The sequence below is a fragment of the Lissotriton helveticus genome, chromosome 8 (assembly GCF_964261635.1).
Source record: "Lissotriton helveticus chromosome 8, aLisHel1.1, whole genome shotgun sequence".
Lineage (NCBI taxonomy): Eukaryota > Metazoa > Chordata > Amphibia > Caudata > Salamandridae > Lissotriton > Lissotriton helveticus.
In genome coordinates this window covers 691,176,378-691,753,093 of record NC_136069.1, presented here as the reverse complement: position 1 = coordinate 691,753,093, position 576,716 = coordinate 691,176,378, and positions in this window count along the sequence as shown.

Below are 576,716 nucleotides of genomic sequence, written 5' to 3'. Positions count from 1 at the left end.
ATGAAGACTATTTTTGGTTTGGAGGTGTTGAAGAAAGATCGAATCAAGTCAAGTCAAATAATGCTTTATTCGAGGTTCACTCATAAAAACATATACAATCAAGAATATAAAATCAGACTAACAATAATTTCTGTTAAAAAATGAAACTTTCAGTTAAAAGATGAGACTTGATTACTGGTAAGCAAATTAAAACATAAACACTAATACAGAGTAAAATTTTGTAGATAGAATTTTAAAGATAAAAATAACAAATGTAAAATGCAGACAGACTGACAGTAAAAAAGACAATCAAGTGACTAACAGTCTCTGTCTAATAGACCACGCCCATCCAAGATACTTAGCTGTAGCTATTGCTAGGGGCATTAAAGTGCTAGTGCATATAATACGTAGAGCTACAGTGCTACTAGTAGTACCCAAGTTCTTGCACGTTGGTGTTAGCCAAATGCGTCTTGGGTCAGCATAGGCTGTGCAAGAATATAAGAAATGGCCAATTGTTTCTTTAGCGGCACCACAAGCGGGGCAGCTATCGGTAAGTCTGCCTCCCCACCTTCCTGTCAGAGATCCAAGGGGAAGTGCGCCTGCTCTTAATTGGAAGAGGAGCTTTCTATCACCCGGTCTAGTTATAGCGTCCCAGTAGGATTCAAGGCAGGGATACAACTTGGCTTCTAAGAATCCTCCAGCCATAGTCACTGCGCTAGAACGACTCCAGTTCTGAGCGGCCACCTTCTCCCAATAGATTTCTTTCATGATTATTTTAGTTGGAAAGATGGTTCCCGCTGGATCTTTCCAAAGCGACCGGAGACCGAGTTCACTCAGAGTTACTCTAAGTGTTTTAAGCCATCCAATTTTCTGGAACACATCCGCTTTGATGATATCTAGGAACCCCTCAGCATAATGGGAGAGCTCAGGCGTAGTCCAAAGCCTTCGCCAGTACACGAAGCTTAACCAAGTCTGCAACCGCTTTTCTGCCCAGATCGTACCTAAGAGGCAAAAGTGGGGTACTCTTAGGGACACCGGTAATAACCCAGAAGAACTTGTTTTCCGAAGTTTGGAGTGCCACTACCTTCTCAAATCCCCACAGCTCAGCACCGTCAAGCGCAGAACCGAGAGCCTTCGCTTCATATACCTGCAATGCTGGCTTTATTGGTTTCGTCAAAGATTTTCTGTGTTCAGAACCAAGAGCACCAGCCAATTGCCTATGCCTTAATGTAGCAATATCTATGTGCTGGGACCATCTGAGATCGTTAGATACATGGATTCCCAGATATGTAAAGGCATTCACTACCTCTAAAGAACGGCTGTTCATAGTTAACTTAGATTTAAAGCTACGGTGGGGGTTAAAGACCATAAGTTTTGTTTTGGCCACATTAACTTCTAGGCCATGCTCCCCACAGAATTGGACAAAGATAGACAGAGCACGCTGTAGTCCACTTGGGGTCTTGGATAAAATCAGCGTGTCGTCTGCAAACAATAAAATAGGTATTTTGGTGCCAGCTAATGAGGGAGCGTCCACATTCGAAGACAACATACGAGCAACAACCCCGTTAATGTATAGTGTAAAAAGTGTGGGCGCCATCGAACACCCTTGCCGGACACCCCGCTCCACCGGGAAGTCTGCGGTCACCATTCCCTGGCCCCCCCCCCACTGGATCTTTGCGAAATTTGCTTCATGGAGCCTCATTATCATTGTCAGTAACTCTCCTGGTAGGCCCTGGTTCCTCAGCACCAGCCACAGCTTGGACCTAGGTACTAGGTCGAAGGCAGCCCGCAAATCGACAAAAGCAGCGTACAAACTGTCCCCGCCCAGCAGCACGGTCCCACACTGTAGTAAGGTGAAGCGGAACACCTGATCCACCGTACTAGTAGACCTTCAGAATTCCGCTTGGAATGGGGACAGAGCGTTAATCTCCTCGGCCCAGTCAAGGAGCCTGTTTACAACCAATCGCCCAACTACCTTTTGAATGGTGTCAATAAGGCTTATGGGCCTATAATTGCCCGGCTGGGATCGGTCACCTTTCTTAAATACAGGTATTATTACTGCACCCTGCCAGGATGTCAGTATGGTTGCACCCTGAGCGATTGCATTGGTAAGAAGATAGATATACTTACACCAACGCTCTTTATCGTTAATAAAGACGTCTGCTGGCACGCCATCTAATCCTGGGGCTCTACCACTGGACACTGTACTAAGGGCCATCATTACCTCATTAGTACTAAAAGAGTTATCTTTATAGTAAGCAGGACTTAAGTCGACAGCCACGGTGACATGCTGTGTCTCGGCATACTGGGGCTTAAAATAATTGACCCACTCCTCCTCGGGTACGTTGTTATTAGGAGGGTCGGGACCTCCCTCTCTGCCCCACTTTACGATGTTCCAAAAGAACCTGGAGTCTTTCCTATCGCTAGCTGCTTTTATCTCTAGCCAATGGAGCTCGTCCCATAATTTCTTTGCCTTTGTTAAACTATCCTTATATTCTTTTCTGGCAGATCGAATAGCCATAGGTTGTCTACCTTTGATAGCAGTTCCTAGAGCTAGTCGTGCCTTCCTGCATTGGGCATTGTACCATTTTGCCTGCTTACGGGTTCCCCCTCTATTATTTTCCGCAGGTTTCAAGAAATGATTCCTGATAGCACAAAAGAGGGTATCATGGATTACAGTCACACTGCTCGTTCCTGGATTGGACAGATTAATTTGTTCAATGGCCAGTATTGCTTTGTCAGCTTCAGTGTTAATGTTAGCAATGGCCTGTTGGTTGGTCACAACATGTGCCCATCTTAGCCTGCGCATGTCGTTTGTAGGGACAATCGATGGTGGGATATTGCCCTCAGTGTTTGTGATCACATTAGCAGGTGACCACCATTTGTGCTCTACGCACAATGGGTTGTGGTCACTTTCGATCCTCCATTTAACCTCCATGTCACAGACCAGGGTCCATATTTTTAAACTGCATAAAACATAATCGATTCTACTTCTGTGCCGCCCATTATCAAATGTACTGGTCCCAACCTTATCGCTCAGAGTCCTCCCATTTAATGCTCTTAGACCCCTTTAATAGCATATGGCATTCAGACAAATGACATCCTCGGACCAACGAGAAACTGGTTTCAGGTCTAATTAGGGGACACCCCATTGCCTATCCTCTTCGTCCCCAAGGAAATCATTGTCAATTGCCAAGGGTTCAAAGGTTCGATTTAGATCACCAGCAATCACAATGTTATTATCTTGGGAGTGGGTTTCAAGGAGGGAACCCAAAGCCGCTAAAACTTTCAACCTCCCACCCCTGTTACCCCTTGAATAGACATTGTAGACATCGAGCTGACCCAGAATACCTAAGTCTACTCTAATAGGTTGGATATCTCTATTTCTGGTGTCTACCACCTTAATAGTTAACAGAAGGCTCTGGCGGACCCAAATGGTTAGGCGACCCATAGGTCTTCCCTTTGTACCCTTGGATGCTGGCACAGAGTAGTTTAAGTATCCCTGTGCAAAAGATGGTTCACATAGCCATGTCTCCTGAAAAATGCACATATCAAAACTGTTAACAAAGCTTAGCCAATCCTGGAAATCTTGTTTAGAATGCAGCCCAGCAATGTTCCATGAAACTAACTTCCCCACACCATCCTTAATACCATCAGACGGCTATGATGTAATAATTACTGGGATATCTGTAGACTGCCCTTGATCTAATTCACATGGCATCCCTTGGTACCGGTTGATTTTAAAACCAACCCCGCTCTTGGTATCAACCTCTAGATTGGGGCTCAATGGAGGGGCAGCATCCCACAATACAATCCCTGCTGCCTCTGTTATTTCTGGTGCTTCCATACATTCCCCACCATTCAGGACCACCAAGTTTTCACTATCTGCTATCGGAAAGACCAATGTTTGTCAATCCCTGATGTCTAACCCAGAGCAGCTCCTCACACTTACTCTTCCTGTGGCGTTTGAAATGGGCACCAGAGTATGGGGACATGTTTTCCTTAGTTGGATCTGTGATTGGGATGGAGCACTGGATCTAAACTCCAGTGTAAAGAGGTTGTCAGCAAGGAATGCAGATTTCAAAGTTAACTCTATAGAGTCACATAAGGAATTTGGGGAACTTAACCTTTTTGCCTCTAAAATATCCTCCCTAATCACCGAGCGGCATCCTCTGACATGGCGCAGCCAATGAATGGCTTTGTTAGTCAGAGAATCTGGGTGCTCGCTATTACCAGATTTCACATTCCCTAATTTAGGAACATTAGTCATATATATTTTGTTCCTTTGGGAGTGAGCTTTATTAGAAAGGGTATTCCCTTTGTTCCCTAGATTATTGGCCTCTACAGTTGTCGAACCCACAGCCACCCCAGTTGCCTTTATTTGCCGTCCGGCTAGACCAATGGTTTTTTGTCTTAACTCTTGTGCACTTCCATCTCCTCTAGAGTGTTGGGTAAACAGCCCTTTCTTCCTGTCTTTCAGGGGTGGGAGGCCAGAACTAAGAACAGCAGCTTTCACCATAGTCTGATCACTATGCTTATTCAAGACTTTAGTTAGATGTACTTTGCTTACTTCATGAGTTTTTATGGGGAAGAAATTTTGTGCTGCAGGTGTCACATTAGACGTGGACCTTATTAAACCCTCGCATTTATCATTGACCGTAGAAGTTAAATTAATGATCAATTCCCTCAGTGACTCTATTTCATCCCGCAATAAAATAAAAAGGTTAGTCAAAGCACCAACTTCCACAGACATTGCCTTGTCCCTACTATTGTTGGTAATTGAGGGGGCAGGGAGCTCATTATGAATTTCAGCCAGGACCGCAAACCTATTCCCAAGAAGTACCTGGGGGGCAGGTGGCGATGACAGGTTCTCAGTCTCGGGGTCAAGGTGGATAATCGGACCTTCATTGCTAAGAGACTCGTTAGATGTAGTTAAACAGTCCCCAATGAGATTAACCATGCCATCCTTAAGTTTCCTTTTTGCTTTAAACATATCTGGAATTGTTGGAAGTTCAACAGGTTGTTTTGCTGGCTTTAAGGAAACCCCTCCCTTATCACTCGTGGCATCCTCGTTGACATGTCCTTGATCAGCCACAAGGATCTCCCTGCACTCGTCCACAAGAGTATTAATACAATCCATTACACTATTACCGGCTGACTGGCTTGACCTCTTTGATGCTTTCTTCCCTTTGCGGAGCTTCGGGGGGTTACCAGTTCCGTTCCCCCCCTCCATTGATTTGCGTTTCCCCATGAAGACTATACATTAACAGCTTTTGTTAATACGGACAATGTAACAGCTAAACCCTAACCATTAACAGTCACAAAGTAAACAACAGGAGAAAGCGGCGGCCGGAGACCAACAGCAGCGGCAGACCAGCGTGTGCCCCGGTAAGTCAGCAAATGCCCCTGATGTTGCCTTCAGAGACCCACAAAGATCGAATCGTTCCACCCATCAATTATCAAGATAGACAATTGAAAGTCTCAGAACCAAATGAGCAGTATACTGAGAGAATCTAGGATATAAGGCAGTAATGAGGAAGAGGTACGATTACGCTGTAGTCCAGGAGTGCCCAAGCAACCTCAAAATGCACTGCAAATCACAACTGCTATCAAAAATAAATTATGCCACAAGAGAAGCTTCAATTTACCTCACATGGAAAAAAGAAGCAAAGCAGTTACGATTTTAATATTAAAATGTCAAAAAGGAGAAAGACCACTTAGAAAAGTATCCATGGAAACCAAGGCAATCCTTTCTGTTTAACAGTTCATTGAGAGGAACCAAAGTATCAGCTAAAATGACGTCAATAATCTCCCCAGTTCAGAAATAGTAGTGAAACATTGGAAAATAAGGCATGTGCCTTAAATAGATAATAGAAAAAAGTACATCACTCTGGGCATTTGAACATAATTGACTGTAGGCGCGGTTAAAAGTTGCTTGAAGAAAATGCGAATGCTGCCGTCACGAGTGGCGGGCGCAATAACGCAGAGTCCGCCTCAGGGCTTACTTCGAAATATAGAGCATAATTTCCTCACGCACGCGCTGGAAAATGGGCGCGCACAGCTGAGAGGCGTCTCACATGCCGGTGCTTGTCCTGTTCGTTGCGCTTCGTGCCCTCAATGTGCTGCAACTCCTCCTCGGAACCGGAGCTCTACAGCAGTGTTTCCCAAACTGTGGTCTTTCTTGTATAATTAGCAGCTTTCCAGCAGCAATAAAAGTGTCAAGATAAAGCCAGTGATTAATGTACCTGCTGGAGCGTGAGGAGAGTTTTGTTTAGTGGCAGCTTTGACTTAACTAATGTAGCACAGAGGGTTAATGTGCCTAGTGCAAAGAACGTGTAACATGCATTTTAAAAAGCAGCATTTTATGTGCATACGTCAGTGGGTTACTGCTTTTGATACTGAGATTCTTTTGTTACTGTGCACTTCATAAGTGACAATCGTAATGTAGCAGAGGGACCTATAAACTGTCATCAAAGAGCTGCTTGCAAACTGCATGGTACCAGTTAGTAACTTATATTTTTTCCCAGTTATTCATTATCCTGCTGCTAAAAAGATTTATTTGGGTGGAAATACATTTTTAATGTTAAAGTCAACGCTAGCCACTGTGTTATGTTCTCAATCCTGAGTGTGTGCTTTTCCAGACCAAGCACTCTAGAAACATTTTATATACACACTGATTTACATGTACGATTCAATGTCTCTATATGTGTGTGATGTAAAGTGCTCTGACATCCTACAATGGTATGAGAGATGCTATAAAACAAATGAAATGCATGTGACAGAGGGGCTATTACTTCAATATAAAATACTAAGGGCCAGATGTACGATCTGTTTTTATATGCGTGAACGGGTTCGTGAACCCGCTTTCACATGCAAAAACGTATTGGGCCATGTACATTGCCTATTTCTCGAGTCGCAATTTGTTTGCGACTCGCTAAATAGGTTTTGCAACTTTCTATTTGGAAGGGGCATTCCCTTCCAAATAGCGAGTCTTAAAACCATGTACAAATGTTTTGCGGTCGCAAAACACTCGCAATTACCACTTACTTCAAGTAGATGGTAATGCATTTGCAAATGGGAAGGGGTCCCCAGGAGACCCCTTCCCATTTGGGTCCCCTTTGCAAATGCATGCAAAATTATTTTTTAAGGGCAGGCAGTGGTCCCAGGGATCTCTGCCTGCCCTTAGAAAATGAAACGAAAACATTTCATTTTCTTTTTTTTTAAATGCATGGTAAATGGGCTGCATTTTTTTTAAACTGCTTTATTTATAAGCAGTCCCAGACATGGTGGCCTGCAGAGCCCAGCAGGCACCACACCTAGGAGGGCTGGCATTCCCAATAGGCTCGCAAATTGCGAGAGGCTCATTAATATTAATGAACCTCGCAATTTGCGACCCCATTGGGAATCCGAAACAGTGTTAAACACACTGTTGTACATTTCATTTAGCGACTCTCAATTTGCCACTCGCAATGTGTCGCCAATTGCGAGGCAATAAATGAAATGGTCGCACATCTGGTCCCAAAATCCTTAGGGGCAGATTTAAAAGCCCCTTGCACCTCTTTTACGCCGCCGTTGCGTCACTTTCGTGATGCAGCGGCAACGCAAAAGATGCGCCATGGTGCAGGGTATTTACAGCGTGACGCATCTGGGAGATGCGCCACGTTGTAGAGCCCTGCGCCAGAAGGAGGCGTTCCGGCGCAGGAACGCCTCCTAAAAGTGGCTGAGTGAAATCTACAAGATTTCACTCAGTCACTTTGGGGCCCATGCTGCGTCAAAACCCTGTGCCTGCTTGAAGCAGGCGTAAGGATTGACGCATCATTAACAAGATTCTGCCCCCCAGAGCATTGCTGGAGCTGTGTCGCGCTTGCGAGGCAACTCCAGCAATGCGCCACCTTTACGGCACAGATGCGTGACGCATCTGTGCTTTTTTTCCCCATGAGGCGCAGCATTGTAAATGTGGCGCATCAATGGTGGCGGAGGCATGGCGCACAATAAGTGGCGCATCCCTGCTGATATGCATTGATGCGTAACTTATTGTAAATCTGCCCCTAAGTACTTTGAGTATTTGTTTTGTGTGCACACATGTCTATTGTTTCGAATTACTGTTTTAATATTTGAAATTTAACTCATACAAATTGCTTGGGGGTCCCCGGCTTCCAGTGGTGACTCAATGGGGGTCCTCAGGAGTGAAAAGTTTGGGAACCACTGCTCTACAGGAACGCCGCCATGTCTTCCGCGCGCCAAGCCACACCCCCCCATCTTATCGATTTAGCCACCAAATTGTTCCATGGGCATCGTGCGTCTTTATTAGTAGATCAAATTTTGATCTTAGAACCTCGTCCACACTACCTTGAACGCGCCTGCTTTTTTGACACTCACAACAGATCAGGAGAATTTTAGTTTTATCAGCATTCTTCCATTTTTGTTCTTCAGATCCCATTGCCTTTTTACTGAAAATACCTTATATGCGCCCTTAGGAAGGTAATACCACAAAAGGAATAAGGGTTCCACCGAAACAGGCGTCGGCGCTTTGAATCAGTCCCCCATGTTTTTCATTTTGCTTTTGCAATCCGATTTATTATGTCAAAAACATTTTCGATTGATTTGGAAATTGTGTATTGTTTGAATATAATCAATTTACAAAGTCTATTCTTTTTTTGAAATAACTGTCACTTTTAACAGATACGTAGTGCGAGGGGACTTCTGGTGTATTTTGCTGTTTTGGCATATTTGTGACATATGTATTTTTGGATTTGCTTGAGTATGTTTGGGTATGGAATCGACTGTATGCTGATGAATGAAGTTTTATTGGGACCTGGTGAATTGTTCTAAAAATATTTTTCTAGTTATGATCTGTTCTCATGAATATATTAATGTTTTTGAATACAGAAAAGTAAACAAAAAATTATTAAATTAAGCCATGACTACATAACTCTTTTGAATGTTGTTAATAATTGCATTGATTTAGCAAGAGCGGTCAATGGAAATAGGTGACTTAAAGCACCCTTTAAATTAGTTTAGGAAGAGTCTTTCTTTGGTATATTTTGGCTGACTTTTCCCTTGCTCCTTTGCCTATATTTGACTTCAGGGGTCACCTTGAATGTATTGGTATGCCTCCCTGTGCAGCAGGCCTAACCACTCCGGCACCTGAGTTGTCAGTGCCACACAGTGTGGCAGACAATCCACCTCCAGCAGCTGAGGTGTCTGTGCCACACAGTGAGGCAGAAAGACCACCTCCGGCACCTGAGTATCAGTGCCACAGCCGGTACAGCAACCCCCCTCAGGTGGGGCAGGGCACATATTCAGGGACAAGGACGTGGATGGGCTTGTGATCAGAAGGATTCAGTAGCATACATTTCCGCCACCTGGCCTGTTCCTGGTTGGTCCTGCACGTGGCCTCATGACCTTCCACTGACCCCAGATTCACTCAGATGCACTCACCTTGGACAGCGACATGGACCACCATATCCTGTTTGATGACCAATGACACGGCGACCAGACTGCGGACTGCACCCCTCCTCTTCCACAGTACTTGTCTCCCACAGATAGACTCTGGCCGGCCCTTCATGGACACAGACAGTGTGGTGTATTCAGCATTGCCCTGTACCGCTCCAGCTGCGGAAAAGAACTGGAAGTACAATAAACATCCAGTGACGCAGTGCTGTGTCATGTCTTTCCTCAATCATGTATGTTTGTGTGGATGAATGTAGAAACCGTGATTTATCTTGCCTCAATGATCCACATACTGAGGGGGTAACATGGCAATTTGTGTCAGGGGTCCCGTGGACACCACAACAGGGACACACGCAGCAGCCACTTTCTAGTCCGGACATGGACTAAACAATGCCCAGTGCCCACAAGTGATTTTCTCAAGCCTGACCCTGTTTCCGCATAGAGCAGGCCAGGCCACTCCGCTCACGCTACCAGGGGGGACCTCGTTGCTACCCGTCACAGGCGTACTCGCTGGTGTTGTGCAGGTCACTGGTCTAGTTGTCAGCATGTCACAGCCATTCCCTGAGGGCAGGTTTGCACACACACCACACCCACCCCGCACAGGCGTCACAAGCCATGTGACCCCAAAAATATAATGGGAAGTCGACGTAACATACCCCTCTTCCGGTGGTGACTGGATGGCGGACCCAAGGCCTTGCGACCGGCACAGGCCTACCACCATGTGTTGCTGACTGGGTTTGCACAGGGTTTGTGGCAGTCACTGCATAGCAGCCTGAACGGGTCAACCACAACGTGGCGCGAACTGGCTTTGCAAAGGATTTGTGGCAGTCACTGAGGAGCGGCCTGCACAGGCACCCCGCCATGGGACGCTGACTGGGGTTGGACAGGGTTTGTGGCAGACGCTGCATTGCGGTCGGCACAGGGACCCCGCTATGGGATGGTGACTTAGGGTGCAAGTTTATGTACTGTGCCAGTCATGTCTCTTAACTCTGTTTCAGATGACGGCGCTGTCTCAGATGTGGGACCTGGTGTGCAGCTCTATGTACCAGCAAGTGGTTGGAGACACACTGGTGGCAGCAGGTGGGTGGTGTGACCTGGGTGCGCAGGGTTGGCTCTCCCTCCCTCCCCCTCTTTTCTCATCTCTCTCTCTCTCCCTCTCTCTCTCTCTCTCTCTCTCTCTCTTTCTCGCTCTTCTTCTGTCTCTCTCTCTCTCTCCCTCTCTTCTTATCTCTCTAACTCTCTCTTCTCTCTCGCTCTCTCCCCCCTCTCTTCTTCGCTCTCTCTCTCTTCTTCTCTCTCTCTCTCCCCCTCTCTTCTCTCTCTCTCTCTCTTCTTCTCTCTCTCTCCCCCTCTCTTCTTCTCTCTCTCTCTCTCTCTCTTTCTCTTCTTCTCCCTCTCTCCTTCGCTATCTCTCTGTCCTTTGATGTGCGCAGGACACTTCCTCTCATCATGTGCTTTGTCTTGCAGGCTGTGGCCTATGGAATGTGTTGAGGGGAGCTGCCATGTGTCTTACTGTGATTTCTGTGTTGTTTCAATAAAGTTTAATTGTTTGCTTCAATAGTAAATGTGTCATGTTCATTTCTGTGCCGACACATGCATGTCACCAGTTGTGATCGTGCGTCATCAGGCAGATTTTTTGGTACATGTTTTGTGTAGCTGGAGTAGCATTACTTTACTTGGGGGGGGTCCTGGGTGTGGTGGCTGTGGTTGTTGTGGTCCTCTTGGGTGTCCAGTTGGCATAATCAGTAGCTCCATGGCATCTGTGTGTCTTCTGGTGAGTCTCTGGGCTGGGATTCCTATTGTGGTGCAGGCCGCGTCCGACTTTACACCAGGTCAGAGCAGGTGTAAAATCTCTGCTGCTAACGCGCCTTATCACATGTTTTGTATTCTTATCACCGATCTGTCTGGTCGTTGTGAATGTTGAGGTGTGGTGTTGTTGCAGCTTTTGTCACAGGAACACCTGCTCTACATCTCATTAGCGATAGTTGCGGGGGTTCTCTGTGGCTATGTTTCTTTAAGCTGCTGTCGCGGGTAAACTGGTGCTGTGGGCTGTTAGCACCAGCTTGTGAATGGGGTGGTAAATTTATCACGACTTTGGCTACGATAAAATGCCGGCAATTCAGCGATAGCTCCTTGTGAATATGCCCCTTAGTTCCTTCTAAATAATTTACCTAACATTTTCTATAGGTTACCTAAATATGAAAAGCTATCAATAGCATAGAAACGACTGAGTACTGATGCATCAGACCGGGGCTTCTTGAATGGATGGGAGACAGCTCCTGATTTCAGTGGCCACGGAAAGACATCAGAGCGTAGGGACTGCTCAACATGTAGAACACGTGGAAAAATAATAATTTTTGGCAATAATCATTTTATTTGGAAATCTTCTGTATGTTAGTGATTTTTACAACATGGGAACCATTTCCGCCATATTTATCGATATGTTTTCTACCCAATTCAAGTGCAGTGATTCTATATAGAGAGCCATTGATTTGAAAGTGTCTCCTCCCTGCTCCATTCCTATGCAACAGTAAAGTTTGGTTTGAAGGGCAGGAGTTCATTTTCTGTGTTGTAGGAGAGATATTAACTTTGGAGACAAATGGATTCTGGAAGAAATAAAATAGTTTTTACTGTGGAAAAGGTTTTCTTGATTTAATCAGGTTGCTCAATATATGCTATATAGGTCGAACCAGGATAAGTTCTGCGGCCGCCCAGGCTCTATTTCTTAACACCTACACTGCCATCAATGTCCAGAAACAGGAGTATGTGGATGCCGGGGTTTGGGGGAATGAAAACAAAAGGCTGAAGCACATATTACTGATTATGGACGGTCAGACCCATTAACAGCGGCATGGCTGCATCCTTGCAAAATCTAACTCCATTAGCTGAATACGCTGTTCTATATGTTTCGGTATTCTACTACACAGTGTGTAAACATCTTTAATCATTAGTTGGCATTCCAACGTTATTTGTGTCTTCATTCAGTTGATGTCCGTGGGCTGTATCAGCAAAACGAGCACTTAAAATGAATTTTGCTTGCCCTAGCAGCACCTTTTACATCCCTTATTATCATCGAAAGTCTTATTGGTGCCCAGTATTTTTTATAATGTTGTTATATTATCTGATGAACATTTTTATGGGACAGTTCTACAGTTTGTATGGTATGTAACGACACGTGCGGCTGATACATTTAACAGGGGTGGACAGGAGCAGGGTGAGGGGAGTCGGCAGACGACGGAATAGGGAAAATAAAAAAAAAAACACTTACCTTGCACCTGCCGCATCGCTGATTCAGCAATGCAGTGAGCACAAGGTAAGTGGCTTTCTTACCTTTGCTGGCCCCTCTTGCGTAATGATTTCTGAGTCAGGTCATCCATTACAGGAAGCTCAATGACAATCTACTCGGTAGACGTGTTTGCTGCTGATTCATAATTTTAGTGATGGATGAATTTATTAGCTGTTGTCTGGCATAACTAATGAGCTGCTTCACAGTTGTTCATGTTAGTTAGTGGCAGCCTAGGTCCAGGCAAAGTTCTGTGCAATGTATTATGGGCCAGATTTATCAAGGTTTTGCGTTGCCCTTGTGCCACACTAGGGGACTTAAGGACGACACAAAATCAAAGTAATATTTATCAAGCTAAGCAAAGCCACCTGCCTGGCTTGATAAATGTAGGGTAGCGCAACACATCGCAAATCACTGCCTTGCGTTACTCTGATCCAGGGAGGTGTTGCATGGGTGGAGCATGTGTGTTCGCACATGTCCACCAATGGATTTTGGCGCATTCTCGGATTTACTATTAGTGATAGACCTGGTAATGCATCAAAATGCCATGCCTCCTACGGAAGGCATAACAAGGAGAACTATCTTTATTTCTTCTCATTATTTTCCACTTCATATATGTGCTGCATTCTGCAGCACACATAGACAGAGGAGAATGACTCTGAGGATTGCGTTTGTGCAGGAAGGTGTCCCTTCTTGCACAAAAGCAATCCTGCCTACAACGCAGGCACGGTTGCACTATTAAGCAAGGGTGCCTGCATTGGTGCTAGACTCCTATTTGTGCACCGGCATAGGCAGAGAACAGGAATACATCATATCTTGATAGATATGGCGCATTCCTGCAGCGCAGAAAGGTTTCTTGCTGTGTTGCGCTGCATGAAAGTGTGAAAAATATGGCCCCATATGCTTTGATGTGCCTGTCAAAGTCTTTTGTCCTGTTTGAAATAGGCATCGTAAGATGTGATAACATCTAGCAATGAGATGTTCAGAAATTATCGAATGTTATAATTATTGCATATTTTGAGTTTTTAGAGGATAATTTGCAGATTATGGCTCACTGCACCAAACTCTGCATCACTCGGAAATGTAATGATGGGTGTTATCTTTATCACACCTGGTAATTACTAGGTGCAATAAATAAACACTACTCCACTAGTTACTGCGCTTCTTGCGCAAACAAGTTTGAGAAGGAACAGAAATTTAATCAGCCACTTGTAATCAAGCACTTTGTTTAGAGTGTACAACGTTTATTTATTTTGCTCATCTACATGAAACATTTTATTTCTAGCACAAATACCTATAGTGCAGGTTCTAATCAAATACTTTGTGTGCATAGGAATTCATTTCTAATTATGAAGCATACTGGACTGAGTAAGAAGGTAAACTTTCCACTAGAATGAAACAGGTTCCTGTATCCGACCTGTGCTCCATCTCAGGAAGCCTGAACTTTTAACTTTACCCCAGTCCAGCCCTACCAGATAACTATTATTGGTTCTTTGTGCTTCTTGAAGCCATTTGTTGTTCTGGTGCCAGTTTATCTTTTAAATGTATCCATTTTTCTTGTGTTGTTTTTCACTGTATTTCATTAGGGTCTTGCATAAATACTTTTTACATTGCCTCTACATTAAACCTGACTGGTTTGTGCAAAGCTTCCACAGGGTTAAACACAGGTTTAAATATGACAAGAATATTTGAGTGGTGCTCTCACCCCTCTGAACTGAGAACCCAGGGGCATATTATCAAGTGGCTTTATCTCCGCTTTTTTTGCTTTAAAAGCCAAGAAAGCGGAGATAAAATTATCTCTCTATTACCAAGCTGTCGCTAACACCAGTTAGCGACAGCTAATAGGAGATAGTGACCATCTTGGGCCCCGCTTTGCATGTCAGTGATATTTATCACTAATGACATGCAAAGTGGGCGTGCCAAGATGTTAGCGACTGAAAACAGTCGCTAACATCGCTATCTCCTATTACCAACTTTTGGAGATATTCGCGCTAAGCGCGAATATCTCCAAAAGCTAACACTTGCCCAGGAGCAGTTCTTAGCCATGTTATCCAATGGGAGGTGGATAACATGGCTAAGAGCATTTGCTCGATAATGCATGAATATCGCTGACTTTTCAGCGATATTCATGCATTGCGGCCGTTTTTTATCGCATTTGCGATAAACCTTGCTGATAGCAAGGTTTATCTGCGATAAAAATCGCCGATTTGCGGCGATAATTTTTGTCTCTAAACAAGTTAGAGACAAAAATTATCTCTATTGGTTGGTAATATGCCCCCAATTTCTTACAAATGCCCATACTGAAACAATCATTTTTGAAGAATATTTTTTAACTCTGTCTCTGCAAATGTAGCTATTTTCAGACAAAATATAGGGGTATATTATCAAGGGGGTTTATCTCCGCTTTTTTGGCTTTAAAAGCCAAGAAAGCGGAGATAAAATTATCTCCCTATTACCAAGCTGTCGCTAACACCAGTTAGTGACAGCTAATAGGAGATAGCGACCATCTTGGGCCCCGCTTTGCATGTCAGTGATATTTATCACTAATGACATGCAAAGTGGGCGTGCCAAGATGTTAGCGACTGGAAACAGTCGCTAACATCGCTATCTCCTATTACCAACTTTTGGAGATATTCGCGCTAAGCGCGAATATCTCCAAAAGCTAACACCTGCCCTGAGCAGTTCTTCACCATGTTATCCAATGGGAGGTGGATAACATGGCTAAGAGCATTTGCTCGATAATGCATGAATATCGCTGACTTTTCAGCGATATTCATGCATTGCGGCCGTTTTTTATCGCATTTGCGATAAACCTTGCTAATAGCAAGGTTTATCTGCGATAAAAATCGCCGATGTGCGGCGATAATTTCTGTCTCTAAACAAGTTAGAGACAAAAATTATCGCTAGTTGTTGGTAATATGCCCCATAATCTTTGAAATCTTGTCCTATAGCTATATACATAGCTCACACCATAATCTAATAGGGAGTAAACAATGTGTAACACATGTTAGCTTACATTTATTATATTTTTAAACGTGTGCTAACAACGTACTTTCACTGCATCGTTACCCTAGCTAGCATAGTAACTAAAGTATTGCATAGGAAATAATTTTGTGAACTCTAGAATTGGCACATTTTACAAAATGTGGCCCCTGGGGCAGCAAGAATAGGCCTTGTGCTAGCTGTGTGGACTCTGTTCTTATACTGGACCTTCCTAATGTCTGGATTAGAGCAAATAACTGCAGATGCCTTTGCCTTCTTTTATGAAACAATTATTATTTAATAATGGCGATTTAAAGCACATGCAGTAGGAGGCTTCTTCATCTATTTAAGTGGCATTTACTACAGCTTAAATCCCAGACAGTCAAAAAGGAAAGGTTGGCATTTATCAAAGCCATCGCCGTGTCTAAAAGGCAATATGATGACATTTGTGAGATGATATAATATAAGAAGGCGAGTTCATTCGCACTAAATTCATGGGATCAGTTTCTTCTAATGACAGTCTCACAAAAGGCTAATTAACCGTTTTGTATTCTTGCCAGGTTCATCAAATCATCTTAACGGTTAGTCAATACCCACCGGTAGAGACACATCATTAAAAAGTAGCGCAGAAAGAGTTAAGCCACCATTATTTCACAGAGGTCGTGAGGTATCACACAAAGAGACTGCTTCTGAAATGTTTGCACTTTCTTATGTTTAATATCGATAATAAGCTATAAAGTGAGCAACATATGAGTAATGCTACGCAGAAATGAGATGATGGTTTATAAAGGGAAATTTTATTCAGCAAAACAGTGGGTTGTATTTTAAGGAGAGTCTGATGCTGCACATTGTCTTCATCCTAAATTAGACAGCAGAATTTCTGTGTATCGTTTAGATCTGTCTGCCACAGAAACGAAACTGACTTTAGCACTTTAAACATGAATATGCTGTGCCATTAGTATCTGCATGAACTATTGTAGTAAGGAGTATCAAAGGCAGACTACAAAATCCCAAAAGGGTCACAGTAGCGTAACCCGAACATCAAGGGACAAAATCTCAGAGAGCTAAGTGCACAGAGGAAGGTATGGATTTACTATTCTTAAATCCACATCTATGTGCCTTGAAGATATATTCACATATCATTTGTGGATTTATGGGTAGAAATTCTATACAAACTTAACTTTCAATGGGGCATATTATCAAGGATGGCATTAAAATGATCGCCGGTTTAGCGGCAGAAAACTGCTGCTAAAGCGGCGATACTGGGCTTGATAATGTGCCCGGGAGAAATCCAATAGAAGCCTATGTTCACACCAGAACATGGACTTCTATTGGAATTCTCCAGGGCATATTATGAAGCCCATTATCGCAGCTTTAGCGGCAGTTTTCTGCCGCTAAACCGCCTATAATTTTTAACTCCGTTCTTGATAATATGCCCCAAAGTTTTTCCCCTCAGCAATCTAGTCACGATATTGTGATCCTTTGATATTCTGTCTTTGATATTCCCGACACACCCTTGCACCAATAGGAGGTGAAATATTCATCAGGATACATTATCAAATATTAGGAAAGCCAATAGTTGTGGCTTTTGGACACTAACTCAAGAAAAAACACGGTTTGCGGGAATGCTGCTGCATGACCTGTCGATGAAATCTCAGATTAGCTCAGTGGTCTCGATCTGTTTTCTAATGCTACGGAAAATAAAGAAAATAAAACGATTCCTCTCTACAGAGGCATTAACTCTGGTCGTCCTCGCACTCATCATCTCGCGACTCGACTATGCCAATTCACTCTATGTAGGAATCCCGACATACCAATTACAACGCCTTCAATTAATACAGAATCATACGGCAAGACTCATTTTCCAGCTCCCTGCCCGTCAGCAAGTAGAGCCACTACTTAAACAACTGCACTGGCTCCCTGTAGAACAATGCAGTGTCTTTCAGTTAGGCTACATTGTACACAAGGCATTACTAGGTGAAGGCCCTTAGTTCATTTCTAAAAAAATAAGGAAATATACCCCCTCCCGTACTCTCCGTTCATCTTGCCAACACCTTCTGATCACCCCGAGATACAAGCGCCTCAAACATGGCAGAATCCGGTTTTCCACATTGACCCCCCAAACATGGAATTCCCTCCCTCTCTCAATATGTTCCACTCACTCTCATCTCCAGTTTAGAAAAGAGCTGAAAACATGGCTGTTCCTTCAGGCCTTTTCTATTTGATTCCCTTTCCAGCTACATAGAGTGTTGTTTCCGAAGCGCCAAGAAACCTATCCGGTGTACGTTGCATTAAATAAATACTTTAACATAACATAACATGAGTTAGGACAGTAAAGGCAGCATTTAGCTCTGAAAATGATTACAATTACCGGCTAGATGCAAGCAATGTCAGCAATTATTGTTCTTCCAACGCTGGATAAATGCAATACAGCTCTCTAATACCAAAGCCTGCATCACATTCTGGAAGCAGTAGTTTTCATTTCATGGAACTGAAAAAATGGACTAAGGCACAGATAATAATAACTTGTTGAAACAAGCATTGGCAAACGCAATAGGTCTCGCCTATGTGAGATGTATTGCTTTGTCACAGTTATTTTACTTCTTAGTTATGTTGCAGAGTATGGTGAAGTATGGTATGGTATGGTATGGCATGACATGGTATAGTACAGTATAGTACAGTATGACTTGGCCTGCAGTACAGTATTGTTTGACATGATATGGCTTTTCATTGTATATTATGGTACAGTATGGCCTGTCATAGTACATTATGGTGAGGTATGGTTTGGTATTGTATAGTATGGTATGACCTTTCACTGTATAGTATGATGTTGCATGGTATGGTATGGTGTGACATGGTATCACTTTGTCATTGTATATTACAGTATGGTATAGCCTGTCATTTCATGGTATGGTATGGTATGGTATGGCATGGTATGGCCTGTCATGGTATGGTATGGTATGGAATGGTATGGTATGGTACCTAACGGTATGGTATCATATGGCATGATATGGTAAGGTTTGGTCTCTAATTGTAAATCGGGGGTCTCCAACCTTTCCTGTATTAAGAGCTACTTATGATCAATACAAATCATCCTGAGCTACTAATACCATTATCGTTGTAATCGTGACCAAATCAGACCATATTATGTTAGTGGCCAACCTACATAAAATTACCTGCAGTGATCGCCTCCGTGCATCAGACAGGATGTTATACGTAATGTAAAAAAAAGTCTTTGTCAATTTGGAATGCCTTAACGTCGCTGATACATAACAGCCATAGCGTAATTGCGCCTGGCACCAAGATAATCATTTTTGTAAAACACCTCCCTAGTGCCAGATGACTCACTGTTCAAATTTCAACCTCAAATAGATTTTGGAAACTTAAACAGCACCTTATCAGTTCTCAAAAGACACACATTTTCCTCTCTTGATAAACACTTTTCAATTTTGGCAGACATATATTCAGCAAAAGCTTCGAATTTAGTAGGCTAGACTGGACACAGGAGAGCTAGTCACAGGCAGTGGGAGAGCTACCCGTACCTCACAAGATACTTGTTAGAGAAGCCCGCTGTATAATATGGTATGGTATAGACTACTATTTATTTAATATGGTATGGTTTAGTATTGTATTGTATAGTATGGCATGGCCTGTCGATGTATAGTAAGGTATGGTGTGGTATAGTATGTTACTATACAGTGCGGTCCGGTATTATACAGTACAGTAGAGTACGGTATGGTATGGTATGGCCTGTTATTTTAGAGTATGGTATGATATGGCATGTCATTGTATAGTATGTTTAGGCCTACATTTGTGTAGTATGGTATGTCCTGTCATTGTATGGTATGGTGAGATATGGTATGGCCTGTCATTTTATAGTATGGTATGGTGTTGCCTATCATTGTATGGTATGGTATGGTATGGCATAGCATGACATGGCATGGCAAGGCATGGCATGGTCCGTCATTGTACAGTCTGGTATGGTCTGTCATTGTATAGATTTGGTATGTGCGGTATGGTATAGGGTGTCATTGTTTGGTATGGTATGGTGTGGTATGGCATGGTATGGTATGCATGTCTTTTTATAGTATGTTATGGTCTGTCACTGTATAGTATTGTATATTATGGCCTATCATGGCATGGCATGGAATATCACGGTATGGTATGGTATGGCCCGTCACTGTACAGTATACTGTAGTGCTGTACAATGAGATGCTCCTTCTCCAACCTAGCAACAAAGTCAAGGAACAAGCTACCCCTTCATCTTTAGACCTTCCCATCTCTTACAGATTTCCAAAAGTCCCTGAAGACCTGGCTATTCAGCTAACCAACTGGACCCTGCAGCACCTGAATACCTTCAGGGGTGACAAGAATCACTCTACAAATCTACTTATTGATTGATTGATTGAGTATGCTATGGTCTGTCATTTTATAGTATGGTATGATATGGTCTGTTATTGTACAGTATGTTGTGGTATGGCCTGTCATTGTATATCACAGTGTGGTGTTTTGCCTGTTCTTGTACAGTATGGTGATATTCATATGTGAAACGAAGTGATATAGAACCGATGTGTGAGTGTTTATATGTGTTTTGTACTTAAGCAAGGTGTGTTTGATGTTGAAGTGAGTTTTTTGTGTGGCATGGGAGCAGGTCCTTGAGCCAGCTCCCCCATCGCTGCATGATCAGAAGGACTTCTGACTCTGCTGATCATGTTCACTCTGTCATCATTTGCGTCCCCGCATTACTGCTCCTGCCTCTTTTACTGTGCTTTACTTGTTTAATAGCCTCCTTGTAACACTGTTGTTGTCTTCTTTATTTTAGCTAATATAGACTTGTTTTTGAATCAGCTCAGTCATCATTTTTATTCAATATATTAAAAAGCTTGTTGTAACACTGTAGAAATTCTCTTATACTTCATTGCCGGTATCACTTTCCTTGCTTTTTCAGAGCTGACCCACCTCCCCCTCATAGTTTTCCCACAGATTAATGCCACTTCCTGCCACCCAGTGGCCCTCCAACCCCCCAGGAAAAACTGAATGGAAGTCGCAGTGAAGACTTGCAGTTGATGTGCTTCCAGTGTGCCAAAGGCAAGCCCACGTGTGCCCATCTGCGCCTGTGCCATGCCTAGCGCCAGGACCATAAAGCAAAAGAGACACAGATGGGGGGGAAAGATGGCGGCCGGTCAGTGAGCCCGGTCGGGAGCTCTGTGCTGTCCTCCTGCAGACAATGGTGCATTTAATCTGTAAGATCGGGATAATGTAAGCAGCCTCATCTTAAACTAAAACCTCTCCGGCTTCCTTGGACCCCTGCTTATCTACCTCCCTGCCTGCTTTGCTTGCTTGTTTCTTGGATTAATGCTCTTCTCTCAGCAAAAAAAACCAATTTTATCGTACTTAAGGCTGTAATGGTAGCTTTCAGAATTCGAAAGCTCTCTTCACCTCGCCTAATCCCTTTCAACACTCCCTCTCACAGAAGTGCAAGGCAGAGCCGTTTTGGACATGAGCAAAACCGGCGGGGGTACGCAAATAAAGACCCGCTCTCAACACACAGTCTTACCTGCTGATTTAGCGAGTGGATTTGTGATTCAAGCGCCGACGCTGCAGCTGAGCTCTGTGCTCCAGTCTTTCCTCAACCGATGGGAGGTGGCCTCTGACGCTACCAGGAACTGCCGGAGGGCTGCCAGTAGAATCACCGTCTTCTTCCGGGGCAAGGGAGGAGACGGCAACACATTCCACCGTGGTCCCAGGCTTGGGTCTGCTGCGGCAAGGCTCGGATCTGGTTCAGGGGGACAAGATTCAGAGATCCCCGTGGAGCCCATCTGGACAGTGGATGCAGAAAAGAAATGCGCAGAGAGCCCTTTCTACCAACACATGAACCGGGTAAGTGAGGGGGTGATCCCGAAGGCAGAGGGCAGCGCAAAAGGGGCAGTAAGGGCCCTAACAAAGGCAACAAAACCAAAAGACCTAATTCTTTAGGCAATTTTTCTTCCAGACCCGTGAACACATATGGATTGTCAAAGGATCCTTCCAGCCACACCTCTAACTCTAGAGATTGTTACCGTGTTCCAGTCTATTGCCATGATAAAAGATAGCCATACTCTGATCAACACATTACGAAACAGCACAGGACATACATTCACTAGAAGGACAACATTTGAAAAAATGTGAATAGCTAGAAGGCACCTCACGGGCGCACCACCAATGGGACCCCTGGTTGGTACTCACCAGGATGGCCCTGTTCTCATCATCGGTGCCACCTAGCTTAACGTAAACATGTCCGAAACCCAAAGGAAAAGAGACAGTGAATGGTGCAGTGTACACAAGACTTATATGTGACAAGGACTAACAACATTCAACATATAACGAAAAAATTACTGTGCAAACAAGATACAAAAACCTTTTACTCGCATTCTCTTGTTGCAAACAGTAAACACATATACATAAAAAGGAGAGATGCGAATACAACCTATCGATTCACACTCTGCTTACAGCCGACATGTTTCATTGCCTTGGTCTTTATCAGGCAATTTCTTCAGGGCAAAAAATATTGAGCTGCCACTGCCAAAGACACTGTGCTTTGAGTGCTGTAAATCAAAATAGAAACGCAAGTATGAGGGACTGCCTACTGTTCCACTGTGTATTAACTACAGCGCAAACTTTGAATATTACACAATAATGGATAATAATTACCTGGTTGGCCAGTTTTTCTCTCATACCATTCAAGAGAAACCACTTTCTAATATCAAGTCACAACTCCCAGACGGTGAGTGTGGTCCTTTCTCCCTTCAATACTTTTATCTAGGGAAAAGAACGCCACAAGGGCAGTAATTAAAATCGCATATCTAATCTCACCAAATTCGTCTTGTATACCCCCACCGTGTCTGACCGCTTCGAAGCTTTTACCAGTGGAGAATAGTCGTTCGGCGTCTTCTCAGCACCGGAACGCCGAGCGAATGATGTCCGCTCTATTTACTTTCCAAACGCCGATCTTACCCGGCTCTGATTGGTCAATACATTCACATGACTTGCGTGGCCTCGTTTAGAACATTGCCACAGTATTTACATTTGTTTCTCCCATCATTTAGAGCAATACTCTGATTTACCATCATTGAGTATCTGAATTCAAGCAGCGTTTTAAACAATCGGCTGGTCGGCGGTTTGTTTACATTACATGTGCCGATCTTACCCATTTCTCATAGGTCGAACAGAGTCAGCTGACTTATGCGGCCATGTTGGAACGGTCTAGCGGGTGTAAAGGCTAATGTTGTGTGTCCCTGGCGCCTACTGGTTTCGATGGAGCCATTTTCGAACAGTCTCATGGGTGTATTAGATAATCATTGAGTGTCCCCTGAGCCAGATTGCTCAAAGCGGGTCCACACTTTTAATGTTAAATATGGGGATATTATGCATCGATTTCCTGGCATATTTAGATATTATGGTAGATAGTGATCCCATATATTGATAGTATAATAATAATCACTCCCATTAATATATCAAAAATGGTCACATGCTCTCTCGAAGATCCTTATTAATATGCAAATCAGGTCCAAAGGTATAAATTGTAAATCATTATCACGATCTGACATGCTCACTAAGGAATATAAACCTATGTTCCTAGGTTTATGGGTGTCTTGAGTCAAGGCACAACCCTACGGCAGCCCGGCAGTCAACGTAAGAGGTATTCATTATCACAGTTGAACAGTAAACCTACTGCGTTATGCTTTTGAATACCGTACAATAGTTTGCTAAGCCCCGGAACATCTATGCAGGTTGCTCAGCGTAACTTGTTCCATTCAAGGAGTTCATTTAATCCTCTCTGTTCACTTCGTTCCTGGTATATCCAGCGTGCTTCTTTTGTCATCAACCGTCTCTCCATAGACTGTGCCTCACCCACCACTCTTTCCAGAACCACCCAAGTGAAAGAATGTTGATTGCGGTGGCAATGCTGCACCAACTTAGTCGTCAGTTTACCTTGTCGTATCGTATTCATATGCTCTTGAATGCGGAGTTTGATCTTACGCGTAGTAAGTCCGATGTACTCAAGACCACATTCGCATCTCAGCCTATACACTACATTGGTAGTATTACAATTACTGAAATGATTCAGTGTCCATACCCTTCCGGATTGTAACACAACTGTAGTACTCTTGTTCGTAAGGTGACACACCGAACAGTTCCCACACGGGAAATGTCCGTTCGGTACGGTGGTTGTTTCCATTTCTGTTTTCTCCATCATCCTGGTATGGACCAATTTGTCCTTAAGATTGTTGGCCCTTCGGAAGGCGAAGCGGGGTGGAGGCATCTTATAATCTGGCGTGGATAGGAGGGACCAATGTTTTCTAATGGCCTGACGAATCCTCGTTGCCATCGGGTCATAGGTCATGACCACAGGTAAACACTCTGTTTTCTCTTTACTTTGAGACTCTAAAAGGGCTGCTCGGGGCGTATTCAGGGCCCTCTTATTCGCCTGGCGGATCACTTTGCGTGGATAATCACGATCTTTTAACCTTCTACTCAAGTCCTCTGCTTGTTCTTTGTAGACTTCAGTGGAGGAACAGTTCCGCCTATATCGCATAAATTGGCCCACTGGAAGATTGTCCCTGAGGGCTCTCGGATGGTATGATTGGTAAGTCAGTAGCGAATTTCTGTCGGTTGGTTTTTGATGCACACTGGTAGCGAACTTTCCTTCAGATGCTTCAATATCTAGATCCAGATAGACTGCACTTGTGTGGTAGTATTTCCATGTGATCCGTAGGCTCATGTCCTGCGTGTTTAACCAGTTAAGGAACTGAAGGAGGGAATCTTCTTCTCCTGACCAAATGAGGAGCACGTCATCCATGTAACGGGATAATGTAAGCAGCCTCATCTTAAACTAAAACCTCTCCGGCTTCCTTGGACCCCTGCTTATCTACCTCCCTGCCTGCTTTGCTTGCTTGTTTCTTGGATTAATGCTCTTCTCTCAGCAAAAAAAAACAATTTTATCGTACTTAAGGCTGTAATGGTAGCTTTCAGAATTCGAAAGCTCTCTTCACCTCGCCTAAACCCTTTCAACACTCCCTCTCACAGAAGTGCAAGGCAGAGCCGTTTTGGACATGAGCAAAACCGGCGGGGGTACGCAAATAAAGACCCGCTCTCAACACACAGTCTTACCTGCTGATTTAGCGAGTGGATTTGTGATTCAAGCACCGACGCTGCAGCCGAGCTCTGTGCTCCAGTCTCTCCTCAACCGATGGGAGGTGGCCTCTGACGCTACCAGGAACTGCCGGAGGGCTGCCAGTAGAATCACCGTCTTCTTCCGGGGCAAGGGAGGAGACGGCAACACATTCCACCATGGTCCCAGGCTTGGGTGTGCTGCGGCAAGGCTCGGATCTGGTTCAGAGGGACAAGATTCAGAGATCCCCGTGGAGCCCATCTGGACAGTGGATGCAGAAAAGAAATGCGCAGAGAGCCCTTTCTACCAACACATGAACCGGGTAAGTGAGGGGGTGATCCCGAAGGCAGAGGGCAGCGCAAAAGGGGCAGTAAGGGCCCTAACAAAGGCAAACAAAGATGAAAGGGAGATCATTGAAGGACTCAACAAGCTGACTAGTTCTTCCGGTACCAAAGTGCCTTCCTGCTCCCTAATTAATGGGGGGGGCTTAGGGGTGGCTGAAAAATCACCCGAAATTTCGGAGGTGTCGGGGCAGATGTCGGACTACATAGGAAGATCAACATAATGCCTAAGGAACAGACAATTTTTAAAGCTAACCCAGTTACGAGTATAAAACCCCCCGCTCCTCCTCCTCCTCGAAGCACTAAAAAAAAAATCTAAGAAAACCAGTAAAGTACAGGCTAAGGCCGGGAAGACACTTAAAAAACTAGGGGGTCCCGTAGATTTACGTGAAGGGCTAGACGCCTCAAAAGTCAAAGTAACTCCCTCACTAAGATCCTTCTTCAAAATCCAAGAGCAGAAACAGGAGAAAGAAAAGAAGAAGGAACGCGACCTCAATCATATACAAGCGACTTTCAGTCTTGACCTCAAAACAGGAGTACCCCCTTTTACCAACCATAGTTCATCCAAATCCTTAGTCGGCTTGACGATGTCTACTCTGCCTCTAACAGAAGACGCATCCCCAGACACCCAAGGCCTTCTTACTACTCAAACCAAGGCCCAATCTGAGGCTCAAAACTCAACCTCAGACCAGTCTCCAACCCTGACGAAATCCCTTACTGAAGCTCTTCTAGAAAAAATGATGGATGAAATGAGGTCCAGATTTGAGATCTCAGAGGGAAATCAAGGTAAGATCCAGGAAGCCTGTGATCTCTTAGACGCGAAACTAAACGCCCTTGGAGACAGAGTCACCGCAGTTGAGGCTGAAGTAGTTTCAATAAGCAGGAGAGTGGAATCCAACCAAAAGGAAATAAGAAAATTGAGAGAAGCAGATAAAATCTTTGCAGATAAGCTGGAAACGTTGGAAAATCATTCTAGACGCAACAACCTGAGAGTCTTAAATGTTCCGGAAGGCAGAGAAGGTACGGACATTAAAAAGTATATTATCTCACTCCTAGAGGAGTTCTTCCCATGGTGTAAAGAGCTAGGACTAGAGGAGGACATACAGCGGGTTCACAGGGACCCTTTTGGTAAAAGTAAGGAAAGGAAGAACCCGAGGAAAATTCTGGTCAACTTCCGAACCTACTCCATCAAAGAAAGACTCCTAAGTGAAGCATTAAAAAGTGGCTCTTATAATAAGGATGATTGGTCCTTCAGGATCAGATCAGACATCTCCAAGGCGACCCAAGACAGGCAGTGGGAGCTGGGGCAGATGATGCCGGAGTTGAAAGCGCTGGATGCCTCAGTCCAGATGAAATTTCCGGCCTCTCTACGCATAATGTGGAGAAATAAAATGTATAATATAAAAGACACCAAGGAAGCCGAAACATTCTTAGAACAACTACGTGATCAGACGAGGGACTAGATTGCGCCTTATTTTTCTTCTTAAACATTATCAAGCACGGAGCTCAAAGAGGGCTTTCAGTAAGCCCAAGGAAGAAGAAAGGGAGGTTTCCCCAGGGAGGGGGGGCTTTTTTAATCTACCTTTTTTTTCTTTTTTTATACACCACTAACTTAATGAAACAAAAAAACAAAAAATTATGCACGGGATTTGGGAGCAAATTAGGGAAAAAAAAGAAAACACGGTCCTCAGCAAAAATCAGAATAAACGGAAGGAGAACTCGGAGTCCCCCAAAAACAAAAAAACACACATAAAATAAATAAAGATAATACCCAAGTCAAAATTATCTCTTGGAACGTTAATGGTTTAAGAATTAAGAGTAGAAGAAGGAGAATACTAGAGTACTTAAAAACTGTAGATAGCGAGATAATAATACTCCAGGAAACACACTTACTAAAAAAGGAGTGGGAAGACATCGTGAAAAAATTACACTGGGTTGACTCATACATCTGTACTAATCAGGAATGCGTTATCAAAGGCATTGCTATCCTCTTCAAAAGGTCTTTGAATGCTAAAGTGGAAGCGTATGAAGCAGACCCAAAGGGGAGATGGGCCCTGGCCAAAGTAAAGATTCCAAACAATGCTCTAACTGTGGTAGGGTATCATGGTCCAAATATGGATGATCCGGTCCCGCTGCAAACTTTGTACTCACACCTACTCTCGGTTTCTTCCCCAATAGTCTTAGGCGGAGACTTCAATATAATTCTTGACCCAAAAACAGACCGCCTCCCCATAAGCAGACAAACAACTTTGCCAAAAATGAGAGACTGGTTGGGGGTATATAAAAGAGATCTGAGTTTAGTTGATATTTGGAAACTAAAAGGGGACAATCAGAACAATTTTACCTTTAAAAATAAAAAACTTGGAATTCAATCAAGAATTGACTTTTTTCTTGTAGACCACAGTTTGATCGAAAAAACAGTCAAAGTAGAACACATCCCTGCCCATCTTTCAGATCACTCAGCAGTTCAGATTACTGTGAAACTAGAGCCTAACAAAGATAGCACAAGATGGACTTTGGACCGCACAATCCTTCTAGACCCCGAGATTATCGACCAGCTAAAACTACAAACCAATATCTTCTTTGAGGAAAATAAGGAAGGCACTTCGGTACAGACTACTTGGGATGCTTATAAAGCAGTAATAAGGGGACACATTCTTAGCCTAGCGGCGCATAAATCAAAGGGTATAAAACATTCGATATTAATCTTGGAGGATAGGATCAAAAACCTGGATTTACAAATAGCCGCAGCTACCACCTCCGCTAATAAAGAGCAGTTAGAGGCGAACAGAATGAGTCAAAAAGAAAGTCTAGCTGAAATCTTAGAAAATAAAGTGAGAGAAAAATGGGAAGCTAGCAAACTAGCCCATTATGAATATGAGGAAGGATGCGGCAAACTACTTGCTTGGAAAACCAAGACAGAACAAACCAGGAACAAAGTTGTCTGTGTCGACCCTAGAAATCATGCAGAAAATGGAGCAGATGAAACAGTAATAATACAAGAATTCCTCACTTTTTCTCTGAGCTATACAATGAAGACTGTCACCCAAATTTGGAAGAAATAGACCACTTCCTGGATCCGCTAAACCTCCCCATCTTACCACTGGAGTTGAGAGAAGAACTAAATGCGGAAGTCTCGACTCAGGAAGTAGAGGAAGTATTAAAAAACCTTAAGAAAGGCAAAGCAGCGGGGCCAGATGCCCTACCTAATGAATTTTACTCAAAACTAACGGAGGTTCTGGTCTCATCCCTAACATCACTGCTGAACAATATATTCATAGACAAATCTAACCTCCCGGACTCTTGGAACGAAGCCATAATTACCATCCTCCTAAAACAGGGCAAAAACCCAAGAAAATGCGAATCATACCGACCTATTTCAATCCTTAACTGCGACTACAAAATCTTCACTCAGATTATGGCAAAGAGATTGGGGAAAATAGCCGGACTCTTAATAAATAACAATCAGAAGGGCTTCATACCGGGAAGACAATTACAAGACCTAACGCAAGAACTGTTTGCCACCATAGATATAGCTTCCAACGAGAAAATCCCCCTATCAATAATCACTATCGACGCCGCAAAAGCGTTCGATAGAGTTAACTGGGTATACCTAAGTAAAGCTTTGGAAAGGTTTAACCTAGGGGAAAACATACTGAACATGGTGTCAAAAATATATACTTCTCCTAGAGCCCAAATCCTAATTAATGGTAGTCTGACTTCAAATATACTGATAAAGAGAGGAACTAGGCAGGGATGCCCCCTCTCGCCCCTACTTTTTAACTTTTATATAGAACCAATGGCGGAACACCTTAGATTAGATCCTCTAATCTCTCCATTTCCTTTTCAAGATTGGTCTAAAAAAATCGCGCTTTACGCAGACGATCTGATGATCTTCACAGACAACCTTAGGGGGTCGCTAACTATAGCTGAAGAGGAATTAACCAGGTTTGGGAATATTGCCGGTTATCAAATCAACCAAGATAAGACAGAAACAATGAGCTGGAATGACAACTCCTCTAGCCCCTATAACAAAGATAAAATCAGATACCTTGGGATAGACCTAGTTAAAGACTTAGATAAAGTTACCCATATAAATCCCCAAAGAATAGACAAGGAAGTTAAAAGGTTACTGAAAGTTTGGGGGGGTCTCCCTTTGTCGTTTCAAGGCAAATCGAACTTAACTAAAATGTCAATCCTACCAAAATGTACCTTCGTCTTCGGTGCCATCCCTCTTGAATTTAAAAAAGAAACATTAAAAAAAATCCAGAGTGAAATCTCAAGTTTCATATGGTCTTCAAAAAAGCCCAGAATCGCCTGGAATAAGTTAAGAAGAAAAAAAATCCAGGGGGGAATCGCAAGCCCTGATCTCTATGAGTACTGTAGAGCTTTCCAATTTAAAACAAACTGAAAGCTCCTAAATACTTTTGAATGCTACCCGTTGCACTTCCAAACAATGACTAGTAAAACCAGCCACTTCTTATACAAGTTTGGACACCCTAAATTCTTTAAATAAATTAAACTCAAGACGCTGAAGTCTGCGGCCAAATTGTGGTTTGCCATAAGATGTACCTTAAATATTCCTTATTACAGTGACCTAGCCCCCATCTGGGACTCTCCTGGCACTCCAGAGTGTCTCAAAGATAAATTAGCTCTCCCGATAAAAGCAGCGGGATTAACCAAGTGGGGTCATCTGATGTTTGAAAACAACCTCATGAAGTGGAACATCTTATCCTCCAAAACTATGGGCACACTATCTAAATTCAAGTATTATCAGCTCTCTAGTTGGACTAAATCACTAAAAGAAGTTAGAGCGGGAAACCCTAGCCTGGAAAGCGAAATGCAGAAAACAGACCCCATTCATAAAGAAATCGCGTTATGGTACTGGGCTTTGATTTTGGCAGGAGAGGAAGATTTCCGGATACCGGAGAGAGTATGGGGGAAAGATCTGCCGACGCTGGAGTTAAATAACCAATGGCAAGTATCTATGAGCAAATGCTGGACAATTGTTACATCAGCCGCCCTAAAGAGAAACCATCTTTTCACCGCCCATAGAGCCTACTGGACTCCTAAAAAGTTATCGAAATTCGCTGGGTCGACAGTGAAAGCCTGCCCCAAATGCGGGTTGGAAAGAGCCAACGACTTACACATGTTTCGGCAGTGCCCCCTTCTCGACGGCTTCTGGAATGATGTGGGTAAGACTCTCGATGGGGTGTTAGGAAGACATCTAAATGTAAGTATTGACTTAATTATCTTTGGGGTAAGGAGTTCAAATGCATCAGACAAACTTTCTACTGCTCAGGAAAATCTCCTTTTTTTATTAATACTGCTGGCAAGGAGAGAAATATGTGTAAAATGGGTAAGTTCGGCCCCTCCAACTCAAATTGAATGGTTAACATCTATATTAAGAATATATAGGCTTGATAAAAGAAAGGCCCCTAGAAAAAAATTTAAGTTCTGGGATATTTGGGAAAACTACCAGCAAGGTGTAAACTAAATGCTTGGAGGTAATTTATAAGTGATATTGTCCTAGTGATTGGCATGCCGAACGTTCATACAAGTCCTATGATTATGTGTAAGCAATGGAAAGGCAGGAGAAGGCCTGCATGAGTAGCCATAATGGCTAGCTCCACCCCCGTACCCAATCCTTCTACAAAGTAATGCAAATAAGGGGACCCTTCTCTCTCCTAATGACGCTCCAGGGGAACTGTCCAGTTATATTCAATCTATCTCAGGACAGTGAAGTTTAAGAACCAAAGAGAGACTGGGGCCCCGACAACTCCTTACTTTCGATATTGCACTTATGAGGACTAAAAAAAAAAACTAAAAAAAAAAAAAAGAGACACAGATGAAGAACGGAATGCAGAGCAAATCAAACATTCGCCCCAGTCTCGAGATCTGGGTTAAATCCATTGTTCTTTTGCTCACCATCCCACCGCAGTTTAGACCCATCCATATGAAAATCAGTCTTGACCCTCTTCCACATGGGAACAATCCAGCCCAAACTGCCAGCCAGGTCCTCCCCGGACTGGAAACAAACATCCTAGGACCGGTTTTGGGGCATCACCCCTCATCAGCTAGACAAGCTTGAATCTAGTGGGGCAGTGAACCCGGGACCATAGCCCTCCAGTTACCTACAGATACACTGCCACCAAACTCCAAGCACTGAACCCTGCAGCAACAACTGCTGCTGCACCTCCCCTCAGACCACAGTAGGGCCTGTAACATGTTGGAACTGTCGCCTGACCAGCCACACAGAAGCACCCACATAGAGAATCACCAGCACACTGATCCCAACTGCTTCAACATAGCTCCACAGTTCCACTGCCTTCTGCTCAGTGCACCATCTCTTTGCAAGCATGCCACTAAGATATGGGACACCATCACTTCCCTCACCCCCAACATCATCTTCCTCACCAATACATGTCTCAACCCAGCATCTGCTCCCGACATTACCTCAGCAGCACCCAACAGCTACAAAACTTCACACTAGACTGCATCAACAAACACGGAGGTGAAATCACCATAATCTACAAAGAAACTGTTCACTGCACCACTCCCCTGGACGTCACCACCCGATCATGGAACACCTCGACTTCCAACTCCACACTGATGGCAAAACTACCATCAGTGGCACTCTTGTCTACAGACCACCAGGCCCCCACCCCAGCTTCTGGCATATCATCCTTCAATTCATTGACCCGCTCACCATTGACTCCAAACACTACATTTTCCTCAGCAACCTCAGTTTTCACCTCAGCAACAGCAATGACACTAACACCACCCACCTCCTTGAAAGCATGGGCAAAATCGGCTTGATCCAGCTTGTCACCAACATCACTCACACCGGAGGACACACGCTCCACCCTTTCTTCATGGCAAGTGACAGAGTCAAGTACAGCCAAGTAACTGAGCTGACCTGGAAAGAACATGTCATTATACACTTCACCATCACAGTACCCCTGGGCATCGCCACCAAGACCACTGAGAGCTGGTGATCTGATGCCCTCAACACCACCTGCCCCAGCACCACTACCAACCTTTAACAGACTGTCAAGAACTTCCCTGCATGGATCATCCATTGTGCTGACAGAAACACCACTGTCTAACCCACTATACTCAAGAGATCTTTTAAACAGACTAGCTGGTATACCACAGAACTGAGAACGACCAGACAAAACTGCAAGCAACTCAAAAGAAAATGAAGTACCAAGAAAGAGCACACATACTGTGTCTCTTTTAAGACCTCCTGCAACCTATACCACTAACTCCTGAAAGAGATAAAAGGAGTACCCTCACCGACCACATCAAAGCCAGTTCAAACCACAGTAAAGAACACTTCAGTGTTGTCAGAGAATTCTCCAACCCTTCAGCCACTGAAAACATCATCACCCCTTCCCAGGAACTCTGTGATACCCAGGTGGAGTTCTTCTATGTCAAGATCTCCACCATATACAAAAACATTGCACCTCAAACCAGCACAGCTGATAACATCACCCTCCTCGCTCCAACAGACTCGAACCACTACCTCATGTTCACCTCCTGGAATCAGCTCACCACCAACAAAACCATATCAATTATGATTCCACTCCAACCACAGCACCGAAACTGCCCTGATCCCGGACACTGATGACATCAGAACCCTCCTTGACCAGGGACACATGACAGTCCTGCTCTTCCTCGACCTCTCATCAGAATTCAACACTGTACCCTATCACATGCTTATCCCCAGACATCTTTACATTGAAATCCAAGGAGACACCCTCAAATGGATCGCCTCATTCCTCACAGGCAGAACCCAGAGAATCTGCCTTGAAATCTAAGAACATCATCTACAATGCCTCTTAAGGCTCGTCCCTCAGCCCTACTCTGTTCATTACCTACATGACCCCCTTAGTCAGCATCATCAGAACCCACGAACTAAGCATCAAATCCTACCCAGGCGACACCCAGCTCATTCTCTCTCTCACTCAGAAGACTCATCCACCACCATGACCAACTTCAGCTTGTGCGTAACAGTTATTGCCGACTGGATGAAAGACAATTGCCTAAAACTGAACTCGGACAAGACTGAAGTATTGATCTTCAGGAACAACACCTCCCTGTTGTATGGCGTTTTAGATTCCGTATGGAATTTCCCGATTCATGCCCTTATATAGGCATAGAAATCCAGTCCTTATTTAGGCATAGCCCATGCTATCCAAATACAGGCATGGCTACTTTCATCCGTTCATCAACATCACAACAGTTTCTTGGAAAACCAGACTATTAAGCAGAAGGGGCTTCCCCTAGCCAGGAAATTGATTTCTCCAAGAAACTCATTATTATGCATGAACAACTATTCCTTAGGGGTTCATCCATGACGTTCGCATGCCCGACTTTAAGTCAAAGCTGGCATTCCTAAACACCGTCATGGTATACATATACCTTCACTTGCTGAAGAAAATCACGGTGTGGTTCGACTACCCACTTGCCCGATGCAGCTCGCTACAGCAAGTGCCGAAGGAATCCGATTCTCCAGCGGACGCACTGACAAGAAGCTGTCCTCCTCTGCCGAGAATCCAGCTCCAGTCTTTCTGACTCCCCTTGCGGGGTGTTGGGTAATCGAGTTCTGAGACAGAGATACAAACCTCCTTCATTCTAAGGTATGGAGCTAATTAGAACCTAGAGAAACCTCGTAAAGGATCTCCAAGGGCTTGAGATAGAGCTTGCCTCCTGCTGAAGTCTCAGGGACAACAGACTTCAGCAACCAGCTCCCCTGCCTTCTCTTGCTGGGAATTGAAGTGCCTGCTGTTGAGCTGGGACTTCTGAGAGACTGTGTGTCGCTGGGAGCTGGAAGCTTGACTCAAGACGAAGAAGCGTGTCAACGCCGCAGCCGTTATCGTTGCATCACCGAGAAGAGTGTTGCGGTCACAGCAAATGCTGTCGCATCACCAGAGAATCATGCCGCTGCTACCACTGTTGCCATCGCATTACCATTTTGTTTCATTGCACCGGATCTTCATAGCATCACGGCGCTGCGGGTTGCATCGCCACGGAAGCGCAGTAAGAAACCGACGCTTCACCTCCCCACACGGAGAAGAACCGACGCATCCCGTTCGCAGCAGTAGGGACCCTATGCATCACCGTTCTTGCGTGTAAGGAACTGACGCATCACCTTCCCTGCAACACTTTTGTTGTATAGCGTTACACATCTAAGGGTACATTGAACTTAAAGTGTTGCATTTTACATCTATAGAGAACTAAACTAATTATACTATTTTTAATGTACAGTATTTTGGATTTTTGTTGTTTGTGGTCTTGTGTTAAGTCTATATAAAAATAGTTATTTTTATACTACAACTTGAGTGGTGTCCATCTGTAGTGTTGTCACTGGGTTACTGTATGTGTTCACAAATGCTTTACACACTGCCTCTAAAATAAGCCTGTCTGCTCGTGCCAAGCTACCAAGGGGGTGAACAGGGGTTATTTTAGGAGTGTACCCCCTTACCCTGAATAGATGCAAGGGTCCCTATTTGGTCAAAGGTACCTACCTCTGCCAACTAGAGACTCCCAAATCTAACAATGTGCTTTTAACATTTAAACGATGTGTGCTAAGTACTCGATGACGCATGTGAGTTGGCACTGAAAAGGTATGTGCTACTGAGGTGATGTGTGTGGGATACTGAAGTGTTTTATAAAGATGGCACTGAATTAGGTGTGTTTGACATGGAAAGGGCATGGAATTGACACTTGTGTGATGTGGAAGTTTAAGGCTCTGAAATAATGTAGAAATGTAATGCATTTACTGCTGGATGCTGCTTCAATATAAATTTAAATCGGTTCTTGGGTGATTACTGTCTAAAGCAGAGGGCTCTTTTCCGACTCCTCTTCCCTCTCAATAGCAGCAAAGTGTTCAAAGTTCTTAAGCGAAATTCCTTTTTTTTTATAGATGTGTCTTATATTGAGTGAAGATCTAATTCAACTACGCTTGAAAAGTGTCTTGAACAGTATAATCTGCTGCTATTTCCATGTTTGTGAGTACTGCACATTTGCAATGAGATATCTCTACATTATGAATTGTTTAATGTTGGCACTCTTCTTTGGCTGACAATAGACTAATCACACAGCATTGCTCATAGATAATTTTCTGTCACCAGATAGTTCAGGCAGGGATATCTTAAAGACTTTGAGGGACCTTTTTCAAGTGTATTTTGAGGTCCCCTGTGTGGATCAGATTTGAATTTATGATCCAGTTACAGCTCTTTCATGCCCTCTTTGGCTAGGTCTCTGGAAGTGCACAGACAAACTGGTTCAAACTCTAAATCTGTTTTTATCTTATATTCAGGGATAGTGATGTATATTTTCAATATTGTAACACAATTACCACTCACTAATATTACTACAAATAATCTCTGTGACACCCTCCCATTTCTCATATGTAAGGTCTGTCTGTATTAGGCTCTCACACATTTCCCAGATTAAAAATAAATGAAAGGAAAGCGCTATTTGCAACAATCTGTTTAAGAATTTTTCAAGGTCAACAGGGCAAGACTCTCTGCAGAACATAGCTGACTCTATCAGGAGACCCCAGAAAGAGTGGGTTCCTGGCCCAGAGCCCACTTTGCCTATGCCTTACAACGTCTCTAAGTTCAGAGGTTTGGTAACCTGCTACTGAAATGTGCATGTATTCTGGAACCCAATTTACCTACACAGGTTTTGTTTTAGAAAGTCTGTTATCTGTTTAACATTGTTTGTTTGCAGTGGTATCTACAGGTAAAGCACCTATAAAAATATTGATATATGGTGTGCTCTGTATTCATACACAAAAGTAATACTGTCATAGTTATTACAGGTAACTCAAATTCTACTTGGATATTAGCAGCATCACACAGAGTATTTACGATCTAGTTTGCATCGCTGTTGCACCACGTAACTTGGTACAAGAGTGAGGCAAACTTTAAGTCAGATTTATGAAGCCACTCACGGCCATTTTTTGGGCCTCTGAGTGACTTCATAAATCGGGAGCAAGGCAATGCAGTGCAAATTCATGCGCTACCTTATTCTGCCTTGGAAAGGCTTTCTATGGCCATTGCGTGGTATCACCATGCAATTTCCATAGTTTTTGACACATTCCCAGATTTTCCAGAACTGGTAAGCCTGGAAATTTGCCACAAAGGTATACCATCGCAGCTGAGGTCTAACAAGGAGAAATATCTTTATTTCTCTTCAAAACTTCCTATTTCTATGTGTGATGCATTCTGCAGCACACACAGATAGAGGACTGTGCCTCTCAGTATTGTTTTTGTGCAAAAAGATGTCCCTTCCTACACAAACACAATTCTGCCAACAATGCAGGCAACCTTGCACCATGATGCAAGGGTATTGTGTTGGTGCTTGGCTGCCACAAAGGGGCCTTTTATGGAAAAGTCACTCAGTGCAGCACAGCAAGTCGCCTTGCTGCACTTCAGTGCATGACAGGGCAAGGGCAGGAATGCATCGTATTGTCATAAGTATAGAATTCATTATAGTTGCTTTGTTATATTCTTATTCGAGTTGTTGCTTGATAACACATTTGAATTCAAAAATCTGCCCATTTTTGTCTTCATTAAAAACTAACACTGCTCTGGCAAAAAGTTACAATTAATTTTAGTTGCTGCACATTACTCTTGAAGTTGGTTAAAGGCATGGCCTATTTTTTTCACAGGCCAATGAGTTCTGTGATAAAAAACTAAGACATGAGGATTATATATTTTAAAGCAACACTTTTGGCATTAATTATTTTTTATTGAAAGTAATTTTTGTAGCTCGAGTGGTCATAATCCAAGCCAGTGACTGTTAAATGGATAAGCATATGCCATAGGTTTTTATATATACACGTCTGAAACCTGCGTCCTGTCAAAAAAAGGATAAAAGTATCGCAATCTGAGCTCAAGCAGAGGAAGGAAATTAATAAAGAAATTAATTAGTACTTGGTCAATGCTCCATCGAGAGGATGAGCACACAAAGTGAAACCCACCACACACTGACCAATGATAAGCACAGGTATAAGGAACGACAATGAAACCAACCAATAGTAAGTAATGGGCAGATCCTAAGGCCCCTTTTAAGATAAGTTAATAAAAAAAGATCTTTGCAAGCAACATCCCATGCACTGTCTAAGTCGAAAACTAAACAAAGCTCAAGGACATCCAAATGATGCTTGAAATCAAAACAATCTGGCAGCTTCACATCTCCCCACCTCCATCTGAAAGTGCAGTAAGCACTGAAAAGAACTACTAAACTAGTGAATAACTCAATGAGTGCAAGTGTGTACATGAGCATTGTTGATTGATAAATGTTATCCTTATGTCTGCAATATGACACACTTTACAACATTTATTTTGCTTCATAGCTACAATGAAATAAACTATTTTTATTTATCTTAAGATTAAAATGATTATTAGGAAAGTTGTACATTAAAATATTTACCATGTTGCATGGCATAATTGTTTGCAACATGAAGTTTTGCTTAGTTTACATTTTATTTCATTCTGAAAATATACAATTTGTGAATGGTTTATTGTTGTTTTGAATTAGATATTGTTAGATCAGGCCCTTTAGAAAGTTTATCCCCAACCCTTTTGCCTCCTATTTTTCTGATCCTATTTTGTTTGGCTGTAGGACTCTTGGCACTTTACCACTGCTGATATGTGCTAAAGTGCATATGCTCTCTGTGAAAAGTGTGAATGAGATTGGTTATCCCTGATTGACATATGTGATTTACTGGAAAGTTCCTCGTAAAGTGTACTGAGTGTGCCAAGGCCTGTAATGAAGTGCCACTAGTGGGCTTGCAGCACTGATTGTGCCACCCACATGGGTAGCCCTATAAATGCCTCTCAAACCTACCCGTGTAGGGTCTGTGTGCACAGTTTTAAACAACCATGTTGACCTGGCAGGTGTAACCCACGTTCCAGGCTGAAACCTTCCCTTTCCTGACATGTAAGGCAGGCCCAAAGCACCCACATGGAAACGGTGCAGTGTATATTAAAGGTAGGGCATGCACTGGTATGTGTAACATGTCCTGATAGTGAAATATTGTGTCATTCGTTTTTTAACTGTTGTAAGCCTGACTATCCCATAGGCTATCCTTGGGGCTACACTGTAACAATTTTACATGTGTCACTTTCAATAGGGACAAGATGGAAAAATTTAGTTTAGGCTCTCTGAACCCAGAATTACACACACTTTTTGTTAAAGCTGGTTTTTAAGTTGCATGTTTGAAAATGCCACTTTTAGAAAGTGAACAAAAGGTGATGATGGACGGAGTCACAGACCTGAGTTGAATACATCATGATTCTTTAGCTCACTCTGCCACCCAAGAGCAGACACAGCTATATGCAAATCAGTCTAGACCCTGTGCCTCATGGGAACAGTCCAGCCTGAACTGCAAAGCCATGTCTTTCCTGGACCAGACACAAGCATCCTGGGACCGGTTTCGGGTTAACAGCCCTGTTCAGCCAGGCTAGCTTGAATCCAGCGGCAAAGTGAGCAAGGGACCCACGATCGGGCATACCCTGCCAACTTAGGGCGAACAAAGCGATACCAAAGGTGATGATGGATGGAGCGTTTGAGCAAATCAAACACACACCCCCAGTCAACTGATCTGGGTTTAATCCATCATCATTCTTTAGCTCACTCCACCACCCCAGTTCAGACATGACCATATGCAAATCAGTCTGACCCTGTGCCTCATGGGAACAGTCCGGCCCGAAATGCCAAGCCAGGTCTTTCCTAGACAGGAAACAAGCATCCTGGGACCAGTTTAATTACCTGGCTTGGCCGTTTGGTCTGGACTGCTCCCATGAGGCAGAGGGTCGAGACTGATTTGCATATGGCTGGGTACAAACTGGGGTGGCATGGTGAGCAAAAGACCGATCGCCCTAAGTTGACAGGTTATGCCCTGCCGTGGGTCCCTTGCTCACTTTGCTACTCGATTCAAGCTAGCCTGGCTGAAGAGGGCTGTTAGCCCGAAACCAGTTGCAGGATTCTTGTTTCCGGTCCATGGAAGACGTGGCTCGGCAGTTCAGGCTGGACTGTTCCGATGTAGCACAGGGTCAAGACTGATTTCCATATAGCTGTGTCTGAACTGGGGTGGCAGAGTGAGCTAAAGAATGATGATGGACTGTGACAAGGGATCGTCCATGATCTCCCTATGTTTGCTTTGTTCACCCTAAGTTGGCAAGATATGCCCAGACGTGGGTCCCTTGCTCACTTTGCCACTGGATTCAAGCTAGTCTGGTGCCCGCCACTCCCATAATCCTGTTCGGTACTTGGCATGGCTTTCGCATTGCAGCGTTTCTGGGGCTCAACGCGAAGAGTGGAGGTTCCATTACGGACTCCCTTTTCCAGCAAGGTATGTGCATCTCACGGTATTTTAACATACCCCTCCGGCACAAGAAACTGTGTGCTTGATGCTTACCACGGCTTGATTGACCGAAGTAACATCTAATGTGTTCGTGATTCGGGCTCTGCTTGTGTAGATGTAGAATGCCTTAACATTTGGAATGTCCATAGTACCGTTCAATGATTTGTCGATTCGGGCGGTTATAGTTTATACAGACTGAAGAGAGGGCAACATACTAAGTTGGCTTTTTCTGCTTGTTCCAGATCTATGCCAGAATTGCTGGAAGTAACAAGGCGCACCTAACTCGACTGGCCTCCACACGTTGGAAGTCCTCGTGGTTCTTGTTCAATTGGTACGTTTGGTGATGTCAAAATTGAGAAATGCTCACGCCAGTGGCATAATTGGATTTGTCTAATGGAGATGCCACTTGTTTGCCTCCTAGATTGACGAGAATCATTGGAGCTGATCTACTAATTACCCCAATCTTATTGTTTTAAGTTTTAAGGATTATGGAAGACACCGCAATGTAAGCCCATCATTTTACTTACATAGGGCTTGCAATCTAATATGTGGATATGATGGCAAGTAGGTTTTCATCTTGTTTTGCTTTATTGCTTTTTTATTTTTAGACACACTGAGAATTGACGGAACTAAAACAGATTTTCTCCCATGAGTAAGGTAAGAAGCATGAAAGCCGTGGTGGTGCGTCTTTGCTGTTGGTTGAAACTAAGTGGCCTGAGTAGTAAGAGTATGTGTTTCTCTTTTCTTTTATAGATTGTTATGGTCCTCAGGAGAACCCTGGTAGTCAAAGGGTTCGAAACCTGTTGACCTTTCGCATTTTCTAGTCAAACAAACATATTCAAAATTGAGTTGGTGTCTGTGATGCACTGTAACATGATTCTTTATTTACTCTGTTGATATTTTGGTGAAAGGCTTTATTTAAACTGTTGTTTAAGTTTGATGTTGTTTGGCTGTGTGCATTGTGTTCCCTATTGTGTTTTTCCTTTCCAGAAATTGTGAGTGAGTCTGGCTTAACTCTTAGGTGAACTTGTGGGTGTGGGAATTTGGTTATGTGCCTGAAATGAATAGTGAATGGGCGAAGGAGCGCATTGAGTGATTGTGGTGTCTTTGTGTAAGTTGTGAAATTGGGAAGGAGTATTTTTTTTGTATTTTTTATATTGGCTTCATTGATTATTTCATTGTATGTTTTTATTGAAAATAGATCAATAATTTAAAATAAAAAGAAAACTTTTTTGGATTAAGTTTTCATGGAACCTGTGACTGATTTGCATTGGTACCTGTGATAAAGTGGATGGTAAATAGTTTTCAGTTTTGGAACTTGTTTTGGTTTGTACTGGATTCAAGCTAGCCTGGCTGATGAAGGGTAATACCCAGAAACCGGTCCCCGGATGCTTGTTTCTGGTCCAGGAAGGACCTAGCTTAGCAGTTCAAGCCAGAGCAATCCCATGAGGCACAGGGTCAAAACTGATTTGCATATGGCTGGGTCCAAACTGGGGTGGCATGGTGAGCAAAAGAACGGTGGATTTAACCCAGATCTGTTGACTGTGGGTGAATGTATGATTTATTCAGCATTCCGTCCATCATTTGTTTGCGTAGCACCTTTCCCCCTAAGTGGGATTGGTGTGCCCAGTCATGGGTACCTTACTCACTGTGCCACTGGTGTCAAGCTAACCTGGCTGATAAAGGGTAATACCCAGAAATTGGTCCCGGATGCTTGTTTCTGGTCCAGGGAGGACCTGGCTTGGTAGTGTGGTCGGGACTGTTACCATGAGGGACAGGGTCAAGACTTATTTGCACATGGCTGGGTCCAAACCGGGGTGGCATGGTGAGCAAAAGAACAATGGATTTAACCCAGATTTCTTGACTGTGGGTGAATGTATGATTCATTCAGCACTCCGTCCATCATTTGGTTGTGTTGCACTTTTAGAAAGTAGGCATTTTCTTGCTTTACTATTCTGTGTGCCTCTGAATGTTTGTGTATTCAGCATCTGGTTTTGGTCTAACAGGAGCTGGGGATGTGAATTCAATCTAGACAGACACAACGGGGGATGATGTGTGTCCTGCCTTGCCTTTGTAACTCATGGCTTGGCTGAATTTAGAGTGGCTTGGCTGAATTTAGAGTGGCGGGAGAAGTGTCACTTGCACCTGAATAAGCTGTGTCTCCTTTGCACAAAGCTGTCTCCACCCCCTGTGGTCATGCTGCACTAGGGAGGACAGGACTGACGTGGACTGGGTTTAGAGACCCTTGCCACAAAGAGAACAATTAATACGTATCAGACCTTAAACGCCAGCACTTTAGATTTCTTCAAGAAACAAGAGGAGCCTGCCAAGAGGAACAACCGAAGAGCTGTGTGAGGAGCTCTGCCTTTTCTGTGTGAGGGGTGGATTGGCCTCCTGTTTCTGCTTCTGTCTGTGGTGGAGGAAAAGGACTGCCTCTTTTTGCCCCGCTGTGATATCCTGCTCGTGAAGAAATCTCCAAGGAATTGTGTGTGGTTGCCTCCTGTTGGAAGTCCCAGGGAGATCAAAGACTTCAAGAAAAGATCCATGGTATATCTAAACCTGCTGAAGGAGGACTGGAGAACTGTTTGAGTAGCGCTGCCCCTGATGTGTGTGGAATGGGATGGCCTGTAGTTGCTACTGCTGTCTGGAGCAGGAGAAGGATTGGACTGTCCTTGTACCTTTTCAGTGGCAAATAAGTATGCCACATGGAATGCTTAATCTGGGGCCCAAGCATGTGGAGAGTGCGCCCCTTTGGGTTTAAATCTTTTCTTCAAACAAATATGAAAAGAAAATCCAACAGTGCTACAGATACAGTGCTTTATGGACTGTTCTGCCCTGTTTATCGTATGTATGGCTGAGTTAAAAAGGAAACATTTCAACCATAACAGAAAAGGAAGCCTATCTCTCTTAATTCTACCCACCTCCCCCCAGCTCCCCCGCCTCAAGCCTCGTCCACTTGTTCAATTATCTATAAGAGGCCCCACTAGGCCGCCTCTTGCGACTGTGCATCCTGGTTCTCTGCAACTGGTGTGCCTGAGAGGCGCAAGAGGCATAGGTATCTCGGGCACGTTAGTTCCCGAAACTCTGCTGTCAGAAGAGAAAGAAAAGGTTGTCAGAGATGTGTGAAAGAGGAACCTTTCCCCGCTAGGGTTAAGTAAGTAAAAATTATTTGCACAATTAATTAAAATCATTGCAATATACACACTCATAATTAACAATTAAAAAATACAATGTTCAAATCTGATAAAAAGACAGTAAATAGGTGGGATGAAAAAGAGTCACTTAGGGGGGGTTAAAGCTCAGTCTTGGTCAGATGGTAAGATCAAGGAATTAATTTCTGTGATAAACTTTACAAAGCACGTCGCCATCTGAGGTGAATAGCCCCTCATGCATACATCGAGTGCTTCTTGGCATGTCCTGATGTTAAGAAAAACCCAAATTGGGCGAAGCCAAAAAATTCTTTGGGCTTTGAAGCGTCGACAAATGCACAAGATGTGCATGAGATTTTCCTCTTCCTGATTACAGAAGCGGCATTGGGAGGAGGCTTCTTTCTTATATCCTTGGCCAAGCTTATATGCCATCAGTGGAATTAAGCCGAAACGGAATCTCATTAATTTGAGTTTTACATGAGGTTTCATGGGAGATGTAAGATAGGGCGGTAATGTTTTTGGGCATACAGTTTGGAGGCCCAGGAGCCATGGAAGAGCTTTAGGACTTGTTGTGCATCAAGGTCATTTGATAGAATTTTTGCTTGTTTGGTTAAAAGCTTCGATTTCGCCTCAATGGGCAGCGAAGTTGACCATATGTCCTTTGCTTTAAGGGATTCAAGCCAAAAGATCAGATATTTATTCCACAATGTATTGGGGTTGCTGAGCAATGACCATATACAGCTCTTTAAAGAGTGGGGGCTAGCTTGTTTTATTTTTAGGCAGTTAGCTATGTATATTGCGCTCATGATCCATCGCTGAGAAGATAAGGCGAATTATTTTCGAATTTGGGCATGGGAGGTCGAGTTTGGAAATTGGAATACCCTACGGAAGCAAGATGATTGCGCTCTGTCTAACCAATTAATCATTTTGTCTTTAAAGATTATTGCGCCGAAAGAGATTGTAGGAAGGAATTTTGCAGCAATCAGTTTTATTAGTGGGGCAAAGTCCTGGGAACGGAGAGCACTCTTTGTTCTTATAAAATCCCCCTCCAGGCTACGAGCAACTGCCTGCATTTCAGTTGTATGCACAGATGGTCTCCCTTTATGATCGATCCAAACACCGAGATACTTATATGCGGTAACAGTTTCCAATGGCTTTCCTTCGATAAACCACGTGCTCTTTTTTGTTTTCGGGGAGGATATTGCCATTACTTTGGTCTTAGTGGCATTTATCTCTAACATATTGATGTTGCAGTATAAGGCAAGGGAGTCAAGCAGGTGAAGGCCCACCTGGGTTTGGTCTAGGAGAATGGTATTGTCTGCGTATTGCAGGGTTTGGATTTTTCTTTGGTCAATTCCTGGGGGAAAGGCTCGAGAGCGGGACAGCCATTCAGGGAGGTCTGCCAGGTACAAGTTGAAGAGTAGAGGTGCAAGAATGCATCCTTGTTTTAGACCTCTGCTGGTATAGATTTTATTAGAGGAGGACCATCTCGATGTAACTCTTACTTTAACCCAAGTGTCTGTATGTAGGGCTATTAGTGCTTTCAATAACATCCGAGGAATACCCCATCGTGCCAATTTTTCCCAGAGTTTAGCCCGGATCACGCTATCGAAAGCTTTGCGAAAGTCTATGAAACCCAGGTATAGCGATTTACCTTTTACGGCTAAGGTGGTTTCCATCAAGTGGGCTATGCAGATCAAGTTATCTTCAATATGACAGCCTCTTTTGAAGCCGGTTTGGGTAAAAGGGAATAAGTTGTTATTTTCCACCCACTTTGTTAGTGCTGTTAAAAGGACGCTTGCATATGCCTTCCCGTCCACGTAAAGGAGGGCTATCATCCGATAATTGTCAGGATTAGAGCGCAAGCCTTTTTTATGGAAGGGAACGAGTAGTGATCCTTGCCAAGAGACCGGGATGGGGTCTCCCAGTATTGCAGCCTCAAAGAGGGGAGTCAACATCGAAACCCATTTCTGGGCGGAGGCTTTGTATACTTGAGTGGGAATTCCGTTGGGTCCTGGGACGCCACCTGAGCGCATTTTCTTTATTATTCCCGTTATTTAATTTGTGGTTATCTTGGCGGGGGGAATTGTGTCATCCTCGGGAATTAATTGATCAAGGATGGAGAGGCTACTGCAGTGGGTAGCATGCAGTACTGTATAAAGAGCTTTGACATAGGCCTCCCAATCATCAGAAGAGATATTAGTTGCGGTGGGAGGTTTGGTGGCTTTGGTGGCCTTATTTACCCAGTTCCAAAATTTTCTTTGATCTTTAGATTTTATGATCTCAATGGCTGTTGCCCAATGGTGCTCTTCTTCCAATTTCTTTAGAATGAACCTGGCCTTCCTGTACTCTTTTCTGACGGCTGATATGTCACTCCTCAGAGATTTATATTCACTTTCGTTATTGGCGTTGGTTCATTGCAACTTATTCAATTTACTTTTTATGATGGATGGATGTTGTTTTTGCTCTAGCAGGGTAGTTGAGGCCAGAAAGTCCTTAGGAGTACTTTTTGTTGGTTTTAGGGCTAATTGGTCTCTGAAGTCGGTCAGTATAATTTCCCATACGGATACCGTCAAGTGGCTAATGCCAGCTGGAGCCCATTTGGTCAGAAGATTGTCCACTTCCGCTTCTATTACTTCCCGGTTTCCCTCGGACCATCTCAGGTTTCTTACACTCTGCAGGTTCGATTCCGTGCCGATCAAGGGAATATTCGGGCGATGTAGCTGCCTAAGGCCAATCTTGCACGTTAAAATTGCGTGGTCGCTATCTGAGGATGGAGTTACCAAGAACTGTCGTACCAGCTGAAAGTCAGTTACTGATATCCACATATAGTACAGGGTGGCCATTCGAGAGGAGGATACATGGGTGTATGCAGCTGGTTGGGTTAATGCCATCTTTTCCATCCCCAGAACCGACCAAAAGTAGATGGATGAGGGGTCTTCCATTGGGTGTGGATGTTCTCTTTGGCTGAGCCCAGCGCTATCGTGATCTGGTGGCCACGTCTACATTTAAGTGGTTATGTTAAGGGATTTGGTAGGCCTAGCAGAACATATAAAGGGAATCCTGGTATTTGGGTGTCAAGGTGCTTGTCTATCTCATAGAGTATTTGGGACCAATAAGCTTGTGTATGGTCACAGTCCCATGAAATGTGAACCAGTGTTTCCCGTATAAAGATTTATATTGTGGGTGTTGCTTCCAAACGTAATCCCAGTGATAAGGGGGTGACGTCAAACTCTTTGAGCCAAGGGTTCCATATAGAGCGCAGAGAACAGGGGCAAGAGTGGGCACCCCTGTCTTGTGCCCCTACTGATGCTAACATGAGTTGATGTGTGTCCGTTGACTCGTATGAAGGCTGTCTTTAAATGGCAACAATTGAGGATATGAGTCCGACATTTTTCTCCCATCCCAACGTGTGTCAGCACACGCTCTAGATATGGCCAGTGGACCCTATCAAAGGCTTTCTCTGCGTCAATAGTGATGAGCATGTATTCTCCACCCGCCCGAGAGGCCTTTTTGATAAGATGGAGGACCCTCTTAGTATTGTCACTCATCTGGCATTGAGGGATGAAACCCGCCTGGTCTGGATCAATTAAACAAGGCGCATTGGGCGCCAGGCGGAAATCGAGAATACCAGTATAAAGCTTAAGGTCAATGTTAAGGAGAGAAATGGGGCGGTATGCCCCGCAGTTGGTATTGTCCTCACCGGATTTTGGGATGACATCCATGGCCGCCTCCAGCATATCCTCAGGGATTGCACTAGTGAGAGCAAATGAGTTGAAGAGACGGGTTAGGAAAGGTGTCACTGATGAGCAAAACTGTTTATAAAAGGCTACGAATAGCCGTCAGGCCCCGGTGAATTAGCGGGTTTTAGGCTCGAGATGGCGGCTATGACCTCCTCAATCCAAATCTCTCTCTCCAAATGCTCTGCCTTAGCTTGTGTTAGAGAGGTGAGTTGAGCTTCTGCAATGTAAGTGTCTCCACGTGTGTCATCTAGTGGTTGACTTGAATAAAGTTGCGCACAAAAATTGCGGAAGATCTCAGCTATATCCAATTCCTTGGTCACCCTTCCACCGGCAGTTCCATGCAGTTCGTGAACCCCTTGAATCTGTCTGGCCTCTCGTAGCTTATGGGCCAAGAGATGGCCACCCTCTGTGTAAAATGCGTGATGTAGGCATAGGGCTGCATATTCTGCCCGGTCCTGATTGATGGCTGCCAACTGCGACTGTACTGCACACAGGTGGCGCCAGATCCTCGGCACTCCGGTCCGTTGGTGCATGTGCTCCAACTCTTTAGTCCGTCGCGTAAGGTCATCCCGCTTATGCCTACGCGCAGCATGATCTGTCGTGGAGATCACTATGGTTTCCACCCTAAGTACCGCCTTGAGTGCCACCCATTGCATCGCAGTGCAAATGTCCTGGTTATCATTATGTGTGATTATCTATGGCATGCTGTATTTGTTTGACCACATTGGGGTGATGTAGGAGCGTGTCTCGCAGGTGCCAATGTTGGGAGGGTCGCTGTGGGGGGGGGCTGTGAGTGTTGTTGTGAACAGAAAATGGTCTGACAGAGAGGCAGCTAGTATTTCCACCTCGGTGCGAGCGCTGATAATCTCAGAACCAAGAAAGTAGTCCAGTCTGGCATAGGTTTTGTGTGTGTGTGTGAATAAAAGGTATAGTCATGGCTCTGGGGTGAAAGTAGCACCAAAGATCTATCATACTCAACTCTGTCAGTCTGTCTAGCCCCACTTGGGATAGTGCCCCTGGCTGGCCCAAGCGCTATCCTGATCTGTCACTAGTGTTATCGAATACTAAATGTAAGTCGCCTCCGAACAGTATATCTTGCTCCTCTGTAGCTGTGGCCTCTATCAGTGCCTCATGAAGAAATTCTTCTTGCCCTTCTTTAGAAGCATATATAGACCCAACTACGAACATTAGGGTTCCAAGGGAAAATTGATATGTAAGGAGCCATCCTTTAAGTGCGGCTTCCTTCCATAAGACCGTGCCCTGAAAGGTGCGGGAGACCAAAATAGTCACTTCAGCTGCTTTGGTATGGCCAGAGGAAAAGAGCTGTGTGGGGAACATACAGGACTTTAAACTATTACAAACTAGAGCCAATAAATGCATCTCTTGCAGGAGACAAATATCAGCCTTGGAGTTCTCCAAATATGAGAGAACTAACCTACGCTTACTGGGGTTGTTGAGGCCCCTCACATTCAAGGTTAATATTCTAAGTTCTGTGGGCGCCATCTAAGAGCAGGAGGACACTAGGTCTCTGAGTGTGGGGATTGTGCCCGTTAGAACGGGTGAGCATAAGGAATAGCAAACCTGGTCCCTATTTGGGTAGTCGCAAGTCGGCGAGGACTCCCAAAGGGAAAAAATAGAAAGAAAGCCCCAACAACCCGTAATAGGAACATCACAACTAATAAAAATCAGGATTAAATAAGAATGTCCGTCATCCACAGATGAACAGGATAAGGGCATAATGGGGTCCATAGTGTGGCCAAGAACTGTCTCCTTCCTCCCGCCACCCACCCCTGAAGCCAAGAAATGGCATGAGGTTACCGTCCCCAGTTCAATGTTCAGGATAGCGATTTTGCTAGAGCCTCCGTCGTGGACTCCAGGGCCTCTCTCTGACCCTTAGCAATCTCTGCAGGATCTGGGTGGCATGTTCTACTCCCAACCCAAGGGAGAAACTCCAGATGCAGTTGCAGTGCTGGGTTGGTCTTCTTCATCCTGTGGAAGCTCAACCCCCAGAAGTTGGCTGGCCTCTGTAAGGGACAGCAGTTGTAGGAGCTTGCCATTGTGCCTAAAGATGAGTCGAAATGGATGCCCCCAAGAATAGGAGATACCCTGCTGGCGTGTGTGCTCCGTGATGGGCCAAAATCGCTGGCGTTTCTGGAGGTTGAGGAGGGCAAGGTCCTGGAACAGCACAGGTGACTTTCCTTTAAATGTGATAGGGTACTTTGACCAGGCTTTATTCAAGATCGTTTATTTGGTCCGGAAGTCCTGGACACAAAACAAGATGTCCTCTGGGGGAGCGTTGCCAGATCAGGGTGGACCCACCCTGTGTGCACAGTCTAGGCATACCTCCGTACCCGGCGGATTGCCGAGGCTGTGATTGACTAACTCCCCAGTAAAGGCAAAGAGGTCATCCGTGTCTGCTGTGGCCATCACTCCCTGGATTCTAATGTTGTGCCTTCGGGAGCAGTTCTCTCGGTCCTCTCGGTGAGTCTGTAGATCGACGTGCTGGTCCTGGAGGCAGATAACCTCCTGTTGCAGGGTGGACAGCTCCACATCTCTGTTATCTCCTTGCTCCTCTAGTACAGCCACCCACTCACCTATACCGTTCATGTTCCTTCTAATGTCTGTAATCTCGGGTGTAAGGTCCTTATTTACAGTTTGGAGATCCTCCCTCAGTGTCAGGGAAAACGATTCCAGAAAGGTCTGGGTCACGGGTTCTTCAGCAGGGTCAGTTGCCCCTGCGTGGTTGGCATCCCCCTGTTGTACGTGCTCCATTGTGCCACTGCTGTGTGGACAGGGAAACAAACCTTTCAGAGATATCTCTTTTTTCTCTCTCGTGGACAACATAGTCTCGCGTCTCAGCGCTCTAGCCCGGCCTATGAAGTGGGGGTTGGTATCTTCCAGTGTGAGATAGGGTCAAACCACTCAGTTTTCCAGGCCCCCCCAGGTGAGGGCCACCGTAAATCAAGCTGGCTGATGACGTCTCCCTTTTCCAAGCACCCCGGTGGGTCACCGCTGTGTATGCGGATGGCGCCAGTCATCTCGCCGAGTAAAAGGCCTTCGGGCATGTGCGGTTGCTGTGGACTGCTCCCACTCTGCTAGCGCTCATGGATAGGTGTAGTGCCCTGAGGTGACTGCCTCCTGGAGGGCGCGGTGCGTGTTAGGGAGCACAAGGTGTCCCTCTCCGAAATACAGGAACCGAGGCGGGGGAAGGTGTGCCCCAGCAGATAGTGATGCCCCCAGACAGTGTTGAAGGCCCCAGAAAGAGCAACCCGGGAGTAACCTCCAAGTGTCGCTGACTTCTGTACCTGTTGTCCCATGGGGTTGTTCTATGGCCCGAGTTGATGCTGAGGCCTGTTGACTGCAGTGGAGTGAATGGCGCAGTCTGGACCTATGGTGCTGCCCCCGCGTTGGAGCGGAGTAATTGGTGCAATGCTCCAGTGCTGTTCGTGAAGGTGTGGAGAGGCAAGCTGGGAGACACGATGGGCCCACAGGCCGTACCCGGAAATAGCCGGGCCAATTCTGTGAACTCTTGCGGTCTGCTCTCGTTGGCCCCCAACTAACGGAGGCCGCGCTTGCACTCTTCTCAAGTAGAAGCTCCTGGAGAGGCGGCAGCTGCAGTGACTGTGCCCCGAAGTCACCTGTTTCAGGAGCGGATGCCTCCCGCTGTCCCTGGCTCCACATGGACCTCCCGCCATTGATTGGTGTCCTCTTCATCTGTTGCTGGCCCAGAGGGTGTCCGCTGGGACGGTAGGTCAATCAGGCACTGTGTCACCCAGCTAAGGTTCGGCCTTCCAGGCCAGCAGCGTGCTCCCGTTGGGGCGAGGTCCCGCTCTGCTACTTGAGCCAGAGGCCGTGCACAGCCACCAGGAGTGTTGTGGAATCGAGGCTGGGAATCACTGTGGCCCTGCACAGCGGGGTTTCGCTGCAACCGGACACCACTGCCCAGGGAGTACCGCTATGCCCAACGGTGCTCGGGAGGGTTGGACCTTATGTATTAGCAGCTAGCCTCGGGATGGCCACGGCTCAGCGGGCTCCCACTTCGCGCGGCCCACCGACTTGAAGGTGTTTAGCTGTCGGTGAGGTCCCTCCGGGGTCTAGATCCGTCCGTGCAGCACTGCTCAGGGAACCTGTCCCAGCAAGCCTCCCGGCAGGGTCACTCCACCTTCAGGAAAATAATGCACTCCGCCCAAGGTCACCCTGGTGATCCGGAACTGGCAAAAAGTGATGCTAGGCAGGCGATAGGCCGGAGCTCTGGATTCAGCGTCCTACTTCACCGCCATCTTTGCTACGCCCCAAGTGCTCCCCTTTGTGCAAAGAAGAACTCTAAATGAGCATGTGATGAGCACTTTATTTTCTGGAAGGGCTTTGTGCTGCAGCAAGGCCTCTGACCAAATCAGTGCTGAGAAGCGCTACTGATTTTCCATCATCAAAGCGGCTGAAACGCTGCCCCAGAGTGGGCTTTGTAGCGCATGTGGGGGTGCTAATTGTTAAACCTGTGGGCATTGGGGAAATGCTCTGTGTGGGTGGTTGTTTCCACCCCATCCTCCCTACAGGAGAATTTGCTGTGCTATGGCAGGGTCGTGCTGCAGGACCTATGGCCCAAGGAAGTGACGGGACCGGTCGTCAGAAACCTCCCCCAGCAGAGGCGAGGGACCCGCGGTGGTGAAGGGAGTCCGGCAGAGTCCAAAACCAAGAGCATAGGAGCCCCCCTGACGTTGTGATATGGCAGGGCCCGGCATGGGAGACCCCGCCCATCCTTCAGTGCTTCCGCTACTAGAGCGGCTCCCCAGGAACGAGGGGACCATTATACATGCAACCGTAACCACAGGGAAGCACAGAGGGGGAGTCGGGCCCACGACGACACACTCATGTCCAGCAGTTGCATCGGCAGCTTCACAATTCCGAGATGGCTACAGTTGCTGGACTTGTTTGGCACGCTCAAAAACAACCGTGCCTTATTGTCCTACATGGGAGGCCCAAACAAGGCACTGGAGCATAGGTACACGACGGGTGAATCCTCGACGGAGGTCCCCACTTCGTGCCGCCAGAGACCGGGATTGCTGTATTGTCCCTACTAGGAGGGCAGGTGTTGTTCCTGCACTCGGTTGTATCTGGGATTACCTTATCAGCTGGAGGAGAAGCTCTGTGGCATCACATTTATAATAATGTAATTCGAATCCCATTGAAGAACAGATAGCAACAAGAATTCTAAGGAATTGTACAATATGTACAGTGATGGTGTAGGGTGCTGTTTTCACAATGTTTTCAGAAGTACAATTTATGAATATTTGTTTTATTGCACCTAATGTGGTGTTATGGCAATTGCCTAGTTGGCAAAGTGATTCATAATCTATGTAATGTGGTGACAAGTTCCTTAGAGTTTAACTGATAAAAATCCTGACTTTTCTTGCTTAATGTTATACCTGGAAAGTTCAGCTGCGAAGATGTGGTGGCAATTGAGCCACATCAGAACTTCACAGAATAGAAATAATGTGTGCCTCATTTATATGAAAAGCAAATATACCTGGGAATGTGAAACGCGAACCTTTCAGTGGCCTCTAGCTCAAAAATGCTTTTAGTTTGTTTTCCCGGTAGTTCATTGCTCAATATTGAAGGTCAGAGAAATTACCCTCACTTTTTTCTCCGTGATATATATATATATATATATTTACAAATGTCATAACCGACTGAAAAAAATCACATAGTTCTGGTTCCAGTTAAAGGAAAACCTCTATACACAGGGGGGCCAATATTGTGAATTCAATTAAGGCATGAACCAGTGATCTTTTCCTAGGCTCCATCCTAAAAACTGAGGAGTTCATCATTTACGATGTTATTTAGGATTTGGTTTATTTTACCTATGAACCCATGGAAAAAGGTCAAGAATGTATCGTATGTTCTTGGCATCTTATGTATACAAATATGTTTGTATATTAGCGATATTTCTAATAAAAAAAGATAATTGGATCGTTCATTCAAATAACACATCCCAAGAGCAACTAAATATAATTACGTATGTAGTGCACAATATGCAATCGTAGTAAACATAAGCATATATAAAAATGAAAACTTGCTCCTCACAGCTGAACAGTAACACTTCTGATTGAATAACCATGCATATTTCATATCATTATTTAGTGCGGATCCATTTATCTTGGCAATTGAATGCAATATTAATCTTTTGATGAAAACGATATGGCTGACTTTTGAATTGTGATACATATGTAACATAACTTATACATCATATTTTCAAATGAGCGTCACGTTATTACTTTAGTGCATTCCACTCTAACATGAATGGCAATGTCGAAGCTTCATTTTAAACACAGAATCTATGCATTAATGAATAATCCTATGTAGGAGTCATAGGCTTATTTTAGTTTGTCCCCATAACACTTATTTAAAGAGTGCTGTGTTCTACTGGTTGCATGATGTGTGCAACTGCTGTTGGAGCTCAAGCAACAAAAAAGTGTTTATAATCTCCGTGAGCCTGCAATCCATGTATGACACCCCACTCTCTTATTTCCTTATAATAGTTGGGATTCTGCAATCCATGCATAAAAATCTGTCTCTAATGTCTTTATACTGGCCACTTTATAATTGGCGATGCACCAAGTCACCGATTGTAAAGAAATTACATCAGAACTCGACTGTAATAACTTATTACAGTTGAGTTTTGATGTCACAATACCTACTGCCAGAGCCAGCAGCAGAGGGGAAAGGCAGGTCAGGGAGCTTAATTAAAGCAGCAGTTTAAAGAATAAAAAGCCTTGCTTTTCTTTCTTGTGCTCTGTTTTTGTGGATGCACATTGACGACACAAATGCGATATTTATGGCAACACGTTTGTTTTGCACTCTTTGTCTAATTATAGAAGAGTTAGAATCTTTCTACAAGTTTCTGCTGCACCTTTAAAAAAAGAAAAAACTTGCATTGAACCGAATCTAATATCTTTTTACAACAAATATGAGGTGTTTGCGTGCACTAGAGATTACATTTGTATTCTTCATGATTGCAAATATGCTCTCTCCTTCATATAAAAGAGCAACACACCAAGGATTTAGGTGGTTTGTGGGAAAGGTGAAGGTGTGACCATGTATTAAAATACATCAAGTACCCCCTTCCAAACATGATTTGGGTTTTGAAAGTCACCTCAGATTTCTCTAACCTTATAATCGAACGATTTGCAATATCCTTATAATGTACAGTGGAGGTACTTTATCCTATATATCACAGGCCACTTGTAATGCACCTTGTTGCTTGTATTTAACAAATGATGTAGCCGCTGGTCTGTAAAAATGTATTGAAGTTGAGTTCTGCTGTCACAATGTCTGCTGCCAGAGCCAGCACCCAAATTGGTAGGCAGGACACAAAGCACAATTAAAGGTTCAGTTTAAAGAAAGGAAAATGAAACGTCGCTTTTCCTCCTGCTATCTTTTTCTTGATAATCTTTATTTTTTGCATGTCATTTGTAATTAGAGGGGTATAATCTTTCTGCATGCTCTACAGCACTTTTATTTTTAAATCTGAGTAGTATTTAACAGATTCTAAAACATTTTTGCTACACATATCGAACTGGTTTTTTGGTGTCCTAAATTTTGCACTAGGGATTCTGCTTTGTTTCTTTATGTGTGTGAGAATGCCATCTAGCTAATTTGAATAGGAATTAATTATATTATTGTACGATCTGGGTGGGTGCACATAGCCTGTAGATCAAGAAAAAGAGGGGTACTAGGAGCAAGTTTACATCCAGTACCCGTGCTCCATGTCATAGTATAAATCCAAGAAGTGGGTTACTGGTCCTATGGATACACAATTAATGTCTGGAAAGCAAGGAAGGTGAAGGGAAGAGTATAGTCCAGGTTCCGTTCTTACGAATAGAGACAATCACAGATGTTGTCTCTTGTTGCCCTCACACTTCCCAAGGGATGTCATGCTTCATCATTCGTTTTGAAGACGGCTGATAGCCAGAAACCGGTCCTAGGATGCTTGATTCCGGTCCAGGGAAGACATGGCTAGGCAGTTCGGTCTGGACTGTTCCCATGAGGCACAGGGTCAAGACTGATTTGCATATGGCCATGTCTGAACTTGGGCGGCTTGGTGAGCAAAATAGCAATGGATTAAACCCAGATCTGTGACTGGGGGTTAATGTTTTGCCATTGTGCAACATTCCCTCCATCAACTTGTGTGTTTTGCTTCATCATTCAGGATTGCTCTTCGTAGGTCCTGCACTGCAATGCTCAACGGGTCCACCGAAGGGTCTCTTTGGCGGAGATCTTTTGAATATGCCATATGATGAGTGAGATTTATTGGGTGAGGGATTGTGAAAGGTGGGTGGTTGAGTGAGTGTTTAAAACTGGCAAGGGGATACATAAAAGGTTTTTTAATATGTTGGCTCCCCAGCCAGGTTATAAAAACACGTAGGTTGTTGTTACTAATGCAGTATTAATGTACCCTAGTAACTATCAGGTCAACATATTTCGCACACTACGATGGTCAAAATGATCCTTGGCGCTTTATCAGGACCAAAAATGGTTAATATTTAAATTGTGAGATTCAAACAAAAAAAAAAAGGGGTTTTAATAGATAACCCCTGATTTAAAAGTGGAAGAGCATTCTCCTTTATGGAATGTATAAGGTGGCACCAGCTTGTTGTGGCCACTCTTGTTGCGACCTAGAAGAATCAAGGAAAAGCTAAAGAACACATAAACGATACATAGACAGACATGAAAACATAGTTATTGTTTAGTTCTCAATGATGAGATGATTGACGGCATCTCATCCCAATTATGTACTCTCTTGCAAGGCCGGAGAGAGGTGCTGTTGGTGCCAGTTTAGGCTGTAGAATACATGCACCATATACATTTACTCTGTGCACACACTCTCTGTGGTGTGTTGGCGTAGAATCCTAGAAAGGAGTTCGAGTTTACTAGATCAGTTAACAGCATGTACAATCCTTTATATACATTGTCAGTACAGAGTATTGCACATAAGACCTCAATCATTACATTCCATGCATTCTTACCTATTAGTAATGTTCTGTTCGCTCCATAGGCTATTGCATGACGGCCCGTACCGTAACGTGCTGTGTTTAGCAAATGGGAGAGAGGGAACAAAAAAAACGTTTTGAGGGGGCTGTGCCGAGTGCCCTGCTTTACAGTAAGTGTGGACATCATAGCCCGGTGGCTGTTGCCAATTGGGAGCCAAACGTATTGTACTCATGGTTTCTAACGGGTGCGCTATTCTGCAACACCTACCCTCGCATTCGTGCCTGCATATTGGCTTGGGGGTTTGCCAGTCGCTATCAAGCAGCGATGCACCTCATGTCTGGCATCCAGTTGCCTGACTTCCAGTTGGTGTGTCTTCACTCTATAGCTCCTGCGCAGGCGCCATCTTGGAGTGTATAGAAATGTCTATTGAGGTGTACATGTAAACACGAACTTCGGGGGGAGACATATTGGAGTGTTACTTCGTGCAAGGTATGAAGTGGAGCTTGCACTCCAGTGTGCCATATTAGTGCTGATAAATATACATGTGTTCTTGCGTTTATGTGGGCAGTAACGGGGGTATCTCCTGGGGTATACAGTTAGATTGCTCTTTGGTAGTAAATGTCCGAAGTGCTGCAAAACCACACGAAAGAATAAGCAGCACCGAATTCATTGGCTGTTCTGGTGATCCTTTCGGGCGGAGAGATAGAGTCAGGTGGCCCGGTCAAATGGACAAGTGTGTGGATAGCAAGGTCATCAAGAAATTGATTTCTTCAATGTTGTTTGTATTGATTTCCGAGATCAGGCATAGCACAGTTTGCTTTAGTGACCTATGGTGCAGTATCATGTAGAATAATGTTGTTTTTATTAATGTTCTGAAGGGCCATTAATGGGACCGTTTATTGGTATTTTGTGATATATATTGTGTTTTTTCTAACTGGGAGGTACATTTCATGGTAAGTTGTGTAATGTCTCCACATGTCACATTTTTAAATAGCATAGAGGAGTGTTGTGTCAAGCTTTCATAGTTTGCTGCAGATCGTATCCCATGCTATGAAATTTCTTGTCAAATATTCTTGTGTTGTAGCAGGATATGATTTAGTGGCGAGCTGAATGCAAATGGCTGTTACATTGTGGTGGGTTATATTATGTTGTATTGTGGTTTGGTATGTGAGGCTGTGGGTGCAATTGTGCAAGTACACTTTGATTATGATGATTGCCTTTCAGATTTGTACAATACTTTACAATAAAGTCTTAAAAAATTATTGTAAGCATGCTTATTCATGCTCACCTAGTTTAAGACATTGTGCTTTTATTCTCTACGTATCATTATGGGAGATGTGGGGGCATATTTATGGGTATTTGGCATAGGGCAGTGCAGCAAGTCACCTTGCTGCCCTGCCCTACGTCAAAGTGAAAGGGCATGAATGCACATTATTTATCTAATACGCTGAATTCCTGTCCTATCCCCCTGCACTGGCAGCCTAGCGCAAACATCAGCACCGTTGCACCATGGTGCAAGGCTGGCTGTGTTATCAGTAGGATTGCGTTTGTGCAGGAATGGGTACCTTCCTGCTCGAAAACAATCCTGGGAGGCTTTTTCGATGTGTGCAGAATGCAGCATACATGGAAAGAGAAAAAAACTAAGAGAAATACAGTTATTTCTCGTCATTGTGCCACCCCTAGGAAGGCATAAAGTTTTGGTGCATCCCCAGGTTTACATGGTCTGCTAGGTATGGGATAGCATTAAAATGTTGCATGAGAACAACCACTGGAACGCCCATGTGATGCGTCCCTAGCGCAGAGTAAGGCAACAGAGCGTTTGCGCTGCCTTGCCGTTCTCCATATGTTTGAGGCCATTGAAAGACACACAAAGTGGCTTTGGATGACCTCACTAATAATATTTTGTGATTTACCCCACCAGAGAGTCACAACAAATGACGCAACAGTGGTGTAAGAGGCTTATAAATATGCTCCTGAGGCTCAGCCGGGAGTGTTTTTTACATGCTGCAAAAAAATTGCGATGTTTGCACCTTAATCTATGACATTTTTTAAAAACCGCTTTGAACTGATTTTTAAGACGTCTTTGGCCCTACTTGCAGTTTGCTACCTGTTCCCGGCAATCTCGAGTACTGAAACTGGCCTTCCTGCGGTGGGAGTTAGCGGGCTAGACTTTTTGGACATGAGAATATTTAAACACACTTGTAAGAAAATTCTGCCGCTCTTACCTATAGAGTGTTGTTAAACAGTCGTCACAGTACTTACTATGTCTAGGCTGGATTACTGTAATAGCCTTTATTTTAATATCCAGGAAGAATAATGAATACGTTGCAACTCCTGCAGAATACTGCTGCTAGACTGGTGTCAGGTATTCCTAAATTCGCATCAATCTCCAAGGAGATACGGCGGCTTCATTGTCTGCCAGTTAGGAAGCGTTCCCAGTTTAAAGCTGTGTCTGGTTTACAAGGCGCTTCATGGAACAGGGTCGGCCTTCTTAAGACAGCGGCTGTAGTGGTATAGTCCAACTAGACCACTGCGCTCATCTACTGCCAAGCAGGTCTATGTGCCTTTTGCAAAAGAGGCCTCCTGGGGTGGAAGAAGCTTTGTATTGAATGCCTATTGGCTTTTCGTAAGGCTTTAAAAACCTGGCTGTTTACAGATTAATTTGACTTCGGCTTCGAGCCTTGGGTAGATTTTACATAGCTCCAGGGCACCTACGGGTAACAGTAGTGCTGAACAAATGTTATAAATAAATAAAATAAATTCAATTATGCATTTTCTTGAAATGATCGATCGAGATTCTTTGGCATAACGAAGTACTCTGGATTAGGTTGTTTTAATGTCCTCTTGTTTGTCTTTTGCTTTATTACTATTATTAGACAATAGGGGAAATGCTTGAAAACATTTCTGCTCTTAAAATAGAAATCAAATGATGCTTCAGCAGTAGATTTGCAAAGTCAGCAATTCGACAATGCTGCTAAAAGACATTTGCCTGTGCTTCTTTTTGGCTCTTTGGTACTCAAAAATAGTCCATCAAATGTCCATATTACCTCCAACGTCTTCTCATTTCTCCATTTGATGGACATAAATTGTAATAACATATCATTCAAAAGAGCATTATACATTTTTGTAATACCTATTTGCTTGATTTACGTTGAAACAGGTGTGCAAGTAATGTAGCCACATTGCACCATCAGGTAACTATAAGCAGGGACATTACAAAAGATGTTGAGGAAAAATGGCCAATATAGCTTTTCCCCATTGCAGCACAATGTCTCAACAGGCTAACATGTCAATACTTTATTAAAGGGCAACTATTGAAAGAAGGAGCTAAAAAACTACTTCAAAATGTCAAAATGATAGTTATAATAAATCCAACAACTTGCCGATGTTAGATATATTATGATGAGCACAGAAAATAAGTTAGAGAACTTTAGTTTCTGTAAGCTAAAATCCAGCCTTCCAGCTGCCCTCTCCTGATTGGCCAGTCTATGCTAGGCTGGGCCAAGCTGTCTTAATGAGGTGCGAAGTGGCCTGCTAGAGAGACAATGGATTTCCTGTGGGTGGAGAACTGTAACTGCAAATGCAAAAGGCAGGATGGGGGTGGATTAGCCAAATAGCTCTTCAAAGGTAGAATGACAGTTTGGGACAGCACAGGTTCACCGCCACATCCTTTGTCCCCAGACAAGCCGGAGCCCCAGTAATTAGATTAGTGAAGGGGCTGGACGGGAAGTGTTTGAGAATCTTAGCCACACCAGTGGGTTGGCTTAACCAGATCTCACTCTTTTAGGAGAAGCTTTTCCTATTTTGGATTTTGGAAGACTAGTGCATTCTGGGACAGGAATAAGCCACACTTTGGAGGAAGTGGTCATTCCTGAGGGTGGCACCCCGAATCCCATTTATCAGAGGGGTGCCACCCTTCTTGACACCCAGTAACACTGAATACATATGGGAGAACTGCGTGGCAACTCAGATCTGCTGCCTGAAGCAACACAAGAAGGACTGCCCTGCTGGAACCCTGATCTGCACCCAAAGGACTGCATCTGAAAGGACTGCACACACTGCACTATTTGGTTACACAGTGTTAGACCGGGTATCATTAGTGTGAGTCTCCCTTCCATTTTTTACTGATTGCCTCCTCTGTTTTTGATCTGTTTTGCTGGTTGGATGCTTTGGGCACTGTGCCACTGCTATTCAGTGCCACAGTGCAAGTGCGCCCTATGTCAAATTGATGTATTGATTAGTGACTCCATGATTGGGTTATTTGATTTACTTGTCAGACCCTAGTACAGTGCACCATGTGTGCCCAGGGCTTGTAGTTCAAATGCTGCTGGTGGGCTTGCAGCACTGGTTGTGCCGCCCACAGAAACAGCCTGTAAAGTGTGTCTCAGGCCTGCCATTGCAGAGCCTGTGTGCAGTCTAGTACTGCCATGTAAACTTGGTAAGTGCACCCACTTGCCAGTCACTAAACCTTCCCTTTTCTTCATATCAGACACCCTTAAAGTAGGCCCAAGGGCAGGGTGTATTGTAAGTATAAGGTAGGACATGCCCTGATGTGTGTGGCAAGTACTAATAGTGAATTAGAGCCATTTTCGTTTTTCACTATTGCAAGGCTACCTGTTCCCCATAGGCCAGAATGGGCAGATTGATTATAACATCTTATAACCCTAACTGACTGAGAGAACTAGGTAGAAATTCGAGTTTAGTGTGCCTGAACTCAGAATGATAAAATACAACTTTTAGTAAAGTTGGTTTTAGCCTTCTGTGTTTGGAAATACCACTTTTAGAAAGTAGGGATTTTTTTGCTTAACTATCCAAGCCTGCCTCTACTAGGTTATGTATTCATTGTCTGGAGTTTGAGTGACAGGGGCTGGGGGATTCCTGGAGGCAGGGTGAGTCAGCACAGGGCTGAATAGAGAGATCTGAATGTAGATGGGTGGGCGGAGTTGCACCTGGGACCTGAATAGGGCTGTGCCTTCCCTCCACAATGCTGGCTCCACCTCCTGTGGTGTGTCTGATGTCCCTTGCCAACACTGTGAAAGGAAAGAAGGAGTCTTGTCAACAAAGTGCTCCAGGACTAACCAGAACTGGTTTGGACTAAGCAAATGCCCCTCTGCCTTCTAAGGACAAATGATTTTGCAGTATAAATATGGGGAACCAGACCCCAAGCCTTTAGATCAATTCTGGAACAACAAGGCAAACCTTTGCCAAGGAGAAGAACCAAGGAAACTGCAGGAGTTTGGACTGCCCCCCTGCCAGTGTGCTGTGTTGCTGAATTAGCCTGCAGTGTTTTCTTTATTGCCAAGGAAAGGAGATGGAACTTTCAAAGAACTTTCATCATCTTGCAGAATGTTACTTGTGCTGAAGTCTCAGGGACAAAAGACTTCACACCAGCTCCCCTCTGAATTTCCTTGCTGGGAATTCTGTCTGCAGAAGCCTGCGTGTCCCTGGGAGCTGGAAGTGCGACCCAAAGAGAAGTAGCATGTTGCCGCCACAGAGGTCACAACTGCATCACCAGAGAAGTGTGCCTTCTTCAAAGATGTTACCTGACGCATCACCTGAGAAGCATGTCGCCGCCACAAGGTCGCTGGTGCATCACCGGAGAAGCACGTCGCAGGGCCTGTCGCAGCTCCCAAGCTACAGAGTTCACCGAACGGCCGCCGGGCGTGCACGCATTGTCTTCACATCGTCGCATCAAGGGCGCCATCTTATTGCATCACACCGAATTGCCACATCGCATTCAGGCACCATCTAGCCGCATCGTAACCGGGCCGCAGTACGAGAATCTACGCATCACCTCCTTTCCGGTAAGGACCAAGACTCATCAGTCACTATGCGCAAGCATTGAGGCGCACAGCATTGTCTCCCCCAAAGCAAGGAACCAACACATCTCCAAATCTGCGAGCCTTTTCTTTGTTTTGTGTTACGCATTCAGTACTTTTGTAAAAACTGTGTTCCATTTACCATCAACTTGAACTAAGTAACTTCTACCATGTTTAAGTCTATTTTAAGTACAGTATTGTGGATTTTTGTTGTTTGTGGTCTTGTGTTAAGTCTATATAAAGAATACTTATTTTTATAAAAACCTGAGTTGTGTCCATCTGTAGTGTTTTCACTGTATTACTGTGTGAGATCGCAAATGCTTTCCACACTGCCTCTGAGATAAGCCTGTCTTCTCATGCCAACCTACCAAGGGGGTGAGCAGGGGTTATCCTGTAGTGTAATCCCCTTTCCCTGACGTAGAAGCAAGGGTCCCTATTTGGTCAAAGGTGTATACCATTGCCATCTAGAGGCCCCAAGTTCTAACATACAGCCTTAATTACTGTGCCTGCTTCACAAGGATTGTGGACTCCCTAAAAGCTGCAGGTTAAGAGAGCTTACCTGCATCATCTTCACCAAGAAGTCCCCATCCTGGAATGTGGGCAGTGGACCTTAAAGGACTTGGCTTAGTGCATTGTGGAAATTGTAGCCCCAACATCCCATTGACCATCTCATAGCTTCTATAACCTTGGATTTGTTTTTTGGACACTTTGAACCCACAAGAGGAACTTCAAGAAGAAATTTCAGAAGTTTGAATACGTTTGGAGCAGCTTTCATAAAAAGATCCATAAGTAGACCGGGTGCATTGTGGAAGTTGTAGTCCCAGACCCCAAGAGGCAAACCAGAGAGTCTGAACCCTTGGCTGGTGAGGTTGACCCCTTTCCTGCATCAATAAACACTTCTAGAAAAAAGTGTAAAGAACTCTTGACTTTGTCCCAGTCCAGCACAACCTTTTTTAACCTTTGAGCGCTATTCTCTTCTAGGCACTAGTTTTACTTTTAAACTTTTAACATTTATATGTCAGGTTCCCAACATTAGATTTCTGTTGTTTTGGTGTCTATTTGTTCATAATAATAGAGCCTATTTGTAAAAATTGTTTTTGGATTTTTACAGTGCATTGTGTCCTACTTATTTAATGTATTGGTGTTTTTAAATGATTTACACAACTGTCTCCTAATTCAAGCCTGCCTCCTTGTTGCCAGCTACCACAGGATGAGAAAGTAATAGTTTACTGAGACCATGAATGGACCTTTTATTGTGATTGTGGCCTTCTTACCAGTGGTAAGCCCTACTTATCCCTAATAATAATCCACTCTCCACCAGAGACCTACTGGTTTCAATGCATTAAAGAAATCACTTGAACCCACTTCAATGTACGTAAATGCGGTATTAAACAGCATACAATAAGCAGTTTAAATCTTTGTGAATTAATAGTGACAGGCCCCTACTATTTAACAAGTTTAAATAAAAATGTGGGTTACCCCATGGTAATACAAAAAGTCACGTAAAGCTTCTGATAATAATTTTGACAGCAATCTCGAATTCGAAACTACTAGTGGGTTTAACTTGAAAGAATGATTTCTAATGTAATACCACTAGTATAAGCATAATGGTAAAGGTAGAGCTATGTACATCCCCATATTATGATTCAGTGTAAACAATTTCATTTTCACCTGCTGACTGTAGAAGAGATAGGCTACAGTCCTTCCGAGAGCTTTGTATTTGTTGCTACATGTCTCTGAGAAATCTCAAAGAGGTTAACTGATTTACATAAGGATAATGCTGTCATACTCTAGTAGCTTGGGCTGAGATTTCAGACATGGCCAGAAAGAATATATGTGATGCCGCTTTCAACATACAGCCGAACAAAGGGTTAGGTATAATGACGGGGGTGTCCCAATCCATTTCATGTTTCATCAAAAGAGAAAATCAAAAGAAAACAACAATTAAAAATATAAAACATATAAACAAATTACAAACACGGAACAAAAGTTATGTAAAAGGTAAAAATGGGTTGCCTTAAAAGTCAATGAATAGTGAAAACATAACCATAAAGATCTAAGAGGTGTATGCATTCCGAATGGGACCTGGAACTTTAAGTTGGTGACTCACAAGCACATACAGCCAGATTAAAGTTAGTCATTCAAGCCAATTATGAATACTAATTTGCACATAGAAAGTAAAGTAGAACCAACCTGTGGGATTTTGTCTTAAAAACTTCCAACAAATAAGCAACACAAATTGGGAGCCCTTGGAGAACATTTGCCATTGAATGAAAAAAGCTTCAAGGGTGATTCGGTGGCTAAGTCAGGTGGCAGCCACCACACACTACCTGAAGAGAAGCGGTTGGTTCCCTTGAAGATTTCCCTGCTTGGATAGCGGTACACTTTAAGACGTTGACAACGTTCAGTGTGATGACTATATATATATGTAGGTTGCCTTCATTTAAACATCCACAGGGTCAGTAGCATTTCTAGGCAGGATACGTCAGTGAGCAGTTTTATAGGAAATCCAAAAAGGTGGCTCTGCAGCTAGAAGAAAATGAATCAAGTACTCCCTGGTCTTCTGGACTGTGCAGAGCTATTATCATACGAAATAATGAGATGTCCCATAAAAAAATGTTTTAAAGCAAAGTATAATTCTTTGAGTGTAATTTGAGTTCCTTTCCCATAGCATCGCCTCAGTGGTCCTAGTTTACTTTCTATCGGAAAAAGGCAACTAATGAAACGTGGTTTATGTCTTTCACTGTTTCTTCTATAACACAGCTATTAATGAAATTAATTTGAATTGACCAGCAAATTCTGAATGCCAGGTGCTTCGGAGGCAATTTCCTCCTGCATGAAAGCAGCTGTCTCAAAATAGCCTTGAACCCGGTGAGTAAAAAAGGTTTAGTCACAAAAGCAACAATTATGAGAACTTTCGTCAACAAATAGGAAGATCGCATTTTTATATATGTTATTGTCTTTGTAACAGGAGGTTGAAGAACACAGGAATGTGGAGCAGGAAACACAATCAGTTAAGGAATGAAGAAACATTGGGGCATATTACCAAGGGCCTTATCGCCGCTTTAGCGGGAATTTTTCCCACTAAAGCGGCGATAATTTTATCACCCTATTACCTAGCTGTCGCTAACACCAGTTAGCGACAGCTAGTAGGAGATAGCGATCATCTTGGGGCCCACTTTGCATGTCAGCGAAATTTATCGCTAATGACATGCAAAGTGGGCGTGCCAAGATGTTAGCGACTGTAAACAGTCGCTAACATTGCTATCTCCTATTACCTACAAAGGCGTACTTTTGGAAATATTCGCGCTAAGCGCGAATATCTCCAAAAGCTAACGCCTGCCCAGGCCCATGTTATCCAATGGTAAGTGGATAACATGGCTAAGAGCATTAGCTCGGTAATGCATGAATATTGCAGACTTTTTCATGCATTTCGGACGATTTTTATCGCTTTTGAGATAAACCTTGATAATAGCAATGTTTATCTGCGATAAAAATCGAAGGAGCTCGGCGATAATAATATTGCCGCTAACCGTGTTAAGCGATAATTATCGCTTAATCTTGATGATATGCCCCATGGTTAGTTCGTTTTCTGACAGAGATGCAATCGGAGAGCATTCCAGAAGGAAAAGCTTGTTGGTACAGTGATCTCAACCCAATTTGGTTGTGGTTGTGGTGTTATTACTGAGAGAAAATTATCCATATTCACAAAGGTGATATCTGCTATAAAGGTCGATTTTCCAACAGAATTAAAAGTTTTACAGCTACCAGGAATACATCAAGAGTTTCCTGTTGGATGTAAATATATTTACTAGTGCAGATTTCTCAGCCACAAATGCTGTGAATTCTGCAACAGTAAATCCCACTAAAACATGGCGAGAGGGAATGTCAAGGTGGCTATTGCTTGGAAGTTTGAGAGTGCCCAAATATGGCCTCCTCGTCATAGTCATAATCCATGAGGCCACCTCTCCTCTCGACAGGGAAATACTAATAAAAGAGCCCACTAATAGGGTAAAAGGCACCTCCCCCTTACCACTTCCTGTCCCTTTGTCTTTTGAGACGAAGAACTCTACGATATTCGGCATACAGGTAGGCCATAATTTCTTTCTGGTTTTGAACTGTATGGTTTATTTACGGTTATCTTACCATTGGGTGCTGCTGATAGTACTCGAACTCCTCGCTCAGATGCTTAAGCGGAGGTGGGGAGCCTTTTTAATTGCATGTTCTGTCAAGAGTAGAGCATGAGTGCAGTTCTGTGTTACTCTGATTTGCTGGCCTCCGTGTTAAACAACTGAAAGAATATCGACGTTGAAAATATAGAAGTCAAAAATATCGGAGGTGGAATATCGACGTCAAAAATATTGAAGTCCTATCTACATTAAGGTAAGTGCAAAAATAGCAAAAAATGTATTGTTTTTTCAATGTTTAAAAATAATACAAAATTAAATAAATAATACATATAATTAAAATAAACATAGTTAAAATATATTTAAAATTATAAGTAATACATATAATATAAAAAATAAACATATATATAGAATGTAATATATATACTTACTTAATAATATTTACAATTAATTACTCTAATAACTTATAAATAGTTAAAAACATTTTATAAATTAAAAAATACATATGTACGCAAATATATATAACAAAGTTTAAAAAATAATTTTAAATAAATTAGATGCTACATTAACTAAAGCAATAAATATTGGATAGCGTAGGGGTAAAAATTACTATTCCAACTCAAGAGGTGCAACAGTAGGGAAAGTGTTGGATAGCGTAGGGGTTAAAATTACTATTCCAACTCCAGAGGGTGCAACAGTAGGGAAAGTGTTGGATAGCATAGGGGTTAAAATTACTATTCCAACTCCATAGGGTGCAATAGAAGGAAAAGTGTTGGATAGCGCCGGGGTTAAAATTAATATTCCAACTCCAGAGGGTGCAACAGTAGGGAAAGTGTTGGATGGCGTAATGGTTAAAATTACTATTCCAACTCCAGAGGATGCAACAGTAGGGAAAGTGTTGGACAGCGTAGGGGTTAAAATCACTATTCCAAATCCAGAGGGTGCAACAGTAGGGAAAGTGTTGGATAGCGTAGGGGTTAAAATTACTTTTCCAACTCCAAAGGGAGCAACAGTAGAGGAAGTGTTGAATAGCATAGGGGTCAAAACGACTTACTAATAATTAAACTAATAATTTTTTTGTAAAATATAACAATTTCATTATTAAATTACAACACATTAATTAACAATACCAAGAAATAATTAAAACAAAATAATAAATACCAATTAATAGTTAATTAACATTTAAAATAAACACAATTTAATAATAGTTATTAACAATTTCATTATAAATAATAATAACATAAAAAAATAAAAAAATAAATACCAAAAAACAATAATTATTAAAAAACATTTACTAATTAATAATTAACTAACAATAATATATTGATTAATACAAATACATTCAAAAAATCAAAATGTAATTACCAATTAATAATTAATAAACAATTCATTAACAAAATAAAATAATTATTAAACATTTATTGCCAATTAATAATTGATTGACAATAATGTAATTATCAATACTCAACGCTGAAAAGATATTTACTTAATTACAATTAAATTACTTACCACCCTATTACCCTATAACCTCACAACACACTTCAATAATAAATTAATACACTTAATATAATTACCAATTAATAAATTAATACAAATTAATTACCAATTATTAAAATTAATTACCAATTAATAAAAATGGTTAGCAATTTATAATTAATTAACATAAAACCCACAACCCACTACAGAACTAAAACGCAAAATGTACTTAAATATATTTAATAATTCCTAAAAAATATTTAATTAACTTACTATAATTAAATTACTTCCCACCCTATTCCCCTATAAACCCACAACCCGCTACGGTACTAAAACACAAAATTTACTTAAATAAATTATTACTAACTTCTAAAAATGTAATACATATGTTTTAAAATTAGTAGAATAATTAACAAAAATTATAAAAACAAACATACAAAATGAAATACATAACACTAATAATAATATCGATATTAGTAACATCGATATTTTTGCTATCGATATTACTTACTTCAATATTAAAAAAACAATATTTCTTACCTTCAGGTCGATATTCTGGTCGTCGATATTCTTGATTTCATTATTCTGTTCCTCTGAAATTATGGACTCGATATTATTGCCTGTCGATATAAAAAAATCGGTATTTAGAATGTTTACCCTCCATGTTCACATACTAGCACACATAGATAAATAATGCACACGGGCACCAGTGCATTTATTTGGGAACACATTGATTTGCTTGACAACCTAATAAAGCATTAAGGCGCTGCTATACGCTATTTTCAGAAACAGTGTAGCCGACTCTGAGTTCTTCTGCAGAGCAGTCTGCTGAGAAGGAAGTCTTGTCAGTCTCTCGCTCTGAGTTACAGACTTTTATTGATAAAGCAGTCGCCTCAGCATTGGCTCAATCAGCACCCAAAAATCCTAAACTGCCCCCTGAGGATTTGGAGGATTCAGAAGTGGGCCCCAGAGCCAGATATCTGCAGGGATCTCAGTTTCAGGATATATTAAAATATATGGGGAGATGTTGAGCTTACAGGAAAAGCAACTGTTGGAGGATAAATTCCTGTCACAATACAGAACCCCAACTTACCCATTTATGAAGCCATTGAAGGGGTATTTTTAAAAGAATGGAAAGACATTGATCAGACCAGTTGTCCACGCTTCCTGGCAAAAAGATATGTGCTTCAGTCATTTGAGGAGAAGTTCCCACAGAAGCCTAAAGTTAATAACATTTTGGCTAGTAGGCTTTCTTCCTCGTCTTTGGTGTCTGAAAAGGTGTCTTTGGTAGATGCTGTTGATAAGAAATCCTCATTAGAAGGGCATGTGCTGCCTCTGATTTTTTCAATTAGAGCAAGCTGCTATCTATGCAGCATACTTTTCTAAAATATTACTAAACGATTTACAGATTTTGTTTGATGCCCTTCAGGAACAGTAGGACACTATTGACATTTTAGCTAACATGGAGTTTTCGTCACCGTTTTTGTCAGATAACTCATTTGATTTTCTACAGTCTTCTGCTACTGCAGCTGGAGCTTCTTTTGCTGCTCATCACCATGTGGCTCAAATTGTGGAAACTAGAACAATCCCAAAATGCGATTATCCTGTGGCTTCCTTTTACAAGGCATAAATCATTTTCTTCTCACCTTGAGGATGTGGTAAAGAAGGCTGCTGAGGAGAAAAGGGTCTTTCAGCCTTTTCGTCCTTACCAAGGGAAACAATATTGTACCCAGAAAGAAATACAATCAGGCTCCTCAGAATAAACAGTACTTTCATGGCCAGGCTTGGGCACCACAGTGGGTGGTAAATCCTGACTCCAGCCGTAGTCTAATCAGCAGCTTCAAGCAACCAAATGACAATCATTCTGATTTGGTGGGAGGAAGAATAGCCTGCTTTTTACCACATTGGCAAAACATACATTTAGACAAATGGGTGTGCAACTTTGTTGAGAGTGGTTATTAAATTGTTTTCCACATCCCCTCTGCTGAACTATTCTTTGTTCCGACACAATTGCAATAGAATAATCTGAAACTTAAGGCAATTCATCTGGGAGTTCAGAACCTGATTTAGAATGGAGCAATCTTTCCAGTTTCACCCCAACAACATCGGCAACGGTTTTATTGCCCTCTCTTTTTGATGCCAAAACCAGACTGAATTTTCTGTCCCATTCTGGATTTGGAAAACCTCAACACTTTTGAAGAGTACTTTCCGTTCCAAATGGTGACACTGCAGCAGATCATCGCAGCTCCTTGAAAGGGGATTGGATGGCCACCAGAGACTTACAGGACACTTAATTTCATGAAGGCAGACGATCATTATCAGTTCAGAGTGTTGCCTTTTGGCCTGTCCTCCTCACCGGGAATCTTCACGACGGTACTTGGTCTAATGGTCGCCCACTTACTTTTACTTGGGGTTCAATTGTTTCCATATTTAGATAATTTGTTATTTATGGCATCTTATTTTCCCAAGGCTCAGCAAGATATTCAACTGACTATTTAATAGCTGTCATCTCTGAGACTGATTCTGAACCAGGAGAAATCAAATCTACTCCCAGTATGTCAGCAACAATTCATTGGGGTATAGCTTGATTCAGAGAAGGCAAGGGTTTTCATGCTGAAAGACAAGGTGAAGACTCTCCAGTCCAAACTCTGTTAGTTGTTACAGCAGACAGCAGCTACAGCCAGGCAGTGGTTACAACTCCAGGGTCTCCTGTCAGCTTGTACAGCAGTTGTTGTTCCTTGTTCACCTCTTCACCTCAAACAATTGGTGTAGCATGTTCTAGCTCACTGGTCTCCAACTTCCCTTGATTACAATTTTCAATTATGAATTACACCCGTCATCATTCTAGATTTACAGTGGTGGCTTTCACCACAGAACCTTCTGTAAGGAACTCGCCTGTCAGATCTGCTTCCCCTGATTATTCCAGCAGATGATAGTCAGTGGAGATAGGGCACGACTGTGAGTCCTCAGGGTAACAGGAATATGGTTGGAGTCAGAAAGCCTTAATGCCCTCAAACTTGAGGGAATTAGCTGCACTAGGCAGAGCATTGCTAGCCTTTGTGAATGTCATGATGAGGCAACCTGTCTTAGTCAGGACAGACAACCAGGTGGGCTCCCTGCCCTTTTGCTGGATTCCTGATTCTGCGAGGGATTTGGCCCCCTACCTGTGTTGCTACTGCTGGGGCTGCGTGGACGCTGTGAGAGCGCTGTGTCAGGCAGTGACTGTGAGCTGCTGACCCCTCCCTACCGCTGCGGGACTGCGAGGCTATTCTGCCAGCTGTAGCCTCTTCCCGCTGCGGCCACGCCCCCTGGACCTCGAGGAGTATAACTTTTCGCAGCACCCGCTGCGCGGGTGCTACTCATTCACCTGCTCCCTGCCCTTTTGCTGGATTCCTGATTCTGCGAGGGATTTGGCCCCCTACCTGTGTTGCTACTGCTGGGGCTGCGTGGACGCTGTGAGAGCGCTGTGTCAGGCAGTGACTGTGAGCTGCTGACCCCTCCCTACCGCTGCGGGACTGCGAGGCTATTCTGCCAGCTGTAGCCTCTTCCCGCTGCGGCCACGCCCCCTGGACCTCGAGGAGTATAACTTTTCGCAGCACCCGCTGCGCGGGTGCTACTCATTCACCTGCTCCCTGCCCTTTTGCTGGATTCCTGATTCTGCGAGGGATTTGGCCCCCTACCTGTGTTGCTACTGCTGGGGCTGCTTGGACGCTGTGAGAGCGCTGTGTCAGGCAGTGACTGTGAGCTGCTGACCCCTCCCTACCGCTGCGGGACTGCGAGGCTATTCTGCCAGCTGTAGCCTCTTCCCGCTGCGGCCACGCCCCCTGGACCTCGAGGAGTATAACTTTTCGCAGCACCCGCTGCGCGGGTGCTACTCATTCACCTGCTCCCTGCCCTTTTGCTGGATTCCTGATTCTGCGAGGGATTTGGCCCCCTACCTGTGTTGCTACTGCTGGGGCTGCGTGGACGCTGTGAGAGCGCTGTGTCAGGCAGTGACTGTGAGCTGCTGACCCCTCCCTACCGCTGCGGGACTGCGAGGCTATTCTGCCAGCTGTAGCCTCTTCCCGCTGCGGCCACGCCCCCTGGACCTCGAGGAGTATAACTTTTCGCAGCACCCGCTGCGCGGGTGCTACTCATTCACCTGCTCCCTGCCCTTTTGCTGGATTCCTGATTCTGCGAGGGATTTGGCCCCCTACCTGTGTTGCTACTGCTGGGGCTGCGTGGACGCTGTGAGAGCGCTGTGTCAGGCAGTGACTGTGAGCTGCTGACCCCTCCCTACCGCTGCGGGACTGCGAGGCTATTCTGCCAGCTGTAGCCTCTTCCCGCTGCGGCCACGCCCCCTGGACCTCGAGGAGTATAACTTTTCGCAGCACCCGCTGCGCGGGTGCTACTCATTCACCTGCTCCCTGCCCTTTTGCTGGATTCCTGATTCTGCGAGGGATTTGGCCCCCTACCTGTGTTGCTACTGCTGGGGCTGCGTGGACGCTGTGAGAGCGCTGTGTCAGGCAGTGACTGTGAGCTGCTGACCCCTCCCTACCGCTGCGGGACTGCGAGGCTATTCTGCCAGCTGTAGCCTCTTCCCGCTGCGGCCACGCCCCCTGGACCTCGAGGAGTATAACTTTTCGCAGCACCCGCTGCGCGGGTGCTACTCATTCACCTGCTCCCTGCCCTTTTGCTGGATTCCTGATTCTGCGAGGGATTTGGCCCTCTACCTGTGTTGCTACTGCTGGGGCTGCGTGGACGCTGTGAGAGCGCTGTGTCAGGCAGTGACTGTGAGCTGCTGACCCCTCCCTACCGCTGCGGGACTGCGAGGCTATTCTGCCAGCTGTAGCCTCTTCCCGCTGCGGCCACGCCCCCCCTTGATTGCCGAGGGCTACAAGAACACTCTGGGCTATCCGCGAAGCGGGACGCGCGCGGGACTTAGCACGGGGCTAAGCCCGGGCAAAGGGCGGGCCCTCTGTGGCCCTCAGTGTCCGAGGTAGGCCGGGCTGGGCCCCGGTATCTTGACTCTTTCAGTCGTTTGCTCAAGTTAGTAGTTTGCGTTATTTTATGGTATGGTATCGCAAATACGCTGATAGAAGTATAGGCACGAAGCAGTTGTACTGTTAGTTTCTCTCCCATTTCATTTTTGGTTTGTTTATATCTTTCTAAAACTGTGTTTTTAAAAGTTTGGGAGATTTATTGTAGGCTTTCTTATTAATTTTTAGTATTATGGAGGCTAAGACATTACGATCTGGGAAGGTTGTAATGGAGAATCACGGTACAAGTCACGGTCTGAGTCATTTGAGGAAAAAACAAGCCAACAGTGCTATCTTGAAAGGTCAGATGCAATTAAAACAAATTTGGGAGAAAAGCTTGAATGGATCGCTTGAAGCTTCTAGGAAATCTGATAATGATCCATCACAGCAATTAAATCCCTGTTTTAATAAGGAGGAAGGTAGTGAGGTTGCCCCTATGGTGGAAATGAAAAGGTCTCTAAGTCAGGCTAGTGTGATAGACCTTCCAATAGGTTCTGAACATGTGGCTGCTGTTGATCCCCTGTTAATATCGCAATCTCTGTTACATGATACATTCAAGGGAAATGATATTCTAGAAGAAGATAAGGGCGATGTTTCCATAGCTACTAGTATTGACCTTGAACTCTGCGGGAGATATGTGGATAAGAAATCTCTACCTCTCATGGTAGTCAATAAAACGCCCAGGGGAGAAACACCATCTGGTCTGCTGTTATACAGCAGTACCCCCTCCATTAAATCCACAGATAATTTGTCTCCGCTGAGTAATGAACAATCCCCTCACTTTAATCTATCTGGGATTTGTCCCTTTACATCTTCAAGTTATCCGAAAAATGACAAACCCATCTCTGAGTCACTTATAGCCCTGGAGCAAATTCTCTCTTCCATACTACTGCTAATGGGTAAATTTGCTTCAAATTCTGATTGTATTTTATCCTCAGTTACTGAAATACTGCAGGCAATGTTGGCACAAAATGTGAAAAATGTTGAAAATGAATCTAAGACCATTGTTCCCCCTCCTAATCCTGCGCCTGTTGTACATCAAGAGGTTGTTTATTCTACTGAAGGGAGGGGAATTGCCCCTCTGGGATTACCTATAGAGGTGGAGATTCATAAGTCCCCTAATCCACGCACCTCATCTGTCCTGCCTTTGAGTATGGAAACATCACTAACTGAGCAGGAAGAGAAAGTGTGTGAAGTAGTTCAAACGGGGGGCCATGATCTCTTTCCCATTTTTGTGCAGGATAAAAAGGAGTCAGAAGTTCTCTTGGGGTCTCCTCGAGTTGTCAAAACGATAACAAGAGGAAAAAAGGGGAAGCCTATACGTAAACACAAAAAGAAAAGACCCAGACAAATTATTTTTCCAAAACATATAATAACTGAAACGCCCGTTCCCATAGGAAGAGGGTATAGCCCACCTCCTGATATTCCGGATAACGTAGATGGGGAAGGTATCTTAAATGATACCAATGATACCCCAGTTGAATTAACTACGAATAGGGTGGTTTCTGGATCAGTAATTGAGGCCCAAGATGAAGTAACTTCGAATAGGGTGGTTCCTGGATCTGTAATTGATGCCCCTGTTCCCCATTCTATAAGTGTGGCTGATAGACATTCTCCAATTGTATCAAGAGTATTTAACCCAACAGCTCCTATTTTTCTGCCTCAAACTAATGTAGTTAGGAATGTAACTCATCAGTCATCAAAAGATAATATTTCATATGTTGATACTTTGTCATTGGATTTTCTGCCATTACTTGACTCTGATTTAAGAATGAATAGATCTTGGCTACTTAGCTGTTTTAAAGAAATTGAAAGCTTAAAGTTGGTCTTAACGAATGATATTGATTTAGTTCTGCCTATAAGAACCTCAAACGGCCAACGAATAAGGGTAAAATTTTACTCAAAAATAATTGCTAATCTAGTCCTTCAACAAGCAGAAGCCTTTCAATGTAGAGGAATTGACGTGTTACCTTTTGTTAATAAAAACTTATGTCTTTCTTTCTCTGAAAGAAATACAAGGTGGTCCTCTGGTCAAGATGATTATCCAGTATGTAATAATGACCTGAAAATTTGGCTCTCCAGAGGCAAACGTATGGTTTCTCAGGTCTTTCCTTTAGCGGGTTGCACGGATAACCCTCTAGCTGAAGACGCTTCGATGTGGAATTGGTTACCGGGAGTTCTCTCAAACACCACCTCGAGAAACCCACGACCATCTACACATCTTTAACCAGTGTTTAAAAATAGTTTCTTGGAATGCTGCTGGCTTGTCTAACTGTCCGGAGAAATTTGATTATCTTCTTTCCCTGAATGCTGATGTGTACTGTATCCAAGAAACATGGTGTGATACTCTCCTTTATGGAGGGAATGATTACTTCATCCTAGAAGCCGCTGCAACTCCATCTAAAAGGGGCCACGCTAAAGGTGGAATTGCTTGTCTGCTATCCAATACATTACAATGGCAATTCTCACATTTCAAGGATAAGAGTAATCTATTCCAATCCATAACCATTTCTAACCTGGATAATACTGTACAACGGTCGTCGTTTATAATATTAAATGCCTACATTCCTCCCGAAGACAAGTTTACCCCAGTTCTTAACCGTATGTTCTCCTACATAAAGCAGTTATTAGAGGTGGATGACCCCCCATATTTATTATTGGTGGGGGATTTAAATTGTAAAGTGTCCAATACTTCCCTAGACATGTTTAGAAACAAGGTAAAAGAAGAAGTATTTAATATTCCCCAAGCTATCTTCCCCAATAAAATAAAAACGAACAAAAGGGGTAAGATTCTTCTTAGGGAGCTCAGTGCCGTGGAGGGAATTATTATTAATGGCAGAATGCCTTCTGATTCCCCGGCACATTATACACATGGTTTTACTAGTGGTGAATCTATTTTGGATTATGCAATAACAGACTTTGACACGTTCTCTTGCTTTAAAGACTTGGTAATCTCCCATACTCCTTTGAGTGACCACAAAATTATTAAATTAACTGTTTCATTAAAACCCCCTGAATCTGACCGCTGGTCCCTAAAGAACAAAGGCTTCTCTATTAATCACCATTCTGGGAAATGTTACTGGGGTTCCAGTCACAATAAGGATGTACAAAACATCCTTATCCAATTTTTAACTGAACTCGACTCCTGGCAAGGTAGGGAATTCAGGTTCCTTGAAATGCTTATCCAAAAAGTTACTGAAAAGGCCAGGAGTAGAGGAAAGTTTAAAAAGAAATATTTCTCTCCTAGCCCTCTATTAAAGTTAAATAATGAGATTAATAAATTGGTTAGGATACAATATCTCAATAGATCAGGAGAGATTGGGATACAGTTAGCTTTGTTAAAGAGAAGGAGGGTGAGATTGAGAGCCAAGCTAAAAAGAGACAAAGAAGATATGGTTTGGATCAGTCTAAGAGAAGCATCCAGGAGTAAAAACTCTAGAGCTTTTTGGTCCATAATAAGACAAGGATGTGGTGCTGTAAAAACATCCACTCCTTCTGTTATCTCTGAAGATGTCTGGACCCAATTCGTGCTCACCTTATATGCATCAAATGAGGCAGGGGGTGATGCTCGGGTTCCAGACTGTAATACTGATGTTCAAATGGAATTCCCCACTGAGTCTTCCATAGCTACCGCAATTAAGAGCATGCGCTCTTCCGGGGCCATGGGACCGGACGAAGTGCCCATGTCTATAATTAAGCAAGACGTAACCACTTGGAGCAGGATTCTTCTTCCAGTGTTCCAGGCGTGCTTTAAAAATCGATCAGTTCCTGACTCTTGGCGGGGAAGTATCTTGATTCCAATTTTTAAAAAAGGAGACCGTGATAATCCCTCTAATTATCGCCTAATTGCCTTATTAGATGCGATAGGAAAAATCTTTGCGAAACTTTTATTAATTTTAATAACAGACTGGGCACTCTTAAATAATATTATTCCTAGGGAACAGACAGGCTTTCGAAAAGAGCATGGAACTCTAGATAACCTAACTATGCTACATGTAATCGTAGACAAATATGTGCGGGTTCGTGGTGGGGGCATATATGCAGCATTTATAGATTTCTCCGCAGCGTTCGATAGGGTTGACCTACCGACGCTGTGGAGAAAACTGACGTCTTTGGGTATGCCGCGATACTTATTGGACTTAGTTAAGTCCCTACATTGTAATACTTGGTGTAGAGTGTTACAAGGCGGAGAAAGGGGACTCACTCAAGCAATCCCCTCCCGGAATGGTTTAAAACAGGGTTGTATATTGGCTCCCACTCTGTTTTCCCTGTATATGGCCGATTTACCAACTACAGTTGCAGATTGTGAGGGTCTTGCCCCAGTTATTGGAGGGACTGCCATATCTATTCTAATGTATGCAGATGACATACTAGTTTTAGATCTGACCCCAAAAGGGCTTGCTAATCGTCTTCATGCATTGAATGATTTCGCGGATAAACACTATATGAAAATTAATAGCTCAAAAAGCAAGATCATGTGCATCTTTGGTAAGAAGAAATGCAGATCTAGGAGCTTTAATTGGTCATTAAGCGGAGAAAAACTTGAGGTAGTTAACTCCTATACATTTCTGGGCAAAACAATATCTTCTAATCTTAGTGAGAAGCCTCACATTGAAAATAATTCTAGAAAAGCAATGGCCCATGGCAGGGGATTATGTTCCTTATATAATGCAACAGGGAAGAGGCACCTCTCTTCTTGCTTGGAGGTATTTCGAGCGAAGATTCCTGCCACCCTCCTTTATGGAATAGAATTGGTGGACTTAAATCAATGGGATTTTATGCAAAAAACGGAGGGAAAGGTATTAAGGAAAATTTCCTCTCTTAATTCAGCCTGCTCCACATCCTCTTGCAGACTGGAATTTGGTCTGCGAAGCTGTTGGGCTCAAGGGCTGGCCGCTCTTGTAAGGTGGGTAGCATGCCTGGCCAGAGGTAAACCAGGAACCCTACGTGAAATCTTAAAAAAGGAGCTTTTAGGTAACTTTAATGAGTTCTCGCAGCTGTTAAAAAACTTCAGAAAAGCTGTTTTATTCTTGGAACTTGATGAAAGTACGTTATTTTCTCTCTCTCCATCAGAGTTAAAGCTAAAGCTAAAAAGTAGGTCCTGGGAACTGTGTTATAAGATGGATATACTTGCCCAACAGAAGTATAAAGAAAGGGAAGCCCTGGTCCTAACCTATACACCTAAACAAGCACAACAATACTTAAGGTGGAATATCCCACATGGTGTCCGGAGGATATGGTTCCTTTTACGCCATAATTTGCTTCCACTTAATACACTCCTTGCAAGATGGTATGGTGTGTCTCCGTTATGCAACCTATGTAATAATGCTGCTCAAGACCTCAACCATGTATTGTTTATTTGCCCGATATTACGCTTATTGCGCAAAAAATGGATAAAACCAATTTGTCTACAGTTGGGAATTTTGAATATAAAAATGTTTTTCAATGCTCTGTATTGCCCCCCTAACGAAATGTTCTGTTTCAGATTATTTAATTATTTTAAAGAATTTTTAGACATATATTAATGTGATTTTGGGAGAGGTTAATGAGTGTATTATGCGTCTATATTCCAGTGCTTATTTTTGAAGCTGTATGTAACCTTTGCTTATTTTGCCATGATAATATGTATGTTATTTTATGTGGCCCTCAATGAGAGCCAAATCATAATCAATAAACTTTGAACTATATAAACAGACAGGGGGAATACGGTATTTGATTCTTGCTTCTCCGGCCCAGGAAATCCAAACTTGTGTAGAGGAGAATCTGTACTCAATCAAAGCAGTGTACATTCTGGCGTGTTCCAATGGCCAGGTGGACAGCCTCAGCTGGAATATTCATTCAACCATAGAAATTCCATCTCTCTTGCCAGTCTTTCCAGCTGGTGGCAAAGCAGTTCAGTCTTCCTGTCATGTACCTCTTTGCATCCCAAGCAAATGGTCTCCTCAGTTTATTCTGCACAGAGACTCTGTGTCCTTAGGCTTGGTACACAGATTCTCTGACTCTCCCGTGGCCACAGGAACTGCTGTATTCTTTCATCCTTTTCCCCTACTCCAGAGGCTGCTTCAGTGGACTCAGAGGGAGACTGTCACAGTTATTCTTGTGGGTCTGTTGTGCCCATGCTTCGTTTGGTTTCCAATTCTGACGCAACAGCTCTAGAACCTTGTCTTCACTTTCCTTTCTCTTTAAGTTTTCAATTCCCAGATCTAACATGAACTCAAATTCAGCAAATTCTTTGATGGGTTGGAAGTTGAGAGCTCCAGGTTGCAAGATCTTGGCTGCTCTAGAGTAGTGGCATGTGTTATCCAATCAGCAAAGAGAGATTCCAAGCCAAAACGTTTATGTGAAGAACTGGAAACATGTTTCTTCTTGGTACTCAGTAATAGACTAAGATCCAGTGTCTGGGGGTCCTTTTCAGAATTTGGGCTTTCTTATGGATTTGGTTTCTAAAGGCTTATTATCTTCCACCAGGCCTGCCTCCTTCCACCTTTGGCTCCCAATGGGCAGCCATTAAATCTTGTAGATGGTCTAGAGAGAATCTCGTAGATATTCTCCTGCTAGTTCAGAAGCATCTTAAGAGTTTCCAAGTGAAAACAGCTGTTAAGTACCCTTCTCTGCCTTCATGGGATCTCTATGTGGTTTTGGAAGGGTTACAGAAAAAACCTTTTGAGCCATTAGAACAAGCAGACCTGCCTTAGTTATCTGTAAAAGTGGCTTTTTAATTTGCTATTGCTTCGGCTAGGAGGTTAGGTGAGTTGTCAGCCCTTATCGTTTCTTACCCGCACTTAAAGTTCTTCCAGGACAAAGTGTTTTGCGTCTGGATCCAGCTTATAAGCCAAAAATCCTATCAGTTTTTCACACATATCGGGAAATGTGTCTTCCAGTATTCACTTCTGATTAACTGTTCAGTAGCACCGATATATGGGTAATGGTGGAACAGTCCACCGTGACGCAGATACAGGCAGAGCAATGGCTACAGGATTACACAGAGGGCAGCGTTTGTGACATGGCACATATAGAATGTGTTTGGCATAATTATTTAAACAAATGGGCATGAGGTCATTAATTGTGAACTATGTGATTGAATATGATTTATTACCTGGTGCATCTAACACTCATGTGTTTTCAGTTTGATAATGACAACTTCAGTTATCATTGAGACACGCGGCCATTTACCGCGGTACCCCTATTAGTGGTGGTTTGCTGGGTCGAAGGATGACAGCAACCACTTGGTAATTATGAAAGTATAAGGAGGGGGCTTCAATGAAGGTTTGAGTGCATTTTGAAGTTTGGTTTTATTTATGGTCAGCATGTTCTTCTTTTTAATATATTCAATCACCACAGGTTTGGTGTGATTTACAACTGATGAAGTTGCCATAAATAGGTTGGCCTTACGTTTCTGAAAATGGCCAAACATACGACATTCTTTTAGCTTGAGGACGCTCATGGCACCCAATAAAATTATGTCTTGCATGTGAGTCGTACCCCATTTTAATCCTGATAATTGATTTTCTTGATTCACATTGGGGATTAGGTGGCACAGAGTGACACAAGCACTTGCAGTGCACCTCCACACTTTTTTCACTGATTTTCTTTCTTTGGATTTCTCCCCTCAGAGAAATTTGAATACACACCTTTCCTTTTTCTTTATCATCACGAAAGTCACGGATGATGATAACATGGGCAAACTGGTGAGTACCAACCAGCAGCTCCCTGGGTGATGCTTACATGAGGTACTTTCTGAGCTTTCTCACATTTTGTCCCCAATTTTTTATGGTTTTCAAATTTCCTTTTGACACTTGTATGGGATGTGGTATATTAACGTTTTTTTGAAAAACTGAACTGTTGGACTAACAGTTTATTAGTAGTAGGCCTGTCCTAGGAGGGAGATTTAATGTCTTTAAAACCTCCCCCTATGTCCTAAAGAGAAGATAAAAGAGTTTTATGTCCAGAGCTAGCCAGGTCCTTATGTGTTTATAAATTACTGAGTGGGGGGCGACCTGACTGTTTACCCCCTTGTGCTCCTTTTGTGTAGTTGATTAGTGTACGGCGGCTCAGCCGTGAGAGCATTTGAAAAAGTTTATAAATGAAAGCGTCTCAAAAGGGGAATTTGCTTAAGGTTGAGACATTAGTTTAATCTTACCCTAGATAGTACTATGGCGTCGATCCTGTCATTGATATGGATAGAAACTGTTTCGCCTTTTCTGTCGAACAAATTGCACTAATCTGATCAGGCCCCTCATTATTACTGGAGTCCCCACTAACTAGCACTACAACAGCTTGGAAAGAGTGGGATAAATTAACAAACACAAGGAAGCGTCAGATTCATGTAGCCCTTCATGCAGCGTTAATGACAGGTTACCTCCATGCTGGTGCAGGCCCCTCATTATTACAGGATGATAAGCATTCCGAGTGTACTGGAGCTATTTAGCTAACAAGTGCACTTGGGATTGGCTGATTTTAATTATAAATATGGCCAAGAGGCTTAGCGAAGAAATGCTAAAAGAGATCCTTGAGTTAGAGGAAACCATCAAGGGGGACACTACAATCATTGGTGGGCGTTTCCGTACGTTGGATATATATTATCAGACTAACACAGAACAGTCATACTTTCAGAATTTCCAGAGGGGGGAACGTAGACAGACAAGGAGAACTCCCTACAACTGGACATTCGACAACACGAGTAGTGAGGAAGAGGAAGTGGTAGAACAACCGTCCACATCTAATCAGAGTAGGGTCAGGTTTACACCACAGAATTGAGCCAACGAGGACCTAGGTGCTCTTCTGAGGTCTTTTTAGGCCAGAATCAAAGGGGCAACAAAGGAGGGGGAGTACAACAGGGAAGAGGCAGAGGCAGGCTCAACCAACAGCCAACATGGCAGGCATACTTACCCCGTATAACCCGCAGCAGGAGCATGACACCGCTTGAACTAGCCCTTTGAACATTTTACAGCAGGTGCAGACTGCCCCTATACCTGATACACTGGATACATTTGTCAATGTCACTGAGTGCTCACTCTCTTTGAAAGAGTCATGAGTCCTGAACAACGGTTTGGAGATTGTCCCGACACACAAGCATGACACCTTTAAGTGCAGAGTTGAGTTCTATGAATTGATGAGAAAAATTAAGATCCACAACTTCTTTGCAGATAAGGAAATTGAACCTCCATCTATTTTTGCTACCAACTTGCATCGCCCCTCGGGGTTTTGCTCCCCAAGTTCGTCAGTGGGCCCTGAGGTGGCTGTGTTTGAACAGCGAGTCCTCCATCATATTGAGAAAAATGGAGCAGTCAGAGAATCATTCTTATTCTCACAACATGAGCAGCACTGACTGGCTGGCAGTAAAATCACTACAAGATAATGCATTGATAACAATAAAACAAGCCGATAAAGGTGGTGCTGTGGTAGTCCTCAATACACAGGACTATGAAACAGAAGTCTTGAGGCTCCTTGGAGTGCACACCAATTATAAACCATTAGCACGGGATCCCGCACCAGAATTACAAGATACAATCAAGGCCTTTGTGGTGGATGCAAAGGAGAAAAAGTGGATAACCAATAAGGAAGCAGACTTCCTTGTGAATTCAAAACCCAGAGTGCCGGCATTTTACATCTTGCCAAAGATCCACAGAGCACAGCGTCCGCCGCCAGGCCGCTCAATTGTATTGGGGTCCAGTCTGTGTTGGAGCCGCTTTCCCAGTTTGGGGACTTCTTTCTTAGGGAAACAGTCATTACGCAACCATCTTTTGTGTAGGACACTACGGATGTCATTAACATCTTGGGCACAGTAGAGTATGACTCCACGAGGCAATTTCATCTTACTATAGACATCAAATCGGTGTATACCAGTGTATACCAGTACACACCAAGATGCAACGCTGGTGGCAGCAGCGCGTGCTCTTGGGGCACTCGAATGGTTTTATGACACTCCCCAATCTTTTGTTCTGCAGTGCATAGAGCTGGCACTCACAAAACATTTCTTTGAATACAAAAATCTGTTATACCTTCAAGTGTCGGGAACATCTATGGGGGCCACATTTGCACCTAGTCTGGCCTGAATTTATGTGAGCCTGTTTGAGAAACATGTGATTCATCATGCCTCCAGCCCCTTCGAGGAGAATATTTCTCTTTAGAAGAGGTTAAACTGATGATGTCCTATGCATTTGGACTGTACCGGAGGACCAGTTACTTGCATTTTATCATGGCTAAATAAAGTAAGCATGGGCGGAAAATCCGTTACGCTCGCGGATTTTTCGGATTTTCGGTAAATCCGCAATCCGCGAACTCTCGCGGATGTGGCGAAAATACGCAAATCCGCGCGAAGCGGATTTTTTGCTTGTGTTCGCACTGCTCGCGGTCCGCGGCGCGGGCAGCAACAATCTCGCACGACGCCGCGCCTCGCGAATAGGGCGAAATTACCGAAAAACGAGTTTTGCAAAAGCAAAACCAACGAGCAGGTGCAAAAGTTCGAGCTCATCATTTGTAACCATTTACCTGTAGTGCTTCCTGAAGGGGCCCTCCAGAATCCGGTTGCCTACTTGCAACTATTGTGTGACCCTGCTCTGACAGTCACAGAATAGTTACAAGTATGCCATTGCATCCTGTTATTGCAACAAAAAGGAAAGGGAGCAGACAAGCAGGTGCCAGCCTTCATTAATGTCAGTTGGGGCAGGGCAGGTGTTGTTGTTTGCAAAACTTAAAGCACTTAGCTGGTGTGCTTGGCTTTGCCACAATAATGTACACTCACTGGTCAATCAGAGGGTGCTGTGATGACACCGAGGGTGGCATGGGTGTGCCAGCCAGAGGGTGGCATGGGTGAACCAGAGTGCCAGTGTTGACAGAGGATGGCAGTGCTTTGCTTTGCCCCAATAATGTACACTGGTCAATCAGAGGGTGCTGTGATGACACCGAGGGTGGCATGGGTGTGCCAGCCAGAGGGTGGCATGGGTGAACCAGAGTGCCAGTGTTGACAGAGGATGGCAGTGCTTTGCTTTGCCCCAATAATGTACACTGGTGAACCAGAGGGTGCTGTGATGACACAGAGGGTGACATGGGTGAACCAGAGGATGGCATGGGTGACCAAAGAGAGTGCCAATGGTGACAGAGGGTGGCAGTGATGAAGAAAGCCTTGCAAACAGGCTGGCAACGTAGAAACAACAAGTTCGCAAAACTGGCGACCCGACAAGTAAGTTCGCAATTTGCGAAATTGTACAAAACCCTCGCGAACTAGCAGAAACCCGTGCAAACACACACCCCCCAAAAAAATACGCAAATCCGCGAGAATTCGCGGATTTTGCGGATTTTCGCAATCCGCAAATACGCAAATTCACGGATTGCGATCCGCAAAATCCGCCCATGCTTAAAATAAAGCAGATGATTGTCTGTCGTTTACTTGGACCCTCAGTAGGGATTCCGCTGTGTATTTAGATGTAGATATAACAGCAATAGACAATAAAGTGTCCACAACTGTCCATCAAAAGCCCTCTGACAGGAATTCCCTGATGCACTATTTCATCCTGGAGCATTGCATGACAACCTTCCTCTGGGACAGTTCTTGAGGTACCGCAGGACATGTTTATCTACGGAAAAGTTCATGGAACAATTGGAAGAGTTGGTCACAAAATTGAAAAATAGGGATTATCCTACAAAGGTGGTTAAGAGAGCACGCATGTGTGCTGTGAACACAGCCTGTGAGAACCTGCTAGAGAGAAACATCAAACACAAGAGACTGTGTTTACCTGTGGTCAGCACCTTTGATCCACTGTCCACTAAAGTTCGACAAATAATAAGGAAACATTGGTCATTGCTGGATATTGGGGAGGACCCCCCCCCCCCCCCCCCCCCCAAGATTTGCCTTTAGAAGGGCTCCCAACCTAAAAGACAGGTTGGTTCATACATGCCCTACTTAGCAGAAAAAGGAGTCGGCTTGCCAACAGGGCATTAACCTTGAGGGTGTTGCTCAGTTTGTGGTCTTACTGAAGTTACCAAGTGTATCCATCTCACGAATGGGAAAGTGTGGTATTTAAATAAATTTAGCAATTGAAATACCACACATGTAATTTATAGGCTTATGTGTACAGGTGGATTACATTACATTAGTCTCAATACACGTAAAGTGAAAGTGCCCCTACAAGAGCACCTGAGTACTTTAAAAGCAGGGAAACTGACCACTCACCTTGTTCAGCACTTGAAGGAATAAAAACACAATTTCAGGGATCTGTAGTGGATTGTGCTTGAAAGGGTGGTGGGCGATACACACAACATTGATGATATCTTAGCTAGGAAAGAGGCAAGGTGGATTTTTACAGAGAAAGATGATCGCATTGGCCTGAATGATTCCATTGAATGGAACAGAGTGGGTAAACAGTAAGGCCGTGGGTGAGCTGTATTGATGTCTCCTGGATGATATGCACCAGTGGGTTTCACCTGGTGTGTGTTTTTTAATTACTGGGGAGAACCGCAAGTCCTTATATTAACAAGTGCGATGATATGACCTCAGGAAATGAGATTGTCAGCATGATAAAAGGGTTTTTGTCCACCATAATATTAGTACAGCCTAGACTGGAGAGAAGAAAAAAAAGATTTCTGGGAAAAAAATTCCAGTGCAATTTCTTTCAGTTTATTTAATTTTTTTTTGTTGAGAATCCTCTTTTTTCCATGTTGGCTTCCCTATATTTGTCTCCAATAGAGATATAAATCAATAAGTGAGCCCTAAGCCTTTTGTTAAAAAAAATGACTTGTTTTCTATTAAATAGGGTGGATCCTCCTATGTAGTACGCAACTCCACACCATTGCAAAATAGCTGTCGTGTTAGTGAGGATTAAAAGTTGATTATAGAGGGACACAGGGAATTGTCTTCCGGGTCACGTGTTTGTTTTGGCGGTCCTTCTACATAAAAAAGAAGATGCTGTCGTCCCACGGATATCACCTGGTTGGAGCACCAAGCTGTGGAAATCTGTGTATGCAGTGAGAAGACCCAATGGGTGGGGGCGTGCTCGCTGTTAGAGAACGAGTACGGAAGCGCCATCTCCCCTGCACTCCAGCTGTTAGAGAGCGAGTACGGAAGTGCCATTTCCCCTGTTCAGTAGCACGGATATATGGTTGATGGTGGAACAGTCCGCTGTGACGCAGATCCAGGCAGCGCAAAGGGTACAAGATTACACGGAGGGCAGTGTTCATGACATGGCACATATAAAATATGCTTAGCATAATTATTTAAACAAAAGGGCACAAGGTCATTGATTGTTTTGATTGATTGATTGTGAAATATGGGATTGAATACGAGCTAGTTTGTGAAATGTGCACGTGCAATATGAATAGTGTGATGCTTGATTTATTACCTAATACACCTAACATGCATGTGTTTTCAGGTTGATACTGACAACTGCAGTTATCATTGGGACACGCGACCATTTGGCGTGGGGCCCACATAGAAGTGGTTCGCAGGTACGAAGAATGACAGCAACCACTTGTTAATTATGAAAGTATAAGGAGTGGGCTTCAATGAAGGTTTGAGTGCATTTTGAAGTTTGGTTTTATTTATGGTTGGCATGTTCTTCCTTTTAATCTCGTCAATAACCACATGTTTGGTGTGATTTGCAAGTGAGGTGAAGACTGGTTTCCCATCAGCCCTGATGAATTTCCCGTAAATAGGTTGGCAACGAAACATGTTGGCCCTACGTTTCTGAAAATGGCCAAACATACGCCATTCTTTTAGCTTGAGGATGCTCACGGCACCCAATAAAATGATGTCTTACAAGGGAGTTGTACCCCATTTTAATCCTGAGAATTTAATTTCTAATTTCACTTTAGGGATTAGGGGGCACTGAGTGACACAAGCACTTACAGTGCACCTCCACACGTTTTTCACTGATTTTCTTTCTTTGGATTTCTCTTCTCTGAGAAATTTAAATACCCACCTTTCCTTTTTCTGTATGGTCACGAAAGTCACAGATGAGATAACGTGGGCAAACTGGTGAGTACCAACCATCAGCTCCCTGAGTTATGCTTACGTGAGGTACTTTCTAACCTTTCTCACATTTTTTATTTTGTCCCCAATTTTTCGTGGTTTTCAAATTTCCTTTTGACACTTGTATGGGATGTGGTATATTGACCTTTTTTTAAAAAACTGAACAGTTGGACTAACAGGTTATTGGTAGTAGGCCTGTCCTGCGAGGGAAGTTTATTGTCTTTAAAAACTCCCCATATGTCATAAGAAGAAGATAAAGAGTTATCTGTTCAGAGCTAGTCAGGTCCTTTTCTGTTTATAAATTACTGAGTTGGGGGCAACCTGGCTGTTTACCCTCTTGTGATCTTTTTGTGTAGTTGGGCTCATTGTAAAGCCTGACGCGTGAAACCCTGCTCTCAGAGTGCCGACTGCACCTTTCTACACTGTGTCGCATACATGCCACACCATGGAGGAACTGTGGATGCAAACACAAGGGGGCGGCAGGGGGACCTATTACAGCCCTCTTAGTTGACTCACTGACACCATTTTCATGATGGGCTCACTGCCATGAAAAGGGTGGCAGTGAGGCAACTCATAATACACTCAGCGGTGCCACAGCAACACCGCCTGCATATTGCTGCCTCAATCCACACCACCTCGGGCTATTGGGATCCTTCAAATCAGTGGAGCTGGCTGGACGTCACATATCAACAAGATGGTCCTCAGCCATAAAAGGGTAGGGGGTGCGTTGTTAAGGGAGTATCGCGCCTCATCCAAACAGTTTGTGGCACCCGCAATTGACATTTATAAAGCAAGAGGAGTCACTTCCGCACTTTACGGGGCGGAGTTATGGGGCCTTTGTAACTTGGAGTCCCTATCCAAGTCGGAGAGCAAATTTTTGAAAGACCTACTTGCTCTCCCCTTGAGCACCCCCACAGTCCCGGTATGCTTGGATGTGGGCTGCAAGTCGATCAAGGACCAGGCTCGTCTCCGGCCGTTGCTTTTATGGGCTCGTTTGTGGAGGGTTCCAGAGTTAAAATCATATGCTGATGGGCTGTCCGAGGTGATGGAAATGGGGGGCTGGCACAAGATCAAATGGCTGAGGGATATTAAAAACCTCCTGGGGGAGCTGGGCTTGGGAGACTCTTGGGTCACAAAATCTGCTCCACCCAAGGCTATCCTGAAAAAACTGTACTGGGACTGGGTGTCCTCCCAACTTATCGGTAATCCACGCCACTGCAATTCGACCGCAGCATTTCTAAGAATTAAGGACGTGGTGGCCTATGAACCCTATCTGGATTTGATCACCATGCCAGTTGATAGGGCTCTTTACTTTAAGTTTAGAGTAGGCACTCTTCCGATTGTGGACCTTCTATCCCGATGGAAATCGTCAGTGCAGTTATCGCCCTTTTGTGCCTTCTGCCCTACAAGGCCTGAGACGGTGGCGCATATCCTCTTCGAGTGCCCAGACTACATTCGTCCAAGGAGGTGCTGGCTTAAACCCCTATTTAGACGCTTGGGGACACGCCAACACTTGGTGGCACTACGTATTTTGTTAACTGACACTTCCCCTCCCATAGTTTGTGGTGTCTCCAAATTTTTGAAATGGTCATGGTTGATTCGCAGAAACAGATTGTCTATCTCAATTTAATCCAGTTTTAGTTAATTTATTGCATGCATAAAATGGCATTTTTACGTGTTCTTCATTTTTGAGACATTTGTATTGTTGATCTGCAGTTTTTAAATGTATGTAATGCTTTCAAGATATAATTGCATATCGAAATAAAGCTTTCAACCAACCAACCAACCAATAATGTGAGTATTTCCTTACATCTGTTATCAGGGCGTTTTATCAGGTATGCTCGACTACTATGCACCAGAATTTTAATTGCATTTACATGAGATGTGTTTTTCAAGACCAAAACATGAATACATTCAGTCTGTGGTAATTGGGTCACCTGCTGCCTCCAAAGGAACGTACTTTTTAAAAGCAAACGGCTAGACTTATTGCAGTGATGGTGTATGAATCAGGAATCTCACGAAGTAGTAGGTTTAGAAGTTTATTCCAAGTAGAAGATAGAAGCATATGCCGAGAACCCCCCAGGAGCAGTATGTTACTTGCTCAGCCCAGCTCTCAACTGACTCCTAGAGTCCAGCATTCCAACATTCCGACACATCACATGAATGGTAACATTCCACAGGATAACTAGACTGGCTAAGCAGAAATGCAAGAGACTACACATCTTCCCCTTTATAAAGGCATAACAAATGCAAGGTATAACCATAACAATAAAAACATAGAGTGAACGATGAGGAGGGAACATGAAGAAAAACTACAAAGCAGGAACACCAAGAATAAGATGAGAAGACAATAATAAATACAGAGAATAGAATGAAATGAATAGGAATGGCAATAAATGAGAACAGCAGGAATAAGAAGGGAAGAGAACACTAATTACATTAGGTGAATAATTACAAAATATGAAAAAGACAACGCAGAATACGAAAAACATAGCAAAGGTAAGAGAAGTAAAGCAAGAATGAAGGAAGGAAGACACAACATCTTCTCTTTCAAGAACAAAAGAGAATTAAATAACACGTTCAAGGTTACAGCAAAACACACCAATTGGCCAGACTGGTATGAAGGCGTGAACCGACAAACGGAAGGCAAAGAAGAAAAACAAAAAAAAAAAAGAAATACAAGAAAAATACTCCTAATAGGAGAAAACAGCAAGAATCTCCAAGAAAGAAAGCAAGAAGAAAGGTGAGAAAACTACACCGAACAGGAGTACGAACAATTTGAAAAAGAGGGAAAACCTCAATTGCCAGTGAAAATTCTTGAAAGAAAACCTTGCGCAAGGTGAAACAGAAACTGGCAGAACATTTGAAGAAGAATCATACAGAACTGTTGAAGAAAAATCATACAGAACTTTTGAAGAAGAATCACAGGAAGAGGTTCCGTGCACAGAACCATGAAGACTCACGTCAGCAACATAAAGTATGGAGCACGAAAAATGCAGATAATGAAGATCCACTCACAAAATTTGCAGAGAAATGGAAAATTACATCAAGTCGTTTGAACAGTCTAACCTACAACGGAAACAAAGTGCATCATGAAAAATAAGAAGGAAAATATGAAAAATGTTTGGAAAAAACATTTTGAAATAATCAAGGGCATAGTAAAACAGTGTACACCAAACACATTCAAGTACTATTGCACAACATAACATAAATCAAGTGTACTGAAACAGAACTCGATGGGCAAATCCTCACTCAAGGTGTAGCACTGTAGCAGGAAAACAATAAAATAAAATAAAATAATTAAGGTGGTCACCGTTGTCCATCAGGGTAAAAATGTAGAAAGTGAACTGGAAAAGCTGTGCGAATCAGCGCAGAGGGACTCGCAGCAGGGATACAAGAAAAAACAAGCATTTGCAATGCAATAGGTTTCGCATTTACGCAGAATTTGAGCTATTGACATTGCAAAAACAATGCCTTTTATTTGTGTTTTCGTTTTTAAACCTAAATAAAAGGCATTGTCATTTACAATGTCAATAACTCAAACTCGCGTAAATGCGAGATCTGTTGCATTGCAAATGCTTGTTATTTGGAGAAGATAGGCCTTCGTCGTCAGACAGGGTGAAGAGTAGGACTTGTTATGGATCACTAACGTAGTAAGATATTTCCTGTCAAAAAGTTTGCATTGTCTGAGACCAAGAAGGGGAAGCCTAGCATAGTGCTCTCAGTAATTTGGTCTTTATTTATTTTTTCAAGTAGGGCGATTTTAATGGAACCTAGTGTGTGACTGTAGTGCTCCTCACTGAGTAATGTATCTAGGATGGATAATAGGGCTCTTTGTTTCTGGCATTTGAGGGTTGTCATGGGTGAGCCCGGGAGAATAGGGTTTCTGAGGTGTAGGTACCTACAACCTGTAATTGGATCCGATGTGAAACTCGCCCTATTTTAGCTTTAAGCCATAACAAGATCATGTGAATCGGTGTGAGGGCTACTGAAATTCAGAAACAGATTCAACACGGGAGAGCAGCAATATTTAATCTAATCTTTATAGAGCGCCTGGATACCCTTGGGCGTCCCAGCGCTATAAACGCAACACAGATTACACCACTACAATATATGAAGCCACCGGCTATCACTCAACACATAAGACTCCTTCTAATGGTAGTAAGATGTCGAATCAGATGTTAATGGTGTGCATCAGTATGCCCTTGAAATTAATTTACAGCACACGGAACTGTGTTATCGCCAATGGGGCGACATTGGCCTGACTGTTACAAAATCATAGCTCAAATCTCATTCATTCACAAACAAGGTTAGGCCGCGAAACCGAAACCACGGTTGTAGCGCAGGAGACGCCGTCGCCGTGCGTGTGCACGTTGGCTGTCCCTGCGCAAGCTGTGATGGGAAGACACGCCGAGCCAAGGTAGGGGATGTGTGTGTGTGTGTGAGCGCCGGGGGGGTCTGTAGGTATGTGTGTGTGTGTGTACGTGTGTGTGTGTGTATGCGCGGCTGCGGGGGTGGGTTCTCCATGTGTGTGAGTGCGTGTGTGTAGGTGCGGCGGCGGTTCTCTATGTGTGTGTGTGCGTGCGTGTGTGTATGCGCGGCGGCGGCGGGGCGGGGGTGTTGGTTCTCTATGTGAGGGTGTGTATGCGCGGGGGGGGCGTCTGTATGTGTGTGTGTGCGTGCGTGTGTGTGTGCTTCCAAGGAGCCATGGGAGACAGGAAGCAAATCATTCTAAGCAAGTTATGGGTCTAATAATGCATTTCTTAACCCCTTCACTGCGGCGGCTATTTCGCCGCAGTGCTAAGGGGGCGGGGCGGCCGCCGCATGCTGGTGACGGAACCGCTCCGTCACCAGCCGCGGTTGAGCTGTGCTCATGACGGAGCGGTTCCGTCACGGCCCCGCCCGCTCAATGGAACGTCCAGCGCTGGCGCGGAATTCGCGCCACGCAGGCGCGCCGAGCGGGCCGTGACGGAACTGCTCCGTCATCAGCACAGCGCCACTGCAGCTGATGACGGAGCGGTTCCGTCATCAGCAGGGGAGGGTTTAAATAAGCAGCCTAAACCTAATTTCAAATGTTAAAATTTCAAATATTATGCATTTAGTTTTTAAAAGTCCCTTGCTTCCGAGAGGACGACATGACCTTAGACGTGTCTGAGTGTCCGCTTTTCTCTTCAGTAATCCTTGAGCACACAAACCACTTTCTCTTTAGAAAACAGCTGAAAACTGACCGACTAGTTCATAGGAGTCTTCCACCGGTGATAAGCTACAATAGACGCCTTTCCTAGAAAACATCTGACAGAAAGGAGCCCTCTCTGGCCTACCAGATTGTAACCTTACTTGACTTTCTATCTATATGAGTTTTGTTGCTGCACATAAACCACCTACCTCACTTCAACGTGTGTGTAGCCTAGTTTGATTGTTACAAAGTGATTTGCAGTGGCAGCAATACAATACGATTATCATTATGTATAAACAAAAAAACGACATGCAAGCTTTTAAGGGGGTCCAGGGCAATGTGTTTCTTTTTGTGTAGTTATATGAAACCTTAGTTATATTTTTTTATTTATAGTTTTAAGCAGCGCAAACCAGGCTTTGAGACACCAGAGGGCCTATAGTGGGTCAGTAGATAATGCAGTTAAATGTACTAGAAAGGAGGAGTGCATGCTTTTTTGGGACACAACCAAGATATTATTGTGTTCCTGTTCAAAAAGGACCTTGTTCAGTTTCCCTACAACAGAAAAACAGAATCAAACTGTAATTAATTGGATTACTCCATAAAAATGTGCAAGGAACAATTACGATTTCAGCTAAAATTACAAAGTTAAAAACAATGATTTACCATTGCTTCCTCGTGACCAAGCAATGCCAATTGCAGAGTAACACACAATAAAATCACCAATATAGTTATCTTACAGAAAAATGTGAGTGTGCTCCATTCACAGAAAATGGCCCAATTAAGCAAACGATGTGGCTTTTGTTAAAAAAGGGTGAAATTAAATGAGATGTCATCATTAATTACACCTGAAACCTGCTGCAGGTTTACCCTGACAACAAAACTGTATGTTATGGCCTAGCCCAGACCCGGGGCCTGAGGGGTTAAATGCCCAAGGTCCGTCTAAGCCTCACAAAGGCCTTGTCTAGATAATTAAGGGGGTGAATTCGTGCCTTAATGCTTACACAGACGCTGGTTAATTACTAGAGAAACCTCATAGCTGCCAAGGTTTCAAATTGCTAAGTGTGACATTTTCATAATTTCAGTGCAATTATGAGTGACAATTCAACGACTATGAGTGACACTTTCTTACGAGCAATATCAAGTAATGAAGACTAGGGAAAAATATAAATGTCTGAAATTACACAAATTTGAGCAAAAAAAAACTCGTAAGAAGACCTTCAAACATCTGCAAAGCACTATAATTGGAAGGGCACTAACCTAGTGCCCTTGTAATGGGTGGGGGTAAAGTGTGTTCTACTTATTCACTGTGTCTTGACTTGGTCTGGGTTTTTTTTTTCTTTCATTTTGGTACGATTAATAACAACACACATTAGAATGCAAAGAAAATTCCAGGCCTGGGTGAAACATTCATACCGGATAATGAACATAGTGCAGACTCTCGTGCACGGTTTCTGACACAACAGACATCGGACGAAGTAAGTATATGTTATTGGAGGCAGCACAGCATGCCTGGATACCACTTAACTTTAAAAACGAAGATGTTAATTCAAGCAGGCATAGCAAACGTTCATTGCAAACCGAAACGACAAAAACCACCGTGACTCGCACCTCTCTGCTGCATGCTGAAGTAGTTTGCTAAGTGAGGGCGCGCGTGCTGCAGAGTCAGAGGCCCTGTGCAATTAGGCAACATATCCGAATAAAGAGGAAGATTTCAACTGTTAATAGTTGCACATTACCAGTAAAGCGCTTAGGCACACTTACTACATTTTGTAGGCTGGACGGGTGCAGTCCATCAATAGGAGCTCCTTGAAGGCATTGGGACCCACCTGACAGACCTCCCTCCGTTCCCGGTCTACACTCTCGGGTGTACTGAGCTGCCCGGGGTGGGAGAAGCATCCAGAATCAACCTCGGTCTTTCCCGCACTGAGGACCAAAATCAAGTGGCTGCTCCCACGATGAGCTGATACCTGCCACAATCTGCCCCCAGGGCCCAAAAACGGGCAGATTTGTGGTGCGGAGATCGAGCGGCGTTAAAGGTGTTTTGCAGCGCCCGACCCTACGGCTGCCTGGTAGCCGTCTCTCCTCGACCGCAGCCTCACAAGCCTGCTGTGCACTGCGGGCCCGTTATGTGGGAGAGATGGGCCCGCGAGGAAGGCAGCAAACCTGCATCCGTGGTCGGCGGCCCTATCACATGACTGCCATGGACCGAGCTGCTGACTGCAGCGGCTGATTGCGGGCCCAGGGGGAACTGTACTAATTCTTCCAATCTATTAATTGTCATCAAGGTGTCGTTTTAATTATAGCGACCTCATTACTTCCAATTCAAACGTGCGCCGCCCTTGCGTGAAGGCAAACTCCGTTATGCAATCGTCAGGTGAGAGAATATGAGGAAAGTGCATCTTCGAGGTGATATAAAAAGATGATGTTGATATACAAAAAAAAATTATCATTCACGCTTTCAAAAAAAGCAATAGAACATTATTACGTCGAAGATATATACACGTTTTTCTTACAAAATGAACACTTTGATTATAGCGGACAGTTCTGTATTTTAATAAAGTATAGTATGGCAGGGCATCCTGTTAACAAGCACAGAACAAGGTTAGGCCGAAACCGAAACCACGGTTGTAGCGCAGGAGACGCCGTCGCCGTGCGTGTGCACGTTGGCTGTCCCTGCGCAAGCTGTGATGAGAAGACATGCCGAGCCAAGGTAGGGGATGTGTGTGTGTAAGCGCGGGGGGGGGGGGGGGGGGTTCTGTATGTATGTGTCTGTGTGTACCTGCGTGTGTGTATGCGCGGCGGCGGGGGGGGGGGGGGGGGGTCTGTATGTGTGTGTGCGTGCATGTGAATCTGCTTCCAAGGAGCCATGGGAGACAGGAAACGCGCGCGACCTGATCCCAGTTCGCAAGGTTGCGCGTGCATATCACTTGTCTCCTGTCTCCCTTGACTCCTTGAAAGCAGAAACGATCACAATAGAGTTTCGCAGTGCGAAACCTAAAAACTACTAGCTGTAGACAATAAATTTGCAAATACAGTAGTCACGTTCTTCGTGCCATCACAATAAAAATATGTAATACCACCAACCGGAATGAAAACTGAAGTATCACAAAGTAATTGTCTCAAAAACAAAAAACTACAATAAATGAAGTAGACACCGTGGTCTGAAAACAGCACAAGCTAGGAAACACCTGGGTTGCAACACGGAAAAACAGTACCTTGTTGAAGATTTTCGATTTTGGAAGTTGCCAAATTGCTGCAATGACCCAGGATAGGAAGAAAAGTTAATTGGCAAGGAAAGAATCCCACAAAGAGTCGGCTTCCCCATATGGTTGGCAATAAACCCCGTGGTTGGCAGAAACGTGGTTGGCAAAGGACACTAAGAAGGAATACCGTGACTCCTGTGAATTGATGGTGCCTGTAAACACAAAATGGTGGCACGCTGAAGGACGTAGTGCAGAGTGGCTCTCGGCACGTACGTGCTGCCAAACGTCCATGTTGTGAGTAAAGGAGCAGGCATCACGCTCGAGCTGGACGGCAAGGGACCTCGCAAGCTGGAGTCCTAAAGTTAGACTTTACTACTCCTACTACTCCTAAACTGAGAAAAATCCTAACTTTAAGACTTTCGGTATTCACAGAAGGCATTTAGGAGTCCTAAAGTTAGGAGTCCTAACTTTACTACTCCTAAACTGAGAAAAATCCTAACTTTAAGACTTTCGCTATACACAGACGGCATTTAGGAGTCCTAAAGTTAGGACTCCTAACCAAAATGAGTAAGTGCCTTCTGTGAATACCAAATTAAGTAAGTGCCTTCTGTGATTACCAAAATGGTAGTAAGTTTAGGATTTTGTCTTAAGTTATTTCTGTGAATCGGGCCCCTCGAGTCCAGCACCCCAACATTTTGACACATCAAATGAATGTTAACATTATACAGGATAACTAGACTGGCTAAGCAGAAATGAAAGAAACTACACGTTTTTACAGTTAAGTATGCATGGTAAATGCATGGATACATTCTGGCCACTGCACGCTTTCTTCTTAGGCAGAGTCCAAATTAACTTGTAATTTTAAATATGTCAGTCAATTCAATGTAATTTGAAGTTGCTTGTTCACCATTTTGTGTCAGTGGCTCCACAATATATTGCAATTTATAAAGGCTGAGCTTGTATTAGAACATCTAGAGATTTTGGACATAAATAAGATATAGGAAAATTCTATTTGTCATGGGGCTTAGCCCAAGGCGCTGTAGTGACAAATATGAATTTCTGGTAAGATAATGTGACAGCGTGCTTTTAGGAGGATTTCAGTGGATTCCGTGTGCATCTTGATGAAATGGGAAGTATTACTTGCATGCATTAACTATGTCAGAAAATACCTCTTTCCTGAAACTTACCTTAATACTTTTAAAACAATTTTCATGCTACCTAATGCCGACTAGATAGAGCACAGCACTGCTTTTCAAGCACTATTAGTACTAAGGCAAAACTTTTTATTTTTTTCCGGAAAAGTTTGAAACTATTCTTAATTTTCATCGACATATCATTTTATAGTGCCTCTTACCTCAATGTAAAAGTATAGCGATATTGAAACGTGTGGATCTAGAAAATCTTTAGATGTATAAATCTGCAAATGACCACTGCTAATATTAGGACGCTTTATACAGGATCGCATAAGAATGTGTAAAATGTTCTCTGTTTAATATAAAGCTTGACCCCTAGGTTCAAACTTTGGTCCATTACACCGACTTTCATCTGGAAAATATGTCTGGTGTGCTCTCTCTATGACCTTTTAAATGCAGAGCAGACCTACTTCATGTGGTTTTGAATTCCAGTTCGCCCTTCTTTTATTCTTTTTCTTTGTATGTGTCTCTTCCGGTGAAATAAATGTCAAATTAAATATGTTCATGTAAGATTCTGAGGCCTGTGTTTAAATTTCATTACTACACATCCATGCCCGTTTATTATATATCAAAATATATCAATGCCATGCGTTTACAAATATAATTCCAAAATCTCTTAGTTCATGATATGTTGCTGTCTGCGCCTATGTGCTACAATTTTAATTCATTTAAAAGTCAATTAACGACTACTATTTGTTCATTTCACTAGTATTCTGATATAACAAATGTGCCAATGGCATTCATGTATCTATCCAAACCTGTAATGGCCAAGCATGTGTTAATGGCCCCAGTCAGGTAAATAGCCTGGTGCCTGTGAAAATCATTTGCAACTCATCATGTGATATTGGTGCCAAAAACAAAAATATGAATATGGCGAACCCTTTGGCCAGGTATGACATTCTGGCATGCCTTGTGAAGTGCTCTGTGGATACTTCTTATATAAGGTATGTCGTATGCGGACAGAGCGTTTGCATTAGAACTGATACGTTTTCACAAAAGTTTGGCAGTGCAGATTGGAGGTCCTGACCGCCAAAAAGAGTGATGCAAGCAAGTGTTTTTGGTTGTATGATAGAGGCATGACTGGATAAAACATGCATGCCTCTACCATTCAGCCTAAACCACGAATGTGTCTTAACCACGCATTCCTTTACCACGCATGCCTTTACCACGTAATTTCGTGGGAAAGGCATGAATGGTAAAGGGTAATGCGTGGCTAAGGTTGCGACCCCCCTGCACCTGCCCTAAGCAACAAATATTCCCCCACCCTGAGGTCCAAATACCCTATCCCCTCCCACCCTACACGCTGTCCCAAATCCTTAAACACTAACTCAACCCCCTATCCCTACAACTACCCCAACCCCTTCCACTGTCCTTAGGCAAACCCCTATTTTAAAAAAGCTGCCCTGACTCCTCCAGCTCAAAAAAACGACCATGCCTAAAAACTACCCGACTACCCATTTCCCTCCCCCTGCCCTCAGGCATAAAAAAACTGTCTTTTAACCCTGTCCCCTAACCTGAATCAGCCCTAAAAACTAGCCCCCCTCCCCTAAGCCCTAAAAACTACTCTGACTACCCATTCCCCACCTCATGCACAGAGGGTTAATGCCCGAACCCATAGTTAAGCAAACTACCCCAACCCTCCCCAGCCCTGAAAACTACCCCGACCCCAGCCCAGAAAACTACCCCTGAATCACCCCCCCGCCCAGAAAACTACCCTGACCCAGGCGGGACCAGAAAACAACCCCAACCCCCCCAGCCCAGAAAACGACCACCAACACAGAAAACTACAATCCGGTCGCACTGTCGCACTTACCTCACCGTGGATCTCTTCCTGCGAGGTCTTCTTGCTTCCCCAGCAGCTAGAGCGAGCATTGCCTTAACCACGCACATGCTAGGTTAAGGCAAGTGTGGTTTAGATTGCGGAGTCTGAACACTCGTAGTTATGACCGACGTGTTTCAACTGTTTCCCAGTGTTTTTACCATCCATGTTCATATTTCAGAGTTTACTATTCCGTTCCAATTTTGAAAGGAAAAAAGTGTCATTTATTTACTTCTCTCCAACTTATATCGTCCAAATCTGCATTGAGAGCCACTAGGCAGAGCAACATCTCACAATATAGTTTCTTAACTCTAACTGTCAGGTATTCCAAGTTATTCTATCTAAAAAATAAATACATGAAAGACTTTCTGATCCCCGTGCAAACTAGTGTTTGCACAGGAATTAGAATTATGACAGGAATTGGAATTGTGAGTTCTGTGGTAGTTACCACATGCCTGGCAATTTTCCTCAGTTAAATTTCGGCAGGTGAAACCTCCTGAATTTTACAGGGCGAAAAATGCCTAGTAAATATCGGCACATGCAAATTGTGGCGTGCGCACCACCAAAATCTGCATTTAATGCACCATTTTAAAGGGTACAACTTGTAGTAGGTGATACTTGTTGCATCTTTCAAATTCTACCTTTAAATTCTGATCCCCATGATATCGATATTTAAAGGAGCAATAATAATAGCTTTCCCAGCCAGGGCAGTCGTAATAATGGCCATTAAATTTTGCATGACAATTACAGCCCATAAACACGTTTCAATCACTATTACTCCACTTCAAGATACGTACATGTAATCAACATGTCTACTTGAAAATGTCTTTGGTAAACAAATGTTGTGCCACAGTAATAATTTACATAGTCGTTAGTCAGTGCAATTGGTCTTATTTTATTCATGCTTTGTACTTTGCAAATCGTCACGTCCATGAATTGAAATACTTTATTTTGTCATAGTGCATATCAAAAGTGCAAGGAAACTTTTTCCAGCCGAGAACCTGAGCTGTTGGTGGAAGCTATTGTCCCATTGGACCCCAATCCCCTTTGATTCAAATGTCATTAGATGCCACTTTCAGCAGAGAAATCACTGTGGCTTAAAACTGCGAACAAATTGAAGGAACAGCAAATAGAGATGTTAAAGAATGTAAAGAAAGATATATAATCTACAAGGCAATATTAAAGTGAATATAGTGTAGGTAAAGAAAATGCTTGAGGGATGGATGGCATCTTCTCAATTGATCTGTCTCTTTCACCTCATCTGGGTCGAGTATTGACCACCCCTGACATCAGGGGGAAGTTTTTAGCGTATATGTGCGGAGATGCACAAGACAATGTCACAGGACTCAGTGTGGACATATGTCCATTTTAAATGCCCCTGAAGGTTAATACAAACTAGAGGTTGGCACTACTGTAAGTGCTCCACCAGATGCAGCATTGACTCCACTGTAGACACACTCCACAGAGAATCATCAAAAATAACTCCGCAGACAAATCATTTGGGGGCATATTATCAAGACAGGCAATAAAAGTATCGCCGCTTAGCGACCGAAAACTGCTGCTAAAACGGCGATAATGGGCTTGATAATATGCCCTTGTGAATTACCATAGAAGCCCATGTTATATGTGAAGGACATCTAACCCGAGCTTCAATTGGAATACCATAGAGCATATTATCAAGCCCATTATCGCCGTTTTAGCGGCAGTTTTTTGCTGCTAAAGCGGCGATAATGTTATCGCCTGACTTGATAATATGCCCCAAAAAGGTTAATATGTCCCAGCGTATGAGTAAGTTATCTATGACTTTAAAGTAACTCCAGTTGAGGAAAACCCTGCAGCAGCAGTATCAGACATAAGGTACAACACCCCATCATCACAAAATTGGAAGCAGAAATGTCAATTAACATATTTCTTTCACAAAATAGACTGATGCGAAAATCCATGGTTGACACAAAAAATCTGAATTTGTTTCAACAGGATAATTAATGCTCGAGAGACAATATCCTGCCTTATGGACAGCAACAAGAGCCATATTGAATCCATGCAGGCATTAATTGTTCAGTGCTGTCAAATTGACTCTCAGTAAGTGTAACACAGTGAATGTGCAATAAGAGCTACAACATTGTAATCATCTTCAACATGCCTGAACTGCAGCGCACTTTAAACTCGCTTTCAGACCTGAACTATTTTAATGCGATCCCTGTTATGATTTTTTCTGTGTTGTTCTGTGGATGCAGTATACATGTCAAATACCTTGGCTGCGGTGGGTACCTTCCATCACTGAAAAAATACAAAACTGAGACAAAAACAAACAATACAAGATGCTCCAAATGAATAGAAAAACTGTTTTTTTTATAGACATATACATATATTTACAACAGTTGTCCTTTGTAGGCACAACCTGTTGTGTAACTGCATAAGAGACACTTGTGCACCTACCAAAATTACATAAAGGGAAAGTGCATACACCTCTCAACCAGCAACCAAAGCTGCTCCATTGGATATATGAGTTAGGAGTGATAATCCTGGAAAGCTGAAGCAGAATCATTCACACATCGAAAAGTAACTGGAGAAAGTCAACCTTTTTTCCCTGATTACCCCCAGTTGTTTTGATTGATACTGGTGGTAACTGACTCTGATTGTGCTCTGGGCTCTGCAAACCAGACCCAGGGCCAGAACTATGTGTTAAACGTATATGGTAATTAGATGGTGTTACAATTGGTATAATAACCTATATGAAAGCCCCTAGTTTATGGCAAGCCATGTAGGTTTAGAGGCCAAGCAGTTTTATGCACTTAAGTGTGCACTGCTGTATTGCCTGTCATTTTAAAGGCATCCCTGCTTTGCAGGCAGCTTTCAGAAGTAAATCATATGCAAATCTGACTTTGGAATTAAAGGTACTTCAAAAGTCTCCAATTAACCTTTAGATGCAAGTCACCCCTAAGATCTCACCTAGGTGAAGCAGTGGTCGGGTGCCTTGTTACTATTAGCAGGGACATTATAAAATATGTTTATAAGCCCTGGCAATTTCTTGTTTCCCCATTGTAACACAATGGGTTCATAGGCAAACATGGGAATACTTTATTACAGTATAATTATTGATAGAAGTGAGCTAAAATCATACTTCAAAGTATCAAACTGGTAGTTGGAAGAAATCCAACGACTTACCACTGTAATATTTATTATAACTATCACAGAAAAGAAGTTATAGAACTTGCTTTGCTTATGGGCCAAAATCCAGCCTTCCAGCAGCCCTTTGCTCATTTGCCAGCCTCTGCCACGCTGAATCAAGCTGTCTTAATGAGGTGTGAAATAGCCTGAGCTGAGACAAATGACACCTTTGGTGGGAGTAGAACGGCAGCTGCAGAGCAAACAGCAGGGTGGGGTTGAGTAGTCAAAGAGAGAATTGCAGTTGGACAGGACACAGACTTATCCCCACACCCTGCACCCCCTGCCAGACTGGAGACCCAGTAATTAAGTTAACAGAGGGGCTGGAAGGAGAGTTTTAGGGGAACTTAGCCACCCCAGTGGGAGAACCTAGTCAGGTCTTAACCTCCAGGAGAGAGTTTCTCCATTTTGGATTTTGGAGGAATAGTGCTTTCTGGATCTTGAATATGCTACATTTTAGAAGGAAGTGGTCATACCTGAGGGTGGCACCCTGCACCCCAGTGTTCATGGGTGTCCCTGCTCGATGCCCGGGAACAAAGGATAAAAATGGGAAAGTTGCCCAGCAACTAAGAACCCTGCCTGAATCTACGACGAGAAGAAGGACTGCCCTGTTGGAACCCTGGTTTGCACCCCAAAGTTTACACTTTGATTGCCTTCACCTGCTGTGCTCTGTGAAACTACAGCCCTAATGACTTTGGTTTGCTTCAAGAAGTAAAGGAGTGGACGCCGTGAAAGCAACAGGTTGGACTGCATCATCTCCACCAAGAAAAACCCAGCTGAACAGTGTCCACAGGACTTTTAAGGATTTAGTAGGGTGCCTTCCGAGAAACATCCCAAGGCCCATCTCAGAGGATCTAGACCCTTGGATCTGTGTTGTGGACACTTGGAGACCCAAAAAGGACCTTTTAGAAGAAGATTCAGAAGTTTGGAGAATGTTTGTCAAAGAGCTCCATAAGGTGACAGACCTGTCGGTCATTGACAAGACTTCCAGGAGTTCACTGAGGCATTGTGCAGAACCAAGGCATCCTCATCATTGACTCGAAACCTGGCCTGGAGCCTTGCTCGATGTCAAGAGAAAAAGCTGCTCCAGAAAAACGACCAAGGACAAAGGGTAAAACTTGACAAAGGTGTAGGAAAGAGGGTTTATGTTGCAGTAACCCTCCCACTTCTTGCCAGACTACTGAGGCACTTTGACTTGATGTGCCCTGGGTCCATGGCAATCAGGTTCCCAGGTTCCCAGGGCCTGTGTGCTTTCCCCAAAACTGTACCTTGTATACCCAATTGGCACTTTCTGGCCAAATGTCAGCCCCTGATAAATGGTACCACAAGTACCCACGGCACTGTGACCAGGGAAGGCCTCTAAGGGCTGCAGCACTTATTGTACCACCCTTAGAGGCCCTGTACCTTTACACACACACACACTGCCTTTGCAGGCTGAGCGTTTGTGTGTTTTGGTGCAGAACTAAGTGAAGAGTCGACATGGCACACATCCCTGTGTACCATGCCTACAACCCACTGCCCTGGCATAGATCAGTCACCCCTCTAGCTGGGTGCCCTATACCAGTGGTGAGGGTACAGGTGCATGAGCCTTGTACCCTTACAGTGTCTAAGACCATTCTCGGACAGTGTTAGTGCAGTGCTGCCATTAGGAGTATATGGTGCTGGGTGCTTTGGATTACGAACTCCACAGCACCACAATGGCAACACTGAAAACTGAGAAGTTTGGTATCAAACATCTCAGCACATTAAACCCACACTGATGCCAGTGTGGGATTTAATGAACAATTCACACAAAGGGCAACACAGCGCCTTGAGACCCACCCGGGTGAGTAGCGCGCTTTACAAATGCCATGATTGATTGATTGATTGAGTGGTGCCCCCTGAAAACCCACCAGCCTCAAGTGGGTTCCCTGACACACCAGCCTGCCAACCCAAGACATATTTCTGGACCCCTAGGGTTGGAGCCTTCGTTCCCTGAGCCCAGAAACAAAGCCTTTCCTGGGCGGGGGTGTTCATACCACCCCTTGGCCAGGTAGAACCATTTGTGGCAGAGGAGCTTCAAAGGCCTGGCAGCCTTTGTAATGCGACCCCCAGCCTCTCCTGCAATCAGGAGCAGGCCCTCTTCCTGTCTCCCCTCCTTTTTGACAGGAGGACAGGTGGGAAAAAACTGCCAGCCCAGAAGGTGTGCCCACCTCTGCCAACTCCAACCTTAGGTTGGGAGGCGAGGTGAAGCCCTCTCTTCAGTGCCTGCCATCTTGCATATGGCAGGCACTCCCCAATCAGGATTAGAGATGGGCACACTTCCCCATGTGGAGTGAGCACACCAATGTTGTAGTCACCCTAAGATCCCTACAACGCCCCCTAAATACAGTATTTAAGGGGCAGCCCTGAACCAAGAAGGCAGATTCCATCAACCTAATAAGAAAAAAAATGAAAGAAGACACCCCGCAGAGGAGAGTGCAGAGAACAACTGACTCAGCCCCAGCTCTACAGCCTGCCAGCAGTTTCCGGAGATCCTGCACCAAAAATCATCTTGTCCTGTAGTCAGCGACCTCCAGAACCTCTGGGAGGACTGACTGAATTAAACAAAGACTGGATCTCATGTGTACAGCAGCCCTCTTCAAAAGAAACTCAGAAAATAGACTCTGAGCCTGCTGTGGACCAAGAAACTGGCACCTGGAACTACCACTGTACCGTTGCCTATAGCCAGAGTTCGAGTGGCCCACAGCTCCCAGCAAGGTCCCCCAGCACTCCAGAGTTCGAGTCCATCATGGGTTGACCCCTCCAGGACTCCCAACATCGCCTGAAGCCTCTGCATGGAGAGCCCCCCAACCCCAAGTGGCCCAGTTTAGGGGAAATCCAACCTAACAAGACACCGCTCCATCCAGCTGCCCTGCGCCCTGGAGAACAGAACCCGAGGTGCACCTCCGTCCTCAAACTCTCCAACTTACTTGCTCAGCTGTTGGTTCCTCCCGGAGGTCTTCCTGGACCAAGCATGCAGCTAAAAACCAAAAACGAAAATCCACATTGAAAACAACAGGGCACCTGACGCCAAAACAGCACCCTGCACCCAGCCGCCTCTGCGCTGCAGCGGGTGCACTTTGGGTGGTAAAGCGGATCCCCTTTGTACTGAGCCTAACACCAGGATCTTGGCTCCCACAACCAAGTGGCCTGCTCGTCAGCACCCACCAACCGGAGAACCCCTATTGGATAACATTGGGCCTCAACACTTTGGACCCTCCCACCCTAGTGCTGCTGAGGGTGTAAAGAGAGTGCATCACTGACCCTGGGGGACCCCTGAGTCTACCCCCATAACCTCAACTCCCACTACCAAATACTTACCTCAAATCCAATAACTATATTTTCCTCCATAGGATAACATTGACTGTTCTTCTTGGAAAAGTTTCCAAGTGTGGAGTTTGAAACCTAAAGAAATTCTTTAAAATTACACTGTTTGACAAAAACGATTTTACATACCTGTTGGCAGGGAATGTCCCAAAGTAGTATCCAGGCATACTACTCTGTGTATTAAAAGTAATCCAAAAAGTAACGTACCTGGTATTTCACTGAAAATCCCATTCAAGTCCTCTAATGCCTGGTGAGGAGCAGCAATTGTAGTAGCTAAATCGTCTGCATAGCCTAAAATTTTGAATTTTAGGCTATGCAGACGATTTAGCTATTACAACTGCTGCTCCTCACCAGGTATTAGAGGAAATAGTTACTTTAACCTCACAATTTGGCAGGGGTTTCTGGCTATTATTTAAATGATAGTAAAACACAAATAGTTGTTAACGATAAGGTTACACTAGCCGACCAGCGCATTGTGTCTAATGCCAGGTATTTGGGTGTCGAGATAAGCTCTAAACCTCAAGCTATTGTAGAGCTGAATCTTCAACCACAACTACAAAATATCAAATCAGACTCCCGCAGAATGAATAATTTACACTTGACATTAATCGGGAGATGCAACATCATCAAAATGATTTTCCTTCCCAAAATTCTATATTATTTCTGAGCTAATCCATTAGATATTAATAAGATTTGGTTTCAGAGGCTTGACCAGCTACTGTCATGGTTTCTATTGGCTGGGCAGTGACCAAAAAGGGCGCTCAGATATATGACCGGGGAGACTGATCGTCCCTAACTTTCAAATATATCATTGGGTGACCATGCTGAATCACATGGGGGAGCTGCTAACCGGGGCTAATCTTGGAGGTTCTGAAATTTCAATTTATCAATTAATTCAAGGGGAAGAAGTGAAGGGCATCCTCATGCGGCAGATAGATTTTGCATATTATAAGAGGGTTACATTTAAGGTTTTGTTAGGTGCCTATAAGGTTTGGACTGCCGTTAGGAAAAATTCGGGATTGGGCGGTTTCATTTGTACTCTCCTTTAGTAAATAACTCTCTACTCGCGGAAATCTTCCAAGATGTATAATTTAGAAATTGGGCAGAGAAAGGCATTCAGTATATAGGGGATCTTATAGTGAATGCCAAATTGCTTACCTTTGACGCCTCTAAAGAAAGATAAGGCATTGAGAATAAATATTAATTCAAATATTTACAGATTCGGGATTTTTGGGCTAAAAAGTGCTTCAACCGAAATCGAATCCCGCTATTAGATTTGGTTAATGGTAGCCAACCCACGACTTCTGCTTTATATAAATTAGTTAATGAAATAATGGGCGACGATCTGGGCAAGCACTTTGATAGATGGCAAACAAGTTTACAAACTGGACAGGGGGAGTGTGAGGACTCCCTGGTGTTCAGTCAAACAACGTGCGTCTCAGCTAATTTGAAGGTGCAATGTTTTAAGGACCTGGTGCAATCTCTATGTAACTCCTGCGCATATTCATCGATGGGGGGCACTTCGGGGATATGCTGTCTTTGGTGTGGGTGGTTGGCTGTGGATAGTACACATATGTTCGCTACCTGTTCTGGTATTTCTCAAGTGTTGACCAACATCGAACAATGTTTGGAATCTATATTGGGTTATTCAGTTTTATTGCCTCCCCAGGTTATCATGTTAGGGATTTCTAATCAAGTAATGGAAGAAGCCGACAGAAAAAATGGTGTTTATAGCAATGGCGGTATTCCGATTATGTTTGGCTACGGTCTGGCTCGATCCAGACCCCCATTCGGAACATGTTTGGTTTAGTAAATTACTTTCTACTTATAATTGGGAGATCTCTGTGTTTAGAAGAAGAGGTAGGCGAGCAAGGGCAAAAGGAAAAAACTGTGGAATTCCCTAACCAAATGGTTAAGTAAGGATTAGCCTATAGTACGATAGGAAATATCCTCATGTTATTGTTTATTGTGGTGTTAAACCTTTTGTGTTTAGTGTTGCTTTCTTTCTAGAAGGGGGGATCCACCTGGGGCGGGGGAGGGTGGGGTAAAAGTATCATGTAAAATTGGGGCATTCAACATAGTTTTTTGTTATGTGTATATTTGTCATACTGTTCTTATTTTTGTGTTTTGATGTCCAAATAAAAAAAGAAATTTAAAAAAAGAAAATCCCATTCAAGTCTATGTACTGTATTCACAAATCATTGCATTTCTCTGAAACAATACTGTAAGTCAAATCAAAGTATATTTACTATTGCAATCCAAACTGTGTACAAATTGCATTACTACTGTAAAGCATTTATTGCTTACCTGTGCCAGGCATGCTTGGTTCTAAAAAATAAAATAACTAAAAGAATATTTTCATACAAAAACAATTGGTCTGAAGCTCAGTCTTTGAGTGTATGAATTAATTTGCTGACTGAGTGAGTACAACAAATGCTTAGCACTGTCCTCTGATACTGCCTTACTGCACAACCACACTACCACAAATACAGAGTAAGGTTCTATCTATCTTTACCTCTGCCGACCTTTGGGGTTCAACTGAACTCTGTGCACATTATACCTCACTTTGGTATGGTATATACAGATTATAAATCAATGTGGAAAGGATCAAGGTCTGCAGGTGGATCGGTAGGTGTCTCCCAAATAAAAGACCCTCATACACGTGTTTTTTCAGAGTCGTGTAGCGGTATATGATGTGTCCCCGCTTCTTGTAACACGTGTCCGTGCGTAATCCTTGGGTCAGTTTTTGTTTGCACCCTCCGCCAGGAGGTTGTACCATTGGTTAAAACAGTAGTGATGGTGAATAGGTGAGATAGTGCTATAAAGGTGTTCTAAAATACGCTTAATATGAATGTGACTCTGAGTCTAGTATTGCACAACTTGCTTTTAATTATATGTTTTTTTAATAATATGCTTCATAATTCTCAACTGTGTCTCTATGTCATTGTACATTGCTGAAGTGTCTTTTCCCACTTATTCGCTACAAATGTGGTTGCACTATCTCCCTTTTCTCTTATTACAGGTACAATGTGACCTACTACCACAAAACGAATCAGGTTACAAATTTACCTTTTTCTTTTCTTTTTTTCACTTAATCACTTTATGGTCCTGAGGAAAGCCGACTGACCAACAGGCAGATAAGGCTGAAACATGTCGACCACTTTTAACCTCACAAGTTTAGTGCGCTAGAATTCCTAAATAATTCCATAGCGACACGCCTTAATCTTCTACCCGAATCCAGAAATATTAAAGTTGAACCTCTGGCTGTCCGGGTATTTTAGAACACCTTTATAGCACTATCTCACCTATTCACCATCACTACTGTTTTAACCAATGGTACAACCTCCTGGCGGAGGGTGCAAACAAAAACTGACCCAAGGATTACGCACGAACACGTGTTACAAGAAGCGGGGACACATCATATACCGCTACACGACTCTGAAAAAACACGTGTATGAGGGTCTTTTATTTGGGAGACACCTACCGATCCACCTGCAGACCTTGGTTATGCAGGACCAGTGATCCTTTCCACATTGATTTATAATTATTGAAAGGAGATTGAAAGGATCTCTACTCTCTCTCCCTCCACCAATTGATGATACATAGTATATACAGAGCCAGCTTCCTACAAGAGGTCTACAGCTAAAGCATTTTTCCGTGTCCTTGTAAATAATGCGATAATTAAATTGCTGCTTTTTTAGCGCTATGTGCCTGAAAAGAGGCGATATCTCTCTTGTTAATATGCCCCTAAGTTTTTTATGACAAAGAATAATTTACCCATTTCGTTTTCCTGTACTCGGTGAAGAAAAAAGATTCCCAACCCATTGGCATTTGAGCTTTAACACTTCTGAGGCAACAATATGAAATTCTTGCAAAAACATAATATCTGATTTGAGATTAGATAAATGGTTAAAGACTCTTTGTCTCGAATGGGTGAATCCATACCTTTAACATTCTAAGAGATTACACGCAACGTAATTTAACAGGAAATGAGCAAAAAAGAGAAAAGAATTAAGACATATTCAATGTACCTTTTGAAACAAAAACTGTAGCTAAAAACCAAGCTTTCAAACAAAAGAAAATAAGGTAAAAAGACAAGGGATTTGTAATAGAAGGATAAAAGAGGAGGACAGAAAGGGAAATGATAGAGCAAAATAGGGAGGAATTGGATAATAAACAATACACCAAATAAACAATGTAACATAACAAAGCCACAAATATGAATGGAGGGTGTTGATGCCACAGAAGATAAATGGAACAGCCGGTCCAAACCCCGGGAAGGGCAGGGAGGAGGGATAATGATCCAAATGGATAGACAACGATGGGTAAAACAGAGAAACAGCATCTAATAAGGAAAGAAAAAACAGAAAGACTAGGAAAATGAACATTATTCAACACATTGTCTAAACTTAAACACACAGAATAAACAATGCTTAGCACATATAAATTATCAGTCGAGAGATGCTCTTGGGATTTCCATGTTTTCTTCTTTACAGGTGCCTAAAAATTGTTCAAAACAGGATCTTCATAAGTGTAGTTTTGTTCTTGTAAGTCACTTTAAAGAGGCAAGGATGGATTAAGTCAAATTTAGCATTAAGATCCCGTAAAGCTGGACGCATAGCCAAAAATCTCTTCCTTTCATCTGCTCAGGATTTAACATAGTCTTGGGAGAAAAATAGTCGAGAACCTTGCCAAGAGATACTATGTTTCACTTTGACTGACTGCAAAACTTTCAATAAGTCAGTGTATTCCAAAAAGTATAATAGTACACCTCTTGGTTTGCGTGTAGACGTAAAGGTGTGTGGAATGTGTCCAAGTCTATGTGCTCTTTGTATATTCAATTGTGGGGATTCAGGTAACTCAAGAATCTGTGGAAGAAAAGGTTGTAAAAATGAAATAGGATTAGAGCCCTCTAATCCCACAGCCAAACCATAAATGTGTAGATTGTTGTGTCTGCTGCCATTTCACGATTCCTGACTTGCTTTTGTAGCTGAGAGATTTCCATTTTCATAGGGTGAGTTTGTTGAGAGGATGATTGTAGAGATTCCACTTGCCGTTCTATCAAAGGCACTTTAATGTCAATATTGGCCATTTATCATCCAAGCTTTGTAACCGTTTATTAGTTTCCTCCACATCGGTCTTGAGGGCCTGTATTTCTTCCAAGTGTAACTCTTGTGAAATTGGTGGGGGAGATTTAGTCCGTGAGGGAGGATCCTTTTTAACTCATTTAGTAGATGACATCGATGAAGAGGCCATTGGTTTAGAGGAAGTCTTTGTATTTTGGAGAGAAGAGTTTGAAGTAGATGTAGGAATAAATGAGGGTGTAGGAGTCCATACCCCCAAAATAGGGAGCAGCACAACATGCTCTGGGTCTTTCATATTAAGAAAGACACAGAAAGACACAGAAAATGGGGTTGAGGTTACCAATGTGCGAGCTTTGGAACGCAATACTGAGTTAGAAGTAGCACCTATCATAGATTTAGTTCTCCCCGTATACATGGGTAATAGGACAATAAAAGAGTAATTTCTTTATGGAAGAATGCGCAAAACAGCTTCAATAGCGCAATGTTAGGCAGCAGAATTTAGCAGTCAGGAGCAAGAGGGCAAAAGAGCATATATATTTTTAATTAAGATCCATACTGCTGAAAGGTAGAATATATTTCATTAAATAAGGAGTTTCACGCCTCCCAGCCTGTTGATATGTGAACTTTTACATAGTGCATTAATGATGGTTTGCTTTAGTATTTGGCTGTGACACAAACAAGGAGAATTAACGCACACCCATATGCTTAAGATCACAAGCAAATATGAGTTGTATCCACATATATCACAGCAGTATAGGCATAGACAGTCTTTTCATCTCCATGATAAACGTTGTTATGCAGTAAACTGCATATACCTCCATACTGGTCTCTTGAAACCTACCATGGAAGCAACAAGTGGAATTCCTTAGGTTATACTGCTCTCTAGTGGGCAGAGTGCTAAAATGGTCTCCAAAAGCAATCACTATATAGTTGCCGCAGCATTTAAATCAGGTTCACAAACAATAGGATTATTTAACCACAGAAGAATTCAAGTAAGCTAAAGTATTTTCCTTGTTTCACAGAGAACCATGCCCAAATAACGTAGTTATTTGTTTTTAATTCAACAGTCGAGGCTGGAATGCATTTTCAGAGGTGTTAGTAGAAGCGTAGATAACTAGGAAGCAAAATGGTGGACGCAAATCCAGTCAGGGAGACACTCTGCCACTTCCGAATTGAACAGTGTGGTGAAAGATGCTTACCACATTTAGAAAAACATATTGTCACATGCAGGGCATCTTCCCCAACTCAGCGCTTGTCTCCGATCTGGTGCGGAGACACTGTCACCGGGTAATAAAGTTGCTCCTCACTGAGTCGGTGCGGAGCAGAAACAACCCCCTGCCTTCTTCTGCGGCGTCAATCCACGCCCCCCGGCTGGTGGAATTTCTAATACTGCATATGCAGCAATATGACCTGTAACTTTATTACTGTGAGTTTTCCACATTTATATGCAGAAAACTCCAAATTCTCAGTTACTACCACTCCCCCTGACAGAGGCAACCCTATTCCATTCATCAAATACCAGAATGTCATGTTGTTACTACCCTCAGGAGTCTACTTGTGCAAAGAGGCTGCAGTTTAGGCACTGATAGTGTGGAGAGGGGGGAACATTTTAAAAATATGGTTCAACATTTTCTCACCATAAGTTTCAGGGTTAACCCTAGTTACAGCACTGGATTCATAGTACTATTCACTTAATGTGACAGATCTTTGCCACTGTGTTTTGAACCAGGAGCTATTTCACAATCATACAGTAATTTACCAGAACAGATCTAATGTTCAGTCCATGATGAGAGATTGAAAAAGTTGTAAATGTTTATTTCTCATTCGCAGATTAGTTTGTATCTTTTTATTCAAATTAATCAATGAATCAAGTATGTTTATACAATTCTCCCAAAAAATGGTTAGACCAAACAATCAAATAATGTATGAAGCACATTAAAAGAGGACTAAAATGCCAATTCTAAATAACAGGATTACAATTTAAAGTTAGTAAAACTCGTGAAGAGTTTAAGGTCAAAGGAAAAGTGTGAACTAAAGAGAGCATAAAGATCAAAAATCAAATTGGTACAGCAGAACATCCCATGAAGAGTAGTTTATGAAACTCAGCCGAGTCTCAATAATTTGAGCAATCAATCATGCAGTTGCTGTAGCAATCTGTCAAAAGCCAAACCTCAAAGTAAGCTAAGGGATGTACAGAGACAGCAGTAGCCACAGCTGTCACCAAGGGATCAGGGACCAGCAATCATGATGAAGTTCGCAAAATAATGTCATTACATTTAACTAGGAACACGCACTGATATAAAAAGGCAAAAATAATGTTGCAAATGGGTGGCAGGTCTCTCCTCCTTTGACCCAATGGTGTAACAGCAATTTCCTGAGAGTGAATTGAGCTCTTCCTTTCAAAAAAATAACATGCAGCTTGCAAAGTTCTATCACAAAGTTTGTTACAGACATCTTACCAGCAGCCAGTATTTTCCTTACTCTGTTGGTGCCTAGCCTAGCCTAGCCTTGCCTTGCCGACGGAAGCCGCAGCCGGAGTAATCGAGCGCAGAGTCAATCTGCAGCGTGTGGGCGCCAGACGCTGGATGCAAACAGCACGGACGCGAACAGCACGGAAAACGGAAAACGGCGGGGGGTTATTGAGCCCCGAACATTTTGGAGACGTGTGTCTCGTGTGCCTGAGCCACCCTCCAGCCCCTGCGAAAAAAAATCCAAGTAGCGGGAGAGCTCTTACGGACACTGACAGGAGCCACCTGCGTTGCCATGATTCATCAGAGGCACGCAAAATAGTGGTTCAGCAGCGGGGGGAAGGTACAGTACGGGTGCATCATCTCCGACGGCGAGATAGCACTCGAAGAGCCAGGAGCCAAGGAACTAAGGTGTCATTATCGCCTAGGCTACAAATCCTGGGCACATAATCGTCGCAGTAAGAAGGAGTTTAACTGCCCAGAATACAGGGAAAAGCAGGAAAGCCCCCCTGGGAGAGGATAACAAGTGCGGTAAGGCAGGCTGGCGGATAAAAAGGCACAACAGAGGTAAGTGAAAGAATTAGCATATTTACAAGTTAATTTTGAACTGAGAAATATTTACAGCAGCATCGGAGATAAGTGTATAATAATTTTAATAGATGGCCCCGAAAAGAAGGCAAAAATTGCGCAAAGAAGCTCACGGAGAAAGCCCAGGGAGGAGTAAGTTAATGGAGGGCTCAAAGTCACTGGAAGAGAGCCAGGAAAGCCAGGCCTCCGCCATGGATAATAGTAAGGGGCGACGCAAGACAAGAAAAGTTAAAAGGGTTATTAAAAACGTCCCGCAAGCCAAAAGGGATTGCACCTCAACTTCTAAGCGGAAAGATAACACGGCAGTGTCCAAGTCCATAAAGGACTTTGTAGGGAAACACTACAAATCTACAGAGCCGGTAATAAATTTGGAATACGAGGAAGATGAGGAGGAGTATTGTGCGGAGAACAGAGAGAACACGGGGGTAGAGGAGGAGAATCAGATAAGGAAAGAAATGGGAGAATACCCCGAAGAAGAAATAGCGTAAGGAAGGGAGGACCCCATACTGATAAACCTCACCCTTTTGAGTCAAAATCTTCAAATAGCAGCTCCTCGTATTTCATCATCGTTAAAAATGTGTTCGCTGCAAACCTCAGAAAATGAAGGGCAAAAAGGAAATCAAAGTCAGAGCCTGAGTTTTGTCTGGGGGGGTGCACCAGATCAAGTTCTGCAGCATCTAAATAGTCAAAAAAATTTAACCCAGCAGGACGCCATAAGAACTGGAAGTCAAGCTAACTCAGAAAGAAATAAACCACAGGACTCGGTCCTTTCTGTAACGCCCACATCCTCCTTGATGGATTTAATATTGATGTTACAGAAGACACTGCAAGGAATTCTAGAAGTAACATTATCGAATATTGGAGTGTTGAAAGCACAGAAACTGTTTTTAAAAAAGATTTAAGAGGAGTTGGTGGGAATTAAGAGTCAAATGCCTAATATGTTAAGACCAGTAGTTACCCCGCCTGCCCAGAGAAGAAAGTATAGAGAATGAATCTGCAGAGGCAAACGTGTTAAAACCAGAAGCTATCCCCCAGTCCATAGAACAAAGTATAGTGAATGAATCTGTAGAAGCATTAGATAATGTATATATCTCCAGACGCCCAATGCTGATAAAAAGGCGTGGCATGTATGTAGGGGTCCCCACTAAGAATAGGGTAGGCAAGAAGCGGGTCCCAAACATAACAACAAAGAGAAAAGGGAAGAAGCTGGAGGGGAGGCACAGCCAGGCCTAAATGCATCTGCTCTGACCTATGTACCGATTAGACCCTCGCAATCGGAGATTAAAATAACAAAGACCCCAATAGCATCAAGGAAAAGGCGGAGTAGTAAGGATTTGAAGGAGAAACCCCTAACAACCCATATCGTAACTCAGAAAGTAAAGATATTATCAGGAGAACAACCCAAAAGTCGCCAAAGAGTTGATAGCTCACAATTTTGAGAACCAGCAGGAGGGGAAAATAAAGGGAGGCCCCTAGTGAGATCAAAGGGTAGCCAGTTAAAACACGAAACTCCCAAGAAATTATTAGAGGTGGATAACAATAAATAGGGCGCAGATTCTGAGCTCCTTCGCCAAATGCAGTAGCCTGAGTGGGATCAGCACACACGTTCTGAGGCAGGTAGGCTTTGTTGAACATAAAAATGGTAAGGAAATAACAAAAGTGTTACTCCACTCAGACCTGGTAACAATGGCAATTTTAAAAGCTACTAGTGAGATAACCCATGTGGGAATAAGGGTAATACCAGAGAGGGAAGTAAAAGGTCTCTCAGGCAGCGCTTTTTTAAAGTGCCATGCAGGTCTAGGGAGGAGACAAGTGAAGTTATTAAAAGATAACGAAGAAGACGGTAGCCGCCTGAATATAGTGATAAATAATACAGGAAATGATGCCTCATGGTATAACTGGAGTCTAAGTAGAAGCTATGTGGGAGAGCCCTCCGAGAGATATAGGGGGCTGAAAAGGGTGGCCTAAGTGAGGTAGAATAGGATGGGGGGATGCCGCAATGTCTAAGTCTCTTAACTTGGAATGTAAATGGCCTAGGCAATGAATTAAAACGAGAACATATAAAGGAAGTAGTAAACAAAGTGTAAATTGCCTGCCTACAAGAGACTTGGACATGCGACGAAACCCCACTTATCGAGGGATATCTACAATTGAGTCGTCCGGCCAGGAGAAAAAGGTTTGGACGCCCATCGGGGGGGCTAATGACTCTCGTCTCAACAAAAGTATTAAGAGAAGTAACATCTTTAAAAATGAAATGTAAATGGCTACTGGCTTGTAGACTATAACTGTTAACTTTGGAAATGAAATACAAAATGCTGACTGTGATAAATGTTTATATGCAGTGGGAAAATACAACAGAGTATGAGACTGAGATGGGATATTTTAAAGAGGATGTTGACTTTTTATAAGAAAAATATGTATCGGATATACTGATAATTATGGGGATTTTAACCATAAGCTAAACCCTAAGAAGGCCGATCTCTGGAATAGAGAATTGTTAGATGTATATGGAATAAACCACGCTAGCTTCCCAGTATGTGAGCCAATGAAACAGGAGACGGAATTAGTAAATTTTCTAGAAGGTAGGGGTCTCCTCTATCTGAATGGCAGCATGAAGACAGATTGCCCAGCAGGGAAGGCGTTTAAAATAGGTTCACAGTATTGTCCAATTGATTACATGTTTATGCCAGCTTGGAATTTCTCTCTAGTACGTGAATTCAAGATAGATAAAAAAGAATTCAGTGACCATAATCCACTGCACTTAATGATATTTGGGGGAAGAAAGATGCCTAGAGACAAAGTGATCCCACAGGATATTGATTACCCTAAACGTGTAACGACACGACTTACTGAGGAATGCCAGGAAAAACTGAAGGTTTTTCAACTTAAAGTGGAATCAGAAGATTAGAAACTTAGAATGGTTTATAGAGAAGATAGCCTAAATAGTTCAGTGCCTAAGAATAGAATTAAGAAAGAACAAAAGGAATAGTACAAAAGCCCCGGTCAGTCGAGTAAAATGGTTCTCTATCAAGTGCCAATCTAAAAAAAGAGAGATACGGGCAGTACAAAGAAGGCAAAAAAAGAATTTCACCCAAGAGAGACATAATTGTATAAACAAGCTGAAAGAAGAATTTTAAAAAATGGTAAATGATGCAAAAAGGTAAAATAAAGAGAAATGCTGGTTAAACCTGTTAGAAGCAATTGAAGATAAAAATCTAAGACAATTCTGGAAAATGGTAGAGGCAGCGTCTGGTCCAATAGACGGAGAAATGAAATGTGTCGTCAGTGAGGCAGCCTGGAAGGAGTACATAAGGGAACTGTATGGGGCACGAGTTCCCCGAGGACATGTAGAGCCCCGACAATGGCAGGAAATATCGGAAGATCTTGAATCAGACTTTAACGAAAAGCAAGTAGAGCATATAATAAAAGAACTGAAGCTAACTCGTGCGGCAGGCCCAGACAATCTTCCCGCAATAATATTAAAGTCAGATGTAAAGTGGTGGGCAAGATTCTTTGCTCAGTTGTTCCATATAATACTATCAGCAGGCATAATGCCATCAAATTGGAAGGGCACAGTAATCAGGCCAATCCATAAGAAAGGGAGTATGGACAAAACTACAGACTGATTAACCTCCTAGATATAGGAGAGAAGGTATTTTCAAAAATCGTGTTAAATCGACTTAACGCATGGGTCAAGGAGTTTCAGATCGTACCCATAGAACAGGGAGGATTCAGGGAGGGGCACTCCACAATAGATCATGGCTTCGCATTGTGGGCAATGGCAAAGAAGTCAACGGAACAAAACGGCAAGGTATGCTGTTGTTTCGTTGACTTCCGAGCAGCCTTCCATTCAGTAGATCGGGACTGCCTATGGGACACACTAATGAAGGGAAAAATCCCAAAGACCTACTGACAATAATAAAAAAAATACACTGTGGGAATTGGGCCCAAGTAATCAGGGACACTGTGGGGTAATTGACACAAAAAATACCCATTGCAAACGGCCTTAGACAGGGTTGCGTTTTGGCCCCACAGTTATTCTCCAATTTCTTGTCAGACCTACCTGCCTACCTAGAGGTTGAGGGTAGTGCAAGCCCCAGAATGGATTGAAAAAAGGTGCCCTGCCTACTTTATGCAGACGATCTGGTAATAGTAGACCAGACCGAGATAGGCCTCCAAAGAAAGTTGAACTCATTTAATGTATACTGTGCTAGGAAATTCGTAACAGTAAACTTAGACAAAAAAAATGTTATGCTTTGGTAAAAAGGCAATTAAATTCAATTGGTTTTTAGGTGATCTTAAACTGGAAACGGTTAAGGAATATCGCTACCTAGGGATATGATTCGATAAGACACTAAACTGGCACACTCATCTGAAAGCCCAAAAAGTAAAAGCTCATACTTCAATTTGTGGGCTAAAAATGTTTAACCGGGATTATGGGGATTCGTCACATCGACCACTATTAAAAGCTTTTAGCGGAATGATACCCCCACAAGTCCTTTAAGGAGCAGAAATCCTTTATTTGAGTGGTAAGGGAGTCTGGGACTCAGTGGAAGGGAAATGCCTGAAAAGCCTCTTATCTCTCCCCAATCATCCATTGCCCAAGCAATAAGAATAGAAATAGGAACAAAGTCTTGGGAGGTACAGGTACAATTAGCGGTAATCAGACTTTGGAAACGATTGGAAGATACAGAAGGTCAAAAAGTTGCACAATGGTGTAGGAAAGGAATTCAAAATAGTGACCTAAAATGGGCAAAAGCTAGTAGGGAAAGAGTGGTGCAGGCTTGTGAAAGGGTAAAGGTGGAGGGGAGCCAGGAAACGCAACAAATAGTCTGTACTAAGAGTGAGCTGAAATTTAATGGGTAAGAAGTATCCAGAAAGACTGATATGGGCTATCTGGCAAAGAAAAAATCACTAGATTTCATGATGAACTCTTGGTCAAATGAAAACTGGTTTCCCTATTTAGATATCCTTCCGAATCGCTGGTATAGGCAGGAGATATTAAGGTTGCGGATTGGGATCAATCCATGATTAATAAATAAAGATCTTAAATCAAAAATGTTAGATTATAAAGGGTGTTGCAGGTGTAACCTGGGCACGAAAGGAGATCTTGTGCATATCCTTCTCGACTGCCTTACATTATTAGAACAGCGTAAATTGTGGCTGCGCCCAATATTTTTAAAACACGATATAAGAACAAGGGCACAGGCGGCCAACCTCCTAACAGAAATGCCCACTATCGAAATTGCTATTGCCCTAGGGAAATACATAAAGGCGGTTCAGAGCCTCCTAAGAAGCCAAGAGTAACTTTTAGGATTTTAGGAATTTTAAATTAATGAACTATATAACTTGTCTAAGGAAAAGGAAAAGTGGTTTAATATAATAATACGTTTTATTATAAGTGCTATTTTATTGGTGTTGGTTTGTAATGTATAAGGGTTTGTAAGAGTTTTAACTGATAATGGAATACTTTTTATAAAGATTTTATCACCTTTTATGTAGAATATTTTAAATTTGTGGTATTGCCCTTTGCACTTGTTTAAAGATTACGATCATAATAAACATATCTTTGACTTGACTTGACTACAGACATCTTACATGTGTGTCTTTGTATTTATAAATCTCTGTTCCCATAGGCATTGACTACAGTTTAACCTTCAAATTGTAATGTTTTATTGCGTACATAATGAACTATGTAAAGGAAGAGAAACATTAAAATGCAAAATACTGTTTAGTAATGCACTTCATTAATATGAATAAGAAACACTGTTTTAAAATATGCAAACTATTCCATTCAAGCATTATGTGAAATACGGTGAGAATAGGAAGTTTAATCTGGACAAATAACATGTTGCTTAGAACATTCCGCTGTTATTACGAACATTTCTAAGCTTGTGACATTAAGGTCAAGTTTCTACATTGCATTGTGCATATTTCAGCAACATCGAGATCACTTCTAGCTGGCAAAAATGGTGTTTAACCATTTCTACGGCCTATGCTAATAACTATGGCTGCCTAGTGCAGCTTCCACATTTACAATGTGTGTTATTTTCTCTTTAATTTGTACATTAATCATTCCACATATAGCTGTTAATTATTGAAAATTGCATTTAATTAATTACCTTTCTCAACCATATAGCGGGATCATGTTTGATGACTCTTAGGCCGAGGAGGCTAGCATTACCAGCCATTTAGATGATAGATTTGAAAGATGCAAGCACTCAGCATGGTGCAGGAGCTCTTGGTCTCCATTTTGATCAAGTGCAGAGACTGCAAGGACATTTAATGCGTCCATGCTCTGCCCAGTTGCTAGCCAGTGTGTGAGACCGATACAAGAGATGCAGATGCTCTGAAAGACCAAAGGGTGCGCTTAGAGCAGTCAAGTTAGCCATCATCACAGAGGCCCTAATTTACAAAAAAGAAATGTAGTCCCTGCATGCTTATACCACATGCAGTGTCTGTGAAGTGTCATAGCACAGTATATTTTGAGTAGAAGTGCTCCAATGTGCACTGTGCAATAATGCATGCTGCACAATGACACATACAGGCACGATAACATAGACGCAAGCGGCAAAGGTTCTGTACAGGTCTAGCGGTACTTTTCACAATTTTTGCTTCTCTTACCATCTGCTTTGGGGCTGTACTTTAAGCTGCAATCAGCAGCCCCGTGCTAACAATGGGCCTGATGATGAGTTTGGCAGATGAGATACTCCGTCACAAACATGACAGATATCCTGTCCTCAAAATTCTGATTCCATTATATCTTATGGAACTTGTAATAATGCGATATCTGTCACATTTGTGACGGAGTATCCCATCTGCCAAACTCACAATCAGGCCCCAAGTTTTCATTGAAATTCTAAAGGTAAACCTTTCACCACTCCCCTCACCCAAGTGCAATACTCTTCATCCTCTAGCCACAGAAATGCAGGCAACACATTTCCAGTATCTTGAGAAGCTGCCTTTGCTCCCCATCCTGCACTATGTCAAATCGCAGGCATCCAAAATGGATCCCACTTTGCCTTGTTTAAACCAAAGTTATGGATGAACATTGAATTTCCAATCCATCACTTACAGAACCTCCTGTCTGATGATTGAATTTGTTACCCATCTATTTTCTAAAACTGCTATTATCTTGATGTTACTGCTTCCTTTGAGCACAGCCTAAAACTCTCAAGATGTCCCTGTATATGTATTCCATCATTACTTTATACTTCTACTCTATACTTCTAAGATCTGCATCCTAGCAATGGACAAACTGTGCTCGTTGAGAATGAAAAGTGCATAGCTGAATACAGCTTTCTGATGCATTAGACTAATAAAACATTTATAAATAAAGACAGCATTATGTTTAAGTTTCATAGGATACTGTGCTGCATGGCATTTAAATCAATAAAAAGGAATGAGTGCCTATTAAAATAGTAGCTAATGTGGCACTATCGTCAAATGCTAAAATAGTTTCTTTCTGAACTCAAACTGAATGCTATCTTAAAAGCATCGGCTATATTTCCAAAAGCCAGCATGAAAACTTACCTTCACTCCAAACTTCGGATTGTCACTTTCCCCTTTTTTCTTTCAACTGGCTCTGTCCTTTTAATATACCCAACCATTAATATGGTGACTCATTTCAAACATCACAACCACTTCTTCCTTAAAATTAATGCCGCTGCAAATTGACAATTCCTAATCTCTTCTAAAGCATCTATTAACCCCATCAACCACTTCCAGGAACGAACATGCTAGTCATCCCCCTCGGCCACCCGAATGATCACTCCTAACTTATATTAAAATAATTTACAGCGTAGAAACTGGAGTGAATGTATGGAATGGTTTAACTTGCTTGCACAAATCCAAACCCTATACCCAGCAATAATTACTGGAGCACAGTGATGCCTGGCATCAAGCTTTTCAACACCTCGTAAGGGTAGTAATCGATATATGAATGCAATCACAATTATTATATTTTTGGGGTTTGGAGAAATGGTGTGGACTGGCGCCTCTGACGAATTTTTTGACATCTCCAGCACCTACGTTTTTTTCTCCCACTGATTCTATATGTATGCTTTGGCCTTAATAGACCTGAATTTGATTACGTGAAGTCAGTCAGTGAGGTATATGGTAAGAAGGTTGACCTTTGTATTGGCAGAAACGCGAGCACCTCCACAAATGGGCCACCTTCCTGATGTCTTGGTCCTGCCAGCTCCCCTGTAATCCCTGTCATTCTTGCAGAGACCTCTCTCAGAACATCGGTAAAAAATTGTAATGTGGGCAGTGAAAACATACTCCCAGTTTGGGGCATGTTTCCAGTGCTCAATTCTGTGAGGCGTTACCACAATGTTATCCAGGCACGGTGGGCTCGCCATCAAAAAGTTGTTCCTTAATTCCCAAATTGGGATGAACATTTACCTCTGCATGGCTAGAGCAGCGTACCCCTGCCCTGAGTGTATATGTGCATAGCTGAGGGGTTCACAAATCTTGTATTATCCCAATGGTTATAAATGGCATTTGAGTGTGTATCATGACATAGGGCGTTGTCAGGGAATGTTGTCTTCTTGGACTAGGAGGGCCACACAGAGACCCGCCCTCAGAGTAGATATACCGGTACTGAGTATGACAGGAGTGAGACAGAGATTATGCGTGTATGGCAGAATGATGTTTATTGAACAAAAGTAGGTAACATAACCATGTGACCCTGGTTCACTGCAGTGAGGCCAAATGGCTCACTCACCGATTCCAAAGGTCTGTTGCTCTTTTTCAACATCACTCCCACCCAACAGTATGTCCAAAAAGTATGTGTGTATGATAATACCACGTGAAAAACAAATGTGCCTGTGTAAGACTTACACAACAGAAAGCTTGCAATGTGGAACAGTGTGCACATTCTGAGAGTATGTGTGCTGCAAGTGTATTAACCTTCTGACACTCAGGCACAGTCCAATAGAGAGTGTAGAACCAAACATTGTGCGATGGGTGAGTGTGTGTGCTGCACATCATGATGTCTCTTTACCTCAGACACATGTGCATCATAGTAGAGTTCCCCTGATGTCCTGTGATTGTAAACAGAGGGTTACACAATGTGCATAGCCACCCAGTGCAGCACAGATAGTCTCCCTACTGCATGGCTAAGCGTGAAAGGACATTGCAAGTAATGTACTGCATCTAACTGAGTACAAAATAATCATGCCTTTTCCCCTGTGGCACTGGTGTTTTAGCTGCCTAGAGCCTATGCAGGCACACTTGCACCATGGAGCAGGAATACAACTTTCGCATGAAGGAATGTATGTGTTCATGAAGGACCATTTTCCTGATATCAAAAATATCCTGTGAGCCGTTCTCCACCATCTATGTGTGCTGCAAAACGCAGCACACATAGCAAAATGAAGTGAGGAGGAGAATTTGAAGTCCAAATGCTCGTAATGCCACCCCTGGGAAGGTAGTACTTTAATGCGCATTTCCAGGTTTACCTGGTTTGGTATGTTTGGAAATGTATATTGAACCATCGAGTGTGGATGAGTACCGCCATGCAATGGTCAAAGAGCCTTTCTCTGGTGCAGAGGAAGCCAATGCAATCATTTGCAATACAATGTGTCACTCATGTAAAATGACAATTCTCAGGGCTACACAACCTGGCCATGTTTGGATCAAACAATATGCACACTGATTACCGTTGCACATCTACCATGGTGCATTGTTCAAGTGCCACATATATTGGTTCTGAAATATAGCTCTGAGTGCAGCGGTGTCTTTACCACCACATCATATGAAAGACCTTGCCTAGATTTGTGTGCAAATAAATGACTGCCTGGCAACCACATGTGCCATATTGGAAATACAGCATGTTTTTTAAATATCCAGTAAATCAGTAAGCTGGGAGGCACATACACTGTAGTGTGGGTGAGCCAGCCTGTCTCTGTGCTTCCCTAAGTGTGTGTTGCATCCATCACACACACTTGATTTGGCAGGAAAATAGGTTGTTGGTAACCAAATAATTAACCAGGAGTTAAGTGATTCATTGGTTTTCACGCTATAAAACAACATTCGATTTTATATCCACACCAGAGGTACTCTTTACTAAAGTAGGTTTTGGGTATACCTCAAGGTATTGTTAACCACTTATTGTCCTGCCAAATCAACAGGACCCTAGACGTTGTCCTGGCAACAGAGTTCCAAGAACTCCCAGAGTTATGAATAGCTGCCCTTGGTTGGGTTTGCTGGGGGGTGGGGGGCACTGTTCCTACTTCAGTGTGAGAGGTCATCAAATGATGAAACATGCCTTGATAAGTTAAGGTTGAGACGACCTCTCAAAAATCTTTTGATGACCCTCTCCAAAAGAAGTCCTAATTACTAATAGGTAACAGGAACATTAACAAACCTCAAGTAGTTTCATGTTTTAAAGGTTTTTATATAGGGGGATATGCTTGAAGTGTTCCCTCCAACTCTCAGTGTGGGAACACATGACATCTACCAGTCACACGTGATGAGGTGTAATGCTTCCAGGACCCCAGTGCTACTGGTAAGTGTTATAAGTACATGAATGTAACATCTTTAGGTCTGTGTGTGATCTGAGTGAAATGTAACATTCTAATGTGTTGTTGGAGGTATGAATCAGCTACTATCAATTTGCTATCACTGTGTGGAACAAAATAGAACCTGCTCACAGATACATTTTGGAATGAACAAGGAAGAATTCCATTATGAATATAGGGTGTATGTAAGCAAGCCTACAAGATTTAAAAATCTTAAAATGTATGTTAATGTTTGCACATCTGTCTTCATGTGACTTTGGGCACAGTAACCATCAGCTGAGGCTGAATCTGCTTGTGTTCGAAATAAACATATAAGCTTGCACAACAAATGGTACTTGGCTATAAATCATGTTTCAACGTATGTAATAGCAAAGTGAAATGCATGTCGCAAAACATGTATGGGCATATGTCCAAAATTGTGTATGACACAGGTAAAAATGATGTGCACTATTTCAACTCAGACACAAGCATGCGTATGCAGGTATGGTCAAATCAGAGTCACGCAGTGTGTAATTATACCACTTATGTTCCATCAACATGCAGCATGCCTAAATCAGACTTGCTACATACATTTGAGCTCTCCAGGTAAAGAAATCTGTTTGACTTACCATACGGGTGGCCAAACATACCATTTGTGTTATACCTAATTTATTTGTAAGCAACATACCTGTTCCTGAAGCAGTATGACTGAAAAAATGCAGATTTGCGAAAGATGTTTGTCAGTGTCAACAGGGTAGCCTTCACAATTTAACCTATTTTGAATGTTATATATGTGGCATATGTTTTGGAGACTGAAAAAAATCATCATAATAAAGGTAATTGACCCATGACAGACAACAATTGAAATAGCTACATGTGTGTCTATTCATGCGTTTGTACATCATCATGTTGATACCTAGATCTTAAATTTTGAAGCCTCTCTTGAGGTATGGCTTTTGTAGTCCAGCCTCAGAGGTACTTGAGCCTCCTTCATATTCATAGTGCAAGGGGGCCTGCATTACCTGCTATAAATGTTCTGGGTCAGAGGAGTGTCCCGGCATGCATACACACACTACTGAGAAACATTGTCTAATTCATAATGTGTGCAGCCTAATGTAGGCCTTGGATGATGTATGTACAGAAATATGTTCAAGTATGACTCTCCATGTTTTTGGCTAGAAGTGTGAACCAGAAAACACATTTCACATTTCTGCACATTTGCTTGATGGTACATAATTGTAAAGTATCCGAGTCATGTTTTGCAGGAGAAAAAAAGATAACCCTCTGTCCGTGTATTGGCTACTTGACACTGAGTAAGTGAAGTCAACGATGTGTGCTGCCTTGTGTGACTCCAGATGGGGTATGCAACATATAGGTGCACTACCTGGACTACATTACCGTAATAACTTTCATGTATGTTGATAAGCAAGTCTCAGCCCACTCAAATGATGCAGTCGCTGAATCCAATCTACACATTCTAGACTAAGTGTCCAATGTAAAATCTAGACATCATCATGGGTGTGAATCATCGTTCTGTATGGTATGGTTTTAATCTCATTGTGACCATATTTGCATACTGTGTATCTACACCGATGGCGCCAGAGTCTATTTTCCTTGTTCAAGTAGGGGGTGTCCATGTAGTTTCAGTAAATTGTGCATATGTCCATCTCTCTTTCTGGAGTTGGTCTGGTCAGGCACATATGATTGTGTTACGTCAGTCTATATTCACACATATCATGTACATACACAGCTGGTACGATTTTTTTTTTCCATTACCGCCCTAGTCAACATGACATCAGAAGACACCAGGACCCTTGAAATGCTACAGGACCGATACTAGCACCTTAAACATATTGCTGTACAGGCGTGCTAAATTAGCTGGGTTCTGTAATGTCCCTCTGACCATCAGACCATCTGCATCAAATACCTCCAAAACCCCAACCACAGTGGGACCAAGCTAGCGACAGGCACCACAACCCCAGGTACCAATGTCTACAGCTGCAGTCTCCCAGTCTACAACCACACAGGCCAGGAGGCCCAGGAAACAGAGTGCACCCATGTTCCAGGACTGTATATTGCTGATAACTTAAAACAATTACCCTAAGTCTGGATGGCATACAAAGGGAGCCGGCCAGCATGCGTCCATGTGTGGAGACAATGGAGGATGACCTTGTGCAGATGTCCAACTGCTCTGAACTTGGTTGTGGACAATGCTGTTCACTGGGAAGTTCTTTTTGGTATTTTATTAGTTAAGTATGAAGTTAGTTAGTGGTTAGAATAGCTTTTGTGTAGTTTGTTTTTAGCTTTTAAAATGTTTGTGTATAATGTTTTCTCGTTTTTGATGCTTAGTATATGCTAAAAAATGCAGTTTTTTTCAGGTTTATATGGCTTTATTTCGATAAAATATATATCTTTAAAAGCATAGCATAGTACATCACTTTATACCCACAGCTAGTACAAATATTGGTTTACACGTCAATTAAAATACTACATAAATAGTATTAAAATTGGTCAAAAAATACATAAAACACTAATTAAACTATGTCATTAAGCCTTTTGGTTCTGATGGACCAAGCCCATCTTAAAAGTTTTGACATTCCACAAACATACAAAGGCCGAGTATCTGACATCAAGATTCGCAGTGCTACAAAATGATGTCTGGTGCCTAATTCTCTACATATTGGTTTTATCCAGATGTTTCTCGGGGATTTGTATGCTGGACATTCAAATAAAATATGAGCAACAGACTCAACTCTGGTCGTACAAATTGGGCAAAAGGTGAAGTTTGAAAGGGAACTTTCCAACGTGCAGTCAGTTCACCTACTGGGAGTGTTCCTACCCTGAATTTAAAATACAGTGCCCGATCACTTGGCTTCAAGATGATATCAAGGTAGGGTTCCCGAACTGCCATATCCTTTATCCTAAGAAACTCGGCAGTTAGTCTGTCCTGATTTGAGTCAGAACTGCTATTGCTGGCTATCCAGCTCCAGTAAAGGTTCTTAAGGACGGCTTTGGGGGGAGCAGATCTAGAAACCCAGGCTTCCCCAAGCCCCAACTCCCCTAACAGGAATTTGACATCATTAAGCCACCCAATTTTGGACCAGCCAGACATCGACAGTAACAACCCGTCCGCATAATTAGCTAGCTCTGGGACTCGCCATAAACAAGCCCATAATAATAGCGGACAAATTCGTGCCTGGTCCTTAATTGAACAGAACCCCATGTCTAGGAGCAGAGGTAGCGTGGAGGTACTCTGTGGAAGGGCCATCAAGTTCTTCAGGAATTTATTCTCTGATCTAGATAGCTGATCTAAGTTACTTGTGCCCCACAGTTCAGCCCCGTAGAGGGCCGCGCTAACTCGTCTCGCCTTAGAGATGTCTATAACCGGGGCAATAGGTTTAGTTGAAGAGGAGCGCTGTTCCCTAAGAAGAGCCCCCACTCCCTTTTGTGGCCTAGTAGCATCTTCTGAAGGTGCGGGTTGCACTGCATTGTGTCTGATAAGCGGATACCTAAATAGTCAAATTCCGCAACCCTTTCCAAGGGCACAAGGTTCAGGGCCGGTGGTAGTCCAATTTTTTTGGGGGGGTTCAGCACCAAGTATTTGGTCTTCTCTGTGTTAATTATGAGCCCTCTACAAGTACAGAAGGACTGAAAACTGTGCAAAAGACTCTGTAATCCCATATGGGACTTGGAAATGAGGAGGGTTTCGTCAGCGAATAGGCGAGTTGGTATTCGCATGCCCGCCAGGGAAGGTGCGTCAGATGGAGTTTTCAGTAGGTGCTCCACCACTCCGTTCACATAAAGTGAGAACAGAGTGGGGGCAAGGACACAACCCTGGTGGACTCCCCTATTCGCAGGGATTTTTTTAGATTTCTGGCCTTGCATACCCCACCTCACCTGTGCAAAGTTTCCGGTATGGAGCTTTATCAGTAATGACAAAATATACACAGGCATCCCCATTTTGGACAATACCCCCCACAGTCGGTCCCGAGGCACAAGGTCAAAGGCAGTCTTTAAGTCAATAAAACAAGGTAAAGATTGCCTTTGCCTAATACGACCACCTTCCAATATATGAGCAACAATCTAAACGTCTGCTCGATGGTCCCTGTGCCGGACCTAAAACCTGCTTGGTAGTCCGAAAGGATTTTATTATCATCAACCCACTGTAACACTCTTCCTACAACCACCTTTCCAGCAACCTTCTGTGTGGAATCAATTAAACCTAATGGGCGGTAATTGGCAGGGTCGTCCTGCCAATTATATTGTGCCCATGTATGTGGGCTGAGGGGATTGGGGGGGTCGATGTTTAACATGTAATCTGTGTTAAATGTTTAGAATAGTTTTAGATAAGTTAAGTTAGTGTAAGGTACTTTTAAGGTTAGTTAGTGTAGGATAGGTAGGCTGAGGTAGTTTGGGCTTAGTTTACGTTGTGTAAGTCAGTGTGGGATGGGTAGGTTAAGGTAGGTAACAGCTTAGTTTAAATTGTGTAAGTTAGTGTAGGAAAGGTAGTTGTAGTTTGTTAGGATGAAATGTTATTATATAAAATTTGTGTCTAATTTCACGACATTGTTATCATTTCATACCTAAGAGCTGTCATCATTAATTAGGTTGAGTTCAGTACATAATACAGCCATTCTTTGCACTCTTAGTAGAATTGAGTTACTTTGTAAGAGGCCTATTGACAAGAGTTAATTTACCTCACCACTGAGTCGCTTAAGGACTCTTCAACATTCTTTTGGCACTGTGAGTGTTCCTCTTTATGTGAATTGACACTCAGCCCAACACAGCTAGTCACCTACTGTGGAGCACTGTGTGTATAAGATATTCTGCATGTATGGTAGGAATGATTCTGCAACTCCTGATTACCCATTCTTGGCTGTGCTGAGACTCATACTGGTGCCTGCCACTAACTCAACCCCCTTGCACCATCGTGCTAGTAAATCATTGTTAGCTGGTTACAAATCATAAATTTGTGCCCCACCTGCCTGGATGAACTCAATCATTCTAGGCACTGATAACTTGCTAAGGGTGGCACTTCATTCATGTGACTTTGGGCAACTACTTGCAAAGTTTAAAAACAATAAGTCTCACATTTCCTCGTACCCTGAGGCGGTGTATCTTTGCTCCTGTGTCTGAGCTCCAGCTCCAAGTTTGTGATATGTGTTTATATTGTCCAATTTATGTCATGTGTGGTTACACTCACACTCATGCATGTGAGGGCTCTCAGGGGCAGAGGGACTCATTTACACTTCATATCCCTACACGGTACCCAGAAAACAAATTTTATTTAGAGGTCCGGGAGGTAAGAGTAAAAAACAAGGGATAATTAGGACCTCTAATCAACAGACATAGTTGAGCGGAGAGTATTATTCTGCTGCTCTCATTATCTGTGAGTGTGAGTGAAAGTGACATGACCCAATCCCACTTTCACCCACACTCATGGATAATGAGTGTACCGTGTAGGTAATTTTAACTCACTCTCACACCTTTTAGGCCCACACACCCACATGCACAACTGTGGCATCTGCTAAAAGATCTCCGACAAAGAGACCTCTTTCGGGGCCTGTGGGGGACAGCAGAACCGCCCCCACGAGGAGCAAAAATGCCCTATATTGAAGCATGTAATATTGAAATCGAAATGACAAACAACCTAGATGCACTCTATCTTAATCAATTACAGAATTAAATTGGAACCAAGAATCAAATTTAAACAATGCATTCAATTGCGTGCAAAAGTGAAAGGCCCTGCAAGCCTTTGGACATATATGAAAGAAAGTCGCCAGACTTTGGTCTGGACAAACTAATGCACTGCTCTATTCACTCAGAGGAGTGTAAATAAAAAAGTTTTTATAATTGTCAATAAAGTTTTGTCTTTCAAAACATATTCATCTCAGTATTCAGACAACAATGCAATAAATGGTATCAAGTCCTTGTGTTGTAGTATTGAAATATCTTTATATAGGTTGCTGGAAAATGTTCAAAGTCATATCATTCCAATACGAAGGAGACAATTCTCCAACATCAATTTTGTTTACAAATCCCAATGCATTTCGGGCTTTAAGAATAGCCCTTCATCAGGGGGATCTAGAAAGATGATATTTATGTATTTAGTATAAAGCAACATATTTACTGACATTTGCGCAACTGAAGAGAATAGGAAGAAGTCGAGGGGGCCTTGAGAGTGATGGCGGAATAGATAGTGATTAGGTAAAAAGTAAAAAGATTTTCAGAATAAATAGAATAGACTTATCGAGGATAGTCAAGCTTGTGGAGAATCTGAAAAAGGCCGTTAGTGTTGTGGCTCAAAGAGTAAAGAAATTAGTGTTGATGTATCGAAGTAGAGTTAGAGGGAGTGTCAACCTGGCTTCAAAAGTGAATAAACATGCTTGCCGAATAATTTTCGTCAGCGTGATATTTACGAATCAGTGATCTCAGGTGTTTATTTTGAAAAAACGTACGTGATCAAAAATCGTGAGTTGTGCAATTGCAAGTGACCCATGCTAAGTGTTCATGGAAAGCGTATCTATAAACTTACAGAAAGGAGCAAGAGCTCCGGGTATCGTTATTACCGGGTCCATTTTACGGAAAACGTGAATATGTATTCTACAAAGAAAAGCAAAAAGTGTGAGACTCGTTTAAATTATTTCGTAAAGAGTTGCGGAAGTGGAAGTTTATAAGTGCTCACCATATCGGTTTTCGTAGTTACATGAAGCTGAAGAGATTTTCTGTGTAATCGTTCTGTATTATAAAAGAAACATGCTCTGTATAAGTAACGCGTTTAACTAAATAAACGTGAATGTGAAAGTGGCAGATAAGGTGTTGTTGCTCACCAAAGTTCATATGTGAAAACAGCTGGTCAGGAACCCGATGGTAGCTGGCTCGATGGAGCGTGGTTTGGGGCAAGCCGTATATATTAACAACTCCATGCAAAGTGGTAGGGAGAGAAATGAAAAGAGGACTAGGGACCTAGAGGAGTATGTCGGCCATCTTGTAATGTGTGAATTCAAGTATAGTACAAAAACAGACGAGAATAAGGGTAAGCAGTAGTAAAGTATGGTGAAAGAGGCCCGTGGAGCAACGGATTGAAAAAGCTATACAATCCTGCTGGTTGATAATCAAAAGGAAAGATAACAGATACATCATGATGATTCATAATACATTTCTTGATGATTGATAATCAAAGGGAAAATCAAAGACACATCATGGTGATAGATAGTACATTTCAATTAACAAGAAAACTTCATCTATGGGAAACCTAGATTACAGAAAACATGCTAATTCGAATTTGTCATTAAGACCTAGGGGAGTAAGTGTTTGTAAAATCCAAATCCAGTATGTTTCATGTTGAGACAATAGTTTTCTGGTATCTCTGTCTGGTCGTTGTTCAACAACTTCCAGTACCCCACATTTCAGTTGTGCTATGTTGTGTCTCATGTTTCGCCAGTGTTCAGCTATGGGAGAGCTAGTGGTTTGTGTCCTGATACGACTTTTGTGTTCAGTAATTTGTGTGCGTAATGCTCTTTCTGTCTTACCAACGTAAAATAAATCACAGAGGCATTTAATGAAATAAACCAAATGCTGGCTGTTGCAAGTTGCATTAAAGTTTAGGTGGATAGGTTTCCCTGATCTGGGATGGTTGATGGTATTCCCTTTGATAATGTTGCTACAGTTTGAGCAATTCATGCACGTGAACAGACCCTTGTGTGGGTTGTCTGACAGCACAACGCGGGCTATGCCCGCGTTGTAAAGGCTGTTCCCCCCTTGTGTGTTACTTACGGATTGACTGGTTTATTCAGAATTTCTTTTAAGTTGCTTGTTCGTTTGTAGGCAAACATAGGTAATTCGCAAAACATGCCTTTAAAATCTGGTTCTGATTGTAACAGTGACCAACGTTCTTAACCACTTGGCTGCTATGCGTTTTCCCCCCCGGTGCTGGGATCCTCCATTTTCCATTATTCATGACGAGCTGGGCTCGTCATGAGCGTGCGAGGAGGCTACACCATGACGAGCCCAGCTCATCATGAGCGTGGAAGGGGTTAAATGATGGTTTTAAGCATTACAGATTGTGTGGAATAAGTGGATACAAAAACTTCTCTTTTAGGTGTGATGACTTTGGTTGATTTAGTTAAAAGTTGTTCTCTTTTAAATGTCAAAGTTCTGTTCGCAGCTTTTTGAATCAATGTAGAGGGGTATCCTCTTGCTTGATATTTGTCTTCAAATTTCTCGCTTGTTTGCATGCCAGTGTGCTCATCTGAATGATTCTGTTTAATTCGTAGAAATTGGCTATAAGGTAGGTGGCGTTTGAGTGACCATGGGTGGAAACTCTGGTAGTCCAGAGCGTTATTGCGGTCAGTTTTTTTTGTGAATAAAGTTGTGGTGATATGATCTTCTTTGACAGTGATAAGTACGTCTAGAAATGGGATACTCTCAGTTTCAATTTGGGAAGTGAACTGAATTCGAGGATGAACCTGGTTCAATGTTAAGATATTTTCAACTAGAGTGGTTCGTGAGCCTCGCCATATGATGAGTATATCGTCTATGTATCGTCTAAACAGTAGTAGATGTTCCGACCATTCGATTTGTGACAAGATGTTTTCTGTTTCGAATTTCATCATGAAAATATTAGCATAGCTCGGGGCTCCAGGAAAACCCATTGATGTACCGTTGGATTGGAGAAAAAAGATCTTTCCACTGAAAGTAACTATGGAATAGGCAAAACTGTACAATTTCAAGTAAAAACACTCGGTTAGCTCTTAGTTCTTCTGTTTTAAGTAATGCCCATTTGATGGCTTCAATCCCTTCGAGGTGAGGAATGGAAGTGTACAGTGACACCACATCTACTGTACATAACCAAATGTCTTCGTTCATAGGTAATTTGATTTGATCAAGAATATTCAGTAGGAGGGTAGTGTCCTGTACATATGTCTCACTGGCTTTAACAATAGGTTGTAAAAAGGTGTCGAGGTATCTTCCTAAAGTGTCATGTATAGATTCACAACCTGACACAATCGGTCTCAGGGGTGGATCTTTTAGTGATTTGTGAATCTTAGGGAGCATATACAACCGGGGTCTTCGTGGGAATTTGGTGAACAGATATTCTTTGGTATTTGGAGTTAACCATTTCATGTCAAGAGCTCTGGTGGGGATGATGTCCAATTCTCTCAGAAATTCATTAGTAGGGTCATACGTCAATGGAAGATATGTTGAAGTGTCTTTTAGCATGTCTTCAATTTTGTGGTCGTATTTACTCTGGTCCATGACCACTAGGGCGCCACCTTTATCTGCGCGGGTGAAGTGTAGTTCAGTATCATTTTGTAGTGTTCATAGTGAATCTCTTTGACTTTTGGTTAGGTTATGCCTAGTGTAAGCAGTGCGAGGTAATTTAGCTATATCTTGCTTCACAAGGGTCTCAAACAGGTCTATAGCCTTATGTGAAATTGGAGGAATAAAACTACTCTTAGGCTTAAACTCTTGCATTTCCGTCATTTCTGGAGTGCTCATGGTTGTATTGATAGTGGAAAAGAAGTATCGTAGTCTCAATTTTCTCGTAAATCTAAACAATTCAATTTGAGCATCCAAGCTTTTTGCTTGGTTGGTGGGTACAAAGGAGCAACCTTTGTAGTTGTTAATATATACGGCTTGCCCCAAACCATGCTCCATCGAGCCAGCTACCATCGGGTTCCTGACCAGCTGTTTTCATGTACGAACTTTGGTGAGCAACAACACCTTATCTGCCACTTTCACATTCACGTTTATTTAGTTAAACGCGTTACTTATACAGAGCATGTTTCTTTTACAATACAGAACGATTACACTAAAAATCCCTTCAGCTTTGTGTAACTACAAAAACCGATATGGTGAGCACCTATAAACTCCCACTTCCGCCACTCTTTATGAAATAATTTAAACGAGTCTCACACTTTTTGCTTTTCTTTGTAGAACACATATTCACGTTTTCCGTAAAGTGGACCCGGTAATAACGATACCCGGAGCTCTTGCTCCGTTCTGTAAGTTTATAGATACGCTTTCCATGAACACTTAGCAAGGGTCACTTGCAATGGCACAACTCACGATTTTTGATCACGTACGTTTTTTCAAAATAAACACCTGAGATCACGGTTTTCGTAAATATCACGCTGACGAAAATTATTCGGCAAGCATGTTTATTCACTTTTGAAGCCAGGTTGACACTCCCTCTAACTCTACTTCGATACATCAACACTAATTTCTTTACTCTTTGAGCCACAAAACTAACGGCCGTTTCAGATTCTCCACAAGCTTGACTATCCTCGATAAGTCTATTCTATTTATTCTGAAAATCTTTTTACTTTTTACCTAATCACTATCTATTCTGCCATCACTCTCAAGGCCCCCTCGACTTCTTCCTATTCTCTTCAGTTGCGCAAATGTCAGTAAATATGTTGCTTTACACTAAATACATAAATATCATCTTTCTAGATCCCCCTGATGAAGGGATATTCTTAAAGTCCGAAATGCATTGGGATTTGTAAACAAAATTGATGTTGAAGAATTGTCTCCTTCGTATTGGAATGATGTGACTTTGAACATTTTCCAGCAACCTTTATAAAGATATTTCAATACTACAACACAAGGACTTGATACTGTTTATTGCATTGTTGTCTGAATACTGAGATGAATATGTTTTGAAAGACAAAACATTATTGACAATTATAAAAACGTTTTGATTTACATTCCTCTGAGTGAATAGAGCAGTGCATTAGTTTGTCGAGACCAAAGTCTGGCGACTTTCTTTCATATATGTCCAAAGGCTTGCAGGGCCTTTCACTTTTGCACGCAATTGAATACATTGTTTAAATTTGATTCTTGGTTCCAATTTCATTCTGTAATTGTTTAAGATAGAGTGCATCTAGGTTGTTTGTCATTTTGATTTCAATATTACTCTGCACTGCAACCACTTTGCACCACCCCTGTTTAACACAATAGTCTTTAACCATGGCATCCTTTGAAGATATAGCGCTCATAACAGAAAATAAAGCTCACACAAAAGCATACACTACCACTGAAGCAGCAGACATTTACGAACTTATCAAAGAAGTGAGGAAGTTCGATGTTTCATCTGGCCCAATTGAGCAACAGACTAAACAACTAGAGTACCTGATGCGACGGGAAGTAAACCAACGTTTGCACGCCACAACGCTCATCCAATACCATCGAGCAAGTAGAATACCAAGAGGATTACGTTTAGCTATAAAACCTATGCTATTTAAGATGAACAAGAAATTTATGGACAGATGGAACGGTATCCTACATAAATGTTCCCTCGACCTTATTTTATTGATTGTAGAGGAGTTATTACAAGTACTCATTGGATTAGAGACCGAAATTAAAGACTTGCAGGCTACTCTAACTCAATGTATGGAAGCTGAATCACTAACTTCCACTTTAGAAGAGATCAACGGAAGACTTGACTCTTACGCCAAAGATCTTCATGAGCGACAAATTTGAAAATTGCGTTGAGATACCATCGACTATAAATTAGACGACCTATACTCTTGGGCAGAGGTCTATGCACAAAAAAGAACATGGCAGAAGAAATCCGATACAGCATCTTCGGATGAAAGTGTTGTTTCCATCACTGACACTCAAATGTCGCGACCATCTGTCTCTACAATATCCACTAGTGATCCAACTAAAAGTGTTCCTACAACATCGAAACCTTTTTTATCCACCAGTCCAGCCGCCAACGCACCACCGATAGAAACTGCGCCTCCAAATCTCGGAGAGGCCACAGATTCGGGAAAGCCAAGCAGAAGGAAGAAACACTAGTCGTCAATATTTCTTCAAAACAGCTCACTCAAACTCAAAGGACTGTACTTAACAAAGGTTGCTCCTTTGTACCACCAATCAAGCAAAAAGCTTGGATGCTCAAATTGAATTGTTTAGATTCACGAGAAAATTGAGACTACAATACTTCTTTTCCACTATCGATACAACCATGAGCACTCCGGAAATGACGGAAATGCAAGAGTTTAAGCCTAAGAGTAGTTTTATTCCTCCAATTTCACATAAGGCTATAGACCTGTTTGAGACCCTTGTGAAGCAAGATATCGCTAAATTACCTCGCACTGCTTACACTAGGCATAACCTACCCAAAAGTCAAAGAGATTCACTACGAACACTACAAAATGATACTGAACTACACTTCACCCGCGCAGATAAAGGTGGCGCCCTAGTGGTCATGGACCAGAGTAAATACGACCACAAAATTGAAGACATGCTAAAAGACACTTCAACATATCTTCCTTTGACGTATGACCCTACTAATGAATTTCTGAGAGAATTGGACATCATCCTCACCAGAGCTCTTGACATGAAATGGATAACTCCAAAAACCAAAGAATATCTGTTCACCAAATTCCCACGAAGACCCGGTTGTCTATGCTCCCTAAGATTCACAAATCACTAAAAGATCCACCCCTGAGACAGATTGTCTCAGGTTGTGAATCTATACATGACACTTTAGGAAGATACCTCGACACCTTTTTATAACCTATTGTTAAAGCCAGGGAGACATATGTACAAGACACTACACACCTACTGAATATTCTTGATCAAATCAAATTACCTATGAACGAAGACATTTGGTTATGTACAGTAGATGTGGTGTCACTGTACACTTCCATTCCTCACCTCGAAGGGATTGAAGCCATCGAATGGGCATTACTTAAAACAGAAGAACTAAGAGCTAACCGAGTGTTTTTACTTGAAATTGTACAGTTTTGCCTACTCCATAGTTACTTTCAATGGAAAGATCGTTTTTTTTTCTCCAATCCAACGGTACATGAATGGGTTTTCCTGGAGCCCCGAGCTATGCTAATATTTTCATGATGAAATTCGAAACAGAAAACATCTTGCACAAGTCGAATGGTCGGAACATCTACCACTGTTTAGACGATACATAGACGATATACTCATCATATGGCGAGGCTCACGAACCACTCTAGTTGAAAATATCTTAACATTGAACCAGGTTCATCCTCTAATTTAGTTCACTTCCCAAATTGAAACTGAGAGTATCCCATTTCTAGACGTACTTATCACTGTCGAAGAAGATCATATCACCACAACTTTATTCACAAAAAAAACTGACCGCAATAACGCTCTGGACTACCAGAGTTTCCACCCATGGTCACTCAAACGCCACCTACCTTATAGCCAATTTCTACGAATTAAACAGAATCATTCAGATGAGCACACTGGCATGCAAACAAGCGAGAAATTTGAAGACAAATATCAAGCAAGAGGATACCCCTCTACATTGATTCAAAAAGCTGCGAACAGAACTTTGACATTTAAAAGAGAACAACTTTTAACTAAATCAACCAAAGTCATCACACCTAAAAGAGAAGTTTTTGTATCCACTTATTCCACACAATCTGTAATGCTTAAAACCATCATTCAAGAACGTTGGTCACTGTTACAATCAGAACCAGATTTTAATGGCATGTTTTGCGAATTACCTATGTTTGCCTACAAACGAGCAAGCAACTTAAAAGAAATTCTGAATAAACCAGTCAATCCGAAAGTAACACACAAGGGTCTGTTCACGTGCATGAATTGCTCAAACTGTAGCAACATTATCAAAGGGAATACCATCAACCATACCAGATCAGGGAAACCTATCCACCTAAAATTTTATGCAACTTTCAACAGCCAGCATTTGGTTTATTTCATTAAATGCCCCTGTGATTTATTTTACGTTGGTAAGACAGAAAGAGCATTACGCACACGAATTACTGAACACAAAAGTCGTATCAGGACCCAAACCACTAGCTCTCCCATAGCTGAACACTGGCAAAACATGAGACACAGCATAGCACAACTGAAATGTGGGGTACTGGAAGTTGTTGAACAACGACCAGACAGAGATACCAGGAAACTATTGTCTCAACGTGAAACATACTGGATTTGGTTTTTACTAACACTTACTCCCCTGGGTCTTAATGACAAATTCGAATTAGCATGTTTTCTGTAATCTAGGTTTCCCATAGATGAAGTTCTCTTGTTAATTGAAATGTACTATCTATCACCATGATGTGTCTTTGATTTTCCCTTTGATTATCTATCATCAAGAAATGTATTATGAATCATCATGATGTATCTGTTATCTTCCCTTTTGATTATCAACAAGCAGGATTGTATAGCTTTTTCAATCTGTTGCTCCACGGGCCTCTTTCACCATACTTTACTACTGTTTACCCTTATTCTCGTCTGTTTTTGTACTATACTTGAATTCACACATTACAAGATGGCCGACATACTCCTCTAGGTCCCTAGTCCTCTTTTCATTTCTCTCCCTACCACTTTGCATGGAGTTGTAAATATATACGGCTTGCCCCAAACCACACTCCATCGAGCCAGCTACCATCAGGTTCCAGACCAGCTGTTTTCACGTACGAACTTTGGTGAGCAACAACACCTTATCTGCCACTTTCACATTCACTTTTATTTAGTTAAACGCGTTACTTATACAGAGCATGTTTCTTTTATAATACAGAACGATTACACAGAAAATCCCTTCAGCTTCGTGTAACTACGAAAACCGATATGGTGAGCACTTATAAACTTCCACTTCCGCCACTCTTTACGAAATAATTTAAACGAGTCTCACACTTTTTGCTTTTCTTTGTAGAACACATATTCACGTTTTCCGTAAAGTGGACCCGGTAATAACGATACCCGGAGCACTTGCTCAGTTCTGTAAGTTTATAGATACGCTTTCCATGAACACTTAGCATGGGTCACTTGCAATGGCACAACTCACGATTTTTGATCACGTACGTTTTTTCAAAATAAACACCTGAGATCACTGATTCGTAAATATCACGCTGACGAAAATTATTCGGCAAGCATGTTTATTCACTTTTGAAGCCAGGTTGACACTCCCTTTAACTCTACTTCGATACATCAACACTAATTTCTTTACTCTTTGAGTCACAACACTAACGGCCGTTTCAGATTCTCCACAAGCTTGACTATCCTCGATAAGTCTATTCTATTCATTCTGAAAATCTTTTTACTTTTTACCTAATCACTATCTATTCTGCCATCACTCTCAAGGCCCCCTTGACTTCTTCCTATTCTCTTCAGTTGCGCAAATGTCAGTAAATATGTTGCTTTACACTAAGGGGTCGATTAGGATCGCGGACGGACTTGAATCCGTCCGCGACCCCTGAGGAGGAGGGAACGTCCGCATGGGCTGCGGCGTTCCCTCCGATCTGATTAGGATGTGACCACCAGGGTGGCGGTCACATCCTCTATCTTTAACATTGCGGCGGGTGCAGCTTCAAGCTGCACCCGCCCCAATGTAAAAAATGCATGCACAGCATTTGCGTGCACAAAGCGGCAGGCACCGCGAGGTGCCTGCTGCATTGTGCACGCAAATGCAGGGGGGTCCCATAGGTACCCCCCATGTGCACCCCCCACCACCCCTTCACCCAGGGGGCCCGCAACGGGCCCCCGAAGTGAAGGTCCGTATGCTTTTTCACGGCGGAAAAGCCGCCGTGGAAAAGCATAGAATTGCAGACATCCTAATATGCTTAGCGGTGTCTGATAGACACCGCCAGACATGTTAGTGCTTTTCCGCCGCGGTCGCCTTCCGACCGCGGCGGAAAAGCTGCGGACAGATTATCAGACCCACCAGCCATCCTAATTTGGCGGTGGGTCTGTGGAAGCTCCGCTGCGGTTTTCCCGCATCCTCCGGGCCGGCGGTGGCTTCCGCCGGCCCGGAGGATGCGGGAATTCCGCAATCATAATGACCCCCTAAATACATAAATATCATCTTTCTTGATCCCCTGATGAAGGGCTATTCATAAAGCCCGAAATGCATTGGGATTTATAAACAAAATTGATGTTGAAGAATTGTCTACTTCGCATTGGAATGATGTGACTTTGAACATTTTCCAGCAACCTTTATAAAGATATTTCAATACTAGAACACAAATACTTGATACTGTTTATTGCATTGTTGTCTGAATACTGAGATGAATATGTTTTGAAAGAGAAAACTTTTTTGACAATTATAAAAACGTTTTGATTTACACTCCTCTGAGTGAATAGAGCAGTGCATTAGTTTGTCCAGACCAAAGTCTGGCGACTTTCTTTCTATTTTGAAGCATGACACTCGCAAGGGTGTGTGAGGGCACTATTTTCAAAAGAAGGAATTCCTCACCTTCATCTAGATTCAACTGCATTGATCAATTGAGACCACACTTCCTTCTCTCCTAATGCGCAACTAGAATAGGTTGTCTCTTACCTTATAGGAACAGTTACCCCATAATGAACATAGATGAATTTTTGGAAGTACTGGGACTAAACCTGCTTTTCTCCTCATTCTCTCTCTGCCCCCCCTCTTTATATTGTGTTGTGACCTGTGTTCTCTCACCTGGCAACTCAGGACAGCTGTGTGCAATGTAGTTTCATGCTAGTGACTATACATGTGTATCCTCACATGATCCTACTTGGTGATACTGATGGAGCGAGGTGGCAAACACAAAATGTTGTGTACCCCTCGTGAAGTTAATGTCCCATAACAATAACATTGACTGATTGCATGTTTTTCGAAATTAACCAACCATAGGGTAAAGTGCACACATTATTTTTTATTTTTACACATGGGGAGAACTAACGTTGCTTGCATGTTGCAAAAATAAACCCAGCTAATTTCCTAGAGAAGTGAGATCGTTATTGCCTGATAGAAGGGTAAAGCCAGTAGTGTTGCTTTATCGGCGAGTCTAAAAATTCTGAGGAGATAAGCGTTGTCTACTCCGGTTATTATTATTATTATATTATTATTATCGTATTGTGAACTAATGTGCAGCTTATTCGTAAACAAACGCAATTTAACCGTGCTTTTTGTATTCATTTATGTGATGGAGAGGACGAATTGTAAGTATAAAACGCATTTATGTGGCTTATGTGCTGGGTAAAAACTAATTGGGAAACATTAGTAAGGTGGGAGGTAAACAGAATGGGTTTAAATTAATAAATTAACATGAATCTGTGTTTGTTTCTATGATAGTTCCAAAAGTGGCCTTTGAGGCCTGTGCAAAAATGGCTGCCTGGATAAAACTGTGAGCAAGAGCTGGATAGCGCAGGCGCGCCAAAACCTGCAAGTCAGAGTGAACTGCCTGTGCTTGAGGAGGTTCAAGGCTGATGTGGCCCGGAACCTAGGATGTGTGCCAAGCAAGGATTATTTTGTGCTCAGAGTCTGGGAAGAAATATGGATGTTGCCACTAAAGGAAATGCCTAGGCCAAAGACTGTCCTAAAACAAAGCCCCTTTAGTTTTTTCGCTGACACTTTGAGAATTGAATGCTGTAACGGTGAGATGATGCTCACCCACCCCGAAATTGTCCAATGAACAACCGAATAAGAAACGTTAGATACTTTTTAGACAGATTAAGTTAGGGAATTAAGGTATAAAAACCCCTGGATTTGTCTAGTTGGGGTCGCTTTTTCCATTTCCATCGGAGATGCTGCCCGATTGCTGACCGATTCCTGGATGTAAGACTCTTATGAATTTATTTGTTTGCTTTGCAGGATTATAGAATAAGATGAGGGTGTTAGTTAGGGATATTAGGAGAGAATGACGTTAGAACTATTTGGCCAGTGCCTCCGTCTGCAGGTGGAGGAAGTGTGGCAAGGTAGTCGCACAGTGAATTAGTCTGTTTCAAAAAAGGGGTATTGTCAAATACCGCTGTGGTATCGGCGTATATCACTGTTTAGGGACCTTAGGTGTGAAAGGATAAATGTATAGTGAGGACAGTCTATGAAATTTCAGCCTTCAAGTATAGGGATCATTCCGTGCTTCCCGACTAAAACTTACTGCTGGGAAAGTAATAGGTCTTAACCCGAGCTTGATTGAAGGGTAAAGAGAGGGGCGTCTCTCTTGTGCTAACAATAGAGGAATTTTGTAGTGGGTTAGTGGACGCGCTGCCTACTGGTAACACAGAGTTCATGTATATATGAATAGGGTTTTCCGAATGAACGTGTGTAAATGATATTGCAATACGCGTTCAAGCGAAACTTTGGGACTGACACTTATGCATGTGCTTTCCTAGAGAAGTGAGATCGTTATTGCCTGATAGAAGGGTAAAGCCAGTAGTGTTGCTTTATCGGCGAGTCTAAAAATTCTGAGGAGATAAGCGTTGTCTACTCCGGTTACAGAATACTTGTGTGAATGACAATTCTATCACTTTATTAGCGAAACAGATTAATGGATTTGTTTTGTGTAAGTTATTGATTTTGCAATATATCTTGTAAATACGGCTTCTTGAAAAAGTCTTGTAAAGGAGGGGTCAGTCGGCGCTGCAGAAGTCGGAGCGCTGGTGACGTCAAAAGTGTCGTGCTGGGATTGGTCCACGTGACCAAGACAGAGTAGGAGTTGATTGGTTCATCACAGAAAGCAGCAAAGGCTATTGGTTAAGCACTATAGTGACGTGTCGTGTTCTAACTGGTGCATTAGTAAAGTAAAGTAAAGTCCACATTTGTAAAGTGCACAATCACCCGTAAGGGTCTCTAGGCGCTGGGGGGCCGTCGGGAAGATTAAGCGAGCTATTGCCCAGAGTCACATGGTGCTGGGCTGACCTGCCGCCGGAGCCGGGGATCGAACCGTGGTCCCCAGATTCCAGCGTCAGTCGCCCTGGCCGCGGCGCCACACCTCTTAGTGTGAACCGCGCTGTGATAGGTTGGTGTTACGGAATCAACAACAGAATAGTACGCGATCTTTTGAAAGCAGGAACGTTTATCGAAAATGTCATACTACTATTATGATGATGACAGGAAGAAATCCTCATGGTTTAAAAAGCTGAAAAATGTGTTTGTAAAAGACAAAGAGGTAGTTGCGAGAGAGGGAAAAATACTTCCTTCACCGAAAACGCCTGCTTCCTTCATGTTGACAAAATATGGTTACCACACGTGTGTTCGGTTGGAAAATTGGGTGCAGTATACTAAGGATGATGGAGTATTAGCATTTCCAGGAGAAGGATCATTTGATGTAGCAATTCTAAGAAATTTGAGAGACAAGATGTTGAAGCTTGAACCAAGACCTAGACCACCTCAATTTGAAGCGCTTGTTGAATGGGAAGATGAGATGCATCAAATGGAAAGTAAGAGGTTGAGTAGGCACCTTAGACCGAGAGGGGAAGGCAGAGATTTGTGGGGAGAAACACACGAGTCTAGAATGCGAAGATGGAGGGATGCAAGTATGTGCGATGGCATGTACCCAGTCAGATTGGCAAATGAGTATGAGGGACGAAAAAGTACAGAAAAGAAAAAGAATATAGAATTGGCAAATCAAAGCTATGGTGAAAGTGAATCAGAGGATGCTGTTCTAGAAGAAATATTAAATAGGAGACCGCCCCCATTTCAGCCAAATTCTTTATGAACTAATCTAAATGCCCCGATGGTAGAAGAAAGAGTTAATGAATCGCCAAGACAACCATCAAATTTGAGAGATTTTCCTGAAAGAGTAGAAACAAGATATGTCCCAAGTACACCGATAGGAGAAGCTAGAATTACAGGAACCCTGTACAAAATAATGACTCACACGAATCGTGCAAAGTGCAGAAAGACGAAGTAATGAACAGCCAAATATATCTGATTATGAGCGTTCTGCACATGAATTGATTCAAAATCTTACTAGGAATATGGAAGGTGTAACAGTACCAGTAACGATAGGACCTGTAATACCGGTATTTGAAGATCAGAAAATAAAAGAGCCAAGATTAACCATTCCATTGCAGAAAAGTTTACAAAAAGCCAGAGAGAGTACTTGCCCTGATTTATCAGAAATAACACAGAATATAAGCCTAAATCCACCAGAGATAACTTTTAATAAAAATTTGACATGCGGATTCCCGACAGGAGCAGGATCTGGTTCTGCAACTCCAGAGTGGAGTGCAGACAAAATAGATTTAACAGAAACACCCATGGGTCCATCAGACAGAGAATTAAGTGAATGGATAAAAACATTAAAATTAAAATTAAAAGAACAGGAAACAAAAATACTGGATGTGGCCAAATTGAAAATAGACATGGAGGAGTTGATTATTGGAACAATTGGGGCAGACAGATTGAAAACTTATCAGGATGATGAGCTCATCTTTTTATGTAAAAGTATAACATGGAGAGCAAAAACAATGTATGATCAATTGGGAGAAGTGGCAAGCGAAAATGGAATAGATTTTTCCAAAATAAAGTCATTACAGAAATCTTATCGAGTAGATTTTGCAGAAAGAGACATTGAGAATATGAACACTGCAGGGAGACAAGTTCAGATAAAAGACTTGATTTTGTTGTTGCGCAAATGGGGTGATGTAGGCAAATGGAGGGTCAAGTGGGCAAAGAAGAAAGAAGAAAATAGTGATAAGTCTACTTTAGCTTTCCCCATTAGAGAGAAGGGAAAAGTGGCAACTGAATTCCCTATGAGAGAAATTCCTGGAGGAGGATATGTACATGTGCCCTGGAGCAGACAAGATATATTGTCATTTACGAATGATTTCTCCAGATTGAGAGAGAAGCCAGTAGAATGGTATCGACAAGTTGACAGATTTGTAAAAGTGTCAAAGGTACTGTGGATTGATTTGGATGGATTGTTTGACATAGTAGTGCCAACTGATTTATGGACAGAATGTTAAATATCTGTGGATTGGCCAAGGGCGGAATATCCTAGAGATGAGAAAACAGGAGCTCCTTCACCAGATGTAATGAGGAAATATGAGCAAGTGATAGTATGGTTGAACAACAAAATACCTCCAAAAGAAACTGATTGGGTGAAGATAGACAGAACAACAAAGGAGCCTAAAGAAACTGTGCATTCGTTTTATGAAAGGTTGTTGTTAGTTTTCAAACAGTACAGTGGTTATGAGGAGTTAAATGAGAAGGATATGAGTCATTTTGTTTATAGATTTGTATATGGATTGAGACCAGGAATTTCAGACATGATTAGACATAGCATGATGGATTGGCAGTCAAGTTCAGTAGATAAGGTTCTGAGGCAAGCGAAATATTGTAGTGAGGAGATTGATGCAAAACAAAAGAAGCTAAAAGAGAAAGCCATGTGGGCACAAGTGAAAGTAGCGGAACAACAAGAAGTGCAATTGGAGAATAAAAATGCAGGGAACCAAGGTGGGTTTAAAGGTAAACCTAAAATAGTGGGAAATATTGACGAAATTAAAAAGAAAATGCCATGTTTCAATTGCGGGCAGATAGGGCATTGGAAACACAAGTGTAAGTGTCCACCTAGAGTTAAGGGGGACCATACATCATTGAATTCGCAGGTGCAGTTTGAGGTAAATCAGCAGCAGCCACAGCAACAGCAGATAGCAAATCAGCAAAGTCAGGTGCCGCAACCGCCACTGCCATACAGTGGGAATCAGCAGAGATACAGTGCAGAGACAGGATTCAGCGGAGGTGAACAGGTAAAAAGACCACAGAGAGCAAGTGCGTGTTCTCAATATTGGTTGCAAGAAGAGAATGGCAGTGAGCCGGATGAAAGTTTCTGACGGTGCCTGAGGGAGGAAGAAGAGTGTGTGAGGTAGATCAGTCAGGTCCATTTGTGAGTGGAAAAGTGAATGATGTGGAAATAACTTTCCTAGTGGACACTGGTGCTACCCGTTCTACTGTTAGATCAGTGGAAATTCAAAATCTTCCTCTCTCGGGTGAAACAATCCAGGTTGTAGGTGTAGCTAATAGACAGATAAATACTCCTTTGACAAAACCAGTTGAAATTGAGATTGGAACGTATAAAGATATGCATCGGTTTGTGGTATGTGACAGCAGTCCTGTTAATTTGTTAGGCAGGGATATATTGTGTAAAATGAACTGTGCCATATACTGTTCACCAGATGGCATAGAATTGCAGACTCCAGATGAAGATAGTTTGTACAAACTGACAATGCTTATGATTGAGGCAGAACAAGACAAACTGTTTCCTGTTTTTGATAAAGAGAAAATTCCTGTTGAACTGAAAGAGGCAGTGAAAGAAAGTGTATGGGATTTTACTGGAAAAGATATAAGTTTGATGAAAGGAGTTGATCCTGTGAAAGTGACTATAAAAGAAGGTGCAAGTTATCCGAATATACCTCAGTATAAGATGACTGCAGAGGTAATTGAAGGAATTACTCCAGTAATTGATAAGATGATTGAGCAGGGAATTTTGCGAGAAATTGAGAGCAGTCCTTGTAATTCACCAATTATGGGATTGAAGAAGCCAAATGGAACATTTAGAATTGTGCAGGATTTGAGAAAAGTTAATAAAATTGTTGTAGCATGTTGTCCAATTGTCCCGAATCCAGCAGTGATTTTGTACCAAATACCACATGATGCAGAGTTTTACACAGTGATCGATCTATGCAATGCGTTCTTTACTGTTCCATTGCATCCAGAAAGCCAACCAATTTTTGCGTTTCGGTTCCAAAATCGTATCCTAGCATGGTGTAGAATTCCACAAGGGTACACTGAGAGTCCATCGATTTTTAATCAGTTGCTAAAGAAATCATTGGAAAATTTGAGCATGCCTGGAGAATCTGTGTTGGTACAGTATATTGATGATCTTTTAGTTGCATCGAAAACAAAGGATGCCTATGTGACTGACACAGTGGCATTGTTGAATCATTTGGCAGAGGAGGGACATAAAGTGTCTCCATCAAAATTGCAGTTTTGCCAGAAAGAAGTACAGTATTTAGGCCACAAGATTTCAAAGGGAATCAGACAGGTCACAATTGAGAGGATTAAAATGATACAAGGAATGCAGCCCCCTAAAACTCAAAGACAGGTGAGAATGTTCCTAGGAATGGTGGGTTACTGCAGACAGTGGATAAGTGGATTTTCATTGACTGCAAAACCATTGCAGAGATTGACGAAGGCAGTGATTAGAGACCCTATTGTTTTGACCAAGACAGAGATGGAAGCATTTGAACAGCTCAAAACAAAATTGTGTGAAGCACCAGCTTTGGGAATGCCTGATTATGAAAAAGAATTTGAACTGTACTGTAGCGAGCGAGAAGGATGTGCTCTGTCAGTATTAATTCAGAGGCATGGAAGAATGAGAAAGCCAATTGCGTATTTCTCAGCTGTTTTGGACCATGTTGCAAAGGCATTGCCAGGTTGTTTGAAAGCAGTAGCAGCAACCAGTGTAAGTTTGGAGCAAAGTGAAGGAATTGTGATGGGATTTCCGGTGAGGGTCTATGTACCTCATTCAGTGGAGATTCTCCTCACAAGAGCAAAGACTAACAGCAGAATGACAAAATATGAGAAAATAATTCTAGGAGCTGAAAATGTGACAATTGTCAGATGTGTGAATGTAAATCCATTGACACTGTTACCTGATACAGTTGAAGCAGAAGTAAAAGGTGAGCTTGATCACAAGTGTTTGGATTTTCTGGAATATTGCACAAAGCCTCGTCCAGATATTAAAGATGAACTTTTGCATGAATTAGACTTCGTAATGTTTGTGGATGGATCTTGCTTGAGAACAGAGAGTGGTGTTCTAAGTGCTGCATATGCTGTTTGTACAGTAGCGGAAGTGTTGGAAGCATCTTGTCTGAAAGGAATTCATTCTGTTTAGATAGCGGAGTTAATTGCTTTGATACGAGCATGTGAGTTGGGAAAAGAGGAGTTGTGCATGATTATGGGCAACTTTGGTCCCAAAGAGGCTATTTGACCTCTGCAGGAACACCCCTTCGGAATGCTGAATTTTTGAGAACATTGATTGATGTGATACAGCTGCCTGAAAAATTAGCTGTGGTAAAATGTGCAGCCCACGAGAAAGTTGATGATTATATCACCAGAGGAAACAGTTACGCTGATGCAATTGCAAAGCATTGTGCCAAAAATCAAATTTCAATTAATCGGGAGAAAACTGAAGAACATGTTCCAAGTCCTTTAATGCTAACAACTGTAGTAGAAACTTGGCAGGAAGTGAAGCAGATGCAGGAAGAGGCAGGAACAGTGGAAAAAGATATTCGGTTAAAATCAGGTTGCAGACAAAGGGAGGAAGATGAAATTTGTGTTTACAAAGATAAAAGACCAGTAATGCCTGATAGCATGATTTCAGATATGGCCCGAATGTACCATGGTCAAGCACATATTGGCAGAGACGCCATGATCCGTCTCTTTAGGCAGACTTGGTATAATCCAAAATTCAGAATGATTGCTGAAAGTTTGTTTCAAAGATGCTTGGTCTGCCAGCAATTTAATCCAAACAGAAAAACTGATGTAAGTTTGGGAACCATACGACGGGAGGGTGGCCCATTTACAAGAGTCCAGATGGATTTTATTGAATTACCTCCATGTAACAGACTTAGATATGTTCTTGTGATAATCTGTTTGTTCTCTCGATGGGTAGAAGCTTTCCCCACGAGAAGAAATGATAGAATAACTGTTGCTAAACTGTTCTTACGTGAGATAATACCACGTTTCGGGTTCCCGGTCACGATTGAATCGGACAGAGGCCCGCATTTCCAAAATGATTTACTTCAGATGATATGCGAAGCTCTGGACATTCGCCGGAGACTACAATGTGCATATAGACCTGAGGCTTCTGGAGTAGTTGAACAGGTAAATGGAACGATTAAAAACAGAATTGCAAAAATGTGTTTGGCAACAGGAATGAAGTGGTCTGACGCCTTGCCACTTGTGTTGATGACATTGAGAAGCATACCTGACAGAAAAACTGGATTAAGCTCTCACGAAATTTTGATGGGTAGAGTGATGAGGCAGGCTTTTGTACCAGTTAATAGGTTGCTAGCTATAAATGATGACATCATACTGGATTATTGCAAAAACCTGTCTGATGTGGTAACTTCTGTACTCCACCAGGTGGGAACTGAATCAAATGCCAAAGAGAAAACTCCAGCTCATGATCTAGTCCCTGGGGACTGGGTAAGAGTGAAAGTTCATCGCAGAAGAAATTGTTTGGTACCAAGGTGGCAAAGACCACACCAGGTGATCTTGATCAGCAATACTGCAGTTAAGTGTGCTGGATTGAAGAGGTGGGTTCATGCTAGTCACACCATTTGTGTGCCTGAACCTGAATACCCATACGACGGTGAAAGTACAACTGACCCTGATTCTGAAGGTGAACCAGAAAAGGATCCAGATACTAAAGATCGACAAGAACGTCGACATCTGGAAGTATCAGAAGCCAGTCCTGCTTCTGAAGGTGAAGGTGAAAGGAAGATTATTGAAATACCAGATTCAGAAGATCAACTTGAAGATCGAGAATCGGTAAAGGCAAGCACCAGTAAAGACGCAAAAGGAAGTGAAGAGAGAGCTATAGAAAAGGAGAAAGCTGAAACGCAAACTGAAAACTCTGGAAGTAGGAACGGAGATCCTGAAACTGGGGAAGAGGAAGTAACTCACGATAAGGATGATATTCCAGGTACCAGTTATGAAAGAGTTCCTGACAGAGTAACAGTAGAGAAAACTAAGACTGATGAAGACAAAAATATTGTGAAAATCATAATAAACGATACAGTAGAAGATAGCGAAAGTGAAACTGATGACAGTGCAGATGAGACTCCATTAAGGAAAAGCGCAAGAAAAAGAGCTTGGAGAGTGGAGCATAACACTGTAGAACCAAAGACTAAGAAAGTCTGTAAAGGAGACAATTGGCCTAAAGGAGCAGGAGGATTGAAATTCAAAATAGTTAATACAACAAAGGAACAATAAGAGCAAGTAAATGAAATTACCAGTCAGAAAGAGACACTGGGCAAGAAAATAGAGACAATACAAAGGCTGAAAAGAGTAAGACGTCCAAATCAGAGGTACAAGACACCTGAGAGGACTTATGTAGTTCTTCCACCTATTGTTGAAGTCAATAGTAGTCAAGAAAACCTATACGACCCAAAGCCAATTGGGAAAAGTGAGAAAAGAAGTCAATTAAGAAATGGAAAGTTAGGTGCTCAAAGTATATGATATTAAAGTAAAAAGTCCAGAAGTCCTGTGAGACGGTTTTATAAATATAAAAGAGGTCAGAGCTGACACAAGGTTGAAGAAAACTTGTTAGAAAATTAATTATAGCAATATTTAGAATAGAAATTGACACAAGGTCGAAGAAAATTTGTTAGGGGTTGTGTGAGTTGAAAATTATAAGTGACACAAGGTCGAAGAAACAGTGTTAGAGAAAATGGCAATGAAGAATCGCAAGACAAAATGTTCTATTTTTAGAAAATGGGGTAGGTGTTGCTCTATACATATGGGGTTATTGACTATATTATGGATAATTTTAGCTATTGTGATTCCTTTTCAAACTCATTTAACAAAATTGAAATCGAATGTGAGTACCAGTAAGCCAAATGAGAAAGAAAATGTACATGAAACAAATGTGTATAAGCCTGAGTTGCATCAAGATAAGTCAATTAGTGACTTCACCAAGAATACTTTTTTAAAGTTATTGCTTGAGTACATTAAGACTATGAATGTTGATGACTGTTATGTTTGTGTAAAGTTGCCAGCATCAGTGTCAGAAGGGGTGACCTGTCATCACTTTCCTCTTACTTATGGAGTTACTTGTAGTATAATATCAAGCTTGTTTTACAAGACTGGAAAATTGGAGTATCAATCTTCTAATGTGGATGAGATATTTGCAAAGTTGAAGATCGATGCCAAATTAAACAAAAGGAGACATGCAGAAGTGATGGGAGAATATTTTATAGAAGTTGATCAGTTAACACATGAGTATGCATTTAATAATAATTTGACCTGAAAAATGAGAATTGAAGAGAAAACGTTTTTGAATATGGTTGAGGAAAGGAGAGTTGCTTATAAAAGAAAAGAAAAGATGAAACATGCAAAATCAAAACATTATACATTTGATGATGAGAATATTGAAGATAAAAATGTGAATGTGGCATTAAATATAGATGCACCAATGTTGGGACAATTGTGTATCAGAAGAGATAATTCAATATATGACAATTATTTTGTGGGTGCAAGTCAATGTGAAGACACTTATAGAATTTTAGGAGGTTGGGGATTTAAAGGGGGAAATGATCCTGTTTTCCCTGGAATTTATTTCATATGTGGGAATAAAGCTTATTATAGGCTGCCTGACCACTGGTATGGGACATGTTATGTAGGTTTGGTCTTTCCTAAAATTTTCCATGTAGATAGAGGTACTAATGGAAAGCATGAGATAGGTAAGGTCCTAAGTAGAAAAAGAAGAGAAACTGTGTTAGAAATTATAGGTGACGTATTTGGAGCACTGATACCAGCAGTGGGAATTTCGTTCAATGCAAATAGAATCAGAAAATTGTCCACAATTGTTGATAAATTGTCAACAGATACCGCAGGAGGATTCCTAATGGTAGACACTGAAATGATTGCTATGAGAGCTATGGTTATGCAAAATCGACTTGCCCTTGATATAATTTTAGCAAAAGAGGGAGGAGTCTGTGAAATTTTGAAAGTTCAACATTGTTGTACTTATATTCCAGACAAAAGTCAGAATATTGAAAAGTATATTATAAATATTACAGATTTGCATAAGGAAATTGAACCACTGGAGGTTGAAGGTGTCCTTGTAAGGTTGGGTAAAAGTTTCTCAGCAATTAAACATTGGTTTCAAGAAATAGGTAGTTCAATTATAGGTAAAATACTAATTCAAATAACAGTTATAGTGATAGTGATTTTCTTTATAAGGTTAGGTTGTATATATAAAGTTAGAAGAGATTTTAGAAAAGTGATGAAAAAAAGGTATGAAGAAAGATTGGCAAGGATAAGAGAAAAGAATGAGATAGAAATGGAAGAAAATAAAGATAAAGTTTTCAAAAATTCAAGAGAAAAAGAGACATAAGTATAGATGTCATTAATAAAAAGAAGTTGAAACATGTTCTGTTAAGTTTTTCAAAATTTTGAGGGTTATTTGGTAATAAATCACCAGGGGCCAGATGTAGGTAGAACTTATTTACCGATTCTTAATTACCTAATTTTACCGATTCGGTAATTAAGAATCGGTAAATAAGAAGGGGGGTATGTAGGAACATCCAGATGTTCCATTTACCGAATCGGTAAATATCTGTATTTACCGATTCGGTAAATACCGACCGGTAATGCTCCATTCATTCTCGGTAAATACCGATTTTGACAAGGGTGCAGGGGGCGTCACTTTGACACCCTCTAACACCCCCAAAAAAGGTTCGGGGGCCATGTGGCAGGCATACCTGCCCTAAGGGCAGGTCTGCCTGTCATATGGCACAGGTGTGCATGCACATATGTGCATGCACACCTGAATCAATATTTTACCATCAAATTGAATTTGATGGTAAAATACCGAATTTGTAGGGCTTGTGGGACTCAGAAGAGTCCCACCTACATCTCAATTTTACCGATTCTGTAAAAATACCGGTCGGTAAATTTACCGACCGGTATATTTACCGGATCGGTAAAATTACCGAAATGGCCTGTTTCCTGCCCCCTACATCTCAAAAGCCAAATACCGGTCGGTAACGGCCGAATTCGGCCGTTACCGACCGGTATTTGGCTACCTACATCTGGCCCCAGATGAGGGAATTGATGGAGCGAGGTGGCAAACGCAAAATTTTGTGTACCCCTCGTGAAGTTAATGTCCCATAACAATAACATTGACTGATTGCATGTTTTTCAAAATTAACCAACCATAGAGTAAAGTGCAGACATTATTTTTTATTTTTACACATTGGGAGAACTAATGTTGCTTGCATGTTGCAAAAATAAACCCAGCTAATATGTATTGTTATCGTATTGTGAACTAATGTGCAGCTTATTTGTAAACAAACGCAATTTAAATGTGCTTTTTGTATTCATTTATGTGATGGAGAGGTCGAATTGTAAGTATAAAAAGCATTTATGTGGCTTATGTGCTAGGTAACAACTAATTGGGAAACATTAGTAAGGTGGGAGGTAAACAGAATGGGTTTAAATTCATAAATTAACATGAATCTGTGTTTGTTTCTATGATAGTTCCAAAAGTGGCCTCTGAGGCCTGTGCAAAAATGGCTGCCTGGGTAAAACTGTGAGCAAGAGCTGGATAGCACAGGCGCGCCAAAACCTGCAAGTCAGAGTGAACTGCCTGTGCTTGAGGAGGTTCATGGCTTTTGTGGTCTGGAACCTAGGATGTGTGCCAAGCAAAGATGATGTCGTGCTCAGAGCCTGGGAAGAAATATTAATGTTGCCACTAAAGGAAATGCCTAGGCCAAAGACTGTCCTAAAACAAAGCCCCTTTATTTTCTCACTAACACTTTGAGAATTGAATGCTGTAATGGTGAGATAATGCTCACCCACCCCGAAATTGTCCAATGAACAACCGAATAAGAAACGTTAGATACTTTTTAGATAGATTAAGTTAGGGAATTAAGGTATAAAAACCCCTGGATTTGTCTAGTTGGGGTCGCTTTTTCCATATCCATTGGAGATGCTGCCCGATTGCTGACCGATTCCTGGATGTAAGACTCTTATGAATTTATTTGTTTGCTTTGCAGGATTATAGGATAAGATGAGGGTGTTAGTTAGGAATATTAGGAGAGGATGACTTTAGAACTATTTGTTCTTTGCTAATTCTAACTGTCTTCTAAAATAAAGCGATTTTTCTTGTGCTCAAATAAAATGATCATTATGAAATAAAGTTTAAGATTTTACTGAATAAAGATTTATTAAAGCCTAAAATGTCAGACATGTTAATGCTTTGACTTTAAATAAAAGAGAAATGAAGAAGTAAGAGCTGGTCTTTGAATTCTTCCTACGCCTAATTTTCATTCTAACAGATCCATTGCCATTATGGTGGTGTATCTGAATAATTTAAGTCTGAATAAAACCATGGTAAATTGTCTTTAAATCTGCAGGTGTAATAATAATAGTTAAATAGGTTTAGATGCTCCACCTAAATGTTACAGTGTTTCTCTGCCGTGATTCACGAGAGCCTTGAAGCCAAGTGTAAGTGAACAGGATAATGCACAGTGTTATGGGCCCCACTGAAGCATGATTTGTGTATTTTAAGGTTTCAGGGAAATGGTGAGTATTGATTAGAAATGACTGGAGCCACGCTGTAGCAATACTTCACATAATACACACCTGAACCACCTCTCAGGTGAGGAGTTAATCCTCTTGCAACCCTATTCCCTTCCATTACTTTACACTAACATTTTGGCTGCATGGACCCAAGATAGACACACTAGTCTCATGGTGTAAGGGGGTATGCATTGTCACAGTCAGGATGGGCATGGTTCAAATGTCCATGCATAACTTTCTGCTCCAGTCCAGGTTTTTTGCTTTTTATTGTGGGACTTGTAGTCCTGGTCACTCATGTTCTACATTCAACTCAAAGTCTCAGTATACAAAGGTGAACCTGGATTGGGGAAGCACATCACGCATGGACCGGGCAAATTTGAGAGAGCTGGACTGGGCTGTACACAATATAACTGGGCAGTATGACTTACATTTATGTGATGTATGCATTAACATGTGAGAGATGCCTGCCCTTTTCCTTGAACACAGTGCAGTGCAGCTCATGAATGTAGCTTGCTGCTCTGCAATGCATGTCATTTCTATTCATATTGTCCCTTGTTGCCACTTACCCTGGAGATTTCCCTGGTTCTCGAACTCAGCACTGTCCTGTCCAGCAACTCCTGCCACCAACACTGCTGGTATGACTGATGCACTTGCTCCTCCAATGGGTCCAGTACCTTCGGGTTCTCCGGTCCTCCTCCTCCAGGCCACATGGCTGGCTTAAGTTTCCTGGCCAGTTTCTCCTTGGTCCTGCACTTCTTGCACTCTGACACTGTCTTTAATTTCTACACTATGGACTACTAGATGACTTCTTTCTTCCCTATTGCCAATTCTAAGATGACAAAGAGATTATGTTCATTCTTTCTCACATTTATTAAAGTTTGGTTCTCCTCCTCACTGTAATTACTCTTCCCCTGCGGTATGTCTGGACATCCTGACTGGTGTTGGTGTTGTTGCCCTCACTGATGCTGCCTTCTGCCTGCTCCATTACGATTCACCTCTAGACTGGACTTAATTGAATAGCAACCTTTTCATCACCTAAAAGGCTCACCCTCCATGCGGCCTCCGTAAACATTTTACCCTCCTTTGGAAGCACTGTTAATTCTCTGATCTATGAACGTAGTACAAGCCATCTCCCTTACTGTTAATCTTCACTCTCCTCTCGCTAATTTGTACACATGGTCTACTTTAAAGATAATGTCCCTCTGTAACTAGTGCAGACGATCCTTCTCCACCTCCACGCCCGTAGGGCAATCGGGAGTCTGGATACTTGGTCATCTTATATGACATTGTCCTCTTATAACTAGTGCGGCCCAATTTTTCGCCCCCTTGTCACAATTGATTAATCTCTGATTCACGTGTGCATTATTATTATTAACCATTCGTGTCCCTTACTATTTCTATGCTTTCCTCCCTTTTACCCTCTTCTAGGCAATAGAGGCTTATAAATATTAGGCTATATTCAATGTCCTGATGATGATCCCCAGGATTACGTAGTGGGATCGAAACGCCGTCGACCTTTTTGTGCACCCTATACAGAACGTATACTATGTCATGTATATGTAAAGTTGCATCTTTGAATTTTCCGTCTCATTGTATACTACAGAAACTCACAGCTTTTGCCTAATAGCCCTGTTCTGTTCCTTGTTTCCTCACTGTACAAATCTGTATGTGCTTGGGTGCAGGCTTGTGCCCCACTACGTTGAACTGTTGAAGGAATCCCTGTTTTCATTTTTGTCCTTTGATTCCTGATTAAGTAAAGATTGAGACCTCTGTCCGGCTGGACATGTCAAACTAATATAGTTCCCTTGTGTCTATATTCGTTGTGGTTGAAAACATTCTTTTGCATGGGACCACTGTTGTTTCAAATAATCATGTTTCCCGAGGTCCTGTGTTGACTCGTTCGGGTTCCCTTGTTGTCCTTTAAAACATGCTCCATTTCTTCCAGCAGATGTGTTGGAACATTTTTTACCCAATGTGTTGCTTTCTGAGGGATTTTTGACATATGACGCCCTCATACAAAAGTAAGACTGGTTTCTAAAGCTTTTCGAGCAGTAGAAATAAAATAGGTGAAAGCATACGTCCAAGAAGTGTAGGAAATGCCTCACAAGGATTACAGTGTAACACGGTTACATCACCACACAATTGTCTGAAACTGTGTTTTTAACATGTGCAATAGTAAGTCCCTTAAGTTCATAGCCACACTTCCTTCCTTTCATTTACCTCCGTGCGCAAAGTGACTACTGCATATGTCTATGTCACTAAGATCACGTGCTTCATCCCATAATGCACTATTCATATTTTCGGCATTTGTGGGTTGATAAATAAGAACCAAAGAGGCTAGAAATAGTGACATGTAATATTGAAATCCAAATTAAAATGTCCGGTTCTGATTTTTTACATAATTCGCTGTTATTGTCAATTTTTCCTTAATGTCTCTATTTTACTTTTATAGCTTATGATTTCCATTTCAAAAACACACATTTAGGGATTCGCACTTCTATATCGTTTGGGGAAGGGAATTCTTTGATTATTCTGCTCGTATATCATGGCGTCTTTCAGCCAGAGAGGCAAAAAATCAGACTGTACCATCAATAATACAGAGAAAGGATTTCTAATCACCTGACATATGATGTATTATTTATCTCCACAGTATTGATTAGCCCGATAGCTTATGAGTGGTTGAGCGAAGAACAGCATTGAATGAGTTATGAAATGACAAAAATGTACTACGTGGCCAAATCAGCCAAGGCTTAAATTTATTTTTGTATGCATTTCCCTGGATAGTAAGAAGTCGTCGAGGAAGAATTTTATTGGTGACAGAGGACTAGATAAACAGGATTAAAAGGGAAACACGCAGTAGCGTAGCAAAATTATGATGCTTTCTATTCTACGATAAAAAAAGTGTTTACAATTTAGAGGAAACACACAAGCACACACTTACACATTTATGTATTGCCACAGATTTTCTTAAATACGCCTCCCTTCGCCACTTTGGAAATGCATGGCTGCACCATATTATCAAAGATAGGGTACAGCCTGGCGTTTCCTCCTGCGATGGAGCTAAGTCTCACGACTTAACGCCAACGCTGGCGCAAGGGTGTCTGCGAGCAGGGAGGTTTGTTTAAGTACAGGAAGGTGTCCCTTCCTGCACATAAACAAACCTAAAAAACAAGTTTGTAACTTTCCTGGGTGCTGCTTCTGCCACCTATTATCATCACCTTTAATAATAGGTGGCCGCGTCGAATTTGCTGGGTGTTGCCATGGAGCGCCCACCTCAACACCCACTGCACGCCCCTTTAACGCTAAATTTAGCCTGAAAGGACACTATTATCAAGGCAGCGTTAAGCCTCTTAACGCGGCTTTAAGTCATGTTAAGTGGCTTAACGATGCCTTGATAATAGGGAGCTGACCCTATCTCCACCACAACGTCACAAAAAGTGACGCAGTGGTGGCTATAGGGGCTTGATAATATGCCCCTTTATTCGATTTACAATCAAGGTAAACCAACATTGCATCAATTTATGACATAATTTGAAATTCATCAACATAATATGCAATCTCTAATAAAAGGTTAAAACACAGGTTCATAGTTTAGAATCTCAAGGTGAGTCAATCGCTTTCTTTCTTGCAGAGCCCCTAATATAAAAAATAAATGCAGCTGAACAAATTTGCAAATCTTTCCATTTACATAGACATAAAAAGCGGTTTAAAAAATGTTTCCTTTTTCTCTCATAAAATATGCAAAAAAGATAAGGTGCAAAGTAGATTGTTTGGATTTTCCACTGGTTTCTAGTAGGAATGGACACCATGATATGCACTGTTTCTAACCGAAGATGAGTCTATGATGATGTACGTTTGGCACCATTAACAACTATGGGGCATATTAGCAAGAACCTCGATGAAATTATTGACGTTTTAGCGGCAGGAAACTGCCGCTAAAACGGCGATAATGAGCTTGCTAATATGTGTTATAGAATTCCAATAGAAGCCCAGGTTAGATGTGCAGGACATCTAACCTGGGCTTCTATTGGAATTCTATAATGCTTATTAGCAAGCCCATTATCGCCGTTTTAGGGGCAGTTTCCTGCTGCTAAACAGCAATCATTTTAACGAGGTTCATTTCATGGATTTAATTTATTATTTTGCATTCCTTGAGGAGTCTTTGTAGCGGGTGAACTAGGGCGCATATTAGCAAGAACGTCGTTAAAATTATCGCTGTGTCAGCCTCGGGAAACTGCCGCTAAAACAGCGATAATGGGCTTGCTAATATGCGATATAGAATTCCAATAGAAGCCCAGGTTAGATGTCCTGGACATCTAACCTGGGCTTCTTATTAGAATTCTATAATGCATATTAGCAAGCCCATTATCACCATTTTAACGGCAGTTTCCTGCGGCTAAAATGGCGATAATTTCAACGAGGTTCTTGCTAATATGCCCCTGAATTTTTTGTTCTTTTTTTAGAGAACTGTGTTATTGATTGTGACATTTCAAATAAAACGAGATCCTTTAACATACTTTAATCCTCCCAGATGGGCCTTGTCCATGGGATGTTTTTCAGATTATCAAGAGACAAACAGTCCGTAATAATGGCTTTAGTGAATGAGGTGTCCACCTTACTCCATACACCGTGCAATAGAAGAATAGGCTTCCAATATAAAATGTCCTCAATAAACGTAATTCCCAATTACTTTTGACCAATAATTGAGTGGATTTTTGGATGGTGAGGAGAAGCACTGCTGCAATTGGTTTATTTCCTAGATTTAATGCAAACCTGAACACCCCTCAATTGAGTGCATCATATTTGCATGGCACAATCCTTTATGTTTATTCCAGGCATCGCAGGGAGTAAATCTCAGGCAGGAGAAGGATGTAACTCTCTCTAGGAGTATACCTTTAATGTGATGCAGGCGAATCCTAGGTATTCCCTTGCCACAATTTATAGTGAAGGTCTTTTTAAAATTTGCCTATAGGCCTATATTCTCCATATATGATGTAAAACGATTAAAAGGTTTGTGCAGCTCATTTGCAGTCCAGGATAGCATGGCCCCATCGTCTGCATACAATACACTGAGATAGATTGAGTACCTTCTCTGGAGAGTTTACATGTAACGACTAAATCTTTCTGTTCACTCCATTGATATAGAGGGGAAAAGGAACTGTGGCAATACACATCCTTGCCTCACCACCCTTATAACCCTAAATCTCCAAGTGCATTCTCTGTTTGACCCATAACGTACCTTGGCAGTAAGTTTACTATCCATTAGGGCTAAACAGAAAATAATATCCTCAGGTAAGACCATTGATAACATGATTTGCCATATTTTGCCAAGATTGATCAAATCAAAAGCACTAGTCAGAGCCATAAAGCAAATGACCCATCTTAGCCCTAGTTTATTTGCCTATTTTAAGATTTAAATTCAGACACAGATCTACAGTACCAACACCCCTCCTGAACCTATATTATAATACTCTTCAGCCAATAATTCCAATCTATCCAAGAATACTCTTCCCATAATTTTTGCAGAAGAGCCCAATAGTGATATCGGTCGATCACACTTAGGATCGCTTTTGTTACCGTTTTATCATTGTTACTATTATGGAGTCAGTTCTGTTCATAACCATAGTTCCTGCTTTTCATGGTCAGTGTGGAAAGTACCTACCACATATGTCTATGTCACCGAGATCACGTGTTTTATCCTGTAATGCAATATTCATATTTTCGGCTTTCGTGGGTTGATACATGAGAACCAAAGGGGCTGGGAATAGTGACATGTAATATTGAAATCCAAACTAAAAGGTCAGGTTCTGATTTATTATATAATTCGCCGTTATTGTCAATTTTTCCTGAATGTCTCTATTTTACTTTTATAGTTTATGATTCTAGGGAAGTGTAAGAGATATATTGTGTCGCTTTTAAAATTAAAGCCAAGATGGGAGCCCACAAGTCAAATGTACATTTGTACATGTCCATAGGCACCCCATCTGGTCCTGCGGCCTTCCTTTTTAACCTTTTGTTAATGGCCATGGATACTTCTTACAGGGTAGCAATGATATGACTCACCCAGGAATGTAAAGGCATAAAATCGCGCTTGGTATCCCAATTATTTGATGTATTAAAAGTCAAAGTGCAGTGTTCAACCCAATCTTTTGCCAAAACGAACAATTCTAATTTTGAAGTCGAATTATCCCTAAGGAATGGCATATTAATTGCCTTCCGAAAGACTGAGCAATTATTAGTCTCAACTGCAGTCACTTAAGGGCATATTAGCAAGAACCTTGTTACAATTATCGCCGTTTTAGCGGCAGGAAACTGCAGCTAAAACGGCGATAATTGGCTTGCTAATATCCATTATAGAATTCCAATAGAAGCCCTGGTTAGATATCCTGCACATCTAACCTGGGCTTCTATTCAAATTCTATAACGCATATTAGTAAGCCCATTATCGCCGTTTTAGCGGCAGTTTCCTGCCACTAAAACGGCGATAATTTTAACGAGGTTCTTGATAATATGCCCCTAAGTTTTTCCAGGCCATAGTTTGCAATTCTTTTTATCTCTTTTCTATCCCCTGTTTATAGCCCAGTCTAAGTTGTCGTATTGCTTCCTTATACGTTGACTTTGTGAGTAGTAGTTCCCTTAAATGCCTACACAATGTTGTACAGTTATGGTCAAACCAACCTTTCATATGAGGGCTGTTTTAAGATCCTCTGCCTCCATTAGTGTTCCTTGATAATTGACAACCACTGGATTAACTTAATAACTCATGAGCTACCTTTATGTTAGTACATTCGACCATTCGAAGAGGTTTACCTTCTACGTGCCGAACCGCCCTTTGCGATCGGCCTCATTCCGCCGGATTATTACCCCGCGCTTCCGCAGAGCTCGCTTGGGAGGCCAGTCTCTTTCTGTTAAAGCCACTGTTGCCTGGAACTCGCTTCCCCCAGATCTGCAACTTATCCAAGAGTTTCTACTCTTTAAAAAGCACCTGAAAACACATCTTTTCAGTCAGGCCAAGTAATGTTCTTTTCGCTTCTGACCCCAGCCAACTCCCGCGTCAGGACACTCCTGAGTATTGGTGCGTGCTATAAATCCATTATAACATTATAACATAACATGTGATCTGTACAGGTAAGAAACTCCTCTTTATTATTAGTTATTAGATTTGACATGACCTTAGATGGATCTACACTTCACCATTTTAAGCTAACAGTGTTTTTTCATACTACATCTACAATCTCATGGATGCTTCAATCTATAATTTTCCTACTATTTAAATGTATGATTTCACATTATGGATTATGATCACTAATAGTATTCTGAATGACAGTATATTTTTCAAGTATGCAAAGGGTGTTCATCGATGTTAAAATATAATCAATTGTGCTCGTTAGGTCCCTTCCAAAAAATGTAGGTATTGTATGCATATCTAGAGTGTGATCCATTGCTAACAGGTGCATCTTATATTTATATATATTTATATAACAATCCATTCAAAATGCATGCATAGTTTTGATAAAAATGTGAGGGTCCTTCTCTGTGTACATCTGCAATACGACATAGTTCACTATGCAATAGAGTGGACTAATTCATTTTAAAAAGTCCCTTACTTACATAAAATAGTGGTCCAAGAACCCCGCACTAAGACAGTGATCAGGTTCCCCTTTAGGTCAATCCCAACCTCTGCACATTTAATATCAAATTTGTTGTTATAAAAATATATAATTAATAAGTCAGGATTACCCCTGATAGCAATACAAATTGATAGAATGGGGAGCCTACATACATCTTTTTTTACTTTAACCATATGTAGAGTTGAAATCAAAGTGACCATCCCATCTTTAGCCCTTTTTGAGCTTGAGGGTTTTGCTGGAGTACAAGCTTATAAAAAGCCCTCTACCTAAATTGTGTCTGTGGACCACGTTTCTTGAATGCATATAATATGTGATGTGTGCATATGTTTTATCCATTCAGGGGTAGATACCTCATTTAATAGACCACTATATTTCATTAAAACAACATCAGTGTAGTTTCACTCAGAATAATGTGTGTTTCTGTACATGGTATCTTGCACAATATTCATTTTGCTTGTTTCCTTATTATGATAACATTATCGCCAGTGTAAAGTAGAATAGTCGACTGGTGATAAGGTTTGCTAAGTCAATCCATTTCATTTAAGTCTGGTAATGGTGCAAATCTGGTAGATAAGGCAATATTTCCTCAGTTCCCGCCACTTAACATCCCAGTGTTGTGTAGATTTACCTTGACGTCTAAAAAATCATCAGGTTTATAAAAATATTCCAGAGGGACAACTGCAAATGCGTTCCTCTTAAAATTATCTCCAGTTTTTGTTATGGATAGCACTGCTAATACCAGTTTAGCAACAGCAGGTGTTTGACATTTTCTCCTATGCAATCACCTTCACATGTTTTTGGACTTCCCCAAAGCATACCACTCTCCTCACCATTATGATATCATTGCACCGATTGAGAGTATTAGAGTGTAAGATGTTTAACAATTCTCAGGCACAATCGAGTTAGGTGGTGGTATCCCCTTTAAAATTACTACATAGGAGGCTGCTTCGGGAGTTGGTGAAAGCCATATTTGGTGCAAGGCTTAGGACCCTAAATTGAAGTGTATTTAAAGACAACAAGGGCACCCAAAAAAGTCAGCAAGGGAACTTGGGAGTAGATTTTTTTAAACAACAGTGGTCCATTACAAGCTCTGGATTGGAACGTAATAAATATAGACTCAATCGTTTCTATATTGAGTTAACATGTCCAGCCGGGCAGATGTCTAATATTTACTCATTAGACAGTGTAAGAACAATTTCAACAACAATTTACAAGGTGGGGCACAAGCCTATACCCTACTTAACATTCACAAGACGTACAGTTCGAAAATGCAAAACACAAAGGGCTTTATAGGCAAACCTTACGGTTCTGTTAATTGTACATTTCCAATTGTCATACAGAACAATGCTAGCACCTTTACATTCTCAATGACATCTAGGTTTATAACTGTATAAGGTGCACAGTTGTTGTCGACGGCGTTTTGATCCGTTTAGGAAATTATGCGGATCATCATCAGGAAATGTAATAAATGGCTAACAATTACAACCTCATTTGCCGTAAACCAGCCGAAAAAGGACATGGCTCAAGTTGTAGTATTGGGGGATCGGGGTGAATTTGCAGACGGCCCGGGATAGGGTCCAAGGGAAGAGTTGAGCCAAGTAATAGGCCATTAAGACGATCACTTCAGTGGCAGCAAATTTGCCGAAGTCAGCAGGCAGCGATGCACGGTCGCGTGTGAATGGGACTACATTGAAGTGTTCACTTTATTGAGTGGTTTCACTGCTCATATATTCGCCAAGTTGAGTTGGGTTTTTCTTTGCATACCACTAGCTTCCCTCTCAGCATTGAATAAACCAGCTCTTTCATGGGCTTCATAAGAACTTAAGGGTTCTTTCAATTTCCCATTTTCTTCCACAGTTCCTACCTGTACCAAGGTGTTATTCATTGGTATTGATAATAATATCTCCATCCTTTGGATTTTAGAGGAATGCTTTTCATCCACTAATAACTGATATTAGTTAAATGTACTCAAGTGAATTGAATTTTCTAAGAACATTGTCTAGTTCAGTCTTGACGTCGCGCATAATTTATCATTCAAATATTTTGAAAACAATCTAACGTCTGCGTTAGATATTGTGGTAACGTCATCAAGATTCCTAGATGGTTTTTGCCACCACTTACTTTGTTATAGTTTGGTTTCAGACATGCTCTTTTGTTTTCTCCCTTTTTTTTTTGACCAGTAAAGATTGTAATAATTTCCAGTGGTATAGTTGAAAAACAAGGGTTGCTACATATATCTACAGGCAACTTACTCTGATCTACTGAGTTAACATTTATAAGTTTGTACACCATTTTGGATGTAGCTGCATGAGTGGCTCTACAGTTTCTTGAACAATCGCAATTTCACTATTGATAAGACCCATAGCCCCAGAGACATAGTTGGTTATAGAATTGGCGTTATCAGACAGTCTTGACTTCCCCCTAGCATTCTGTGTCACTTTACATTTCCCTAGACTTATTGGCTAAGTTCTTCTGGAGGAATTAAATATCATCTACTCACAGTGTGATTTTAAGTACCAGATGTTGGAGTGGTTCCCCAACCCATACTTATCTGGCCATGGATTGGCAATGAAGGGCCATGGGCTCAGCATCTTCAAGTTAAGTTCCCCACCTGTGAGCTCAGCAAATTATCTGGGCCTTGCAGTCCCCTGGCCCCTGCTCCTGGCTCCAATGCGCTTCAGTCTAAAACCGAACCAGGAACTTAGCATCTTCAATTTAAGTGCTTAACCGTCATAAAACATATAGCTCCACCTGCGGGGTCAACAACGGAATGTAGTTACGAATTTGAATTTAGAAAACCTTACAAATTCACATAAAAATCCAAAGGTTACAGGGACATTATAGTTGGGAAATAGAGTTAACAAAACCTCAGGAATTCACAAAAAAACCAAAGGCTACCTTAGCTAACTATAACTTATGCCCCCACATTACACTGCTTATGACCTCACATATTACCTCACTCATGACATGGCCAGTGACATCCTTGTGGCAAACAATAATATTAGTGCGAGGGAGGCCTATATGGCCATGTCTGCAGCCCCAGGGACTGCCACCACCTGGTGACTGATGTGTTAACAAAGCCACGCGGACCCCCTGCATCTCGAGGGCCGCCATCTCCCTGGGTCTTTAACTTTAAATAATTGTGGGCCACGCAAACCCCCTCAGCCCCAGGGACCACCACTACCCTGGGATAATTAATAGAAATATGGTTGCCCACGTGCCCCCCTGCAGCCACAGTGACTGCTGCCTCCCCGGGGTACAAATATTCTAAAGAAGTCGGTCTGTTGTGGACCCACCCCAGGAACCACCACCTCTGCATGGCTAAAGTGAAGGTTGGAGGGGGCCCTGGGGACCACCAATCCCAGGGCCGGCTCCTGCTATGGCCTGGGGTGCAGACCCCTGGGACATAGCGGTTTGCCATGGCTTGTTGGGACCTTTACCTCTCCCGCCAAGTCATAGCAAACTGTCCTCTGCTTTGAGCGAGCAAGAGCATTTTGCTCCTGCTTACTCAAAGCAGAGCACATTTGCTTTGACACAGAGGGAATTGCATGTTAGCAGCTTCCTCTGTGTCAAAGCAATGCTGTCTCCGGCAGGAGGCAGGGAGCTGGCAGGGACCACGGGGTCTTAAAGATCCCCCCCGCAGTCCCCATCAGTAGAGAATAGGTACCCTGGGTGGTACCAAGATACCCACACTAAAGGCCGTGCCCCGACGGATGGGGTCACCGGGGCCAAGATCAGCCCCCAAGTTGGAGGCTGCATTGCCCACCTCCCCTTTTATTATTTAAAAAAGAAAGAAAGAGAACAGCCAGGCCCTGGGGGATCGGGACCTCAGGGCCGAATTTTGCTTCGGAGGGGGGCCATGTGGCCCCTCTACCAATATTTATTTATTTTTTCAACGCAAAGGCCATGCCCCAGGAAATGGGGAGTGAGGCCCTTTCAGTCAGAAAATAAAATAAAAGGCCAGGCCCCAGGGTATGGCGTCCCGGGACTGAAATAAGCTTGGAGAGGGGTATTGCACGGCTTTCTTCCCCGTAAAAAAGGCCTGGCCCCGGGGAATGGGGTCCCAGGGGGCCCAAATAAGCCCAGGTAAAGGGGCCAAGTGGCCCCTTCCCATATAAAAACATACTAAAAAATGCAGGACTGGCAAGTCACAAGAGGCCTGCCCCCTTTATCACAACTCTTCAAATGCAAAGGCATGAAGCCCCCTTGGATTTTGAGGGTACTTGGGGGCCATGAACTCCTTCTGTTACATCAGTAAGTCCCAAGGAGCTGGATTGCTCAGTCGCTTTGGAATTTATGCCCCCTTTCTCCACCACTCTGCAAACTTACCTCCTGGCTCACTGCTGGTGGGGGAATGATGACCCCTTGCCTCCAAACGGTCCTTGGAAGCCAACAAGATCTCCTGTTACCTCCAGTAAGTCCCACACAATGGGAATGCTGAGAGGCCTTCGGCCATGCCCCCTTTCTCCACCACTCTGCAAATGTGCCTCCAGGTACACTAATTGTTGGTGGATTTAGTCCCCTTGGCTCCTAAGGGTCTTGGGGTTAAGAAACCCCTTCTGATCCCTCGAATATGTCCTACACAGTGGATTGCTGAGAGTTGTTTGGGAGCTAAACCCCCTTTTTCCACCACTCTGCATATGCGCCTTCTGGTGCACCACTAGTTAGGGGAGGAAGTCCATTTGAATGTTGAGGGTCAGTGGGGCCACTAAGTCCTCTTGTTACTTTCACAACTTCCCAAACAGTGGGATTGCTGAGAGGAATTCTGAAGCCATGTCCCCCTTTCTCCACAACAGTGAAATCGCACCACCTGGCGCACTGCTGGTTGAGGAATAAAGTTTACTTGGCTCCGGAGAGTCCTTGGGGGGCCAGGAATGCCTTCTGTTACCTCCAATAAGTTCCAGATAACGGGAATGCTAGAGATGGTCAGAGGTCCCACTCTCTTTCTCCTCTTCTCTTAAAACACGAACAGTATTCAAAAAAACATAGAATGTCTCTGACAAGAACAAATGTCATGGGGACGTTATAGTTAGGAATTAGCATTTTAAAAAACCTTAGAAATTCAATGAAAAAACAAAAGATTACAGGGATGTAATAGTTAGGCTCAGGTTTCACTCACAGTGAAATTCAGCAGTTATAGTTAGCTGATCTAACTATAAATTGTACCTCTATAATGCACTGCTTATGATCTCACATATTACATCACTCACTACATGGTCAGTGACATCACTGATTGCATCCACAATGATATCACTGATGATATAAACCTGTTTCCGTGAGTGATTTTAAGATTGTCATGAGAGTTAAATATATATACCAAGGTATATTGGTAAATCAGTGGGTGTATGAGTGCCTGTATGGATGACGCAGTGGGTAATGATTATAGTCAGCTCAGCTAACTATAACTGCTAAAATTCACTGATGTTGTACGAGTGAAACCTGAGCACAACAATACTGTATTTATTTATGTATATATATATATACATATACATATATATATGTATAAATATATATATATATATATATATATATATATATATATATATATATATATATATATATATATATATATATATATATGTATATATGTATATTCACTAAAAAACCATAGGTTTCAGGGATGTTATAGTTAGTTGAACATTTGACTCACATAAAACCAGAGAAATATGCCTGTTATAGTTAGTTGAGCTAACTATAACTTGTGCACCCGCAATACACTGGTGATGATGTCACATATTACATCACTGATGACATGGTCAGTGACATCACTGGTGACATCACTGGTGACATCACTAATGACACCATCCAGTGAATATGTGTTTCTGGAAAGTTTAAATATTTTTCATATATATCTATGCCAAGGTGTATTTGAGAATGAGAGGATTTACAAGTGCCTGAATGGATTATTCAGTAGGTGCATGACTGACTGTATAAGTGAGTGATTGAACGTGTCTTACTGAATGCATGGGTTAGTGACTAAACTGTGTGAAAGTCTGTATTAGTCTCTCAGTTGGTGTGTAAGCGGCTGCATGGGTTGGTGAGTAGCCACATGAGTGTCTATATGGGTTATTGGTTTGTTCTCTTTTTTTTTTTTTAATATTTTTTTATTGAGATGGATCGGAATATAAAACAAAGTTACAAATACAAACTGGATACCATGTGATACAATCAGACATTTACACATATATACTTAAACTAGATAGCATGTGATAAAATCAGACAGTTAATATATACCAATTTCTGTATCTTCATAAAAATCATGAAATATGCAAGAATGTTACAGTCCTGACAGTGTAGGAGGATCGTTCTCCCTTCAGCTCAAAAAAGTCTATTCATCTCAGCTCTCTCCAGTTCCTAAGAGGAGCCCAGATCTTTTTACCATAATCTTTCCTCCTTTTACCCTTAAAACTGTATAGGCATTCCTCTATGTTATGGATCCCTAGCAGCCTAGTTAACCACATCTGAAAAGCGGGCGCAGTCGGGTCTTTCCAGGCCGCGGCAATTAAGATTCTAAAAACAGCCACTGATAGAAAAATAAAAGATTCAGCTCCATGTTCAATTAATAAGTTTTCATCCCTGCCGAGCAAGACAGTGGTTGGGGATAGAGATATTTGGTGCTCTAGCAGCCCCGATAAAAGATTTTCCATTTCTGTTAAAACAGGTGTAAGATTCTGACAAGAATAAAAAATATGCAGTAAATCCGCCGGGCCTTGATTACACCTGGGGCATTTATCGTTGTCTCTTAAACCCCATTGAAACAACTTTGCGGGGGTATAATACAGGTTAAAAACCATCTTGTAATGCTGCGCTTTTAAATTAGTTGCTCTTAATACCCTTTTATTCAATGCAAGAACGTAGTCTACATCTATGTTTGGATCCCCTATTCTTTGAGCCCAGGCAGACTCTATTTGTCCAATATCGTCCCCCAGCCCCTTCAAGAGATAGCTATACCCTATTTTGATCCTCTTGCCACCATTTATTACATACTTCATAAGAGGATTTAACTCCTGTATTGCTAATCTCGGTCTAAATGAACTGATCGTTTGCTTGACTTGATCATATAAAAACCAATGACTGGCCGGAATACCAAATTTCTGTTGTAGGAGATCAAACCCTAGTAATTCATCCCTACACATGACATCCCCCAGACATCTGATACCCAGCATCTTCCATGTACTGCTATTTCTATTCTGTCCAAGATGAGAAAAGGGTTTTGAGCTCCATAAGTCAATCGTACCATTGATCTTCGGGATTTTCAGAAATTTCAATATTGCCTACCAAGTGCCCCATGCGCTTAGCATTACTTTGCTTTTACTCCTTTTAAAGTATAACATGTTAATTTCTCGTGTTAAGAGCCCCTGAGCCCTTTCTCCTACTATTAGTTCATATATTGACGGAATTCTATAAGAGCCAGGTGGAGTCTCTTGGACATCATATTTCAATAAGTAGTTCATTTGCAACATTAAACAAACCCAATGGTACAACCTCAAATTAGGTGCAGATAGCCCTCCTCCCTCCAAAGGTGCAGAAAGTCGAGCCAAAGATCTCCGAGTTTTTCCATATTGCCACACAAATTGTGAAAAAACAGCTTCCATTTTTTTTAGCAGGCACTCTTCTACCAGTAAGGGTATGGCACGGAATAGATACAGCAATTTCGGAAACATTGACATTTTCAATACATTCACTCTTCCGATCAAGGATAAATGTAAGACATCTATTCTTCTGAGTTCTCTATCTATTGAGGTAAGTAAAGGCAGATAATTCTCCTGAATAATTTTCCCCACATTAGCATTGATTCTTACCCCAAGGTAAATCGCAGAATCCACATATCTTGGGTCTCTTCTATGAATATTTTTTGTGCCGATTATTATAGTTTTTTCCGCATTAAGCCTATAACCAGAACATAGTCCAAACTCATGCGCGAGATGAGTAAGTTCAATCATTGCCGTTTGCGGATCCGTGGTAGTGATTGCCAAGTCATCCGCATATGCCAATAATTTGGTACTATAGCCATTGATTATAACTGGGGATATGTTATCAGAAGCAAGGATTTTCCTAATAAAAGGATAGATAAAGAGTGAGAAGAGTAACGGGGAGCAGGGACATCCCTGTCGAGTTCCTCTCCTAATCACCACTTCTTCTGATTGCAGACCCATTGCGGTAATTCTGGCTACAGGATCCATGTACATAGATTTAATTGCATTCCTACATTTCTCTCCAAAGCCCCTTCTAGCCAAAACCTCCCACATAAAATACCAGACCACACGGTCAAAGGCCTTTTCGGCATCTAAAAGGATCATGGCCATATCTCCCCCCGTAGCAGCAATTGCGTCAAATAGCGAGATTGCCCACGCCGTGTGTTCGGTTGTACCCCTTCCCGGGACAAACCCATGCTGCCAGGGTGAGACAAGTTGACCGATAACCCTCCCGAGTCTTTTAGCCCATACTTTCGAGTAAAGTTTTGCATCCGAATTTATCAGCGAAATTGGCCGATACGAACCGGGATTTTCCTCAGGTTTCCCCTTCTTATGGAATATTACGATGTTAGTTTGTCTCCATGTGTCGGGGATCTTCCCAGAGCAGATTATTCCATTAAAAAGGTCTACAAGCATAGGAAGGATTTCATCTTCCAAAGCCCTATAAACTTCTAGTGGTAACCCATCTGGACCTACGGCTTTACCCGCTGCTAGTTCGTATAAGGCAGTCTTAATCTCCTCTGATGTTATATCTAGGTCCAATTGCATCTTATCCTCCTCTCCCACCATTGGGCATGGTGGCCCATAGTCATGCGAAGTTGGTACCATCCCAGTCTCCTGGTCATATAATTTTTGATAAGATTTCTGGAATACCTCCATTATTGCTTTGGGATCTGTATGTTCCACACCATTATATTTGATCTTCGCAATTTTATTTTTATTTGTTTCTTGCCTAATGCGAAGGGCTAAAACCCTACCAGCTTGCTCGCCTGTCTCATATCGCCTTGCTCTATGTGTCTGATAGTTGCAGACCTCCTTCTGTGTAATTATTTTTAAAATCTCCCCCTTGATCAGAGCCATAGTTCTAGCCGTTCCCGAGCTATCCTGACCTGAGACTATTTCCACTATATGGCATTTCTCAGCTTCTGCTAATTCTAGAGTGCGTTTTTCCACATTGCTTCTATCCTCTTTCCTTAATTTGGCTGCGCAGCTAATAGTCTCCCCCCTTAATGAGGCCTTAAAGGATTCCCATACGCTATTTCTAGACGTGCTATATCTGTTAATTTCAAAGAATCCTTTCGCCCACTGTTTAATGTGCTTAACAAACCTTTCATCATTCAGAAGTTTCCTTTCAAAAGTCCACTTTGACACTTTTCTTTGGATATTGGGGGTCTTATACGTCAATATCAAGGGATTATGATCCGAGATAATTCTTGGTAGTTTGACAATTCTAACCTTACAAATTTCTCCCTTTGTCACAAAGAAATAGTCTAATTTAGAATATTTCTGTGTGGGATGTGAGAAATATGTATATCCTGGTTCCCCGGGCATTTTTTCGCCCCACACATCAACCAAACCATGTGACTGTATTAGAGAGTCGAGAGCTCTCTTTACCTTCCGTTTACGCCCTATATACCTGCTTCCCTGTTTCCAGTCAGCTGTAATGTTCATATCACCGCAAACTATCATCGGGGTTGCCCAATTAGCCAATTCTTCCTCCAGCTTATCATAGACTGTTGGCTCATCTTCGTTTGGGCCATAAATTACGCAGAGCGTGATCCCCATCTGGAGTTCCACTATGGCCCATCTACCAGACCCATCAGATTTGCTACGTTTCACCCCCCCAAATTGCATTTTGCCAAAATAGCCACACCTCTAATCATCAATGTTTGTGATGAGCACCCTATCAGCGTATACCCATACATATCCAGCAACTTCCTTTTATCCCAGGGTATATGGGTTTCCTGAATACATAAAATGTCTACATTATTAGATCTAACCCAATGGGACATCCTTTGTCGTTTTTTCAAATCATTTAATCCCCCTACATTTATAGTACAAATCCTAATGTCTGACATTATAACCATATTTCTTTCCCCCGCATTGTCTGTTATCCATACGTATAGTTCTAGTCATAGCCTTAGTTATACACCTTTCCATCTCAAAAAATTTCTTATTTTTTACCCACTTTTTCCCACCCTCCCCCTCCCTGCCCTGCTGCCCCTCTCCCCACTCCCAGCCAGAGCTCCCCCCCCTGAATTGAGGAGATTAGAACCTGTGACCCATCCTTACATTCCTATAGCCCCACCACCCACCACCATGTATACTACACACTGCAACACCCCTACGAGTACCTATTGTGATGGTTATTAACCTAAATAGCGATCCCTTTTAACAAAATGCTCCCCAAATACAAATCAGGTTAATTATACCAAACAAAATTCCATATATTACTAAATACTGTTAAACATTACTATGCCTTACCACACATTTCTAAATACCCTACAGCTGCAGAAATTCTTTGGCCTTTATCTCAGAGGAAAAATATAATGTTCTTCCATCTTTAATTATTTTCAATTGGGCAGGATTAATCAGATACGCCTGCATGCCCTTATCCTGAAATGGTTTGATCATCTGCCGTAACCTCCAGCGTCTCTCCACCGTAACATGACAAAAGTCAGGGCGCACAAAAAAAGAATAACCATCAACAACTTTTTTTTTTATCAGGTCTCGCTCTCTCTGAGATTGCTTGCCTCAGGTTGAAATTACCCAAAAAAATCAGAATTGCCCTTGGTTTGTCCCCCTCTTTAGCATTTTTCTGAATCTTAAAAGGTATACGGTGTGCCCTCTGAACCTCCCTAGACCAATCCCAATCTTTCAGATCTGTAAAGGCATGTTCAAATAGCTTGACCACGAATTCTTTCATATCTGAGTCCTCTGATCCTTCGGGAATTCCCAGAATGCGCAGGTTATTCTGTCGTGACCTATTTTCCAGCGCCTCCAATTTCCATTGTATATCCGTTATTTGTGTTCCTTGTAGATCCGCCGTGTTGGACGCCGCAGCTGACTCGGCTTCCGCTGAGACAACCCGCTCTTCCAAGTTATTAACCCGTTCTCCCAGGCTCACACACGCTTTTGTCAGTTTTCTGACCGCACCTTGCATTTTCCTGGCTGCAGCCTGAGATTTGCGGCTTTCCTGTCGAGCCTCTTCCCTGTGTGAGATTATTTCCTGATGTATAACCTCCAGGAGAGACATTTGTGACGCGTCCCCTCCTGGACTATCTTGACCCGGCCTGGCAGATTTAGACGTCTGCTGTTCTTTTTTTTGGAGGTGGATTTTCGAGCCTGAGGTGACTTTCACTGCAGTTATTGGGGGACTGCAACCAACCTGCTCCAGGTCACTGTCAGTGTCGGACCCACTGACTTCTTGATCCAGGCTGCCTTCCTCTTCCTCCGACCATTCCCCACCCTCCGACACTGAGAAGAACGCCTCGCTAGGGACTTCTTTCTTGTCGCTTGCATCACCCCCGTTCCCTTCCTCCGATATTTCTTCTAGCACATGGGGTGCAACTAGCAGAATGTCCTCTGCTTCTCCTGTTGCATCTCCTGATACGCCCATGTCTGCTTTCTTACACCCCTCTATGTCTCCAGTTTGATCGTGGAGCATAGATGTGTCTGTTTCTGTTCCATTTCTGGGTGCTACCACAGTCTTTTTGGGGCTCCCCCCATCATCATTGACCCTTGCCATAGCCTGGATATCATTGTTATTCGGACCAATAGAGTCACTGGGGTCATTAGAGTCCTTATTTTTGACCAGTTTTTGAAAAATATTAGATAAGGGGGTGGTGCCCTGGGAGTCTGGGTGAGCTTTATTGCTCCCTTGTTGCTGTGCTAATTTTTTTATGGGAGAATCTTGCTTCTTCCTCCTGTTGCCCTCTAGATCCTTATCTGCCGTTAAAGCAGCTAGCTCCGCTGCAGCCTTCCTTTTAGCAGCAGCTTTGGCACTCGCAGTGATTTTGGGGGCCATAATTTCTCTCCTTCTTTCAGCAAGCCCAAACTGCTCCTTACCGCTTGTGCTGTCTCCCCGGCTCTTCCCCTTCTCCTCCGGGTTAAGGTCTGTAGGGAGCTCCAGAACGCTCAGGGCTGTGTTCCCAGCGCTACGGTGAGAGTGCCCTTGCTGGCTCTCCGATCGCCGCGGCACCTCCGCCTCGGTCTGCCTCCTCCTCCTCCGTCTCCGCTGTAGGCCCCGCCTTGCCTGCCAGCTCCGCAGTGTTTCCGTAGTAAGCGCCAACTCCGCAGCCTCTGCTGCCTCTGCCAGCAAACCGACACCTGAAGCGCTTCTCCGCCTCCTTGCCGCCTGCAGCACTTCTAGCAGTAGCCGCTTGAGCGGCCCGCAACAGACAAGTCGCATAGGTAAAGTCAATATTTCCTTTGGCAGGCTTAATCACAAATTCAATCGCACTTCTTTCTGCCGGTTAGAATGTATCTCCGTATCTTTTGTAGATTCATACCCCTACATCCTTGTGACCTCGTAGGCACAAAGCCGCTATGCTCCGCGGCTCCAAGGTTTCGGGTGTTCGGGTGTTCTAGGTCATACTGTCTCTCAACCCAGCATCTCCTCAGTCGAGCTGCTTTCCCGGCCGTTCTACACGGCCGCCATCTTGCCTCTCCGGGTTATTGGTTTGTTCTCTGAGTATCTGTATGGGTGCCTGAATGTCTTTGTGGGTGGGTGGTTGGGAGGGTGTGTGACTGTGCATAGATGTCTGAGTGGGCGATTCACTCGTTGTATGGTTACAAAAGTGCATCTGGGAAGGGCTGTATGGGTGAGTTAGTGTGTGTATGGGTGTGTTGGTGAGTGAATGAATGTCTCAGTGGTATATGTGTGAGTAACTACATATGTTTTAAGGCAGTATATATAAATGACTATACATGCGAGTAAGTTATTTGAAGAGTGTGTGTATAAATGAGTGCCTGCTTCTATCAGTGATTGTATAAGACAGTAAGTATCTGTTAGTATCTGCATAAATAAGTAATGTAGTGTGTGTATAAATATTGGAGTTGGTGTGTATAACTGTATACATGACTAAATTGTTATGTGATTGATTCTTTGCATGACGGACTAGGTGTGTGAGTAACTCTATGGATGAGTAGCAGAGTGTTACTATATGTATAGGTGTATGAATGCATATTATAGTAATGTATTGATGAGTAACTGAATGTATAAGTGACTGGATGTGTGTATAGACCTAGGAAATAGTGGTATGTACTATCCGGCATTGTTGTGTGTATGGTTTTCAAAAATAGTAGTCTGTATGTTAGAGTGCGTGTCTCAAACTTTATATTAGGGCATCAGTATATGCATCAGATTTCCTCGTAGATGATGTCATCAGTGATGTCATCAGTGATGTCATTTGAAATATCATCAGTGATGTCATGAGTGATGTAATATGTGACGTCATCACCAGTGCATTGCGGGAGCGCAAGTTATAGTTAGCTTAACTAACTATAACAGGCGAATTTTCTGGTTTTATATGAGTCAAATGTTCTATAACTCTGACACCTATGTTTTTTGGGTGAATTTCTATGGTTTTTTAAATGCTAATTCCTAACTATAACGTCTGTAAAACCAATGGAATTTCAAAGGTTTTTTAACTGGTAATTCACATTTTAATGTTTATAAAACCTATATTTTTTCTATTATATTTTTAAATATTTTGGAACTCTATTATACTTCTTTTTTTCACTTTAAAAATTATGTAATGTTTTATATCTTCTCCCAAAAATATGTATCTCTTTTGTTTGGGGGGGAGAAAACTGCACTCCCATAACAGTAGCGTGCCAAGCTCCATCACCACGTGAATCCGATCCACCATATTGCTAAACTCGTAAATGATTCGCATTTCGTATCCGAGGGGTTCATAACACTGCGTCCTGCATAACATTGTATACGCATGAAGTCGCCCCAGCTGCTACTTTGGTATCCGATGGGTATGCAGTACCAAGCCACGCGTTATGTCATCTACGTATGGGGTTCAGCCCGCTGCGCGTTGCATATGCGATGAGTGCACGCCGCCAGGACCTGTGTTACATCGGGTACACCATTCCCTCTTTTTTTTGTCTCAAAAGTATATCTAAATAACTTTAAACAGTATATGACAGCAAGCGATAATCTCAAATATTTCAAACATTTATATATTTTTAACTGTAATAAACTTATATTATTATAAATATATTTTCTCACAATCGCACAGTGGGGGATTGCCATGTGACATTGAAAAAAGCATTTGATTGCTTCTTAACATTTCCCATTGTAGCAGTTTGGACGACCCCACCCATTTTAGTCATTCTCTATACAGTGCTTGATGAGAGACACCTCTACACCTTAAACAGCTTTTTTGAAAAGTTTTTTGCTGTATACACATATCTTATACTACACACAACATGCAACGATCATCTTAATCAATATTCATGACCTGTACATTAGCCTTCCACGTGTGATGGCCATGCATCTCAAACGTTACATCAAAAAAAAAGGCCCCGGGGAGTGTGTGTGTGCACATTATTGTGCTGCCTTTCAGCCTGAGTATTGGTGGCTCTAAAAAGTATCATCAGCCATGGGCAGAGTGCACATCCTAGATCACATGTGACAAATAGCAAACAGTAATGTGTAGATTTGTATTGCTGTACGCTCTGTTGTCAGGCTTTACCAATATAGTAGTGTGTTTCAGATTTACGTTTGACATACATTACTTTACTGTAATAAGCGTTATCACTGTGTATGATGTAGCCTCACCGCTGATCCTCCCTCCATCCTAGCACACGCACATGTGTACGCTTCGCGATAGCAACACTTTCAATAATACAGCACACCATTGGCATGCATGTCGGTGCATATCCACAACCTTGACAACGACATGTGATGTTCGCCATTAAATCTTTTCGAACAGCATCTCATTAGCGATAGTTGCCACCCTCCCGATACATGCTACATTGCGCATTCTGCAACGTCAAAACTGCAAAAGAAACACACATAAGTACACTTCCTGGCCAAGCAGGAACAGAACAACGCCCAGATACCCGGAACAACTATTCACACCCCTACGTTCGCCTGGCGTACGCAAGCCCAGCCCACTTTACATACGTATAAATGACGACGCCACATGTCCCAGTTCTTCCACACTGCCTCAGGTGATATGGCCATATCCACCTCGCATATCACAATGCACAATAAAAAAGGGATCCATGAGGTGTACAACATCCTGCCAATCAACACTGGTTCTAAATTCTGAACCCTACTGCCCGTCGTGTTTCCAAAGGAATCCATGAGGTGTACACCATCCTGCAATCAACACAGCAACTAAATTGTGAACACTGCTGCCCGTAGTATTTGCGCACACAACAATGACAGCATGTGAGCAGTGGGGCCTGGGTGCACAGTGGCTCCAATTAAGCGCTGTGCTGCGGGAGGGGTGGGCTGCATCAGCCTGAGTGCGCAGGTGTGAACAAGTGAAGTTGTCCTGCATAATGATGTGATCTCTGACTTCATTCAGTCACATCTCTGTCTCATTTTAAAGACCTGCTGGACTGTACTGGACTGTACTGTAGGCCCAAGGCAGCAGGCAGCGCTGCCCTACAAACACGTGTTGAGCACAGTGCTGTGGAAGGGGTGGGCTGCATCAGCCTGGGTGAGCAGGTGCTAAAAAGCGATGTTGCCATGCGTAATGATGTGATCTCTGACCTCATTGAGTTACATGTCTGTCTCATTTTAAGGACCTTCCGGACCGTACTGTAGGCCTGAGCCAGCGGGCAGAGCTGCCCTACAGACAAGTGGCGTTGGCTTTTAGGGCACTGTAGTGAGCTTATTACATGCACACAGGCTTCCGTCACTGCATTACACACGCATATTATGCTTCTAGTATGCGCTCTGTTCCTTTGTATGTGAACCTTGGTATAACATATTATTATTTAACCTTGTGTATTGTTCGGTGTATTGTCGTGCACTCCAACTCCTCTTTGAACCCCGGTTACCACTACCAGTTGGTAAATCGTACTTTAAAAACGAAGGATGCACTCAAGTGGTGTTTTATATTAAGCTTGAAATCAACCTTCATTTACCTCCAGACATTTCCACCATGAAATTATTTCTCCCTTTTCAGACACTGAATTAATTGACCGAAAATGGGCTAAGCAGGTGCTCACCTTGTAATGATGCCCTCGGCATTCTGACGCCTTCCATCGTGGTATCAAGACACCGTCCGCGACTAGAGACCTGCTCTCCCACTCCACAAAGGTACCCAGGAGTCGGAGCTTGCACCGGCACATAGTTGGACACACCGGTGGTGTCAGGTGAGCAATAAAGCCTCGGTGCGCCGGACCAACAATTGAGCACAGTGTGGGGGAAGGTGCTGGGGTGCAGCACCCTGGGTGAACAGGTGCAGACAAGTGGTGTTCCCGTAGCTAATAATGTCATTTCTGGCCTCATTCATTTGTTTCATTTTTAGGACCTGCTCGACCACACTCTTTCTCGCGGACCCGAACTTTCTAGACAAACGGGTGATGTGACGTAAACACTGAGGGCTGGGTGAAGTAGGCCGACACTCTTTCTCCTCCTCCCTCTGTTCTTTTGACTCTCCCTGCCCTTCTCCCTTCCTCCTACTCCCTCTCCATCCCATTCTCACTATCTTTCTTTCATTCAGACTACTTTTCTTTTCATCTTCCGCATGGCACACATACTTATGTTTAATTTCTTGTCTTTCAGGTTTAGTACGCTGCTTCCGGAGGAGTCCCACTCATGTATTTCATATTATACTGTTGTCTGTTCTAATAAACTTGCGTTTCCATTTATTTGTGTTGTTTTAATGAAGGTTCTTTTTTTTCCAATAAATAAGTGAGTGTATACGTCTTCTTTTTCTAACAACTCTTGTCTGTAGTTTATTATGAAAATCGTTTGTTTATAAGAGGTTATGAAGGAAAACATTTGTAATTTTGCGGTGCACCTACCAAATATAAACCAACAGACTATTACATAAATGAAGCCTGCGTAATTCTACAACTGCAAGGGTTCCATCTATGTATCACTTTATAACACCATGGGTACTGCCTGTGTGATTACAGAACCAATAAGGCACTGCCTAGGACCACCGAGGCTTCAGGGACTGGTGAGGCACAGCCTGCATTTTTGAGTAAAGCCCCTGGAGGGTGGTGGTCCCCGGACTTCAGTTGGCCTCGAAGGCCCCCCAACAATTAGTGAACAATACCCGGGAAGGTGGCGATCCTCTAAGCTGTGAAACGTCTCTGTGCCCTTCTGTGCCTAATTTACATGTGTGAATTATGATGGGTATGCTAGCCCATCTAATCACGCACTGTGCACTTGGTGGACCGCACCTTAATCTCTCATATTACTATGTACTGTAGTCATCAGTCTTTCTTGTTGGTATCATGAGATTTTTTTAATTCACCTTATATTATTTTTATGCCATCGTTTTAGATACATTCAATATTAGAACAATTTATATTTGTTTGCAACTGTTATATATCTAATGCAATCATTATTATGCTGGTGTACATTCCAACAATACATTATTGTATGAACATAAAAACATTTTCAATAAACAACCCAATGCATTTCGGCACCTTGGTGGTGCCTTCATCAGGGGTCAATCTGTAAAAAATAAAAATGTTCAATATGTAAGTGATCATGTGTGGTTGCCCATGGGAGTTTACATTAATGTATAGTCATGTAATTCATACCTGTATGAGACTACCTTCCAAAAAGAGATGTATACACGTCAATCTTAAAATGACCGCTATTTTTTCTGTCAATAAAGAAAACAATGTGGTTCATTTGCAACCGTTCTGCCGTAAACAAAAAGTAACTGCTCGATATAATTGCTCACTGTCAAATATCCAGTCGTCAACATACCTTGTTGTAATTTCAGCGACTTATACCACTGCAAAAAACAAATATTGCACGCTTAGTGAATGCTTGCTGAGTTACTATAAACCTAAGAAATGTTGTTCCACTCTGTACAAACCTAATTCTCTTTTCTTCAGTGTTATCTGAAAAAATACCAAAGAATTTATGTCAATAGCTCCGCCATGCGCAATAGTTTTACTGGCCACTAACTTAAAATCACCAATAACCGTACCTGTATTCCCATAATTCGCTCTTTACTAGAAGAACCGTTCCACAAACTCGAACGCTACCGGTCTCTCAAGCCCGCCGCCATCAATGCTCTTGTTATTGAACCCGTCCGGGTATTCTGAAATAAACATAGGACTAAAACCATAGATGCGTAATCTACAGACTATTTACGGGCGCCATCTTAATGTGGTGATTTATTCCGAAGAACTTCGGTATCACTATGCCTTCACCCATACTAGTCTCCGCAAACATATAGACACTACGAATCCTTTTTCGCGCTGTACCACAGTTAACCCCTGCAGTATTTCAGGAACGGGCAACTATGTCATACTATTAGTATATATGTGGGGTCATGTAGATTTTCCACTGTCATGTTGAAAAACTACCAAAATGTCAGATGTCATATATAGTGTAATGTGCTGTGTTAAAACGTATCACAGTTCCATTATATGAGCAATGTCGTTTTTTTGAGAAAACCATACTTAGTTACTAACAAACAAACATTTTGTAATGTAATTATTCAAATATCACATTATACTTAGTATTATGTACTGTTGTAAAATAATCACAATAATATTTTCCAAAAATACACATCTATACCAACTTTTCAATCATTAGTTCTGTCAATTGTCTATTTGCTCATATCTCTACCTAATACCGGCATCTGAGGTGTTCCCTGGGTTAAGCTTAGTGATCGCTGCTGAGTGCCCTTGTTGTTATAAGCTAATTTCTGATTTTATTCTATATTTTAAATATTCACAAGTAACATGATAGATCATGTCTGTCATTAAGCCCGTTGGGGTGCATCGCATTCAAATACTTGATCCAATATAGTTCTCGTTGCAACAGTTTTTGGTGATTGTCAATCCCTGATTTGATGGGTACTTGTTCAATTATAAAGAAACGTAGCTGGGAAATCGTGGGATTAGCTTCTTCCAATGAAAAGCTAATGGGGATGTTAAATTCATATTTCGGAACCTGCTCTTATGTTCCGTTATTCTCGTTTTCACCTTGCGCTCTGTTTTGCCAACCTACACTTTGCCGAAGGGGCATTTAATTACATATACAACGTTCTGTGTGTTGCAGTCACTGGTGTGTCTCAGGTTTATTTGTTTTCCAGTAATTGGGTGGGTACTTGTATTCCCCAAAATGACATTATTACAATTGCTACAATTGTGGCATCTAGTTGTCCCTTTGTATGTTGTTATTGGTACTGCCAATTGTGTCCGTTTCAGTCTCTCCCTGAAGTTTCGTCCTCTTGTATAGGCATGTAGAGGAAGTTCCTTAAATAATCCTTGAAAGTCAGGTTCTGATGATAGTAGTTCCCACCTGGAATTTATGAATCTCTTTATTGCTTTTGATTGAGTCATATATTTGGTTACAAAGACCATTCTTTCTTTTGATGTTTTGCTTGTAGGTTTAAGAAGTTCCAATCTATCCATTTTCATTACTTTCGCTATGTGAGCTTCTAGTTCAGGTTGTGGATATCCTCTCTCTCCATATTTTTGTGCCTGTCTCTGAATCGTGCTTTGACAAGTATGTGGGTCAGAACAGATTCGTTTTGTCCGTATGAATTGAGAGACTGGAAGATTTTTAACGAAACTTTTAGGGTGAAAACTGGTGTAACTCAGGGCATTGTTTCGGTCTGTTGGCTTTGTGTATATTTCTATGGTGAATCCACTTTCAGTTTTGATAATCCTCACGTCCAAGAAATCCATTTGATGGCCGTCTATTTTATAAGGGAATTGTATTCTTGGGTTTATCTGATTCATTGACCTGATAAGTGTCTCCAGAGATTCAGTTGTATCGTCCCAAATCAAAAAAATATCATCTATAAATCGACAATAGATTTTCACATGTTGCCAATATTCTGAGTTCATCAAATTCTGTGCCTCCAACTGAGCCATAAATGTATTCGCATAAGCAGGGGCCCCTGCAAAGCCCATTGAAGTTCCAGTCAGTTGAGCGTAATATTTTCCTTGCCATGAGAAATACCTGTTGTGGAGACAAAATTTCAAAAGTTGTAACAAAATCACTTTGTTAGTTGGTAAGTCTCCCATTTTTAACAGTGCCCATTCTGCTGATTCAAGACCTGCCTCATGTGGTATGGAAGTATATAGGGCTACCTCATCTATGGTGCACAAAATCCAATGGCTTTGAAATCCTTGTTGAATCCATAAAAGTTTGTTTAAAAAGTCTGTCGTGTCCCTAATGTAGGAACCCCACTGCTGCACAAATTGCTGTAAAAAATGATCCAAGTATCGTCCGAGGGGGTCAAAAATTGACCCACACCCCGAGACGATAGGTCTGAGTGGTGGGTTGCTCAGGTGTTTATGGACCTTTGGGATCATATAAAGTCTGGGACATCTTGGATGTTTGGTGGTCAAATATGTTTGTGTCTGATCATCAATCCATTCATTTTCTTTGGCTGATTGCAATATGCCTTCTAGCATTTTCTGGAGCTTAAAAGTAGGATCTGATGATAACAGTAAGTATGTATCCGTGTCTGTCACATGTTCATTGACTTTTTGTTCGTAGTAATATGAATCCATTTATTTATTTATTTTGCCATTTGTAAAGCGCTCTGCAACCCTACGGGCATCCTGGCGCTGGGTACCTAGGCTGAAAAGGACTGTGCGGCAGATAGGGGACAAGGACTCGAGATCTAAAGATTTGAGTTTTTCGGGAAGAGCCATGTTTTTACCTTTTTTCGAAAGGGCAATAGATCACTTGTTTTTCTGATGTCAATAGGTAGGCTATTCCATAATTGAGCTGCCGCTTTACTAAAAGCTCTACCGCCAAGGGTTGTTTTTTTTTAATCCTGGGTACATTAACAAGATTTAAGGAAGAGGATCGAAGAGATCGGGTGGGTTTGTACCAGTTAAGTTTGTTTTGGAGTGGTTGGGGGCCTAGTCCATGCACTGCTCTAAAGACAATGCAAAGGGATTTAAAAAGGATCCTCTGATGAATGGGCAGCCAATGTAGGTCAGCCAGGGCAAGGGTAGTAGATGATCTTCGTTCTCGAGACAGTGCCAGCTTTGCTGCAGCCGCCTGGACACTTTGAAGCCTGGAAATGAGATATATAGGAGATTCCAATAAGAGTGCGTTACAGTAATCCAGGCGGCTGAGGATGGTACTCCTGACTATGGTGGCTCTAACCTGTAAAGGCAGGAGGGGCAGCAGCTTGCGGAGTCCTCGCATAAGGGCAAGGCAGCTACTGACCTGTTTGTTGACATTGGTTTCAAGGCTCAGCCTGTTATTAAATGTGACTCCAAGATTCCTAACTGAGTTCACTGGTACTGGAGAGTTCCCCAGCTCAGGAGGCCAGAAGTCTATGGGTAAGCCCTTGGGTATTCCTCCTATCGTGCAGTGTAGTATTTCCGTTTTGTCACTGTTGAACTGCAGTGAATTCTGATTGAGCCATCACTACGAGGGCGCCACCCTTGTCTGCTGGTTGTATTGTCACATTTTTATTATTAGCCAAATTATTTAGAATATTCAGGTCCGTTTTGGTCATGTTGTTATTTTTCATTTTTTTGTAATCCAATGTTTGAAAGTATTTCTTAACCATAATTTCAAATGTGTCTAACATTTTATGTGACACCGGTGCTTGGTAAACACTTTTTGGTTTGAATTTTTGTAGTGAGCTTTCCTCATTCTTTGCAGTTGGTTCTGCAACATTGGTGAAGTAATGTCTTAACCTCAGTGTTCGCATAAACCTGAAGAATGCTCCCTCTATTTACATTTCGTTTGTCCTGTTGGTAGGTACAAATGACAGACCTTTATTCAATATTCTTATTTGTTGTTTCGTAAGTGTCGTAGATGAAATGTTAATTACTAGACCACTGTCCGGCCACTCCGTAAGGCTTTTCCTGCCACTTCCTCGCCTGGATTTGCGCTTGCTGTTGATGGTTCTAGTTGTAAACTCGGTGGAAGACCTTGGTTCTGATCCTGGGACAAAAAAGCCACATTCCCACTTGTAGTTGCTTGCTCTCTACTTTCAGTAGATATCATGGTTCCCACTTGGGTTACTCGCACTGGTCCGCGTCGAATTGATGTGTCTTTGTCTGTCACCAAACTCACTTCAGATGAGTGGGCAGTCAGTGTTGTTTTCTTGGGAACAAATTGACGCCGGGCATAGATGTCAGCCCATGTGTAAACTTCGTTCAGTTTGTAATCAATCGTGTCACATTTATACTTTCGTAGTTTTCCTTCTTGCAACTCCTTTTCATATTTATCTAATTTTAAGTTGATACCCTCCAGGTTGATTTTCCTAGTGTCAACTTCCATTCTTCTTTCAAGTTCAGTCTTTAAATTGAAAATTTCTTCCTCCAATTCATGTATAGTCTTGGCTAGTTCTTCCACAATAAGCAAAATCAAATCCAATGAGCACTTATTCAATATGCTGTACCATTTGTCCATAGATTTGGCGTTGAGGTTGAAACGGAACAACATCGGTTTGATAGACAACCGTAGACCCCTAGGAATCCGTTTAGCTCTGTGGTACTATATTAGTGTCGACGCATGCATCCTTTGGTTTAATTGGCGTCGTGTCAGATATTCTAATTGTTTAAGTTGTTGACTTATTGAGCCCCCATGGGCATCCATGTTTCTTATCTCCTTAATCATAGAGTAGATTTTATATTTTTTACAGATTGACCCCTGATGAAGGCACCACCAAGGTGCCGAAATGCATTGGGTTGTTTATTGAAAATGTTTTTATGTTCATACAATAATGTATTGTTGGAATGTACACCAGCATAATAATGATTGCATTAGATATATAACAGTTGCAAACAAACATAAATTGTTCTAATATTGAATGTATCTAAAACGATGGCATAAAAATAATATAAGGTGAATTAAAAAAATCTCATGATACCAACAAGAAAGACTAATGACTACAGTACATAGTAATATGAGAGATTAAGGTGCGGAGCACCAAGTGCACAGTGCGTGATTAGATGGGCTAGCATACCCATCATAATTCACACTTTTCATAAAGGAGTGACTATCCTTATTAATCACAGCACCGATTGAGTAATATTGATGACTTTGAATACAACGGAGTGCTCCTCATAAACCCAATAATTCCCCTAATTTACATGTGACATTAAATCCCCAGTCCTGAAAAGACCCTGCAATTTAATATTAGGATTAGCCATGGAACATTACCCACAGGAGCCTCATTTAAATCAACGAGTGAGACCCCGCTTTTTTTTTCTCCATTTTTACCACCTGTATCTGCTCTATTAAAGCGATACGAGGTTTTCCTCCCCTCGCTTGAACTAGTCAAACAAGAATTTGCTATCACAGAGTGAATACCATGCACCTGCCCTCTAATAGCTAACATAAATGTCCAGCGGATGCACACCCCTGGACATTGTATGAGCTGCAGCTGGGAGGTCGTGCTCCCTAGGACCAAGATGCATTGGTTAGTATAAACCCATACTAACACTACTTACGCACGTGTAGTACAGCAACCAGAGTGTGGTGAAGAGGCATAGGAAGCTCAAAATCTAAAAATATAATTCCTACCAGAGGTCGGATGACATAGTTCAATGCGCCGACGACCGTGGGACGAGTAGAAACAGATACACCAAGAAAACGGGTCTTCATCACAACGCAAACAACTTCGAAATATTGGTGAATGCTACCTTCTTTTTACCTTCTCTCGCTCATTGCCAAATTTATGTAGTGAAGAGGCAGAGAGCAGTGGATCCGATAAGTAAATTTTTTGCAGGAAAACAAGACACCTCACACAATCACCAACAGGAGCAGACAGCAAGGCAACTGTCTTCTCCAGCACAGTGTACACACACCACAATGTTCCCCTCATGATAGCCCTACATTCTAACATTACATACTTACATTTTAGTAGAATTACAGCAATGAGCTCCCGATTTAGGCACACGGTTTAATCCCCGAGTCTTCAGACCAGTATGAGAAAGTAGTTCGCTACCCACTCCCTATGTACTATAAACACATACTCTTAGGCAATGTCAATAAAGCAAACAATATACACACTATCTATAACATTAAGAAGACCAAGGAAGACGGAAAAAATATATTTAAAGTTGTTACTGTTTTAATAATTTCTTCTCATATTATCTAAACAAATGATATTTATACAAAACATTTAAAAAATGAAACACAATATGTAGCATATCACATTTAATCAATTTGTATGAATAAAGGGTTAAAAAGTGGCAATATCTTTATTAACTCGACACTCGTTTCAGCGTATACAACGCCTTCTTCAGGAAAGCCATACAATTATAGATCTTGTTTCAATGTGATTAGTTCCTAGTGATTAAAACCTGCAACTCCATAGTTGGTGGATGTTCTTGATTCTAAGAAATGGCTGATAAAAATGCAGTGTACCGAATGTGCAACAATGTCTTTTTAATTTTAAAATCAACGGTATATCGAAAAGGTCGGATGTCTGATTATCAAACAAGCATCGTGTAGGTATATTAGAAAAGCGACCTGGTCCGCTAAATGTTAAAATCAGTAATTTGATATGCTGGAAAGCCTCTTGCGATAGAAGAGATTCAACGACAAAACTGGAACAAGCGCTAGATATGCGATAGTGTTCCAAATATGTAACTCAATAGGCCTACACAGTAAAGGACTTATCTGATAAAAGGAGGCTTAAGGTAGGACCAGGCTGAGGATGGATGCCGGTAATGCCTTCGGAGTTTCTTTGTTGAATCTCTTCTATCGCAAGAGGTTTTCCAGAATATCAAATTACTGATTTTAACATTTAGCGGGACCAGGTTGCTTTTCAAATATACCTACACGACTTACTTGCTTCAACGGAATCACAAAGTGGCGGCAAACACTTTCTAGTTGCAACCGCTTGCAGTGCTCGCAACCAATAAGCAGCAAGCTTGTGCTCGTTACGCCTCAGCCAATCACTCGGATACCAACTCACTTACTAGCTCAGAGGGTCATGTACTCAGCAACAAACCCACTCAACACTAATGTACTCACTGACCCACTTAGAGGGTCACACACCCACTCATAGACCCACTTGGATACTTATGCACCCACCCACAGACCCACTGACACTCCTGCACTTGGTAAATCACCGACTCAGAGACTCACGCATTCTCCCACAAATCTACTAAGACAATCATGCACCCACTCACTCTCCACTCAGGGACTCATAAACCCACTCAAGGATATACATAGACACTCATGCACCTACTCACAGACCCACTCAGACTCTCTCACACCCACTTGCAATCCTAAGAGGCTTACACACCCATTCACTGACCCACTCAGACACCCATGCACCCACTCATAGACATAATCAGAGACGTAGGCGCCTACTCACGGACCCAATCAAATGCTCATGCTCCAACTTACTCAACTACTCAGAGGCTCATGCACCACTTCACAGACCTACACTCCACTCATGTACCTGCTCAGAGACCCACTCAAATACACATGTACCTACTCACTCACCCAGTCAGAGATGTATGCACCCACACACAGACCTACTCAGACATTCATGCACCCACTCAGAGAATTACTCAGACACACATGCACCCACTTACTCACCCAACCAGATGCTCATGCACCCACTCACAGGTGGTACCCGGTGCAGAACATTTCTTGTCACCCCCAGCTTGACAAAATGGCAAAAATATGTGTTCAAAACACATAGTTATACCATTTTGTCATCAGTCCCAGTGGGGACACTTGTCACCCCCGGCTTGACCAAACAGCACAAATATGTGTTTAAAACACATATTTTTGCCATTTTGTCACCCACCTGAGTGATGACACCCGGGGCGGCCTGCACCCACCACACCCCTTACTATGCCACTGCTTATACACCCACTCACAGACCCACTCAGGCACTCATGCACCCACTCACAGGCACAATCAGAGACTTAGGCACCAACTCACAGTCCCATTCAGTGACTTGCATATCCACTCAAAGACCCACTCAGACAGTCTGATACCAACTCACTTACCAGCTCAGAGGGTCATGAACTCAGTAAGAAACCCACCCAGCACTAATGTACCCACTCACAGACCCCCTTAGAGGCTCACACAACCACTCATAGACCCACTTATATACTCATGTACCCACTCACAGACCCACTTGGATACTTATGCACCCACTCACAGACACACTGACTCTCATGCACTAGGTCAATCACCCACTCAGAGACTCACACATCCTCTCACAGATCTACTTAGACACTCACACACCTTCTCACTCCCCACTCAGAGGCTCACACCCACTCACAGATATACTCAGACACTCATGCATCTACTCACAGATGCACTTAGTCTGATACCAATTCACTTACCAGCTCAGAGGGTCATGAACCCAGAAGGAAACCCACTCAACACTAATGTACCCACTCACATACCCACTTAGAGGCTCACACAACCACTCATAGGCCCACTCATATACTCATGTACCCACTTACAGACCCACTCAGATACTTATGCACCCACTCACAGACACACTGACACTCATGCAATAGGTCAATCACCCACTCAGAGACTCACACATCCTCTCACAGTTCTACTTAGACACTCATGCACCCACTCACTCCCCTCTTGGAGGCTCACACACCCACTCACAGATATACTCAGACACTCTCGCACCTACTCACAGATGCACTTAGAGAGTCATGACCCCACTAGCACACCCAATCAGATACTCACCCACCACTCACAGTCCCACTCAGAGACTCATACACCCACTCACAGACCCACTAATGAACTCATGCTCACAGACCTACTCAAAAACTCAAGAACCCACTGACAAACCCACTCAGAGACTCATGTACCCAATAAGACACTCATGCATCCACTCACTCACTGACTCAGAAACTTGTGCACCCACTGTAAGAACCACTTATGCACTCACAGATCTACTCACAGACCCACTCAGAGATTTACTCACCCACTCGCAGACCTACTCAGACACGCATGCACCTATTCAGCCATCCACTCAGGCTCACACAATCACTCACAGACCCACTCAGACACTTGTGTGCCTACTCACAGACATAATCAGAGTTTACACACCCATTCACAGACCCACTGAGGTAGTCATGCACCCACTCACTCACCACTCAGAGGCTTATGTACCCACTCAGAGACTTATAGGCTCACTCACAGATTCATTCAAACTCTCAATAATCTACTCACAGACCCACCCAAAGATCAATGCACCCACTCAGACACTCATGCACTCACTCAGAGACATACACACCCACCCACAGACCCACTCATACACTCACATACTTTTTCATAGACCCATTCAGACACTAACTAAGCCACTCACACATCCACTCAGTGGCTCACACACCCACTCACAGACCCACTCAGACGCTCACACACCCGCTCACAGACCCAGAGACTCTTGCACCCACTCACAGACCCACTCAGACATTCATGTCCCTACTCAAAGTCCTACTTAGAGACTCATGCACCCAATCACAAACCCACTGAGACCCTCATGCATCCACTCACTCATCTACTCAGAGGGTCATGCATCCACTCAGAAACTCACTGAGACACTCATGGACTCATTCATAGACCCACTCAGAGATTTACACACCACTCACACGCCCAAACAAAGACTTATGCACCTACATACATGCGCACGTAGACACTCACAAAACTATGCACAGAGCCATTGCCATATGCAGAGTCAAACTGAGAGTTATAAATCTTAAGTGTGCTATAGTGTATTAAATTCATGCTTTTGCTTTGCGGATCCACTACAGATCTATGGTTTCGCTCATAAACATTTTATAAAATAATTCAAAATGAAAATGAATTAGTGTTTGGTAAAAGGGTGGCTCTTAGAAGAGCCTTTGGGTATAGTGTGTCCAGGTGGAAACTACATATAAAACAGGATGAAGTCTTTCGTGTTGTTAAAGAAAATCCTGTTTCCTTTCTCTAACAAATATACTCCATCACTTCCATATGTATGCTCCATGTCAAAGAGTAAATAGATATTGAAGATGGAGCCCATGTTGTGGTCTCTGAGGAATGTAAAAACAGTTTTTAACTTGTTTCCTGGCTTTGTCTATTTATGGACAGAATTAATCTGACCACTTCCACTCCTGCCTTTTGCAAAAGTTATAGTAAACCAAAGCATTGTGAGGAAAAAGTGACATTAATTGTCCATAGGTGTCCTTCATTAGGATTTCCAGTCCCGCCCCAGTATGTGTGCCTATATTATTGCCACCACAATGCACAATCAGGAGGTCAGGGCGTTGGCAATCTGCAATGCTTTCAACCGAAGTCACCAAATGATGCTACTTTAACACTCTCTGGCCAATCAAAGTAATGTCCACATTAGGCAAACCCAAGGCCCTGTCAGTGCCCCTCTTGCTAGAACAGTGTGTGGCCCAAAACAAATAGCTGTGATCCACACTTTAACCATTTTGAAGAAAGGAGGAGTAACACACAGGAGAAGGCTTGAGCTGAATTAAACAGATTTCTAAATGAAAAGTAGATAAAATGGAGGTTAGAACCTTTTTTAAAAAAGGACATATTTCATTGGATGGCATATATATATTGGATGCTAAAAATAGGCAGTGATTTAAAATGTGAAAGTCGATCTGTGATTGGCTCTGGATGCATCTTAAAAAGTTATGCTATTTTGAATATGCTTACATCCACACACACTCAATCATACCTGCTACAGTTGAACTTGCAGGTAGCATGCTGCTCATAGGATATGCATGAACTTAGTAAATACTGGTACAGTAGAATGTTGCAAAGGATGTTTCTATGTCAACCAACATAAAGCAATGTGGGAGGAATGGTGCTTCAGAAACTCTGCTTTCAAACTTCAAAGAGAGTTGTTTGATATGGAAAGTTTTTTGAAATTCTAATTTCCTTACACTACCATCATAGAATGTGAAATGTAGTTAAAAAAGATGGTAGAATATTGTAAAAGCTTTAACGGACTTCCATGTGGATTCACAATTTGTTCTCAAAGTTACATGGGGGAGGAGGCTGATCGTCACAATTCATCCAGTCCCTGATAAAGAGCATTGTGGATTGAACGTTAAGAGCAGAAGCAGAGGAAGAGGAGAGATTAAAGATGAGTTGGAGGTGGGGGCGCTAAAGGGCGCACAGCGGTATTGCTGCCCTGTGAGACAGCTCCGCCGACCAGGTAACACTAACGCTGCAGAACATCGTGAAAACGGCACGCCAACGGTGGAAAACACCAGGGATCGATGTCGGAAGCTGCGCTGCACCAGTCGAGCCGAGAATAAAGGCGACCCGATGCAGACTGCGAGAGGGAAACACCGCGAAAGTCCGGAGACTCGGGAATACAGGACGAGTCAAGATGGCGAGCGCCAGATATCAATAAATGCAGAAACACTATTAAGGCGGCCGCACTGATAGCCGTGGCAAGATATTACACTCCTGGACAACTGCTAACATGAGAAGCGGATCATTACAAGATACACGCAAGTACCGAACTATAAACTGACCGGGAACCTGGCAATGCTGACAGCGTACCGTGCTCACAAGATGGCGGCGCCCATAGGACAACGTCAAGCAAAAGGACATCCTGAACACTAGCCCAGGCGAAGGAGCAAGTGTGCTGGGACTCGAAGCGGGGTAACCGTGGTAAAGACGTCCTGCACGTAGTTCGAGAATACCAGATCACAACAGGTATATGTGCGCTTGGTGCGCGGCGAACCCCCGAGTGCATATCGGACACTGGCTCTACCACTATAAAAGCACTAAACACTGTTTGAAACTCCCAGTTTAGCAGCGGGACTCAGCATACGGAGCAATCTATTCCCCACGCCCGCTGCATCCGCTACCATTACGAGGAATCCCTAGACCCATTGGCCCTACCGCCCATAGACAAGAACCACCGATACGGCGGTACCTGGGGCCAAAACGGGACCAAAAGAAAAAAGCCGCAAAGCAGCTTATCTGCATTAAGGGAGGTACACACAGGTGAATAGCCCTGCGAAAGGAGACACAAGCACTTACGATCACTGGGGCCAAAATCAGAAGGACTTTGAACAGTGCCCACCCAGCGGCGAGAACACGGTCCCTCCAATACGCCAGATGAATGCACCTAGATAGGAGAGCGTCCATTCAGCCTAAGATCCTACACAGACCCTGAACGGTACAGTTGTACAATAAAAACTCAGGTTGATATTAGCTACACATGCCATCCGGCCCCAACGGCGTGCAAAACGGATCGCACAGTCTGACGCACACTCAAATCCCAATACAGTGATATCATGGGGAAACCAGAGAAAACGCAAACCAAATTATCCTTCGACACCAAAAAACTGACAAAATGAGCGCCTTCGCAATCAGAACCGGAACCTGACACTGATAATGAAGCTTCCACGGCTATGGAGAAAGTTCTAAGAGCTATTCATAAGAGCTTGCAAGATGTCCACGCCAAACTGGATACTATCACGCAAAGAGTCGACAACATGGCGGCCAAACTCGACAAACATGGAGAACGTCTAGAGGAAGCAGAAACCAGACTCTCAGCGGTGGAGGCCGAGTCACACAGCACGACACGGAGATGCTCCGAAATGGACAGGTTACTGGAGGTGATCAGCAACAAGTCGGAGGATTCGGAAGCAAGGTCCCGCCGCAATAACGTCTGCATAGCGGGACTTCCGGAGTCAACAAATGTGGGTAAAATGGAGACATATGTGGAAGAACATATTCGGGGTGGAACACCTGTCCACTGTATTCATAGTAGAAAGGGCGCACAGGACCTTAACACCGAAACAGAAGCCGGGAGCCCCCCACGCCCAATAGTGGCGCGACTATTGAATTATAGAGACAGAGATGTAATATTGCGCCTAGCCAGAGAAAAGAAAACAATCGAATACCAGGGTAACAAATTGGAATTTTTCCCGGACTTTACGATGCATGTGCAAATGGCCCGGAAAGAGTTCACAGCAGCAAAACTAAAACTGCGGGAGCAGGGCTTAAAATACTCCATGCTCTATCCGGCCCGGTTGAAAATAACGCAAGACACTGATATGTCAGACACCGAAAGAGGCGATGGAGTTCATAAAAAAACTCAGCAAGCGACGGCGCGAGCAACGTAAAGCTGACCAACTTCAGGATTCGGAATGAACACAGATGAGAGAAACCAAACTGACTTGAATGACAACTGCCCACACCCGGCCAGCAAAAGGCAGGGTCTGACACACGGCGCCACAGGTATTATGGAGGTAACTAGGGACTCCCGACACCTGGCTTTTTGAGGGGTAGATGGACTAGCCCTGCAATACTGGCCATGAGACTCCTTGACACGAAATTTGGGAGCCGGACTTGGATCTCTATCCGTGAGTACAACCTAACAGGGAAACACTGAAACCTAATGACTGGATCAAACAGGTATACGGGTGTGGTATAGAGGTTAACAAGGCACATGTATTTGGCTATTGGGAGGCAAGTGGGACTAGATAAGAAATATGCATACTTGCACCCTTGACACCAGTGCTCCCAAGACATACGGAACTCCATAGTACCACAATGATATGGTGTGTTGTGAGGTATAAGCGGGAGAGAGTCTCAAGATGATTCACTATTTGGACTAATAGTAATTGGTAGACATATCGAGAAAAATACTAAAGAGTCTATGGGCCACAGTGATTATACCTCATACTAGCGGAATATCTGGGACCACAGGTCCCACTGGAAAGTTGGTGTGTGAATTTTAACAGAGTACTTACCTGGCCACATCCACTATGTTGGATGCGAATGTGTGACCTGAGTGGACCCTCAGGGAGTACCCCTATCAAAGTTCTGTTGTATCAGTTGAGTTAAGCGGGGAATGTCTTTGGCATGATTGGAATGCTAAAGTGGGAGGGGGGTGGGAAGGAGGGATGTGCACTGTTCAGTTTCTACTGCTGTATTTACACCACACTGCTAGACTCCTAGAATGGTCAACATGCAAAATAACCATGGGAGCCCCGAAGTACTGGCTTTCTATAGATAGGCCTAGACCCATACGCCTACACACACATATGTCGCAAATGGGGGATGGCTGAGACACTACTATCTGATAAACTGAAATTGATCACATGGAATGTGAGAGGTCTGAACAACCCGAAAAAAATTCGCCTGGTATTTGCCTACTTCACGAGGCTAAATATTGACATAGCAATGATACAAGAGACACATATGGATCCTAAGGCCACATCACAAATAGGGAAACGGTGGGCGGAAACTGTTCATGGAGCAGCTTACTCGTCATATTCAAGGGGGGTGTTGATATTGTTCCGGAAAGGGTTACATTTTTCAGATGGAACAAGTTCATACGGACTCAGAGGGACGGTACATTGCAATCACAGGCTCGATTAGGGGGCAGAGGATTAATTTACTCAACATATATGCACCCAACACAGACTCCCTGGAATACTTTCATGCTCTCTGGCGGAAGCTCGTAGAACTACCCACTGTCCCAACAATTTGGGGAGGGGACTTTAACATAGCATTGGACGATGACGTAGATAGATCTAAATCCTCGATAGAGACGCATAGAAGGGCGCGGACAATGGTGCAGGATATGATGCAAGACAGGTCCCTCATAGATCTATGGAGACTGCGGCATCCCACACAACTAGAGTCGACACACACAACAGCGGCGTATGCTACCTGGTCCAGAATAGACTATTGGCTAAGGTCCCCGGCTGTCTCCCAGTGGGTGGATAAAATAGAACATTTACCCCGGACTCTGTCAGACCACAATCCGGTGGTCCTAACACTTAAACTACCCAGATATGTACCCCTGCCGTTTAGCTGGCGATTCAATGGAAAAGCATTACTTGACTCAACATACTCGGACACAATACGAAAGGCCATAGTAGACTACTTCGAGATCAGTGAGCCAACAATTGAAGACCGAGGACTGCTGTGGGAAGCCTTTAAGGCCACCATCAGGGGTGTCTGCATCAGTACTAATGCAGGTATACTCCGTGACTTACGACAACAACTAACTCTAAAAGAAAGCTTCGTAGCTTGGAACGTGACTACATCAATTCACAATATCCCTCAGTACTAGCTGACATTAGGGTGGCCATTACAGAATATAACAAGAGTGCGGAGGAGGAATGAAAATTTATCAACAAACGGCAAGTGGCAAGACAATACGGAGAAGGTGGATGACCCGGTGCAATGCTGGCATCTAAAATCTGCTCACAGAAACCACCTCCGGTAGTCCTAGCAATTAAGGACGAGAAGGGAGAACTAACTTACGACACACAGGGAATACTGCAGGCATTTGTACACGCGTTCGGGAAATTATTATATGAAGCCGAAAATACGGCGACGGCAGCAGAAATCGCGGAATACTGTGACGACATAGCGCTTGCGTGGCTATCGGAAGCACAACATAACTTCCTATTGATGCCAGTAACAGTGGAAGAGGTCACTGAGGTCATTCAGACACTACTCAACGGAAAATCACCCGGGCCAGAGTTTTATAAGGCGTTCGTAGACCTACTGGCCCCACACTTAGTGGCCATGCTGGGAGACGCCCACGAGAAACAGACGTTACCTCAAACATTACGAGAAGCAGTAATTTTGGCATTTCTAAAGCCAGACAAAGATCCAGAACTTTGCGAATCGTATAGACCGCTGTCACTAATGAATTCAGACACTAAAATCTTGTCTAGGATATTAGCCAACAGACTTAAACATTTGATGACTAAACTGATATTGCCAGACCAATCAGGCTTTATTCCAACCCGCTCAATGGCACACAATACAAGAACTCTATTCGCCGTCTCCCATTATCTTGTCCCAACCACAAAAGCGGCAGCGGTCTTACTGGACGCTGCCAAAGCTTTCGATACCATAGATTGGACATACTTGCACACGATTCTAGCTAGGATGGGCTTTTCCTCAGGTATTTCTCCAGTGGATCCGGCTGTTGTACACCGCCCCCACTGCCCGCATTCGAATTAACAAATACATCTCAGAAACACTCACTATAGGCAGGGGTACCAGACAGGGCTGCCCCCTATCTCCCCTCCTATTCGCCATTGCACTGGAACCGTTAGCTTGCAAAATTAGACAGAGACACCACTATTCGGCGCTACAATTTCCTCAACGACCCCTGCACATATCAATGTATGCGGATGACATGATGTTGTATGTGAGGGATCCGGAGAATAACCTAAATCCATTACTGAGGGAATAGGTCAGATTTGAGAGACAATCCGGACTCAAGATAAACTGGACAAAATCGTCCATCTTACCGTTGACAGAAGCCACGCACCAGGTCAAGACGGAATACCCACTGGACTAGCAGACCGACCCGGTGAGGTACCTCGGTGTATGGTTCCACAGGGATCCAGAAGAAGTGATCCGAACAAATTAATGCAGAGTAGTTACAGCGCTGGAGGCAAAAATAGACCGGTGGATTCAATTACCACTCACATTAGCGGATAGAATAGCGATAGTGAAAATGGCACTCTTGCCCAAATTACTATACTTATTGAACAATATTCCAATCAAACCACCTGCAGAAGTATTTCGACGGATAAAAGCACTGGTCCTCAAACTGATCTGGGCGGGTAAGGCGGCGCGTATAGACTTACAATCTCTGACTTTACCATTTGAGAAGGGAGTGTTCAAGGTACCAGACTTCCTGCTGTACTATTTATGTGCCCAGGCACAATATGCCCATTTCTGGTATCATAAGACACCCTTTATCACACATGTGGCGATTGAAGAAGGCGACGCTCTCCCTATTCCGCTAGATGCAGTGATCACACACAAACGACCCCCATTACACAGGCAAGACATAAACACAATAGACGCGACCAACACAGCCTGGAGAATAATGGCAACTAAAGCGCAAAAGCTCCCTATATATGTACCTGAACTGCCACTGCACCACCACCCAAACCTCTCGGTTACTCAGGAAAGGGTAGGGATGGAACTATTAAGACAAGTAGGAATAGACAATCTGGGGGATTTATATCATGAGGGTCGATTTAAAACACTGAAAGATCTGACGTATGTGGCAAATCAGTCAATGCTGTTTAAATTCACCTATTACAGGCTGCAAACGGCGATGAGGGCATTATATCCCATGCATCCGCTAGAACCACCAGTTATGTCCACACTACAGCTGTTGGTCACAACTCCGGAACCATCACACTTAGTCTCCAAGCTATATACAGCCATACAGACTGAGATAGGAAACACGGCACATAAAGCTATACAAAGATGGAATGACTGTCTAGACGCACCATTAACGGAAGAGGAATGGTCCAGGGCAGGTATTATTACAGGCCTACTGACTCCAAATGGCAACTTACGTATGATACATATAAAGTACCTACACCAAACCTATCACACCCCACTGAGGCTGTTCAAATATGGGCTGCGTGCAGATTCTAGATGTAGGAGATGTGGAACGGAAGAGGCAGGATTTATACACCTAGCTTGGCACTGTGGAGCTGTAGCGGACTATTGGCAAATGGTGACGCAGTTATTGGGGAAGATGGTGGGCAGCCAGATCGTAAAATGTAACTTTTGCATTGTAGCGCTTCTTATGGCCAAGCGCAGAGTATCCATATGCTGGGATGGGAAACTAGCACCCAAGAGCAACCAATGGTTACAGGATATGGTCTACTCTAGAGATACTTTACAAACATATGAGGAGGAGCTACCGGCACGATCACGACCTAAAGACTACTGGCAATACCTAACGGACTATTTAAAGGCACTGGAGCCCCAAATGGCACAGAACAGTGATTAATGTTAAAGTGCTGGTATGAATTGTACACGGACCAGGAGGGAGGGGGAGGGTGGTACTACAGTAGAGTTATGGAAAGTTACGATAACATGTTATAAATTGTACCGAAAGGTGTTATGATTGAAATGGCAATAAAAAAAGAAAAAAAAAAAAGATGAGTTGGAGGTCATTGGCGTAATTGAACACCGTGACGTCCAGTGTCTGAAGAGCAGAGATGAGAGGAAGGATTTAGAGATTAAAGAGTAAAGGAGTAAGAGACGATCCCTGGGGAACACCACAGGGGACCGGACGAGGAGGGGCAGAGAAACCAGCCAACTGGACCGCTTGGTGGCGGTTTTCTAGGAATGAGGTGACCCATGCCAAGGCGGTTCCCCGAATGCCCGCGCCCCTGACACGATCGAGCAATATGGTATGGTCGACCGTGTCAAAGGCAGCGGACAAATCCAGGAGAACCAGGGCCTGAGGGGAATTGATGTCGGCACCACCTCTAAGCTCATCCAGTACAGAGAGAACAACAGACTCTGTAGAATGAGCTGGACGAAAGCCCACCTGGTGAGGATCTAAGAAATGGGTTTCCTCAATAAAGGAACTAAGACAGGTGGTGACGTGGCTCTCCAAGATCTTTCCCAAAAAAGGGAGCAGAGAGATGGGGCGGATGTTAGAAAGAGAAGAGGGGTCTACTCCAATCTTCTTCAGGATGGGAATCATTTTTGTAGACTTGAAGAAGTTAGGGACCATCCTCTGTGTGAGAGAGTCGTTGAGAAGGGTTAACGGGGGTTCAGGGCAAGCTGAGAGGATCTCTCTGAGTATGTGAGCAGGGCAACTGTCAGAAGGAGAGAGAGTTTTGACCTTGGTAAGTAGGGAGGAGAAAGTTTCAAGAGCAATCAGGGGAAGTTGATCCAAAGAATGAGTGTTCGACGGGGGCTCTGGGTGTGAGAAGCTGGGAGGGGAGGGAGGAATATTAGATTTAATTGCCACAATTTTATCAATAAAGTAATCATTTAGGGAATCGCAGAGGAATTGCGAGGGAGACGGTTTGAGGGTGACTCTATCAGAGGTAGACAGGTGGTGGACAATAGAAAAAATGTCCTTAGGTTTGTTGGCGGCGAGGAGGACCTTGGTGGTAAAATAGTCCGATTTGGCTAGCAGGATAGCTTTTTTATAGTCATGCCACAGGGAAAGGAAATATAGTTTTAGGATTGGGCAATACTTCAGCCTCCACCATCGCTCAGCCCGTCAAATGTTATCATTTGCTAAGTACTTTTAGCATCATTTGAAAAGGAGTGGAAAAAATTACCATTCCTTTTCTACTGAGAGTGGTACTTATGATTTTGTCTCATAAGAAATTTCAAATAAAATTGTGTTAAAGTTTGGAGACTAACAAACCAATTTGACAGGTATGTTAATAAAGGAGAATATAATGTTGATATTATATATATATATATATATATACGGGCAGCAGAGACGGCATCGAGGACGGGTGTGTCGGAGGACTTGCCCGACCTCGTTTTGTTTTCTCTTATGCTGCTAGAAATGTCTTGTGATTTTTCCGATTACGCTGTTGTGGATTAAAAGTAGCGTTTAACACGGCTGGAGCATTGTGGATGAAGTCTTGCAAAATTGGTGAAACACGCATGTCTCACTAAGTAAATACAAAAACAAACTGGAATGTATTCGGATAAAGCACGCCATGAAGCCGCGGCCGACATCTTTAAATCAGATGTGGGACAATCAGGATCTGCGAGCACACCAACAACAACAAATGTGCAAAGTCCCCAGAAAACTTTATTTATACAACTAGAGAGACTATTTGAACGCGAAATCCGCAAATGGTGGAAAGCGACCTCGCTTCAAAACTATCTCGAGGTGCAAAGCATCCCACACTGGCTCTGTGTATACACGGTGCCTGCGTATGAAAATCCAGATCCTCAACTACTTGATGAATGGGCCAGCTACACCGCCGAAATGTCGGGCGGAATGCTTAAAATTCTGATAAAATTCGTGTGGAGCAACAGAGACAAGTGCCAAAAGGAAATAGAAGCACTAGAAGCATTAATAGTGCAGGATCCAGACTCAACATTGCAGGATGACCTACGAGAGGGCATGAAGAGACGTCTACTTGCATACGAAGATAAAATATGAAAACGGAAATAGACGAAATTCCAAAGAGATGCCCGCAACTATGAGCAAGGGCGTGTTCTGACCTTTGTGCGCAAATTTGATGCCCCACGAAGAGCCTTGTGAAGCGCATCCAGCAAGAAAAGCGTTCCGGTATTTGTTACCTTAGAATCAGATGTAATCACAGATACTGAGCAATCAGTTGATTAGAGATCTACACCAAGAGACCAGCTTCCCGCACAGTCCCATTTTCATGAGGAATTTCAATTATTGCGACAGTCATGGCAGAGGGGACCCAGAGGCAAGCCACCAGAAAAAAAGACAAGACAGACGCGAAGAGGTGGCTTAAACAGAAGAGTACCAAGGAATAACCTCACAAACATGCAGCAAGAGAGGCAGCAAAAGATAATACCTACAGATGATCTCACAATAGTTAATTTAACAACATATAAATTAACTAAGTATGAAGAACTTGTACTGAAAAATGGATTGTCATTTTGCTCATCGCATCATTTTGAATACACACAGACCAGGATTGATTTGTTTCTTTTCACTCAAAAATTTAAGTTTTTTAAATTCCACAAAATCAGGAATATATCTCGCATTAGTACGAATACTGAGAGTATTGCATCTCCAATAGAAAACATTTTTGGGGAAGATTTGAATATGCTACAAACTGCAGAACAGTTTGGGATCGCCCAGAAGAGAGCAAAGACAAATTTTAAACCGCCCTCAAAATTTGTACCTAACATGCCGTACGATGCAATTGGTACATTTGAAGTAGCAGTCAAAAATGGTCTGTTAAAAATGCAAACTATGAGCATGACCAAATATAACAAACAGAAAGGGAACATAACAAAAGAACAACAAATGGCTTTGGAGTAACTGAAATCAAATACCAATTTGGCTATGTAAGCCTTAAGATAAAGGAGGGAATATTGTCCTCATGACTAGAGAATTTTATTGCACTGAAGCATTATGCCAATTAAGAGACATTACCTGTTATAGCAAAATCACTAAGGAAGATTATAACAAAAGCATTATTCAATATCATGAGTTGCTGGATAAATAGGATGCACAAGGAATGCTTGACAATAATGAACACAAATGTCTGACCTGTCAACAATGGGTCACTCCAACTTTTTACCATTTGCCAAAAATTCATTAAAATGCATTATTGCCTCTAGGCAGACCCATGATTTTATCAAAAGGCAGTCTCACTGAATCAATGTCCCAGTATTTGGACTTCTTCTTGATTGGCTTTGTTAAAACACTGTCTTCCTATATTCGTGACACAACGGATTTTATCAGGACAATCTCCAACATTACATGGGAATCTGACATGCTTATGATTGTTCTAGATGTCACAGGGTTACACACATGTATATCTCATCATGATGGTGTACAAGCGGTGCAATACTTTCTGAAAAGTCGTTCTCTGAAATTCACATTACATAATGTCATGATTATTGAATTTCTGACTTTCTGCCTCAATAACATCATATTTCTCTTTCAGAGGCAACATTACAGACAGATTAAAGGGACGGCGATGGGGACTTGCTTCGCCCCCAGCTATGCGAACTTGTTCGTAGGCTGGTGGGAAAAGCAGGTTGCCTGGGCAGATGAGAATCATCATTGGGCCTCTTCGATTATTGGGTGGCACCGATATAACGACGACCTTTTCATTTTTTGGAAAGGGTCTAGGACAGAACCTGAGGCGTACATAGCACATCTGAATATGAATTCAGTCAATCTACATTTCAGTGGCCAGATTAGTGACACAGAAGTTGATTCTTTAGACCTCAAAGTTTTCATCAGGGCAGTTAAAATCTGCACCTCACTGTTTCGTAAGACAAATGCAGGAAATTCTATTTTAGAAGCTAACAATAGCCATCCCAAACACCTAAAGAAAAGCATTTGTTTCAAGAGAAATTGTACACGAGACGAAGACTTCCAATTGGCAGCACACATATCAATGGAGAGGTTTAAAGTGAGAGGGCACTAGATCAGATCTTACTGAAGAACTTTAAAAAGGTTCGAAAATTTTCTAGAACATGTCTCTTGAAAGACAAAGTCATATCGACCAAAAAATATCATAGTACCCTCCGTTTCATCACTACTTTTTTATGTGACTCGGAGGAAGTCCAACATACTCTTTCCCGTAACTGGCACTTTTTGAAGTCGGACAGTGTGATCGGGAATGATATATCAGACCAACCAAGAATCACATACAGAAGAAGTCGCTCCCTAAAAGATCTTCTAGTACAAAGTCATTGTGACTCATTTTGACTCAGTCCCTAGAACATCTTGACTGAGTAACCTTACTGGGTTTTTCCCATGTCATCGATGTAAAGCCTGCAAAAGTAGCTCCAAGGTCACGACTTATAAAATACCTAGCAGAGCAGAATGTAAGAGAATTACCAAATTTCGAACATGTACCACACCTTATTGTGTGTACTGTTTAGTGTCCCTGTACCCTGTAAACTACTTTATACTGACAGCACAATACAGCCAGTGAAACGCAGGATTCTGAAACATGCGAGGGCCATAGAACACAATGACCCAAACTATCCAGTCGCAAGGCATTTTGCCAAAGAACATCAAAGTGATCCCAACCTTCTTCGATTTTTCTGTCTGGATCATGTTCCAATTCAAGACCAGTGGGGGATAGGGAGATCCGGCTACACAGACTTGAATCAAGATTCATTATAGACCTTCAAACTAGGACTCTGCTAGGCCTTAACACCGAAGAGGAGCTAGCAATTTATTTCAGGTTAACTCTGCAATAGCCTGTCCCCCTCTCCCATCTGTAATCTGAGATAGGACACAATAAAATCCCTACTCGCAGATCCCTAAAACTCCCCTTTATCTTACTCCTCTTGAAGAAGAGCCACCAACTGTGTAAATTCTTGAAACAATATAAATATCTTTTTGATGAAATATAAACCTTACCATTTACCGCACGCACCAAATTAAGGGGCCCATTATGATGTTGGGTGGATTGCCCCCGCCAGGCTGGCGGTAGCCACCGCCAGCCTGGCGGGGGCAATCCGCCCGACATCCACACTCGTTTTCCGCCTGCCTTATTAGTATGGCGGGGGACCTCGACGGATGGAATGACCGTCCGCCGCTTTTCCGCCCCAGTCGCCTTGCGTCCGGGGCGGAAAAGGAATAATATTGTGGCGGTGTCTATCAGACACCGCCAGCCATATTATGATGGTTGTCTTTAGGTGCCTTTCCGTGACGGAAAGGCATGCGGTCTTGACTCTGGGTGCCCCATGCCGGGCCCCAGAGTGAAGTATAGGTTGGGGTGCACACCTGTGGTACCCCCCTTCATTTGCATTAACAAAGCGGCAGGCACCACGTGGTGCCTGCTGCTTTGTTAATGCAAATGCTGAAATGCAATTTTAGCATTGTGGCGGGCGGTGCAGAGAGCACCGCCCGGCCACAATGCCAAAAATGCAGGATGTGCCCGCCACTGTGGCCGGCACATCCTAATACCCCCCACAGGACCCCCGCCCTTATGGCGGGTGGTCCCGAATTCCGACAGAATGGCGGGCGGACAAAGTCGGCCCGTCATCCTAATTGAGAATGGGAGTTATCAACTTGTCGTGTCACCTGCCTAAATGGAAAACAGATCACGGCGAGGAATATTGTCGACTTTGTGGAAACCATAAGGAAGACATAATACATATCCTATGCCTTTGTCCAAACCTGTTGAAGGAAAGACGGTCCCCCTCTTAAGGAAACTCTGGAACTTCAACGAGGTCTGCTTCAGTTTTGGCCTGCTTTGACCCATGGAACACCAAATTAAATTGTGCTTTAGTAAGGTTTCTGGATCGAGCTGTTAAAAAAACTAGGGGAGTGGACCCAAGAACATGATCCTTCATCGGAATAATAATTTGGCAAGTCCCCTCTGCAGCTACCCAGAAAAGGCCAACCAGTTAGAGTCATCATACCAACTGACTAAAGGGGCTGGACACCCAGGCTGGTCTACTCGAGGACAAAACAAAAGGGGGGGGGGGGGTACTTTTTACTACAAGGACTTGAACTTCCACTTTCTTTTAACATGTACATTTTAATATTTTGTAACTTGCAAAGGTTTTTTAAATCACGCAATAAAGTTCCTTTAAAAAAAAAAAAGAGCTTAGACCCCAGGACTGAATCTAAGATCTAGTCCTGGACCTCACATTGATTAAGTTTGCACAGCCCATCCAGGGCTTAATTAATCTTTTTCCCTTATCTCCTCTCTGATTTGATTTTTTTTTCTCGTTTATAAAGAGATATGTCATTGTATTTTGAGATGAATTCCTTTTAACACTGCCTTGAACGCATAGGTATGAGTGCAAACAAGTTCTGTACAAAGTAATGTATATTTACAAGTTATATTGTGAGATGTTATAGGTTTTGACACTGTGTACATATATTTATATTTTTTCCAAGATGAAATAGAATATTAGGTTATGTGCAAATATTTGATGGCTATGTCCATCCAGGGCTTAATTAATTAATTTATTTTTGCTTTCCTTCATTTACTGATCAAACAATGAATTAAATTGGTCTTCTTTAAGTAGTACATATAGAAACATTGCACATTATAAGATGGCCGCCATTAAATTGAATAGATTTCAAGTGCATCTTCCATGAATTAGCGGGAAATTACGTACTTTCACTACCTAAGTTGTTTGTAACTTTATTATTTAAATGGCGAACAATGTTTGACATGTTGTGACAGTTCGAGAAAGGAGCGAAGCCAAAACGTGTTCTGTCTGGTATACGGTAATAAAATCTGTATCCATTTCTGCCACAAAAGTGCTGTCTATTCTTTTGCTTGTGTGAGGGAAGCTGAGCTTGAGATATATATGTATATATATAAATATATAAATGTCTGTTAAATATAAAAAAGTTTGATTTTTAATTAGATATCATGTCATATATCTATAAACGATCTGTATATGTTCATACTGATTTAGAGAGCTATATAGTTTGTAAGAGAGCTAGTCATAATGTGAGGATCTAATTAGATATCTACTGACATATACAAAGAGACAATGCTGTACTCACTTGGATATGTACTGCAATACTGACAGAAGGAAGTGAGTTATCTAGGCAAGTCACTCTTTAAACATGTGTCAGACCTGCTACTGCAGAGCCTTTGTGTGCAGTTTTACTGCTACGGTGAGTTTGCATTTAAAACTCATTGCCAATCTTTAAACTTCCCATATACTTTATATATAATTCTGCATGTATGCTGTACTAAGCCCATATGGTACAGTGGTATGTGGTTAGATGATAAAACATGTATTTAGAAGTTTCAGTGAGCTAAATGCGCACTTTCACAGCTATATGGGTACTTGTAGTTTAAGTCTTTCAACCATACTGCAACTCACATATGCACAAATGGATACAGCTTATAATACAGCTAATCAGACTGTGACAGAGGGACACACACACAGACAGCCCATATGTATCTAAGTCTAATTGAAGCAATTGCACATGAGTAAACTATCGAAGAAATTACCAACACACTCAGTAATTCGTTCAGCCCCTTACATACACACTGTAGGAAAGCGCCGCTTTTGCTATGGTTACCTCACACTTTTCACCTGATGTAATTTTGAACTCTAGGTGCACTGGGTCCATGATAACCAGGATGCCAGTGCCAGATCTCCTTTCCCTAAAACTGTACCACAACTGGCACAGCTTCTGTTTTCTCCGTCAGCACCAGTAAATGGTAGCACTCCTTTACCTTGGCATGGAGACAGTAGAGGTCCCCTAGAGATCCCTCACCCAGACCCAGCAGTGCTGCTGTTACAGTCTGCGTGTCCAGGGGCAGGAAACCAAAAAGTCGACATGGCCCACAACCCTGTATGACATGCTACATGCTAGATATAGGTAAGCCAAGTCTTGAGCACCAAGGCAGGGTGTGCTATATCTTATGTGTGGACATACCAGCATGAGTATATACCCCTCTACAATGTCCAGTCTATTCTGAGATATGCTAAATAAACAGGTACACAATGGTTGTCAGTAGTAAGTGGGTCAGAGCAGGGATGGATATAATTCTGTTATTTTTTCGAGTGGAAGAACATCGTGTATTATTAAGAAGTGATTGAAAAATGTTTTTTCCTTGTTTTAAGGTTTCTGGATAACAACAGTCTTGTGCAAAATAGAGGGATTTGGTTCAGTGAATACTTGTACTGTAGAAGTTGAAGTTATGGGAAGCGTATCATTTTGTAGTTTATGAAGACAATTAAATGTATGTATTTTACCTTTTCAGATGCCCCTGACGAAGGGATACTCACCCGAAATGCATTGGGTATTTTAATAAATCATAGCATGTGGAAACTCTTCTTAGCTCCTGAACTTTTGTGAACAGCGATGTCAAACAGTGGATATGGATAAGACGAATTGAATAACTATTTGAAAAATAGAAGAAAAAACGGGATAAACATGTTTAAAAAGTGAAGTTTAAAAAGTGGATTTAATTCATTTGATTCATAGTCTTGGTGGCTGTGCTACTTGAAGGAGCCAGAGTTGGTTCCCCATCGTGGTTTGTGATATTGCAGCGCAATAAGGCGAAGCGCGGACAAGAATGCACGCTGAAAAAAGATGAATAGTTAAACATGGACAAAATGTAATGATACGGAGTGCATCTCACCACCTCACTAACTCTTAACAGTAAAATTTCGCCTCAAATTTGGAGACGTTGCACCCAAGATGAAAAATGTTGAACATGGGATTAATACGGATGATAATAAGAAACGAAGAACCATTTTTTAAAAATGTATGGGAGTGATGTTGATTATAACAGGAGCTGGGTCTCCAATCATGATGTTTAACAAAGATACATGCAGTTTACAAGTTGTTGGAAGAATAGAAGAACCGATAATATAACCATGATTATTATGGTGTTCTTGAGTCCCATTATGAAGAATATTTGTTAGGACGGCAAAGAAAAATCGGGGCTTTATGCTAAAACACCATGTTGAGAGGGACTAGGTATTTTGCATGTTGGGATGTGTAGTCATTGGGTTAAACAGAATGGGAGAAGGAAAATGAATGTGTAATGGATTTAGTCCGTCTTTTAGCTCCGTTTAGAATACTGACATAAGCACTGATAGCCTTTCACCTGGAAGTAGTCGAGGAGGGTGGAGTAATATAAAATTGGTAGTTACATCGTGATAATTAGTTTGTTTCCAAACGAGATATGCGTGCCGTGGCGCGCTGGGCTATATGAATAGAACCTGAAAAAAATGTGAAGCTGTTTTAAAGAAGTGATAATTTCTAAAAACTAGATGTCATGGTAAGCAAAATCACGTTTTGGTAACAGCCTTAATGTTTAAGGACAGGCGATTTTTATCACTTGAATAAATGGTGGGATGGAACAGGGATAAATCGATGCTACACAATGGTTGTCAGAAGTAAGTGGGTCAGAGCAGGGATGGATATAATTCTGTGATTTTTTTGAGTGGAAGAACATTGTGTATTATTAAGAAGTGATTGAAAAATGTTTTTCCTTGTTTTAAGGTTTCTGGATAACAACAGTCTTGTGCAAAATAGAGGGATTTCGTTCAGTGAATACTTGTACTGTAGAAGTTGAAGTTATGGGAAGCGTATCATTTTGTAGTTTATGAAGAAAATTAAATGTATGTATTTACCTTTTTAGATGCCGCTGACGAAGGGATACTCTCCCGAAATGCATTGGGTATTTTAATAAATCAGGACATGTGGAAACTCATCTGAGCTCCTGAACTTTTGTGAACTGCGATGTCAAACAGTGGATATGGATAAGACTAATTGAATAACTATTTGAAAAATAGAAGAAAAAATTAGATAAACATGGTTAAAAAGTGAAGTTTGAAAAGTGGATTTAATTCATTTGATTCATAGTCTTGGTGGATGTGCTACTTGGAGGAACCAGAGTTGGTTCCCCATCGTGGTTAAGTGAACTGAACAGGTAAGCCATAAAGAGTACACAGCCTGGATACTTGTCAACACAAGTTTCCCTAGCTCCATGATGGCTTTACTAATTTCTAGGATGTTTGGTGCCAAACATCTTGTCTTAATAAATCCTTGCTGATGCCAGAGGGTCCCCTAAAACCTTGCCAACCCCTTGTGTGGTCCCAGCTTGGTTTTAGAGAGCCTACCATCACTAGGCATGTTACTGGACCCCTGGGTAGAGAGCCAGCATTCTGCGGATCCTGAGACAAAACCTGCTCTGGGCAGATGTGGTCTCACATTTCCCACTGCTGGATCTGCCTTGGCAGAAGCAGTACATTCAAAGGCCATGCTGCCTCTAAACCCTGCCCCCAGCTGCTGCTGTTAGAAGCAAATGGCAACCCTCCAGTAATGTTCCACTTTTGGCAGGAGGACTGGGGGAAAATCAGGTAAAATAGAAGGTGGGTCTACTATCCCCATGTACCATACCTCAGGTGGGGTAGGTGAGGTAAAGGCCATTTTTCACTAACCGCCATTTTGAGGATGGGGACAGTAGCCTATTAGGAGTCAGGGTAAGCCCACCCCCAAGTCGGCTGTGCATAAAGATGGTGTAGACACTCTACAGATAGGCAGCCCATTGGCAACTACCTGGCCTTCCCAAAAAACACCTCTAAATTCAGAATTTAGGTGGACCCCTGATAACCTGACTTGAGATTCAACAGACGCAAAGAAGACAACGGAAGAAGACCGCAGGGGTTCAATAACTGAGATCTGATGCCGAAAAGTATGCTACAACCCCCCTCTGCTGCTAAAGTTTAAACTTTTGCAACCTGCTGTCCTTCCTTATACCTGTGAGGCCTCCAAGAAACCCATATCCCTCCAGCTTCTGCAATTTGCCACACACCTCCCTTTGCACTAGAGGAGCTAGTCCCCGGTGACTCCGGTAAAGAATTATGATGGTTGAGGCACGGCACTTGTGTTGATGTGGCTCACCACTGTACAGAAACTTTGCAGCATGCCTCCATCACCACGAGGGATCCTCTCTTCACACTGACTGATGCTGGAAACAGAAGCATTCCTAAGAGACCATACCCTCCCACTGGTGGCCCCAACGACGGAAACAGCAACATTGGCAGGACCACCTCTCCTCTGTGATGGTCTGCCCTGCTACCCACCTTTGGCCTGACCAATGCCGGTGAATACTGACATCCAGGCGGTGACGAAGACTACTGAACGTCCAAGGTAGCATGGTATTCCGAAACTCCTTGGCATAGTCCTCCTTCATGAAACTGTAAGGGTATCTGCGTCAGCAGTACTCCACCAACCAAGACTGCACTTTCAACACCGGAACCTCGACCACTGTGTTTGGTGCTGCCTCAATAAAACTACAGTGACCTGCTGACAGCTACCACAACAGAAACTGTGATGGCGGCTTACTTTCCTCCGCTGACTGCGATGGTAAATATTTGACAATATCAACCGCGGTGTGCATTGACAGTGAAAGTACTGCATTCTTCGAGTTGAATTGCATTTTATTCTGAATACCACAGACTACAAAGCATGTATTGAATTATTTCAAAAACTGTACAAAGTATATCTCCGATGTGAAGTCTTGCTTCTCAAAGGTGCATAAAGAACAATGTTATTTTTATATAACACTAGCTTACCCGTCGCGCGTTGCTGTGATCTCCGAAGAAAGGAAATTCAAGGAAACTCGTTATGATAACAATCAATTTACATTGTGTAATTGTGATTGAAACGTATTCATTTTAATATGTAAAATTTTTCAAAGTGTCGTTTTAATTCTATTTATTTATTCGAGTGCTTGTGGATACACGATTTTTAGTTTTTCCGTCTGGTGCATACATCAGTATTCGAAAGACTATAAGGGCCCTGGGGGGCCGATAGTTAAAAAAATGTATCCCAGAAACCTTCGCAGGAGTGTACTCAACAACTTCCCAAAGTTTCCTGGTGATCGGATGAATGGTGTTTTAATTCTATTTATTTATTTGAGTGCTTGTGGATACACGATTTGTTTTTTTTCCGTCTGGTGCGTACATCAGTATTCGAAAGATTATAAGGGCCCTGGGGGCCGATATTTAAAAGAAATGTATGCCAGGAACCTTCGTGGGATTGTACTCAACAACTTCCCAAAGTTTCATGGTGATCGGATAAATGGTGTTTTAATTCTATTTATTTATTTGAGTCCTTGTGGATACACGATTTGTTGTTTTTCCGACTGGTGCGTACATCAGTATTCAAAAGATTATGAGGGCCCTGGGGGGCCCATATTTAAATAATTTTTATGCCAGAAACCTTCGCGGGAGTGTACTCAACAATTTCCTAAAGTTTCATGGCGATCGAATGAATGGTGTAGTAATGCATAAAGGACAAACAGACAGACAGACTGACATACATTCGTTTTTTATATATATAGATTGGTCTCTGATGTATTCTTAAGTGTGTTTCTCATTTATTGCCTCTGTGAATACAACAAATGCTTAACACTGTCCTTTGATAAGCATAGCTTGCTCTCTCACACTACCACAAAGAAAGAGTTAGTATTATCTTCTTGCTGCTTCTATCTTCCTCTGGGGATACCTTGCACTCTCTACATAGTGTTCTTCCTTTTAGTACACTATACAGAGAGGTGGTATCTTACATGTACGTATTTAGAAACTCAGACATCAACTAAGAGATCCAATCATATACCAACATAGTTCCTTTAATAGCCAACAACATACTGACATAGGGACTAAGACACTCATTCATATAAGTACTGAGAAACTGACACTAACAAGTCACCCATGCAGACAACTAGCCTTTTCGACGTGTCTTGGGCCTGCTGTTGTAGAGCGTGTTTGGGCGGTTTTTACTGTTAGGACAACTTGGCATTGAAAACACATTGAAAATCCATACACGTATCTTTAACTACATATTACTCACCACTAAAGTAGGCTGCAGGTAGACAAAGGGCAGGGAAAATTGTTCTTAGAAGGTAAATACTTGTACGTTGAAGTTTTAGTGATTTACATGTTGACTTCCAAACACATATGTCCAGTTAGACATCGAATGTCCTGCAACTCACATAGGAATGTACAAAAAGGACACAGCTTCTAATACAGCTAACCAAACAATGAGAGAGGCACTTAAACATTCACTCATACACACGCAGACAGCTCTTATGTTCTACCACTAATGGAGGCAGTTGCACACACAGTTAAATACCCCAAAACTCACTAACATAACCAGTAAGCAATCCATGCAGCCTCTTACATAAACATGTCTAGACTCATAGACCAATGAAGAGAGCCAGTCATATACCAACATAGTTCTTTAAATATACCACAACACATCCAAATAGGGACTGAGACACTCATTCAAATATGTACCGAAGAACTGACACAAACAAGTCACTCATGCAAACAAATTGCCTTTTAAACATGTCAAGGGCCTGCTGTTGTACAGCCTGTCTGGGTAGTTGTACTGCTAGGCCAACTTGAATTTTAAAAAACACATTGCCAATCCTTAACCTCATCTTCTACTACATATAAGTTACCCCAAAAAGTAGGCTGTAGGTTGGTCATATAGCAGGGAGCTATGCACTTAGAATATATGACAACCTCCATAGCCATGTACAAAAGCATACAACATCTAACACAGCTAATCAAGCAATGACAGAGGCAATTAAGCATTCACTCACACACACACATGCACACACACACACACAGTTCATATGTATCTAACACTAATGGAGGCAGTTGCACACACAATTAAATACCCCAAACTCACTAACACAGTCAGTAAGCAGTCCATGCAGCCCCTCACATTCATATTTATAGACCCATAGACCAAAAAGAGAGCCAGTCATATTCCAGCATAGTTCCTTAAATATGCCCCACCTCATCCCAGTAGGGAATGAGACACTCAATCAGATATGTACTGAAGAACTGACTCTAACAAGTCATGCATGCAGACAAGTAGCCTTTTCAACATGTCTTGGGCCTTCTATTGTAGAGTCTGTGTGAACAATTTTACTATCAGGCTGACTTGGGATTTCAAAGCACCTGGCACGCTTTAAACTCCCTTGTACCTCTAACTGGAGCAATTTCTTATGGTGATGCTCATGCCCCACAAAAGCCTTGATTGTCCTCTATGCTGGAATTTGTCTCATATACAGGGTCTCTTTCCATGTTACAGCACTGAAAGCATGCACATTGTTACTTATAACTTGAAATGAATATTAATATCTTTATGAATTAGTATGTGATTTTGTTACAGAATTTTAAACTCTTTTCAATCATAAATCTGATGTATGCCCTGAAATATGCACAGAATTTTTTTGTGAACTGAATCCAAGAGACATCACTTCTAACAAGTTAAAGTGGATAATATCACATGCACGTCTAACCATTAATTAGGGGTGGATGATAAATTCCACTCCTCCGGCAGAATTAGTGGAGTTTTGGCCACTCTGTGTTAGACATGTAGTAGGGAGTTCCAGCAAAACTTAGCCAACCGCCGCGTGGCAGAGTTTTTTCTAATGCGCAGCTTGCCAATGGTATGGGGCCGAGCACGAGTGAGAATTAGCATCCACTACTGAGATTTTCTCTGCTCGAACCGCAGCAAAGAAACAGCACCTTCTGGAGCGCAACGTGGCGCGCCCTTCATGTTGATTTTGCAGCCTGGAACAAGTCCTGGTGCTAAAAATCAGTGCGAGTAGTGCGCTGGGCCAATTCCTCCGGCTCTCTGAACTCCATGGAATCTCACAAAGTTCTCTTGGAACTCTGCAGAATTCCACGGAGTGAAACTCAGTGAGTTAAACCCAGCCCTACTATATAATATAAGATAACATGACATTTGTCAGATTATTTCCTTAGGTCAGAGAAACTATTTTATAAATATTTGTAGGAATGTAAGGGTTTGAAGTAGGGGTGGGCGGCCTTTGCGGAGTTGTGCTAAGCAGAATTCCACAGAGTTACAAAAAACTCAGTGAAATTCAGCGTAGTTCTGTTCCTCCCTAGTGCACCCTAAGTAGTAGCATAAAGGTGGCTTTGGAGGATACTATGCATGTCCTTTTTCTGGACGAGTACTGCTTTGATTCTGTTTTCTCGGCCCAGTCTCATTTACTGTTCAGTGCTGAGAGAAAACTTGAAAACACACTTTGTAAATCTTGCATTATACTTTTTAAATTCATCAACATCTCAGAATATTTCTGCTCCTGTATGTTCTGGGGATTAAGAGAGGACCTGCAGAAGAATACTGGCTTTAATCTGCAGAACCCTGCTAACCTTCCACACATGTGTGGTCACCAACATAGTAAGTAAGGCAGCACCTTTATGCACCATGGAGGAAGCTGGAGCAACTACAGAGGCCAATCAGAACCCCACAAACCCCCCGGAGGACCAGCCAGAGACCTCGGGGAAGGAGAAGGGCAAGGAGAAGAAGAAGAGGAACCCACAATTCACTCTGCAGGAAAAAAAGTTCCTGAATACGGAGGTGATAGAACACCGCCAACAACTGTTCATCACCTCCACTGTGTCATTGGCAACTAAAAATGCAATATGGCAGTCCATCTTGGCCAAGGTAAATGCAGTCGGAGTGAAGAGAATGGAAGTGGATGACCGCAAGAAGCGCTGGAATGATGTAAAGTGCAAAACCAAGCTGAAGCTTGCTAACAACCAGAAAGCTGCAATGCAGACTGCAGGTAGGAGTCCAGCGACACAGCAGGAGCTGGATGAGATGGAGAAAATGGTGTCCACAGTCATCAGTGGGGAGACAGTGGCAGGAGTTGGGGGACCAGACACTGCTCAACATGACTTGACCCAAAAGCAACAGGGTGAGTAACGACCAGGGACTGGGGGGATGGGGGGAGATGGGCACAATGCAAACATGCACATTTAAGTAGAGCACAGTGCACACCCACGATGACTCTGGATCTTGTCATGTCTGATCTCCTTGGCATACTGCAGCACATATAGAAACAGCAAGTAGGCTCCCATCGACAATGTGCCCAGAGGGGGCCCTCCCCACACATTACTAATCTCACAACAAACCCATGCACATGTGCTGAACCCAGCAAAGCTGCAGGTCCATGAGCCACCCTGACAATGCAAGTGACACTGCATGAAGATTAGCATGGCTGCACTCCAATTATCATGACATGGTGCACGCCATGACACTGAAGTGGCTGAGTGTGGATCACATCCATAAAGGAGCAGGTCACACCCTGACACATCCACGTGCCCAAGCAACCCCTGACGTCAACAAGATATCTGAGGACAAACATGCCCAAAAAAGTCCCAACTCCCACCAAGAGTTCAATTTACCCACGTCTGCAATATTTCAGCACGGTATGAGCAAAGAAGTGAAAGGCACACTGCCTGAAAGGGATAAGGGCCAGCAAAATCAGAGCTGCAGGGGCAACTCTCCCACAGTGCAGCACACACATAAGAATCAGAGCACATCAACATTGACAACAATGTGGTATAAACTGCAACACTTTCACAACAGAACAGAGCACACAACTGCTGCCGCTTGTATGTAGAAATTGGCCAATCACATTTGGCATAGCAGGAAACTGTGAGATGACAATGTACAAGCACAACCTCACATCCCTGATGGTGTAGAAATGTCCACTGTCCCGCATCAAATAGGCATCTCCTCCCAAACAGTCACAATGTACATTGTCATGCAGTCTGTTTGTAAACTTGTCCAATGCGTGAACATACATAAAACACACTGTTAAAGTGGATCTACTCTTTACATTGCAGAGGGAGAATCAACACCTCCTGCAGAGCAGACCATACATCTCTCCACTGATGATGAAGAGGACCTCCACACCATCGACACCGACGCCCTCCAACAGCTCATGGACACCCTCAGCACCCCACCCCAAGGAGCAGGGCAGCCCAGCTGCATTGAGGAGACCCCATACCCTGCACAGACCACACAGCAGGAAGCAAACACCACCAAGGCTGTCTCCCCGGACCCCCACGACCAACACATGGCATTCCAACATCCATGTGTTAGGGGGCCAGAAGGAGATAGATAATCAGGTGCGGGTCGAGTTCGACCTCATCGCAGCCAAACTAGATGCCGTACGTGGGTGTCTAAGTCCCATCAGGGACCACTTACACTCCCTAACAGACACCCACAGTCCGCTCCATGCTCTCCAACAAGCCATAGCTGACATTGCTGGATTCATGACTCTGAGACAAGAACAACTTTCTAGTCAGAGTGGCTCCTGCGATGTCACCCGGGAGTTGGGACACATACAGAGGATCATGGAGAACATGGTGCGGATGCAGGCAGAAAGAATGACTGCCATGGCTGCACACCAGCGAGATATAGCCGGGATCTTCCATGCCCTGCAGAATCTCATTATGGCATTGCTGCCACAAGGCCTGGTGCAGATTAATGCTGCTGCTACTACTCCATCCACATCTCTGCCCCCTGATGTGCCAGTAATGTGCCAGTGCCACACAGTGCTGCAGACAAACCACCACCACCAACATGTGAGGCACATCACACATCAGAGGAGGATGATGTTGATGATTCTGTTTTTGTGGTAAGAAGGAAGTGGTAACATTAATCCCCACCATATGGCCTGTTTCAGCTTGGTTCTGCCCTCTGCATCACTGGAATAACATCTTCCACTGTCCCCCGATACACTCTGCGACACTCACCTTGGCCCTCAACATTGACTGCCATATTAGGTTTGGTTACCAATGACACAGCAATCATACTGCGGACTGAACTCTTCCTCTTCCGATGAACTTGTCAATCCCTAAAGGACTCTGGCTGGCCCTTCACAGAACAACAATGTAAAGTGGGGTTTGCATGGCCATGTACTGGTCCAGCTTCAACACTCTACCAAATGTGATTAAAACATTCTAATTCACACAGATGTGTCATGTCTATGATCTTGCAAGTATGCGATTGAGGCAAGGCCTTTGGCTTATGCTGCGGCAATGAAGATACACACACAATAGTTGGCATGTACAAGCCAAGACCCCGAGCAGTCTTGCGCTCCTTTATTTATCCATTCGGGTGAGCCCGCCCTCTGAGTGCATGCTACATAGCAACATTGTCAATTACGGTCCGGATGGCGAGACACTGCAACGGAGACACACACCATAGTTACTTTTGTGGCCAGGCCAGAACTGAACTACGCCCAGAGCCCAGAACCCAGAGCCCAGAACTGAACCACACCCAAAGCCTCGGGCCATTTTTTCACACTCCTCACACGCCTACGCATGGGCAGCCGCCGCGGCACTGGTATGTCGTGCGCTTTGGAGTACGTCTCCAGACGTTCCACCCAGGCTTTCAAGCTGCCTGCCTGGGATGGGGGTGGCCCTGTGACTGTGAAGGTCTCCAGTGGTGTTACCGAGGACATGCTGTTGGCTGCTGGAGGTGGACTTGCGGGGTAGCCCAACAGGATGATGACTTGTGGTGCACTGAGGTAGGCCCACCTGAAGAGCTGAGCGGGTGTGCAGCCTGCGATGATGCAGTAGGCCTGGAGGCTGGACAATTACTTGTGGTGCACTGAGGTAGGCCCACCTGAAGAGCGGAGCGGGTGTGCAGCCTGCGATGATGCAGTAGGCCTGGAGGCTGCATGGTGACGTGTGGTGCACAGAGGTAGTGGCACCTGAGGCACTGCATCCGGCACGGGCCTACCGCCATGTGGTGATGACTTGCAGGGCATTGAGGTAGGCCCACATGAGGAGCTGAACTGATGTGTAGCCTGCGATGATGCAGTAGACCAGGAGGGCTGGACTGCAAAGAATTTGTCTGAGAAATGCTGAACCGCAGTGTAGGCTGGAGGGAGCAGTCAGCACACAAGAGAAATCCGCGGTGTGGTGCCCCAGGGTGCACTGGGGGCCTGTTGCACGAAGCCAGCAATCAGCTGAGGAGGCTGCCAAGCTCAAGGGCCTCGGGATTGAAGATTGCACTAGCACGTGGTGAGCCCTCTTGGAGACACACCGGTTGCGGCAGTTGAGCAGTGAGTCTTGGGTGCACAGGGGCGGGCAATCACCGCTGGGCGCCAGACGGGTCTGGGGACCAGCGGGCTGTGGTGCAGCAGGTGCACAGAATAGCGCAGGCACGACCGGTGATAGCAGTGGCCTTGTGGCAGGGTGAGGGGCACTGCCCTGGCAGACATGCCCTTGCAGGTGATGACGAGATGTGTGTCAGGTGGCGTGTGACGTAGCTACATCGTCGCCGGTGTTAATTTGGCCATTGAAGCTGGTCGGCCATGTGTGTGTTGGCCTATGCTCGGGACATGGTGGACACAGAGACACACGCAGTAGTTACTTTGGTGGCCATCCTGGAAGTAAACCACGCCCAGAGACCCGGGCTATTTATTCAAACTCCTACGCTAGACTGGCGTACGCTGGCCTAGCCCACTGCGCTTACACTTACCAGGAGGCAACATTGCTACATGTCCAAGGTATTCCTCACTGCCTGAGGTAACATGTTTGCATCCACTGTCTACAACACTACAAACACCAGTAGTATATGTCCACATGGACATGTCGGCGCTCTGCATACTCAAGACTGTCCAGGACATCACCGCCACACTTGGCATTGTGGACATTCTTATTCATGGGTCCATTGCCTCCTTCGCACATTCTTGGTTCCCACCTCACCCCACATTCTGCAATTGTGTGGCTGAGGTTTGGTGGTTTAGGTGCCTTGGTGGATGATTTGTCTACATGTCTGGCCCCTGTTACCACAGTTACTTGTGTTGTTGTGTCTGGTAGGTGGGCATGTGGGTTGGCATGTTGTATGTGATTTTGTTATGTGTGCATTCCCCCGTTGTGAGTTGTATGATTGTGTAGGTGAGGTGTGTTGTGTTTTCCATTGGTACTTACCAACGAGCAGTGCATTTCCATAGGTGCCATCCTGAAAGCATTGGTTGATGATGGACTGTCGGATGATGTAGGAATCATGCACACTGCCTGGGAAGTTGGCGACGACATTGGTGAACAGTCCCTAGGGGTCCACTATTGCCTTCACATTGATGGAATGTGTGTCCTTTCTGTTGCGGTAATTGTGTGTAGTGTCGGCAGGGGGCACAAGTAGGACATGTGTGCAGTCAATTGCCCCCAACATGTGCGGGAAGCCAGCTATGGCGTTAAAGCCTTGCTTGGTCTCCAGCTGTTCCTGCGCAGTGTGAGGGAAGTGAAGGTGCTGGGGTATCAAGCTGATGATGGCATCCAAGACAGGTGTGTGGAACTTTGATAGGGCTGGCTGTGATACTGCTCCGACTCTGGCAGTTGTTGGTTGGAAGGTACCAGAGACCAACAAGTGCAGCACCGCCAGTAGCTTTGTCTGCGGGGGGATGTTGGTTGTCTGCTGTGTTGGTACTGTCAACCAGTGGGCAATGTGGGTCAGGATGGATGCGGAGGATGGTTGTTCTTTTGAGCCTGTAGTGGGCAATGACATCCTCTGGCATTAAGTCTCCGAGGCTGGTGAATTTTCGGAAGGTCTGCTGTCTTCTTATGCAGTGCCTCCATGGCAGTCTGGGGAGGGTGGTCCTGGGGGTGAAAGTGGTCCTGGGGGTGGTGGTGGTGGGTATTGTGGCCCTCTTGGGGGGCATCAGTTGTTCTTCAGATGGGGCTCTGGGCTGAGCTCCCTTTATACTGCAGGTTTTCGTCCAATTTAAGACCAGAAAAAAGCAGGTTTTAAGTCCCTGCCTTCTAATGTGCCTTATCGCTTGTTTTTAGACCGCATAGCCTATCTAGCTGGTTGCTAAGAATATCGCAAAGTGGTGTTATTGTGAGTTTTTGGACGGGAAGGCCTACTCTGCATATGATTAGCGTTAGTTGTCGCTGTCAGCCTTGGCGATGTTTTTAGCGGGCAGCTATTGCAGGTAAACTGACAATGTCGGCTGTTAGCACAGGCTTGTGAATAGGGCGATAAATCTATCGCCACTTTCATGGCGGACAAGTGCAGCTAAATCGGCGATGTATCCTTGAGAATATTCCCCGAGGTGTCTTAGGTGTGGGCGGCGGGGGGCAAACTCTGCCATGCAGCAGAATCAGAGTTTTTTCTCTGAACTCCGCGCTCACAGTGGTGCGCAGAGTTGGCAAAACTCCGCTGGCAGAGCGGAGTTCACCGCACGTTACTAGTTTTTAATTAAAGTAAGCTCTTGTGTTGACTGATTTAGAAATGTCTATTACTTGATACTGTTAATTTTTCCTTTAGGGTAACCTAACTGCTAGGTGTCTTTTACTTTCTCACACGAATCCTCTTATAGACGCAGTGCAGAAAATCGAGGGCAAAGCACTGATGCCGAAATGTTCTGTCATACGCAATTCATTTCGGTGCACTGCAAGCATTATGAACTACACATTTTGAAGGGTACATTTCTATTTGGGGTTCGAAATGAAATTACTATACAAAGCATGAAAACATGCTAATAATAGCAATGTGAAATTGTTGAATATTCGGCTGTTTCTTTATTATTAAACATTCAGTTCAATTCAAACGATAAATAAATTAAGGGCAAACAACCTATAGAAAAAAAATGTAAATAATGAATAAGATGATAATTTGTACCTGGACATGGTGGCTACAGAAGGGCCTAGTGTTGTTCATTTGATGGAGCCAAGGGAACAAGTGTTCACAAACTCCATACATTTTACAGTGTCCCTTGCCTACACGTATACATTTCAGCTTCCAATATTTTTTCGATTGCTAATGGTTGCCCACTGCATGTCACACATTCATCTATTTTGTAGAACCAATAAAACATGAATAGCAATATTTTTGAGACTTTAAAGCCACTAGTAGGTCCAGGTGTCTTTCAATCGAGTGCTTTGCTGTCTTTTAAGCAAACATTCACCAGCGTGGAAAGTATAATTTTACAGAGGGATCACTTAAAATAACTATTCTATCATTTACTGTCTCCTCAGGCACTTTCAGATTCACAAACCCTGAAAAGAAGCTTTGAAAACTTACCAGCGTTGTGTTTTGATTCCTCAAAGACTAATGTTCATGTTCAGGAACGCTGTTTAAAAGTGTGCGAAAATATCACATCTCTACATTGTACCTGCTTAACTAATATATAGAGCCTTATTTATGAGAAGGTGTGCATCGCTGTGACAAAGCAGCAATGCAACACTTCTTAGTGCGCCCTTCTAGCGACACCGTAGATGTGCCGTATTTGCAGACTGGCCCATCATGTCACAAGGAGATACAGATACGTCAGTATTACTACCGTTTCTGCAAGCGCAAAAATGACGCATTGCTGGGGTGTGTCTGAAACAGACGCAACTCCAGCATTGTGTCCCTTGACATGTGGTAAGCCCCATGTGAAAGGGCCTGTGTCACACTTACACCTGCCACGAAGCAGGCGTAAGGTTTTGATGCATTGCGTCCTAGAAGTGGCACATGGAAATCTCATATTTCACTGCGTCACTCCTACGACCCTTTCTTGCAGGGGAATGCCCACCATGCATACATTATGCCTGACAATGGTATAAAGTAGCGCAGGGGTTTATGAAGTGACGCATGTGCCTAGATGAGTCCCTTCGTGGAGGAGTGTAGCTCAATGGTTAGAGTGGCAGACCCTGATGCAGAGTTCTGGCCAGGGAACAGGGTTCGATTCCCGCCTCGGCGGGGTCTCGGGCTCAATTTCCTCGGACCTGTTAATTCTCGCCTCGGTGCCTATTCTAATCACGGGCCCCACGCTGCAACTCTGGGTAATAGCTTGCTTAGCCTTCACGTGCTAATAAAGAAACAAAGATATAATTGCAATGTATCAAATGCACTTGCAGACATTAGAGTTCTGGGAAATCCCGTGCAATACTATTTTTTAAGAAACTTTTTCGGTGCCTAAACTTGTGAAAAATAGCAGTTGCCTGGGATGCAATCTGGCTACAGAAGGCCCTCATAAAGCTGGACATTCCCAGAGAAAGATCACAATATTCAATAATTTCGAGTTTATGAACAGCGTCAAGATGTCCCTAGTTATAAACTGCACTCTATTACTCCTAATAACATAACATAAAATGCTTCATTAGCCCCTTACATTGATGGAATCATTCTTTCCATAACCACTCACAAAAAACCGTACTTTTTAAATATACTGCTACTAAATGACATTGTCAAAGCAAATATCAATTTCAGAAAAATCATCGCCACAAAATATCAGTTTTGCCTTTCTTTAGTATTAAGAAATTAGACAAGGTAACCATAACAGGCTTAAGACGTTTTAAGAAATAAATGTGATAATGCACTATAACGTATTCCTATGGATTCCATTCTATCTAATTTTACATTCATTTTATAATCTGCAGCTTCTTTTATTACTAGGACCGCTCTGTTTTAATTAACCGTTGATAACCCTTAATGCCCAGTTGCCATTTGGAAGCACTTTCAGTTTTCAAGTTGTACTTCCCTATTAGGAAAACAATACTGAACAAGCTTAGAGGATGCTCTTAATGGCTGAATGTCCACTGCCTCTATAATAACAGTACTTTCTGAAGGCGTTTGCTTTTTCCACAAAACAAAACTATAGTTTCACTTTGTTTCTAGTAGTGGGACTTGCAGTGTGCGCAACTCTATGGGTTTACATTTTAAATTCAATTTCGTTTTCAATGTATTATTTTTTCAGAATATATAGCTACATGTTGAACTGAATACAAATGTATTAAAATTAAAGAATGCATCATCGAATTAGCAAATATCTCTTTACTCAATCTAAATAGACATACTTGTTGGTAATTAATGAACTTTTAATATATTGTTATATTAAATATGATGGTTATATTTCCTCGTCTTGAATGTGCCCTCAAATAAACACTGTGCTTTTGTGGTTTTTTTTATCCAATCATCTACGACCTTAAAAAAATGAATTGAACTTAGGATCTTCTTTTGTTTTTCACATTGTGCTTAGTAGTTCTAAACTACTGCACAATATCAGCCTAGGCAGAGGAGGAAGAGATATTAATAAATACTATGCCATAGCTAACACAGTACCCTGATCAAGGCAACTCCACAGACACAAACCTAATTCCAGTTCTCCGAAATGGGACCCCATGGCTTATATATAATAAATATAGTAGAAAATAAATAATAATAAAAATAAACAGTTTCAGATAATTGACAGACAACGTCAAGATGAAAACCAAGCTTGCACTGCGTCCTGTGGGCATGCACTCCGCAATGCCTTGCTTCACATCATCCCCTTGGTATACCCAACACCGCCACTTCATGCTGACAACAACGCTGCTGCATGAACCATGGTTGGAGGAAACTGCTCGTAACTTACACAACGCACCATCCTCATCCCACACCTCAGCCGTGGCCTACCGACACTGGCACCATTGACTCCAGCTCGCCAGCCGACGACATTGCTACAGCAATGATGCCGAAGCTGCTTGCACCTTGACCTGCCAGCACCGTGACGAGCACCGCTACACTTCACATCGCAGCACCCGCCGCCTGCTAACACCAGCGCTCCTGACATCAACCGTAAGGAGTTCAATCTGCAATGCGTGTGACTTCAAGAGCCCAACGTCTCCTGCACCGACCTCCATATTCGACGCTTGCGGACGCCGTGCTTTTGGAGTTCAACAAGAGGTCATCGAGAGCCTGCATTTCTAAAGGTACTGTTTAGCGAACTTCCCGACACTGTAGCTGACCCGCGACGCCACGGTTAGCCAGAACTGTTTGGAATTTGTTGTTCACGACACCGTGATAGCCCCAGATGGAGCTATTGATTTCAAGGAACTTTATTTCAAGTTTATTTTGATAACTGAATATATCTAAGTACTGTATTGTGTATTTTTACAATTTTTGGTCTAGTCTTTTTTTTTTGTCATGCAGCAATATTTTGGAATTGGAGGTGTCAGGGGTCCACTTTCCCTTTCGATCTGACCTTCTGGGATTTTTGGAATTTCTCCTTGGTGAGCGCACCTTGTGCTTGCAGAATTTCTGGATTCCCTCCGTGCTTGAACCCCCTTATGTCTGCTTCTGACGCAAATCAGTTCTGGGTTGAGCTAGTCATTCAGGCTACTCATTCAAGTTTCCACTTGAGGCATTACTGCATTGCTTAATCATTGGACCATACAGTGTTCATTAAATTACATTTTTCCCAGATAGCCCAATATTCATTTCTCCTACCCCTTTGTCTGCTTGTGTCAAGTTTATATGTTCTCTGTATTGAGACTAGCCTCTCGTTATGTGTTGGTGATACACTTTTTACCAACTTTATGCATATCTCTCTCCTTGCCAATAAAATCAGAATAAAAAGAATTCTCTCTGGATCTTTACTCAATTTTGGATTTTTTCCCTTGTCATTTCTTACCCCAAGAATAAACAAATCTATACTCACCTCCATCTGCCGACCCAGTACCTTAGACAAAGTCTCACCCGTTTCCTTCCAGAAAACCTCAAGTTGAGGGCACTGCCGGAACATAAGGAGATCATCTGCACCCTTCTCTCCACATTTGGGGCAACTTCACTCTTCTTGGCCTTTGATCTTTGACAGCCTCCTTGCTGTCCAATACACTCTGTGGATAGTGAATAAGTGGTTTCTTCTTCCAACATGTGGCTACAGATACTTGCAAATTATGCTGGATATCTTCCTCCGGCAGTACTCCTCCCCAAATCTCGCCTGGAATTTTGTGGTCTTCCTCCACTTCTTGAATCAGGGCCCAATACCATTGTGCTACGCCCTTTTTGTAGATCTTGTTTCCCTGCAGCTTTTCTTCTACATTCCCATTCCTTCTTGTCTATCCTTTAGATTTGTAACCCAGCTGGCCAATTGGTAATACTTAAATCATGAGATTGAGCCTTTTGTTCTTTCACTCAGCTCTTCCCATTCTATGACAGTATTCCGAGTTTTTAACTCTCCCCATCTTGTGATGTTGCTTTCCCTCAAGGGGTTCGCTAGCTTATCTTTTAAATACTCAGGTGTTCCAGGGGAGTCCCAAATTGGTGCATATTGGCTGTAATATGGGATTTTGAAAGATCTTCTCATTTTATACCAAAGCAAGGCTGCTGCCTTCAGCGCTTTTAGTTTTATTTTTTTTAAGTACTTTGGGTGTCCAAACTTATACAGGTAATGACTTTCTTCCTTGTTAACTGTCGCTTTTAAATGCTCAGGGATTAATTCAAAATCCCCTAGCATTGACCTGGTGTACTTAAACTGGAAGGCTCTACAGTTTTGTAGTATGTCAGGGCTAGCGATACCTCCTTGTGCCTTATTCCTCCTTATCTTCTTCCAGGCTATCCTGGCTCCTTTCTCGTTCCAGATGAAGCTGCTTAGTTCTCCCTGTAGTTTCTTTAGCTTATCCTTCTTGCATTCCAGCGGGATAGTACTAAAAAGATAAGTGAACTTTGGAAGTTTAGCCATCTTTATTATGTTCGAGTGGCAGCCCCCCCCCCAGGCTTTGAGCTTTACCTCTTTATGAATTCTCTCAAAATTTTGGTTTGTAATCTCCTTTATATCCGTTGTAAGATCTATGCCCAGATATTTTATTTTATTTTTTGCTCTAGGATCTTGAAATACGTTGTTCCGTTGGAGAATTTTCGTCATTGATTTATTCACCAGATATCCTGATACTTTCCCAAATTTTCTCACTATTTCTTCAACTTTTGGCAGAGATAACTCAAGATTGCTAGTAAATGCCATCAGGTCATCCGCGAACAAAGCAACCTTTTTTTCCCACCCCTGGTGCATAAATGGTACTATTGCCTTTGCTTTCCTCAGTAACTCTGCTACAGGTTTTATGTATAGATCGAATAGTAGAGGAGATAGTGGGCATCCCGGCCTTGTGCCCCTTTCTATCGTTATTTTTTCTGTTAATGAGTCATTTACTAAAACCTTAGCTGAGGGACCTGCGTAGATTTGTTTAATTGCACTCAGAAAGGTCTCTCCTAAGTTAAATTTAGCAAGTGTTGCGTTTAAAGAAGGCCAGCTCACTCTATCAAAGGCTTTCACAGCATCCAGAGTTAAAATTGACAAGGGTGTTTTATAATGCGTGGCTAGATCAATTGCGCTTATGAGTTCTTGAGTAAGTTCCTGTATGCCTGCCTCTGATAAAGCCTTTTTGGTCTGTATATGCACTACGGTCCCCACCACCTTTCCTGACCTTTTAGCTAAAATTTTAGTATATACCTTGTAGTCTGTGTTCAGGAGTGAGATTGTCCTATAGGATTTGCATTTTGAAAGGTTCTTGCCAGGTCATTCCATGATGCTGGGAGGGATCCTTTCCCTTTAAATACTTTATTAAAAAGAGCCGTCAGTGGCGAGGCCAATACTTCACCTAGATGAATATATAGCTAATTCAGGAGAGCATTGGGACCTGCTGCCTTACTTTTTTGAGTCCCTTCAGGGTCTCTAGTACTTCCTCTTTGCTGGTAGTCTGATTTAGTTCCGCCATTTGCTCTTGTGAAAGTTTTGGTCCTCCAAAAACCCTGCGATCTGCTCTTCAGAACCCACCATTTCTTCTGTTTATAAGTTGTTAAAACACTTCTCAAATTCTTTTCTGATTTCTTCCTCCTCTGTGGTGTACTGTTGATCTTCCTTTTGTATTCTGAGTATCCTGTTTTGAGTTGTATCCGTCTTCAATTTCCACGCTAGCAGCTTCCCACAACCTTCACCATATTCATAATGAGATATTTTGCTGGCCTCCCATTTTTCCTTGACTATCTGTTTAAGAGTATCGGCCAAATCTGTTTTGTTTATCATTCTCTTTTCCTGTGTCAGTCTTCACTTGTGGAGTAAGATTCTTTGTGGCTAGCTCCGCCTCTAGTAGAGCAATATCTCTTTCTAGCTCATAAATCTTGTTACTTTTTACTTTATTCTTGTGTGCCGAGAGACTAATTATTTTCCCCCTGATGACGGCCTTATAGGCCTCCCGGGCGATCTGCTTTGTGGTTTCTTCAATGTTCATGTGGAAAAAATCTTCTGTCTCATCTGATAACTTTCCAATGTAGGACATGTCTTGGAATTTGGCTTTATTTACTGTCCATCTGGGGCTAGTATCGGGCATTTTAGCTTAAGGCGCAGTATCCCAGCTGAGTGGTCTGACAGGTGTGCTGGTATGTGTTCTACTGCTTGCGTGGAATTTATTAACCCTAAGTCTATCAAAAAATAGTCTGTTCTTGAAACGTGTCCCAATCTTTTATTTTGCAGAGTGAATTTATTTGTCTCATCCCATTTTTCTCTCCATATATCCATAAGTCCTAAGTCTTTAATGCAGAGGCTTACCCACTCTCTCATTTTTGGTAGATAAGGGCCATGCTTAGTTGGGAACCTGTCCCTCTTGGAGTCCAGAATGATATTGAAATCCCCTCCCATTATTATAGGTGCCCTTACTGATAGAAGTTGCGAGTAGACTTTCTGAAGTGGTTCTGGGTCATCCAGATTAGGACTGTAATACCCAATGATTATATAGGGGGTATTTTTATCCTCACATTCACTATAACCCACCTTCCTTTCTTGTCTACTTCTGAAGCTTCAACTCTTGCTCCCAGAGATTTCTTAAAAAGAATCGCCACCCCTTTCACCGTACAGTCTTGATTTGTGCACACACATGACTATCCATCTCTGACTTTTCAGAATCTTCTCCCATTCACCTTTCAATAAATGTGTCTCCTGCAGTATCATTATTTCACAATCTATTAATTTCAGGTATTGCATAATCTTTGCCCTACGTTTCCTTATCTGTAGCCCATTTACATTCCACGTCATAATGTTAACTGCCATTTACTCCATATTCTTCGGCACACCTTCCTTTTTTAAAACCTCTTCTAGTTCGTACAAGTATAGTCCAGTTTCCATCAACCTCGTATTGCTTGCTTGGGACATTTTTATGTTTTTTCCCTATTTTGCTTCCCACCTGTTATGTTATGTTATGTTAACTCCATTTTTAAGCGCACAGCTGCCCCAGCTAAGGCGCGTCCCGGCGCTGCGCCTGGAAGGGAACACAACACGAACAGAAAGGAAGGGATGACAAAATGGGAATAATTAACAACTATTTGGGAAGATAAAAGTTTTTACAGCCTTCCTGAATAACAAGAGGTCATCAATGGAACGAATATGAGCAGGAAGGGAATTCCACAATTTAGGGGCCAACACTCTAAAAGAGCGGCCACCAGACCTACTTCTCAGAAATCGAGGGACTATAGCTAAATTTTGTCCACAGGATCACAGCTGGCGGGAGGGAGTGTAAGGGAGGATAAGGTGCTCCAGAATCAGAGGCGAAGCAAGTTTTAAAATCTTAAAAGAGAGGCATAAAATCTTACATTCTATCCTCTGAAGCACAGGCAGCCAGTGGAGCTTGGCAATAGTGCTTCTAGCAGAACAGAATCTGGGAAGGCCGACTAGGGCCCTAGCTGCCGCGTTCTGAACACGCTGCAATCTTAGAATTTCTGCCTGATTGGCTCCAAGCAGCAAAGAGCTCGCGTAATCGAGCCTGGACAGTATAACTGCCTGAATATTCAATTGACGAGTTGGAGCATCAAAGAATTTCAACACCGGCCTGAGCCCACGTAAAGTGCCAAAACAAGTCGCAGCGACTTTTTTAGTGTGGCAGGAGAAACTGAGCATAGAGTCCAGCCAAACACCCAGATTCGGGGTAGGGCCGAGGTCACCAGGCCACCACCTGTCACCCCAGAAATCGCTCTGTTTACCCACAATCAATACCTCGGTTTTATTTGCATTGAGCTGCAGGCAATTCGCCGTAATCCAATCAGCCACCGCACTGAGACCCTCACGGAAGTTAGAGGCCTCAAGATCAGAGTTGCCGCTAAGTGTCACCGCAAGCTGTGTGTCGTCAGCGTAGGACACCATAGTAAGGTCCCAACGCTTGGCGACAGCAGCCAGCGGCTGCACATAAAGGTTGATAAGCGTGGGGCTCAGTGCTGAACCCTTGTTTGTTTTTTTTTTTTTTACAAAATGTTCTGTGCTGCCTTCCTCCCCTTTTCCCCTCCCCGGGAAAAGCCTCCCACAGTTTTCTTTGGGGCATTTTCTTTGCCCTCAATCTGAGCTCCTTACTCTTCTACTGTGTTCTTTGAGCAGATTGGCTTCATTATTTGTCTTTAGTTTGCTTACTTATCTGATTGGGCCTTTATTCGATCTATGAAACACTCTACCTCCTTTGGATCTCTGATGTTGTACATTTTATGTTCCCACATTATTGTCAGTGCTGCTGGGAAACGCCTGTGCACCGATGCTCCTAGTGTTTTCAATTGTTGCATGTAATGACCAAGCTTCCACTGTCTGTCTCGCGTTGTTTTTCAAATATCTGACCTAATTCTCCATGACCAGTTGCCCTTGGAAAAGGACCCTGCTTTTAGACCCTCACTTAAGATCCTCTCGTTAAATGTGTACGCTTTGAAGTTAATGAGGATTTTTCTAGGGTTTTTCCTGACTTTATTTCTCCCATAAGGGTCACGGTGAACTCTTTGAATATCTTCGGCAATGTCTATTGATTTTGCCCAGGGAATAGATTCCTCTACCAGGGTTACCACAAAGCTTTTAATGTCTTCCCCTTCCAAATTTTCAGGAATATTTAAAATTCTTAAGTTGTTTCTCCCAGCCTGGTTTTCCATGGATTCCGACCGGTCTCTGATCTCATTGTCCGCATTTTTAAGCACATCAATTTCTTTCCTGTTTTCTTCTACTTTTTTGTTTATCACCACCATTTCCTGTTCTACCGAAGTGACTCTTTCTACGAGCATGTTTATTTTCTGGTCAAGTACTTCGCATTCTTCCTCAATTTTACTCTGGTTTTTCTCAGAAGTTCCTAAATTTGCCCTCATTTCACTCATCAAGGTGCCCATCATTTTTTCCATACTGTCTTGGGGATCAAGACTATCACAATTTGCTGGTCCTGCTGATCTGATGCCATCAAGGAAGCTTGTCTTAAGTATATGAAAATATTGGATATTTTTCTAAACTGGTATTGTGTCCTTTTGTAGTCCTTACACCATCTTACTGTTGGTTATGTGCAAATGCTTTACACACTGCCTCTAACATAAGCCTGACTGCTTGTGCCAAGCTACCAAGGGGGTGAGCAGGGGTTATTTTTATGTGTGTAACTCCCTTATCCTTACTAGAAGGAAAGGTCCCTAGTTGGACAAAGGTGCAAACCCTTGCCAACTACAGACCCCATTTCTGACAATATGTATTTGTTTTATAATACTCTAACATGTTTAGATATCTCCAACTCGGAGATAATCACAATGCACACAATACTTAGCAAAGAAACACAGTAAATAGCATAATATGGACAGTGGGCCGGGGGGGGGGGGGGGGGACAAACCATATCCTACGAAAGTGGTATAAGAACCACAACTCGGGTCAAGTCAATATTGAGACCACGGGGACCCAATGAACCACCCAAGGTGAGTGACTAGGAACCCTGCAGAGAGTGTATGCCATGTGGGAAAACGATTGCATGCTATGTACAACTCAAAGTGTAAGTCGCGTTGGATTTTTAAAGATTAAAGACCCTTCTCAGTGGACCTTGAATGAACCCCATGGAAGACAGAAGGTTGGAGAGTCACCCTATCCATGGATAACCTAGTACCCACTTTACCTACACCAGGGAAGCCGGGTGCATACGTGTGAAGTGGGGTCGGAAACCGCGGTTTAACCCCATGGAGGACTTCAGGAAAGTGCTGCTGCAGATGGAGGAGAAAGTGTCTGGGGGAATCCGAAGGTGGATGCAAGCAGAGGGGATAGAATCTATGTCACTCAAGAGTGACCAAGAGACTTGGAAGACAAATGCCCTCCGATCTCGGGTGTTGCAGGATGGGTGACAAAGTCGTTGACTTTGCTGCTGTGAGGACCAGGCGATGCTGAGGAAGACCAGGAGCCATGCACGAGCTGTCCCACAAAGGGTGTAGAGTGCTGAGGAGTCGGTGTCCAACGGGAGCACCAACAAGCCTCGGCAAATTCAACCAATGCAGGAAGTGAAGAAGGAGCAACATCGGGACCAGCAAGGTCCAGGGGACTCACCACAAGCAAGAGAGTCAGGGCAGGCCCCAAGCAATCAGAGGAGCCCAAAAGAAACAAGTGGGACCCTCAAAAGGACCCTCAGACCGGAGGCACTGGAGACGCAAGAGGACTTCGAGTAGCTCACTAAAAGAGGGAGGCCAGGGTGTAGACAATGTGCTGTGGACAAAGATATTGCCCGTTGGACGTGCCTGAGGTTGGGGCTACTTGGAGCCCGAAGATCTTCTTGGAACGAAGCCAACAAGCCTTTGAAACTGCAAGTTGACACATGTACTGGGGTTCAATTATTGCAACCCCCACTTGTGTTGTGTGGGATACTGGCCTAAAACGTGGTGAGAGGGCAGGACAGCCATCAGGAGCTGTGGAAAACCACCACTTGTGTTGCAGAACCTTGCGGAGTCCAGAGGAACTTAGGATCAGCAGACCGGTTGACTTAGTTGCGGTGCCTGCAAATGCAGGGGAGTGATTCCTTCACTCCAAGAGAGATTCCTTCAGGATGCCTTTGATTCCCACAGGCCTTGGAAGCTTTCTGTATGAAGCACAGGCACAGACTATGCAGCAGACTGAAAGGGAGATGAAATCGGGCTCAAACAAAGTCCGGCGAAGTCCAGAGTGCCCAGACAATAGAAGAATAAGTTGTGTCTGATCTGAATCTTGTTAAACACTGTAATTAAAAGTACAACTTTACCATTAAAGAGGATTTCCCATTACAATTTCATAGACAGCAAACATGAACTGGTTACTGGGGTCAAATAAAAGGTTCACACTTAAAAATGCAATAAGGCAACTAAATATTAACCTAATGGACAGGTGGGCCTCGCAGTAGTAAACAACTCATTTGGAATTTTTTACTACTAGAACATGTAGAACTAAGAAGTACAAGTCCAACCTTTTAATTACATTGCATTCTATGGGCTGCCTGGGATCTACCTTAGGAGTGACATATATACAACAAGAAGGGGGTTTAAGGCTTGGTGAGGGGTTTATATTGCCAAGTCGAATTGACAGTTCAAAACCTAACTGAAATGAGCCTGCATTGGCAGGCTGGGACAAGTTTTCAAGTGCTACTTAAGTGTGTTTTTGGAAAGAAAGTGGGCCTGGCCTGCTATTTTGGTGGTGGTTTGTATGAATAAACAGGCTTAAGACCATTTATCTTTTTAGAATGGTCTGGGTAATTTAATTACCAAAGTTTTTTAAAGAAACATGTGCTCTCACAAATTCAACATTTTTTCCAAGAAAAAGTCCGTAGAAAGACACACGACACCTTCTTCCATAGTTCAAAATTGACATATATAACATACACTGTATCAAACTAAATCACATTTATTAAGACATGACATTACAATACAAAAAAAGGCCAGTCAATAAGTTTAACCATAAACAACAACCACTTCTCCTAGTATATCAAATTACTTACAAAATACAGGGGTTGTTGCATTCCTGGGTTAACATTTGTGGATCCAATGTTTAGAAAATTCAAACAGCATGCTACATTTGGACAATTATTATTTCAGTAACCCAGCAGAAAGGAAAACACCGATGTGTTTCAAATCCCCTATTTCTTTGTGGGATTCTCATCAGGGCTGTGGACTGGACAGGAAGTTTTCTCCACTTTCACCTTTGGTTCAGGGGATAGCCCTCACAAATATTTAGGCTGAGGTGCGGTGTGGCAAAGGGTTTTGGTTGTTATTTGTTAGAACATCTCAAGCGGTGAAGCATTAGTCAATTAGATTCCTCCCGAGGTCAGTGTTGTACTCTTCGTTCAGCAGTTGCAACATTGTTAGATGATTCCTGAGCTCTTGCTTTGACTCCATATAGAGTGGATTCATTTCACAGTTTCAGATTTGTTTTCAAGTATGTGGCACAATAAGTGTAACAGGCCCACAAGTGGCAGTTAATTTATGGGTTCTAGGTATGTGGTATACTACTCCTAAATGAATGTATAAGTGAATTAATATGCCAATCAAGTGTAAGCCAATTCAACCATGTTTAGGGGAGTGAGCTCAAGCAGTTTAAGACTGGTTAGTATTAGCAAAGTGCACAGAGGCCTAAGGCCAACAAAACCAAACTCAGCAAAATGTTGAGGAAAGAAGGCAATATGTTTGTGGGAGACCATGCAGAGAGGGCAAAGTCCAACATGTCCCTTCCAGTTGTTTCAAATTCACAAAACACCAATGTTGTGTTCCTTGATTCAATCTCTCCAGAAGAGCAATTTCTGACAGATTACCAGATTAAGTACAGATCTCAGACATCATGTTAGACCTGTCAGCCCTAGGGTGGTCTAACCCTGGTTTTTTTGTCCATTTCACCTTATGTTTGCCACCATCTTTTGTTGGACCTAGGTCTCTGGAGGCCTTACCACTGCCAAACAGTGCTGAGGTGCAGGTGCTCTCTCCCAATAATATGGCTACCACAGGCCCCTGCTACTGCGGAGTGGCCATTGAATACACACACTAGTAGTTAGGAGCAGGCTGGGACATCCTGATACTGTATCTCTGCCCATCCCGCCTTTTTGTTGCACAGCCCAACATGTGGAAGCTCCGGGATCCTTCCAGCCCTGGGAGAGGTTATGCGTTGCCGCCTTTACAGGAGGGTCACCTGACCTAGGGGTATAAGAGGAAAGGAGGGAAACTGAACTAGTCAGTTGGGGCACCACTGGACCTGGGGGAACTTCTGCCGGAGTATAGGCGGTTGGGCCTAGGGGAGGAACCTACACTACTGGGACTGACTGAGCTTAGGCCCTGCTGTACCCAAGTTAGATGAGGGACTCTGCCAGCCTGGTGATCTTGCCCAGTGAGGGGGAACCCAGGGGACCAACTCCAGTGTGCTGCAGGGAACCATCCTGCCTCTGATGCCTGCCAACTCAACCCCCCTTCTTCCCATCAAAGAGCCTGCCCTGAGACCTGCTGTGTAATCTTCCCCCCAAGACAAGCGCTGAACTGAAGTAGTGGACTGCCTGCTGTGAGCACTGCTGGGGGATCAACCAGGTTATCAGCGTTGTGCCAACTAAGCGCTTGATTGAGAGAACTGTGCCCCCTGCGCTGTGCTCCTAAAGCGCTGTGCCCCTGTGCCCCTGAAGCGCTGTGTCACCCTGAAGTGCTACTTTGCCCAGGAGTTAAAGAGACTGCTGCTGCCAGAACTGTGCCCCCTGCACCATGCTACATAAGCGCTGTGTTAGAAAAGCGCTATCTGCCCCTCACCGCCGCCGCCCGGTACCTGTGTGCCAGCGCTGTGTCCTTAAAGCGCTTATCTCCCAATCACCGCTGCAGCCCGGGCGCCGTGAGAACCGAGGCACTGCCTGCATCACCCCCGCATGTGTGCTGGGGTTGGGCGCTGCTGTTGATTGCGCCTGAGGGCCTGAAAGTAACCGCCGTGGTCCATGCGCCTACCGCAATAAGAATCCTCTGCTGCCCGAGTTTACCTCTGCGGCCCCTGAAGCCTAGAGAAGACCGCCGCGGTATTGGTGAGCTAACATTAAATAGTGCAGCCCACTATTCCCCAAGGAAATGGGTATAATCAATTCAATAGACAGTAATCCTTGAGGAGTCGTTTATCAAAAAACATTTCTTATTTATATATCGTCATAGTCATGAAGGAATAATTTGGTATAACACAGGACAAGATTGTATCAAAAATGTTTCCTTTATCAAAAAGTCTTGTTTTTTTAGTTTCAATATTTCTAGTGCAAAACATAAATATATACACAATTCATATACGGCAACCAAAAACTGCTGTTATGATTTTTGCATCCACAACAGTATCAAACACCCTCTGTACATTCATATGGACTAGATAACATGAATTGCCATACAGTATCATAAATTCAAGATATTTACAGATTTCTTAAATTTTCATTAATGTGTTCTTGAAAAACAAAAGGTGTAGTGGCGTCGACATTTCGGTCTCCCACACAATTAATTCAACAAGACTATCCTCAGGACGAAAGAGGTTGCACCCAATCTATTATAAAACACAACATATACATTCAATATATACAATTCTCAACCTTCTCCATATGTACACTAGTGATCGTCTGCTTACACCAAACCAAAACAAAGTGGACCATAATTAATCCGAAAGTGTATTCAGCCACAACTAGCGTGAAGTGATTCACACAAGTTTACACTAACCTCAACTAACACCACAAATGTGTAACACATCTCTCTAAATACTCACTGAGTCAAAAACTCCATCAATCGATCCTGAAGTGGAAATATAGGCCACATCAAACACATATCCAAGTCACAGTGAAGTAAGTAACCACTCCCAACACTGTAGGTCCTCGCTCTTACCTCTAGCAAGTGTCCACTTGCAAAACAAGTCCTCAAAAATTCCACGGTAATCTTATTTAAAGTGTATCCATTCTATAAAACATAATCATAGGGCCTCACGCTTAGTTTCCAAAACCTGACGTTTTTTAAAACAATAGTATACTAAACGGGCTTAAAACTATCAAGGAACTTACTTCCATGCGGCAACTCCACGTTAGTTAGTTATCTGGCAATTGGCATAACAGCACAATTACGAGGTTGGACAACAGTTGCCATCCTCCCCTGTGATTGTATCGTGTCATCATTGGCCTCCTGCTCCAACGGGTGGCTGGCGGTGCAATGCCTGCCGGGTAGCACGTAGTGCTACTCTTTGGTGGAGTTCTTTTATTCCTGGCCAATAGATGCGTGTGTGTGAGGAACCAAAATAGTGCAGTAGTGAGCGTGAGTGAAGGTTTTAAAATAGGTCAGTCGAGTCCATTAAGAATACTTTAATGAGATGGCTCACTGCCTGCGATCCCGCCGTCTGGGGAAGGGTAGGTCTACCAGTCCAGCGCCCCGAGTTATCAAGGAAATCCTTTACCGCTCGGGCTCCCCAAGGACAGACCGTGGGGGCCTTCCAACAGGGCTTAAGGGTTGGGAACCCCTGCAGGATCATTACCTGCACTGACACACAGGTTGTATTAGTAATTACTTCAACCAGGGTGACACTGTCTTATGTGCTGATGAGCATGTATAGGTCCTGACGAATTGCCTCTATGGCAAGAAACATGTTGACCGCACTTGAGGTGAGGGTTGAACGAGGGCAATTTACCTAACTCCTTGTGCCTCGCTACCCCTCCCTTCACTTTTTAATTGGGCAGTGAGCCATCTCATTAAAGTATTCTTAATGGACTCGACTGACCTATTTTAAAACCTTCACTCACGCTCACTACTGCACTATTTTGGTTCCTCACACACACGCATCTATTGGCCAGGAATAAAAGAACTCCACCAAAGAGTAGCACTACGTGCTACCCGGCAGGCATTGCACCGCCAGCCCGCCGTTGGAGCAGGAGGCCAATGATGACACAATACAATCACAGGGGAGGATGGCAACTGTTGTCCAACCTCGTAATTGTGTGAGGCATCCTTAATTCCGTCAAGGGTTTCTTTGATCCCCTGCCACACTACCTTTTCTTCCTGAGAGAGTAATTTAATTCATCCTGGGGGAACTTTGTATACAAATTGGTTTCTACTTGTAGGACACTTACACTGGACCCCGGTAAACATTGTCCTTGGTTGTCCCTCTTTGTTGCTAATAATTGGCATAACAGCGTCTGTGAAGCAGCGTCTCGCAGAGCTAACCTTTAACCTCGAACGACTACGTCAGGACGTACACGGCAGAATGGCGGCCATCTTAGTCGTCCTTGAACATCAATCTATTGCCATTAAATAACCCATTATATATCACTAAATCAGTCCCATGCCAAGATCATCACAAGACAAGTAAACTGGATAGGAAGAGCCAAACGCTTTTCTCGCTCCATATATGCCGACTAAAGGATACGGCCACTCTTTAACACATCCAAAAATATATATACATCAATGCTTCAGTTACGCCTAACCTGAGCCCAGGTAGTACTGTCACCTATTACACATACTGGTCTATATCATGGGGCCAAAAAATCTCTATCTGATGAGGCCAAAATCTATATAGAGGGCCTCGTGTGCTATAAATGTCAGGAAAAATACACTACAGTCATTAGAGAGTAGCTAGTGTGTGCCATTCCCCAAATTGATTCAGCCCATTTTCAACGGTTTTGGCCACCCAGATTCACCTGTTTTCCTTTAATGTCAACAGACGATTCACATTGTGTCTGCGTTTTGATTTCTTCACCACATCAAGAACAAACCACTTCATTGCCGTGGATCATGTGCTTTCTCAAAATAATGTTCTACCAGGGGTGCAGTAATAATTTTACACCTGATGCGTGACTGGTGCTGCATTATCCGTTTCTTCACCTCCTGGGTGGTTTTACCTATATACTTCAAAGAGCATGGGCACTGTATACAGTAAACAACGTTCTTGGTCAGACAGTTAGAGTGATGTTTAAAGAACCATTCTTTTTCATTAAGTATACATGATTTGACAGTGGATGTAGTTGGACATGCACCACATTGTCCGCAAGGATAATGGCCTATTACAGGCATTAAGCCCCACAGGTTTTGTAATGTTATTGGGGCAGGTTCCTTGTATGCTTTTACTAGATGATCCCTTAGGTTCATTACTCTCTTAAAGGCAAAACGTTGATACTTAAGTTGGGGCTCTACTTTCTGCATCAGATGTCAATTCTTTGATATTATCTTCTTAATAGTGTTTGGTTCAGTGCCAAACGTTGTTACGCAGATAATTGAGTCTACTGCATTACATTTTCTGTCTTTTGTTTGTAAGAGAGCATCACATTCGTAGTACCATGCTCTCTTAAGTGCCCGCTTGACCAATCCGTAGGGGTAGTTTCTTGCCATAAGTTTTTGCTGCAGAATGTTGGCCTCTTTAAAATAATACTCCCTTCTGGTACAATTCCTTTTAATCCTAAGAAATTGTCCAAAAGGTAGATTATCACGTACGTTTCGTGGGTGATGGCTGGTATATTTTAGCAGGGTATTCCTCGAGGTCGGTTTTGTATATAAACTCACTGAGAGTTTTTCGTCGTCATTTTTAATACATAAATCTAGGAAATTGATGGACTGATTACTAGATTTAAAAGTAAATTGCAAATTATCATCATGCTCATTCAGCCAGGCATGAAATTCCATAAGTTTAGTATTGGTGCCTTCCCAAACAAGACATACATCATCTATATAGCGTAGATATTGTTTTATATGAGCCTTAAATGGGTTGTTATTAAAAATGACTCTCTTTTCAAACGCTGCTGCAAAGAGGTTAGCTTTGTCTGGGGCAAACATTGCTCCCATTGCCACCCCCTTGATTTGGTCCAAAAAATCGCCATTAAAGAGGAAATAGTTATGCTCTAGAGCAATTTTGGCACAGTTCACAATAAAGTCCGTCAGTACTTGGTGCGGGCGAGGTCTGTCATCTAAGACATCAGTGATGACCAAGAGAGCTTCCGTTTGGGGAATATTCGTATATAAGCTCTCTATATCCATCGTTACCAGGATATTATTGAGCTCATCGAAAGGTTCATCTTCCAGTAGCGTAATGACACTAGTGCTGTCCCTAGTGAATGATTTAGTCAGTGGAAAATCGTTTCTGACGGGCAGAAGCTTTCAGGTCCAGCGGGGCTCGTTTCAGTCTGAGGAGATGGTATTGGAACAGGGGGTGCCACAGGGCTCAGCTCTGAGTCCTACTCTTTTTAATTTATATATGGCCCCCCTGGCTGAGGTAGTCCAATCGTTCGGCGTAGAGATTGTTTCTTACACCGACGATACGCAGCTCCTACTCACCTCCTACTCACCCTCACCCAAACACCTGCAGCTGGAGCCGATAACTTCCGAGCCTGCATGCAAGCATTGGCTACTTGGATGGATAATCACTGTCTGAAACTGAACGGCTCCAAGACAGAAGTCTTGGTGGTTGGTGGTGATCAACGGCTCTGGACATGTGACTGGTGGCCAAGCTGTCTAGGCTCTATGCCTACACCCTGTCCTGAAGCTAAGAACTTAGGGATATGGGTGGATCCCACACTCTCTTACGAGATACACATTAGTCGATTAGTGGGCAAGTGCTTTGGAGTACTAAAGACTCTCAATAAAACCCTGGACCTCCTCCCCTTGGAGGCTCGGCGCACTATGACCCAGGCACTGATTACGTCACGCCTCGACTATGGGAATGTCCTCTTCTTGGGAGCTTCTAGTAAAAGTATAGGACGACTCCAGATACTGAAAAACGCTGCAGCTCGCCTAGTACTTAGACTCCCAAGAAGAGCCAATTCCAGAGCCGCGCTGGAGACCCTCCACTGGCTCCCAGTGAAAAAAAGAACAATGTACAAAGCCCTCCTAATATGTCATCGGATCCTTTGGCATAAAGCTCCCGGCTATCTGGCGGGTCTGGTTACCTGGTATGAGCCACGCAGACCGCTTAGGTCGGGCGGAATGAGCACGCGTGTGACCCACCGCTATAGGAGAGTAAAAATGGGAGGTCGGTCCTTTAGAGTGGCGGCGGCGATAGGCTGGAACAAACTTCCCACCAGTCTCCGCCTGGAGCCATCTGAAACCAAATTTCGCCGTCAACTGAAAACACATCTGTTCTCCTTGTAAGTCTACATTAGGGTTTCTGGCCATGTACTGACCTCTCCTCTGGCTAGCTTCTTCTCTCTTTAGCGCGGGGACACGCCGGGATGGCGTAACCATAGCGCTTTATAAATGTCTTTATTATTATTATTATTATTATAACATAAGGTTTAATAAAGAAATCTACATATTCAGCAAGGGGTTGTAAAATTGATTGGCACCCAGCCACTATAGGTCTCCCGGGGGGATGTAAGTCATTTTTGCGAATTTTTGGCATAGTATAAAATGCCGGGATGGTAAACTCTTTTTTGTTTAGCTATTTGAATTCCTTTTTACTTAGCCATAGACCATCACGTCCAACCTGAGTGACATTCAGTATCTTTTTATGATTCTGTTAGTGGAGGTCCCCTACTAATCCCCTACTAATTTGACATAATGTGATGTATTGTTCAATTGTCGGAGGCCTTCAGCATCATAATCAGTTTTATCTTTTACAATGATACTTCCACCCTTGTCAGACGGTTTTATAAGAATGTCATCTCGACTGGCAAGGGTTTTTAAAGTCAGATGTTGTTCCTTTGAGAAATTAAATTTGACATATTTCTTTTGATGGAATACTTGTTCAATCTCCATGAGCACAACATTTTCGAAAGTGATCAGCTCTTTTGGCATCAAGTTTGCTGCTGGGTAGAAAGTAGAGGGGCAACGTAAGCCTCTGATCTCATTTTGTGTACTTAGTGGGCTTTTATTGAAAAAATATTTCAATCGCAGTGTTCTAAAGAACCTATATAATTCCACTTTAGTTGTAAAAGTGTCATTCCTGTTGGTGGGGATAAATGATAGTCCATGGCTTAAGAGCTCAATCTCATTCGTCATCAAAGTATGGGAACCATAGATTTAAGATGGGTACTACCTCTAATGTAGGATTACTTTCATGAGTGGCTGCCATTGTCTCCACTTCAAGTCCACTTCCTACCATTCGTAATAGCTGTTTCTGGTTTGTCTGAATCCGGCGGTATACTGGTTCCTGTACCACCCCCTCCGTGAGTTCCGAGTACGTCACACTGGAATCCTGACCAGTATTTTCGTCAGAACTAGATGACACTGTATCTGAAAATGTTGTATGCTTTGGCACCCAATGTGATTGTCCGGAATTTTGTTGGAAAAAATCTTTTTTTAGAAAAGGATATGTGCGTTCTTTTGTGTAATTTTTTATATCTTTTTGGAGTTTGTCGGTCTTTTTTAGAATATTGTTTCGTTGGAAATCTGCTACTATATTTTCTAATTTTTTCAAAAATTCCTGAGCATCAGTAACTGTTGAGTCTTCCTGAATTTGTTTTTCTAGTTCAGCTATCTCTTTATTTAAAATCTCTATATGTTTTAAAGCAGTTTCTATCCCTAGGACCATCCAGCTTCGTGAGCACTTGTTAGACACGAAACTGAATCCTACATTAAACTCTTCGTTAACAACAAAGATTGCTGGAATATTACGCACTTGCAGGCCTAATCGAATAATATTATTTTTCAGACAATCCGTAAGAAATTTTGCATGAAGCTCCGTTCTTATCAACTTCTTATACAGTCTCTCTAGATTGTTTCGTATTGAGGTCTGTTGGGTATTAAAAATTGGTGTTACTGGTTTGCGGACCTAACAGCGAAGGCCCACCTGCTATTTTAGCAAAGTATTCATCCGAATAAGTCAGGGTTTCCTGTTCTGACATTGAAAGAGGTGTAGGAGATAGTTGTGTACTAACAATAGGTGTTAAATATAAAACATAAATTCACCCGTCACAATACTTACAGTTATTTACAATACAACATATTTACACTAACATAGGTTAAACTGTGTAAGCAGATCAATATAACAAATACACAAAACCACTTTATATGCAAAAGGGCTCTTGCGGTATTGGTGAGGTCCGCACTGGGCCGGAGAAGCCAGCGCGTCCTGTGTCACATGACGGGGGCGCCGGCTGCGTCATCAGCAGCGCCCCATTAGTGCTGCGCAGCCATTGACTGAGGCTGCCTCGCCTCCCGAGGGCTGTGCCCTGATTGGCCGCGAAGCACAGAAGGAGCCGGTAAGCCTAGGCCGGTCCTGGCCTCGGCGTCGGGGCTCCGAGAGGAGAGAGAGCCCCCTGCCTCTGCAAGGCCAGCAGTGAGTGAGGAGAGGCCCGGAGAGCGCGAGGAGGAGCTGCTGCGAGTCCACTTAGCCTGTGCGGGCTCCCGTTTTAAGTCGAAGTCCTGAATGAGGGCAGAGGCTGGCAGCATTAGGAAATCCCCTCTGGGGAAGGGGGGAGAGTCAGCGGGGATAGTGTGGCTGCCTCGGGTTCTCAGAACTTCAGAGAGGCAGCCACGTGACCGCCCCTCCCCTCAGGAGACTGTAACTGGGCCCAGGAGGCCCTTGTTACCCTGCAATGGCCCTGTGGGCCCTGGAGGCCTGAAGGAAGAGGGAGATTGTGTAGAGGCTTTCTGAACTGGGCACAAGACTGCTCTGAATATTGATGTACTGTGTTTGCATTAAACCCTTGCCAAGGGACTGTTCCCTTTAGAGTGCCCCAACGTCGGGAAATACTGTGTATGTTTCTGCTGAACAATTCATTCCTACGTTGGTTTATTTGAATGATCCCCATGCCCAGGAGATGTTTTGATGTTGAATTCAGATCTACGAAATGATCCATAAAATGATCCTGCTTATAAGAAATGTTGTTGCCTAGATTGCCCCTGAACAGAGTGATATTTTCATTGAATTCAGGTCGAAGAGATGCTAACCCCATTTGGCTGATATATGAGAAATGTTAAGTGCCTGAACTAAGAAGACTAGATAAAGACTCTTGATTTAAACAGCAATCTGGTGTGGTGTCAATTTATTGCATGTGCATTCTTGAGTCAGTATGAGTGTGTGCTCACCACTGCTTTACACATTGCCTTCGGGTGCCTCGTGCCAAGCTACCGTGTCGGAATTGGTGACCCCAGTTCTAACATTGGTGTTCAGCGGCAGGATAAGGACCTGTGGTTGTGCAGCCCCCTCCAGTGATTCAGTGTGTTCCACAATTGGACACCTATTGTATCGCAAGCCTAACAATTTGCCCTTCGCTGTCTGATTGGTTGTAAAGGCTCCTGTGTTAGCCCTCTTACCTACGTCCTAGTGTGTTTTTCCCTAAATGTTGTCTGGGTCCCCACTTGTCAGGATGGAGTTCGAGCTGGCCAACATTGAGGAGTATACGGTGGTGCAGCTGAAGGAGTTCTGTCAGGGGATGGGGTGGCCAAGAGAGAGGAGCTTCAGAAAGCCTTGAGGGCATAGGTAGAGGCCCAACTAGAGGGGAGAGTGGATGAGGGGCAGGGGGATGTCATTGGTGTTGGAGCTAGGGTTCGAGAGTTCCTGCACGATGTTGAAGAGCTCCTTGCTATTGTGTGCCTTGTTGTCGAGGCGGTCTTTGAAGGAGGTCCTCTTGGCCGCTCTGATGAGGTGGTGGTGGTTGCGGATGGCGTCATTGTGTGCTGCGTGGCTGTCCGGAGTTTGTTCACTGTGCCCTTTATTCTCTAGTTTCCAGCAGGCTTGCTTCGAGGCTAGGAGTTCTGGGGTGAACCAGCTTGCCCTCTTGCTGGTGTCTCTGTTGGGGGGTTTCTTCAGCGGGGCGAGGATGTTGGAGCAGTCCTCGATCCAGCGTCTGAGGCTATGGGCATCGTCATCGGTGTTGGAGCGTTAAGTGGGTGGGCTGAGAGCGAGGTTTGCTTGTAATTGGTCTTCGGTGATTTTGCTCCAGCAGCGGCGGGGGATCTGTTGGGTGCAGTGGTGTGTGGTGGGTTTCTGGAAGGCGAAGTGGATGCAGCGGTGGTCGGTCCAGAGGAGTTCGGTCGTGTGGCTGACGTAGATGTGCAGGCTTAAGGAGAAGACGGGGTCGAGCGTGTGGCCGGCAGAGTAGGTGGGCGTTGTGACGAGTTGCTTCAGTCCGAGGTTGGCGAGGTTGTCGATCAGGGTTGTGGAGTTGTTGTCATTGTTGTTCTCAAGGTGAAAGTTCAGGTCTCCAAGGAGGATGTAGTCGGTGGAGGTCAGGGCGTGCGTGCTGATAAAGTCGGTGATGGAGTCGCTGAACTGAGGGTGGAGTCCGGGGGGTCAGTAGACGAGGGTGCCTCTGAGGGTGGAGTTAGGGTCTGTGTGGATCTGGAAATGCAAGTGTTTGGCAGTGTTGTGCGCGTAGTCAGTGCTAGTCAAAACCCTGATGCTGTTCTTGTGGACGATGGCGATTCCTCCTCTGACTCCGTTGGTGCAGTCTCTGTAGGTGATCTTGTAGCCATCTGGGATGGCTATGGCAATATCGGGTGTGGAGGAGTTGTTAAACCAGGTCTCTGTCAGGAAGGCGACGTCCGGGGATGTTGTGTCGAGCAGGTCCCATAGCTCAACGGCATGCTTGATGCGGAGCGGGTGTTCAGTAGTATGCATCGGAGGTGGTTGGGGTATTTCTTGGTGGGTCGTTTGTCGGCTCTGAGGCTGGTGTAGCTGCAGTTCCGGCAGGTTAAGGGGCCGTGTGTGCATTTCAGGGCAGCCTTGAAGCAGGTGTGGCTCAGTCCAGAGTTGAGAGCGTGCAGAGTACTGGCATCATGGTGGTGGCGTTTGTCGTGGCGGGTGCGGGCCAATGGTTCTGGCGCTGGGCGCTTTCCAGGCGCAGACGGGTGCAGACGGGCTTGCCTTAGGCGCGCCTTCAGCGGCCGGCATGTATGAGGAGGTGGGAGGGAGGAGCAGCTGGGAGGCGGGAGGAGCAAATGGGTAGTGGGCAGTCACGGGACGCACGGCGAGGGCGGTGAGGGACAACGAAGATAACAGAAGGAAAAAGGGGCACAGAAACAAGGGAAAAATGAGTGGCACAGAGGGCAGAGGGGCACAAAAAAACCAAGTGGAACAGAGGGCAGAATGGCACAAAACATGAGTGGAACAGAAGGCAAAAGGGGCATAAAAACAAGGGAAAAATGAGTGGGACAGAGGGCAGAAGGGCACAAAAAAACGAGTGGAACAGAGGGTAGAAGGGCACAAAAAACGAGTGGAACAGAAGGCAGAAGGGCACAAAAAACGAGGGAAAAACGAGTGGCACAGAGGGCAGAAGGGCACAAAAACAAGTGAAACAGAGGGCAGAAGGGCACAAAAAACAAGTGGAACAGAAGGCAAAAGGGGCACAAAAACAAGGGGAAAACTAGTGGAACAGAAGGCAGAAGGGCACAAGAAACGAGGGAAAAATGAGTGGTACAGAGGGCAGAAGGGCACAAAAACGAGTGGAACAGAGGGCAGAAGGGCACAAAAAACGAGTGAAACAGAAGGCAAAAGAGGCACAAAACAAGGGAAAAACGAGTGGCACAGTAGGCAAAAAGGGCACAGAAATACCGGATAAACAAGTAGTAAAGAGGCAAAATACAGAATACAGAAATACAGGGGCAGAAGGCAGAACCGGCAGAGAGGCACGGGGCAGCAAGAGGAATAGAAGGGAAAACCGGGCAGGGACACGGGGCAGCAAGGGGTACAGAAGGAAAGACCGAGCAGAGAGAGCACGGGGACAGCGAGGGGAACAGAGGGAAGAAAAAGGGGTAAGGGCCATGTACAGGCAGCAGGAGATGACAGACAACAGCAGTCACAGACACAACAATGAAAATACAGGCAATACAATAAAAGCAATAAAGCGGAGGATGAACAAACCTACCTACGGCCTACCACTGGCCACCAGGGATGAGGTGCAGGTGGTAGCCTGAGGGTGGTAGAAGGCCTCAAACTTCCTCAGCAGCGGCAGCTGGGGCAGGGACACAGAGGCGGTGCTGTGCGGAGGGGGAGCAACCTACCTGGTGGGGTCAAGGGTTGCAGGTTCACTAGGTTCTTCCCATGAGAAACTGGGCAGGGGCAGGCTCCCAATGAAGCTGTTAAAGAATGAAGGGATTTGTTAGCATGAGCTGAAAGCTATTTTGTATTTTGGCAGCCATTTTAGGTAATATCAAAGGTAATATCAAAGAGGGAGGGACAGTTTGGCTTTTTAAAGAGGTCCGGTATGCGTGCCCTGTAAGGTTATACGAACAATGAAGTAGAACTGTTCCTCTTAGAATTGTGTCTAGAAAGTTTAGAGATGTGCAAGCCACACACCAGCAAGTCAGTGGTGGTGGCAGTGTATTAGTGAAGAGCACCTGGAGGAAGAAGGATATGGGGATCCCGCTTTGGCAGAACTAGGGTCCTCACACACCCAGCAAGCTAGGTGTCATGCTTCATCATCTGGACCTGCCCCTCATTGGGCCGGTGCTGCAATGCCCAACGGGCACCAGCGAAGGGGCTCTATATAGGAGATCTTTTGTTACTTTGCCGTATGATGAAGTGGGGGTGTGTGGGCCAGAATGGTGTAGATATGGTAGGGTGGAGTGAGTGCATTAAAAAAGGTTGGATAGTTCAAATAAATGTTATTCCGGCTGGTAATCCACCTTATTAAACATATATATATATATATAGATATGGAGTGGCAGTAGCCTCTGGGGGAGGTGGTCAGTTGACCCGATGCTCAACTCCTATGGTCGACATGTTTCTTACCTGTTGGTTAAAAATACCGTGGCAATTCTTCAGGACCTATATTGTGAGAAAGTGGTATAAAAAATATAGAGGTTATGTATGTGTGTATCTACACTAAATGGTGTTCCTCAATGTTAACTACCATCCAGGGGGCACTACTATAGTGCATTGCTGTAGTGCCTGTCTTAGAACCTCCCTGAATTCATGGGGTAGCCTCGGCTGGGGCGGGGAGTTTCAGGGGCGCCTCCAAAGTAGGTGCCCTGTCCGACGGTGGAGCCTCGCTGGATCACCTACCCTCGCTCGTACACCAGGAACGCCAACCATTTTAGGTAGCCATGTGCTTGCCATGTGCTGTTTCCCTCTTCAGAGCCTTGCACATGCTCAGAAGGGCCTAGCTAGTAGAATGTACCTGCTTCTCTCATACAAGCAGATCTTGTATGCCCATATTAGGCATTTTGCATGCTTACATGAGCCAGGACTGCCCATTGGTCCTATGCTTACTATGTAACGCTAAGCATATATAAGGCCCCAGTTTTCTGTACTCCTTAGACTACCTCATTAATTTGCTAAGGCTTCTGTGTGACGTAGTTTCCCTCATCTGAGGTGAATAAATGTATTCTTTTTATATTATAGCTTCTGTGCCAATTTCTTCTTTGTTCGGTTTAAAAGGACCAAGCATCAGTGAGACCACTGAGAAAGTTTCTATGTTCTTCAAAGCTGGCCACCAGTCACTAGACCAGGTTTCCTGATTGCTCCCAAAAATCAAGACCTCGGTCTTCTCTCCATTCAGCTTTTAAAGTTTTCCACCATCCAATGGGAAACTGCCTCTATAAAGCTTCTGAAATTGAGGGCAAAAACTTTCACAGTTTGCGTTATGGAGATCATTATTTGGGTGTTATCTGCATAGGACAACACCTCCAGCCCAAAAGATCTCACCAATTTTGCTAGCGGGGCCATATAGATATTAAGGAGTGTAGGGCTCAAAGAAGAGCCCTGAGGGACACCCCACTGCAATGATTTTGGGGATGAAAAGAACCGACCCAGCTTTACCCTCTGCTCTCGCTCACCAAGGAAGGAGGCTCAGGTTCCCTTTGAGTGGGGAGGGGTCTCGGGCCAGTTGAGAGTCGCCGTAAGCCCTGCCTTGCCAGTTGAGTGTGTGCTCAGAAACGATCTGGAGTATCCCGCCTGGAAGGAGGTGGAGTTCCAAGCCCACACTGAAATGCTGGGATTACCAGGATGGACCTGCGTGGTCACAAGGTTCATGGCTGCCCGGCAAGGAACTCAACCCGGGTTGGAGCCTGGAATAATGGCCCAGCCCAATGCTAGACAAGATGACATTGTGGAGGACATACGCCGCGAGGTGGATGGGGAGCCCGGGGAGGTAACCCCAGAGTCCGCTGAGGTGGATGTTGTTCCCGTCGGGGACTTGCTGACCCCTGCAGAGTGGCAGGTGGAAGGAGGGCCTACCCAGGAGCAATTATGTCAGGCGCAGAGAGAGTACCCCACGCTTGAAGGCATGCAGTGGCAGGCCGAAGCCCAAGCAACTAACCAAGAGACCAGCAATTACCACATTTACTGGGAGGATGGCCTCCTCTACAGGGAGCCTAAGGCTCTGGTGCATGGGTCATCAAGGGCCCTAGTGGTCCCCCAATGCTACGGAGCCTTCCTGCTGGAATTGGCACACGAGATACCACTAGCCAGACACATGGGCCAGGACAAAACCTTTGCTCGGTTGGTCCCACATTTTTACTGGCTCAAAATGCAAGTTGCCTCCTACACCTTCTGCAAGACCTGTACGACTTGTCAAGCGAGTGGCAAGACATGGACTAAGTTGAAGGTCCCTCTTGAACTGCTCTCGGTTATTGGTACCCCTTTTGAGCGGGTAGGCATTGATATTGTCAGGCCAATGGACCCACCGACTTCTTCGGGACACCAGTTCATCTTGGTGTTGGTGGACCACGCCACCCGGTACCCGGAGGCAACCCCTGTGAGGACCATTACTGCACCTGCGGTGGTGCGGGCCTTGATGGGGATTTTTACCCATGTGGAATTCCCCAAGGTCGTGGTGTCAGATAGGGGCACAAATTTCATGTCGGCCTACATGCAGGCCATGAGGAAGGAGTGTGGAATGACCTACTGGCTCTCCACTCCTTACCACCCCCAGACTAAGGGGTTCGTAGAGCGCTTCAATATGACCCTGAAGGGGATGATCTGGAGCCTGCCAGAGGACTTGAGATGGAAGTATGACGTCCTCTTACCCTGTCCGCTATTTTCCTACTGAGAGGTGTGTCGGGTTCAGCCCCTTTGAGCTGCTCTATGGCCACCCCGTTAGGGGGTTCCTCAGAATTGTGAAGGAGGGGTGGGAGAAGACTTCGAAGAAGCTTCCCCGTGACGTGGTCAGCTACATGCTGGCATTCCGCAGCCAGATGGCCAAGCTGTGGAAGGCAGCCTCAGACAACCTGGAGGCTAGTCAAGCCATCATGAAGAAGTGGTGTGACCGCAACGCTCGGGTGGTGGAGTTGGATGCTGGACAGAAGGTGTGGGTCATGGAGCCCTGAGAGCTTAGCGCCCTCCAGGATCAGTGGACTGGACAATATGAGATTGTGGAGAAACAAGGCCAGACCACTTACATTGTAGACCTCAAGACCCCCAGACAACCCCATAGGGTGTTCCACTTCAACCGCATGAAGCCGCACCATGAGCGATCAGAGCTTGCTCTCCTTATGGTGATGGATTGGAGCGAAGAGGAAGAGAGCAAGCCTTTTTCGGACCTTCTGGCAGCCCAAGAGAAGGATGGATCGGTGGAGGAAGTGGTCATCTCCCCATCCTTCACCCCTGAGCAACAGAGGGACTGCCGCCAGGTATTGGAGTAGTTCTCCTAGTTGTTCTCCCTCAATACTGGGATCACGCATCTGTGTACCCATGATGTGGACACAGGGGACAGCCCACCCGTGAAAACGAAGTCTTACCAGCTGTCCGACAAGATCAAGACCAGCATCCGGAGTGAGGTGGCCAAAATGTTGGAGCTGGGGGGGATTGAGCCTTCCAGAAGCCCTGGGGCTAGACCGGTGGTGTTGGTGCCGAAAGTGGCCTCACAGGGCAACGCACCAGAACTTCAGCTCTGTGGAGATTACAGTGGCTTGAACTCCGTGACCAAGACGGATGCTCGCCCATTCGCTAGGGCGGATGAGCTGATTGACCGACTGGGAGCAGCTCAATATCTAAGTACCGTCGACCTGATGTCAGCATATTGGCAGTGTGCCATGGCGGACTGAGCAAAGGAGAAGGCAGCGTTCTCCACCCCCGAGGGCCATTTTCAATTCTGTGTGATGCCCTTCGGGCTAAAGAATGCTCCGGCCACTTTCCAGCGGTTGATCAACCAGGTGCTTTCTGGCCTAGAGGCCTTCTCAGCTGCCTACCTGGACGGCATACCTGTCTTCAGCAGCAGCTGGGAGGACCATCTGAAGCATATCCAGGAGGTGCTACAGGCTCTACAGCCGGCTTGCCTAACCTTCAAGGCTAGCAAGTGCCAGATTGGACAGGGATCTGTCGTCTACCTGGAACACCTGGTGGGTGGGGGTAAGGTGCAACGCCTCCAGGCCAAAATCGAGACCATCCTGGCCTGGGAGCCCCCCAAAACCCAAACGGAGGTCCGGGCTTCCCTGCCGGTTTTTCAAGGGGTATGGAATCATCATAGTCCCCATGACTGAATGGACGTCTAAGAAGCAGCCACGTAAAGTCATCTGGATGGCTGCCTGTCCAGAGGCATTTGACACCCTTAAGCATGCGATGTGCACCTTTCCGGTGCTTAGAACTCCTGACTTCACTAAGGAATCCATCGTGCAGACAGACGGCTCTGAGCATGGCACAGGAGCTGTGCTCTCTCAGCTGAACAAAGAAGGCCGAGACCAGCCCGTGGCCTTTATCTCCCGAAGGCTACTCCCCAGGGAACAGCGGTGGAGTACTATAGAGTGTGAAGCCTTCGCCATGGTTTGGGCCCTGAAGAAGCTGAGGCCATACCGTTTTGGCTCTCACTTCTTCATGCAGACCAACAACTGACCCCTTTGCTGGCTCATGCAAATGAGAGGCAAAACCCTCAAATTGTTGAGGTGGTCCATTTCCCTCCAGGTTATGGTCTTTTGGGTGGAACATCGACCCGGAGTAGACCACGCCAACGCTGACGGTCTCTCTCGGTTTTTCCGCCTTAGTGATGAGAACTCCCTAGAGGTTGGGTAGCTCTCCCCACTTTTGGCTGGGGGGAGGCATGTTAGACCTGTCAGCCCTAGGGTGGTCTTACCCCGTTTTTTTGTCCTTTTTGCCTTATTTTTGCCACCGTATTTTGTTGGACCTAGGTCTCTGGGCACCTTACCACTGCCAAACAGCGCTGAGGTGCAGGTGCTCTCTCCCAGTAATATGGCTGCCACAGGCCCATGCTACTGCGGAGTGGCCATTAAATACACACACTAGTAGTTAGGAGCAGGCTGGGACATCCTGATACTGTATCTCTGCCATCCCGCCTTTTTGTTGCATAGCCCAACATGCGGAAGCTCCTGGAGCCTTCCAGCCCTGGGAGGGGTTATGCTTTGCCGCCTTTACAGGAGGGTCATCTGACCTAGGGGTATAAGAGGGAAGGAGGGAAACTGAACTAGTCAGTTGTGGCACCTCTGGACCTGGGGGAACCTCTGCCAGTGTATAGGCGGTTGGGCCTAGGGGAGGAACCTACACTACTGGGACTGACTGAGCTTAGGCCCTGCTGTACCCAAGTAAGATGAGGGACTCTGCCAGCCTGGTGATCTTGCCCAGTGAGGGGGAACCCAGGGGACCAACTCCAGTGTGCTGAAGGGAACAATCCTGTCTCTGATGTGTGCCAACTCAACCCCCCTTCTTCACCTCAAGAACCTGCTCTGAGACCTGCTGTGTAATCTTCCCCCCAAGACAAGCGTTGAACTGAAGTAGTGGACTGCCTGCTATGACCACTGCTGGGGGATCAACCAGGTAATCAGCGCTGTGCCAACTAAGCGCTTGATTGAGAGAACTGTGCCCCCTGTGCTGTGCTCCTAAAGCGCTGTGCCCCTGTGCCCCTGAAGCGCTGTGTCACCCTGAAGCGTTACTTTGCCCAGGACTTTAAGAGACTGCTGCTGCCAGAATTGTGCCCCACTGAGCTGTGCTACTTAAGCGCTGTGTTAGAAAAGTGTTATCTGCCCCTCACCACCGCCGCACGGTACCTGTGTCAGCGCTGTGTCCTTAAAGTGCTTAACTGCCAATCACTGCTGCAGCCCGGGCACCGTGAGAACCGAGGCGCTGCCTGCATCACCCCTGCCTGTGTGCTGTCGTTCGGCGCTGCTGATAATTGCACCTGGGGGCCTGAAAGTCACCATCGTGGCCCTGGGGCCTACTGCAATAAGGCTTCTCGTCTGCTCGAGTTCACCGCTGCGGCCCCCGAAACCTGGAGAGGGCCTCCGCGGTATTGGTGAGGCCCGCACTGGGCCAGAGAAGCCAGCGCGTCCTGCGTCACGTGACGGGGTGCAGGCGGCATCATCAGCCATGCCCCCGTTAGTGACGCACAGTCATCGGCTGAGGCTGTCGCACCTCCCGAGGGTCATGCCCTGATTGGCCGCGAAGCACAGAAGGAACCGGTAAGCCGATGCCGGTCCTGGCCTCGGCATGAGGGCTCCAAAATAATCGAGAGTCCCCTGCCTCTTCCAGGCCAGCCGCGAGTGAGGAGAGGCCTGTAGAGCACGAAGAGGAGCTGCTGGGAGGCTGCTTAGCCTGTGCGGGCTCCCGCTTGAATTTGAAGTCCCGAATGAGGGCAGAGGCTGGCAGCATCAGGTAAACCCCCCTGTGGAAGGGCGGAGAGTCTGCGAGGATAGCCGGGCTGCCAAGGAGCCCCATTACCGTCCCTCCCCTCAGGAGTCTGCAACTGGGCCCTGGAGGCTCTAGTTAACCCTGCAATGGCCCTGTTGGCCTTGGAGACCTGAAGTAAGAGGGAGATTGTGTAGAGGCCTTCTGAACAGGGTACAAGACTGCTCTGATTACTGATGTACTGTGCTTGCATTAACCCCTTGTCACGGGACTGTTCCCTTAAGAATGCCCTTACTTAAGGAAATACTGTGTATGTTTCTGTTGTACAATTCATTCCTATGGTGGTTTATTTGAATGATCCCCATGCACAGGAGATGTTTTGAAGTTGAATTCAGATCTATGAAATGTTGCATACAATGATCCTGCTTATAAGAAATGTTGTTGCCTAGATTGCCCCTGAACAGATTGTTATTTTCATTGATTTCAGGTCGGAGAGATGCTAACCCCATTTACCTGATATATGGGAAATGTTAAGTGCCTGAACTAAGAAGACTAGATAAAGAGACTTGATTTAAACAGCAACCTCGTGTGGTGCAAATTTCTAACACATTCACAACTCCTTACTGGTGGAGACTGGAACATGACCATCCATCCAATCGTCTAATACTAGATGATCAGACCCCAGCAATAACCTGGATAGAAATATGCCGGAAGACCTGATGCCAGACCACGGACACTGTCCGTGGTCTGGCATCAGGTGGAACCCTGATATTTTCTTCACCCAACCAACAGAAATTATACCTTCTTTCTCAGTCTCAGTGTCACTGAAGGTTTCCAATTGTCTCCTCTCACCTTGAGGTTGTAGGACTGAGCCCTAGAAGCTCTGTCAAAATTGCAGCTGCACTCACACATGACAAATAGGTTGTAGATGAATGTGAAAATAGCATAATGCTACTAATAACCCGAATAGTCAATCATTTTGTCAATTAATTACTTTTCGTGTAAGCTCACATTTAAAAGGATGAATATATACTAGTGACAGTCGTCATTAGACCCTTTCCGCACTACCTTTGGCAGATATCCATCTGCCTTTGTAATCTTAACCGAAAACTTCATGCTTCGACGCTAATACAATACCACAAAGTTCAAAGAATTCCACGTGGATTAAGACTTTCAATTAAACCCATGTTATACAAATTTCAATACAATAAACACATCATGGACAAATGATACTCTATTTTGAACAAGTGTTCTTTAGATCTAATATTGTTACTGGTAGAAGAATTAGCGAAAACCATCAATGAATTAGAAGAAGAGATTGATGTTTTGAAGCAGGAAATTTCAAACCAATTGGAACAGGATGAATTAACAGCCACGTTAAAAGATCTCAATGACAAATTAGACAAATATGAAAAAGACACGCAAGAAATGAAATTACGCAAATTCAAGAGAGATACGATAGATTACAAACTCAACGAAGTTTACACTTGGGAAGAAGTGTATGCCAGAAGGAAACCAGCACCTAAATTCGTATCATCCTCACAGGAAAGTGTAGTATCAGACAAAGACTTATCTACATCTCGTCAACCACTAGTCGTGATGGCTTAAGGAACCTCGTCACAAGTTGACACAGCTTCCACTAGTATAACCAGTGCAACATCTAAACAACAAAGTTTTTTAGACCAGGGACCTTCCGCAGGAAGACACCCGGAAACATCAGAAAGCGCAAAACCCGTTGTGGAAAAGGACACAGTCAGTCAGAACTTGAGAAGCAAAAACAGAGTTTAGCAATAAATATTTCATAAAAAAAACTCAATAAACAACAACTACAAGTTCTATAAAAAGGCACTGGATTTGTTCCAACATACCAAAGCAACAAACTAGAAACTGAAATCGCTTTTTTTAAATTCATGAGGGTACTTAGATTAAGACACTTTTTCGAAAATATAGTACCTACTATGCCTGAATTTACACAACCTAAAACAGATGCAGAATACAAAGAGTTTAAAGAACCAAGCACATATATGGCACCGATTTCACACAAAGTTTTGGATATTTTTGAGATCTTAGTCAAACAGGATTTACAACAAATTAACTGGCATCACCATCAGAGAACCAACTTAAACAAACATGAAATGGATACTCTTAAAAAATTGGCTGAAGACCCCTCAATCACATTGAAAAGAGCAGACAAAGGAGGAGCTTTAATCATCATGGATACTTCTTTTTACAACACCAAGGTTGAAACTCACATTCAAGATGAAACTACGTATTCAAAATTATGACATAACCCCATTCAAGAAATCACTAAAACCTTGGAAGGAATCCTAAACCGGGCCCTGGAAATGGAATGGATTAATGATAATACGAAAAAGTATCTGACAGTTAAATATCCTCGTTGTCCTGAACTTTATATGCTCCCGAAAATTCACAAAAATGCCACAGATGCACCAATGAGACCCATAGTTAGCGGTTGTGGGTCAGTGTTTGAACCCTTGGGAGTATACATTGATGAATTTCTTCAGATTTTTGTGCAAGGTTGGAAAACATACATAAAAGACACAGGTCATTTTCTCCAATCTCTAAATGACATCACATTGGAAGACAACGACACTTTGTTATGCACGATAGATGTAACATCTTTGTACACTTCTATTCCTTTAGCTGAAGGTTTGGATGCATGCGAATGGGCACTGTTACAATTACCAAATTTGAAAGCAAATAAAGTATTTATTCTTGAACTACTTCAATTTTGCCTACAACACTCGTACTTTAAGTGGAATAATGAGTACTACTTACAGATCAGTGGTACCTCAATGGGTTTTTCAGGAGCTCCGTCCTTTGCTAACACATTTATGGCCAAGTTTGAGAATGACTTCATCATAACTGACAACATTTGGAAAAGGCACACCGTTTTTTATAAACGGTTCATATTATGGAAAGGCCCAGAAACGCTTCTGATTGAAAAAATTCAAGAACTAAACCAAAGAAACCCGAGAATTCAATTTACTTTCACAATCAGCAAAAAAGAAATACCGTACTTAGATGTACTAGTACAAATGCAAAACAACAAACTAGAAACTTCGGTTTATCATAAACCAACAGACAGAAACAATATCTTGTCTTACAACAGTTTTCACCCCAGGAACCTTCTGCGAAATTTACCATACTCGCAACTCATACGTTGCAAAAGAATAGCATCAACCTCACAAGCTTTAGAAACAGAAATTATCAGTCAAAGACAAAGATTTGAAGCTAAAGGATATCCCAATGATGTAATACAAACAGCAGAAGACAAACTAACAGAAATCTCAAGAGAACAATTGTTACAAACTAAAATTAAACCGAAAACGGACCGCCAAGTGTTTGTAACCAAATATTCGACTCAAGCCAATTCAATTAAAAAGATCATCAATTCAAGATGGGAATTGTTACAAAAGGAGGAAGACTTTCACGGCATCTTTGCCAACAAACCTTTATTTGCACATACTAGACATTTCAACCTGCATGAAACAGTGACTCGTACTAAGAGGGAGACAGAACTTACAAGCTCCTCCAAAGGGATGAAAAAATGCTATAACTGCACTCACTGCAATAATGTAATGGAAGGGCAATACATACAGCACCCCCAAACGGGCAAGAGAATCAAACTAAGAAAACAAACAAATTGTAACTCAATGTATGTGATCTACAGCATAAAATGTCCTTGTGGAAAACTGTATATTGGCAAAACGGAGCGAAAGATAAAAGTTAGAATCACAGAACATAAGAGTCGAATACGAAACAAGACTTTAACCTCAAGTCTAGTGTCTCATTGGACAGAAATGAAACACACGATTCACCAACTAAGATTTCAAGTTTTGGAACAGATTCAACAGAAACCAGATCGAAATAATGAAATTTGGTTATCACGAAGAGAAATCTGGTGGATTGACTTTTTACAAACCCAAACACCAAAAGGTCTCAATGATAAAATTGACATGTCATGTTTTCTGTAAAAGCACAAACTTGAAAATATTTCTTCTTTTTTAACAGAGACTCTTTCCTACAGACTGATGAAGTTAAACATATATTGTCTGGAATTGCATTTGATTTAATGCCTTAGACTAATTTCATATATTGAAGACACAGTATTGTGTCTATTTGTAAATATAACATAACATCATTTGTGTATTGAGGTATTAACGTAGTAAACTTGAGAGTTTTCCTGACATGTCACGGTACACACGACGTATCATAGTCATCAACTTGGCCATTTACATGATAGCGTATAACATAATCACATATGAACGCATATTTACTTATATTTTCTGATCATGCTATTCAGCTTTTCGTCTCTTCTTCTTTTTTTAATTTTTTCAACTTTTTTATTTTGCGTATCATCACAGCATATGAGAATTCTACAGAGTATTTTTTCTCTGTTTATAGATTACCTTCCATCACTTACTTGGTTTTGATACTTTTATCCCAGTGTAGTTAGTATTCACTTGACTTGATAACAAAACAAACATAGGTATTTACATTATTAAATAAACATTGGTTTTGTCAATACGCCTCAACGGCAAACTTTTCCCTGTTTATTATTGTATCGCCGGAAAAAAGCCCGGTTACTTCCGTAGTCCGTCGTTTGTCTTCAAACAAGCGTATTCAGGCGAGATCCCGGAGGAACACTCCTTGACTTTCAGCCTAGGACGTTGACCGCGAATCGTGTACTTTTGTTGTTCAGGTATTTACGTTACCAAGCAGATTAACTTTTCGTGGCTTTCTGTGATTACCACTCACGAGATATTTTTACATCCTTTTACTTTAGACTAGGTACTGTAACTCCGAAAACTACCGCATCCATCGCAGACGCCAAACAAAGTGTGCCAATCTTCTGCCTCAATTGAGTTTCAGCTCACTAACTATAGGTATTTGTTTATTTTTATCTTAAGTTCACCTAGTTTAAATCCAGAGGCAATTTATTTTACAATAACTTCATTCTGTTTTTTAAGAATGCTACCTTAACAGCAGCGGAAATTTCAATGCGAGAAAATTTCACGTATTCATGAAAGCAACTTTGGAATAGGTAAACGCAAATTAAAACGTTACATTATCTTCTTTTTAGCTTAACTAGGAATAGCAGTACATTAATATATCCATGTGTATTTTGTAGAAGCAACAGTCCTGTCATATTGAGAATTTACACGAGTCACGAGGGATCGCCTCAGAAACCTATGTTCTAACGCCTGTGATCGGACAGGTAACTTTGTGCCTCACTAATCAGTGAAACTATCAACTTATACTTACTTTCCAAAGAAATTTTTTCATCCACTATCTTGTCAATCTTTCAGCAATCTTTACCACGAAGATCGTTCTTGACCTTTACCGATGACATACATCCTGTTTACAATGGATTCTCCAAATACGGTACGAAAGTAAACATGTCAGCTTATCTAGCTTTCATTAACTAATAAGATCATCTAATAACTATAGTATTATCATTAAATTTCAAGGTTTAACGTGGAACATTTGCTGATTTTCGGGTCTGAACATTTATAATGCACCATATGATAGTGAGCATCAATGGTGAGTCTTTTCATTTATGCCACTTTTCTCATGCCGATTATCGTTTCCTTATCCAGCGTAGTTCTTTAATCACCCGAATTTTGTCTCCTATGGAATAATACGGTTCACATTTCTAACCATGCAATTCTTGTCACACTGATTGAATTTGGGCCATCATGGAATGTCAGTACTTTTATGTATAGTGTGTTTAACAGAGTCAACTTCAAGTTTTTGCGTAGAAAATGTTTATATCTGACGAATATTGTGAATCATCAATTCTAGTTAGCTAATTAATCAACGAATTACCCTGTGTGCTTAGGGTCACAGGCTAAACATGTTTATCACATTATGTTTTTCAGTGCCCCTGACGAAGGGATAGCATCCCGAAATGCATTGGGACAGGATAACTTTTCTTTTAATTGTGTAACGATGTTCAGTTTATCTAATCAGTGAACTGAGTGTTTGAGTAAAAAAGAATCAACTAAGATTGGTCCTGATACATGCAAACGCATTTATTTGAAAAATAGAAAAAGTATCTATACTAATAAAGTTTTTGAAAATTTCAAGCAAATGTTTCTCAATTAAGATTACAAAGGCAGATGGATCTCTGCCAAAGGTAGTGCGGAAAGGGTCTAATGACGACTGTCACTAGTATATATTCATCCTTCAACTGTGGAGATTGGCCACTCCTTCCCTCCCAGCACACCCTAGTTAAAAGCAAGATAAAAAAGTGTTTTAAAGCACAAAACTGAGCAAAAGGAGTGCACCTCACAACCCCACATACTTGTACACATTTAAAAGGAGACAGAATATGTTTCTGCAGTACCTATTTTTATGTCAAAATATAATTCTAGTGGATCATAGGATATTTTTATTTTGGACTGCACATTAAAATTATTACCCTCATTAATTCCGGGTAATTTATAGTTTTGGAGAGATTTGCTTTCAGTCCAATTTGTACTACCGAGTGAGTGCTATGGGCAAGAAAGAAACCAAGAAGGTTATGTAGACCTTCATTTAGAGTTTGGTGGCTGGTTCAAGGCAGTGAACATGATGCACTATGCCATCCTGCAGAAGAAATATCTCAAGATCTCTATCAAGTAGACCTTGTGTTGCAGCAGCTCCATTGAAAAATTAATGGGCTATTATAAAAAATAAACTTAACATGCACATCATTAAATCTACATGTTTAAGGTTATTTTTACACTTTATAGTAACTTTGCTGCTTCCGGCTATTTATCATTAACAAGTGTAAATTTACTACTAAGGGCCCGATTCTGATCTCCATCGGAAGGGCTCCGAATTGGATTTGGAATTGCCTAAACTGATACAGGAGAATTAATAGTGGGCAACCCAGTATACCCTTGAGGGTTTGGGCAAAAGATATGGTGGGGTAAGATTACCTTCAAGGGATTTTATTGAGCAAAGGAATTTTGAAAATATTTAGTGAGTGAAATCATGTGGGCTTAGTAATTTAAACCCACCTATGCAGCTAATGCAACCACAGAAATTATATATATTCAATAACTGTCACTTCTTAGTAATCAGTAAAAAGAGAGAGCAAAAGGAAAATTTAAAATTAAAAAACGGGTGTATATAGACAAATAGTGTTTAATCCTTTTCTATTTTCAGATCAAATTAAAATATTTGGTACAAGAGAAACAGCAAAGATGCAGAAGGGTAAATACATTAATCTACACAATCCTTACTACATCAGTTGCTCGAGCTTTTCTACCTATCACAAAATTAATTAAGTATTCAGTGGTAGATAAAGCCACGGTCGACGTTTCGGTCTCTATTCTTTCGTGTAGGAGACCATCCTCAGGAAATGAGTTTCATATCTTGATTACCCTAAAAGTAATAACAGATTAATAATTAAAATACTGTCTCAACCCATAAAGGGGATAATCAACTTATTATATAACACCCTAAAAGCTCTCAACTACTAAAAATAAAATACCTAATAATTACAACACTGCAGTTCTGACTTTCACAGATTCCCTTCATATTGCAGGCATATTAGATTTAAGCTGTTGTTTCAACCATGAAATGACATTTGGACGATACATGTATCTCAGGAGTACTTAAGTTTCATGCAATGCATATACTAAATACTATCAATTCTATATCATAGATATCACAACTATCGGCATCTGTGTTAGCAAAGGGAAAAGCATTTTAAACCAAGGGAACCTACAGTATGCACAACCGATGTTATCGTGTTGTGTTTATTTGAGATATATTCTATTGAGGTCACGACAGATATATATTTCAACAGTTAATAAATAATCGACAAGTCAAACACAGTACTGGCATAGAGATTACCCTTATATCAAAAATATTCATGTACCTCGTTCTTCTAAGCGCCTAGATAGGAAACTCAATTGCCTAGTGCTGCTACTTGTTCATTAATTGGCGTGTTCCGGTGAGGTATCCTGTGTTAGGGTAGTGAAGTAGGACAAGGATTGATTACACTACATATCGATATACTCAATTGAGTTTTATTTTACAGCTAAGTCCTAACTTTTTACCTTATGTGGGCCAGCCAAGGTCAAGTTGGTTTGGAATAGTTTGCACCGCAGAGGTTGAAGGTTGCCGTGAGAGAACCTGTATTTGTAAATGATATAAGGTGGTAGACGTTGAATAGAGACCGAAACGTCGACTGTGGCTTTATCTACCACTGAATACTTAATTAATTTTGTGATAGGTAGAAAAGCTCGAGCAACTGATGTAGTAAGGATTGTGTAGATTAATGTATTTACCCTTCTGCATCTTTGCTGTTTCTCTTGTACCCAATATTTTAATTTGATCTGAAAATAGAAAAAGATTAAACACTTTTTGTCTATATACACCCGTTTTTTAATTTTTAATTTTCCTTTTGCTCTCTCTTTTTACTGATTACTAAGAAGTGACAGTTATTGAATATATATAATTTCTGTTGTTGCATTAGCTGCATAGGTGGGTTTAAATTACTAAGCCCACGTGATTTCACTCCCTAAGTCCCAAAGTGTAGACTTAGTTTAGTGGATGTAGTCAAAATAAAAATAATTTACAGTTGTAAACTTTCTACAAGTACCTTTACTCTTGTATTTTACGTTCTGCATACTACTCACAACCCAGAAGCAGTATTCCTCCTAAATCACTTCTGAGGATTGCAAGTCCTCAGCCATTAGCTAAGCACAGATTTTCAGTTGGCTCCGAGCCTTGGATCAATAGATAACATGGAGCCATCTCAAATTGAATGCTTCCAAAGTAGAAATACACTTGTCTGGTGATTAGAAAGATTATGACCCGCTCACTGTGTGGCCTGATGATCTGGGAACACCGCCTAAAGTATCGAAGGAAGTAAGAAACCTCGGAATGACCATGGACTCCAAGCTATCGATGAATGCCCAAGTGGACAAACTAGCGAGCTCAAGCTTTGTTACTATAAAAACTTTGCGTCAAATTTTCCTCCATTTGGGATTTCCACTCGAGGTCCAGACTAAAATCTCCCTTGTTGTGTCCAAACACGATTACGCCAATAGCCTCTATCACGGATCACCATTAACAACCATGAAAAGACTACAATGGATTCAGAACTCGGCTGCCAGACTACTCTTACATGTAAAAACCACACGACCACATCCCCCCCTGCCTTGAAAGCCCTGCATCTTGCCTATGTATTTAGCTGTTCAACACATTAGCCTGGGTGCTGAAACATCTACTGTTCTTTAACATGGAAGAAAAGTAAGCACCAAACTGTGTGACAAGCTAGGTATGGGAAAACATGGAGAGAAAGATTGCCTTTCAGCTGGTGGAAATAGTATTGTCCAAAGCTCTGTTTTTAATATAAAATCAGGGCCTTCGGTGGTCATATCACTGAAAATACAATATTTGAAAAACTTATTATTGTCTATGAGTGCTCATGGAAGACAATTTCTATGGACCGGAATCTATAGAATACTAAAATGATTCTCGTATTTTACTGAACTCTGCTGGTCGTTTTCTATCAAGAAATTTAAATAGAAGCAGTTGCCAGAAATTGTTTTAAAAAAAAGAAAGTTCCTCAGAAGAAAGCAATTCTGGTATTTTACTGACCTGTACTGGTTGTTTTCTATCAAGACAGTTAAATAGATGCAGTTGAATAAGTAGAAAGCAATTCTGGTGTATTTTACTGACCCTTACTGGTCATTTGCTAGCAAGTTAAATAGAGGCAGTTGAACAGAAAAAAAGTCCCTAAGCGGAAGCGGGCAAGTCCTAGGGCTGATCTCTATAGCCCACAAAGTACATACACAGATAAGCATATACTTAAGGTTATACAAGAGGTCTCGAATGCTTGACTTAAAAAAGTATAAAAACAGTACAGCAATAAGGTGGTCAGAATAGTCACATAAAAGTATATAGCAATATAGCATTAAGGTAGTGTCTTTTGAGACAAAGTAGAGATTGAAAGAATCAGGTGACTATCTCAATGGATAATTGCGATGAAGAATAGATCTTTGGTATACATCGTTCAGCTGGTGCCCTGGTTGAAGTAATTGTTAAGCAGTAGAGATTTGAGGTTCTGTTTGAAACAAGAAAAAGAGGAGTTGGTGGATATCCTTAGGGAGTGAGTTCCAGATCTGAGGTTCTGATCCAAGCACCAAATACAAATCTCATGAAATTCGCTGTCCACTTCACAACCATTAGAGAGAAGGTGCAGGACTTTAATCCTTCAACTCACCCACAGCGCCCTCTGTCTCAATCTAGCTCGCATCGGTGCAATGTACACTACAGTGCAAAGCCCGCAGTGCGGGGGAAAGACCTCACCCTTCCCACTACCAGAACAGAAGCCACCTCCTTTAGCCCCTTACAAGCCTCTCCCAGAGAATTGAATGGCTCTAATCTCCTCCAAGAGGTGTCCCTATGGCACGGTAGTCAGGGCAGCATCTCCCCTAAACCCAATGGAGTACCAACTACCTCACCACCCATTCCCCTAATAAGGGGACACCTGCTACCCCATAATCTGCCCCTTATCCCAATCCCTCATATAGAACGTAAAGCACATAGCTCCTCCAGAGTTCATCACCTATCCCCCCTACAGGCCACTCGTCCACCCCTCTGAGCGAGACAGGCCTTTTGCACTCCTCTCCTCACAGAAATGCAGCCATTAGGAGATCAAACTCAAACTCCTCTGCCAGAATTTCCAAATCCACTAGCAGACCAAGCCCTGATCCACGGGTCCTTTCGCCTCTAGTTCAGTCTACACTAATGGACCTGGCAGCTCTGAACCTACGAACAGCCAGTATAGCTCAGAGAATCCATAATGATATCCTCAAATTGAAGAGCATCCTTCACCTCACCAAACACTTTCTCTCTGTAATCAAGCACATTCAAAAATCTGTACTCAATCACCAAACTAAGCCCTTCCTTCAACCGATGGCTCTGGCCAATAGACACTTTCGCCCTCGCAGACAACTTAGCTACCTATCTGAGTATGAAACACTAGCTCTTCTATTATCCTATGACGTATCCGTCCACTCCCATTCCCCCTGACAAGAAAGACGATAACAAAATTCATACGGTCACAATCAATACAAATGGAATGTCCACACTCAGAAAGAGAAGGGTAAACAGCAACAACTTAAAGTATATACCCTTATCCACGCCAACTCTCAGCACACCCCCAGGGAACTTAGTCTCACCGCGCTCTCCGGTCTCCTACTCAATTGCCGATCGGCAGTGAAACATGCATTGGACATTGCCGATCTAATACGGAGTCATGATATAGACTTGGCAATCCTAACCGAATATTGGTTTAACGAAACATCCTCGCCCTGCATGGACCTATTGGTTCCTACTAGCTAGAACATCGTGAGATTGAATAGACAAATTAAAAAAGGTGGAGGCATTGCTTGAATCCACGCTCTGACCAACTCAGTCCAGACCTTCTTGACTCTTGCAAATATCTCGCACTCTCCATAAGCAATAACTCTAACCAGCTGTGCAATTTGCACTCCTTCTACCACCCTCCATGTAAAAATGACCTATTCATCGACCAAGTCATGGAAAGCAAATGCTTCCCGCCACTCCAATGATATATTCCTTGGTGACTTCAATCTTCACTGGAATGACCTCAATGACATTCAGATCAGCATCCTCAAAGACTTCTTAGCTGACCAATAACTCTCCCAAGCCTGCACTCTACCAACTCACTCAAAATGCTCCACGTTGGACTGGATCATCTCAAAGGATACAATGGTCAGGCTCACCTCAATTGCTCCTCACGACTGGTCAAACCGGGGGGAAGGGGGTCGCTACAGATCAGTCGAAGAGCCAGGTCTTGAGGTCCTTCCTGAACATGTGCAAAGTCGGGGAACATCTGATGTTTACAGGAAGCTTGTTCCAGATCTTGGCTGCGATGTAGGAGAAAGCTCTCCCACCTGCTCCATTTCTGCGGATGCAGGGGACGTCTGCCAGGGCGAAGTCAGCGGAGCAGAGTTTCCTCTTGGGTAAGTGGAAGGAGAATCTCTCGTTGAGGTATTTGGGTCCAATGTTGAGGGATTTGTAGGTGTGGATGAGGAGTTTGAAGCCCTTTTCTTGACGGGGAGCCAGTGGAGGTCTCATAGGTGTTTGGTCATTTTCTCGTGACATGGTGTTCCAAGGACAAGTCTGGCTGCGGCGTTCTGGATGGTTTAGAGTTTGTGTAGAAGAGCTTTTCAGAACTACTGGTTTAATGGAGCCCTTAACAAGGAAAGGAGAATTCTTTGGCTAAAAGAAATTAAATGGAGACAACACCCCTCCTCCCTGCAGTTCAAACTGCTCAGTAAGACCAGAAATGCGTATAACAAGAGCATTCGCAAATCAAAAAAAGAATTCTGTAGTCTTCAACTGGAGAGGGCAAAGAAGAGTCTTCGCAAGCTCTTTGAAATGGTGAAACAACAAACTGGCAAAAACCGCTCAAGAAGTAACTAAATCCCTAATAAAATATAAGATCTCCTACTTCTTTGCAACCAAAATCAATTCCCTGGGAAACTAGCTGAATTCCGCCGCTAGCACCCATTCTCTTCCTCCGGCAACACAAACCAATGTCTCCACTCATCTCCACCAGGCAGCACCCAAAAACCAAGCTCACTGGTCTACCTTCGACCTATACGGTGACATATCATCTCAAAAAACTTAGCATCCATTAAACCGAACAACTACTTCAATGACCCGCTCCCTTCCAACTTCTTGTTTGCAACCAACCAATTTATCTCACGCATTTGGACCACAATAATCAATGCTTCTTTAACTCAAGGGTCCATAGCTGATTCTCTAAAAGCTGGGAAAGGCATCCCTATCTTTAAAAAAACAACTCTGAACCCTGCTGAACCTGACAATTTCAGACCTATACCGATATTCCACTTCTAGCTAAAGTTCTTGAAAAATGTGTGCAGCAACAACTTTGACAAATTCAACCTGCTAGACGTATGCTGATCAGGCTTCAGGCCAGATTACAGCACTGAAACTACTTTTCTTCATATAGTAGATAATGCCCTTCCAGCCCTAGACCAGGACAAAACATGTTTCTTAATTCTTCTGGACCTATCATCGACGTTCGACACAGTCAACCACGAGAAGTTACTAGACGTCTTGAAAATAGGATGTGATTAGGGAGAACAGTCCTTGAATGGTTTAAATCCTTCCTTCGTAACTGCTCCCAAAGATTCTTAGCTAATCGAAAGCTATCCAATCCTTGTCCAGTCATGATCGGGGTTAACCAAGTTTCATCTCTCTCCCCTAGGCTTTTTAACCGTTATCTGAAACCGTTAGCTGAAATTCTGCGTATCGCCAACATCTCTTTCCACATGCATGCAGATGACACACAAATACGGATCAAAATATCATCTCTAGAAGGCATCAAAACAGTTAATGAGGCTCTAAAGCTAACTATGAAATGGCTTGCTAGCAACCAGCTCAAGATGAACACACAAAAAATGGAATTCTTGCTAATCTTCCCCCATAAAAGTTCAACTGACATACTGGAATGGACTAACTCGATCACCAGGCTGAACTGCACCCGACCATAGTGGACTCAGCCAAATCACTAGGAATCACACTGGACAAGAATTTGAATATGAGAGCCCACATCAACACACTAGTCTAAAATGCAAGGTTTCATCTGAGCTACCTGAGAAAATTAAAAGCATTCCTAGATACATCAGACCTTAAAATGGCAGTTCAAGCACTAGTTATTTCCAGGATCGAGCACGGATGTTCTACCCTCTTCAGACTATGCAACATCTACATGACTCCCCTAAAAGCTTGCCTCAATGCAGCTGCAAGAATCCTAACAGGTTCAAAACAGTTCGACCACATCTCTCTGCCCCTCAAAGCGCTGAACTGGCTACCCTACGAAGCCAGAATACAGCTCTAATTGGCCTGTGTCACACACAAAGCGTTACACTCTAACTTTCCAGCATATCTCGCACAGAAAATCCTGGTCTCTGGAGGAGATAGGTACTCCCGATCTGCCTGGGCTTTTGTTCTGAAACCTCCCCTCTTGCCTGAGAAAAAAACATACAACAGAGCTTTCTCTGGGTACTCACCCCAAATCCGGAACTTGCTGCCACCCAACGTCAGAAGAATGCAGTGCTTGGCTAGATTAAAAAAGGAAGCAAAGACTATCCTAATGGGCAAATTCCTTCCTTAACACTCTCAGTGCATATACAGCTCAGCTGCCTAGCAATATGCTCTCTTCTTGACCTCTACCAGTGTATGCCAATCTGGACTTACTTGATGTAGCTTTTGCAATGTCTTGTATCACGATTGTTGCTATTTCCTTTGACTTCATTTGTACCTCACTGTCACTTTATGGGGCAGAGTCTGGTGTTGTACAATCTGTCTCTGTTCCCGCTAATGTTTGTTTTTCTCCCTTCAGTTGTACCCATGTTGCCTATTCCCTCTCATTGCAATATTCTGTTTATCATGGCAAAACGTGCACATGATTTCGTCTGTTCTGAACTTTTGCAAACATCTTGCTTAGTTCTGTAAAGCACTTTGATACCTTAACGGGTCACATTTGCACTTTCAAAAACACTAAATAAATAAATAAATAAGGAGCATTTCCTGAGAAAGAGCATGCGTGGGATTTGGAGGTATGTGAAGAAGAAGTTGGAGTTTCTCAGTGCTCGACCTCTTTCTGCTCTTGATAGGCTGGTTTCTAGGTATTTATGTTTTTTGTGTGAAGAGCTTTGTGGATGATACAAGCTGTTTTGAAGATGCATCTTCCTTCAATGAGAAGCCACTTGAGTCTATTGAAGGCAGGTGAGATAAGATCAAACCATTTAGTTCCTGTGAGGAGCCTGGCAGATGCATTGAGAACAGTTCTTAGGGGTGCATGGTGATTTGTTGGAGTTCCAGTGAGGATGGTGTTGCCATTGTCAAGTTTCGAGAGAACTAGTTATTGCGCTGTCATCTTAAGATCATCAGGGGGAAAAAATTGATTGATTTTTTTTAGATCTTTAGTGTGGCTCAGTTTTTGATGTGCTCTTTCATTGACATGTTTTTGTGTCGGATGATACCCAAGGACTTTACTGAGTTAGAGAGTGAAAGAAACCAGTTTAGGACATCTGAATTCTTGAGCTTTTCTTGGATAGCTGAAGGCTGATTTTTGGGGAGAAGAATAGTAGTTCTGTCGTGTATTTCTATAGGTTCTGAATCGATCCCCCTATTCCTGACCCTATTCTGGTTAAACTACCTAGCTAGTCAACTAACAGTCAGCCCATGAGGCAAGAAATCCCCCATGATGCAGATACCGTTATCTGACGCAGTCACACTACGGCACAGGAACGTGTTATCTGATTAGGTCATAACGCTTGAGATCTAATTAGACAAGCGACATTCCTCCAGCCCCTGATAAGGCATACGACGTTCTCATAACAAATCAAACCTATGACAACCTGGATAATCCGTGCGGCCATTGTTTTGATTTCACAGAGAACTTTAGTAAAGAATGTGCTAACGAGCAAGTCGTATGACATCTTTATTGACGTACCTATGTCCATCCTTACGTCAATCCCGGCACCTTTAAGGTATAAATATTGCCGACCTTGCCCTATGCAAACACACGCGTGGTGACAAGACGGAGCAGCCACCCTTGCCGAAGCCGAGAGCAGAAGCAGACCCCGCAGGCAGCAGCCCCGCCTTCCTGACGCGCTGAGAGACGCGCTGCTATCTCAAGCCGAGAGACCCAGCACCGGCGCTTCCGGGTAGCCCTCGCAGGCAGCCTGGAATATCGAGAGCAGAGAAAGAGATACCATTCCTCACTCATCCTAAATTCAAGGTACAGAACTGAATAACCCCTCCTAGAGAATTCTTTAGTTATTCACTTGGCAAAAACAAACTTAACTTAAACTGTAACTTTCTATTCCCGCCCACGTATTAGACTTAGGTCAGGTACACGGGGTAGGCGTATTTAGAAACACCAGTTGAGTACGTTTAGTCAAATGTATATGTGTATGTAAATATATTTTAATCATTTTAAACATCATATGGCTCAGAAACCATATCAATGTTTTTACAGTATTATTTTATACTATTGCTTTTAATGTATGCACTTTACTTAACTATAAGTATTGCAATAATATCGATCCATTTCTCTTGTACGAGAAAAGAGACTGATCAATAAATAACATCTTTTATTGAACACGCCCGTCTCTTCCTTTTCTCTACATTCTGATGAGACTAAGAATGCACGTACTGACTGAGTAAAATAATTGCCTTGTGCTCACACGACTCTGGAGATTGACTCTTGATTAGGGGAGAGCAAAGTTGTCATGTTCTATGGTTGTCAGAAACTAAATCCCTTCTTGTCTAATCAGGGGAGTTAATTCCTTCCTTGAACATTCGAGAAAGTTTCTAGCGAACTCTGAGCTTAGCTGGCAAACCCAAAAATTAAGTCTAGTATCGACAGTAGTAGACCTAGTTAACGTCTGGCCTAGGCCTTTACTGCTGTAGGTACTATTCCAATGCGCAGAGCCTATTGGGAAAATAGGAGCTACACTACATGGCGCCCAACGCGTTTGGAAAGGGCGATAAAACTAACGTAAGACATTTAGAGTAACTCAGTCGTGCTTTCTCACTCAGACCCCTTTTCCCAAATACTCCAAAGACGTCTGGAGTGGGTGAAAGGTTATAATATCCTCCAAAACCTCGCAGGAGGGAACTCCTATGTATGGTTCTTGGTCTAGTCAACGTTGAAGGATAAACAGTTCCAAAATATTGTGCATCTAATCTCTGTTTCCATAAAGAAACCTGATCTACAAATAAACATAATACCATCCTGTCAGCAAAATGGACAGCGATGAAGAACGAGAGGTTACTAGATTAGCTACTGAAATAGCAGATGCTGATGCTACCATGCAAGCAGCAGACGCGGATATAATACTCATTCCGGTCGCCAAAAGGAGATCTATAACCTTAAAACTTATAGAAAATGGACTGACACCTAGAGGTGGCACAGTCATATTCGTAATCGAGGCACACGAATATCGGCAGACAGAGGTATACTATACATGGATACATTTTCCAGCAGCTAATACTATAACAAAGTACTTCCACTATTACAAAGTAGAGGAACCTCCTAATGAGTACACTCCTTTCGAGGAGGTGGAAGTACCACTCAAATTCCAAGAGCATTTGCTCTTATTTGATGGCGCCCTAAAACATAATAATCACATTACAAGGCTCGGTCCTTTAGGAAGACCAGGAGCAACGTGGCCGGTCCTAGCCGGATACACACCATATCCAGACATCGAAAGAATGCCTGCAGCAGAGCTGCTAATACAGCTAAAACAACTACTAAAAATTCACAGACAATTAGTTCAGTATGTAATGCGGACTTCAACAATTCAGCCAGCGATTAAACTTCCACAGCTGACCCCTCACCAGGGGAACACAAATAAAATTACACCACAGAACATCCAATCCTGCCTAGGTAAAGTTCCAGCTAAACGGGAACAAATACCATTCTGGTTGGCACAGAAAATTACCCAAATAGAGGCGGTGTTTCCTGACACCACCCCATTAGAAAAACACAGAATTCTGACTATATGTCTCCCAATGGGAATCGCACCACACATTGAGGACTGTGACACTTGGGGTACAGTCTTTGCTTCCATCTACACAAAAACGCACGGTGTTCCATCCATTTCGGTAATATCAGATGTGCTAAAACAAATTCAAGATGAATACGGTCCAGAACCTGCTTTAACTCTTGGTATGAAATTACTAAAAGACTTCAAGCAGGTTTCGGCTATATTACTAGCCAACATAAAGGGTGAAGCAGCAAACGTGGCGATCCGCCAGAGGTTAAAAGAGACAGATATAGCAGACCAACCAGCTGAAATTGCCAGAATCATAGAAAAATCCTATGAAGAACTAGGCAGAGATAGTCTAGGTGGAATACCAGTAAAACCGCAACTGACTACAAGTCCAGAAAAAATATTTTTTAATAATAATAATTCACCAAAAAAGAACTGGGATGGAAACAAACAATCCAATCCTAAAGAAAAGAAATTCCAGTCCAGAGGAAGGTCTCCTAGGCGAAGAGAGAAATCTCCAAACCCGAGACAAAGGTCACCCCAGAGTGAACCCTCTGGGAATAGATATAACCTTAGAAATAGGGATAATATTAAAAAACCTGATAGATATCAAGACATTGATACACGTCCCTCTCAATCTTTTCAGACTTCCTCGCAGAAATCGGAAAGAAGAGGACGATCAGAAGAGCACGCCAAGTCCAAAGACAAGGAACCTGCTCAACTGAAAAAGAAATTACAATTTCCCAAAAAGAAGGTAGCCAGTATCAAGGTAGTTAACAATGCCGAGAATACTGAGGACACAACTGAAAAACGGAGAATGGGCTCAGACAATGCTAGACAGCGCAGCAGAGGTGAGCATAGCTCGCAAAGTCCTTATGAATCATCTGGAGACAGTGGACACGAATGAATATCTTCAAGTGGAAACTGCAGATACCAGAGTTAGCAAGCCCCACAAAATATACGAGATAACATTACGTATAGAGGGAGATAAGACTAGGAAAATAAGGGGACTATTTTGGGATAACCTATCCAAAGGCTATGACATCCTTCTAGCTGAAAAAGACTGGCCACCAGAGTTTGTCAGGGAGTGCCCTCATGGCGAAGAAGTAATTATGCCTGCCTTCTCGAATCAAATACCGATTCATAAAAAATATACACTTGCTAGAAAGTGGGCAGTGGCCTTAGCACCTGCTTTATATAAAAATCATGTAGGATGGGATGAGGATTCTCCTCCTCACAAAATCCAGTTAAAATCACAACCTACTGCACAAAGGCAGTACCCAATTAAGCAAGAAGCTAAAAAACAAGTAAATGAAATACTAGATCAACTAGAATACCAGGGGGTGATTGAAACTTGCACCTCACAAATGAACAATCCTTTGTTTCCGGTCTCCAAACCAGACAATTCGTACCGTCTAGTTTTGGATTACCGACACCTTAACACATGTTGCAAAACTTTTGCAGTGCAAAACTCACACAGTGCTGCACTAATGAATAACATAGTGCGCAAAAAATACAAAACAACCTTGGACATCTCCAACGGATTCTTTTGTCAAAACATAGCACCAGAGAGCAGATATTTAACTGCATTCTCAGTAAATGGCACTCAAAACACAATTCTGTCGGTTAGCCCAGGGGTACAAGAATAGCCCGGGGGTATTCTCAGCGAGAGTAACAGAATTACTACAACAATATGATGATGAAGCATTATCTTATGTCGATGACATTTACTTAACAGATGATGACTTGGATACTCACTTGAAAAGAGTGAACACCATAATACTTGGGTTCGCTGCAGAGGGTTACAAATTCAACTTCAAAAAGTCCAGAATTGCCCATCTGACGGTCCTATTCTTAGGATATGAGTTATCAAGTGAAGGTAAAAGCCTGGCAGACAATTTCCTAGAGAAATGTGCCGTAATCCAAGCTCCTAAAACACTAAAAAACCTACAGTCAATTCTAGGCTTCCTAAATTTCGGAAGAACATATATTGCAAATTACGCAGAAAGGGTCAAACCCCTTTATGATCTAATTAAACCAGACTTTAAAAGATCCAGTTGGACTCAAACACACACAGAAATTTTGAGATCCTTACAAACAGACATGCTAATTAAAACAAAATTAGAAACCCGTGATAATACACGCAACCTTGTGATCCGAGTCATCCCAGGGAGATGCGGATTCACATACCTAACCTCTAATGAGGGAGATAAGGTACCAATTGCATTCAAATCACATTTGTACACAAAAGCTGAACAGAGATTGTACAACAAAGGAAAAATTGTTCAAGCAGTTCAAACCGCATTAGCTAGAGAAAAAGACATAGCTGACGGTAGACATATCACAGTCAGAACAGCTGAATCAGCCTTTGAGGCATTAACAACACCGTGTAATTTACCAACAACAACATTGGATCCAGAATGGTTACAATAGGTAAATTCAATCACAACGGACAAAGTATATTACTTCTTTGATCCAGAACTAGAAGAATTGAAAAATCTAAAATATGAAAAGACGTATCCTCTGCCAATCGACATTCTGCCTCTACGACATTACGCCTGTGTAATCTATACAGACGGACATGCTCAACCCTCCGTTTGGGGAGAACATGCATACAATCCCACATGTGAGATTACAAAAGAAGTGTGGCACGGAGGTAAACTAAGACCTCTATTAACAAAATCACACTCAGTAGAAACTAATTCAGAACTACAAACTGAAATATTAGCTTTGAAAATGGCGCTAGATAATGCGGATCGCGAATTCCCGACACTTATAGTGTCAGATTCATATTTCTGCGTCAAAGCATATAACAAGGATTTGCAGACCTGGATTCAGAACGGTTACAAAGATGACACGGATGCACCAATAAAGCAGAGACTGCTCTGGGAACAGGTAGCTCTTTTGAAAAAAGAACTACCAAAGACTCACGTGACACACTCACTGAGTCACCAGCGTGATGGCGTTCACGTTGTAGGGAATTCATTGGCTGAAACAGCCGCAGCGGCAGCCAGTAAACCGGCTCCCGTAGATCGGAAAAAGCGTACATTAAAATACATTGACGGCGAAACATTGCTGGCGGTGAAAACGTCATCAAAAGGCGACTGCTCAGCGTTACCGATCAACTATCCACTCAATTACACATACATCATAGATGCAAACTCCATTCCTTTTGCTCGAATCCCTGGAGTGGGGGATAGAGTGATTCCAAACATGGACAGGAGAAACTTGTTAATCGCAGACGCACACATGGGCGAGGGTCTCAGACACCATAAATTAAAAGATTCTCTGGAAGAATTACAATCACGGTACTGGTGGCCAGGCATGAGCCTGCACTACACCATGTTTGTAAAAAACTGCCCAAACTGCAACAGAGATCGCAGTGGGGAGAGAAGCTGTTTAATACCTCGTCGTATCAAGGCAGATAATATTGCCAACAAAAAGAATGGCTTGCGATTAACATATACAGGCTAGTTTCCACTTATAATGTAGATCCACAGCACTCGGCTGACGTCCGGACTGTTATACAAGATTTGCGAGTCTAAATGGCATATACGCTAAGAGCATGCTACGTTCGACCATTTTTTTCTTTTTCTCAGGCAATCCAGCCTGGGGGGGGAAAGAATGGCCAAATGAGCACAGCCCAGCGGGAATCTTCTCACTTCCTTCCTGAGGGTATGGGATGGTGTAAAGAAAAAACCAAGACAGAAAGCAATCTATAATAGAAAGGATATTAGGTTCGGGAGCTGGGTGGGTCAAACATCTAATAAGTGTCCAACGTAGTCTAAATAACTTGCCAAGAAATTCTCTGAAGGGATTCAGTCCGTACGAATTATTATTCGGAACTAGGATGTTGATCTCTGACCTTGATAGTCAGACTTCAGTGGTAACAGAAAAAAGCTTTGATGTCAAAGACCGTTTGGCTATTTTGCAGGACTTAAACAAAACAAGAAAAGACCTGAGCAACATACAGTTGAAACAACAGCCAACGACCACTGAAGATTCACCACCTGTCCCAGCAAGACCTGTCTGGATTCCAAAAGTCGGGGATCTAGTCAGGGAGAAGATCGCGGTAAAGAAGGAATTTGGGCCTTCTTACAGAAAAGCAGTTCCTGTCTTGTCTGTCAACGGGACAAGATCAGTTGTACTACCGCCACTTGCTGGAAAAAAGGAGAACCGAGTTGTATCCATCGACCTGGTAAAACCACAACATGTGGCCGATAACAAACAGTAGGCCAAGTGGACTCCCAATAAGTAGCAGAACACCAAGGTTTGCTACCAGTACAGAGGTTCTATCAAAAAGGCTCATCACATTCGAAACGCCTACAGAAGAACAACAAGGACTATGCAACAATGCAATAGAACTAAGACCTCTGAAAACCCAAATAAAAACATTTAGCAGAGACAGTACCAAGTGAAAATGCAAGAAACAAAAATCCTGAACCAATTGGAACAATTGATAGAACTGCATCTGGTTACTTCATCAACTTCGATGATTCCTCTGACGGCTTCAGTGAACAAAAGACACAGCCATCACCAAAATCCTTTAAAGACAAAGCAAAGGAACTTTTGAAACAACTAAAAGAAACATATCTGATTTCTCCATGGATTGAATTTTGGGTGGGTTTTGGTGCATTTATCCTCATACTTTGGCTCATCATGGTATTTACCTTGGGACGCTTCATTGAGGGAAAATATGCTAAAATGGACACAGCAAGTCAGAACATCAACTTGGTCCTCAAACCACACACATCTTCACACGTCGAGAAACGAGAACTTTCTTCAGCCAACTTCACAGCAATTCCAATACCTGGTGGGGTAGCCTGGGACAACACTGACTATGAAATTTATGGTCCGGTCGAGATCCTGAAATATCCACACCAAATCAAGATCTCCTTGAGTGACTTTGCAAAACCAAACTCATTTGCTGATGATTGGGACTTTGAAAGTATTAACAATATGATGTCTGACTTAGTAATGTCTGCTAAATTTACAAAACATGATTATTTGCAGGGTTCTACAAATTATGACAGCATGTACTGCTATAACCATTATGGTAACCATTTCTTGCATAAATCTGCACAACCTAGAAATGTTTTAAATTTTAATCAATGGGAACATTGTGCTACACCTCCAAAAGGGAGCTCAAGAACCGTGTATGGCAAATATTCATATTTTTCAGGTTTTAACACAAGTAATGCGGAAACATTTTATTTTAAATTGTCAAACAAGACAGGGACCAAAACCATGATAACCAACACAAAATTGATTTATTCTGACTCATTCTTTGAAAAAATGAATACTTTTGGATTCGATTATTGGGACAAAAATGTTGATTTGAAAAGTGTTTGGGGGACGAAAGAATGGCAAGTACAGGGTTTAGAAGCTTTGTTTAGAGCCTGCATGATCCCAGAACAAATGATATTTTTAAATGACACTGTTCAACAAACTACCTGTCTTGGCTTAGCCAAAATCAAAGATTTAAATAACCTGTCTATTCCAAAGCCAACAATGTTTAGCAATAACTCTGATACAGATGAAGAAATAGACATAAACCATATACTTAACCAAAACAGAACACATCCTGATTGGAAACAATGGTTGATCTGGCCCACAGATACAAATAACTGTCAAGATAGATTCCTGAATAAAACACAGGGTTTCAAAATGACCAGGCCAGACCCTAGATATCCCCAAAGACATCACCCAGGGATAATAACAACCTACAGTGTGGGCAAATTATGCCTTCAATGGCTACAAACTTCCACACTGCCTGAAATTAAGCAACACCTAACTTTACTTACTGATGGTGCTGACTTGCGTGATTTCATACTGGGACCACGCAAACAGCGTCAAAAGCGTTTCATAGCAGCCTCTGTATATGCAGCATACAATGAGGCCTGGAAGGTTACTCAAATTGAGACAGCAGAAAGAATACGGGAAATTGACCGTATTAATTTGGAAAAATCACTTTCTGTAGTGGACAATGGGTTAATGACTCTGTCCTCCAGAATTTTTTCATTGGACAGCATTGTGTCTTCAGCAATCGATATATTATCGCAAGACTTACTGTTATTACAACATGGTCAGTCACAATTGCGTTCTATTGTACAGCTTGGCTGGACGTTACAAAATCTGCGTTCAGGCTACGTGCCGTGGCGTTTAATCAACACAACGTCACTATTCCAAATCTTTAACCTTACTGATAGACAAATCGGTATGGCGCAGAAGGGTGCTGATTATACAATCTTGAGCATTGAAAAACTAGAAAGATTACCAATGACAATGTCAGAACGTCCTGTCAGTGAATGGATAATCCACGGAATCATAAATATTCCAATCTCAACCTTCAGGTTTCAATACTGCCAAAAATATATACAGGCTGGCATGTACGAGAAATTGGGAAAGGGGTACCTTAAAACAACATGGAACCTGCCCTATTCACATGCATGTATCAGTAATAAAGGACAGAAAGTGTTTCTTAGTGGCAACAATTGTGCTATGTCACTAAGCGGCACGCTTCTATGTAACGGTATTAGTTTGCACGGAGCCTGTGAAGGGAATTCATACAACCTTTCATGTCACCAGCAAGGCGCACCTGCAACTGACATAGAACCATTCTTTCAAAGACTCTATAATGGGAGTTACATTCTTATTGTAGACCGCAGATGTTGCAGTCTTATGCCCGGGACTCCTTATCTCGTCACTACGACAGCGAAGGTCAAGTGCTGTGGACGTTCTTTGTTCCCCAGCTCCTTTCCAGACAGGGAGGCAAGGGCATGGCCCAGTTTGAAAATTACTTCTATTCGAATAGACACTTTAAGCAGAATGAAAACAGTGCTTCTTCAGACGCCTACAAGGCTCACGTCATCAAAAGAAACGTATGATCTACAAGTCGCAAGGACGACTGCAGAGATACATACATTATTATCAACTAATTCCCCCGTACATTTCGCGGAAATCCTGAGCGAAATCTTAAATATTTCTGATACCACTGGGGTCTCAAAGGTATTTAAGACAGTATTTTCGATGGCATTAACACCATTCAAAGCCATACTGGGTATTTTTCCAGATTTCGTCCATTCGATTTTTGGCGGACTTCCCCTGATCCTGGGACTAATTGCAGGAATCCTATTCCTAGTCCTTATTTTTCGTTATGGCAACCCATGTCACAGATCAAACTCTCGCGACAATGGAAGATACGATCCTAGCCATTGGATACCGGGACCGGATATCAAAAATCCTGGGACTCTCCCGGCTTAGAGACCTAAACATGACTTGGTTTCTATCATTTCGACCAATGTGGCAAAAGTGTGTTTTACCTGTACTAAGGTGTCTGCTATGCGGAGAAGAATGCGTGTTAGACACCTGTCTGACGCTACAATCGGATGCGCCGGTGGATGCAGATACACTGCTGGTTCCTACCAAGGTTCACGCACTGTGCTGCCCTCAAAGGCTGCCAATTCTGATGACGGCATTCCTGGAATCTTCACCACTGCGATTGAAGAGTAGTGAAGTTCAAGATGAAAGCAGCATCGAACAGGTACGACCTTCTGTCAGCAATGCAAATCAGAATGTCAATGGAGACAATCATGCGCACGAATGCATGGTTACCCCTATTTCCGACTTAGAGGAACTTTCCCATGAAGCTGTTGACAGTTTTTTCGAAAGCCTGAATGATATGATGTTCTCTCCGGAACAGAAATAGAGACTTTTGAGTAAACTCGCACACGGCGTTCCCTGAATTCGGCCTTCAACTTTAAAAATAAAGTCACATGAACAATTACAATCCAGTTCACGGACAGCAACTTTTTTCAGCAAGCCCCTAAAATATTTTTCTATATATTTTTTCCCGGGACACTGATCTTCTGCTTAAAGTAAGAAACTATTCCTAGAGAACTAAGATTTCTATTTTTTTAGATACTTTATAGACTTTATATAGACTTTAGCTGCCCGCTGGTATGTTCACAATATATTTTATGTGATGAAATGGTTTCGACTTTTTTTCTGTATAGCCATATTAGGAGCCATTTCATGTGTATTTCTCATATACCAACAAGCAATAACGCATAAAATGCGTGTTTACTTTTGCATTTAATTCATAGCTTAAGTGCATACAATATATATGACTGCAATTTTTCAGTATACTTGAAAATTTCGAAATGCATTTATGTATTTTGGGGTGGTAAGGTATACACTATACTCTATAGTATGTTGTACTATGTTATACTATGCATAGATTAGTAGATATGACCATAGTTAGCGTGGAGTGGGTGTCGTGTATTTCTATAGGTTCTGAATCGATCCCCCTATTCCTGACCCTATTCTGGTTAAACTACCTAGCTAGTCAACTAACAGTCAGCCCATGAGGCAAGAAATCCCCCATGATGCAGATACCGTTATCTGACGCAGTCACACTACGGCACAGGAACGTGTTATCTGATTAGGTCATAACGCTTGAGATCTAATTAGACAAGCGACATTCCTCCAGCCCCTGATAAGGCATACGACGTTCTCATAACAAATCAAACCTATGACAACCTGGATAATCCGTGCGGCCATTGTTTTGATTTCACAGAGAACTTTAGTAAAGAATGTGCTAACGAGCAAGTCGTATGACATCTTTATTGACGTACCTATGTCCATCCTTACGTCAATCCCGGCACCTTTAAGGTATAAATATTGCCGACCTTGCCCTATGCAAACACACGCGTGGTGACAAGACGGAGCAGCCACCCTTGCCGAAGCCGAGAGCAGAAGCAGACCCCGCAGGCAGCAGCCCCGCCTTCCTGACGCGCTGAGAGACGCGCTGCTATCTCAAGCCGAGAGACCCAGCACCGGCGCTTCCGGGTAGCCCTCGTAGGCAGCCTGGAATATCGAGAGCAGAGAAAGAGATACCATTCCTCACTCATCCTAAATTCAAGGTACAGAACTGAATAACCCCTCCTAGAGAATTCTTTAGTTATTCACTTGGCAAAAACAAACTTAACTTAAACTGTAACTTTCTATTCCCGCCCACGTATTAGACTTAGGTCAGGTACACGGGGTAGGCGTATTTAGAAACACCAGTTGAGTACGTTTAGTCAAATGTATATGTGTATGTAAATATATTTTAATCATTTTAAACATCATATGGCTCAGAAACCATATCAATGTTTTTACAGTATTATTTTATACTATTGCTTTTAATGTATGCACTTTACTTAACTATAAGTATTGCTATAATATCGATCCATTTCTCTTGTACGAGAAAAGAGACTGATCAATAAATAACATCTTTTATTGAACACGCCCGTCTCTTCCTTTTCTCTACATTCTGATGAGACTAAGAATGCACGTACTGACTGAGTAAAATAATTGCCTTGTGCTCACACGACTCTGGAGATTGACTCTTGATTAGGGGAGAGCAAAGTTGTCATGTTCTATGGTTGTCAGAAACTAAATCCCTTCTTGTCTAATCAGGGGAGTTAATTCCTTCCTTGAACATTCGAGAAAGTTTCTAGCGAACTCTGAGCTTAGCTGGCAAACCCAAAAATTAAGTCTAGTATCGACAGTAGTAGACCTAGTTAACGTCTGGCCTAGGCCTTTACTGCTGTAGGTACTATTCCAATGCGCAGAGCCTATTGGGAAAATAGGAGCTACACTACAGTTCAGTCTTCTTGGGGTTCGACTTAAGGTGGCTGGTGTTCAGCCATGTTTTTATCCTAATTGGTGTGGCATTTAACTGCTGGATGTTGCTGTGTGATTTTATTTTGTAGTAGAGTTCGGTGTTATCAGTATATTTGTGATATTTGACCCCTGCTTGGTTCAGAATTCCTGTGAGTGGTTCCATGAGAAGATTAAATAGGGCTCGGGAGAGCATTAAACCTTGGGGTACACCTTGTGAGACTAGCGCAGGTTTCGAGAAACAACTGGTGGTTTTTAATTTGTTGAGAGCTATGTTGCAGATAGGATGTGTCTCATCTCAGGACTGTGCGATTTACACTGGTATGGTTCTTGAGCGCCTCAAGGAAAGCTGGATGATTTACTGTATCAAATGACGCTGATATGTTCAGTAGGATTAGGAGGCAGGAGTCACCTTCATGTAATGATCTAGGAATATCATCTGATATATTCAGTATCCCAGTTTCTGTGCTACAGCTTTTCCTTAATCCTGATTGGAATGTGTTGTGGAGGTTGAATTCCTCTATGTGTTGGTTGAGTTGTCGTAGGACACACTTCTCCATCATTTTAGCAAGGAAAGGTAGATTGGAAATGGGTCTGAGGTTATTGAGGCCTTTTATGCTCTGCCCCTGGTTTTTGGTGAATGGGTGTGACTTGGCCTAGTTGGAGGGAGTCCGGAGCATGGCCTGATGAAAGAGAGGCATTGATTATTTTAATCCAAATTTGGGAGATGATATGGTTGAGGTTCTGAACTAGGGTGGATGGTAGGGGATCCACAGTGTGGGATGTGGCCTTCAAGTTTGCTAATATTTTGAAGACTTCTTCTGTCATGGGTTGGAAGCCTGTCCACTTAACATTGTTTTTCAGTTGTAGGGGGTCTTCACTGTCTTTAGTTTTTCTTGTGTCATTCCAGTCTTTAGTTCAGTCTTAGGGGCTCATTTCTGTGGAGACCTGTATATCAATGGAGCAGGCAGGCTGAGTTGTCAAATTTGTGTCAAGTATAAGAGATCATTACATTTTTCCAACTTTGACCATGAGGAAGTTGGCAATTTCTTCACAACATATATTGGTGTCTGTTGTTTCATGCTGGGAGGCATGGCTAGTTTGTTGTTTTATGAAGTTGAAGATCTCCCTTTATCTGTTCTTCGCACTGTCAAGTTTGTTGTTAGAGAATGTGGCTTTTTCCCTAAAGATGTGTTTCTTGTAAGAGAGTACGGATCTTAGGAGTGAGAGATGTGCCAGTAATGGCATCTGTCTCCATAGTCTTTGGTCTGTCTTATTTGCCTCCTCTTGTTGATAAGGTCTGAGTTGAACCAGTATCTAGATTGGCTTATTCTACTTACTGACTTGGTCAAAGACATCAGGCATCACTGAGCTACAGTGGGTGTAAAGGAGAGGCTGAGAGTGAAATTTGGGGCTGATCATGGATTCCAGTTCCATTAGTGAAATTTGTTTGATGTTCCTTGCCCAGTGCATGGTTTTCTTGGATTGGGCCGGGTAGAGTATGGGGTGAGCCTTGAGGCTGGACAGTATTAGATGGTGGTCAGTCCCTTCAATGAATATGATGGATTGAAGAGTGACAAGCTCACTTCTGGTAATTATTGCATCTATCACCTTTATTGTGTATCTGTTCATTGCAGAGTTGCTTGAGGTCATTGATTTCAAGAAGGTTTATTAGGTTACAGACTGTGGGATCTTCTTTGTCATTCCAATGTAGGTTGAAGTCGCCCAGGAATGCGTCATTGGTTTCAGTTAGGGAGAACTGTGTAATTAGGTCTGTTAGTTCTTCGGAGAAGAGTGTGCGATACCCAGGGCAGTTGAAGATAGTGGGGAATTTCATAGGAGTAGAGCCTTTAGTTGTTCAACTCCGAGGTATTCGAAGATCGAATAGTTTGTGGTCTCTAGGGAGTTGAGTTACATTTCTATTTTGTGTATGATCCCTATCCCATCCCCTATTCTACCTGGTTTATCCCATCTAATAATAGTATAGGCATGTGGTGTAAGCAAGTTAGGTATAGGGCTTGAATGTTCGTCAAGCCAGGTTTCCGTTTTAGTCCACATGTATAGTTTTGGTTATTACTGTGGTGTGTTTCACTGCTGATCTACAGTTAAGTAGCATGCAGATAATGGAGCTAGAACTATTTGTCATTGTGTGTATTGTCCGGATTCTGGTGTATTAAGAAGGCACCCATCTTTGTGTTGGAGAACCTGCTGGCCATGTGAAATGGCTACATGTGCAGGGGAGGGGATTTGTATTGACTAATGCTGCTCACTTGGAGTATCTGTTTTGCCAATACCAGCCTACTAGGTAGGATGATGTTCATGCAATGGGGTCTACTTTCAGTGAGTAAGCTGCCTCCTTTAAATGGCACCCTCAGATGACTGACAGGCAAATACATACTTTGGATACCATTACAAAATTCTAAAGAGACAAGGTAAGGATTCACTAAAAACATCTTTGAAGTTTTAACAAAGAAAGTTCCAGGCAGCAAGCATTGGTCATGAAATTGATACAGGCAATAAGCAATAAAAAAGCCTATATTTCTATTTGTGGGGACTCCACAGTGGTAAAGATACTACTAGTAAATCTCTTTGTGAATAGCAAACAGTCATGAACTTATACACAATTTTATGTTTTCATTTGTGAACCAGGTCCTTAGGCTTCAGGTCTAAACTAAGACTTCAATTGTGGCTGCACGCAGTGTATGACATCCCAACATAATAAAGGCTTTGAAAACTAAAAAAAAACTAAAAAAGTTAGACTTCAGTTCTAAACTTAGACTTCAGGTCTAAGTTTACCTTTGTGAATTGGGAATCAGGCCCCTTATTGAGGCATGCTTAAGCACTTCTAGTGGAACATGGAGGGTCATACAGGCTGCCCTCAGGACTCCACACCTCCTGGACATTGGTATCATGTGGGAGTGTGGAGAATGGACTTAGAAGACAAGGTCATAATGTCCTGGGCCTTGATTCAGGCCCAGTGACAAATGTCCTCCAAGCACATGTAGGAGAACTTATCTCACTGGGTGTGAACACCCACTGCACTGCATCGCAAGCTGATGTTGTGCCAGATTTGGCCCTGTCCTGCATTACTTAGCTGGATCTCTGGACAACCAAAAAGCTGGGAGTACTTTTGAACGACCTCTTCATTAATTATGTCTCATTGGGGAGGATTTCTCCACATGTCCCTTAACTATGTGGAGGTCTAGGTTATGGTAAGAAGCAGCAGATTAGAGGAGGATGTTGTAGTAGTAATGAGAGGATGGCTCTGAATGTCCACAGCATTTCTGACTACCTCTTCCAGTAAGTCATTTCCTGTTGCTTGTGGTAGACAGAGGGCACCTCCCCAAATGCAGAGTCTCCGCCCAAATGAAAGTCAGACACTTCACATGCAGAAGTGAACACTACAAATGAAGATAAGTCTGCCAGCAGGAGGTAGACCTCATGCATGTAGGTATAACACTTATCAATTGATAGAACTATTGACAGAGATTGTTTGTGTGCCTAATGTATGTGAGTTACCAACTGCGCCGACGACCTCGCTTCACTAAAGAAACCCCCAGGCAAGACTAGCAACAGAAAAACCTCATGGTTCACAGACGCCCTCAAAATCGCAAAGAAATCATGCCGAACCCTCGAAAAAGCATGGCGCCACAAACGGACATCAGAAAACATGACAGCCCTCAAGAGTGCCACCCGCGAATACCACCAGATGATCCGTACCACCAAAAGGACATCGTTCAAAGAGCGGCAACAGCAAGGAACTCTTCAACATCGTCAAAGAGCTCTCCAACCCCAACGCCAGCAACAACAACTTCACACCGTCGCAAGACCTTTGCATCTCCCTCGCCACTTTCTTCCACCGCAAGATTGCAGATATACACGACAGCTTTGGGCCCCGACTCCGCCTCCAGCCACCAAACCAACGACCCCCACCACCAGCCTCAGCGCATGGACCCCCATCAGCATTGAAGACACCACCCACGTCATAAACACCATCCACTCTGACTCCCCCTCCGACCTATGCCCTCATCATATCTTCAACAAAGCCAACACCACCATGGCACCCCAGCTCCGGAACGTCATTAACAGCTCCTTCACGTTAGCCACATTCCCTGAAAGCTTGAAACACGCAGAAATCAGCACCCTTCTGAAGAAACCAACAGCGGACCCTAAAGACCTCAAGAACTTCCGCCCCATCTCTCTTCTCCCCATCCCGGCTAAAGTCATCGAGAAGACCGTCAATAAACAGCTGACTGCATTCCTCGAAGCAAACAACTCGCTCGACCCATCCCAGTCCGGATTTCAAGCCAACCACAGCACCGAGACCGCCCTCATCGCAGCCACCGATGACATCAGGACCCTGATGGACAACGGAGAGAAAGCCGCTCTCATCCTTCTGGACCTCTCGGCAGCCTTTGATACCGTCTGCCACCGCACCCTAATAACCCGCCTCTACAACACCGGAATCCAAGGAAAGGCCCTGGACTGGATCACATCGTTCCTCTCCGACAGAACCCAGAGAGTCCGCCTCCCTCCCTTCTGCTCCGAGGCCACCAAGATCATCTGCGGCATACCCCAAGGCTCCTCACTCATGAGCCCCCTCGCCACCATCGCATGCAAACACAACATCAACATCATTACTTACGCCGACGACACCCAACTGATACTCTCCCACACCAAAGACCCTTTCACCGCCAAAACCAACTTCCAGGACGGAATGACAGATGTCACAGAATGGATGAAGCACAGCCGTCTGAAGCTCAACTCGGACAAGATGGAGGTCCTCTTCCTCGGACAATCCCCATCGGCCTGGGACGACTCCTGGTGGCCCACGACGCTGGGCACTGCACCAACACCCACAGACCACGCACGCAACCTGGGATTCATCCTGGACTCCTTCCTCACGATGACCAAGCAAGTCAACGCAGTCTCGTCCTCATGTTTCAACACCCTGTGCATGTTCCGAAAGATCTTCCGGTGGATCCCCACCGAAACCAGAAAGACGGTCACCCAGGTCCTCGTCACCAGCCGACTGGACTACGGCAACGCCCTATACGCAGGAACCACAGCCAATCTTCAGAAACGCCTTCAGCGCAGACAGAACGCCTCTGCACGACTCATCCTCGACATCCCTCACCACAGCCACATATCCGCCCACCTGAGAAACCTACACTGGCTCCCCATCAGCAAAAGGATCACCTTCAGGCTGCTCACCCACACACACAAAGCGCTCCACAACATGGGCCCGAAAACCTCAACAGCCGCCTCTCATTTTACACCTTCACCCGCCATTCCCTCCCCACACACCTACGACTGACCCAGGACCATCTCACCTTCAGGAAACACCTCAAGACCTGGTTATTCGAGCAATAGCGGCACCCCCCCTCCCTACAGCGCCTTGAGACCCTCACAGGTGAGTAGCGCGCTCTACAAATGTATTGATTGATTGAGTTACAATTTCAGCATGTGTGACCAAAAATATTAGTGTACAATTACTATGTGAGATTTGCTACTTAAGAGTTGTTAATAATAAGTGTTTTGAATGGTATAGATAATAAAGAAGTACATTCTTTTTCATTAGAGCTTTGCATTATGTGAAATAAACAGAGCTGTCTCGGGGGAGGTATATGTGGACAGTTTTGTAGTAGTTCACCATTCATCACTGACTAAAAATATAAATAAATGCAGCAAGCAAACTGGCAGCTAAAGAAAAGAAATTAATTGACTAGTTGATCCTGCACCTAAATACCCTGATCTCTATTCCTGTACCATCCCAGGTACCTGGACATGGGCAAAGATCATGGTAAAGATCTACATATAATAGTGCATAGCTACGTCAGCAGATGTGTCCCAGCTCTGGGGTATCAATCCTATAACCAGAGCACGAATGTGAGAATCCTACTCTAAATTAACCTGAAAATCATGTTTTTAAATTCTTGCAGAAAACTATTTCAGATTTTGTTTGCCTGAGCCCGAGGTGTAAGGAGTTCTCAAGTCAAGTCCAAAAATCTTTATTTCGACAAAATGCCATAAAAGAACAAGTAAAAAGCATAATTAAAACAACACATTTCAATTGCACATTTGTTAAAGCATATTGGAGCCTATTGGTATACATTTAAGGAGACAACAAGTATGAAAAAAGCACAATTATGGTATACATCATAATCCAAGAATAAGTAGTAAGAGAAGATAAGGCCATTTTTGATCCCTATTATACATGAAGAAGAGTAAACACATGATTAAATACTTTAAAAAATCCACAAAAAAAAGTATTTTGATGTTAAAAACATTTAAAAGAAAGAAAATATTAAAACTAAAATCAATTAACATAGCTCATGGGAGATAAAGAATAATTTCCGATGGATGGGAATTTGATATGGTCTAAGAGTTTAAATGGATCCCGAACTTTAACTCTCTATAAGATATCTTCAAATATTCCACATTGCAAGCAAGAATTTAGAGATTACAAAAACAAATGTGACTCGTATTTGTACTGCCTAAAGTCCTCAGCGTAATGTCTAATTCCCATATTTCTGCACAACTGGAGCACCCATTTAGACCTTGGCCTACTATAAGCAGGACAAAAGAGAAGAACATGAAGTTCAGACTCTTCTGTCAACAAGCAACCAGGGCAATCCATTTTAGGGTTACCCTTCCATTTGTTTGTAAAAACTCTAAGAGGGAGCACGCCATGTCTAAATTGCAGAAATAATTTCTTAGCTAGAAGTGGCTGAATGATGTCAAATGCTGGTACAAGCTCGTATTGGAATTTTACATCCAAGAACTTAGAGGTCATCGTGCAAGGGTTTGTGTTGTGCGTGAGGTGAGCTAAATTATATTCTTTGATAGCTAGTTGAAGGATTTTTTGGGAGATAGAGGAGCAGGACTCTTCAGGAGAAAGACACATATTTGCCCTCCCCATTGCATAGCATGTATTCCGAATGTAAGACAGCCATTGGATGTTCCCTGCTTCTAAAATAGACATGACGTCCTTCAACTGCTCCCTATAATCCACTAGTTCAGGAGTGCTCCATAGGCAACGCCAAAATCGGAGCGGCCGAGAGGCAATTATATCAGTGATCAGATCAATCGCAATATCCATTCTCAACGGTATTAGAGGAGTACTTTTAGGTCAGTTCAGTAATTGCCGTAGAAAAGTGTTCTCTGTTACGGATAACGCTTTGGAGGGGGACAGTCCCCAAATCTCCGCTCCGTAAAGTGACGCTCCCCTAGCCTGTATTTTATAAATTTTCGCGGGTGGAGCTATCACTTTTTGGGTACAGTTTTTATATACTTTTAAGATGCCCCCAATTGACTGTGTGAGTTTTAAATTGGCTTTGTTCACTTGGGTCTTCCAGTCCATCTTATCGTTAAGGGTAAGGCCCAAGTAATCAAAAGCGGACACCCTTTCTAAAGGCCTTCCTTCAATTTGCGGCTGTGGGAAGTTAGTTGTATTTGCATTAAAAACATGCATTTCGTTTTTTGGAGATTTATCTCGAGGTTCCTATTCTTGCAGAATTTGCTAAACTCCGCAATACCCGCTGCATGCCCATTGGGGTTTTGGATAGTAGCAGCGTATCATCTGCGTACATTAACGCAGGGATTTTTTGATTCGCCAACCTTGGTGAGTCTATATCTTTTGTTGCCAGCAGAGTCTCAATTAAACCATTTAAAAAGAGGGAGAACAGGGTCGGCGCAAGTACGCAGCCCTGTCTCACCCCTTTCTCTACTGGAAAGGGGGCTGTTAATTCCCCTTTCTTACCAAATGTGATTCTCGCATATGTGTGCTGGTGCAAACGTTTCAACATGTGGCATAAATACAAAGGTGCGCCCAAATCCTGGAGAATACCCCATAGCTGATCTCGCTGCACCAAATCAAACACAGATTTTAGATCCACGAAGTTTAGATACAAGCTGTCACCCTCCAAAAACACTGTTTTCCAGTGGATCAATTGCAGTCTGAAAATCTGGTCAATTGTAGAGATCTTGCTTCTAAAACCAGCATGTAAAGGTGTTAAAATATTATTTTCATCAATCCAAGACTGCAAACGACCCAAAAGGACATTGGCAAATAGCTTTTGAGTAACATCAATATAACTTATTGGGCGATAATTAGCCGGGTTTAATGGGGAACCTTTCTTGTAGATCGGAATAATCTCAGCACCTGGCCGGGTCTGGGGTAGGTCCATCCCTTGAAAGATGGCATTAAATAAGACAGAGAGGTAGGGTGCCCAGACAGAGCCTTCACTTTTAAATAGATCACCAGGGATTTTATCCAGCCAGGTGCTTTAGCTGGAAACATCTTGCCTAGCGCTGTGGTGCCCTCTTTTATCGTACAAAGGGGGGCTCTGGTATCCTTAGAGATAATGTTGGATATAGGGACCTTATGTAATACACCTTCAGCCATAGGACTGGAGTAGAGTGCTTGGAAGTGCAATCTCCACACTTCCTCCCCCAAATTCGGTTCAATTGCTGAATTACCTTTAGTCTTTCCAGTTCTCACTAAATACCAAAAGGTTCTCATTTCTCTATTTTCAAGAGCGAGTTTTATATCTTCCCATTTCTTACGCTCCCATAGGGCTTTAGATTCTTCTATTGTTTTTTTATATATAGCCCATGTTGTTTTGATGTATTGGTGTCTTTATCTTTCACCGCTAACACCAAAACGGACTTGGCATCCCTGCAAGTTTTGTTGTACCATGAATACCTAATCTCAGGTTTGGGGAAATCTTTGTTTCTCCAGTATAAAAGTGCTTAGCTAGTTTAGATAACATTTCTTGCTAGTTATTGCTTAATTCCTGTAGATAATCAGGACCTTGAACCTTTACTGCCATTTGGAAGGTGAATTCCAAACGTGGAATGATTTGTTGGTATAAGGTGGCCACTTTTTCAGATGACTGTGCAAATGCTCCCTACCAGATTCTTCTACCTCCTTCAGATACTACCAAATCTGGGGCAGATTGAGCGTGAAAATATTGATCTCGCCCGTCTTTTGGCAGTGTTATTTCAAGGACAAGGGGGTTGTAGTCGCTTTCACAGCAAGGATTGACCACAAAGTCAACGGTTCTATGGCATAATTCCACATCTAAGAGTATATAATCAATGATAGATGTGTGGCCCGACTTATTATAAGTGGTATTACCCGGGTTGTCGGAAGGAAAGCGACCATTACATGCCCTTAGCAAGTTGGTAAGAATAAATGAGTTCATCTGGAGGACTAAAGGGGTCCAACCTCTAACCTGGTAAGAATTGCATTTGGGAATAGACCAGGTCGAGTCCTCCTCGCTGGTCATATTACCGCAGAGGCCAGTTAATGGTTCAAAGTGACAATTAAAGTCACCCCCAACAAGTATGTGAGGGGATTCCGGCAGAGTGTGCAAAAATGTTGCAAGACTGTCTAAGAGCTGCAATGTAAGCCCCTGTTTTACTGGTCGTTGGTATACATTAATAATAGCAATTTTAAGTTTGTCAGTAAAAGAGAGGAGGATGCACTGAATATCTGGGGAGAATGTATCTATGGATTTTATATTACAGCCTAAATGTAACCCAACCCAGATACAAAGGCCACCAGAAGGTCTCCCCGTAGGTCCCTGAGCAGCTGGTATGGAATATGCAACATAACCTACTGTATATAAATCCTCCCTGGACCAAGTTTCCTGAAAGAGGCATATCTCATGCGCATCTATGTAAGCTCCTCAATCTGGAAGGTCCATTTTTGAGTGGAGCCCTGCTATATTCCAGGATAAGATCTTAGTGTTCTGTATTAAAGACCCACCTTGACCAGATACCTGGATTGGAATTTGCTCATACCATCCCGCCTCCGCCTGTGTGTTGGAATCCAGGTTGTTTACTGCAATTGGAACAAGTCCAAATGCCCCTTCAAATGAAGTGGTCTCGGAGCTATTCCCATGAAATTGATCTCTATTGCTCAAAATTGCGGGATGGTTAAAATCTCTGGGCCATTTCTGAGGCAAACTCAAATTTTCGTTCTTGGGTGCTAGTCAGTCTACAAGACCCAGGGGGCTGAAACGATTACTTACTGGAACATTAAATTGTTTTGTGTTACTCCAAGGTAACCCCAAGTGTGGCACAACCCTACTCTTAGCACGCAGTTCCCATTTTTTATATACACTACCCATTCTCTCTAGGCGTGGGCTTGGGGGATAGAAGTAACCCGGTGGAAGTGTTTGAATACCACTGGTCAATATAGTCGGGCCCCAGTTGAGTATGTGTTCAACCACCCTTCTATCTCTGAAATTAATCAGAACACAATCCCCCGGGATATCCTTTTCGCCCTGCCCAAGCCAACTAACCCTTCGAGTGTTTAAAATTTCAGTATGTACAGTATGTGGGAGTGGTCTATTTTTGCTCAGCCAGTGGATAGTTTTGCTTTTTAACTCAGGATAAGTTTCCACACGGCCAGCTTCCAATGGTGGGACTGAAGTAAGAATGACCAGATAAGGTGTCGAAGCAGGGGGCAAATCGATACGTGGGTGAGATAATGTTGTTGGTGTTAATTTCGGGGGAATTAGGTTCCTATCAATGTTTGCCTCTACTGCTAATGGTTGCGGATCTTCCATTATAGCTATAGTAGCATCCACAGCCCCTGGTTTTTGTACATTAACAGTAGGATACAAGTGGTGCGCTTTGTGGGAGGAACTAATTGGTGGATGACTCAGCTGAGAGGATCCACCATTAACAGTAGACTGATCAATTTGTAATACTTTGCTTCTTTCTTTAGATCCAGGAATTTGGGGGCAGTGAGGCACGGTAACCTGTGAATTGGTGGTATCAATAATGTTCAAAGCGGCATTTATTTTTGTTCCCCATTTATCTATAGAGGTCTTTAGATTGGTAATATTTTTCATTGCATCTCTAATTTCTGTTTTAATGAAATGTTCAAGGTGTAATTTAAGCTCCGTTATTAATAGTGGGACCCAACCCGGGGGTTCGATGGATTTATTAGAACTATCATCCAAAACTATGGCCCCTGGGGTGTTTGTTGTTACTGGACAAACATATTGATCTGCATGTTTAGTACCCCTTGAAGTGCCTGGTTTCCACAGAGCCGTTTTCCTTTTCACCTTGCCACCCAGCCTACCTATTTTGGGTGAAACTATGTGGGCTTGGGCAGGGGGCAATTCTGTGGAGGCAGAAGAAAGTGGTGAATTAGGGATTATCTGGGTAGTAGATTCCACAAGTTGTGAGGTATTTAAAATACTAGGTGTTAAAGAAAGACGCCTCTCTGTGCATTCTATTTCATAAGTTACCTGCTGGAGCATTCTATCAATGGCAGTAGGCTGATTAATGGGGGTTTGGATAGAGGGTTTCTGTAGCGTGTTGGGCTTTGTACGTGGTGGAGGGGGAGAATTTTTCCCCATAATTCTTCCCTATATTGCCCCAACAATGTGAATAACTAACAATTAAAAATTGTAACTTTCAGTTTAAATAGTACAGTCCTTATTCAAAGGTATCCCCAAAGTCTCAAGCTAGATTGGAAAAAGTTCAGCAGGAACGAATAGTTCTACAATAGTACTCACAAGGGTGCAGATATAAGAGAGGTGGCCCAGCCCTGCCTCGGTCTGTCTCGGACGGGCTCAGATGGGCCCGCCCTTGGCCTGGGCTCCGCCCGGCGCGTCACGCGCAGCGGGCGGCGTGTTGGCGCTTTATAGTGCGATGTTGCGGCCTCCGCCCTCAGCAGCTGCAGCTGGTTTGGTGCTGCTGGTGTTGCACTCTGGGACTCCAAGTCCCACCAGAGTGTAATGCCCATAGGAGAACAGCAGTGGGGTCCGTGAGGAAGGTGAGCGATTTTCAGAGGGGGCAGAGTGCCGCCAGTCCCTCAAAATAGGCAGAGCAGCAGTGTTGGCAAAGAAAAAAACAACAAAAGTCCCCCACACTGCGAGGCGCGAGGCAGCACTTTATAGCGTGATGTTGCGGCCTCCGCCCATAGCAGCTGCAGCTGGTTTGGTGCTGCTGGTGTTGCACTCTGGGACTCCGAGTCCCACCAGAGTGTACTGCCCATAGGAAAACAGCAGTGGGGGTCCGTGAGGAAGGTGAGCGATGTTCAGAGGGAGCAGAGTGCCTCCAGTCCCTCAAAATAGGCAGAGCAGCAGTGTTGGCAAAGAAAATAACAACAGAAGTCCCCCACACTGCGAGGCACGAGGCGGCGCTTTATAGCGCGATGTTGCGGCCTCCGCCCTCAGCAGCTGCAGCTGGTTTGGTGCTGCTGGTGTTGCACTCTGGGACTCCGAGTCCCACCAGAGTGTAATGCCCATAGGAAAACAGCAGTGGGGGTCCGTGAGGAAGGTGAGCTATGTTCAGAGGGGGCAGAGTGCCTCCAGTCCCTCAAAGTAGGCAGAGCAGCAGTGTCAGCAACGAAAAAAACAACAGGAGTTCTACATCTTGGCTGCCAAGTAGTTGAAGAAACACCCTCCTATACGAGCTCTATTTACTGTGGGGAGGCATCCAAAAGAGGCGTCAGTTGATACCAGAATTCTTTTGGGAAGGAAGGAGTGATCAGAGGGTGAAGATATGTAGGGCCTTTAGGGTTGAGGATTTTGTGGCAATAGGACATGGCTTTGAAAGATACCTGATGCTATAACAGGAGTCACGATAGTGAGCATCTAGGCACATTTAATAGCAGCCAAGCCAACATATTCTGCACTCGCTGTAGTCTTCCTAAACTTGCTTGCAGCACCGCCGAATACAAGATGTTGCAGTAGTCCATTCTTGACATGATTAGGGGCTAGACCACAGTCTTTCTGGTTGTTTCTGGCAGTAAGACAATAATTTTGTTTAAGGACTTTAAGATCCCAAAGCATTGCCCGTCGAGACTCGTAATTTAATTGTCAAAGAATACTTCAGAGTCAAACCAGATTCCTAGGTTTTTTACTTTTCAGTTAGATATGGGTAGCTTGCCCAGAGAGACAGGACACCAGGCCGTTGACCAGATTGTCTGCTGTTTTCCCACAATGAGGACCTCGGTCTTCCCTGAGTTAAGCTTCAAGAAGTTCAGGCTCAATCAAGATATAATCCCTGTCGCATGGCAATGTTGTGAAACATGCAGCTTCTTGGTAGTAACACCAGCAACTCCCACCCCCCATACAGCACAAACATCTGAATCATATAATAAGGATCCCAAAAGTGCACTTAATACTGGCTCAGGTATGAATGTGTGCCCTATTGTACCGCTGTTATGGTAGTGTGATTGGATATCTGTAGGGTGTTTTTCGGTATCACCTGCAACAGATGTGGCATTTTTATAAAGGAGGCTCTAATCCACATTTAACACATCAAACCTACAAACATGTGGTGAATGTAAGGATAATGTGTGTGGATTGTGTTGTAGTGTGAGGTGCTGTTACCAATGAGCCACATGTCACAAAAAACCCAAACAACCAAGCAATGTGCAAGAGGTGATTGTTGTAATACGTAGGTGGTCACTGACTGCACCTGCCTACAAGGGGATCTCTGATCTCCTTTAAAAGAGCAGGCGGGTTGACGCTTGCATTGTGAAACATGGAGTGGCTGCTTTAAGACCGCTCCATTTTTCACCTGAATGCGCTGCCCTGTGCTGCGAGTTCAGGGCTGCGCTGGGGCCAGCACATTCATCATAATACGCCACATTTTTGTTCATTACACTGGGTGCACCTTTTAACAGGTGCGACGGTGCTATGAAGGTAAACAAGACGTTTTTATAATGCAGCAACTGGACTTCAATATTTATTTTTTAATACACTTCCACAATATGGAACTTCGCCTCTTAATATATCAGTTTTCCATAGCATTAACCACATATTTAAAAATACAAAACTAATTTCTTCAAGACGCCCTTTGTTAGAAACCACTAAAATGCTGCTGCTCATGGCTCATACCAGAGATGCCTCTCCACTCACTGTTAACTCGTGGCCCTGCACCTCTTTTGGGCATAAATTCAACAATTGGAAAGGCATAGTCCTATGTTTACATGTATATTTGGTTGTAGATTTACACATGCTTGAAATTCATTAGGAATATCATGATTTCTCCTGGAAAGCAGTGACAGTTACAGCGTTACAGGAGTATGAACAGTGTAAGAGGTAACACATGCATCATTTTACCCATAGAACAATTATGAATCCTCAATTCCATACCAAGAATGAATTTGTACTTGCTAGCTCAATTTTTCTAATACAGGTGACATATTTTCCAATTTGAGTAAACCCCTACTTCTACAGTCCCAGCCAATTGATTTACTTCTGCCTGGATAGAAGAAAATCTGTGACTGTTTCCAGGGTGGGAATAAGATGAGAAATGTTTGTGAACAGCAGCACTCTCTCAAGTTTAATGCTGTAAACCCACTTTCTTAAAAATTTCTGTCAGCAATTTACACTCCCTGCACATAATAGTAGATTTATTTCCACCAATCATATTGATACTTAAGGTGATCCTCTTTCAGGGCAGGGTTTAGGGTGCTGCAACTTGTGCAGCTGCACCTGGTGCTGAGCTCTGAATGTGCAGCATTTAGAAATAACTTACAGATTTAAAAGCACCTCGGCAGAGCTCCTTATGTGTCCAGCAGTTTTCAAGCAGCAATACAAATGTCAAGTTAATTCTGGTGATTAATGTCCCTGCAGGAGAAAGATTAGTTTTTCCTCAGTGGCAGTTTTAACTCATCATAAAATAGCGCAGAGGGTTAATATGCCTGCTGCAATGACCGTGTACCACGCAGATTACAGAACTATGGGGCATATTTTAAAGCACAGCTTTACCATTATCGCTGCTTTAGCATCCGAAAACTGCAGCTAAAGCGGCGATGATGGGCTTGATATTACATCGTAGAGAATTCCTATAGAAGCCCATGTTCACACCAGAACATGGCTTCTATGGGAATTCACAAGGGCATATTATCAAGCCCAATATCGCCACTTTAGTGGCAGTTTTCTTCCGCTAAAGCGGCGATAATGTTAACGCTGTTTCTTGATAATATGCCCCTAAGTTTTATGCGGATAGCTTAGTGGATTAATGCTTTTGTCACAGAGATCCTTTTGTTACTTTTAGTTCATAAGTTACAATCCTAATGTAGCAAGTGACTTATGAATTGTCATCAAAGAGCTGCATACCTTCTGCATGGTTTAGGTTACAACGTTGTGCCCCCCCTCAGGGGTTTTTCTTTATCCTAATTTTGGTAAAAGGGTTAGTTGGGGTAGAAATACATTCTTATTGGTAAAGCCAACCCCAAACACTGTATTATGTTTTATATTCTGAGTTTGAGCTTCTCCAGACCAAATACTCTTAAAACATAGGGGTATATTACCAACAACTAGCGATAATTTTTGTCTCTAACTTGTTTAGAGACAAAAATTATCGCCGCACATCGGCGATTTTTATCGCAGATAAACCTTGCTATTAGCAAGGTTTATCGCAAATGCGATAAAAAACGGCCGCAATGCATGAATATCGCTGAAAAGTCAGCGATATTCATGCATTATCGAGCAAATGCTCTTAGCCATGTTATCCACCTCCCATTGGATAACATGGTGAAGAACTGCTCAGGGCAGGTGTTAGCTTTTGGAGATATTCGCGCTTAGCGCGAATATCTCCAAAAGTTGGTAATAGGAGATAGCGATGTTAGCGACTGTTTCCAGTCGCTAACATCTTGGCACGCCCACTTTGCATGTCATTAGTGATAAATATCACTGACATGCAAAGCGGGGCCCAAGATGGTCGCTATCTCCTATTAGCTGTCACTAACTGGTGTTAGCGACAGCTTGGTAATAGGGAGATAATTTTATCTCCGCTTTCTTGGATTTTAAAGCCAAAAAAGCGGAGATAAACCCCTTGATAATATACCCCATAGGGGCATATTAGCAAGGGTATTTATGCCGCTTTAGCTGCACTTGATGCCGCTAAAGCGGCAATATTATTATCGCCCAATTAACAAGCTGTCGCTAAAAGCTGTTAATGACAGCTTTTCGGTGACAGCGACCGTTTCCCTTGCCACTTTGCATGTCAGTGATATTTATCACTAATGACATACAAAGTAGGTGTTCCCCACAAAAACAACAGGAATCCACTTGCAAACACACCTAACGCCTATCGGCAATGCAACCCTGGGACCCGGTTAGCGACAATGAAAGTCGCACTAACCGCGGTTATCACAGGTTTTTTATACCTGCTCAAAACCTGACTTGTCCATTTAACTCAATGGGGGGGTGGTTTGTGTGTCGAAGGCCACTATGGCCTATCAGCAACCACCCCCCTAACACTGGGTCATTATCACTGTAATTCATGCGATAATCCCGCTTTTCGCCTCTATTTCTGGGTTTTCCATCGCCGTGGAGATAGCCGTTGCTAATAACTTGCTATCTCGGTGATCGAATCCAGCGATAGCAGCGTAAGAATACTCGCTAAGCGCGCTTTGCGATATTTATCGCAAAGCGTTGCTGATATGCCCCATACTTTGCTATAGTATGGATGGTATGTGATGCCTACATCTTGTAACCCTGATTGTTTTGTGTAACTTTTCCTATAGACTGATTTACACACGTCTTTGTATAATGTGTGTGTGTGTGATGTAAAATGCTCTGACTCCCTACACTGGTACGAATAGCTCTATAAAGTAAATAAAATACACGTAAGAAGGGCTGTGTTATGGAGAGATGAGGGCACTGTTAGAGTGTGGTACTGAGGGAATCGTGGAGAAGGAGTTCAGGGGGGGTGCCAAAAAAGCTAAAGCTGCCCTGTGTTTTTACAAGGACTTTCCAGAAGTACATTGGAAACATTACCTTTTGTAGATGCACAGTGATATGAGCTACATGCGTGTGCAAGTTCGGCAAATACAGTACGTGGCTCTAAAACGGACCAATGAATTGTAAAACAAAATGTAATTAGACGTTTCAAAATCGCACATCTTCAAATATTCCTTCCCAAAACACCTTGGAGGATCACGCACAAGCCAGACTTTAAATGTGGCTTCTGTAGAGGTATTTTTGCTCTGTTTTCATATCATTGCACAAATATATAAAAACACATGTTTCATTTAATTATCTGTGGTTTGGAGACACTGGCAAAGATCCAGCTCTTGGTCCTTTTCAATTTATTTAGCAATGACAAAAAATATCACTGAACCCATTCGGTAAATTGATGAAAATTGGATGCACGTTGGAAATAATCCAAACTGACATTGTGTCTGGAAAATAGCGTTCTACAGAACAAACCTCATAGCAGGACTGCAGTCCTTTAAACATATTTTTGTGCGTGTTTTTTTTTTTTTAAAGCATTAGTTTAATAATGAGACCAGAAAACTGCTTCTGATTTCGATTCACTGTCCATTCAAGTAGCTTCGCAAATAATGCGGCCTTTGGAAATTGGCATGACTGTTCTGACCGTGCACAGTCCCATTCTGTGAACTCAGATGCAGAAAGGTGCACTTGCTGTTCTAAATGAAAATAACAACGAAGCCGCTTTTTATCTTCAAACAAGTACAGATTGTAAACAAGTGCCATAGTGAGAACATGTTTCTGATTTTTAAACTTTATGTATTAAATAGACTTTGGGGCATATTACCAACGATTAGCGATATTTATCGCTAACGATGCTTACCAACACATTTTTTAACGCTAAGCATCGTCGGAAATTATCGCAGAGATAACTTGCTATTAGCAAGGTTTATCTCAGAAGTGATAAAAATCCTCGCGCTAACTGCCAAATGAGAGATTATCGCTGAAAAACCAACGATAATCTCTCGAAGTTTGGCGTTAGCTTGATGATAGGGGCTCACAAACTTAGCCATGATATCCACCTTCCATAGGATATCATGGCTAAGTGAGGAAAATACCAGGTGTAAAAAAAGCAGTGCTAACCGCGGTTAGCACTGCTTTTTTTATCACTAACAGGGTTAGCGAAATCCTTGATAATAGGAGAAATGTCGCTTAACAACATTTCTCCTATTATTTTTCTCTGAAACGCCCCCTTTGCATCTCATTAGAGATGCAAGCGGAAGCGTAGAGAAAAAGGGTGCTAACATGCAAATTTGCGTGTTAGCACCCTGTTGCTGATAGGGAGATCATTTTATCTCCGCTTTCTTGGCTTTTAAAGCCAAAAAGCGGAGATAAATCCCTTGATAATATGCCCCTTTATTTCAAAGGCTCTCTGTTTTTATCAGGTTCGGAATTGCGTTCATAACGAAAATGTTAACAAATATAATGGCATATTTGGTGTAAACAAGCAAACAATTTGATATGATTGGATGTATTCACTAGTTCAGTATCTTTCATGTAAGGGATGTATAAAAAAATATTTGAATCGTCTGTCAGGGACATGAGCACGAATACACATTGACAAAGAGAATAGGGTGGACAAACATATAGTTGGGTGTTTAATCTCACTCTGTGTCATCACAGACACCGTTCAAGGCTCCACGGTTATCGAGGATACTGCGCTACCCTTGTATATGAAAACCAAATTCATTCAGGCTGTTGCTGTCTAGGGTTGTTTCAATTAAACTAACAAGGATAACAGGCCAGATTGGAATGAGTTGAAGGGTAAAAGAGCAGGCATGGGAATGTCCGTGATAGAATGTAGTGGGGTGGCAACACCATCCCTGCACACATTGACTTAGATATCTGTCAAGCACATGTGCAGACACAGAACCATACCTACATACATACTCACACACAAGGACCAACACATAATTTCATTTTTGGAAAAGGTGGCAGCATGTCATGTATCTAGTAACCGCAAATGCGTGGTGGTGCATTATCTATGTCAGTGTGCACTGACCACTTGTTCGCCACACATTGGGATGGGCATGTTAATTATGCATTGTTCAAATTCAGATACTGGGCACATGACAAACTGGTAATTGGATTAAAACCTGACAACTGAAAACCACAGCTCCTGGTTATGATGACCAATGTATATTGCATCATGTTATTTTGGACAACCTACATTTTACTATGCCTTTTACATGGTCCCTCAGAACTAATAACTAGGACTCCAAAAATAAATAGAGATATTTATTTCAATAGGAAGGGTCACATAACTCAAAGAGGTTATCTGTTTCAGGTAGATCCAGACCACGACAAATTCATTTTGTTGCAGTCAGATGGATTTACGTAACTTGTAAGCTATAGAAATCTAATCATCATGATATTATACTCCATAAGGCAAGGAAATAGCCAGAAGAATAAAATACCCTCCATTTCAGCGATATCCTGACTGGCACAGAGTGTATTAGTGATGCGAGTGAGCCTGCCCTTGTCCGGTTGCTTCCATGAGTGAATTCTGGAAACATTGTGGCTAAATGGTTCATTTACCATCTCTGTTCTGAAGAAATTCAGTGATCCATCTGCCCATACTTATTGCCATTTTTTCTTCCCTTTGTTCATCCATCTGTAATTCTCTACATTTATCCATCCATATTTCTATATCTTTTCTTCCTTCCTCCAGACATCCATCTTATTCCCCACCATCCATTCTGCCTCCTCTCATCCTCCTCTCTATCCATCCCTCTATCAATTCATCCATTATTCCGTCTTTCCTTCCAATTGTCCCTCCACTCGCCCTTTTCTACATTCTCCTTTCCATCCATTCACCTTTCTCTCAAACCTTCCCATCCAGTTGTCTCTCCATCTTTATCTGTCTCGTCACCCATATGGTGCTTCATCCAACTATCCATTCTTCTCACCCTTGTTCCCCTCCCTTTTTCTCTTCCTTCTTTGCTCTCATGCTCCCTTGTTCCATTTGTTCCACCACCCTACAGTTTTGAATGCTATTTTCTTGCAGTGGTATTTATGTTTGGAGGCAAGTGTTTCTGATCAAAGTCAAAGAAGCCATAAACGACATTTTAAAGGTTTTATATTACACATGCTGCACGATTATTTCAACTATGGAGTATTGGGACTTCTAAAATTTTAAAATACAGTTAGTAGGAAGTTCAGTCTCCATTGACTGTGTTTAAAATTATTTCCACTGAACATTGCATTATGTGTGTGTGACAGTCTCGAAGTTGTTATCAGTGTTAGCAGCGCTCCTTTTACTTACAGCAAATTTGAATGTCAGCAAAATACATATGGTAGAAGAGATGGTAGAAGGCAGATATCCGTATTATGGGCACAGGTAAATTTTCAACAATGTCAATGAGATGCCTGAGTTTGATGATGATGACGCATGACAGGAAGGATTCAAGGGAAGCATGAAGGGTGAGTAAACAAAGGATTAGTTTGTACTGCTGTACAACTATTCATTTGATGCACATCAAGTCCTGTAGATCATGCATGAGAACGTTGTAGTGCACTGTGTCAAACATCAATGGGCCTATCAGGATCAGTGCTTAACTGGTTTACCTCTTTTCTTCAAAACCGGACTCAAAAATTCAAGGTCAACAACAACTCCCTGTCCAATCTGTGCCAGTAACGCTGGGAGTCCCACAAGGGTCCTCACTATCCCCGACACTGTTTAATTTATTCATGGAACCACTTACTGTTCTGTTGCAAGCATCCAACATACAGTTTCACATGTACGCAGATGATACACAACTATACCTTAAGATACACACACCAGAAGACATCAAATTGCTTAACACAACGATTATGAACACCCAGTCATGGCTAGCTGAGAACCAGCTCAAACTAAACGCACAAAAAACTGAATTTCTCCTAATAGCTCCTCCCGCCAAAATACCCCTCTTGCATGACTGGTTCAAACATCTTACGGCATTCAATTTTCAACCAACCATTGTGGACTCACAATGGACTGCAACCTCAAAATGCATAAACACAATAACAACGCAACAAAGGCGGCAAACTTCCAGAAAAATACATTGACGAAGCTGAAACCCTTCTTACCGATGAATGATTTCAAGACGGCAGTTCAGGCGCTAGTTATCCCTTGGGTGGATTATGGAAGTGTCTCTCTTTGTGGTCTCCCCAAAGCAACAACAACACCACTAAGAGCCTCCATCAATGCTGCAGCGAGACTCATCACAGGCTAGAAAAGAAGGTCCCACATCTCCCCTGACGTAACATCCTTGAATTGGCTACCATTTGAAGCCAGAATACACCTGAAAATTGCCTGCATGACTCATAAGGCTATACACCACAATGCACCCAGCTATCACACTCAGAAATTGACTATCTCTGGTGGTATTAGATCCTCAAGAAGTTCGGAAAACCTACTATTGAAGCCACACCGATTGAACAAGACGAAAACATATAAACGTTCCTTCTTGGGGATGGCACCTAGGATTACGAGCGCACTACTCCCAGAAACCAGACTTATCACCTCTACGGCATTTTTCAAAAAGGAAGTAAAAGCGATTCTCCTGGAAAAATTCACATGATCGTTATCTAAGGAAACTATGAGTTCACTAGTACCTCCACCAGTAGTCCTTTTATGACACGGTTCCAACCAGACAATCTAGGCACCACAGTTGCCATTGCTGTGTCCCAATGGGACTGTTCTGTTTTGCATCTTTTTGTTTTACTTTGCACAATATGATATGTATACTTGATCTACCTTTTTCTATTTTGTTGTATAATTTTCTTCACTGATTGTAAAGCGCTCTGATATCCGCAAGGGTTTTGTTCGCACACTATAAAACTTTCAAAATAAATAAAATAAATAAATAAAATCAAGCAAATATTGTAGTATTAGTAAACAGGGATTCATTCACCTGGCTTTTTTAAATGTGAACAGCTCTAGAAAGAAGTCCCTGATGGAAGCTTCATTGCGGCAATGACAAAATCTCAACAGAAACTGATGAGATGCTTTACTTCTGGCTCAAATAAGCCTAGTAAAAGACAGTTGTCTTAATGGTGTTATCAAAGCAGAAGAGATGTGGGAAAGGATTGTAGCTTGCTATGCCTTAAGGGTTTGAAGCTAGCTTCTCCTCAATTAGTGTGATGAAAGCATACTGAAATAGTAATCAACAACCGTGACTACTGTATCCTTGTTTTCATTGATCTCTCAAGGATGTTTACCCATTTCAGACACCATTCACTGCACTCTATATGCCTAAGCTGGAACCATGTAAAGTTCCAAATTAAGTCATGGTCTACAGAGATCTACAAGAATATATTTGTACCATTATAATATTCAACTACACTAGAACTTCTGCAGCCCTTACTGCAATATAAGACATCGCCATACAACAGTATGCCCATCACATGGGGCCTGATTCACAAACTGTAATTTGTAGTAAGGTTTGCAGGACTACAATAGTACTACAACAATTTAGCAAAAAGTGATATTCAAAAACTGCACTTTTGAGGTAACTTACATTTTTGTGTAAGTGTATTAATTTTCAGAATTCACAAACTGCACGTTTGTAGTAACTTACACTTTTCTAGCAAGTGCATTACTTAATTCTTTCCTATGATAGAGTGTTGTAGTACTAATGATAGACCATGTCTAGTGCTGGACTACAAACGTTTAGGCAACTACAAAAGTTCAGTTTGTGAAGACTGAAAATTAGTAAACATACTCAAAAGTGTAAGTAACAACTGTGAATCATGCCAACATGTCATACTTAGCTTAAGTATATGCTAAGTTCAAACACAGCATGTCTGGATTTGTGGTTCTCCCATAGGAAAAATCCAGCTTCTGTGTCTCAACATCCGGTGATTCTGGGCAAATCACTTCATCCTCCCGTGCCTAACAAAAAATGAATATGTCATTGTGTAATGGAACTGGTGCTCATATAAAGCGCTCTGATACCTAATACCTTTGCGTCAAGTTCACTCTATATAAAACTATGGGGAAAAAAGACAGTCTCAATGACAGACTGCTTTCCTCCCAGCGTCTTTAGCAGTGCAAAGTCAGTGAGCTGATATGTCAACCATGACCCTTCTGCAGAGTAGAATCCATATTCGCTTGCAAATATCTGAGCAACTCTATTGGGTCAAACACTACTATGTACTTTATTTTGCCAAACCAAAGGTGGTGATGGACGGGGCTTTGACAATACAAGCACTCACCCCCAGTCAACTGATCTGGGTTTAATCCATCTCCGTTCTTTAGCCCACTCTGCCACCCCAGTTCAGACATGGCCATATGCAAATCAGTCAGACCCTGTGCCTCATGGGAATGTGATGTATTCCTATAGGTTCTGTATCGATTCCCCTATTCCCGGCCCTGTTCTGGTTAATACTTAACTAGCAGCCGACCCACGGTGCAAAAAACCGTTATCTGATTAAGCCACACCACGGCACAGAAACGTGTTATCTGATTAGGTAATAACGCATGCCATCTAATTAGACAAGCACTATTCCTCCAGCCCCTGATAAGGCATACGGAGTTCTCAAAACAAATCAAACCTATGACAACCTGGGAAAATCCCTGCAGCCATTGTTTTGATTTCACCGAGAACTTCAGTAAAAGAATGTGCGAACAAGCCCGTTCGTATGACATCCTTATTGACGTATCCATGTCCATCCTTACGTCAATCCCGACACCTTACAGGTATAAATATTACCGACATTGCCTTAAGCAAACACACGCGGTGGTGACGAGACGCGCTGAGGAGCCCAGCAGAGAGCGAAGCCCACACGCGCTGCCCCGCCTTCCTGACGCGCTGAGAACGAGAAGCTGTTTTTCTCCTGCCGAGAAATCCAGCCCTGGCGCTTCCAAGCAGCCCACGCAGGCAGCTGGAATATCAAGACCAGAGACGAGAGATACCAGCCCTCAACCATTCTAGATCTCAGGTACAGAACTGAACAACCCCTTGCAGAGAATTCTTGAGTCAGTCACTTGGCAAAACAAACTTAACTTAAACTGCTACTTATCTACTCCCGCCCACGTATCAGGCTTAGGTCAGGTACACTGGGGTAGGCGTGGTTAGAAGCACCAGTTGAGTACGATTAGTCAAATGTATATATGTATGTATCTATTTTATCAATTTTAACTATCATATGGCTTAGAAACCATATCAATGCTTCTGCAGTATTATTTTATGACTTCTGCTTTTATTGTATGCACTTTACTTAACCATAAGTATCGCAATAATATTGATTCATTTCTCTTGTACGAGAAAAGAGACTGATCAATAAATAACATCTTTTATTGAACACGCCCGTCTCTTCCTTTTCTCTACAAACTGGTGAAACTAAGAATGCACGTACTGACTGAGTAAAATAAGTTGTCTTTTGTTTTCACACGACTCTAGAGATACACTCTTGATTGGGGGAGAGCAACGTTGTCGTGTTCTATGGTTGTCAGAAACTAAATCCCTTCTTGTCTATCCAGGGAAGTTAAACTCCTCCTTGTCTATTCGAGAAAGTTTCTAGTGAACTCTGAGCTAGCTGGCAAAACCAAAAACTTTAAGTCTAATATCGTCAGTAGAAGACCTAGTTAACCTCTGCCCTAGATCTATACTATTGAAGATATTATTCCAATGCGCAGAGCCTATTGGGATAATAGGAACTACACTACATGGCGCCCAAATGTTTGGATAGGCGATAAAACTAACGCAAGACATTAGAGTAACTCAGTCGTGCTTTTTCACACAGAACCCCTTTTTCCCATAATACTCCAAAGACGTCTGGAGTGGGTAAAAGGTCATATCCGCCAAACCTCACAGGAGGAGACTCCTATGTATGGTTCTTGGTTTATTCAACGTTGAAGGATATACTGTTCCAAAATATTGTGCATCTAATCTTTGTTTCCATAGAAACCTGATCTGCAAACAAACAGGATAACCTCCCTGTCAGTAAAATGGTAGACAGTGATGATGAAAGGGAGACAGCTAGACTAGCAGCTGAACTCGTAGCAGCTGATAATACTCTGCTACAAAATGACCCGGATGCAAAACTCATCCCGGTCAACATAAGAAAATCTATAACTTTAAAACTTATAGAAAATGGACTGACATCGAGAGGTGGTACAGTCATATTCGTAATTGAAGTTGCAACAAAGAGATTTGCCTACCCCTCATATATTTTGAGTTTTGCAATTACTGAGGCAACAATGATAAACACGTTTCTTCTGTTTATCATGAACATTTATTTGTCATTTCATTCATAATTTTTCGTTTTTTGAACATGTATGCATGTGGAAAAAGAAATAGTTGCACTTTCAACTTCTGCTCACATATCACAAGTAATAAATTTCATAAAAAACAAGTGATTTTGTACAGTAAAAAATTAAACAATATGTGATTTATGTACAGTGACAAAAAAGTGATGATGTTTGTAAAAACAAATATGCAAGATGATGATTTCAATCATGCATATAACGCTTTTATACAATTTAGTACATTGTGAACAATAAAGTTTTTTTTAAAACACAAAATGAAAGACCAGCTTGTCTATTTAAAACAGACATAAATCAGTGCGCCTCGTTTTATTACTAGGCTTGTGGCACAAGCCTAGTAATAAAACGAGGCGCACTGATTTATGTCTGAGGGGTAGGCAAATCTCTTTGTTGCAACTTCAATTGGCCCAGCCGACCCTTCTGTCCCATGGGCTAAACTCCCCCTTTTTTTCTCAATATTCGTAATTGAGGCACACGAATATCGGCAGACAGAGGTATTCTATTCATGGATAAACTTTCCAGCAGCAAACGCTGTAACAAAAGAGTTCCACTATTATAAAATAGAGGAACCACCGGATACCTACACTCCTTTCGAGGAGGTGGAAGTACCACTCAAATTCCAAGAGCACCTGCTCTTGTTTAATGGCGCCCTAAAACATAATAATCACATCACCAGGCTCGGTCCACTAGGTAGACCAGGAGCAACGTGGCCGGTCCTAGCCGGATATACACCACATCCAGACATTGAAGAAATGTCTGCACCAGATCTTTTAGCACAGCTAAAACAACTAATCAAAATACATAGACAATTAGTCCAATATGTAATACGGACTTCAACAATCCAACCGGCAAATAAAATTCCACAGCTGACCCCTCATCAGGGTAACACAAATAAAATTACACCACAGAACATACAGTCCTGTCTAGGTAAAGTACCCGCAAAACGGGAACAAATACCTTTCTGGCTAGCACAAAAAATCACTCAAATAGAGGCGGTGTTTCCAGACACCACCCCGGTAGAAAAACACAGGATTCTGACTATCTGTCTTCCAATGGGAATCGCACCACACGTGGAGGACTGTGACACTTGGGGTACAGTCTTTGCTTCCATATACACAAAAACACATGGTGTACCATCCATGTCAGTAATACCAGATGTGCTAAAACAAATTCAAGATGAATATGGTCCAGAACCCGCTTTAACTCTCGGTATGAAATTACTGAAGGACTTCAAGCAGGTCTCGGCTATATTATTAGCCAACATAAAGGGAGAAGCAGCAAACGTGGCGATCCGCCAAAGGTTAAAAGAGACAGATATAGCAGACCAACCAACTGAAATTGCCAGAATCATAGAGAAATCCTATGAAGAACTAGGAAGAGATAGTCTGGGTGGAATACCGGTAAAACCTCAACTGATTGAAAGTCCTGAAAAGATATTTATTAAAAATAATTTAAATACTCAAAAAAAGAGCTGGGATGGAAACAAACAATCCAATCCTAAAGAAAAAAGATTCCAGTCCAGAGGAAGGTCTCCTCGGCGGAGAGAAAGATCTCCGAACCAAGGACGCAGGTCTCCCCAAAGTGAGCCCTTTGGAAAAAAATATAACCTTAGAAATAGGGATAATATAAAGAAACCTGATAGATATCAAGATAATGATACACGTCCCTCTCAATCTTTTCAGACTTCCTCGCAGAAATCGGAAAGAAGAGGACGATCAGTACACAGGGAAGAGCACGTCAAGTCCAAAGACAAGGAACCTGCTCATCCGAATAAAAAGTTACAATTTCCAAAAAAGAAGGTAGCCAGTATTAAAGTAATCAAAGATGCCGAGAATACTGAGGACACAGCTGAAAAACGGAGAATGGGCTCAGACAATGCTAGACAGCGCAGCAGAAGTGAGCATAGCTCGCAAAGTCCTTATGAATCATCTGGAGACAGTGGACACGAATGAATATATTCAAGTGGAAACTGCTGACACCAGAGTTAGCAAACCTCACAAAATATATGAAATTACATTGCGTATAGAGGGGGATAAGACTAGAAAAATAAGGGGACTATTTTGGGATAATCTCTCCCAGGGCTATGACATCCTTCTAGCTGAAAAAGACTGGCCACCCGAGTTCGTCAGAGAGTGCCCTCATGGCGAAGAAATAATTATGACTGCCTTCTCAAATCACATTCCAATTCATAAAAAAATATACACTTGCTAGAAAGTGGGCAGTAGCTCAAGCTCCTGCTTTATATAAAAATCATGTAGGATGGGATGAGTACTCTCCTCCTCACAAAATCCAGTTAAAATCACAACCTACTGCACAGAGGCAGTACCCAATTAAGCAAGAAGCTAAAAAACAGGTAAAAGAGATCTTAGATCAACTTGAATACCAGGGGGTGATTGAAACTTGCACCTCACAAATGAACAATCCTTTGTTTCCTGTCTCCAAACCAGACAACTCATATCGTCTAGTTTTGGATTACAGACACCTTAACTCATGTTGCAAAACTTTTGCAGTGCAAAACTCACATAGTGCTGCATTAATGAATAACATAGTACGCAAAAAATACAAAACAACATTAGACATCTCTAATGGATTCTTTTGTCAAAATATAGCAGCAGAGAGCAGATATTTGACTGCGTTCTCGGTAAATGGCTCGCAAAAAAGTTTCTGCCGTTTACCCCAGGGGCACAAGAATAGCCCAGGATTATTCTCAAAGAGAGTAACAGAATTACTACAAACATACGATGACGAGGCATTATCATATGTCGACGACATTTACCTAACAGATGATGACTTGGATACTCACTTGAAGAGAGTGAACACCATAATACTTGGGTTCGCAGCAGAGGGTTACAAATTCAACTTTAAAAAATCAAGAATTGCCCATCTAACGGTCCTGTTTTTAGGATATGAATTATCAAGTGAAGGCAAAAGCCTGGCTGACAATTTCCTAGAGAAATGTGCTGTACTCCAAGCTCCTAGAACACTAAAAAACTTACAATCAATTCTAGGCTTCCTAAATTTCGGAAGAACATACATTGCAAATTACGCAGAAAGGATCAAACCCCTTTATGATCTAATAAAACCAGATTTTAAAAGAATCAATTGGACTCAAAAACACACAGAAATTTTGAGATCTTTACAAACAGACATGCTAATTAAAACAAAATTAGAAACACGTGATAACTCACGCAATCTTGTGATTCGAGTCATCCCAGGAAGATGCGGATTCACATACCTGACCTCTAATGAGGGAGAAAAGGTTCAAATTGCATACAAATCACACTTGTACACAAAGGCTGAAATGAAATTTAGTCCAACGGAAAAAATTCTGACAGCGGTACAGACTGCTGTAGCAAAGGAAAGGGCCCTAGCACAAGGTAAACGAATAATCATCGTGACACCAATACCAGCCCTGGAGGTGGTAACAAAAGCAAGCATTCCGAATGCTAAAGCACTCCATCCAAGGTGGATACAGTGGGCTAATTCTCTTGCAGCAACAGACGTTGTATACAAATTTGATCCCAACTTAAAAACACAAGAATTTCTCCAATACGAATTTGAATGTCCTCCGCCAATCGAAATTCTGCCTCTAGAACACTACGGCTGTATAATATATACAGACGGGTCAGCACAACCCGCAGTAGGGGGTAAACAAGCTTACAGTGCTGCGTGCGCGATCGTTAAAGGTCGCTGGCACGAAGGGAAATTTAAACCAGCGGTCACTAAAACACAATCTCTAGGAGATTGTACAGCTCAAAGAGCAGAACTACTAGCATTCAAGATGGCGCTTGAAAATACCGATCGAGAATTCCCCACACTCCTAGTGTGCGATTCGTATTATTGCGTTCAGTCTTACAATGAATACTTGCAGATCTGGCTTCAGAATGGTTTTAAGGATGCAAAAGGAGGCACAATCAAGCATAAAATGCTTTGGGAACAAGTAGTTCATTTGCAAAAAGAACTACCAAAGACTCACGTGATACATACACTGAGTCATCAACGTGATGGCGTTCACGTTGCAGGGAATTCATTGGCTGATGAGGCAGCGAAGGCAGCTGTGCAAACGGCTTCCGTAGCCGCCATCACACGGTCAAAAACAAAAATAGACAGCGATATATTACAAGCTGTCAGCGCTACAGGAAAAGATTCGATAGAAACACTCCCAAAAGGCTTTCCTGTGAAATACTCATATATGACTGATACAAACAATGTTCCGTTTGCTCGAATCCCTGGAGTGGGGGATAGAGTGATTCCAAACATGGAACATAGGTTAGGACTTATCATAGCGGCACACGAAGGACTTGCTTCTGTACATGCTGGCGTCTCAGCCACAGTATCATTATTAAAACAGAGATACTGGTGGCCGCAAATGAGAAGACAAACACGGAACTATGTTCTAGAATGTGAAATTTGTCAAAAAATGAAAGTATCAACAGTGAGACGACCAGCTCAGACGCCCCTTCTAATCTCGGATAAACCATTAGCTTGTGTTTACCTGGACCACTGTGGTCCCTTACAAAGGGATGGTAACTATAAATATATCATGGTCGCAGTGGATTCCTGCACGAGATTCATTTGGATGTGGCCCCAGCGATCGGCTGACGCCAGAACTGTTATAAGAGATTTGCGAGTCTTTATCGGCACATACGCAATTGGCATGCTGCATTCTGACCAGGGTCCTGCTTTTAGCTCTCGAGCTTATAAGGAGGCCATGACCAGCATGGGCATTGCATTGCGGTATTCTTGTCCATTTCATCCAGAGGGAAACGGAATCGTAGAAAGAAAAAACCGTGACATAAAGCAATCTATAACAGCGAAGGTATTAGGTTCGGGAGCTGGGTGGGTCAAACATCTAATAAGTGTCCAACGTAGTCTAAATAACCTGCCAAGAAATTCTCTGAGGGGATTCAGTCCGTACGAACTATTGTTTGGAACTAGAATGATGGTCTTAGATCTTGACAGTCAGACTTCAGTGGTTAAAGAAAAAAGCTTTGATATCAAAGATCGTTTGGCTATTTTACAGGATTTAAACGAAACAAGGAAAGACCTGAGCAACATAAAGTTGAAACAACAGCCAACGACCACTGAAGAAATACCACCTGTCCCAGCAAGACCTGTCTGGGTTCCAAAAGTCGGGGATCTAGTCAGAGAAAAGATCGCGGTAAAGAAGGAATTTGGGCCTTCTTACAGAAAAGCAGTTCCTGTCTTGTCTATCAACGGGACAAGATCAGTAGTACTACCGCCCCTTGCTGGTAAAAAGGAGAACCGAGTTGTATCCATCGACATGGTTAAACCACAATCATGTGGCCGATAACAAACAGTAGGCCAAGTGGACTCCCGATAAGTAGTAGAACACCAAGGTTTGCTACAAACACAGAGGTTCAATCTAAGAGGCTACTCACGTTTGAAATGCCAAAAGAACAACAACAAGGTCTATGCAACAATGCTATGGAACTTAAACCTCTAAAAACCCAAATAAAAACATTTAGCAGAGACACACCAATCTACAATGAAGTAATAAATGACTATGCTGCTGCAACAAAACACACGGATAAAGCAAATATCAATCCTGAAGCTATTGGATCAATAGACAGAACGGCATCCGGTTACTTCATCAACTTCAGCGATTCATCTGAAAACCTGAGTGAATCAAAGGAACAAACATCAACAAAAACCTTTAAAGACAAAGCTAAGGAACTTTTTCAACATCTGAAAGAAACCTATCTGATTTCTCCGTGGATTGAATTCTGGGTGGCCTTAGGTGCACTTATCCTCATACTTTGGCTCATCATGGTACTATGTTTGGGACACTTCATTGAGGGAAAATATGCTAAAATGGACACAGCAAGCCAGAAAATCAACTTGGTCCTCAAACCACACACGTCTTCACACATCGAGAAAAGGGAACTTTCTTCAGTCAACTTCACAGCCAATCCTATACCCGGTGGGGTAGCATGGGACAATACTGAATATGAAATCTATGGTCCGGTTGAAATCCTGAAATATCCACACCAAATCAAGATCTCATTGAGTGACTTTGTAAAACCAAGCTCAGTTGCTGATGATTGGGACGTGGAAAGCATTAATAATATGATGTCTGACCTAGTGATGTCTGCTAAATTTACAAAACATGATTATTTGCAGGGTTCGTCTAATTATGATAAAATGTTCTGCTATAATCACTATAGTAATCATTATCTGCATAAATCTGCACAACCTAGAAATGTTTTAAATTATAATCAATGGGAACACTGTGCAACCCCTCGAAAAGGTAGCTCAAGAACTTTTTATGACAAATATTCATATTTTTCAGGGTTCAACACAAGTAATGCAGAAACATTTTATTTCAAATTATCAAACAAGACAGGTACAAAGACCATGCTTACAAACACTAAATTGATATATTCAGACTCATTTTTTGAGCAAATGAGTACATTTGGTTTTGAGTACTGGGACAAAAATGTTGAAGTAAAAAGTGTTTGGGGTACAAAGGAATGGCAAGTACAAGGTATAGGATCATTGTTTAGAGCCTGCATGATCCCAGAACAAATGATATTTTTGAATGACACTATTCAACAAACTACCTGTCTTGGCCTAGCCAAAATCAAAGATTTAAACAAACCGTCTATTCCAAAGCCAACGATAAACAGTAATAGCTCGACAGATGAGGAGATAGACGTAAAACATATATTAAGCCAAAACAGAACACATCCAGATTGGAAAAAGTGGTTGATCTGGCCCACAGATACTAATAACTGTCAAGACAGATTCCTGAACAAAATCCAGGGGTTCAAATTGACCAGGCCAGACCCTAGATATTCCCAAACACAACACCCAGGGATAATTACCACGTACAGTGTGGGCAAGCTCTGCCTTCAATGGCTACAAACATCCACACTGGCAGAAATTAAGCAACACCTAACTTTACTTACTGATGGTGCTGACTTGCGTGATTTCATTATGGGACCACGCAAACAGCGTCAAAAACGCTTCATAGCAGCCTCTGTATATGCAGCTTATAACGAAGCCTGGAAAATAACTCAAATTGAAACATCAGAGAAAATACGGGAAATTGACCGTATTAATTTGGAAAAATCACTTTCTGTAGTGGACAATGGGTTAATGACTCTGTCCTCCAGAATATACTCTTTGGACAGCATTGTGTCTTCAGCAATCGACATAATATCGCAAGACTTACTGTTATTACAACACGGTCAGTCCCAATTGCGTTCTATTGTACAACTTGGCTGGACGTTACAAAATCTGCGTTCAGGCTATGTGCCTTGGCGTTTAATCAACACAACGTCACTGTTCAATATCTTTAACCTTACTGATAAACAAATCAGTATGGCACAGAAGGGTGCTGATTATACAATCCTGAGCATTGAGAAACTCGAGAGATTACCATTGACAATGTCAGAACGACCTGTCAGTGAGTGGATAATACATGGAATAATTAATATTCCAATATCTACTTTCAGGTTTCAATACTGCCAAAAATATATACAGGCTGGCATGTACGAAAAATTGGGTAAAGGGTACATTAAGTCAACATGGAACTTACCCTATTCACGTGCTTGTGTCAGTAATAAAGGCCGGAAAGTGTTTTTTAGTGGCAATAATTGTGCCATGTCACTAAGCGGTACACTTCTGTGTAATGGTATTAGTTTACACGGAGCCTGTGAAGGGTCCTCAAATAACCTTTCATGTCACCAGCTAGGCACACCTGCGACACAAATAGAACCATTCTTTAGGAGACTATCGAACGGGAGTTACATTATAATCGTAGACCGCAGATGTTGTAGCTTGGTGCCCGGAGTAGCTTATCTCATAACTACGACTTCGAAGGTCAGGTGCTGTGAACGAGTATTGTTCCCCAGCGCAATGCCAGACAGGGAGGCAAGGTTATGGCTGAATTTGAAAATTTCTTCCATTAGAGTTGATACTTTAAGCAGAATGAAAACTGTGCTCCTTCAGACGCCAACCAGGCTCACGTCATCAAAAGAAACGTATGATCTCCAAGTTGCAAGGACAACGGCAGAGATTCATTCATTGTTATCAACTAATTCCCCCATACATTTCGCAGAAATCCTGAACGAAATCGTAAATATTTCTGATACCAGTGGAGTCTCAAATGTATTTAAGACAGTGTTTTCGGGGGCTTTAACACCATTTAAAGCCATTCTGGGTATTTTTCCAGACTTTGTCCATTCCGTCTTTGGTGGACTTCCTCTCCTTTTGAGACTAGTGACAGGAATCCTATTTTTGATCCTGCTATTTCGCTATGGCAAACAGTGTCACAGACAAGACACCTGCGACAAGGGAAGAAACAATCCTAGCCATTGGATACCGGGACCAGATATCTAGAATCCTTGGACTGTCCCGGCTTAGAGACCTGAACATGACTTGGTTTCTTTCGTTTAGACCTATGTGGCAAAGCTGTGTTTTACCTGTATTAAGGTGCTTGCTATGCGGAGGAGAATGCGTGTTAGACACCTGTCTGACGCTACAATCGGATGCGCCAATGGATGCAGAAACTTTGTTGGGTCCGGTCACGGCTCATGCATTGTGCTGTCCCCAGCGGCTACCAATCCTGATGATGGCATTCGTGGAGACCTCACCACTACGATTAAGGGGTAGTGAGGTTCAAGATGAAAGCAGCATCGATCAGGTACGACCTTCTGTCAGCTATGCTGATCCAAACATCAATGAAGGCAATCATGCTCACGAATGCATGGTAACATCTTTTTCCGAGTTAATGGCACTTTCACAGGAAGCTGTTGACAGCTTTTTCGAGAGTCTAAATGATATGATGTTCTCACCAGAGCAGAAATAATGACTTTTGAACAAGCTAGCACAAGGCGTTCCCAACACCCTGAATTTGGCCTTCAACTTTGATAATAAAGTATCATGAACAATTTTCTCCAGTTTACGGACAGGTGAACATTATTTTTCAGCGGCCCCAAAAATATTTTACAATTTTTCGGGACACTTATCTTCTGCTTAAAGTAGAAACTATTCTTAGAGAACTATATTTCTATTTTAGGAACTTTAGAATCATTAGCTGCCCTCTAGCCTGTTCATAAATATTTTATTTTGTGATGAAATGGTCTCGCATTTTTTTTTTCTCTTCTGTATTAAGAGCCATTTCATGTGTTGATTTTCATATTTTATTAGTTATGATGTATGAATATGCGTGATATTTAGCATTAATATACTGTTTGAGTGCATATAATGTATATATATATATTTTCGTATATTTCATGTTTCAAAATGCATATGGATGTATTTTGGGGTGGTACGGTATTAAGCATGGGCGGATTTTGCGGATTGGCAATCCGCGAACTTGCGTATTTACGGATTCGCAATCCGCGAAGATCCGCGAACTCTAGCGGACTTGCGGATTTTTCCGTTTTTTGTGTTGGCGCGTGTTCGCGCCGATTTTGGGACAAGTTCGCAATTGCGAACTTACTTTTCGGCTTGCAACGGCCGCGACTATGTTGTTTCTACGTCTGGTTTATCATCACAGGTTCACAGCACCCTCTGTTTCACCACTGCCACCCTCTGGGACACCCATGCCACCCTCTAGTACATCCTCACAGGCACCTATTAGGTTTATTTATTACTGTAGATTATGGTGGTTGAAAAAAGCTAGCACACCTGCCCTTCTTCAACTGCCATCAATTAATTTGTGTTTCATTAATGTGTCAGTAATTTTGAAAGTTCCAGTCTGGCTGGCACCTGCTTCCTTCCTTATCTGTAATTTGCTATTTGTTGCAGTGATTTTTTTTTTTTACAGGACCTTTATGGTGCTATTCTATGAGCCTGCTGTTTGGGTCATAGCAGGGTCATAGAATTGTTGCAAACTCTGGAGGGGCCCATCAGGAAGCACTACCTTGAATGTTACTAATGTTAAGTTTGAACTTTTGCACCTGCTCATTGCTTTCATTTTAGCTAAAATCGTTTTTTTTTGCAATTTCGCGCGTTATTTGGGGCGCGAATCCGTGCGAGATCGATTTCGGAAGCCGCGAATACGTGCGAATACAAAATTGTTTTTGTTGCGACGTGTATGTTCGCGTGATCTTGCGCGTGTTCGCGAGGCGCTTCTAGCTATTCGTTTGCCAAGTTACCCTATCGGTCGTACACGGGCGCGGCCATCTTGTTGGCGTGACGTAATTCCGTTTCCGCCCGCTATGTGTAATCTCGCAAAGTGTGCTGCTCGCGAGTACAAGTTCGCGCGTACTCGCAAGGAAAATCTCGCGCGAACTTACCCACGCGGTCGTGAACGGGCGCGGCCATCTTGTTTCTCATTCATTGCTATGGTTCTGGGCATGCTTTCTCTATCCTCTCTCAATCTCTGCCATCCTTTGCTTGTTTGAAGTTTTTTTGATCTAATTTTACTTATTATCTAACCCTCTATTTTTCTAGCTCTATATTTTTGTGTTTTCTGCAGCTTTTAGTTACTTTTAAACTACTTTTTTAAACTCTTTTATTTTCTTCTTCACTATTCTATTTCTTCTTTATCATTTAAGTTTATTTCTGCCCAGACCATGGTAAAGGGAGCCGGGAAGCACCCTGAGAAGGGGAAGGGTCCCGCACCCCGTGCCCGGCTCCCGTGCGGGCGTTTAAGGGGGGAGCAAGTGGTCCCGAGGGAGATCTTTAGCGCGGAGGAAGTGGCGGCACTGATCTTCCATGTCCAGCGCCGCCTCCCCAAGACGATCCTGGGAGGCGGCAAGATCGCGACCGGCTATGGCATCCGGGAGCGCCGCCAGCGGTGGGAGAAGGTGTGCCGGGCCATGTACAAGATCTCTGGGGTCCGGCGCACGTATAACCAGGCCACCCACCGCTGGACCGATGTCATGGACCGGGAGCGGGACTTGCTGGACGCGCTCGGCGTAGAGGTCCCCGGGCTTGGTGAGTAGTAGTAGTAGTACATTTACTACTCTGTTTTATCCGGCTCTGTTATTTGCAAATCTTTGTTCTTTACCAAGAGCAATAATGCTGCCGATTACATTGAGGTAAATTATATTTCAAAATCTTCTATGCATTTCATTTTCAGGTGCACTGCTCTCCTTCTCAGTAGCCTTGCTTGCTACTATGCTTCTTTGTTTTGTATGTTGTGTTCAGAAGCATTTCATTGGCCTGAGAAATTATGTATCAGTGTACTGTAAAGAAAAGAACTGCGTAATGCTAGACAGTAAGGGTCATATTTTCAATTACCGGCGCATCCCTGCAAAGTAGCAGGGATGCGGCAGTAATTGTGTGCCATGCCACCACCACCCATTGGCCCAAAACGTCACAGAAGCCTTACGCATCTGTGCCGTAAAGGCAGCGCATTGCTGGAGTTGCGTGCCAACGATGGCGCAGCTCCAGCAATGCTCTGGGGTACCCTATCTCCCCAATGCTGCATCAAGCCGTACGTCGGCTTCAAGCGCGCAGGGTTTGAGTCATGCATCATTGTCATAAAAATGACTGATTGACATCTTGTAGATTTCCCTCAGCCACTTTTAGGATTCGTTCCTGCGCAGGTACGCCCTCCCTTGCGCCGGAACGCCCCCTGATGGCGCAGGGCTTTACAACGTGATGCATCGCCCATATGCCCATATGTGTTTTTTTTTTAATATATACGCCGCACCAACACCATGGCGAGTCTTTTGTTCTGCCGCTGCGTCAGAAAAGGCACGCAACAATGGAGGAAAATCAGCCGCAACTTCCGCAAGGGACTTATAAATCAGCCCCAACAGACTGAAGTCCAGTGTCCTTCCTTTAGACAGTCACATGGCTATCAGAAGAAATAGTGGCGGTGGTGGCGGGTGGATTGATAGTTTGAGTATTCACTGATCTGCAAGCAGGATGGACTTTGTCTGTCACGTGTTGTGCACTACTGCCTGCAGTGCCAGGCCTAGGCAAACCTCTTTAGTAGTCTGTTTATTGAGTTACATAGGAACTTTCTAAGTCAACGTTCCGCAAATCAGGCAATACGAATAACGTAGTATACCACATGAGATAGATCCCGTGGAATAGTTGTCTATCTATTTGCTATTTTTCCAAAATATGTTGTTATTGTTCTTTTGAAATGTTTGATTTGGTTGAAAAATCTCATCCATGTTTTATGGTTTTTCTTTCTTTCATGTTGTACATCAGCTCCCCCCAAGGGCAAGAGGACACAGGAGGAGGGTGCTGAGGATGCAGGCCAGGATCGGGCAGGCGAGGGCTCCTTTGCTGGCCCCAGTAAGTTTACATTTTACTAAACAGTACCTATTTTTTCCTAGCGTTCCTCATTCGATTTTTTCTAAATCGTCTTTGATCTTCTTGTAGACTGAATATAAATTCTTATCCTGCCTCGAATATGATGACTCCCTGTGGTATTACTAGACTATTTTTATTAGTCTGTCTGTGTAGCTAACTAAGATTGGACATTTGGCAATTCCATTGGACTCCCATTATATTCAGCAATACCTCTATGCACTGTCTCCTTACTGACTAGATAGTGTGGCAGAGTCATTCAGCTCCCGAAGTCACCGATTATAGATCCCCAATGATCTCTAGATTATCGTACGCAGGACAAGAGAGTAGTACGGAGTCACAGCACAGTCAAGAAGTGTCAGAGGCACTCATGCTTGCAAAAATTCCAAAACCTTTAGCTCATCCACTCTAGTCTAGAGGAACAAAAACCACAGAGTCTATTTAAGTGTAAAAGCTTTATTAAAAGTAAACACATTTATTGAAATCTACTTTGTCATAAAACTATTTAACTGTAAACGGAAAAGTGGTTAGTGCTGACGATTAATTGGACACATTTCTTGTGGTCGAGCCGAACTCTCACCTACTTTGAACTTGATCCTGGTCGTGTTCTTAGGACTCAGGAGTCAAGCTTCTGTCTGTTAGGAGAAAAAGTGGTGCGTGTTAAAAATCAAAAGCAAGCATTCATCAGTTGTGCATAAAAGTGCAGCAAGACAACAGCCTTCCCTGGAAAATGGGACATTTTTACTATGGAGTAGACAGTCACAAATTATTACATTGTATTCTGTTTTTTTAACATTTCTCCTAGACCAAATATTATATAGTAGTGAGTGGTGTATTCTAACTTTCTTAAATGTACTTTGTAGGTGTAACATCTGGTGACGGGGCCAGCGCGGAGGTGGCTGATGTGTTGGACTTGGACTCGGAGGCCTCTGGGGAGGATGCGGCGGTAGAAGAGCTGGTGGCCGTTCCTGTGGGGGATCAAACGGTGGTGGCGGAAACAGGTAAGCTATATATTCCTTACTTATTGAGATTGAAGACTGCATAGTGTGCTTTCTGCACGGGTGTATTACAATTACAAATCAACCAGGTAGTAGCCTCCTCGAAATGTACTTCGACTTAGCTGTGAAGTTTTTGGTGAGAAGAATCCCAATAAGTTCTTAGACGAACGTGATGGATGGGATGAACGAAAAGCGAAAGAAGGGTGTAAGTAAGTGGGACGCGAACTTGTATGATGGCTGGCAAAGAAGAACGATATGTGTTTGCTTGGACCCAGAGGTGGCTGGGAAGGAAAGAATATGGTATGGTGCATGGCTGGGTCAATGATGAAGCAAGGATGGGTGGAAGGACAGCAGCCTGGGTGGGTGAAACAGAAACTGTATGTGTGCGTATACTTTGAATGAATGGATGCCTGGAGCATGGTATTCTCTGACTCTTACATAGCAAATGTGTATCTAGAGAGAGTAGATGGTCGCCAGGTGAAGTAAGTGTTACCTTGAAGAGCATGTACCACCGCACCCGCACGTCCGTCCCAGTGCAGGGAAGGCAAGGAAAAGAAATTGTAAATGTGTCCAATACTTCCATGAATAGTAGCAGTACTTTGTATTGCGTTTGCATTCACAGCATATATCTGGTTATTACGGTGGACACTCCGTACCTCTCTTAATAACTTTAGTTTACTTGTAGTACGTCATTCATGTGTGGGTGTATCACTGTGTTCACTCAATATTAAGCAAAGCACCTAAAGTCATCTCATCTGTCATTAAATACGTCCCATGTGAAGTGATAGATAATCAAATTAGTTAGCTTCTTCAGTTTCCTTTTCTAGTACTCATTTGCACTGTAGGGTGAAAGGTAAATTAATTAAGCAGTAGCCCTTGTAACAGAGTATTCTCAGTGCCACCCGTAATAGAAAAGTAATAGCTTCACCACCTGCATGTACTGGACCGGTACAGTAACGCAAGTCTGTCTCCATCATCATGGTGTGCAACTTTTTTTCTCGGGTGCAACTTCACTGTGCTGTGTCCATGTCATTCTGCCGGCTTGCATAAGATAACGTACCCATTTCCCTAAACAAGAGAGAAGAAGAAGAATAAGACTGGTGTACTGTCATAGTCGACTGTAATGGAAGTCCATAGTGGTCGTAGAATTAGTTCATTAAACTACCACTACTGTTAGAGCAAGGATGCAGAAGTGGGAGGGTTACATAGATACTGTCCTCAATAGTTATGTACTGTGCTTTCAATTTGCTACTTGTACTCTGTGACCCAACTTTCGGCTCAATCACTTTGTGTTATTAATAAGGAGCATTGGTTACAGACTATGTCTTTCTTTCTTCATATAGTTGCTCCTTCTTCCAAATCAACAACAAGGAGGGAGCAGGCTAGATTGGCCCGGCAACGGAGGCTGGAGGCCACAGTCGCCGAGTATCGGCGGCTGGTGGCCCTGGAGGAGGAGGAGGACACGCAGTCGAGCGGGGCAACATCTTCGACTGCATCCTCCTCCGTGACTAAACCAGCGGGACCGAGCCGGGCTAAGAAAGCCGACCGCCACCGCCAAGCACCGGAAACACCAGCTGCCCCCCACAGGAGCTGCAAGGAACGCCAACACCGCCTCCGAGTCCGCATGTCCAACCTGGAGCAGGAGGTCCTGAGGTATAAGACCTTGGTTAAGGGCCTCCGCTCCGAGCTTGCCACCCTCCGCAAGGAGTATGATGCCCATGCCGCATCATGCACCAGCACCAGCACCCTCCAGTAGTGGAGTGTCCCTTGCCCTTTTTTTATAGACTTTTGGGGGGTGGGATTTGGGAGTTGGGATCGTTTTGGGACGTTTCAGAGACAATCGTTGGGGTTAGGGTGGGTGAGGGAGATTATTTTGTTAGGGATAAATAAATATATTTTTCAACTACTTTATCTGACCATACCTGTTTTTTACTGCTTTTCAGTCTGGTGGGTGGGGGGCGGGGGTATAACAGTAACTTTGTTTTCCTGAACAGTCGTAGGACTTTAGTAGTACAACCGTCAAACTCTTGTCTACTCCGAAATAATACTCCATTATACTACCTCCCACCAAACGCTTATCTTACCTGTAATTTGTGTTAGAAATTAGGGCTAGGCCCAGGGCTGGCTCCAGGTGAAATGGGGATTAACGTTGTCATTCCTGGGCGGGTGACATTTCCTCATTGCGGTGTTACTAGTGGTGTGACACAGTGGCAGTTGCATGCCTATGGAAAAAAAGAAAACGAAACCTTGTTTGTACTCCTTACTGTAGCATTACAACGGTTACGGTACGATCGAGAAAATAGCAGGTGACAGTACACTAGAACAGTGCCATAATGTAGCCTAACAAATGGTAAAGTATTGCAAGTATAACTAGTACTTGCGTTGAATTTATTTGACATTGGCTACTACTACTAGAAGATATAGTACTGAAGCTGAGTAAGTCTAGAAGATATCCTCGTATTCCTTCACCAGCCTGTTGCTGCTATCACCTTATCCTCCCCAGCAAGTGTGTGGAATTATTGATGTCATTTTAGTCAGACATCAAGCAAAACAACACAGCCCGGGGGAAGAGGGTTAGGGTTTGTAAAATGGATGGGAATGGGGGTTTCTTTTTGGGTAGGTTTTGTTGAGAGAAGAAAAAAAAAGCAGAGCATGGACAAACAATAATTGAAGATACAGAGTTTACAGACAATCTTTGGTTACAAAGTAAAGGTAAGCACATGCAGTCACACTCATAGAATAAAAGACAACAATGGATACTGTATCTGTATTGCGTATGTTGTTGGAGTTGTCCTGTTGAAATTGGTAAGTAAGTTGCATGCAGCAAACAATTCCTCTTATTGGCGGCACTCCTCCATTCCAGCTGACGCTTCGTCCATCAATGTGGTGGTGACCACTGACAGAAGAGACACCCTGTCCACTGCCTGCCTGGCGGATGTTGACTGAAACCCGGCCTGTAATTATTGAACGGAAAACAGGAAGTGCTATTACAATACCACTGATAAATAAATAAAAGGTATGTACGCTGTGTGGTTCAAAAAGTCACACTTTGATGATGCCTAGCAGAAAAATGGTTACAAAACGTACTTTGAAAGTAACAGTAGACCCAAATACAGACCGTGGATTGTATTCAAACCACTTGCCTGCAAGCAAAAGTATCCATAGCCAGCATCGCTCCAACAGTGCTCTACAACAACAGAACCGCGTTGCAATAGAACCCCCCTAAACACATGCAATCCTGCTGCTAGGGCTAACCCTAACGAACCCTAACTTACAAAGTGCCAAAACTGGTGTTTCCTTATGGATTTTGTCCAACTAACTTCTAGCCGGTATTAGACCTTCCCAGGAATGCCCCAGGCAAGACCCGCCAACCCACCCGCAAAAAAACACCCGACACAACACCACCAAACAGCGAAAAAGCTAAATCTCATACTTACAATGTCTCTCGGCCTTCGGTCCAAACGCGGCGCTGTGCAGCTAGGTCGTCATCATCATCAATCATCATAACTCCTGTTTTCCACCACGGATTTCCTGAAAAGCAAATGCAATCAAGATTAGACTGTCGCAGCAGTGCTTCGACAGAGACCCCGGCCGCAACCCACCCACGAACAGCAGGAAGCCCCCCAAAATGCTACATTGAGCAAGATGTCTGAAGAAATGGCAAAAAAAAGGCTGTTCCTTATGGATTTTGTCCAAAACACTTGTATCCGGTATTAGACCTTCCCAGGAAAGCCCCAGGCAAGACCCGCCGGCGCCAACCCACCCGCAAAAAAACACGCGACACAACACCACCAAACAGCGAAAAAGCTAAATCTCATACTTACAATGTCTCTCGGCCTTCGGTCCAAACGCGGCGCTGTGCAGCTAGGTCGTCATCATCATCAATCATCATAACTCCTGTTTTCCACCACGGATTTCCTGAAAAGCAAATGCAATCAAGATTAGACTGTCGCAGCAGTGCTTCGACAGAGACCCCGGCCGCAACCCACCCACGAACAGCAGGAAGCCCCCCAAAATGCTACATTGAGCAAGATGTCTGAAGAAATGGCAAAAAAAAGGCTGTTCCTTATGGATTTTGTCCAAAACACTTGTATCCGGTATTAGACCTTCCCAGGAATGCCCCAGGCAAGACCCGCCGGCGCCAACCCACCCGCAAAAAAACACCCGACAACACCCCCAAACAGCGAAAAAGCTAAATCTCATACTTACAATATCTCTCGGCCTTCGGTCCAAAGTAACGCGCTGTGCAGCTAGGTCATCATCAATCATCATAACTCCTGTTTTCCACCACGGATTTCCTGAAAAGCAAATGCAATCAAGATTAGACTGTCGCAGCAGTGCTTCGACAGACACCAAAAATTACACACAAACCCCCGGAACCCCGCCAAAGAGCACCTCAAAGGCAAGCAAGTCAGCAAAAACGGCAAGAAATTTTCACCTCATATTTGGTCCAAAACACTTTTGTCCATTATTAGAGCTTCACAGCAATGGGCCCAAAACCGTCAACTCACCCGCAAAGAAGTACAACACCCCCACAAGTGCTGAGTCTTTCTTCATTGTGCGTAATCCAGCACTCTGCTTGGAGGGAAATCGCAGTCTGGAGGAGGAGGATAGAGGAGCATGTTCTTCAGAACTTGTGAACCTGAGGAATGTAGACTGCGGCACCTTCAAATCAATAAGCAAACAAGTGAAGACAGTACTGATGATGGTCTTCTTTTTGGGATTAGGTGATTAAAGTTTGAATTAAATTAACTGTGCAAAACAAAGAAAGAGAGACACAAAGCACACAGGAATAAAAGTGAATAAGGACGAAAAAGAAAGTTCTTGATTGATTGTCTCATTTTCAGGGCTCGGTGTCAGGGAATAAGAACAAGATTTCGTCATCATACTCTGCGAATTCAGGCTGGATGAGGTCAGTGGCACCGAACAGAGAAAAAATCCCCTCATCTACGTTGCTGTCCTCATCGTCTTCATGTGGCGTGCTTTCTCGCACTTTGTAATCTGGTGGTATGAGGTGCTGATTCATCTTGATCATTGTCAGCCGCTCCACATTTTTGGGCGATAGGCGGCTCCGTTTGGCAGTTACAATGCCACCAGCAGCACTGAAAACACGTTCAGAAGACACACTTGCGAGTGGGCAAGACAAATAGTTTATAGCCAGGTTGTAGAGCTGTGGCCACAATTGTTTTTTGCCATGCCAATACTGCAATGGCTCCTCATTAAGAAAGACCACTGTTGAGTCATTCAGATAGTCCTGCACCATCGACTCAAGGTCATCAACTGTTCCTCCACTTTGCTTACTTTTTGCTGTGCCTGTGACATTTTTTAGAGAACCATACCCCATCAAACTTAGCCAATCCTCCTCCCCAGCCACTGTTAGTGTTGTCATTGTGTGTGGTGCAGATGATCCAGTTGCCGGTGTCTTTAACGGCTGAGAGGTCACTTGTGCCCCAGCCACAGGTGCAGAAGTGGATTCTTGTGACTGCGGATGGCCTGCTGATGCTGATGCTGATGTACTGGCTTCTCCTTCAATAACCTGCCGTTCTTTTTCAAACCTCTTGGCTGACCAGGCTAACCAATGTTTGTACTTTTGAACATCTGCATCAGCGAAAGGAAAGAATGCGTTGTCTGCCAGCGCCTTTTTGTAGCGTGGATCCAGAATAGTAGCACAAATGTAATGCTGATCTGAGTTGATGTTTTTAAGACGTTCATCACCACGTAGGCGATGTAATAATTTCTCAGACAAAATGAAATGTTTTTTTTTTTTTTCATCTTTTTCAAACTCAGAAGAAACCGCCATCAGTTGGTGCTCCAGTATGCACAACAATGGGATAGCTTTTCCCAAATTACAGTCCTCCTGGCTGACTGCACGCGTGAAGAACTCAAAAGGACGAAGCATGTCTGTCAGGCTTTTAACTATGGCCCATTGCGCCTTACTCATCCGCAGGTCCTCCTTCTGAGATGTAGCCTCTGTCAAGAAATAGTGATCGAGTACCGTATACTGCTCATGCAGACGCTCAAGCATGTAGAAGGTTGAGTTCCAACGTGTTGCCACCTCCTGGATGAGTGCTTTCACTGGCATTCCACGTTGAAGTAGCAGTCTCCGCAGATGCTTCCGGGCCTTAAAAGAATGGCTGAAATGGTTGCACATTTTGCGGCAGGTGGCCATTACCTCGAACGCTGGACTCTCTTTATCACTCAAGAATTTTTGAACTACCAGGTTGATACAGTGCGCCAAACACGGCACTCTAACATGGTGACCCTGTGACATGGCCTTAACTACATTGGCGCCATTATCCGTGGAAACATAACCAATCTTGCGTTTTAGGGGGGATAGCATTGACAACACCTTTTTGTCAAACTCTTCCAAAAGGTTTTCTGCTGTGTGACTTTTCTCCAAGGCAAACATGGCTAGTGTTGCATGTTTCCGAGCAGCTTTGAAAACTTGGTCCGGGTCAACACCTGCGTTTAGCTTTGCTATAACACCTGAAAAAGAGACCCAGTGTGCAGTGATGCACATGTAATCATCGCCTGGGCCACTGGTCCACATGTCTGTTGTCAGATGTATTGTGTGAACAGCACTCTTCTGCAAAGCTGCCCCAATCGCCTGCAGCACATCTTCATGTAGTGCTGGAACCGCAACTCTGGCAAAATAGAACCGGCTCGGAACCTTCCATTTAGGGCAGAGCGTTGCAACTAATTCAAGAAAACCTACCGCTTCTACAAAAGAAAAAGGTAGAAGGTCCACAGCTAGCATTTTAGCCAGCTTAGTGTTATACAGACGCGTCAGTGGGTGGTTGCGTTCATATGGCACGTCTGAAGTAAGCATTGTTCTAATGTTGCCCTGGACCAAGCATTTACGGGCTGATAATGACTTCGTTGACCCAATTTTGCTCGCTGGTGAACTTTTGTGCGTTGGTGTCTCACTCGCTCCAACACTCTTAGTGTGCCTCACATTGGGTGTGCTGCTGACAGGGGTACTGGGTGTAAGGGAAGTGTTTGACACGTCTTCTTCCTGCTCGTCATCATCAGATGAAACATCAACGTTTCCTTGAATTTGGCCTTTCTTGATCGCATCTAGGTGCGCAAACCATTTGACAGTGTGCTGTCTCCTAAGATGACCTCTCTGGCCTCCGGTACCATAGTTGGTACCTGGCTTACCACGACTAACTGCTTGCTTACAAATGGTACAAATGGCAAACTTTGGATTTTTTGGACAAACAGTAAAGAAGTCCCAAACGGGGGACTTGAAGTGTCTGTGGGACATGGAGGAGGCGGCGATACTGGTGGTGGTGGTCATGAAGCTAATGCCAGATGAAGTGGAGGATCTGGATTGCCCAACTTTTGTACGTTTTGCACTTTCACCGCCACTAATTAAGGTCGAGGTTGACGGAGGTCTCTTCTTGCCAGAAAGAAATATGGAAGCGGGACGAGTTGGTGTACTACTTAACTCCAATGATTGTGGTGTTTCCACTGCCTCCTCATCGACAACATCATCATCATCATCACGCTCAGCAGCTCTTCGGGCTAGGGTCAAAATGTCTGTTTGCTGCATGCCCGCTGGGGCTGCAGTGACCTTTATGATGACTGGGTCGTCGTTGGCAGAGTCTTCATCAGCAGCAGTATCCGCCACTTCTTGTTGAGCCTCATCACACTCCATAAGTCTGAGACTTTGGACGAGCTTCCTTTTACGCTTAAGTACCTTTGTTGGATCATGGTGTGCCTCACTCTCAGACGGCTGTGGTGCTGGTTCCCAAGTTTGATCCGTATCATCAGAAGGAGGTGTGCTTGAAGAGGATGTAGACACCACCCTTGATCTCTTCCTTGCTAGGGTTGTGGAAGACAATGAAGGATCATCAGGAGGAGTGGCTTCCTCAAATGATACCTCGCCTTGATTGTCGATTTCCTGATGTGCCCCTACTTCGGGAGGAACAACTATTGTGGGCACTTGTTGTGACCCTCCATGCACCTCTGCATGCGCATCTCCTTGCGCTGCCTCTCCTTCCACATGTACTTGGGCTTGTACTTGCACATGTGATTGTTGTTGCCGCTGTGGTTGTTCAACACTCGTCAGATGAGCTACAACAACCTGTGTTGATTGAGGGACATTGCTGCTGCTTTCTTGCGATGAGCCAACATCACTGGTCGATGGTGATTGAAGAAGTATACTGGCTGCCTCTGCAGCACTCAAGGGCTTGGACTTAAGTTGGCGTGGTGGTGGTGGTGGCACTGAGCCCAATGGAGCGGGGGTGCTGCTGCCAGCTTGGTCCCCAGCAGATCCCGCTGCAGCTGCTGCAGGCATACTTTTTTTTTTACTCACAAAAAAAGGGGCGGGCGGCACACCAGTGTCCTTGGTAACTTGCTTCTTCTGCTCCTTACTGGCACCTTTCTTGCTAGAGGAGCTACGGGTTACTTTTTTTGGGGCCATCTTCTTCAGAGCAGGTCAGCAGGCAGCAGTTGCACGAGTTGCAGAGGGTTCTGTGTCCAGACGTGACGTCGCGTGACGTTATGCTGCACACACCGCTGCAGGACTTCTTCCTGGCACTGGTGGTTCTATTGAGTCTTCTTGTGCACCTAAAAGCAATGGAAGACAGAGGAACATCAGTTCAGTTATACACCCCAAAAAATCGACAAAACACAGAAAAATGAGCACAATCCCATGCCATCCATGATGTTTACATTGAAGACACCCCACAGAAAGACTAGGGACATGCAAGTATGCAACACTCACTACCCCTGGGCATAAGGGATGAAAAGTAGGCAAAATAAGTGCAGGCCTCAGAAATGAAATGAAATGAAAATTGCACTTGTATAGCGCATAGCTACCCGGAGGCCTCGCAGCGCTTGCGAATGATTACTTAATGCGGGCTTGGGGTAGATTAGCAGGTGTTAGCAAACAGGTGCGTTTTCAGGGCCTTCCTGAAGGACATGTGGTTGTTGTGTTTCCGAAGAGAAAGCGGGAGGGAGTTCCAAAGTCTCGCCGCCGTATGAGAGAAAGAGCGGCCTCCCCAACGAGCTTTCTTGATTTTAACGGACGTTGCCAGCTGGAGGGTGCAAGAGCGAAGAGAACGGGACGGGACATATGGCGTAACCATGGGATGTAAAATTACAGGGCCCGTTCGATGGAACGATTTGTGTAAAATACACATGGCTTTAAATTGCACTCTTGCCACCACAGGGAGCCAATGGAGTTCCCTTAGGGCGTTCTTAGCTGACTGCCAGCGGGGGATGTTGTAGAGTAGGCGCGCCGCACTGTTTTGTGTGACCTGGAGCTTCTGAGTAACGGAGGTCGGGACTCCCATATAAAGAGCATTCCCATAGTCCAGGCGGGAGAGTATCAAGGCCTGGACCATGACCCTCCTCGCCTGGAATGGGAGCAAAGGGAGCACCCTCCGCAGCATCCTCATTAGCCCAAAACAGGTGGCGGCCGTCTTAGTAGCCTGGACCGAAAAATCAAGTGCTCTATCGAGCCAGATCCCAAGGCTCTTTATCTGGGACTTGGGGACGGGGGGGGGGCCTAAACATGGTGGCCAGATGGATGCAAGGGCAGAGGGAGAAGGGTTGCCCAATAAGATGATGTCTGTCTTCTCCCCATTAAGCTTTAAGCAAGAAGATTGCATCCATCTGGCGACAGCTTCTAGACAGGGGCCTAAGGTGAGGGACGATCCCTCAGAGTGGTCTAAAGAGACCACCAGTTGGGTATCGTCCGCGTAGGTGACAATACGCACACCAAAGGGATGGACTATCCTGTCTAGAGGTTCCATGTAGGCATTAAAAAGGGTGGGACTTAGGGAAGAGCCCTGGGGGACCCCGCACCTAAGTGGGTGTTTGGGAGACACCGCTTCACCCTCAAAGACTTGAAAAAAACGCTCATCCAGGAAGGATGTCAGCCATTCTAAGGCCGCGCCCGACACGCCCATGCCCGCCAAACGATGTAATAACGTGGCATGGTTAACCGTGTCGAACGCGGCGCTAAGGTCTAGTAGAATGATGGCGACCCTTCCTCCCCGATCCAGCACGGCTCTCGCCTCTTCCGTTACCGCAAGGAGGGCGGTTTCGGTTCCGTGCTGAGGACGGAAACCTGTCTGAGAGGCACGCAATAGGCTATTGGACTCGAAATAGTCCATCAGGATGTTATTCACGTGCCTCTCAAGCAATTTACTCAGCCACGGAAGAAGAGAGATGGGGCGATAGTTTGCCCAGTTACTCTGGTCGAGGTTGGGTTTTTTTAACAAAGCCTTCACCATCGCACATTTCCAAGATGGTGGAACAGATTTGGAAGAAATGGACGCGTTAAGGACGTCTAAGATGACTGGACGGACGACGTCCAAGACCTTGATGAGGGTCTGAGGAGGTGCTGGATCGTTGGGAGAGCCAGAGGTGATCTTAGAGATCAGTTTGTCTAGTCCAGGGATGTCGAGAAGTGGGATATCCTCTAGCTTACAGGGAACAGAGGAATCAGAGGTGATGAGGAATTTAGGATCGTCCGTAGTGTTGTTAAATGAGGAGTAAATGGCCTGAATCTTTTGAGAAAAAAAGACGGCCAGATCATTACAACGGTTTTGAGCGCCTTCAGCAGATGGACGCTCAGCCGGAGGCGAAATAAGGGATTTAACGATTGTAAAGATTTCCCTGGGGGCATTCGCCGCCGCATTAATTTTCCCTTCATAAAAAAGAGCTTGTGCTGTTTTCATCTCCATTTTATAAATTTTTATGGCAGCCCTATACTCCGCTTTCCTATGTTGAGAATATTCCTGCCTCCAGGCTCTCTCAAGTTTTCGGCAGGTTAATTTCCTGAGTCTAAGGGCAGGTGTATACCATGGGGCAACTTTAGGTCTTCTTATAGTGTTGCAGGCATGTTCGGGAAGGACCTGGTCGAGGGTACTGGAAATCCAATGATTGAAATTATTAGTAGCCTTACTAGGATTGGTTGCCCTTGCAGGTGGATTTTTGGCGAGGGCCACTTCCCAGTCAGGCAAGGAAAGAGAGGGCCATTTCCTACCTCGATGCTTGGTGAGATTCTGAGAGGGGGAGGGGGAGTTAGTACCCCAAGAGAAGGGAATTAAAAAATGATCGGTCCAGGGTAGAGGAATTGGGGTCTCCACCAGGAAGTTATCTATGTTACTGTAAATGTGGTCAAGAAGATGACCTTTGTTGTGCGTAGCATGAAAGCCCTTCTGGCATAAATCCATGGCTTGCAGGTTGGAACAGAGATTGTTAGCCGATGAATTGTAGGGGTCGTCTAAATGTAGATTAATATCGCCAAGCAAAGTGAGATTAGGGGAGGTCAAGACGACACTTGCGACAAGATCTGTTATCTTGGTAATAAAATTATTAAGGGGGCCGGGTGGGCGGTATGCTAGGATGCCCGAGAAGGTAGTAGTGGGAGAAAGTTCTAGCGAGAAGTGGAGACTCTCACAAACTGGTGTGGTGGTGGGAGTGACGCGGCACTTGTAACCGTCCCTGTATATAATAGCCAGTCCACCACCTCTCCCAGTCTGGCGGTCTGATCGTTTTAATGTGTACCCTTGGGGAGTGACCCATACTACCGTAGGGTCTTTATCTAGCTGAAGCCAGGTTTCTGTTAAAAACAGGGCGTCAGGGTTAAGTTCTTCAATCAACATGTACAATTGGGTGAAGTGTTTCGGTAAAGACCGACAATTAAGGAGAAACATTCTCCATTTGTGTCCAGAGGACAGATGACAGCAGAGTAAAGGAAGGGGACGCCAGTTGCAGACCTTACAATGATAATCAGTATTAGTAGGAAAAAATGAGTGTTTACAGGGCGACTTGATGGGAGGGCGTAAGGAGAGAAGCAAAGAAGAGTCGTAGGAGTGAGTACCTACCATGATGTAAATCCAGGCCAGTACACGCCAAACGCGTCAGGACGCGGACTGGCGCAGACTGGCTTCTCTTTGGCGCCTCTTAGGCGCTATGAAGGCGCTCCCGCTGCGCGTTACCGCTGCGCGAGGGGGCAGCGAAATAAGTAGATTGGGAGGTGAGGGAAGACTAGAGCGTCACCCTCTAAAGATGGCCGCCCGCCGAGGGACAAGCAGGAAGTAGGAGCGCTCTTTCTCCCTCCACTCAATCAGCATCAGATAGCTGCGGTGGACCGGGGAGTCAGCGCTATGCCTGGCAAAGGTAACAGCAGTTTTAAAATACACTTTACAGTTTGTAAAATAACCCACAGGTTAAAGACACACAATTTTAAAAACGTCCTCAATAGTGCAAAAACGCTCCACACCCAAGCGCTAGCGTGGTACTAATCATTCAGCACGAGCACCGGTGTTTAGAGCCCTAAATAGTCAGGGAGGGAGGGAAGACTAGAGCGTCACCCCCTGCCTCTCCTCAAAATGGCCCCCTTACACCCCAAGCACATGTTGCTGCCTGTACCAGCCAGCACTCAAGATGGCCACCACCACCACCCACATGGCCAGTCCACATCAACAGTACACCCCCAAAAAACAGAAAAACAGCCAGAAATCACCACAATCCAATGCCATCCATGATGTTTACATCAAAAAGAGTGAGACAACACCACAGGCACACTCAGTCCATGCACCACCACCACCCCTGGGCAAGCAAAAGGCCACACCAGCAGCCCCCCAAAAACGACAAAAAACAATAAAATAAGCCCAATCCCAGCCCATCCATGGCCTCAATTATGTTTAAATTCAAGAAGACACCCCACAGAAAGACTAGGCCCATGCAACACTCACCACCCCTGGGCAAAGGGCCACACCAGCAGGCCCAAAAAAACGACAAAAAACAATAAAATCTGCACAATCCCAGCCCATCCATGGCCTCAATTATGTTTAAATTCAAGAAGACACCCCACAGAAAGACTAGGCCCATGCAACACTCACCACCCCTGGGCAAAGGGCCACACCAGCAGGCCCAAAAAAACGACAAAAAACAATAAAATCTGCACAATCCCAGCCCATCCATGGCCTCAATGGTGTTTAAATTCAAGAAGACACCCCTCAGAAACACTAGGCCCATGCAACACTCACTACCCCTGGGCATAAGGGATGAAAAGTAGGCAAAATAAGTGCAGGCCTCAGACACTGCCTCTCCTCAAAATGGCCCCCTTACACCCCAAGCACATGTTGCTGCCTGTACCAGCCAGCACTCAAGATGGCCACCACCACCACCCACATGGCCAGTCCACATCAACAGTACACCCCCAAAAAACAGAAAAACAGCCAGAAATCACCACAATCCAATGCCATCCATGATGTTTACATCAAAAAGAGTGAGACAACACCACAGGCACACTCAGTCCATGCACCACCACCACCCCTGGGCAAGCAAAAGGCCACACCAGCAGCCCCCCAAAAACGACAAAAAACAATAAAATAAGCACAATCCCAGCCCATCCATGGCCTCAATTATGTTTAAATTCAAGAAGACACCCCACAGAAAGACTAGGCCCATGCAACACTCACCACCCCTGGGCAAAGGGCCACACCAGCAGGCCCAAAAAAACGACAAAAAACAATAAAATCTGCACAATCCCAGCCCATCCATGGCCTCAATGGTGTTTAAATTCAAGAAGACACCCCACAGAAAGACTAGGCCCATGCAACACTCACCACCCCTGGGCAAAGGGCCACACCAGCAGGCCCAAAAAAACGACAAAAAACAATAAAATCTGCACAATCCCAGCCCATCCATGGCCTCAATGGTGTTTAAATTCAAGAAGACACCCCTCAGAAACACTAGGCACATGCAACACTCACTACCCCTGGGCATAAGGGATGAAAAGTAGGCAAAATAAGTGCAGGCCTCAGACACTGCCTCTCCTCAAAATGGCCCCCTTACACCCCAAGCACATGTTGCTGCCTGTACCAGCCAGCACTCAAGATGGCCACCACCACCACCCACATGGCCAGTCCACATCAACAGTACACCCCCAAAAAACAGAAAAACAGCCAGAAATCACCACAATCCAATGCCATCCATGATGTTTACATCAAAGAGAGTGAGACAACACCACAGGCACACTCAGTCCATGCACCACCACCACCCCTGGGCAAGCAAAAGGCCACACCAGCAGCCCCCCAAAAACGACAAAAAACAATAAAATAAGCACAATCCCAGCCCATCCATGGCCTCAATTATGTTTAAATTCAAGAAGACACCCCACAGAAACACTAGGCCCATGCAACACTCACTACCCCTGGGCATAAGGGATGAAAAGTAGGCAAAATAAGTGCAGGCCTCAGACACTGCCTCTCCTCAAAATGGCCCCCTTACACCCCAAGCACATGTTGCCTGTACCAGCCAGCACTCAAGATGGCCACCACCACCACCCACATGGCCAGTCCACATCAACAGTACACCCCCAAAAAACAGAAAAACAGCCAGAAATCACCACAATCCAATGCCATCCATGATGTTTACATCAAAGAGAGTGAGACAACACCACAGGCACACTCAGTCCATGCACCACCACCACCCCTGGGCAAGCAAAAGGCCACACCAGCAGCCCCCCAAAAACGACAAAAAACAATAAAATAAGCACAATCCCAGCCCATCCATGGCCTCAATTATGTTTAAATTCAAGAAGACACCCCACAGAAACACTAGGCCCATGCAACACTCACTACCCCTGGGCATAAGGGATGAAAAGTAGGCAAAATAAGTGCAGGCCTCAGACACTGCCTCTCCTCAAAATGGCCCCCTTACACCCCAAGCACATGTTGCCTGTACCAGCCAGCACTCAAGATGGCCACCACCACCACCCACATGGCCAGACCACATCAACAGTACACCCCCAAAAAACAGAAAAACAGCCAGAAATCACCACAATCCAATGCCATCCATGATGTTTACATCAAAGAGAGTGAGACAACACCACAGGCACACTCAGTCCATGCACCACCACCACCCCTGGGCAAGCAAAAGGCCACACCAGCAGCCCCCCAAAAACGACAAAAAACAATAAAATAAGCACAATCCCAGCCCATCCATGGCCTCAATTATGTTTAAATTCAAGAAGACACCCCACAGAAAGACTAGGCCCATGCAACACTCACCACCCCTGGGCAAAGGGCCACACCAGCAGGCCCAAAAAAACGACAAAAAACAATAAAATCTGCACAATCCCAGCCCATCCATGGCCTCAATGGTGTTTAAATTCAACAAAACAGTTGTATCATGCACCCATAACCAACCCTGGTCCTACTGGATACTGTGGCTACCCACAATATAATTTATTTAATTTTCTGAAAAAGTTCCAAAATTGTACTTGCAGCAACTGTAATGCCCCAAACAAACTTACTTGTGAAAGTTGATTTCTAATCCAAAAGTGATCCAAAGACAGTCAAAAAGGCCTCAAATCCAAATATCCAGCAGCACCCACAAAAAGTAATCCTTCCAGCTCCAGATCCAAATGAAAGTGACCAGGAGATGGACAAAGCACTGGGAGGAGCCTGCTGGACAGGAACAGGAAGTTGGAGACTGTGGGGCACTTCCTTCCTCCCCCCCCCCCCAAAATGGACTCCTTGCAAAAAAAAAGGCCATGCAAATGTCAACCTGAGGAGTGATTCTGATAAAAATCATAATTTTCTGAAGGTTTATCCTGTTTGCTGGTGATTTTCTTGTGCGAAATTGCAAAATCTCTATTTCGCAAGTGCGAGATTGTTCCTTTCCGCCGCAACTACATGTTCGCAATTGCGAACTCTCGCGAGGTGTGCTGTGCAAGGTGGCAAGCCGCGAGTACGTATTCGCGGGCGACAAACTCCCGCGGGAACACGCAGCAAGATCTAAAATGGCGCGTCACTCGCAAAGAAAAACAACTCGGCAAACGCTAAAATGACGGAAAGTGAACGCCGTGCACCACGCCGCGCGCCGCAACCAAGCAAAAAATCCGCCGCGAGCGGATTCACGGATTTTCGACAAATTCGCGAGCGTTCGCGGATTGCGGATTTGCCGAAAATCCGAAAAATCCGCGAGCGGAGCGGATTTTACGCCCATGCTTATACGGTATACACATGCTCTACTAGTGTATTTGCTATGCCTAGATCTTGTAAATATGGACATAGTCAGCGTGGAGTGGGTGTGATGTATTCCTATAGGTTCTGTATCGAATCCCCTATTCCCGGCCCTGTTCTGGTTAATACTTAACTAGCAGCCGACCCACGGTGCAAAAAACCGTTATCTGATTAAGCCACACCACGGCACAGAAACGTGTTATCTGATTAGGTAATAACGCATGCCATCTAATTAGACAAGCACTATTCCTCCAGCCCCTGATAAGGCATACGGAGTTCTCAAAACAAATCAAACCTATGACAACCTGGGAAAATCCCTGCGGCCATTGTTTTGATTTCACCGAGAACTTCAGCAAAAGAATGTGCAAACAAGCCCGTTCGTATGACATCCTTATTGACGTATCCATGTCCATCCTTACGTCAATCTCGACACCTTACAGGTATAAATATTACCAACATTGCCTTAAGCAAACACACGCGGTGGTGACGAGATCGGAGCAGCGAGACGCGCTGAGGAGCCCAGCAGAGAGCGAAGCCCACACGCGCTGCCCCGCCTTCCTGACGCGCTGAGAACGAGAAGTTGTTTTTCTCCTGCCGAGAAATCCAGCCCCGGCGCTTCCAAGCAGCCCTCGCAGGCAGCTGGAATATCAAGACCAGAGACGAGAGATACCAGCCCTCAACCATTCTAGATCTCAGGTACAGAACTGAACAACCCCTTGCAGAGAATTCTTAAGTCAGTCACTTGGCAAAACAAACTTAACTTAAACTGCTACTTATCTACTCCCGCCCACGTATTAGGCTTAGGTCATGTACACTGGGGTAGGCGTGGTTAGAAGCACCAGTTGAGTACGATTAGTCAAATGTATATATGTATGTATCTATTTTATCAATTTTAACTATCATATGGCTTAGAAACCATATCAATGCTTCTGCAGTATTATTTTATACTTCTGCTTTTATTGTATGCACTTTACTTAACCATAAGTATCGCAATAATATCGATTCATTTCTCTTGTACGAGAAAAGAGACTGATCAATAAATAACATCTTTTATTGAACACGCCCGTCTCTTCCTTTTCTCTACAAACTGGTGAAACTAAGAATGCACGTACTGACTGAGTAAAATAAGTTGTCTTTTGTTTTCACACGACTCTAGAGATACACTCTTGATTGGGGGAGAGCAAAGTTGTCATGTTCTATGGTTGTCAGAAACTAAATCCCTTCTTGTCTATCCAGGGAAGTTAAACTCCTCCTTGTCTATTCGAGAAAGTTTCTAGTGAACTCTGAGCTAGCTGGCAAAACCAAAAACTTTAAGTCTAATATCGTCAGTAGAAGACCTAGTTAACCTCTGCCCTAGATCTATACTATTGAAGATATTATTCCAATGCGCAGATCCTATTGGGATAATAGGAACTACACTACAGGAACAGTCCAGCCCGAACTGCCCAGCCATGCCTTCTACGGACCGGAAACAAGCTTCCGAGGACCGGTTTCTGGCATTACAGCTGTCTTCAGCCCGGCTTGCTTGAATCCAGTGGCAAAGTGAGCAAGGGACTCACGTCTGAGCATACCCTGCCAACTTATGGCGAACAAAGCAAAACCAAAGGTGGTGATGGACGGAGCGTTGACAATACAAGCACTCACCCCCAGTCAACTGATCTGGGTTTAATCCATCACTGTTCTTTAGCCCACTCTGCCACCCCAGTTCAGACATGGCCATATGCAAATCAGTCTGACCCTGTGCCTCATGGGAACTGTCCAGCCCAAACTGCCAAGCCATGCCTTCCCTGGACCGGAAACAAGCTTCCGAGGACCGGTTTCTGGCATTCCTTCTTTCCTATAATAGAGTGTTGTAGTACTAATGATAGACCATGTCTAGTGCTGGACTACATAAGTTTAGGCAACTACAAAAGTTCAGTTTGTGAAGACTGAAAATTAGTAAACATACTCAAAAGTGTAAGTAACAACTGTGAATCATGCCAACATGTCATACTTAGCTTAAGTATATGCTAAGTTCAAACACAGCATGTCTGGATTTGTGGTTCTCCCATAGGAAAAATCCAGCTTCTGTGTCTCAACATCCGGTGATTCTGGGCAAATCACTTCATCCTCCCGTGCCTAACAAAAAATGAATATGTCATTGTGTAATGGAACTGGTGCTCATGTAAAGCGCTCTGATACCTAATACCTTTGCGTCAAGTTCACTCTATATAAAACAAAGGGGAAAAAAAACAGTCTCAATGACAGACTGCTTTCCTCCCAGCGTCTTTAGCAGTGCAAAGTCAGTGAGCTGATACGTCAACCCTGACTCTTCTGCAGAATAGAATCCATATTCGCTTGCAAATATCTGAGGCAACTCTATTGGGTCAAACACTACTATCTACTTTATTTTGCCAACACTTACCTCTTTCATAGTATCCTGAATAATGCAGTGTTCAGCAGTCTCCATTCACCCAGACTGAAGGTCATCTTCTATTCAACTGATAGCAGAAAACCCACAAATGCAGGTACAAGAAAATGCACTCTAAGCAAAAGATTTTCCAAAGGCTTTCCATTTGCAGCATGCTTCTCTGTTGAAATCTATAACCACCAAAAAACAAGAGTACCTAGTAACGAAACCCCCTCTCTCCAATCATTACACCTTAATACTCACCATGTTAAAAACCCTTTGTGAGTGGTGCTGATTACATGTTGGGTGTCTGTTAAGGTAGCAAAACGTACCACAAGGGATTTAAGTGTGGGATAAACTCTCAGGTTGGGTAATAGCTAGATGGCTGTGAAACATCAAAAACATCTGGCTATAGTGAGTGATCTTTTGATACAGCAGCAGAGTCCCAAAGATATATTAGACCACAGACAAAGCTTTAATAATTATTTGTCTAGGATTTATGACAGCCTTGCCTAATTGGAAGTTCATGCATCAAGTAGAAGCTCAGAAAAGACTGCTGTTCTGTCTTTACCTATAGTATTTACTATGGTATTTCCTACCCCCATGTGTTATTAAGTCTATGAAATTGTATGTTTATGTGTGTATGTTGAGCAGAGCCTGGCCTGTTGACAGATCTTTACTAATTCTCTTGCCAGATCTCCTTTCCTATGAGGATCGTTGCATTGCTTCTCTGGCACTGGTTGCAGAATGAATGAGGTGGGTGAAATCTTTGATTTCGGAACCCTGAATTAGGTGGTAAACTAAATTCTCCAAATTCTGAAGCAAATGGTAAATTTGAATAAGGAAACAGTGGTGGAATCTCCTCAACCAATGAGATAATATTGTGTGGGTATATTCTACCAGAGTATTTTCTTTCAGGTGTATAGCACTCAACACTACATTAATGCCTTAGTGCTTAATCCAATATGACTATATGTCCAAGATTTTGTAGCTCTGAAGAGAATGAAAGTTTATGGTTAGTTATGTGTAATTGTCTTGAAGACAATAGACTGAAGTATATTTAGAGAGCAATGTTGGTATTGATCTTCAGAGATCTGACACATTTTGAAGACTTATTTTATTTCTAATCTGATCCTCGAGTCGAATGTCTGACAAAATATCGAGATTCACAATATCGAAGTACAAAAATATCGGAGCAAAAATATCGAAATCAAAAATATCGGGTTCCTATACTTAACTAGATATATACACAAATATCGATTTTTTAATATCGATATACAAAAACATCGTTTACTTTTATATCGACTACATTAAAATCGGAAAACAAAAATATCGCTATCTACAAAAAATAATGACATTAACTATAATATCGACATCAAAAATATCGTGCACTTCAATATCGGATTATCAGCTATATCGACTTTTTATATGCATCTGTTTGCATAATTAATTAACGTTTTATATGTTTTCACATCTAAATAAACACACAATACTTAAATTAATACTATAGACACACTATAAATTTGTCAAAAATATCCTATTGGTATAATTATATCACCTACACATATAAAAATATTCTATACTACTTTGTATAATTTTATAATTCGTTTTTGTTTTTCACTTCTATTACAAAGTAATCACAACTGAAATTCAAATATACTAACTAACCAATCACAAACCTAATTTTTAAATGAACCAATAGCAAAGTAATTACTACTGACACTCCCCTATATAAACAATTAAAATCTAAGTACAAACTACTTGCCAAAAGTCACTGAAGGAGATTCATCTCTATCCGAATTGCTGCATAACAACTACAAGAACCAAACTATCAACCTACTATCACATCTTCTAAGTAAGTAAATAAAATAGAAAGTGCATTATTTGCTAATACTACTTACTTACCTGCTAAATACCCAGTGCCCCTTTGCTATTCATACTACTTAACATGCTAAATAATTATATGAAACTATTTTTTTTAGATACAACGAGTGCTGAATATTCTACTCAAAATAACTGTGAACAAACCCTAGGAATACAGATTCTAATAACTATGTAAGTAATTTCAGATTGATTCATTATGTGCACATAAATCTAAACACACAGAAATAATGACTTTTGCCCCACATATTTATTTTTTTCTGTAGATTCTACTACTGAAAACTGCACTACTAATGAACTAAGGACATCAGTACTATTTCTCCAATACATTTTACTACGTAAGTATTATGCAACTGAAATAAATGTGGAAAAACAATACAAACATTTAGAACTGTTCTAATTATGTTCTATTATATATTGTTTATTTACAGAGCAAACACAACGAATAGATATACAGACATAATACAGAACTCCACATTCTGAATAATACAGATAATAATCACAAAGTAAGTATATTAAAGAACATAATTACCAGATAATCTATTAAAAAACATACCAACATGGTGATTATTCTAATACATATGTTCCTTTTTTATTTAAGATAACACTACAAACTACTCTCCAGAAGCTGAAGAAACAACTATACTGGCAAAGACCAACCTAAAAAAATATGTAAGTATCTTCACAATGTGAGTCATGAAGATACACTTTTGTAGTAGAAATGAGCTCTAACATTGCAAATGTACCGAAACATTAATTAATAATATACTACTTTCATGTTTTTCATAACAGCTACAACAACATCACAAACAATTATCCCCAACAAAAGAAGCAAGCAGCTCCTAATTTTGCTGTAAATTCAAAAACACGTAAGTATAAACATTCCTACTTATCACTAACATAGATTATTTATCACATTTAATTTGACATTAACTATTATATATACATTTTATAGATATACAAAGTACAAAATGACCGAAGGAGCCGAATTTGTGACCAGCCAGAAAGGAAAACTATTACTATGCTACATGGGTTACACTTATACACAAGAAAAGCAATATGGCATGCAAGTTAATTGGAAATGTTGTAAATATTATTCTAACAAGTGCTATGGCAGAGCAACAACTAAAGAAGCTACAGTACTGTATACTAGGGAACACAATCATCCACCTAATGTTACTGAAATAGAAGTTAGAACAGCTTTGGAAAATATAAAAGAAGCTAGTACAGGTTCCCAAAAGCAAACAAATGTCATTTTCAAAGAAGCCATTCCTAAAATCCCAAAAACTGCCACAACTCAAATGCCAAATATCCTCTCCTTAAAAAGAACTATAGCACGAACTAAAAAAGCTACTACTTCTACAACACCATCTCCCAGAACATATCAGGATATAAATTTAACTGCTAACCAAATAATAACTTTAAATAAACAACCATTTATAGTTTACGATAACGAAAACAATGACAAAAGGCTTATAATTTTTGGTACCAGTATGAATTTAGTTAAACTGCAGCAAAGCCAATATTGGATGATGGATGGAACATTTAACATCTGTCCCAAACCATTTTTCCAATTATACACAATACATGGCCTCTACCACAACTGCAACATACCTTTGCTATATGCACTATTACCAAACAAAAATAATTCCACATATATGGAATTAATAAATATAATTAAACAAAAAACTAATGATTTTTCTCCTGAAAGTATCATTCTTGATTTTGAGCAAGCAATGCTCTCAACTATCATAAAAATCCACCCCATACCTGCATTCAAGGCTGCTATTATCATTTAAACCAGTGTTTATGGAGACACCTTCAAAAAACTACCCTAAGTGTCGAATATGCTACAAACTCATCTTTTGCTTTCCAAATTAAAAAACTCATTGCACTTGCTTATGTACCTGAAACAGACGTAGCTGAACACTACAACATTCTTATAGACAGCCCCTTCTACAAACAAAATGAAGCTAAATTAAGTCCATTTCTCGACTACTTTGAAGACACCTGGGTAGGCAGACTCCACAGATCTGGCCACAGACGAAATCCCAAATTCCTCATACCCTGGTGGAACGTTTACAGAAGTACCCTTAACGGAGATTCAAAAACTAACAATGCAGTGGAAGGTTGGCACAATGCATTTGTACAATCAACTGGCAGAACCAAACCTACCCTAGAACATTTCATTAAATGCCTACAGAAAGAACAGAGCTACCAGGAATTTAGAATGGACCAATCTGTAACTGAACTTGTCCCTAAAACATCAAAGCAAAATAAACAAATGCACAAGTACCTGGAAGAACAAGTTAAACTTTACCCTAGTACAAAAGGCATAGAATACCTAAATATCATTGCCAAAACACTACTCTAATTAATTCCCAAAAAGTTATAAAACACTAAAAGTATCACCTAAGTATGGAAAAATATGTAACGTGAGCTTCTAAAGTATTTAATGTATGCAATATATAGAGATATTATTATAATATATGCACACATTAAAACTAAATAACAAGTAAAAAACTATTCTATAATAAAAATAACATTACCCACCCACACAAAATAAGAAAGCAAGGACTTACCAATCATGTTGTCAATCCAATAACCTCCTGGTCCACCAAAGTAATCCAGGTAGTGCAAAATTAACCCCAAAAAAATGTAAAAATACAACTGTTCCAAAATTAACACATCCACGTTGTCCAGAGCCATCGAATAAGCATAAAAAACCCGAAAAATTGGAAAAATAGAAAGAATCGCTCCAGCAAAACTGAAAAATGTAAAGAAGTGTTTGTAAAGCAGTGTTGAATTAAACAAACAAACACTTCCTTTAAAAAAAAACGGAACTTCCGATGTAGCGTACACCTATGACAAAAACATAGAAAACAGACATTCCCACCCACATTAATTAGCTAGTAATTAGTTACAAACATATTAAAATAGATGATTTCACTTGTAGATATACCGTAAAAGACTGAAATTCACTCTATATATAATGAGTTAACTAACTAACACTACGTGTATATACCATAAGTAATTATCTGTTTTCGAAATCTAAAACATACCTCCCTCACATTCAACAACACAAAATATAAGGTCAGTAGTCTCAAAACATCATTAAAATACACATAAAACATATAAAAAAAACCTTACCTGAAGCGACGTAAAGTGTCTCCCAACCGCGATCAGCCCTTCTTCCAAATAACCCAAAACGACCTAACCCGGTTACAAAATAAAGCACCCAAATGCAATAAAATAGTCCCAAGTATAAAATATAATATATATACTCCACTAAATATGCAAAAATGAACATTAAGTTTCTAAAGAAATATTTACTTTAATCCTACAATGATTTGATTAACAAATATGTAAATGAATGTAATAAATACATATTATGAAAAGAATAATATTTATATTAACAATGTCTAGAAATATAACTACATTGTCAAAAATTATAATAATAGAAATCTGTGTTAAAAATATGTGACTTATATAATAAATATTTTATGTATTGAAATAAAGTGTAAAAAATACTTTTGTTATTTCTACATTTCTTTATGAAATTACAATATGTAAAAGAGATAAAAAATAATATTCATTTCTGTAAAAAAGTATGAAAATAATAATGCTTCTGTATAGTTGCTTATCATTGTGTTTATAAAATATGTTTATAAAACCAAATGTAATAAAAAGATTTTTGTTATGAAATAACATTTTATTTGTGAAACATAAATAAAAATAATGTTTCTTCAATCATGTTGAACTATTTGTATCATTATCTTACTATAATGTAACAATCTTATCAGAAATTTTGCACTTATATTAAATGTGAGTATATATTGTTCTCTAATAATTTAATTATTACTATACCAAATCCAGCGTACATTAAATTAAAACTGACCCTGAACCCAAAAAATACCCCTTTACCCAAAAACTGAAAACTGACCCTGAACCCTAAAAATACCCCTTTACCCAAAAACCCAAAACTGACCCTGAACCCTAAAAATACCCCTTTACCCAAAAACTGAAAACTGACCCTGAACCCTAAAAATACCCCTTTACCCAAAAACCCAAAACTGACCCTGAACCCTAAAAATACCCCTTTACCCCAAAACTGAAAACTGACCCTGAACCCTAAAAATACCCCTTTACCCAAAAACCCAAAATTGACCCTGAACCCTAAAAATACCCCTTAACCCAAAAACTGAAAACTGACCCTGAACCCAAAAAATACCCCTTTACCCAAAAACTGAAAACGGACCCTGACCCCTAAAAATACCCCTTTACCCAAAAACTAAAAACTGACCCTGAACCCAAAAAATACCCCTTTACCCAAAAACTGAAAACTGACCCTGAACCCTAAAAATACCCCTTTACCCAAAAACTGAAAACTGACCCTGAACCCAAAAATACCCCTTTACCCAAAAACTGAAAACTGACCCTGAACCCAAAAAATACCCCTTTACCCAAAAACTGAAAACTGACCCTGAACCCTAAAAATACCCCTTTACCCAAAAACCCAAAACTGACCCTGAACCCTAAAAATACCCCTTTACCCAAAAACTGAAAACTGACCCTGAACCCTAAAAATACCCCTTTACCCAAAAACCCAAAACTGACCCTGAACGCTAAAAATACCCCTTAACCCAAAAACTGAAAACTGACCCTGAACCCAAAAATACCCCTTTACCCAAAAACTGAAAACGGACCCTGACCCCTAAAAATACCCCTTTACCCAAAAACAAAAAACTGACCCTGAACCCAAAAAATACCCCTTTACCCAAAAACTGAAAACTGACCCTGAACCCTAAAAATACCCCTTTACCCAAAAACTGAAAACTGACCCTGAACCCAAAAAATACCCCTTTACCCAAAAACTGAAAACTGACCCTGAACCCAAAAAATACCCCTTTACCCAAAAACTGAAAACTGTCCCTGAACCCAAGAAATACCCCTTTACCCAAAAACTGAAAACTTACCCTGAACCCAAGAAATACCCCTTTACCCCAAAACTGAAAAATGACCCTGAACCCAAAAACTACACCTTTACCCAAAAACTGTAAACTAACCCTGAACCCAATAAATACCCCTTTACCTAAAAACTGAAAACTGACCATGAACCCTAAAAATACCCCTTTAACCAAGAACTGAAAACAGACCCTGAACTCTAACAATACTCCTTTACCCAAAAATAATTATTATTATGTAATTACAAATTAAATATTAATTAACAATAACAATAAAGTTAATATATTAGCACATTAGCTGTAAAGAAATAAATTTAATTATTAATATTATTTTTTCCAAATTAATTTACAAGTAAAAAAAATATATTAAACTAAATGAAGCTAATTAATATAATTAACTAATTTATATTAATTAATTACCAAGTAATTATTATTTAAAAATATGTAAAAATTTATATTAATTAATTAACTAATTAATAATAATTAATTAACAATTATTTATTATTTAAAAATATATACAAAATTATATTAATTAATTAACTAGTTAATATTAATTAATTACCAATTAATTATTATAATTTAATTACCAATTATTTATTATTTAAAATTATGTCCAAAATTGTATTAATTAATTAACTAATTAATAATAATTAATTACCAATTATTAATTTTGTACAATTATGTACGATATTATATTAATTAATTAACTAATTAATATTAATTATTTACCAATTAATTATTAATAAAACATTTTTCCAAATATATATTAATTTATTAATTATTTTTAAATTACTTCCCACCCTTATCCCCTATAAACCCAATAACCCGCTCCTAAAACTATATATGTATTTTTAAAATATTTTTATATTAAATATATTGTAATTTTTTAATATAGACCTTTTTATCAAATTTGTATTTACAATTATTATATTTTTTCCTACACTTTTTATTTTTTCCATTACTACACAATATTTTGTATTGTCGATATTTTGTCATACGATATTATTTTTTTCGTTATTTCTACTTACTTACCTATTACGATATTTTTGTATCCGATATATTTGCTTCCCAATATTTTTTACCTTCGATATTTTAACTTCGATATTTTGTCTTTCCGATATTTTATTTTCGATATTTTGTCTGTGTACCCCTCGAGTCAACTTGTTTAATATAAACTTTAATGTACACTTTTCAAAAACTAGATTTGGTGGTTTCATTTTTAAGAACTTTAGGAACTTGTGAGCTGTTTCCCTTTTGTAAATGAAATATGTTTATGGAAGTTTTTGTTTGTCTAAATCAGGTGATGTTTATCACAAGAAGAGGTAAATGTATTGCATAAACTAGCTGTTAAAAAGTCTTGAGATGCCATTTTGATTGCCATTCTGCTAAAAGGAGGTTCCCCTAATGCAACACTAATCTGGTTTGAACTCCTCAAGTGAACTGTTAGAACTGCATAATGCGGTTATCCAATGAATGAAAACTAAGTTCAATTGACGGCTGTACCGTTTCTCATTACAATTTATTTCTGTTCTTCCTCATGATGTTTTATCAATAGCATTTACAAGAACTGTTATCTATGGATACCCAAAGGAAGTTTTGTCATCCTTTAAAATAACATTGATTCACATTATGTTTAAACACGTCACTAGACAGCAGTTTAGAAGGTCTGATATTTATATACTGAATAAGCTGATAATACATTTCTTTCATTTATTTTTTTCATAAAATATGTTCTATATTTTTCCAAAATTGGTAGGAATATTTATTATGCCAGACTAGTTATGAGCTGAGAAGATGCACTATTAATTTTCCAAGTTCTTTGTCAGGAACTAGAAAAACGAGGATGGGGACAAGCAATGTTCACACTGTTGTAAAGCGTATGCTACCTGTACCTCTCCATCCTAGGCGAGGGGCAGTGTTAAAAGGTACACATTTCAGAAAAGAGGCAATTAGGGTTCCCCCTTTTGGTCACACTAGGCACACTGACGCAGATATTGATGTATAATTAAGGTGAGATGGGGCATTATGGTATCATCTTCACTAAAGTACTGCACTAAAGCAACAAATTTAGCAATTAGTACAATGATTAATAGTATATGTTGCCATGGTGATGGCATAGCAGAATATTTCCCTGTAGACTCACATTTTGCGACAAGCATTCATATCGTTCATATGTTTCCATAAAGGAGATTAAAGGCCTCATTTATAGTATGACAGAAGAAAGTGCAGCTCTGTGAATATGGGGGGCTCTCTCCCACTAGCGCTGCATTTTGGCGAACTCATTTAAAGGATGTCAACGGGGCAGGCTTCCATGTGTGGAGTCTGCACTAGCTGCACTATTGGAAACCTTTGTTCACAACCAAACAATGGGCTCATGTGTGTCATAGTGCCTTCCTTACTTTCACTCCTGGTGGAAGGTTCCAACGACCAGGACTATTTATTTTAGGCATCCTGGTCTCCACAATTCCTTACTTTTTTAGGGATTTTTCACGTGTACTGCTCTCTCCTTTGAGAGAGAGCCCAGGGCCTGCCCTCCTGGTCTGTAACTCCTTGCCGATTACCTCTTTTATGCCTAGTGCCTGGACTTCTCCTCACACTGGGATCGCCTCCAGCAGCACCCATCAGCCCTCACCATAGGATACACTTCTTGATCGCACTTTTCAGGTCCCATGGCCTCCTTTGACCAGTTGAAGGACCCCTATGTGTTAGCAGAAGCCAGGGGTCACCTGCTGATGAGAGTTCACCACTTACAGTCCAAGTCCTCAGACGTTCCAAGGGAATTGTTCTTTTCCTGGGTCCTCCAAATTGTCCATCTCACAACTGTTCATCAGAGTGTTTTGAGGGAAAGCGACACTAGTCCTGTGAATGTAAACCCAAAGGGTCCCATCAAGTCTAAGGCCAGGGTGTTAAGCCTTCTTCAGGTGCTGCAAACGCACCCTCTCTCCCTCTCTCCAGTATATAGAAGAGTTTAGGAGGGTGAAACGTTCTAGAAGTTAGGCACCTTTGTCCAATCCTAGGAAGACACATCATAACGTCGCCCCTGTCCCAGCTCTCCTGCACAGTATTACAGAGCATGTCAAGGCTATTCTGTCAATTTGATCATCTTCCAACATAAGGAAAGTCAGCCTGGCAAAATAGGGCTGTTTGAAAGTACATTACAGAAATGCCAACATTACGAAAGGCCTCGCCCACAAAAATATGTTTTTGAGAAAAAACATATATCATGAAGTATAGGATTAGAGAAAACATAGATGGGTAGACATAAATAAAAAAAAAAGAGTAAAGTGATTGCTAGAAGATGAATGGGTATTAAGAAAAGGGCAGGGGAGGTAAAATAATAGATGAAAGAAACAAGGGAAATGTAACAAAGAGAGCGAGTAAAGGATGGACAAAAATGTAAATTGAGAAGGGGAACTAGCAAAAAAAAGAAGAGCAAAGAGGCAGGTTCAAGAAGTATGGGTATTAAGGAAAACCAAGTGGAACTAAAATAAGAACATTAGCAGAAGGTGGAAGTATAGAATGGGGCAAAGTATAAAGGGAAGTTGAAGTAGAAAAAGTAAAATAAAAAAGGTGTAAAGTAGAAGCGTAGAAGACATTTGATATTAAAGAAAATGAAAAAGAAGTAAAGAGGAAAACGTAGCAGGAGAAAGGGTATAAGATGGGGAAAAGTGGAAGCAGTGGGGGAATTAATACAAGTACATTTAAAACAGGTGGAAATCAGGAGGGTGGAATATATAGGTAGTATAGAAAGGAAAGGGAAGGTAAAAGAACTGAAAGGAGTAAAAGGATGAAAGTTAACAGAAGAGGATGTATAGGATTTGGATAATGTAAATGGGGTGGGGAAAACATTAAAAATAAAAAGGAATACAGAGGATGAGTACACAATGCATGGATCAGGGAGGTGTTAGGTTAAGGGGACATCCCTTAAATAGAAGGAGGGCTAAAAGTGGGTAAACCACACTCTAAATAATAAAACATAAAGAAACAAATGCTTCTTCAAAAATGTTTTTATCCAGCTTGGCTTCGTCAAACTGGAGAAAAACCATTATTATAAAATAGATTATTGAAAAAACTAATTAGGACCACTTTCTTTAACTATGTACTTTGTCATTAATACTTACAACCATTTCAAGTGGTCTATTAAAAGACGTCTGAGAGACCCTGGAACCATGTCCTTAAATGCCAGAGCTGACTGGTCCCTTCCCTTCAGAATTTCAAAGGGGAGCCCTTCCTTCCTTCTCCTTTTTTCTCTCCCTGTGAGCCTTTCCACATCTGGTGCTGTGTAAAAAGTAATCATCGCTGGCAGATTTTAATCCCACCCTTTCACTTCCCAGAAAAAGATTCAATCACTGGCAAAGGGCCTTATTGTATAGTGAGGCTTTGGTCGCCTGGTTGGTCAGCAAAGTAATTAACTTGGCCTTGCAGAGGGAACAATAACCAAGAAATATGTCAGAGAAATATGGCACACCCTTAAGTGCCAGAAGGAGTGCACACATGACAAAAGTGATATCGATTCTGCATTCAGATCCATGTTTACTCTAGGACTAGTGTTTCACACTAGACTCTAGGCCTACGTTCTGCTGAATATGCCCATAACGTACAATACAGTAAAACAGCCACCTTTTTAATTGAGCGGCTATAGACTTAACCAATGAATGCCCATTCACATTATAATATAGAAAAACAATGGTCCTCAAACTAAACATTCAAAATATTGGAATTAATCTCAGAATCTGAATTTTTGCGCAAACAAATCAATTCGCGCCATCATGAGCAAAATTACTTCAATACGATCTTTCTTAATAATATGCAGGAAAGGATGTGCAGAGATATGAACTTCATATGTAACAAACAAAATGTATTTACATCAATGGATTTTAATCGCTATACATTTGGTGGTTGCTCCAGAGGGGGAACGTGCAAGGAAAGTGGTGCTTGAAAGTAAGTAAGTGGGGGAACTTATTCCCAAGGTGAAGGAAGTAGTAAAAAATGGTTAAGGTATTTTGTGAGATTGATCATGCGTAACAATCTTGTTGTCCTGTCCCAATTGCTATTTTACAGGGTCTATTTACAATGGTTGGTACCATCACAGATTGTAATCATCTGTGGCACGTGGCAGTGGTAATGAGAATGGGTCCAGGTACATGAATAGTTGTCGATGTTTCGACTCTACTTGTGGCATGTGGGATGTTTAAGCCTTGCCTGCGAGTCTTCCTCAGGACGAGATGGGTGGGGAACATGGGGGACGGGGGCAATCAACCCCTGGTTGAATATACCTAATCTGATGGGGGAAAAGGAGATGCTAACAGAGCATAATTCAAATAAAACCATCCTAATGATTAAATAGCACATCTAATTGCCATGCACTTGCTGAGCTTACCCGCTCCACTCCGTGAGCGGATAGTGCCGTGTTTCTTGGCTCAAAAAGGGCGTAAACGGAAGCCCATCCAGGGTCAGTCCATTAATGCAACTCAATTGAATATTTTTCTGAAAAAACAATAATCACAGAATCAATTGTCTGAGCTGAATATACATATGTCATATTCAAAATTGTGAGCCCTTTGCAGGGTCACATGTGGGTAATGAATTCCCATGGGCAATGAATTCCCATGGGACTAAACTCCTGAAATGCCCCTTCGTCAACAGACTACCTTTGTGCAGATATTGGACTGAGCTCGACAGTTTTGCTATTCACTCAGTCCACACACATGCACACATGTGTGTGCACACATGTTCATGTGCAGTCAGCCTGAGAGCCTTATTCCACCTACACAGCAGAACTGATTTGTGAAGGCAGATAGTGGCGGCTAGAACCCCCAATCCATTTTAAAAAGTTTACAGTGAGAGAGATACACTCACAAAAATAATCCCCAGAAAAGTTGAAAAGCAAAAAATCCAGGGACTTAAATAGGTTGGAACCCATATTCCTACAGTCAATCTATTTTTTTATTAAACAAATACATGTTGAAAGGTTTGTTTCTGATAAATAAAATTGCACTCAATTGGTAAATTGTTTACAGTAAGCATCGCAACATAAGTTTCTATATTGAATGCTACCCAGGTCCACAAATTTGTAACGGGATACCCCTTACCTGTAATGGCCATTCACATTATAAGGCCTACAGGTCAGGACCAACTCCTGAAATGCCCCTTCATCAACAGACTACCTTTGTGCAGATATTGGACTGAGCTCGACAGTTTTGCTATTCACTCAGTCCACACACATGCACACATGTGTGTGCACACGTGTTCATGTGCAGTCATCCTGAGTGCCATATTCCACCTACACAGCAGAACTGATTTTTAAAGGTGGACAGTGGTGGCTAGCACCCCCAATCCATTAAAAAAAGTTTACAGTGAGAGAGACTCACTCACAAAAATAATCCCCAGAAAAGTTGAAAAGCAAAAAATCCAGGGACTTAAATAGGTTGGAACCCATATTCCTACAGTCAATCCATTTTTTTTATTAAAAAAATACATGTTGGAAGGTTTGTTTCTGATAAATAAAATTGCACTCTATTGGTAAATTTTACAGTAAGCATCGCAACATAAGTTGTGATGTGAAGGCAGTGAAATCTCTGTCACACAGGTAGGAATCATTCAATATGGCGAGCTGTCCTCCTTCAAGGAAGAATAGAGGTCAAAATAATCTTACAAGGCATGGCGCCAAATTCACATAATATCTCAGGCCAGTGTGAAAGAGATCAACATACTCACATTTTAATGAGCGACATCTAGCATGTGCAATCTCTTATTTGTTAGGGAAACAGAACTTTAGTTATGGAAACAACAAAAAAAAGATCTAACATAAAACAAAACCAATCAGACATCACTGTACTTTCAAATCATCACTGGGTGTAATTTATATCCTAAGAGTGTGTCTGGCATGGAATGCATTTGTTCCATGGAGTAGCATGTTCTTAGGTCATAGATCCAAAACTTTGCCTTGAAATATTTAAGCAAGGAGGCATAATCTAACTCCTACAGAGTTCTGAAAGAATGGTTTAACTTCTTGTGGAATTCAAATACGTGGATTATCCATAATTATGACCAGAGCAGCTGGGCAAATCAATTCTGTACTACATATGTAGATAATATTTGGTAATATGCTGTATCACTTAACAAAAGGAATCCTCAGATCCTCCCTTCACTCAGAAAAATGTTTGCAAACACTAAGGGAGATTTTCCCAATAGTTTTACATACTAGCGGAAGCTGTGAAAATGCTCATTATCAAATAATTTAATTGATTAAGATGACCTATGTATTGATTTCCTGGTGTTGTAAAAAAAACAGTATTATTTGTCAAAACAGAAACTTATCCCATAATGGTGTTTGATAATCTGTCACAGAAATCACAAGGGACAGGTAGATCTCATTCTATCTTTAAAAAACTACATGTATTGTCTTTAATTTGATTGAATGGCAATTTTGAAGTCAGAATTCATTGCTTTCACAAGCTGTTTCCCCAGTGCGACCCAATAATACCATTGTGAATTTTGCAATGTGAACCGTAGGAATTTTGTGATTACATTCATTCATTCCTAGGCAGAATAAGGTGTGTTTCCCCTTCAAGGAAAATAGATACACTAGATGTTAGCTTCTTGAAGATGGGGTATGCAGCAGGTGAAAACTTTCTAAATAGATGCACCAACACATCAGTGTCCCATTTTTTGCTAAACCGTTTAGAGTTTCTTAACTGACCACCATTCAACCTTCTGCTTCATTCACTTCTTACCTAGTGATAGAGATTCATCCAGATTTTTAACAGTCATCCAGTAAGAGTGATACTCACGGCTATTATCTTCACCATGACATGGGAACTTTCCTACTCAAGCTCACTGTTCAGAGACCAATTGCTGAGCCATGAGCTTGAAGCACTACACAACATGTAGTAATGGGGAAGACACCTCACCCAAAGTTCCCTGCTCAAATAGAGAAGAAAACTCTCCTCTTTTGATTAAGCAGCTAGTGGGCTAGTGAAGAAATGACCCGGGTATCACACAGACATGCACAAACCAAAGTGAATCTATAGGCAATATGAACAAAAAGACTATCAGGCCTTCTCCTTTCCTTTGATTATGCTAGGTACCTGGGCTGCAGTTGCCCCTCTACCTCTTGACAATATAGATCTGGAGCTAGTAAATTTGCTCTCATCCATTGCAGTCAAGATAATACTCACAGAATGGAAATCCTTTCATCTCCTACCCTACCATACCTGATGGGCTTAGGTGTTATATCTCCGAGCAGCCCAGAGTCTTATTGAAAGTACACAATCTACGCCTCCAATTGCTAACAGTGTGCGCAATTCGTTGAATAATTATATGGATTTGTCTACTCTGGTTTAGTAGCTTAACATCCTGCTGGATCCCTCCCTTGATTTTGTCATTACATGTGTGGCAGAGCTCCAATTGCACCCCCCTTCCCTCTCCCTTCTCCCTTCATCCCCCTGAATGACATACCTTATTTAACAGGCAATACCCATTCTATCATGCATGACATTACTGGGCTATATGGTGGTCTTTCATCTTACTCCTCTTCCTTGGGATGATATTTATTTTTTGATGACTTTAAAACACCTGCTCTCTTTCCTTATATGTACATGGTCATTTTTATATAATCATTTTCTTCCTTTACCCAAAAACTGAAAACTGACCCTGAACCCTAAAAATACCCCTTTACCCAAAAACTGAAAACTGACCCTGAACCCTAAAAATACCCCTTTACCCAGAACCCTAAAAATACCCCTGTACCCAAAAACTGAAAACTGACCCTGAACCCTAAAAATACCCCTTTACCCAAAAACCCAAAACTGACCCTGAACCCTAAAAATACCCCTTTACCCCAAAACTGAAAACTGACCCTGAACCCTAAAAATACCCCTTTACCCAAAAACTGAAAACTGACCCTGAACCCTAAAAATACCCATTTACCCAAAACCCAAACCTAAAATATTTTAAATAAAATTATATACTTACCAATACTTACGTTGTAATGGTATGCGTTGTAAAAGTACCTGCGTTGTAAATACCAGCGTTGTAATGGTATGCGTGGTAAAGGGTCCTGCGTTGTAAAAGTTGCGTGGTAATGGTAGGTCGTGGTAAAAGTTGCGTTGTAAAGGTTGTATACCCATTTTCTTCCATTATCTTCCTAGTTCAGTTGCTTTCTGTCACGTAAGTCTTTGAAACGTTTTACTTGTATGCATCACTTTTTGGTATTTATGTATGCCTGTTTATCTTGATTGTATTTCTTTTTCTCCGAATACAATAAACTATTTTAACACAAATAAGAGTATCAGGTAGCGCTTAACATAAAAAGGGATGTAAAGTTATAGAAGTACGGGGCTCATATGATAATCAGAAAAAGGACATATTTTAGGAAGCAATCATAAAGAGAGATGCAATCTGAAACAGGTGGCCTGGATTGAGGGAGCAATCACAAACTGATTGCAGGAGGCATTTCCCAAAAATAGGAAAGAACTTTGAAACAGAATGAGTGGAATAATTACAGTAGTCAACCAGAATCCGATGGTAGGATTTGCTAAAAAAAAAAAAAAAATTGGGCATGCATGATTTAATGAAAGAGAGAGGCACGATGGAAATAAAGAGTGTGTACAAATAATAATGACATAAAAGGAAAGTGAGAAACAACTGGCAACTGTTTGTCTCTAAATTGCCCCTAAAGTCCCATCTCTATCAACCAACAGACTTCCCCAGTGGTGCAGTAAATTCAAAATTAAACTCCAGTTATGCCAACCCTCACTTTGAGAGTACATTTCTCCAAAGTTATCATGCTAAAGCGTGTGTATGCGTGTGTGTGGTACTTACGGTTCATGGATGTCTAGGTTTATGGAAATGTTAGCATCACTGTCATAGCATATCATATATTTTGGGATATTGCTGTGACTATTATACACCATTGTCCATATCATGAAGTATGCACACAACTGCACAATGGAGCAGTATCTCTTTTAAGTGGAAGTCATGATGTCTGCATGCACATGCTGCAACGCAGTACAAATTTGTGCCAGGAGGACTGTCATGCCACGGTGCATTGCAGAGCTGTGATGTAACTATGCAGATGTTGATGATCATGGGACTTAACAGAATTGTAGTTAAACATCACTGTCACCAAACATAATCTCTAAATAGACTTCATCACTATATCATATATGTGGGGCTCTTACATGTTGCATCTGTGGGGACCTAAAAATTACTAGAAAAACCACCTATGTGAGAACATTAACCCTGCTATTTTTGCACAGCTTTCCAAAGGAGGCAACACAATCAATGTTATTTTGCAACACTCATATGCAGCCATTCATAACACAACCAACACAGCTACTATTAACAGAAGAGTTGATAGTCATCTGTGGAAATTTGGCAGAGATTGATGTTAGCATTTAGCTGAAGCCATCTTGTTTGCGGCAGCCATTTTGTCTGCCATGTGCTCTTTTCTTCTTCTTTGTCGTTTGCCCTAGTGACTTGCTCAAAGAACTGGCTATACTCTGCTACTCTGCACATGCGCAGAGAAGTTTGTAGCTGCCCATGCACCTGTTTAGGTCTGTAACAGTCAGGATGTTTCTACTAAAGCCAGCAACTGTTGGCTCTTCCTTCTTTGTTGACTGGTCATTTCTGTATGACCATTTATGTATGTAACTCTCCTATGTGTGCTTGTACCTCCTTCGTTTGAGCCCCTGTGTGGGTATAAAAGACCCATGGTTCTTCTACTCCTTGTGCTACTTCATACACTTCCGAAGGGTGTTGTGTGAATGTAGTTCCACCTCATGAGGTTTAATAAATATCTCTTTTCTATTTCAGTTTCCATGCCAACTTCTATTTACTGGTCTGAGGACATGTGTGCGGAGAAGGGCGATCCCCTAGCACTAGTAGGCCTTGCTGAGGTCCACCTCTACACATGGAAACACCAATTCAACAAAATGCATGAGCCTGGACTGCTGACTTCATCTCCAAATGTGTTGCGTTCCTTGTACTATTTATGTCTCTGGAAAATGGAATGAATACTTGGATGTATGCATGTTTCTGACCATGTCTTAAGAGCCCCTTATGCAGGAACAACCATTTTAATAATCCATATGATGTAGAGCCATACAACAGGAAGAACTCATACTGAAAAAGACTCCTGCGTCATTGTGCAGAGTATTGAATAAAAAACAATAAGCAGGTCTAGTGAAAAAAAGCTATAGAAGACCAAATAATGCACGAGGGCTAATAGCATTACGTGGCGTTTTGAGGCACACATGTTAGGGTTATCATCCTGTGATTTAGTCATTTAAACACAATATGATATAAAACAGATCACTTACCCTATACATAATACTAGGGTTTCTTAAGAAAGGAAATGGATACACATTGAGCAGTTCCTATTGATATGTTATTGACCAACAAATACGTATTGTGTCCTGCATGGAGACTCATGAATACTATTTTTAAAACTGCAAGAGTAAAACAGTTTGTGTTATAGGAATTGTTCACATGTAGGTGGTATGTTTTCTGCAGAGCACGGATGTTGTCCATTCGAGTGTCTTAGAGCATGAGAGACAAACAGAAGCGACAGTGAAGCTGACAACATGTATGATGAACCCATGTATCCCACCCCTGTTGGTGCCCTCACTGACCAACATCATACTACTTCCTCTATAAGGGCCGCTGATAGATCAGGTGGTGCTTCTCCAAAGAGCTCACACTAAGACAAATCAGTTAAAGGTATCTGCAACCTATTATAAGATGGGGACAGCAGTTTCCAACCCTCCACATTTCTCCCATAGTGCACGTGCTGCCTGCTGCCGCACCAAGGTCTGCAAAATAAAGTATGGTATGCAGTACAATCTATGAAGTAGCAACATTTAAATGCAGCAACTTGAAAACATACCGCAACTCAGGCAGCATTACTAACAAGAAAATGGTAAGCTAATTTCTACATGAAGGCTGAGGAGGAGCACGATCTATCTACCCAATCCTGATGTGGGAGACAAGGAAGCTGCAGTTAGACAGCAAGTATCACACTGGAAGAATTTGGATTCACCCTTTATTCAAGCTGAATCAGTTGTGTATTACTCAGATGCTCTAAGCTAAACCTTCTAATGGTGGTTTTTATCTTTCTTGCAAAGCGGGAACTATCCTGCCAAAAGCACCTATGTGAAAAACCTTGAAAGACAGCAGCAACGCTGAACCGGAGTCACATACAATTAATTTAAACTAGGCCACTATGCAATAGGTCAATACCTTTACAAATAAAAGACAATACACTTTTTTTCCATTCTTTTCAGAAATCGTCCATAAGTACTTGAAACAGAAACTTGTGTGGAAAATCCTGCTTCGATGCACCTCCGACTGATAAGTGTCGGGAGTGAATATGTAACGGATACTTTGTAGTATCATAATTGTGGTCCATACTTTTATGTTTGCCTAGATCACAATAAATAAATTCACATCTGGCCTTAAGTACTTCTGTGGCACAATATTAGTAATGAGACAGGGTTCACCAAAGGGATAGAAAGTATAGCTAGCGTGTATTGTTACATATGTGTGTGTGTGTGTGTGTGCATATTAACATTTTCCTTTGCAGTTAGGTCATTTTTATTGCACAATAAATTAAATTCATTTCAATAAATCCATATAAAAACAATATAAAGTGCATATATTCCAATGTCATAAAAGGATATATATATATATATTTTTGTATCACTCTGTTCTAAAGTTTAAAAGGTTTTAACACCACTTAAGCAACTATAAACATGAAGCTTTAAAATGGTTGGCGCTGCATTATGGATCAAAGTTCTGTGTGATTGTCAGAATCCAAAACAGTTTGTACTGCCGTCAGGTATTTCATGAAGTGTGCCGCCAACTGTACTGATACACCTTTCATGTATTCGATCAGGGCAACTTGACATGTCCATATATTTAAAATACGCCAAATAGGGTGAAGCCAGTATATTTTCAAAGTGCATAGTTTCTCGCTGGTGCACATTATGTGGGTTAGAGATTCCAATACTGCCCTGCATGCTCGGCACTGAGTGGCTACAGTCTCTTTGTACCCTCGCCCATACTTGTATGCCAACACTGGAATCAGAGATATCTGGATGTTGCTGTTACATTTTATACGTTTTGATTGTAAGGTGGTGGCCAAAACTGCATTTACTGCAGTGCACTCACCAGCGAATACTGAGAACAAATCATATGTGTATTTAATGCTTTCTTTGTAAATTGTGACTACTTATTGGTTTTTCGTGAAATTAAATGTATTAGTCATTGAGCTACATTTAAAAGTACTGTTGCAACAAATAATGGACAGAATGCTGAATGAATCAAACATTCACCCCAGTCAAGAGATCTGGGTTAAATCCATCATTCTTTTGCTCAAGACACCACCCCAGTTTGAACCTAGCCATATGCAAATCAGTCTTGACCTTGCTCCTCATGGGAACAGTTCAGCCCGAACTGCCAAGATAGGTCCTCACTGGACCAGAAACAAGCATCCTGGGGCTGGTTTCAGAGTAACACCCCTCATCAGTCAGCCTAGCTCGAATTCAGTGGCACAGCGAGCAAGGGACCAACATCTGGACATATCCATCCCACTTAGGGTAAAAAGTGCTGCAGCAACAAATGATGGTCGGGATGCTGAATTACTCAAACATTTACCCCCGGTCAGGAGATCTGGGTTAAATACATCGATTTTTTCCTCACTACGCCTCCCAAGTTTGGACCCAGCCATATGCAAATCAGCCTCGACCTTGCTCCTCATGGGAACAGTCCAGCTGGAACAGCCCTGCCAACTAGGTGACCTATGTGAGAGCTCCTTCCCTTAAACAAGCCATTAATTGGCACTTCTGCCCCTCGGTACCTCGGACCTGAGAGCTGAAGAGGGTCCCTTTGCACCCCCTCACTGGGACCATGCAGCTACCCTTGCCACCTGCATTCCCCTGTAAGGGAAAAAACAACAACGTTGACATGGCATCCTAACGGAGTGCCATGCCAGCTAACACTGCCTGGCAGCATAGGTAGGTCACCCCTCTGAAAGGCCTCACAGCTCTAAAGCAGGGTGCACTATACTACAGTTGAGGACTTATCTGCATGCGCAGATATGCCCCTACAATATAGGGCACCATTTCCTAATATTGTAAGTGCCAGTGAAGCCATAGAGAGCACATGGGCTGAGAATAAACTACTCGAGTTCCACAGCAGCATGATGGATTAACTGAATCGAGGAGTGTTTGGTACCAAACGTCTCCTTCCAATAAACACACACTGATGCCAGTGCAGGATTTATTCTACCATATAACCAGAGGGCCCCTAAAAGGTGCCCCCCGAATCCCTACCAACCCTGTTGTAGTTTCTTACCAGCTGTAGGCAGCCAACCACCACCAAACATGTTTCTGGACCCCTGGGTAGAGCCCTGCTCTCTGGGACCAGAAACAATGCACATCCTGGGCCGAGGTGTCACTCCTCTCCTCACCCAGGATGGGCCTGATGGAGCAGGATTTTCACAAAATAAACCTGCTCGGATTAAACCTCCTTCTGTGTGAAAGTTCTAAACAAGAGTGATGAAAATTAACTGAGAAAAAATGTTAACATTGGGAATTGGGAAAGGGAACTTAGAATTGTGCAGGAGAAAGTGTCAAATGATTTCTGAGGCTGCAAATGACATCTACACAGAATGGCAACGGAGAAATAATGATAAAAGATTTGAGTTTTAAAAAAGTGCAGAGTAAATGAAACGTGTTAATAAAAGAGCTTTACATAAGTGATATTAATTGCATAGAATATCCGTTGGGAATATTTGCATTTATATTAGAAAAAATAGAAGAGTAAAATGTATAATGGAGTGGAGCTTTTTATGTGAACAAATAACTATGTTTGTTTATTTTTCCTAGAGAATGGCATGCTTTACAGATAAGGCCTCATACCACTGCTAGGATTAATTTGCTTTTTAAACGTAGGCTGCAAAAAGGATTGTAGTAGTCCTTCGTAATGATTGTTATGTTATTTTCTTGTCTATGTGGAAGAGATAATAGTGGAACATCCTTATTGTCCGAGGAAATGTTTAGTTTGTCGATAACAGTTCTAGTAAAATGTTGCAAATCACTTAGAAAATGTGTACGGGCTTCGGCAGGAGAATATAGTGATTTCCTCTGCTGAAGGACCATGATGACAGCCTGGCTCTAACAAAGAACTTTTGAAAGTTAGGTGTGATGGAAGTGGTTGACTAAACACCCTATACTCCCGGACCAATGAGAAGTGTTCAGACTTTGCTACAAATTAGGGGTGGACCTTAACAAATTAGGGTATAACTACTAATGTTAGACTTTATTCTGTGCGTGAGTTTTTGAGGCAAGATTTTCTGGTGCGATGTTGACAGTGTCAGAGGAGAGAGATGTTTTGCTGTTTCATTAAGCTTTCGCTTTGGCTGCTGCTGTCTGAGCCTGACTCTTTAACTTTACTCCTCATACCTTTGTGAGGTTGCCCAGCTATCCCTTCCGGCCTGGAGAGTTAGCTCTTTAGACTGTTAGCACGTTGTGCTATAGTTTTCTCTAGGTTTGTATGTTTACTCTGTAATTGCATTGATTATATTTACAATGCTCTTTTGTCTCTTCTTTTATCCACTCACTCATGCTCGTTAAATGAGATGGTATTGTGAATTGCTTATTTTCTCTTTTGTGAGGATCTGTGATTCAATAATGTATCATTTGATTGACTATTCATATGCCTTTGAAACAGATAAAAGCAAGCTGTTAAATAATTAGAGTCTGTCATTATTGATTAATAATATTATTGTGATTTGTACACTGTAAATTGTACCTTGTTGTGGAATATTCCTCTTGTTGTAGGTCCTCATAAGAGGGATATTATCCCTCATGTCAATAGTAAGTCCCTAGCAACTCTCAAAAGATTCATAGGAGGACCTAGGGGCATATTATCAAGGGGGTTTATCTCCGCTTTTTTGGCTTTAAAAGCCAAGAAAGCGGAGATAAAATTATCTCCCTATTACCAAGCTGTCGCTAACACCAGTTAGTGACAGCTAATAGGAGATAGCGACCATCTTGGGCCCCGCTTTGCATGTCAGTGATATTTATCACTAATGACATGCAAAGTGGGCGTGCCAAGATGTTAGCGACTGGAAACAGTCGCTAACATCGCTATCTCCTATTACCAACTTTTGGAGATATTCGCGCTAAGCGCGAATATCTCCAAAAGCTAACACCTGCCCTGAGCAGTTCTTCACCATGTTATCCAATGGGAGGTGGATAACATGGCTAAGAGCATTTGCTCGATAATGCATGAATATCGCAGACTTTTCAGCGATATTCATGCATTGCGGCTGTTTTTTATCGCATTTGCGATAAACCTTGCTAATAGCAAGGTTTATCTGCGATAAAAATCGCCGATGTGCGGCGATAATTTTTGTCTCTAAACAAGTTAGAGACAAAAATTATCGCTAGTTGTTGGTAATATGCCCCCCAGTTATTAAAGGTATGGGCCAAATTTAGTTTATGCAGGGAAACAACAGGTCGTTATTGAAATTGGTTATTGGGAAGCTTCAAAGGCCTGCCACCTGCCGCCTGCTGCCTGCCGCCTGCCACCTGGTTTACACCTCCACTTTGGCTGGGAAAACCAGCAGAAACATTAAAAAAAATAAGAGGTGTGCCACCCTCGGCCAACCCTACCCCTAAAGTGAGGGAAGCGAGGTGATGCACACTTTTCAGTCCCTGCCATCTTGAGGTTGGGGGACCCCTCCAATCAGGGCTAGGTCCAGGCCCCCTCCCACAGGAGGGTGTAGTCACCCTTGCTGAGGTGAATATTGGCCCTACCTGCTTCTCCCCTAAAACGCCTCCTAAATTTTGTAGTAGGTGTCTTTCCTAGACCTGGATCTCAGATCTGCGATGACCTAAGAAGCAAGAAGCCACCCTGCAGCAGAAGCCAGAAGACAACAGCTGTCTTGGCCCCAGCCCTACCGACCTGCCTCCTGCTTCGAAGAAATCTGCGACTCGTCTTGCAGCAAAACTCCAAAACCCCTTCAATAAAGACTCCAATCTCCTGAGGACAGTGGACCTGTCTATAAGAAGCAGATTTGCAACAGTAGCCCACTCTGCACCCGACGCCCATGGCCAGAGTCTGAGTGGCTCACCTGTACATTGAAGTCTACCTGGCGAATCTGACCTCGTGTCCAGCATTGGTTGACCTCTCCTGCCCTCAACAATGGTGCTTGCAGTGTGGATCCAGAGGCTCCCAAGACCGCGACCTTCTCATGTAAGAAGATTCCAACTTCCAAAGGCACCCCTGCACACAAAGCCCCTGGGCCTGTGTGAGCTGGGCCAAAGGTGCTCCTATGACCCCCTACATCCCAACTTACCTTTGCTGTCACTGATCTTCCTCCCGCAAACTCTGGTGCCGTGCCTGCAGCCTCTTTGCCATCAGGAAAATCCTAATTAAAAATCATGTGGCCCCCGACGTCGAATTTGCACCCTGCACCCGGCTGCCCCTGTGTCTCTGGTACTATATCATTGGTGCTGCTTTGTGGCCCTGGTGTTTGATATTCACCTTGTGTTCCCCGTAGAATAACATTGGACAGTGTGAAAAAGCTTCTAAGTGACAATTTTTGAAAGTGAAAAGTATTTTTAATTAAAAACATACGGGAAACATCCTTTACAACGAAACTTTTACAACGCAGTGCTATTACAACGCAGGTTTTACAACGAAAACCATTACAACGCATTGCACTGGGGGGCGCTCTAGGATAGGGAATAGATTTAATTTACTATCCAACACCTTCCCTACTATCCACGGGGACTGGAGTTGGAATAGTAAATTAAACTATTCACTATCCAGCACCCCAAAGCGCTCTGCGTTGTAACAGCATGCTGTGTAAAAATGCATTCTAACAGCATGCGTGGTAAAAGCATGCGTTGTAGTGTCATACATCCAAACATACTTACCTAATTACAAAGACCTGGGTCTCAAAATAAAGTACAAACAAAGTATAATTTTATAAAATTGGTCTGAATTTCCTTCTTGAGTCCTGTGTCTTTTATTGATCTTGTGCAATAAATGTCTTACACTCCTCTGTGTTCGGCTTAAAGCTACTCAACCACCTTCCACTAATAGAGCACTTTCAGCTAGATTCATGAAAGACCCGTTTTGCGAGTCTATAATAGCGATTCATAAGGAATCGCTATTACAGACTCGCAAAACGGAATTCATGTAGGAATCGCAATATTTATTGCGATTTCCACTGATTCCTTATTTGAGATTAGCTAATTGCTAATCGCAAATAAGGAATAACTCCCTATTTATTCCTATGGGCCTAAAGCCCATAGGAATGAATGGGGAGTTATTCCTTATTTGCGATTAGCAATTAGCTAATCGCAAATAAGATTGCGATATTCAGGGTGCCAGGGTGTCCAAAGGACACCCTGTAGCACCCCTGAAATGTAAATTTACACAGGTCTTGCACACACACATGTCCAAGGACATGTGTGTGTGTAACATGCAATTGAGAAAAATGCACGAAAGTGTTTTTTTCTATTTTTTCGCTATTTACCACGAAGTCAGACTTCGTGGTAAATAGCGACCAAAAATTGCGAATTCGCAATGTAGAAATGGTTAATGAATTGCATTTAAGGAATCTCAAATAGGGATTCCTTAAATGCATTTCCTCGCAAATGTGCGAATTCTTTAATGGCGAATTTTGCATTTGGGATGATGAATCCCAAATGCAAAAATTGCACTCGCAAAGGGCCAGATTCTCAGAATCTGGCCCTTTGCGAGCGCAATTTCCTTTCATGAATCTAGCTGTTTAAGTTTTGCATTGAGCCCTGTACACTTTTGGGGAACCCCTGACTCTGTGCACAGTATTACCACCTAGTGATAATATCATATACAGAGCCAGCTGTCTACACAAGTTGAGCAGCTTTGTGGAATGATCTGAATACCTTGCCTGATATTGTGGTCCCAAGTGATTTGTGGACAGCATGTAAAACAGCCATAGAGTGGCCCAAAAGAGTCCCAACAACAGCTATGTTATGTTATGTTATGCTAAATGGGCTTGTATAGCGCATGGCTGCCCCAGCAACGGGGCGTCCCACCGCTTGCAGACAGCCAGACAGAAAGACGCGGCATAAGGGATAGGACACTGAAAGCGGCCTAAGTATTGATCCCCTAAGTGGAGGCAAACAGCCAGGTTTTGATATATTTCCAGAAGTGCCAGTGGTTTTTGATGGCGCGTGCCTCAATGGGGATAGAATTCCAAAAGGCCGGGGCGAGGAACCTGAAGGAAAGACCACCCGCTCTGCTCTTGCGTACTCTGATGGTCCGGGCAAGGTGGAGATCAGCAGAGCGTAGGGTCCGAGTGGGAATGTATGGGGTACATTTTGTGGGTGAAGGAGAGGGTCTTAAGTTCGATTCTCTGTTTCACTGGCAGCCAATGAAGCCGGCGAAGGAGGTGAGAAACGTTGCAGTGTTTGGGGAGGGCAAAAAGGGTACGGGCCGCGGCGTTCTGGGCTCTCTGGAGTCTCTTGACAACTGACTTGTTGGCACCCAACAAGAGACCGTTACAGTAGTCTAGATGGGAGAGAACCAGGGACTGAACTATAACTTGGCGGGTGGGTGGCTCAAAGAAGCCCAAGATAGGTTTAATACAGCGTAGGCGACCAAAGCATGTGCCTGCAACCTTCTTAACATGGGACTTAAAGGACAAAGACTTATCCATTAGAACGCCCAGATTCTTAACAACCTCTTTGGGAGTGGGGGGAAGACCCATCGAAGGGGGCCACCACTGATGGTACCACTTCTGTGAGTCACATCCTAGCCAAAGTAGCTCCGTTTTAGAGGAGTTAAGCTGGAGGTAATTATCCGCCATCCAGTTAGAGATGGCCAAGATGTCTTCCTGAAATTTGGCCTGGTCGGGCATGGCATCCTTGGGAAAAGTACAAATAAGTTGCGCGTCATCCACGTAAGAGATCATTTTGATCTTTCGTTCCCTGGCCATAAGGGCCAGTGGGCGGACGTACACGTTAAACAACGTGGGGCTAAGGGCAGATCCCTGAGGGACACCGCATTCCAGGGGGAACCTGCTGGATGAGTACGGTGGGGCGGGAATCTGGAAGGAACGGTCAGATAGAAAAGACGCGAACCAAGCCAGGGCCCCATCTTTGACCCCGATCTCCCCGAGACGCTTAAGCAGCATCTCGTGAGAGACTGTGTCAAACGCCGCACTCAAGTCCAGCAGGACCAGAGCAGAGGTGTTTCCTAGATCTTGTGCGGCCCTTAGTTGTTCCGAGACAGCCATAAGAGCTGACTCCGTACTGTGATTAGCCCGAAAGCCATTTTGGGAATCGTCCAGGATACTATTAGATACCAGGTGGTCAGTCAAGATGGCATTCACATTAGCTTCCATTATCTTGGCCAGATAAGGTAAGAGGGAGATTGGTCTGAAGTTTTCAGGGCAGGAAGGGTCGAGGGAAGGCTTCTTCAGCAAGAGAACAACTTTAGCATGCTTCCAGGAACTAGGAATAGTGGAGGACTGAAGTGATCTATTAATCAGAACCTGACCTTCTTTCAGGATGGAGTCCTGGAGGAGCCGGAAGATAGTAGGTTTGACAGGATCGTCAGGAGATCCAGATTTCACCTTAGTGACAAGGGAGTCAAGATTTTTATGAGAGATAGGAGGGAGAGTATGTAAAGGAACAGGGGAAACGAGAGGGTGGGTCACAGAGTTAGGGGGTGAGGAGGGGATTTCTAGTTTCCAGCGAGGTATAGTTCTCCTGAATTTTGTTAGTGAAGAAAGTAGCCAAGTCTTCACACTGCGAATTAGAGGCAATTAAGTTACTAGTTCCCTCAGGGGTTTTGGTCAAATCTTTTATTAAAGAAAGAATAGTTTTGGAGGGGTTATGACTAGAATTGATCATATCAGAATAGAATGCTGCCTTGGTTTCTCGAATATGTTTGTGGTATGCTTTGGTGGCAGACCTATAACTGTTCCTTGCTGAGGTGTCGTAGGAGCGCCTCCAGGCGTGTTCAAGAGTCTGACAGCGTTTTCTTTCTAGCGCTAGTATCTCAGTGTACCAAGGGTGTGACTGCACCCGTTTCGGCCGGGACATTTTATTGGGGATCTGGAGGTCCAGGGATCTGTTAATCAGGCCCCTAAAGGCTTTATCAGCTTCCTCCAGGTTATTAGGCCAGACCGGACGGGAGGATAAAAGGCTGGACTCTAGGCTGGGGGCGTCCAGTTTATGCCACGGACGTCTCCAGAGGGGAGGGGAAGGGTTCTGATGGGCGGTATTCGGGACATTGATACATGTGTGAATAAGAAAATGATCCGTCCAGGCAAGGGGGAGTGGAGCATATACTTTAATTCCCTCGATGTTCGAGAATACCAGGTCGAGCAGATGGCCCGCTAAGTGATAGCTGGCAGGCTTCCAGATCTCTGAGGAAAGTAGTAATGTCCTGGGAGTCAAGTCGCTCTAAGTATAGATTAAGGTCCCCTAATATGCTGAAATTGGGCGTCTGTGTGGCCAGGGAAGAGGTGATCTGAGGAAGGGCTTCCAGAAAGGCACTTGCTGATCCCGGGGGGCGGTAAATGAGGAGCCCTGTGAGGGTAAGATTGTCTGAGATCCTAATCTTAAATTGCGTGCATTCGCAACCTGGTACTGTTAGAGGAGACAGGACGCAGGCAAAGGTAGATTTAGCTATCACAGCTAGCCCGCCACCCCTACCTTTAAACTATTCTGAGTATACATAGAGTAGCCTGGCGGAAGGGCCAGGGCAGGGATGTCAGTCGCATCATTGGTGAGCCATGTCTCCGTAAGGAAAAGTATGTAAGGGGACCTGTCTAGAAGCAACTGAAATACATCTCATGGTGTCTCACGAGGGACCTGCAGTTCAGGCTATAGACATTTAAGCTTGTGGGTTTAGAAGACTCTAGGGTAGTTGGTGTAGCCTCTGTAGTTCTAAAACCGCATTTATTGCATCTTATAGTTGAGATGTCTAAACACCAGCAATGAGGTTCGCAAGGGGCCTGAGAGCGGAGGGCAAGCAGGTCCTCCCGAGAATATTGGGGCTTATGGGTCATCCCATGACCAGGGGGTCCGGAGTCTGGCATCGTACTGGCATGGACGGGCGCAGACGGCTTGCCTTTGGCGTGCCTTGGACGCGCCCATGGCACGCCCACTGCGCGCGTCCGCTGCGCGGGAGTGCTGGCATGGCGATTATGAGGGCGCAGGCCCCACCTCTGGCGGTAGTACGTCACCCTCGAGGGGCCGGGCCAGGCCAGGTCTGTCAACGCCCTTCACACAAGCGGCACAAGCCGTGGTGGACCGGGGCTAAGACCGGAAGAAAGCGATACAAAAGGGGATGATGGACGGAACACTTGAGCAAATCAAACACTCACCCCCAGACAACTGATCTGGGTTTAATCCATCACCATTCTTTAGCCCACTCAGCCACCCCATTTCAGACATGGCCATATGCAAATCAGTCTGACCCTGTGCCTCATGGGAACAGTCCAGCCCGAACTGCCAAGCCATGTCTTCCATGGCCCGGAAACAGGAATCCTGGGACCGGTTTCGGATTCATAATCCTCATCAGCCAGGCTATCTTGAATCCAGTGGCCAAGTGAGCAAGGGACTCACGTCTGAACATACCCTGCCACACTTAGGGCGAACAAAGCGATACAAAAGGGGATGATGGACGGAGCGCTTGAGCAAATCAAACACTCACCCCCAGTCAACTGATCTGGGTTTAATCCATCACCATTCTTTAGCCCACTCAGCCACCCCATTTCAGACATGGCCATATGCAAATCAGTCTGACCCTGTGCCTCATGGGAACAGTCCAGCCCGAACTGCCAAGCCATGTCTTCCATGGACCGGAAACAAGCATCCTGGGACCGGTTTCGGATTCATAATCCTCATCAGCCAGGCTATCTTGAATTCAGTGGCCAAGTGAGCAAGGGACTCATGTCTGAGCATACCCTGCCACACTTAGGGCGAACAAAGCGATACAAAAGGGGATGATGGACGGAGCGCTTGAGCAAATCAAACACTCACCCCCAGTCAACTGATCTGGGTTTAATCCATCACCATTCTTTAGCCCACTCAGCCACCCCATTTCAGACATGGCCATATGCAAATCAGTCTGACCCTGTGCCTCATGGGAACAGTCCAGCCCGAACTGCCAAGCCATGTCTTTCATGGCCCGGAAACAAGCATCCTGGGACCGGTTTCGGATTCATAATCCTCATCAGCCAGGTTATCTTGAATCCAGTGGCCAAGTGAGCAAGGGACTCACGTCTGAACATACCCTGCCACACTTAGGGCGAACAAAGCGATACAAAAGGGGATGATGGACGGAGCGCTTGAGCAAATCAAACACTCACCCCCAGTCAACTGATCTGGGTTTAATCCATCACCATTCTTTAGCCCACTCAGCCACCCCATTTCAGACATGGCCATATGCAAATCAGTCTGACCCTGTGCCTCATGGGAACAGTCCAGCCCGAACTGCCAAGCCATGTCTTCCATGCACCGGAAACAAGCATCCTGGGACCGGTTTCGGATTCATACTCCTCATCAGCTAGGCTATCTTGAATTCAGTGGCCAAGTGAGCAAGGGACTCACGTCTGAGCATACCCTGCCACACTTAGGGCGAACAAAGCGATACAAAAGGGGATGATGGACGGAGCGCTTGAGCAAATCAAACACTCACCCCCAGTCAACTGATCTGGGTTTAATCCATCACCATTCTTAAGCCCACTCAGCCACTCCATTTCAGACATGGCCATATGCAAATCAGTCTGACCCTGTGCCTCATGGGAACAGTCCAGCCCGAACTGCCAAGCCATGTCTTCCATGCACCGGAAACAAGCATCCTGGGACCGGTTTCGGATTCATAATCCTCATCAGCCAGGCTATCTTGAATTCAGTGGCCAAGTGAGCAAGGGACTCACGTCTGAGCATACCCTGCCACACTTAGGGCGAACAAAGCGATACAAAAGGGGATGATGGACGGAGCGCTTGAGCAAATCAAACACTCACCCCCAGTCAACTGATCTGGGTTTAATCCATCACCATTCTTTAGCCCACTCAGCCACCCCATTTCAGACATGGCCATATGCAAATCAGTCTGACCCTGTGCCTCATGGGAACAGTCCAGCCCGAACTGCCAAGCCATGTCTTCCATGGACCGGAAACAAGCATCCTGGGACCGGCTTCGGATTCATAATCCTCATCAGCCAGGCTATCTTGAATCCAGTGGCCAAGTGAGCAAGGGACTCACGTCTGAGCATACCCTGCCACACTTAGGGCGAACAAAGCGATACAAAAGGGGATGATGGACGGAGCGCTTGAGCAAATCAAACACTCACCCCCAGTCAACTGATCTGGTTTTAATCCATCACCATTCTTTAGCCCACTCAGCCACCCCATTTCAGACATGGCCATATGCAAATCAGTCTGACCCTGTGCCTCATGGGAACAGTCCAGCCCGAACTGCCAAGCCATGTCTTCCATGGACCGGAAACACGCATCCTGGGACCGGTTTCGGATTCATAATCCTCATCAGCCAGACTATCTTGAATCCAGTGGCCAAGTGAGCAAGGGACTCACGTCTGAGCATACCCTGCCACACTTAGGGCGAACAAAGCGATACAAAAGGGGATGATGGACGGAGCGCTTGAGCAAATCAAACACTCACCCCCAGTCAACTGATCTGGGTTTAATCCATCACCATTCTTTAGCCCACTCAGCCACCCCATTTCAGACATGGCCATATGCAAATCAGTCTGACCCTGTGCCTCATGAGAACAGTCCAGCCCGAACTGCCAAGCCATGTCTTCCATGGACCGGAAACAAGCATCCTGGGACCGGTTTCGGATTCATAATCCTCATCAGCCAGGCTATCTTGAATCCAGTGGCCAAGTGAGCAGGGGACTCACGTCTGAGCATACCCTGCCACACTTAGGGCGAACAAAGCGATACAAAAGGGGATGATGGACGGAGCGCTTGAGCAAATCAAACACTCACCCCCAGTCAACTGATCTGGGTTTAATCCATCACCATTCTTTAGCCCACTCAGCCACCCCATTTCAGACATGGCCATATGCAAATCAGTCTGAACCTGTGCCTCATGGGAACAGTCCAGCCCGAACTGCCAAGCCATGTCTTTCATGGCCCAGAACCAAGCATCCTGGGACCGGTTTCGGATTCATAATCCTCATCAGCCAGGCTATCTTGAATCCAGTGGCCAAGTGGGCAAGGGACTCACGTCTGAGCATACCCTGCCACACTTAGGGCGAACAAAGCGATACAAAAGGGGATGATGGACGGAGCGCTTGAGCAAATCAAACACTCACCCCCAGTCAACTGATCCGGGTTTAATCCATCACCATTCTTTAGCCCACTCAGCCACCCCAATTCAGACATGGCCATATGCAAATCAGTCTGACCCTGTGCTTCATGGGAACAGTCCAGCCCGAACTGCCAAGCCATGTCTTCCATGGACCGGAAACAAACATCCTGGGACCAGTTTCGGATTCATAATACTCATCAGCCAGGCTATCTTGAATCCAGTGGCCAAGTGAGCAAGGGACTCACGTCTGAGCATACCCTGCCACACTTAGGGCGAACAAAGCGATACAAAAGGGGATGATGGACGGAGCACTTGAGCAAATCAAACACTCACCCCCAGTCAACTGATCTGGGTTTAATCCATCACCATTCTTTAGCCCACTCAGCCACCCTTTTTCAGACATGGCCATATGCAAATCAGTCTGACCCTGTGCCACATGGGAACAGTCCAGCCCGAACTGCCAAGCCATGTCTTCCATGGCCCAGAACCAAGCATCCTGGGACCGGTTTCGGATTCATAATCCTCATCAGCCAGGCTATCTTGAATCCAGTGGCCAAGTGAGCAAGGGACTCACGTCTGAGCATACCCTGCCACACTTAGGGCGAACAAAGCGATACAAAAGGGGATGATGGACGGAGCGCTTGAGCAAATCAAACACTCACCCCCAGTCAACTGATCTGGGTTTAATCCATCACCATTCTTTAGCCCACTCAGCCACCCCATTTCAGACATGGCCATATGCAAATCAGTCTGACCCTGTGCCTCATGGGAACAGTCCAGCCCGAACTGCCAAGCCATGTCTTCCATGGACCGGAAACAAGCATCCTGGGACCGGTTTCGGATTCATAATCCTCATCAGCCAGGCTATCTTGAATCCAGTGGCCAAGTGAGCAAGGGACTCACGTCTGAGCATACCCTGCCACACTTAGGGCGAACAAAGCGATACAAAAGGGGATGATGGACAGAGCGCTTGAGCAAATCAAACACTCACCCCCAGTCAACTGATCTGGGTTTAATCCATCACCATTCTTTAGCCCACTCAGCCACCCCATTTCAGACATGGCCATATGCAAATCAGTCTGACCCTGTGCCTCATGGGAACAGTCCAGCCCGAACTGCCAAGCCATGTCTTCCATGGACCGGAAACAAGCATCCTGGGACTGGTTTCGGATTCATAATCCTCATCAGCCAGGCTATCTTGAATCCAGTGGCCAAGTGGGCAAGGGACTCACGTCTGAGCATACCCTGCCACACTTAGGGCGAACAAAGCGATACAAAAGGGGATGATGGACGGAGCGCTTGAGCAAATCAAACACTCACCCCCAGTCAACTGATCCGGGTTTAATCCATCACCATTCTTTAGCCCACTCAGCCACCCCAATTCAGACATGGCCACATGCAAAGCAGTCTGACCCTGTGCTTCATGGGAACAGTCCAGCCCGAACTGCCAAGCCATGTCTTCCATGGACCGGAAATAAACATCCTGGGACCGGTTTCGGATTCATAATCCTCATCAGCCAGGCTATCTTGAATCCAGTGGCCAAGTGAGCAAGGGACTCACGTCTGAGCATACCCTGCCACACTTAGGGCGAACAAAGCGATACAAAAGGGGATGATGGACGGAGCGCTTGAGCAAATCAAACACTCACCCCCAGTAATCTGATCTGGGTTTAATCCATCACCATTCTTTAGCCCACTCAGCCACCCCATTTCAGACATGGCCATATGCAAATCAGTCTGACCCTGTGCCTCATGGGAACAGTCCAGCCCGAACTGCCAAGCCATGTCTTCCATGGACCGGAAACAAGCATCCTGGGACCGGTTTCGGATTCATAATACTCATCAGCCAGGCTATCTTGAATAAGACCGGAAGAAGGCACACGGGGAAATGAGGTAAAATCGAACAATTTAAAATATATACACTGTTTTAAAAAGTAGTATCTCGAACTTCTAAAATCAAGTCCCAGAGAAAAGCACAAAATAGTTATCGCACCACCGCACACTAGCGCCTTACTCTGCTGGCGCGTCCGCTGCGCGGGGGTGCTGGCATGGCGGTTATGAGGGTGCAGGCCCCGCCTCTGGCGGTAGTACGTCACCCTCGAGGGGCCGGGCCAGGTCTGTCAACGCCCTCCACACAAGCGGCACAAACCGTGGTGGGCCGGGGCTAAGACCGGAAGAAGGCACACGAGGAAATGAGGTAAAATCGAACAATTTAAAATATATACACTGTTTTAAAAAGTAGTATCTTGAACTTCTAAAATAAAGTCCCAGAGAAAAGCACAAAACAGTTATCGCACCACCCCACGCTAGCGCCTTACTGTGCTGGCGCGTCCGCTGCGCGGGAGTGCTGGCATCGCAGTTATCAGGGCGCAGGCCCTGCCTCTGGCGGTAGTACGTCACCCTCGAGGGGCCGGGCCAGGTCTGCCAACGCCCTTCACACAAGCGGCACAAGCCGTGGTGGACCCGGACTAAGACCGGAAAAAGGCACACGAGGAAATGAGGTAAAATCGAACAATTTAAAATATATACACTGTGACTAATGGTCCTTCAGCTATAGTGATGAGAAAGTATGATCTTGTGAAGAGGTGGTTGAAGTCTTAGGTGGCGACCCCAAGATATTAACAGGGTTAAGATTAATCAAAGGTCTCACAAACTGAAGGAGATGATTCATGCATATTATGAGATATTGTCACAAGCATTTAAACAGTATAGTGTGATGGAAGCACTAGAGTCTAAAGATATAAGACATTTTGTGTCCAGGTTTGTGACATGATTGATACCTGAAATTGGTGTGATTACTCAACAGCATTTGATTTGTTGGCAGAATAAGTCAGTTGATGAGATTTTGCTATATGCTAAATATTGCAACAATAAAATGTATATGAGGCAGGGGGCATGGCTGATCGGGGCAGGATGGCAAATGCTATCTGACAATTCTCAGTGTCCAGACCCATGATCGATGCCATCTATCCTTTTATCTGCACTGAAATACCTCCACAGTGTGACAGTGTGGTGCAGTGTGCCTCTAGGGGCCCTGATAACTTTGTGACAGCCCGACGACCACCATGGCCCGCCGCATACTCCTCGTGTGCAGGGTGGCCCACATGTTGGTCCAGCTAGGGGCTCTATACTGAGAGGCCTGTGTGTGTCTAGACAAGACACCTCTGCATTGCGGGGGCTTAGGGGGGCTCTCCCTGTGTGGCATGGACCTTTTCCTTGAAAGAGAGGGGTTGACCGATGGGGACATAGCCCTGCTGGGGCGCGACTAGTAGGGGCCCGAGGTGAGTGGATACTGGTCTCTGTTTTCGGAGCAGAGCTGCCCAGAGGCAGAGTTAGAGGCCCCGGGAGAGACACTGGAGGGTCTCCCCCTGCCTGGTGTGGGTATGTGACTTTGCTGGCGGTGTATTCACCAGATGGACGTCAGTGTCTAGAAGATAAACGGTGGTCATTGCGGCTCGCTGGGCGCTTCCCCACATGCTCTTGAAGAGGATTGCTGATTGCCAGTAGAGGCCCTCACCGCAGTGTCACATTGCTGAGCCCCACATAGGCCCTGGAGTGTTGTACCTAGTGTGTCCGTTGAGAGGTGGTGGAGGGCTAGGATCACTCGTGCACCTCTCCTCACCCCTCCTACTATGACACCTTTGGCTGTGGGGAGTGGTGAGGCAGATCCATCAAAAGCGTGCCCCTCCCTGGCCGTGTGGCATCACCACTGGGGACGTGGAGATCCAACATCATTGGCAGCAGCACCACTTCGTCAGAGAAGAGAACTGTTGGAAGATGGATCATGCCCCTTTCTTTCGACTTGTACCCTGATGAGAGGTGTGGCGGGTCCCAACATTGAAGAATGCTGATGTGTGCACTGCCGATAGTCTGCTGTGTAGCTGCTAGTGGTGGGGGGATAAAATACAAAGCTTCCCCTTTTCTGCCGCATAGAGACCAGTTCCTCTGGACTGCATCTGGACAGTGAGTGCTGCCCTGCTGCAGTGGCCCTACTGCAAAATTATGGTTTCACTGGGCTGATTGCACACAGTGCCACTCGAGTGGAGATCGGTATAGCTGATCATCATTTCCCTCTTGAGCTGACCTTTCCCACCTAGCCCAACTGATGTACCCAAAGTGAGATATGGAAAAGCGCAGGGGTCCTAGGACCCATCTGCTGGGTTGACAGGGGGCGAACTCCCTGGAGTCATAGAGGCATACTGGTGGTGACCCCTTGAATGATAAATTCGACCAAATCTTTAACAGCCATAGCAGAAATGCAACAAGACCTGTTCAACAGGATAAATGCTGTGGCAATCGACATGAACTTGACAAGGGAGGATGAGAAAAAGTTGACAGGGCAAGTCACGCAGATGGAAGGTGTCCTAGATGATGAGCTGCAACCAAAAGTCAAGGACCTCGAGGCCAAGTTCACTTCCTGGTGGTCAAGGAGCAGGAACTGGAAGGCAGGACAGAGGACTCTGAAAGATGCTCCCGCTGCAACAAACTTCGGGTTGTGGGATTCCTGAGGGGCAGAGGGCCATGACCCAGTATCCTTCTATGAGCAGTGGCTTTCCCAGGACATGGAATCGATACCGCCCTGCACCCCATTGCCAGGTGCAGCAGGCACACAGGGTCCCGGAACTGCGACTGCCTCTGGGATCATCCCCCAGACCGGTGGTGATTCACCTGTTGAAATTCAGGGATAAGAAAACTATCCTGAGAATGATGCTTTCATGGTAATGTGCCAAAATAATAACTAGAAATACATTTTCAGTAGTGCTTAATACTGACATGTATTTCATGAGGACAATTATAACTGAAATTAATGAAGAAAGTCAGATGCAATTGCAAGTGGCTGAGCTTAAATAATATTAACATGACCATGAGTCAGCTATTTTTCCATGTAGGCCTCAGAGCATTCTTACCTTACGCTAATGTAAAATCACATGAAGCAGTCACCTAAGCCCTATGAGAACTTTCTGTAAAGTTTCACTTCTGTTCTGGCTAACAATGGGCTCATTTCTCAATAGAAGCATATTCGATAGAACTGTAGCAAATATTGTTGTAAACCTACAGGTAGCTGGGCACTGAAGGGACTATGTACAGTTGAGTTGTAACCTGGAATAGGCCTTAAAATGGGGGGTACACATGTAGGGAGGTCAGTGTGCCTTGCTTTCTAAAATCGGCCCGTAGACTCCAGTGGCGCACCAATGTACACTGTAACCTGTGCGAAAAGAACAATTCGGTAAAGTCCAAATGCATATTTGTACAGCTTATGGGTCATTCAGAAATGTCATATTCCTCTGACACAGATCAGAGGCAGAGGCCAGGCCTGGTGTGACCCTGCTGGGCTGGATTAACTACTTTTTCCCCAGCTGCAGGATCACAGGCTTCACCCTTCAAAGCAAGTATTAGACAATGCTTACGTCAACTCTCCAGGAGGGAGAGACTGGGCAATGGTGTTCTGCATCATTCAGCCAGCTGCCATCCTGTGCCAGCCACCAGGCCTGCCCCAGGCTCCTCCATCAGGACAGAAGTCCTTCGAAGATTTCCCAGGTGGAGGACCTGGCTTTGATGGCAGCAAGGGCGGAGCTGAGTCCCTTAGACCCCAGGTGGCAAGTGACTCCTGGGTTTTGCCATATTTAAGGATCCCAGAAGCCTGTGCAGGAAGGGTGAAACAGGGTCAGAAAGGTGGTGTGGCACCTCAGGATAGGCCAAAGTTTCATTCCTGCTGGCTTCTCCCGCCCCTGCTTAAAAGGTTGTGTGCATGGGGGAGAGGTCTCTGTTGGTTGTGCTTTTCCTGAAGAACACTGGGACTAGAAACTAACACTATGGACAATTGCAAGAAAGAGCTCACCTGACTGTCTGTCTCTGATTGACCAGAGGACCAGTGGGGTAAATTACTGGGCTTCTGCACAGGGGGGAGAGAGGCCCAGAAGCAGAGTAAAGTGAAAGGCAGGTGCGAGGTGCCCATGAAACCAGCTCCCTGCAAAGTTTGTCTGGCCTAAGGAAAGTGTTCCAGGTGGCTGGGGCTCACCACCAGGAGCAAAACAAACCAAAGATCATCTAGATCAGCTGACCAGGGTCTGAGATATCCCCTCCTGAAGGTTGGCAACCTCTGACCTTATGCAAGGCATCAGCAAGAAACTGGGGCTCCGCGGCCATTTTCAGCCTCGCCCCCGGGGTGGGCCAGGTCCTGGGGGCTGCCCCAAAAATAATATATGCCAGGGAGCACAGTTGCACATCTCCCGGCAAGAAAGCAAAGCTGGGGAGGATTGTTGCGCCCCCCCCCATGAAATTGTACAGAAGCCTAGGACCACATCCCTGTGGCCCCAGCAAAGAAGACAAAGACTGGGAGTGCCGTTGCCACTCCCCCCATGAAGCTGCATGGGGGCCCAGGACCCCAATTTTGGGACCAGCAAAGGAGACGAAGATAGGGTGCCCCCTTGAAGCTGCTCAGGGGCCCAGGGCCCCATCCCTGGACCCCAAATAGAAAACTGGGAGCAGTACAACCCAGGACCCCATCCCCGGACCCCAAAGAGAAGACTGGGAGCAGCGGGACCCAGGACTCTTTCTTTCTATAATAACTTTATTCGGTTATTAGGCAAGAAACAACCATAAAAGTAAAATTAATAAATCACTTTTAAAATATATATAAAAACAGTGGTACCACAGTAAAATATACTCATTACATTTCATTAATGAATTGACTTTCAAAATCTAATAAAACAATTTAAAACTAAGAGACAGATGCAACAGTTAATATATTATCCAATTTTTGAATAGCTAAAAAAGCAGGACGACACTGATTAACTTCCATGATCTTCAATATGGGCACAATCAATCTTTTTCTAGGAATTGTATAACATTTACAAAAAAACAAGATATGGATGTCTGACTGTTCAGACAAATCATCACAAGGGCATTTACTAAGTTGTTTTGACAAGTTATTCATATCGGGGAAACTAAAAAATCTAAATAAAAGGTTTATCCTAAAGCGCGTTAATATAAACCTTTCAAAATCGTTTATGTGTAGCTTAACATATGGTTGTATTTTAATGGAGTTATTATTTGGTGCGACCACAGTCTTTTGTCATTTCGACATTGATTCTACGCTCTCCCAAATACCTCATACAAAAATTCCTGAGGTCTTTTCTCGAAACATGGCACAGCAATGTGGGATCATCATCATAATCGGGGTAGAGTATATTTGCACCATTATCGAGACTCATCACGTCCCTCATAATCGAGCGGTTAAAAACACACTCCTCGGTAGTCCAAACCCTATGCCACAAAAGAACCGGTGCAACCTTAATGATATCTTCTATAAATGGTTGCCCTAGTTCAGCACGACAAACATATGTAGAAACACTATTCGGGACCGCCAAGAGATATTTCATAAAAGTGTTTTCCACCACCTGTAATGATTTCACATTACATATCCCCATATTCCTGCACCATATATAGCAATTGCTACACATGTCGCTCTATACACAATTAAAAGTTCCCCGACTGGTTTTTTGCCCATCCTTTTACTAAAATTTTTCAGGGCCATTATGGATTTACAAAACAACAGCCTCCTTGTTTTTATTGCACTATTCCATGGGCCAGATTGATCGAACAGTACACCAAGATATGGGAAAGTTGGGGTAAAATCCAGTGGTTTAGAATCAATGTACATTACCTTTTTCTTTTTATCTGCCCCAATTCCATAATTAATGCAGAAGGTTTTAGTACAATTAATTCTCAAGTCCAGGTTGGTCATAAATTGTGTGAAAGATGTAACCATCCTTTGCATGGCCAGGGCCATCCTGGCCATCAGGACCGCATCATCCGCGTATAACAGTGCAGGGACAGATCTTTTGGCAATCATCGGCATGTCCTTACACTGCCCTAGCAATGTACTCTCCAGCTCATTAATATAGATTGTAAAAAGAAAAGGGGCAAAGACACAGCCTTGCCTCACTCCTCTTGCCACAACGAATGACTTGGTACACTCTCCATTCTTACCATACCTAATTCTGGCTAAAGCCCCCAAATAAAGCTGCCTGAGAAAAAAAATTATATTTTTCTCTACCCCTAGTTTCTCTGCCATAATTTACTGTGAGTGACCCAATCAAAAGCTGAAGTTAAGTCAACAAAAGTAAAAAATATGCGACTTCTCTTAGCTTTGATGTATTTTTCTAAAATAATGTGCAAGTTAAGGCACTGGCCAATAGTGCCCAGGCCTTTCCTAAAACCATATTGTAGATCACTAATTATTGAGTCTTCATCAGCCCATAACTGTAATCTGATTAAAATCACACGGCCAAAAATCTTAACGGTTGAGTCTAATAGTGATATAGGGCGATAGCATAAACAACTTGCTCTATCTCCCTTTTTAAATATAGGAACCATTATAGACTCAAACCTTGAGGGTAGCATACCATTAGAACAGGTTGCATTAAACAGTTGGGTGAGAAGTGGACCCCATAGGTCCATATTATTTTTATACAGGTCAAACGGGACCCCATCGGGGCCTGGGGCTTTTCCTCCTGAGCTTGCTTTTATACTTAGAATTACTTCACTCAGTGTAACACCCAGGTCCATTTTAATATTAGTGTCTGGGGTCTCCTCAACCATTACATTCTGAGTTACAATTTGCTCAATGAGCTCGGGGCACTGTATAAATCTGCATAATGCTTTACCCATTCGTTTTCAGAAATGGCTATTTCTACCCTGTCCTTAGTTTTATCATTTAAAAAAGGGCCATTAATCGCTTGCCAAAAAGCTGCAGTGTCTCTGTTCAAAGATGCCCGCACAGTAAGTCTCAAGCTTCCTTTTTAAGGATATCCTTCCTCTTTTGCAAGGTCTTCTTATAGTCCTTACGTACCTCCCTAATTAAAACCCAATCTTTAACAGAGGCATTTAAGGCATGCTTGAGATTAGAATAAGCCTTGGTGCAAGCTGTATCAAACCAGCCTAATGTTTTCTCCTTAAAATTCTTCGTTTACACCCAAAGGCTATTTTTAACGTTTGAAGCAATAATCAAGACATTTTTAATAATAACAAGATCACCTGCATTTCCATCCAAGCAAGTATCAATACTAGAGTCACATTTCTTAATTATATTGTAGAGGGACCACTTTAGTCCACTTTAGGGAGTAACCATTTTGTCTATTCAAGGCAATATTTTCTACATATTGCCCTGGCATACTGTTTTTAACATGAATATGCAGACAGGAGGTAATCACTCAAGCCAGCAGCCATGACGCTATGGCATTCTCAGTATCCATCAACACCACCATTTTACTTGGCGGTGCCATCATCTATAATCCTCCTGGCTGCACCTCTGATTTCAACGCCCAACTCCTATCACAAGCTATGCCAATATGCCTTCCGAACAAAAACATACTGCTCATAGGGGACTTTAACATCCACTATGACGACAGTAACAACCCCCTCACCAAACAACTGACCGAGAATATGGAGATCCTGCAGTTGTCCCAGAGAATCAATCAGCCAACGCACAGGGCGGGACACACCCTTGACCTGCTGTTCTCCAATATCAACTCCATCTCTATTTCTGCTATAAAACCATTATTGTGGACGGACCACTCTTTGGTCGAGTTTAACTTTCACCTACCTGCCAAAAACCCTAGGTCCTCCAACCAAATAACAACCCATAGGAGAAGTTACGCCAACTTCAAGGTTGAAACCTTTCGGAAACACTTTGTCCATCCCTCTAGAGGTGAGTCAGGTGTTGACGAAGCAACAGACAGACTTCGGAGCCACATCGTTTCGGCTCTGGAGCACTGCTCACAGCTCCGTCGAGATGCCAACCCCAGGCGCACCGTGTCCGAAAACTGGTACGGGCAAGAACTGAAGGCCCAAAAAAGGAAATGCACAATGCTCGAACACAAATGGAGGTTAACAAGAACTCAGGAGACGAGGGCTGTTTACAAGAAAGAACTGTCACAATATACTAAAGCCATCAGGGAGGCAAAAAAAGACTACTTTTCCAGCAGAATTTTAGAGAATAAAAACTCCTCAAAAGACCTTTTTAAAATTGTAAAAGAGCTCTGCAGTCCTGCCAGTCTCTCATCTAACCTGACTCCCTCTCAAACAGGCTGCGACAAAATGAATAACTTCTTTTGCGAAAAAATAGACAAGATCTATTCATCCTTCTCTAAACCCAAAACAGGCAGCCCGGTGGATCACGAGCCTTCCTCCCCCCAAGCCTGCTGCACTAGCTTTGGCCCATACTCTGAAGAGGAAGTAGGCAAAGCAATGCTCGAAATCAAATCTGGCTCCCCCTTGGACGCCTGCCCTCATCATATTTTCCGGCAGCTCATTCCCCTGATCTGCCCTGCAGTGACTCAGGTATTCAATCATTCGCTAGATGCTGCAGAGTTCCCATCCAGCTGGAAGAACGCCACAGTCACTCCCCTTATAAAAAAAGCTGGTTTAGATATTAACAATCCGGTCAACTACAGACCCATATCCCAACTTCCCTACCTGTCGAAAGTCCTAGAGAAACTGGTCAACAGACAATTGGCCAGCTTTCTCGAGGCAAACAATCTACTGGACATCACACAAACGGGTTTCAGGGCCAATAACAGCATGGAAACAACTCTCCTAGCAGTGCTGGATCACATCAGGATGCACGTAGATCAGGGGAAGACAGTTGCCCTAATACTGTTGGATCTCTCGGCGGCTTTCGATACCGTCCCCCACCACCAGCTTCTGGAAACCCTAGCATCTAAGGGTATCAGGGACAAAGCACTGGGCTGGCTGCGGTCCTTCCTATCGGATAGATCACAATCAGTGCGCATGGGCAAGTTCTCGTCCCCATGCCGGAACATCAAATACGGGGTCCCACAGGGGGCCTCAGTAAGCCCAACTTTGTTTAATGTTTTTGTTTCATCCTTGGCGGGAATAGGCAGAAAGTGGAGTGTGGAAATCTGTTCTAATGCCGACAACACCCAACTCACTGTCATCTTGGATGAAAAAAACAACCCTAAAGACAGGCTACTTAACTGTCTTGCGGAACTGGCCGATTGGATGCACCAGCATTGTCTAAAACTCAATGCAGATAAATCCGAGATACTTCTGTTTGGAAGTCACACTCAGCTGTGGAATGACAGCTGGTGGCCAAAAGCGCTGGGCACCCCACCTGCCCCGTCACAAACAGCAAGAAACCTTGGAATAACCATAGACACTTCCCTATCCATGAAGACTCATGTAGCTGCCATATGCGGAAAAGGCTTCGCAATACTAAAAATGCTTAAGAGAGTCTTCCCCTGGATTCCAATGGAGTGTAGAAAGATCCTGGTCCAGTCTCTCTTGATGAGTAGGCTGGACTACGGAAACTCCCTGTTTGTAGGCATGGCCGAGTATCTTTTCACCAGGCTCCAAATGGTGCAGAACGCAGCAGCCAAGGCCATTTGTATGAAAAGAAAATACGACTCAGCCAAGAGCTGTTTGCGTTATCTCCATTGGTTACCAATGAAGCAAAGAGCGACTTTTAAAATGATGTGTATTACTCATAGAGCACTGCACAAAACTGGTCCCCTCATCCTTAGAAATAGGATTCAGTTTTATGCTCCCACTAGGATCCTCTGCTCCCAATTCTTGGCTCGGGCAAAAACCTGCCGGGTAAAGAGAGCCAGGATGGGCGAGCGCGCTTTCTCCCATATCGCTGCTACCAAATGGAACGAACTACCTACAGCCCTCCGACTCACAGAATGCCACCTGGCATTTAGGAAACAGCTAAAATCTTTCCTCTTCCCCCATCCTGAATAATTTAACTGGGTTCATACCTACGTCACATGCACATTAGCAATCATAGCGCCGTGATATCCTACCCTGGATGATTGTTAGCGCTTTATAAGAAATAAAAATTAAATATTGTATACATTTAAAATGTCCAAGCTTAAAGGAAAATGGTTGCTTAACCCGTTGGCTGCTGCCGTCGGCCATTGGCCGACGGCAGCACTACCTTGCTGGTGCTGCCGTCAGCCAATGGCGAACGCGACCGCGCCCGTTATTTAAAACGGCCGCACTGCTGCAAAAAAGCGAAAGCAGCCAATGGGTTAATGGGATATCCAAGGTATTAAATGTTTGGACCACTCCTCCATATCTGGCTGATATCAAAATAAAATCAATTGTTGAAGGTGGGGCAAAAAGGGGCCTTAATTCAGCAAATTCTGTTTGCAAACCCCATGTCACATGACAAAAATTATTTCATTTAAGAGGTCCCCACATGTAGTATGCTCAAAATGGCTTAGACTGTTCTCATTGTTCAGCATTATACCACATGTTCCTTTTTCTCCTCCTTTGCATAAACAACAATTAATTTTCCCCTCCGAATAACACAGACTTATTTTGATCTCCCTCCCAACAGGCTTTTAAGATCTATGCCTAAAGCTTTCAACGTTTCTTCCATGGCCTCTGCAGGAACATTATTATAAAAATTCATAATAATCAAGCAAAACACTTTGTCAATATGTATCCTAACCATATGGTAAGACCTATTATTAAATACTATCTCAATTTTATTGCATTTAAACAGGTTCGATATGTAAGTACACAACCCCCCTTTGGCCCTACCATGTACTGAGCTTACTGCTGGTGAATATAAAGTTTTAAAACCACACAAATGATGAGCCTCTGTAGCCCAGGTTTCCTGTAAACTCACTATATCATGCTCATTCACAAGATTAACCCAGTTTTGATTGGACATTTTTGTTTTTAAACCTGCTACGTTCCAGAATATTATAGACCACCTGCCCGTATTGGCTGAAATATCCACTGTACCTATGGAACCCGGAATTTCCTGATTATTTTCTGTCAATATGTTCACATCTATGCCACTTTCCTTCAGTACGCCCAACTCTCTGACATTACTTAACCCCAATTTTACCCCCGCGGTCCACCCGTGTACAATTTGTTCCTTCATGGGCATTCTCACCCAGCGATCTTACGTTTACAGGGGAAGGCACCGATTTAAAAGTGGGTTACCAGCTCCAAGTCAATTAACCCCCTCCAGCCCATAGAGCATGTCAAAACGGTTAAAAGTAGGACCATTGAACTTGTCTCTGTGTATGCCCGTAAACCTTCCGCGCTGTATCTGAAAGGCATCTAATGGAGGAAGAGGTGAAGGTGGATAAAAATAGCTTAAATCAGGGGATTGTATACCGCCATCACCTCTTTGATAGAACCAGTCACAAATGTGCCTTACCACCCGTCTGTCTCTATAATTAACAATAATACAGTTACCAACTAGGTCTTTCAATCTATGGCCCACCCAGCTTACCCTTCGCACATACAGAATTTCACCATGTATGTTGGCCGGGAGGGGCCTATTCTTATTCATACAGTAGGTGACCTTATTTTGTAGTTCCTGGTAGGTTTCAGTTTTATCATTGCACAACTCAGGCACCCCAGTCAACACCACAGTATATGGTGCAGAATCTGGGGGCAAATTAATACGTCGATTAGTACTCTTTGGCTCATTAACATTTAAAATTCCCTTATAGCCCCAGAATCCTTTACAACCCCACCCCCCCTCTTTTCGTCCTCCCTCTTCCGGAGTTAGTGTCCTTATTCCCGTGATTTTATCATCTTGATAAATTCCATTTGGTAGCAAGGCCGATGTATTAGATATTATCAGGGTTGGTAATGGGGTGATAGTACTTGTAGGTTCTCTTGTTACTATGTGTCCTACTGTGCCTTGATTCTGTATACTAACAGCAAGTTTTTCCAATGTATCCGAACTGGCTATGACTACCTGTTCAAGGATCTCGAGTTTCTCCGTTAACAATTTAATTCTCTCCAACAATGGTAGCATTAGAGATTTCATTAAATGCTCGACTTTCTCCATAAAGCCATCTGGAATTTGAGATATAGGCCGCAGAGGCTCGGGCAACTGTACAAACTGGGCATTTGGGGCACAGATTGATGTCGGGGAAAGGGACGCTGGTTGGTAATGGATGAGTTGGTGATACAGGATTATCAGCTTTTTAAAATCTTTTAATTGTTTTTAGGCACCTTCCCTTCTGTAGACCCCCACCACGTTTCCTCTTACCAGTTGATCCAAATCCTGGCTGTTGTTTTTTGGTCTGTGGACTAGCCTCAGTGTTAGGAATACTTTTGGCTATAGACCTTTTTGGGAAATGCGGGGTAATTTCTTTAGAGGTATTTGCCGATAAAGAATCATCGGTCGCGCTAATAAGGCTAACCTCTGTTGTCATGGGTTGCCTAATCTGCGCTTGTGGCTGATGGTCATTACTGTCTCCCCCGTTAATATTGCAATTGGGCTGTTTTGTTCCCATTTGTTCTAGTGTAATAGCTAGCATAATAGGTCCCAGAGATGAGTGTTTGGTATACAGGGGTTCTAATGATAGGCGTCGCTCCGTCAGGGCAATTTCATGTTCCAGAACTGATGTGGCCCTAGTTATAAATTGGTCCAATGTCCCCTTAACGCTTCCGCCTATTGCACCTATTGCTGCCTTCCTCCCTTTCCCAACGCGTTGCGCCATTAATCTCGAGTACTATAATATATCACTATTCCCGAGCTATGATATTCAAAAGATTAAGCAAATATATCAAAATGCAGTATCAGAATAAAAATAATCTAATGAATAAATAGTCCTACAGATACAGCAATGTTCGAGGGGTGGCCCAGCCCAGCCTCCGTCAGTCTCCGACGGGCTCCGACGGGCCCGCCCTAGGCCTGGGCTTTGCCCGGTGCGTGCGTACCGCGCAGCGGTAATACTAAGGTTCTTTAATAGGCCACGGGCAATGGAGTACAGGTGTGCCCTCTGGCCCCCTGGGACCTGGAGTCCCTTTCCTCGGCAGTCTCCGATCAGGCACAAAAACAAACAGCGCAGCAACTCCCGCGAAGCAGGAGCGGCGAGCAGTATTTATGCTGTTTGGTGGTGGTACGGGCAATGCAGCACAGGTGAGTCCTCTCCTATGGCCCCCTGGGACCTGGAGTCCCTTTCCTCGGCAGTCTCCGGTCAAACACCAAAACAAACAGCGCAGCGGTTTCCACAAAGGGGGAGCGGCTAGCAGTATTTACGCTGTTTGGTGGTGGTACAGGCAATGCAGCACAGGTTTGTCCTCTCCTCTGGCCCCCTGGGACCTGTAGTCCCTTTCGTCAGCAGTCTCCGGTCAGGCCCAAAAACAAACAGTGCAGCGGCTCCCGCAAAGCGGGAGTGGCAAGCAGTATTTACGCTTTTTGGTGGTGGTACGGGCAATGCAGCACAGGTGTGTCCTCTCCTCTGGCCCCCTGGGACCTGGAGTCCCTTTCCTCGGCAGTCTCCGGTCAGGCACAAAAACAAACGTTGAGGCAAGCAGTATTTATGCTGTTTGGTGGTGGTACGGGCAATGCAGCACAGGTGTGTCTTCTCCTCTGACCCCCTGGGACCTGGAGTCCCTTTCCTCGGCAGTCTCTGGTCAGGCACAAAAACAAACAGCACAGCGGCTCCCGCGAAGCGGGAGCTGCAAACAGTATTTATGCTGTTTGGTGGTGGTACGGGCAATGCAGCACAGGTGTGTCCTCTCCTCTGGCCCCCTGGGACCTGGAGTCCCTTTCCTCTGCAGTCTCCAGTCAGGCACAAAAACAAACAGCGCAGCGGCTCCCCAGGACTCAATACTTGATCTCTTACAGAGAGTTAAGAACTGGAAAGAGCTGTTGCATGCCCTGGCGAAGCAGAGAGGGGGCCCAGGACCCCATCCCTGGGCCCTGATGGCCAAAGTGAGATGGGCTTAGTGCTGTCGCACTCCCCTGGGTGACCCAGATGGCTGGGGCACTATGCACATCTGCATGCAGGAGGGGGCAGATCAAAGTGAACAACTGGCTCCTGGTGCAGCACGCCAGGGTGCTGGACAGGCGGGAAGCCAGCGAGTGTATCTGGGAGTGGGCTACCTGATCTGTTCTCCAATGTTGTAAGAGGTGCAATGTGCCAGGGTGGGGCCAGGTGCCCAGGAGAAAAAGTACAGCGCGGCAGGAGGCCGCAAAAGAAAAATAGAAGGAACTTAGTTGGCTCTCCACAGCGCAGTGGGAGAGCTGCTGCTAAAAAAATCACAACCAGTGAGATGACCGCTCTATAATGCCCTGCAGGCCTTGGACACATTTGTGGGATAAAATCACTTGTTTTGGCTTTGTGGTGGCCCCAGGACAGTGGGTCACTACCAAAGGAGCAAAAGAGATCTGCTGCAGCTGCAGGAGCAGTGCAGCTTCCTCCGAAAGCTGTATAAAGACCCCATCCTAAGTTGACTGGTGTGAAAAATATTTTACTTGGCATAAGCTGCAGCCATTTTGGCTGTGGTATCCATTTAAGTTTCCTTTCCAATTCTTTCGTTTTTTCACTCTGCCTGTGCTATCTATTTTAGTTGGCTTCCTGACTCAGCTAAAAGCAATGTATGTGATGAGAGTTTGTAGCTGTCAGTACAACAGTTAACTGTCAATCATTTACTGCTGTCATAAGCACTCCTGCTCCCCTCCCACTTTGCTGACCAAGTGGGTATTCATCTGCCCTTGTTGGTTGAAAACTATTTCTAAAATTGTTCTCCCAATTTCTGTTCACATACTTACACTGCAGAAAAACTGTATAAACACCTGTGTTCTGTGACTTCAGTGTACTGCTTCCTCCAGCACTTGAGAGTGCTGTGTGGACGTGGTCCCACTCATGAGTGATTAATAAACTTGTTATTTATTCTTACTCCAGTGCTGATCTCTACTTTGTTAGTTTTTGAACCCTTGGACAAAAGGGTGACCCTGCACCAGTATACCCCTAAAAAAGTATATTTCCATTATCGATGCAGCGGGCTCGTTGGCGCATAAGGTGCCGAACTACTGCCTGATTGGGGATCTTAATCTACACTTTGACCACCCCAACAACCCCAATATCAGCAGACTGCTTGCTGATTTCGCTGCCTGCCAATTAATACAGTCTGTAGTGGGTCCCACCCACTCATCTAGGCATTTACTTGATCCGGTGTTCTCTAACATCACTTCTCTTATGGTGGGGACTCCTAGTCCGATGTGTTGGACTGATCATTTTTTAGTCATTTTTGTTGTCCCCCTCTTTATGGTCACACCTAGAGTGAGCCTCAAGGCCACTCTTAGACGGTGCTGGCATAAACTTAACATAAGAGATCTTTGTTCCATTCTGACATCCTCTTGCCCTATTTTTGACATTGACCCCGAGCAAGCCTATAATATATTCTGTACTTGGATACTCCAAGCCCTAGACTCTCTAATTCCAGCCAAGTGGTCGGAGGGCCGTTGTTCTAAGTCTAATCCCTGGTTTGATGACTCCCTGGCTGCTCTACGCAGTTCGTGTAAAAAGCTCAAACGCGCTTGGAGAAAGGCATATGATCCTGGGACAAAAAAGCTTTATCAGGAAGCGATTAAGCGCTATCACAAGGCTATACATCAGGCCCGTTCGGCCTTTCTCACTAAGGAGATTAAGGCCAGCAACAATCCTGTCAAAAGCATTTTTAAAATACTCCACGATTTTAAAATCCGTAAAGATCCCGTTACAGCATGTATTACGTCTGAGCGACAATTTGAGGAGTTGGCTATCTTCTTTGTTCGGAAGGTTGAGACCATCTACAAATCCTTTTCTACTGCCCCTACGGATTCTGCTCCTATTGTTATTCCTTGGTTCACTACTACGCTAGCTGTTATCCCTCCTTTATCCCACGACGAATTTCTTACGTTGAATGAGAGGGTCAAATCGGGCTCCCCTATTGACCCCATGAAACCTGCTCAATTCAGAGATGCTCTATCCGTGCTACTTTCACCTATATGCCAGATTATAAATTTCTCCTTTTCTACAGCAGTAGTGCCTATTTCTTGGAAAACTGTGAAGGTGCTAAAAAAATTCACTCTTGACCCTGCTAGGCCAGAAATTTTTTGTCCCATATCCCTGCTACCCTTGGTCGCAGAAATTGCTGAAGCCCATGTCAATAGCATCCTCTCTGACCACCTGAGCAATATTGACGCCTTAGATCGGTCCCAGAATGGGTTCCGCCCGGGCCATAGCACTGAGACCGCACTTGTAGCAGTGTGTGAACATATTCGTACCATCTTGGATGAGGGTCATCCTGCGGCCCTCATCCTGCTCGATCTCAGTGCGGCGTTCAACACTGTCTCCCACAAGATCCTCTTGCGCCGCTTGGAAGATGCGGGGGTGGTAGGTCCGGCCCTGGAGTGGTTCCGCTCGTTATTATTGGACAGGTCATTTCAGGTCGCAGACCCCCCTTCCTCTCCCATGCTCATGCCATCGGGCAGGGGGTGCATCAGGGCTCGGCCTTCAACCTGGTCCCTTGACAACCTCTATGTGCAACTGCTGACTGCGGTAGCAAGAGCTCACGGCCTGACTGTGATTTCGTACGCTGATGATACTCAGCTGGTGATGGCCCTTTCTTTCTGAAGACCACTCTCAGGGATGCCGCGCAGTTTCAGGCTGGCCTTGCTGCGGTTGCGCAGTGGATGACCTCTAACTGTTTGCAACTTAATGCAAAAAAATCAGAGGTATTGTTGGTGGGGAAAGATAAGGGACTATGAAGCAAACATTGGTGGCCGGACTCTATGGGTGATGCTCCTACCACTAAGCTGGCCGTGAAAAACTTAGGGGTCTGGTTTGACACCAAGCTGGATTTCCAAGAGCATACCAAGAAGATTGTGGGTTCCTGCTTCGGTCTTCTTCGAGGATTACGACCTTTGCTTGGTTTCTTCGACTATCCCACCCGTCAGTTGATAGTCCAAGCAACTATTTTGTCTAGGCTGGACTATGCTAATTCTCTTTTTTTGGGAGCCAATAAGGCGGAAGTTATACGTTTTGTTAGGGTGCAGAACGCTGCTGCCCATGTCCTTTTGCGGCTCCCTAGAACGTGTTCTGCGACGGGTGCCATGCGGCGTCTGCATTGGTTGCCTGTGCCCCGTAGGATTGTATTTAAGGGACTTTGCCTGACTTTTAAAATTCTGGAAAGGTCTTCTCCTGAGATTTTGTCTAATTTGTTGATTCCCTAAGTACCTACACGCCAGCTGCGCTCGGCTGAGCACTTTCTTGCTGTGGTCCCCCGGGTGAAGCGGCTTAGAGCAGGAGGCCGGTCCTTTCTGTATCTTGCTGCCAAATTATGGAATTCCCTTCCTGTGCACATTCGCTGTCTGGATTGCCTTCTGTCCTTTCGGAAAGCGATTAAAACTTTCTTATTCTCTAGGGTCTAGCTGTTTTTTCTAGGGCCAAGCTTCTGCACTCTGCTAGCGTGTCTATTAGCGCCGGGACGCCTCTTCGATGAAGCATCCGATGCGCTATATAAATGTTCCAAATAAATTTCCACACTGAGACATTGAAAAGCTAACCCCTCAAGGGTTTTGCCTTGTCTTAAAGTATCTTTTTGGCTGAAACCTTTGTACTTTATTTTGGAAAGATGCACCATCTGGAGGTGAAGATTATTGCTGCAGGCAGTTGTGGCCTTAATGGTGAAGATTATTGCTGCAGGCAGTTGTGGCCTTAAGTGTAAACTATATGTGTTTTACATGTTGATAGACCCCATCTAGGTTTAAAAAGTTGTAATTGCACATTCAGTGTTTTTATCCTAGTAAGCTCCTTCAGGAACTAAGTTAATGTGCAGTATTTCACACTGAATCTTATGTAAAATGTATGCCAAAGTCTATAAATGCACAGTATTGTATTTATAAATGTGATTAACACACGATTATTCATGTTGACAGTTACGTGAGTACCCCACTCCCAGTCATGCTTAGATATTGATTCTTGTTAATGCTTTTTTTAATAATGAGACTGATAGCCACTACTGATTAAAGTGCCTGCTTTCTTGATAGAATTAGGTGGTCTCAGTCATCGTATTAAGTAATTGTTGCATTTATTCCCATCGGGAAATGCTTGCTGAAATAATGAGGTGGGCTGCCACTCGCTGGGCACCAGTATTAAGTGCTCTTACTCCAAGTTATGTTCAACCCGTGGCATATAGAGACAAGATAAGGTTTAGAATAGTCCCCCTTCCTTTGAGTGGGGTAAGAATCATTGCCCAATGTTATCCAAAAGTAATTCCATCAGCTTGTGCATATCTGCAAATTGAGTAGTGGCTGTGTAATAAATGTATTTTTCCATTTTCTAAAGAAAAGCACAGACTGGACAATCACTTATTGAGTATTATTATTGTAAATGGTGGTTACTCACCCACACCACGTCTCTTGAGTTGGCCCTGGACTGCTTTGCAACTCTACCCTATGAGAGTCAAGCGCTACAATGGGGTGTTTGGTTCCGTGAGGAGGACAATTGTGAACACATTACTTGTGCAGGCCACTCAACTAATGGCCCAGGTTTCCAACATAATAAACTGCTGCAATCATTTGTGTCACTTTGCGCCACATATTCATGCACACCAAATCTTGGACAAAAAAAAACTTTTGATGTCAACCACTACTTTGCTCCCTTTTTAAATTTGATCACTTAATTAGGACCAGTACATTCTTCCCTTCTCCAGTGCCATACAATTCCTAATCTATTCCTCTATCCCACTTACCCTCCACTTTTCTTACACGATCTACGTCCACTTTCCAGTTCATCCACATGAAGGGGTCATAGGCCTTCTGGTTAGTCCATCCATCAGGGTCCTGCTATCTCCCTCGTTCTTTCTGACAACCTGTTCTTCTGATGACCTTTGGAAATACTGAGGTATATGGCAAGGTTTATTACCTACAAATCCGCATACTGTTCACTTTCCATTCAATCACCAGGCCTAGCACTTACTCTTCATCCAAGTCCTTAACTGCAACCTCATATTACGCCCCAATATCCTCATTTTAATGTCACTTTTCAAATAGCTAGATATTGACCAAATGGCCGTTCCCTGTGTGCTTTGAACAGAACAATTTCCAGTATCAAGAGATGCAAGAAGAGCATGGCCTTTATATTTATTTCTGAGATGCATTTTGCCATAATAAACACATATCAAAACTAATGGAAAAAAGCTGTGCTTGAAGTAATGCTTTTTTGCAGCACATATACAATCTAAATTATGCCGCGTTTATGTGCAGGCATTTTTTTAATTGAGAAATCTTTTGCAGTGAGAGTAATTTAGTCAGATCATATATATTAACTATAAGGATTTTAATTTTCTTATTAGTAATATTGCTGCTGCCTTCCTTTGTGGCAGCAATGCCCTTTTATGTACTCATTTAAATAACAGAGGTTACATGGAAATCGTAAAGCATTGACACCTTAACTGCCTTTACCCTTCACAGTGAATTACGGGAGTCACGTGTCAAATCCACTTTCCACAGTATCCTGTAAAGTTGCACAAGGTTGAAGTCATTTGCATGATGCCATCAATTGCCTTTTTTTCCTGCGGAAGTTATCTCTTGACCCAACTAAAGGTTAATGTTGTTGTTATTTTTTTCACTTAGTGATTTTACAGCATTAGTTTACAGTCATTGCCACAAAGCCATGGAGATGTTTCCTGCACCTTTGCTCTGTTGATCTATTTGTTTTGAAACTCTCAGAAGAGAAGAATGCTGTGTGCAGCCATTAGCTAGGTCTGTGCGATAACTCTTGGAAGAAGCTAATTATGCTTTCTTGTTCTGGTTGGTGTGAGTTTCGATTTAAGGAAATTTAAAATAGGAACAACTTGTTCAACTCGAGCTTGAATATTGTTTGGTATATAACATATATTCGTTTCTATCATTGGTAGTCGAGTTAAACTGTTAAAAGGAGCAAGGTCGCGAAAATTTATTCGGAAATATGGCCAAATATTTTTCTCATTCAAGCCCTCATTACGAGTGGGGCGAGTGGGAAGGAAATTATCATAGCTCCTTTTAAAATACAATACCATGGGATCGGAATTTAGAAGGCGCACCAAAGTCCACCTGTGGCAGTATTTACTATGCATTTTCGATGTACATAATTCCGCAGGTTTCACCTGTCATAAATATACCTGGGAAAAAGCACGTGGTAACTGCCACAAAACTTGTAATTCCATTTCCTGTTCTAACAGTAGTCTGCACATGGACCAGAAAAGAAAAGAAGACTCGTCTTGGTACCCTTTTGGGATCGGCCGACTGCCCGCTTTTTGGGCCTCATTTACAATATTCTGACGCAAGGCAGCTCAGCAAGTCTTCCTGCTGCACTGCCGTGCATCAAAATAAAAGGACAGGAGTGGGCAAATCTCTAAAAGATATGGCTCATTCCTGCCCTTCTCACCTGCGCTCGCACACAAACTGCAGCTGTGCTCCAAAGCAGACACACTTGCATAATTTTGCAAGGGTGGCTGAGCTGAGAGGATCATTCTTTTTGTGTAGGAAAGGACACCTTCCTAAACAAAAGCAATCATTACAGGCATTTTCCTCTTTCTATGCATGTGTTGTGTAGTTCCTAGGAATCCCCCAGGACCTGTGCATTTTGGATGTCCTAGACTAAGGGCTTTGTGTCTAAACCTCTTCTGAAACCCCCCAGGATATGGCAGCCGTTAGACCATCTACCTCTACAGTGCCACTACCTCCCCTCTGTATCTCACACTGGTGTAGGTAGTTTCTGGCAACTACTGTACATGACAACCCTGATTCCTCAGGGATCATGGAAAACAATACAGTACTTTTCGCTCAGTCACTCGTGCTTACTTATTCTCAGAAAATACATGACATGTTGATTAGGACGTTTCAATAAATATTTATTGGTCCAGCGTCAGTCTTGTGTAAAACATATTTGCTGCGACAATCAGGAGACAGAGCATAAGAAAGACATCGCAAGTACTAATATAGTAAACAGTAGATACATTACTACCATAGTGCTAAGAAGATGAACATATACAGTTCAGACAAGAAACTAGCATTTGCATACTCCTAAAATGCGCACCCTACGTAATTTGCCTAAATGTACCTAGCCTAGTTATATAGGTGTAGCATGTACGTGTATAGCTATATATATATATATATATATATATATATATATATATATATATATATATATATATATATATATATATATATATATTCACTGAAAAAAACATAGGTTTCAGGCATGATATAGTTAGGAATTAGCATTTTAAAAAACCTTAGAAATTCACTGAAAAAAACTGTAGATTTTAGGGGTGTTATAGTTAGCTGGACATTTCACTCATACAAAACCATTGAAATTCCTCCGATATAGTTAGTTGTACTAACTATATCTCGCGCTCCCGCAATCCACTGCTGATGATGTCACATATTACATCATTCATGACATAGTCAGTGACATCACTGATGACATCTCAAATGACATCACTGATGACATCATCTAGTGAATGTGGTTTGCTTTGTTATTTAAAAATGTATTATATATATAGCAATTTGCATTGAAGAATGAGTGGATATATAAATATAAATATCTGGATGGAGGATTTAGTAGCAGTGTGATTGACTGTTTATTTGACTAATTTAAAGTGTCTCTTTAAATATATTGGATAATGACTAAACTGTGTGAACATCTGTATCACTTTGTCAGTTGTTGTAAAAACTACTTCTCCAGTTGGTTACTAGCTATTTGAAAGTCTATATTAGTTATTGATTAGTTAACTAAGTATTTGTATGGGAGAGTGAATGTGTGTGTGGTTCGGTGGGAGGTGTGTGACTGCCCAAAGATGTGTGAATTGTTGATTTAGTAGGTATATGACGTTAAGACTACATGTTATAACAGTTGTTTGGGTGAGTGAATATCTTTATGGGTGTGGTGATGAGCAAATATCTCTCTTAATGGTACATGTCCAACAAAGTAGAAAAATAAAAGGCAATGTATGTGTCAGTTGTTGTTTATAAATAAGTATACGTAAGACTCACTGATTGTATGCATGACTGTATAGATAACTGTATACTTGTAATAGTGATTTTATAACACACTAAGTATAATTTACTATCTATATGAATAGATAAAGTGGTGTTTGTATAAGTGTATAGCTAAGTAAATGTAAGTATGATCCATTGTTTGCATAAGTGAATCGGATGACTTTATAAGTGAATAGGATGTGTGCTGGTGTGTAATGTCGATATAGGTGTATAAGTATATTTGATAGTGTTCTATTGATCATTGACTGCATGTATGAGTGAATCTGTAGGTAAGTGATTAGGGGCCAGATGTAGGTAGGCTTTTACCGGTCGGTAATGGCCGAAATCGGCCGTTACCGACCGGTAAAAGCCTTTTCCTATGTAGGAGGCTATTTTACCGATTCGGTAAATAACGAATCGGTATTTAACGATTCGGTATTTACCGAACCATCATTTACCGATTCGATATTTACCGACTCGGTAAATGAGATGTAGGAAGCACTGTAAACAGTGCTTCTGGGCTTTAAGAATTCGTTATTTACCACCAACTATTAGTGCAACATGGTGTCAAAGTGACACCCTGCCACCCTTGACTTTTTCCCAATTTTACCGAATCGGTTCCGTATTTTAGAAGAGGTAAAACCTATTTTCCTACATCTAGCCCCTAGTTGTGTGTATGGATCTAGGAATCACTGAGTGGTTTTTTAGAAACTTGTATCGGTGTGTCAATGGATTTAAATATGGTACACTATATTTTACAGTGAGTGACGAAAGGTTATACTAGTGTATGATGAGGTGAATCGTCACGTGGATGATGTCATCAGTGATGTCATTTGAGATGTCATCAGTGATGTCACTGACCATGTCATGAATGATGTAATATGTGACATCTTCAGCAGTGGATTGCGGGCGTGCGAGATATAGTTAGTACAACTAACTATATCGGAGGAATTTCAATGGCTTTGTATGAGTGAAATGTCCAGCTAACTATAACACAGTTTTTTCAGTGAATTTCAAAGGTTTTTTAAATGCTAATTCCTAAGTAAATCAGGCCTGAAACCTATGGTTTTTTCAGTGAATTTCAAAGGTTTTTTAAATGCTAATTCCTAAATATATCAGGCCTGAAACCTATGGTTTTTCTGTGAATTTCTTAGGTTTTTTTCAATGCTAATTCCTAACTATAACATGTATGTGTCTGCTTGCACTATCTCTTTCTCTGCCTGCAGACCTGCACCATCTATCCTCTGTGTGTACCATGTTGTGTCTGCTTGCACTATCTGTGTCTCTGCTTGAACCATCTCACCCTCTCTCTGCAACATCTTTTCTGTGACAGCACCATCTGTCCCTCTGCCTGCAGCCCTGCACCATCTATCCTCTGATTGTAACATGTCTGTGTCTGCTTACACTATCTGTGTCTCTGCCTGCAGCCCTGCACCATCTATCCTCTGTGTGTACCATGTCTGTGTCTGCTTGCACTATCTGTGTCTCTGCTTGAACCATTTCACCCTCTCTCTGCACCATCTTTTTTCTGACTGCACCATCTCTCCCTCTGCCTGCAGCCCTGCACCATCTATCCTCTGATTGTACCAGTTTACTCTCTGCCTGCAGTATCTCATTTTCTGTCTGCACCAACCCTCTCCGACTGCCTGCACCCTCTCATGTGCATCTGCACAGGCCTATTAGGATATGGCTGCTGGTGTGTATTACACTGCACTACCATGTTAAATCGTTTCCTTCTCTGTCTATAGTCTCACACCATGTCTGTGTCTGCTTGCACTATCTGTGTCTCTGCTTGAACCATTTCACCCTCTCTCTGCACCATCTTTTCTCTGACTGCACCATCTGTCCATCTGCCTGTCCCTCTGCCTGCAGCCCTGCACCATCTATCCTCTGATTGTTCCAGTTTAGTCTCTGCCTCCATTATCTAATTTCCTGTCTGCCTCAATCCTCTCCCACTGCCTGCTCCCTCTCATATGCATCTGCAGAGGCCTCTTATGATATAGCTGTTGGTGTGTATTACACCGCACTACCATGTTAAATCTTTCCCTTCTCTGCCTGTAGTCTCACACACTCTGCGTGTACCATTGTATCACTGTCTTCACTATCTCCCCCCTGTGTGCTCCAATTAGCCTCTGCATGTAACATTTCTCAAACTGTGTCCAGCATTTCTTCTCTGTTGCACCATTTGATCCTCTGTGTGTACCATGTCTGTGTCTGCTTCCACTCCCTGTGTCTCTGGTTGAACCATCTCACCCTCTCTCTGCATCATCTTTTCTCTGACTGCATCATCTGTACCTCTGCCTGCAGCCCTGCTCCATCTATCCTCTGCCTGTACCAGTTTAGTCTCTGCCTGCATTATCTCATTTTCAGTCTGTACCATCCCTCTCCCTCTGCCTGCACCCTCTGCCTGCACCCTTTCATGTACATCTGCAGAGGCCTATTATGATATAGCTGCTGGTGTGTATTAGACAGCGCTACCATGTTAAATCTTTTCTTTCTCTGACTGTAGTTTCACACCCTCTGCTTGTACACATTTTATCTCTGTTTTCACTATCTCCCCCTCTGTGTACTCCAATTTGCCTCTGCATGTAGCATTTGTCTCACTGTTTCCAGTATTTCTTCTCCGTTGTACCATTTTATCCTCTGTGTGTACCATGTCTGTGTCTGCTTGCTCTATCTGTGTCTCTGCTTGAACGATCTCACGCTCTCTCTGCACCATCTTTTCTCTGACTGCACCATCTGTCCCTCTGCCTGCAGCCCTGCACCATCTAGCCTCTGCCTGTACCAGTTTAGTCTCAGCCTGCATTATCTCATTGTCTGTCTGTACCATCCCTCTCCCTCTGCCTGCACCCTCTGCCTGCACTCTCTCATGTACATCTGCCGAGGCCTATTATGATATGGCTGCTGGTGTGTATTAGACAGCGCTACCATGTTAAATCTTTCCTTCTCTGACTGTAGTCTCGCACCCTCTGCTTGTACCATTTTATCTCTGTCTTCACTATCTCCCCCTCTGTGTACTCCAATTTGCCTCTGCATGTAGCATTTGTCTCACTGTTTCCAGCATTTCTTCTCTGTTGTACCATTTTACCCTCTGTCTGTACCATGTCTGTGTCTGCTTGCACTATCTGTGTTTCTGCTTGAACCATCTCACTCTCTGTGTGCACCATCTTTTCTCTGACTGCACCATCTGTCCCTCTACCTGTAGCCCTACACCATCTATCCTCTGCTGTACCAATTTAGTCTCTGCCTGCATTATCTCATTTTCTGTCTGCAACAACCCTCTCCCTCTGCCTGCGCCCTCTCATGTGCATCTGCCGAGGCCTACTACAATACGGCTGCTGGTGTGTATTAGACAGCACTACCAGGTTAAATCTTTTCCTTCTCTGCCTGTAGTCTCGCACCCTCTGCGTGTACCATTTTATCTCTGCCTTCACTATTTTTCCCTCTGTGTGCTCCAATTAGACTCTGCATGTAGCATTTTTCTCACTGTTTCCAGCATTTCTTCTCTGTTGTACCATTTTATCCTCTGTGTGTAACATGTCTGTGTCTCCTTGCACTATCTGTGTCTCTGTTTGAACCATCTCACGCTCTCTCTGCATCATTTTTTCTCTGACTGCACCATCTGTCCCTCTGCCTGCATCTCTGCACCATCTATCCTCTGCCTGTACCAGTTTAGTCTCTGCCTGCATTATCTCATTTTCTGTCTGCACCAACCCTCTCCCTCTGCCTGCACCCTCTGCCTGCACTCGCTCATGTACATCTGCAGAGGCCTATTATGATATGGCTGCTGGTGTGTATTAGACAGCGCTACCATGTTAAATCTTTTCCTTCTCTGACTGTAGTCTTGCACCCTCTGCATGTACCATTTTATCTCTGTCTTCACTATCTTCCCCTCTGTGTACTCCAATTTGCCTCTGCATGTAGCATTTGTCTCACTAATTCCAGTATTTCTTCTCTGTTGTACCATGTTATCCTCTGTGTGTACCATGTCTGTGTCTGCTTGCAGTATCTGTGTCTCTGCTTGAACCATCTCACGCTCTCTCTGCACCATCTTTTCTCTGACTGCACCATCTGTCCCTTAACCTGCAGCACTGCACCATCTATCCTCTGCCTGTACCAGTTTAGTCTCTGCCTGCATTATCTCATTTTTTTCTACACCAACCCTCTACCACTGCCTGCACCCTCTCATGTGCATCTGACACGCCTATTAAGATATGCTTGCTGGTGTGTATTACACAGCACTACCATGTTAAATCTTTTCCTTTTCTGCCTGTAGTCTCACACCCCTGCATGTACCATTTTATCACTATCTTCACTATTTCACTATTTAAATCTGCAAATATAGGGGCATATTACCAACGTTAAGCGATATTTATCGCTAACGATGCTTAGCAACGAATTTTTTACCGCTAAGCATCGTCAGAAATTATCGCAGATAAACCTTGCTATCATCAAGGTTTATCGCAAATGCGATAAAAAACGGCCGCAATGCATGAATATCGCTGAAAAGTCAGCGATATTCATGCATTACCGAGCTAATGCTCTTAGCCATGTTATCCACCTCCCATTGGATAACATGGCTAAGAACTGCTCAGGGCAGGTGTTAGTTTTTGGAGATATTCGCGCTTAGCGCGAATATCTCCAAAAGTTGGTAATAGGAGATAGCGATGTTAGCGACTGTTTCCAGTCGCTAACATCTTGGCACGCCCACTTTGCATGTCATTAGTGATAAATATCACTGACATGCAAAGTGGGGCCCAAGATGGTTGCTATCTCCTACTAGCGGTCGCTAACTGGTGTTAGCGACAGCTAGGTAATAGGGAGATAATTTTATCTCCGCTTTCTTGGCTTTTAAAGCCAAAAAAGCGGAGATAAACCCCCTTGATAATATGCCCCATATTTCTTTAACTTACACAGATACTCAGTGTCATCCTAATCAAAAATGTTAAACAATACATTTCACCAAAACACATTTACCACAGAAAATCGTTTAAGAGTGAGAACACAGCCCATGAATATGAGCACTACATTGCAATGCAGAAACCTAACTCATTTCCAAAATACATTTCCAATATAAACTATTATTTTTATGCCAGCATTACATCCAAACATGAGACACAATAAAGGAAGAAAAAGGCACAATATGCTTGTAAATCTGCCCATAGTGTATGCAGCAATCTATCTAAATTAGGTGGGTCATTGCTAAGAGGAGGTAAAAAAAACTGAGAGTATTATTAAGAAAGCAGAGGAGGGAGTATAAAATGAAAGTGGAACATTAGGGGACAGTAAAAACAACCACAACAGAGGGAACACAAGAAACTATTAAAAAAATAGCACTCTCAAGAAAGACAAGAAAATATAAGGAAAGAGTGGAAATTTCAGAAAACAAAGGACAGTATAAGCAGAGAGAGATAGATTGTGAGAAGACACAGGGGAGATTATAGAAAAAGGTGCAAATATAGGGGTATATTATCAACAACTAGCGATAATTTTTGTCTCTAACTTGTTTAGAGACAAAAATTATCGCCGCACATCGGCGATTTTTATCGCAGATAAACCTTGCTATTAGCAAGGTTTATCGCAAATGCGATAAAAAACGCCCGCAATGCATGAATATCGCTGAAAAGTCAGCGATATTCATGCATTATCGAGCAAATGCTCTTAGCCATGTTATCCACCTCCCATTGGATAACATGGCTAAGAACTGCTCAGGGCAGGTGTTAGCTTTTGGAGATATTCGCCCTTAGCGCAAATATCTCCAAAAGTTGGTAATAGGAGATAGCGATGTTAGCGACTGTTTCCAGTCGCTAACATCTTGGCACGCCCACTTTGCATATCATTAGTGATAAATATCACTGACATGCAAAGTGGGGCCCATGATGGTTGCTATCTCCTATTAGCTGTCGCTAACTGGTGTTAGCGACAGCTTGGTAATAGGGAGATATTTTTATCTCCGCTTTCTTGGCTTTTAAAGCCAAAAAAGCGGAGATAAAACCCCTTGATAATATACCCCATAGTTCTTTAATTTACACAGACACTCAGTGTGATCCTGGTCAAAAAGTTTAAAACCAAACATTTTAACAAAACACATTTACCACACGAAAAAGTTGAAGAGACAGAACACAGCCTATCTATTTCACCACTACAATACCGTGCAGAAACCTGAGTGATTTTCAAAATACATTTCCAATTTGCAGCATTACTTTTTTGCCAGCATTACATCCAAACATGAGACACAATATCAGAAGAAAGAAGACAGTATAAGCAGAGAGAGGTAGACTGTGGGGAGACACAGGGGAGATTATAGAAAAAGGTGCAAATATAGGGGTATATTATCAAGGGGTTTTATCTCCGCTTTTTTGGCTTTAAAAGCCAAGAAAGCGGAGATAAAATTATCTCCCTATTACCAAGCTGTCGCTAACACCAGTTAGCGACAGCTAATAGGAGATAGCGACCATCATGGGCCCCACTTTGCATGTCAGTGATATTTATCACTAATGATATGCAAAGTGGGCGTGCCAAGATGTTAGCGACTGGAAACAGTCGCTAACATCGCTATCTCCTATTACCAACTTTTGGAGATATTTGCGCTAAGGGCGAATATCTCCAAAAGCTAACACCTGCCCTGAGCAGTTCTTAGCCATGTTATCCAATGGGAGGTGGATAACATGGCTAAGAGCATTTGCTCGATAATGCATGAATATCGCTGACTTTTCAGCGATATTCATGCATTGCGGGCGTTTTTTATCGCATTTGCGATAAACCTTGCTAATAGCAAGGTTTATCTGCGATAAAAATCGCCGATGTGCGGCGATAATTTTTGTCTCTAAACAAGTTAGAGACAAAAATTATCGCTAGTTGTTGATAATATACCCCATAGTTCTTTAATTTACACAGACACTCAGTGTGATCCTGGACAAAACATTTAAAACCATACATCTTACCAAAACACATTTACCACACTAAAACGTTTAAGAGACTACATTACAGTGCAGAAATACATTTCCAATTTACAGCATTACTTTTTTGCCAGCATTACATCCAAACATGAGACTCACACTGTGACCTTAGACACATAACAGAAATCCTTCAATTCAGTCAAATGATTACTACAGTGAAAGGGGGGATGAGGGGGTCTTGCTAGTAGTGTTGTATAAAGAGAGCAAGGGTGAAGGAGAGAGAAAGAGAGAGACAATGAGAGGGAAGGAATAAGCAAAAGGAAGTAAATCACATGGAGAGAGGGAGTTAGAAAACAGGAGTAAAGGAAAGGGATAATGACTGTGAGGAAAGAGATATGAGAGTAAGGAAAGGAGAGTGATAACAAAAAGCGTATTAAGAAAAAGGAAAACGGAGTAGGTGAAACAGAAGTATTCATAGAAAAAGAGAGGGAGGAACAAGAACAGTGGTGGAAAGAAAGGAAGACATTGAGAGAGAATGAAAGACAGGGAAAGTGAGTAACTTCCACATTACAAAACATTTTTATTATTAACTTACAGTGCACAACATATATCCCCTTACCAATTAATAACTCACCTTTAAAAATGCTTTTGAAGATTTAGAACAGTGTCAATCACACACCAGATTTTCTTAAGCAGAATCTCTGAAATGTACCTCACACACTGCAACCACAAATGGCACTTATTCCCTCCCATTTTTCACACATATTCCAGTACATAACCAATGAAATTTCTCCTCACACAAATTCAAAACCAAACTAACATTTTAATTGGTTGTACATTTCAACACTATTAACCTTCCCCCACTGCTCTCTCTGCCTGTTACCATGGTAACTCTCCATAGAACACCTAACTAAACTCAAAAGGTGAAAAGATCATCTCTCATTGTTGCAAACCAAAGCAGCAAGTGTGTTTGACTTCTCAATATGCCAGCTTATCCTGTGCAATGTTCTTTTCAATGACTTTTTCTAAACCAATAGTATTATTCCTTTTAAAAAACTGTAGTATGCACCCTAGTTTTCAATGTTAAATTATCAGAAACCAACAATCATTTCTTTTTTTCAAGTGCACTGAATCTCAACCACATTGTATTCTAAACTCCTATTTTTCAAACTGCCATTTCATCTCCAGAGCCCATCTGAGTACAACAAGATCTGCCTTCAAGATGCATAGAGTATGGATTGTAGGACATAGCTATATTTTCTGGAGTGAAAGGTATGCAGCAAATAGATGCTTTCTCAACCTTGATTTACCAAAGGTGGATATTATGTGGATTGGCCAGAGAGGATTGAGATGTCACCAATTGATGCCATTTGTAAAATCCTTTTTGCATCTCCCACACCCTGACCTCATAATTATGCACTTTGGTAGAAATGACCAGTGCACTTTGACTGGGGTAGGTCTGGAAATGCTTTTAAAGGACACCTTTGGGCAATTGATGACACTTTTTCCACAAACTGCCTTGGTATATTCTAATATATAAAGCAAAGCACACAAAAGAGCAGAACAGGTCTGGAAATAGTGTATAACCATACATGTGATTCTGAAACAGTAGGATGTGTATGTGAGCAAAAGTTGTTGAGAGTTGTAGGTAACCCCAAAGCTAGAGTGATTCCCATCAGACCACCTTCACGGTGGAGTTAACGTCACGTGGGAATTACTGTACAGTCCATACCTCATCCGACCAAATAGTGCCGGTGTGGAGAATGGATGTCAGAAATCTAGCCCTGAAGTTTACCATGAGGTGGACTAGAAAAAGTGCAGTGCTCAAGTGGTGGTTATAATTAAAATTGACTACACTGATTCTATGAGGGCATACATGGAGGAATCAGTGTGTCAACAGTAAAAACACGCCAGTAGAGGGACTGCCCACTGGCGCTATGTAGAACGGTATTCCAGCTTGAATAACCAAATGAGGAGTTAAGGTTTTGTCAACAGACAGCCTAGAGATACTCTCAAAGGTCTAGATTAAGCCTTGCGAAATGAGATATATCGCATTAATTGTGTCATAGGGTAGGTTGTGTGGGAACTCTGGTGTGTCAGTTGGGTACCTATCACACGTTCGTTGGGTTAGATGGGTAGAGCAATTGGCTGGGGCACTATTGAGCAGTATGCTAACGGTGTCCCTTTTTCTACACCACAGAGCGGGGCCTCATACTCCCGAGCGGTTGCCGGGTGAGGTGAGGCCTTCACCCACACAAGGCTGGGTGAGTATCACTTGGAGGAAATGCCTCTAGGTGGTTTAGCTATTATGCTTCTCTTTATATGCTGAATGTAAATTTTTCATGCATGGGTATTTCCTGCATAGTCTTTCTGTATACAGTTGGTTGTGGTTGTGTAATTTAGTGTTGTGGTACAATAATCTCTATTTGTTGACAGGAAGAAGATAAGCTTCTCCCACGCCAGTGGACGTTTAAAGCGTTGAAGTTCCTGGTAGATATATAATTGTCTATTAGTAAACTTATTATTATTATTTTTTTCATAAAAGTTTTTTCATACATTATCTGTAGTTATGGTTGCAGTAGCTAGTTTATACTCAAGGTCCTGAAGAAAGCCGGGGCAAATCCCCTTTGGCTGAAACATGTCGACCGTTCTACATAGCGCCAGTGGGCAGTCCCTCTACTGGCGTGTTTTTACTCTTGACACACTGATTCCTCCATGTATGCCCTCATAGAATCAGTGTAGTCAATTTTAATTATCACCACCACTTGAGCACTGCACTTTTTCTAGTCCACCTCATGGTAAACTTCAGGGCTAGATTTCTGACATCCATTCTCCACACCAGCACTATTTGGTCGGATGAGGTATGGACTGTACAGTAATTCCCACGTGACGTTAACTCCACCGTGAAGGTGGTCTGATGGGAATCACTCTAGCTTTGGGGTTACCTACAACTCTCAACAACTTTTGCTCACATACACATCCTACTGTTTCAGAATCACATGTATGGTTATACACTATTTCCAGACCTGTTCTGCTCTTTTGTGTGCTTTACATTGACAATAGGGGAGCGAGCAGTCAGGTCGTTAAATATTCCCCTTGACCCCCCCACACATGCTTTGTATTTAGTTATTAGAGCAACTTTTTAGTTGCGGGTCTATTGAAAACGGATGCGAACACTGCTTATTTGCATCCTTAAAGCTCACCCAACCAAATTGTGTGTGTTACCCCTCTGTCCGCCTGGTCACTATCACGGCCTTTCCCATATGACGCAGTTTACTACAACAACAAGTTTTTCCCTCATTCAACATGCGAAGACTTAACTTCGTATATAGAACTATTCTTATGGGGTAGAGTTTTGCACTGCCACTAAGTAATTCCTGCTCGTCTAAATATGCTTTTTAAATCACCTTTTTTGTAAACTGCCAATGGCGCTTTTTTGTGCTGTCCTTTTGGTGAACATCGTCATGCGGACACAATGCCCTTGACAGACTGTAAACCCGGAGTATAGTTGATACACATTTCCCATCACACACCATGCTGTGTATTCACAGGGACCGTTTGTGCGGTGATGGTGTACATCATCTTTGGAGTTTTCTCCCATCGAGTTCGAATGTTACATGGTGCACCGTTGGGGTTCCAATCGAGAGACATGTGCTGGCAGCGTTTGCCTATATAATATTTCAGTCCCTGTCTGGCGCTGCACCCTAGGCGCATGCCTTGGGGAGTGGTGTCTCCCGGCTTATTTGTACACGAAAACTCAGGGTCAGCTGTCAATCCAAAATAGAAACAAGATGAAAACCCAGATAGGGGGCAGATAACGTTACAGATATAAAAGAGACTGGCATGGTAATCTTGCTAACCAGCGCACGAATGTGTGCTAAATAAAAACATTGCCTTTGCTTTTAAATCTTTTGCGCATGCGCGAAGGATTAGTGTTCCCCCCTCGCGCCTGCATTCCCAGTTAGGGCGTAGGCTCCTAGCCTTACTATCAACCATTTGGCGGTTACTTAAGGGCGACGGGCGGCCCCTCAACCACCTCCACTTTCCGCTCTACTATGGACGGAGGCACCGACGGACAGGTGAGCGTCCCATTGGGCTCTCTTCTCCCCTCTTTTTCAGCGATCTCTAGTAGATTAGAGTCTTCATTTGATCTAATAAGATCAGTGGTTTGGTCCCGATTCTCTGTAAGAGTGGGATGCTGCAAGGGTACAAGGCATGAGCTTTGAATGGTGGGCAGCCTTATTGATCACTTCCGGGCCTTTTTTTCCAGCTACTCCTACTAATGTGAGGTGACTGGTCTTTGTATTAATCTTCCAGCTTGAATAACCAAATGAGGAGTTAAGGTTTTGTCAACAGACAGCCTAGAGATACTCTCAAAGGTCTAGATTAAGCCTTGCGAAATGAGATATATCGCATTAATTATGTCATAGGGTAGGTTGTGTGGGAACTCTGGTGTGTCAGTTGGGTACCTATCACACGTTCGTTGGGTTAGATGGGTAGAGCAATTGGCTGGGGCACTATTGAGCAGTATGCTAACGGTGTCCCTTTTTCTACACCACAGAGCGGGGCCTCATACTCCCGAGCGGTTGCCGGGTGAGGTGAGGCCTTCACCCACACAAGGCTGGGTGAGTATCACTTGGAGGAAATGCCTCTAGGTGGTTTAGCTATTATGCTTCTCTTTATATGCTGAATGTAAATTTTTCATGCATGGGTATTTCCTGCATAGTCTTTCTGTATACAGTTGGTTGTGGTTGTGTAATTTAGTGTTGTGGTACAATAATCTCTATTTGTTGACAGGAAGAAGATAAGCTTCTCCCACGCCAGTGGACGTTTAAAGCGTTGAAGTTCCTGGTAGATATATAATTGTCTATTAGTAAACTTATTATTATTATTTTTTTCACAAAAGTTTTTTCATACATTATCTGTAGTTATGGTTGCAGTAGCTAGTTTATACTCAAGGTCCTGAAGAAAGCCGGGGCAAATCCCCTTTGGCTGAAACATGTCGACCGTTCTACATAGCGCCAGTGGGCAGTCCCTCTACTGGCGTGTTTTTACTCTTGACACACTGATTCCTCCATGTATGCCCTCATAGAATCAGTGTAGTCAATTTTAATTATCACCACCACTTGAGCACTGCACTTTTTCTAGTCCACCTCATGGTAAACTTCAGGGCTAGATTTCTGACATCCATTCTCCACACCGGCACTATTTGGTCGGATGAGGTATGGACTGTACAGTAATTCCCACGTGACGTTAACTCCACCGTGAAGGTGGTCTGATGGGAATCACTCTAGCTTTGGGGTTACCTACAACTCTCAACAACTTTTGCTCACATACACATCCTACTGTTTCAGAATCACATGTATGGTTATACACTATTTCCAGACCTGTTCTGCTCTTTTGTGTGCTTTACATTGACAATAGGGGAGCGAGCAGTCAGGTCGTTAAATATTCCCCTTGACCCCCCCACACATGTTTTGTATTTAAATATTCTAATATATGCCAAAGGCAAAAATGGAACTGGTCCAACCAATATTGTCCACAGATTGAGAAAGCAAGGAAACATGTGAATACGTCTGTTTCTGCTTTCCTCAGAGACAATGGTATGGGTTCTATATATCACAACAACTTGCGTTACAACATGCAAGGCATCTATAGGAGAGATGGTGTAGATTTCACAGATGAGGGGAATAGAGTCTTCCTTTTAAACTTTAGACTCTGCATCGATACTTACTTATAGGTACAAAAAACACTCAATGAACACAACGGCTCTTTTAGAGCCAACCAACATCTAAACACTCTAACTTGTTATTTAACTGTATTTTTTTGAGGTTTTTTTCTGACGTACGCGCACCATGCGCGCAACTCGCGATTGTTTTTTTAAAAAGAAAAATGTTTTTTTTGCCCTTCGGGGTCCTTCAGGGACCCCCTCAGAAGGCCTAGGGGGTCAGGGAGACTCTACCCTGCCCCCTTTTCACTTTCTCCACTTTTATTTGTCACTCTCTTTTAAAACTACACAAAATGGCGGCTATAGGGTGCGCGCAACGTACGTGCACCTCTCGACTTTCAAAAAAAAAAAAAATTTTCTTTGCCCTTCAGGGTCCTTCAGGGACCCCCTAAAAACACCTAGGGGGTCAGGGAGTCTCTACCCTGCCCCCTTTTCACGCTTTCCACTTTTGGCCTCTGCCTCGGACAGAAAATGGCGGCCAACACTTCCTGATTTTGTCCGAATAGAATGTTGACAGACGTCTAACAGCAAATCAGAATTCAGCTCGCGCACACATGGTGCGTGCACGGGTGCGCGCTTATAGATATATACATTTTTTTCAAACTCAATTTTCTCAACAACTACTGGAGGGATTTACACCATTTAAACAAAAGGGCGATCTATAAATCAGACTCTACCTTTTTGCTAAATTTCTTGGAATTCCGATCAGCCGTTCGGGCTGTAGCCGTGTCTAAATGTCCTATGGAAAATTGCATTGGGAAAACACGTTTTGGGACTCCCCTTTTTTCTCAGCCCCCACTTGACGAATCCCGCCAAAACTTTCAGGGAAGGAGCGGAGCGAAACGGGCCATCTTCTTTGAGAAATATATCTACTTGCGACCGCCAGTAGGTAATATATATATATTTATATATATATATATATATATATATATATATATATATATATATATATATATATATATATATATATATCACCAAAGAGCAAGCAGGGTCCTGCTGAGATCCTCTCTCCCGAGTCAGGTAGCGCAAAGTTTATTCGGCGGACCACAAAGGCCGAATCCAATATCAAAAAGCAAGGTTGCTTCAAAGCAATAAATTGCGCACTCAGGAATCCGCTTATAAAGTGATTTATTGATTACAGTTTACACGCTACGCGTTTCGACACTATGAGTGTCTTGGTCACACGTGAGTTACCAGGGAAGCAATGGCTGATAAAAGCATCACAAAAGTAAACATAGAAGAGGTGACCAGTAAGTTAACCATCAGTGGAATGTAAATATGAGTGCCATTTTGTAGTGGTGTATCTATAATGAAAGTAAACATCACAAGGTTGTGCTCACCTAGAGCCGATTAATTCAAAGGCCATAGGTTACTTAATACAGAGAATATTTTAATCATCATACAATTCATAGGTTCTAGTGCCTTATGTATAATAGTAACAGATGTTGTAATACCTGTATATATACATATGATACATTCCTGAAGTCCGATTGTGCAAATGTTTCCATTCGGTCTAGTGCCCGTTGTAAACCACACATGTGCACCTTGATATTCATATATTGGTTCTTCTCCTCTTATTCAACATACTATGTTTATAGCCAACCACATTGCCCCGGATTCGAGTGCACATCTATTATTATATAACTTGCATACAAGTGAAAGTGTCTTTCATTCCAGTGAGGAAACAATGAGATCAGAGGACCGTGAAGTGAAGGTGACGGAACCAATTTCTCTCCTCAACAATATCCTACAAAAAAAACAACAACAAATAAACATACCATTAAAATCTCTTCATAAAATCTTACTTATAAAAGAGGTTATAAATTGAAGTTCAATAACACATTAGATCATATTCAATACTGCAAGGCAAAACTCTGTCCCATTAGCACAATTACTCTTCATAGAGGTGTGTACTAAGATCCTCATCGAGGTTATGTCCCCCGGGGAACTTAGACTCTAGCTCCATTATCCATTTTGACTCCTTCTTTCTCAGGGCCAGTTCACGATTCCTGCCCCTTCTTCCTATGTTGACCTGTTCTACAACAAAGTAACGTAGCAAGGACTCATTGGAGTTATGGTACTTCTGAAAATGTCGTGCATTGGGGTATTTTTCATCTACATGGATGATGGCTCTAAGGTGCTCTTGCACCCGTTTTTTTGCCAGACAAGTGGTGCTCCCTACGTACCTAAGTTTGCATGGGCACTCGAGAACATACACTACAAATTTGGTGTTACAGGTCAAGAACTGTTTGATGACTTTGGGTTCCCTTCTCCCGGGGACTTCACCGGTTTTGACCATGGTGCTAGCTTTGCAAGCTTTACAGTGGCCGCATGGGTAAAAACCCTTGAGGCCCTGTACATGAGTTCTCTTTTCTGTAATGTCCGCTTTTACCAGGATATCACGTAGATTTCTCCCTCTTCTATATGTGATTTGAGGTCTAACATCTAGAAGAGGACCAACTATATTGTCTGTCTTCAAAATATTCCAGTTATCCACCAATATTTTCTGTACCTTTCTAGATTTGCTATTAAAGGTAGTAATGACACGAGTCTTATTGTTAGTATCATCACTTTTGTCTCTGGGTTTCAGGGTTTCTGTTCTATTTATTTGCGAGATTTTGAGAACCGCTTTTTCTAAGACCTCTTCCGGATAGCCCCTCTCTCTGAATCTATCCAGCATAGTCTCTTGTTCTATTTTGAAGCCTTTGTCGCTACTGCAGTTTCTCCTCGCCCTCAGGAGCTCTCCATATGGGATACTCCATTTCAGGGAATATGGATGAGCGCTGAGGGCGTGGAGTAAACTGTTACCTGCGGTATCCTTCCTGTGGAGGTTGGAAACAAGTTTTCCATCCACCACACTTATTACAGTGTCTAGAAACTCCACTTTCTCAGAACTGATGTTGTGCGTCAACTTGATATTATAATCGTTGATGTTAAGTTTCTCTATGAATTGGACCGCCTCTTCCTCTGTCCCTGTCCAGATTATAAACAGATCGTCGATGTATCTGATCCACGTGGTTGCATTTCCTAAGTCATTGGAGAAGTTGGGGTTATTCCTTATTTCCTCCTCCCATTTACCCAGGAAAAGGTTCGCAAAGCTGGGAGCAAATGTTTACTTTTGTGATGCTTTTATCAGCCATTGCTTCCCTGGTAACTCACGTGTGACCAAGACACTCATAGTGTCGAAACGCGTAGCGTGTAAACTGTAATCAATAAATCACTTTATAAGCTGATTCCTGAGTGCGCAATTTATTGCTTTGAAGCAACCTTGCTTTTTGATATATATATATATATATATATATATATATATATATATATATATATATATATATTTATATATATATATATATATATATATATATATATATATATATATATATATATATATATATTTTATATATATATATATATATATATATATATATATATATTACCTACTGGCGGTCGCCAGTAGGTATATATAGTTAGGATTTTTTCTCAATGGGATTTTTGAAAATTCTATGTCTAATAACTTTGGCGTTTGTGGACGGAATTGGCTGAAATTTTCAGGAAAATGGAACATTTTGTTTCTGAGCAGCCACAAAAAATTTAGGGGGGGTTCGTTAAGGGGGGGCCGAGAAAAAAGGGGGGTCCCAAAACGCGTTTTTCCCATGTTAATTTCCATAGGGCGGTTGGCCTCACTTTTAGCCCGAACGGCTGAATGGATTTGCACGAAACTTGGCAAAATTGTAGGGACTGTTAGCCCGATGTGCCTTTGCTAGGTCTCAAGATATGTGCTCCAGTGGATTTTGAGAAATTAACGTTCAAAAAAATATATATATCTGTAAGCGCGCTCCGGGCAGCGCCCCGGTTTGCGTACTTGACGCGTAACGAAACTTCGCGAAGCGAAGCTGATTGGCTCTCCGGTGTCTGTCAACATTCTAAACAGTCCGGAGCGGCCGCCATCTTGTCTCTCGGTAGGATCGAGAGACAAGAGGAGGCCAAAAGAAAGGGGGAAATGACCATAAGGGGGCATAGTAGATCCTTCCTGACCCCCTAGGTTTGATGTGGAGGCTTTAAAAGGGCCCCGCGGGGCAAAAAAAAATTTAAAAATGTTTGTTTTTTTTGCGTGGGTAGCGCCCGGTACGCGCACCGGGAAGCGGTCCGGGGAGCGTACTATAAGGAAAAAAGAATGATAGACTATGATATTTTGAAATATTGTATGTTTATTGATTGTTCTTTTTGTTGTTTTTTTATTTTTTATTTAAGTAGCAGTATTAATGATTATTAAATATAAATGTATTTTTGGAATTGTGCACAGTATACTATAAGTCTGACTTTACATTATAATCAATTTGGTACTAGTTTATGAATTACAAATAAAAATGATTAAAGACTCAAACAATTTTTTAATATTAAATATAATTTTATTTTTCTGATTCTTTTTCAAAATTTAATAGAACGTCTCACATTTGACTGTCCGATATGTCCTCTTGTTGAGTGAACATAACTTCCCACATTTGACCGTCATCATAATGAAGTAAATAATCCACAGATTCTACACATTGTAGAAGTTCATGGTCTCGTGATTCATCCATGAATTCCAAGTCAATGGGTTCAATTATTTCCTCATTATTCATGTCTAGGACAATTTCAAAGGAAACGTTCTGTTCTCCTTGCATTTTTGTGCTGAAATTTGAATAAAAAATAAATATATCAGTAGAGATAGGGCACTGTTGGGTTTAAGTTCAGACAGGTACTTTTGAGGCGTGAAGTAGTACTATTAAAAAGTGCCTTTGAGAAAGCCTATGTAAATTCATAATAATACCACAGAAACCTAAATCAATCCATAATTATAATAAACAAGCCTTTCTCAATGTCTAACTCTTACAGAGGGATAGTATATAACTATCTGAAAATGTTTTCAAATGTATAAAATAATATCTTACCTTTTAAAAACAAGTTTAAGTTGTGAGTGAAAATGATCTTGCAATGTAGTTCAGGAAGTAGTAGTCAAAATGGCTGTGTTTCTCTCTCTTTTTTTATATATATTCAGGTACATAACCAATCAAATGTCAGGTAAAAAAAGTAGAAAATGAAAGTAACATTTTAATTGGTTGTCAATTCCAACACTTCAGATGTGTTTTGTGAAGTAATTTACTTCAGGGTATTTAGAGAGGTCTACAGGCTAAATGGCTAAATGGAATTCCAACCAAATTTGTGAAAATGGTAGGGATTGGTATGTAGTATGAGCTAATCTATATTTGGTGAAAGTGTCTCCAGGGTTTCTTCTGTAAATTACTTTCCCACCTTTTTTAATGGAGCGCTTCCCGGTGAGCGCCCCGGTACGCGAACCGGCAGCGTTACGGGAGTCCACCATTTTGTGTTTCGGTCGAATTAAGATACAAGATGGAGGGCAAATAATGTTCAGAATGGGTAGAAGGGGGCACGGTAGACGTATTTTGACCCCCTAGGTTTTCTGAGGGTGGCTGAGGAGGCTCATATGTGCGAAAAAAAACATTTTTTTTTTAAATTTCGCGCGGTTAGCTTCCGGTTCGCGTACCGGGTAGCGCCCCGGGGAGCGTACTTTGTTGAAAATTTGTGAAAAAAGTTAGAGTAAAATAATAATTGTGAGTGATCAGATGTAGGGTAGCTCTGAGAAGAGCTTTCGGGTTTATGGTACATTTAGGTACTTATAAGTAGGTACCAATGCACAGTTTTAAATTCAGAATGAAAACTCTGTTCCCTTCATCTGAGAAGTGAACTCCATCTCCTCTGTAGATATCTTGCATGTAGTAACGTAAGTTATTGTTGTAGATGGAGCCCATTCCATGGTCTCTCATGTAAGCTGAAACAGATTTGTGTACATGCTTCCTCGATTTCTCAATTTGTGGACAAAATTGGTTCGACCACCTCCATTTCTGTTTTTGGCATATATTTGAATATACCAAGGCAGTTTGAGGAAAAAGTGCCATCAATTGCTCAAAGGTGTCCTTTAAAAGCATTTCCAGACCTACCCCAGTCAAAGTGCCCAAGTCATTTCCTCCACAGTGCACAATTAACAGGTCAGGTTTAGGCAAATGCATAAAGGTTTTCACCAATGGTATCAATTGGTGACATTTTAATCCTCTGTGGCCAAACCACTTAATTTCCACATCTTGTAAATTGAGGTTAGGTAAATTTCTGTTATCAGCATACCTCTGAGCCCAGTAGATGTAACTATGTCCAACAATCCAGACAGAAAACATGGTGAGAGAAGGTTCTGCTGCAGTCAGATGAAGTGTGGCAATGAAATCGCAGTTGAAAAAATAAGTGTTTAAAATGAAAAAAACTGTGGAGTTTCTGAGTTAATGAAGCAGTAGCAGTGATTGGTGGATTTTGATTGCTGAAAACAGAAAGTTAGGGTGCATGGATGAGTTCTTTGAAAGATGTAATTTGAATGGTCAAGAAAAAAACATTCTATGAAAGATTGCACTGGATACGCAGGTGTACTGAGAGTTCAGAGTTCAATTGAAACATTGTTGTGTGAACTTGCAAACATGAGAGGTCTTTCAGGAGGTGGTTGCTATGCAAAAAAGGCAGAAAGGGCAGAGGGGGGAAGGGTGTTGATTTGAAAAAAGTGAGGGAAGAGTTTTGATTGGGTGACATGAGAGATATGTGTGATGAATTACAGCTTTTCTGTGCTTTTTATAGCTGCAGACTCTGGAGTGCATACCTTTTGCTCTGCTAAAGACAATTTGGTGTGTTTCTGAGACTGTTTTGAAACTCATAAAGTATTTGCTAAGGTTGAGAAAAGATTCATTTAATTTAGATAGAGAATAGTTTGGTTTAGGGAAAACATTATGAAGAAAGTTGTGTATTTAAAATGTTGCTTTGTGTCAAGTGTTTTACAAATAGATTTTGTTTCTTTGTGTTACATAGCCATGTTAAAAGTGACGCAAAAAAAGTGCAAGGGTCTTACAAAAATGCTTTCATGTGTCTTAGGGTATTTTAACTCACTTCCCCATGAATGTATGAATATAATTGCTTTACAAGATGTGTTTAAAAACGTTTTTTGAAATCAATTAGGTTTCTTGATATGTACTGCTAGAGTTTCATAGGTTGCTTGGGGCATATTTACAAGGCTTTTGAGTTCCTTTGATGTAATTTTTCCCATTTTAATTTAAGACCTTTCCCCGTGGTGCAAGGTCCTTGTAAATATGCCCCCATCTGTGCTTGGCAAATTTAGATTTTAATTCTTTGACTAACATAGCCATGTTAAAAGTGACCCAAAAATGTTGCAAGGGCCTTAAAAAAAACGCTTTCATGTGTCTTAGGCCATTTTAAGTCATTTCCCCTTGAATGTAGGTATATAATTGATTTAGATGATGTGTTTAAAAACGATTTATGAAAACAATTAGGTTTCTGGATATGTACTGCTAGAGATTCATAGGTTGCTTGGGGCATATTTATAAGGCCTTTGAGTCTCTCTGATGTTATTTTTCCCATTTTAATTTAAGAACTTTCCCTGTGGTGCAAGGTCCTTGTAAATATGCCCCCATCTGTGCTTGGCAAATTTAGATCTTGATTATTTGACTTACATAGCCATGTTAAAAGTGATCTAAAAATGGAGCAAGGGCTTAAAAAAACGCTTTCATGTGTCTTAGGGCATTTTAAGTCACTTCCCGATGAATGTAGGTATATAATTCATTTAAATGATGTGTTTAAAAACGATTTTTGAAATCAATTAGGTTTCTTGATATGTAATGCTAGAGCTTCATAGGTTGCTTGGGGCATATTTATAAGGCCTTTGAGTCTCTCTGATGTTATTTTTCCCATTTCAATTTAAGACCTTTCCCTGTGGTGCAAGGTCCTTGTAAATACGCCCCCATGTGTGCTTGGCAAATTTAGATTTTGATTATTTGACTTACATAGCCATGTTCCATACAGTTCTCACCTTCTGCGTAGTCTTTGATATGCTAGACTCCATCTGCACTATGAGATACCTAAGCAAAGGAAACACAGGTGATGTGATTGTGAAATGAGGAAAAGAAACTCCACATTTTTCAATTACATCACCTGTGTTTCCTAAGTTTACGAATGACATTGTGCAGATGAGGTTTAGGTCTGTCCACGGACACAGAAGAGGTCTGGCCTTTGTTCAAGAGTGAAGTGGACATGACTTACTTCATTGGTAGGCTTTCACATGTATTATCTCCTCTGTACTCTTCAACAAGCGTACATTTCATCTGCAACCCTGAGTAGGCCTCACCTTAAACAAACCTCTGGATAGGCCACACCTTATCGTCATCCTGAATCAATCATTTAAAATGTTAGGGACAGATTTATGATAGGTGTATGACTCTTTTGCGTCAATGTGCGTCACTTTTGTGACGCAGCGGCGGTGCAAAAGATTTGCTATGTGGCGACATATTTACAACTTGATGCATCTAGGCAGATGTGTCATGCTGTAAAGTCCCATGCCACATGAAACCGATGCAGCAGTGATGCAAAAGATGCACCATGTTGCAAGACAGGCCTCATTTCATCTCCAACAAGATAAGAAGCTGAATCTTCTGTAAATGTCAAAATTGTTGTATACACTGCTCAACTTCTGTGTACTCTTTGATATGCTAGACTCCATCTGCACTATGAGATACCTAAGCAAAGGAAACACAGGTGATGTGATTGTGAAATGAGGAAAAGAAACTCCACATTTTTCAATTACATCACCTGTGTTTCCTAAGTTTACGAATGACATTGTGCAGATGAGGTTTAGGTCTGTCCACGGACACAGAAGAGGTCTGGCCTTTGTTCAAGAGTGAAGTGGATATGACTTACTTCATTGGTAGGCCTTCACATATATTATCTCCTCTGTACTCTTCAACAAGCGTAAATTTCATCTGCAACCCTGAGTAGGCCTCACCTCAAACAAACCTCTGGATAGGCTACACTTTATCGTCATCCTGAATCAATCATTTAAAATGTTAGGGACAGATTTATGATAGGTGTATGCCTCTTTTGCGTCACTGTGCGCGACTTTTGTGACGCAGCGGCGGTGCAAAAGATTTGCTATGTGGCGACATATTTACAACTTGATGCATCTAGGCAGATGTGTCATGCTGTAAAGTCCCGTGCCACATGAAACCGATGCAGCAGTGATGCAAAAGATGCACCATGTTGCAAGACAGGCCTCATTTCATCTCCAACAAGATAAGAAGCTGAATCTTCTGTAAATGTCAAAATTGTTGTATACACTGCTCAACTTCTGTGTACTCTTTGATATGCTAGACTCCATCTGCACTATGAGATACCTAAGCAAAGGAAACACAGGTGATGTGATTGTGAAATGAGGAAAAGAAACTCCACATTTTTCAATTACATCACCTGTGTTTCCTAAGTTTACGAATGACATTGTGCAGATGAGGTTTAGGTCTGTCCACGGACACAGAAGAGGTCTGGCCTTTGTTCAAGAGTGAAGTGGATATGACTTACTTCATTGGTAGGCCTTCACATATATTATCTCCTCTGTACTCTTCAACAAGCGTAAATTTCATCTGCAACCCTGAGTAGGCCTCACCTCAAACAAACCTCTGGATAGGCTACACTTTATCGTCATCCTGAATCAATCATTTAAAATGTTAGGGACAGATTTATGATAGGTGTATGCCTCTTTTGCGTCACTGTGCGCGACTTTTGTGACGCAGCGGCGGTGCAAAAGATTTGCTATGTGGCGACATATTTACAACTTGATGCATCTAGGCAGATGTGTCATGCTGTAAAGTCCCGTGCCACATGAAACCGATGCAGCAGTGATGCAAAAGATGCACCATGTTGCAAGACAGGCCTCATTTCATCTCCAACAAGATAAGAAGCTGAATCTTCTGTAAATGTCAAAATTGTTGTATACACTGCTCAACTTATGTGTACTCTTTGATATGCTAGAGTCCATCTGCACTATGAGATACCTAAGCAAAGGAAACACAGGTGATGTGATTGTGAAATGAGGAAAAGAAACTCCACATTTTTCAATTACATCACCTGTGTTTCCTACGTTTACGAATTACATTGTGCAGATGAGGTTTAGGTCTGTCCACGGACACAGAAAAGGTCTGGCCTTTGTTCAAGAGTGAAGTGGATATGACTTACTTCATTGGTAGGCCTTCACATGTATTATCTCCTTGTACTCTTCAACAAGCGTACATTTCATCTGCAACCCTGAGTAGGCCTCACCTCAAACAAACCTCTGGATAGGCCACACTTTATCGTCATCCTGAATCAATCATTTAAAATGTTAGGGACAGATTTATGATAGGTGTATGCCTCTTTTGCGTCACTGTGCGTGACTTTTGTGACGCAGCGGCGGTGCAAAAGATTTGCTATGTGGGGACATATTTACAACTTGATGCATCTAGGCAGATGTGTCATGCTGTAAAGTCCTGTGCCACATGAAACCTGCGTCAGGTTTCATATAGGTGTTTTGTTGCAGGGTGGGCATTCATTTGCATGAAAGCCCTGTAAAACTAACACAGTGAAATTTTGAAGATTTCACTGAGTCAGCTTTATAGCATTGCTGAATCAAATCCTTATGGCTGTTTGAAACAGGCATAAGGAGTGAAGCACCATGCAATGTGTGGCTTCCTCCTGTGCATTGCAGTAGACATGTCGTGTTTACGATGTGATTCGTGCAATGTGCTGCTTTTGCGGCACAGATGCTTGACGCATCTGTGCTGTTTTTACTCAATGGTGCTCCACATTGTAAATGCGACACACCATGGGTGGCAGAGCAGCGGTGCACGTTAACTGGTGCATCCCTGGGGATGTGCCAGTTAACATAAATCTGCCCCTTTACATTTAAGTATGTGCAGGGGACACAGAGTCGGTGAGGTTTATCCAAGGTTAAGAAGAGATGAGTCCTGTTTACTGAAAACTTGGACATAGGCCTCACCTCTTCAGCATCGCTGGACATGGCTAAATAATAGCTGCAAAATGTTACTCTTGTTAAACAATTTTACTATTATAGTCTCTGAGATTTGTGCCTTACTCTGCAACATCTCATTGTTGTTCTCTTTTTTTAAAGATAACGACAACATCAAGCATGAGTGATAATGAGCAATCAGTTGATCTCGATCTTATCATTGAACTTGTCATTGAAACGTCAGTGGAAGTAGATCCCTTGGATGATTTAAATCCTGAAGATGATGAAGAACATGATGAGGATGCCGATTTGTCAGAATTGTATGACATAGGGTGGGAAGCTGACCTGCTTGAGCCTATGGAACTATAAACATTTATTTTTAAAATTTACAATAAATGAAAAGTAAAAATGTAAACCGTTTCATTTAAAATTAAACACACCTTCAAAAACAGGTTATGTGTAGTGTCTTCAATAAAATATTAAAATATGCTCATAAAATTAGATCAGATTCACATATAAAACAGCACAGGTAAAATGTAGAAGCATTCCATTTCTTTTTTGCTATTTGTGTAGTCTAAATTTGCCAAAGCACTAAAAATTATTCTATGTAAAAATGACAAGTAGTGTGTTAAGTTTTTGATGACTGCTATTGATTTACTGTTTGGTAATAGTGGTTAATAACATTTGTTATTATATTTTACCACAGATTCAACTGCAGATCATTTCAAATTTTGAGAATGCCGTCTAAGGATAGAATCAGAAAGGCTACAAAACGTCAAAGACAGCAGGTTCATCAATTATTGCGGAAGTCCTCTACAATAAAAAATCGTCAAGTCACCAAGAAAGCACCGGGTAAGACCACGAAATCATTCATGAGAAACATTTGTAAAAAAAAAGTAGTACTACAGAAAATGTTTTAGTCCAGAAAAAGAGAAGCAATTTAAACGGAAAGGAAAGGCCAATCAAAAATGTTACTGCTAGAGCCAGAGATACCTCTGTGCATGATAGTAGAAGGAAACAACAGTTTAGGGACATTCGTAAACGAATGTTCCGCAACAGGATAATTGGCAATTTGTTAAAAAATATTAAGAAAGGTCAACAGAAAGTGGTTTTTTATAAGAGAAAAAAAAAAGTTGAGAAAGTTATTGATCAGGCATTTGAAATTAAACGAAAGTTATTTATTTTGATAATCAATAGAATTAGGAAGCTAAACAAGGCAATTTATGATTTCAAAAGAAATAGTAGACGGAAGAGAATAGTTAATCGTAGTAATTTTTGTGAAGTTTTTTCCGGAGAATGGATGCATAGTTCAAGTTGTGAGGCATTTTTTAATGAGGAGAGTTGTTTCCAGGATAATGATTTGGTGCATGCAGTTGACACCAGTGGTCGAGCTTATGAGGTGAAAGATGGTTGTCCAGTTGAAAAAGAAAAACTTGTGACAACAGAGACAGAAGAGGTGTTAGGTAATGAGGTTTTAGGAAGACGTTCTAAGGGTCCTGTGTACACCTGGAAGTGTAGTAGTATTTGCAGTGTACGACAGGATTCCATCAATTTGCTTTGTGATTTTGTATGGACATTTAATAAGAAAAGTTTGAAGCAGAAAATGATGTTGTTGCAAGAATTAGATCCTTTTAGCATTGAGAGAAGTGACAGGTTTGCATGGTCATTCACTGGCTTGTCTTTCCTGGAGAGTATGCCAGAGTGTTTTTCATCATTTCAGGATGCTAGCAGTGCATCATAATAAAGTGAGGACATTAGTTAGAATGTTGTATTATGCTAAGAGTCCAGCAATTATGCTTAAACAATTATGCGCTGCTCTTTTGCATGGTTCTGAAATAGATGTGAAAAATATTTGTGAAGAAATTGAGTTTTGTTACTTTGGAAGTAAAGAGGAGAATGTTGAAATTGACCCAGAAGAAGAGGGTAATGTGGAAGATAGTGTACAGGTTTCCAGTACAGATAATTTTCAGAAGGAAATTGCCACGTTTCAGGTGAAATCAAGTGAGAGGCCTAATTTCACTTGTGTGTGTTGTCGACGCACTTATTATAAGAATCGGACTAAGTTAGTGGATTTATATGCAAAAAGTGAAAGGGAAAATAATAGTGAATGGAAGGATTTCGCAACATACTTGATGGTAGAAAATTGTTTTGATTTGGGATCGGATCAACGTGTGTGTACTTATTGTTGTAACAAATTAAATCAAAACCAGATGCCTGCTAGAGCGGTTTATAATAATCTGGAATTGGTTGAGATTCCTTCTGAATTGAAGGATTTAAATACTTATTAATCTATAATGATTCAAAGTATCCATCCCTTTCAGGCTATTGTAAGTATGGAGCCAAAGACAGGGAAATTGCCTCCATCAGATTTACAGAGAGGATTAAAGGGAAGAGTTGTTTATTTGCCTCTAGATTTGAAGAAAAACATGAACACAATTGGAGTAGAAAAAGTGGAAGAGGAACCTCTGGTTATCTTAGTTAATGGGGTTCCGACAAAGAATAAGAAAATATGGCAAGATTTAGTGGATGTTAGGAAAGTCAAAAAGGCAACATTGTATTTGAAGGAAGAGGATAGCGATTTGTGTGCTGGTCAAATTGAGAAAGTAGAACCCTCTAAAAGTGAAGAAATATATGAACATTATAGTGTTCATCCTTTGCATTCCAAGGAAGTCATGGGGAATGCTATTGAGTTGTTTCAAATGAAACAAGCCAAAGGGAGTCCCATTAGTGTTTGGGAGGAAAGTTTGGAAGCTCAGTGTTTCCCACAGCTATTTCCAACAGGTCAAGATGGAAGATATGATGAGCGACCTCATCAAATTCCTGCTTCTGAATACCGGACTTTACGATTGTATGCAGAAGATGCTAGGTTTCGACAATGCATTCCCTATTTGTTTCATCTCCTGTTTGAAAGCGATCTGTCTGGACAGTCATATGCAGTGAACCACATCTTGAAAAGTGGTATACAGATGCAAAACATCTCGGCAAGTGACTTTATGGATAAAGTCAATGTCCAAGACAGTATTTTGGATTGTCACCTGATTAATCTCATGGCGTGTCAGCGTGGTACTAATGAGTACTGGTACCGTCGTCATGGTGATTTAAAATGTATGCTGAGGAACTTAGGAACTCCCACATGGTTCCTCACTCTGAGCTGTGCCGAGTATGGCTGGGAAGACTTACTTGAATTTCTACGAGAGGCAAATGGAAACATTGAAAATATCGAATTCAAGACACCCGGAGAACTGTGCTCTTCGGATCCAGTGAATGTATGCAGGTACTTCAATCATAGATTTGAAGCTATGATGTCTTTCATCATGAATAAGAAGAATCCACCTCTTGGAGAGGTGTTGGATTTCTTCTGGAGAAAGGAGTACCAAGCAAGAGGTGCTCCTCATATACATATGCTGCTGTGGATCAAGGATGCACCTAAATTTGGAACAGATCCAGAAGACTTAGTGATGAGTTTCATACAACAGTATTCTACGTGTGCTGTTCCAAACGCAAAGGAGAAGAAAAGCCTAAGAGAACAAGTTCTACGTTTCCAAAGCCATCGTTGTGGAAAGTACTGTCGTCGTAAATTCAGAAACAAGGACAAGTTCTACACCAAATGTTGTTTCGGCTTTCCACGACCGGTGATTTCTAAAGGAAGAGTAAACAGTTTGATGTCTTCGCTGCGACATAATGTGATGAAGAAATCACCTAAAAACACATACAATTTGAAAAGAAACGAAGAGTCCAAGTACATCAACGACTACACCCCAGTGATTTTGTCCATGTGGAATGCTAACATGGATATACAGTTTGTGGCTGATAACTGTATGGCTGTGGCTCGGTATGTGACATCTTCCATCACCCAAAAAAAAAAGACAGAATTGAAGGATATCTGGGAGGACATTTCCCATGAAAAGAGCCTCAGTAAGAAGTTGTACAGTTTCAGTCTGAAGATGTTGTCGCATCGAGAAATCGGAGCTTACGAATGTTCTGACCGGTTGTCTTCAGCAAGTCTCTATGCCAAATCTAGGAGTATCGTTTGGGCGAGTCTTGGTCTTGCTGCAACGCGTAATCGAGTTCTGAAACCTGTGCGGGAAATTGAGTATTTGGCGGAAAAGGAGCCAAACAGTACCGATATTTTGAAGACCAACATGTTGGATACATATTATCCAAATCGAAGCAGTCACCTCGAGAATGTTTGTCTGTATGAGGTTCTACAAAATTACATATTCAAGAGGAACATCAAACAAGATATTGATAAAGGAGTGTATGCTGTAATTGGAAGTGAGGGATGTCTGGTAAAGCAAAGAAAATGCCACTTGGTAAACCATCGAAAATTGAGTGGCGAATCTCCTGAAAAAAAGGAGTTTTTCTATTTAGCACTTTTGCAACTTTTCAAGCCTTGGCGTGCAGAAGAGGAACTGCTTGGAGATTTCCTCTGTTACGAAGACTCTTTCACTGCCGCCAAGGAAACCATAGAATGTCCTGCTTTTCCCAAATATCTAGAAATGTTGAATGCGGAAATCGAGCAGGAAGCAACGATTGCAGCCGAGATTGCCAGAGACAGTTCTCAGGACAGTCAGAGTTCTGTTTCATTGAGTCCGGATCCACTAGGAGGACCTGTTATCGAAAATGAAGCTGCCACTGCCATGAATGAAGTGGAAAGAGCCTTGGCACATGCTCAAGAGGATGTGGTTAACTTAGAAGACTTGGAAAGACAACTCAACGTTGAGCAGAGGAAAATATATGACGAAGTTACCAAGCAAATTGATCATGGATTAAGTCATGAGAAGAAAGAGTGCTCATGTACGTCGTTGAAGCCTGTCCGACTGTACGTGAGTGGAGAAGCGGGAACTGGAAAAAGTTTCCTCATTAAAGCAATTTCATGTTATTTGCAGGAAAGGACTGAGTCATCGCTGTCTTGTGTTGTCACCGCTCCAACTGGACTGGCAGCACATAACATTAAAGGTATTACTTTGCATCGTCTACTGATGCTGCCAGTGGAGCATGATAACAAATTACAATACCACAAGTTATCTGGAGATGCTTGTTGTGAAGTTTCAAGAGTCTTGAGGAAAATGAAACTTCTTATCATTGACGAAGTAAGCATGGTTTCTAATGTCATGCTTGCCTTTGTGCTTTTGAGAATGCAAGAAGTTCTTAAAACAGAGTATGATGTGTTATTTGGTGGCAAACACATCATTGTATTCGGAGATCTTCTGCAGCTGACACCAGTGAAAGGACAACCTGTGTTCAAAATGCTCACGCATAAAGATACCAGGAAGTGCCTAGGGAGCATTGGCAACGTCAATATATGGTTAAACTTCAATTATGCTGAACTGCATGAAAATGTGCGTCAGGCGAAGGATGAAGATTATAAGAATATTCTACAAGATGTTAGAATTGGAAAAGTGACCGAGCATGGGAAAGAAGCTTTACATGCACGATTACTGTAAAATTTATATCCAGAACAAGACGTTGTGCCTGAGAATATTTTTCAGAAAATTACTGAGAAGAAATCTAGAATATGTTTGATGCCAACTCTTGCAGAATGTGCCATCTTCAACAACAAAATGTTGCATTTAGAAAACCAAGAGATTGTGAAACTGGAAGCTATTGACAGAGTAGAGCATATGGGATCAACAATTATGTTGTCTGAGAATTTGAAAACAAAATTGGATTCATTAGAGAAGACTATATCTAAAACTGCAGGTTTTGAAAAGACTCTGAATGTGTGCTTAAACTGCCGTATAATTTTAAGAAGGAATTTACATGTTGAAAGAGGTCTGGTAAATGGATCAATGGGTAATGTTGTTGATTTTGTGAAATACAGAAATAGAGATGGAATTGAATTTTTAAAAATTAAATTTGATGGCATTGAGGAAGTACAGCTAATTGGTCGTTGTTCTGCTAGATTTTTGCTTGTAAAAGACTTATATGTTCGCCGTAAGCAGTTTCCTGTTTGCTTGGCATATGCGGTGACAATCCATAAATCGCAAGGTTTAAGTGTAGACAGTGCATTGGTGAATATTGGCAGTTCTGTGTTCAAGGAGGGTATGGCATATGTGGCATTGTCACGAGTTAGAACTTTATCGGGATTGTACTTGATTGAGTGTGATGTCACAAACATTTGTGCGGATCTAGATTGAGTTAAGGAATACAATAGGTTAAGAAGAGAGTATGCGCCACATTTGCCTCAATATCCTTTGTTTGAGAAACGTGTGGTAGGCCGGAAACGAAGAAATGTGACCAATAGTAGGGAGGTTGTAGCAAAAAGACGAAAAGTCGATGAACCTGAAATTATAAGCAGAAAGAAAAAGGATTCTGTTGAAGATGTTGTTGGTTTTCAATTTGAAAACAGTTCTGGTGTCAACTGCTATGCTAATGTAGTGGTTAATGTTTTGTTTTCTCTAAAAAATGTAAAAGAAGAGATTGTGGTCAATTCTGATCAAAGATTTTGCAGTTTGTTAAATTCTGTGTTAGAGAAATGTAGCACTGATAGAACAAAAATAGAAAGTGTGTCTGAAATTCGAAATCTGTTAGACAGATGTTCAGGTCAAACACAATTCTCTCAAAATATTCAGCAAGATTGTCAGGAGTTTTTAATGTATATGCTTGATGTATTGCATGCTGAAGGTGTAGATGTAGATCACCTGTTTGGGCTTTCTTATCAATGGCAGCATGACTGCGAGAACTGTAGGGTATCAAGTACTACTAGTGTAGACTCAGAAAGATTTATATATTTAACTTTGCCAGACAGTAAATCAGTGTCCTTTAATAAGCTAGTAAAAGCAGCTGATCCCAACATGGAGTGTAGCCAATGTAAGTATGAAATGTTGTCAACATTATTTATACGAACATATGGCCAGTATGTCATTTTAATGTTCCAACGATGTAGGCCTGATGGAACAAAATTGACAACTTTAATAAAAAAAATTGTGGCTTCACAGTTGTCAATATCAGGAAGGACTTTTGTAACTGCAGCAATTATATATCATGACTGTCCTTCAATAACATCAGGACATTACACAGCTTATTTAAAGTCTAGAAATGGCTGGTCATTCTGCAATGATTCTGTTTTAACTTTCAAAAAAAAAATTGCCTTTTGACCTTAAAAATTCTTACCTGGTGTTTTTAAAACCAAAATTTTAGGGAAGGAATCTCAGGATTTGCTCTGAGGAATTTCAAGAGGTTCTAAGGGCTCCTACACGATTTGGCCTTGAGGATAAGTGTAGTACAGAGTCAAAAGTTATTTTTGAGTTTTAAATAGTTCCTGGAAAAAAAGAAGATTTTCTAACAGAAAGTGGTGGGCAGAGATTAGTTGAAGGACAACAGAGTATTTCCCAAAGCAAACGGTGTTCTTACCATAACACTTGACGTCATGGAAAAATAACTGCACTTTGTATGAGTTCAGAAAAACTGTTTCTTTTTATAAGCTAATTCAAGCAGCCAATCAAAACATGGAGTAGAGGGAATGTAAGTCTGCAATGCTGTCTAGATTATTGGTCCAAACTTTTGATTATAATGTCATTTTAAAAATCCAACTATATAAACCTGTTGAAAGTAAGTCTTCAACTTTAATTACAAATGTTGTGGCTGCACAGTCGTTGATTTTAGGAAGAACATTTGTAACTGCAGCTATTATATGGCATGATGGTCATTTGACAAGATCCGCTTATTACACAGCTTATTGAAAATGTAAAAAAATTTGCTGTTTCGGAAATTATTCCCATTTGACTACGATACAATGTTGCCTTTTTATTTAAAAATATTCTTACTTTCTGTTTTCAGAAAAGAGAATTTAGGGTAGGTAACTGGCGTATAATGATTCTAGGGGTTGATATAATTTTATCTACTGTTTTATATTGCTTTGTGATTAAAAGTGATGTAGAGAATTAAATAATTGTAGTAGTCATAGAGGTAGTGTAAGTCTGCTTCATAGTAAGCAGTATCAGTGTCATAGGAAATGTAGAACATGAGTGAGCAAGAAGGGTAAGATATTACTAGTCCAGGTTTGTGAAAGTGATCTTGAACGTTTTCTTTCTGAAAGTTGCGGAAATACAAAATGACGGGATTTGCTTACAAGAATTCCAAGAGTTATAAATGGCTCTTACATGATTTGGCCTTGTGGAAACGTGTGGTAGAGAGCGAGAAGTCATTTATTGTATGTAACATATTTTTCAAAACAATGGAGGTTTTCTTTCAGAAAGTGGCGGGCTGAAAATAAAATCAGCACAACCGAGTGTAAGCTGTTCATAGGACATCCTTCGACGTCATGGAAAGTACGTTACTTTTGAGGAGTTCTGATTTCTGATTGGTTATGTTATATGGGTTTTTTAAACACAATCATTTTGATTGTGTTTTTTTTTCCCCGCTGTTATATGATGAATACCTTCAAGTCACTGTTTTTAGTGAAATTTGATAAATTCTGAGAACAGCAAAAATAAACCATTTAACATGTATAATTAATTCTGTACTTTTTGTACTTATGATCTACATTTAGAAATGTGTAGTAGACATGGATAAGCTGAGGCTTCTGTAAGTGTCAAAGTTGTTGCATACAGTGCTCACATTCTACATAGTCTTTCATATGATAGACTACATTTCCACAATGAGATACCTAAGCAAAGGAAACACAGGTGATGTGATTGTGGAATGTGCAAAAAAAATTGCACGTTTTTCAATTATATTACCTGTGTTTCCTAACATTACACATCACATTGTGTAGATGAGGTTTAGGCCTGTTCCAGGAGACAGAGGAGGTCTGACATTTGTTCAAGAGTGCAGTGGACATGACTCACTTCGTTATTAGGCCTGCACATGTATTATCTCCTCTATACTCTTCAACAAGCCTAAATTTCATCTGCAAACCTGAGTAGGACTTACCTGAAACAAATCTGTGGATAGGTTACACCTTATCAGCATCTAAAAACAATCATTTAAAATGTTAAGGGCAGTTTTATGAAGGCTGTGTGCCTCTTTTACGCCGCTGTTCCGTCACTTTTGTGTAAAAGATGCACCATGTTGCAAGATAGGCCTCAGTTCATTTCCAGCAAGATACCGTCAGTTTAAAATGTATATAATTAGGACTGTGTAGGGGGCATGGAGAAGCTGAGGCTTCAGTAAGTGTCAAAGTTGTTGCATGCAGTGCGTACTCTTTCATATGCTGGACTACATCTACACAATGAGATACCTAATCAAAGGAAACACAAGTGATGTGATTGTGAAATGAGCAAATGAAATTGCAAGTTTTTCAAATACATTACCTGTGTTTCCTAACATTACGAATCACATTGTGCAGATGAAGTTTAGGCCTGTCCAGGGAAACAGAGGAGGTCTGAACTTTATTGGATGGCCTGCACATGTATTATCTCCTCTGTACTCTTCAACAAGCCTAAATTTCATCTGCAACCCTGAGTAGGCCTCACCTGAAACAAACGTCTGGATAGGACACACTTTATTGCCATCCTGAAACAATCATTTAAAATGTTAGGAACAGTTTTATGATGATTGTGCACCTCTTTTGCGCTGCCTTTGCGTCACTTTTGTGAGACAACAGCAGTGCAAAAGATGCACCATGTTCCAAGATAGGCCTCACTTCATCTGCATCAAGATACTGTTAGTTTAAAATGTATATCTTTAGGACTGTGTAGGGGGCCTGGAGAAGCAGAAGCTTCTGTAAGTGTCAAAGTTTTTGAAGAACTGTTTGTCCTTCAATCTTTTCCCTTGTCTTTTCTAATTTTTAAATACATGTTTTAATATTTTTCAAATGTTTGTTCTCTCTTTCACAGATTGAAAGTATAAAAATAACAAGTGACTAAGTCAACGACAATTATAAGGTAAATGTTTTGTACTCTTTTCATTACATTTCTATCACATTTAACTACTATTAGTTCCACTGCTTCATTTCTTTAACCCTCACTTTCCTGCCTTTGGTACTTCCCTCATTCCTTTCTCTATTACTTACTTACTCTACTACTTCCACTCCTTTTCTCAGTCCCTCTCTTCTCATAGTTCCTCACTCTTGTTCACTCACTCCGTCTCTATTACTCTTAGTGTCTCTGACTGATCACTCTTTCACTACTCGTTCATTATGCTTTCTCTGTGTAGTTGAAGAACAATAAGGGGCATATTATGAACACAGCCAATAAAATTATTGCTGTTTTTATCGGCAGAAAACTGCTGCAAAAGCGGTTTTAGCGGCAGTTTTCTGCCGCAAACGGCTTTAGCGACACATTTCTGCCGATAAAAGCTGCAAAACCTTTATTGCCTATGTTGATAATATGCCCCTATGTTATTTAGATTTCTTTGCTGTTTCAATTATTCTTTTTCTGTTACTTCTTCTTTTCTGCTTTCTGTTTTTTCTCTCTGTTATTCCACATGTTTTAATCTTATTTTGAACATTCACTCATATTCTCTAAGAAACTCTTCTTTGTTATTCTTCTACTCTCCTTTTTTCTTTCACTTCCTTATCTATTTTGTTTTTCACAATTATATCCTCTTCCATCTTTTCTTCGGTAAATAAATCTATTAAACAGTATCTCTGGTTTAGTCCCTATAGCTGTCTTTCTTTTAACATTACTCTCTGTTTACTTCCCTTATACTTACTCTTCTTTTTTTTTTTTTTTTGGTTCGCTCCCGGTTCGCGTACCGGGGAGCGAACCGGGAAGCGAACCAAAAGAAATAGAGGTTGCCAGAGTGCTAAACATTCTAGCAATTTTTTTATAAAGGGGAGGTAGTTCTGAAAAGAACTTTTTTTTAATGTTTTTGTTGTTTTATATATTTTTTTTTCTGAACATTTTTTGTTTATTTTGTATTTTTTGAACAATTTTATGGTTTTTTTGGTTTTTTGGGGGGGAAACAACAAAAAACAGGCATTAGAAAGGGCTCAACAGGAGCAAATTTTTTTTTTATTTTTTGGGGCGTTTAGAGCACTTGTGGTTTTCATATGCTCTGTTTATCAAATTAATACTCATATTGCCACATGAGAGTAGGTTACCGCAATATATACACACTATCTTCATGTGCACAAAATTTTCTTGAATGTTTGGCACTGTTTCCCGTGCCTCTGGCCCCGACAGAGTTACCTGTGCCGATGTCCTGGCCACAGGAGTTGGTGGGTTGTCTTGCAGGTCACGCATCTCTGCCCTGCTGTAATTCAGTGGATGCCACCTCTGCATGTGACGGTGCATAGTATAGTTGCCGTAACTATACTTCTTATCTGTGCCTCTAGATAAATCTTCTTTGCATATGAGGCATGTCACATAGCGAGCATTCACTTTTTTCTGTCCTTCAGGAAAAGAAAAAAACTGCCAAATAAAACTATTTTTGTGGTGAGATATCCGGGGCTCCTCATGTAAAAACTGTGTTGGCTGTATTTCCTCTTCCTCTTCTTCATCCTCTTCCTCCTCTGTGTTGGGAAGGAACTGTGGAGGTGGTCCTCTCTTCCTTGATGGTGGTGGTGGTGGTGGTGGGGGTGCACCAGCTGCAGCTACTACTGTAGCCATTTTCTACTCAGCAAAATAGGTCTTCCTTTCACAAAGTTGAAAGTCAGAGTGAGAAAAAAGGTGGGGGCTTTCATCATTTTGGAAAAAAAATAGTTCTAAACCAATGAAAAGTGTTATTTTTAGGTCACATGACCTAGCCTTACATCATTAGGAAACCAAAAGGGAAATGAACAAATGAAAAGTTTTATTAACAAGTCACATGACCTGTTACGCTTATGTTACGCGCTGCGGGACGCGCCCTGGATCGCTTCCGGGGAGCTGCGCTTCGCGCCTCGGTTCGCGTACCGGAGCACTTCCGGGTGCGCTAACGCGGCACGTCATAAGACGCATTACGCGACAACGCGATACGTCGCGCTTCCGCGACGCGTCACGATGTTGATTTCTAACGCGGCAGTTGCGCTAACGGAACGTTTATCGGTTCGCGGACCGGGTCGCGGCACCAAATTGAGCTAACGGGAAGCTACCCGGTTCGCGAACCGGGAGCGAACCAAAACATAATAATAAAAAAAATTATTAATAAACATATAAAATATATTTTTTGATTTAAAGAAGAATACATTTTACAGCTATAGATATTAGCTTTTAAAAAACCAATGAAATTCACTGAAAAAACCATAGGTTATAGACCATATATAGTTAGGAATTAGCATTTACAAAACCTTGAAAATTCACTGAAAAAACCATAGGTTATAGACCATATATAGTTAGGAATTAGCATTTAAAAAACCTTTTTTTACTCACACAAAACCATTGAAATTCCATATATAGTTAGTTGTACTAACTATATATCGCGCACCCGCAATCCACTGCTGATTATGTCACATATTACATCATTCATGACATGGTCAGTGACATCACTGATGACATCACTGATGACATCTCAAATGACATCACTGATGACATCACTGATGACATCTCAAATGACATCACTGATGACATCACTGATGACAACATCCAGTGACTGTATGTTTCTGTAAACTTTAAATATGTTTTACATATTGAAGAATGAGTGGATGTATAAGTGTCTGGATGAAGAATTTAGTAGGTGCATGACTGACTGTATGAGTGAGTGAATAAATGTGTGTCACTGAGTGCATGAGTTAGTGACTAAACTGTCTTAATTTGTGCATCATTATGTCTGTTGTTCTGTAAACTGCTGCATGTGTTGATCAGTAACTATATGAGTAAGTATATGGGTTATTGATTGGTTGCCCAAGTATTTGTATGGGAGACTGAGTGTGTGTGTGTGGGTGGCTGGGAGGTGTATGACTCTGTGCATAGATGTGTGAGCAGTTGATTCACTAGATGTATGGGTTCAAAAGTGCATGTAGAAACACCTGTATGGGCGGTTGACTGAGTGCATTGGTGAGTGAATGGATATCTCAGTACTACATGTCAAAGTAATTACATATGTAAAACACAGTACATGTGACAGTTGACATATATAAATAACTGTGCATAAGAGCCAGTGAATGTGTGAGTGGCTGTATTGATCATTGTGAACTTGTATCAGGCATTGTAAAAGAGAGTAAATATGTGTTAGTATATGTTTGAATAAGTAAGGTGTGTATAACTGTATAGTTGAGGAAATGGAGGTGTGATTGATTCTTTGCATGACTGACTAGGTGTGTGAGTAACTCCATGGATGAGTGACAGTCTGTGAGTGTCTGTTTACACTGAGTGTATCTAAGGTTATATTAGAGTCTGAAGAAGTTCATCGTATTATCACATGAATGATGTCATCAGTGATGTGATCAGTAATGTCAAATGAGATGTCATCAGTGATGTCATCAGTGATGTCATTTGAGATGTCATCAGTGATGTCATCAGTGATGTCATTTGAGATGTCATCAGTGATGTCATCAGTGATGTCATGTGAGATGTCATCAGTGATGTCATCAGTGATGTCACTGACCATGTCATGAATGATGTAATATGTGACATGATCAGCAGTGGATTGCGGGTGCGCGATATATAGTTAGTACAACTAACTATATATGGAATTTCAATGGTTTTGTGTGAGTAAAAAAAGGTTTTTTAAATGCTAATTCCTAACTATATATGGTCTATAACCTATGGTTTTTTCAGTGAATATATATATATATATATATATATATATATTACCTACTGGCGGTCGCCAGTAGGTATATATAGTTAGGATTTTTTCTCTATGGGATTTTTGAAAATTCTATGTCTAATAACTTTGGCGTTTGTGGACGGAATTGGCTGAAATTTGCAGGAAAATGGAACATTTTGTTTCTGAGCAGCCACTGAAAATTTGGGGGGGTTTCGTCAAGGGGGAGCCGAGAAAAAAGGGGGGTCCCAAAACGTGTTTTTAACATTGAGTTTTCCATAGGGCGGTTGGCCTCACTTTTAGCCCGAACGGCTGAATGGATTTGCACGAAACTTGGCAAAATTGTAGGGACTGGTAGCCCGATGTGCCTTTGCTAGCTCTCAATATATGTGCTCCAGTGGATTTTGAGAAATTAACGTTCAAAAAAAGATATATATCTGTAACAGCGGACCGGGCAGCGCTCTGGTTCGCGTACTTTTCGCGTTACGGAGCTTTGTGAAGCGAAGCTGATTGGTTCCCCGGCGTCTGTAAACATTCCAAACAGTCCGTAGCGGCCGCCATCTTGTCTCTCGGTAGGATCGAGAGACAAGAGGAGGCCAAAGCGAAGGGGCAAATGACCATAAGGGGGCATAGTAGATCCTCCCTGACCCCCTAGGTTTGATGTGGAAGTTTTAAAAGGGCCCCGCGGGGCAAAAAAAATAATAATAATAATAATCGAACGGCTGAATGGATTTGCATGAAACTTGGCAAAATTGTAGGGACTGGTAGCCCGATGTGCCTTTGCTAGGTCTCAATATATGTGCTCCAGTGGATTTTGAGAAATTAACGTTCAAAAAAAGATATATATCTGTAACAGCGCTCCGCTTCGCGTACTTTTCGCGTTACGGAGCTTTGCGAAGCTGATTGGTTCTCCGGCGTCTGTAAACATTCCAAACAGTCCGTAGCGGCCGCCATCTTGTCTCTCGGTAGGATCGAGAGACAAGAGGAGGCGAAAGCGAAGGGGCAAATGACCATAAGGGGGCATAGTAGATCCTCCCTGACCCCCTAGGTTTGATGTGGAGGCTTTAAAAGGGTCCCGCAGGGCAAAAAAAAAAAATAATTTGTTTTTGTTTTTTTGCGTGGGGAGCGTCCGGTTCGCGAACCGGGAAACGTTCTGGGGAGCGTACTTTGTTGAAAATTAGTGAAAAAAGTTAGAGTAAAATAATAATTGTGAGTGATCAGATGTAGGGTAGCTCTGAGAAGAGCTTTTGGGTTTATGGTACATTTAGGTACTTATAAGTAGGTACCAATGCACAGTCTTAAATTCAGAATGAAAATTCTGTTGCCCTCATCTGAGAAGTGAACTCCATCTCCTCTGTAGATATCTTGCATGTAGTAACGCAAGTTATTGTTGTACAATGAGCCCATTCCATGGTCTCTCATGTAAGCTGAAACAGATTTGTTTACATGCTTCCTCGACTTCTCAATTTGTGGACAAAATTGGTTCGACCACCTCCATTTCTGTCTTTGGCATATATTTGAATATACCAAGGCAGTCTGAGGAAAAAGTGCCATCAATTGCTCAAAGGTGTCCTTTAAAAGCATTTCCAGACCTACCCCAGTCAAAGTGCCCAAATCATTACCTCCACAGTGCACAATTAACAGGTCAGGTTTTGGCAAATGCATAAAGGTTTTCACCAATGGTATCAATTGGTGACATTTTAATCCTCTGTGGCCAAACCACTTAATTTCCACATCTTGTAAATTGAGGTTAGGTAAATTCCTGTTCTCAGCGTACCTCTGAGCCCAATAGATGTAACTATGTCCAACAATCCAGACAGAAAACATGGTGAGAGAAGGTTCTCCTGCAGTCAAATGAAGTGTGGCAATGAAATGGCAGTTGAAAAAATAAGAGTGTAAAATGAAAAAAACTGTGGAGTTTCTGTGTTAATGAAGCAGTTAGAGTGATTGGTGGATTTTGATTACTGAAAACAGAAAGTTAGGGTGCATGGATTGAGTTCTTTGAAAGATGTATTTTGAGTGGTGAGTCAAGTCAAGTCAAGTCATAAAATTTATATAGCGCACTACATACCCGGAGGGTTTCAAGGCGCTTGGGGAGGGGAGGGGGGCTAGATATCCTTAGGGAGGGGGATTATTTGTCAAATACCCACGTTTTAAGTTGTTTTCTGAACGCTAGGTGATTCTGGGTGAGGCGAAGGTAAGCGGGGAGTGAGTTCCATGTTTTGGCAGCCAGGTATGAGAAGGATCTGCCTCCCATGGTGGTTTTGTTGATGCGCGGGACAGTGGCGAGTGCTTGGCTGGAAGAGCGAAGTTGGCGGGAGGGGGTGTAGAAGGACAGTCGAGAGTTGAGGCAATCTGGTCCGATGTCGTAGAGTGATTTGTGTGCGTGGGTAAGCAGTCGGAAAGTAATCCTCTTATTGACGGGTAGCCAGTGGAGGTCTTTAAGGTGGCCAGAGATGTGTTCATTGCGTGGGATGTCTAGTATGAGCCTGGCTGAGGCGTTTTGGATTCGTTGTAGTTTCTTCTGGAGTTTGGCGGTGGTACCTGCGTAGAGGGTGTTTCCGTAGTCCAGTCGGCTCGTGACCAGGGCATGGGTGACTGTTTTCCTGGTTTCGGTGGGGATCCAGCGAAATGTTTTTCTGAGCATGCGAAGGATGTTGAAGCAGGATGAGGATACGGCGCTGACTTGTTTGTTCATTGAAAGTGAAGAGTCCAGGATGACGCCAAGGTTCCGTGCGTGGTCTGTCGGGATGGGTGCTTTTCCGAGGGCTTCCGGCCACCAGGAGTCGTCCCATGCAGAGGGGGATTTACCTAAGATGAGGACTTCTGTTTTGTCTGAGTTCAGTTTCAGACGGCTTTGTTTCATCCATTCGGCGACTTCTTTCATTCCTTCGTGTAGGTTAGTTTTGGCGGTGCTGGGGTCCTTGGTGAGAGAAAGGATCAGTTGAGTGTCATCCGCGTAAGAGATGATGTTGAGGTTGTGTTGGCGGGCGATGGTCGCGAGGGGGCTCATGTATACGTTGAAAAGGGTGGGGCTAAGTGAGGATCCTTGTGGTACGCCGCAGATGATTTCAGAGGCCTCGGACTTGAATGGTGGGAGGCGGACTCTCTGGGTTCTTCCGGAGAGGAACGAGGTGATCCATTCCAGTGCCTTTCCTTGGATTCCGATGTTTCTGAGGCGCTGTAAAAGGGTGCTGTGGCAGACTGTGTCGAAGGCTGCAGAGAGGTCGAGGAGGATGAGGGCGACTGTGTCTCCATTGTCCAGTAGAGTTCGAATGTCGTCTGTTGCTGCGATGAGGGCGGTCTCAGTGCTGTGTTTTGCTCGGAAGCCAGATTGTGAAGAGTCGAGGGATTTGTTGGCTTCGAGGAAGGCGGCGAGCTGGTTGTTGACAGCTTTCTCGATGACTTTGGCCGGGAATGGGAGAAGTGAGATGGGGCGGTAGTTTTTGAGTTCGGTGGGGTCTGCTTTTTTCTGTTTTTTCAGAAGGGCGGTGAGTTCAGCGTGTTTCCAGTCTTCTGGGAAGGTAGCGGAGTTGAAGGAGCAGTTGATGACGTCTCGGAGGTGCGGAGCTATGACGGAGTCTACTTTGTTGAAGATGTGGTGAGGGCATGGGTCTGTGGGGGATCCAGAGTGGATGGAATTCATCAGGCGGATGGTGTCCTCAGTGGTGATTGGGTTCCAGGCGTTAAGGGTGTTAACGGGGGGAAGAGAGTCAGCTGATGGTGGGGTGGGTTGGCTTCCGGGTTGGTTGTCAAAGCTGTTGTGGATGTCAGCAATCTTGTTGTGGAAAAAAGAGGCTAGGGAGTCGCAGAGGGTTTGAGAGGGGGTGATGTCGTTGGAGTTGGCCGAGGGGTTGGAGAATTCCTTGACGATGTTGAAAAGTTCCTTGCTGTTGTGGGCGTTGTTGTCGAGTCGATCCTTGAATGCTGTTTTTTTGGCTTTTCGGATCAGTTGGTGGTGAGTACGGATGGCGTTTTTGAAGGTGACTTTGTTGCTGGTGGATGAGTCTTTTTTCCAGGCCTTTTCAAGGGAGCGGCATAGTTTCTTGGATTTCTTGAGGTCCTCGTTGAACCATGAGGCCTTCTTGCTTTTGTGTTGGCGTTTTTTCAGTGGTGCTAAGGTGTCTGCGGTGTTGGATAACCAAAGGGTGAGGTTGGAGGCGGCCTCGTTGGCGTTAGAAGAGAGGGCTGGGGAGGTTTGAAGGAGCGATGAGGAGATCTGTTCCGTGGTGATTTTGTTCCAGTTTCTTTGTAGAGTTGGTTGGAGGTGGATGATGGGTTTCGGCTTGTTGTAGGTGAAGTGGACGCAGCTGTGGTCAGTCCAGAGGAGCTCCGTAGTGTGGTTGAAAGAGACATGGTTGCTAGAGGTGAAGATGGGGTCGAGTGTGTGACCTGCGATGTGGGTGGGGGAGGTGACCAGTTGTTTAAGTCCGAGGTTGGCGAGGTTGTCTAAGAGGGTGGCGGTGTTGTGGTCGTTGATCTTCTCAAGGTGGAAGTTCAGATCTCCCAGGAGGATGTATTCTTTGGAGGGGAGCGCGTGTGGAGTGATGAAGTCCGTGATGTCTTCACTGAATTTTGCGCGTGGTCCTGGTGGTCTGTAGAGGAGGGTGCCTCTGAGTGTGGTCTTGGGGTCGATGTGGATCTGGAAGTGGAGGTGTTCGGAGTTGGCGAGGCTGGCGTCAGAGCTGGTTGAGATGCGGATTGATTTCTTGTGGACGATAGCGATTCCTCCTCCTGTTTGGTCGGTGCGGTCTTTGCGTGTAATCTTATAGTCGTCAGGGATAGCGATGGCGATGTCGGGTGCGGAGGAGGCGTTCATCCATGTTTCCGTTAGGAAGGCGACGTCTGGAGAGATGGTGTCTAGTAGGTTCCAAAGGTCAATGGCGTGTCTGTGGACCGAGCGGGTGTTGAGAAGGATGCATTCTAGGTGGTTGGGGTCGGGAATCTGTGGTGTGGTCGGAGCGGGGACGTTGACGGTGCCGCTGAATTTGCAGGAGAGGCAGGAGAACGATCCATGGGTGCGTCCTGGAGCGGCTTGGATGCAGTTGGGGGCGCGACCGGGGTTAAGGGCTAGGAGGGCGGCGGCATCGTAGGTAATGCGGGGGGGCTGGGGAGCGCGAGGGGCAGGGGGTCTGGCGCTGGGCGCGGTCCAGGCGCGGACGGGCGTAGACGGGCTTACCTTTGGCGCACCTTCGGCGTGTCCGAAGCGCGTGGACGCTGCGCGTGGGGGCATTGGCCATAAATGGAAGGTGGGGGGGAGGGGCGAGGGCGCTTCAGCTGGGAGGCGGGGCGGGCAAAGGACGACGACAACAACAACAAAATGGAGGTGGGGGGGTCAGGGGGGCAGGAGCGCTAGGGCAAACGAATGCTGAAGAGAAAAAGCGGCGAGGTGAACACACAATGAGTCACGCTAGCACAAATGCACAATGAGTCACGCTAGCACAAATGCACTTACAATCGGCAAATCAGTAAATACAATGATTAAAATGCCAAAGCGGCAGTTCCAGCAAGCAGCGTAATGGGGGCACACAGCAGGCAGTAATTGTGAATGCAGACCAGGTCAGGGCTTAAGCGCTGCAGAAACGATACCTGAGCAGCATCAGCAGGGGAGCGACCACTCAGCTTGGAAGCAGAGAGTGAGTCACGGCGCTTCCTGGTGTGGGCGCGCTGTTTGTTGTCTGTGGGAGGGCGCTTCAGCTGGGAGGCGGGGCGGGCAAAGGACGACGACAACAACAACAAAATGGAGGTGGGGGGGTCAGGGGGGCAGGAGCGCTAGGGCAAACGAATGCTGAAGAGAAAAAGCGGCGAGGTGAACACACAATGAGTCACGCTAGCACAAATGCACAATGAGTCACGCTAGCACAAATGCACTTACAATCGGCAAATCAGTAAATACAATGATTAAAATGCCAAAGCGGCAGTTCCAGCAAGCAGCGTAATGGGGGCACACAGCAGGCAGTAATTGTGAATGCAGACCAGGTCAGGGCTTAAGCGCTGCAGAAACGATACCTGAGCAGCATCAGCAGGGGAGCGACCACTCAGCTTGGAAGCAGAGAGTGAGTCACGGCGCTTCCTGGTGTGGGCGCGCTGTTTGTTGTCTGTGGGAGGGCGCTTCAGCTGGGAGGCGGGGCGGGCAAAGGACGACGACAACAACAACAAAATGGAGGTGGGGGGGTCAGGGGGGCAGGAGCGCTAGGGCAAACGAATGCTGAAGAGAAAAAGCGGCGAGGTGAACACACAATGAGTCACGCTAGCACAAATGCACAATGAGTCACGCTAGCACAAATGCACTTACAATCGGCAAATCAGTAAATACAATGATTAAAATGCCAAAGCGGCAGTTCCAGCAAGCAGCGTAATGGGGGCACACAGCAGGCAGTAATTGTGAATGCAGACCAGGTCAGGGCTTAAGCGCTGCAGAAACGATACCTGAGCAGCATCAGCAGGGGAGCGACCACTCAGCTTGGAAGCAGAGAGTGAGTCAAAAAAAATCATTAAATGAAAGAATGCACTGGATATGCAGGTGCACTGAGAGTTCAGAGTTCAATTGCAACATTGTTGTGTGAACTTGCAAACACTAGAGGTCTTCCAAGAGGTGGTTGCTATGCAAAAAAAGCAGAGAGGGCAGAGGGGGGAAGAGTTTTGAATTGAAAAAAAGTGAGGGAAAGGTTTTGATTGGGTGACATGAGAGATATGTGTGAAGAATTACAGCATTTCTGTGCTTTTGATAGCTGCAGACTCTGGAGTGCATACCTTTTGCTCTGCTGAAGACAAATTGGTGTGTTTCTGAGACTGTTTTGAAACTCAAAGTATTTGCTTAGGTGAGAAAAGATTTCTTTAATTTAGATAGAGAATAGTGTGCTTTAAGGAGAAAATTATGAAGAAAGTTGTGTTTTTCAAATGTTGCTTTGTGTCAAGTGTTTTACAAATAGATTTTGTTTCTTTGAGAAATTGTAATTGGAGAAAATGTGAAGTATTAGTACTGACAGGGTTTTTATGTGCATTGGAGCTGTGGAGTGTTTTCAAATTATGACTTGTAAATCGTTTTTGAGGAAAAGGAATGGTTTTAATATTTATGACAAGGACATAATGGTGTATGCTTCTTTATAAGGCAATTGAGTGTCTCTGATGTTATTTTTTCCATTTTAATGTAAGACCTTTCCCTGTGGAGCAAATTGCTTGTAAATATGGTCCCACCTGTGCATGGCAAATTTAGATTTTGAATGTTTGCGTTACATAGCCATGTTAAAAGTGACCCAAGCATGCTGCAAAGGCAATCAAAAAACGCTTTCATGTGTCTTAAGGACATTTTAAGTCATTTCCCCATGTGGAGTGTTTTTAAATTATGACTTGAAAATCGTTTTGGGGGAAAAGGAATGGTTTTAAAATTTATGACAAGGACATAATGGTGTATGCTTCTTTATAAGGCATTTCAGTGTCTCTGATGTTATTTTTCCAATATTAAATTAAAAGACCTTTCCCCGTGGAGCAAATTCCTTGTAAATATGCTCCCACCTGTGCATGGTAAATTTAAATTTTGACTGTTTGAGTTACATAGCCATGTTAAAAGTGATCCAAAAAAGTTGCAAAGGCTTTAAAAAAACACTTTCATGTGTCTTGAGGACATTTTAAGTCATTTCCCCGTGGGCAGTGTTTTCAAATTATGAGTTGAAAATCGTTTTTGAGGTAAAGGAATGTTTTTAAAATTTATGTGCGCCATATGCCTCCAAATTTCTTTTTCAGGGGTGCAGCAGGGTGTTCTTGAGACACCCCTGCACCCTCGAAAAAATTCCAAATTGCGATGAGCTAATTGCTAATCGCAAATTGCACCTTCATTCCTATGGGTCTCCTGCTCCATGGAAATGTATGGGTAATTTGCAATTAGCAATTTGCTCATCGCAAATTAGGAATGGTAAAGAATCGCTATTTATTCCTTAAAGTTCGCTATTTAGGAAATGCAAAAAACTTTGATGATACATATGGCGGTTCATCTCTAACAAGATAAGAAGCTTAGGGATAGATTTATGATGACTGGCGCATCACCAGGGATGTGCCAGTCATCCTGCGCCGCTTTTGCGCCACCCATGGTGTGCTGCATTTACAATGCGGCGCACCATGGGGCAAAAACAGCACAGATGCGTGACGCATCTGTGCCGTAAAGGTGGCGCATTGCTGGAGTTGTATCGCAAGTGTGATGAAGCTGCAGCAAGGCTCAGGGGTGCCCCTGTCGTAGGGTTTCTGTTCTCACACAGAACTAAGCACAGAGGATTGGAACCTCGGCGAATTAGGGTGCCCCAAAACTCACCTTAGTACCCAAAAACCCCTTAACAAGCTAGCTACAGTGTCACATTGGATATAACAAACTCCCAATCTTTAGACAATCCAGAACATGAACTTACAGTACCTCAGGATACGTGGAACTCATGAACACTCGGTCGTTATATATTCATTACAAACGAGAACATGGAGTTAAGAAGAACACATGTGCATTTGAAATGTTTATTTACTAATGCCGTCTTCTCAGGCGTAGTATCTTAGATAATACAAGTACACATATTATCAGTAGCAAAATTACCAGCATAGTTACTAGTACATAAAAAGCGAATGGTGACAGTATGTTAACATGCTGTAAATGAATAAGAGTTAGCAACACTTATATTTCACCCTCCCTAATACAAATATTATATTATTTGCTAGGAAGGTCTCTTTGGGTTGGTTTAGGGCGGGCCCATACCTTAGTGTCCTAGATTTGAAGGAATCACATCAGCATACACCAGCTCTCTCTTCATGTGAACCGCATCAAGTGGTGTGTATGTGTGTTCGGCAAAGCAATATAAAAACCGCCTCATGCCCAGAATTGGCAGAAGCTGCACTTATGTTATGACTATCAAGTCGTGGAGATCAGACCTCATAACAATTCTGTATCGTGTTGTTCTTGAAACTTCAGCACTCGCTGTACAGATATAGTTTAACAAGCAAAGCAGATAGTAGAGCAGTAACATATTATTCTCATGTAAACCACGATGAACTACTAGGTTGAAAGCTAAAGCAACAACTAAGTGTCGTGTGCAGAAGTTGCAAAAAAGGAAAAATGGCGTTTAAACCGGTAATGAGCCCATGCTAACTTAACACGGTGTAAAGATATCCAGGATCTACATGACACCCCCCCATGATCCGGAAACGAACTGAATAAGATAATAGAAGTGCCATCTCATGAGAGCAGATTGCAACTTTATATGTGCACGGTCCGCAATGTAAAACATTAAAAACTAGCAAAATGTAATGCTAAAAAAAAATAAAACAGCCAACTACTTTATCGAGGCTTAAGCCAATAGGCAAGCTAAATAATAAAAACTTGACAAATAAGTCAATGAATTGTCAATGAAATGCTAGTACTCAGCATATCAAACATGAAAAAGGTCGACATAACTGTGTATGCAAAATAAGCTGCAACAGCCTCCAATAGGAAGTCACCGTCTTCATCCGAAAACAGTTCAGCCATCCAACTTAAAAGCGGAAAAGAACATACGTGCTCTCCCAGCACCGGATCCTCTATCACCATCAGAGGACAGCTCGGTGGGTTTTCAAGAAAGCTCTGTTCCAAGAAATACTGTGTTGCCGCCAGTAAATTCCAGGGACCAATTAGTCCATGCATCAATGCCACAGCCATAATCCTTTCGCCAGGACAAACCAACTCGTGAGTAATGATAGGACTCATCAGCTGATTAAAGTCGACGTCAGGAGAAACCGGTCCGCAGAGACACAAATCAATGGCCCAATCGAAATCACAGGTCAGGCAGTGAAATACAGGCTGGACACAGGTGAAGTAGGAGAATCGAAAAGATAATCCATATGCCGTGCTTAATATCGCCAACGGCATTGTGCCATAATATTCAAGCATGCGATTGCGGAACAGCGTCAGCAGCTGCAGGGCGGGACCTTGCACAGGAAGGACATCCATATTTAAATGTAAAAAAGCACAAGAGCGTCTGCTGCTAATGCAAGTAAAACTAGGAATCCACCAAACAAAGTGGAAAAAATAGAATGAAAGAAAGCAGGGATGACTCCAAAGATTTTCTCAAATGAAGTCACGAGACCACTGCTAACAACTTTAAAAAAATGCGCCAGGTCCTTTGTGGAGGACGCGTTAAAGATAGTCCGAACCATCTCGCTGAAATGCAAAGGCGAATCAGTATTTAAAAGGGCCTGCACCTCTGTACGGGTGTTCGCTATGTGAAGCACGAAAGTTTCACGGGCCGAACTCAAGGCCACCTCTCTCTGAGACAAAAGAGCCCTTATTCTTGCCATGCCGTTGAAATCTGCACCCAAGGTTGGTATTTGTGGCCAGATTGAAAACTCCCTATGTTCATGTGTGGGAGGAAATAGAACATTTCTGCAGCAAATAACCCGTTCACTTACTGTTACGATAAAAGGAATACTTTTAATTAACCCACAACAATCTTCATTATTGAGCATCAAATAACTACCATTTTCCAACAACTTGAACGTGGGGATGATAGCAGGAACTGGCGTGCCTTGCAACACGCAAGCCATATTTGGTCGGTCTTTGTTGCATGAACCGTGTAACTGTATGTGCCTACACATTAGTGAATGATCTGGCGTCTCAGTGCATTCCTCTCCATTCAGATAAACTTCTTGGTCATCTTTGAAACATCTGTATGTGTATGGAAGCGACCAGACCTCATGAAGAAAACCACTACCTAAAGGTTCATAACGACCTATTGGTACATATTTCATACAATTTGAAAACTTATATAAAGCAAAAGGCAGCGTTATTAAACCGTGGATAAGGCACGTTGCAGCATTGGCCTCTGCCACTGAAAAAGGCAAAGATTCTAACCTTTCAATATGTAACATAGAAAAGGAAGCATCACGCATTGACAGCAAGCGTTGTTTGTTAGTCAAATTGAATGGGGCAAATAAAGAAGAAACGTTCATGTATCCCCAGGGAACTTTACCATTTTTCAGAGTTTGAAGGGTCCAAGCAAATCGCATGATTGATTTTAATTGATTCTGACCATTGTATAACACTGACACTTCATCATGCACAATATCGACAACTGACGACACAATGTCATCTAGTGTGTAAATTCTAGATGAAAGAACGCTAATACTATTGTCAACAACTGCAAGCACTTTTTCAAGATTCGCTTGATCAATAGCCCTAAGGCGTGTAGTAGCCTCAATCTGAGTCAGTTTCCAAATTTCGTTGTAAGCTGCATATATCCACCTTTTCGACCTGCCACTAGCCGGGTCTTTAATGAAATCATTCAAATCCACGTCTGCATTCAGTTTAGAAAGGTGACTTTTAACTGCAAGTAAAGTTGAATGCTTCAGCGAATTCTGACACAATTTTCCTACAGAGTAAGTCGTGACAGTGTGGACCAAGTCAAACCGGGGATCAGATCTAACATTTTTAAAACCTTCTGTTAAACCCAAAAATCGATTCTGGCAAGAATCTGAACTATGTTGCCAAAGCAGCCAACCTTTTGGATTTATACTGGAAATGTTAAAGGAAGAATTACGGAGTAGGGCCTGTAAATCACTAATGGACAACCGAGTAAAATTACTCCAACCATCATATTCCTCTAACTCCGGGATAGTAGGGGTGGTTAATTTTTTAGAAGTAGCCAATCCAAAGCATGTGGTCTGGGAAATTGTTTCATTCAGAAACAACATATGATTCGGGATGAGACATGCACGGTGCAAAGCCTCAGTGCCTTGTACCTGCCAGGTTTGTGAACCCCAAACTGATGTAGATCCTGGATATCTTTACACCGTGTTAAGTTAGCATGGGCTCATTACCGGTTTAAACGCCATTTTTCCTTTTTTGCAACTTCTGCACACGACACTTAGTTGTTGCTTTAGCTTTCAGCCTACGTGCGTCAAGACCTATGCCTGCTTCAACTAGGCGCAGGGTTTTGACGCAGCTTTGTCCTATCTGATTGTAAATGCGGCACACCATGGGTGGCAGAGCAGCGGTGCACATTAACTGGTGCATCCCTGGGGATGTGCTAGTTAACATCAATCTGCCCCTTTACATTTAAGTATGTGCAGGGGACACAGAGTCGGTGAGGCTTATCCAAGGTTAAGAAGAGATGAGTCCTGTTCACTGAAAAATTGGACATAGGCTTCGCCTCCTCAGCATCGCTGGACATGGCTAAATAATAGCTGCAAAATGTTACTCTTGTTAAACAATTTTACTATTATAATCTCTGAGATTTGTCTCTTACTCTGCAACATCTCATTGTTGTTATCTTTCTTTAAAGATAAAGACAACATCAACATGAGCGACAATCAGCAATCAGTTGATTTCGACCTCATCATTGAACTCGTAATTGAAACATCAGTGGATGTTGATCCCTTGGATGATTTAAATCCTGAGGATGAAGAAGAACGTGATGAGGATGCAGATTTGTCAGAATTGTATGACATAGGATGGGAAGCTGACGTGCTTGAGCCTATGGAACTATAAACATTTATTTAAAAAATTTATAAGAAATAAAAAGTAAAAATGTAAACCATTTAATTTAAAAATAAAGACACCTTCAAAAACAGGTTATGTGTAGTGTCTTCAATAAAATATTAAAATATGCTCATAAAATTAGATCAGATTCACATATAAAACAGCACAGGTAAAATGAATATAAATTCCATTTCTTTTCTGCTATTTCTGTATTCTAAATTTGCCAAGCACTAAAAAATCTTCTATGTAAAAATGTTAAGTAGTGTGTTAAGTTTTTGATGACTGTTATTGATTTACTGTTGGGTAATAGTGGTTAATAAAAATTTTTATTATATTTTACCACAGATTCAACTGCAGATCATTTGAAGATTTCAGCATGCCAACCAAAGAAAGACTGAGAAAGGCTGCAAAACGTCAAAGACAGCAGGTCAATGAAAAAAAGCAGCAGTCCTATAACAAAAATATTTGTCAAGTCACCAAGAAAGCACCGGGTAAGAGTACAAAAACATTCATAAGAAATATCTGTAGTAAAAAAAATATTACTACAGAAAATGTTTCAGTCCAGAAAAGGAAAAGCAATTCAAACGGAAAGGAAAGGCCAATGAAAAATGTTACTGCTAGAGCAAGAGATAACTCTGTGCATGATAGTAGAAGGAAACAACAGTTTAGGGACATTCGTAAACGAATGTTCCGCAACAGGATAATTGGCAATTTGTTAAAAAATATTAAGAAAGGTGAACAGAAAGTGTTTTTTTATAAGAGAAAAAAAATAGTTGAGAAAGTCATTGATCAGGCATTTGAAATTAAACGTAAGTTATTTATTTTGATAATCAATATAATTAGGAAGCTAAACAAGGCAATTTATGATTTCAAAAGAAATAGTAGATGGAAGAGAATAGTTAATCGTAGTAATTTTTGTGAAGTTTTTTTCTGGAGAATGGATGCATAGTTCAAGCTCTGAGGCATTTTTTAATGAGGAGAGTTATTTCCATGATAATGATTTGGTGCATGCAGTTGACACCAGTGGTCGAGCTTATGAAGTGAAAGATGGTTGTCCAGTTGAAAAAGAAAAACTTGTGACAATAGAGATAGAAGAGGTGTTAGGTAATGAGGTTTTAGGAAGACGTCCTAAGGGTCCTGTGTACACCTGGAAGTGTAGTAGTATTTGCAGTGTACGACAGGATTCCATCAATTTGCTTTGTGATTTTATACTGTCATTTAATAAGAAAAGTTTGAAGCAGAAAATGAAGTTGTTGCAAGAATTAGATCCTTGCAGAGTGAGAGAAGTGACAGGTTTGCATGGGCATTCACTGGCTTGTCTTTCCAGGAGAGTATGCCAGAGTGTTTTTAATCATTTCAGGATGCTAGCAGTGCATCATAATAAAGTGAGGAAATTACTTAGAATGTTGTATTATGCTAAGAGTCCAGCAATTATGCTTAAACAATTATGCGCTGCTCTTTTGCATGGTTCTGAAATAGATGTGAAGAATATATGTGAAGAAATTGAGTTTTGTTACTTTGGAAGTAAAGAGGAGAATGTTGAAATTGACCAAGAAGAAGAGAGTAATGTGGAAGATAGTGTACAGGTTTCCAGTACAGATAATTTCCAGAGGGAAATTGCAACGTTTGAGGTGAAATCAAGTGAGAGGCCAAATTTCACTTGTGTGTGTTGTCGACGCACTTATTATAAGAATCGGACTAAGTTAGTGGATTTATATGCAAAAAGTGAAAGGGAAAATAATAGTGAATGAAAGGATTTTACAACATACTTGATGGTAGAAAATTGTTTTGATTTGGGATTGGATCAACGTGTGTGTACTTATTGTTGTAACAAATTAAATCAAAACCAGATGCCTGCTAGAGCAGTTCATAATAATCTGGAATTGGTTGAGATTCCTTCTGAATTGAAGGATTTAAATACTTATGAATCTATTTTGATTCAAAGTATCTATCCCTTTCAGGCTATTGTAAGACTGGAGCCAAAGACAGGGAAATTGCCTCCATCAGATTTACAGAGAGGATTAAAGGGAAGAGTTGTTTATTTGCCTCTAGATTTGAAGAAAAACATTAACACAATTGGAGTAGAAAAAGTGGAAGAGGAACCTCTGGTTATCTTAGTTAATGGGGTTCCGACAAAGAATAAGAAAATATGGCAAGATTTAGTGGATGTTAGGAAAGTCAAAAAGGCAACATTGTATTTGAAAAAAAATAATAAATACTATAAAAATGTATATGTTGCAGAAGAGGAAGTAAGTGAGGAAGAGGATAGCATTATAGTGTTCATCCTTTGCATTCCAAGGAAGTCATGTGGAATGCTATTGAGTTGTTTCCAATGAAACAAGCCAAAGGGAGTCCCATTAGTGTTTGGGAGGAAAGTTTGGAAGCTCGGTGTTTCCCACAGCTTTTTCCAACAGGTCAGGGAGGAAGATATGATGAGCGACCTCATCAAATTCCTGCTTCTGAATACCGGACTTTGCGATTGTATGCAGGAGATGCTAGGTTTCGACAATGCATTCCCTATTTGTTTCATCTCCTGTTTGAAAGCGATCTGTCTGGACTGTCATATGCAGTGAACCACATCTTGAAAAGTGGTATACACATGCAAAACATCTCGGCAAGTGACTTTATGGATAAAGTCAATGTCCAAGACAGTATTTTGGATTCTCACCTGATTAATCTCATGGCGTGTCAGCGTGGTACTAATGAGTACTGGTACCGTCGTCATGGTGATTTAAAATGTATGCTGAGGAACTTAGGAACTCCCACATGGTTCCTCACTCTGAGCTGTGCCGAGTATGGCTGGGAAGACTTACTTGAATTTCTACGAGAGGCAAATGCAAACATCGAAAACATCGAATTCAAGACACCCGGAGAACTGTGCTCTTTGGATCCAGTCAATGTATGCAGGTACTTCAATCATAGATTTGAAGCTATGATGTCTTTCATCATGAATAAGAAGAATCCACCTCTTGGAGAGATGTTGGATTTCTTCTGGAGAAAGGAGTACCAAGCAAGAGGTGCTCCTCATATACATATGCTGCTGTGGATCAAGGATGCACCTAAATTTGGAACGGATCCAGAAGACTCAGTGATGAGTTTCATACAACAGTATTCTACGTTTGCTGTTCCAAACGCAAAGGAGAAGAAAAGCCTAAGAGAAAAAGTTCTACGTTTCCAAAGCCATCGATGTGGAAAGTACTGTCGTCGTAAATTCCGAAACAAGGACAAGTTCTACACCAAATGTCGTTTCGGCTTTCCATGACCGGTGATTTCTAAAGGAAGAGTAAACAGTTTGATGTCTTCGCTGCGACATAATGTGATGAGGAAATCACCTAAAAACACATACAATTTGAAGAGGAACGAAGAGTCCAAGTACATCAACGACTACAACCCGGTGATTTTGTCCATGTGGAATGCTAACATGGATATACAGTTTGTGGCTGATAACTGTATGGCTGTGGCTCGGTATGTGACATCTTACATCACCAAAAAAGAGAAGACAGAATTGAAGGATATGTGGGAGGACATTTCACATGAAAAGAGCCTCAGCAAGAAGTTGTACAGTTTCAGTCCGAAGATGTTGTCGCATTGAGAAATCGGAGCTTACGAATGCTCTGACCGGTTGTCTTCAGCAAGTCTCTATGCCAAGTCCAGGAGTATCGTTTGGGTGAGTCTTGGTCTTGCTGCAACGCGTAATCGAGTTCTGAAACCTGTGCGGGAAATTGAGTATTTGGCGGAAAAGGAGCCAAACAGTACCGACATTTTGAAGACCAACATGTTGGATACATATTATCCAAATCGAAGCAAACACCTCGACAATGTTTGTCTGTATGAGGTTCTTCAAAATTACATATTCAAGAGGAACATCAAAGAAGATACTGAGAAAGGAGTGTATGCTGTAATAGGAAGTGAGGGATGTCTGGTCAAGCAAAGAAAATGCCACTTGGTAAACCATCGAAAATTGAGTGGCGAATCTTCTGAAAAAAAGGAGTTTTTCTATTTAGCACTTTTGCAACTTTTCAAGCCTTGGCGTGCAGAAGAGGAACTGCTTGGAGATTTCCTCTGTTACGAAGACTCTTTCAATGCTGCCAAGGAGACCATAGAATGTCCTGCTTTTCCCAAATATGTAGAAATGTTGAATGCGGAAATTGAGCAGGAAGCAACGATTGCAGCCGAGATTGCCAGAGACAGTTCTCAGGACAGTCAGAGTTCTGCTTCATTGAGTCAGGATCCACTAGGAGGACCTGTTATCGAAAATGAAGCTGCCACTGCTATGAATGAAGTGGAAAGAGCCATGGCACATGCTCAGGAGGATGCGGTTAACTTAGAAGAGTTGGAAAGACAACTCAACGTTGAGCAGAGGAAAATATATGACGAAGTTACCATGCAAATTGATCATGGATTAAGTCATGACAAGAAAGAGTGTTCATGTACGTCGTTGAAGCCTGTCCGACTGTACGTGAGTGGAGAAGCGGGAACTGGAAAAAGTTTCCTTATTAAAGCAATTTCATGCTATTTGCAGGAAAGGACAGAGTCATCGCTGTCTTGTGTTGTCACCGCTCCAACTGGACTGGCAGCACATAACATTAAAGGGATTACTTTACATCGTTTACTGATGCTGCCAGTGGAGCATGACAACAAATTACAATATCACAAGCTATCTGGAGATGCTTGTTTTGAAGTTTCAAGAATCTTGAGGAAAATGAAACTTCTTATCATTGACGAAGTAAGCATGGTTTCCAATGTCATGCTTGCGTTTGTGCATTTGAGAATGCAAGAAGTTCTCAAAACAGAGTATGATGTGTTATTTGGTGGCAAACACATCATTGTTTTCGGAGATCTTCTGCAGCTGACACCAGTGAAAGGGCAACCTGTGTTCAAAATGCTCACGCATGAAGATACCAGGAAGTGCCTAGGGAGCATTGGCAACGTCAATATATGGTTAAACTTCAATTATGCTGAACTGCATGAAAATATGCGTCAGGCAAAGGATGAAGTTTACAAGAGTATTCTACAAGATGTTAGAATTGGAAAAGTGACCGAGCATGGGAAAGAAGCTTTACATGCACGATTACTGTCAAATTTATATCCAGAACAAGATGTTGTGCCTGAGAATATTTTTCAGAAAATTACTGAGAAGAAATCTGGAATATGTTTGATGCCAACTCTTGCAGAATGTGCCAAATTCAACAACAAAATGTTGCATTTGGAAAAGCAGGAGATTGTGAAACTAGAAGCTATTGACAGAGTAGAGCATATGGGATCAACAATTATTTTGTCTGAGAATTTGAAATCAAAATTGGATTCATTAGAGAAGACTATATCTAAAACTGCAGGTTTTGAAAAGACTCTGAATGTGTGCTTGAACTGCCGTATAATTTTAAGAAGGAATTTACATGTTGAAAGAGGTCTGGTAAATGGATCAATGGGTAATGTTGTTGATTTTGTGAAATACAGAAATAGAGATGGAATTGAATTTTTAAAAATTAAATTTGATGGCATTGAGGAAGTACAGCTAATTGGTCGTTGCTCTGCTAGATTTTTGCTTGTAAAAGACTTATATGTTCGCCGTAAGCAGTTTCCTGTTTGCTTGGCATATGCGGTGACAATCCATAAATCGCAAGGTTTAAGTGTAGACAGTGCATTGGTGAATATTGGCAGTTCTGTGTTCAAGGAGGGTGTGGCATATGTGGCATTGTCACGAGTTAGAACTTTATCGGGATAGTACTTGATTGAGTGTGATGTCACAAACATTTGTGCGGATCTAGATTGTGTTAAGGAATACAATAGGTTAAGAAGAGAGTATGCGCCACATTTGCCTCAATATCCTTTGTTTGAGAAACGTGTGGTAGGCCGGAAACGAAGAAATGTGACAAATACTAGGGAGGTTGCAGCAAAAAGACGAAAAGTCGATGAACCTGAAATTATAAGCAGAAACAAAAAGGATTCTGTTGAAGATGTTGTTGGTTTTCAATTTGAAAACAGTTCTGGTGTCAACTGCTATGCTAATGTAGTGGTTAATGTTTTGTTTTCTCTAGAAAATGTAAAAGAAGAGATTGTGGTCAATTCTTTTTTTTTTTTTTTTATCTGTTTTATTATACTTTATATAACACACATTTATACCTTCCATAGTTGTTTCCTCCACATACAGAAAAATTCAATATATTTTTACAGCCAAGCAATTTATCAAAGAAAAAGAAAGCAACCCAAAAAAATAAAAAAGGAAAAAAGGAAAACAAAAGAAAAAATCCAAAAGAGGCATTATGCTTTTCATAGAATCCCATATTTCAAAAGATCTTCACAAAACTAACGAAATCCTAGAGATAGACTTTCTACCCTATCCCGTCCCTCCAGCGACATAAAGGCTCCCAAATTCTTAGTCCTAGAGCTCTCCCTGCCCTTCCCTTCCTAGCATAAATAGGTTTCTCTAGATTATATGCTGCTATTACATTCGCCAACCAGGTTTGCATAGCCGGGGGGGTCTTGTCCAGCCAAGCCCTTGCTAGTGTTAATCTGAAAACTGACATGACTACAAACAAGAAATCAGCCTGTGCAAAATTACTTCCTACTGATCCAATTCCCAACAAAATCCAGATCGGGGTTAAAATTATCTGTATTCCTAATGACCTATCCAGAAAACCCTCTATATCCTTAATTAAGGTATGCAGCTGTGGACAGGTAGCGAACATGTGAACAATATCTGCATCAGGGGAATTGCACCTAGGACAAGTCGTTCCCTCAGAACCCCCCATTTAGCGATCCTCGCTGGCGTGTGGTAGAGTGAATATAAAGTCTTATAATGCTGGGATTGTAGCGGGGCTGAGCACAAAATAGTGCGTCCCAGATTGTGGTCAATTCTGATCAAAGATTTTGCAGTTTGTTAAATTCTGTGTTAGAGAAATGTAGCACAGATAGAACAAAAATAGAAAGTGTGTCTGAAATTCGAAATCTGTTAGACAGATGTTCAGGCCAAACACAATTCTCTCAAAATATTCAGCAAGATTGTCAGGAGTTTTTAATGTATATACTTGATGTATTGCATGCTGAAGGTGTAGATGTAGATCGCCTGTTTGGGCTTTCTTATCAATGGCAGCATGACTGCGAGAACTGTAGGGTATCAAGTAGTACTAGTGTAGACTCAGAAAGATTTATATATTTAACTTTGCCAGACAGTAAATCAGGCTCTTTTAATAAACTAGTAAAAGCAGCTGATCACAACATGGAGTGTAGCCAATGTAAATCTGAAATGATGTCCACATTATTTATACGAACATATGGCCAGTATGTTATTTTAATGTTCCAACGATGTAGGCCTGATGGAACAAAATTGACAACTTTAATTAAAAATTTTGTGGCTTCACAGTTGTCAATATCAGGAAGGACTTTTGTAACTGCAGCAATTATATATCATGACGGTCCTTCATTAACATCAGGACATTACACAGCTTATTTAAAGTCTAGAAACGGCTGGTCATTCTGCAATGATTCTGTTTTAATTTTCAAAAAAAAATTGCTGTATGACCTTAAAAACTCTTACCTGGTGTTTTTAAAACCAAAATTTTAGGGAAAGAATCTCGGGATGTGCTCTGAGGAATTTCAAGAAGTTCTAATGGCTCCTACACGATTTGGCCTTGAGGATAAGTGTAGTACAGAGACATAACTTCTTACCATAACACTGGACGTCATGTTGAAATAACTGCACTTTGAATGAATTCAGAAAAACTGTTTCTTTTTATAAGCAAATTCAAGCAGCCAATCAAAACATGAAGTAGAGGGAATGTAAGTCTGCAATGCTGTCTACTGTTTTATATTGCTTTGTGATTAAAAGTGATGTAGAGAATTTAATAATTGTAGTAGTCATAGAGATAGTGTAAGTCTGCTTCATAGTAAGCAGTATCAGTGTCATAGGAAATGTAGAACATGAGTGAGCAAGAAAGGTAAGATATTAGTAATCCAGGATTGTGAAAATGATCTTCAACATTTTAATTCTGAAAGTTGCGGAAATACAACATGACGGGATTGGCTTACAAGAATTCCAAGAGTTATAAATGGCTCTGGCACGATTTGGCCTTGTGGAAACGTGTGGTAGAGAGCGAGAAGTCATTTATTGTATGTAGCATGTTTTTGAAAACGATGGAGGTTTTCTTTCAGAAAGTGGCGGGTTGAAAGTAATAACAGAGTGTAAGCTGTTCATAGGACATCCTTCGCCGTCATGGAAAGTAAGTTAACTTTAAGGAGTTCTGAATTCTGATTTGTTATGTTGTATGGGTTTTTTAAACACAATCATTTTGATTGTGGTTTTTTTTCCCCGCTGTTATATGATGAATACCTTCAAGTCACTGTTTTTAGTGAAATTTGATACATTCTGAGAACAGCAAAAATAAACCATTTAACATGTATAATTAATTCTGTTCTGTTTGCATTTATGATGTACATGTAGAACTGTGTAGGAGGCATGGAGAAGGTGAGGCTTCTGTAAGTGTCAAAGTTGTTGCATACAGTGCTCATATTCTACGTAGTCTTTCATATGATAGACTACATTTCCACAATGAGATACCTAAGCAAAGGAAACACAGGTGATATGATTGTGAAATGAGGAAGAAAATTGCACGTTTTTCAATTATATTACCTGTGTTTCTTAACATTACACATCACATTGTGTAGATGAGGTTTAGGCCTGTTCCTGGAGACAGAGGGGGTCTAACATTTGTCCAAGAGTGCAGTCGACATGACACACTTGGTTGGTAGGCCTGCACATGTATTTTCTTCTCTGTATTCTTCAACAAACCTAAATTTCATCTGCAACTCTGAGTAGGACTTACCTGAAACAAATCTGTGAATAGGTTACACCTTATCGGCATCTTGAAACAATGATTTAAAATGTTAGGCTGAGATTTATGATGACCGTGCGCCTCATTTGCTCCGCTGTGGGTCACTTTTGTGTAAAACATGCACCATGTTGCAAGATAGGTTTCAGTTCATCTCCAGCAAGATACCATCACTTTGAAATGTATATAATTAGCACTGTGTAGGGGACATGCAGAAGCTGAAGCTTTTCTAAGTGTCAAAATTGTTGTATGCACTGCTCAAGTTCTGTGTACTGTTTGATATGCTAGACTCCATCTGCACTATGAGATACCTAAGCAAAGGCAACACAGGTGATGTGATTGTGAAATGAGGAAAATAAACTCCACATTTTTCAATTACATCACCTGTGTTTCCTAAGTTTACGAATGACATTGTGCAGATGAAGTTTAGGTCTGTCCACGGACACAGAAGAGGTCTAGCCTTTGTTCAAGAGTGAAGTGGACATGACTTACTTCATTAGTAGGCGTTCACATGTATTATCTCCTCTGTATTCTTCAATAAGTGTAAATTTGATCTGCAACCCTGAGTAGGCCTCACCTTAAACAAACCTCTGGATAGGCCACACCTTATTGTCATCCTGAATCAATTATTTAACATGTTAGGGACAGATTTATGATAGGTGTATGCCTCTTTTGCGCCACTGTGCGTCACTTTTGTGACGCAGTCGCGGTTGAAAAGATTTGCTATGAGGCGACAAAATTATAAAATGATGAATCTAGGCAGATGTGTCATGCTGTAAAAAAACAATGCCACATGAAACCGATGCAGCAGTCATGCAAAAGATGCACAATGTTGCAAGATAGGACTCACTTCATCTGCATCAAGATACTATTAGTTTAAAATGTATATTTTTAGGACTGTGTAGGGGCATGGAGAAGCAGAGGCTTCTGTAAGTGTCAAAGTTCTTGAAAAACTATTTGTCCTTCAATCTTTTCCCTTGTTTTTTCTAATTTATTAAAAACATGTTTTAATATTTTTCAAATGTTTGTTCTCTCTTTCACAGATTTTTTAGTATAAAAAGAACAAATGACTAACTTAACGACAATTATAAGGTAAATGTTTTGTACTCTTTTTGTTATATTTCTATCACATTTAACTTCTATTAGTTCCACTGCTTCATTTCTTTAAGAATCACTTTCCTGCCTTTGCTACTTCCCTCATTCCTTTCTCTATTACTTAATTACTCTACTCCTTCACTATTTTTCTTAGTCCCTCTCTTCTCATACTTCTTCACTCTTGGTCACTCACTCTGTCTCTATTACTTTCACTGTTTCTGACTGATCTAAAAAATTTTTTTTAAAAAGAACAGTAAGTATAAGGGAAGGAAACAGACAGTTATGTTAAAAGAAAGACAGCTATAGGGAGTAAACTAGGGATACTGTTACCCGCAATCCTCTGCTGATGATGTCACTGACCATGTCATGAATGATGTAATATGTGACATCATCAGCAGTGGATTACGGGTAATAGTATCTCTAGTTAACCCCCCATAGCTGTCTTTCTTTTAACATAACTGTCTGTTTCCTTCCCTTATACTTACTGTTCTTTTTAAAAAAAAAAATGTTTTGGTTCGCTCCCGGTTCGCGTACCGGCGAGCGAACTGGGAAGCGAACTAAGAGAAATAGAGGTTGGCAGAGTTCCAAATATTCTACCAATTTTTTAATAACGGGGAGGTAGTTCTGAAAAGAACTTTTTTTTTAATTGTTTTTGTTGTTTTATATTTTTTTTATTATTTTTCTGAACATTTTTTTACTTTTTTTGAATTTTTCTGAACGGTTTTATATTTTTTGGGTTTTTTTTTGGGGGGGGAAACGAAAACGATTAATTGTAAAGGGCTCAACAGGAGCAACAAAAAAAAAAGAATTTATTGTTTGGGGCGTTTCGGACAAACTGAAAGATGATTGTCAATAGCTCTGTTGATCAAGTGATGCTACTTTCTCTGTAGCAAATGAATCCATTGCAATGTACGCAGATTTGTTTTACTTCCCCAAATCTCATTTGTATATTTGGCACCATCTCCCTGCCCTCTGGTCCCGTCACTTCCGGTACAACAGATCTTCTGGCCATAATAGGGGGATTATCTAGTTCGTTACGAAACTGTGCAGCACTGTAGTTGTTAGGATGCCACCTAGTCATATGGCGATGCATTGTGTAGTTTCCGTAACTGTATTTCTTCTCGGTCCCTCTGGACAGTCTATCTTGACATATAAGGCAAGTTACGTATCTTGCATTTACTTTTTTCTGGCCTTTGGGAAATTTAAAAAATTGCCAAATGAAGTTTTCTTTCCGGTGAGACCTCCTGGGCTCCTCAGGCAAAAACTGCCTCTCTTCCTGCTCTTCCTCCTCTTCCTCTTCTTCCTCTTCTTGCTGAATTATAACTTCAGCAGGTGGTCCTCTCTTCCTTGGATGTGGTGGAGGTGGTGGGGAAGCACCAGCTGAAGCTACTAAAGAAGCCATTGCTCACTGGTAACAAAGGGTCTTTCTCTCACAAAGATGAAAGTCAGAGTGAGGAAAGAAGGGGGGGTTTTCATCATTTGGGAAAAACAATAGTTCTCAACCAATGAAAAGTGTTAATTTTAGATTACATGACCTAGTCTTACATCATTAGGAAACCAAAAGTGAAATGAACCAATGAAAAGTGTTATTACCAAGTCACATGACCTGCTGTGTTTACGTTACGCGCTTTGCGCCGCCTCCCGGTTTGCTTCAGGGAACATGCGCTTCACGCCTCGGTTCGCTTACCAGTTCGCTTTCGGGTACGCTAACGTAGCACGTCATATGACGTATCACGCGACAACGCGAAACGTCATGCGGACGCGAGGCATCACGATGTGGTTTTCTAACGCGGCAGTTGCGCTAAAGGAACGTTTACCGGTTCGCGGACTATTTCGCGGCATCAAGGTCAGCTAACGGGAAGCTTCCCGATTCGCGAAGCGGGAGCGAAGAAAAAAAAATATAAAAAAAAAAAATTATTAATAAACATATAAAATATATTTTTGGATTTAAAGAAGAATACATTTTACAGCTACAGATATTAGCTTTTAAAAAACCAATGAAATTCACTGAACAAACCATAGGTTATAGACCATATATAGTTAGGAATTAGCATTTAGAAAACCTTGAAAATTCACTGAAAAAACCATAGGTTATAGACCATATATAGTTAGGAATTAGCATTTACAAAACCTTATTTTACTCACACAAAACCATTGAAATTCCATATATAGTTAGTTGCACTAACTATATATCGCGCACCCGCAATCCACTGCTGATGATGTCACATATTACATCATTCATGACATGGTCAGTGACATCACTGATGACATCACTGATGACATCTCAAATGACATCACTGATGACATCACTGATGACATCTCAAATGACATCACTGATGACATCACTGATGGCATTTCAAATGACATCACTGATGACATCACTGATGACATCTCATTTGACATTACTGATCACATCACTGATGACATCATTCATGTGATAATACGATGAACCTCTTCAGACTCTAATATAACCTTAGATACACTCAGTGTAAACACAGACTCACAGATTGTTACTCATCCATGAAGTTACACACACACCTAGTCAGTCATGCAAACAATCAATCACACCTCCATTTTCTCAACTATACAGTTATACACACCTTACTTATTCAAACATATACTAAAACATATTTACTCTCTTATACAATCCTGGATACAAGTTCACAATGATGCATACAGCCACTCACACATTCACTGGCTCTTATGCACAGTTACTTATATATGTCAAGTCTCACAAGTACTGTGTTTTACATATGTACTTACTTTGACATATAGCACTGAGATATCTATTCACTCACCAATACACTGATGCACACAGTTAACCGCCCATACAGCTGGTTCCACATGCACTTTTGAACCCATACATCTAGTGAATCAACTGCTCACACATCTATGCACAGAGTCATACACCTCCCAGCCACGCACACACACAATCAGTCTCCCATACAAATACTTGGGCAACCAATCAATAACCCATATAGTTACTCATATAGCTACTGAAGAACACATGCAGCAGTTTTCAGAACAACAGACATAATGATGCACAAATTAACACAGTTTAGTCACTAACCCATGCACTCAGTGAGACACATTTAATCACTCATTCATACAGTCAGTCATGCACCTACTAAATCCTTCATCCAGACACTTATACATCCACTCATTCTTAAATATGTAAGACATATTTTAACTTTACAGAAAAATTACAGTCACTGGATGTTGTCATCAGTGATGTCATCAGTGATGTCATTTGAGATGTCATCAGTGATGTCATCAGTGATGTCATTTGAGATGTCATCAGTGATGTCATCAGTGATGTCATTTGAGATGTCATCAGTGATGTCATCAGTGATGTCACTGACCATGTCATGAATGATGTAATATGTGACATCATCAGCAGTGGATTGCGGGTGCGCGATATATAGTTAGTGCAACTAACTATATATGGAATTTCAATGGTTTTGTGTGAGTAAAATAAGGTTTTGTAAATGCTAATTCCTAACTATATATGGTCTATAACCTATGGTTTTTTCAGTGAATTTTCAAGGTTTTGTAAATGCTAATTCCTAACTATATATGGTCTATACCCTATGGTTTTTTCAGTGAATATATATATATATATATATATTCACTGAAAAAACCATAGGTTATAGACCATATATAGTTAGGAATTAGCATTTACAAAACCTTGAAAATTCACTGAAAAAACCATAGGTTATAGACCATATATAGTTAGGAATTAGCATTTACAAAACCTTGAAAATTCACTGAAAAAACCATAGGTTATAGACCATATATAGTTTATTTATTTATTTATTTATATGCTTCTATAGCGCCTGAATAGACCCCCGAAGGGGTATCTCTGCGCTTTGCCATCCAGGGGAAACCTGCTGCTGTACCCGGACAGTGCTAATAGATAGTGGGGGAATGAAATTAAATGCTAGTTAGGAATTAGCATTTAAAAAACCTTATTTTACTCACACAAAACCATTGAAATTCCATATATAGTTAGTTGCACTAACTATATATCGCGCACCCGCAATCCACTGCTGATGATGTCACATATTACATCATTCATGACATGGTCAGTGACATCACTGATGACATCACTGATGACATCTCAAATGACATCACTGATGACATCATCCAGTGACTGTGTGTTTCTGTAAAGTTTAAATATGTTTTACATATTGAAGAATGAGTAGATGTAGAAGTGTCTGGATGAAGGATTTAGTAGGTGCGTGACTGACTGTATGAGTGAGTGATTAAATGTGTCTCACTGAGTGCATGGGTTAGTGACTAAACTGTCTTAATTTGTGCATCATTATGTCTGTTGTTCTGTAAACTGCTGCATGTGTTGATCAGTAGCTATATGAGTAACTATATGGGTTATTGATTGATTGCCCAAGTATTTGTATGGGAGACTGAGTGTGTGTGTGGCTGGCTGGGAGGTGTGTGACTCTGTGCAGATCAATGTGTACTTGTATCAATGATTGTATAAGAGAGTAATTATGTGTTAGTATATGTTTCAAAATGTAAGGTGCTCTATGTTTAACTGTATAGATTAGAACATGGAAGTGTGATTGATTCTTTACAGGACTGACTAGGTGTGTGAGTAACTCCATGGATGAGTGACAGAGTGTGAGAGTCTGTATAGGTGTATGAGTGCATATGATAGTGTTGTAAAGATGAGTGATTGTATGTATGAATGATTGTATGGGTAAATGAGTGAATGTGTGTGTAAACATAGGAATCACTGAGTGCGTATGTAGTAACTAGTATTGGTGTGTCAATGGTTTCAAAAATTATACTCTGTATTTAACACTGGGTGTAACAGAGGTTATATTAAAGTGTGAGGAGATGCATTGTATTGTCACATGAATGATATCATCAGTGATGTGGTCATTGATGTCAAATGAGATGTCATCAGTGATGTCATCAGTGATGTCATTTGAGATGTCATCAGTGATGTCATCAGTGATGTCACTGACCATGTCATGAATGATGTAATATGTGACATCATCAGCAGTGGATTGCGGGTGCGCGATATATAGTTAGTGCAACTAACTATATATGGAATTTCAATGGTTTTGTGTGAGTAAAATAAGGTTTTTTAAATGCTAATTCCTAACTATATATGGTCTATAACCTATGGTTTTTTCAGTGAATTTTCAAGGTTTTGTAAATGCTAATTCCTAACTATATATGGTCTATAACCTATGGTTTTTTCAGTGAATTTTCAAGGTTTTGTAAATGCTAATTCCTAACTATATATGGTCTATAACCTATGGTTTTTTCAGTGAATTTCAATGTTTTTTTAATAGCAAATATCATAAGCTGTCGAATGTCAAGTACGTGGTAAGTAAAAACATTTTCGTGTTTATGCACACTGATCTGCTTTGAATGCTGCCCCCCACCCCTCATTTCTATTAGGAGTACTCTCTCTTTGCAGATAGTGAAGGGTAGTTAACGCAGCCCTTTGCCCCCTTTGTAATCCGTCGTGCCTGCTTCTCTCTCCATTTGATTGATTGTTCTCTCTGGTTCATTCTCTATTTACAAACAAGCACAGAGTCGCAATACTCTGTTTAGTCTTTGCAGATAGCGAAAAATCGTGTAAAAAAACAAAAGGAATCGAGCAAAATCAGTAGGCCACTAATGGGATCTCTTTTTGACCTCGCTAAAATAGAAACATTAGGAACAACCTGTTGAAAATAGCAATGCGTATGTATATAAGCGGCGTTCATTTGTGTTCACAGTACCCCTTGTTGATTGTTTCAATCGAGCATTGAATTGTTCGAAGTTAATTCTCTTAAGGATCTTCTCTACCTGCAAACGAGGAAGAATAGGAATATTCTCTCTCCCTTTGCAGATAGTGAAGGGTAGGTAACGCAAGCCTTTAACACGTCGTACCTATTTCATTCCTCATTGATTGATTGATTGTCCGAACATTGACTGTTTGGGAATTAGTTCTTTTTGGAGGTATTCCCTGTTTGCAAATAAACGTAGGAAAATCTTTGCAAGTAGTGAAAGGGTACGTAATGCGGACCGTTCTCCCCCGTTGTAATCTGTCATGCCTATCTACTCCCCACTGATTGATGCACCTTTTTCACCCGGACCATTTACTAGAGATACGTCATCTGGCCCGACCAGAGAGCACCCCTAGTGAAAAGGACATATGCAATAATAACGAAGTGATCACTGTATCCTGTTAACAGAAACTTTACCATGAAACAACCTGGAAAGAAAAAAATAGGAAAACGAAAATCAGTAGGCCACTGATGAACATGAACTTTTATTAAACAACGAACAAAGAAATGATAACATAACGTAATGATAAAACCTATTAATGTCCTAGAAACAAGAAAACGTTAAAATATGCCAGTGGTGAGAGACCAGAAAAACAGTAAGAGAAACCAAATCACCCCTCGCTGTCCCACCGCCTGCCACGCCCAAAAAATCGATAGACTAGGGAAAATGAAAGTCAGTAGAACATCCACCCCCACTCTGGAAACTTCCAAGGTGGGGCAGGGTTCCGGCTACGCCCAGCCGGGAGCAGCCCATATAAGGCAGGTCCTGCTGCCACGCCTCGGCCAGGAGATCCTAACGTAGGGTGTAGCCGGAGGAGAGGCCGAGGCCAGCGGGACCCGGCCAGGGGATTGCCTTTACAACGCTGAACAGTTGCAGGGGGGGGAATGTCTCCTCGACCCTCCCCTCTCTCTCCCAGTCCGGCCGCGGTGGCCCTTGAGAGTTGCAGGTAGTCCCGCCACATGCTCTTCCGGTCCGACCACCAACGGTCGGGGGGCCGAGGCCGACGGGATCCGGCTGCAGCCGATAAACCAAGAAACCCGTTCATGGGGCCAGAGCCAGGGGCGTCCGGCCGACATCCACCGGAAGCCCGGCCCGAAGACGGACGGGACACTTCTTTCTTTTATAATGGCTGCGACAACACTGGGGGGGGATGTCTTGCACATGCCTCCGACCCCCCCCCCCTCGTCCTCATCGCCTGGTCCGGCCATAACAAATCTCAAGCGAGACGCCGTGGGGTGCACTGGGAGGGAGAGACGGTGCGAACAGGCCTCTCCCGCCTCCCCAGGTGGAGGCTTCCCAGCTGCACCCTCAGCGCTCCAGGCGCCCGGAAAAGGGTTCTTCCACTGTGGCCATGCTGCAACGTCTCGCCCGGCAGGGTGGAGCCCGTCCGCTCATGTGACCCCGCGATCGCCGGTAGCTGCCGAACTCTCAAAATGGCGGTCGACCTGGCAAGAGCGGGCCCAGCATAAAGAAATGGCCCGGTCACTGGTTGACTCCACCACCGTAGTCCTCCACGACCTTGAAGATTCTAGAGGAGCCGCGGGAGTCTCCGACCCCCGATGGGGAATGACTGCCATGATCGCCCGTGGAGTGACGAAACTGTATCCGCGGGACGTCGGCGCTCCCATGCTGGCGCCAGCCTCACTTTGAACTACTAGAATCCTGCAGACCTCAGTTCCGGTGAAAGCACAGTGTGACCCGGTAGGAAAAATTGTTGCACCCCCCCCCCTTTTTGACTGATAGTTCAAACCACCGATCCTTTCCTTTGCCCTTTTAACGGAACTTTGTACTGCCTCCCCCTCTTTTACATTTTCTAGAGAAAACAAAACATTAACCACTACATTAGCATAGCAGTTGACACCAGAACTGTTTTCAAATTGAAAACCAACAACATCTTCAACAGAATCCTTTTTGTTTCTGCTGTGACCCTGCTACAGCACAGGCATTGTCCCCAGCAGTAATTCTGCAATGCCGGTAAGAATAGCTGTGGTGCCTACTGGACTCACTCACCCCCGCGGCGCCCCACGCCGTTTTTTGCTGGGCGGCAACTTACTAGACATCACTTTCGTGCCATCTAGATTTCAGCGCGTTCTGCTGCCTTGGAACTATTCGCACAACAGACCGCTACTGACAAGAATATTTCATTATTGGTGCTGTCAATTTCAATAAATCTATTGGATAATTCAAAAGAAATTGCCACGGTCTCTTCGTTGTTTAAATGTTTTTACTATTTTTGTTTTCTTGTATATATTTATATGTTATTAAAGTTTTATATTCCTACTACTTTGTTGGAGTGCTATATATTTTTAATGTGACACATAATTGTAAAAACTTTGATGTACAAAGAGTCATTCCTGGAATCTTCCGCTTCAGGCTCGGTCCCCTCCCCAATCACAATACAGGATGGTTTTCAGATAGTAGGAACACGTGTGGTGTGACGGATCTCATCGGGTGTGGGCCTTGATCTACTATAACTCCTTTGAAGAGGGGTGATTCTTTACAGCTGGGGCCATAAACTACATCTGCAGGGCTAGCTGATAGCCTGGACAATCGGACACAGAGAAAGAGGAGTGTCAGAGGGTGCGGTAGTGAATAGGGCGAAAGGGAGGTGTCGGGCGGGCACAGAGTGTGATTCTCAGGGAAGAGCAGCGCAGATGGGGGGAGGTTTATTGCCCATGCATAAGACAGAGAGCGGTGGTGACCAGTGCCTAGGGAAGATGCTTGCGTGGGTGAGGAGCCATGCTACGAATCGACAGCGTGCAGAGAGTGGGTCTGGTCAACACATCTAAAATGGCTGCCGTGCACGACAAAAGTGTGGCATTTCAAAAAAGGCAAGATGGCGCAGACAATGTTTTTCAACACTTCCTCATTTCCTTCGAATCGAACGTTAACAGACGTTGGGGCATATTACCAAAGTTAAGCAATATTTATCGCTAACGATGCTTACCAACCAATTTTTTACCACTAAGCATCGTCAGAAATTATCGAAGATAAACCTTGCTATTATCAAGGTTTATCGCAAATGCGATAATAAACGGCCGCAATGCATGAATATCGCTAAAAACTCAGCGATATTCATGCATTACCGAGCTAATGCTCTTAGCCATGTTATCCACCTCCCATTGGATAACATGGCTAAGAACTGCTCAGGGCAGGTGTTACTTTTTGGAGATATTCGCGCTTAGCGCGAATATCTCCAAAAGTTGGTAATAGGAGATAGATATCTTGCATGTTGTAATGCAAGTTATTGTGGTATATGGAACTCATACCATAATCTCTCAGGAAAGCAGAAACTGATCCTTTTGGGACCGCCTAAAAAGGCCTAGGGGGTGAGGAGTACTCTACTTTGCCCCCTTTTCACGTTCCGAACTATTTTATTTTACTCTCTTCTGTAATTACACAAAATAGCAGCGATAAGATGCATCGGAGACACACAGTGAGAGAAAGGAGGCCGGAGATGAAGAAGAGATGTCAAATACACATTGGAGATAATATAGTGGCAGAAGGGAAGTAAATATGAGTAAGCTTACCATGTAACATAAAAATGTTGCACTCTATACTATAAGTCTCATTTTATACTACAATCACTTCGCTACAACCTCATAAATTAAAAATAAAAATGAATAATGTCTCAAACAATTTTTGATTTCTAAATATAAATTTATTCTTCAGAATTTTCTAAATTTGAAAGAACTAGTAACATGTCCTCATCAGCAATGTCCTCATTAAAAGTCTCCAATGATGATTCTTGTAACTCTATGGTCTCCAAACACTCGATAAATTCGCCATCAAGAGATTGATCAAAAAAATCATTCAAGTCATCTCCTCCTTGTGACAATATTTCATTATTGGTGCTGTCAATTTCAATCAATGTAGTGGAATCATTCAAGTCATCTCCTCGTGACAATATTTCATTATTGGTGCTCTCAATTTCAATCAATGTAGTGGAATCATTCAAGTCATCTCCTCCTTGTGACAATATTTCATTATTGGTGCTGTCCATTTCAATCAATCTAATGGAATCATACAAGTCATCTCCTCCTTGTGACAATATTTCATTATTGGTGCTCTCAATTTCAATCAATGTAGTGGAATCATTCAAGTCATCTCCTTGTGACAATATTTCATTCTTGGTGCTGTCCATTTCAATCAATCTAATGGAATCATACAAGTCATGTCCTCCTTGTGACAATATTTCATTATTGGTGCTCTCAATTTCAATCAATGTGTTGGACAATTCAAAAGAAATTGCCACGGTCTCTTCATTGTGAGCCATTTTATTTTGAAATTGCTTGCTGTAAATTGCAGAAAAAAATAATCACTTTCATTTATCGTTTTTAGTAATACATAATATAAAACTAACTTTATCAAGTATTTAGTATAACAGAAGGACTGCAAATAAATAACAGAAAACATTTTTCAAATTATCTTCAAGTGTACAACATAGTTCCCCTTACAAATTAACAACTCACCTTTTTAAAAGTAGCAGAAGTGTTAGTACTGTGTAAATCAAACACCAGAAATTCACCACCAAAAATTCCTCACAAATGTACCTCAGACAGTAGTATCACAAAATGGCTGTGGTTTCCTCTCATTTGACATATATACATAACCAATTAACTTTCATCACACACAAATACAAAACCAAAGTAACATTTTAATTGGTTCTAAATTTCAACACTTTCAAATGTGTTTTCCCCATGCAATTTTCCATAGGACATTTACATACGTCTACAGCCTGAATGGCTGAACGGAATTACACCAAACTTGGCAAAATGGTACATCAAACCTAAGAGGTCAGGAAGGATCTACTATGCCCCCTTATGGTCATTTCCCCCTTCGCTTTGGCCTCCTCTTGTCTCTCAATCCTACCGAGAGACAAGATGGCGGCCGCTACGGACTGTTTGGAATGTTGACAGACGCCGGAGAACCAATCAGCTTCGCAAAGCTCCGTAACGCGAAAAGTACGCGAAGCGGAGCGCTGTTACAGATATATATCTTTTTTTGAACGTTAATTTCTCAAAATCCACTGGAGCACATATATTGAGACCTAGCAAAGGCACATCGGGCTACCAGTCCCTAATATTTTGCCAAGTTTCGTGCAAATCCATTCAACCGTTCGATTATTATTATTTTGTTTTTTTTTTGCCCCGCGGGGCCCTTTTAAAACCTCCACATCAAACCTAGGGGGTCAGCGAGGATCTACTATGCCCCCTTATAGTTATTTCCCCCTTTGTTTTGACCTCCTCTTGTCTCTCGATCCTACCGAGAGACAAGATGGCGGCCGCTACGGACTTTTTGGAATGTTGACAGACGCCGGAGAACCAATCAGCTTCGCTTCACAAAGCTCCGTTGCGCGTAAAGTACGCGTCCTGGGACGCTGCCAGGTCCGCTGTTACAGATATATATCTTTTTTTAAACGTTCATTTCTCAAAATCCACTGGAGCACATATATTGAGACCTACAAAAGGCACATCGGGCTACCAGTCCCTACAATTTTGCCAAGTTTCGTGCAAATCCATTCACCGTTCGGGCTAAAAGTGAGGCCAACCGCCCTATGGAAAACTCAATGTTAAAAACACGTTTTGGGACCCCCCTTTTTTCTCGGCCCCCCCTTGACGACCCCCCCCAAATTTTCAAGGGCTACTCAGAAACAAAATGTGCCATTTTCCTGAAAATTTCAGCCAATTCCGTCCACAAACGCCAAAGTTATTAGACATAGAATTTTCAAAAATCCCATTGAGAAAAAATCCTAACTATATATACCTACTGGCGACCGCCAGTAGGTAATATAGACATATGTATATATATATACAAGTAATCCAAGTTTGCACCACACGCTGACTGGATGCTGAGCGCTTCTCGCCACAAAACTGGACACAGACCCACAAGTAAGTGCTTCAGAATGGTTTTATTTCCCTTGTGTCAAAGACGCGTTTCGCAGCCCAACAGCCGCTTGCTCACTCGACAATGTAATGTATAATAGAGATGGAAGACGTACTATACTGATAAAAGTAAAGTAAGATAATATACAGAATACATGTAAAATACAATAGCTAAAAAATATAAAATACAGTAATTTAGCAACATTTCAATAAAATATGAGTAACACTGAAATAGTGGAATACATGATTATCGTGTATCGTGCCAATTTGATGTCTTTCACGTGGATAGCTAATCATAGGTGCAAAAAAAGTGCAAAAGTAGTGTAAGTGGAATAATGAAAAACGTTTTCGTATATACTGATTTGTTTATGGAATACACTCATATGGCGACCAATTGTTAACATAGGAGCAATTTAAAGTATTCTGCAGCGCAGTACTGTTCATTTTCTAAAAGAATATTTAGTTGTTGTGCTCCCTGGAAGTATTTGAAATGAAAAAAATATAAATATATATATTTAAATATATTAGTCATCATCATTTGTGTTTAGCAATGTTTACTATTATCATGCCACGGAGCCCCATGGTATACAATTTCTCATAATGAGAAATCAGCTGTTACATCTGGCATAGTTTGTTATACCTTAGAGGTTTGGTGGCCACCAAACATAACAAAACAAAACAACACAAAACCAAAGATCAATCATCTACATTGTTTCTAGTCCAAGGTATGGTCACAGCAAAATAGAACCCTTACTACTGTTAAACCAGAAATGTTATAGTGTGTTGGCTGTTGAACACCGATTATGTCCCATAAAAAGTAGTTGACATAAAGTTCTACACGAATTGATATTCTAATTATTATCATATAGGGTGTATACCTATGCACATTCTATGTCGTTGGGGTATAGGGAAGTTGATATTAAATACTGAATCCTTGATAATAAATATTAAATAATAAATATTAAATATACATATTAAATATACCTTATTAAACAATAAAAATTTCAATTCATATAAAAAATCCAATATTTAAAATATGATTCTCTCCCTCCAATATATGTGCAAATAACGTTACTTTTATGGACAAGAGTGACAAACTCTCAAGTTCCATCAATAGTTGATAGGGTCTCAAGATAAGTAAAAGTGCAGAGTGCTGGTAAGGACCAAAATATATATTGTGGACATCATTTAAAGACAAGTGTAGAGATCCTCCGTTGTATTCAGGCCGTTTGGGTACATGGTATCAAGTTGGAGAATATAGCTGGTCTCCAGCTTTCTAAGTTTTCCCTCCCGGTTATTTCCCCTTCTGTTTGGTGGATCAGAGTCTATTAGGAAGTAGCTACGGTTCTTATTGTTGGACTGATGACATTCTTTAAAGTGCCTAGCTACTGAGTAGGTGTTTTCAATATTGCTAATCGCTCAGAGGTGTTGGAGGATTCTAACATGTGCTTGTAATTTTGTGCTACCTACATACCGTAGGCCACATGTATAAGAAAGGACGTAGACGGTATAATCAGTCTTGCATGTCAATAGTTTGGATATTTTGTAGGGCTTGGAACTAAAGGGAGTATTGTATGTTGTTGTGTTAACCCCATGGGTGCAAGCTTTGCATGTTTTGCACCGATAGAAACCTTTGTGTGTTATAAGCCACGATGTATTGGCAATAATCTCTGGACTTGGGGTAACTAGCCAATCCCTCATGGAGGGTGCCCTACTAAGAGTAATGGACAACCTCGGTGGTAGCAGGGGTCCTATTATTGGATCATTAAGAACTATTGGCCAGCTTGTTTGCAAAATGTTGTCAATTTCTTTATGTTGGCTACTGTAGCCCATAATGAGGCGAAATACTGGTGTCGTAGGTTTTTCGCCTTCTACAATGGGTGGAGGCACAGTATGATAATTGATCTTGCCGGCATTTAGTTGACTACGGTCAAATGTTTGGGTTTTGTGTATGGCTTGTTCCACAACTTTAAGGGAGTATCCACGGTTCAAGAACCACTGCTTACTCTCTTCTTGAGCCTTAATTAATTCAGTGTTGGTGCTGCAGATACGTTTTAGCCTGAGCATTTCTCCATAAGGAATGCTATGAATCAGGTGGCGTGGGTGGGCACTCGTGGCATGGAGTACTGAATTGCCCGCCGTTTTTTTGCGGAACAATCTAGTTTTAAGTTTGTTTCTCTCTATGTACACCTGAGTGTCTAAGAAATTGACACTGGTTTCACTAATGGTGGCAGTAAAGTGAAGATTAAGCGAGTTCTGGTTAATCTGAATAACAAATTGTTCTGCCTCAGTTTTAGTTCCCTGCCACACAATAAATAGGTTGTCAATAAAACAAAGCCACACTTTGATCTTATTATTCATCGTATCTGCATTTTGTACTTTGAGGACCAGCTCCTCCCACCTGCCCATGTGAAGGCAGGCATAAGTGGGGGAGAAGCTGGCCCCCATAGCAACTCCCTGAATTTGTTGGAAAAGTAAATTGTTGAACATAAACATGTTGTTATGCAAACAAAAGTTTATCATGGCTATCAGCATTTCACTGTGCGCATTGTATATTTATGGTCTTGTAGCCGAGTAGAACTGAATAGCAGCAATACCATCATCATGTACAATACTTGTATAAAGTGATGACACGTCTAGTGCAATTAGTAACAGATCAGGACTCCATGTGATATCTTTGATTTTACCTATGAAGTCACTGGTGTCACGGATGTATGAGGGTAGATTTTTAACATATTCTTGTAAAAAGAAATCTACATATACAGAGGTATTTTCCAGTAGGCTGTCTCGAGCAGTTATAGTAGGGCGACCTGGGGGTTTCTTAGAGTCTTTGTGGATCTTAGGAATAAAGTAGATAGATGGTATCGTGGGATTATCTTTCTTTAAATACTTGTATTCCTCCGCGCTGTTCAGGTTCTTGTGTCGCCATTTGCACAATTTAGTGTAGTAAGCTTGGTAAGTCGCTTTCAGTGCTGTTATGTTCGTCCTTGCATAGCAGTTTTTATCGTTTAGCTGGTTAAATGCCTCCGTTTTGTAATCCTGTTGCGCCCATAAGACGATATTACTGCCCTTGTCACTGTTCCTGCTCACAATGTCCTTGTTACTTTTCAATTTGGTCATCAATTGTTGGAACTTGACGTCTTGACTGCGATAATGTTTTGTGGTCATGTTTGTTTGTTTATTCAATTTTTTGATTTTATTTGTCACCACTTCATGAAACGTATCGATCGAGTCATGTACAGAAATGGGCATAAACGTTGATTTGGGTTTGAGGTTTGAGAGCCCTATGGTTTTTGAATCCCCTCTAGTTTTCTCTATAGCAGGTGGAGTTGTCAAACTAGTGTTCAGGTTCGATGTATCGTTCCATAGGCCTTCCAATTCCCTGATAAGATTTGAGTCAGAGGATGTGTCATATAGTTGACTGGATTGATTTGATTGATTGGAACCCTGCGTAAAGTCAATTTCACCGTCATGTTTACTCTTTAGCGTGTAAATTTTCGTTAATTTTAATTTACGCACCCCTTTATAGATATCCATGCGGACATTGGCGTAGTCAAAATTATTGGGTGGACAGTAGGAAAGGCCCAAACTCAAAGTTTTTACTTCATCTGCTAATAGTTTGACCGGGGATAAGTTTACTACGGTTTGATTTATTTTTTCTTCCAATAGTTCCTTTTTTTCTTGTAGTTGCTTCTGCTGTTTGCGGTTTGCTTTTCGTCTCTGGCCTCGTTTGAAGTTTGCCCATTTGCCCCTGTTTTTTGTGGAATTCGGGGCCTGAGTTTTGCTAGTCTCTCCTCGCGCAAAAAATTCATTTCTTCCCCCGGGGATGGTTTATTTTTGATTGCCTCGCTCCTGAGGTCTCGCATCTCAGTCTCCGACTCACTATTTGAAGAGCATTGGCCCACCAAAGAGGAATCACTCTTATTGCCATTTCTCATTTGGATATTATTTGATGTGCTAGCTTGTGTTGATCCTTTCTTTGAGTGAGACTTATGCTTGGCATCAAACTTTTTAGCGAACGTGAAGATTTGACCAAGTTCGTAGTCGTTCTTATCTCTTTGAAGTTTTTGTGCCTTACGTTCCCTGATTTTGTCTTCTTCCTTTTTAAGTCTGGCCAGCATATCTTTGCGTAGTTTGCTTAATTCTTCAGCTGGTGCCATTGCTTCAAGCTCTTCATTGATTGTATCTATCTCTGTGAGGAGTCGCGCCCTGTTGATATCTGCATATTTAATCAACAGGAGCGTCAGTTTGCGCGACGAGTCTAAATTGCACTCTGCCCACTCCTTCATGAGCGCGGGATTTGGTTCCTCGTATGTGGGGGCCGTTAAAATTCGTAAAGCTCGTGGGATACGCCCTACTTCAATGTAACGCTGCAGAGAGCGGGATTCCCACCATTTACTGGTTTCCATTTTCATTTTATTTTCTAGGACTTTAATTTTAATTTGCAATGAGCTTGTGTTAACATTGGTCCCAGGTTCTTTTTCCTTTACGTTGTGCACGATTTGAGGGGTATTGGAGAACATCTCCGTAGCCGCCGCCTCCCTCTCCCGCAATAAGTCGGATGACATTTTGGGATATTACACTATAAATGTCCGCACTGCTTACTGGCCCTTATGCAGTATAGCCTGTGACTGCAGATTGGAGCACACTCCTCCACCCCAGAATGCCACCGTATTCGTTACCTGGATACAGTTTGTTGCCTTCGGATTAATCACCTCGTCGTCCGACTCGGGTGAGGTCCGCTGGCTACCAGGAATCACTTTCAGGTTCCGGGGGTTAGGCGTTCAATTCTGTCTTGGACAATGATTACTCCCAGGTTGCCCCGGAAGTGTTGCTCTGCCACGAACGCCAACCTAGAAGGGAGGAGGGGTCTGTGTACGGCTGAACGGAGCTCCAACCGTCAAATATGCAAGTAATCCAGGTTTGCCACATGTGCTGACTGGATGCTGAGCGCTTCTCGCCGCAAAACTGGACAAAGACCCACAAGTAAGTGCTTCAGAATGGTTTTATTTCCCTTGTGTCAAAGACGCGTTTCGCAGCCCAACAGCCGCTTGCTCACTCGACAATGTAATGTTGCTCAGGTAGTGTTTTTAAATTGATAGTGCTGATTACAATCGTGCAACCACGTGATCAGCACTATAATAGAGATGGAAGACATACTATACTGATAAAAGTAAAGTAAGATAATATTCACAATACAATATATATATATATATATAACCTACTGGCGGTCGCCAGTAGGTAGTTATAGTTAATACCTAGGAAATCCGCAACATTCTATTTGGAATAACTTCAGCACCGGTGGACGAATCTTCGCAAATTTCTCCAAGAAAGTGGCCTGCTCCGCTCCGCTCCTTCCCTGAAAGCTTGGGGGTGATTCCTGAAGCGGGGCCCCAAAACGTGTTTTCCCCATGCAATTTTCCATAGGACCTTTAGCCGGGGCTACAGCCCAAACGGCTGAATGGAATTACACCAAACTCGGCAAAAAGGTAGCGTTCTGTTCGCAGATGAGCCTTTTTGTTAAATGCTGTAAATCCGTTTAGTAGTTCCTGAGAAAATCAAAAGTAAAGTCAAGGCACAAGAAATGAGAAACAAATGTGCAAAATACGCAAAGGGGGCAGGGTAGACACACCCTGACCTCCCAGTCCTGCTCAGGGGGTTCTACAAGGACCCCCAAGGCCTTTTTTTTTTTCAAAAAATCGCGGGGTAGGTGTACCTACAGGTACCCCCATGAAAAAAAAAAAACTCGGTCTGTTTTTTTCAAAATTAGCCCCCGGGGGCAATATTTGGTTAATTCAGGGTTTTAAAAAATAAATAAAAAATTCTTACAGTTTGTCACCCCCCGGGGCTCTAATATTGAAAAAAGGGGTGTCTGTGATGGACCCCCCAGCCCCGGGGACCACCACCCCCGGGGCTTTTCTATGTTGGGAGGGGGCCACGCGGCCCCCGTCCTGGAGCCATTGATGGCCCTGGGGACCACCACCTCCCCAGGGCTGGCTCCTGCAGTGTCCCGGGGTGCCTACCCCGGGACACTGCTGTTGCTGTGGTAGGGCAGAGCCTCGCGGCTCCCACCCTACCACAGCAAACTGCTTTTTGTCAGAGAGAGCAGCATGTTAGCTGCTCTCTCTGACGAAAAGCAATGCCGACTCCCAAAGGATGTGGGGAGCTGGCTAGAACCGTGGGGGCATTGGGGCTCCCCCCACAGTCTCCAATGTTTTTTTTTAGCCCGGGGATGGGGTCCACGGGGCTTATGAAAAATTTGTGATAGACGCTATTTTTTTTTGTTGAGATAGATGCACAGTACGCGTGCGGTGCAAATTTCGTAAGTCGTCCCGTAAGCGTACGTAAACAAGAAAAATAAGAATATTTTTAGATATTTATGAAGTGTATGTATTTATGTGTTGTGTGACTCTAAAAAGAGCCCTTGTGTTTATTGTGAGATGTTAGTACCTACAAGTGCATTCTGATGCAGAGTCTTAAATTATGTTTCACTCATTTGTAAAATGTACACCATCTCTCCTATAGATGTCATGCATATTAAAAAAAGTAGATTGTTGTGGAAGATGGACCACATGCTATAGTCTCGGAGAAAGGCAGAAACAGATTTATTCACATGTTTCCTAGCTTTTTCAATCTTTGGACAATATTGGTTGGACCAGTTCCATTTCTGCCTTTGGCATATATTAGAATAGACAAAGGCAGTTTGGGGGAAGAGTGCCATCAGTTGTTGAAAGGTGTCCTTCATAAACATTTCCAGACCTACCCCAGTCAATGTGCCTAGGTCATTGCCACTAGGCATGGGCGGATTTCACGGATCCACGATCCACGGATTTTGCGGATTTGCGTATTGTTGATCCGCAAAATCCGCGGATCTGCGGATTTGTGGATTATTTTTTTTCCGATTGCGCTCGTGAAAGTCAAGGATGCAAAGGCCTCTATCCAGCATCACAGCTGATTTTCGACTGTAGATTTGTGAAGAAAGCACACCTGCCCAGCCTCGACAATGCTCACGATTGTTTTTGGGCTGATTTATGCATCACTGAATTTGAGCTTCAACTGTCCATCATAGTGGGTAAATGGCGGGAAGACGGTTCACACCGCAAGTGTGTGGGCGGGGCCAAACGGGCGGGGATTCCATGCGAGCACACATGCCTCTGGTGTGTATAAAAGGTCAGAGACCGATCAGAGCAGCAGATGAAGAGAAAGAAGCTCCTGGTCACAGGAACAGCCAGGGGATTGCGCTCGTGAAAGTCAAGGATGCAAAGGCCTCTATCCAGCATCACAGCTGATTTTCGACGGTAGATTTGGGAAGAAAGCACACCTGCCCAGCCTCGACAATGCTCACGATTGTTTTTGGGCTGACGAATGCGTCACAGAATTTGAGCTTCAACTAGGGCACATGCTTTATTGATATCTGTAAGTGCTTCCTGTTGAGGTTTAATTTTTGTGACAGGACCATCGTGCCAGAATGAATCCTGCCCTTCATATCCTGTAACTAATAGATAAAATAAAGCAGGTGCTCGAGCACCTGCTTTATTTTATCTATTAGAGCTTCCTGTTGAAGCTAACTTAGTAACTATTTCAGGATGGCGCTGGCAGCTTGCCGGCGCCATCGTAAAATAGTTACAACAGGCCAGGCTTCAACTTATTTCCCGTAAAGAATCACAGTCTGAAAAATAGTATCCGTGCGCGCTGGGACCACTTTCAATATGTGTTTATTTTTAACTTTCAAGTCCACTCCAAGCGCGGATCAAACCCAGAGCCTGAAAGTATGCCGCGCGCCTCGGACCAGCGGCATTTCCTGATTGTCTAAAGGATAATGCCCTAGAAAGCTCCAATATTTTCTTTAATATGGAAAGGAATTCAGTGGTTCCGAGGTCCTGCCTCTGTAGTTAACGTCCCCTTGTCTAATTAGGCCGTGATTAATGGTTTTTGTAAGATGTCATTCTTATCTCTGAATGCTCCGAACCCTCTGCCGCCATTTGTTTTGCCCCCTGATCCGCCGCTCTCGGATTTGCAAATTCTCTGTAAATTCGCCGGAGTTCGCGGATCGCGAATTTACCGAAAATTCGCAAAATCCGCGAGCGGAACGGATTTTGCGCTCACCCTTAATTGCCACCACAGTGCACAATTATGAGGTCAGGGTGTTGGAGATGCATAAAGGATTTCACTAATGGCATGAATTGGTGCCACTTTAACCCTCTCTGTCCAATCCATTTAATGTGCACATTTGATAAACCTAGGTCTTTGTGAGTCCCTTTCTGTTGTACGTACCTTTCACTCCAGAACATATAGCTGTGTCCCACAATCCGCACTTTAAACATCTTGAAGAGAGGTCTGGATGCACTGAGATGGTCTCTGTAAATGAAAGGGCAGTTTGAAGATTTTTTTTTTCTAAAATGGTGGATAAGTGGAGTTTTGAAAAAAAGCAAAGAAGTGATTGGTTATTTGGAATGTTACTAGCTACAAAAGTAGGGTGCAATTTTCTGTTTTTTAAAAGCCTGGTATTTATTGGTTAAGAAAAAGTGATAGTAAAGAACATTACTTAAGATAAGCTGGTATATTGACAAGTCAAGCACACTTGTTGTTTTGATTTGCAACAATGCATGATGAACTTTTCACCTGTATTGTCAGTTAGGTGTTCCCTGAAGTGTTTCTATGGTAACAGGCAGAATGTGGTTGGGGAAGGGTTTAAAGTTCTGTTAGCTGGAAAGGGTTGAAAAGTTCAAGCATTTTAAAAGTGTGTTTCATTTTTAATGTGTGAATACATGTGATTTGTTATTTATTTGTATATGTGTGTGTGGTTTGAATGTGTAGATTGACACGAATTGTTTGCTGTTTGCTATAGGATTTTTAGACGGCCTTGGGTTAATTAGGGGGTTTTACAATGAACCAACCAACATATAAACACATAAACTTGAAAGATATATGTAAAATATATTTTTTTAAATGATTTTTATCATGCTAGGGTGCGCTTCCAGAACGAATTACGAAATTTGCATGGTACGCGTACGGTGCATCTATTGTAAAAAAAGTAGTTTCTATTACTCATTCTTTATAATCCCCGGGCACCCCATCCCCCGGGCCTTAAGTTATTTGTTTGCGGAGGGGGGGGGGGGCTCTCTGCCCCTCGGCAGCTCCGGGGACCGCCACCCCCGGGGCTTCATTTAAATTTAAAAAAAAAAGAAATGTGTGTGGGGGGCTCTTTGCCCCTCACTCGCCCCGGGGACCACCACCTCCCTGGGGCTATGATATTGAAAATAGGGTGGTCCGTGACGGCCCCCCTAGCCCCGGGGACCACCACCCTCGGGGCTTTTCTATGTAGGGAGCGGGCTGCGCGGCACCCCTCCTGGAGCCATTGATGGCCCTGGGGACCACCACATCCCCAGGACCGGCTCCTGCAGTGTCCCGGGGTGCCTACCCCCGGGACACTGCTGTTTGCTGTGGTAGGGCAGAGCCTCGCGGCTCCCACCCTACCACAGCAAACTGCTTTTCGTCAGAGAGAGCAGCATGTTAGCTGCTCTCTCTGACGAAAAGCAAGGCCAGCTCCCAAAGGACGTGGGGAGCCGGCTGGGACCGTGGGGGCATAGGGGCTCCCCCCACAGTCCCCAACGTTTTTTTTTTTGCCCCGGTGGATGGGGTCCCCAGGGCTTATGAAAAATTTGTAATAGACACTATTTTTTGTTTTGAGATAGATGCACCGTACGCGTACAGTGCAAATTTCGTAAGTCATCCCGGAAGCGCACCCTAGCATGAAAAAAATCATTTAAAAAAGTATATTTTACATATTTCTTTCAAGTTTATGTGTTTATGTGTTGGTTGGTTGTAATCGGAGTTTTTCTGTTTATTGGTACTTATAAGAAAGTACTTATGCATAGTCTAAACTTGATGAGGACTAGTGTTTTACAGTGTGCGGAACTTTTGACATCTGTTTACAGTAGACTTTTGCATGATGTGTTGGGGGTAGGGTGGAAAGATATGTCAGTTGGAAAGGTTAGAAATATTGAACCAATAGAAATGTGTGTTTGGTTTTGAATTATTGTGTATAGGAATTTGATTGGTTAGTAATGTTTATCTATACTACTATTATAGTATATATTATTGTCTGTATTAGACACCCTCCGAGAGGGTATGGACATGGGCAGATCTCAGGCTCTGGTCCTCCTTGATTTGTCCGCCGCTTTTGACACGGTGGATCATTCCATCTTGCTTTCCCGTGTCAAGGCGGCGGGCATAGGAGGCTCAGCCCTTATCTGGCTTTCATCTTTTTTGAGGGACCGGACCCAGGCGGTCCACCTCGGGGAGTTTTCAGCTACCCCCTGTCAGGTCCAGTGCGGTGTTCCTCAGGGCTCTTCTCTCTCTCCTTTACTGTTCAATCTTTATATCGCTCCTCTTATCTTTGCCCTACAGCAGCTGGAGGTCACGGTATATAACTATGCCGATGACCTCCAGCTCATCTTCAATCTATCTTCTACCCCTGATTCTATCTCTAATTTCCAATCTATTCTATCTTTCATCAGGGACTGGATGAATTTCAACCACCTGAAACTCAATCCCGATAAAACGGAACTTGTGGTGACGGGTGGTTGTTCCAGTCCCTGGAATTCTCTCTTTTGGCCCCCCTCCTTTGGTTCTCCTCCCACCCCTGCTTCCTCTGTTAAGACTCTAGGCATCAAGCTAAATGACAAACTCACTTTGCACTCCCAGATTGGTTCGGTGGTTTCGTCTTGCTTTCTTACTCTTCGCACTATCCGCTCCATCTCTCGTTTCTTTTCTTTCTCTGCACTCAAACTAATTATGTCCGCACTGGTCCTGTCCCGCCTGGACTACGGGAACATTCTGTTCAATGGCATCCCTCAGTACAGCCTGCGTAAACTGCAATTAGTGCAGAACCAGGCTGCCCGCCTGGCCTTTGGTCTCCCCAAATTCCACCATACCTCCCCCCTCTTGAAAACCCTCCACTGGCTCCCCGTGCGGGAACGCGCCTTATTCAAATTAGGCTGCATGGCGTTCCAGGCCAGGACTGGCCTGGCCCCCTTTTTCATATCTTCTGCCATCAAGGCCTATGTCCCGGGCAGAGACCTCCGCTCCTCGGCACAACTTCTTTTAGCAGTACCCCGCTACCGGAAAAAAAAACAGGGTGGCTCCAAATTTTCTACTCTCGCCCCAATTTTCTGGAATTCTCTCCCCTTCTATCTTAGATCCCTCACTCAGTATTCCAGTTTCCGCAAGGCACTGAAGACCTTTTTATTTTCTCAGGCTTTTCTCTCATAAGCCCTGTCTGCCTCTTCAGTTGATGTCCTAGCGACTGTTCTTGCTCAGCTGCCTGCCTGCTACATTAGCGCCAAGAAACCGTCTAGGTGTACGTTGCGCTTGACAAATATTTTAAACTTAAACTTAAAGGAAGAACTTTGAACCTTTGAGGCGGGTAAACTCGAGAACCACAGCGCCAATCCACACACCCGATACATTGTTGCAATTGTCAGGGTGTGCAGATGGACATAGGCTATATAAATTAAAAAAATATAAGTTATTTAAAAAATTTACGAGAAAAAAAGTAGTCCCATGGAAGTAGTGCCGGCCGCGACGTGCGTGCTGACATCAGGAGCGCGGGGAGGAGCGGCGTCCAGGAGCGCAAGGAGCAGCGGCGGACATGAGTGCGGGGAGGAGCGGCGGACAGGTGGGGAGGAGCGGTGAGGAGCTGCGGACAGGCTGGGAGGAGCGGAGAGGAGCGGCGGACAGGCGGGGAGGAGCAGCGGACTGGTGAACTCAGGAGCGCGTGGAGGTGCGGTGGATGAGGTAAGGCTCCGGGGGACCCACGGGCAATGTCGGGGTGGAAGGGGGCCCTGAAGCCAAGGTCGGGACGGGCTGCTACTCCGGGGGACCCACGAACAATGTCGGGGCGGGCGGGGGCTGGGGCGGGCGGGGGCCCTGAAGCCTGATTGCTCACGGACAAGGTCGGGACGGGCTGCTAGTATATGTATAAATTCAGAGGGAAAATGTGCCATTTCTTTGGTTCTGCTGCAAGCACTGGAGCAGAGAGATTCTGTATAAGGCTATCTGTTGTGTGAGTGGCATTCTTCTTAATCTAGTAATCTGTTTGACAGGTGAGTTGAAAAGATGTAAGGGAATGTTTATGGTGCATTTTTTTTTTTAAAGTAAAGAGTTTAATCTTAAAAAGTTTGCTGAATTATATTTGCAGTTTGTTTGGTATTGGATAACTTCTGTGGTAAATCATTTGGTAAGTTAATGTATTTAGTTAGTCAGCTTTGTTGAATAAAGTGCAGTACTAACAAATGTAGAATATGTACAGTCACTTATACAAAGCTGTAGTTATTATAGATAGAGAGCTGCATACACTCCAGGGCAGATTTACAAGCAGCTTGGGCCTCTTTCTTGTTGTATTCTGTCTCATGTTTGGATGTAATGCTGGCAAAAAAATAATGCTGCAAATTGGAAATGTATTTTGAAAATGAGTCAGGTTTCTGCACTCTAATGCAGTGCTCATGTACATGGGCAGTGTTCTGTCACTTACACCTTTTACTGAGGTAAATGTGTTTTGGTAAAATGTATGGTTTTAAAATTTCTGTCCAGAATCACACTGAGTGTCTGTGTAAATTAAAGAATTATATTTGCACTTGCACCGTTTTCTATAATCTCACCTGGTCTCTCCTCACTGTCTACCTCTCTCTGCTTATACTGTCCTCTCTCTTCTGATATTTCCACTCTTTCTATATTTTCACTTGTCTTTCTTGATAGTGCTGCTTCTTTTCAAACTGCCTTCTGTCTTTTTTAGTCTCCCTCTATCGTCATTGTCTTTCCTGTCACCTAATGTTCCCCCTTCTTTTTATACTCCCGCTTCTGCCCTCTTAATCCTCTCTGTTTTATCATACCTCCTCTTAACAATGCCCCAGTCAATGCTGGCTGGGGGAAACATGGCGGTAGCTTGCTGAGCTGCCGCGGTGCTCCTGTGTCCGGGCGCTCGATGTGTTTATTTTTCGCATGATTTATGCCCATAATTGCTGCGGCCGTTGCCACTAGCAGACACGGACTTTCATTTATGGGTTTGATGTGATTTTGGTTCGGTTGTGGGCTTTATGGCTGCTTTTTTTGTTCCTCTCATCTCTGTTCGCCTGCCTGACCAGAGGTTTCTCTCCTCGGCGTCTACGGCGTCTGCAGGCAAGGAGCAGAGGTGGGCAGACGCTGCTCTCTCATTTGATCCCGCTCTGCTTGATTGGGGCTATTTGCTGTTTACTGACGTGCCTGGTGTTGATTTTGCTTCCTTCAGGCAGCCCCAGAGTGTCCTTGTCACTGCTCTCCTCGCGTGCAATTAAAGGAGACATCTTGTTTTTCCAGCGCTGTGGGTGGGTGAGCACCAGACTTCCTTGATGCCTGATTTCTTGGTCAACCCTTCACCTTTGATGAGTGGAAGTTGTGACTCTGAGCCCTGTTAGTAGCCTTTGATATACCTCTGTTTTGTCCCAGAGCTGTCCCCATAGCTATTTCTACTTCCCTCATGAGGGGAGAGCAATGTCCTGTGCTCTTGGTTTCAATCCTGGCTGTGTGCTCTTTCTCTCTCGAGTAGGCGCTCGTGCCTCACTTCCTCACAACGTTTGGCATGTCTCTTTTGCTCTGAACTACGCTCTGCTTTCGTTAACCTGGCTTTCCTTTCTAGTTCACCTTCCATTTCCTCTTCAACTATCTGGGCAAATAGGATAGGATAGAATAGACATTTATAAAGCACACTAATACCCATGGTTGTCAAGGCGCTAGGCAGACGGAGAGGAGAATAAAGGCACAGCTCAGCCAACTATGGTGGGAAAAGCCATGTTTTCAACAGCTTTCTAAACACCAGAAAAGATACTGCATTGAAGATAGAGGAGGGGAGGGTGTTCCAGAGCTTGGCAGCCTCCACAGAGAAGGAGCTTCTGCCCCATCTAACCCAGCGGAACTTAGCGGAGATCAGTTTTTCTGGGAAGAAGATCTCAGGGTCCTCCGGGGGTGTACCACTGAAACGTGGTTTTCAGCTGTGGCAAACCTTTACTCTGCAAGGCCTTGTAGACCATACTAAGTACCTTGAATTAGATACGCTTCCTAATGGGGAGCAAATGTAGGGCACGGATACCCTCCCTGGCTGATTGCTGCTATGGAATATTAAGGATCAGCCAGGCCACCGCGTTCTGAACAACCTGAAGCTTGTTCAGGGTGGCCACATTGATGTTGAGGTACAGCACATTGCAGTATTCAAACTGGGAAATGACTAGTGTAATGATGGTTGGCTGATGCAGTTCGGATGGAATATACGGAAGCACATTTCTTAGGGTTTTCAAGATGTAGTAACATGTGCTAACAGTGCAGCTGGCCTGAGCATCAAAGGTCAGACCCTCGTCGGAAGTGAGCCCCAGGTTTTTAGCTATCCTAACCGGCACGTGAAGGGGACCACAATCTGTCAGCCACCAGGAATTTTACCAGATAGAATTCTGCGGCCTGAAAACTAGAATCTTAATTTTATCTGCATTAATCTTAAGGAAGTTGTTCTTCATCCAGCCGATAGTGCTTGCCATGCAGTGGTTACATTTTTCTGCAACCAGTTGTAAATCATTAGAGATGGAAAAAATTATTAGCGTGTTATCCGCATAAGAAATCACCTGGAACCCAAAATATCTCACCAACTTAGGTAGAGGGGTCATGTAAATATTAAAGAAGGAGGGGCTTAGTGATGAGCCCTGGGGAACCCCGCAAGCAATGCTAAAGGTCTCAGCTCTGAAACCTCCACAGCTGATAATGTTCTCCCTGTCATAAAGGAGTGGAGAAGCTGCAATGCCTTTCCCGTAACTCCCTCTTCCGGCAAGCGTTGAACCATGCGTATTGGAGAAACATTATCGGATGCTACTGACACTTTAGGCATAACCAGCACTGCCGATCCACCCTGATCTACCTGCATGTGGATATAATCAGTTGCAGTAATTGTGGAAACTAGCTGCAATGGCTGCTAGCATCAGTTGAAGCCATTTTATTTTGGGCAGCCATTTTAGTTAGCCATCTGCTCGCCATGTGCTTTCTTCCTCTTCACCATTGCCTTCCCTTATATTCTGCTTGTGTCATCTATTTTAGTTAACTTTTTCTGCACTGAGCCAGAGCCTTGCACATGCTCAGAAAGACCAGTAGCTGCCAATACCCCGGTCCTAGTATGTAACTGTCAGGCTATTCTTACTGATGTAAGCAGTTTAGTCTCTCCTCCCACTCTGAAAACTAAGCAATTCCTATGTATCCTTGTATGTATTTGTGTGCACACTTGTACTGCCTCTTTTTGAGTCTTCATGCTAACTCAGCAATAAACTGGCCATAAAAGGCCTCTGTTCTCTGAAATCCTTAGACTGTCTCATACAGCGGCCTGAGGGTACTGTATGATGCAGTCTCCCTCATGTGAGGTAATAAATACTTCTTTTGATATTACAGCTTCTCTCCCAATCTCTTCGATGTTGGTTTAAGGACCAGGTGCATCAGTGAACCCCTTAAAAAAGGTTTCTAGTTCTACACAATGTGACCAGTGCAGAAACCATTTTTAGTCTGGTCTAAGATCTTATGGGATTCAACGTAATTTATCAGCTCTGTTTTCATGAATTTCTCTAAGATTTTTGCAAGAGAAGGGAGATGGGGCAAAAGTTCTTCAGTTCTGAAGGGTGAACGTTGGTTTTTTAAAGGAGTGGTTTGACAATAGCCTCCTTTCGGGTGTCTGGGTAGCTCCTAGATAGGGGAATGTTGTTAAGCACCCTGCTCAGGAATTCTGCAACTGGGTAGAGAGCAGGCTTGAGTGTGAGAGGTGTACCGGAGTCCGAAGATGAGCTGGATTTAGGGCCCATTAGGAGATTCTGGGTTTGCTGAACAGTGATTTGTTGGAAGGCATTAAGAGCATTGGAAGCGTACTTCTTCCGGTCCTGAATGACCTCCTCAACAACAGGTTCTTTTTTAATTTCTAAATGGCTGAACTCCAGTTTCAGTACCTTGTCATGGAGGAAAGCGGCTATTCTGTCACAGAAATCTTGGGAGGGGGACAACAACGGTGTCACTGGTGGCTCAGAGATCTCCTTAATGACCTTGAATAGCAGCTAGAGGAATTGTCTGCTGCAAGGATCTTTTTGGTAAAGAAGTGGGATTTGGCTTGGAATATGGCAAGTTAATACTTCTGCAGCAGAGATTTCTGCTTGGCTTTTTCCCTTGCACAAGGGTCCATGCGCCATCCACATTCCTGTCTACAGCACTCCCTTCTAAGGGATCTAAGTTCTTCTTATAACCATGGGACAGCTGGTTTAGTTCTTTTGAAGTTGAGTTTTTAAAAGGGGCAGCAGTATCAAGGGCTTCATTTATCTAGTTGCGGAAACCCTTCGCTTTAAGAGGGAACGGGCACAGACTGTGTACAAGGCAGCCTCGCATTTGGAGGCTGAGAGCTAGTTCAGTCCCCTACAGCGAATACACCTAGGTGTGGTCCTTTCCTTCGCAGTAATGGGAAGGGTAGGACAGACTTTGAATTCAATCAAAACAAACAGAAGAAACCTGGTCAAATTTACTGTGAGTATGCCATGTTGAGTCTGAAACCATGAATCCATTAATGACACTGTAGTGATAGCACTGGGCTAGAAAAGATTCCCATCAGCCCACCCATCTGGTGGGGTATCGTCACGTGGGAAATGTATCATAAATCCAATTCTTAATCAAGGCACCTGGAATTGATGCAAAGATGGATTTTGTAGATATAATTTTAGACCACAGTGACTCACTAGTGATGCCAATGGAGTGCAGTGCGCGTGAAGAGTGAAAGTGAAGAATAAAATTGACTCAAAGAACCAAAAGTCAGTTTATTAGGTATGGTACTAGGGTCAAAACTAAAAACAATGCCTCAATAGTTTTAAATAATAACTATGCCAAGGCATGGTGTATTAAGGTCGACATGTTTCAGCTAGATGGACAACTGGTCCTAGCTTTCTTCAGGACCTGGTGAATACTGCGACTGCAAATTAGAGTAAATAAATTTACAATAATAGTGAATTTGTACACTCCACTCCCTCTCGGATGCTGGTGTAGAGGTACCGACGGACAGAGCGGGGCCTCCCTATTCCTGAGTGGGTGACCGGGTGAGGTGAGGCACATTCCCACAAAACGCTGGGACAGACGATATGATTGGATTATCACCAGTACACATCTGGGCTCAGAGCAACTGGTAGGATTTATCCATTATCCATTATCAGTGTACAAATTCACTATTATTGTAAATTTATTACTCTAATTTACTCTAATCTCCTTTACCTGATAACCTCTTTGGACGGCTACACAAACAGCCACTCTCCCGTTTTCCAGGCAATATTCACAATCTTCTTTTGGCACATTTATCAGACAAAGAGACTTACCTCTAAGTGGTATCCTTGCGGCGGCTTTCCTGGCGCTCAAGCACGCCATAGCTGCCACTGCCCACACTCCTCCCGGCAGATGACTGCTCCGCTGGTGGGGGTATTCCCTTATCCACTGCTTTTACTTTTACTCTCACCCCTACCAGGCTCATTCGGGACTCTTGTGTTGCTGCTCCACACCGCTCCACACTGCCCTCGTTCATGGGCTCTAATTTCCCCTGCTGGGTCTCACCGAGCTCCAAGCTTGCGCCATCTACGTTGGCTCTCCGGCCTCCACCCGCACCAAAAACCGCGCTGCTACTGCCTCGCGGCTCCGCACCGCTCCCGTTCGTGAAACTCCACTCTGCCCCACTGGGTCTCGCTGAGCTTCAAGTCTGAGCTGTCTGCGTTGGCTCTCCTGATTCCACCCGCACCTCCAGGCGCTGCTACTGCCTCTGCCTCTGCGCTCGCGGCTCCTCTTTCCGATGCAGTCCGGCCAGACCCAGTCGTCGCGTCGTTTCCTGATGTTTTTTTCTACAGGTACTAACTTCGTTTTGAGTGCCTCATAGTTATATTTACAAGTCTTAGCATTTCCTGCTTTCTGTGCTTTTCTGTGCTCTTTCGTACGGCAATTTTGCTTAGAAGAGCACGGAGCTCACGGCCTAGATCCTATTCGACCGCCATCTTTCCCCCTGCTTTTCATTTTTTTTCTTTTAATAATCATATTTTAGAACTGTGGGTGTTGTATGTAACTTTGATCTCTCTGTGACAGACCGACTGTTTGGTTTGCATTGCATTTAAATTACCTTACCAGTACTCATTCCTTTGTTTCCTTTTCCTCCATTCACATATTGATGATGGTTGGCTCCTAATTACCCAGATGAATATTGTCTTTGTTTATCTCACACCTTTCCCAAAATCCCCTTTCCCATCCATTAATCAAACCCCTAACCCTCTTCCCTTGGGCTGTGTGGTTTATTGAGGTGTGACTTAATAATTCAAACCATTCATTTATCTCACACTTGGTCCGGCTGATGTTGTGAAAGCTACGTGGTCCAGCTGATGTTGTGAAAGCTACGAAAATAAAACTCAACAACTGCCTTTCTGAGATGGCACAGTGGATGCATGAGCACTGTTTGAAACTGAACGCAGGGAAATCGAAGATCTTGCTCTTTGTGGGTGCCAAGTCAATTTGGGATCCCTAAGCAATGTGTAAGAAACCTGGGCATTCTTATCGATGACTCTCTTTCAATGAAGGACCTTGTGCGGGCCCTTTGTGGTAAGGGTTTCGCGACCCTGAAACTACTATCCAGGCTCATCCCCTGGATTCCTCTGGACCGCAGAAGAACAGTTATGCAAGCCCTGCTCACAAGTCAGCTTGATTACAGAAACGCCTTATTTGTGGGCATGAATGAGTACCTTTTTCACACGGCTGCAGGTGCTTCAAAATGGCGCAGCCAAACTGGTATGGAATAAAGACAGATCAAGCTCTGCATTAATGTGCATGAAAAATCTTCACTGGCTACCCATGCGCCAAAGAGCAGTATTTAAACTGGTCAGTCATGCACATAGAGCACTGTATTCAAGCGGCCCTAAGATACCCCAGGAAAAAATTGAGTGTTATAAACTCATGAGGAGCCTTCGGGCATTATATCAAGCATTACCCAGAACAAAGCGTATCAAGAAAGAGAGGACTGGAGGGCGCTCTTTCTCATATCTGGCAGCTAGGAAATGGAATGAGCTTCCCCTGGACCTATGGCTCACTCCTAGCTACCTGCCTTTCCGAAAAAAACTAAAAACTCATCTAATCCGTAAATATTAACATTTACTTGTATCCCCCTATCAGCAGCCATGCCTTGTTTCTTCTACTAGAGCCTTGATATCCCTTGGGATGAGTGTTGCGCTTTATAAGTAAATAAATAAATAAATAAACCAACTTAGTGCAGGATCTTCAGTTTTACTCCTGTTACTAAAACAATAGTCCACACTGGGCCCATTTACCCACCCACGCATAAAAGTGATCAATATTTTTAGTTATAGAAGAACATCATTCGTCGGTATCATCATTCAGGCATTGTGTATTGCATTAAACACTTAACCAATAACCATGTCTACTCCAGACTTTAAGAACTTTAAATGAATCACCATTCAATTGTCACTTTTGTTTACTCAGAATACTAGTTCACCATTGCGCTGAATAATTTAGTATTGTTTCTTGTTTGTTATTCAGCATCAAGTATTCTATTTTGTGTAGTAGTATGATCTCAAGTGTCTGTACTGTTATGATATGATATATAACCCACTAACTCAGTTTTTATTTCTATTTAGTTGCCTGCAATTAATAATCCTTCAGATTAAAATCCTAGTTGGAGTTCACCTAGGTAGGAGTGGGACCTGACTTCTGATTTGTGCACTGCTACTACTACCACCACCATGGTATCATGCGAAACCCTGCATCCCTCGCTACTTCTATTCGGTAAGAGAACTATGGTTCATTGTTCTTCTAAGTTGTTATAGGCAAGGCAGTGGCAATCCCCCCACTAGTGTTCAATATAGTTGCAGACTTCATACTAGTAGAGTAGTTGGACAAGGGTAGTTACAACATAGGCATAGCCCATACCTCATTGTTGTTACACATTATCAGCAAATCTTTAAAACAGGTTGCGCTAAAAGGCGGAAGTGAAAAGGAAAACACCCCCAAAAACCTAGATTTGAGGTATAAATAAAGAAATGTTAATATTTATTACTAAACCCAAACAAAAATCCCACCCCTTCCACGCACCCACAACAACTAGCATACCCCTCCTCCCAAACAAATGAAATGTCCCTGTCCCCAACCATTGTCCAATAAAAATCAAAAAGTTCATTGTCTCTGAAAAAGTCTAAATTGCAGAAAGTAATGGAACCCCAATCCCAACTACCACATCCCTACCCTCCCCACCCACAACAACAAACAAGTTCCACACACTAAAATAAAAGTTTAAAAAGGGGCAGTGGCACTAGGTATGGTGGATGATGGCCAGGAGCTCCTTGAGGTGATGGTCAATTCATTTCTGCCAGGCCTCAATCCACTGGAGCCTTGAAAGGACACAGTGTTGTAGGGTGCAGTCTGAGATCCGGCAGCAGTGTGTGTCGGCTGGCAGGAGGCTGCCTGCAGACTGCGGCACCAATGTTGTGCATGAAAAGCTGGAGGTGTTCGAGTTAGGGTCTGCCTGGGGCCCTGGACAGCTGCCTCCTCCTCCTCCTCCTGGGCCAACAGCCACTGGTATACAGCCCCTATTGCCTCCAGTTTCCACTGCCGCATCCGGGATGCCGAATCCTGATGAGATGAGCCCTGGTGACCAGGAGCAGCTAGAAAGAAAAGAAATACAAATTGTTAACAATGTTCTGTGCCAAAAATGTGTTCAAAATTAAGTAGTGAATGACACAGTAGCAGTACCTCGATGGTCCCCTATGGCCATTCAATTTGATGTGATTAGAGTCACAGCCAATATTACCACTCTCATAAGACTAAAGGTAAATGCAAATGCTCTAACTGTCTGAAAAAATTAAGTCAGAATAAAAACAGCATCACACCAGTTTTAAGAAACACTGCTGTTTTATTCTGTTGAAGGATTCCCTAGTCAAGTGCTTTGATGATTTGGGGCTTCACGAATTAGGCCCATTTACTAATGACTGGTATATTTTTAGCTACAGTAATGATTCTGGTATGCTCAGAGAACTTGAATTTTCTTTTAGCATCTCTAGTCTTACCTTTTGATTTGCATATTGTTCATAGGAGATCAGTCCACTACAAACTGTCCAAAGTGATTGTTCCTTTGTCTCTGCGAAGTTTGTTAAGCCTGTTGGATCTTGGGTCATGGCATTTTGATTTCCTCTTAAATAGCTGGTCATACAAGCTGTCAATACGGATTGCTAAAAAAGAATCCTTATTTTGCTATGTGCATGTTAATTTTGTTATCACATCAGGCCTATTTAACCTTTAACTCTCTCAGCTAAGACCTAAATCCTCTTGAGCAAGTAGACGGTAGGAAAAATGATGTACTTCAGTACAGTCAGTGAAAGGATTGAGGACCAGGATATAGCTTTGGCATATTCGTCACAGACTATCCCATCCACAGAAGTCAAGCAAATTATGTTATCCATTCAGCATTGCATTGTTATTCTACTATTCTTAATCTTCACCCTTGGCTTTGATATGCACCATTTAAGCTTCACATTCTCTCATTCACTCTTTCACCATAGAAAACTAGTCATCATTATCCAACCAACCCCTCTATACAAACCTTTCACCAACATCCATTTATCCACCCATGCATCCTTGCTTTCACCTATTCCATTCACCCATCCTGCTTTGCCCTAACCCACCCAAGCATTTCCTTTAACCATGCAGTCACCCAGGCAGGAATCTGTCCAAAGGGAAATTGTAATTCGACTAAAAATCCTTCCAGTTTTACCCAAATATACCCTTTCTACCAACCTTCACCAAACCATGCAGATTGATTCCTATCATCATCACCCACCTATATGCATCCTTTCACCTACCATCCTGTTTTGCCTTTCCTATCAACCAGTCATTCTTAAAGTTCATTTATGAATCTTTGTCAGCTGAGTTGTAGATAGAAGAGGACATAGCTACATAACTCTGACAGTATCTGGGAAAGCGGGGTGTTCAGGAGTCAGTCAACACCCTTGCAGTGAGTGTATTACTATTTGTCATTAAGTAAGCAATGTGACTTACCACTGCCCGCCCCTGCAACCACTGGTACTCCTCGCTCAGTGGTTACCACCTCCAGCACTTGTGGTCTGAGCACCTAGAAAAAACATTACAAATGTATAATTTTAGATGACAGATTTCCTCTCCCAATTTATTTTAACATCACTACAGTTTGGTTACAGTAGGTTTATCGTCTATCAAAAATTCAAAATATCAGGTTGGGCATTTTGTTGGTTGGCAATCATTGAAAAGCCAGATAGTCAAACAAAACAAAAACATTTTGTAATGGAGAGGCAGAGCTATAATTAATCTGAGGTTTTGAAGCACAATAAATTGGTGCAATAATTGGCCAATAGAGGTCATATGGTCTTAGCTGGCAAATGCAATGGGGCTGGCCTCCTCTTCATACTTCCAGCCATGTTGCACAGTCATTAACTGCTGCATACTATGATAATATGATAATAATACATGCACAACACTGGGGGGGTCCACCATGGCAATGGCCACTGTCTCATTTTACTGTTTGAGCATTAGCAAGAACAAGAAAACCTTCTCAACAAACATGCATAGAATTTATTAACATGGCCTGCAAACTTCACAGTAGAGTACCTGACCTAAAATAGGTTCTCTGATTATGAGTATACCACCAGTCTATAAGGGGAGAGGTAAAGTTTACTGAGAAAGCAAAAGATAAAGGAAGATACAGACTAGTACAGATAGTTTTGAAGTCAAGTACAGAAACTTGAAATATAGGGAGAGTAAGTAATCATTTGGATAATGTAGGGATAAGAAGGATTTAGGAAGCAGATCATAGTGGAGTTGGAAAATAATTAGGAGACAGGCACAGCAAAAAGGGAAGAAATTATTCTAAATGTGGAGCGTTAAAAGAATCAAGATAGGAAATAATAATAATATTAACAGGAGGACTTACTGGGCCCAGCAGAGCCGTTGGCACTGGTGGAGGCACCTACAAGCTCACTCACTTTCCGGCGCTTCAGTGGTGGTGTTAGCCAGATCCCTCATGCCCCTGGATGCTGATGTAAGAAATAAGCAAAATAAAATGAAAAAAGATTAGTGGTACAGATAATCTCCCCAGAAATATTTTGGCTGGGAGAGGCAAATGCAGTAACATTTGATTTAATTATTATAAATCAGATCTTCTCTCCTATATATAAATATTGTGACCTATTCCATAATTTCCTAACCCCATGCCAAATTTCCTAAATTACATTTTGGAACTACTAATAAATTGCAACAAATGATCTTTGCTTCTCATCTCATTCTCAATCTCTCACCCTTTGATGGGTCAACCCTATCTCCAATGTTTTCATTGCATAAATGCTGATGCATGCATAGTTACTAGTTATGTATGACACATCACTGGGAAATCACTTGGGGTTGGGACTATATAAGAGACAAAAAAGGCACAGACAAGTGAGAGAACATGCTAGCTCACTAATACCGTTAACTACCACTATGTCAGCGACAGGACAAAGGAGTCTCTGCATGAATTTCTAAATAAACTGTCCAAGCGAGTGCCAACAAGTAGGGTTAGGTAGTGCCACCGAGCACTTGTCTGCTCTAGGATGATCACATATTTGTAACATATACTTACCTTACCTGAGTGTGAGCAACATGCTTGCTATTTAGGAATAAAATATTAACATAAATAGAAAGCAACAAATAAATAATTATTACTCATTAGGCCCACAACGTCTGTGCCAAGCAGGTTGAGCAGGTCCTGGTCCTTATCCAGAATGTCCACTCACAGGTGCATAAGCTATTTTTGGGTGTGCTGGATCCCAGAGCAGCAGTGCACAGCTGGCACACTCTCTTCCACTGCTACTTATGCTCCCAAAGGGCATACTCACTATGAGGCCTGCCACCTGCTGCCAGGGTGGAGGAGAGGTGGTGCTGCACATAAAAAACTAGCACAGCCATCTCCACCTCAAAGAATAATGGTCAGGGCTGTACCTCTTCACGGCGCAGCCCACCGCAAGGTAGGTGGCTGGGGGTGCTGGGTTGGGGGGGTCTGGCAGTGCCGCTCCCCTGCTCTGCCATGGCACTGGGTGGGGGCAGAGCAAGAGAAGAAAGTAGATCTATTAGTAGACCCTAATAGAACGGCCCGAAAGAATGATAGGAAAGCAATTCACCACAACCTACAACATATCCAGGTAAATACAACCGAAATTGAAAATGGAAACAACGTCAACTCACAGAAAACACTGAACTGCCTACTACTTAACTGTCGTTCGGCAAATAAACATGCATCAGACATAGCCGCCCTAATCCTCAACAAAGAAATCGACCTGGCCATCCTCACGGAAACATGGCTCAATGAATCATCCTCCCCTACCATGGATCTTCTAGTATCACCGCAATATAACATTGTTAGGTTAGACAGACCAAGGAAAGTGGGAGGAGGTATAGCGTGCATTCACCGCTTAGAGATAGAGGTCAACCAATTCCAATCCGACCCTACAGAATCTTGTGAATACCTTGGTCTTAACATAAGATCACCAAATAATCAAAACTACAACCTACATGCGTTCTACCACCCACCTGGAGATAATGCAAAGTTCACAGAGCATCTCATGGAGATCATAACTGCTAACTCTAACCCAGATGCCAACAACATATTCCTAGGTGACTTTAACCTCCACTGGGACGACGGCAATGACAAAATGGTTAAATCGATCAAAGACTTCCTCAAGGAGCTAAACCTCACTCAAATATGCACCCAGCCCACTCACTCACAAGGAGCGACTTTAGACTGGATAATTTCTAGAAACAAAGAAATCTCAATTACCGCTATAGACCCGTGTGACTGGTCTGATCATCACGCTATAACTTTCGTGATACCTACAATGAAAAAGGGCAGGAACATGCAACCGCGCAAGGTCAAAAAACTGATACGAGATACAAAAGAAGCTAATATTGAACTATTGGTTGAAAGATGTGAGAAAGACCTGAAGCCTCGGAACAACTGGCAGAATGTAAATGAGCTGACTGATCACTACATAACCTCAATCGGTAATATAGTCAATGACACCTTGCCTCAAAAACTGAAAAGAGTCTCAGAAAAACCCAAAAATCCTTGGTTTAATGAGGCTTTGAACGAGGACAGACGAAAACTGAGAATGGCTGAAAGGAAATGGAGACAACATCCCTCCTCCCCCGAACTGAAGGACCTCATAAAAACAAGAAAACAATATAACTTAAAGATAACCAACGCCAAAAAAGAATTTATAAGGGCGGAACTGGACAATGCCACAAACAGACCTCGAAAACTCTTCGAGATCCTAAAACAACAGTCAAATAAACTAACTAAAACGTCCCAAGAGAACCCAAAAAATCCCATAAGTTGTGAGAAATTCTCCTCATTTTTCACGGACAAAACTAAACTGCTAGAAGTTGAGCTCACAAAATCAGCGGCTAACCTCACGACCCTTCCCTCATCTAAAAAGGAGGCGAATGCGACAATGGAAGATCTTCTCACAAAAAATAAGGCAAGTTGGGACACATTTGAACTATACAACCAGGAAAAGATCGCCAAAACGCTAGCGAAACTTAGACCCAACAACCACTACCAAGACCCGCTACCGGCAAAATGTGTAAGAGAAATCAGCCACACTCTAGTTCCAATCTGGACTGAGATAATAAATGCCTCACTAGCACAAGGGACCCTCCCTGACTGCCTAAAAACGGGGCAGGTAGTTCCCATTATCAGAAAACCGACAGCTGATGCAACAGACCCGAATAACTATCGACCAGTGACCAACATCCCTTTACTGGCCAAACTTATTGAGAAATGTGTGCAAGGCCAACTGAGTCAACACATCGCTAAGTTCTCACTACTAGATGACTGCCAATCAGGTTTCAGAACAGGACACAGCACTGAAACTGCGATATTACATATTGTTGATGACGCTTTACAAGCCCTTGACCAAAATCATGCGTGCCTACTGATTCTACTAGACTTGTCATCAGCATTTGACACGGTAAATCATGAGATACTGATGACCAGACTACAAGACAGGATGGGTTTATCTGGAAACGTACTGAAGTGGTTTAACTCCTTCCTACAGAACAGGACTCAGCTATTCCTGGTCAACGAAGCAATCTCCTCTCCGTGCCCTAACACAATAGGGGTCCCTCAAGGTTCAACGCTATCCCCAGATCTATTCAACTTGTATGTAGAACCTCTCACAGAGATCCTTCGGAATTCACAGATCTCCTACCACATGTACGCAGACGACACGCAAATATATATGAAGATTGCTTGCAGTGATGACATTGACCTTATGAATGAAACTCTAAAGAGAGCAATGCATTGGCTAACAGCCAATCACCTGAAACTGAATGCCAATAAAACAGAATTCCTGTTAATCTCACCGACAAGGAGTCATACAGAGGCAAAGAAATGGGCGAAATTGGTGACTGCGCTTAACTGCACCCCGACCCTAGTTAATTCAGCCAAATCACTAGGAATTACACTAGACAAGAACCTAGACATGAAAGAGCACATCAACTCAATGGCCAAGGGCGCCCGCTTCCACTTGAACTATCTAAGGAAACTGAAACCCTTTATCTCTGAAGCAGATCTAAAACTTGCTATCCAATCGCTAGTTATCTCGAGGATCGAATATGGCTGCACTACGTTAGCTGGCCTACCGAAAACATCCACTGCACCACTAAAAGCCTGTCTCAACGCAGCGGCAAGACTCATCACAGGAACGAGGAAATTCGACCACATATCTCCTCACCTGAAAGCACTAAACTGGTTACCCTACGATGCTAGAATTAAAATGAAGATGGCCTGCATCACACATAAAGCGGTCCACTACAACATGCCGAGATATCTAGCCAAGAAAATTAAGATATCGGGAGGTAACAGATCAACTAGAAGCTCTAAAGAGATACTATTGCGGCCGGCCTTCTTCCAGAAAAAAAAGACCTACGACCGAGCTTTTTCGGGAGCCGCCCCCAGAGTCTGGAATTCACTCCCTCCTTACATCAGGAAGATTCAAAATATCGCAGCATTTAAAAGGGAACTGAAAAGCCACATGATGAGTAAATACCCTACATAGAGATGCCCACAGACCAATGGTATGAACATTTCTGCCAAAGAGGACTGGAGTCACCATGAACTATTGGAAGACCAATAAGACAAATGACTGATTTCACTCAAGCCTCGGCTTTACACTCTATTGCTACCTCATTATTAGGTGATATCTGCACTATGTCTCTCACCTGAAGATATTACCCCCACCTTAACCTGTTAATATTTATGATCGATGCATCTAGCTATACCCATTCTACTCTTATTGCTAATTACTCTGATATTGACCTGTTAATAATATACAATCCTACCTCATAGAACTTGACTGTATGACTATGACACAACCTAAACCATATACACCCCCTAACGCTAACTGGTCAGGCGTTAGGAATATATTTACCTAATCACCCTAGATAGCACATTACCTCCTACCTCCATATTTGTTTTTGCTGCTATAACTGCTACTATAATGTAAACTTTTTATCTGCTATGTCAATATGTAATCCCCTATCTAATCACCCTAGATAGCATACCGCCTTCTACCTCTATATATGTTTTGCTGCTATAACTGCTACTATAATGTCAATCTGTAATCCCATATGTTAAGCGCTCTGATACCCACGGGTCTTGTCCGCACTATATAAAACACTATAAATAAATAAATAAATAGATGAAACAAGAAGGAAAAAAAAGGGAAGGAAGCAAAAAAAGTAAGAAAGTAAAGTGAAAAAAGTCATGCAAAAAGAAAACAAGTTGGAAAAACTTAAATATAAAAACACAAAGATATATAAATAGATAAAACATGAGGGGTATATAGGTTTCAGAGGGGTAGGATTAGGAAAATTAAGCATGGATTGAAAAGAGGCCCAGCACCATAAACAGAACAAAAGCCAAGATGGGCGCATCCATGCAAACAGCGGGGTGCCGGTCGCATGCGATTTCCGTCGCGACCACACACTTGACGCTACGTACAACTGAAAATATCACACTAATGGGCGCAGCAAGCAACTCTGTCCGCTCACGTAGTACTGCAAAGTTTTTTTTACCACTCTGTGGAATTCCACCTTGCACAGCTATGCGAACTCCGCCCGGGCCTAATCTTGATTCTAATATCAGGTCCACACTGAGCTCAGTGATTACACACACAGCACCAGATTGCACCAGTTTACATAATTTACCACAGCAACAGAGTGCATGCCAGCACTTGTCACAGCACTATACTGCAATCACACCAACAGCTACATCACCAGCTTGAACCCTCAGCATCAGATTGCACCCACAGCACTTGCACAACACCAAATGGCACCAACATCACCACATTTCACTTGCCACATCCTTTGACTGCACAAACCACAGTTGCCACAGCACTAGATTGCAAGCACACCCCCAGCTACAACCCCTGATTACACCCTCAACACCACATTGTACCACAGCACTTGTCACAGCATCAAAATGCACTTGTACAGCGCCAGATTCCATGCACAGCAGTTGCCACAGCACTGGAACACACACACAGCAGTTTCCACAGCACACAGTGGTACACACTAAGTGGCACGAACCGCACTCGCTTCAGCACCAGATTGCACCCTCAGCACAACATTGCACTAACAGAACCTGTCACAGAACCAGATGGCACACAAAACAATTGTCACAGCACTAGTTAGCATGCACAGCAGTTGCCACAGAACTAGGTAGCACTCACAGCACCAGATTGCACCCTCAGCACTGGATTGCACCCACATCACTTGTCACAGCACCAGATTGCACCCCAGTACCAAATTTCAATTGCCACAGCACCAGAATGCACATACAACAGTCATCATAGCACTAGACTGCACCCAGAGCACCAGATTCCACCCAAAATGCTTGCCACAGCACCAGCTATAAACACACAGCACTTGCCTTGGGACTAGATGACATCCATCTCACCAGATATAATCCTTCATCACCAGGTATAACCCCACAATACCAGATATTAACCCATAGCACAAGATATAAACCCACTGCACTAGATAAAGATCCAAAGCCCTTGGTATTACCTCACAGCACAATACATTGATCCACTGTGTAAGATATAGCTCCACTACACCAGATATAAACTCACTGCACCAGATATAAACCCACAGCACCAGCTATACACTCATGGCACAAGACATAAACCCTCAGAACTTGATAAAGATCCAGGGTACTAGACAAAACTCCACAGCAACTGATGGAACACCATAGCACAAGATATAAACCCACAGCAACATATTACACCCACATTTCCTACACCCATGCCATCTTTTCCCCCTTTATGTCTCTTCTTCCTCCACCCTTGCCATTTCTTTCACCCTTTGCTGTGTTCCATTCCTACACCAGTGCCATCTCTTTTCCATTCCACTGTATGTATTTTCCTCCACCCTTGTCATCTCTTTCCTATTTTATGTATTTTCTTCCCCATGTCAGTCTGTCATCTGTTTTCCCTGTTATGTCTTTTCCTACTCCATTTACTTTTGTTACATGATCCAGATGCACCTTTTTCTACCTTTGTGTGGTAAGAAAGGACAGAAGCTGTCTTAGACTCACAAGCATGGATGGGAGGCTGCAGAGGCACGTGATGTAGCAGTGAAGCTGCCCTGCCACTGTCCCTGAACAGCGCTGATGTCGGGGCATGCAGTGAGGTAATCTCAATACTAGCAGTGTGATCTTGAACATTTTTATGAAGCACAAGTGAAAAAGTCAGGGTGGGGTGGGCACGCGCCTCTGATTGCCCCCTCCTTCTGTGGACTCCCATGATTGTGGTGTCACTGCATCTGTCTGTGGGTTTGATCAAGAGTTTCCTACCCATGTGTTTGCCTGTCAGCTATGCACTCTCTCACCTGTGACCCATCAATTAGTAATCCCGAGCCTTGGTCGCAAGTCCTAACTGACTTCCTACTTGCATGTTGAGGTAGATGTGGAGTTCAGAATAGGTGCTTCCATTAAAAGGTACAAAAGTTAATTTTGGTTGATAAATGTATCAATATTAGGCCTGGGCGGAGCTCGCTGAGTTTCACTCTACGAAATTCCATGGAGTTACTGAAAAACCTAGCCAAATTCCACGGAGTTCGCGAGCAGGCGGAATAGTACAATAAGTAAAGTAAAGTTGATATATAATAGTTTTGCCGATATATTAGTTGACGTAGAGGTTAGCTGTGCAAAATGCTTTCCAATTTTCACAAGATGGCAGCGCACTGCAAGCATGTGGTATGGCAGCCAAATTTGCTTAATCTGATCATACATGCATTCTCAGCAGCCGGGGCCCGTGGAGGGAGTTGCGGTGGGACAGGCAGGCGGGGTGGGGGAGGGGCAGGGTGGGGGGTTATAAACACCGGAATCTGGATGATTGCAGGTAAGTAAACATTTAAATTATTAAAACAAATTTCGTAGCGTGCCCTGCATCGCAAAAAAATTAGTTTTATTAATTTAAATGTTTACTTACCTGCAATCATCCAGATTCCGGTGTTTATCACCCCCACCCTGCCCCTCCCCCGCCCCGCCTGCCTGCCCCACCGCAACTCCTTCCACAGGCCGTGGCTGGTTCTCAGTCTCATATAAAATAACTCCTTCAGTTGTCTCCAGGCAGTTGTGTACTAAAGCATGGTTCGCACATGATGCAAACAGCAGGCTTATGGCAGTATATCACTGGACTTAAACCTACCACCCTGCAGAATTTGAAAGCTGCAATTGGAAGAATGGCAGTCTTCTATGAGATGCTATATATGGATGTATGACGTTACAACGCAGGCTATTACAACGCCTGCCTTTACAACGCGGTTTTTACATCGCAAACCTTTACAAACGCATAGTGCTTTTAGGCGCTGGATAGTGATTTATTTAATTTACTATTCCAACTCCAGTCCCCGTAGATAGTAGGGAAGGTGTTGGATAGTAAATTAAATATACTCCCTATCCTAGAGCGCCCCCCAGAGCAATGCGTTGTAATGGTTTGCGTTGTAATGACCGCGTTGTAATGGTAGTGCGTTGTAAAATGTTCGTTGTAAGTGATGTTTACCGCTATATATTTACTCCATGGATCTGAGTGCTGAGCTGACCCCGCTTGACCTTCCCTCACGAGTCCAACCAACCATGGCACCAAAAAGCATCACTAATTATCACGATACATTGTGGTATTTAAAGTTACACAGGCATTATGGCACACTCACCTTCAGACATGATTACTTCCCTTAGCAAAGAGGCAGACACTGGGGCTTCTACTCCACGCTCCCCTCGGCCTGGCTGTGCCAGCCTGCTAGTAGTACTACTATAGTACCATGCTTCCTATGGAAACTCACATCCTTAACTATCCTCCAACAGTGGAAACCGGCACCTTAAAGGTGATGTCAGGTGGAGCACTGAAGGAACCATCTCACACAGCATTGGGAGACTAGCACATTTAACCACATTTACTGCATCCGGTTAAGCTCGGGCCAGAGTGAGGAAGTCAGAATAGTTCTACTGGCAAATCGATGAAGGATAGAGTGTGAGGGGGAAGGACATGAATCCAGCGTCCTGGGAGCTCGACATTTGCTGCAGAGCTGCCTCAGAAATCTGTAAACTGTGACCTCATAAGTAAACACCAAGCAGGGACAACTCAGCTTTCATCCTTGAAAGGTATGCCGACCATACGTGCAGACCCACCTGTCAATACAGATATGTGTGCACCTGTAAGAGCTCAAGGAGTACAACAGGTACAGTGTCACCTGAGTACCAGCAAAGTCAGGGGCTTGGGAGGTCGGGAGGAAGGACGGAGCATGCCATAGCTGACCGAGGTACCTGCTTGTCAACTGGGCTGATTTTGGGGCCAGGGTATAATGTGGGTGTAAAGAGGAGTGACTCCCTTTTCAACAGCAGGCCACATGACTGGTGTCATGGAAAGAGGGGCAGAAGCAAGGCTGACAAGATGCGTCCCTTCACCCCACCAGGTAGGTCACTCCCCTTCCTCACCACCGCCTGTCTCTCCCTTCCCCAGCTGCTGCCGCCGCTGCTGAGGGCGTTCGGGGCCCTCCACCACCCGCAGGCTACCACCTGCACCTCATCCCTGGTGGCCAGTGGTAGGCCGTAGGTAGGTTTGTTCATCCTCCGCTTTATTACTTTTATTGTATTGCCTATATGTTCAATGTTGTGTCTGTGACTGCTGTTGTCTGTCTTCCTCCGCTGCCTGTACATGGTCCGTGCCCCTTTTTCTTCCCTCTGTTCCCCTCGCTGGCCCCATGCTCTCTCTGCCCAGTCTTTCCTTCTGCACCCCTCGCTGCCCCGTGTCCCTGCCCTGTTTTCCCTTCTGTTCCCCTCGCTGCCCCCGTGCCTCTCTGCCCGTTCTGCCTTCTGTTCTTAGCTGCCCCTGTATTTCTGTATTCTGCATTTTGCCCTTTTTGCCTACTGTTCCACTGGATTTTCCCACTTTTTTGTGCCTCTTTTGCCTTCTGTTCCACTCATTTTTTGTGCCCTTCTGCCCTCTGTGCCACTCGTTTTTTTTGGGCCCTTCTGCCCTCTGTCCCACTTGTTTTTCCCTTGTTTTTGTGCCCCTTTTGTCTTCTGTTCCACTTCTTTTTTGTGCTCTCTGCCCTCAGTTCAACTCATTTTTTTCTGCCCTTCTGCCCTATGTGCCACTCGTTTTTCCCTCGTTCTTGGTGCCCTTCTGCCTTCAGTTCCATTTGTTTTTGTGCCCTTCTGCCTTCAGTTCCACTTGTTTTTGTGCCCTTCTGCCCTCTGTGCCACTCATTTTTCCCTCGTTTCTGTGCCCTTTCTTCCTTCTGTTACCTTTGCTGTCCCTAACCACCCTCGCCCCTGTGGCCCCGCCCCCCAGACTGCCCACTGCCCAGTCGCTGCCCCTGCCTCCCAGCTGCTCCTCCCTCCCACCTCCCCATATATGCCGGCCGCTGTGTGGCTGCGCAGCGGGCATGTGCAGCGGGTGCGCCACTGGTGATGAAGGCATGGTGAAGGCAAGCCCGTCTGCACCCAGTGCCAGAACCCCTGGCCCCACACCCACCACGCCAACCGCCGCCACTACGACGCCAGCACTCTGCACGCTCTCAACTCCGGATGGAGCCACACCTGCTGCAAGGCTGCCCCGAAACGCACACAAGGCCCCTTCACCTGCCGGAACTGCAGCTACACCAGCCTCAGAGCTGACGAACCACCGGCCAAGAAAGACACAAACCACCTCCAATGCATACTACTGAACAACCGTTCCGCATGCAAGCATGCCGTCAAGCTCTGGGACCTGCTCGACACAACATCCCCGGACGTCAGAGACCTGGTTTAACAACTCATCCACACCCGACATCGCCATAGACATCCCAGACGGCTACAAGATCACCCGCAGAGACCACATCAACGGAGTCGGAGGAGGAATTGGACTGAAGCAACTCGTCACAATGCCCACCCACTCCGCCAAGCGCTCGACCACGTCTTCTCCTCAAGCCTGCACGTCTCCATAAGCCACACCACCAAACTCCTTTGGACCGACCACCGCTGCATCCACTTCGCCTTCCAGAAAGCCACCACACGCCACCGCACCCAACAGATCCCCCACCGCTTCTGGAGCAAAATCACTGAAGACCAACTACACGCAAACCTCGCTCTCAGCCCACCCACCAAACCGTCTAACATCGACGACGCTGCCCACAGCCTCAGACGCTGGATCGAGGACTGCGCCAACACCCTCGCCCTGCTGAAGAAACCCCCCACAGAGACACCAGCAAGAGGGCCAGCTGGTTCACCCCAGACCAACTAGCCTCCAAGCAAGCCTGCCGGAAACTAGAGAAGAAATGGCACAGTGAACAAACTCTGGACAGCCACGCAGCACACAAGGATGCCATCCGCAACCACCACCACCTCATAAGGGCGGCCAATAGGACTTCTTATAATGACCACCTCGAAAACAACGCACACAATAGCAAAGAGCTCTTCAAAATCGTGAAGGAACTCTCCAACCCCAGCTCCAACACCAAAGACATCCTACCGTCGCAAGCCCTGTGTGACTCCCTCGCCACCTTCTTCCACCACAAGATAGCAGACCACCATGACAGCTTCAAAACCCAGACAGCAACACAATAGACCCTCTGCACACCATCGACCACAACCCCCTGCTAGCTCGGGCCGCGTGAGCATCGATGACACAATGAAGACCATGTGCACAATCCACTCCGGCTCTCCATCAGACCCATTACCACACCACGTCTTCAACAGAGCAAGCAGCTCCATTGCACCCCACCTGCGCAAGGTCATCAATCTCTCCCTCGAGATCGCAACCTTCCCAGAGATCTGGAAACACACCGAGATCCACGCCCTACTCAAAAAACCTAAGGCAGACCCAAGAGACCTCAAGAACTTCTGGCCCATCTCTCTGCTCCCCTTCCCGGCCAAAGTCATCAAGTAAACCGTCCAGAACAAGGCTCTGGATTGGACCACCTCGTTCCTCTCTGGCGGAACCCAGAATGTCCACCTCCCCCATTCCGTTCCAAAGCCTCAGAGATCATCTGCGGTGTACCCTAGAAATCCTACCTCAGCTCGACGCTGTTCAACATTTACAAGGCCCCGCTTGCACACGTTGCCCGACAGCACAACCTCAACATAATCTCCTACGCCGAAGACACTCAGCCGATCCTCTCCCTCACCAAGGACCTCATCACCGCCAAAGCCAACCTTCACGAAGGAATAAAGGCTGTCGCCGACTGGATGAAGACCAGCCGTCTGAAGCTGAACTCGGACAAGACGGAGGTCCTCATTCTCGGCTCCAACCCTTCAGCCTGGGATGACTCCTGGTGGCTGATGACACTGGGGGCAGCCCCGACACCCACCGACCACGCACACAATCTGGGAATCATCCTCGACTCAACGCTCTCAATGACCAAGCAAGCCAACGCCGTCTCCTCCTCCTGCTTTAACACCCTCCGCATGCTCTGCAAGATCTACAGATGGATCCCGACAGATATAAGAAAGACTTTCACCCAGGCCCTCGTCAGCAGCAGACTCATCTACGGAAACGCCCTTCTTCACGGGAGACCCGGCCAAGCTCATCAAACGACTACAACGCATCCAAAATGCCTCAGGAAATGGATCCTCGACGTATCTTGCCACGGCCACATTATCCCCACCTGAGAAACCTGCACTGGCTCCCCGTCAACAAGAGGATATCCTTCAAGCTCCTCACCCACGCACACAAGTCACTCCACAAGACCGGCCCAGCCTACCTCAACAGACGGCTCTCCTTCTACATCCCCAACCACCAGCTACACTCCGCCTCTCACTCGCCACCGTCCCGTGCATCCGAAGAACAACCACCGGTGGGTGATCCTTCTCCCACTTCACCGCCAAGACATGGAACACCCTCCCACTGAGCCTAGGAAAGACCCAAGACCTGCTGACCTTAAGGAGGATACGCAAGACATGGCTGTTTGATCGTAGCGCCCCCCCCGTGCCTTGAGACCCTCGCGGGTATGTAGTGCGCTTTACAAATGATTGATTGATTGATTGATTGATTGATTGATGCGGCGATTTACACGGGCCAAGTAGACCATTCTAACATCCCTCCTCCCCTAGAATATGCCTCCTCTTTAGATCCCCTGCTTCACTCATTCACACCTCTCTTTTCCAGCATTTTATTCTTACTCTTCTCTTCCAACACCTCTATTTATTTTGCTTCTCCAATAACACTGCCAGGCCAGCCTTCATTTCTCTGCCACCAGTCCTCACTTGTTCTCCATAAGGATAGGATAGGATAGGATATATGTTTATAGAGCGCTCGATTGCCATGGCGTCTTGGCGCTAGTGTAAGTGGAAGGGAATATCACCTGTATTACCAGGGGGACTAGGTGGAAGTGAACAGCCATGTTTTCAAAACCTTCCTAAAGAGCTGCCGGTTGGATTGAAATCTCATGGCCACTGACATTCTATTCCATAGTTTTGATGCACAGTTCGATTAAGTCCTGCCGCCCCATCTTGACCGCCTATTTTTTTTAGTATGGATGAGGTCCAAATTACAAGGTACAAGAGGAGGTGTAGGGTCGGATCATTTTTTGAATGTCCTCAGTGCCCCCACCATAAAGTGTCTTGTACATCAGGCACAAGGCCTTAAATTCCATGTGCTGCTGGATCGGAAGCCAGTGCAGTGATTTGATCCTTGCTGAGGTTGATTGTCCTTTAGGTATGTTTGAAAGAAGGTGTGCTGCCGCATACTGTAGATATTGCAGTTTCCTCATCTGGATCTTGTCAATGCCCAGAAAAAGGTCATTGCAATAGTCCAGTTTGGACAAAAAAAGGGCCACCACCACCACCGTCTTTTGCAATTCTTGTCAAAAGGAAACAATTTCCTCAAGGTTTTTAGTAAAAAGAAGCAGGTGGAAGAGAGACTGTTGACTTGGGCAGAGAAGTTCAGCTGGTCATCGACGATAACTCTGAGGTTCCTGACCTTAACAAATGGTCACGGACATTCCCCAGCTTCAGCCCGCCACCAGGAGTTATTCCATCTCCCTGTCTCGCCTTCCGTTCCTTTACCCCAGGCCATCCTCCATCTCCCCACTCTTGGAATTGAGGCACTCAACAAATTGGTAGCTAGACAAGAAGCCAATAGTTAGGGAAAATTGAATAAAATAGTTAGAAATTGGTGGTGGTGGGTGCCGGTGCTGGTAAACTCTGCTCCGCAGTGGGGTGACAAAGTTTTTTTGCTCAACTATGCATTCCAAGCTGAGTTCATAGTAACAAAAACTCTGAACTCTGCCAGCGGAGCAGAGTTCACCACCCACCCTTAATCAATATCCATAATAACACTACCACAGCAAACTTCTAAGAGCCGGTCCATGCTTAGCTGGTCTTTAGACGTAGATACAGGCAGCCCTGCTAAGAACTTGTTGAGAAAAGGATATGGAGTCACAGAATGAACTGCCTGAGTTGCCTGAGTATCCTTATTTGAAGAGCTTTGCATTTTCTGCATACTCTTTCTTTTTGCTTCAAGGCAACGGGAAGAGATTGGTCATGCCTCAACCTCAGCTCATTAATTCATCCTATACAAGAATACAAGTAACTGCAGAATCAATGCTTTCCCTAGGAGCATTTTTAGGGGAACTGGGTACTGAATCCATGCCAACAACAGAATCCTCAAGCTCCCTGTTATTGGATACAGGATGTGGCATGCCCAAAAACTATGATAGCTTTCTATCAGTAAGGGCAATCTCTGTGTTTATATTCCCCATGGTCCTACCCATCATGAGATCAATGAAGTGCCCTTTGATTGCGGAGTAAGAGCAGAGCTATCCCCAGCCATTTTCTTCTTCCCCATAGCTGCTTAAAATATACCACAATAGAAAGTCAGGGTAAAACAACTAACTATAGTTTATGTAGATTAATCCAAGAAGGTACACATTGATGTAAGTTTAGCCGGCTAGGAGACAAAAGTAAAGTTATGGGGGGACTGAAAGTATTGCCCAGCCCATTCTCCTCCAGGATTCAACAGCCATGGATGGGCTCGCCTGTGGTGGGGGCTTTTCACTGGTGCATCATATGCTGCGGTGTAGAGTGTAGCAATATATAGTGCCATCGTCACGATCACCATGCCCCTCCTCCTGCCAGTGGACTTCCTGGACAGGGAAACCCTTGAGTTTGACAGTGCATCCTGCCCTGCGGTGTAGAGGCTTGCACTGAATAGTGCAAGGGGCTTAATCACCACTCCTCATCTTCCTTCTGGTGGCCTTGTGGAACCTACAGTCCCTTCAGTTCAAAAGTGCACCCCACACTGCCGTGTAGAGGGTCACACTATGTAGATCAAGTGGCTCAATCACCACACCCTTTTCTCTTGCCAGTGGCCTCCTAAGTTAGAAGGTGTTTCCCGCACTGTGGAGGAGAGGTACACGCTGTATAGCGCAAGGGTCTCGATCACCATGCCCCCTCCTATTGCGGGTGACCTCCTGGGACAGGTAGTCACTTAAGTTCAAGTGCGCATTTTGCACTGCAGTATCGAGTACACAGACAGCACATTACTAGATGGGAAAATGCTGTCTAAGGGGAGAGAAGCAAAAGTGTGATTCTAGTTTGGGTAGATTGTTTTAGTAGGTTCCTTTTATTACTTGATCCTCACTGATCTGAGGATATAGGTGATGGTACATGTTTATGAGAAAACAAATACAGATCAGTTAAACCTAAACACAACTTGTATCAATGCAATCCTCTCCATGAAGTTTGTAGCAGAGAATCCACACTGTTGCAAATATTACTAAATCTTAAAGAGAGGTGTTTCATAATGATCTCCAGAAAATACTTTGAAAACTCTGGCAGGCATTTTATGTTGAGGGACTTTTGAGAAAATTATACAGGGAATCATGTTTCCTGTTACTCTGGACAAGGTTAACATATGTCAAGACGTTATTGCCAGCAGTAACCCTATGCCAAATTTTTACATGTTTTGCCAAAAGATCTCCATAGGGGCCTTAACGTTCAGGTGCAAAAAAAAGGAGGAAAACATGTTACAGCGTTTGCCTCATATATGTGTGTGATAGAGAGACCTGAAAAGACTTTGGGCAGCATTTCCAGCATCCCCAAAATCCTTGTCGCTCTCTATTGATGATGACATTATTCCATTAAGACATGTGTGAGGGAGTACAGGGAGACCCTGAGGAGAATCCCCCATACTTACCTTATGAATCAGTGCCTCTTCCAACTTTGCCCACTCGAACCTGGAACAAACAAAAAAGACAAAGGACAAAACTCAGAAAAATAAAAAAGGACTGTCCTCATCCCTTACAGGCAGAAGGTGGAGCCGGACAGAGAGTTAACCAATCAGGATGACCGGGAGGAGGAGAAAAGAAGACCAATGGGCACAGAGAGGGGAGGAAGGAAAATGAGAATTGGGGCGCGGCCATAGGAATCCAGAAGATATGGAGAGTGAGGAAGAATGCCAAAAACATAGAGAAGCCTCTCCTGGACAAACAGGGGACCACAGACACCGACCACAATGAAAATACTGAGGAGTGGAGTGAGTCGAGTGGTAGTCGCCAAGGATGACGTGCACTAGCTGTTGCGGCCGTCGTGGCACCTGGCCCGGGGGGGACCAAACAAGAGGGGGTCAGGAGGGTTCTGTTGATACAAGAAGGTTGGGAAGAGGGACGGGGCATTATTTTTTCTTCTTCTTTCTTTTCCCTCTTATTTCTCTTACCATTTATCTGACTTCCTCTTATTTGAATCTCTTGAGTAATTTCAGCAGGCCTACAGTGACTGGAACTTCAGTTTGTCCAAAACATATATATTTTCTTTTGTAGCTCATAGTTACCAATGCCTAGAAATGGGTGTCAGGGAAAACAGGACAAAAGAATGTGTACATGAAACCCGAGCCTAATAAAAATAAATAGAGGTAATCCCCTCAAGATCAGTTAAGGTTTCTTCCATACCTGTGACGATATTGAAAGTAAGAAGAGACAGCTAGAAGAGCAGTAAAACAGGGAAATTCCTGTCCTATTTTCTTTATTATGATTATTTTTTCTCTTTTCACTTTTTCACCTGTAGTCAGGGCACATTGTCACTCTGGGTCTGGTGAAGGTCTCTATCAAAACCAAAGCTAAACGAAACATATAAACTGACCACCACCTTCTTTTTCCTTTTTCCATCTGAGCCTCTGGGCACCACCCTCCTGGATGAAGCAGATAATCTGGAAGGTGAGAGAAGTAAAAGAAAGTTGAACAATGCCATTTCTTACTGAACTAACCAACAAATAACCAACCTGACAATAAAATAAGCCCACATTAAGAAAAATATTCAGCCTCCTCACCTCTTTTTCCACCCATCCCTCCCACAATGTGTCTAAAATGAAAAGTTAAAGAGAACTACTGAAGTAAGTCTTATCATGCACTACATTTACTATAATGCATTGGGGCAAATTCAGTGCTGGGATGTAAGGTGGTACGCTCCCACCCTCCTTCTGTTTGAAAAGACTCCCTTGAGCTACGAGTTTGTGTTGATGTATCTGTGCCAAGTGAGTGGTACAGAGGCCTGACAAGACCTTGGGCAGCATTTCAAGAATCCCCAAAACAACTGGTTGCTTTCTACTGATAAGGAATGAATCCAGAAACAAGTGTCTAAATTTACACAGCACAAGCTACACCATCAAGGGTGAAAAATAGAAGACTACTACTAAAGTAAGTGTTATCATGCACAGCACTTACCATAATGCATTGGGGAAATTGAGTGCTGGGATGTGAGGCAGTATGCTTCCACTCTCCTTCATGTTTCCTGCTAATCTGGACATATGTCAGGAACTAATTGGCAGCTGTATGCTAATGAAAAAGTTTGACGTATTGCTGAAAGATTTCCATAGGGCCCTTAGTGTTCACGTGCAAAAAGATGTTACAGAGTTTGCCTCATATCGCATGTTGTTGCTTTGTTGCATTTGATCACCATTATATTTTTGAAAGCAGCATTAACCCCTTAATTGCTGCCGTCGGCCAACGGTCGTCACGGCCACTACCTCCCCAGTGCTGCGCACGACCGTTGGACGTCCATTCAGCACTAGTTCCAATGGACAGCGCAGCACTGGGGAGGTTTATTTACAAGCTCTAAAGGGGTTAAGACATGGAATTTATATTGTTGACATGACCTGAGAAAATATGAGGCATTTTGCTCAACTGACAATTATGCTTGAGAAGAAAAACGAAGGTCCCGGTTTAAATCTTGGTGGGCATCTAATTTCTCCTCCAGGGTGATGGACAATTCTAGCGCTGGCAGGAACTGCCGTCATAGCAGTTCCTGCCAATGCATTTTAAGTTTGGCAGACGGCTCCATCAACATGATGGCGACATATTGTAAACTTAAAATGTTTTCTTATTTTCAAAAGGAATATCCCAAAGCAGGATTTTCTTTCTGAAAATAGGGGAAAAATGCCCCTGTCACCATGGGAGATTCCTCTCATGGAAAGGAATGACATTGAGCACTTCAAATGCCCCTGATGGGTATTTAACACCTTGACCGCGGCGCCGATTCCGCCCCTGTGATGGACATTCCAGAACAGGGCGCGGTCGTGACGGAACCGTTCCGTCATCAGCACAGCTCAGCCATGACTGATGACGGAACGGTTCCATCACCAGCATCGAAGGGGATAAAACCAGCTGTATGCCCACCCATCTAAAGGTGAGCGGACATATAGCCAAAGCTCCGACAGTCTTTAATCCGTCAGATCAGCAGAAGGGTTTGAAAAATGGCAGAGAGATTAGTCTCTTTTATCATCAATCCAAAGGTCTACCTGATTTGAAATCAGGCAAGCGGACCATAATGTTGGGGGGGGGGAGGGAACTCTGTCATGGATATAATGTAGTTCCCTCACTACCAACGTTTAAATCAGACCCTAAAACATATATTTTTTTATCTAAATAATAGAGTAACTATAAAACGAATTTCTTTTGTTTAAAGATTTTTGGGCATTTCGAAACAAGCTGTACAATGATTATTAGTCTAATAAGAAAGTGAAGTAAAACAAAAAGTCTTCCCAAGTTAGTAAAAAAAACTAAAAAAATGCAATGTGTCTTCCAAAATTATATGTTAAAATGGATACTAGCATACAATATTCTTGACCACACTAATTCTAAATATAAAATAGGAAAAATGAAAAACAATAACGTTTATTGATATCCCAGAGGCATACGTGTACATTGATAATATAATGCAATGTTATATGTTAGGCCATCTATTCTCACAGTTTTTTTAATGAACCTGAAATGAAAAATAAAAAACTGTGAGTATAAACAAGGGGAATATATATGCTTTAGAGTTCAAGACAGACTAAATAGGTTCAGTAAACCATATTGAATCAGTATTTGGAAGAGTCATATTTAGGGCATCCCTTTCAAATATTGAATCCTTATGGGTGGTATTTCAAGGCATGATTCACAAAGGCAATCTGAGACAAAAGTCTAACTTTATGACTTTTGGTATTCACAGAGGTCATTTACGAGTCATATATTTACATCCGCAATCGGGCCGGAATCTCAGCACCCGGACCGTACTCTCCACACCCGGGCCGGACTCTCTGGATCCAGCCATAGTCTCTGGCTCAGGCCAGATGAAATATATCAATGGGCCGGAATACAATTTTTAAAAAAAGGAACATTAGGAATGTGTAATAAATGGTAGAGGAAATCATGAAAATCCATTTGGGTAGGGAAAAGGGTGTGGCCGGACACTACATCATATTTCAGAAAAGTTTGCTCCTTTGCATGCAGTCCATGATCGGCGCATGTAAAGATACAACTCGTAAATGACCTCTGTGAATACCAAAAGTCGTAACGCTACACTTCGGACTGTTGGACTTGGCCCATTTTGCAGGGTCATCCCTGAACTTTTTGCCTTCCTCCTGTATTTTTTCTGACCTTTTGTTGGCTGTTTTATGACTCAGGGGAACTTTAGCACTGCTGATAAGTATTTTTATAGAGCAAGCATCTGGGTTCTAGCGGACAGCACTACCAGAACTAGTCACGGTATTAGTAATCTATATTGCCCACCTCAAATGATCTGCTGCCAGTAGATCATAAAAGAAATATAACTCTTTGTGGATGAGAGGCAACATAAAAAAGACAAATCACATGCACATATTCAGACTGACGAAATCGGTCTTGTGTCGTTATTCTTCTTTTATTGAAAGATGTATTTTTAGTATGCACAGGAATGAGATCAGGCAATGTGTTTCGCCCAGAGAAAGGGCTTCTTCAGGGCTGTAATGGCATACAATTTTATGCATACATCAGTATGTTTCAGGCAGAAGATCATACAAAGATATTACACAAGAATAGGCAATTGAATTGAAACAGGGAGCTCCATTTGTTGTGAGAAAACGGGAGAGAAAAGGAAACAGAAAAAATAGTGGTTACTCCTAAAATGCTAGTGCATATGACTCTAAACGTGCTTGAATAGTGAAAGAGAAAGAGCGAAATTCCCAGAAGAAAAAACATTTGATGAGGAGTATAACCAGAGGAAACTGAGGAGAGACAAACCTCTAAGCTGAAGTGCTGCTTGGGGGATTGGCCTGCAGTGGTTGCCTGACTGTCAAAGAAAGGAGAAAGGAACTTTGTGTGCTTTATTCAACTTATGAAGGATCTCCAAGGGCTTGAGAGAAGAGCTCGACTCCTGCTGAAGTCTCAGGGACAACATACTTCAACCCCCAGCTCCCAAAGAGTTCTTTGGAAGTGCCTGCCGCTATTTTGGGCCTTCTGAGGGACTGCGTGTCACAAGGAGCTGGTAGCGTCTCACAACGAAGCAGAAGCATGTCGCCGTTGCAGCCGCCGCCGTTGCATCGTGGATGTCACCGGTGTAGCTGTTGCATTGCACCACATCAAGAGGAGCGTCTCACAACGAAGAAGTGTGTCGCCATTGCAGCCGCTGCCGTCGCATTCTAGATGTCGCCGCTGTAGCTGTCGCATTGCACGGCATCAAGAAAAGCCACTGTCGTCGCATCAAGGAACAAGGGTGTCGCAGCTGCAGCTATCACAGAGAGCGAAAGCGTCTCGCATGGTCGGAGAAGAGTGTCACCGCCAAAGCCACTGTCGTCGCATCACAGAACAAGGGTGTCACCGCTGCAGCTGACGCATCAAGTCGAGACTTCTCGCAACATCGGAGAAGCATGCCGCATCAAGAAGAAAACTACGTCTTTATTTGCACCAAAATTTCATTGCATTGTAGCGTTGCTCGCTGCATCACCCTGGAAACACAGTAAGGAATCAACGCATCACCATCTTTGCAACACCTTTCTTGCCCTGCATGTCGCATTTTAAGGTACATTGACTCAAAGTGTCGCATTTTATGATCTAAAGAGAACTAAGCTAATTCTACCATTTTAAGTACAGTATTGTGGATTTTTGTTGATTGTGGTCTTGTGTTAAATTTATATAAATAATACTTATTTTTAATATACAACTGTCTGGTGTCCATCCGTAGTGTTGTCACTGGATTACTGTATAATAATAATAATAATATTATTCCACATTTGTAAAGTGCGAACCATCACCCGTTAGGGTCTCTAGGCGCTGGGGACTGTCGGAAAGATTAAGCAAGCTATTGCCCAGAGTCACGTGGTGCTTGGATAATCTGCCGCCGGCCCCGGGGATCGAACCGTGATCCCCAGATTCCAGAGTCAGTCACCCTGGCTGCGGCGCCACACCTCTCCCATGTTCACAAGTTCACAAATGCTTTACACACTTCCTCTGAGATAAGCCTGTCTGCTCATGCCAAGCTACCAAGGGGGTGAGCAGGGGTTATTTTAGGAGGGTACCCCCTTACCCTGATTAGAGGCAAGCATCCCTATTTGTCACAAGTACCTACATGTGCCAACTAGAGACCCCCAAAACTAACACAGACCAATTTTTTTAACCAAAATAGGGTTGCAAAACATTCATATTTTGCTAACTACTAAAAAGGAGTAGTAACCTGCTCACAAAGGGGAAGGTGTCCCCAAGTGACTCCTTCCATTTTGTGACTGGTAAAACATTTTTAAGAGTAGGCACTGGAGACCATGGGACCACTGCCTACTCTTTAAAAAAGTTTTTTTTTACTTTTTATTTTAAACACAGGCATATTCCTTTAATGAAAATCAGCTGTATTAAAAAAAATCTATTTCAATTAAATTGAATTGCAGGCATGTTGGTTTGCTGGCCTCAGCATGCCACCACCAATATGATGCCCTCCAAGCGTAGTGGGTTGCAAGTTGCAACCCATTTTATTATTATGTCTAAGGAAGGCCAGTTTCTGATTTTTAAGAATCAACCTATTAGTATTCACTTAAGTTTTTAAAAATGTGTTTGGATAGTAAAATTGCTGGTTGCTAATTGCAGACAGTAATTTGTAACCAGCATCTAGTACTTGTGGCCTACAGTTCCCAATGATGTAGAAGTAATCCAGACCTTCAGAATCAGCAGATGAGTTCTGCTTAAAGTCTTGTGATAACTGGGTTCCCAAACAGTAGGAGGAATAGGGGCACATAGTATAGCATCTGCCTCAGCAGACCAGATGTGACCAGTCACAAAATGGTGGTTGGTTGGGAAGTTACATTTGCAAGATGGGTGGAGCATAATGTGACACTGGCCAAAGCCAGCAATCAAGAACAGAGTGAGATTGGGTGGGATGGACACCTTTTTGCTGCTACATACACAGATAGAGGTAAAAGGCAAATGCCACCACTCTGCAGTCTTTAATTCCAAACAGCTAAAGCTGTATTTTAGGCCAAACTTAAATAGAGTCCTTGTGAAATAATTCAGTGCATCCAATCAGATCATAATGAGAACAAAATGCTCCTTGGGTGGGGCAAACACAAGAAATAGCCTAATGCCATAGATTCAGGAGAAGGAAATAAATAACAAAGCCATCCAATACAGAGCATGGGGCTGACCTGAAGCCCATTCAATGGGACTCATTCATTGAAAGTATTGTAACCTACAAGCTATGCCTTGGGGTAGTCATGTGCTTTCCTTGTTGGAAATGCACTTCTTTCAGACTTGTTCATCCTTCTGTTACACATTCTCGACGTGGCTTTATGAAATTAGGGGGATATTCACAAGGAAGTGGTGGAGAGAGGCGTTAGCCTTCTTGGCTTAACTCCTCTGTCCGCCACTTCGGAAACGCAAGGATGCACCACATTCACAAGGATATGGTGCAGCCTTGCATTTCCCCCTGCAATGGCACTAAGTTTAACAACTTAGTGCCAAGTCATGCACCCTTGCACCAGAGTGCAAGGGTGTTTGTGTTCAGGGGAGGTTTGTTTATGTGTAGGAAGGTGTACCTTCCTGCACATAAACAATCCTAAATGCAATTCTCTCACTTTCGTGTATGCTGCCTTATGCAGCACACATGTAAGTGACAGAATGGAATTTAAAAAAAAGGTTTGTTTATGTACAGAAAGGGACACCTTCCTGTACATACACAAACCAAGCTGGGGTGTGAGTCCTCAGACCTCGGTCTAAGGCATACACTCTCTGCGGCGCTTGAAGCCAGCCCCTCTCTGCTGCAGGGTTCAAGACTACCCTGGTCTGGGTTCACCTTAGGGGCTTGGTGACTGTTTTATTGGACTGCATTTCCAGCATCACCAGCCAGCAAACTCGTGCACGCCATGCCCCCCCACCAGGGCAGGTCGCAACCATCTCACATGTATAATATTCAACACTTGCTCCATCCACAGGCACACCATGGAACTCTGGGACCTACTCGACTCATCCTCCCCGGACGACGCCTTCCTGACAGAGACCTGATGAGCCCATCCTCAACGCCCAACATTGCCCTAGCCATCCCGGATGGCTACAAGATCACCGGCAGGGACCGCACCAAAGTATCAGGAGGAGAAATCGCAATCGTCCACAAGAATACCCTCAGAATTTTGACCAGCACCAAACACTCCCTCAGCGCTGCAGAACACCTGTACTTCCAGATCCACACAGATCCCAACACCACCCTCAGAGGAACCCTCATCTACGGACCCCCCCAGACCCTGGCCACAGTTCTGCGACGCCATCACCTACATCGTCAGCACGCACGCCCTTACATCCACAGACTACATCCTCCTCTAAGACCTGAACTTCCACCTTGTGAAAGCCAAAAACAGCAACTCCAAACCAGCCTGCTTGACAACCTCGCCAACCTCAGACTCAAACAGCTCATCAGTACACCCACCCTCTCCGCCGGACAAACACTCCAACCCATCTTCTCCACCAGCAACCACGTCACCTTCAGCCACACCACCGAACTCTACTGGACTGCCCACTGCTGCATCCACATCTTTTTTGAGAAAAGCACAGCACACAACGACACGCAACGAATCCTGCACTGCAGCTGGAATAAAGTCACCGAAGACCAGCTAATCACCACCCTCACCGGAGACCCACCAACCGACCCCACTGACAATGACACAGCCGCCCACGACTTCAGACACTGGATCCACGACTGCGTCAACACTCTCGACCCGATCAAGAAACCCTCTAACAGATGCTGCGATGAAAGGGTCATCTGGTTCACCACCGACCTCCAGGCATCCAAGCAGACTTGCCGAAGACTTGACAGGAAGTGGCGACATGAACAGACACCAGACAACCAGGCAGCCCTCAAGAAAGCCAGCCCCAAGCACCACCAACTCATTCGAACCGCATTCGAACCGCCAAAAGGACCTTGTCAATGAATGCATCAACAACAACGTGCACAACAGCAAAGAGCTATTCAACATCGTTAAGGAACTTGCCAACCCCGAGCTTCAGCTCCAATGACATACCGCTGTCGCAATACCTTACAGACATCCACAACAACTTCAACATCCAGACCCCCTCTACAGCCGCTGACACCTCACACTCACCGCCACCCAGCCACACCGGCCTCCTGCTCTCTTGGAACCATGTCAACGACAATTACACCATCAAAATAATGAAAACCATCCACTCCGGCTCACCATCCAACCCCTGTCCTCACCACATCTTCATTAAAGCGAGCTCGATCATCGCACTCCAACTCCGGAAGATCGTCAACAGCTCCTTCTAAACCGCCACCTTCCCATAGAGCTGGAAACACGCTGAGATCAACGCCCTACTCAAGAAACCCAAGGTAGACCCAAAGGACCTCAAGAACTTCCGGCCCATCTCCCTGCTCCCATTCATGGCAAAAGTAATTGAGAAGTCTGTCAACAGGCAACTGACCAATTTCCTCGAGAACAACTCCCTGGACTCGTCTCAATTTGGATACTGCAGCAACGACAGGACTGAAACAGCCCTCATCTCTGCCACCGACGACATCAGGACCCTGCTGGACAACAGCAAAACTGTGGCCCTCATCCTCGCGGACCTCTCGGCCACCTTTCACACTGTCTGCCACCACGACCTATGCACATGCCTCCATGACGCAGGGATCCACAACATACCCCTGGACTGGATAATCTCCTTCCTCACCAGCAGAACCCAGAGAGTCCACCTCCCTCCATTCCGATCAAAAGCCACCAAGGTTACCTGCGGCGTACCCCAAGGATCATCCCTCAGCCCAACCCTTTTTAACATCCACATGGCACTTCTCGCCAACATCGTCCTATCGCATGACTTAAACAATATCTCTTACACTGACGAAACCCAGTTGATCCTCTCCCTCACCAAAAACAACGCCACAGCCAAAACCAACCTCCACAAAGGAATGAAGGCCGTTGCCGAATGGATGAAGAACAGTCGCCTGAAGCTGAACTCTGACAAGACTGAGGTCCTCATCCTTGGCCCCACCCCCTCCACCTGGGATGACTCCTGGTTGCGTGCCATGCTGGGAGACGCTCCCATTCCCACCAACCATGCACGCAACCTGGGTTTCATCCCGAACTCATCACTATCAATGACCAAGCAAGTCAATGCCGTCTCCTCCTCCTGCTTCAACACCCTCTGCATGGTTCGCAAGATCTACAGATGGATCCCCACTGCAACCATAAAGATGGTCACCCAGGCCCTCGTCAGCGGCAGGCTGGACTACGGCAATGCCCTCTATGCAGGAATCATGGCCAAACTCCAGAAAAGACTCCAATGCATACAGAATGCCTCCTCGTGCCTCTTCCTCGACATCCCCTGCCACAGCCACTTCACTACCCACCTGAGAGACCTGCACTGGCTCCCTGTCAGCAAAAGGATCACCTTCAAGCTCCATACCCACGCTCACAAAGCAATCCACAATGCCGGACCAACATACCTCAACAAATGACTAACATTCAACACCCTAACCGCCAGCTTCGCTCCGCCGACCTCGCCACCGTCCCACGCATCCACAGAACGACCAACAGCAGCAGGTCATTCTCCCACCTCACAGCCAAGACATGAAAGACCCCCCCATCCACTTGCGACAGACCCAGGACCTGTTGGCCTTCAGGAGACTCCTCAAGACCTGGCCGTTCGAGCAGTAGCAGCACCCCCCTTAGCACCTTGAGACCCTCACAGGTGAGTAGTGCGCTCTACAAATGTTTGATTGATTGATTGATTGATTTGCTTTTTCCATGTGTGCTGCATAAGGCAGCACAGATGGAAAAAGATAAAACGAGGAGAAATAAAGCATTTCTCCTCGTTTCGCCTATTTAAGACCAGACAAATAAGACAAATCACACACAAATTTAGAAAAACGTAGTCAATTTTAATAAATGAATTGACAGAAATATGACAAAAAGCCATCCAATCATTGAAAACAGATTTAATAATTTTTAAATTATTAAGTGTACAATACTGTCCAAAAGATCAAAGCTCCAACCACAAACATCTAGTCATGCAAGAGTGGGGCATAGTCGAAAGTTATGTCTGACCGCAATGATGCATGATTCGGATACACAAAGTAGACTGGGCCCGGTCTCCTCCTATCTTTGGACTTAGAAGAAATTTTGTAAAAAAAAAAGTCTGGGAAAGTAAAAGTCTGTGGAGCAAGCCAGCCAGCAGTGTCGGAGGAGGAGGCGTTGGTGTCGGGGAGCCGCAGACAAAGATGCAGGGAATATATCTAAGTATGGACATAGCTTCTTTTTTGGGAGTAGAAAATCTCCAGTGGAATGAGGCTGCAGGCTGTGTCAAAGGAGAGTTCCAAAAGAGGTTGGATACCAAGTCTGCGAGGAGCCGGTAAACAGGATTTGCTGCTGCAGAGAAGTACATAGGAGGAATTGCCATGAAGTAAGGCTGATTGGCAATGCACCTTCGATGAGCAGGTTGGTCCCGATCTCCTCTCTCTCAGGACTGGAAGCTCCACTTGGAGGTTCCAGGTGCAGGGTGAAGATGGTTGGAGTCTTTTTTGTCCCTGAGGCTCGAATAAGGATGCCAACTTGATATGTCGAGCCGATAACTTGCACCAATGAATTCCATATGAGGATGATTCATGTGATGGCTAAAATGGTTTAGTAAACTTAATTTGTCATGTCATGTTTAGATTAACACTATATGTCACTGAAAAACTACTGCACTTGATTGGCCTTTTGTTAAATTAAGAAATACAACACTAGGGGGCATATTACCAAGCAATAGCGATAATTATCGCTATTGTTTGGTTAGAGACAAAATTTTACCGCTGAGCTGCGGCGATTTTTATCGCAGATAAACCTTGGTATTACCAAGGTTTATCGCAAATGCGATAAAAAACGGCCGCAATGCATGAATATCGCTGAAAAGTCAGCGATATTCATGCATTACCAAGCTAATGCTCTTAGCCATGTTATCCACCTCCCATTGGATAACATGGCTAAGAACTGCTCAGGGCAGGTGTTAGCTTTTGGAGATATTCGCGCTTACCGCGAATATCTCCAAAAGTTGGTAATAGGAGATAGCGATGTTAGCAACTGTTTCCAGTCGCTAACATCTTGGCACGCCCACTTTGCATGACATTAGTGATAAATATCACTGACATGCAAAGTGGGGCCCAAGATGGTCGCTATCTCCTACTAGCTGTCGCTAACTGGTGTTAGCGACAGCTAGGTAATAGGGAGATAGTTTTATCTCCGCTTTCTTGGCTTTTAAAGCCAAAAAAGCGGAGATAAACCCCCTTGTTAATATGCCCCTAGGTTCTTTTGAGACAGCTTAGTGTGTCTAGGCTAAACTAATACTCAATTTCTTTTAATTTTCTTATTCAAATGGGAAATCTCTTTTTGCATGAAATCTTACAGGACTATTGACAACAGCCAGAAGAAGGACCAGTGGGAAATCAATAGGAAACAAGAGGACTCAAAGAGGCCTATCCCTATGGACTAGAGAGAAGTATGTAGGCTAGGAAAAACAGAATAGTGGCTCAAGTGGAAAAATATAATTTGTTGTGGTCTGGACATGTCACACTGTGGGCATAGCTACATTTTCTATTTTGTTTGGGTAATCAATAATGAGCATAGTATATACAACTAGTTGTTTGAGCTCTGGGATCGATATGAGATTGGATTTGGTGTAATAGTACACCACAAAACTAACCTGCGATCAACGTTCCGACCATGACTCCTCATGAACCATGCTTACTTCGACTCTTCAACATTGTCAATAACTTTTTACAGTTTCAGGCAGTTTTTTTTATACAAGGATTAGAGCTTTTATGGCCGTACTGCTCAGCAATTTAGCCCCACCTGCCCCCAAGATGGTCAATTTCGGAAGAATTCAGAAGCACTGTCCATTTGTATACAGTATCATTTTTCTTATATGAACAATATTTTTTTTAACTCTGTAGGTCATTCCTATGTTGCATTTTTCCAGCCTACATACTTTGGGTGTATTGGGGCTGCTAAATAAAAAGATTGTTTGAAATTGATAACTGAATTCTCATCTTCCTTCCACAACAAAGATGATGCCATGTGCTGCTCATGGACTTGATAAATGTTTTGTTTGCTTACCACTCACCTTTTCCTAATTCCCCCACCCCTGCATTCTTGAAACTCCTAACCCTCTTTTCCCATGTCGTGCTACCTGTTTGGCTATTAATGAGGTTAAAGGCACACTTACAGTTACTGGAGGAGATGGTTACCAAAGATTACAAACGTGTCCATGACACTTTTTCAACAGTATTATTTAATGTTTACAGATTTAACAAGATGAGTGGTTAACCAAAATTTCTTGGAGGATTCTCCTTTGATGAAGAATCTACTGGCTCCGTTATATACATCATCTCATCCAAATTGTAGAGGTATGTCTGCCTGCTGATTCTCTTCTGAAAGGAACTCCACCAGCAAAAACTTTAGTGGTTTGATCACAAATAGGATCAGAACCAAACTCTAAATTAGACTTTTGCAAAATTCACATTATGCTTATGAAATTCACAAATTTTGAACTGTGCGAAATTAGCAAAATTGACAAAATTTAGCATGATACAATCTTGTGCATTTCCTGCTTGTAGGAGTTTGCTTCATGCTGAAAATGCCATTCCACTTATGGTGCCTAGAGGAGTTTCTTTACAAAATGGGCCTCATGACGATGTTGATAGGAATTGCTTTTGACCGACACCTTCGCCGAATCAGGAACGACCGACATTCGGTCTGCAGTCCCGACCGACTAATTACAATGCGACCGTACATGGTGCAGTCACATACTTACATTTCTTTCCCTATGTGAGCTTGTGGTATGGCCATAAACGGGCCGTAACACAAGCTCCCACAGGGAAAAGAGAGATTCTGTTAATCCTTGCGCCCCATGGCAGGCACCTCAACATGCCTTCCACAAGGTGCAGGGATCAACAAGAGATATGGTACCCCCTCGGCCTCCAACCAGAGCCCCCAAACAGAAGGGGGCCCTGCTACAGAGCCCCAAACATGCTTTCTGACAGGCTTTCCATATCACAAAGTCCAGCATGGAAGTCTGTTGGAAACCGTGCATCGTGATCTCAACGGCAAAAAACGCTGTGCATATATTTTACGGACCGGCTTCCGACTGGCTGATGGGCTCTTGAGCCCATCGGAATCCAGCCGGAGTGACTGGCCTGTTTCAATTCCGACCGGCTGTATTGTATTCAGACGGTCAGAATTGAAACAGATAATGGCGGTTGGAATGTCTCCAACCTGGGTCAGAGGTTTTCCCACCAACATCATAATCGGCCCCAAAGAATGACATTGCATGAGATTCTTTTTTGTGAAATCTCTCTCACCATTAGTATGACAGTACATAACCTTCATAAACTGTCATGAAATTTCAAAAAAAATACACAGTTTTGCACACCCCTCTCCAAATCCAGTCCGAATTTTATTTTAGCACTGATATTAGAGTGGTTACTTTTTCCAGGGGAAAACAGTGGAAACAACAAACAAGATCACATTATTTTTATTTAAAACAGACAACAGTTATTGATTGTATTAGAGGTATTTTGAGACTGAATTAGATACTGAAACATGGAACCTAATGAAATATGTAAAATATGTTCTGAAAAACGTGTCTGCAAATGTACATTCACATTATTATTTAAAGCTGAAAAAGCAGCATGATAATTTTAAATAAGTATCTTAAAGAGTTCACTAATGTTACAGCTGACACCTCACTATTTCCTTTGACAAGAAGTGGTTTGGAATTGTTCAGATATGTTATATGCACGCTGCTTTAAGTATAGGTTTTAGTGCCAAAGAAACAGGCAGCACATTTGATGATAGGTTCAAATAGGCAGCTCCGTAATACATTAGTGTAATTTGCTGTGTGCAGAGTCCTTTGCAGCATTCCATTGAATTCATAATTGCTATGTTTGCTAATTGTAAAGTAAAAGTGTGTGTTTCTTTTCAGGCTCACTTATATTGCTGAACATACACCAGACTTTTTCCTCCCTTTTGATTTCTTGACAATGCTCTATATATACAGCGTGTGCTTTGTTAATTTTGCACAGAGAAAACATGCAATTCCTCCATTGTTTTCTGTCTTTAATAGAAAAATTGATTTTATGTGCCAATTTGGCTACATTGCCTACATACAAATTGCAATCAGAGAACAACAAAGATAGATTCAGTGCTCTTTAGAAAAACATATAATCAGCTCACTCAATTTAGAATGGTCAGGCAATTAGATTTACCCTTAACATGAGATAGAATAATACTTCTTTTGCGTCTGTTGCTCCATAAAAAACTGTGGAGTTTATACACAAAGGTACACATACAATGTGTATTTAATCATGTATATATTTACCACTAAACCAAATGTAATTCTACAACTGTAGGATAGTTATCATTTTTGCCCTGATCTCCTCCAGTTTTTGAATGAAAATGGTGGTTACTGATTCTAAAAGTGCCCTGGGCTCTGCTAACCAGACCCAGGGCCAGCACTCTGTCATCCAAAGGTCAATCAATCACATGTTTGTTAAGCACTTCTACTCACCCGTGAGGGTCTCAAGGCGCTGGGGGAGGGGGGTTTTGCTGGTTCCAGTCTATCAAGGAGGGGGTCTGTCGAAGAGCCAGGTTTGGAGGTTTCTTGTGAAGATGGGGAGAGATGTTGTCTCTATGAGGTGGATAGGGAGGGCATTCAAGGCTCTGGCCGCGAGGAAGGAGAAGGAGCGGCCGCCTGATCTGGTCTTTCTAGTGTGGGGGACCATGGCGTAGGAGAGCTGGGCTGATCGTAGGGTCCTTTGGGGTGCGTGGAATTAGAGTCGACTGTTCAGGTATGCTGGTCCGGTGTCGTGGAGGGCCTTGTGAGCAGGGGTGAGCATCTTGAAGGTGACTCTAGCTTTGATTGGGAGCCAGTGGAGTGTGCGCAGTTGCTGGGAGACGTGGCAGTGTCTTGGCAGGTTGAGAACCAGTCTTGCGACGGCATTCTGGATATTCTGTAGCTTGCGTGTGAGGTTTCTGTTTATTTCGGTGTAGAGTGCGTTGCCGTAGTCGAGTCTGCTGGTGACTACGGCGTGAGTGACGGTCTTTTTGTGTTCGTGGGGGATCCATTTGAATGTCTTGCGGAGGAGGCGGAGAGTGTGGAAGCAGGAGGACGAGTCGGCATTTATCTGGTGGTCCATTTTGAGTTTGGAGTCCAGGATGATTCCCAAGTTGCGAGCATGGTCCGTGGAGGTGGGCGGACTTCCAAGGGTGGGGGGTCACCAGGTGTCGTTCCAGGCATCGGGGTGTGGGCCCATGATGAGTACTTCTGTTTTGTTGGTGTTTAGTTGAAGGCAGCTGTTTTTCATCCATTTGGCGACGGCTACCATGCCTTCACAAACATTTTGTATGGCGGTGTTGGGTTCGTTGGATAGGGAGAGAATGAGTTGGGTGTCATCTGCCTATTACACAATGTGGTGTCCGCAGGTTCTGACGTGGTGAGCGGAGACATGTAGACGTTGAAGAGTGTAGGGCTGAAGGATGACCCCTGGGGGACTCCGCAGGTGGTTGGTGTACGGTCCAAGAGGAACGGGGGGAGTCTGACCCACTGTGTTCTGCCAGAGAGGAAGGAGCAGATCTAGTCCAGGGCCTTGTCTTGAATCCCTGCATCGTGGAGTCTGTGTATTAGAGTGCAGTGATAGACAGTGTCTGAAATATTGTCTCTGAAGACTCCAGCCAGAGACCCGGGGGAAGTTTATTCCAGTGTTTGGCTGCCAAAAAACGAAAGGAACGGCCACCCATTCTTACTATTCTGATGGCCGGAACACTAACCTGCCCCGTCCAATTTGATCTCAACCCGCGGGTCGGAACATAGGGGGTGAGTAGGTCATGCAGATAGGTGGGCCCTTTCCTCTGTAGGATACGGTGGCTGACACACAGGGCTTTAAAGAGAATTTGTTCCCTCACCAGAAGCCAGTGAAGGGAGATGAGGGACTGGTTAGAAGGAGCTCTCCTGGGTAGCATTAGAACGAGATGAGACGCTGCATTCTGAATGCATTGGAGTCTTTGCACACATTTGCTACTTGCCCCCAGATAGACAGCGTTCCCGAAGTCCAATTGTGATGTCACCAGAGAGTGGACCATGTTTTTCGTAGTTGTAACAGGAAGTACATCAAGGGTCTTCCGGAGTCCTCACATTACCCCAAAACATTTCCCTGCCGCCCTCCTGGTGTGGCTCTCGAAGTATAGTTTAGTATCCAGCCACATCCCTAGGTTCTCAATCTGCTTGCTGGGGGTTTGGGACGGTCCCACTGTCTGAGGCCACCATGATGAGGACCAAATCGAGGGGGCTTTGCCTATCACTAACACTTCTGTTTTGTTGCAATTAAGTTTCAAACAGTTGTTAGCCATCCAAGACGCCAGTTCTTGTAGGCAAGTCGAGAAGTGATAGCTGCCTCATCATGAGCTGAGTTAGAGACATCACCAGTTGTGTGTCATCAGCATATGACACAACACTGATGCCAAATTTTTCAATAATCTCTGCCAAAGGGGTGATGTGGAGATTAAAGAGGGTAGGCTGAGTATGGAGCCTTAAGGGTCCCCTTGGGCCAACTTGATATTCCTGGAATAGGGGAAAGGTATATCTTAGTGCTAGTTGACCATGCCACTAGGTACCATGAAGCCATACCTCTAAGAACCATTAATGCTCCTGCGGTGGCTAGAGCACTGCTTTGTGTGTTAACCAGAGTGGATTTTCCGAAAGAGGGGGTGTCAGATAGGGGCACAAACTTCCTGTCCAGCTATCTGACTGCTATGTGGAATGAGTGTGGTGTTAACTACAAGTTCACCACCCCCTATCACCCACAAGCAAATGGTCTTGTTGAGAGATTCAACAAAACCCTGAAGGGCATGATAAATGGGCTGTCAGAGAAACTCAGGAGGAGTGGGATGTTCCCCTCCCATGCTCACTGTTTGCCTATAGGGAGGTACCACAGAAAGGGGTTTGTTTCAGTCCCTTTGAGATGGTGTTTGGACACCCTGTAAGGTGGCCATTGAGCCTGCTGAGAGGTCCTTTAAAGAAGCCTCTAAAAGAAGCTAAGGACAATGTTCTTGACTATGTGCAGGGCCGGAGATCTAGAATGGCAAAGTGGGTGTACAAGGCAAACAGGAAACTGGAGGCCAGCCAGGAGCACATGAAACACTGGTATGATCAGAAGGCTACTATGCCTTTGTATACTCCAGGACAATTGGTGTGGGTATTGGGGCCTATGGCTCCCAGGGCCCTCCATGACAATTGGAGTTGGCCCTATCCAATCTTAGAAAAGAAGGGTGAGGTTAACTATTTGATTGACCCTGGCACCCCCAGGTACCCTCATAGGGTCTTGCATGTGAATAGATTGAAACCCCACCATGACAGGGGATACATGACCATGTTACTGGTCACTGATGAGGGTGTGGAGGAGGAAACTGAGCCTGTGCCTGACCTCACCACTAATGTGCAAGATGGGTCAGTGGAGGGAGTTGTGCTCTCTCCCAAATTGACAGACCAGCTGCACAGAGACTGTAAGCAAGCTAGAGCAGTTTGCTGGCCTGGTCTATTTGACCCCAGGTATCACTGAGTGGTGTGTGCACCACATTGACGCTGGTGACAACCTACCTGTCAGAAATAAACTTAACAGGTTGTCTGACCATGTCAGAGCCAGCATTAAAGATGAGGTTGCTAAAATGCTGCAATTGGGGGCAATTGAACTGTCTGAGAGTCCGTGGGCCAGTCCAGTGGTGCTGGTACCTAAACCTACTCCTCAGGGGGGACCCAAGGAGTTAACGTTCTGTGTGGACTGCAGAGGACTGAAAGCAGTCACAAAGACTGACCCTCACCCTATACCTAGAGCTGATGAGCTCATTGATAAGTTAGGGGCTACTAAGTACCAGAGTACTTTTGATTTGACTTCAGGTTACCGGCAGATTACCCTCACTGATGGAGCAAGAAAGGTCAGCATTCTCCACATCAGAGGGCCATTATAAGTTCAAGGTAATGCCCTTTGGCTTAACCACTTGGATGCTAAGGTGTTTTATGGCTTTGAATGTAATTTCCATTGAAGTCAATGGAAACTCCATGACGAGCTGGGCTCGTCATGAGCGTCGAAGGGGTTAAAGAATGCACCTACCACCTTCCAAAGTTTGGTGAATAGGGTCTTGTCTGGGTTAGAACAGTTCAGTGCAGTGTACTTGGATGATATAGCTGTATACTGTTCTACCTGGGGGGATCACTTAAGCCACCTAAGGGAAGTGCTTCAGGCCATGCACCAGGCAGGCCTGACTATTAAGGCAAGCAAGTGCCAATTCTGTGGTGTACCCGGGCTACCTGGTAGGTGGGGGCCATGTACAGCCGCTCCAAGCAAAAATCCAAACTTTTTTTGTATTGGACAGCTCCTGTTACTCAGGCTCAGGTCAGGGCATTCCTTGGACTGACAGGGTATTATAGAAGGTTTGTTCAAAATTATGGGAGCATTGTGGGCTCCCTAACAGAACGGACTTAAAAACTATAAAGAGGCCAAAAAAGGTGTATTGGACCCCAGAGTGTCAGAAGGCTTTTGCCACTCTGAAAGTTGCTTTGTGTTCAGCACCAGTACTACTGTCCCCTGACTATGCCAAGGAATTTGTGGTTCAGACAGATGCTTCAAAGCAAGGGATTGGGGCAGTGTTGTCACAGCTAAATGAAGAGAGCCTTGATCAGCCACTTGCCTTTATAAGCAGGAGGCTTCTTCCCAGAGAGCAGGGGTGGAGTTCCATTGAGAGAGAGGCTTTTGCTGTGGTGTGGTCCCTGAAAAAGGTGAGACCATATTGGTTTGGGACTCACTTTTGTGTTCAAACTGGCCACAGACCTCTCAGATGGATCATGCAGATGATCAAATTTCACTCCCCACATTATGGTAAAGTGCTGCTCAAATTCGATGTTGATGCTAGGAGAACTGTGGAGGAAGGATCTGCAATATTTGTAAAGATTCAGAACCCTTAAAGTCTCCCCTAAATGCACATGGGGTGGTGTTCCTATAAATATAAGACAAGTACTTTTAAAATACGTTTTTGTAGTCCCTGTGCTGGAAAAATGGCCCAAGTCATTTTTCCCATTACAAATCCCCTGTTACATAGGTTAACATGGTAGGAAGTTATTGATTAATAACTCTTGATAGGAGAGGGCTTGAAATGCCATTAAAAGACTTCCCAGAATGGTATTAATACATTCAACAATATAATATTGTTCAATTTCTCCTAAAGTGTACATACAAGAATTTATGACTTTCTTATTTGTAAGTCCAGTGGCCTGCCCTGATTGGTCGGAGTTAAGTAGATTAGCCAGGCTGCCTTGTGGAGGTGATAAAGAGCCCCTGGGGTTAACCAGCTCTGCTGGCAGGGCAGTGTGCGGTTCTATAGGAATGCCAGGCGAGGGGGAGGTGTCTTAAACTATGTTCTTCAAAGAGGAGAGCAGAGAACATTATCATTTACAACTCTGAACTTCCCACCTTAGGCATATGGTAGGATTAAGGAAGGTATGAGCAGATGCAAGGGGAGAGTCTAAGTAAATCCTATGGGTGTGTTTAGCCAGCTCTTACCTCCTTGCTGGAAAGTCAGCCATTATGGATTTGGGAGATTTGATGCACTCTGGGACAAAATAATGCCACACTCTACAGGATGTGGTCATATCTTGGAGGAGTTACCCTTCTCCCATTGGTCAAACGGGACCTCCTGCTTGACCCAGAGAACTTGGCATACAGATCTGCTGCTTGAAACTTACTGAAGAAAAGACATTGCTAAGCTGAGAAGCTTTGCTATGCAAATATTTCTAAGGCATGACCTCTGAAAACTGCACCATCTGAAACTACAGCCCTGTGGATTGTTTGGCTGAAAATGAACTAAAGAGTGGACTCCCTGAAAGCTACAGGTTGAAAGAGCTCATCTGGAACATCACCAACTAAATCCGCACCTTGGAGAAACACCCGTGGATTTGTAAGGGTTTTGTACCAGTGGATTGTGGGAGCTGAATTCCTCAACTTTCAAGGACCATCTTGGAGCTTCCAGACCCTTGGAGTGAGTTTGAGACACTTTGGGACCCCTTGAGGAATTTCAGGAAGAAGTTCAAGAAGTTTGGAGAACTTTGAAGCAACTTTGAAAAAAAGCTCCATTGAGGGACCCACTCAACCTGGCCAGCCTGGCTGTCTGCCTTCAACCGCAAGCCTGCAAAGCCAACCAGGTTCGTCCCGCTGAAAGCTCCATCACTCCAACTTCCAGAGATTGACCAGGACTAGAAGAAATCTGAAGCCGACGAACCCTCACTGGATCCGGCTATATGAGGTACACCGAGAGACCTGGAGAAAAAGCTCCAGAAAAGTTTCTAACTCCACTTGTAGAAAAGGTGACCGGGTGCAATCGCAAACTTCAAGCCGCCTGCCCTCCATCGCGTGCTGGCCTGGATTCCTGGGGTGCCCCGCTGAAGCGATCTTGAAAAATGTTCTAAGTCCGCTCTGGGGAAGTTTTCCGGGACCTCGTCAAAAGTCAATTCTGCAAACCCTAACCGAATATGGACTGGCTGGGAGCTTCGAGGGACCTCGAGAAGAAAAGCTCCAGAAATGTTTCTAGATGTGAAGGTAGAAACTGAGGCCGGGACCTGCCGTGAGCTGTAGCTGCTCAGGGCTCCATCGCGATGGGCCTGAAACTTTGACTTTGACCTGGTCTATCGCGAGCAGGTATCACAATATGGTGCTATAATATTCTATGTACTATTTTTTATTAAATATTTGAAAATTCATATCTCATGTTCTCCACATTGGATGTTTGTCATTTTGGTGTCATTCTAAAAATACAAATATTTCCTATTTCTGTAAATTGGTATTGGATTTTTATTATGTGTTGTGTCTTAAATATTTACTGAATTGGTGTTTTTAAATGCTCTACATACCTGTCTTTGAAGTTAAGCCTGCCTGCTCGCAGCTAAGCTACCAAGGGTTGAGCATAGGAATAATTTTCTAAGACCTATGCTGAGCCCTACCATGTGTTAGTGGCCTTCTGGAAAAAAGGGGGGTTCTGACCGGGAGCCAAATTTTGAATCAGGTCCTGCACACGTGGCTCCAAGGAGAACGTGTTAAACAAGGGGGGTGCAGTTCCTAGAGGGGGGATGGAAGGGAAAGTCGAAAAGACACATATTTTGTCATGTTGCCCTCACACACCCCAAAAGGTGTCATGTTTCATCATTGGGCCTTGCTCCTCGTCGGGCCGGCGCTGCAATGCTTGACGGGCTCACTGTTTTCCGGGGCTCTTTGTCGGAGATCTTTTTAAGAAGCCGTTGGGTGCGTGTGGGTGTGGGGGCAGTGGGAGTTTGTGTGCACGTGAATGGTGAATTCAAATCGGTCAGGGTCAGTCCTATATTAAATAACTTTAAAGTTTCCAAAAACCTTTATTGTGTTTAAGCATGGTAAATCAGTACAATGAGGTCAAAGGATACAGTGTAATTTTGGTAAGCATATGGGTGGTACCTTCCCGTGTAGTTAAGTATTCAATGCAGTAAATAAGAACAAACCAGAACTAAAATCCCCTCCCTCCCTCCCCATTCATAACATCATTTACAGTGCCGTAGGTAATAGCAGGTAAAAGGAAAAAGCATTAGCGGTATTTGTGCTATATCTCTAGAAAGTCAATACTTCTTGGGCTTTTCGTTGAGGGGTACATACATAAATCTAGAATACCAGAGAGTACTATAACATTCCATAATAACATGCTGTTATTAGGGGAAATCGACAGTGTCAGACAATTCTCTGGGCCACAGTCCGTAAGGTGCAATTAAGAAGGCGGGGAATGTGAAGTGGGCATTTGGTACAACTTCAGGCTTATAAGCAATCTTGTAAGCTCAGCTTTAGTGCATATCTGTGGACACTCCCCTATCCGTACCATTGCCGTTCTCCCGTACCTCCTCCCCCTCTGCCTGTTGGCGGAAGAGATAGGTCGTCAACGGGCTCCAAAGTTCCTTTGGTCGTGACTTGAGTGGTAGGAGGTCAGCATATGATTGTAACTGGTCCCTCCAGGTGGACATGACCGAGAGCCAAATTTTGAATTTGGGGACTCGTCCCCTCCCCCAGCTACAGGCCACTTGTCTTTTAGCAAGTAGCAGACTCATTGTCAAGAACTTTTTGTGTGTAGTTTCGACATTTTGCGTGAGGCCTAGCAGTGCCAGTCGCGGACATGGTGATATGGTGGTGCTCAACATTTCCGAGAGACCCGCAAAGACCAGTGTCTAATATTCCGCAATCTCAGGGCACGTCCACGCTAGGTGTGCAAAATCTGCGCCACTCGTGCCGCAGCGAGCACAGCGGTCCGTTTCCTCAGTTGGAACCTATGGAGTCTGACAGGGGTTTGATATAGGCGATGTAGGAACTTAAAATGTATGAGGCGTAGCCTGGCATTGCTGGTGATGGCAGTTGTTTGTGGACAGCTGGTTTACCATTGTTCGTCCGTTAGCGGAGAGTCAAGGTCCCTGTCCCATTCAGCCCTAGCGCGTCTGTGGCGCATTCTGCACGTGTTTATAGATTAGCGACACTACATGGTGCGGGGCTTCTGCTTGTAAGAGCGCATGTAAGGGCGCAAGGGTGTCAGGTTCATCTGGGAAGGAGGGTGCGAGCATCCGGACATTTTGCCGAAGCCGCGTGTACAAAAATATGTCCATGGTTGAGGGTGTGCGTTCACCAAAGAATTGGTTCAATGTGCGGAACTGGCCATTTAGGTACAGATCCCCCCAAGTGCGGTAATTGAGGCCTAGCAGCATCTTACGGCCTATCCCCTCGCAGGCAACCTGTAACCGGGAGTCGTTTATCAAGGGTAATCTAGGCGAGTATAGCAATGGGTTGCCGGTATATTGTGCTATGCGCTTCCATGACACCGCCGATGGATCACGTTCCCTATCTTTGACGTTCGTAAATATGTAATTTGCCATAGTGACTGGTGCCATGTGTCCGTCCTCTACCGCTAGGTATGCCATGTATGGAGGTGGGTGAAACCAGTACGTGGCGAAGTGAGCTTGTGCACAGTAATAATACCGTTCGAAATTAGGCACATCAAAACCCCCCTGGTGGTAAGGTAACATTAGTGTGTTAAGACTAAGTCGCCCTGTTTACCGCCCCAAATAAGTCGCGATAATTGGGCCTTAAGCGTGCGGAAGAAAAAACTGCTGGGGTAATACGGGATATTGACAAAGAGGTATAGCAGTTTTGGTAGCAGCACCATTTTAATCAGTGAGATGCGACCTGCCATCGAAAGTGGGAGGCGTAGCCATTTGGTGATAGTGTCCGTAATTTTATCTATTGCTGTCCCGTAGTTAGCTCTCATCAGGGCCTCCCTCTGACGTGTAATCTGTATACCCAGGTATTTTATTTCGTCTTGTTCCCACACAAGGGGGTAGTCTAGTTGTAGTGGGTGCGTTGAGTCCGTAAGGGGGAAGACTGTCGATTTGGCCCAATTTATCTGTATTCCCGCAATGCATCCAAATTTTGTGATTTCACGTAATACAGGGTTAAGGTTGTCAGTGGGTTTGTGAATGTATAGCGTCATGTCGTCAGCATAAATGGATATGAGTAATTGTCGATTAGGGTAAATAAGTGCCAAGGTGGTTGTGGTGGTCCAATAGCTATTGCAAAAAGGGCAGGGGATAGAGGGCAACACTGGCGCGTGCCTCTTTGTATCGTAAATCGGGATGATCTGGACCTGTTCAGTAATACCACAGCCGTTGGGTGATTGTACAATAATCGTATCCAATTCAGAAAGCTGAATGGAAGGCCCATGCGTTCCAGTGTACCCAGTAAGTAATCCCACTCTAGCAAGTCAAACACCTTGGTGGCGTCGAGGAAAACTGCTGCTGCTTCGCAATGTGGGGTGATGTCTTGTATTACTGCATGAAGAGTGCGTAGGTTATGGTATGTTGCACGGCTAGGAACAAACCCCGCTTGATCTGGAAGGACTAGGCGCTCCATCAAGAGGTTAAGGCGGACAGCTAGAACCTACGCTTGGGGGACTTGCCAGGCTTAAGCAATGAGGTTATAAGTGCCTCTCTCATGGTGTCGGGGAGGCACCCTTCTTCCAATGCAGTGTAAAAGCCCTTTTTTAGTATGGGAGCAAGTACGGGAGCGTAGGCTTTATAGAATTCAATCGGAAGGCCGATATCATTGTCATAATGGCCTCCGTAATCTCATCTAGCTCTAATTCCAAATCTAGGAACTTCTGCTGGGTAGGTCCCAACCAGGCTATTGCAACATCCTCCAAGTATGTGGGTAGGTCAAAGGGTGCACCCCTTTGTGACGAATACAGGATCTGAAAGAAGTCTCGAAAGACTCGAATTTGGTCTGCGATATTTCTGTGTGTGTTCCCCTGTGTGTCTGGGATAGCGGCCACGTAATTATCAAATTTAGGGGGCTTGATTTAGCCAGGGCTTTTCCGGGTCGGTCACCTTCTCCATAGATGCGCGCCTCATACGGCTTGCCACAAAATTTACATTCCCTGTCGGCTGTTATCTTGTATTCATTAAGTTTGTTCCTTATATGGGCCATAGTCATTGTGCTATCTGCAGTTTGGTTGAGTGAGTGTTCGAGAGTCCGCAATTCAGCTTCCACCTTGCGGAGATCCCCTCGCAAAGACGTAAGGATACCTCCCCCTTGGCAATGCACCATCCCCTTACAGTGACCTTGAAGGCCTCCCATACCGTAGCGACACTGGAGACAGATGTCAGGTTTTGGTCAAAAATATCTTGTATATCTTGCTGCAACTCAGCTTTAAAGCCGTGTCACCTAGGTGGGAGGGGTTGAGGCGCCAACCCAGATAGGGAGAGCAGTCCAGCGGGATTTGGAGTTTCACCATGACTGGGGAGTGGTCTGAGAAGGTGCGGGCATATGAGTTGCCTGAGTCAGCCATTGTGCCATCCCCCTCAACATAAATATATAATCCAACCGAGCCCAGGTGGCGTGTACAGCAGAGTAGTGGGTGCCTTCCCTGCGCTCTGGGTGTATGTACCTCCATGTGTCCAGCAAGCAGTGCGCATCCACAATGTCTCATAATGTACGCTGCGTTGCGGTGTAATGTGATGGTAGGGAACGGGAGCGGTCCAGCTGCGGCTGTATGTCTGTGTTGAAATCTCCCCCCAGAACAACATGTGTGATGCCGAGCGTCTGCATCCTGCCCCATAATAAAAGTAGAGTATTGGGAGTGTCAATGTTGAGGCCTGGCAAAGAGGATGTCTTGTTTGTGTAGTTGTCCCCACAGTAGGCAAATATACCCTCCGCATCAGATTCCATGTCCTTGGGCGTGAAGGCTACTCCTCGCTTGATCAAGATGGTCACACCCCTAGAGTAGGTGGAGTAAGATGAGAAAACACGACACACGGACCAGCGAGCTGCGAATTGAGGGTTATCGTTGGGCGCTAAGTGTGTCTCTTGTAACAGGGCAATAGTTATCCCGTGTCTGTCCAGATATCCAAGGATTTGTCTGCGCTTTCTAGGGTCATTGAGACCCCGAACATTCCGCAATGCTATTTTGGCGGTGTAGAGTGCTTGTATCTCACCCATAGATCCCACAACGATATGTGCTAAGCTGCAAATGGTCTAAGAAAGTGATATTACCAACTGCATTTAAAGACATAAAGCATATTTTGCTATGACATTCCTCCCACTCTGGCGTCCCCCACTTGCAGGGTACTAAATCCCCACCCTCAAAATTGAAACACATTACAATTAACAGAAAGTCCCTATGTAGTTGGGGGGGTCAGAGGTTCGCCATGTAGGGGGGGAAGATCACCTAGGGGCACTAGACCTGACCTGTCACCTCCATACGTACACCCACTTGCCGGCCGTCGTGGGACGGAGGTGATTAGCCGAGCAATATTACAGTTTGAATATTCCAAATACAAAAACCGTGCTTAGCATATCGGATACATCACCAATGAAGATCAATATGTCCCCTCATGTAGGAGCAGTGAGTCTCTCTGACAAGCTTCAATCGTATTGCAGCGTCAGTCTTGTTGAGATAGCGGAGATCTCGATCTGGAGCGGTCCTGGGGGACAGCTTCTCTGCTGCGGGGTGGTAAAGAAATATTGTTTCCCGCCGTGTTTGATTTTGAGTTTCGCGGGGTAAAGCATGGCATAGGGAATCTCCAGAGTCTGCAGCTTCTTTTTAATTCCAGCAAATTTGCGGCGGGCTTCCTGTACGGCTGCGGTGAAATCCGGAAAGAATGCCAAGGTGGTATTTTCATAAGGCACATGTTGTTTTTGCCGAGCCAGTCTAAGAACCCTGTCGCGGTCTCGATAGTTCAAGAGACGGGCTATGATGGGCCTCGGGGGTACCCCGGGAGGGGGGCGGGCCACCAGGGATCTATGTGCTCTCTCCACAGTGAGGTGAGGTGAAAAGGCATCCCTACCAAAGAGGTTGGTTAGCAATTTTTCTATGAAGTCCTCCATGCGACCAGTGTTGGTTGTCTCTGCTAGGCCTAAAATGCGAATATTATTTCTGCGGGACTTAGCTTCCAAACCCTCATTTTTGTCAGCGATTATTTTAAGCAGTTTGTCAATTTTCGAGATTTGGCACCCACTAGTTGTCGCCCCATCCTCCATGTCTGAGATTCTGCTTTCCGTTTCTTTCAGGCGGGTGTCATGTTGCCCTAGTTGAGCGACCACAGTATCCATCCTCGTGTTTAGAGTGTCTATTTTGGAGTCAATGGATGGAAGGCTTTGCTTCATTCCTAGTAAGACCTCTCTCCAGTCCTCCTCCGGCGGTGCGTCATTTCTGTGCTCTATGTTGTCTGGCGCCTGAGACGCAGGAGTTTTGCGGGTCTCAAAAGGGATTTTGGTCTGCCTAGCATCAGTGCGCCCCATTTTGCAGTGGCAGCGGGTTTAAGTAGGGGACACTCCTTTGCTGAATCCTGCTCTGAAGACGGCGTTTCTGTTTACCCCAGGCTCTCTCACCCACGCCTTGCGGTACCCGCTGCGCGGGTCCCGCTTCGCTGCTTACCTGCCTGACTCTTCGGTGGTTCCTGCATCTAGCTGCTCCTGTGGGGTTCTGAGAGGCGGTGAGGCGGCAGGGCTGCGAGCGCAACCCGGGACTCGCTTTCCCAGGAGTCCCGGTGTCTCTGGCCGAGTCACCTGGCCCCGCTCTCCCTGACCGCCCCGCCCCAGCTGCCCCAGGTGAAAAGGAGGGAAGGAAATCTTGGCTGTGGGACACTCCTTTGCTGAATCCTGCTCTGAAGACGGCGTTTCTGTTTACCCCAGGCTCTCTCACCCACGCCTTGCGGTACCCGCTGCGCGGGTCCCGCTTCGCTGCTTACCTGCCTGACTCTTCGGTGGTTCCTGCATCTAGCTGCTCCTGTGGGGTTCTGAGAGGCGGTGAGGCGGCAGGGCTGCGAGCGCGACCTGGGACTCGCTTTCCCAGGAGTCCCGGTGTCTCTGGCCGAGTCACCTGGCCCCGCTCTCCCTGACCGCCCCGCCCCACCCCACCCCGCCCTATAGGTTCGGGACTATAAACTTGGAAGCTCCTCGCTGCGCGGGAGCGCCCGGGGCTAAGCCCGGGCAAAGGGCGGGCCCTCTGTGGCCCTCCGTGGCCTGCAGTGCCTGGTCTGGACGCACCCTTATTAGTTCTCTGTGTTATAGCTTCGTATTTATTGCTACAGTTATTTTTCTATTTTTTTGATTGAAGCTATTGGGGTCATTTGTCCTTTGGGTAGCCCATTTGCTTGCCTTGTGTTTTCTGTTATCTTTGGGACATCTGTTGTGCTACTTTATTATTCCTTGTTTTCTTTTTTTGTATCCCGCTAGAGATGTCCACTCGTAAAACTAGGAGCCAGAGAGCTGGAAACGATAAAACTAAAAAAGTAATTGGTACCCTAGATAATTTTATTTCCCGAACAAACTCTTTGATAGACTAGGGCATTTCTTTAATGGAAAGGAGGGTATCATTGGACCTTGCTCACGCAAAAAGATCTTCATTGGGCAATATTGCAATGATACATTCACCGCCACAAAGTATGATTAATCTTGTTGTTACTTCTGCTGGGATGCCCACTAATGATACTACTCCCGCTAGTTGTCAATCACTAACTTCTACCAACGCCCCCGTTATGAGCACATTGCCCCCTAATATCCCCCATGCACCCGTGATAGTTAATCATGATGTTATTGACTCCTTTATGATGGCTGGGTCTGACACTATTACGTCAACTTCAAATGTCGTTAACCCAACAAATTTTCCTACAGATAATCCCGCCATAACTTTACAAGGGTCTATGGGTTCCAACTCCGGGGGGGGTAATATAGGTGTGGCGACAGTAAATGATGGGACTCTCCAGACACCCATTGATTATACTGAGTCTGATCCTTTAGATTCCACCCCTCATTTATTATCTCTAGGGGTTCCGGACGATATAACCCATGATAGCAGCCTGGCAAGTATTTTGGATATTAGCGGAAGCAATGACTCACTAACTAATTCAGGAGACGGGCTTGACTCTCTAATGGAGTCTATGTCTAGTTTGCTAAAATCCTTGCTTTCGCCCCTGGAGAATAGGCTTTCTAACATAGAACATCAATTGGCTACTATCCTTGCGCTACAAGACCCTAGGCTGACTACCCCTGGCCTCTCTATTCCGGTGGTTCCACCGCCTGTTACTAATACTGGGATTGTTGTTTCAAATCCACCTATGGGAAGTATTCCGGCTCCCACAATTATCCCTCCAGTTTCTTCTTTACCGGCAACAAACGCAGCGAATAATATCAAATCCTCCACTTCTACATGTCCGAGTGCAGCGAATAGAAATGCAGTTATCAAAAAGACTTCTAACAACCCAGCTCCCATTATTCCCCAGTCACAGCCCAGAAAAACCACTTCGCGACGCAACATCAATTTACCACCAGATGCTTGTCCGTATGTGATTGTTCTGACAGGGATTCCTGAGCTGCCAATGTCCACCTCTGAGCCCTTTTGGGCGATTAAAAATAAAATATGCCAATGGCTTGACAAAAATTACCCTCCACGACCCAGCCTAAACAAGAATATACTTATGGTAGAACGGGCACCGTGGGTAGGTGGGAAGAAGAAAAGCATAAAAGGTGATTGTGTCGCTATCACGTTTGAGGACCCACGACTTGTAGAATTTATTTGTGCCACTCCTCCCTGTGATAGCAAGTCAGTGGTATCAGCCAAACCCCTGTCCTTTTTTTATATGCAAGAGGGCCATGAGGATGCTAGATGGAGTTGGATGAGGCCTGCTAGGAAAGGTTTGGGTAGAGGTGGTACATACCAGAACCTGCAACAATGGGGAATGCCTGTAGAGGAAGGATGGAACTTAGTCCATAGGAGGAGGGGGCACCAGTGGAAGGGGGAAAGACAGTTCAATGGAGAAGGGTGGGGCCCACAGCTCAATTATCCCCTATTCCCTTGTTATAATCGATTTAGTGGGCTGGAAGAAGTGGACTGACCATCACCCCAGTGCATTGAAGATGACAAGGGCTGTGGGGTACCTTCTCCCGTAGAGAGTGTTTCTATTGTTGCTACTAGGGAGGAAGTACCCGACCAGGATAGTACTATTCCAGACCCCTTGTCAGGGGATGTTGATACTCAGGCCGCCCTGGATACATCTATGCGGTACCCCTCCCCTGTTAAAATTCTGTCCTGGAACATAGCTGGCTTAAAGAAAAACTTGCCCGATCCGGAATGGAACAATTTTGTAGAAGATTTCCATATCTGTATGTTCCAGGAAACCTGGTGTGTAGAGCCAGAACACAAACAGGGCTATTCTACATTCTTTGTCCCTGCAACACAGTTTGGGAGGGGGCGCCCATCGGGTGGCTTACTTATTTGGATCAGGATAGATTTGAACTGTAAGATTACTGTTAATTATGTCCCCTGTAAGGATATTCTCCATATAACTGTTAAAAGGCAGTCTGCCAGGAATGCTTTTGAACTTTTTTGTATTTATGTCAGGGGGCTCCCAGGGGGCCAATTGTCTCCAATACTGGAGCTGTTAGACAATAGGCTTTCAGCCCTCCCCTCTAAATCCTCAGTATTAGTGGGAGGTGATTTTAATTGTACATTTGAGCCTCTTGATGAGGATGAATTTTTGGTCTCTTTTAATAAGCCAGGAAACCAGTTAATTCCATCCTTATCTCTGGCCCCAATTAAGAAGTGGTCGGCTCGAGCCATTCAGTTGAATGCCCTGGTGTCTGCATATGACCTATGTGCCTTAAATGGCCGTACTACATCTGATCGTATGGGCGCCATGACCTTCAATCGAATAGGCTGCCCGTCACGGATTGACTACATCCTTTTGGATGTATGGTCATGGGCCAATCTGGTTGATATGGAGGTCAGCCAGAGGATTGATAGCAACCATAATCCCCTCTGCATGGGTATGTTCTGGGGAGACAATATTGGTGAGGAGGTTCAAAATGAGTTGATTACTAAAGAACTAGTCCCTTCTAACTGTAATCGCAGGATTAAATGGAATGTGGTTAGGTGTAATGAGGGGACACTTGAGAATATCAGGGTTCTAGTTTCGGCTGCTTCATCTGCCCTGGTACCAGTGAACCAAATTTCACTTCAGCTTCAGGGGTCGGTGCTGGCAACTAAGTATAAAGACCTAATAGGGGAGATCAGCATGTTTTTCTCTAAAAAAAACAAGGGATGCCATTTGCCAAAATGCACGGGAAAAAAGGGGAACCCTTGGTATACTGCCTCCTGTAGAGGGAAAAGGAAAGCAATTGCACTAGCTATTAAAAACAAGGATGCCCCAGCCGCTAGATTAGCTAGAAATGAGTATCGCATTAGTATTAGGAAAGCCAAAAAAGATTGGGAAGAGGAACATTGGCAGGCTCTAAAGGAAGCGGCTCATGGGAAAAATGCCACTGCATTTTGGAAACTGATCAACGTCATCGATAGACGTGGCGCTGAGCCTATTCCAAACCATATAACTGAGTCCCAATGGTATTCCCACTTCTCGAATTTATATGGCGTAGGCTCCTTAGAAGTTGCGCCAGCATCCCCTATAATAGGTACCGATTGTTCGTTCCATCAGTATGATGACTCTACAGATGTTTTGTTTTCGCCCCGTGAGGTACATGAGGCCATCCTTAAAATAAAACCGGGTAAGGCACCTGGCCCGGACGGAATACCGGGTGATTTATTGATGTCTAACCCATTGGTTTGGGCTGATTTTATTGTAAATGTTTTGAACCTCATTCAGTTAGGCCAGCAAGTACCGGATTCATGGAAGGGTGCTGAAGTTGTTACCGTTTTTAAAAAGGGTGAGAGAGAGGACCCTGCCAACTACAGACCAATTAGTTTAATTGATGTTATTCAAAAAGTAGTTGGTAGGGTAATTGTAAATAGGATTGAGGGCTGGCTTATGGAAGAAAATATTTTGTCCCACTTCCAGGCTGGATTCAGAAGCAATGTTGGGGCCATTGACCAAGTCTTCAGATTTTGTGCAGTTTTTTGGAAAACAGTGTCAATAGCCAGAGGGAGCCTTTACCTGGCTTTTATTGACCTTAAAACTGCTTTTGACGTAATACCCCGTGTTAAACTTTGGAAGGTCCTGCTGGATATGGGGTTCCCATCCTATCTACTAAATCTTATCATTAAACTCCATGAGGGTACTTATGCGAAGATACGCTGGGGGGCGCAGGGGCAACTCACTAAGAGTATACCTGTTAACAGAGGGGTGCGGCAGGGGTGTGTGATGGCCCCCACTTTATTCTCCCTCTTTATAAATGGGGTGGTGAAACATCTGAATGAGACACCGGCCGACGCCCCCATTGTGGCTGGGGAGAAAACGCCATCCCTCCTCTTTGCCGACGACACCCTCCTCTTATCAAAAACCCCCACAGGCCTTCAAACCCTTCTTGATCAGTTTAGTGTTTTTTGTCAGGAACGGGGACTTACAATAAACACAACTAAAACTAAACTAATGGTTATGACCGCCAAGAAGAAATACAGGAATATCCACTTGACCCTGAATGGATCTCCTTTAGAGGTGGTCGATGAGTTTGATAACCTTGGTGTTAGGATTAATAATCATTTGAAATGGGAACCCCATATATGTAAAATGGTTTTAAATCTTAAAAGGGTTTCCGGCACTATTTTAAAAAAACAACGTCTCTCTGTAAGTAGGCCAGTTGCACCTGCCTTATCAGTTTATGAGGGAAAAGCAATTGCCTCAGCTGTTTATGGCTCGGAATTGTGGGGCAATGAGAATACCAACGACCACGTCCGATCAGAGAATAAGTTTATGAGGGACTTGGTGTCGCTTCCATCCTCTACCCCACTCAAACCTTTATTCTTAGACCTAGGTAGAAAGTCTATTCGGGACATCCTACAGCTCCGTCCCCTCTTATATTGGGTCCGTTTGAGGAGGACCCCTGAATTAGCTAACTATGCCCTTGTGTTAGATGAAATGTTAAAATTAAACACTTCAGGCAAAATAAAGTGGCTAAATGTTTTAAAAAATCTTGTAGTAAGTGTGGGTTTAAGCGACGCTTGGGTTTCCCAATCACCTCCACCAAAACAAGTGGTGAAAAAATTATATTGGGATTGGATAGAGGCCAAGGCGCTACAGAACCCAAACTGGGGGCATTTGACCGAGACTTTTCTGACCCATAAATGTACCCTAAAATTGGAATTGTTTTTGGATTTTATTCAGATTCCTCGGGAAAGGACTTTATATCTTAAATTTAGACATGGAACATTGCCCCTCAAAACTGTTACATCTAGATGGAACAATAGGAGGGAAGAGGATACAATGTGCCCAGGTTGTATAAATCCCGAAGAATCATTGGGCCACTTTTTCTTTGCCTGCAAGGCATACATCTTACCTAGGAAGAAATGGTTAAAACCAGTACTAAAGAATCTTGGTGTTAGAGATTATAAATTAGCTTTGCGTATTCTTAGCTCCGACACCTCTTCTATGGTTACTATTTGTGGGGTTGCAAAGTTTTTATCATGTGCCTGGATCATTAGGACTAAGATTTTAAAAAATGCTCATCAAGTCAATTTTTCCACATAACTCTTAGATGTATTTTTGTAAATAATGAACTGTTTTTATAATTATGTGTGTATTATATGTTTGTACTTTTTATGATACATGTGTCGAATAAAAGTATAATGACTAGTAGGGATAGAGTTACGGTACACAGTCGATAGGTATGTAGACAGCGGGGCGCGATGATCACCACTATTATTCGTCTGGTAGCGTGGGGTCAGAGTTACTGTCCAGATCCCCCCATGTATGGTGCAGAGAGAAGACTTCAGCAGGGGGCAAAGACGACTGATAGTAGTACAGCAGCGTAATGAGGCAAGTAGCGTTGTGCAAGTCAGTACACGTGCAGCAGCCCTATGTGGTTGCTAGTGAGCGACGAAGGGCCACATTGGTCAACGGAATCAGGCCCAATGAATACAGCGACAGGGCCGATGGCTCTTGGTTCTCCTAGCGTCAGTTAGATGCAGTATGAGCTTGTAATAGTGGTAGCTTTTCTATCTCAGTTTAACAACACTTGGCAAATGGTGACCTGCATAATGAGTGAACATCAGTTGTAACATGGCAGACAAGTGAGAAGGAGCAAAACGAGTCCAGCATCTTGGTTAGAGTTAAAGTGGCAGGGCCTCATGGTAGTTGTAGTCACCTCAATCTCATTTTGCCAACACTTGACAGATGGTTATTGTAACATACCTGTTGGCAACATGCATTTGGTATGGACCATACTTTTAAATATTCACACATATCATGGGTCCTGCATTGATATTTTAATGGTAATCCACTTAAAGACAGCATTACAACATGTGACATGCCAGGGAGTTGGATGCATGTGGTCTTATATGCAAGAATGCACATTGACACAGACAAACCAACATATCAGCTACTTTGAGTATTGCATGTTAGGAAAGTAGATAGAGAACACAATAGCAAAAGCAGAGTTGAGTGCAAACATGACATTGTGGTATTCTGATATGAAAATGTAACTTACCGAAGTCCACCCCCCAATCTATTCCTGTCAAGCCCTCATAATGCAGGATGGCCAAGACCTTCTCCTCTCAGGAAAGAATTGTAATGGTGTGCTTGGAAGGCCAACGCCAGTCCTCTGCGCCTCCATGTGGTAGCTGTTATACCTTGTATGCACCCTCAACCTGAGGTCCGTCCACCTCCTCCTAATGTTGTTTTGTGTGCACAGTGTGGTACCAACAGCATTCTCCCTGCTGACAAACTTGTCCCACATTTCCATTTTCATACTGAGAGGAATATGCTGGACTTGGCAGCCAAAAAGTTGGGGTTCTACTCTAATGATTTCATCCACCATCATCAACTCTTCTCAGTGAAGAGTGTTATCTTTTTTTGCCAGGCATGCTGAGAAAAGAATAAAAAGCAAGTGATACAGGGAGAAAAGGTGTAAAACAAAAATTACAGGTGGTGGAGAGTGCTAAATATCAAGTTTAAAATGTATAGCTGAAAAAAGGGCAGCCTGTATTGTGGACTACCGTTGGAAAGCAAAGGATGCTGGTCAGGGATAAGGTGTGTTTTATAGTGTGATTTGCAGGTGCGTCCACTTGCAAAAGCACATCAGCTGTGCAGTTTTTAAATCCATCCAATGGTCACTGTTGTGGTGTTTCTTTTTGAGAGTTCAGCGGCAGTCTACTGCTGTTGGGTAACTGCCATTTGTTGTCTGCCGCTAGGAGATGCCTATATAGTTATAATACGCTCGACCATGTACCCTGAAGGTGTCAGTGGATGCACCAGCAACATTGCAGATTTTTGTGGTCCCGGTGGGAAGAGCACCATGGCTGCGGTCAACATTTCAAACAACACAACCCATAATACGTCTGGTGGTAGATCGCGGCACAGTAGTGTTGTAGAAGACACAGGTGCGGGGTTTGGGTGGTCGGACTGCCAAACGTGTAATCATGGTCTTAGACTGTTTAAAATATGCCTATATTTTGCTTTTCTCATGTAAAAAATGTTTTAATATTTTAGATCCTTTGATTTTGTTATTTTAGCTCCAGATTCGAATTTGAGCCCCATGCTGCAGTAGAGAATAATTGCCTATATTTTTCCATGTATGTCTCGATCATTTTGTTTTTCTCATCTCCATTTCCTCTCAAAACAAGTCTTCCATCTAGCTCAGAATTAGATTTCTTTCCTCATTAAGATGTGTATTTTTCATCGGTGTGATCGATTAAAACTTGCTATCAGTATGTGTACAACATAAAATCAGGGGGCCCAAATTTTTGCTAGGTGTTCAAGATAGCCTAATGAGATAGATTTACTACAGAAAAAAGAATAGAAGTCAATTCTACAGTTGATGGTTTCCCTAAAAATTCCTTCTTTGCCCAAACTTTCTGGGCCTATGTTCGTCACCCAGAACTATCCCAATGCAGTGCAAAAAATCCTTAACCTGTCACTGCAGGAAAGCTTTTAAATTTTCAATGACAATGCTTAAGAGTTGTCAATATCCAGGGCCTTATTTATGAGTCCTTGTGTCACTTTTACGCCGCGAGTGTGTCACTTTTTATGATGCACCAGCGGCGTAAAAAATGCACCATATTGCGCCCTATTTACAAAATGAAACATCTAGGCAGATGCGTCACTTTGTAAACCTCCGCCCCACATTATACCCATGTCTGGTATAATGTATGCAGGGTGGGCGTTCTCCCGCAAAAAGTCTCTTAAAAATGGCGTATTGAATTCAATGAGAATTCAGTGTCCAACTTGTAGGACACCAATGAGTCAATATCCTACGCCTGCCTCACAGCAGGTGTAAGACTCATGCAGGCACTTTCACATGTGGCTTGCCCCATGTGAAAGGGCACATTGCTGGAGTTGCATCTGTTTTCAGACACAACCCTGCAATGCATCACTTTGCGCCTACAAATGCATCCGTAACTCCTTGCGACGTGATGCGTCATACAGAAATTATATGGAGCATTCATCATGTCACAAGGAGGGCACACTGAGAAGTGAGGCATCGCTGTTTTCACGCAGTAATGCGTCACTTCTCATAAATAAGGTCCCAATGATAAAACTTAATATGAATATTGCGAGCTGACTGCTTAAAATAAGTTCATGAAGTTTACATCCTCCTATTCATACAACAATATCTTTCTGACTCTACATTTCGTAAGGATAATCGAGACACTCAAAATTGCAATAGTTTACTATAAGAATTGCTTTTACTTTAGCCTATCTTTTGAAAGCAATGGCATATGAAAGTAGTATGTGCTGTAATTACAGCACCTGCTCTACATCAGTTCATAGCTTAAGGTCACAAAAAAACACGATTATTCTACTAATGCGCACTAGATGTTGGAGAATTTTTTTTCAAGATGCACTTTCACAGCAATCCTCCATTTTCAGTTAATATTAATAATGCAAAGATAACAAGGGTATTGTGCCTCAAACATCGTATATAAAGGCAGGTTGGGAGTTATACACCTGTGTCATGCTTTTATTTAAAACACTCTTAATTAGTTTTCACCCAGTGGCTTTTGTAGGAATGGTTTCAGGAGATTTCTCAAATTTTATGAACTATGATCCATCGTATCATTATCATTTGGTGTCCTGTGTTCTTTTTTAGTTACATTGAAATTCAATTTCATATTCCAGAACAAGGGCAAAAAGAAGGACAACAAATTAAATAGTGCAAGAGTTGGACGCAAGAAAGACATATTAAATATAAAGACCATGGACAATTTCGCATTCCCAACCTTTGCCTATCCTGCTCAGACACTCCTCCAAATATTACAAAATGTAATTCATTGTTTTCCATACCTCCTCCTTACCATTGCTCTCAACTTCCCTTTAAAAATGCATTCAGTTCCCCCTCCCCCATTTAGTTCATTGCAACTTACTGTATTAAATGTGGATCATTACCTGTATTTTTATCAACTAATTTTTCGGTATTTATTTGTTCCCATAACATGACATCTTGAATCAAATGGTAACTATTAGGCCCTATATACAGGGACTTTTTTGCATTAATGCAATAGAACCCTGAGGATGGTCTATCTTATGAATGACACTATAGACCTAAACCTCAAAATCACTTAGTATGCATAAAAGTAATAACTAAAGATGAGATATTAGTCAAGTCAAAGAACTTTATTCAGTTATTATACAAGAAATCCCCATAAAAGCAATTTTTATAAAACACACTAACATACAATGATACAAAATAGAGAAAATAGATAAAAACTACAGCATATATATAAAAAATCAAATCACTATTGATTTACGGAATTTAAAAATAGTTTTTAAAAAAGTGGCAACAGAGGCAATAGTAAATACATTATCTAGGCTCTGTATCGCCAAAACTGCAGGGCAACATCGTCTCAGTTCCAATCTTTTTAACACTGGGACAATCCACCTTTTTCCGAGTATGGAATAAAAAGTGCTAAAAAACAAGATATGTATGGACGACTGAGCTGATATGTCATCACATGTACAATTACAAAGCGATCTTGACCAATCGTTTTCCTCAGGAAAGCTAAAAATTCTATGCAAGACGTTAAATCTGAGTCGCGTTAACAAAAATCTATCAAAACCCCTAATGGTTAGCAAAAGATAAGGCTGTATTTTGACAGTTATCAAAGTGAGATGATGTGCCACCACCGTAGTTTTGATCATTTTGCTAGTAATTCTGAGCTCGCTCAAGTAGAACATACATATATTTTTAAGGTCCTTTCTCGATACCCGACACATGGAAGACGGATCATTAAAATAATCTTTATGGCCTAATTGAGTTAAAAACATCTTGACATAATCTAGCCATCTTATCTTTTTGGCCGCATCAATTCCCAGTGCGTCCTTTAAAATATGTCGATTAGATGCAGACACTTGAGTGGTCCAAACCCTATGCCACAAAAGGACAGGTTGTATCTTGATCACATCCTCAAGATAAGGCAGACCCACTTCTGTGTGGCAGATAAGTGTAGACGTATTGTCCGGTACTGCCAAAAGATATCTGAGAAAGATGTTTTCTGCCACTTGGAGTGATTTAACATTGGCATACCCTCAGATACCTGCCCCATAAGTGGCAATCGCTACACATTTTGCCCTATAAATACACAACAGTTCCCCTGGGGAACATCAACCCATTTTCCTTCTAAAATTCAATAATGCCATTAATGATTTACAGAATAGGAGCATTCTAGCTTTAATTGCACTGCACCAGGAACCTGAGTGTTCATATACAATCCCTAAATAAGAGAATATGTTAGTGTTCTCTATTGCCTTAGAGTTCATTCAAAAATAAATTTTCTTTTTATTTGCCCTAGGCCCACATTTCATCGAGAATGTTTTGGAGCAGTTAACGGTTAGGGCCAAATTTGTCATAAATTGTGTAAAAGAGGTTGCAGCCCTTTGCAAACCAATGGGCGTGCGGGCCATCAGGACCACTTCATCTGCATAAAGGAGTGCAGGGATAGGGCGAGTAATTGCCTTTGGCAAGTCCCTGCACTCCTTAATTAATGTGTTTTCAAGATCATTATTCTATAACTTAAATAGGAATAGGGCAAGGACGCAGCCCTGCCGCACACCTCTCGAGATTCGAAAGTTCCTAGTGCAGTCCCCACCTTGTCCAAAACGGACACTCGCCTTTGCCCCCGAATAGAGGTGCCTTAAAAATGAAACTATAGAGTTATCCACTCCCAGCCCTTCCAGGATCACCCAAAGCTCTCCGTGAACAACAAAATCGAATGCTGATGTTATATCAACAAACGTTAAAAACAACCTTTCCCTTTTGGCCTTTAAACATTTATCTAAAAGAATGTGGAGATTTAGGCCTTGATCTATAGTGCCTAAGCCCTTGTGAAAGCAGTATTGGAGATTACTTATAATTGAATGCTCCTCCGCCCACGTTTGAAGTCCATCTAAAACCACACACCCTATTATCTTGACTGTAGAATCCAATAATAAAATTGGGCGATAGCAAGCTGGATTTGCCCTATCTCCCTTTTTAAAAAGAGGGACAATAATGGATTCATACCATGACGTTAAAAGACCCATAGAACAGCAGGCATTAAAGTTGCTTTAGGAGAGGTCCCGTAATGCCACGTTGTTTTTAGACAGGTCAACCGGGACACCATCCGGGACCGGTCCCTTACCACCCGTACTGGCTTGTGTGGCCAAGGTCACCTCGCTCAAAGTAAAATCCATTCTAGAGTTATGGGAGGTGGGTAGAGACTCCAGATCAGCCTCCGTCTCCACAGGTAGCTGATCGTCTAATATTTGATTAGTGTAGAGCCTAGAGTAGTGTAGCCCACTCATCCTCAGTGATAGCAATCTCTATAGTTGCTTTGGATTTATCAGTGAATAAAGGCACATTAACCACGGTTAGACAATGCCTCATGCAGGGCATCCCAAGCTTCCTCTTACAACTCGTCCTTCCTTACTGCTAATGCCCTCTTGTAGTTCCTTCTGGCTTCCCTGATGAGGTCCTGATCCTTAACTCTAGCTTTTAAAGCGTATTTAAGTCTAGTATGGGCCTTAGTACAAGTGGAGTCAAACCACCCCTCACTATCATTGTCACGCCTTTTAGCATTAACCCACAGGATTTCTTTAATTTGAGCTGAGATAGCTATAAAATTCTCTGCAATTACTGGGTGAGAGGAATTTTCATCAAGGCAGGCATAAAAACTATGTTTACACTTCTTCAATAATTTGGAGAGAAATTCCTCTGGATTCACCTTAATTCACTTCAGTGCGTACCCATTTTGCCTGCTCAGCGTGATATTATTTGGAAGCTGCATAGATCTGCCCTTTCTAATAAAATCTTGATTAGACACCATAAAGTCAATGCTTAATGGGAAGTGGTCGCTTAAAGCAATATCATGTGTAATAAAACTCTTGACACGGGGGAATGCCTACTAGATATCAAAATATAGTCAATTGTTGAAAAGACACCTCAACCATTAAAAGTTGTATTAAATGGGACCTCGGGTGAGCATAGACTATTTGCAAACCCCATGTCACACAAGAATACAATATCGTTCAGGAGGTCTCTATGCGGTGAATGAGAAAAATGCGGAAAACTAGTGTCTTTTCCAAAGTTAATCCCACACACACCCTTATCCCCCTTATGACATAGGAAACAATTAAAATCCCCTCCCCAGATAACAAAAACATCTTTAGCAATCCGACTTTGCAAGTTATTCATATCTCTGCTTAAATTTCCAAACACTTCCTCCACCATTTCAGAGGGGGCATTATTATAAAAATTCAATATGATCACACAGGGTGTCTGGTCCACGTGCATACTAACAATATGATAGTAGCTATTACTAACAACTAACTCGACTTTCCTGGTGTTTAAGTAATTGGAAATATAAGTACAAAGATCCCCTTATGCTCTACCGTGGGTTGATCTAGTTGCTGGGGTGTGAAATGTTTTGTAACCGCACATATGAATTGGCTCCTCAACCCAGGTATCTTGTAAGCTAAATATCTCATATTTCTTCACATAATCCACCCACACTTTATTAGTCAATTTCGTTTTCAATCCAGCCACATTCAAAAACATATTTTGGCATTTGGTAACCTTCACATTACTACCAGATATACCTCCAATGCCCTCGTCAAGCACAGATATAAATTCATTATGGGGGTGTGCACAATGACATCAAACTTCTCTACATAATTAGTATCCTTGCTAGCTGATATCTCTTGAAGAGGTTGTTCTACTATAATACAACCGGGACTGAGTGATAAGGTGCCCTTATAGCGGGCCTCATCCGAGCGTATAATTGTAGCAGCATGGGCATAGTCTGTCAAAGCGGTTTTGCGTAGGAATATTGAACTGTCTTCTGTAAAGTAGAGTAAGATTTTCCCAGTTTGACCTAGGGGTATTCCAGTGTGAAGGCTGATAAAAATATCCTAGGGGAACTACGCTAATATGTGAGTTTCCTATAAAGTTGTCTTCCACTCTGCTCAAAATCAGTCTCACAAAATGTGGCGTTTTGAATGACAGCACCACACAGTCCCCTTGATGATTTTTTGGCCCTCTTCCTAGCCACCCCACTCTCCTTGCCATCTTAAACTCATCAACCAATTGTTCAGTTAAGCCAGACCTAGAACCCAGCCACTGTAGAGACTTGTTCCTTAGATTCTCACATGATTCTCCAATCTCATCTGCCAGTATAGGGACATCAACTAAGACCACTACATACGGTGTGGCAGCTGGCAGTAAATCTAAGTGTGTGGCATGGCATTTCTCCTGAGTCCGACTCGCATAACTCGGGTTCAATAAAGATAGAATTGATACAGGCTTAAACATGGCTGGTGGACCAGTAGATAGATGGACATTAGTATTGACGGGAGGAGTTTTATGAGTTATGGCAGAGGGCACGTATCTTGAGGCGTTAGGACTAGTTGTAACAGGACCAGTGTGTTTTCTGTTTGAATTATTAACTTGATAGGCATCCTTAATAGTGTACTTAGGTGGACACATTATACCTGTTACTGATAGCTGTAGGATGTCTAAACATTTGTCTAAGGATGCCTCAATACTACCTATTCTGGTTGTCAAGCTACCTAGGCTGTCTCCAATCAAAAAGTCTAGAGCATCCAGCTTTACTTTTAACTTTCCTACCTCGCTCTGTGTACGCATGTTGGTGCTAATTAAAGATTTTTCCCAGTTTTCAGGTTTATTAGCTGGTGTGGACTTTGCCCTTTTGGGGATCCTTTTACAAATTCTGGGTGAGAGCCTCTCTGTTGTAGTAGGATCTGGAACCTCCTCCCCATGAGTGGTCTGGCAATCACTCGGATTCCTTGCGCGCTTATTTGGTGGTTGGTGCTGCGCCTCAGATTCCTGCTCACTACCTGACAGGTGATCAGAGATATTGACAACATAGCCATTTGTGCCTGGTTTACTACTCTGTAGCTCAAGAAACTCAGTACTTGCTTTCACTGTGGTACTCTCGTCTGCCCCAGGTTTTAGGGCTTCTTCGACCATGTTAATCTGCCATTCTATGGCACCCACAGCACCAGTAAGATAGTTAAGTAATGACTGGCGGGAATCCTCCCCTGTTTTAACTGGCTTCTTATTCTGAGTGGACATTGTTTTTCTTGTCCCCATACTGGGTTTGTCACACACAAATTACAGATGCCAAGGAAATCCCCAAATTTTCCCAAGGCAGACAGGGGGAGAAGATGGTTAATTACAAATTTACATGGAGAAATTAGAGTCCTTCAAAAACTGCACCCTTAGGGATAAGTTACAATAAAACGACAGTCCAACTTCAATCCAAGTCAATAGCAAAGGTACAGAGTTCCTTAGATTATTAGTTTTTTTTCCAATATAAGCTCAGGATCACAGTACCTTAAAACATGGATGAAAGTGCTATGGCCCAGCCGGCACAAGGGGCATGCTGGCGTGCTGGCGCCTCCAGGCGCAAGGGCTTCTGGGGGTTATAGTCTGTCCCCCCTGGCAACAAAAACTTGCTTTGTGCGTTTCAGGGTAACGACCCCTGTAGGGCTCCTTCCTGTAGGGCTCCTTCACCTGCCCCAAAAGTGTGAAGTGCAATGTGCAAAAAGCTTAGATGAGGCTAATCTATAACAGTACAGGACAGCTATAACCCACAACCCTCCAACCCCTACTAGCTACAGAAGGTGAAGGTGAAAAAATATTAACAATAAAGGATGTTCGCAATAACGACGAAAATAAAGGATGTCCACAAAATCCAGCAATCCACCTTAGGATTCAGACCAAAGGTCTCCTGGTGGCCACAGCCCCGAAACCTCTCCCGAGCCAAAGATGAAAGAGGAGTGGCCCTGCCCTGTCTCTTTCTGTCACCGACGGGCATGGACGGGCCTGCCCTTGGCCGGGACTTCACTCAGGTGCGGCCCGCGTGGTGGTGATTTTCGGCACTTTTTAGCACGATGGCAGTGTCAGGCTCCTCCCTTCTGGGAGCAGGGCACACTGGGGCTTCAAGTCCCCACAAACTGGCAGTGCTGGCTGTTGCAAGTGGTGCGTCATCATGTAGACTAACCAATTTATGGAAGCTAACCAACTGAAATTTTTTATATTTGTGTCTCAATCGTCTATATGTTTACAGTGTTTCCTATGGTTCTCAGCATATGTATATGCATATGTTAGTGATGATCCACTTTGCTTTGTTTTCAATTGTTAGTATGGAAAAAAGCTTATAAGTATTCTCCATTTGTTTTTATATGACAGTATACACCTTCATTTATTGTAATAATTACGACAGTCCAAAGGACCCCCTTACTTGTGGCAGTCCGACCACCACCACACTGCGGGCCCACTTGCATTAGTATGAGTATGGCAGTTGGACCGCCACGAGACAACCAGATTATCTGGGACCAAGGATCTCACTGCGCTGTTCGTCTGGAAATGGGTAGTAATATGCTGGTATAGTGGCACTGCGGCTTATTATGAGTTGTCTGTCCACCGGCCATTGTATGGCGGCAAGACCACCAATAAAAGGACAGTGGATAGGCAGCTAAAGAAACCTTAATAGGGCCACCACAGGTCCTGCACCTGGGGGTGCATGTTGGGGGGGGCACATGTCTTGCCCCCTCCCTGGAATTTGACCCCATATTTATGCATGCCACACCGTGCAGGAACATGCAGTTGGCATTCTCTCAGCAGCGGCCTGCTTGTTAGGCTCTCTTATGAGCCTAACATACTATGGCTGTGAGACAACCGCAGCACCACCCACTCGACATGGATTCAACTCTGAATCCGGTGGACGGGCACACCACAGAATTGGCAGTCCTCCTGGGAAAAGTGCAGTGACGGTGCTGCACAAGGACCGCAAAAGGCGTAATAACGCCCATAGCCTTCAGAATATTTCTCACTGGAAGGATGCATCTGTCATCTTCCCCTTGACTAATTCCATGTATGATTTGTTGAAAATGCTATAAATGATTCCTTTGGAATCATTTTTGTTTTAGACCAAAGGAGATATGTCAGTATTCTGAGAGTGCCTCCGTCAGAGCAAATGTTATCCCAGAGCAAAAATTACCAGTTTGCTATGGCCCTCCACTGACCTCCAGCAGCTAGTAATGGAAATGGCACTTGGCAATGCCAGAGTGTCATCCGTACTTCCTGTATTCTTCGGGTTTGAGAAATCATGAAAGTGTCCAGGGATGGCAAAGCTGACATCAGATGAGTATCTACAATTCCACCACCCCTGCTGGTTATTTAGCGACCAAGGTAAGAGGGAAGAAAATTAACCAAACAAATGCATCTTCAGAATATTTTTTCTCCATATTGCTTATGCCACATAGAACTAAATTATCAGGTTTTCAGCCAAGTATGGTCACAATATGATTCACATGACATTGTCAATGAATAACATCTTATCACTTGCTTGTACAAGATTTGTGTTGGAATTTATGATTGAAATTTCTACAGTATTGTTACAATATGTTGTTGTGCCACTGGATTCAAGCTTGTCTGGCTGATGAGGGGTGATACCACAACACAGGTCACGGGATGCTTGTTTTTGGTCCAAGGAGGACCTAGCTTGGCAGTTCTGGCTAGACAGTTCCCATGAAGAGCAGTATTTAGACTGATGTGTGCACATGGCTGGGCCAAACTGTGGTGGCGTGGTGGGCAAAAACACGATGGATAAAAACCAGATCTGCTGACCGGGGGTGAATGTTTGCATTGTTTGGCATTCCATCCATCATCCAATTGTTTTGCTTTTTTAACCCTAAGTGGGAAGGGTATGCCCAGACGTGGGTCCCGAGCTCACTGTGCCACTGGATTGAAGCTCGCCTGGCTGATGAGGGTGATACCAAAAGCAGGTCCCAGGATGCCTGTTTCCGGTCCATGGAGGACCTAGCTTCGCAGTAGAGGCTGGACTGTTCCCATTAAGAGCAGGGTTAAGACTGATTTGCACATGGCTGTGTCCAAACTTGGGTGGCATGTTGGGAGGCTCACCCACAAGGTACAAAACCAAGTGATCAAAACCCAAAGATCCATCTGGAGTAGATGGACAGAATCCATAACCTCACAATGTACAAATGCAAAATGCTCCCATAAGGCCACCAGAATAATATAGACAAACTTTCACCAACTGCTATTCACACAACACTGCATCAAATCCTCACAGTTGAAAAAACTATTCACGTCAACATCACCTTACTCACCACAAAAACCCACAACCATGCAAAACCACTGGAAAACCCGAATCAGGGCACTGTAAACACGTAAGTTGATGTACTCAACCAAAATAAATGAGCCAGATCACCCCAAATATACATGCTAAAACACAAAAATGTAGATTAAAAATTTTACAGCCTCCTCAGCACTTGCACCTCTTCATGCATAAACTCCAATACCGTTAAACTCCAATAGAGACATCAGAATAAATAAATTAGTCCTAGACTACCAAGCACATAACAAAATACTAATTAGTTCTGCCATTACAGCATGAAAAGTATATATTTTAATTAGAATGCATTCTGACCATTAAATGTCAATAGAACATTTTTGCTCAAAAATAATAACTTAGAAGCACAACGTTCCCATTAAAAAGAATGCTAACAAGACCAAGAGCAACAGAAAGCCAAAGGTAAATCATTGTTTTATAAATGCTGATAACATGACATAACGCTTACGGCCTAGTTACCAGTGTCCTGGAGAATTAGGTGGCATTTAATGGACTGAAGAAAATCTGATACTCGGTGTTCAGAATTTAGGAGGGGAAACAATTAGCATCTATTTCAAGTATTTTCCATATAATGGCAAAAAATGATGGCCTTATTTACAAAGAATTAACACAGCGCAATGTTGCAAGCCATTTGGCTGCGCTGCATTAATTGAGAAGCACAGGGATGCTTCATATCTACAATGATATGATGGATCCCTTACCTCTCCCCTGCGCTGGCGCACTATTAGCTGTCATGAGCCGACGCAGGCCCCCTTGCACCATAGTGCAAGGATGCCTGCGTCACTGTGATGATTGTTTATGTGTAGGAAGATGTGCCTTCCTGCACATAAACATTCGGAAATGGCGTTGTGAAACTTCTAAGTGTGCTGAAATTAGCACAAATAGAAGTTGCAAAACGTTATTTTTTTAATGATTGTTCATGTGGTAGAAGGGACACCTTCCTCCACATAAGCAAACACAAGAGGTGATTTCCTCGTTCTATGTGTGCTGCAGAATGCAGCATGCATAGAAAGAGGAAAGAACGTGGGGAAATAAATATAGATTTCTCCTTGTTGAGCATCCCAATGCCTCACCTGGGTAGGTGCAGCATTCAGACGCATTTCCAGGTTCATGATTCCTCGTATTCCTGCATTGGAACACCCACAGCAACACCCATGGAATGCCCCTTTCACGCAAAGTGCTGTGAGTAAAGGGGCCTTATTTACAAGGACAGGAAAAGTCACGCAGGGTGGCTTTTCGTATCTTTGTAAATATTGGTCAGAAAAATGCACCACTAATGCGTCACAAAAAGTGATGCACCTGGGACGCAAGGGGCTTGTAAATAAGCCCCTAAGGATTTTTGTGCTCACCTCACCAGAATCTCTATGTCTCTAAATACCGATAGATTTACCCTCTAACATGTGAATGCAAGTATATTGGCTTTGGCAGTGCTTTATAATTTATTGTACTACCAGGGCCAGCTACCATGTTAGAGTACCAAAATCGCTGCCACGCATCCAGGTGCATCCAAGTGCATGCAATGCATGGTGACGCAGGCTGAGGCAAGTGTTATGATGCATGCACACACATGGGAGCACAGGATAGCATTTTTGGGAATGGTTTGAGTCCAAGAGGGTGTCTGCGTGCCCTAAGAGTATGTTGCAATGTATCAAAATCAGAATACCCTATTTTGTCAGCCTCTCAAAAGCAGACCATACAATAGACAATGCAAAATCAGCAACATTGAACACTTAATACCATACCAAAATAAGTTAGATGCGAAAACAATTTTTAAGTAGACTTGATGAATCTCCATTTCAGAGTAAATCCAGTCGATTCTTCAAACAGTCATTGATAAAGTGCTAGGGCTTGATCTTTAGCTGACTCATAAGTGCTGGTAAGCATAGTGAGTAATGCTTAGAAACTCAGTGCAGCTAAGGATTTTCCTGCAGAGGATCTAAACAATTTTTGAATCATTCATGAAGTGTTCACATAGATCCCCATGTCTTGGCATAAACCAAAATTAGGAACCACATTGTGGGCTGTAAGTAATACAATTACCAAAACCGACAGACAAAACTTTCATCAAAGACCCTGGATTTCATAATTAGTGATGTCTAATGAGAAGTTCTAGTTGCTATCAAAGCCACTATTACCTACTGGCGGTCGCCAGTAGGTAGTTATAGTTAGGACCTAGTTTCCATAGGAAAAGTATTTTTTCTTTTCCAAATAACTTTGGGGTCGGTTGACGAATCTTTGCGAAATTTTCAAGACTAGTGGCCCGATCTGGTCAGCTCCGGTCTTAAAAGTTTCAGGGTGATTAGAGAAGCAGGGGCCGAGAAAAAAGGGGGACCCAAAACGTGTTTTCCCCATGTTCATTTCCATAGGAAACTTTAGACAGCCCGAACTGCTGGACGGAATTACACCAAGTTTCATCAAAAGGTAGCCCTTGGTTCAGAGAGTCCTTTTTTTTAAATGGTGTAAATCTGTCCAGTAGTTCCTGAGAAATGGAAAAAATAAAAAGTTTAGATAGCTGGGCGGAGCCTAACCACACAAGCATGAGCTTGCCTCTGATAGGCTGCCTACACTTTAAACCAGGAAGTGTTGGCAGCCATCTTGTGCCTCGGATGGAGAGAGAACTAAATAGGTAAGACAAAGATAAAAAAACACCCTGACCCCCAGGCCTGCTCAGGGGGTCCCACATGGACCCCCAGGCCAAAAAAGCATTAAAATTTTTTTTTTGGGTGGGGTCACACCTGATGCGCGAATTTGTCAGAATCTTTTTTAAAAACGAAGCACGGTCTCCCGCGCTTTGTTTTCAAAGCCCCGGGTACCTCCACCTCCCCGGGGCTTACTTTTTAATTTGTGGGGGGGCTCAAAGGCCCCCCAAACGGGGGCACCACCCCCGGGGCTTTTCTTAAGTATGCAGGTGGGGCACACAGCCCCCACAGCCGTGGGGACCACCACCCTTGGTGCTAGTGTTAAATATGCAAGGGGCACACGGCCCTCCTGCAGCCCCGGGGACTGCCACCTCCCTGGGGCTCTATGCTTTTAATAATAAAACCTGTGAGGGCCGGCTCCTGCAGTGTCCCGGGGTGCCCACCCCCGGGACACTGCTGTTTGCTATGGCAGGGCGGCACTGTGCGGCTCCCACCCTGTCATAGCAAACACAGCTTTGGATTTTGGAAGTGAGAGCAGGAATTTCCTGCTCTTGCTTCCAAAATCCAAAGAAAATTGCTTTTCCACAAGGGGAGCTGCATGTCAGCAGCTCGCTGTGTGGAAAAGCAATGACGGCTCCCGCAGGAGGCGGGGAGAGGGTGGGACCTTGGGGGGATTAGGGCTCCCCCCACGGTTCCCAAAGGAGAGGTCAGGCCCCGGGGATTGGGTCCCCGGGGCCAGAAGTGGTCTGGGAGGGGGGCCATGAAACAGACCTCCCCTTAAAAAAAATAAAAAAAATAAATATAGGCATGCCAGCCACACAGCCCCCCTCCTTAAAAAATAGTAAAAAAAAGATATATGGCCATGCCCCGGGGGATTTCCGAGACAGAAGTTGGCCTCGGGAGGGGGGCCATGTGGCCCCCTTCCCGTTTATTTCTTTTTACAATAAAGGTCAGGCCCGGGGGGGGTGGGGTCCCCAGGGCCCCAAAAGTGGGAAAAGAAGGGGGGCCACACAGCCCCCTTCTAAAAAACAAGCAGGCATTGCGCCAGAGGCCCTACCCCCTAGCTGCAGCACTCTGCAAACGTGTCCACTGGTGCGTTGTATATTGGGAATTAATTCCCCTTGAATACTGAGGGTCCCTGGGGGCCAACAAGCCCATCAGGTACTTCCAGTATGTGCCAGGGAGTTGTGTTGCAGGGAGGTGGTCCATGGCCATGCCCCCTTTGTACACCACTCTTTAACCAGCTTTGTGACACTTACTGGAGGTTCCTGGTGGGCTAGTTGGTACCCAGGGACCCTCAGGACTGAAGGGGATTTAATCCCCCAATTTACAAAGCACCAGAGGGCGCGTTTGCCCAGTGGTGCAGGGAGGAGGCATGGTCTGATGTGACAAGTGTGCAGCGAACTCTGTGGCGCATTTTAAGTTGAGGGATTATGTCCCCTTGAATCCTGAGGGTACCTGGAGGCCAAATAACCCACCAGGTACATTCATTAAGCACCAGGGAGCTGCTTTGCAGAGAGGTGGTCCAAGGCCACACCCCCTTTTTACACCACCCGGTAAGGCAGCTCTGTGGCCCACTGGAGGTAGCCGGTGGGATAGTTGGCCCCCTGGGACCCTCAGGACTAAAGGACACTTAACACCCCAATTTACAACGCACCAGGGGTGTGTTTGCACAGTGGTGCAAGGAGGGGGCATGGCCTGATGTGACAAGTGTTCAAATGCGCCATGTGGCACATTTTAAGTTGGGGGATTAAGCCCCCTTGAATCCTGAGGGTCCCTCGGGGCCAAATAGCCCACCAGGTACGTCCAGTAAGCACCACAGAGTTGCGTTGCAGAGAGGTGTAAAAAGGGGCATGGCCTTGGACTACCTCTGTGCAACACAGACCTCTACCACCTACACACTACTGTTTCACTCCTCCAATTACCCAGGTAGTACCTATGCACTCCAGAAATCCCTCTGTCACTACCCATGCACTCCTCCAATCACCCAGGCAGCGCTAGGTACTTATCCAATCACTCTGCCAAAACCCAAGCAGTTACAAAATCACTGTCCTTGCAGCACTCTAATCATCCAGTCACTAACCATGTACTCATGCAATGACCCACGCAGTAACACATGCACTGCTACACTCCCCTGACCACTACCCATGCAGTGCAGCCATCTCCCTGTCACTGCCTATGCACTCCTCCAATCACCCAGTCAGCACCATGTACTTATCCATTCACTCTGCCAAAATCCAAGCACATATATATTCACCGTACACTCTCCTTACACACTCTAATCATCCTGTCACTACCCATACACTCATGCAATGACCCAGGCACTAACTCATGCACTGATACAATCCCCTAAGCACTACCCATGCAGTCCAGCTATTGCCCTGTCACTACCCATGCACTCCTCTACTCACCAAGCCAGCACCATGTACTTATGCAATGGCCCAGGTACTAACACATGCACTGCTACAATCCCCTAAGCACTTCCCATGCAGACCTATAACCACCTACACACTACTGGTTCCCTCCTCCAATTACCAAGGTAGTACCCATGCACTCCAGAAATCCCATTGTCACTACCCATGTACTCCTCCAATCACGCATCCAGCATCATGTACTTATCCAATCACTATGCCAAAACCCAAGCACTTTTAAATTCACCATGCACTCTCCTTGCAGTACTCTAATCGTCCAGTCAGGACCCATGTACTCATGGAATGACCCAGGCACTAACACATGCACTGCTACAATCCCCTGAGCACCATAAATGAAGTACAGCCATTTCCCTGTCACTGCTTATGTACTTCTCCAATCACCCATTCACCACCATGTACTTATCCAATCACTCTGCCAAAATCCAAGCACTTATAAATACATCATGCTTGTGAGAAATTGGCATGGCAAATGTTGTCTACTATTCTAGTGGGCACCTTGAACCAGTCCAAATGACCCTTATTGATGGTAGTTTAAAGACAACCTTTATAGAAAGCTAGCCTCGTGGTAGCTGTGGAGAGCAGCCTTCAGGCTAAGTCTTGGAGGAATGTAAAGCAGCTTGTTTTACTAGTCTATGATCTCGTGAATGACCAAATGAAAGGAGAACCACACCAGGTATATATATAGAATATATGTATTTATTCTAAACACATCCCACTAGTCTCTTTATGAGGCTAGAGGCTATAGTACATTAAGTAAACTGAATAACACACAGTAAGTTAGGACAATATACGTTGAGCCCTAGGGGCGTATCAAACCACATATCAATAAAGTGGTATAAGGCCTTGACTTTCATAGATACAAGGCTTAGAGCCTTTAGAACCACTGGGGCCACCAGGAACCACACAAGGTAGTGACACAGGGGACCCACCGGGATGCGTGCAGTGTCTAAACACAGCCGCGAATCACTATTAACTTCTATGGGGAAAGTCGCAGTTGAAATTTTAAAGATAAAGGACACTTAGAAGAGGACTTGGAGCAAACACCTTTAGAACCGGGACGTTCTAGAGTCAACAACCACGGGAGCACCGGAGTACTCGAGTTACCTCACCCAGGGAAGCCGGGTGCATAGGTGTCTTTTGGCTTCAGGTTTTGTCGTTATTTTCAATGGCGATCTGCTGCGAAGTGCTGCTGGCGTCCAAGTGGAAAGTGTCCGGTGTGATCCAAGCTACGATTGGAGATGATAAGAACCTGAAAGCAGAGGGGACAGATTCTGGGTCACTTGCCAGTGACCAGGGGCACGATAGTCGAATGCCCACCGATGTCGGGTGATTTCAGATGAAGAATCTGAAGCTTGACTCTTCAGCCACGAGGACCAGGAGGCGTACAAGGCAACTAGATTCTTGATTCGAGCTGTCTCACAAAGGGTGTGGAGTGCTGCAGTGTCGGTTTCCGGATTGGCATGCCGAGCCTAAGACAAGCCCGTCGGCACCCATCCGCCGCCCAAAGGCTTCCAACCCCAGGAGCCCTGCCTCTCCCAGGTCCGACCGCTAAGACTCTACCACCCTCAAAGCACTCAATCCCGGAAGACACACTGAATGTGCAAGATCCTCTCCATACACCGTCCAAGGAAAGTTCTCCTGCAGAGCCTGCCACAGATCCTTCACCTGACGCAAGCACCACCCTCACCATGAATGTGCATCCTCCTCAACATGTACTTCCTCCAGCAACAGGCCGTAGAAATCTGGGAAGCTTGACTCTTCAGCCACGAGGACCAGAAGGCGTACAAGGCAACTAGATTCTTGATTCGAGCTGTCTCACAAAGGGTGTGGAGTGCTGCAGTGTCGGTTTCCGGATTGGCATGCCGAGCCTAAGACAAGCCCGTCTGCACCCATCCGCCGCCCAAAGGCATCCAACCCCAGGAGCCCTGCCTCTCCCAGGTCCGACCGCTAAGACTCTACCACCCTCAAAGCACTCAATCCCGGAAGACACACTGAATGTGCAAGATCCTCTCCATACACCGTCCAAGGAAAGTTCTCCTGCAGAGCCTGCCACAGATCCTTCACCTGACGCAAGCACCACCCTCACCATGAATGTGCATCCTCCTCAACATGTACTTCCTCCAGCAACAGGCCGTAGAAATCTGGGACCTGATGGGCACAATCTCGCCCGACGTGGCCTTCTTCACTGAAAATACAATAAACAAAGAAGGAGTGCTCCAAATTCAAAAAAGATTTTTCAGTCCAATGCTGTAATCCCAAAGTTCTTTATTTTCTGATAAATCCAATTTGTTCAGTTTTTTTCTTTGATCAACAGAACAAAATATCCAATTCTTGAGATGAAAGTCACATATGATAACAGCCTACGCGTTTTGTCCTAGACGGACATCATCAGAGCTGCAAAAATGATAAACAAAAGAAAATATATTTTACAATCATATCCATCTTCATTTGTCATACAAATACATAATACAATTTTTCTTATAGAATTTTCAGGCATTACATTTCAATTCACTAAAATTTCAAGAAACTTGATTATCCCTGCCTATATGCCATTCTAAATTCATTTTTGTTCGATCGTGAACAGACTCCAATATTTTGAGTTTTAGATCCACCATTGAATTTGATTAGAGCCCACTGCTCAGTTAAACCCCTCACCGTAAGTTATATATTATGAGGCCCATACCTCCAACTTCATCAAGATCCTGTCATCCAAGTTCTGTACATCAGTTCTTCAAAAACACTTATCGTTCTCTCTCTTCCCTATTGTATAAATTGTTCAATCACTTTAGCCTAAATAAAGAAAATGTATAAATGCGTGTTTTTACATCCCTATATTCTATGTAGACAAACCTCAATTATTATATCACATTCCAATTGCCCTGGATCCCCATGCTCACCATTAGTTGGCTATATTCAATTCTCAGCAAAGTGTATCCAGTTCCTAGTACTTGTGGAAAACACCACTGCACTAAACGTGGGGATTCAAACCCAAGATACAATCCCAGACTGAAATGTCATGCTTACACTGTTTTATTAAAAAGAGTTTTCTTTTTTTCTGAATTATTTAAAATCTCGGAAATATTCCGAAAATATGCACACAATCAATACATAAAAACATTTTTCACAGCTTATACATTGCAATATCATTAAACAAAATAAAAAAATACAGCACAAACAATAAAAAAGAAGTAATAAAAACCCGGTTAAAAAACAGTCATCATTATCTGTTTAAACATTTATCTGATCCAGTTGGCATACACGATCTATATGTAACTTTTAGTAAAAAGATTTCTTTTTTATCTATATGTCCCTGACTCATTAGGATTCTTTAATTTATTTTTACCTCACTTTGGTAAAAAAAATGTTTTTATTTATTGATTGTGTGCATACTTTCGGAGTATTTCTGAGATTTAAAATAATTCAGAAAAAAGAAAACTCTTTTTAATAAAACAGTGTAAGCATTACATTTCAGTCTGGGATTGTATCTTGGGTTTGGATCTGCACGTTTAGTGCAGTGGTGTTGCTTAGCTGTATGGTGTGGCTACTTAAGAAAACCTTTAGAATGACTGTGTGAAAGTGTATAAGATTTTCCTCCAGGGATTTTCTAATTTGCTTAGTTGTCTAAAGAACCCTGTTCCCTGGAACGAGTTGGGTTATCTCTCTTTTTATTTAACTTATACAATCACTCCGCAAAAACCCAAACAGTTATAAAATCACCATGAACTGTCCTTGCAGCACTCTAATCATCCAGTCACTACTATGGATACTCATGCAAAGACCCAGGCACTAACACATGCACTGCTACAATCCCCTGAGCACTACCCATGCAGTCCAGCAATTTCCCTGTCACTGCCTATCCACTCCTCCAATCACTGATTCACCACAAATGTTTTATTTATTTTTTATCCTCATTCGCCGCCAATCTCGCTTCAATGTGCACCCAAGTTATCTATACCCTCACTCAGCAAGCTGAGAGGTGTAGGGGTTTGAGATTGAAATGACCCACCTACTGGTACCAAGACTTCCTTGAGTGGACATGAAGAAACCAGCTGAGACAACTCTTGTGCAAAGCTCCAGGAGCTAGATGGCCCTTATCGTGGGGCTACCAGTACCAGACTGGGAGTTTCCAACAAAGCCCAGAGAGTGTAAAGTCAGCATAATCATAGGACTCAGGGAGAAAACAAATACATAAAAAAAGTCTCTGAGCCCTATCTAGGTTGCAAGACTTTCCAAAATGCTTTCTTCTTCCTACTGCCTGATCTCATAAGATCTTGCTTAGTGACTGCCAAAACCGAGGTTTGCCAGTCAAAGAAAGAGGGGGAGTAGAATCCATCCATCTTATGCAAATTTGTCTCTTGGCAAGTAAAATGGCATCAAAGAGCAGTGATCAGGCAGGGCCCTTGACATTGTCTGCCAAGCCAAATATAACTAAAGGTAAGTCGATGTTAACAGGGCTTACCAGGGTACTTTCCAACATATTTTTGATACTGTCCCAAAAGGAGATAAGGGCAGGATCCTCCTCAAACATATGAATGTAGGAAGCGGATACCAGTCCACATTTCTTACAGCAGACCGGTGAGCCTTTAGTGATTTCTGAAAGTTTTAGTGGAGAAAAATATGCCCTGTGAACAGTGTACAGGTAGTACCTTTTTAGCCATGCAGGTTTTACCACTTCATATAAAATCTTACATGAACTCTGCCATAATGTATCGCAGTCTTGTGCTGGTAAGGGCCCTCATCACAAGTCCTCTGCCAGTTTGAATTCGCCGTCAACCACCTCAGAGATGGCTTGGTACAAAAAATAAACTTCCTTCCTCCCTGGGGGCTTAGTTACGAGCTGGTGGTCCAGGGAAATGCCACCTCGGAGAAGACTTCCTCCAACTGTTTGAGACTGCGAATGAGCCCAACTTTCTAGCAGAAGGTATTTAAATCTAAATAGACCAACACCCACTTTATCCCTAAGTTGCTCCCAAGAAACAAGAGAACCGTCTATGATCAAATCCCCCCAGACCGCCAGTCCGGGTTCCCTCAAGGGAGTTGCCAGTCTATCCCTCAAGCACTCTAGCACTCCGGTGGAATCCCAAAGGGGAGCCAGACTGGAAAAGTAGCTAAGTGCGACTGAGCTCCTTATTTTACCCATGCTTTGGCTAAGCTCTGAAGAACCTTCAACTTGATTTTTTTAAAGAACTTTGGATCACCAAATTTAAACAGGAAAACTTCCACCGACAGAGTAGCAGCCCTGAACATAGCTAGAAACATCGCACCCACCCCAGTATTGACAGGCGTTTTCAAGAGCATGCGCAAAAGAGAGAGTTGGAGGGCCTAGGCATAAAGCTGTATTTCTGGCAGACCGAGACCTCCCTTTTCTCTCCTGCACCTCAGTTGTTTCCAGGCGATCCTGGGCGATTTATATGCCCAGACAAACAAATGTATGTCCTTCTACAATTTGTCGATTAAAGGTTTCTCAAAATAGAGGGGAATACAATTAAAAATGAAGATGATTTTGGGGAGTATTGACATCTTGACCAGAATGACTCTGCCAATATTCGAAAGAAGGAGTGAGGCGCAAGATTTCATTAGCCTCTGGCACTCCTTTTCTACCCTGGATAAGTTAGTCTCAGCAATGCTAGTGATGTCCTGCTTAATTTTTATCCCCAGGTACTTCATTTTAGAACTGATCTGGTACTGATGCTGGGTTACTCCTAAGTTCCAAACCATAATCTCCATTTTTGAGGCATTGATTTCATAGCCTAAGACAAGCCCAAACTCCTGAGCCAGACTAATGACAGCAGGAAATGCCACCTGTAAATTTGCAGAGAGAATAAGAATATCATCTATTTTAATGTATTTATTTTATTTATTTATTTTAAAGTTTTATAGAGCGCGAACATGACCCGTGAGGGTATCAGAGCGCTTTACAGGTACAATAGGGTAATACATAGGAGAGCTTACTCAGCAGGATAAATATAGTACAATGAACAAGAAAGGTGATGTACAAGGACGCAGGATAGAACCACAGTCTCTCAGGTCGCTAAGGGAACGAGATTATCCAAGGAATTTAACCATGAGAAAGGCCTTGGCCTCTTTTTTTGAAGAGAGCAAAGGAAGGGATTTTTCTAATGTCGGGGGGGAGGGAGTTCCATATTCTTGGTGCAGCTCCAGTGAAAGCCCGATTGTAGGTTGTTCTTTTCCTGAAGCGTGCAGGCCGGAGTAGGAGGGCCTTGGTTGATCTGGAGTTTCTGTTTCCTCCAGATAACACAAGCTTCTGAGCAAGATAGGCAGGGGAGTTGGAGTGAAGGGTCTTGTGCGTGATGCATCACAGCTTGAAGTGAATCCTCGCCTCGAGGGGGAGCCAGTTTAACGCTTTCAAGTGAGGAGTGATGTGATCAAATTTTTTTGAGCCTGTAAGTAGTCTGGCGGCTGCGTTGAAGGAGGCTTTTAAGGGTGCCAGCGAGATCTTAGGTAAGCCGGAGAGGGTGGAGCAGCCGTATTCCAGTCGAGAGATGACTAATGATTGGACAGCGAGTTTGAGGTCCGAAGCGTCTAGAAAGGGTTTCAGTTTCCATAGGTAGCTCAGGTGGAATCTGGCCGCTTTCGCCATTGTGTTGATGTGGTCTCGCATATTTAGGTTATAGTCCAAGGTGATTCCCAGAGATTTGGCTGAGTTCACAACGGTCGGGGAACAGTTTAAGGCTGTGATGGCTTTAATCCATATCTGGATGACGGGGTTGTTCTTGGGTGGGGAGATTAGAAGGAACTCAGTTTTCTTGGCATTAAGTTTTAGTTGATTGGCGGAGAGCCATCAGGCGGTCAGCTTTAGGGCTTCATTCAGGGTGAGGATCTCTGCCAGAGATGAGATTTTTATGTAGATCTGAGTATCATCAGCGTACATATGAAAGGAGATATTTCCATTACGCAGGACTTCGGCAAGGGGTTCCAGATAGAGATTGAAGAGGGTAGGGGACAGTGTTGATCCCTGGGGGACTCCCACCGTGACCGCGGAGGGAGCGGACAGTTCGCCATTGCTAGAAATCTCTGAGATCGGTACTGGAGGTAGGATCTGAACCAGTCGAGGACTGTGCCTTCTAATCCCATCCTGAGTTTAAGGCGTTCGAGTAGCATCGCATGGTTGACCGTGTCGAAGGCCGATGATAGATCAAGGAGGATCAGGAGACAGGTTTTGTCTTGGTCGAGGGCTTGAAGAGCGTCATCAACAATGTGGAGCATGGTGGTTTCGGTGCTGTGCCCGGGTCGGAAATCAGATTGACAGTCGTCGAGTAGATGGTAGTTGTTGATGTGTTGACTTAACTGTAATTGTACACACTTTTTCAGCACTTTCGCCAGGAGCGGAATGTTGGAAATTGGTCTGAAGTTGTCTGGTGAGGCTGGGTCCAGCGATGGTTTTTTCAGAATGGGTAGGACTTGGCCTGTTTTCAGCGAGATCGGTATTGATCCCTGTTGTAGGGATGCATTAATGATTGTAGTCCAGCTAGGAATGATGGATTTGGTAACGGTCGCGAGACAGTTTGAAGGGAGCGGGTCATTGAAGTGGTTGTTGGGGTTCAGGGAGGCCAGGATTTTTGCCACAGTGACTTCGTCATAGGGTGCAAATTCAGACCAGTGGGCTAGATTTTTTGGAAAGGATCGTGGTGGCAAGGAAGGAGGAGGTAGAGGGTCAAAGTTCAGAGGGGGGAAGGATGCGGCCTTGAGTTCAGTATCCAAGGTTTTAATTTTGTTTGTGAAAAATGAGGAGAAAGCCTCAGAGGAGATGATCTGCATCATCTGCATAAAGGTCTACCTTCCTCTCCACTCTCTGTATTTAAAAGGACGGATATTAGGGTCGTCCCTGAGCCGTTGAGCAAAAGACTCTACGTACAGATCAAAAAGGAGAGGGGAGAGTGGGCAACATTGTCTGGTCCCCCTGGATAGTTTATATATATCGGGGAGATTACCATTTACAAGAAGTCTGGCTGTTGGATACTGGTAAATAGACTGTATTGTGTGACTAAATTTCTCTCCCAGGTTAAACTTATTCATGACCTCCAACAGGTAGATCTAATTCACCCTGTCGAAAGCCTTGGTTGTGTCGTGAGTCATAGCCGCCAACGGGATGGAATATGCGGAGGCCAGATCTATCGCCCCTATGAGATCATAGGTACGATGTGAAAGCTGTCGACCCCTGAAGAAACCCTTCTGATCTACATGAAGGATATCCCCTGCCACCAGTTCCATTCTTGCTGTCAATTGTGAGGTACATTTTTATAATCGGTATTCAGGAGTAATATAGGCCTATAAGATCCACAATTTGATAGAACTTTCCCTGGTTTCAAGATCAAGGCTATGGTAGCCTCATTCCACGAAAGACGGAGATGTAGTCCCTCTTGTAATATCTGCTTAAAAAGGAATGTCAGGGTGGGGACAAGCTTGTCGCTCATCAGTCTATAAATCTCGGTTGGGAGCCATCTGGGCACGCCACCTTACCATTCCTGGAGCGTGAAATAACATCTCTAACTTCAGCTTGAGAGAAGGCCTGATCTAGATGTTGCCGCTGGGCAGAAATGAGGGAGGGGATGGAGATATCACCAAGCCACCTCTGTGCGCTAAGGTTGTCCACACTAGTATCTTCATGACATATATCTTGGAAAAAGATCTGAAAAGCATCACGAATTTCATTGTCTGTAGATTGGACACCATTATTGTTAACAATTACCTTGATGTAACTCCTCGCAATGTCTGACCTACTCTTCCATGCGAGGAGCTCACCTGCCCCTTCCCCATAATCGAAGTGAGAGATTTAACTGGCTTGCCATCTCCGAGTGAGCCTAGTATTGAGAACATTTTCTAGCTGAGCCTTTAAACTATCAATCTCTGCTTGACGTTCTTGCAGGATTTCAGTGCAAATGTGGCCAGAGATATCGGCTTCCGCTTCCTTCATCCTACTTTCGATATCAGAGATCTCTTCTTTGTATTGTTTATTTCTATAGCTGGCCCTACTGGTGATTTGGCTCTGCAACAACGGTTTTAATGAGTCCCAGACTGTCGTTATTGAGGCTGAGCCAGAATTCATCTCCAAAAAAAAGGTAGTACCCATGCACTTCAGCAATCGCTCTGTCACTACCCATGCACTCCTCCAATTATCCAGCCTGCACCATGTACTTCTCCAATCACTCCTCCAAAACCCAAGCAGTTATAAATTCACAATGCACTCACTTTGCAGTACTCAAATCATCCAGTCACTACCATTGTACTCATGCAATGACCCAGTTACTAACTCATGCACTGCTAGAATCCCCCGAGCTCTACCCATGCAGTCCAGGCATCGCCATGTCACTACCCAATCACCCAGCGAGCACCATGTGCTTATCCAATCACTCTGCCAAAACCCAAGCAGTTATACAATCACCATGCACTGTCCTTGCAGCACTCTAATCATCCAATCACTTCCCATGTACTCATGAAATGACCCAGGCACTAAAACACGCACTGCTACAATCCCCTGAGCACTACTGATGCCGTCCAGCCATCTCCTTGTCACTACCCATGCACTCCTCCAATTGGCCAGCCAGCACCATGTACAATTCCAATCGCTCCGCCAAAACCCTAGCACTTATATATTCACCATGCTCTCTCCTTGCAGTACTCTAATCATCCAGTCACTATCCATGTACGCATGCAATGACCCATACACTAACTCATACTCTGCTACAATCCCGTGAGTACTAGACATGCAGTCCAGCCATCGCCCTGTCAATACCCATGCATTCTTCCAATCACCTATGTGCTTATCCAATCACTCTGCCAAAAGCCAAGCGCTTATAAATTCACCATGCACTCTCCTTGCAGTACTCTAATCATGTACTCATGCAAAGACCCAGGCAATAACACATGCAGTGGTACAATCGCCTGTGCACTGCCCATGCAGTCATCCAATCACCAAGCCAGCTCCATGTACTTATCCAATCACTCCGCCAAAACCCAAGCACTTATAACTTCACCTTGCACTCTCCTTGCAGTACTTGCTTCATCCAGTCAGTACCGATGTACTTATGTAATGACCCAGGCAACAACACATGCACTGCTACATTCTCCTGTGCACTGCCTATGTAGTCCAGCCATATTCTTGTCATTGCCTATGCACTCCTCCAATTAACCAGTCAGCACAATGTACTTATCCAATCACTCCACGAAAACGCAAGCACTTTTAAATTCATCATGCAATCTCCTTGCAGTACTCTAACCATCTTGTCACTATCCATGCACTCATGCAATGACCCAGGCACTAACTCATGCACTGCTACAATCCCCTGAGCACTACCCATGCAGTCCAGCCATCGCCCTGTCACCACCCATGCACTCTTCCAATAACCCAGCCAGCACCATGCACTTATCCAATCACTGCCAAAATCCAAGCCCTTATAAATTCACCATGCACTCTACTTGCATTACTCTAATCATCCAGTTAGTACCCATGTACTCATGCAATGACCCAGGCACTAACACTTGCACTGATACAATCCCCTTAGCAGTACCCTTGCAGTCCAGGCATCGCCATGTCACCACCTATGCACTCCTCCAATCACCCAGTCAGCAACATGTACCTATCCAATCACTCCGCCAAAACTCAAGCAGTTATACATTCATCATGCAGTCTCCTTACAGTGCTCTAATCATCAAGTCAGTACCCATGCATGCATGCAATGACCCAGGCACTAACACATGCAGTGGTACAATCACATGTGCACTGCCCATGCAGTCATCCAATCACCAAGCCAGCTCCATGTACTTATGCAAACACTCCGCCATAACCCAAGTCTCCTTAAAGTACTCTCTTCATCAAGTCGGTACGGATGTACTTATGTAATGACTCAGGCCCTAACACATGCACTGCTGCAATCCCCTGTGCACTACCCATGCAGTCCACCCATTTCCTTGTAACTGCTTATGCACTCCTCCAATCACCCAGTCAACAGCATGTACTTATCCAATCACTCTGCCAAAATCCAAGTACTTATAAATTCACCATACACTCTCCTTGCAGCACTCCAATCATCCTGTCACTACCCATGCACTCATGCAATGACCCAGGCACTATCATATGCACTGCTACAATCCCCTGAGCACTACCCATGCAGTCCAGCCATCACCCTGTCACTACTCATGCACTCCTCCAATCACCCAGCAAGCACCATGTACTTATCCAATCACTCTGCCAAAATCAAAGCACTTATAAATTCACCATACACTCTCCTTTCAATACGCTAATCTTCCAATCAGTGATCATGTATTCATGCAATGCCCAGCACTAACACATGCAGTGCTACATTCCCCTAAGTACTACCCATGCAGTCCAGCCATCACCCTTTCACTAACCATGCACTCCTCCAATCACCCAGTCAGCACAATGTACTTATCCAATCACTCCACGAAAACGCAAGCACTTTTAAATTGATCATGCAATCTACTTAGAGTACTCTAATCATCCTGTCACTATCCATGCACTCATGCAATGACCCAGGCACTAACTCATGCACTGCTGTAATCCCCTGAGCACTACCCATGCAGTCCAGCCATCGCCCTATCACTACCCATGCACTCTTCCCATCACCAAGCCAGCACCATGCACTTATCCAATCACTCTGCCAAAATCCAAGCACTTATAAATTCACCATGCACTCTCCTTGCAGTACTCTAATCCTCCAGTCAGTACCCATGTACTCATACAATGACCCAGGCACTAACACTTGCACTGCTACAATCCCCTTAGCACTACACATGCAGTCCAGGCATCGCCATGTCACTACCCATGCACTCCTCCAATCACCCAGTCATGTACTTATCCAATCACTCCGCCAAAACCCAGGCAGTTATACATTTGTCATGCAGTCTCCTTGCAGTACTCTAATCATCCATGTATGCATGCAATAACCCAGGTACTAACACATGCAGTGATACAATCACCTGTGCACTGCCCATGCAGTCTTCCAAACACCAAACCAGCACCATATACTTATCTATTCACTCCACCAAAACACAAGCACTAATAAATTCACCATTTACTATCCTTGCAGCACTCTCTTCCTTCAGTCAGTACCCATGTACTTATGCAATGATCCAGGCACTAACACATGCACTGCCACAATCCCTTGTGCGCTACCCATACAGACCACTAACCACCTACACTGTACTGATTCACTCCTGCAATTACCCAGGTAGTACCCATGCAGTCCGGCCATTGCCCTGTTACTACCCATGCACTCCTCCAATCACCCAGCCAGCACCATGTACTTATCCAATCACTGTGCCAAAATCCAAACACTCATAAAATCAGCGGGCACTCTCCTTGTAGCACCCTAATCATCTAGCCACTACTCAAGTACTCATGCAATGACCCAGGCACTAACTCATGGAAAATACAGAGTAGGTCATGGTGCTCACAGGGGTACCCCAACACATAGTGTTCCCTAGTGTATGTAGGTGTTTTCACTGTATTCTAACTGTATTTTAGCATAGCCTGGCTCTAGGCCTGGTTAGTCAGATTGAGTTACCACCAGTGCCCGTCAGCAAAAAGTTGGGGGCACAGGAGAACTTTCTGCTCCTCCATTTGTTCTTTCTGCACATCTCTTGCTTCTTCCTACACTTTTCTTCATCTTTCTGGACTTCTGTTGCCTCTTTCTGCATTTATCTTGCTTCTTTCTGCGCTTTGCTTCCTCTTTCTTCACATGTTCTACCTTTGTAGGTATACTTAAGTTAGAAATTAGCATTTAAAAAACCTTTGAAATTCACTGAAAAAAACCATAGGTTTCAGGAACGTTATAGTTAGCAATTAGCATATAAAAAACCTTAGAAATTCGCTGAAAAAAACACAGGTTTCAGGGACATTATAGTTAGTTGGACATTTAACTGATACAAATCCAGAGAAATTCAGCTGTTATAGTTAGTTCAGCTAACTATAACTCGCGGCCCCTCAATGCACTGCTGATGACTTCACATATTACATTATTCATGAAATGGTCAGAGACAATACTGATGACATCACTGATGACATCTCAAATTACATCACTGATGACATCATCCAGTGACTGTGTGTGTTTCTATAAAGTTCAAATATGTTTTATATATATACCAAGGTGTATTTAAAAATGAGTGGGTGTATAAGTGTCTGGATGGATGACTGTGAGCAATGCCCCTGTGGCTGACACGCGCTGGTTTGTCATACAGATGGAGGCTTAATGGTGGATCGAAAATAAATCTATGAACCTCAAATCCTGAGTGGGGCTCAAACTTTGTTTTAAAAAAATAATATATATATATATATTACCTACTGGCGGTCGCCAGTAGGTATATATAGTTAGGATTTTTTCCCTATGGGATTTTTGAAAATTCTATGTCTAATAACTTTGGCGTTTGTGGACGGAATTGGCTGAAATTTTCTGGAAAATGGAACATTTTGTTTCTGAGCAGCCCTTGGAAATTTGGGGGGGGTTCGTCAAGGGGGGGCTGAGAAAAAAGGGGGGTCCCAAAACGTGTTTTTAACATTGAGTTTTCCATAGGGCGGTTGGCCTCACTTTTAGCCCGAACGGCTGAATGGATTTGCATGAAACTTGGCAAAATTGTAGGGACTGGTAGCCCGATGTGCATTTTCTAGGTCTCAATATATGTGCTCCAGTGGATTTTGAGAAATTAACGTTTAAAAAAAGATATATATCTGTAAGCGCGCTCTGGGCAGCGCTCCGGTCCGCGGACCTTAAGCGTACCGGAACTTCGCGTAGCTAAGCTGATTGGCTCTCCGGTGTCTGTCAACATTCTAAACAGTCCGGAGCGGCCGCCATCTTGTCTCTCGGTAGGATCGAGAGACAAGAGGAGGCCAAAACAAAGGGGGAAATAACCATAAGGGGGCATACTAGATCCTCCCTGACCCCCTAGGTTTAATGTGGAGGTTTTAAAAGGGCCCCGCGGGGCAAAAAAAACAATAAATTTTTTTTGTTTTTTTTGCGTGGGGAGCGCCCGGTCCGCGAACCGGGAAGCGTTCTGGGCAGCGTACTGCAATGAAAAATGAATGATAGACTTTTCAAATGCTGTATGTTAATTGATTGTTGGTTTTGTTGATTATTTTTTATTTTCTTTATTTTTTAAGCATTTTTTTTATTGTGATTGTGTTTCATAATTTATTAAACTTTCTAACATTTCATTGTCAGACATTTCATAATTATCATTGAATATACATTGTAGTCTCTGAGGGTGTAAAATGTCCTCATTTTCAAGGAGGTTATCTACTGCTTGTACACATTGCAGTAGTTCTTTGTCTAAAGTTTCATCGAAAAATTCAATATCATTTTCATCATTGATTTCTTGGCTGCTCTCTTGCAGGACAATTTGAAATTCAACTTTCTGTTCGCCTTCCATTTTGCCTGAAATTTAGATTAAAAAAATATATATTAGTAGAGATAGGGCACTGTTGGGATTAATTTTGGGCAGTGTATAGTATCAGAGTGGAAGTAGGAATATAAAAAAGTGTATGTGATTAAACGTAAGTAAATTCATAATTATACAAGAGAAGCCTAACTCCATCCATAACTATAACAGAGAAGTCTATCTAAATCTATAACTACTACAGAGGGATAGTATATAACTATCAGAAAAAGTTTACCATATTAACTTATAGTGCACAATATACTTCAGTTTTAAAAATAAAAACTTACCTTTAGATAGAAGTTGAAGGAATTAGTGAAAATCCTATTGAAATGTACACCAAGAAGTAGTAGTCAAAATGGCTGTGTTTTCTTCTCTTCCTTTATATATATTCAGGTATATAACCAATCAAATGTCAGGTAAAAAAAGTAGAAAATGAAAGTAACATTTTAATTGGTTGTCAATTCCAACACTTCAGATGTGTTTTGTGAAGTAATTTACCTCACGGTATTTAGAGAGGTCTACAGGCTAAATGGCTAAATGGAATTCCAATCAAATTTGTGAAAATGGTAGGGATTGGTATGTAGTATGAGCTAGTCTATATTTGGTGAAATTGTCTCCAGTGGCTTTTCTGTGAACTACTTTCCCACCTTTTTTGATGGTGCGCTTCCCAGGGAGCGACCCGGTACGCGAACCGTTGAGCGCCCCGGTTCGCGAACCTTAAGCGTAACGGGAGTCCACCATTTTGTGTTTCGGTCGAATTAAGATACAAGATGGAGGGCAAATAATGTTCAGAATGGGTAGAAGGGGGCACGGTAGACTTATCTTGACCCCCTAGGTTTTGTGAGGGTGGCTGAGGAGGCCCATATGTGCGAAAAAAAACATTTTTTTTTTAAATTTCGCAAGGTTAGCTCCCGGTTCGCGTACCGGGTAGCGCCCCAGGGAGCGTACTTTGTTGAAAATTAGTGAAAAATGTTAGAGTAAAATAATAATTGTGAGTGATCAGATGTAGGGTAGCTCTGAGAAGAGCTTTTGGGTTTATGGTACATTTAGGTACTTATAAGTAGGTACCAATGCACATTCTTAAATTCAGAGTGAAAATTCTGTTGCCCTCATCTGAGAAGTGAACTCCATCTCCTCTGTAGATATCTTGCATGTAGTAACGCAAGTTATTGTTGTACAGGGAGCCCATTCCATGGTCTCTCATGTAAGCTGAAAAAGATTTGTTTACATGCTTCCTCGACTTCTCAATTTGTGGACAAAATTGGTTTGACCACCTCCATTTCTGTCTTTGGCATATATTTGAATATACCAAGGCAGTCTGAGGAAAAAGTGCCATTAATTGCTCAAAGGTGTCCTTTAAAAGCATTTCCAGACCTACACCAGTCAAAGTGCCCAAGTCATTACCTCCACAGTGCACAATTAACAGGTCAGGTTTGGGCAAATGCATAAAGGTTTTCACCAATGGTATCAATTGGTGACATTTTAATCCTCTGTGGCCAAACCACTTAATTTCCACGTCTTGTAAATTGAAGTTAGGTAAAGTCCTGTTTTCAGTGTACCTTTGAGCCCAGTGAATATAACTATGTCCAACAATCCAGACAGAAAACATGGTGAGAGAAGGTTCTCCTGCAGTCAGATGAAGTGTGGCAATGAAATGGCAGTTGAAAAAATGAGAGTTTAAAATGAAAAAAACTGTGGAGTTTCTGTGTTCATGAAGCAGTAACAGTGATTGGTGGATTTTGATTGCTGAAAACAGAAAGTTAGGGTGCACGGATGAGTTATTTGAAAGATGTATTTTGAATGGTCAATAAAAAATCATTAAATGAAAGAATGCACTGGATATGCAGGTGCACTGAGAGTTCAGAGTTCAATTGCAACATTGTTGTGTGAACTTGCAAACACCAGAAGTCTTCCAAGAGGTGGTTGCCATGCAGAAAAGGCAGAAAGGGCAGAGGGGGGAAGGGTTTTCATTTGAAAAAAAGTGAGGGAAGAGTTTTGATTGGGTGACATGAGAGATATGTGTGAAGAATTACAGCATTTCTGTGCTTTTGATAGCTGCAGACTCTGGAGTGCATACCTTTTGCTCTGCTGAAGACAAATTGGTGTGTTTCTGAGACTGTTTTCAAACTCAAAGTATTTGCTAAGGTGAGAAAATATTTCTTTAATTTAGATAGAGAATAGTGTGCTTTAAGGAGAAAATTATGAATTATATGGCGCAAATTGCTTGTAAATATGCTCCCACCTGTGCAAGGAAAATTTAGATTTTTAATGTTTGTGTTACATAGCCATGTTAAAAGTGATACAAACATGCTGCAAAGGCAATTAAAAAACGCTTTATGTGTCTTAAGGACATTTTAAGTAATTTTCCCATGTGCAGTGTTTTGAAATTATGATTTGAAAATCGTTTTTGGGGAAAAGGAATTTTTTTTAAATTTATGACAAGGACATAATGGTGTATGCTTCTTTATAAGGCAATTGACTGTCCCTGATGTTATTTTTCCCATTTTAATGTAAGACCTTTCTCTGTGGCGCAAATTGCTTGTAAATATGCTCCCACCTGTGCATGGCACATTTAGATTTTAAATGTTTGTGTTACATAGCCATGTTAAAAGTGACCCAACCATGCTGGAAAGGCAATAAAAAACACTTTCATGTGTCTTAAGGACATTTTAAGTAATTTCCCTGTGGGCAGTGTTTTCAAATTATGAATTGAAAATCGTTTTTGAGGTAAAGGAATGTTGTTAAAATTTATGTGCGCCATATGCCCCCAAATTTCTTTTTCAGGGGTGCAGCAGGGTGTTATTGAGACACCCCTACACCTTTGGAAAAATTCCTAATTTGCGATGAGCTAATTGCTAATTGCAAATTGCACCTTCTTTCATATGGGCATCCTGGCGCATGGAAATGAATGGGTAATTTGCAATTAGCAATTTTCTCATCGCAAATTTGGAATGGTAAAGAATCGCTATTTATTCCTTAAAATTCGCTATTTTGGAAATGCAAAATAGTTATATGATACATATGGCGGTTGATGTCTAACAAGATAAGAAGCTTAGGGATAGATTTATGATGACTGGCGCAATGAAGTGGACATCACTTACTTCATTGGTAGAGCTTTACATGTATTATGTCCTCTGTATTCTTCATCAAGCGTAACTTTAATCTGCAATCCTGAGTAGGCCTCACCTTAAACAAACCTCTGGATAGGCCACATCTTATCGTCATCCTGAATTAATCATTTAAAATGCTAGGGACAGATTTATGATAGGTGTATGCCTCTTTTGCGCCACTTACAAAACACTGTCCATGGGGAAATGACTTAAAATGTCCTTAAGACACATGAATGTGTTTTTTTAAAGCGTTTGCAATTTTTTTGGGTCACTTTTAACATGGCTATGTGACTCAAACAGTCAAAATCTAAATTCACCATGCACAGGTGGGAGCATATTTACAAGGAATGTGCTCCATGGGGAAAGCTCTTATAATGTAATATGGGAAAAATGACATCAGAGACACTGAAATGCCTTATAGAGAAGCATACACCATTATGTCCTTGTCATAAATTTGCAAACCATTACTTTTCCCCAAAAACGATTTTCAAATCATAATTTGAAAACACTGCACATGTGGAAATGACTTAAAATGTCCTTAATTCAAAATTTGCTATTCCTTATTTTGCGATTGCACTGAAGGATTTGCAAATTTTGCGATTCCTTAAATGCAATGTATCAAACAAAAAATATGTAAAAAATGACATTAAGTATTTGGAAACTACCACCAACTTCTAGTTTGTGGTAATTTGCGAATTCTTTTCAAAAAGCATTTTTTTCCAAAAAACAAAAGGTGCCATATGACGCCCATACATGCCCTTAGGGCATGTATGTGCGCCATATGCCCCCAAATTTCTTTTTCAGGGGTGCAGCAGGGTGTTCTTGAGATACCCCTGCACCCTTGAAAAAATTCCTATTTTGTGATGAGCTAATTGCTAATCGCAAATTGCACCTTCATTCCTATGAGCCTCCTAGCCCATGGAAATGAATGGGTAATTTGCAATTAGCAAATTGCTCATTGCAAATTAGGAATAGTAAAGAATTGCTATTTATTCCTTAAAATTCGCTATTTAGGAAATGCAAAATAGTTTGATGGTACATATGGTGGTTCATCTGTAACAAGATAAGAAGCTTAGGGATACATTTATGATGACTGGCGAAATAAAGTGCAAATCACTTACTTCATTGGTAGGCCTTTACATGTATTATCTCTTCTGTATTCTTCATCAAGCGTAACTTTAATCTGCAATCCTGAGTAGGCCTCACCTTAAACAAACCTCTGGATAGGCCACACCTTATCGTCATCCTGGATTAATCATTTAAAATGCTAGGGACAGATTTATGATAGGTGTATGCCTCTTTTGCGCCACTGTGCGTCACTTTTATGATGCAGCGGCGGTGCAAAAGATTTGCTATGAGGCGACAAAATTACAAATTGATGCTTTTAGGCAGATATGTCATGGTGTAAAAAAAACGTACCACATGAAACCGATGCAGCAGTGATGCAAAAGATGCACCATGTTGCAAGACAGGCCTCACTTGGGGCCATATGTATCAAGCTAATTAGCATTCGCAAAGATCAAAATTCTGCGAATTTCGGCCTTTGCGAATGCTAATTAGACAAATGGTATGTATCAAACAAGTTTGATGCAAAATAAGGAATAGCAAAATTTGCTATTCCTTATTTTGCGATTGCACTGAAGGATTTGCAAATTTTGCGATTACTTAAATGCAATGTATCAAACAAAAAATATGTAAAAAAATGGCATTAAGGATTTGGAAACTACCACCAACTTCTAGTTGGTGGTAATTTGTGAATTCTTTTCAAAAAGCTTTTTTTCCAAAAAACAAAAGGTGCCATATGACGCCCATACATGCCCTTAGGGCATGTATGTGCGCCATATGCCCCCAAATTTCTTTTTCAGGGGGTGCAGCAGGGTGTTCTTGAGACACCCCTGCACCCTTGGAAAAATTCCTATTTTGTGATGAGCTAATTGCTAATCGCAAATTGCACCTTCATTCCTATGAGCCTCCTAGCCCATGGAAATGAATGGGTAATTTGCAATTAGCAAATTGCTCATTGCAAATTAGGAATGGTAAAGAATTGCTATTTATTCCTTAAAATTCGCTATTTAGGAAATGCAAAATAGTTTGATGGTACATATGGTGGTTCATCTGTAACAAGATAAGAAGCTTAGGGATACATTTATGATGACTGGCGAAATAAAGTGCAAATCACTTACTTCATTGGTAGGCCTTTACATGTATTATCTCTTCTGTATTCTTCATCAAGCGTAACTTTAATCTGCAATCCTGAGTAGGCCTCACCTTAAACAAACCTCTGGATAGGCCACACCTTATCGCCATCCTGGATTAATCATTTAAAATGCTAGGGACAGATTTATGATAGGTGTATGCCTCTTTTGCGCCACTGTGCGTCACTTTTATGATGCAGCGGCGGTGCAAAAGATTTGCTATGAGGCGACAAAATTACAAATTGATGCTTTTAGGCAGATATGTCATGGTGTAAAAAAAACGTACCACATGAAACCGATGCAGCAGTGATGCAAAAGATGCACCATGTTGCAAGACAGGCCTCACTTGGGGCCATATGTATCAAGCTAATTAGCATTCGCAAAGATCAAAATTCTGCGAATTTTGGCCTTTGCGAATGCTAATTAGACAAATGGTATGTATCAAACAAGTTTGATGCAAAATAAGGAATAGCAAAATTTGCTATTCCTTATTTTGCGATTGCACTGAAGGATTTGCAAATTTTGCGATTACTTAAATGCAATGTATCAAACAAAAAATATGTAAAAAATGACATTAAGGATTTGGAAACTATTGTGGTAAATTGGTGGTAATTTGTGAATTCTTTTCCAAAAGCTTTTTTTCAAAAAAACAAAAGGTCCCATATGACGCCAACACATGCCCTTAGGGCATGTATGTGTGCCATATGCCCCCAAATTTCTTTTTCAGGGGTGCAGCAGGGTGTTCTTGAGACACCCCTGCACCCTTGGAAAAATTCCTAATTTGTGATGAGCAAATTGCTAATCGCAAATTAAACCTTCATTCCTATGAGGCTCCTAGCCCATGGAAATGAATGGGTAACTTGCAATTAGCAATTTGCTCATTGCAAATTAGGAATGGTAAAGAATTGCTATTTATTCCTTAAAATTCGCTATTTAGGAAATGCAAAATAGTTTGATGGTACATATGGCGGTTCATCTGTAACAAGATAAGAAGATTAGGGATAGATTTATGATGACTGGTGCATCACCAGGGATGAGTCAGTCATCCTGTGCCGCTGTTCCGCCACCCATGGTGTGCTGCATTTACAATGCGGGGCATCATGGGGCAAAAATGGCACAGATGCGTGATGTATCTGTGATGTAAAGGTAGTGATTGCTGGAGTTGTATCGCAAGTGCGATGCAGCTCAAGCAAGGCTCAGGGGTGCCCCATCTCCACAATGTTGCGTCAAGACCTATGCCTGCTTAAAGCAGGCGCAGGGTTTTGACGCAGTTTTCTCCTATCTGATTGTAAATACGGCACACCATGGGTGGCAGAGCAGCGGTGCACGTTAACTGGTGCATGCCTGGGGATGTGCCATTTAACATAAATCTGCCCCTTTACATTTAAGTATGTGCAGGACACACAGAGTCGGTGAGGCTTATCCAAGGTTAAGAAGAGATGAGTCCTGTTCACTGAAAAATTAGACATAGTCTTCACCTGATCAGCATTGCTGGACATGGCTAAATAATAGCTGCAAAATATTACTCTTGTTAAACAATTTTACTATTATAATCTCTGAGATTTGTCTCTTACTCTGCAACATCTCATTGTTGTTATCTTTCTTTAAAGATAAAGACAACATCAACATGAGTGACAATCTGCAATCAGTTGATTTTGACCTCATCATTGAACTTGTAATTGAAACATCAGTGGATGTTGATCCATTGGATGATTTAAATCCTGAGGATGAAGAAGAGCGTGATGAGGATGCAGATTTGTCCGAATTATATGACATAGGGTGGGAAGCTGACCTGCTTGAGCCTATGGAAATATAAACATTTATTTTTAAAATGTATAATTAATAAAAAGTAAAAATGTAAACCGTTTAATTTAAAAATAAAGACACCTTCAAAAACAGGTTATGTGTAGTGTCTTCAATAAAATATTAAAATATGCTCATAAAATTAGATCAGATTCACATATAAAATAGCACAGGTAACATAAATATAAATGTCATTTCTTTTCTGCTATTTCTGTATTGTAAATTTGCCAAGGACTAAAAAATCTTCTATTTAAAATGTCAAGTAGTGTGTTAAGTTTTTGATCATTGTTATTGATTTACTGTTTGGTAATAATGGTTAATAACATTTTTTATTATATTTTACCACAGATTCAACTGCAGATCATTTCAAGATTTCACCATGCCAACAATAGAAAGACAGAGAAAGGCTGCAAAACGTCAAAGACAGCAGGTGAAACAAAATAAGCAGCAGTCCTCTAACAAAAAGATTTGTCAAGTCACGAAGAAAGCACCGGGTAAGAGCACAAAATATTTCATAAGAAATATGTGTAGTAAACAAAATATTACTACAGAAAATGTTTCAGTCCATAAAAAGATAAGCAAATCAAATGGAAAGGAAAGGCCAATCAAAAAGGTTACTGCTAGAGCAAGAGACAACTCTGTGCATGATAGTAGAAGGAAACAACAGTTTAGGGACATTCGTAAACGAATGTTCCGCAACAGGATAATTGGCAATTTGTTAAAAAATATTAAGAAAGGTCAACAGAAACTGGTTTTTTATAAGAGAAAAAAAAAAGTTGAGAAAGTTATTGATCAGGCATTTGAAATTAAACGTAAGTTATTTATTTTGATAATCAATAGAATTAGGAAGCTAAACAAGGCAATTTATGATTTCAAAAGAAATAGTAGATGGAAGAGAATAGTTAATCGTAGTAATTTTTGTGAAGTTTTTTCTGGAGAATGGATGCATAGTTCAAGCTGTGAGGCATTTTTTAATGAGGAGAGTTATTTCCAGGATAATGATTTGGTGCATGCAGTTGACACCAGTGGTCGTGCTTATGAAGTGAAAGATGGTTGTCCAGTTGAAAAAGAAAAACTTGTGACAACAGAGGCAGAAGAGGTGTTAGGTAATGAGGTTTTAGGAAGACGTGCTAAGGGTCCTGTGTACACCTGGAAGTGTAGTAGTATTTGCAGTGTGCGACAGGATTCCATCAATTTGCTTTGTGATTTTGTACGGTCATTTAATAAGAAAAGTTTGAAGCAGAAAATGAAGTTGTTGCAAGAATTAGATCCTTGCAGAGTGAGAGAAGTGACAGGATTGCATGGTCATTCACTGGCTTGTCTTTCCAGGAGAGTATGCCAGAGTGTTTTTCATCATTTCAGGATGCTAGCAGTGCATCATAATAAAGTGAGGAAATTAGTTAGAATGTTGTATTATGCTAAGAGTCCAGCAATTATGCTTAAACAAATATGCGCTGCTCTTTTGCATGGTTCTGAAATAGATGTGAAGAACATATGTGAAGAAATTGAGTTTTGTTACTTTGGAAGTAAAGAGGAGAATGTTGAAATTGACCCAGAAGAAGAGGGTAATGTGGAAGATAGTGTACAGGTTTCCAGTACAGATAATTTCCAGAGGGAAATTGCGACGTTTCAGGTGAAATCAAGTGAGAGGCCTAATTTCACTTGTGTGTGTTGTCGACGCACTTATTATAAGAATCAGACTAAGTTAGTGGATTTATATGCAAAAAGTGAAAGGGAAAATAATAGTGAATGGAAGGATTTTGCAACATACTTGATGGTAGAAAATTGTTTTGATTTGGGATTTGATCAACGTGTGTGTACTTATTGTTGTTGCAAATTAAATCAAAACCAGATGCCTGCTAGAGCAGTTCATAATAATCTGGAATTGGTTGAGATTCCTTCTGAATTGAAGGATTTAAATTCTTATGAATCTATTTTGATTCAAAGTATCCATCCCTTTCAGGCTATTGTAAGAATGGAGCCAAAGACAGGGAAATTGCCTCCATCAGATTTACAGAGAGGATTAAAGGGAAGAGTTGTTTATTTGCCTCTAGATTTGAAGAAAAACATTAACACAATTGGAGTAGAAAAAGTGGAAGAGGAACCTCTGGTTATCTTAGTTAATGGGGTTCCGACAAAGAATAAGAAAATATGGCAAGATTTAGTAGATGTTAGGAAAGTTAAAAAGGCAACATTGTATTTGAAAAAAAATAATAAATACTATAAGAATGTATATGTTGCAGAAGAGGAAGTAAGTGAGGAAGAGGAAAGCAATTTGTGTGCTGGTCAAATTGAGAAAGTAGAACCCTCTACTAGTGAAGAAATATATGAACATTATAGTGTTCATCCTTTGCATTCCAAGGAAGTCATGGGGAATGCTATTGAGTTGTTTCAAATGAAACAAGCCAAAGGGAGTCCCATTAGTGTTTGGGAGGAAAGTTTGGAAGCTCGGTGTTTCCCACAGCTTTTTCCAACAGGTCAGGGAGGAAGATATGATGAGCGACCTCATCAAATTCCTGCTTCTGAATACCGGACTTTGCGATTGTATGCAGGAGATGCTAGGTTTCGACAATGCATTCCCTATTTGTTTCATCTCCTGTTTGAAAGCGATCTGTCTGGACTGTCATATGCAGTGAACCACATCTTGAAAAGTGGTATACACATGCAAAACATCTTGGCAAGTGACTTTATGGATAAAGTCAATGTCCAAGACAGTATTTTGGATTCTCACCTGATTAATCTCATGGCGTGTCAGCGTGGTACTAATGAGTACTGGTACCGTCGTCATGGTGATTTAAAATGTATGCTGAGGAACTTAGGTACTCCCACATGGTTCCTCACTCTGAGCTGTGCCGAGTATGGCTGGGAAGACTTACTTGAATTTCTACGAGAGGCAAATGCTAACGTAGATAACATCAAATTCAAGACACCCGGAGAACTGTGCTCTTTGGATCCAGTCAATGTATGTAGGTACTTCAATCATAGATTTGAAGCTATGATGTCTTTCATCATGAATAAGAAGAATCCACCTCTTGGAGAGGTGTTGGATTTCTTCTGGAGAAAGGAGTACCAAGCAAGAGGTGCTCCTCATATACATATGACATATGTTGCTGTGGATCAAGGATGCACCTAAATTTGGAACGGATCCAGAAGACTCAGTGATGAGTTTCATCCAACAGTATTCTACGTGTGCTGTTCCAAACGCAAAGGAGAAGAAAAGCCTAAGAGAAAAAGTTCTGCGTTTCCAAAGCCATCGATGTGGAAAGTACTGCCGTCGTAAATTCCGAAACAAGGACAAGTTCTACACCAAATGTCGTTTCGGCTTTCCACGACCGGTGATTTCTAAAGGAAGAGTAAACAGTTTGATGTCTTCGCTGCGACATAATGTCATGAAGAAATCACCTAAAAACACATACAATTTGAAGAGGAACGAAGAGTCCAAGTACATCAACAACTACAACCCGGTGATTTTGTCCATGAGGAATGCTAACATGGATATACAGTTTGTGGCTGATAACTGTATGGCTGTGGCTCGGTATGTGACGTCTTACATCACCAAAAAAGAGAAGACAGAATTGAAGGATATGTGGGAGGACATTTCCCATGAAAAGAGCCTCAGCAAGAAGTTGTACAGTTTCAGTCTGAAGATGTTGTCGCATCGAGAAATTGGAGCTTACGAATGCTCTGACCGGTTGTCTTCAGCAAGTCTCTATGCCAAGTCCAGGAGTATCGTTTGGGCGAGTCTTGGTCTTGCTGCAACGCGTAATCGAGTTCTGAAACCTGTGCGGGAAATTGAGTATTTGGCGGAAAAGGAGCCAAACAGTACCGACATTTTGAAGACCAACATGTTGGATACATATTATCCAAATAGAAGCAGTCACCTCGACAATGTTTGTCTGTATGAGGTTCTTCAAAATTACATATTCAAGAGGAACATCAAAGAAGATACTGAGAAAGGAGTGTATGCTGTAATAGGAAGTGAGGGATGTCTGGTCAAGCAAAGAAAATGCCACTTGGTAAACCATCGAAAATTGAGTGGCGAATCTCCTGAAAAAAAGGAGTTTTTCTATTTAGCACTTTTGCAACTTTTCAAGCCTTGGCGTGCAGAAGAGGAACTGCTTGGAGATTTCCTCTGTTACGAAGACTCTTTCAATGCCGCCAAGGAGACCATAGAATGTCCTGCTTTTCCCAAATATGTAGAAATGTTGAATGCGGAAATTGAGCAGGAAGCAACGATTGCAGCCGAGATTGCCAGAGACAGTTCTCAGGACAGTCAGAGTTCTGCTTCATTGAGTCAGGATCCACTAGGAGGACCTGTTATCGAAAATGAAGCTGCCACTGCCATGAATGAAGTGGAAAGAGCCATGGCACATGCTCAGGAGGATGCGGTAACTTAGAAGAGTTGGAAAGACAACTCAACGTTGAGCAGAGGAAAATATATGACGAAGTTACCATGCAAATTGATCATGGATTAAGTCATGACAAGAAAGAGTGCTCATGTACGTCGTTGAAGCCTGTCCGACTGTACGTGAGTGGAGAAGCGGGAACTGGAAAAAGTTTCCTCATTAAAGCAATTTCATGCTATTTGCAGGAAAGGACAGAGTCATCGCTGTCTTGTGTTGTCACCGCTCCAACTGGACTGGCAGCACATAACATTAAAGGGATTACTTTACATCGTTTACTGATGCTGCCAGTGGAGCATGACAACAAATTACAATATCACAAGCTATCTGGAGATGCTTGTTTTGAAGTTTCAAGAATCTTGAGGAAAATGAAACTTCTTATCATTGACGAAGTAAGCATGGTTTCCAATGTCATGCTTGCCTTTGTGCATTTAAGAATGCAAGAAGTTCTCAAAACAGAGTATGATGTGTTATTTGGTGGCAAACACATCATTGTTTTCGGAGATCTTCTGCAGCTGACACCAGTGAAAGGGCAACCTGTGTTCAAAATGCTCACGCATGAAGATACCAGGAAGTGCCTAGGCAGCATTGGCAACGTCAATATATGGTTAAACTTCAATTATGCTGAACTGCATGAAAATATGCGTCAGGCGAAGGATGAAGTTTACAAGACTATTCTACAAGATGTTAGAATTGGAAAAGTGACCGAGCATGGGAAAGAAGCTTTACATGCACGATTACTGTCAAATTTATATCCAGAACAAGATGTTGTGCCTGAGAATATTTTTCAGAAAATTACTGATAAGAAATCTGGAATATGTTTGATGCCAACTCTTGCAGAATGTGCCAAATTCAACAACAAAATGTTGCATTTAGAAAAGCAAGAGATTGTGAAACTGGAAGCTATTGACAGAGTAGAGCATATGGGATCAACAATTATTTTGTCTGAGAATCTGAAAACAAAATTGGATTCATTAGAGAAGAGTATATCTAAAACTGCATGTTTTGAAAAGACTCTGAATGTGTGCTTGAACTGCCGTATAATTTTAAGAAGGAATTTACATGTTGAAAGAGGTCTGGTAAATGGATCAATGGGTAATGTTGTTGATTTTGTAAAATACAGAAATAGAGATGGAATTGAATTTTTAAAAATTAAATTTGATGGCATTGAGGAAGTACAGCTAATTGGTCGTTGCTCTGCTAGATTTTTGCTTGTAAAAGACTTATATGTTCGCCG